The sequence below is a fragment of the Schistocerca piceifrons genome, chromosome 5 (assembly GCF_021461385.2).
Source record: "Schistocerca piceifrons isolate TAMUIC-IGC-003096 chromosome 5, iqSchPice1.1, whole genome shotgun sequence".
NCBI lineage: Eukaryota > Metazoa > Arthropoda > Insecta > Orthoptera > Acrididae > Schistocerca > Schistocerca piceifrons.
Genome location: NC_060142.1, coordinates 125,710,842 through 126,287,557, shown reverse-complemented (window position 1 = coordinate 126,287,557; position 576,716 = coordinate 125,710,842). Strand labels below are relative to the sequence as shown.

Sequence of the window (576,716 nt, the reverse complement as noted above, 5' to 3'; positions counted from 1 at the left end):
TGTTGCTACGAAAAGAGCCCTGAAATACTTTTTAGGGATGCTGTGCTGTGACTTTCTTTGAATCATTAATTTTCAACAAAGCAAAGTATATTATGTTTTTATTATTCTGGATCTGGCTTTCTATAAAAGGAACATTGTTTCATTACTGTAACTTAATGTAATGTTCAACATATCTTTCTTACTTTACAGTTATCGAAAATGTTACTGAAAATTATTTTGTTATCAATACTGATGTTACAGTATGCAGTGTTTGTTCAACATAAAAATTTTGCAGTGGATTTTTGTTAACATTAAAACACCAATAAGTACCATGACTAACACAAGAACATGATACTAGTATCAGAGAAAAAATGTTTTTACTATAATGTTTCCCAGACCAGAACTATGCACAGCAAGATTTCTTTTATGTCATGAAGGTAAAGTATCTTTTTTCACTGTTAATAATATAGCATCATCTGCAGCCTGCATCCACCTTAAAACACATCATAAAAGCTGCTGCTCTGCCCTGCAATCCCAAAAGCTAAAAGAAATAATTTTAGTCCACTATTACCTGTCCGCTTCTTTGCGGTATGATTGGTTTCATTTAATGCAGTTTGAATGTGCTGTGGCAGCGGCTTGTTCATTCGTAGCACAGCTCTGCACCACAAATAATATTTAAATAGCTGAAAATGTCTTAAAAGGATGGGATAAAATACCAGACAAGCTTATTACAAATCATAATGTAAGTTTTCACTAAGTAACCCTATTCAAAACATTTAGACAGATTAAATTCTTACACACCTTTACAAATCAATGCCTAATGGCATCCTTCTCTCAATCTTGACAAAAGAATGCTACACAAGCATACAATATAGCATCACAGGCTCTTCCTACTCATGTAACTCCAAAAGGACGACAGAGAAATTAATGCTTGGTCACTACTATTTATAGTTGGTTCAATACATTTACATCTTTGTTTGATATTTAATAAGTGTACTCTGTGGTGGTTCCAGTACTCGCTGACACAGATATTGTCTTTAAAAAATCAATACATGATGTTATACAAGTATAAAACATGACACACAATGGTTCTCTTTATTACATAAGGTTCACACAATCATTGTCCATTCAGAAATAAAATTACAATCATCCAGTTCAATTATTTATTCTTTTTTTTTTTTTTTTTTTTTTTTTTTTTTTTTTTTTTTTTTTTTTTTTTTTTTTTTTTTTTTTTTTTTTACCACATATAATATCTGTTTTGCCAGGAGACGTTACAATGCCCCCTGGCAGCAATTGACTAACATTAAGAATGTTCGGCAATATGCTGCCACTGACATTTGTTTTGTCATTGTTTCTCACCTTATTTGGGATATACGCTGTTCACTTTGTTTGCTCTTTTGCACTATAGTTTTATTCACACTATTTATGATTTTCTCACACTTTGCAAGGTGACTGTAAACATAGTCCCAGGGTCATTATAGTTTTTTGACTCCCCCATTCGGGCTACCTGCAGTCAGGAAACCTGAGAAAACTGCACTGGAGCCATGGTCATCTCGCCTGGTTTGCAGTAAAACACAGTCTGATTGTTCAACGAAAGTTATTTATGACAAAATGTTAAACTTGCAGTCCCCTTGGTGAAAATGTACCTTCTACACTCTTCCACATCTGTGGTAATGTTTGAGTTTATGTTCCATGTAACATAGCAAGTCAATCATTACACAGTTTTACAGTCATATAATGACTTATCTCTACAATTATTCACTACAAATGTGCCACCATGGTAAGGCATTAATGTCAGTTTGCTTCACTAATGTGACAAAAACATATAACATATATCATCTAACAAATTAATATTTTTGGTTTATACACAGTAAACTAAAGAAAAATTGTTTATCACGTAATTTTGTGTCCAATAAATCGTTTTCATGTTAGTTCATTAACAGCATAGTTAGTAATGTTCAATTAAATGTCGACAATGTCATACGGAGCGAGTGGCACGAAGCAATTGTTGCGTAGCGTCGCCTGGAATGCGGCATGTCAACGACCACTGGGGTCAACATCCTGTCCACCGTAAATAGCGACGGCATGTTGGGGGTGGCACCCACGCAGTCCAAACTGCACCAAACCATTCACCAATGTCGGCATGTTGCAGTTGTTTCCCGCGACCGGCTGGCCGGTGGCACGGCATCCATCTCTGATTCTCCACATGGCTCCCCATCAAAATGCATGAAACAAATATTCCATAATGCTGTACTGTCCTTAAGGGTACAGGTTATTAGCTGTGGAAGAAAATGCAACTTGGTTAAAAGCGTTTATTGTTCAGTCAGCTGTCGTTTCACTGATCTGCACATAATGTTTCGGCGTGATAACGTGTTTCTTGTGTCTTCGAAACTGAATCACACAGTGACACTGCTATTTTTCATTTACCACATGCATGTTGTACTACACACTTTCATTTGTTCTCATGGTCGATGCACTGCCAGAGCGCCTCTCAACACGCGAAAATGTTTCGGATCACACACACTAAATGTTTCCATCGAGTGATTACTGTTTTAATTGACTCCAAATGGATCACTATCTACCATTTTTATACACAGTGAATTTACTGTTTATTGAGCACTGCGCTATGACGGTTAGTCACTCAACACTTGACTTATCCCGCTGTATATATTGGTGCAGATCCAACAGTCATTTTCTATCCCTGCTACACACAATATTCCATCATTTCCTAGATTGTTTATGCACACAGTTTATTTTTAATGCATATCAACTGTTCTTTGCATAATCACTCTCATCTATATTGACTCCATTGTGTTTACCATGCTCATTACACACTTTTAGTATTGTTACTAGGCATATATGGCTATTTTGTAATTATTTGAAGGTGTGTGATTTTTGGTACATAGTTTTCTTTTCCTTTTTTGGTGTAGCTTGCCAGGTTATCACCCATCTAGCAAACAGATTTTACCATGTGCATGACAGCTGGACTTGGGCATATTGCTCAATAAATACTTCATTTAGTATTAGATTTTTTTTTTTTTTAATGGACTGTCCTGTGGGACTACAGTGTAGTTTCCACATAGACTGACTTGATTTGCGTACCATGTAATTAATACCCAAGGATGTGTACCAAGTACATGGGCTTCAATTGAAGCATTGTTACACACAAAATGTAGGTTACACAAAATAGGTTGTTCTTTGATTGAATTCTGCTCCAGTGTTATTCGTAGATCACTATTGACAGTAACATTGCTCCACATAATTATTTTGAACTACAAAGTCATTTTCTGTCCAGTAGAGACTCTCTCAGTGTTCCTTAATTCTAACACAATTACACCTATTACATTACTATGTGAAATCTCATCATTGATTGTACATACTTACTACAAATGAAAAAGATTCAAGAACGCGCGGGATTAGCCGAGCGGTCTAAGGTGCTGCAGTCATGGACTGTGCAGCTGGTCTGGTCCCAGCGGAGGTTTGAGTCCTCCCACAGGCATGGGTGTGTGTGTCTGTCCTTAGGATAATTTAGGTTAAGTAGTGTGTAAGCTTAGGAACTGATGACCTTAGCAGTTAAGTCCCATAAGATTTCCCTCACATTTGAACATTTTTTTGATTCAAGAAATTATTCATTACTTTGTCAGCAAAAAGATTGTTCATTGCTTGATGAGCATATAGCATTTTACTGACACTAATTGTCTGTGAACAAAATCTTCAATTTGCATACTATTGCCCTGTTTATTGATTCTACTTTCATGCTATACTTACCTATTAAATGTCTTTCTTTCTCAAAATTTTAAATACACACAAATTCTTTCTTAAAGGTAACATACTTACGCTCTAAAACACAATTGAAATCTTCTTACTGCTACTATTTACATCTGACAGGTCATTGAATAAATAATTTCACATCTTTACGTGGATACAATCCTTGTATTTCCCCCATCTGGGAGTGTGCTAACACATAGGTACATTCGTGCAGCACCTTTATTTCTTCAAAGGGCCCTGAATATATCAATTGCCACTTACTATTTTCCTTTAGAGTGGCTGAGGATTTGGGGTGGTTACAAATAAGCACCATGTCCCCTACATTGTATTTCTGTTTGTTGGTTACACCTTGATCGTACATCTTTCTTCTCTTGGCGGCACAACTGGTTAAGTTGTCCCACACCTTTTTATCTTTTCCTCTCTTGTTTCTGCCCTGGCTGGTAGTCTTGGGAGAGGTGTGAGCCATTCATTGTGTGTCTTATCAACTCCTTTCAATATCTCGACCGGTGGGTATCCTGTATTGAGTGGCGTGTTAAATTGTGTGTTTTGACAAATTTAGGTACCAACTCAGGCCATTTTGTGTGTCAGTTTGCAATGTAAATTCTAAGGAACTTATTCATTTCTCTGAATGTTCTTTCAACTAAACTTGCTTCTGGATGAAACCGGGATACCAGAATATGCTGTATACCTTGTTCCTGTAGATAATTTTTCCAAGTGTGACCTGTGAAATAAGTGGCATTGTCAGTTGTTATGGCTTCAGGTCTCCCCACTTGAGGCAAGTATTCTTGATTTTACCTGTCTGAGTATGCTTTTGGCAGTAGCTGATTTTATACAATAAATTGTCACGTATTTGGAAAAAATATCATACACTGCAAGTATATGTTTCATACATCCCCTGGCCATGGGATAGGGACCTGCTATGTCCAAAGATACTAATTGAAGTGGCTGGAGTGGAACTAAGGGATGAAGTTCAAATTTTGTGGACCTATTATAGTGTTTTGGTCTCTGGTATATAGTGCAAGTCTTAACTGTTACTTGAATTTGGTGTTTCATTCAGGGGAAGTAGCAGTGTCTCACAACGAGTTCTGGCGTTTCCCAATCCTTGCGTGGCCCCATGCCAAGTGCGTGTGCCATATTATGACTTTGACTGACTGGTTAGGTATGCACACTACCCAGTAGTCTTCTTTTGAGCTAAGTTTATGGTACAAAAGGTTGTCCACAATTTTAAAACCCTGCTGATCTTTATTGTTGGCATCATTTTCAATATTACTAATGATTTTTGCCCACAGCAGATCTGATCACTGTAGTTCAGACATATTTTTACACATATATAGAAAATCCTTCCTGTATGCATTGTCTTGTACTAAAAGCACTTTATACTCGGTGGATTGTTCTAGCATTTCTGTCAACTCTGGTAATCCCACTGGCAGTCGCGACAAAGCATCTGCTACTATGTTATCTTGTCCTTTTATATACATAATCTTTATTCGGTATTCTTGTAAGATAAGCATCCATCTTCTTAGTTGGGTATGGAATCACTTGCATGACATCGAGAAACTTCCCTCCTTGACCAAGGGATGGAGTAAGATGCATAACAGTACGTTTTGTGGGGCATCACCTCTATGTGGTAGTGGTACCCCTTGATTATTCCTGGTCAGTCAGTAAATACCATGGTATATTCCGATAGCAACTGTGTTAACTGTTGCTTCTGTACATTGCTTAAACTTTCAGATTCCTGTACTTGGTTTGAAATGCATCAACATTTGTTTCAAAATTTCTATCTTCCATACTAGGATAATAAAGATCTGTCAAATGTGAATAATCATCTAAGTGTAGTACCCAAGGGTTCCTACATTTGATATTAATTCTGTTGCAACATGGCACAAGTACCTCCTTCGATTTCATCATAGACAACTCAATCCTCCTACCTTATTAACTATACTTAGTTTTCCTGAGGAGAGGTTGATCACTGTGTCCCTCTCATGGAGAAAATATACTCCCAGAATTCAAGGCCACCTTTAACCCTTTAACAATGAGGAACGAACTCATTGTGGCTTTGCCCTCATTACAAATCTCCACCTGCACTTGGTGCTTAATTAATTGGCTCTGTGCACTTATAGCTCCAGACACCTTGCAATTATTAACCGGGAAAGTCAGTATGTTATGTCCCTTCCCCAGTGCTTTAAACAATCCTGTACTCATTACACTCACTGAGGCACCTGTGCTGATGATTATGTTCACTGCAACATCATTGATTTTTGTTTCTATTATGGCTTGCACATTTTTGTTGCTATCTTTATTACATTCATGTGGTTCAGTCAGTAGATCTTGCTCCATACTGATACTGCCATTGTATTGCAGCATATGTATTCCAAGCATACTATTTTCATTCGTGTTGCTCTCACTCCACCCCTCGGCCAATGACAGAGAGCATATTGTGGCCGATTCTAGTATGTTGGATGGCTTGCTTGCGAGGTACTTGGATGGCTATTGTCTGTGACCTCTACTATGTGTACATTTTGATTTGTAGGTTGCCACGACTGCGCAATAGGCACATTTTGGAGCAGTGGTCTGTTGTTATTGTACCAGTCATTACCTTACCGTTCTGGGCTTGGCCAGTGATTCTGATTCCAATTGCAATTGCTGTTGCTGTAATTGCTATGCCACTGACCTCTCGCATTTTTCCAGCGGTTGGGCCCGGGCGGTCCAGAAGCATACCAGTCATCAAATCGACACTTTTTATTATGGATGGGATGGCTGCCCATAGCCATTCTGACTTCTACCATTATTACTATTTTGCGAGTGCTCTTGCCATTTGTTACTGCCCCCACCATTTCCATGGCTGTGGTTTGGTGCACTGTTATTCCTGTCATATTTATAACATGCTCCATTGTTCTGTGAGTGATCACACACCACTTTTGCATCTTCCTGGATTAAGTCTATTGAATCTAGAACAGATAGGAAATGTTCCATGTAATTCTCTGGTACATGTATTAGTTTCTCTTTGATATGAATGGGTAAATGTGATTTTAGGAGTCTTATGTCTCTTGGTGAGATAGGCTCATCCCAGTAGCATGTCTTGTTTATATACTTCTTGAAATACCATCTCAGATTCCCAAGACAGGCCGAGTATGGTTCGGAATTGTATACTTCTTTTCTTAGCCACTCTTGTATTCAAGGCAACCAGTACATCAACAAAAACATCTTTTTGAACTGTTCATATGTCATGCAGCTGTCTGCTACTTCTGTAGCCCACAACAGTGCATCATCCTGAATGTATGACATTACGTATTAAATTTTCTGTGCTTCATTCCACACACTAGGCAAGATATTTTTAAAGTTTTTATGAATACTATTGGATGTACTGACTTCCGTTCAGTACTAAATGTTTGAAACTGCCTATTTTTCATCAAAATTTCTTCAACCAATATTTTTGGACAATACTGGTTTGCTCCTGGGACATAGGCTGTGTGCTCTGAACTGAAGCTACAGCTCCTCGCATTATCGCCTAAAGATTCACCATTGTTGCTTTGCACATAAGTTGGTGCATTGCCAAAAACATTGGCTGTTGGCAACATAGTTTCATGTTCAAGATGTTTGCTGCTCTGTGCTAAACCCATTTCCAAGTTGGATATCCATTTGCTGATATTCACTTGCCACTGTGGAATATCCTCATTGAGTATTTGTTTGATGGTTTGCACATTGTTCTGTACTTGACTATTTACTGGGGTATTGAACGATTCAGAATCTCTATCTGTCATGACTGCTTGTACCTTAGAATCAATATTTTTGTTGATCTTGGTCTCCTTCACTTCTAGCCATGAGATGAATTTGGTTTCAATTTTAGTTGCTTGTTCGTTCAACTTCTGCTCTACAAACTGTGTGGTATCTATTTCTAGCTTTTCTAATTGGTCGGCCAAAACACCCATCTCATCTACAATGTCAGTGTTTGCTACTTCCAGGTTGTTGACCTGTACAGTCAACTCCTGCATGGCCTTAGGTATCAACTCATAATTCTGTATCATACAGGCAATCTCTCTTTTTATAATTTCTAATGATAGCACAAGTTGCTGGTCATGACCAGCTTGCTGGTGATCCCGCTCAGCCTATTGGGCAAGAAACTTTTCCTCTTGCTGGCGATCTCACTCAGCTTGTTGTGCAAGGAAATTTTCCACTAGGTGGCGATCTCGCTTAGCTTGCTGGCAATCTCACTCAGCTTGCTGTGCAAGAAAGCTCTCAATTCTTTCGTCCTTTTCAGCAAATTTTGACTGGTAATTCAGCACGTGCTCTAATATTGCCTGAAGTGAATACCCACCAGGCAGATTACCACTCTCTGGTTCCTGTTTTTCTGGGGTGGTACAATTTCTTTATCTACCGGGTGATCAAAAAGTCAGTATAAATTTAAAAACTTAATAAACCACAGAATAATGTAGATAAAGAGGTGAAAATTGACACATGTGCTTGGAATGACATGGGGTTTTATTCGAACAAAAAAAAACACCTCATATTGCTAGACGCGTGAAAGATCTCTTGCGCACGTCATTTGGTGATGATTATGTGCTCAGCCACCACTTTCATCATGCTTGGCCTCCCAGGTCCCCAGACCTCAGTCCGTGTGATTATTGGCTTTGGGGTTACCTGAAGTCACAAGTGTATCGTGATTGACTGACAACTCTAGGGATGCTGAAAGACAACATCCGACGCCAGTGCCTCACCATAACTCCAGACATGCTTTACAGTGCTGTTCACAACATTATTCCTCAACTACACCTATTGTTGAGGAATGATGGTGGACATATTGAGCATTTCCTGTAAAGAACATCATCTTTGCTTTGTCTTACTTTGTTATGCTAATTATTGCTATTCTGATCAGATGAAGCGCCATGTGTCGGACATTTTTTGAACGTTTGTATTTTTTTGGTTCTAATAAAACCCCATGTCATTCCAAGCATGTGTGTCAATTTGTACCTCTCTATCTACATTATTCCGTGATTTATTCAGTTTTCAAATTTATACTGGCTTTTTGATCACCTGGTACATATCCTTGAGCACTGGAGGGCGGTAGCACCACTTCTTGTGTCCCCACCCCCACATTTTCATATGGTATAACGTCAAAGAGAGTATTTGTACTGCTTAAAGCACCTGTTTCTACATTTCTTGCACTAAATAATGGCTGTCCTTCAGTATCCATATTGCTCAGACACTGACTACACGAATTAATCATATTCACACATTACCCACTCAAACACAGGATCTATCAGTTTTCTCACTTGCACACAAAATATGGTAATTTATCTACAATATACTACACACTAAAAATTGCTATCTACACTCAATTTTGCTCTGTCATAAATAGTAACTTCAAACTATGCACACCACTAGCGATATGAGATCACTTCACTGGAGTTAAGCTTCTGTGAACAGGACAGCTACTCTGTAGTCTTACCTTTAGTTTACCTGATTTCAGGGTTCGGCTGCCCCCAGATTATGTAGCTGTTACAGTTTCTCCGTAGTATCAGCATCTTGTCATCTGACTTGCTTGCAGTGGTGCATTTTTTCATGAAGGATTTTTTTTTTTTACATTCATTAATACATGACATTAATCGTGAGACACATACATACATTTATCACTATACAGGGTGGTCCATTGATCATGACCAGGCCAAATATCTCACGAAATAAGCATCAAATGAAAAAACTACAAAGAATGGAACTTGTCTAGCTTGAAGGGGGAAACCAGATGGTGCTATGGTTGTCCCACTAGATGGCGCTGCCATAGGTCAAACGGATATCAACTGTGTTTTTTAAATAGGATCCCCCATTTTTTATTACATATTCGTGTAGTACGTAAAGAAATATGAATGTTTTAGTTGGACCACTTTTTACGCTTAGTGATAGATGGCGCTATAATAGTCACAAACATATGGCTCACAATTTTAGATGAACAGTTGGTAACAGGTAGGTTTTTTAAATTAAAATACAGAACGTAGGAATGTTTTGAATGTTTTATTTCGGTTGTTCCAATGTGATACATGTACCTTTGTGAACTTATCATTTCTGAGAACACATGCTGCTACATCATGATTACCTATAAATACCACATTAATGCAATAAATACTCAAAATGATTTCCGTCAACTTCAATGCATTTGGCTATAGGTGTAATGACATTCCTCTCAACAGTGAGTAGTTTGCCTTCCGTAAAGTTCACACATGCATTGACAATGTGCTGATGCTTGTTTTCAGGCATTGTCGGTGGATCATGATAGCAAATATCCTTCAACTTTCCCCACAGAAAGAAATCTGGGGCATCAGCTCCGGTGTACATGCGGGCCATAGTATGGTGCTTCAATGACCAATCCACCTGTCATGAAATATGCTATTCAATACTGCTTCAAACACACACGAGCTATGTGCCAGAAATCCATCATGTTGGAAGTACATCGCCATTCTGTTATGCAGTGAAACATCTTGTAGTAACATCGGTAGAACATTACTTAGGAAATCAGCATACATTGCTCCATTTAGATTGCCATTGATAAAATGGGGGCGAATTATCCTTCCTCCCATAATGCAGCACCATACATTAACCCACCAAGGTTGCCGATATTTTACTTGTCACAGCCATCATGAATTTTTCATTTCCCAATAGTGCATATTATGCCGGTTTACATTACCGCTGTTGGTGAATGACGCTTCATCGCTAAATAGAATGCATGCAAAAAATCTGTCATCGTCCCATAATTTCTCTTGTGCCCAATGGTAGAACTGTACACAACATTCAAAGTCATTTGCCATGCAATTCCTGGTGCATAGAAATATGGTATGGGTGCAATCTATGTTGATGTAGCATTCTCAATACCGACGTTTTTGAGATTCCCGATTCTCACACAATTTGTCTGCTACTGATGTGAGGATTAGCCATGACAGCAGCTAAAACACCTACTTGGGCATCATCATTTGTTGCAGGTCATGGTTGACTTTTCATATGTGACTGAACATTTCCTATTTCCTTAAATAACGTAACTATCCGACGAACGTTCTGGACACTTGGATCATATCATCCAGGATACCAAGCAGCATACATAGCACATGCCTGTTGGGCATTTTGATCACAATAGCCAAACATCAACATGATATTGACCTTTTCAGAAATTTGTAAATGGTCCATTTTAACACAGGTAATGTATCATGAAGCAAATACCGTCCACACTGGCGGAATGTTATGTGATACCACATACTTATACATTTGTGACTATAACAGTGCCATCTATAACAAAGCGAAAAAGTGGTCCAACTAAAACATTCATATTTCTTTACATACTACATGAATATGTAATAAAAAATGGGGATTCCTATTTAAAAAAACGCAGTTGATATCCATTTGACCTATGGAAGCACCATCTAGTGGGCCAACTGTAGTGGCATCTGGTTTCCCCTTCAAGGTAGACCAGTTTCGCTCTTTGTAATTTCTTCGTTTGATGCTTATTTCGTGAGATATTTGGCCCGGTCAATGTCAATAGACCACCCTGTATATTTATATATATAACAATAGACAATGAGGGAAAACACATAAAACAGTTATTATTTTCGTGGCCACTGCACATTCTGCCCCACGCATTTGGGTGACAGTTTAGCTCTCTGCTTTTTATTGCTCATGTAACAACTAATGTATTGATAAATGGATGAGATAAAATATGTTGCTATGAAAAGAGCCCTGAAATACTTTTTAGGGATGCTGTGCTGTGACTTTCTTTGGATCATTAGTTTTCAACAAAACAAAATATATTATGTTCTTATTATTCTGGATCTGGCTTTCTATAAAGGGAACATTGTTTCATTTCTGTAACCCACTATAAAGTTCAACATATCTTTCTTAATTTACGGTTATTGAAAAGGTTACCGAAAATTATTTCATTATCTGTACTTATGTTACAGTACGCAATATTTGTTCAACATCAAAATTTTGCAGTGGATTTATGTCAACATGAAAACAACCAATAAGTACCACGACTAACACGAGAACATGAGACTATTATCAGAGAAATAATGTTTTTACTCTAATGTTTCCCAGACCAGAATGACGCACAGCAAGATTTCTTTTATGTCATGAAGGTAAATTATCTTTCTGTGCTGTTAATAATATAACAGCTCTGCAGCCTGCATCCACCTGTAAAACACATCATAAAATCTGCTGCTCTTCCCTGCAATCACAAAAGCTGAAAGAAATAATTTTAGTTCACTATTACCTGTCTGCTTCTTTGCAGTATGATGGGTTTCATTTAATGCAGTTTGAATGCGCTGTGGCAACGGCTCTGCACCATGAATAATATTTAAATAGCTGAAAATGTCTTAAAAGGATGGGATAAAATACCAGGCAAAACATTTAGACAGATGAAATTCTTACACACCTTTACAAATCAATGCCTAATGGCATCCTTCTCTCAATCTTGACAAAAGAATGCTACACAAGCATACAATATAGCATTACAGCCTCTTCTTACTCATGTAACTCCAAAAGGATGACAGAGAAATTAATGCTCAGTCACTACTTCTTATACTTGGTTTAATGCATTTACATCTTTCTTTGATATGTGTCCTGTGGTGGTTCCAGTACTCGCAGACAGAGATACTATCTTTAAAAAATCGATATATAGTTTTATACAAGTATAAAACATGAAACATAGTGGTTTCTCTTTATTACATAAAGTTCACACAATCATTGTCCATCCAGAAATAAAATTACAATCATCCAGTTCAATTATTTATTCTTCTTTTTTTTTTACCACATATAATATCTGTTTTGCCAGGAGACGTTACAGGCCGTTGTGTAGCATGATACTTCAAAAGACAGCCTCTTGCAGGTGCCACCATAGTTGTGGAGATTTTTGGCTACCAATTCTTTCTTTGTGAATAGCCTGACACATTGGTTGTTCAGATGTCCAGCAAAATCGTTGAAGTAGCACCAATTTTTCAGTGTCAGATTTTCCCATGATCACTGATTACACGAGCATTGTTTGCAATGTAACCCAATAAACTTCATTAAGCCCAGCCAGCTGGACCACATGTGTAACAAACAGACTCGACTGGAACAGAACCAACATGGAAGAACCAATAAACATCTGTGTGTGTTTCACTGTGTTGTCCTGCACTTGTCATCTGAAGTGAATGTTGGTAATAAGCAGTACCAGAATTTTGGGGAGTGACCTTGATGAGTACGTCTGTTTGGTACAAATGTTGTTTGTGTCTTTGTCTGACATTACAATGTTGGCAAAAGGATGCTTCAGCACAACACACTTTCACAATTCACTTTTACTGTCATTGTTCAGGGAGCCAAGAATGTTTGTCCATTCATTGTGGAAGGGGTTTCCCCAAAGTATTTGCATAAATAACAGGTGTTCTTGTAGATTCTCCACAGCTGGTGTAGGCTGTAGAGCACACTTTGAAGGTGGAATCTAAATTTGTTGCACTTATTGCGGTCACCCCTGTAAAGACTCCATTCAGGAAGCACTCTGAATAATGTTGCAGTACTCTGTTTATTAATACGCTTGATTTATTGAACACTTTACTACAAGATAATTACATGCATGTGGCAAACATGGAAGTTACTAGACAATACAACAAAAGACAAAGATAAAAGATAATATACTTCACCAAAGAACAAGGGTGTTATTAATTCAAGAACTGTTATTTCTGATGGAAAGAGTTTCCACACATCTACTGCATAGTCCTCATATTAGTCACTGCGGATGTATGACATTTACAGAGAATACTAAAACATATACAACGTGCAAAAAAAAAAAAAAAAAAAAAAACCAGACTGACACTTCCAACAAATATGATCAACCATAGGCAAAACATCCAGGATCTGGAGGATGTGCTATGCAAGTCATCAAAGCTGCTGATTTTCAGTGATAGGTATAATGAAGCCAAGAGAATCTTTCACAGAAAGCTGTCAAATCTAAGAAGACATATATACAGCAGTGAAATAGCTCCATCAGCCAATATAGCCAAGACTTCAGGGGAAATAATAAATAAATTTCCCCAAGTCACTCCAAAGTCAGGAACTGAAATTGTAAACATCAGATAGGAAGGAAATATAGTTAAAGATCCCAATGAAGTCTGCAATGTTTTTAATAAATATTTAATATCTACTGATCTCAATCTAGTTAATCCTACAAATGTGACTGAGTGGTAAGATAAAGCTCCACCCCTTCACATTCAAAGTAGTGAGTGAACAGGAAATAGACAGGATAATAAATAACCTATAGAACAAGAGTACTCACCAATTTGGGATGGCTTGTGTAGTGTCATGATTAAAAACTGTGATAAAGAATTACTTAAAATAATTACTCATCCAATTAACTATAATGTAAGAGAACACAACTTTAGAAATGTATTGCAATGGAGGACCAGTGCATAAAAAGAGGAACCAAGGAAGAGATTTCAAACTTCTGGACTATATAATTAATTTCCATATTTAGTAAAGGATTTGAAGTTGAAGTACTGACACAATTCAGTGATTCCAGTTATTATTTCACAAAAGTAAGTTGCTAACAGAGACGCAGCATGGCTTCTGAAAGGATCACCATATTATTACAGCAATTACAGGGTTTCTTCATAAACTGTATGATGTCCTCCATCAAGGTATGCAAACACCAGTCATATTGCCAGACCTCAGGAAAGCTTTATACTCTGTAAACCATGAGTTAGTCTTAAGTGAACTTGAGGCCTGTAATATAAATGCTACATCCCTGCAAAGTCTGAGTACATACCCAGTTAACTATAAGCAGTGTACAAAGCTGACTTTCAAAACCAATGATCAGGTTGTAAGTTTCCGGTCCAGATAGGAACCAGTCATATAAAGTACTCCCCAGAACTCAGTGTTGTGATCCTTTCCACTTCCTTGTGTACATAAATAATACAGAGCCAATTTCCAACTCCCAACTGGTAGCCAGTGCAGATGATACCACATTTATTTTTTGGCAAACAAAATGATGTGTTAGCACTAGTTGCAACTGATGGACTTATTTCTAGGATCGAGATTTGAAGGTTAGTTGCTATTAAAGTTGCAAACTTGCACCAAACCTATGTCAGTAATATAGTTGTAACTGAAGCAGTAGATACAGACGACTGCAAATTTCTCGCTATTTATCTATGTGAAAATCTACAAAGGGTAAACTGTATCAGTTTTATCTGTAATAAAATAAGTAGTTCTCTACATCTAGTTAGTCAGCAATCAAAACTAGTTTCCAATCAGACATAAGAAACAGTTATGGGACAATTTTTTCTGCTAAGATAAACGTGAACAGGAAATTGACTCTGCAGAAAAGAGCAATCATGATTATCCATGGATTAGGGAGATCTCTGTCCATCATAAAAAGCTCTCCATCTATTCACTGTATCTTCACAAATTAATCACATTTTTTTTTGTGACACATAAAAACAAACCAGCCAAGTGCTCTGATATGCATGTCTATAATATAGTCAAAGATGCTGGAGTTGGTAGTCATGTATGCGTATGCTGTGCTTGCTTCTGTGTATGAATGGCAGGTTGTGGCTGAAAGCTTTATGTCAGTGTCTTTTAATTGTGCCTGTCTGCAACTTAACATGTCTTCTTTTTGGTAAGTAGCAATTTGTCTTTTCCAACATTTTTCATATAAGAAAGAAAGACTGCTACTACATACAAATAACTAAGCTAAAAACAAGAGACCATAGTCCATGCATTATTGGCCAGATATGGTATAGCATATATAGTATAGAATAAAATTCTTTACCCCAACAAAATTCTCTATGCCTTTAGTCAATGAGTGGCTTCACAGCCATAGAGCTGCTGTAGCAGCCATTTAAAGTGGTAAATTGTAATGGCAGATTTGATCGTGTATGTACACTGTGCAGTGTCAAAGTTTGTATGCATGCTTCAGCAGTGTGCCTAAAGTATAGTGAAATGTGAAAGGTAAAGTTAAGTGCCCCAAGGATGTTGGCTGCTTTTAGGATGAGTTGGGATTACATCTGTAGGAAGAGCATGTTGTTGCAATATTCAAAGAAAAGATTTTGTTCCAGTCATGAGGCAGTAAGTAACATCATATTAGTTCATGATGCACACATTTTTGTTGCAATTACATTTTTCACTTCAACTGGTTAAGAACAGAAATAAGTTCTTTGGTAAATTCATGGAGTTTCATCCCTTATACCCATTAATTTAATGCAATTTTAAATGGAGAGTTTACTTCAATGGATTTATAAAAACATTGCTTTGTATTAATCGACTTTTCTTTGAAGAATTTGCATTGTATCTTCATTGCAGTTACTAACACCCTAATCCATGAAATAGTACACTGTTTATTTTTGTTGGTAACAAACTATACACACTGTATTCTAAATTCAGTATGGCTTGAATATTAAGTTCCAGGAATGCTTGGCTGTGCACACTAATACTTCTGAATGTTCAAAAGTATAAATTCAAATTGGCCTTTAGTGACTTGTAAGATTTACACAAGAGTGTTTAAGTTTGACCAAAACATAATTTGCAAAGAAAGCTGTTAATATTTTGTTACAAGGTGCCCTTCCTCTTCAGTGCTGCCTAATAAATGACTAGTAATCTAGTAATGCTTTTGTCAAGTTCTATTTTTCCCATAAAATGTGAAGTGAAATGGACTTGTCATAATAAAATTGCACTGCAAAATACTTGAGGCTGATACAAAATACACTGATGAAGTTAATGAACAGAACAGATCATAAATCACCATTGTTGATGTGAAATGTTGTCAAACTCTTACCACAAACTGCCTGTCTCAGGACAATTATATTCAGGCTGCCCTATAGTAATTGTCTTGCCCCCAACTGGTGTCACTCTTTTTTTCATGTAGTATTCCCCTGAAGGAGACCAAGTACATTACTCTAGGGGTATGTTCTTAGTATAATTCCTCAATAGACACTATTTTGCCAATGAATATCCTCCAAATTCATGTTGCACATTATATACCCTCAAGCATATAAAGAGCTTTCTGTGTGTCTAACACAGATTAAAAGTAAAAATATGCGTACCATTTAGTTTCGTTAAACATAATTTCTGCATATCCTAATTAAATTAAAATGTGTTTGTGTTGTCCTTGCTGAACTGCAGAAAGCTTTATACCTTGCATCAATTATGCATTGTGTTAACTGTTAAGTTCAGGCCATTGTTTTGCTGTCACACAGGATTCAGCTTGACAGAATGGTATAAAATGTATGTGGCGACGTCATTTATCCACTGCACCAAAAACAGTGGGTGAAAGCTGCAGCTGATAGATATTTATCTTTGCCGTAGTCGGCTTGGTTACGAGTTGTTTATTCTTGTTAGTTTTTGATCTGTGCTTGGAAAATAAAATGTTTTCTCATCTCATGAAAAAGCTGTTACTTCATAAAATATAAAGGCTCCCATAGTGGTGACCCCGAAAAATCGTAGCAAAAGCATAAAGAAAATATATACCAACGAGAATAATGAATTCAGAGACAAAAGCATGGGGCAGTGGAATCAAGATTGAAGACTACAGTCTGTTCGACCAAGGATCACGGTCCATGCCCTTTGATTCGCCACAAAAGGAAAGGCAGATGTTAACGCAAAAGATGGGAGTACCTACGCGCGACACGGAAATGTTAAGCTTTCCGCGTTCTGGCCGACGTGCCCCCAGCTTTGGTTTACGCAGGCTGAATGCATATTTCGGCAGCGTGGGGTGTCTAACAACATTGACAAATTTAATATAGTAATAATAATAATAATAAAGATTTTATTGTCTTTAGGCCATTACAGCAATTGACAATGTCAAATGAAGTTACAATTTATAATACAGTGAGATAAGGTATTGACTACTGAAATATTTTAGCTTATATTACAATAAATGTACAGTGGGTCATCTGTTGGATTACTGCATTTTACAGTTGAAGAATTCATTGATATCATAGAACGGGTGGGCAATAAACCTTTCATGCAGTCTTTCTTTGAATGTATGTTCAGGAAGATCCTGTATGGCATGTGGCAGCTTATTAAATAGCTTTTGCCCTGTGACTTCATAGCTATTTATTGATTTTGATAGTCTGTGGTAAGGTGTGTATATGTGTTTGATGCTTCTTGTGTTGTAACAATGTACATTTTCTCTACGTTTCACATCTTGTAGATTCTTCTTCGTAAAGATTAAGACATTGTATATATAGAGGTTTATTACCGTCATAATTTTTTGTTTAGTAAATAAGGGTTTGCAGTGAGCCTTATGTGAAGAATTTGTAATTATCCTAATGGCTTTCTTCTGCAATAATAGGATGTCATGTATTTGACTGCAGTTACCCCACAAAATAATGCCATAGGATATTATACTCTGGAAAAATGCAAAATAAGATGATCTGATGTATGTTTCAGGTACACAATTTCTGAGTTGTCTTAATAAATAAATTACTCTAGATAGTTTACTACTAATATAGTTTACATGCTAGCCCCAGGATAACTTTTCGTCTAAATAAACTCCCAGGAATTTAACAGAACTAGGGTCATCAGATAGTGGCTTGTCTCTTAGAGTGAAGATTATCTGCTGAGTTTTATTTTCATTTAGCAGGAAACTATTTGCTCTGAACCAATATGCTGCATGAGTGAGTGTATATTCAGCACAGGTTTTAAGATCATTAAGACTGTTACTGCTATGGAGAAAAGTCATATCATCTGCATACAATACAGTGGTGGATCTAATAAACGAGGGGAGATCATTGATCATTATCAGAAACAGGAAGGGCCCCAGTACAGATCCCTGAGGCACTCCTACTTTAACATTTTCTATGTTTGACATTTCCTTACCAACACAAACTACCTGTTTACGGTTGTTGAGATAAGCTTTTAATAGTCTGAGACTGTTTTCTTTGATGCCGTAGAATTCTAGTTTCTCTAGTAGTGGCATGTGCTCAACACAGTCAAAGGCCTTGCTTAGGTCACAGAATGAGACCTGAGCAAAGCCTTTGTTCTCAAAAACTTTGAGGATGTAACTGACTACCGTGTTGATTGCATCAATGGTCGACAGATTCTTCCTAAACCCATATTGTGTAGCATTAATTATTCCTAGATTCTCAAAGTGAGATGATAATTGTTGGTACATGATGCATTCTGTTACCTTGGAGAATGTGGGTACTATTGAAATAGGCCTGTAGCTAGATGGAGAGTCTTTATCTCCCTTTTTGTATACTGGGACGATCCTAGACAGTTTTAACTCATCAGGAAAATATCCCTCAAGTAAGCACTTGTTTATGCAATGGGTTAAGGGGTAGAGAATGCAGTCACACACCTTTTTTTAGCAGGTTGGATGATATGCCATATATATCTAAGCTATCAGATGATTTCAGTTGTTTTATGACCCCTTGTACATATCTAGGCGATACTTTGGAGAAGGTTACCATGCTTGTATTTAGTGACTGTCTACCCCAATTTTGGGAGAGTAACTCTGATGGACTAATGTCTGGTTTGATAATTGCATCTCCTATTTCTTTCACTGAATTAATAAAAAACTCATTGAGTGTTTGTGGTGGGATATTAATTTTGTCTTTTTTAGTATCTCTGGCAGCACTGTTAATTACTTTCCAAGCAGTTTTGCATTTATTGGTGGAATTATGTATGCTGTTGGCATTGTAGGTTTTTTTGGCTTGCAGGATGGCTTTTTTGTATTCATTCCTGCATCCCACATAGGCTGATTTGGCCCAGTCAGACTTCATACTATTGGATATGTTGTACAGTAACAGAACTTGTTTCTTTAGATCTGTCAGCTGTTTAGTGTACCATATATTTTGTCTGTTTTGAGATCTGGATTTGTGGCTGCTGTCCATTATTTTGATTTTCTTTATGGGAATACTATGGTTAAATAGGGTCAAGAATGCATTAAAAAATCTATCAAATATTATTTTGGCTGGCAGATCATTACTTGATGTGTAATGTCCATCGACACTACAATGGCCAAACCAGTCTCTGTCAGCAAGGGAATTACGAAATGTGTTAATTTTATCCTCAGTTATGGATCTGGTAATCACAACTGTTGGGACAGGTCTGTTTGCATTGCTCCTATTGAGGGGAATTTTACTTGCATAATTTAGAGATACGGAGTCATCGTCAGTGAATGGGAACACTACAACTTCGCATGTGTTTTCAGTGGTCTTGAAGTTTACAAAGATGTTATCTAAACATGCCTTGTTTCTTGTGGGCCTGTTATTAACATGATATAAATTGTATTGTCTTAGCAAGTTTTCCAGATCTGCAACACTACCCTTACATTTAGTAACATCAAAATCAGCATTCAAATCACCTCCTATTGCAATATCATAATGTAGCCATTTAATATTACTTAATTCACTCAATAGCATGTCCATTTTTTCTAAAAATATGTTAATGCTTCCCTTTGGTGATCTGTACATGGATACTACTATTAGCTTATGACTATTAATGATTATACCCGTAACTTCAAAGCGCTGTTCATCACACAAGGAATTTAGGTCTAGTTTGGTTATTGTACAATTGAGTGACTGGTTGGAATAAATTGCCACACCACCTCTAATGTGTTTTTTCCTACAGTAGCTATTTACTATACTAAAATTGTCAAATTTGGCAACTGCAAGTTCATTCTCATTAGCCAAGTGTTCACTCAGACAAAAAATATCAAACTGATTATCAAGTCCAAACTCATTTATGATAAGTTCTTTATCTTTCAGTCCTTGAACGTTAAGGTAACATATTTTAAGATCCATGCTCTTATTGCTAACACACTGAACACTATGGTGATTGGTTTTCAAACGTTTTTCAGGGCTTATCTTTTGGATTTCTGCCTCTTGTTGCCTTTTACTAAAAAATTGTTCACTTGGAGTGGTAGCACATCTACTGTTGTATACCTACTCTTCCCTCCTTGTGATGATATTGTAGATGAAGCTGCTACTAGAGGAATTTATGTAACTGCTGTTATGGTGTCTGGAGGCACTGTTGTGGCATCTGGTGACTGAGGAGATAAGGTGGTTGCTTCTTCTTCTGCTGCTGTTGAATCTTGCTGGTGAAGTGTGATAGGTACTGCTGCTGCTGCTGTAGGCATTGTTGTGGCAACTGGTGACAGTGGAGATTTGGATGTTGCTTCATCTTCTGCTGCTGTTGAATCCTGTTGATGAAGTGTGGTAGGTATTGCTGCTGCAGCATTTGTTATGTGTGTAGGTACAATTGCTGCTTCCACCTCTACTTCTACTGCTGCAATAGAAGCAACCATTTCTTCAGGCTCTACTTGTGTCAAGCAAGGAACTGGAAGAGCAGCAATTACTTCTTGGTTGTCAGATGCTTTCAGTATCATGCTGGTGTTTTGGCAAAGAATCTTCTTGCCTCTGTTATTAAGGTGCATGCCATGTCTCGTGTAACAGTCTCTTTGCAAGGAGTCCATACTTATAAAATATGCATTTTGGTAGGCCCTGCAAATCTTTGAGTATTGCCTGTTTGCTTTTATGATTTCTACGTTCACACATGACCATTCCGAAAGGTCATGCCTATGTGGAATTCCGACTACAAAAACTGATTTCTCTCCTGTTGAATTTAGTATTGCTTTAAGGTTTCGTGTTGCACTGTGGAGGTCGTTTTTATATACATAATTGGCTCCTGCTATGACGACAATATGACGATCATTTTCAGTTTCTATGTTTCTAACGAGTTCTTGGATGGGTGCACCTGGTTTGACAATACTAGTTGCTTGTATACAATGACTGTAACGTAGTATTTTTGCGATCTCACGTCCATGGCTATCACAGAATATTTTCACTTTGAGTTTGTCTTCACGTTTATTGCGGAAGTTTCTGCTCATGTGCTTGTCACTATATAGATTCGGCGTGTTGTTGTCGTCACAGTTTTCCGTGGATTCCACATTTATATCTGAATCTAGTGCATGAAAACGGTTTTTTGTTACCACAGTAATTCTACAGTCACTGAGTTTCACACGACCAACCCTTTTTGGCCTAGTAAACATATGTTGCCTTGTTGTTTCTGCCTTTAGGCCTATATCCACTTCAGAGCGCTCGTTTATTGTAGGTAGGACACTGAAACTGATTTTATTGCCATGGTTCGTTCCATTTGTTGTATTTATCACCTTTTCACTTCTTTCTTCCGTGATTATGCTAGTCCTGTGCTCCCAGTTCCGTGTTTTACTTGCTTTGGCGATCGGGATATTACGCGCCTTTTTCAGTTCGGCATTTTCATTTTCTAAATGCGCAATGTCCCGCCTTAGTACATCTACAATTAATTGCAGGCTTGATACACGTTCATTTAGCTTCACTATTTCACTGTTATAATTTATGTATGTTCCATTTTTCACCACACAACTATAACTTTTGTTCACTTTCTCACTATAAACAACTGTACCGGACGCCATGTTGGCTCTGCCCTTGTGGTTTCACATCTAAATTTAGAAGTGATAGAGCAAGTAGAAGAAACCTTGTCACAACAAAATTGCTTTGTGCTAAAGGAAGCTCTCATACTGCATTATACGTTGTCACCAGATTTGCGACTACAAAATATTTTCACATACGAAGATTTGGGCAACAAGACTCCGTAACAAGTACTCAAAGCCTTACGTACATTAGCCGGCCTGGAACTCATACCTGAAGAGTCTTTACGTCTAATATGGCTTCGTAAACTTCCTGCCAACATCTGCCGTCATTGCAGCAGAAACAGACTTACCATTGCAAGTCTTAGCAAAAAAGGCAGACACCATTGCAAACACCTTAACCGAAGTTTCTGCATGTTTCGAATTCAACTACAGCCAGGATTGAGGCCCAAGAACATGTAGTGTGATGGAATCTGAAGTGAGCCAGGAACATGCAATAATACTTCCCAAGAGCAGTGCTCATCGACCGAACCCACCATACAGCAACTGGCAGCACAAGTGGCAAAACTCAACATGCAAGTAACTTCACACCACCAGCAGCTATGAAGTCGCAGTTGGAAAAGATGAAGAAATGCTATCCAACAGGATTTGACAGATCAATGGTGCTGGTAGCACAGACGCTTCGGTAACACTGCCCGTCAATGTATTCAACCCTACAGCTACCCAAACTTAAAAGGCGGGCGTTAAAGGGCGCTAATGTTCATCAACAACAACATAGGCGCCCGAGTTATAGCGTGATTCAACCACGGTATCTGCAGTCAACCAATCACACCGATTGTTCATGTTGGACCTCTCTTCAGGTGAGAAGTTTCTGATTGACACAGGTTCAGAAGTCAGTGTTTATCCAAGAAAGAGAGGTGATATACTCACGACAACAACGCAACATGTGCTGACTGCAGCAAGCAATTCCAGAATATCTACCTATGGTGAGAAACAGTTGGCATTACATCTGAATTCCAACTTCCATCCAAAAGGGACTTTTGTGGTTGCTGATGTGCCGAGTCCTATAATTGGAGCTGTCTTTTTATGGAACTACCGACTTATGCCTGACCTGGTTAACCGTCGTTTGGTGACAGTTGCCACAGAAGGGATATTGCCTACTGTGTCTTCCGCGTCGGTTCAAGTACAGTGCGATGTGCCCGTGTCTTTCTGCACGAAGATTTCCGGCTCCTCTACCGCGTCATCCACATCGGGATATTGTGATACAATTTTGTACCCACAACTAAGCGGGGCGCACACATGTGCATCACGCAAGAAGACACCCGACAGTCATAATGATTTGTATACTGTAGGCAATATCAGAGCACTGTCGGAGGAATCACTTTTTCGTAAACTGCTTCAGGACTTTCCAGCACCTACCGAACCTGTCAACACAACCAGGAAATGCAGACGCAATACTCAACACCACATCAGCACAACACAAGGTCTGCCTCCAGAGAAGCTGCTCGTGGCGCGAGCTGAGTTTGACAGACTTCTAAAAACAGGTATTTTAAGTAGGTCTGATAGTTCATGGGCATCTCCAGTTCACATGGTCCGTAAAAAAGACAATTCATGGAGAGTATGTGGAGACTACAGGGCACTTAATGCCCGTACAATTCCCGACCGCTACCCAGTACCCAATGTGACTGATTTTAACAGTACGATTAGCAATGCCAAAATATTTAGTATGATTGATTGCGCCAAAGCATTTTCCCAGATTCCCATGGCTCCATCTGACATTAAAAAAACAGCAGTTATCACACCATTCGGTTTGTTTGAGTACAATTTTATGCCATTTGGCCTCAGAAACGCTGCCCAAACATGGCAAAGATTCATGCATGAGGTGCTTCGAGAATTACCATTCGTATTTTGTTATATGGACGACATTTTAGTATTATCTAGTTCTGTATATCAGCATGTCGAACATCTGCAGCAGCTTTTCCGCCGTCTGACAAGAGTATGGCATAATTATTAACAAAACAAAGTGCACGTTTGGAAAACGCGAGGTTAAGTTCCTGGGATATTTGGTTTCAGCAGCAGGCCTGTCACCTTTGCCTGAGTGGGTTGAAGCAGTGCAACAGATGCACCTTCCTACAACTTACAAAGGACTTCGCAGATTTTTAGGCATGCTCAACTATTACAGACGTCACTTACCTAAATTAGCTGCCATCCAAGAGCCACTCACAACGTTACTTGCAGGTAAAAATACAAGAGGAAATCGTAAAATTCCATGGAGTCCAGATGCTGAAGCAGCTTTCCATGACTTAAAGAAATGTCTTTCTCGGGCAACACTACTGGGACATCCAAGATTGAGCGCTCCTTTAGCGCTCATGGTTGATGCGAGCCAAACAGCAGTGGGTGCAGCACTACAGCAAGAAGTTGATGTCAGATGGCAGCCGCTCGCATTTTTCTCTAAAAACCTGACTCGACAGCAGCAAAAATGGAGTGCTATTGACCGTGAGTTGCTTGCTATTTACTTAGCCATAAAGCATTTTCGCACGTCTGTCGAAGGGAGGCACTTTGCAATTTTTACCGATCACAAGCCGTTAGTAGCTATATTTCAATGAGACACAGAGCTCAATTCACCACGTCAGTGCAGGCAAGTCGAGTACATTGCACAGTTCACAACTGAAGTGTGTCACATTTCAGGAAAAGACAACCTGGTCGCAGATTGCCTGTCTAGGAATTGTGCCAGTTTAAATTCAGTTCGTTGGACCGAGTTAGCGTCTAAACAATGAGAAGATCCTTTCTTGCGCCGTCTAATAGAGGAACACAGAACTGTGCTGAAGCTCAGACGTGTGTCTGTCCCAAATGTTCCAGACGGAATTTGGTGTGATGTAGCAAAAGGAAAGGAGCGACCTTACATACCAGAACAATATCGTCGCGAGATTTATAGTGCACTACATAACCTATCACATCCAGGAGTACGAGCTACAGCCGAGTTAGTTTCCTCCAAAGTAGTGTGATCTGGAATACAAAAAGATTTTCATGCATGGGCGCATGCATGCCTAACATGCCAGCGTAATAAAATCAGCAGACATGTCTTTGCACCTATTGCTGACTTCCCGACGCCATCTGCAAGATTTTCACATATACATGTGGACATTGTGGGCCCGCTATCATGTTCTTCAGAACAACCCTATTTGCTCACAATCATTGCTCATTTTACCAGGTGGCCAGAAGTAGTTGTAATACAAGACATTTCTGCGGAGTCAGTTGCAAAAGCACTGTTGCATTCATGGTTCTCCAGGTTTGGCGTTCCGCAAAACATAACAACAGATCGCGGAAGGCAGTTTGAAAGCCAACTTTTCAATGAACTTTTACTACTGTGCGGGTGCAACCACCTACGCACCACAAGCTATCATCCACCTAGTAATGGAATGGTGAAACGACTACACCGCACGCTCAAAGCTGCATTAATGTGTAGTTCCACTTCATGGCCTGAAGCACTACCGTTGGTCCTACTCGGATTGAGAACAGCCGTGAAGGAGGACTTACAATGCTCTTGTGCAGAATTGGTTTATGGCGAGCAATTGAGGGTTCCTGGAGAATTTATCGTTCCAGCATCTACACAGCTGTTCGCCCCTGAGCTATGCACGCAATTCGCAAGACAACTCAGCGTTAGAATGAGAAACATCAAACCCACTAACCCTGTCAGACATGGAGACCGGAGAGTGTTTGTACATAAAGACCTGCAAGCAACGTTCCACATGACGCTTAGGGATGATATGGTGTGCCCGCCGCTTGTTTTGCCTTACTCTGGACCATACAGGGTAATCACAAGAGGAAGCAACAGCTTCAAAATCGATAAGGATGGTAAAGAAGAGACAGTCTCAAGTGAGTGGCGTAAACCTGCTTACACCGAAGAGGGTACACTCCTTCCTCGGTCTGCAAAATCACCCTCAAACGTGGAGACCAAAGAAACAGCCGAGAGTCTCGCCGAGCCCTCAGTTTCAGAAGAGGACAACGAAGCAGCAAGTGCAGATCAAAAAAAGTGGCGACATCATTTATCCACTGCGCCAAAAACAGCAGGTGAAAGCTGCAGCTGATAGATATTTATCTTTGCCGTAGTCGGCTTGGTTACGAGTTGTTTATTCTTGTTAGTTTTTGATCTGCGCTTGGAAAATAAAATGTTTTCTCATCTCATGAAAAAGCTGTTACTTCATAAAATATAAAGGCTCCCATATGTAGAATGCCATGCATAGTCATATTTATTTAGTGGTGTGTTTGTAACTGGGCTAACTATTGATATGTTACAGGTAAAATTGCAGAAGATGTAACCTTACTGAGGAATTTGGATGATTTGAGAGACTCCATCCATACTGAATAAGTCAAGAGAATGCACCTTATTACAGGGGACCTCTACATCATGTGAGATTTCAGCACCAGTGATAATCAGCACCTGACAGTGAAGTGTTGACTGTGTGTGTTGGTTCTGGTCACAGGTACTATAAAAATTAACTTGGTGCATTGGTGGTGATATGTAAATTAGTGTTTTTAATAAAAAAAAGATAAACAATTTAAGTGCCTATTTCTGTCCATACCTTTGTCCTAGTATATGAAGCTAACAAGCTTTAACCGAAGTATCCAGTTGATTATTTCAATATTAATTGGTCTATGAACATTTCAGTAATTTTGTTACCGGTACTTTACTCATGGAAAAGTAGCAGTGTCCACTGAAGTTGTGTATAAAAAAAGAATTTGTAAACATTGTTGTACAGTATTGTTAGTCTTCTGTAGATCTACACATTGTATTGCAATTTTTACAGTTTCAGAGTTTTGTTAGTCTTCAGTAGATCTACACACTGTACTGCAATTTTTACAATTGTGTTTTTGCATATTTATTACTCAGCTGTGGCAAGAAGTGCACTGAGTAAAAAACAGCAAAATGTTGAACTGGAATTGTTTTAAACATTAAAGCATTCCCTGCTATTTTCCTTGACTAATTCTTCAGATTTAACTAGATTTGTAGGAGACCAGAGTATAGGGACCTGCCTTTGTGACACCACTGACACTGAGAGTACTGCCAGGGAGTGCTAATTTTGCCACGAGAGACTGACCTGTACTTCTTGCTCCCTTGCCAATTACTTTGCAATATTGTAAAATATATTTCAGACACATGACTCTGCTATTAAACTTAAATAGTAGCAACCCATAATGACTATAATTTTTTGTATATAATATTTAGTGTAAGAATGCTGAGCTCTGCAGGTTACAAAATCCACAAACAAAGCAGTAGAAGACAGATGAATCCTAGTTTCTTTTGATCAGAGCGCAAAATGAAATTCATGTTTTCTTGAATGTGTTGGAACCATATTATAAATGGCTCTATGTACAACCAGCCATTATATAAAATGTTTGTTGATAGTACGTACTGCAATTGAGAGTAGATAACTGAAAATAACAAAGATCCAGAAATATATTTGATAACCATTAGAACCAACACTGACAATTATTGACACAGACAGCCCTGAGGGTGTCTCACACACACAAGCAACAGCTATAGTTAAAATCAGAAAACTTTGTACATTTTATTATAAAGCACAGTGCTATATGAAGAGTAACATGGAAGATGCAATGCCTGGAAGAGATAAACCGGTATATTCAAACAAAAAAGTGTTTCACTTAAGTACAGTACATTAACTTTGGCCTTACATGCATTTTAAGAGACTAGGCTGCAGTATCCTCTGGTCGTCACTCATTTTTGAGTGTTTTGAGTGGTATTGTGGAAAGAATAGCTTACATCAAAGTAGAAAGTTAAAAAAAAATCTACTCCCCAAGTAGTTGCCGTGTGAATACACACACAAAAGGGTTCAACTTTTACTAACTTTTGGAGCCAGTGGCTCATTTTCCTGGCAGAAGAGTTGAAGGGGAAGGAAGGAGGGTGGAAGAAAAGCACTGGAGAGGTTTAGGGAAATGTGAAGAGTTCAGAAAAGTCACCCATAACCCCTGGTCAGATGAGACTTACAGGACAAGATGAGAAGGAAAGACTGATTGCTGGGGACTGCACCGGATGAGATTCGTAGACCTGAGAGCTTAAATGTGGAAGACAGGATAATATGCAATTCAGAAATTACTGCTAAAATATCATGCATGAGTTAATAAGAGTGAAAGGCTAAGTTCATGGTATGTAACAAAGGTGGGTGGGGGGACAGTGAAAAATGGACAGGTCAGAAAATGAAAGATGTACAAAACTAAAATGGGATGAAGAAAGGAGTAGTTACTGTGAAGAAATGCTGAGATGGATGGAATTAACATAAATTAAGGCCAGGTGGATGGAAAAAAGCCAAGGATATGTTGTAGTGCTAGTTTCCAGTACTGTCTTGTTGTACATCATGCTGTGCAACACAATATTGTGTGCTGCCTGTATACATCCTCTGCCTATGCCCATTCATCCTGACTCATAACTGGGTAGTAGTCATGCTGATGTAAAAATGTAGGTGTATAGGGCAAGTCCTGCAATGGGAATGGTCAGAGGGGTAAGAGCCATTGTACAGGGAGATGGATGCAGAAGGAGCAAATGGTCTGACAAGGATATCATGGAGGTCGGAAGGGCGACAAAAAGCTATTCTAGGTGTGATGAGCAAAATCTCACACATAATGGATCTTACTTCAAGGCATGATTTTAGGAAGTTATGGCCTTGTTGAGGTATCAGATTAATGCATTCAAGAGTAGGATAGTACTGGGTGACATAAGCTGATTTTGGAGGGATTGGCAGTACCGGCATTGGATGTGATGGCTCACGACATCTGCTTTTGAATTAGGCTGTTGGGATAATTACACCCAATAAAGACTTAAGTGAGAGTGGTAGTGTGTTTCTGTAAAGATTCTGCATCTGAACAAATATTGTTGCTTTGAATACCAAGACTTCATGGAAGGGAACGTTTGTTATGGAAATAATGGCATCTCTCAAAATGTAAGTACTGTTATTTTTAGTAGGTTTCATGTGGACAGAAGTGTGTAGCCAGCCTTCAGTGAGGATGAGATCAACTTCAAGGAAAGTGGCATGGGATTCGGAATAGCCACATGTGAAATTTAACTGGGAGAAGTTATTTACAGATTCCTGGAATTTTAACAGATCAGCCTCACCATCAGTCCATACAGCAAAGATGTCATCAATGTATCTAATGAAACCAGGAGCTGAAGGTTTATGGACCCAACGAAAGCCCCCTCCAAGTGACCCATGAAAAGGTTGGCATAGGAAGGAGCCATCTTGGTTCCAATGCCCATACCCCTAATCTGTCTGTATGTCTGCCCCTCAAAAGTGAAGTAATTATTGGTAAGTATAAAGTTGATTAAGATGAGCAAGAAGGATGCCATAGGTGTGAAATCAGGTGGGCATTGACAGAGGAATGTTCAGCAGCAGACAGACCATGTACGTGGTGGATATTGGTATAGAGGGAGATAGCATCACTGGTGACAAGCAAGGTGTGTGGTTGGAGTGGGAACAGTATGGCTTCCAGACAATCTAGGGAATAGTTTGTATATTTAATATAGAAGGGAATTCTTCTTATTATGTGTTGCTGGTGTTGATCAACTAAGGCATATATACATTTGGTTGGTGCTTTGAAGCCAGCAGCTATAGTATGGCCAGGGTGACTGGGTTTATGGATCTTAGGAAGAAGATAAAAGATGAGGGTGTATGGTTTGGATGGTGTAAGAAGTTCAATGAATTGAAGTATAAGCCCTTGTAAGTGGCCTGAGGTTTTAAGGAGGGACTGCAGGTCAGTTTGAATCACAGGGATTGAATCTTGATGGCAGATTTTGTCTGTAGAGGTGTCAGAAAGTTGGTGTCAATCTTCACCAACATACTCCCATTGGTCAAGTACCACAGCGGTAGATCCTTTATCTCCTGGGAGGATAATGATGGAGTCACCAGTTTTTTAATATTTTTATATACATTTCTACACACTGATCTTGCCAAAAGCTGAGAAGCAATTCTTCTTAGTGTTTTAGCTCTCTGGGGCACTCTGGGATGCTCTCTGTGTGACTCTGGGATGCTCTCTGGGGCACTCTGGGATTCTCTCTGGGAGAGTTTTGTATGCATTTTGTTTAGTATTTGTTTATTTATCTCTCACCTTTTCATTTTCAATTTGTTTATTTTATTGGTCATTATAAAGTTGCGAAGCATCCTTATCTATCTCGTGAGATTTTTTTTTTTTTTAAGTCTACCTCTAATTTCATCTTAAATTCTTATCTTTTAGATCTCTAAATTAATTATTTATTAATTATAATATGTCTGTGGGTTGCAGGGGTTCTGACCCCTGGGGAGGTGGGTGGGTGTATGTGCATGGCTGTGTGCACCGCCATATTGGCGGGTGACCTTGAACGAGCAGGTTAGTGTCATGTTGTAGGGACATGAGGAAAGGTTGTGAAGCAATGCTGGATGTGAGGAATTCCTAGAAGGCTTGTAAGGGATCATTCTGTGGTAGTGATAGTGGGTCAAGTCGGTATCATGGTCAGAACTGTTCAAGGCAGTGTTCATTGTCAGGTTTGCTGTTGGAAAGGTCTTGGGATTGGGGTGTAAAGTGATACTGTCAGTTGACCTTACATGTAAAGGCAAGTATGCCCTTCACCAAAAGCAGCATGGGTCAATGAAGGTTTAGAGCTGAAAGAGAGAACCATAGAAAATACAAATAATCCAGCAGGAGAGAGTGCCTTTGACAAGAGGTTGAGACTGCTTCTTGTGATTATTAGTTATTACTGGCCTGGGAGGTACTGGTGAAGGTATCTTAAGGATGTTGGCCAAGTTTAGTTTGTAGAAGAGGAGTGGTGTTTGATGGTGTGGCTGTTTGGGGAGCTACAGAAGGAAAGGAAAGGAAATGCCACTGTTGAGGTAGTTCAGAAGAAGGTGGGATAGCTATTTCAGGTGGAGTATGGTATGTTGCAGTCTGAAGTTGGCTTGGCAGATGATACATCCAAGGAAACATGAGGGGCAGATACCTGCAGGATTTTGTAAAAGGAGAGAAGTCTGGTGGAGTGAAAACAGGCAGACAGTATTGGTCTTAGGTTTGTCAGGTAAGTGTGAGAGATTGCCGTATTTGAAACTGTGAAAGAGGCTGGTGAAGAGTGAATTACATCCAGAAACAGGGGCTTTCAGTGGTAGGACTTTGGGAGTAGCTCCAAGGGACAAGCAAGTTTCAAGAAACATAATATAGTACCTTAATTTTGATAGTTCACAAGCTTGTTTTAAAAAAGAATGGATGTAATATGTGATGGGATTCATCATGGCAATAGAGGATGGTTTGTAGTGTTAGAAATGGTGGGAGTGGCTAAAATGAGAATCAGAGGGTGGAAAAGGACAGAAAAATGGAAGAAAAGCAAGAAAAAAATTCACATAATTCAGAAAAATTTGCACAAAAATCATGAGAACAGATGATGGTTAACAAGAGGCAATGAGTGGGTGACAACTCGCCACAGGAGAAGTAAACATATTTGTTCAGGTGCAGACTCTTTACAGCAGTACACCACCACTCTCACTTCAGTCTTCACTGGATGTAACTATCCCAACAGCCTAATTCGAAAGCAGATTTCGTGAGCCATCACATACAATCCCGTTACTGCCGGGCCAAAATCAAATTTGGAGCAATCCACTTGTCACCCAGTATTATCCTGGTCTTGAATGTATTAATGAGCTACCTCAACAAGACCATGAGTTCCTAAAATCATGCACTGAAATAAGATCTATTCTGTCTGAGAGTTTGCTCGTCACACCTAGAACAGCTTTTTGTCACTTTTCCAACCTTGACAATATCCTTGTTGGACCCTATGTTCCTTCTGCAACCATCTCCCTATCCTATGGCTTCTACCCCTGTGACCATCCCCACTGGAGGACTTGCCCGATGCACCTACCACCAACTATTCCAGTTCTGTAACTGGCAAAACATATACTGTCAATGGGAGAGCCAGCTGTGAAATGACACATGTCATATTCCACCAATTAGGGAAACATTGTTTGGCCTTTTACATCAACATGACTACCACCCAGTAATGAGTCAGAATGAATTAGCATAGGCAGAGGATGTGTACAGACAGCACACAATTTTGTGTTGCAGAGCATGATATACAACAAGGCAGTACTGGAAACTAGCACTACAACATATCCTTGGCTCTTTCCACCCACCTGGCCTTAATATATGTTAGTTCCTTCCATCTCAGCATTTCTCGACAATAACTACTTATTTCTTCACTCCCTTTTAGTTTTCTACATCTTTCATTTTCTGACCTGTCTATTTTTTGCTGTCCCCCCTCCCACCTCTGTTAGATACAATGCACTTAGCTTTTCACGCTTATTAACTCATGAACAATGTTTTAGTAGTAATCTCTGTAATGTGTATTACCCTGTCTTCCACCTTTAAGGTCTCGGGTTTTCAAATCTTGTCCATTGTAGTCCCAAACAATCAACTTTTCTGAACTTTACCCTTTTCCCTACACCTCTGCAATCCTTTTCCAGCTCTCCAATTGTTTTCTTTCACCCCTCTCCCTTCCCCTTCAACTCTTCTGCCAGAAGAAGGAGCCACTGGCTCTGAAAGCTTGTAAAAGTTAAACCCTTTTGTATGTTTGTTTCCCTGTGCTGCTTGGTGAGTAGATTTTTTATCTATCCATTTACATTATATTGTCAGTAACAGATTGTTTTCGTTTCTTGCATCCAAATAGGGCAGGCTTGATGAGTATTAAACTGCTTGTGGACATTCATAAAGCAATAAAATGAAATACAAATAAACTGGAGCAAAGAACCAAAAGTGCCAACTGAAAGTAAAATGCATAATTGGAGTAAAGATGTGTCTGCAAATCACACAGAGAAAACAACTACAGGATTTCCAAACGATGTTACTTTCTTCTTCATTCCAAATACTCTCCATGCTATTCCATTCTGTGCAAGCCTCACCATCTCTACATGTTGTTGTTGTTGTGGTCTTCAGTCCTGAGACTGATTTGATGCAGCTCTCCACGCTACTCTATCCTGTGCAAGCTTCTTTGTCTCCCAGTACGTACTGCAGCCTACATCCTTCTGAATCTGCTTAGTTTATTCATCTCTTGCTCTCCCTCTACAATTTTTACCCTCCACGCTGCCCTCCAATACTAAATTTGTGATCCCTTGATGCCTCAGAACATGTCCTACCATCCGATCCCTTCTTCTAGTCAAATTGTGCCACAAACTCCTCTTCTCCCGAATCCTATTCAGTACCTCCTCATTAGTTATGTGATCTGCCCATCCCATCTAATCTTCAGCATTCTTCTGTAGCACCACATTTCAAAAGCTTCTATTCTCTTCTTGTCCAAACTAGTTATCATCCATTTTTCACTTCCATACATGGCTACACTCCATACATATACATTCAGAAATGACTTCCTGACACTTAAATCTATACTCGATGTTAACAAATTTCTCTTCTTCAGAAGTGCTTTCCTTGCCATTGCCAATCTACATTTCATATCCTCTCTACTTTGACCATCATCAGTTATTTTGCTCCCCATATAGCAAAAGTCCTTTACTACTTTAAGTGTCTCATTTCCTAATCTAATTCCCTCAGCATCACCCGACTTAATTCGACTACATTCCATTATCCTCATTTTGCTTTTGTTGATGTTCATCTTATACCCTCCTTTCAAGACACTATCCATTCCATTCAACTGCTCTTCCAAGTCTTTTGCTGTCTCTGACAGAATTACAATGTCATTGGCGAACCTTAAAGTTTTTATTTCTTCTCCATGGATTTTAATACCTACTCTGAATTTTCCACATGACAACTGCAATCCGCATCCATTTGAATCTGCTTACTATATCCAAGGCTTAATAATTCCCTCTACAATTTCTACCCTGTTCACACCCCTTCCCTTCCCCCCCCCCCTCCCCCCCTCTGTAACACTGGATTCCAAAAGCAATTTCCTTACAGTTTCAAAAACCAATGAACTTTCAAGTTTTGTTACCACAAATCTTATCTGTCTAAATGAACACTGGATTAAAAAGATTGAATACTTATTTGGTAATCGTGGTAGGGCTAATCCATAGTATTGCTTAAGGTCAAGATTAGTTTGAAAAGTGATAATTTGGTTGCAAGTTGGCACAACCAGTGAATGTGGAAGCTATACCGTCCCCAGTGAAACACTAACAAAAGACTTAAAAAACAGTATTTATAAAGAAGAGACATTTAAAAATTGAATAATAAGTGGACACCAGCCACTCAGGAGACACATTTTTCTCATGTATCTGTATTATAATAACTTCTCTGTGTAAGTTTCAAGGGCAAAGAAATATAACAAAATGATCTAAAGAGACGACAAGATACGCTCTTTTGTTAAAGTTTTAGTTGTCTTCACCTCGACTTCTTCTCTTGTCTTGGTTGCGTGTAGATGGACATCTTGCGATTGCTGGCAAATGTAAGCATATTTGTACTAATTTAGCATATAATATATTGATTTAATGTTATTGTTCACTTTTAATTTGTAAGAGGTGATCCCAATTTCTGTCCACCTTCCTTGATTAACCTGCATTCGAGTAATTTACAGTGCAACAATCACAGCAGCCGCTGCAGCCAATGACGCCATTATGGGGCAATATTAACTTCTAAAAATTAGTGGAAGCGAAAAACATAATATACATTTTTCTCCACAGCCACTTCACATTGCATAAAATAAGTAGCTTTAATATTCTTCTTAATATTGTTAAAAAAGATATCTTCACAAAAGCCTTTAATTGTAAATCAAAATTGAATGAAATATCATTTTGATTAAGGCCCACCATTTTTAATTCATCAACAATCACCATTACCAATCAATTTCTGTAGTAAATAACAAATTAAATTACGACTGCTGACGGATGCGAGAAATCCAAATAAAAGTAACATAGCCTGATATCTACATTTGTGCCATATTTAGTCACTTTTCATTATAAAAATTAAAACTACAATGTAAACTGAGAAAGACTAAATTGTATATTATAATTTTGAACTTCTGGAGACATAGACGATGATGTAATCTAAAAACAGCAAAACAGTTTAATTTTCATAGTATGCCAAGATCATATGACACATACTGCATTAATAATTCAAGTAGACAGTTTTCCTGTCTTGTTAAAGTAGTCACAAATATTCAGAAAAATCAGTAGGAACTAGAATTGTTCCATAAGGGTTACTAGGGTGTGATGGTGGACCAACCTCCTCACACTGTCCCCTCTCCCTGATTGCTAGGTTTTAGTGACAGATTGATCTGCAGTGCATCTGGAAAGTCTAGGTTTGGTTGGAAGACAACAGTTGGCTTGTGAGTGCAAGGAGGTTCCATTATATAACTTTCACCAATTAAAAGTTAAAATACCTGCATAACATTGCAAAAATGTATGTATTAGACTTCTGACTGATGAGAACATGGAAAATTGTAGTATACAGTTAAGGATGACAAGAAAGAATCACACCCTTGAAAATTCTGATCTTGGGGATGCATTTCCATTATTTATCAATACACTTAAAAACCTGATGTCCAAAGATCATAAAAAATAAATAAAGCTTTTTATAGGATACATGATCTCACACCTGTGCATAAAGGTTCACACCTGACCTGCAAAGTCTTAGAATTCTGTTCATAATTTCTCATGAAAAGTCAAAAAATAGTGACTCATATAAAGTCAACTAAATAAGGTTAAAATGTAAATACAGGGGGAAATCAAATTGGCAAATGTAAACTAAGTGATAATGATGAGTACATCTGTAGTTCTCAAAACAATGTAAAACTGCATGAAATATTATTAAGATCGAACTGGGTAGAAGTCAGAATACCAAAAAACATTCTCTGGGGATGGTATCACTCTAAACAGATTAAAAAGTTGTTTTTTCACCAAAGCTTCTGTTTCAAATAATGTTATTGCAAATGAACAATGTCCAGAACTGAAATAATGTTAACAGCATACTGAAACATTTTGATCTCATTTTTCTTGCCTTTAAATTCAAAGATGTTAGAGTAAATTAGCACAGAAGTAGCAAAGATAAGTGACTAAAATTCAGGGGGCCTTCATTGCCCCTCTAATTTTGCAAAAAAAAAAAAAAAAATATGGGTATTATAGCACACCCACTATGTTAACAGATTCATTGGACATTTAGAAATGACTGTTACCTTCCATCCTTAAACATTGTGGTTGGTAAACCTCTCCTACAAATGTAATGAGTCACATTATAATAATTATTGTAAATCTTTCCTGTAACCATCCTTTCAAAAGCACTAGAGTCCTGCTTACAGCTCCAAATCTCTGAACATCTATCAACAAATAACATTTTCAGTGACTCGTATGATGGTTTCAGGGTTGGTTTGTCAATGGAGAAAGGAGTTGAAGACATTTTTTCATTTGCACTATACTCATTTGAATCACAAATATCTGTTAATGGTGTGCTTGTGGATCTTGTGGCAATGCACTACTGTATGCTGCCAGCACAACTACAGAATTCATGTTCAAGGCTGGTGGCGAGAAGGTGAAATGAGAGCACCTGCTTCATTTACTGACAGCGCCACCAACAGACAAGTGGGCCTGGAGGCATGCCACTGGCATGGCCTCAACATCTCTTTCTTCAGGTGTGCTTGGTGAAGGTTCCACTTCCAGATTGGGACAGTTCCATGATTTTGTTGTAAGCATTACTTATTATTGGGCTCTACCTGGACTAATAGTCTTCTGTTAATGTTCTCACATTTCAATGTAATTATGGAAGTGAGCACTTCCATTGTATTTCTTGTGTGTTGTCAAAAAGAAAGAAAGAAAGAACTGTATATAAAGCAGATTTCAGCAAGGCATCTTAATGTGTTAGCCAAAAGAAAAAAGAGAAAACTCCATTTGCTCAGCTCCTACCTGAGTGAGAGGAATGAAATACTACAGTTCAATGATAGAACTAATGTTCTGGACGTCATGTGTCGTGTGCCAAAAAATTACTGTGTTTGGAACTCTGCTATTCACAATTCATGTAAATGATTTGTCACGTATTTTGTGACATAACTGTGTGCTGATACCACCACATTTCTTACAGCTGCAAAAGATTTACCAGAATTAACGCATCAAATTAAAACAGTACATGGTTTAGAAACAATGATTCGTATGTTAATAATAAGAAAACTGTAAATATTTTCTTCAATTTATATAGTAAATATCACAGTGATTGCCAGAATGAGATTTTCACTCTGCAGCAGAGTGGAAACATCCCCCAGGCTGTGGCTAAGCCATGTCTCCGCAATATCCTTTCTTTCAGGAGTGCTAGTTCTGCAATGTTCACAGGAGAGCTTCTGTAAAGTTTGGAAGGTAGGAGACGAGGTACTGGCATAAGTAAAGCTGTGAGTACCGGGCATGAGTCGTGCTTCGGTAGCTCAGATGGTAGAGCACTTGCCCGCGAAAGGCAAAGGTTCCGAGTTCGAGTCTCGGTCGGGCACACAGTTTTAATCTGCCAGGAAGTTTCATCACAGTGATTGTGTTTCTGTTGAACTTCTCAGCATTCATCTTGCTTCAAAATGGACTTTGAAAAATCATGTGGAATATCTGTCTACAAAGTTAGCATGTTATGTATTTATTAAGTACACTCAGGTCCTCTTTTAGTGAAAATGTTGGTGGTGCTTAATATCTACTATGTCTTTTTTCTACTATGAGTTGACATGTGGAGTCCTGTTATAGGGCAATTCCTCTTGATGAAAAAAATTCTTAATTGGCAGAAAAAGGCAATCAAAAGAATTTGTGGAGCCAAAATTAAAGTGTCTTTTTTTTTTAAAAAAAAAAAAAAAAAACAGTAATTATGAAGCTCTTTATTATAAACTTTCAATATACACAAAGAAAAACCAACAGAACCATAAACTGTGACAGTCTGTTTGACAACATGACACATCCACAACAAAAGACTGACAGCCCAGCTGCCAGACTTCAAAAAAATTCAAGCCAGTTACAAACACTGGGGTCTACAATTACATGTATTTAACAAGTTGTTAGCACAGGCACAAGATGTGGCACTTAGTGCATTTAGAAACACCACTCAAAACTTGCACAGACAAAAGGCATTTTAATCTATAGACAAATTTAAAAATGTGTCCCCAGAATGTTACTGTGTACTAATGTTGCTTAATTTATATTATATGTGTGTATGTGTTGTTTCACAAACACATATTGTTTCACAATCGCATTATATTGCAATAGTATTTTACTCATTTATTCGTCCTGGGATCATCTCACAGTGATGATTTGTCAACATTGTACAAAGAAAATAAATAGCTCTACGGAATTTGGGTGCTGTGCAGGTATGATATAAGTGAGGTATGACCCTTCCTCCTGGTGGAAATCAAGTCTGGACAGTGTGGAAGTCTCTAAATCGGCTCAGGAGTGGCGTCGGACGAACTAAGGACAATCTGTTTAAATGGGGCTTCATGAAGGAATCTTCCACCTTGTGTGACTGCGGAGAAGAACAGACAACCAAACATTTAATTAACTGTCCTAGATGTCCTGTATCATGTTCCACACAAGAGCTTGTTGATGTTTCAGACAATGCTGCTGCCGTTGCGCAATTTTGGGCTAATACCGTTTAGTTTGTTCTTTTATGATTTGACCTGATTTGTTATATTGCATATATTGTAAATATTGTTGTAATGTTTTTGACTCGAAATAAATAAATAAATGACATGATACAGTAGACTTACACTTTATTGAATGAAAACATACATATGTACAGACACACAATTGTACAACATGGTTGATAATGTCAAACTCAAGTCAAGTAACAGATATTTCACTCACAGCATGTCATCAATTTATGTTGTAGTGGGTGTATCCCACATTTCCCCTCCTTTCCCCCAGTAGTGTAGAACATGGGTGGGAGGGAGGATGCTGATAATTTGTCATCTTTGCACACATGTGCTTGACCAATTGTGCTAAGGCTGGGGCCAGAACTGGGCACAGCTGGACCATTTCTTGAAGGTGATGCTGCATGGATGCACGTGAACAGCATACTGTTGCTGGCCCTTTCATAAGACACGGCTGGACCATTTTTTCAATTTGACATGGCACTGATGCATATGACCAGTTGTGCTGTGGCTGTCACTTTTGTGAGACATGACTGAGCCATTTTATAAAGTCCCAGTGGACATGGTATGAGCATTGAACACATGGGATAACTGTAGTTGATGTAGGAAGCGTGAATTGTGTCCACATGAGCCTACAGTGGTGCAATCAAAGCGGTGGGGGCAGGGTGTTGGTAGTGAGTATGTTGGCATGTATGAAAGGGACTTTGATCTGATCAAAGTGATGACATATACTGAGAGGACAGTGCAATTGATGTGAGTCATTAATTTATTAGCTGGTGTGAAGTTTGATGAATGTGCCCTGTGTGACAGTCCATGATGGACTGGAGGTCAAGAGGAAGCAGGAATGCTGAGTACCGATCTGTTTTGGGTTGTGGTTGAAACTGATGTAGATAGAGATGAAGTCACAGAGTCCAGCTTGGACTTGGGTGTCGAAGTCATTGGTGACAGTTGGATGTGAATAGTGCAACTGTCAGTGGTCATAACAGCATCATGATGTGTTCGATTCCTCTGAAGTGTCCTGAGTTAGGCATTGTAGAGTACTGTCAACTTGTGGTAGGTATGTGGTAACCGAATGTGGAACCTAGTGAACATAGTGGGATCAATGTCATTGTATGAAGATTGGCAGCACATGTGACCAAGCCATGTTCCAGTGAATCATATGTAAGATATGTGGAATTCGCTAAAAGAATCCATCACTAGGTCTGGTTCCATGATGTCCTTAAAAGAGAATGTTCATTCAAGATGGTAAGAAGATGACAGTAATAGGTTCATGGTCATAGACCCATGCACTGTGTTTGACAAACTGACAGCTTTGTGCAGTTGCAGTGTCACAGATTCATCTGTTGTCAGTGAGCTATCGAGTTGATTACTGAGATAATGTCTGCAGGAAAGTGGTTTGTCAGAAGTGGGACGATTTGAGGTGGAAACCCTGTGGAACAATTGTGTGAACTTGTTGCGAGCACTATCTAGTAGTCACAATACAGATGACAGTTGCGCGCAGTCTCAGTGAACTGCTCTAGTGCAGATGTAGCAGAACAAGGGGCATGGTCGCACAGCACAAAGTTGTTTCTTTTGAGTGGTTGCAAGTTACTGCGCCAAGCCGTGGCAAGGATGTATGACACAAGCTGCTGGCCGAAGCAGTTCTGTCCAGGTGCGGTGCAATCAATCACATGGAGTTGCTGCATGGGTGCAACGCAGATGACAGTGGTTGCACAGATGAGAATGATGTGTGCTCGGCAGCATTTTGTGCAGGCCTGGTCATGAATTGGATGGTGATTACCTGTGCATGCCTGATGGAATTCTGCTCAGCTCTGGGTGTGGCGCAAATGGGGACGTACTGCACAGGCAAGGCACAGAGCATGATGTTCTGCACAGGTGTGGTTGTAGTGAGACAGCAGATTCAGAAGCGATTGTGTGAAGTCTGTCAGGCTCAGCTGTTACGTGGAAGGCAGCATACTGCTGTTGCTGTGACAGCCAACATTTTCCTCACCAACGTGAATACCATAGATAGCAGTGGTCCATGGAATGTACTTGATGTAAATGTTGATGTGCAACACCACTACTTCGCAATAAATGGTCTACAATCATAGGCCGGGTTTGAGGTTGGTCTGCACGAAGCTGAGTATCATCCATGGGCATGTGTGCAACCAGGAGCAGCAGGGGTAGATCAAACAAATTTGTGTGAAAGACCAGTGACCATGGTGAACAAATGCGAATCCCTGCAGCCAGAATGTTGAAGTTCAGTCTTTGCATAGTATTTCTGCAAGTAAGATATGGCATAGAAGCCCCACAGTAGATTTTTTTTGCTTTTAGTTTTGCAGGACTAGCATTGTGAGTTGAGTCAAACTATGTATGCACTTCACTTGGATGATTGATGTCTGTACACAATGGAAGGAATGACTGAGAAGCACTGCACTGTCCAGAACAGTAGACATTGGTACACATCCATTATGTGGGTGTCACATTGTTCGAACCTAGTAACTGCATCGGTGCAAAAATTACCTCTTAAGTGGTGTAATAAATCTTATTATGGTGAGATAATTGTACTAGTCGATTTTGGGTCATATGAAGCGACTAATTCCCAAGTTGAAGACTCAAAACCCAGAAATCCACTACCATACAGCTATATGAAAATGTATAAACGTTGTCGTAATTGTAAGCACCTAAAGTAATTACGATGATGTTGTTGGATTTATTAAAAAGATAAGCAGTGATCAACAATTATTTGTACTTTCTTTTTGAAATGTATGTTCCAAAGGTGATTTTGCACAAACAGATTGATAAATGATAGTTTTTTCTTTGCTACATGTTGTTCGAGGTAAATCCTTCTCTTTGGGCAGTTAGAAGCATGAGCTTGAAGTGCGAGGACGAAGAACAAGTTGTATTTGTTGTGATAGCATTGTGGTTGATGTTGATTTGTATTGTGCAGTGAAATGACTGCAAATAAATCTATTCAACAACAGAAATTCCACCAGTGTTCATATTATTTGACAAAATGAAGCCCAGCATCCTCTATACCTGTATACAAAGTTGCATTTCAGAGTGGACTGTGAGCCTACAACTTACAACAAAAAAGAAGAATAAAAATGAGCATTATGAAAACTGTTATTCAAATTCTACCATTGCTACCTCTCTCTGCAGTGTGTCTTTGTTTCCGCATGACAAGTGATGTGTAAATATGTACAGTCCCACAAATCATTAACTTACTTTAAAATTAATGAATCAACTTTGGGCTACAAGAGGGTAGTGGCAATCAGAGTTGTCATCACAAATTGTTGGGGTAACCAATGTGGAAGTCGGGTACTGTGTGAGGACGATATAAGTGAGGTACAATAGACTTGCACTTTATTGAACAAATGCCTACACAGGTAAAGACATCCTCACTGCATTCACTTGGTTCCAAAGTTCATCTGTAGTAGTTGGTATTTGGTCACAGTGCTGCACCTGTCATTTGATCGTATCCAACATATCTTCAATTGGCAACAAGGCTGGTGATCTGGTGAACCTGGGCAAAATGCTAACATCCTGTTACACCAAGAAGGCACATGTTCATCCAGCAACATGTTGTCATTCATTTCCTTGCTGAAAAATGGTGTCTAGGATTTTGTGCAGAAAAAGTTTGGCTATGGGTTGCAGGTAGTCATTCATGTATGTCAGATTGGTAACAGTGTTGTGGACACACCAGCTATGATTTGTGGTTGTACTCAATAGCAACTTACACCATACATACAGTCTTGAGTTGATACTGCATGTCTTGTGTGAATGCAGTCACTGTGATGCCACTTCCCTGCCTACGGCAAACCAAATAGCAGTCATCACTTTCAAACAAACAGATCCTGGATTTGTCCAAAAACAAAATCTGATTCCATTCCTGTCCTCAGTGAAATCATTCTACACACCATTTCCATCTAATATGTTTCTGTACATTCATCAAGAAGAGGATGATGTGCACATAACCTGTGCTGTAATAAACAGCAATGGACCATTACTCCTGATAGTGTATGATGTGTTACACAGTTCCACTGTAATGCCAGAGCCAAGGAGGATGCAGAATTGTCCCACAGGGGCATTCAGATGAGGTGTCATTCTTCTTGGGAGGTAGTCTGGGTGGTGCAACCTGACTCATCTAGTCATTTTCTATGGCCTTCTGTGAATCATTATGCACATGCCCATTTCGCTATCAAAACACTTCATCCCACACAAGCAGCAACTTCCTGGATGGATGCATCATGTTTTCTCATGCCAATAATGTTCCCTCTTTCAAACTCAATGATTTTATGGTACAATTCACGTATACATCTATGAGGCATCCTGCAGTCTGGAAATCCGCTAAAGTCACACTGAAGCTTTACCTTCCATTTATAGTGACAACTAGAGCTGCAGGCACATTTTACCAACAGGTGGTGTTGCACCATGATATCAATATTGGCCTTCAGTCAGCGAGCTGACATGGTTCAAATGCTAATCGTTTCTGCAGAACATACTAATGTACATGTCCTGTGAATATGAACACCCTATCTCTAGTCATTCAAGATGTTCTGTTTTTTCTGAACATGAGTGTATATGTATCACATAGATCTATATTTCATCACTTATGCATATATAAAATGCATCCACTCTGTTTGTACAAAACTTGTAAAAAGTGTTATAATCTTTGTATTGTCGGTTATAAATGTATTTTTTGAAGTGGAAGCATTTTTCCAAACTACTATGTCATTCACCAACTTATGCCATATTTTGAAACTAATAAAGAAAGCAATCTCATTGAGAATCCTCTGTTGACCAATTTATGGAGGTAGATACAATGATTACCCTCCCGTAGTTCTATTAAAATGATTTTGCATTGAAAGACTACTTGAAAAATTCAATCTGAAGTCTGATATGCATAAAAGCAAATTGAAAACTAAAGCATGCTAATGCCATGTGGCTGGGTAATGAAGCTCTTTGAACATCAGAATAGAGAACGCTTTCAAACTGTCAATACTTGACCTCACACATTCAGTACTGAGAATATTTTGAAGGTCATCAATACAGCTTCTCAGTATTTCTGGTATTGACAGTACATCAATACACACCCTGTGAATGCATTTACAGTAAGTAATCTGATGTACAGAAGGAAATATCATTGGAATAGTCCTGGAAGTGTAGAGTGACAGCTTTCAGGACAAGTCAACTGCAGCATAGTTTAATACTGTCTTTAGTACCAGTAAAAGTAATTGTGAAAATGAGTGTGGCACAAATACTGCAAATAGAGAGACTTGTAGGTTGCGAGAACCATGTTACATGGAAATTTGCTGTGGAAATGTACTTACACTTGGACAATTTATGGGACATGGTGAATGGTGCACTGAAGCCCACTGAGCAAAGCACAAATAAGGACTGGAAGGCAGGATCAAAGCTGATATTACTGACTGATCTAGTGAACTATGTACACATAGAGAAAGCTGTGATGGCAAAGAAGTGTGGGACATGTTACCAAGTGCAGCTTACAAGAAAAGTCAAATTACTCTGTGAACATATAACCACTCGATTGGATAAGTGCAAGAATATGGACAAGTATGTCAATGAGATAATACTCGCATTGAATCAACTAAGGAACATTAAGTTCAAGATTGATGATGAATAGTTAGGCTCATTATTGCTAGCAGAACTGCCAAAAAATATGAACCCATGATTATGGAGTTAGAAAGCTCATTCATACTTAATATGGGAGACAGTGTAAAAGTGAAGATCCTACAGGGTTTAAAAAGTACATCAGTATGCCAATTCAGGGAAGGAAACAGCTACAGCGCTTTAGTCTAAGAAAAAGAACAAAGCATTCAAGTGCTACAATGGACAGAAGATGGGTTACATAATGTCCAAATGCCACCAACGACCTCATCAAATAAAAAAAGGTATGATGCAAATAGTCCAGAGAGGAGATATGCTGACCAAGGTAAGGCACTATCTATTTATTACTTCAAAAAAATGGTTCAAATGGCTCTGAGCACTATGGGACTTACAGAAATGGTCATCAGTCCCCTAGAACTTAGAACTACTTAATCCTAACTAACCTAAGGACATCACACAACACCCAGTCATCACGAGGCAGAGAAAATCCCTGACTCCGCTGGGAATCAAACCCGCGAACCCGGGCGTTGGAAGCGAGAACACTACCGCACGTCCACAAGCTGCGGACTCTATTTATTACTCTTTTGTAGTAATAGAAACCAGAATGTATATTAGAGGCAGGGAGCACCAGTGCATATTATTAGAGACAAAACCGCTCTTTATGATGTTACCAATAAAACACATACGTGTATACCTACAGTGGATGGTTCCAACATACAATGTAAGCCTGTGGGAAAGTTGACCTTAAGATAACTGTAGATAGAGAACAAGAAAGTAATACGGAATGTGATGATTACGATGTAAAACGTGTTGCAACTTGAAGTAACATGCACACACACACACACACACACACACACACACACACACACATGCACTTGTTATTTGTTAGTGAGAGATAGTCAAGAAGGGAAGCAGAGTAACCTATGATATAAATGGAGCAAAAATAGTTAACCAATACAGGAAAGCTATACCTAAGATGACAAATTGAATGGAAATTTTCAAGTTAGATACTCCTAAAGACATAGTTGAAGTTGTAAAATCGTTCTATATACCTTGTAAAAGGTTTCTTATGGCATAGAAGACTTGGGCACCTAAACAGAAAAGGCATGTCATTGTTAAGGGCCACAGTGATAGCAATGGAAGACTGCATTAAATGTGAAGAAATCTGTCTAATATGCATACAAGGGAAACAGATTAGACTACCCTTTAAGCCTAGCAAAAGCATAAGTACTGACTTCATGCACTTAATACTAGTGGATGTTTGTGGACCAATGCAGAGTGAATCTATAGGAGGAAGCCATTATTTTATTACCTTTACTGATGACTATTCAAAATATAAACATGTTTATTTTTTAAATGCTAAAGATCAAGTGAGTAACATTTTTGAGAACTTTCATAACATGGTAAAAAGAGAAACAGGAAAGAAGATGTGATAACGGCACAGATTATACCAACCAAAAATTCAAGAAATGTTTGAAGGACATACGAATTAGACACCAAATTGCTTTCAGACACAACCCAGCCCAGAATAGAGTTGCAGAGAGAGCAAATAGGACTATTGTTGAAAAGCAAGAAATATGTCAACTGATGCTCAGTTACCTAAATGTTTTGGGGCAGCAGAGTTGATGTCAAAAGCTATGCATTTGATCACTCAATCGCCTACCAAAGTGATAAAAAATAGAACTCCCTATGAATTATGGACAGGGAATAAGCCAAATCTAAGTAAGTTTTTGGATGTGAGGCTATGGTACAGAGACCAAAACAATTGAGGTGAAAATGGGTCCCAAAGTCTAAGAAATATATTTTTGTAGGCCACTGCAAAGACTTGAAGGGTTACTGCCTCATGAATCTTACAAATAGAAAATACTGACTACTAGAGATGATATATTCCTTGAGAATAATAAAAACGAAATAAATGAGGACCATCAAGAAAGTACAGCTACTTCATTAACATCATCAAATTCCAAAAACACTAGTTCCAATAGGAAAAAAATTAGTTTAAGTTGTTATGAACAGAAGGACATATTTGTACCTGCATTCTGAAAAATAGAAATGTTGGGGAATTGCAAATGAAGATATTAGTCATATTAAATTGTGCCTCGGAACATTTCTGAAGCATAGTCTTCATTTTGTTGCATTTCTTCATATTCAAGCTTCCTTTTGACACTCCTTTTAACACTTCTTGCTTCTCTGACAACTTGAAGAGCGAATCTTTCAACTTCATGAATACCTAGGGAAGCAATTGGTCTTTCATACTAGAGCCACTTTTTATGCCCAAATTTCTCACAACTTCCAATCTAGTTATCACTCCAACATTGAAACATATCACTGCATCCAATACACAAACTTTCAATGTATTCAGTCACACAAAAACGTTCTTGGCTACTCTTTTGTACATGCAATGGTTAACACTTTCATTTGTATTCTGAGTGCCTCCATGAAGATATTAGGAAACAAAATTGGGTCACTCAGTTCAGTCATAACAGGATCAGGAAGGGAAAGTTTATGATGGTTTGTTTGACCACTTTCTACATTTTTTTGATAACCATGCCAAGAATCTGCTTCTTTATGGCAAAGTCCATGGACAGGGTGGTCATTTGTGGACAACTTATGAGAGAAAGTGGCCCACACAGTTTTTCTCATTGCTGTAATGTCATTCAGAGATGCAATTCATCTAATGACCAGTCCATAATAATCACTCTGCCCCTGCCAGTCAGAGATTTTCTATCAGACAGCAACTTCCCTTTCATTTCTCTCCATAGCTTCCTCAGTCTGGCACCCATCCTCTTCTGAACATGCTCCCAACACTCCAGTTTTGTTATGAAAGTATTCCCTTAAACTTTGAACTTGTTAATTTTATTGAAAGCTTTAGAATCCCCATTGCCCAGTTAGTTCATATACCTAATATTATGAAGTTTCTGGGACCTCTGAGATATTTTTAGAGCTCAATCACACTTCATACCTCCACTGTAACCATTCTAATTCTTAGAACAGTGATGTTCAGTTGTCCTTCAGTGTTAGAATGCCAGATGTGGCAGTACTCAGATAGCCACTCAGTGTCAATTACTCTTCCATCCTCCAGAGAAGTAGCACCTACTACACCACTCAAAGAAAATGTCCTATCAAGTACAACAGTGATGTCTGTAGTCCCACTAATATTTACAATTTCTTTTACCGCACATTTAATAGATGATTTAGATACAGCCTTGCTGGGAGGAGCAGAAAGGTCCATCAAAGCACAAAACATTTGAGCAGCCTGTTTTCCTTTCCCTATAGTATGCACAGGACATACCAACTTCAAATTTACATCATATGATTTTTGCAGATATTTCTAAATCATTTTGGAGGTAGATTTATTGCAGTATCTATACATAAAACTAATTTTGGTGCTTAACTCTTCCTCCCTCTCCCTCTAGCTCTCTCTCTCTCTCTCTCTCTCTCTCTCTCTCTCTCTCTCACACACACACACACACACACACACACACACACACTTTCACGTAACATTGGTTAACGGTAGGCATAACCAAACATGCCCAGTCATAAAATTTCAAAGTAAAAAACTGTTCTGCATTAAGTTATATATGGTGGCAGATGACAAACAGTGAAACAAAACAACTGCACTGAATAACATAAAATCCAGTGTTATAACATTAAAAAACACAATTTATGGAACACATTACTTTATAGAGCAACACATAAGATACAAGTTGTGTGTAGAAGTGAACACATTAATTGAACACAGTAATACAGTGTAAAGAACAGGCTGAGCAATTGTTTGCAATCACTCAAATAATGCTGTTTCTTTGGTGGCTCACCAGAGCATGCCAGGGGGCCAACTGAGTTGGCATCTATAAGTGTGCCTGTGAAGTGTATGGATGTTCACCATCGGAAATCGCGCATATCATGAGTGAAAGTACATCAATAGGAAATCTGCAAAATGTGGTAACAAGATATATACAGGGTGAGTCACTTACTATTGCCACCTAAATAACTCCAAAAGTATGATAGTAGCTGAAAAGTTTGTGGGACAAATGTTGCATGGGACAACGGCGACCATAATACGAGGTTGGTTCTTAGTTGCTAGGTGGAGTCATTTCAGAGATATGAAGGTCTACTTTTTTTTTTCAGTGTGATGCTATAGTTTGGTATTTATTTTCTGACAGTGGCTTTTGATACGAATCCAATGATGTGTAACAGTAAGGTATTTGGAGGTCAATGAAAGTCAAAAAGGTGGCATGAACGTCCATTTATAGAAGGTGTTTGAAGTAAAGACCACTGGTATAAATGCAGTGCAGCAATCTCCTTATTGTGATTTGAGTGTCATTCCTTATCACTTTGACACTTATCAAAGCACATGCTCTGACAATTCTCTCTCGTATATCGTGCAAATAATAAATATTCCCGAATACGGTGTATCCATCTAACATGTCGTTGACATGTAAACACCATTTAACAGTTTTTCAATACAACACTAATAGGAATGGTAAGATGAGTGTCATTGAATCAAGCAAATGTGAATGATGTAGTTCTTCAAAGAACAAGTCGATATGCTTCTCATTTACAGATAATGTCAACTAAATTCAGCAAGAGCTAGAGACTTATATGCTGAAAGATATCCTCAATGGACTCACCCTACATGTCATACATTTAATATGTGTATGATAATCTGAGAACAACTTGATATTTAACACATCAGCAAAGGAAAGTTACTAATGAGGAAATGGAAATCGGTACACTTGCCACTATGATTCGAGATCCTTGTGTTAGTTAGCATCAAATTGCAAGGGAATCAGGCATGAGCAGTAGTGTTGTTCATGTTCTGCATTGCCATAAATATCATCCCTACCATTTCAGTCTCCACCAAGAAGTAAATAGTACATATTGTATGCATCACATTGAATTCTGCAGATGGTCTCAACTTCAGATTCAGAGAGATGACACATTTATTAATTTAATTTTATTTACTGATGAGGCTACATTCATGAACCATGGAAATGTTAATTTGCATAACATGCATTATTCTGCAACTAAAATCCATGTAGGTTGAGGCAAGTTGCACACCAAAAAAAAATGTTGTCGGTCAATGTATGGTGTGGGATTCTGGAGGACAGAATTACAGGCCCATATTTCATTGAAGGATATCTTAATGGTAAAGAAGTACACCACATTACTGCAAGAAACATTAGGTCTATAATTGGAAGAAATACCTTTAGGAACAAGGAACAGAATGTGGTTTCAACATGATGGCCGTCTGGTGTGGCGGTTTTTTTGTATCATCAACATCCACAAGTGCAATGAATATGGATGATATGATACTAATTATTTTGCTCAAATTGCACAAGAATTCCACTAGACATAGTGTAATAATGTTGACTGTAAGGTGCGTACATGCCACTAAAATTGCAGATCGTACATCAGAGCTTTACAATTTTTTCTGTCTTCGATGGATTTAATTATTCTTAGAAAATTGATCATGAAAAGGAACCACAGAATACCACCCGCACACAACACTGACGTATGCTACCAGAAATATTTTTCTCCGTGATTCATGTGTAGTTTAATTTTGGCAACATACATCAGCAATGAAATCTTGTTCAACAATAAATACCATCAGCACTGTTCTTAGAAAATGCAGTCTGATTCGATTCATTTTTTCTTTTATAAATAGAGTTCAGTACCACCAGTGCACATTTATTTGTTACACATCGGAATATTGAAATTTGCAGTTTCAAGTAATTTAAATTTGCCACTGTAATAAAAGTTAAGATGGCAGCCAACAAAAGATAGAGGATTTCTTTTTTAATTAAGATTTTCTTTTTCCCAATAAATCATTTAAATTAATGCCACAAATAAAAACATTATTAAATTTGTTTTTCAAATTAGTTTAACACAAACCCATGCTATTTTCAACTAGAAGTACAGACTAATTTGCTATACAATCACAACTATCAATGGCTGCACTTCTTGCAGCTATGATAAAACAATTAATACAAAATTATAATTAAAGAAGGAAGTGAATTTTCAATAATTAATCATAAATAGTTTTAACGCATTTGGCTTTATTTGTTTTTACCAGCAAATGAACATATAAGTACAATAATTTTACATTAAATGTTTTTCATTTAACAGACCTCAAATCGATTCGCGTTTTGCGTCAGCGATGTACATCAGAAGAAGACGACAAAAGGGTACAAAACAAAAGAAAAAAATGACATAGATTAACAAAGAATGTGAGACAAATATTGTCTCTGTTTTACATAATTATTATCTTTTTAAGAAATAATTACATAATTGAATGAATATTATCCACATGTTCATATTCCACTCGTAATAAGAATATAGATATATCATGGATGTTATACTGGCATATTTCTGGGTGTGCTTGCACTTTTTTGTCATCCTACTACTGAATCATCTTGACTGCTTTCATTGCTATGTTTCAGCTCAGCTTCCTGTTTTTTCATGGTGGAAATTGAAGGTAAAGTGATAACATACACATTTACAAGGCTCAAATGAATTTCTATTGGTGTTAAACTTTATTTTATGAAGAATTTAATTACCACACAATATTAGATATTTCCCCCCTCCTTGAAGAGTTTTGGAGGATACCCTATCTTCAGTAATAAAATATACAGACCCTCCGTGCCAGCTGTCTCAAACAACTTGTTTAGGTTGATAAAAGCAATGAACCATGGGTTTTGGAATGTGAAGATCATATCAGTAGTAGATAACACTGCTCAAAATCCACACACTTGGCGAGTTTCTCCAGTCTGCCCAGCACCATGTGGGTAAATCCTTTTCCAATGACTCTCAACAATGAAATTCCTTGGTATCATCTGGAATCACCACAATCACTTTCACCCTTGTGTAGGGTGACAAGGGCATTGTGCATTTCCTGTGGCAAAACATCCTCATCCCAACATTATGATAAAAGGTTGCACGGCACTGGGAACAATGAGTAAGTTCGATAAGTTCAGTGTGGATGTTGTCTTTGCCATGGCACTTTTCACATTTAAGCCTGGTGACAACTCTCTCAAGCTCCTTTTTAGTTTGCAGGGCACCCAGCTTGTGGCAAGATGGCAACTGAAAAATTTCTCCTATTGCTTTTGAGCTGAAGTTGACTGGATGAGAGTGGAGGTTGGAATAGTTTTTCACTCATCATTGCAACTGTCGATTACAATTTGTGATGACTGTTCCATCGATCGCCTTAAGTGGGGCAATCTTCTTAAGGGTGGGCCTAATGGCCCTTTTGATTGCCAGATACACCCCACTGATGTTTCCCTGATTCACACCCTCCTGTACACTTGCACAAGGTTTCTCCCAGTACAAATGAATGCAGATATGGACTGTGCGCTGAGCAATAGCCTTTGCTTTTCTTAGATCCCTACAGGTTGCATTGCAAAGTTTTGAGTGCCACATGATAGTTGCCTGAAGCTTAGAATCAAGGAGGAGATTCAAGACACCAATATTCTCAAGGAACCAATCCTGGTAGTTTGCTTTCACAGTTAAGTGCCAGCTGTGATAGTAAGAAGTGACTTGATTTTCTGCTGGTCTCCAGCAGTGGCTGCATTTGGACCCCAGTTGTCAATTTCTTTCCAAACTCCATCTCCAAATATATCCATTGTTAAATGTTTCATAATTTTGCAAAGATTGATCATGGCTTGCTAGGCATTGTAGCAAAGTGAATCTCTTTAAGCAAACTAACTTTTGTCATTAGTAGCATATGATCAGTGTCAGAATCAGCGCTATGGCAGAAGCACATGTGGAGAAGATGGTGGAGTTTTTTCCTCTTACTTAAAATAATGTCTTATAGATGTCAATTTGCATGGTGCATTCACTTCACCACTTCACAGAGATGTTTGTAAAACTAAACCTCTAAGTCAGCAGTTGAGATCGGTGTTGATGTATGTAAAGCTATCAATGTCACTAGACCGCTGCTAGTTGACAGTTATAATGCATTCTGAGATCCCAATCAGGCTTTCAGTGGTGTGTAACAGATTGTTGTGAATTGAAAAGCCAACAAGATGTTGTTTGCTACTGGCAACGTCCTTGCCTTCTAGAAAAATGTGTAACTTTCCTCCTATAATGAACCATCATCTGGTAGCCTGGTTTCCTGAAGGGCTATTACAGCAACATTAAATCTGGCTAATTTCAAGTCAGTGATAGCTGTTTTGCGTAGATCTTGTGAGCTTCCACAGGTGTCTGGGAAGCCTTTTGTCGTGGTATTAATAATCCACGTTGCAAGATGGAGATAGGTATGTCTTACTGATTTCTTATTTCAGCAGGTGTTGACATTATGGCGACGACTTACAGGAAGGCTAGTGTCCTGTACACTCAAGTGGAACCATCAGCACCAGGATGGGCCAGCCTATAATGGGCCTTCACACTGTTGATAGAGATCCTGAGGACCTGCACATACATCTATTTGTAAGGATTTATAAGTGGTAAACTGCTGCTACTCATATTAATTCCACATAATTGCAGGTGGACAAAGTCTCTTCTCACTACTGCACCTGGGACGCGTTTTAGATGCCAGTGAGCTTGCCCACTACTCATGCCACCCACCCTCTCAGCCTTGCTGACTGGTACCACAGAAGCTTAAACAAGCAATGTGTGGAGTCTGGTTGTCTGCACGAATTTGGGCTCATTTTCAGTTGCACCATACTCGCGTCTAATGGAAATGACAATTCTGACATTTCCTTCAGAGTTGTCCTTCATACAAAAAGTCTGTATCTATGAAATAAAGAGGTAGGAATCAGGATAGGTTGATTTAATTGGCCAGCATTGATAGCTCATTTGATTGTTCTCCTCCAATACATGTGGTCAGACTGGGCTTTTACCTTCCCACTGAGAGCCATTCTTATCAAATTGTTTAATACAACAAGCACTGCTCTACCTTGTTGGAGATTCAATGTTAAACTTACATCAAAATATATGTTGCACCTCAGTTGCAGACTTGCTTTTATTGATCTAATGAGTGCAAGAAATTTTTTTACATAGTACCCATTTCGCTTACAACTGACATGGTATATCCTACATGTAGAGTGGTGTTGAAGCACTCTAGTAGTAGTATTCAAAACTTCGCAACATACTCTTGTAAATATACACTCCTGGAAATTGAAATAAGAACACCGTGAATTCATTGTCCCAGGAAGGGGAAACTTTATTGACACATTCCTGGGGTCAGATACATCACATGATCACACTGACAGAACCACAGGCACATTGACACAGGCAACAGAGCATGCACAATGTCGGCACTAGTACAGTGTATATCCACCCTTCGCAGCAATGCAGGCTGCTATTCTCCCATGGAGACGATCGTAGAGATGCTGGATGTAGTCCTGTGGAACGGCTTGCCATGCCATTTCCAACTGGCGCCTCAGTTGGACCAGCGTTCGTGCTGGACGTGCAGACCGTGTGAGACGACGCTTCATCCAGTCCCAAACATTCTCAATGGGGGACAGATCCGGAGATCTTGCTGGCCAGGGTAGTTGACTTACACCTTCTAGAGCACGTTGGGTGGCACGGGATACATGCGGACGTGCATTGTCCTGTTGGAACAGCAAGTTCCCTTGCCGGTCTAGGAACGGTAGAACGATGGGTTCGATGACGGTTTGGATGTACCGTGCAATATTCAGTGTCCCCTCGACGATCACCAGTGGTGTACGGCCAATGTAGGAGATCGCTCCCCACACCATGATGCCGGGTGTTGGCCCTGTGTGCCTCGGTCGTATGCAGTCCTGATTGTGGCGCTCACCTGCACGGCGCCAAACACGCATACAACCATCATTGGCACCAAGGCAGAAGCGACTCTCATCGCTGAAGACGACACGTCTCCATTCGTCCCTCCATTCACGCCTGTCGCGACACCACCGGAGGCGGGCTGCATGATATTGGGGCGTGAGCGGAAGACGGCCTAACGGTGTGCGGGACCGTAGCCCAGCTTCATGGAGATGGTGGCGAATGGTCCTCGCCGATACCCCAGGAGCAACAGTGTCGCTAATTTGCTGGGAAGTGGCGGTGCGGTCCCCTATGGCACTGCGTAGGATCCTACGGTCTTGGCGTGCATCCGTGCGTCGCTGCGGTCCGGTCCCAGGTCGACGGGCACGTGCACCTTCTGCCGACCACTGGTGACAACATCGATGTACTGTGGAGACCTCACGCCCCATGTGTTGAGCAATTCGGCGGTACATCCACCCGGCCTCCCGCATGCCCACTATACGCCCTCGCTCAAAGTCCGTCAACTGCACATACGGTTCACGTCCACGCTGTCGCGGCATGCTACCAGTGTTAAAGACTGCGATGGAGCTCCGCATGCCACGGCAAACTGGCTGACACTGACGGCGGCGGTGCACAAATGCTGCGCAGCTAGCGCCATTCGACGGCCAACACCGCGGTTCCTGGTGTGCCCGCTGTGCCATGCGTGTGATCATTGCTTGTACAGCCCTCTCGCAGTGTCCGGAGCAAGTATGGTGGGTCTGACACACCGGTGTCAATGTGTTCTTTTTTCCATTTCCAGGAGTGTACTTGACAGAATTCAAGTACAGTGTATAATGCATGAAATAAAGCCAACTGAAACCATGTCCATCTTATTAAATCGCCCTGTATTTTACCAGTAGAGATACTATTGCTATGTAAAAATCAAGCAGTTAAATATTTTACTCATAGATACAACTGCTATGCAAGTCAGTAACTAGCAACTGAGGTGCTCATATGTTAGAGACATAAGAAGGCCACTGAGTGATACTTGGAAACTGATGCCAACTGATATATGATCATAGGTTCCATTTTTTTCTTTTTGATTAAAATCTTTTATTGACATTTGTCAGTGACCAAAAATAATGTTGTCAACAACACTGGAAAGAGATTCACTACTTCTTTCACTGCACACATCCGTTTTTCTAGCTACTTGTGTCAAATTTTTCAGGGACTACAATTGCTGAAACTTTCTCATGTACTGCTATAGATCAGAGAAATGATATGTAGCTACACATCAGCACTGAGTATTGTGAACAACATCCACTAGCAAAATACTTCCTGGAATACATGAAAATTTTAGTTGGCACATTGAAGTAAAAATGTGGTTGACATTGCTAAGCAAAATCAAGTATACAATTGTGTAAAATCAGAACAAAGAACCACAGAACCTGGAACACACTTGTGATAATATTATTATTTATTCAAGTCAGAAAAAATAAAATGTAGGGTAATTATCATTAAATCAAGTAAAAGAAAGAATTGCTGAGCTACACTATTATTGAGTAAAATCTTGCAACTACAACTGCATTTGGAGTTGCAAGCAGAAGAGGGTAGGAGGGAGAGTAGTGGATGTGTCAGGTAATCCCCCATATGGGCACTCAAGCTGGCCGCCTGTTAGTGTAAGGGACCTCCCTCTTCTGTCCTGCAGTCACCAAGTCCCCAGTTGTGTAACTGCAAGCAGTACAAGTCAGACACCAAACATTCACTCCTGGCACCCTGACTTCGATGAAGTTGCACCCGACAGACAGCTGCCTCTGTTCCCAAACGACTGTTACCAGTATGAGTAGTCATTCCTCCAGCCAAAACAGATCATCATCTTTATTTAATCTTTTGTGTTGGAGCTCAAACTGTCACAGATAATGGTGGTTTTCTGGGTTTACTGGCTGACTGATAAACTTCAGTTATAATTTATTTCACCCCCCCCCCCCCCCCATGCCCCATGAACCATGGACTTTGCTGTTGGTGGGGAGGCTTGCATGCCTCAGCAATACAGATGGCCATACCGTAGGTGCAACCACAATGGAGGAGTATCTGTTGAGAGGCCAGACAAACGTGTGGGTCCTGAAGAGTTGCAGAGGCAACAGTCAGGATGATTGACTGATCTGGCTTTGTAACACTAACCAATACGGCCATGCTGTGCTGGTACTGCAAACGGCTGAAAGCAAGGGGAAACTACAGCCATAATTTTTCCCGAGGACATGCAGCTTTTCTGTATGGTTAAATGATGATGGCGTCCTCTTGGGTAAAATATTCTGGAGGTAAAATAGTCCCCCATTCGGATCTCCGGGCGGGGACTACTCAGGAGGACGTTGTTATCAGGAGAAAGAAAACTGGTGTTCTAAAGATCAGAGCGTGGAATGTCAGATCCCTTAATTGGGTAGGTGGGTTAGAAAATTAAAAAAGGGAAATGGATAGATTAAAGTTAGATATAGTGGGAATTAGTGAAGTTCGATGGCAGGAGGAACAAGACTTCTGGTCAGGTGAATACAAGGTTATAAATACAAAATCAAATAGGGGTAATGCAGGAGTAGGTTTAATAATTAATAAAAAAATAGGAGTGCAGGTAAGCTACTACAAACAGCATAGTGAACACATTATTGTGGCCAAGATAGCCACGAAACCCATGCCTACTACAGTAGTACAAGTTTATATGCCAACTAGCTCTGCAGATGATGAAGAAATTGATGAAATGTATGATGAGATGAAAGAAATTATTCAGGTAGTGAAGGGAGACGAAAATTTAATAGTCATGGGTGACTGGAATTCGAGAGTAGGAAAAGGGAGAGAAAAATACATAGTAGGTGAATATGGATTGGGGGTATGAAATGAAAGAGGAAGCCATCTGGTAGAATTTTGCACAGAGCATAACTTAATCATAGCTAACACTTGGTTCAAGAATCATAAAAGTAGGTTGTACACGTGGAAGAATCCTGGAAATATTAGAAGGTATCAGATAGATTATATAATGGTAAGACAGAGATTTAGGAACCAGGTTTTAAATTGTAACACATTTCCAGGGGCATATGTGGGGTCTGACCACAATCTATGGGTATGAACTGTAGATTAAAACTGAGGAAACTGCAAAAAGATGGGAATTTAAGGAGATGGGACCTGGATAAACTGACTAAACCAGAGGTTGTACAGAGTTGCAGGGAGAGCATAAGGGAACAATTTACAGGAATGGGGAAATAAATACAGTAGAAGAAGAATGGGTAGCTCTGAGGGATGAAGTAGTGAAGGCAGCAGAGGATTAAGTACTTAAAGAGATGAGGGCTAGTAGAAATCCTTGGGTAACAGAAGAAATATTGTATTTAATTGATGAAAGGAGAAAATATAAAAATGCAGTAAATGAAGTAGTCAAAAAGGAATACAAACATTTCAAAAATGAGATCGACAGGAAGTGCAAAATGGCTAAGCAGGGAAGGCTAGAGGACAAATGTAAGGATGTAGAGGCTTATCTCACTAGGGGTAAGATAGATACTGCCTACAGGAAAATTAAAGAGACCTTTTGAGAAAAGAGAGTCACTTGTATGAATATCGAGAGCTCAGATGGAAACTCAGTTCTAAGCAAAGAGGGGAAAGCAGAAAGGTGAAAGGAGTATATAGAGGGTCTAAACAAGGGCGATGTACTTGAGGACAATATTATGGAAATGGAAGAGGATGTAGATGAAGATGAAATGGGAGATATGATACTGTGTGAAGAGTTTGACAGAGCACTGAAAGACCTAAGCTGAAACAAGGCCCCAGGAGTAGACAACATTCCATTAGAACTACTGATAGCCTTGGGAGAGCCAGCCCTGACAAAATTCTACCATCTGGTGAGCAAGATGTGTGAGACAGGCGAAATACTCTCTGACTTCAAGAAGAATGTAATAATTCCAATCCCAAAGAAAGCAGGTGTTGACAGATGTGAAAATTACCAAACTATCAGTTTAATAAGCCACAAATGCAAAATACTAACACGAATTCTTTACAGACGAATAGCAAAACTGGTAGAAGCCAACCTCGGGGAAGTTCAGTTTGGATTCTGTAGAAATGTTGGAACACGTGAGGCAATACTGACCCTATGACTTATCCTAGAAGCTAGATTAAGGAAAGGCAAACCTGCATTTCTATCATTTGTAAACTTAGAGAAAGTTTTTGACAATGTTGACTGGAATACTCTCTTTCAAATTCTGAAGGTGGCAGGGGTAAAATGCAGGGAGCAAAAGGCTATTTACAATTTGTACAGAAACCAGATGATAGTTATGAGAGTCAAGGGGTGTGAAAGGGAAGCAGTGGTCGCGAAGGGAGTGAGACAGGGATGTAGCCTTTCCCTGATGGTATTCAACCTGTATATTGAGCAAGCAGCAAAGGAAACAAAAGAAATATTTGGAGTAGGTATTAAAATCCGTGGAGAAGAAATAAAAACTTTGAGGCTTGCCGCTGACATTGTAATTCTGTCAGAGACAGCAAAGGACTTGGAAGAGCAGTTGAACGGAATGGACAGTGTCTTGAAAGGCGAATATAAGATGAACGTCATCAAAAGAAAAACGAGGATTATGGAATGTAGTCGAATTAAGTCAGGTGATGCTGAGGGAATTAGATTAAGAAATGAGACACTTAAAGTGGTATAGGAGTTTTGCTATTTGGGGAGCAAAATAACTGATGATGGTTGAAGTAGAGAGGATTTAAAATGTAGACTGGCAATGGGAAGGAAAGCGTATCTGAAGAAGAGAAATTTGTTAACATAGAGTATACATTTAAGTGTCAGGAAGTCGTTTTTGAAAGTATTTGTATGGAGTGTAGCCATCTATGGAAGTGAAACATGGACAAAAATAGTTTGGACAAGAAGAGAATAGAAGCTTTTGAAAAGAGGTACTACAGAAGAATGCTGAAGATAAGGATAATAAGGAGGTTTTGAATAGAATTGGGGAGAAGAGGAGTTTGTGGCACAACTTGACAAGAAGAAGGGACCGGTTCGTAGGATATGTTCTGAGGCATCAAGGGATCACAAATTTAGTATTGGAGGGCTGCATGGAGAGTAAAAATCGTAGAGGGAGATCAAGAGATTAATACACTAAGCAGATTCAGAAGGATGTAGGTTGCAGTAAGTACTGGGAGTTGAAGAAGTTTGCACAGGATAGAGTAGCATGGAGAGCTGCATCAAACCAGTCTCAGGACTGAAGACCACAACAACAACAACAATTTATTTCTAAATAACTATTCTTAAAGTAACACATTAATATACACTTGTAACACTAGTAAATGCTATTGCATCTGGTTTCCTAGGAATTCTAGTGTCTTGGACTTCCAGTCATATTCAGTGACACAATATTTTCAGAACAGTTTGGAAAAAATACTTTTTTAAAACTGAATTTTAAAGTAGAGTGAAGATCCAGTCTTCTGGGAATTTGTGGTGATCTACTGCTGCTCTCATGCTTTCTTAATGCTTGAATTAGATCTAAGACCTTATGTCTCTAAATTAATGGACACCCTCCCAACTGTTTGAACAGAACGTATTGTAAGGTATGCCATTTTACTTAAAATAAATCGGAAGCACACATGATTGCTTTCACCCTTGCAGAGCAAATAGTGAAGTAATGTGCATCTAATTGTGTTACATATTTACTGATAATATATTATTTGAACTTTTCTCTAACAGACAAGGATGACTTGGAATACAAAAAAACTTTAATACAAGCTCATCATTCCGGCATGCTGAGTTAGTGACACCCCATAGTAAGATGCTAGGCATTAGAGTTCATGTGAGTATTGCAAGTTTCCAGGGAGTGACAGCAAGTGGATTCTTGTGGCAATGAAAGTTTTCTCTCCACCTTATTGGTTTTTGGAAGCTGTAAGGTCAGCAAGGGCCCCATTGTAACAAGACTAAAAGGTCAGTATGCTAGTGTCAGAACTTATCAGCAAATTGCTTTCCTAACACCAGTTGCTTTACGATCGGAAGTCATATTTTCCACAGGGTAGGTTGGTCTGCTACAGCAGTTACACATATCAGGTAGGTTCTACCTGACGTGATGCAGTCATCTTTTAAGGAGATTCAGTTATGATGTAACTTGGTAGAGGTATGCACCGGCATTTGAACTGTAACATACAGGGTCCAGCAATAAAACCTCCATCAAATTAATAGGTTGTCAAAGAAAAACTAAATAAGATAGAGAAAAATTAATTTTATTTATGAAAAAATACGTACTTTGTCATTTTGGATTATTTGGTTTTAAAAATTATATCTGGTAAATGATGTCCTCCACTGTTGACACATTGACAAAGTCTATGCCAGAAGTTCTCCATACATCTTTGTGACATTTCTCTTGGAATGGCTGCCACCTGTTTAAGTGTTTGCAGTGTTGTGGGACAATGTTCATACAATAGACCATTTAAGTTATCCCAAAGAAAAAAATCACAGGGTGTTAAATCAGACAATCGATGCCTCCTCACAAGCAGAGAAGATGACCAGGAACCAACTTGCACAACATTTCCATAGGATTCTGATTGGTGTGGCATGTTGCTCCATCTTGCTGGAATCACACTTCTTGATCTTCATGATCTGCAATAAAATGGCTCAACATAGGTTGGAGGGAAGTCTCTAGCATGTGACAATAATGGTTTAAATTAACCATTACTGTGTGGCCACCTTCTTTGAAAAAATACAGGCCCCACACAAAACATTCAGCAATGGTGTACCTAACTCTCACAAGAGGGCCGTGTAGTAGTTGCTGATTAATTTCATGAGAGTTTTTTACACACCAGTAGCGGAAACTCTGTTTGTTTACAGTTCCTGATAAGTGGTAATGGGCCTCATCTTAAGAAATAAACAAAGCACCAGGTGGAATGTTTTGAAGAATTTCCTTCCACTTATTCCTGCGTAACCACCTTTTTGAAGGTGTGCATATGAAGTTCTCTATGAAACATTCTTCTTACTCTCCTATCAGATAATCCCAGGGCAGCTACACGTTTAAGTGCTGAATGCACTGGTGATTGTTGCACAGACGCTCTCACACATCTCACATTTTCCCGCATTGTTGCAGTTCGAAGTCAGCCAGTAAGTTTTGTTTTCAGTGCTGAACCGGTCTTTCCAAAGTTTGACACACACAGTTGAATAGTTTTTCTATCTGGGACATGATCATGTTGGCCAAGTTCAAATTGTCTTGGGAGCGTTCGTTGAGTACTAATCACAGGACCACCATTACAAATAAATTCCTCCACAACAAACACACAATTCTCACCAAGCCATGCCATGGTGCACGCTGAAAATGGCATGTACACTGCTTTGAAACAAAACACCTCCATCTCAGGAGCCTCACTACAACTAGCATGCCAGCTACATCAAATATGGGAGGTTTCATTGCCGAACCCTGTCTGAGCCAGAGACCTCATGAGTGAACCTTGTGAGAGGTTTTTGGTACTCTGCCTACAAACAAAAACAGCTCATCTGAGATGATAAACTGGAATTAATGAAACCATGCTTGGTTCTGCAGGTCTATCAATGGCCTGGGATGACACACTAGCTGAATTTCAAGGATCACAGCACTCTCCTTGATATAATAGCTTCCTACTATACACAAAGAAACACAGAAACAAATGATATAAATAATTACTCCAACACTACATACTAAATGTATAATAGTGCTGTTTAAGTAACATTTAGATAACAATATACTTCTTTAAATAATCCATAATTGTGGTGTGGTACAAGTAGCTGGCCGAAGTGGCCGTGCGGTTCTAGGCACTGCAATCTGGAACCGCGAGACAGCTACGGTCGCAGGTTCGATTCCTGCCTCGGGCATGGATGTGTGCGATGTCCTTAGGTTAGTTAGGTTTAACTAGTTCTACGTTCCAGGGGACTAATGACCTCAGAAGTTGAGTCCCATAGTGCTCTGAGCCATTTGAACCATTTGGTACAAGTACAGGATGAAAGGAGTCTCTGCTTTCGTTAATGTTTTCTTTCCCCAAATGAAAAATTTCTTCAGGCTGCTTATCTCCTGAAAATCCATTTCAGAACTGTCCTTTGGATCTTCCACAGTGTGAATGGTTACCTTCAACTTTCTTGATATTATATGGATAAAAAAAGTCTTTGCTGTTTTGTTCTCAGTCAACTTGAATGTGGATGTTGCTCAAAAAGTACAAAGTCCCCTACTTTGAAGGAATGTTTTTGACTTTGCTGTCATCCTGCACCTTTTGTACTATTTCCTTTTTGTGTATCTGAATTTAAGTGGTGCCAATCTTCTTCCAGGTCACATCAGGTGGATGGGACAAACCTGTAATTTCTGCAGTCAGCATTATAACCTGAGTGCCATATTAAATTCGGCAGGAGTGTATCCTGTGAATCATTGACCAACCTGTTAATTATGTCTTCAAACTGTGAGATTACATCTACACACATAGAATGTTGTTCATTGTCATGTGTTCTAACTAATTTCCCTACTTTTCAGAAACATTGTTCTACTGGGTTCCTGGCAGAATCATGGTAACTAATCACGTGTACTGGGATATTCTATTCCTGCACCTGACAAATGCAGGAGTGGGAGGTGAATTGGCAACCACTGTATTATTGAACTCTTTTCTATAATGTGTCATACACGTGATTAGGACTATAGTGGACATTGATTATGTGAATAAAATGGAATTCAGTTGTGAATAAATAGTTGCAACTATTTAAGTTCCAACCCTCGTATTTCACGAGTGAATGTTATCAGCCTAAGTAAAAGGATGGGGGAAGTTGCTCAACACACAGAACATTCTCCAGTTTCATATGTATAAAACTAAGCAAGTTTCTAAAAATCGGAGAGCATTCTTAGTTTTTTTTTAAGTGAGCTCTGTAGCATACTTAGAACTGAGTAACTTCTGCTGCGGTTAAGTGTTACCAAGTGTATATAGAGAAATTGGCAAAATTTATGATGGTCAAAAGGCAAAAAAATATATGTAGCCTGAAGAAGCACGGATGAAATGAACTGTAGATTTAACGGTGCAAAAATTATTTGGCTTGTGAATAACTTTCTTCCTGAAAATCACAAAAGAGGAGGAGGCGCCCACTCAAACGAATCAAAAATAAAAATATTTTTGCACTGTTTACCAGACCCACATTTTCAGACTAGTGTAAGGGAAGACTTAGGAATATACTAGACAATTGTGTTGCTGCCTTTTTCATATGCCCTTCAGCGAGTTAACAAAAAAGCACCTGGCTTGCGAAAAACATAGGCAAACTAGAAGCAGAAAAAGTTAAGTGGCAATCAACATATCAGTTTCCATGTGTGGTGGGGGGCCCCAATTTCACCTGTGCACCAATAATGAAACCTGCCGCATGGAGATGAATATGTTTATTGTAAGGGCTTTCCCAGTATAAATGTGCTGGCAACATGTGATTACAGTGAAATGTTCACTAATGTCAATGCTTCATGACCTGGGTCTGCACATGAGGCCAGGGTGTGGAGAAACTCAGAGCATACCAGACATTACAAGAGATCTGGTGCAATGCTTTAATTTTAGGAGCTGAATGGTAGGGTATTTCACCATGGTTAATGACACCATCATCTTGAAACAGTTGATAAGAGGGCATACAACAGACTTCAGTCTAAAGAAATAGTGATAATCAGATGGTGCTTTGGACAGCTGAAAAGGTGTTCCCCAGTTCTGCAAAACAAAATAAGGCTTGAGCAAATAAAAATCCACAATGTAATCACAGACTGTTTTCCATTGCACAACACAGCAAAAGAAATAGGAGATGAGGATTTTGAGTCACCAAGTGACTATGAAAATAATCTTCCAGTACTGGGAGAAGAGAATGCAACACACATATATGTACACGGTGCAAACAGAAGATGGGAAATTATTAATGTAATACGTCAAATATAATGTGTGGGAGTTTGTTACTGACATCCTGTAAACAAACCTAATTCATGTATTTTTTGTAATGAAAACAATTTTTAATCTCTTCCGACATAACAAAATTCTATTTTGATGAAGAAAAAGCAGCCCTGTTGCCACAGAAGAAAATGCAGTTTAGTATTTTTCTTCCTCCTCTCTCATCAATTTTACTTTTATCAAAAATTGTTTCAAGGATGTGTTGGAGGTACTTGCCAGATACTACAGTAAATAAGAACACAAATTTTTTAACCTTCAGCTTTTTAAACTAGAATGTGTTACAGAAATTTGTACTGAATCATTTATTTAAGAGGATATGGAGTTAGGCAAATGTAAAATGTAAACAAACATTTAATCTATAGAATAATTTTTAATTAATAGCAAAACATGCTGTACTGTGACATTACAAAATTCAGTTTATTGTGTTTCTTTCTCTTCTCTTTTGAATTTCTGCTGCTTCCTGTCCAGGACATCTAACTAGTATAGTAATACTAGTCTCCACATTCAGCATTAGACAAATTCATAGTCTCATATGTCTCCATGCTTAACCTCTGTTGTTTCAGTGCACTTTGGGGCACCAAAACTGCTGAGTAAGTGGCTAATGTTATTTCTGCAGTGTCATCCATTAACATTTGCGTTTGTTGTAAAATCTCTTGCAGCTCAAAGGAAGTACAGTTGGAATCAAGGAACTCTGAACTAGCTTCTGGGGAAGAGATGCTGGCAGAGGAGTACACTCCTACTGCAGAAGCTCCTAAAACAAATTAAAAAAAAAACAATAATACTAATGTTTAGTGTGGCACCATTTTTTGAAGGAGTCTATAAGCAAGCAGGGTTATGCAGAAATGCAGGAAGAGTTTGTCCAACTTTATGCATGCTACACTATGCTAGATTTATGGAACAATGGTCTAATAACAAATATATTTTATCAAAAATTGTTTCATCTTTGCAGAATAAAATGTTTTGCTACCTCACAGTTTCAAAGCGTCTAGCACAAAATAAAAAAAATGGAGAGTAGCTGACTTACCAGGAATTCTGTGGATCATAGTGTTGCAGTCATCTCCATCTAAAAACTTCAGAAACATTTCTTCCCATTTTTTAACATGACCTTAATTTCCCCGTCTTTTACCTGTCAGTCTTACATTTTCAGCATTACTCTATGATCTGAAGTTTTTCATTATCTGCCCATTGGAAATTTCTTTACCAAAATTAGCCCTGTAATGTGTTGAATTGCTTTTAGACTGTTTGCCTTCTTCCTCCTTGCGGCCAGAGTATGCGATTTGCCAATAATAGCCGGACAGTCTTTTATAGTATTCATTAAAGTTAATCCTAAATCTTCCAAGTGAACACACACACACACACACACACACACACACACACACATACACACATACACTCACACACACAAATGAAAACCAGCTGAGAACCAAAGATGTTAGATTTTAACCTCTTTGCTGAGAACTTCCTGAAAGAGGAGAGGTGATAATGAGAAAGCACTCCCTGGTCAGAGAAAATGCTACTTATAATACAAAATCCAGAACTTTCTCTGATAAAATTCTTTTTCTCTGTGAATTTTCTCCAGAGGATATTCTCTTTTTTATTCATATGACCTGTTGGGGTGTATGAACAAAATGGAGAATGTAAGTATTTGTGAAATTTTGGCAAAAATTTTCATATTTGTTTGAATTCAATGGAGAATATACTTAAACTGAGAATGTACTCAGCTTGAGTGAATGGGTGGGGCAAGTTGCTCAACATGAAAAAGATTTCTCTGATTTCATATGAATAAAACTAGAGAAGTTTCTCACAAGCACATGTTCTCAGTATTTTGAAGTGAGCTCTGTAGTATACTTTGAGCTGAGTAAGTTCTACTGAAGTTAAGTTTTGCCCAGCGTTTTTAGTGAAAATGGCAGATTTATAGCCCAAAGAAATGCTGAAGTTAGAAACTGTAGAAGTTTACACAGGTTTAACAATAAAACATATTATCTGACTGGTCAGTCTCTTTCTTCCTGAAAATTATGAAAGGGAGGAAGCACCTTTTCAAAGGATATAAAATGAGAACATTTTTGCACTATTTAGCGGTTTTCAGACTAGTGGTGTAAGAGGGGACTTAGGAATGCAACATTCTGCGTATCTAATGCAGTAAACTGCTATGTAATGACCAGTCTTTCTACAAAGATAGATGTATCATTTTTATATGTATATGAATATTTTTAAAAAGATTTAAATAAAAACAATGTTAAAACTCCTTACTGTGGTTTCTGTGGTTATGCTATTAGCTACTGTATTGTCTTTTATCTGGTACACTATTCAGAATTCTTTTTGTTTATCTATTACATGAGAATTACATTCATATTTTATTTGAAGTAATATGTGAGTCTGAACACACTTTATGACCCTTTCTTGTGTTCTTGTTACCTGAGGAGTTGCCTGTTCAGTATATTCTACTATGTGATCTCTAGAGTAAAATCTCATTGCATGCTCTTGTCAACTTGTGTGGAACCTCTCTTCTCCAAATCAATCTTCCCCTTGGCTGTCAGGTAAGTCTATTCAGCTTTATAACTAATTTGGAGAAAACCTCCAGACTGTAACCATCAGTTACTATACAACATCATACTTGTGTATTAACAGTACTTAGACTCTTTCTGAGGGCAGACACTGTGTCAAATTCCATATTGTGACCATCAGTTGCTACACATCATACTTTAATATTAACCATACTTTGACTCTTTATATGGGCAGACACTGTGTCGTGGAAGGAGTGATAGCAAATGATATTACTTTATTAAAAGATAACAGGATAACTGAACAAAAAAGAAATTGTCACCGGGAAAACTAAAAAGACAAATACCAAATCAATTTAACCAGTACAGCAAGTGGTTGTCAATCCACTGAATTCACAAATGATGTGAACTTTCCAGAGCCTATGTATGCAGATTCTCCTGCACCCTTTCTTGGAAGTTTTGTAAGTCAGTATCTGGCTATAATGGCCAGGTAAACTTATCCACAAGTGTTATCCTATGAATGTTTCATTCATAATCTGTCATTATCATCAGGATTTCTTCCATCGAGGCAGCAGGAAATTTGTGAATGATATGCCTCAATTGGTTTCTGTCCCAGTACATCTTTTCCCTCTCTACTACATCCCATGTTACTCCTCTCCCCTTGAGATCTTCCTTAACATGGTCTGTCCATCTCTTTATAGGACACCCGATTGGTCTTCTTCCTGGTACTTCCATTTCCAAATACTGGCATGGAGTTTGAGTCAGGTGCATTTGCTTCACATGACAGAACCACTTCAGTCTCAAATCACTCATCCTCTCCTCTGTAGTCAATGTCACCTGCAGGTCTCTCCTTAGATAACCATTCCTGACTCTGCCTCTCCTAGTTTTTTTGTAGAGCTGACCTAAGGAACTTCATTTCACGTGATTGTTTTTGACTCTCTTATTTATGACAAAGGTCTCTAGACTACACATCATGATTGGCAGGAGATAAGTTTTATACATGGTCTCTTTGGCTCTTTGAGGGACTTCCTTGTCCCAGATTAGATTTCATTCTTGGTGGAAAAAGCTTGTTCCTTCTGTTTAAGACTTCTAGTTTGGAACTTCCATTGTGTAATATAATGCTACCCAGATAATTGAAGCTTTTCAAACAATCAACCTTCTCCCTCTCCAGTATGATGTGACGAGGTGTTGGTGTCCTGCTCATCTTCATTGCCACTGTCTTGTTCCTACTCATGGTTAAGTTGAATTTTTTAAATTTTGTGTTCCAGTAATCTGGTCTCCTCTGAACCTCCATTTCTGTCTCTCCCCAAATGGTGATGTCATCAGCAAGACCGTATGAATTGAGATCTTCATTTTCTTTTTCTTTGATTTCTTTCATGATTGTGCCCATAAGTGTAATGAAGAGTAAAGGGGAGAGCAAACTGCCTTGCTGAACATCTATCTTTGTCTTAAACCCTTTTGATCTTCCACCTCCTACTTGTACACTGCTCTCACAACCATTGTACAGCATCTGGATCTTTTTAATTAATGAATCAGAAACATAATGTTTTCTCAAGCATTCCCACATTTTATCCCTTGGTACATTGTCATATGCTTTTTCCAAATCCATGAATACTACTATCAAGTCCTTTCCTTTTCCCAAAACTTCTCCATTAACTGACGGAGGGAGAAAATGAGATCTATTATTCCCCTGTTACTTCTGAACCTATGCTGTTTTTCCTCTAATTGGTGTTCTAGAATTTCCTGCAATCTTTTTTCTATGACTTTTCCATTATCTTAAGGTAGTGTGATAACAGTGTGATTCTTCAATAGTTGGTGCATTCCCTTCTACTACTTTTCTTCAACAATGATGTTACAATTCCTATTTTCCATTCATCCGGGACTTTGTTTTCTTTCCATATCACCCCTAACACCTTGTGTAATCACTGTGTTCCATAGATTCCTGCGTTTTTAATCATATTTGCTGTCAGCTCATCCACTCCAGCCGCCTTCCCACTTTTCATCTGTTTGAGGGAAATCTCAGTTTCTAACCAAGAGATTGGATTCTGCTCCTCCTCCAATCCAATGACTTCAGTGTCACTTTCTTGTGCACATTCCCCATTCAGTAAGATTTCAAAATAATTCTTCATCTTTTCTCTGATACCTTCCATGTCCCTGCTAATATCCCCATCCTCTGTTTCAATTGCTTTTATGACTTCTCTATCAGATCTTTTGCTTTTCAATAACCCATATAGCAGTTTTTGGTCCCCTTTGCTATCCTGCTCTAGTTTCTGGGTGAATTTTTCCCAACTCTTCTGCTTTTCTTCTTTCATGATTGTCTTTTGCTTGGAGTTTCTTTTGTTGGTATTCCTTGTCCGGTGTTGTCACTTTGTGCTCATCTTTTGGTACCAGCCCCTGGTTCTGATTTCTTTTTTCAAATTCCATGTTTTTCGTTGCCATATTACTTATTAGCATCTTTTACTCTGTCATTCCACCAACTGGTTTCTTTGTCTTTCACTTTACCCTTTGTTTTGCCACATATCTGCACAGCAGTGTTAACTATTGAAGTTTTAAATAGGTTACACTCTTCCCCTACACTACCACTTTCAGTTTTTAGCAATTTTTGAGCAACTATATTTTGGAAAAATTTTGTATTTTCTTGTTCTTTCAACTTCCACTCCTTAATTTTTGGCATTCCTTGTACACAGCATCAAACTTTACATCTTATAACTTGGATCAGCTACTAGTAACATGAATTTACTATCCAAGTGCTCACTTGGCATGACTTTAGTGTTCCTTACTCTTCCTCCAATTACTTTGTCTGTTAATATATAGCTTACGACTGTCTTAGATTTGCCATCCCAGCCATATCTAGTAATCTTATGGTTATCACAGATTTAGAATTTCTTCACCCTCTACATTTCGTCGTCCATATCCAAAAGGGCCCATCACCTCATATCCATTTCTATCCCTGTCAATCTGAACATTCACATCCCCAATTATCATAATTTGATCTTGTTTTACTTGGTCTTCCAGCTCTTCAAGGAATTTTGTTTTCTCTTCCTCACTTTACCGTTGCTGAGATGGGTAAACTTTGAGTATAGCAAAAATATTCTTTCCCAAGTTCACTCTTGCTCTAATTATCCTTTCACTTACAAAGCTCACATTTGTAACTGGGTCAATGTCTTTGTGAAACACTAAACCTTCTCCATTTTTTGCCTCTTTAATATGACCCTGCCAGAATTATTTGTACCCACCTCTCAGCAGTTTTTCCCTTCCACTTGGTCTCACTCAATCCAAGGATATGAATATTTCTCCTCTCCATCATGTCTACAATCTCTTCAGTCTTTCCTGGCAAGGTTGCTGTTGTTGTTGTGGTCTTCAGTCCTGAGACTGGTTTGATGCAGCTCTCCATGCTACTCTATCCTGTGCAAGCTGCTTCATCTCCCAGTAACAACTGCAACCTAAACCCTTCTGAATCTGCTTAGTATATTCATCTCTTGGTCTCCCTCTACGATTTTTACCCTCCAATGCTAAATTTGTGATCCCCTGATGCCTCAGAACATGTCCTACCAACCGATCCCTTCTACTAGTCAAGTTGTGCCACAAATTCCTCTTCTCCCCAATCCTATTCAATACCTCCTCATTATTTGTGTGATCAACCCATCTAATCTTCAGCATTCTTCTGTAGCACCACATTTCAAAAGCTTCTATTCTCTTCTTGTCCAAACTATTTATCGTCCATGTTTCACTTCGATACATGGCTACACTCCATACAAATACTTTCAGACACGAATTCCTGACATTTAAATCTATACTCGATGTTCACAAATTTCTCTTCTTCAGATACGCTTTCCTTCCCATTGCCAGTCTATATTTTATATCCTCTCTACTTTGACCATCATCAGTTATTTTGCTCCCCAAATAGCAAAACTCCTGTACCACTTTAAGTGTCTCATTTCCTAATCTAATTCCCTCAGCATCACCCGATTTAATTCGACTACATTCCATTATCCTCGTTTTACTTTTGTTGATGTTCATCTTATATCCTCCTTTCAAGACACTATCCATTCTGTTCAACTGCTCTTCCAAGTCCTTTGCTGTCTCTGACAGAATTACAATGTCATCGGCAAACCTCAAAGTTTTTATTTCTTCTCCATGGATTTTAATACCTTCTCCAAATTTTTCTTTTGTTTCCTTCACTGCTTGCTCAATATACAGATTGAATAACACCGGGGAGAGGCTACAACCCTGTCTCACTCCCTTCCCAATCACTGCTTCCCTTTCATGTCCCTCGACTCTTATAACTGCCATCTGGTTTCTGTACAAGTTGTAAATAGCCTTTCACTCCCTGTATTTTACCCCTGCCACCTTCAGAATTTGAAAGAGAGTATTCCAGTCAACATTCTCAAAAGCTTTCTCTAAGTCTACAAAATGCTAGAAACGTATGTTTGCCTTTCCTTAATCTAGCTTCTAAGATAAGTCGTAGGGTCAATATTGCCTCATGTGCTCCTATATTTCTACGGAATCCAAACTGGTCTTCCCCGAGGTCGGCTTCTACTAGTTTTTTCATTCGTCTGTAAAGAATTCATGTTAGTATTTTGCAGCCGTGACTTATTAAACTGATAGTTCGGTAATTTGCACATCTGTCAACACCTGCTTTCTTTGGGATTGGAATTATTATATTCTTCTTTAAGTCTAAGGGTATTTCGCCTGTCTCATATATCTTGCTCACCAGATGGTAGTTTTGTCAGGACTGGCTCTCCCAAGGCTGTCAGTAGTTCTAATGGAATGTTGTCTACTCCCGGGGCCTTGTTTCGACTCAGGTCTCTCAGTGCTCTGTCAAACTCTTCACGCAGTATCGTATCTCCCACTTCATCTTCATCTACATCCTCTTCCATTTCCATAATATTGTCCTCAAGTACATCGCCCTTGTATAGACCCTCTATATATTCCTTCCACCTTTCTGCTTTCCCTTCTTTGCTTAGAAATGGGTTTCCATCTGAGCTCTTGATATTCATACAAGTGGTTCTCTTCTCTCCAAAAGTCTCTTTAATTTTCCTGTAGGCAGTATCTATCTTACCCCTGGTGAGACAAGCCTCTACATCCTTACATTTGTCCTCTAGCCATCCCTGCTTAGCCATTTTGCACTTCCTGTCGATCTCATTTTTGAGACGTTTGTATTCCCTTTTGCCTGCTTCATTTACTGCATTTTTATATTTTCTCCTTTGGTCAATTAAGTTCAATATTTCTTCTGTTACCCAAGGACTTCTACTAGCCTTCGTCTTTTTACCTACTTTATCCTCTGCTGCCTTCACTACTTCATCCCTCAAAGCTACCCATTCTTCTTCTACTGTATTTTTCCCCCATTCCTGTCAATTGTTCCCTTATGCTGTCCCTGAAACTCTGTACAACCTCTGGTTCTTTCAGTTTATCCGGGTCCCATCTCATTAAATTCCCACCTTTTTGCAGTTTCTTCAGTTTTAATCTACAGTTCATAACCAATAGATTGTGGTCAGAGTCCACATCTGCCCCTGGAAACGTCTAACAATTTAAAACCTGGTTCCTAAATCTCTGTCTTACCATTATGTAATCTATCTGAAACCTGTCAGTATCTCCAGGATTCTTCCATGTATACAACCTTCTTTTATGACTCTTGAACCAAGTCATTATCATTAAGTTGTGCTCTGTGCAAAATTCTACCAGATGGCTTCCTCTTTCATTTCTTCCCCCCAATCCATATTCATCTACTATGTTTCCTTCTCTTCCTTTTCCTACTACCGAATTCCAGTCACCCATGACTATTAAATTTTCATCTCCCTTCACTATCTTCACTCCATCCCTTGGACCTTCACATTGACGATGAAACACAGAAATTGGATGGGGATTGAATACAAAAGTCACAATGCCGACTTAACTACAAGAAAAGTAACTCTTCTAAGAGTTTGTGCTTTGATCCTTTCCAGGGAGAGCAGTATTAAATTCTGATGCACCACTCCATCATGACTGTATCCCTTGGACCTTCACAAGGTTATTACATTTAATGTTCCCACTCTCAACTTGTTTTTGTCTTTTTGTTGGGTTCTAGTTTTCTGTTCTTGTTTAGTGTATTTCTTGTGTTCCTTGGTTTTTTTTTCAGGCTGTGAAGAGCCATCAATCTTCCCAGGGGAACAAGAAGTGCTGTCTACATTAGGTATTCATAATCCGAGGCTCGTTCTTTGATTGAAGGCAATAACAAATTTTTCTCATCTGCTGGCCTGCTAAGCTTAACGGATCTGAGGATTTTCTTTCAGGGTTTACTCCCTCAGCCTTGAGGATTCCTCTTCACCACAAGGCAGGAGTTACACTCCTCATTTGCCCTTAGGAGGGAGAGGGTGCCTCCTCCACCAGCTGCTCCCTATCAAAGATGATATTGTCCACCGTAGCTGTCGTTAAGGACTTTGCCATATCCCTGGCAAGGGTTGATAATGGTAAGGAAAAAGGAGAGGAAGGAAAGGTTTAGGATAGCATAGGATAGGAGACAGGCTAATGATACGTCATTGTGGGACACACCTCATCTGGCTCTTCCCCTTTGGTATGTCCGGCATGGGTGAACCTGCTGGTAACTATGCTACTGCCAGCATAGCACTCCTGATCCAGAATACACAAACCTAGTGGCCCACATGGATAGTGCTACATTAGGGAAGTGTGCCCTGAGGAGGATTCATAATCTGTACTGGAGCTTATCCTGTTGACTTATGTGGTACTTCATTTAGGATTACCTGAAATTCTGGAAGGAGTTGTGCCCATGTAATATGTTTCATAGAACAGTAATTCCTCTATAATGCACTCACATAGATTAGTTTGTGGATAATGTATCCTTTATTATCATCCACTGAGGTTGCTCTTTCTGAGGTAGTTCTTTACATCTATTATAACTGAAATAATGATCTACCTTCACCTCGTGTTTTATTCTTAAAGCTTAATCCCTTACGTCATTGTTGATATAGCTGATACTCAAAAAAATTATTGCAAAAATCATTCCTGGACCCTCAGTTCATTTTTCTTTACTAATACCTAGAGGTGATTGTGATAATGCATTAGACACTACAATCTGTGGTCCCTTTACATAATTAATATCTATATTGTATTTCTGTAAGAGTACATCCCAATGCTTGAGTCATTGATGTACTCGTAATAACTGACTGTCCATCAAAAATGACAGAGCTTGATGGCCTGTATGCATAATAATCTGTGAACCATATATCAGTATTTTAAATTTTCGGATACACCATACAGTCATGAAGAACCCTTTCTCTGTGACCATGTAATGCTTTTGTACTTCTGCTAGTGAAAGCTATTGTCCCATGTTCCCCCACTTAACTGTGAGATTCTGTTTGTTGTTCCTAACTGCGACTTAGTATCTCTGCTATATGGTGAGTGGCAACTTTCCTTCTCATAATATTGTTACATCCCATCCTGGATTTTCCATTGTTTGATATATAATAAGTTGTGTGAATCACTCTTATTAAATTCAGAGCAATGACAAGATTTATATAATATCCTATCTAAACGTAAAGAAGTATTTTCTGGCAGACCAGGAACATTATAGACGATGTATGCAAATTTAGGGTAAAGGATCCAAACCCATTTTTTTGTAAAACATACCCAATGCCTATAAATATAAGAACAGCAGTCCTTGCAAAAATTGACAAAATGGTAGACAACCAAGTTATTGAGTGATCCTTGGGTGTATGTAACAACCCACTACTTGTTGTGAAAAAAGCTACAAGAGAGACATGCTTGGTGTTGGATGTTTATAAATAAAATGAACATATTGAAATAGAAAGGGGCAGACCCATTTGTGTTGAATAATTACTAGCGAGATTCAAATGGGCCAATTACTTCAGCTTAATGGATCTGAGACTGGTTACTGCCAAGACAAGTTACACAAAGACTCCAAAAAAGATACTGTGTTTCTATTTGCTGCACAATCTTACTAATTTTCAGTGTTGCGTTCTAGGTTAAACATTTCTGTGTTTTTATATGAGCACTCGATGAAGCATCTGTTACAGGAACTGATTATCTATTTAGATGACATACTTGTAGTATGAAAAGCTTGTGAAGAACATTGTCATTTACTAATGAAATTCTTTAAAATGTTCTGTGAAAAGGGGACAACAATCAAGTTGTCGAAATCACTTTTTGCAAGGAAGGAATTAAAATTTCTAGGACGTTTGGTTGGGTTGAATGGTATAAAAACAGACCCAGAGTGAATAATAGTTATCAAGGAGTGTCCAGAACCATAGAATGTAAAACACTTGAGTTTATTTTCAGGATTAGTGGGATTCTACTGTTGGAATGTTCAAGGGCACACCTTATACAATCCATGGTTTCTAAATCTCTTAAAACAACAGTCTGTGTGGGCATGGGATGATGATAAGGTGAAATATTTTCAAATATTAAGCAGGCACTAGTAGATGCACCCATTTTAAAGCATCCTGTAATGAAAGATCCATTTAACTTGGCAACAGATGTCTCAGAATATGGAGTCACTGCAGGTTTGTTGGAAGGGGAATGGAATCCACTCCTACAGACACGACTCACACACATGACTGCAGTCTCAGGCAACTGAAACCATACTGCAGGGTGGTTTCAGATGCCTGAGACTGCAGTAGTGTGTGTGTGTGTGTGTGTGTGTGTGTGTGTGTGTGTGTGTGTGTGTGTGTGTTTTGTTGACAAAGGCATTAACGGCCCAAAGCTTTAATTGTGAGAGTCTTTCTCATAATATTACTATATATTACATTTTCGCTAGTTAATTTCTCATTTGAAGTTACTTCTTGACATGCTATCTGAACATCTGCAACTGAAGATATTTTAATACTTACAAGAGCTGGATTTACCTTGGCAACTAGCTGAAATGGTATTTTACTACTATTTCCATTAAAATTACAGAATAGTGTTTTGGTATCAAAATTTACAACTACTTCATACTTTAGTAACCAATCCATACCAAGTAACATTGGTAAATTTACATAAAATTCTACTAAACAATGCCTGTTCTCCTCAGGGTATAGGTATTCTTGTTCCATGCTTAACTGTCTTACCTGTAATTCCTACTATATATGTTCCTGTAACAGCTAGTATCAGAAACATAGGTTTATTTTCCATAGCATGTATTAGTTGTTGGGCAATTAATGGTATTTTACTACTGATATCAATGTAAATATCTACTTTCTTTCGATAAATTTTTACTATCACTACGTGTTTTGGTTGAATATCATCTCGATGTCCTTTCTCTTCTAGTACCCATTCCTCTGCGGGTATTTTATGAGTAAAGGAAAGTACATCTTCTATGAACTGGCCTAATATCTGTTCATTATATCCTGGATCTTGGCCCCATTCCAGGACGTTCCTCTTTTCCATAACTATTATAGGGTAATTAGTCGTAATTATGGTGTTCTCTGTTCCTGTTCGATTTACTGGTGCTATTTTGTCTTCCCTATTCGCTACTGCTTTGGGCATGAATACCTGTGAGGGTATGTTAGTGATTTGATAAATCTCAGATGCTCTTCTAGTTTTACTTAGCCTACATATTTGGCTGTTTGCTAAGAAATTTGTTTGGGAATCATTTATTGTCTCAGTTATTATTTCCTCCATTATATTCTTGAATATGTTCATTTCTTTCTGTACAGAAAATATCTAATCCCTCAGCATAATATGGTAACCTTCATACCTATGTTTTGACTAAGTCCGATTCTATCAGATTATCTAAATACATAAAATTCTGTGTACTCTTATAACTTCTACAAGACTGCTGAAATAAGAGCCAACTGATTATTAGCTAGTCAAGACTTTGAATGAAAACTTTGAAGCTCTTGCTTCCAACCTGAAACAAGTAACTTAAAATCAGCTGTACTGACTATTACAATTTCTCAATTTTCAGGCAGAGAGGAACCTTTAAGTACACCAAACGTTGATTCATAAATGTGCAATATAGATGCAGGAACCACAGCAAGCCTTAGTACTAGTACATAGCCACCAGTGGTGAGGAAAAACACGAAGTTTTGTGGCCACATGTAGTAAGTGTTGCTTCACGCAGCGAAGAATGGCAAAACAGAGGCACCTCGGCGACTGAGGCATTGTGAAGTAGGCAAGAACAGATAGCCTTGCTGACAGCAGCAGTCTACCAACAGGTTGACGCAAGGACGCACACAGACCGAGCGCCGAGTGAAGCCTGGAGAGTGCTGAGTAAGGGGAAGTGAGGCCAGCACGCTAAGTTACGCTGCAATATACTGCAGGAGTAATAACAAAGAGCTACCACTGAGGGTAAAAAATGTCCTCCTGCCAGATATAAATAGTGGAGCACAGGCAGAAACAGACAGAAGCCATTAGGAAGCAGTTCAGATCTGAGGACTAACGTGGTCTGTGTCCAAAAGTTCAATCTTCGTAGGTGAGGATTCCGGAAGTCTGTTCCAGCTCGCAGGAGCCATCCGTTCACTGCCAGATGTCAACTTCAGCTCTGGAGGTCAGCCCAAGTCTGGTCGGCACCATGGCTGACTAACTACAGTGAGAACTTCCAGCAGGACTGGCCGTAGTGCAGTCATGGTCACAGGCGCCACCGGGGACTGACGCCCGGACTTCATGGCAACCTGGTCCCACGGTGCATGGTCCGTCCATGACGGGACCTTGCGAACATCATGACTGACGGCTTCCCGCCACCGGTGCAGCAGGCATCGGCAGCTGACCTCACAGTGATGCAGCTGTGTGGGCATGCCCGTACTGGAGTGCCTAGTGGCGACGAGTTTGTCTCAACCACAGGGCATCCTGGCTTCAGCGGAGCACTGGTGGCCTGAGGCTCCCGAGTGCAATCAGCGGCACATGTTGCGCGCATTGTCGGATAATCTACACAGCAGCAGCCAGGGGGAGGTACCCACAGGGCGGGGTAGCGATGATGAGGGAATAATTGTAAAGAAAGTTCAATAAATAATTGTAAAACTCCACGTCGTCTCAGTCTTTGGTGCAGCCACTCTGTCTGCTGCTAACAAGTGGTGCAGAAGTTGTAACAAGTGGTGTCAGGTACACCCACGCCCTGACTTTGACTAGCACTGTGCGGAGCAAAAAAGAAACACCGAATAGGGTGAGTCCAGCAACTGCCTTCTCTCTATGTTTTCTGTGTAGCTAGACATGTTGAGGGTAACATTAAAAGATGTGAGAGTGTCATTTGAAAGGCCTAGCAGCCCTGGAGACTTAACGCAGTTTCATGGGAATGATAGTCACATTAACTTAGCACCATCTAAATGTGTAGTGTGTGGATTAACAGGTCACATTGCTCCTTGGGATAAATTTGTAACAAGCACTTGTGATGTGTGTGGCTTCTATGGTCATGTAACGGGGCAATGTGGTAAGTCTAGATGGCTTACCATTAGATGTGCTGGGAATTAACTTGCTTCTGGGTAATACAATTTTATTTTTGAGAGGTGAGGTATACCACACAGAAAATGCCAGACACACGTGAAACCAGGACAAGCGCCGCCATAGTCGCATTGACAGAGCAAGTTAAGAAACTGACTGAAGAAAATAAGTTGCAAAAGCAGCAGATGCAGAGGATGGAGCAACAATTGTTGCAAAATACTCAATCAGGCTGGGGAAGTGATAGTGTAGAATGCAAGGGTACTGTCTTTTCCAGTATGGCAGATTGTTCAGCAGCTAATTTGATACCTTCCTTCTTGGGTAAAACATCAGAGGATGTGAATGTTTTCATTGGTGATGTACGTAGTACTGTGTGGCTGGTTGGATGAAATGGGTTTGCAAATGGCGAGGTTACGGTCAGTAGGTGATGCAAAGACTTATGTGGCATACCATGAAGGGTTAAAGGATGCTACTATGTTCACAGAGTTGGCTGAGGGACTATTGCAAAGGTTTAGGAAACAAAACAGTGCCAGATTTTTTAGAGAAAACTTGGGGAGGATGATGCAAAAAATGGGTGAAATGGTAGAAGAATTTTCAGACAGAATTAAGAGAAAGAATGCGCACACATATGAGTTAACACAAGATGTGAGTGCAAATGAACTTCTATTGAAAGAAGCAGAGAATAGAACTTTAGACGCATTTTTGTGAGGGGTCTCGCTGGATTTTTCACGCTGGATACGGATGGAAAATCCAAGAGACTTAGCAGCAGCATTGCGTGTAGCTACACATTTGCAGGAAGTGGATAGCGCCACTAGAAGTTGCAATGGCAAGAAAATTTTTTCGTCTTCCAAAGAGTGTTACCATTGTAGGAAGCAAGGTCATTTTAAGGGACAATGTTGGGAACCGCAGTGTTTCAGTTGTCAGCAAGTAGGACATAGGGCACGGCAGTGTAAAGTCAAGAAACGGGTTAATGATACAGCAGGTAAAAAACTGTTAAACGAAAAAGGGAGTGTTCCTGCCATCGGGAGGCATTCCCAGTAAAAAGAGGTAATCAGAGAGTGCACAAAGAGGTGGACTGTAGTTTGATGGTTTGGATAGAAGATAAGTGGCTAAGAGTTTTATTGGATACTGGAGCGCATGTATCAGTTGTCAGTGTGGACCTCGTGGGCCAGAAAGGATTGGAAGCTCCGAGATACAGATTGTGTGCAGTAGGTGATAAAAAATTAGATGCACTAGGGACAGCACAGCTCAAGTTTAATATAGGGAACGTGTGGTTCTGGGAGCAAGTGGAGGTGTTGCCAACATTGGGACAGGGATTTTCAGCGATAATTGGGTTGGACTTTCTGATTAAACATCACACCAAAATTGACCTTTCACAACATACACTGGAACTCAATGGGAACTTGTTCTCAATGGGTACAGCTGTTTCAAATGTTTCAGAGTCACAAGGTGCACCGATAGCTAAGGTGAGACCAACTAAACTGCGTACAAGTGCATTAAAGGTGATTTCGTGTGACAAAGTTTGAACAGGTACAGGGAAGTTGATCCGGGTACCGGTGGATGTCGATGTGCCACAGCAGGGATTATTCTTGGTAGATCCACTACCGGGTAATGAGGTTTTAGATTAAAAGCATTGCTTTATTTGTAGGAGTGATCATGGGTAATGGACATAAACGGCCAGTTTATGGTTCTGGTGAGTTTAGATAACTTCGGGCAGGATGATGTCAATCTGCCAAAGGGATTAGTAGTAGCCACAGTAGAGTTAATGGATGAAGAGGACATCGATAGTTTGAGGCTGGACTATTATGTAAAGCAAACTGTCAGTACGTCTGCACTTCGTGACAAGGTAAATCATTTGAGAGGAAATGATCGTTTGGGTATGGAAGCATTATTACTAAAGTATAAAGCATTGTTTGAAGCACAGGGTACGTTACCTGCTACACCGACAACACAGCATCGTATTCCGACAGGGAATCATGCTCCGGTGTATCATAAGCCATACAGACTACTGAAACAATTACAACCAGTAGTAGAGCAATTAATGGAGAACAACTGAAAGATGCGATAATCCAACACAGTAAAAGTCCTTGGTCTAGTAGCGTGGTCCTAGTTCCGAAGAAGACACCGGACGGTCGAAAAAATTTCGCTTTTGTCGCGATTACAGACATTTGAATGAATGGACAGTGGCAGATGTATGTCTGATTCCAAATATCACAGAAACGTTAGAGAACCTAGGGTAGTGTAAATTTTTCTCCATTATGGATTTGCAAAGCGGTTATAACCAGATTGAAGTATGTCCGGAGGACAGGCCAAAAACAGCATTTATGAAACATTGTGGTCACTTCGAGTATAAAAGAATGCTGTTTGGACTAAAAAACGCTCCAGCAACATTTCAGAGGTTGTTGGATGGAGTTCTTTGTGGGTTGAAACCGAAAAATGCATGGTGTATCTGGATGACATTACAGTTTATTCAGGAGATATAGAGCAGCATGTGGAATGGTTAGAGGAGGTTTTTAAAGGATTAGAGGTAGCACAGCTAACATTAAGTTTGGACAAATGCCATTCTGCACAAGCACAAGTAAATTATCTCGGGCATGTTATCAGTCAGGACGGGGTACGGACAGATCCTCGTCTCACTTCTGCAGTTCGAGATTTTCCGGTTTGGCAAACGGTTAAACAACTGCAATCATATATTGGTGTTGTGAACTATTATTGAAAATTCATACAGGGGTTCATAGAAATAGTGAGGCCACTTACTAAGTTGGTAAGGAAAGGTGTTACCTTCCAGTGGACGTAAGAGTGTGAGAAAGGATTTCAAGAGTTGAAACGGATACTGACATCAGATCCAGTTTTGAAGTTTCCAGACTTTTCGAAGGAGTTTATACTACGATGTGACGTGTCTAATCATGCTCTTGGGGTTGTACTTGGGCAAGAAATTGATGGCAAAGAACATCCGATTGTGTTCACATCTCGTCAACTTAACAAGGCGGAACAAAATTACTCCACGAAGGAGAAGGAATTGTTAGCATTAATATATGGGATTTCGTACTTTTGATGTTATCTGTAAGGTAGAAAGTTTAAGGTTGTGACGGATCATTCAGCTCTGAAATGGTTATTAGGTCTGAAAGACCCAGAGAGTAGGCTAGTGAGATGGGCGCTGAAACTCAGTGAGTTCGATTATGAGGTAATACACAAGCCAGGTGTGAAACATGCCAATGCTCACGCATTGAGCAGGAAAGTGGCAGTATTACAAGTAACACGGGTGACTGAAGATGAGTGGAAAAGAGCACAAGCCGCGGATAGTGATTGCCAATTGTTCAGAAAGCAACCGCAGTTCCTAGTACAGGACGGGTTACTTTGCGGGTCGACAAAATGCAGCGTGCGCATCGTCATACCAGTAGCGTTAAGATCTGAAGTTTTGCAACAGGTGCATGACCATTTTCTATCAGGACATGGTGGGAGAAGAGCTACGAATAAGTGGACAGCGGAGAAGTTTTGGTGGAGGGCACGACATCAAGACGTGGACCAGTACGTCAGGAATTGTGTGCCATGCGCACAGCGTGTGGACTTGAGCCATCAAAATATCCAGCTTCAAAGATTACCAGAGGCAGACAGACCTTTCCAACAAATCAGAATTGATGTATTAGGCCCATTTAATAGGAGTGCAGCAGGGAATAAGTATGTGTTAACAGTGATTGACCACATTTCTAGGTATTTAGTTATGGTCGCATTACCAGATCAGAAAGCAAGTACGGTGGCACAAGCTTTATTTAATAATTGGTTACTTAGGTATGGGATACCTCAGTCCTTAATCTCAGATTAAGGTACTAATTTCACGTCTGATCTGATGAAGCAACTGTGTAAGTTACTGAAGGTAAAGAAACTACGGACTAGTCCATTCCATCCGCAAGCAAACGGACGAACAGAGAGAGTGCATCACACGATTGCTAAGATGTTGAGTCACTACGTAAACAGTCAATACACCGACTGGGATATGTACTTGCAATCTGTAACCAGTGCATATAATAGTAAGGTACATATGTCGACAGGATTGTCGCCGTACGAAGTGGTATATGGGTGGAAGATGCCATCACCTTTTGACATGCTTCGTCCAAGGCTGGGAGTAGAGGGCGAGCATGTAAGGCAATTTGCGAAAACCATTAAGGAAGAATGGCAGAGAGTTAGACAAGGTAACACAAAAGCATTGGAATGACAAGAACGGATGGGAGGTACAACGAGGAAGTTGCCACAGTACAGAGTAAGCCAATGGGTGCTACTAGCTAATCTGTATGTTCCAAAAGGGAGAACCAAGAAGTTCACAAACAAGTTTCAGGGACTGTACCAGGTAGTGGAAATGACATCACCTGTCAATGTAAAATTACAATTGCCTACCAAGACAATGGTGGTTCACGTTAGTAGAGTTAAGCCGCTCCAGAGGTAGTAGATCCATGTATATGTACTTCTCCTTCTGGCAGAAAGCGACAAGGAGCGCCAGAAGCAGACAGTAAACCAGGTATTAAGTATAAGTTGCATTTGAGGGATGTGTAGTTAGCAGTAATTATCATGTGTGTATTATTATCGTGCACAGGCTAGGGTTATTTTATTGGTATTAAGGGCCAGTGATGGGAGTTTTTTCCTTCTCTCTCCATTCTGTAGGTGATGCAGGATGGGGTAGAAGTGGATAGTATGGGGCGTAGTCCCCTCTCAGCTGACACAAGCTGGCCAGGTACAGGAAATGCCGTTGCAAAGTGGGGTGTTGTTCGGGAAACAACCGGATGTGGTCCTCACGAGTCATGAGTGGACACTTTGGTTGGCACTCAGCATCCTGCAGGTAAGGAATGAGATGCGGCAGCTACAGGAGGCAGCATCGAGTGTGGAAACGGTTGCATCTAAGAACGGAATATTACGGTACGTGCAAGAAGAGTACGAGGCTTTGGATAGGTCATGTAAGGAAATAAGGGAACAACTGCGCCAAGTCGTGAGCATGATTCCAGGGAAGAGAGAGGGTAAAGAGGGGTTGGTTGAATGCAGGTGGGAAGTTGCTGAAAAAAATTTTTGGAACAGCGGATAGAGATGATATTGAGAGTTTGTACAACAATTATTTAACAGTTATTTGCGACAGGGAGGAAAGCATAGGGAAGTTAGTGGATAGACACACAACAGAGATACGGGGATTAGGTACAGAGTTGTTGAATGTGACACGCTTGGTGCGTGGGATGGCTACAAGGTTATGAGCATATATAGAACAAACACAGAAATTATTGAATACGGATCTGGAACAGGTACAAACGCGATTGGATATTGTGGAATGGAAGCTGGAAATGGCTAAATTGCTGCGGGAACTGGTTAACAGCATTGGTGATGTACGAGTGAGGATGGATGAATTGCAAGAGGCAGTACATCACTCATTGCACGGGCAGGTGAGTGTGACGTTGATGTCACCAGAAAAATTCAGACAGAGTCTGAAGAAGGAAGAGAGTTTCCAGAGGGGGTAGAGCACGTAGTGCCGATAATTGAAGTGAGTGTGCCACTTTTTTATCATATGTCTAGGATTAAGGTAACAACAGATCTAGTTAAGATGTATATAGAGATTAGATTTCCAGTAACTAGTGTGGGGAGACAGTACCACTGTTACACAGTGCATTTTTATCCGGTCAGATGGGAGAGCATGGGGAAGGGCGTACAGTTCAGGACACAGGAGGTTTTATTAATTTCTAAGGAGGGGGATACTCATGCTACTATGTCGAGTTTAGAGTTGAGTAGATGTTTAACAGAGTCAGTTTCCATTTGTCCATCATGGGTAGTTTTCACAGGAAAGGGGTCGTGTTTGATCCAGTTATTTAGGGCAGAAGCAAAAGCTTCAGGGTGTCGGAGAATAATAGTGAAGCATATGCCACATTTTCAGCAAATTGGGAGGCATTGGTTGTATTCAGTATTCACTACAGAGAGGATATCAGTCATGTGTTATGACAATGGGAATTAGACAGCAACCACAGAGATGGAATTACGGGACAGTGGTTTGCTAATCAATGGGACAAATTGTGAAATAGTAGGGGATCGTTTCAGCTTACTAGCAACAGTCACGGAAGTCACCAAAGTTACAGATACTCATATGACATAGTACTGGCCAGATGCGTCATTCAGCATCGCTCCAGGAGAAAATTTGACATATATTAACAACACATTGGATGCTACACTATTGCAAACGATAGATGAACTAGTACATTTGGAGAAATGTCAAATTTCAATGCAGCAATTATTAAGACATATGGAGGAGTATGATACCAGGCAGAAATATAGCATAGTGACTATTGGTGTTTCAACCAGTACTATTACCGTGTTGATTGTATTTATCGGTGTGAAATATTTTTTATTAAAACGGAGGATTCAGCATGTTAATGCAAGACCGCTCCATGAGATTCCTGTAGAATGGATTTCCAGTAGGGCATGAGTCAGGGCAACCTGGATCTACATGGAGAAGAAGTAGACTATAGGATAGAGCAAGAGTTAACGTATAGGGTAAATTCGGGGACGAATTTAATTTTTAGGAGGAGGCAGTGTTGCAGCCACATGTAGTAAGCGTTGCTTCATGCAGTGGAGAATGGCAAAACAGAGAGCACGGCTGAGTCCAGTCGGCACCACGGCTGACTAACTACAGCGAAAACTTCCAGCAGGACCGGCCGCAGCGCAGTCTCGGTCACAGGCACTGCCAGGGACTGAAGCCCGGACTACACAGCAACCCGGCCCCACGACGCGTGGTCCGTCCTTGACAGGACCTCGCAGACATCGTGACTGACAGCTTCCCAGCCGCCGGTGCAGCAGGTGTTGGCAGCTGACCTCACGGTGACACAGCTCTGTGGGTGTGCCTGTACTGGGGACGCCGAGCGGCGACGAGTTCATCTCAACCACAGGGCATCTTGGCTTCAGCGGAGCACTGGTGGCCTGAGGCTCCCGAGTGCAATCAGCGGCATGTGTTGCGCGCATTGTCGGATATTTTATACAGCAGCAGCCAGGTGGAGGAATCCGCAGGGCTGGGAAGCGACGACGAGGGAGAAATTGTAAAGAAAGTTCAATAAATAATTGTAAAACTCCACGCCGTCTCAGTCTTTGGTGCAGCCACTGTGTCTGCTACTAACAAGTGGTGCAGAAGTCACAACACAAGGCAAAAGATTCTTATGAAGAATGTCTCTTGCAAATATTGGACAGAAACACCAATGAAGTTGTCAATGAAGAGACACATTTTATGTGGTTTTTGTCGTTTCCATTGAAAAGTAAAAGAAAAAATGAAATTCCTGCAAGCTGTTGCTGATGCTAACTATTTCTTAAATGTATTTGGCTTATGGTAAGTAAACGCCTTTCAGTACTTGTAATATCATCATGGACAGCATTCTGGTAGGTAATATGAGGTGAAATAATTACAAGTAATGTATTAATCCTGTTGATCGACATTCTAGTGTACTACCAAAATTCCGAAGGGTGATGTCAATTATTCTTCATACAACATACTGACTGTGTTTTTACTTGCCTCACACTTATTACTGTATTCACCCAATCTTTTGGCAATCATTTCTTGTCACCACTTTATAAGAAAAGCACAAAAACTTGCAACCATTAGGAAGTCCATGCTCATATCAACCGTTTACCATTTACTAAATCATCCACATGTGAGCAGTCATCGACCGATTTGCAAGATATGCCAATGCTCGCTGTTGGCGGAGTAAAATTGGACAATCGAAAAATCGTTCATTGAGTCTAGCCAACCCCCCCCCCCCCCCCCCCTCCCGCCCAGTTCTGAACAGTGTTTTCTCACTGTCTCTGTCACACACACACACACACACACACACACACACACACACACACACAGGCTCACACTGTCCTTCACCTTCTCTGGACGTGCATCAAGAGCACCAAGATTATTTAATATAGCCTCGGATGTGGAAGCAGTTTGGCTTATAATTCGTGGCATACATTGGTCAGTTTTGTAGTACAAAACTCTCATGCTAAGAAGTGAATTTCCAGAGCTTGTTACACGGCAAGAGCTATGGGTATTTTTGCTATTCTTTTGAGCTTTTGAGTAGCCACAGCAAATAGCCACAGCCACCACTTTCTTCTGAAATTATCAGTTGAATATGTGTAATGGTATGGACCAGTTATTTGGTTTCTCATCCAAATAATAATGCTATTTTGTTTAAACTTTGAGTCGAAGACCCGTATTCAATCCCTAGTAATTTACAGAGACAGGGCCCTTTGCCAACTACTGCAATGTTTCCAAGAATTCTATTTTACTGAGCTGAAAAATACATATTTTCTATAACAAATTTAATAACTCTCGTGCAGTAGCAAATTTCATAATTATTCGATGAACCTTGGCTGTGAAGTACTCCACATGTGTTTTGTTCCACAAACGGTTAGTTCATGCTTCACCAAAAGCCAATGGCAAGGAGATGATCTGAAGTGTTTTGCTTAATTGTTGTTCTTATAGAAATTCAAGTAGAGTATTAAAGTTACATGAATAAAACTGGGTTTATTCGGAATAGTTATTGGGTAGTAAAATTGAAGGGCCAGTATTAAGAATAATTACTGTACAGGTCTGCAATAGTGTTTATATTTTCATGAGCATGTAGTTAAAAGGTGGTTTTCATATCGCGTCTTGATCGAAATATTCTGTCTTGATCTGATTCTACTGACAGATTAGCTTCTGGATCCCCATGCTAGTTGTTCAGCCAGCTTTTCTTTCCTCTTAACGAAGAGCAACTACCAATTTTATAACACGTGTGTGTTATAATAATTAACTGTCTACAATTATTTAGACTGTAACACATCAAGGGACCAAAGATCTGATTTGAGCCACATAGTGTGATGAAGGGAATGCTGCTTGAGAATACAAATTGTAATGGGAATAGAGAAAGTAATTATCAGAAAACCATTTCAGTGACTGCATTTCTCCAATAATTAAGCTGACAAAAGAACCTGACACCCAAGTTACTAGTGCACCATCATTAATAATCATTTACCTGGAACCATCATTAGCTTTTTGCTTTGATATATGGATAGTAAGTGTTACTGACAGCCAGTTTAAAAAAAATGTTTTAATACTCCTCCTGCATTATCCCTGACAAACCACTGGTGTACTGCTTGCTAAAGTTGACTACTGTCTTGAGTCCTAAAATACAATTCCAGTGTCAAGTAAAATAAATACCAGCACTTAACTTTCTTTATGAACAGTGCTACTACTTGATACAATTTTCCCTAACTAGTCTGATGACTATTTCCTTTCACATAACTGCAGTTATGAATCTTGGTTCGAATCCTGTTCATTCTGCTATTAATTCTTTCAATAGATATCTTTATAAAAACAAAACTTAGTCAGACATGTTATTCATACTGCACAGTCATGGTCAAATAAATCCTTAGACAGTAGTATCATAATCATTGAACTGTTAATTTTGTAACACCCAGTAATGTTATATTTGTTTCTTTCCTGTGGCAGGATTAATACTACTACTAGGGGGAGAAGTTTTACAAGGTGACTGCCCATTGATACAGACAGTGCACCTGTTAAGAGATCCGCTTCCATCCCCTTTAACACCATGCGCAACATGTTGTGTGAGTATATCCGTGTCCATCAGCTTAGCTCCAGTCTCTAAAGAGAACCTCAAGACCAGTTTCATGTTCGTTTCATCCTCTTGCAGATGAAGTATAAAAAAGCATATTTTCCTCTGATAGTTTAAAACCCATTTCAGTTCTACAGACACTGTCTGAAGCCATCCCGAAGTTACAGATCTAAGCGTCTAGCAAAGAAACGCCAGAGTGTAGGAAAAAAGTAACTATACTGCTGTGTAGGTCTCTCTTTGCGCTCGATTTACAGGAAAAAATAGTGATATACCTTTCGAAGTTACAGAATTATAACCATTTTTGTGCAGCATGATAAAAATAAGCACTTTGCTACTGCTCTGTTACCTTGATAGAATTTTTGAGTGCCCAGCTTGTAGGTTGCTTGAGACCCTTTCAGAATATCTCTCCAGTAACCATGTGTGTACTCCGGTGTAAGAAATCTATTTGCTAAGGCAAATTCGTGTGTGCGACGTGGCTGGCGGTCGCGCCTATCTATACCGAGTTCGTGCGTGCTGGAAGATACCAGCTGTTCCCTACTGCCCGTTTGCTCAGTCAAAATTGTGGTTGTTTTTTGTAGGTCGTTTCATGCTTTTTCATACAATGTCTCTTCCGTACCTTTTATTTTTGTTAGTTTAAGAAATAAAATTGTTAAAGTGATGTCGGGCGTGTACGTAGTTGCTGTTGGTCAGGCTTACAAAAATGGTGTGTGTTTTATTTCATGCAGCTCTTTTCACACCCTTCCATAGCGTGTCCTTACTATCATTGTATGTTTGTTATTTAGGAAATCTTTTTGCTAAAGTGAAATCTTGAGTGGACAGTACTTGGTGGATGTGCACTGATGTGCAGTGACAGAAAACAGAGGTTACCTGGCTGTGGTCTAAGCTCCTAAAAATTGGAGGCTATTATTCTTGTAGGTCGTTTCATGCCCTTTTATAACACGTCTTTACCTTTCTTGTACGTTTGCTGGTTTCGAAAGTCGTTTGTGCAACGTAGCTGGTGGCAAGGCCTGGTAACGAACGTAAGTGTGGAAACCAGCGCTTGGTGCTTTTTAGGCCGACAGGGACTGTGAAAATATTTGTCTTCGCAGATCGTTTCCAGTCCCTAAACACGTTTTCACCACTGCTGTACGTCACAGCCGTAAGTGACTGAGCTGTCCTACGAGATCACTTCAGACTGGGTCCTAGTTAGGAGAATGTAGAGAAGGCGAATGAACGTGGTCGAAATTCGATGTGTCCTACTGACAAGGACTGTTCAAAAACACGTACCGTCGTTTAGTCAGTGGTTAACATAACATCGGAAATGGAGGCTTTTCTGTTTAAGGAAAACAATAAAATGAACAGCGCCCAGAAAAGATTCGTCTCCAGCAAATTATCGGTGTACAAACACATATCATAGAAGAACGATATGGAAAATGTTCAAATGTGTGTGAAATCTTATGGGACTTAACTGCTAAGGTCATCAGTTCCTAAGCTTACACACTACTTAACCTAAATTATCCTAAAGACATAGACACACACACCCATGCCCGAGGGAGGACTCGAACCTCCGACGGGACCAGCCGCACAGTCCATGACTGCAGCGCCTTAGAACGCACGGCTAATCCCGCGCGGCAACGATATGGAAATTCTGCAACTGGAAACAGAGGTAAGGTATGTTAAGAGCACTCAAACACCCCTGCACTGGTCGAGGACTACGCCAGTAAGACAGCTACAAAACCATTAGCACCCAAACAGGAAACTGAGAAAATATAGCAACAAAGGTCCTCGTCATAGCAGTGCAGAAAACTGAGTAGAAACTTGAAGAAATACTAATGAACCTTATTTCCACTTCATTGAAACCCTTAAGGATGTCCAAATGCAAGGCAACAAAAGTCGGAGACGTTGTTCTTGAAGTCCTATGCGCGAAGCACTGCTGTCTTACTCTAACAACATTCTTTTAGTTTATACAGCTATCACCAGTTGTTCTGTATATTAATTATGTCGCACCTTGTATATCATTGTTCAGTCTTGTTACCTGTTGAGTTATGAGAGGCTCTTTTCGTTTCTATTCAGAGGTTTATGAATGAAGTCACATTCGTGTTACTTGGATCAGCCTGTGTATTACTTAGTCACTACACGATTGGCGACTAGTTTGTAACAGTTTTCACGTGTGCACTCCTCAATGCGTCTTCATCAGATTTAGTCATTACGTATTGTAGCTGGCCTTTCGCCATTTTTCGGTAGTGTCGAATCGATATGTTTGCACTGCTCGCTTTGCTTCTTCGCCAGAGAACTCTTCCATGGTGATCTGGCAGCTGCAGAAGTCGCGTGGATTATCCTAATGCAGTTGCCGCGGTTTGGGCAGGATTTCTGAATGACTGATAGCAGCGAGCAGCGTCCACTGACCTGCTCTAAACGCCCTGAAAAATGTTGTGAACTGATCCGTGACCATTTTCACATTTGCCACTGTCGTCTGGATTGTCTGCCTTCGAGCAGCAGATCTGCCGTTTCTTTTGCGATATCCGGCTCTTCACGGGGAGTTGGTCTGTAGCTTCATTCTTCGTGATTCAGACTTGTTTGACTTCGCTAGAAGCGTATACGCCATTTAATGACTGTTTCGTAAGATGCTACATCCATGCAATAGTCTTCCGCCAACTCAGCACGGATTATTGTAGTGTTGTCCCCCCTTGAAATGCAGAAAACGGATTGCTGCAGCGTGCTGCACTTCACGGACTGACCCAGTCATTATATTTGTGTGCCTCTACCGAAGTGCTGTAGGTGGGACTTTTGTGCTGAGATTTTATCCTGTTAGTGGACTACAAACAAACAGCCAACGTAAAAATTTCTTCGTAGTGATTTTAAAAACTTTGTGACTAACCTTGTACAATTATTCTGTTCAAAATAACCGTCATTGTTACGAAGGAAGGGAACAAGTAAAATGATAAACTATGCGAGAAAGTTCGTTGGAATTGCAGTCGTTTACAGTAATTGTAAAACAATGGCGAGCCACAATAGTTGGTGCTGTTGCAACAATGTGTCTGTAGGTCATTAGTTTCCGCGGAAACGGCATTTCTCTTGTGACTTTTCACGAGAGCTGATTGCTATGTTCTGGGACGTTTTGAGATACGTTCTAGGGGACGTGGTTGACCGCGCCTTCCGGCCGACGGTCAGCCACGTCCGGGGCGACGTGTTGTCGCTTGCGTGGTCGCACCGTGACGTGATCCTGGGGCGGGGGGGTGGGGGGGCGGGTCACCACGGTGCGGTTCACCGCGCAAGCGAGCCGTGCGCGTACAACTTCGCCGCGCACGCGGGGGCCAAATACGTCCGTCCCCTGAGGACGGAACTGTAGGCGGCCCCAACACCTCGCCCCCTTCGGCGCCGCTTCGGCGGCCCCCGGTACAGTATTCCAGTTGCTTCCATTCTCCTTTCCAGAGGTCTGGGAGCGGCAGCGGGCCAAATCTCAGTACTTGCCCGAATGGAAGTTAAGTTGGGGCAGCAAACGAGGACTGTGGCAGCGCCTCTTCCGGACCATCTGCAAACTAGTTTCTTGTAGTAGCTATTCATAACAACAGTTCTATACAAGTTGTTGTAGTTAGCAAGAAGAAACGACTTTCTGCATGCTCCTCGTGATTTCACGTGTGTAGTTCCTGTCATTAGTAGCAGTAGCCACAAGTGGTTCAGATGCTACACGGCGTTGTTAGCCCTGATGTGTTTTGTTTACATGCCGGCGCCGCTGGCGCCCCCCCGACCGCCGACGGCGCCCAGAGGAACAACGCAGACCGCCCCCAACCGCCTCCCAGTCTGCCTCCTGGTGCTGACGTCACGGCAGGACGCAGAGAGAGGGCGGCGAGTCTCTTCTTGTCTCTGGTGTTTCCTACAAATAAAATGCTGAGGTAAGGTGTGCTGCCCACTTGCTGGTTACTGGTGAACGAGGTTAGAACAGCTGGTAGCGTTTCAGTGATCTGGTCAGCAGCTGTTACATTTCTTATGTAGCTATGCCCTATCTTTTTTCCTGAGCTCAATACGAATCGACACCCGGTTGGGTTCGAGCTGGTGTTTGCCGCTAGATGTGACTGCTGTGTGTACTCAACCTCTCCCACTTTATACCATCGAATCACCAACAAATTTGATCATGTATTTTTCGTAGCATACAGTGGACACAAAAAGTATAATTTCATAATTGGTTATCCTTAATGGAGTGAAATTTAAACGGCCAGAAATGTATATAGGCTGTACAAAAGAATGTGTCATAACCTTTAGGTATGAGTAGTCGGCATCAAAACGTCTCAAATAGTTCATATGAAATAGGTCTGAAAACCCTTCATTTGGGAGGTATGATAGGAATTTGCTGTAGTGATTCCTCGTTGCATAATTTATTCAAATGCTTAGTTTTACTCACTTACATTTAGTCATGGCATTTCGTTTTTTTATATGATTGCCGTTTGTTCTGTCCTTAACTTCCATCACAGCTCATCACAATGATTCATTATTCGGCGTCTGAAACGACGTATATCCACTACATGAACAGTCCACCTAGTAGTACAAGGAGAACTGAAAGAACCGATCGAGTTAGTCACATGACAATTTTGAAAATTCTACATGACAAACTTCTGTACTCAGATCACCTTCAACATGTATTCAGAATACATCGAATGACACATTTTGGATAAAATATGCAGCTCAGAGTCACTACAGGGAATTCCCTTCATACCCCCATAACGAAGGGTTCTCGAACCCATGTTCATCTGAAGTTCTTGTAATATTTTTATGTCAAGAATAAATCTCTTAAGCTTCTGAGAGACGTTATTATACTCCATGTTCGTAACCAGTTTTTCAGCGCATCACACATCCAATTCGCGCATTGCCTGAATGCTCCTGTGTCAATTACACAGTAACTCAACTTTTTTTTTTTTTCTTTTTTACTTTATTGTTAGTTTAAAACCTGTACAAACTCAGGTAGGCTGGCAGCGGCACACTACGCCGCTCTTCAGCCATAGCGTTTTACAAGAGCATAAAACATGGTGAATGACAATGAACAAAGTGACGGGCAAAAGAGAGAGGTCACAGAGACATAAAAAACACGGAGTCGTTCACATGTGACGATAACAACACTGAAAACACGTCGGCACGGCGCACAAAACACTGATGAGTCCGACGGCACAAGTGAACGGAGGAGTGGGACGGCGGACACCAAAAACACTATACGAGGTCACACACACGAGACACAAAAGGCGACGATCTCCGGCGCGCGAATGTTCACTATATGTGTGCGAGTCCGGGGACCTGCCAAGAGAGGAGGAGGAGGAAGGGGAGTGGGAGAGCGAGAGGGGAGAGCAGAGATGCCACGGGCAGGGGAGATAGGGGGGAGGGAGGAAGGGGGAGAGGAAGCCCGGGGGAAGAGGGGGAAGGGAGGGGACAGGGAGACGGAGAAAGAAGAGAAGGGAGGGAGGGTGCCGAAAGGAAAGGACACGGGAAGTGGGGGGCGGGGCAGGGTCAAAGTTGATAGGAGGGGTAGATGGAGGGGACGAGGACATCATCAGGGAGAGGGAGCTGGCGGAAGCCACCTTGGGAGAGGGTATGGAGGGTGGAGAGATGGAGACCGGGTGGGACGTGGGAATACAGGCGCGGCAGCGGGCGGGGGTGGGAGAGGATCGGGGAAATGAGCGGGTGAGGAGGATCAAGTTTACGTGAGGTGTACAGGATACGTATCCTTTCAAGGAAAAGGAGGAGGTGGGGGAAGGGGATGAGATCATACAGGATCCGCGTGGGGGAGGGGAGACGGATGCGATAGGCAAGGCGGAGAGCATGGCGTTCAAGGATTTGGAGGGATTTATAGAAGGTAGGGGGGGCGGAGATCCAGGCTGGATGGGCGTAACAAACGATAGGGCGGATGAGGGATTGATAGGTGTGGAGGATTGTGGAGGGGTCCAGACCCCACATGCGGCCGGAAAGGAGCTTGAGGAGACGGAGTCGGGAACGTGCCTTGGCTTGGATTGTCTGGAGATGGGGAGTCCAGGAGAGGCGACGGTCGAGGGTGACGCCAAGGTACTTAAGGGTGGGAGTGAGGGCGATAGGACGGCCATAGACGGTGAGATAGAAATCAAGGAGGCGGAAGGAAGGGGTGGTTTTGCCTACAATGATCGCCTGGGTTTTGGAGGGATTGACCTTGAGCAACCACTGGTTGCACCAAGCGGTGAACCGGTCAAGATGGGATTGGAGAAGGCGTTGGGAGCGTTGCAGGGTGGGGGCAAGGGCGAGGAAGGCGGTGTCATCGGCAAACTGGAGGAGGTGGACGGGGGGCGACGGCGGCGGCATGTCCGCCGTGTACAAAAGGTACAGAAGGGGGGAGAGGACGGAGCCTTGGGGCACACCGGCGGAGGGGAAAAAGGTGTAGGAATCGGTGTTATGGATGGTGACATAGGAAGGACGGCGGGAGAGAAAGGAACCGATCAGACGGACGTAGTTAATGGGAAGGGCAAAGGTTCGGAGCTTGAAGAGGAGACCAGAATGCCAGACGCGGTCATAAGCGCGTTCGAGGTCAAGTGAGAGGAAGATGGCGGAGCGACGGGAATTAAGCTGTTCGGAAAGGAGATGAGTGAGGTGAAGGAGAAGATCGTCGGAAGAGAAGGATGGCCGAAAGCCACACTGGGTGACGGGAAGGAGGCGGTGCTGGCGGAGATGCTGGTGGATGCGGCGGGTGAGGATAGATTCTAGGACCTTGCTGAAGACCGAGGTAAGGCTGATGGGACAGTAGGAGGAGACGGCGGACGGCGGTTTGCCAGGTTTAAGGAACATGAGGATACGGGAGGTTTTCCACAGGTCGGGGTAGTAACCGGTGGACAGGACTACATTGTAGAGCCTGGCCAGGGTGGAGAGGAAAGAGACAGGAGCTTCACGAAGGTGACGGTAGGTGGCACGATCGTGACCAGGAGCGGTGTTGCGTTTTGTGCGGAGGGTAGCAATGAGATCCTGTGTAGTGATAGGGGCATTGAGTTCCGTGTGTGTAATGTTGTCCAAGTACTGGAAGCCAGGAGCGAGGGGAGGGGAAGAGGTGTCAGTTCGATCGCGGATATCCGGGAAGAGGGAGTAATCGAACTGGGGATCATCGGGGACGGAAAATACATCGGAGAGGTAGGAGGCAAAGTGATTGGCCTTACTAAGGGAGTCAGGGAAAGGGTGATCATCATGGAGAAGAGGATAATAGGGGGAGGGTTTAGTTCCGGTAAGGCGACGGAAGGCCGACCAGAACTTGGACGAGTTGATTGGTAGGGTTGCATTTAAACGGGTGCATGTCTGTCGCCAGTTTCGGCGTTTCTTAGCCGCAGTAACTCAACCTCACCAGTTAGGTTTTGTTATGCTATATAGGCCACCTAATTGCTAAGGTCGCAAACACTACAGGTCAAGTACATTTAATTGAAGCTGGAGGTCCGTATAATATTAGTGCCAACGTTTTCCTGTGGGCATTAGACTCATTGATACATAATAACATCGCTAATTCTCCCCTATGATCATACTTAGTTTGTGTCATATGTACATAATTCGATGTATTTTTTAGTGTTATACACGGTGCATCCTCATTAATGTGGTCACCGCCTATGTTCGATGTCAACGTCCGATAACCACACACAGGTGGCAGCACGAGCAGCGGAGGTCTGCTAAAGTGTGTCTCGAGGACGCGGAAAAACAGTGCCGTTATTCTCGTAATATAGAAATCGAGTAATTTCTCTGACATTCAAAAGGGCACAATCATTTGGCTTACTGACCAAGGTGGAAGCACTTCCGTAATGAGTAATTTGTAAACTGCTCGCATGACGCCGTGGTTAAAGTATTCCCTGAGTGGGGAAGCGGCGCAATCCAAAACCAGCGCCGAAGCTGCTGTGGTGCACCATGGGGTATAGATGACAGGGATGTATGACGGCTGCAGAGATGTGTACGGGCGAACAGGCATGCGGCTAGTGAGCAAGCGACCGCCCAGGGGAACCGAGTGGCTACCAACAGTGTCTGCCCAACGACCGTTCAGAGAACGTTCCAGCGTATGGGCCTCCGCAGCTGGAGCGTGGTTCGTGAGCCCGTGGTTACTGCCGTTCATCGGCGACGAAAGCCGGAATTTGCACGCCTAAACTGCAACTGGACGTCCACTTACAGGTCCGGTCACACAGGTCTGGGCCTCGTTAGCACCGAACATCTGTCGGCTAATGTCTGTGCTCCACTCCATTCTTCCAGGAACCACAAACAATCGAGGTCCATCTGTGTTTCTGATGTTCCTTGTACTGGCTCAGATGTGGTGGTCTGAGTTACTGTATGTGAGAGTTGTAAATACGTTCGCTGATTTTCGTAACTGTGAATGAGGATTTAAAGAGCTTGCTTTTACAAGAAAAATAAAAAGAAGCAAGGCAAAAAAAAGAGGAAATACGTGGATCCACAGTGCCTGGAAAACAAGACCAGTTCCAGAGGTATTCGCACGTTATTTCCTCATCTCATGGACGATGAAACAAAGTTGTATGAATATTTTGAGATGACGCAGCACATCTTCTGTCAACTTTCGAAAAGACTACATGCAAAATTCAGAAAATAAATTACACCCAAAGAACGCCTGGCTCTTTTTTTTTAATGTAGGCTCAAAAGAGATTAAACAAAAGGTAAACAAAGAAGATAACGATCTTACTGACTCCTCTATTCTTTATTTTATTTATTTATTTACACGTCTAGTTCCGTAGGACCAAATTGAGGACCAAATCTCCAAGGTAATGCAACGTGTCAGTACATAAAATTACAACATAAAAGTAATAACAGATAAAAAATGTTTATAAACCCAAAAAAAGTCAACCCATAATTTTAAGTAAACGCAATCAACAATATAACATAAGAATCAGCTAAATTTTTCAAGGAACTCCTCAACAGAATAGAAGAAGTGACCCATTAGGAAACTCTTCAGTTTCGATTTGTAAGCGCGTGAATTATTGCACGTTTCACCGCGATCTGTGCTGCAAAAGCCAGTTACTCAAGCTCTCGACAGGTGACCACATTAATTTCACTGGACAGTACAACACAGCTTACAGAACTGCGAGATACACCTCATCTTTAGTGTCACATCCTATACAACTGAGAGTGTATGGCGACGTGCACTGTTTGCAGAGCTATGTTTTCGCAGATGCTTGGTAATACCACCCGTGAAATTTCATACTGACTGTGCTATGCCCTCAACTCAATGTTATCCTTTTGATGCAAGCACTTTGCCCTTAACGTCTGTCTGGCCTTCATTGTTCGCCTGGAATTAGTGTGGTTGTCATATGCGTCTTTTTCACAGCATGTACTGCCTTACATGTACACTTGACAGCCAAAAAAGTGAGCCAGTGATGATTGAAACCAGCATAATGTAGCGGTGTCGCAGGTCCTCTATACGCCAAAACCCTGTTTGGTACAGTCGTCTGACTATACGCAGTGGGTACCGCTAGAGAACACTGCTCTTTATTCCAGTCAGTCCAGATGTAAACTTAATACCGCCATACAACAAATATTTAAAAAAAAACAAGTATTTAGAGATGAGACGGTCCCTAACGCTTGTAAATTAAACTTCATTATAATAAGTGACACTGGAGAAGTCATATCATACTCTTTACGTGACGTGATGAGTTTTTATTCGTTATCCGAATTTGAGCCAACTGTTAAGCAAATAACTGGCACTGCAGAAGTCTTATCACACTCATTACATGACATGATGACTTGTCTTTCATGATCCGAATTTGAAGCCACTGTTAAACAAACAAAGATGAACCAGGCATAAAGAGATGCAAAGCATCAAAGTATTCACCAGTAGCAGTTTACAAGGCCGAATGTCCGAACCTGGAAATAATGACGATACGTTTAGCACTGCACCGGGAACCCAATAGAGCTTATATTGCCCCTGAGAAGTAACCACGAAACGTATGTAGTAAAGTCCAACGCAAAAATGTGAAACGCCATGTAGTGAAGTTGTGGTGATGGACGGGGAGTAGAGCCTAGTACCTATCTGAATTGTCAACTAAGCACAATCAGATGCCAGATATTAAATATGTTTACCAACAGCGTGATAGTGGAACCTGAAACGACGATACAAATGATTTTCCCTTGGTAGGGATTCGAACACAGCACCTTTCGCTATTGTCTTATAGCTATGAATTGAAATGAGGTATATATTATTTCTTCGCAAGTAGCGAGATGTTCACATGTTCAGCTAGAGGTAATGCAGTCACTAGTTCTGTGCTGTCTGGGACTCCAACCACGCGCATGTCGTCGTTATTGACCCCACATGAAGAGATGTCAACTATCAAATACTCTTTCACTAGTAGTTAGGATCGCGCCATTCGTAGAGACCTGGAGGGGTTTGGTATCGTGAATAAACAGCGAAATGACGGGGTTCAAATCTAGAGAAAATTTTGAATTGGAGCTAGAATCCCAGTCCAGTGTCAATATTTTCAAAATGCCAAGGCCACTTAAAATAAGAAATGAAGGTCCTGCGACCTTCCATGACGACTGGTTCGCGAACTTAAATGGCATTACTAGTTAAGAAAGCTTACTAGCAGCAACTTCCGCTTCTGACGGCCAAAACTAATCCAACTCTGTTCCAGTCAATGGCAGTCGGACTTATTTGATGTTGATTTGGAACCACCGCACAGTCCCGCATTCTTTGCTTGGCGTTACTGGAGATAACGAGGGTATGTTTGTGGTTGCTAAAAACTGGTACTCCCAGCGGGAATCGGACCCCTACCTTAGCCATTACAAGCTAGCCTGTCAACCAGCCACTAAATTTAACATGTGTCAGAGTCATGTTTTCGTCGTAATGGAGTACGCTGCACGTGGTACGAAGAGTGTTGACTACCACTTGGGCTGTTGTGAATGACCTACTGGTGGTCTAGTAGTCAACCTCATGCACTGCGAATGCAAAGCTGTGATATCAAACCCTTTTCCTTTCTTTTTTAAGCTGTATTCTGTCTCTCTACTTAGAGCATCAGTCTGACAGAAGATCAGAGACAGTTTCGTTCATTTTCTAATCAGCCAGCAATAGAAAAATTTTGCAGAAACATTTTTGTGAAAGGTCTCGTGGGTGTCTGTCATGGTAAGACCAATTTCAGGGCCATCAGTCAGCGGCGGATTGATACAGACCGACGTCCGTCCAAGTGATTGGGACGAATTGAACACAGAGCATATGATCTCCAGCGGACTTTCCTGCACTTCAGTAGTATTATTTAATATTGCATATGATAAAATACTATGTTTCAGCATGTTCCGTGGCGATTTTGTACGGCATGTTCCTATAACCGGATTTAACCATGGTCTTATTTTGTTCAAGTTTGTAGTGCAGCTCGTGCCATGACAGCTTGAATTGTTTTCATTTTCGATGTGCATTAGAAAACAGAGTCCAAAACGGAGTAAAGTCTAACATTCGTGAAATTGTGTTCTGTTTGTGTTTAATAAAAGAGTAGAAGCAATGGAGGCAATCCAAAACATCTATGCCCTGTATGGAGTGAGTGCTATCGAGAAATTCAAGTTGTATCTATTCAAGTAGGACAGTTCTGAGATAATTTAAGAAGACGGAAAGCCGTTCATGAAGGACATTACTGCTATTTAGTGGGTAAGCCATTACAAACATTGTCACAAATGATGGCCTGTATACGTCCACAAAATGTACTGTTAATTATAGACATTTGTTGGCACAAAGAAGGTGTTTTCTGTTACGAACTGCTTCACAGGGATGTGGCGTTCGCAGTTGGCATTTCTTGCCAACAAATGAGATGACGTAATTGCAGATTAAGAAATGCAACCTAGTACACAGCACCGAGGAGCTTGGTTGCAAACACGCCTAGCGCACTTATTCTTTTCTAGCACCCGCGTCTTGCCCCTTATCGATCAGCCACCAAGAAAGTAAGTTTTTGTTTTCTTGTGTCTCTTATTGTTTGTTGTGTTTTCGCTAGTGCGCTTTAAACGTGGCTTAAGTCAAAATCTGCAAGTTGCTACATGCATGGGATCGAAAAACCGCCTGCGCATCATCAGACGGTTTTCGATAACGAAGTGGAATTTACTGTTGACAAGTTCTCTGATATTTGTGTCTGCAACACTACGAATGGCTATCTTAATTAAACATGAATTATTTTGACATACTCCAATAGCTGTACTGACTGCAACGTAAATACGACAGTGCGGCTGTGAGAGTAGTTGAAGAATGGAACATAGTTAACAGATTATTTAGTGATACGATTTCATTAACAGATTTGTGTGTTTTCAGCAGCAGTTCCACAATATTTTATGTTTCTTGACTCTAGATCTACTGGTTACTGAACGTAGCGAGACGTCTTATGATGACAAAATTTCTAACGATGTTTGGAGTTTCATACAGCGTTATCTCCCATGTCTGTAAACATATATCTCATAATTCGACGACACGACAAAGTGGAATTCATTCAGAATGCCTCACTGGTATAACACGATTATTACAAGCCTATCTTGGCAAGATACTCCTCTGTTTTTCAAGGAAGTATCAAAACTGTCACAGCGTCACCAGACATGTTCTCTTTCTAATGGCAATGTCTTTCTTGAGTCAGTCAACAATTGTGTATCAACGATGGAGCAGCTTAATCACTTTTACTATGACGTCACGAGGAGTATTCTAGTATTCATCGTGAGAGAGAAGAATGGAAAGTTGCACAGACCAGCACAATACATACGAAAGAAAATAAACGTAATCCATTTCTTGGCATCGACATGTAGCAGGATGTGTGAAGAAACATTTTGTTCCAACATTATGAAAGACCACGAAATATATTACCTATTGACATTAAACTATCCTGGATTTGGAAAACATCACTCTTGTAAGACGCACCTGGCACTTTATTCCCATGATGTACTGCGTACGGGGGCTACCAGATCGATTCCATATTCAGAGAGTTCTGGGAAAGCTTTTGACATCATTCGTCATAAGCGGCTTCCAACTACATTGTTTTCCTATGGACTATAGTCTGAGCTGTGCGACTGGATTCGTGATCGCGTTTCTGAAAGGTCACAGTTAGTGATAACTGACGGGAAGTAACCTAGTGAAACGGAAGTGATGGTTGTGATTTCGCAGGTAAAGTGATGTAGACCTTCTGCTTTTTCTAATATATGTAAACTATTTAGCAGACAATCAGAACATTTCTCTTAGATTTGTGGCAGGTAATGCTGCCGTCTAGTAAACTCCTCAGAAGAGCAAAGCGAATAGGAAAATGATGAAAATATATCTTTACAGTGAATCACGTGACAATTGACTCTAAACAACAAAGTGTGTGAGGTTCTCCACTTGAGTAGCAAAACAATTCCGTTAAAGTTCGATTTCACGATATATCAGTCACATTTAAAAGTTGTCACGTCAACTAAATATCTAGGAGGTATGATCACGAACAACTTAAGTTGGTACTTGCACATGGAAAATACTGTGGGGAAGAAAACGTAAAGACCGCGTTTTATTGGGAGAATACGTAGAAGATGCAACAAATTAATTAAAGTAACCACCTACAACACACCTGTGCTTCCTCTTGGTGAGTATTCTTGTGCGATTGGCACCTACATCTACATCCATACTCCGCAAGCCATCTGACGGTGTGTGGCGGAGGGTACTTTGAGTACCTCTATCGGTTCTCCCTTCTATTCCAGTCTCGTATTGTTCGTGGAAAGAAAGGTTGGCGGTATGCCTCTGTGTGGGCTTTAATCTCACTGATTTTATCCTCATGGTCTCCTCGCGAGATATACGTAGGAAGGAGCAATATATTGCTTAACTCCTCGGTGAAGGTATGTTCTCGAAACTTCAACAAAAGCCCGTACTGAGCTACTGAGAGTCTCTCCTGCAAAGTCTTCCACTGCAGTTTATCTATCATCTCTGTAACGCTTTCTCGATTACTAAATGATCCTGTACCGAAGCGCACTGCTCTCCGTTGGATCTTCTCTATCTCTTCTATAAACCCTATCCGGTACGGATCCCACACTGGTGAGCAATATTCAAGCAGTGGGCGAACAAGTGTACTGTAACCTACTTCTTTTGTTTTCAGATTGCATTTCCTTAGGATTCTTCCAATGAATCTCAGTCTGGCATCTGCTTTACCGACGATCAACTTTATATGATCATTCCATTTTAAATAACTCCTAATGCCTACTCCCAGATAATTTATGGAATTAACTGCTTCCAGTTGCTGACCTGCTATATTGTAGCTAAATGATAAGGTATCTTTCTTTCTATGTATTTGCAGCACATTACACTTGTCTACATTGAGATTCAATTGCCATTCCCTGCACCATGCGTCAATTCGTTGCAGATCCTCCCGCATTTCAGTACAATTTTCCATTGTTACAACCTCTCGATATACCACAGCATCATCCGCAAAGAGCCTCAGTGAACTTCCGATGTTATTCACAAGGCCATTTATGTATATTGTGAATAGCAACGGTCCTACGACACTTACCTACGGCGCACATGAAATCACTCTTACTTCGGAGGACTTCTCCCCATTGAGAATGACATGCTGCGTTCTGTTATCTAGGAACTCTTCAATCCGATCACACAATTGGTCTGATAGTCCATATGCTCTTAGTTTGTTCATCAAACGACTGTGGGGAACTGTATCGAACGCCTTGCGAAAGTCAAGAAACACGGCATCTACCTGGGAACCCGTGCCTATGGCCCTTTGAGTCTCGTGGACGAATAGCGCGAGCTGGGTTTCACACTATCGTCTTTTTCGAAACCCATGCTGATTCCTAGAGAGTAGATTTCTAGTCTCCAGAACAGTCATTATACTCGAACATAATGCGTGTTCCAAAATTCTACAACTGATCGACGTTAGAGATATAGGTCTATAGTTCTGCACATCTGTTCGACGTCCCATCTTGAAAACGGGGATGACCTGTGCCCTTTTCCAATCCTTTGGAACGCTACGCTCTTCTAGAGAGCTACGGAACACCGCTGCAAGAAGGGGGGCAAGTTCCTTCGCGTACTCTGTGTAAAATCGAACTGGTGTCCCATCAGGTCCAGCGGCCTTTCCTCTTTTGATCGATTTTAATTGTTTGTTTTAATTGTTTCTCTATCCCTCCCCCGCGAGGTAGGACAGACTCAAGACATCGAAAGAGTTCAAAGAAGGGCAGCTCGTTTTGTATTACCATGAAACAGGGGAGATTTTGTCACGGATATGGTAAACGAATCAGGATGGAAATAATTGAAACGTAGGCGTTTTAAATTGTGACGAGCTGTTTTCATGATATTTTGTTTACCCCGACATTCGTACGAGACATGGGCATTGTGATAAGAGACGTCAGTTACTGCACAGTAAGGATGAGTTGTTTATTATTTTCATGCGCTTTTTGAATGTGGAATGGTAGAAAGATAATGTCACAGTGGTTCAAGGACCCCTCCCCCCCCCCCTCCCCCAAGCACTTACTGTGAATTGCAGGGTATTCACGTAGATATGGATGCAGATATCGAGGGAGGGGTAGCAAGAAGGACGGAGGGATCTAGGAATGGACAGGAGCGTAGAAGTACAAAAGAAAAGAATGAAAACCTTGCAAAGCATTCCTTACTTGGACGTATGCCTCAGTTCGTTTTATCTTCGGACAGAGAGAGAAGAAAGCAATGGATTATAAGGTAAGAGGATATAAAAAAATACGCTTTCATAAATTTTGAGAGGAATGATATAGGGTAGTAAAAAAACCGAAAACTGAACAAGAAGGTATAGTTTCTATGAAAACCGCTAGAGTTGTTCATAACATTTTGGGAGAAAGGAGTAGAAGGGCAATTGAGGTGATAGTGTAAGAGAGGCGAGTTAGAGTGAGAGACAGAATGAAGGAGAAATTAACAACGAATAAATGTAAGATGAAATCGTTTGCATAATTTTTGGAGGACGAAGGGTATATTAATGGAAGGAGTGGGAGAGAGAGATGTATTTGAAATATCTCAAAATACTTCTGAAGCGTCCATCTTCTGAAGCGTCCATCTTCTGAAGCGTCCATCTCAACTGATTACTTTATAAGTACCTAGACAGGGTGTAAATGAAATGAAAACACAATATTTAAAAAACCGTATATTCAAAAGAAACTCACTTCAATTAAAAAGGCAACTTAAAGGAAAATTAACTCAAATTTTATTTTATCTGTAGCCAAGTGATCTTCCACCGGTTCACAGTGAGGAAAAATGAAGAAAAAACGGCATAACAAAAGGACGGATATTTTATCCAGAATCCTACATTATTTTGTACTTCTATGATGCGTCTTGGCATAGAATCTGTAACCCATCGGGTGTAACAACCTGAAGAAGCAGCTTCCTTCCCGGCTTCAAGAACACAGTTCCAAAGAGCGTCAGCTGTAGTTGGATGGTTTCGTGGCCAATTCTCCGATAACGCTCTGGTGACCTCAGCCCACATGCAGGAGATAGACAAAATAATGGGAACGCCTTACTTACTTGGACCCCATTTGCCTGTAATACAGCTGCGATTCTTCTTGGATTACTGGCATATAATGATTGTATAGTCTCCAGTAGAAAGTTATGCCACTCTTGGATCAGAACCTCTTGTAACTCCTGTTGTGACGAGGGAGTTGGACAACTGTTCCGGAGTCTGCACTCCAATACAGACTATGTGAGTTTGATAACGTTCAAGTCTAGGTACTGTGCTGGCCAGGCAAGATGCTGCAGTTCAGTTGCATGCTCCTCATACCGCGATAGTACTGTCCTGGCTGTGTGAATGGGTGAGTTATTGTCCTGAAATATGGCATCATTGTTGGGAACAACATATGAATCATGTGGTGCACCTGATCACCTAAAATGTTCACATAAACGTTGGCTGTAACACGGCCTTTGAGAGTAATGATGGGACCAGCAGAATACCATGATGTGGCTGCCCACAGCATCACACCTCCACCAGCACACTTAACCGTTGGAATCAAGCAATCAGGACTGTAGGCTTCTTTTGGTGTTCTCCAGACATAAACCCAGCGCGATGCTGGAAACAATGAAAACGTTGACTCGTCGGACCATATAACATGTTTCAATGATCGGCCGTCCAGGATTTATGCTGCTGACACCATGTTTTACGCTTGTTTGCGGTGGTTGTCGTCACTAGTGGTTTCGGTAAGGTAGCTCATCCATGAATATTCGCTTTATGGTGTTCTCGGCGGACAGTGTCGGTAGATACGGGGTCTCGAAGATGGCTACTGAGCTATGCAGTCACTTTAGCCGCTGAAGTTTTGTGCTCTTTTGGCACAATTCATGTCAGCATACAACGATCTCTGTCATTTAGTTTAGAAAAAAAAATGTTCAAATGTGTGTGAAATCTTATGGGACTTAACTGCTAAGATCACCAGTCCCTAAGCTTACACACTACTTAACCTAAATTATCCTAAGGACAAACACACACACACACATGCCTGAGGGAGGACTCGAACCTGTGCTGGGACTAGCCGCACAGTCCAGGACTGCAGCGCCCTAGACCACTCGGCTAATTCCGTGCGGCTTTAGTTTAGATTTACGCCCATTGTTACATTTACACGATGATGCTTTTCCATGTTTTGTGTAGGCTGTCATGGCTATTGAAACAGTTGCTCTTGAAACATTCAGTAAGTTGGCTGTCTTGGTTACTGATGCTCCACCTAATCGGGCCCCCACAATCTCCCCTCCTTGGAACTCTGTTAGGTCTTTCATTGCACGTCGACCTCGGCCTCTGAATGCAAATACGAAGTGCGCGCTATTCGTGAACAACTTGCCCTGGTGCCTAGTCCGTACTGAACACGCATAGTCCAGCGCGACACATGCCTTACCTGCGTTGTTGACCGTCAAACACAACCATCCCATTACTACCACTGTTCACATTATTTTGCCTATCCCCTGTATTTTCCATACAGTTCATATCAACAGCCTGTGGGTGCCAGTCTATGATGTTGACGCAAGCCGTGGAGAGCTGTTGCTGAACGAATGTAGACTGTGAATGTGAACTCCCCTCCTCCATTCAGCATTCGAACTGACGGAAGCATGGCATTGTCCAATATGTGGGTGTTGTGATCGCTGTCAAGAGTTCTTTCCGTCCTGTGAACAACTCATGCTGCTGTCGCAGAAATCTATCCCCAGCAGGAAACAGATAGCCACCCACTTCTTCTCATCGAGGTTACATATTTGCTTCGATGGTGAGCCCCTTGTGGCCTGTAAACGATTCTTGGACCGTCGTTACTGATGGAAAACACCTTCTCGGCAGTGAAAATGACGTTTCCCCACGATGCACTCAGATGGATTTCCGCACATGCCAGCCAGTATAAAACATTGTCTTTCCTGAGCTCTCCTTTCACGGTGTATCATCTTGCGTGCAGTCCAGCATCCCTAAGCTTTCGCCGAATCGTGTCACTGGAGCCGTCGAAGCTGGTCGCCTGCCGCAACTGTTCATGTTCACAGAGGGGTTTTCTCTGCTCTTGAGATGCTAGCGCCCTTTCTTTTGGGTGTCAGAGTCACTCTCTTGCTGCCTGAGCTACGAGCTCTGTTGGTAGTGTCTCTTTCAAGGTAGTTCCTTCACCATTTTCTCTGATGCAAAATCCACCTTCTTCACAGAGAGCAACGACTCTTGTCTCGAGTTCATGTGTCCTAGCGAGCCATTGCAGCAGACGGCCTGATGTGTATATGTGATTGGTGCTCTTATTCTGATGCCAGGGGAGGAAGTAAACATATTTACATTGAAAGGAGCAGCAGAGGCAGAACCATGTTCTGCTGCCGTACTCACCCATCCCATTCAGGGTTTACGAGGGGGGGGGGGGGGGGGGGGCTCTTTGCCTGTCACTGCTGGGGCACCAGTCAGCCGTAGCTCGTAGCTCGCGAGCCGCATGTGGTGCAGGCCCGGACTGCAGAGCCATGCTCATCCCAAGATGGATCAAACATTCCGTCAACCCTTTCTGCATCTGTTGAGTAAACTATTGAGTGGTACTTAAGATAGGTAAATAAATTAGTGAAATCAATGTGAAGTGAAGTAGAAATTAGAAAATACATGAAAAACTTAGTTTAGTTTAGAAGAGTTACACACTGGCAAACCGCGGGCAGAGCAGCAGTGGAAACGGCCGGCACTTGCAAGCCAACACGTTCAGGAGAAGCCATCGCCCTCCCCACATAAGCAGAAGCTGTCGATTCAGCCGTCAGGGCATCGTCCGACCGGCTCACGTGTTTCTCAATTGTCACATGTGATCAAAGGCGCTCGCCTACATTCCAAGAGCCAGTGACCGACATTAAGAAGACTCTTCGAGAAGCTTTTCAACGACACAGAAGAGGCAAAGACCTTGACGTCATTCACTTCCAGTGAACTGAAGTAAATAAATACGTGAGACGCAGTGGGCCCAACAGTAGATATCAGTTCAGTTCCGGTTCAAGTTCAGTTCCAGTACAGTTCAGTCGGTGCTGAAGACCGTCATGCAGGAAGAGACTACATTGTACACAGAAGCACCAAGTCCACCACTGTAATGGAATAGCAAGTAGCAGCCTCGCCGCCAGAAGACAGAAGTTAGAAGGTATTTGAAGACTGATTTTTATGTACCTGGGTGACGTGACTCGTGAGGATGGGAAGGAGACGGCCTCACATCAGCAGTCACCTGTGAGCTGGTGATGAAGATCTGACAGCCGAAGACTGGCAAGCTGGAGTCCGTTGTTCGAGTCCGGGACACTGGCCTTCCCCCACTGCGCCGCTCCGCTGGCCGACGCACGACACACGCGGCTGCTTAGAGAAGAGAAACACTGGGACGTCACATCCAAGGTATCACCATCCGATGCACGACTTCGTTCTCAATAATTAAACAGGCCACCTCACGATGCGCATCTCCAGTCAACTTGGCGAAACAGCGACACGAGATGCGGCAGGAGACTTCGCAAACGACACAGCTACCGCTCTCCCAGCCAGAACAATCCAGTAAGGAAACCATTGTATAAGTCTTTCAATAAAATTTATCTTATATTGAAATGCTGTTTCATTCTACCTCATACCCACCCTGCTCACATGTTGTTAAGGGAGAAAAAGTAATTTATTTAGTGTTTTTCAACCTGACATAATCCTTTAGAATCAAATGCTCTTTGCAGTACTGCTCATCCTGACAATTGACTAGCATCAAAAGAGGTTACCCAGTTACATTTGGTGTCAGAGAAAAAACCCTTGGCTCAATATGAGGCGTGAATGACAGTCACTAAAGGTCCACAGTTAGTATTGTTTAATGTGTGAAAGGATAGAGGTTTGCATAGCAATCGTAATATTTTCTTTATTTAGAAGTGTATTTTATCTCATAATTTTAAGAGTTTGTCGAAAATATTTAAACATCTTTTTAATTCAGTGTAGTAAGAGTGTGTAACTAATAGTTTGTAAAATCATGACACGAAATCGTACAAAGTCCGAGTCAGCACCACAAGCGGTTTCTACTGAGGAAGCTATTCAGAGCTTAGTTAATCAAACAGCACAGCTTAATAATGATAATAATGCATTATTTAAACAGTTGTGTGAGGTTAAGCAAACCGGTTCAATCCCTCCCACCCTAGATTCCTCAGCAGCAGACTTGGTAACTCCTTTTTCAGGTAAACCTGGCGAGGACAAACAGCTGCTAAGTTAGGATCCTGGTCAGATGAACAGCTCTTACAAATGACAAAGTTAAGATTGATAGGAGAGGCTAAAGCACACGTATTATACCATGAAGAATTACGGAATGCTCCAACATTTGAGGAATTGAAGAAAGGATTACTTAAACGTTTTCAAAAACAGAACAGCTGTAGATTTTATAGGGAAAAATTAAACACTATCACTCAGAGACGAAACGAGTCGTTAGAAAGCTTCGTAGATAGGATTAGAAAAGTTAATATTAACACCTATCAGTTGACAACTAGTGATGAAGCAAATAAAGTTATTTTACAAGAGGTAGAAGATAGAGCTCTGGATACATTTTTATGTGGGTTACCTCCTGAAACGTCCCGTCGTATCAGGGCAGAGTTTCCTAAAAATTTTGCGGAAGCTGTATCTGTGGCGATGGCTTTCGAAGAAATAGACATTGCCACCAGATTCAAGGAGAAGCGAAATGTATTTTCAGCAGGAGTACGATGTTTTAGGTGCGATCGACAGGGACTTATAGCAAAAAACTGCAGACAACCCCAACGCACTAATTGTCAAAGAATAGGTCACACATTCAAGGAATGCAGGTCTAAGAAAGTTTTTGGAAATAGAAATCAGTTAAACTCAAACGGGAATTTCGGAGCCGCCTCCAGGCGTTCCCAATAAAATTTCATGCCATTAAGGCGAATATGAAGACGGAATGCAGGTTATCTGCTACCATAAAGGATAAAGAGGCAAGGAAACTGGTGGATACAGGCTCAAGCGTATCTATAGTGAGTAATGAATGCATTGGAGAAAAGAAATCTGACCCTCCAAGGTATAGATTGAGTGGGGTAGAAGGAGGTACAGCGAAGTCATTAGGATGTACATCACTGATTTTCTATATTCACGGTGTACAATTTCAAGAAGATGTAGAAGTGGTAACAAAGGTAACTGACAGGTACGACGCGATCCTAGGGCTGGATTTCCTGAATAAACATCACGCTAAAATCGACCTCAGACAGCGAACTGTAGAACTTTACGGAATAGTGTTTCAGCTTGGTGACACCGCTGCAAAGTGCCCGTCGCCGCAAGATTTCCCCAACGGCAAGGCGAAATCAACTACACTGTGTGCAACGTCCTTGAAGGTTGATTCGTGGGATAAGATACCGTTTGGCTCAGAAAAACTTTTCTGGATGACCGTTGACCCCGAGGTAACTACAGATACAATGAGTCTAATAGAGCCATTAGAGGAAAATGAGGAATTAGGTGTATCACATTGTTTTGTATGTAGAGGTGTTGTATGGGTTCAAGACGTTGAGGGAGAAAGAAAAGTACCGGTACGTATTGACAACTTCAGAGTGGAGGACAAAGAGTTGCATAAGGGAATATTAGTAGCTACAGTCAGTACTTTTGAAGAAGAAGATTTCATTTGGTCGGATATTACTGATGGTCAGAAACCAGACGCCTATAAAACCGCATTTGAAAGGAAATGATAGAGACGTGATAGAAGCAGTTTTAGTTGAGTTCCAAGATTTATTTAATGCAGATGGTCCACTGCCAGCAACAGATATCACACAGCATAGGATTCCAACAGGAAATAGCCCCCCCCCTCCCCCAGTTTATAGGAAGCCTTATAGAGTTCCACATCACGTACAGCCAGTACTGGATGAATTTTTAGAACAGCATCTAAAATATGGAATTATAGAATATTCTGATTCGCCTTATAATTCAAATATTGTAATTATTCCAAAGAAGTCTCCACACGGTATGAAACGATATAGATTTTGTTGTGGCTACAGACGCCTTAACAAACAAACTATCTCAGATGTTTATCCTCTTCCAAACATTACAGATATCATTGACAGTTTGGATAACAGGAAATACATTTCAACAATCGATTTACGTAGAGGATATCATCAGTTGGAAGTTACACCTGAAGATAGGCATAAAACAGCATTTTCTACCCCTGGAGGCCACTGGCAATTTAAAAGAATGCCTTTCGGTTTTAAAAACGCACCAGCAACTTTTCAAAGACTACTCGATGGAGTATTGCGAGGACTCAAAACTCAGCAATGTTGTGTATATCTAGACGATATTATTGTATTCTCCAAAGACATTAATTAACATGCTGTTCGTCTGCGTAACGTTTTTCAGAGACTTAGAAAGGCTAGATTAACATTAAGTATGGAAAAATGTAGTTTTGCATTGACAGAAGTTACTTACCTAGGGCATGTCATTAGTGAAAATGGAATTAAAACAGAGCCTCGATTAATTTCGGCAGTTAAAGACTTCCCAACACCATAATGCGTTAAGGAAGTACAAAGTTTCATTGGTCTCGTATCGTATTACCGAAAATATGTTCAAAATTTTGCTCAAATTGCCCGACCCTTAACCTAATTATTGAAAAAGGGTGCAAAATTTCATTGGTCTGAAGATTGTGAATCAGCATTTCAAACCCTTAAAGATAAGTTAATACACAGTCCAGTATTAGCCTACCCAGATTATAATAAAGAATTTATTTTATCCTGTGACGCAAGTGGTCATTCGGTAGGAGTTGTTTTGAGTCAGAATATTAATGGCGCGGAACACCCCATAGCCTACGCTTCGAGACAACTAACAGCGGCAGAAAGAAATTATTCCACAATGGAGAAAGAATTGTTAAGCGTTATTTATGGCATCAAATACTTTAAATGCTACTTGTATGGTAGGAAATTCAAGGTTATTACAGAAAACGCAGCTTTAAAATGGTTGCTTGGGTTAAAGGATCTGTCTAGTCATCTAACCCGTTGGGCCCTATGTCTTTTTTCGAAATGGATTTCGAAGTTATCCATAAACCAGGCAAAAAACACACGAATGCAGATTGCCTAAGTCGGAAAATAGCACTTTTGGAAGCAACAGGCCGAGATACTGAGGACTGGAGAAAGGCACAAGATGAGGATACAGAATGCAAAAAATACGCAACTCAAAAACAATTTTGCTTTCAAGATGGTGTATTATGCCGTAAAACAAAACTTGGACCGCAAATTGTTGTTCCCCAACACCTTAGACAAGAATTAATGGCGATCATATCCTTGCAGGACACGGTGGACAGAGGACAACCGAAAAATGCGTAGCAAAGCGATTTTGGTGGCAAACCAGAAAGCAGGATGTTGCGCAGTACGTTTGTAATTGCATTGCGTGTGCATAACGAGCTGAACTTTCTCGTTTAAAAATACCCTTACAGAGGCTCCCTGAGGCTTCATGTCCATTTCAAATCTGCGGAGTAGATATCTATGGACCATTTCATAAAACACCTGCTGGTAATAAGTATGTTCTTACGATTATAGATCACTTTTCACGCTATCTAGCTATGGTGAGTCTCCCAGATCAGCAAGCAAATACAGTTGCCCAAGCTTTAGTTAACAACTGGATACTTAAATTTGGCGTACCTGAAGCTATTATCACAGATCAGGGCTCTAATTTTATGTCTGAATTAATGAGACGGCTATGCCACTTACTAAAAATACGTAAATTACGCACAACTCCATTACACCCTCAGTGCAACGGACGAACAGAAAGAGTTCATCGGACAATTGGCAAGATGCTTAGTTATTATATTAACGAACAACATTCTAATTGGGATATGAATTTACCAACCATGGACCTTGCCGTTGGTGGGGAGGCTTGCATGCCTCAGCGATACAGATGGCCGTACCGTAGGTGCAACCACAACGGAGGGGTATCTGTTGAGAGGCCAGACAAACATGTGGTTCCCGAAGAGGGGCAGCAGCCTTTTCAGTAGTTGCAGGGGCAACAGTCTGGATGATTGACTGATCTGGCCTTGCAACATTAACCAAAACGGCCTTGCTGTGCTGGTACTGCGAACAGCTGAAAGCAAGGGGAAACTACAGCCGTAATTTTTCCCGAGGATATGCAGCTTTACTGTATGATTAAATGATGATGGCGTCCTCTTGGGTAAAATATTCCGGAGGTAAAATAGTCCCCCATTCGGATCTGCGGGCAGGGACTACTCAAGAGGACATCGTTATCAGGAGAAAGAAAACTGGCATTCTACAGATCGGAGTGTGGAATGTCAGATCCCTTAATCGGGCAGGTAGGTTAGAAAATTGAAAAAGGGAAATGGATAGGTTAAAGTTAGATATAGTGGGAATTAGTGAAGTTCGGTGGCAGGAGGAACAAGACTTTTGGTCAGGTGATTACAGGGTTATAAATACAAAATCAAATAGGGTTAATGCAGGAGTAGGTTTAATAATGAATAAAAAAATAGGAGTGCGGGTTAGCTACTACAAACAGCATAGTGAACGCATTATTGTGGCCAAGATAGACACAAAGCCCATGCCTACTACAGTAGTACAAGTTTATATGCCAACTAGCTCTGCAGATGATGAAGAAATTGATGAAATGTATGACGAGATAAAAGAAATTATTCAGGTAGTGAAGGGAGACGAAAATTTAATAGTCATGGGTGACTACAATTCGTCAGTAGGAAAAGGGAGAGAAGGAAACATAGTAGGTGAATATGGATTGGGGGGAAGAAATGAAAGAGGAAGCCGCCTTGTAGAATTTTGCACAGAGCATAACTTAATCATAGCTAACACTTGGTTCAAGAATCATGAAAGAAGGATGTATACCTGGAAGAATCCTGGAGATACTAAAAGGTATCAGATAGATTATATAATGGTAAGACAGAGATTTAGGAACCAGGTTTTAAATTGTAAGACATTTCCAGGGGCAGATGTGGCTTCTGACCACAATCTATTGGTTATGAACTGCAGATTGAAACTGAAGAAATTGCAAAAAGGTGGGAATTTAAGGAGATGGGACCTGCATAAACTGAAAGAACCAGAGGTTGTACAGAGTTTCAGGGAGAGCATAAGGGAACAATTGACATGAATGGGGGAAAGAAATACAGTAGAAGAAGAATGGGTAGCTCTGAGGGATGAAGTAGTGAAGGCAGCAGAGGATCAAGTAGGTAAAAAGACGAAGGCTAATAGAAATCCTTGGGTAACAGAAGAATTATTGAGTTTAATTGATGAAAGGAGATAATATAATAATGCAGTAAATGAAGCAGGCAAAAAGGAATACAAACGTCTCAAAAATGAGATCAACAGGAAGTGCAAAATGGCTAAGCAGGGATGGCTCGAGGACAAATGTAAGGATGTAGAGGCTTGTCTCACTAGGGGTAAGATAGATACTGCCTACAGGAAAATTAAAGAGACTTTTGGAGAGAAGAGAACCACTTGTATGAATATCAAGAGCTCAGATGGCAACCAAGTTGTAAGCAAAGAAGGGAAGGCAGAAAGGTGGAAGGAGTATATAGAGGGTTTATACAAGGGCGATGTACTTGAGGACAATATTATGGAAATGGAAGAGGATGTAGATGAAGATGAAATGGGAGATAAGATACTGTGTGAAGAGTTTGACAGAGCGCTGAAAGACCTGAGTCGAAACAAGGCCCCGGGAGTAGACAACATTCCATTAGAACTACTGATGGCCTTGGGAGAGCCAGTCATGACAAAACTCTACCATCTGGTGAACAAGATGTATGAGACAGGCGAAATACCCACAGACTTCAAGAAGAATATAATAATTCCAATCCCAAAGAAAGCAGGTGTTGACAGATGTGAAAATTACCGAACTATCAGTTTAATAAATCACAGCTGTAAAATACTAACGCGAATTCTTTACAGACGAATGGAAAAATTGGTAGAAGCGGACCTCGGGGAAGATCAGTTTGGATTCTGTAGAAATGTTGGAACACGTGAGGCAATACTAACCTTACGACTTATCTTAGAAGAAAGATTAAGAAAAGGCAAACCAACGTTTCTAGCAGAATGAGATTTTCACTCTGCAGCGGAGTGTGCGCTGATATGAAACTTCCTGGCAGATTAAAACTGTGTGCCCGACCGAGACTCGAACTCGGGACCTTTGCCTTTCGCGGGCAAGTGCTCTACCATCTGAGCTACCGAAGCACGACTCACGCCCGGTACTCACAGCTTTACTTCTGCCAGTATCTCGTCTCCTACCTTCCAAACTTTATAGAAGCTCTTCTGCGAACCTAGCAGAACTAGCACTCCTGAAAGAAAGGATATAGCGGAGACATGGCTTAGCCACAGCCCGGGGGATGTTTCCAGAATGAGATTTTCACTCTGCAGTGGAGTGTGCGCTGATATGAAACTTCCTGGCAGATTAAAACTGTGTGCCCGACCGAGACTCGAACTCGGGACCTTTGCCTTTCGCGGGCAAGTGCTCTACCATCTGAGCTACCGAAGCACGACTCACGCCCGGTTCTCACAGCTTTACTTCTGCCAGTATCTCGTCTCCTACCTTCCAAACTTTACAGAAGCTCTTCTGCGAACCTAGCAGAACTAGCACTCCTGAAAGAAAGGATATAGCGGAGACATGGCTTAGCCACAGCCCGGGGGATGTTTCCAGAATGAGATTTTCACTCTGCAGTGGAGTGTGCGCTGATATGAAACTTCCTGGCAGATTAAAACTGTGTGCCCGACCGAGACTCGAACTCGGGACCTTTGCCTTTCGCGGGCAAGTGCTCTACCATCTGAGCTACCGAAGCACGACTCACGCCCGGTACTCACAGTTTTACTTCTGCCAGTATCTCGTCTCCTACCTTCCAAACTTTACAGAAGCTCTTCTGGTTCGCAGAAGTTGCAGTAGGTACTGGGAGATGAAGAAGCTTGCACAGGATAGAGTAGCATGGAGAGCTGCATCAAACCAGTCTCAGGACTGAAGACCACAACAACAATTTACCAAAAATCGTGTCGGTATACAACGCCAAAAAGCATGAAGCGACTGGCATGTCACCTTATGAAGTGGTCTATGGGAGAAAAATGCGGTCCCCATTTGATGTAATCAGGAAGAAAAACGGAAAAGTCGTATAAACAGTAAAAGATTTCTGTCGAATGATGAACGATGTATGGAAAAAGGTTCAAAAATCTAATACAAAGACGATGGAACGACAGTAGAGATTAGGTAATGCCCAAGCTAAATATCCAAATTACAAAATTAGTCAGTGGGTGATACTATCAACCCCATACATTGCAAAAGGAAAAACGAAGAAATTAGTAACAAACTACAGAGGTCCTTATCAAATTATTGAGATCACATCACCAGTCAACGTTAAACTGCAAGTGCCCACATGAACTACTACTGTCCATGCAAGTCATTTAAAACCTTTTAAGGGTGCTCCAGATGTAATTCCTTCAACAATAGTGTCTGCTTTTCCGAAGGGTGGAGGAAGTGCCCGAAAAGGAAAAAGAGTGGTCACGCCAGCACAACATACAGACATGGCACCATACAATCTTCGACCAAGGGTGCGAATGTCCTAGTTGAATCATAGTAGACTGTGGATAGTATACAAATGTAAATAATTAATAAATGATAATGGTTTACTTTTAAGGGAAAAAAGTTGAACGTAGAACCATGTAGATCTTGTAGTTAACAATGTATTCCTTCTTTTCTTTGTTTTTGTTAATTACTAGGTTGGTAGGTCCATAACCATGTTGTTTGCTTTTTTCAGAAAATCCCATGCAAGCATTTCCTACACAAAACCTATCCTACCTCAATGACTCCCTTGACAGTTCCCTTCTGAAGTCATTAGATACGTTCATAAACTCACAGCAAGGCAAATTTGATGCCAATGTTACGATGCAACACGTCTTAAAGTTAAAAAGTGAACACAAAACTAAAATTATAATGCTAGGAATGGGTATACCTGGAACCTTTGTGTCAGTGTTTCTGCTTTGTACAGTTTTGTTTTATTTAAGACGAAAAAATAAGCCAAATAATAATATACCACTTCATCAAACCCCTGTTAACTGGATACCACACTCTTAACTGGTGTACTTCAGTGGTTACTTTTGAGCATTAGTGTATTAATTTTGTTTATTGTACTTCAGTCTTTATTAAACAGTCTCATGTAAAATAAACAATACTGTAGAATAGATATTCTTGCATTAATATAGGGTAGATTAAACAGGTGTTACTATGTAACTTTCTAAATGAAAAATCTATTTTTGTCTATTCATTGTCATCAAGATTTGTTACACTTCTTATAACGGTTTATGTGTGAACTATGTGATTCATGAGCGTACAGTGCTTTAGTAAAGTGATAAAGTAATTTCAACATACTTAATGTGAAACATGCGTAATCGTCTAAGTCGAGAGTTTTCATTGCTTGTGTTAGTGCTTTTGCCATGTGAAGTGTGGAGGAATGTCGAGTGGTAAATTCGAGGGCGAATTTCTCTGAAGAGTGGAGGAATGTTGAGTGGTTCTTAAGATAGGTAAATAAATTAGTGAAATAAATGTGAAGTGAAGTAGAAATTAGAAAATAAATGAAAAACTTGGTTTAGTTTAGAAGAGTTACACACTGGCAAACAGCAGGCAGAGCAGCAGTGGCAACAGCCGGCACTTGCAAGTCAACACGTTCAGGAGAAGTCATCGCCCTCCCTACATAAGCATAAGCTGTCGATTCAGCTGTCAAAGGCCCTCGTCTACATTCCAAGAGCCAATGACTGACGTTAAAAAGATTCTTCGAGAAGCTTTTCAACGTGACAGTAGAGGCAATGACCATGAACTCGTTCGCCGCGAGGGATTAGCCGAGCGGTGTAAGGTGCTACAGTCATGCACTGTGTGGCTGGTCCTGGCGGAGGTTCGAGTCCTCCCTCAGGCATGGGTGTGTGTATTTGTCCTTAGGATAATTTAGGTTAAGTAGTGTGTAAGCTTAGGGACTGATGACCTTAGCAGTTAAGTCCCATAAGATTTCAAACACACATGAAGTCGTTCACTTCCAGTGAACTGAAGTAAATAAATACGCGAGACACAGTGGGCCCAACAGTAGTTTTCAGTTCAGTTCCAGTTAGAGTTCAGTTCCAGTACAGTTCAGTCGGTGCTGAATACCGTCATGCAGGAAGAGACTACTTCATACACAGAAGCACCAAGTCCGCCGCTGCAATGGAATAGCAAGCAGCAGCCTCGACGTCAGAAGACAGAAGTTAGAAGGTATTTGAAGACTGATTTTTACGTACCTGGGTGACTCGTGAGGATGGGAAGGAGACGGCCTCACATCAGCAGTCACCTGTGAGCTGGTGATGAAGATCTGACAGCCGAAAACTGGCAAGTTGGAGTCTGTTGTTCGAATCCGGGACACTGGCCTTCCCCCACTGCGCCACTCCGCTGGCCAACGTACAATACTGACACACGCAGAGGCATAGAGAAGAGAAACACCGGGATGCCACATCCAAGGTATCACCATCCGATTCAAGACTTCATTCTCAATAATTAAATGGGCCACCTCACGATGCACATCTCCAGTCAACTAGGTGAAACAACGACACGAGATATACATCACCGGGCGTAATCAGACGACGCCGCCCACGCAGAAGGAGGCTTCGCAAACGACACAGCTGCCGCTCTCCCAGCCTGAACAATCCAGTAAGGATACCATTGTACAAATCTTTCAATAAAAGTTATGTAAAAATGCTGTTTCATTCTACCTCATACCCACCCTGCTCACATGTTGTTAAGAGAGAAAAAGTAATTTATTTAGTGTTTTTCACTCTGACATAATGCTTTAGAATCAAATGCCCTTTGCAGTAATGCTCATCCTGACAACTGACTAGCATCAAAGAGGTTACCCAGTTACAAAACTAACACAGCTAGAGCTATTTTGCTATAACACAAGCAGGCACATCTAATTTGATGTTTCATTCAAATGCTTAAGGAGAAGTAAGTTAAAGAGTTAAACATGGCTACCGCAAAATATCTCCACTAGATAGCAGTTGCACGGTGGGGGAAACTATTCTTTCTTGCAAGTGCTCTGCTTTAGACCTCGCCTTAAGCAAATACGTATTCTACCAAGATAACCAAGTAGCTTGTAAAAGTAAACAGTTTTGGTGGCAACCTTGCCAAATAATGGTGTATATGTAGTATATCATTCACATTTTAATACTAATAAGGCGTACTCAGTGTGTGTGAAACAACAAGTGCAGCATGACGAAAATGATGTACTCATGAGGCACTTCATTTACATTGCAGTAATTCCCACTTAACTGTTTTGTCCAGGATTAACAGAATCGCTTCAATTTCTTGATCGTTCTTCTCACGTTCGAAGCTCGAGGAAAACGATAACCAAATCTTCATGTGCGAGTTATAATTTCTGTTATGTTATTACAGTTGTAATATCATACTTTGTACAGCGGTGGCAACAAAAACTGTTTGCAATCCGAGGAGAAAGATGGTGGTTGAAATGTCATGGAAATAATGTGCCGCGGTGGAGAACCGTTTCTTTTAATACTGCGTCCCCAACTCATCTTCCCGCCCACTCCACCATTCCATCCTTCAAGGGAAAAAAAAGAAAAACATCTGCGACACTTGCTCCCCTACTTCGCTATACTACAAAATCAGATGCCTTCTTTCAACGTTTTCAATGTCCTCCGTCAATCCCGTCAGGTAATGATCGCACAGTGTCCAGCAGTATTCTAGAAAAGGTCGAACACTCGTAGTGCTGCCAGTCTCTTTGGTAGACTTCTTGGGTTGTGCCAATAACCCAACATTAGTTTCACCTTCGCCACAACATGTGATGTTTCCCAGTTACGTTGTTTATATTTGTAACCCCTAGGACTAGATCTATAACCTTCAGAATTGTTTTACTTATCAGTTTCTCCAAGTTTGACGAAACCTTATTAGTTATCATCTGGAGAACCTCACGCATTATATTTTGCACTGTGAAAATATAACAATTTCAACATCATTTTGCAATTCGCTACTGGGGAGTTTACTAGAAGGCAGCATTACCTGCCACAAATCTAAGAGAAATGTTGTGATTGTCTGCTAAATAGTTTACATATAATACAAACAGCAGAAGGTCCGCATCATTTTACTTGCTGAATCACACTCATTATTTGCGTTTCACTAGGTGTCGTTCCGTCAGTTACTGCGAACTGTGACTTTGCAGACAGAGATCACAAATCCAGTTGCACAACTTAGCCGATAGTCTATACGAAAGCAATGTAGTCAGAAGCCGCTTATGAGGAGTAGTACCAAAAGCCCTTCTGGAACACACTAAATACGCAATCAATTTGATAGTCCCTGTATGCAGTACGTCATGAAAATAAAGCGCAGGCAGTGTCTCACAAGTGATACTTTCCAAATCCCTCCTGGTTTCATATCAACTGTTAATATATTTCGGGGTCTTTCAGAACATTGAAACAAAATATTTGGTTGGTTCAAATGGCTCTGAGCACTATGGGACTCATCTGCTTAGGTCATTAGTCCCCTAGAACTTAGAACTAGTTAAACCTAACTAACCTAAGGACATCACAAACATCCATGCCCGAGGCAGGATTCGAACCTGCGACCGCAGCGGTCTTGCGGTTCCAGACTGCAGCGCCTTTAACCGCACGGCCACGTCGGCCGGCAAAACAAAATATTTCTTCAAACGTCCTGCTACATGTCGATGTCAATGAAATGGATCTGTAACTCAGCAAATTACGTTTATTTTCTTTTGAATGTATTGTGGTGGTCTCTGTAACTTTCAACCTTTCTCCCTCACGATAAATATAGGATACTCGTCGTGATGTCATACACTCAAGAGCTAAAGAAACTGGTACACCGGCCAAATATCGTGTAGTGCCCCTGCAGGCACGCAGAAGGACTGCAACACGACGTGTCATGGATTCGACTAATGTCTAAAGTAGTGCTGGAGGGATCTGACACCATCAATCCTGCAGGGCTGTCCATAAATCTGTAAGAGTACGAGGGGTGGAGATCTCTTCTGAACAGCATGTTGCAAGGCATATCAGATATGCTCAACAATGTTCATGTCTGGGGAGTTGGGTGGTCAGCGGAAGTGTTTAATCTCAGAAGAGAGTTCCTGGTGCCACTCTGTAGCAAGTCCTGCTGTAATTTCCCAAGTTATCGGAATGCACAATGGACGTGAATGGATTCAGGTGATAACATAGGACGCTTTCGTATGCATCACCTGTCAGAGTCCTATCTAGCCGTATAAGGGGTCCCATATCACTTCAACTGCACCCACCCGCAACATTACAGACCCTCCACCAGGTTGAACAGTCCCCGGCTGACATGCAGGGTCCATGGATTCATGAGGTTGTCGCCATACCTGTACAAGTCCACCCGCTCGATACAATTTGAAACGAGCCTCGTCCAACCAGGCAACATGTTTCCAGTCATCAACAGTCCAACGTTGGTGATGATGGGCCCAGGCGAGGCGTAAAGCTTAGTGTTGTGCAGTCATCAAGGGAACACGAGTGGACTTTCAGCTCCGAAACCACATATCGATGGTGTTTCTTCGAATGGTTCGCATGCTGACACTTGCAGCATTGAAATCTGCAGCATTTTGTGGAAGAGTTGCACTTGCGTCAGGTTGAATGATTCTCTTCATTCATTGCTGGTCCCGTTCTTGCAGGATCTTTTTCCAGCCTCAGCAATGTCGGAAATTTGATGTTTTACCGAATCCTGATATTCACGGTACACTCGTGAAATGGTCATACGAGAATAACCCAACTTTGACACTTCCTCGGAGATGCTGTGTCTCATCACTCGTACGCCAACTATAACACCATGTTCAAACTCGCTAAAATCTTGATAACCTGCCCTTGTAGCAACAGTAAACAATCTAACAACTGCGCCAGACACTTGTTGTCTTCTATGGGCGTTGCCGACCGCAGCACCATATTCCTCCTGTTTACACATCTCTGTATTTGAATACCCATGCCTATACCAGTTTCTTTGGCGCTTCAGTCTAGGAAAAGCAATTAAGCTGCTACATCACTGATGCACGAGATGCACACCTAAATTGTTATCCAATCAAAGAAGACATTGCCTGCAGAAATGTAGTCGTCCTGCTACGACTATGATAGTGTCATGACAACATAGTGAAACATGGCTTGTGATGCTGTGTCAGTTTTGTCACTTCCTGGAATTACAGAGAATTATCTTGCAAGATTCACTTGACATGCTGGTGATATACAAATCAAACATTCTGAATGCATCCCACTTCGGTGTGTCATCGACTTATCAGATACATGTTTGCAGACAGAGGAGATTACTTCCACGTGGCAACTGTAACTAATCTCGTTGTCTACATTGCGAATTATCAATGTCAGCCATCAGAGGGGCGATGAGGAGACGATGTATGCTGCAGTCGGTCGCTTGCTCTATAAAAATGTCAAAGCACTGTACAAAGAAAGAGGCAGTGGCTCAGTTCCAAACTGGCACTAGGGTAACTTTTCACCTTCTCTGGTACAGAGCTTTGAACAGCTATATGGAACTCACAATGACATCCTTAGAAATTCTGACATAAGACATCTAGCTACCTTCAATAACCAGTAAATCTAGAGGTAAGAAACATAAAATATTGCGAAACTGCTACTGAAAATACACGAATCTGTTAATGAAATAGTATCACTGAATACTCTGTTAACTACGTTTCATTCTTCAACTACTCTAACAGCCACACTGTCGTATTTACGTCGCAGTCCGATGGAGCTATTTGCGTATGCCAAAAGACTTCATGTTTAATTAAGACAGCCATTCGTTGTGTGATATTATGATGAGACAGACTGACAGAAAACCCTAAGAGATTCTGGTCATACATAATGCACACCAGTGGCAAGACGCAATCAATATCTTCACAGCAGCTGGCCGGGGTGGCCAGGCGGTTCTAGGCACTACAGTCTGGAACCGCGTGACCGCTATGGTCGCAGGTTCGAATCCTGCCTCGGGCATGGATGTGTGTGATGTCATTAGGTTAGTTAGGTTTAAATAGTACTAAGTTCTAGGGGACTGATGACCTTAGAAGTTAAGTCCCATAGTGCTCAGAGCCATTTGAACCATTTTGAACCTTCACAGCGCGATAACAACTGTGAAGTCACTGATGACAGTGACACTAAATCAGTGTTATTAAAAAAGGTTCCCTGAAACTGCTTCACCAAAGAGGACGAAGTAAATATTCCTGGATTCCAATCAAGAACAGCTGCCAAGATAAGAAACATAGAAATAGATATCCTCAGTGTAACAAAGCAGCTTAAATCACTTAATAAAGCCAAGGCCTCAGGTTCAGATTGAATACCAGTCAGGTTCCTCTCAGAGTATGCTGATGCAATAATTCCATATTTAACAGTTATATACAACCGCTCACTCACAGAAAGATCCGTACCTACTGACTGGAAAATTGCTCATCTCACACCAATAACCAAAAAGGAAGTAGGAGGAATCCACTGAATTACAAGCCTGTACCACTAGCATCAACTTGCAGTAGGGTTTTGGAACATATACTGTATTCGAACTTCATGAAGTACCTCAAAGAAAACGATATATTGACACATAGCACGGATTCAGAAAATATCATTCTTGCGAAACACAACAAGCACTTTATACTCAAGAAGTAATGAGTGCTATCGACAGGGGATGTCAAATTGATTACATATTTTTAGATTTCCAGAAGGCTTTCGACACCATTCCTCACAAGAGTCTTCTAACCAAACTGCGTACATACGGAATATCACCTCTGTTGTGCGGTGCGACTGGATTCATGATTTCCTGTCAGAGAGGTCACATTTCGTAGTAATGGACGGAAAGTCATTGAGTAAAATAGCGCGCACTGTTTTATGTCTATGGTGATCTCTTTTAATCTATTTAAATCTATTATGGCCAATGCCAGCATCAATGCTTTGAAATGGCACAGACGACTTCATTCTCCACCCTTCTCGGTTCAAGGTTCTGCTTCGCGTCTAATTTTCTTTTCAATTTGACGTTTGTCCTCCTTACTTTCTTTTAACTCAATATGAGTACTACAGTCAAGTGTCGCACAAAGGTTAATCACTCATTATACTTGCCAGATATCAGCTACACTGTCATTGACCATAGTAGGAAGGCGCAGAAACGACTTTCATCTATGCCTTTTTGTCTTTCTGAATGTGGTGATTAATTTATCTCAAAACTGTCCTACTTGAAACGATACAACTTGACTTACTTGATAGCACTCTGTTAATGCTGGCACAAATAGTATCAAAATGTTGTCTTACAACACTCCGAAGTCAGCTTCCCCCATTCCTGACGATTGTTCCTTATGCTCTCCCTGAAACTCTGTACAACCTCTGGTCCTTTCATTTCATCCAGGTCCCATCTCCTTAAATTCCCACCTTTTTGCAGTTTCTTCAGTTTTAATCTGCAGTTCATAACCAATAGATTGTGGTCAGAGTCCACATCTGCCGCTGGAAATGTCTTACAATTTAAATCCTGGTTCCTAAATCTCTGTCTTACCATTATATACTCTATCTTCCAGTATCTCCAGACTTTGTCCATGTATACAACCTTCTTTTATGATTCTTGAAACAAGTGTTAGCTATGATTAAGTTATGCTCTGTGCAAAATTCTACCAGGCAGCTTCCTTTTTCATTCCTTAGCCCCATTCCATATTCACCTACTACGTTTCCTTCTCTTCCTTTTCCTACTATGGAATTCCAGTCATCCATGACTATTAAATTTTCGTCTCCCTTCAGATACCAAATAATTCAGATATCTGGGTATAATCCTCATTGAGTCAAGTCTGTTCTCAGCGCACATCGAAATCGTGTGTCACAAAAGCCGAGCCCTATTCTACAAAACAGCCGGTATCGCCAACAAGCAGTACCATCTGCAGTTGCATACACTTTGGCTCTGTCATTCCAGCCTCCTCATGGCCACAATGGCCTATGGGCAGCACCGGCTTTAGGGTGGGGCAACTCGGGCGGTCGCCCAGGGCGCCGGGGCCCAAGGGGCGCCACGTACTAAACGCATGTAAAAAAAAAATTACAATTTACAATCACCCATTTCACGAAACTAAAATATTATTCAGTCTCATTCAACATACGTCGCTAATCTCACGAATGCGCGATGAATTCGGGGTAGCAGAAGAGAAATCATGCTGAATGCAATCTTCGTATTGTTTGCAACCATCCATGTTTGACGCGGGCTAGCACGGGCTCTACCAAAGCGCCTCTCTTATTTGTTTCAAGAACTGCAACAAGAAAGAGCCCATGCAGCCACACCATCTCTCGTTTACAACAGAAACTACCGGTCGCTCCAAATAAAAGAAAATACAGACTGTGAAATATATATTACATTATGATTAAATTAATACGAATGTATTTATATCGAATATTTGTGACTTAATGACTCATGTACATTAATTAATAGATCATGCAATGCGTGCACTGCATTCATAGAGAATTCTCCCCTAACTTACTGAAATAACTACTGAAATAACACTAAGAAAAGACTTAAAAAACAGTATTTATAAAGAAGTGACATTTAAAAATTGAATAATAAGTGGACACCAGCCACTCAGGCGAACACACATTTTTCTCATGTATCCGTATTATAATAACTTCTCTCTGTAAGTTTCAAGGGCAAAGAAATATAACAAAATGATCTAAAGACATGACAAGATATGCTCTTTTGTTAAATTTTTAGTCATCTTCACTTCGACTTCTTCTCTTGTCTTGGTTGCATGTAGATGGACATCTTGCGATTGCTGGCAAATGTAAGCATATTTGTACTAATTAAGCAGATAATATATTCATTTAATGTTATTGTTCACTTTTAATTTGTAAGAGGTGATCCCCATTTCATGTCTGCCTTCCTTAAATTAACCTGCATTCGAATAATTTACAATGCAACAATCACAGCAGCCAATGCAGCCAATGACACCATTATGGGGTGATATTAGCTTCTAAAAATTAGTGGAAGAGAAAAACATAATATACATTTTTCTCCACAGCCGCCTGATGTTGCAGTAAATACATAACTTTAATATTCTTATTAATATTGTTAAAAAAGAGAACTTCACAAAAGCCTTTAATTGTAAATCAGAATTGAATAACACATCATTTTGATTAAGGCCCACCATGTAATTCGTCAACAACCACCATTACCAATCAATTTCTGTAGTAAATAATAAATTAAATTACGACTGCTGACAGACACGAGAAATCCAAATAAAACTAACATAGTGTAATATATACATTTGTGCCATATTTAGTCACTTGTCATTATAAAAATTAAAACTGAGAAAGCCTAAATTGGATAATAGGATTTTGAACTTTTGGAGACATAGACATTGATGTAACTTAAAAACAGCAAAACAGTTTTATTTTCATAGGATGCCAAGATCATATGAGACATACTGCATTAATAAATCAAGTAGACAGTTCTCCTGACTTGTTAAAGTAGTTACAAATATTCAGAAAAATCAGTAAGAACTTGAATTGTTCCATAAGGGTTTTGATGGTCCATCCCCTCTCCCTGATATCTAGGTTTTAGTGACAGATTGATCTGCAGTGCATTTGGAAAGTCTAGGTTTGGTTGGAAGACAACAGTTTGCTTGTGAGTGCAAGGAGGCTCCATTATACACTCCTGAAAATTGAAATAAGAACACCGTGAATTCATTGTCCCAGGAAGGGGAAACTTTATTGACACATTCCTGGGGTCAGATACATCACATGATCACACTGACAGAACCACAGGCACATAGACACAGGCAACAGAGTATGCACAATGTCGGCACTAGTACAGTGTATATCCACCTTTCGCAGCAATGCAGGCTGCTATTCTCCCATGGAGACGATCGTAGAGATGCTGGATGTAGTCCTGTGGAACGGCTTGCCATGCCATTTCCACCTGGCGCCTCAGTTGGACCAGCGTTCGTGCTGGACGTGCAGACCGCGTGAGACGACGCTTCATCCAGTCCCAAACATGCTCAATGGGGGACAGATCCGGAGATCTTGCTGGCCATAGTTGACTTACACCTTCTAGAGCACGTTGGGTGGCACGGGATACATGCGGATGTGCATTGTCCTGTTGGAACAGCAAGTTCCCTTGCTGGTCTAGGAATGGTAGAACGATGGGTTCGATGACGGTTTGGATGTACCGTGCACTATTCAGTGTCCCCTCGACGATCACCAGTGGTGTACGGCCAGTGTAGGAGATCGCTCCCCACACCATGATGCCGGGTGTTGGCCCTGTGTGCCTCGGTCGTATGCAGTCCTGATTGTGGCGCTCACCTGCACGGCGCCAAACACGCATACGACCATCATTGGCACCAAGGCAGAAGCGACTCTCATCGCTGAAGATGACACGTCTCCATTCGTCCCTCCATTCACGCCTGTCGCGACACCACTGGAGGCGGGCTGCACGATGTTGGGGCATGAGCGGAAGACGGCCTAACGGTGTGCGGAACCATAGCCCAGCTTCATGGAGACGGTTGTGAATGGTCCTCGCCGATACCCCAGGAGCAACAGTGTCCCTAATTTGCTGGGAAGTGGTGGTGCGGTCCCCTACGGCACTGCGTAGGATCCTAGGTCTTGGCGTGCATCCGTGCGTCGCTGCGGTCCGGTCCCAGGTCGACGGGCACGTGCACCTTCCGCCGACCACTGGCGACAACATCGATGTACTGTGGAGACCTCACGCCCCACGTGTTGAGCAATTCGGCGGTACGTCCACCCGGCCTCCCGCATGCCCACTATACGCCCTCGCTCAAAGTCCGTCAACTGCACATACGGTTCACGTCCACGCTGTCGCGGCATGCTACGAGTGTTAAAGACTGCGATGGAGCTCCGTATGCCACGGCAAACTGGCTGACACTGACGGCGGCGGTGCACAAATGCTGCGCAGCTAGCGCCATTTGACGGCCAACACCGCGGTTCCTGGTGTGTCCGCTGTGCCGTGCGTGTGATCATTGCTTGTACAGCCCTCTCGCAGTGTCCGGAGCAAGTATGGTGGGTCTGACACACCGGTGTCAATGTGTTCTTTTTTCCATTTCCAGGAGTGTATAACTTTCACCAATTAAAAGTTAAAATGCCTGAATAACATTACAAAAATGTATATATTAGACTTCTGACTGATGAGATTATGTAAAATTGTAGTATACAGTTAAGGATGAGAAGAAAGAATCACATCCTTGAAAATTCTAATCTTGGGGATGCATTTCCATTATTTATCAATACACTTAAAAACCTGGTGTCCAAAGATAGTAAAAAATAAATAAAGCTTCTTATAGGATACATGATCTCACACCTGTGCATAAAGGTTCACACCTGACCTGCAAAGTCTTAGAATTCTGTTCATAATTTCTCATGAAAAGTCAAAAAATAATGATGCATAGAAATTCAACTAAATAAGGTTAAAGTGTAAGTACAGGGGGAAATCAAATTGGCAAATGCAAACTAAGTGATAATGATGAGTACATCTGTATCTCTCAAAACAATGCAAAGATGCATGAAGTATTATTAAGATCGAACTGGGGTAGAAGTAAGAATACCAAAAAACTTTCTCTGGGGATGGTATCACTCTAGACAATTTAAAAAGTTGTATTTTTTTCATTAAAGCTTGTGTTTCAAATAACGTTATTGCAAATGAACAATGTCCAGAACTCAAATAATGTTAACAACATACTGAAACATTTTGATCTCATTTTTCTTGCCTTTAAATGCTAAGATGTTATAGTAAATTAGCACAGAAGTAGCGAAGTTAAGTGACTAAAATTCAGGGGACCTTCATTGCCCCTCTAATTTTGCAATAACAAATATGGGTATTATAGCACACCCACTATGTTAACAGATTCATTGGACATTTAGAAATGTCTGTTACCTTCCATCCTTAAACATTATGGTTGGTAAACCTCTCCTACAAATGTGATGAGTCACATTATAATAATTATTGTAAATGTTACTTGTAGCCATCCTTTCAAAAGCACTAGAGTCCTGCTTACAGCTCCAAATCTCTGAACATCTATCAACAAATAACATTTTCAGTGACTCGTACGATGGTTTCAGGGTTGGTTTGTCAATGGAGAAAGGAGTTGAAGACATTTTTTCATTTGCACTATACTCATTTGAATCACAAATATCTGTTAATGGTGTGCTAATGGATCTTGTGGCAATGCACTACTGTATGCTGCCAGCACAACTGCAGAATTCATGTTCAGGGCTGGTGGCGAGAAGGCGAAATGAGAGCACCTGCTTCACTTACTGACAGCGCCACCAACAGACAAGTGGGCCTGGAGGCATGCCACTGGCATGGCCTCAACATCTCTTTCTTCAGGTGTGCTTGGTGAAGGTTCCACTTCCAGATTAGGACAGTTCCATGACTTTGTTGACAAGCATTACATATTATTGGGCTCTACCTGGACTAATAGTCTTCTGTTAATGTTCTCACATTCCAATGTAATTATGGTGCTCCGCTCACTTCCATTGTATTTCTTATGTTGTCAAGAAGAAAGAAAGAAAGAACTGCAGATAACGCAGATTTCAGCAAGGCATCTTAATGTGTTAGCCAAAAGAAAAAAGAGAAAACTCCATTTGCTCAGCTCCTACCTGAGTGAGAGGAAATATATACTACAGTTCAATGATAGAACTAATGTTCTGGACATCATGTGGTGTGTGCCAAAAAAGTACTGTGTTTGGAACTCTGCTATTCACAATTCATGTAAATGATTTGTCATGTATTTTGTGACATAAGTCCACACTGTGTGCTGATACCACCATGTTTCTTACAGCTGCAAAAGATTTACCTGAATTAAGGCATCAAATTAAAACTCAACTGAGAGCAGTCAGTACATGGTTTAGAAACAATGATTCATATGTTAATAATAAGAAAACTGTAAATATTTTCTTCAATTTATATAGTAAATATCACAGTGATTGTGTTTCTGTTGAACTTCTCAGCATTCATCTTGCTTCAAAATGAACTTTGAGAAATCATGTGGAATATCTGTCTACAAAGTTAGCATGTTATGTATTTATTAAGTACACTCAGGTCCTGTTTTAGTGAAAATGTTGCTGGTGCTTAATGTCTACTATGCCTTTTTTGTTCTATGAGTTGACATGTGGAGTCCTGTTATAGAGCGATTTGTCGACATTGTACAAAGAAAATAAATAACTCTATGGAAGTTGGGTGCTGTGCAGGTATGATATAACTGAGGTATGACATGGTACAGTAGACTTATACTTTACTGAATGAAAATATACATATGTACAGACACACAACTGCACATCATGGATGATAATGTCAAACTGAAATCTCAAGTCAAGTAACAGATATTGCACTCACAGCATGTCAGCAATTTATATTGTAGTGTGTGTCTCCCACAAGGGGCATAGTTGCACAGCACAAAGTTGTTTCTTTTGAGTGGTTGCAAGTCACTGCGCCAAGCCATGGCAAGGATGTATGACACAAGCTTCCGGCTGAAGCAGTTCTGTCCAGGTGCAGTGCAATCAAACACATGGAGTTGCCGCATGGGTGCAGTGCAGATGACAGTGCTTGCACAGATGAGAATGATGTGTGCTCAGCAGCGATTTGTGCAGGCGTGGGCATGAATTGGATGGTGATTGTCTGTGCAGGCGCAGCATGCCTGACGGAATTCTGCTCAGCTCTGGGTGTGGCGCAAATGGGGACGTACTGCACAGGCAAGGCACAGATCATGATGTGCTGTGCAGGTGTGGTTGTAGTGAGACAGCAGATTCAGAAGCAATTGCGGGAAGTCTGTCAGGCTCAACTCTTATGTGGAAGGCAGCATACTGCTGTTGCTGTGACAGCCAACATTTTCCTCACCAACGTGAATACCATAGATAGCAGTGGTCCATGGCATGTACTTGATGTAAATGTTGATGTGCAGCACCACTACTCCACAATAAATGGTCTCCAATCATAGGCCGGGTTTGAGGTTGGTCTGCATGAAGCTGAGTATCATCCATGGGCATGTGTGCAACCAGCAGCAGCAGGGGTGGATCAAACAAATTTGTGTGAAAGACCAGTGACCATGGTGAACAAATGCGAATCCCTGCAGCCAGAATGTTGAAGTTCAGTCTTTGCATAGTATTTCTGCAAGTAAGGTATGGCAAAGAGGCCCCACAGTAGATCTTTTTTGCTTTTAGTTTTGCAGGACTAGCATTGTGAGTTAAGTCACACTATGTATGCACTTCACTTGGACGATTGATGTCCATACACAATGGAAGAAATGACTGAGAAGCACTGCACTGTCCAGAACAGTAGACATTGGCACACATCCGTTATGTGGGTGTCACATTGTTCGAACCTAGTAACTGCATCAGTGCAAAAATTACCTCTTAAGTGGTGTAATAAATCTTATTATGGTGAGATAATTGTACTAGTCAATTTTGGATTATATGAAACGACTAATCCCCAAGGTGAAGACTCAAAACCCAGAAATCCTCTACCATACAGCTACGAAAATGTATAAACGTTGTCGCAATTGTAAGCACCTAAAGTAATTACGATGATGTTGTTGGATTTATTAAAAAGATAAGCAGTGATCAACAATTATTTGTACTTTCTTTTTGAAATGTATGTTCCAAAGATGATTTTGCACAAACAGATTGATAAATGATAGTTTTTTCTTTGCTACATGTTGTTCGAGGTAAATCCTTCTCTTTGGGCAGTTAGAAGCATGAGCTTGAAGTGCAAGGATGAAGAACAAGTTGTATTTGTTGTGATAGCATTGTTGTTGATGTTGATTTGTATTGTGCAGTGAAATGACTGCAAACAAATCTATTCAACAACAGAAATTCCACCAGTGTTCATATTATTTGACAAAATGAAGCCCAGCATCCTCTAGACCTGTATACAAAGTTGCATTTCAGAGTGGACTGTGAGCCTACAACTTACAACAAAGAAGAAGAATAAAAAATGAGCATTATGAAAACTGTTATTCAAATTCTACCATTGCTACCTCTCTCTGCAGTGTGTCTTTGTCTCCGCATGACAAGTGATGTGTAAATATGACCAGCCCCACAAATCATTAACTTACTTTAAAATTAATGAATCAACTTTGGGCTACAAGAGGGTAGTGGCAGTCAGAGTTGTCATCACAAATTGTTGGGGTAACCAATGTGGAAGTCGGGTACTGTGTGAGGACGATATAAGTGAGGTACAATAGACTTGCACTTATTGAACAAATGCCTACACAGGTAAAGACATACAACTATCAACATGTATGCTAAGATCGAACTACTGAAGTCTCTGGTCAAGTCAACGATATTTCACTCACAGCATGTCAGCAATGTATACCTGCAGTGGGGGGTCTTTTCATCTCCAATGTATGTGTGAGGATATGATAGGTGGTGTGTGTGTGTGTGTGTGTGTGTGTGTGTGTGTGTATCGCAGACCTTTTGGCCAGAAGCTTACTTGCTTAGCAGTCTTTTTGTTGTGCCTGTCTGTGATTCGACATCTCCACTGTATGGTGAGTAGCACTCTATCCTTTCCATGAGATCGTCTTGAATATATACATTATTTTCACATACCTGGGAGTAAGCACACAATATGAGGCTCAACTGATCTTCCTGATACCAGATGTTGGCTTTGTCCTGTGACATAATGTTGTCACATATGATGCAATGCATGTGAAAACATGGAGAGTACTTATTACTATCAGTTTCTTTATTATTTTTAGACTGTAGGTTGTGGTGGCTGATCTCTAGTATAGCCCAAGGTAGAAATTTGGTTGCAAGGTGACAATTGAATTAGTGAAACTAGTAAATGTTTATACAATTTCTTAAACGTGGTGGCATACTGATCTGTAGCATACCGCCAGTGCCTACATTAGGCCAAAAAGTGATACTGTTAGTTTATTGAGAGTGTTGGAAGCTGTATTAAATTACATTTATATTCTTAAAGGTGGAGATCATGTATAATTAAAGCATCATAATACAGAGGTAAGTTCATAATTACATGTTTCCTGAAAATAAATTATTCATAAGTGACTTTGGGCAGAAAGGAATTAGAGACAATGACAGCATACCCATTAGTTTACTGGCTGCACTGATTACCTGCACCACAATACATGTTATGAATCAGCCTGTCAACTAATAACTCATAGTCACATTCAGTGGCTTCAGACTGTTATCTTCAAACCCAATTTATAACTACACTACAGCTCAGTCTGTCACTGTATTTGAGTTTTATGAAACTTAAGGTTTGTTTCTTAACACATTTCAGCTATACATGCCTGAAGTTCCATGGAGTGCTCTATAGAATATTTATGCACTCAAGATTACATTATAGATTACAAGGCTTTGGCCAATAGGTGAGTGACATTGCTTGCATCAAAATTGTGAATGATTTCTTTATGACATCTTGAACATTTGCAAATCTGCACACTTGTGATATTGATGTACATTCTTGTTGTAACTAGGAATAACACAATAAGTATATACCCTTTCTATGACTTATTGACACAACACTGATACAAACAATTCTGTTACCAAGCATCAAGTTGTAGATGAACACATTATGGAAAATTATATAATTGATGGTGATTATACCAACATCGAGAAAGTGCGACTGAAATACAGGATTCCAGAGAAAATCACATGTCTGATGACACCCTAACTCTAGTGAACATCGAAGGCCAAGATCTAGTATAGCATTTCGATTCTAAGTTCAGAGTGCAGCCAAATCAACATCAAACAGCAAGTTCTCTGCAGTGTAGCACTTCCGAGTTGTGGAGTAGAAACATAGCATGATGAGAACCGGCTTGTAAATGTCAGTAGCAACGCTAAATAAGGCTCTGTAGTTAATAGAGCCAGTGGCTGGCATTGCTGTATATTCTGGGCAGCCAATCACTAAGTGTTATGGGTGGCCAATCACTGTGTTTTGAAACGCGCACATGTGCTAAGGTGGCCTGCAATGTTAGCATCGGGTCGCGCACAGAGTGCAGCCAATGATGCATTTCTCAGCCACGCATAACAAGTCATGAAGTCATGCCACATGCCACTGTTCAGTGCAGGGATTTAATAGTGGTGGCTACCACACATTGCTTCCCTTGGGGGAGCATCTGCTGTGAATAAACGCCACATCGGTGGGGTCCTCATCTGAGTCATCAGTGGCATTGGTGATTCAGGGCACAGGAGCATACAGACAAAAGCGTCCTGGCTGGGGGAGAAAGTTTTATGATGCGGACCTCAGCAGCAGAGTCAATGGAGTAGTAGAAGCCAGCAGTATGTCTTCATCTTCAGCCAGAATTACTCGTGATTGATCACTGGCTGACATCTCATAGTGCATGAAGGGCAGCCATTGGTTCTGGGCGACATTTGTGGTAAGCTGCTCTTGTTGAGGTGTGGTGTTGGTCAGCTGGCTGTGGGCAAAAGGCATGTATAAGTCTGGTATTACACTGACTGGATGGCTTGGGGTAGGATCAGAATTAGGTGACATGTAATGGTGGTGCAGAGACAGGGACAAAAACTGGTCAGGGATGAAGATGGCCGCCCAGGGTGGCCGAGCAGTTCTAGGCACTACAGTCTGGAACCGCACGACCCCTATGGTTGCAGGTTCAAATCCTGCCTTGGGCTTGGATGTGGGTGATTTCCTTAGGTTAGTTAGGTTTAAGTAGTTCTAAGTTCTAGGGGACTGATGACCTCAGAAGTTAAGTCCCATAGTGCTCGGAGCCATTTGATGAAGATAATTAACATGTGCAGAACCTAATGGTCCAGAAGCTGCACACTGAAGACCTTCTGGCTCCAGTGCTGGATGATTGTTCCAGAATCCAGGCTGGCTGCCAGCCAAGTCCTTTTGCCCACACCAAGGTTCCAGGTTCCAGGGCGGAACTTGGAAGCAGGCAGTGGGGGTGCTGGCCATGGCATTGGCACAAGTGGGCTCAAGAGGATCTGGGACTGCTGTCTGTGGAGAAGTCCCACAGAATTTTTGTCTCTGATGGATGTGAACTTGGGTGAGTTGTTCAATCTCATGGTTCATGATGGCCAGCCAGTAACTGAACCTGCAAGCCAAGAGTTTAGTTCGGGGTTCTCCCCAGTGACCTTGGTGCAATAGTTGCAGGATGTGCCAATGTAAAGACTGCCCATGGGTGTGCCATGTTGGAAATGAGTTGAATTACTCCATCGATTAACATCAACTGATGGTGGGCATTAAAGAACTGACAGAATGCTGTGGAAGCCTTCCAAGGCTGTTGTCTGGACCATCCACAAAGTATGTGACTCCAGACTTGTTGGAGTACCTCATCGCTACCAGTTGCGTCTGTGACCCGGGAGCTGGTAACTACAGGGGCTTATGCTTCTTCATTGATGTGAAAACTCAGAATTTCTTCTTTTTTGAACTGTGGATCAGGTGTGCATGGAAGGCAGGAGAGGGCATCAGCATTAGCATGCTCAGTCGTGTTGTGGAAATGAATCTCATAGTGGTAGCATGCCAAAAACAAAGCCCAGCACTGCAGGTGGTGAGCAGTCATCTTTGCTGCTGGATTGAATAAGGAGATCAGCGGTTTAAGTTCTGTGAAGAGGTGAAACATTGGGTCTTAAACAAGAACGTGAAAATTCTTTAATGAGAAGATGATAGCCAGCACTTCTTTTTCTATTTGGGAATACCTGCGTTGGGTGTCAGTCAATGTTTTCGATGTGTAGGCCATGAGGTGTTCAGAGCCATCTGCCTGCCTGTGTGCCAGGACTGCTCCAACACCTGTATCAGATGTGTCTGTTCCAATAACTATCTGCTTTGTTGGATCAAAATGTGTGAGGCACGAGGCTGTCAATAACTGGGATGTTAACATGTGGAGGGTGCACTTGCAAACTGGTGTCCACTGGAAAGGCACCCCTTTTTTGCATAACTGGGACAAGGGGGCAGTTTCTGTTTCTGCTGCAGATAAGAATTCCAGTAATATGATATATTCCCCAGAAAGAAATGAAGTTACTTAAGTGTTGTTGATCTGGGAAGTTTGATTATAGCTTTAATATGTTTATCCAGAGGGAAAATGTCTGAACTGGAAATGATGTGGTCGAGGTAGTGAATCTCAGCCTGGAAATAACAACATTTTTCTTTTCTGCACTTAGGGGCCAGCCATCTTCAAGACGCTGAATAAACATTTCAGATTGTGAAGGTGTTCCACCATAGCTCTCCCTGTTACAATGATATCATCTAAATAGTTAATACATCTGTCCACTCTGAGTACAAATTGTTCCATAAGCCATTGAAAAATGGTGGGGACACTTGCTATACCAAAGATTAAGCATTTAAAACAATAAAGTCCATGTGGTGTGTTAAGTATAAGAAACTGCTGAGATTCTGCATGAAGGGGAAGTTGGAGGTATGCATCCGTTAGGTCTATTTTAGAGAAGAAGATTCCACCATTTAATTCTGACAGTAATTCTTCTGGCTTCAGAATAGGCTGTGTCTCTCAATCTCTGCTGGGAATTAACATATGGATCTTTGCCAATAGCTTTTTTACTATGACTAGTGGGGTAGCCCATTAACTAGAAGGAATAGGTTCTACAACTCCAGTTGCAGTTAGCCGATCTAATTCTTACTTTACTTGGTATCTGGGAGCTAACAGAACAGTATGTTTCAGTGTGATGTGTCCCTCAAAATCATTTGTGATACAGATTTCTGTGGTGAACAGGTCCTCATAATCTTGGCAAAGTGTCTGTAAGTCTGAGTGTAGAACATCTTTGGATACCAAATGCACAGAATCATCTATTGAAAACCAAAATTTCTGGGAAGAGTCAAGTCCAAACAAGTTCCATGTGGTATCACGGTTAACAACAAAAAAAGGAATGAGGTGAGTGACATTATGGTATGTCATTGGCAGTGTGACCAGACCATGTGCTGGGGTGGTATGTTTATTATATGCCATTAGACGTCTCTTTGTTTCTTGCAAGGGAGGAGCTCCAAGTTTCAAATAGGTACTGTAATTCAGAATTCTCATGGCTGTGCTGGTATCTATGTGTAATTGAACTGGTTCCTCTGCAATTTGCACTTCTACAAAAATCTTACTGGAGCTCTCTTGATGGTCTATAGTGGCTACCAGATCTATTGGCCAGAGGGCTGACTTGCCTGATGTGACTTGCGACATGCAGAAGCTAGGTGGCTGTTGGCAGAACAGTTTTGCAATAGGCCCATCTGTCAGGAGAGTCTTCATGTTGATGTTTCTTAAAACAGTCTGGACATGACAGTAATTGTTTTGGTACCCAAGACTGGTTTGATCAGCTCAAGTGGGGTGTAGGACATTGTTTGTTAATGGTACGGCATCCCCCCTGTACAGCTGCAACATCCAAATTGCGACTATTGTGACCATTGGCTGCTGGCTCCTATGTGTTTACATTAACAGCTGTTACCTTGATCCATGACTCCAGTTTCTGCCTGCTGCTTAGATCACTTTGAGGTTTTGTACTAAATCCAAAACTTTGGCTAATCATGGATCTGCATGTTGAAGTGCGTCATACTTAAAATCCCTGTCTGGAGTACCCTGGATGATCATGTCCCTTATCATTTTTTCTGTATATGACTCCTTACTTTTAGGAGTAACAAAATGACAGTTTCACCCTGAACCTGCAACTCTGCAGCCCATTCTCTCTATGAGTCTGCTTTCACTATTTCTTGCATTGGTAAAATGCTTCCCGGAAGGAAATAACATGGGTATGCCACTGGTAATACTTAGTCAGTAAAGAACAAATAATTGAAATGGTAAGCTCTGAAGGCTTAGATAAGGGGGTCAGTTTGCAGAGTAGTCACTAAATCTCAGGTTTTGACCATGACAAAGATTTCATGAGGCTTATGTCAGTTACCTTGAATGCATGGAAATGCACCAGTAATGTTGATTCATAGGCTTCCCAATCCTCTAAAGCCTCAGAAAAGGAAGGAAAAGCAGGTGCTTTCTGAGTTGCTTGAATCTGCAGTAAGCTTTGAAGAAGTGGTTGGAGGGTGTTCAGTAGCAGCTTCTGGTTCCCATTTTGCTGATGGATAAGTTGCATGTGTAGAGCATCCAGTTAGATGGTTGTTGGCTCATCACCGTTTTTATTGTGTTATAATTAGGAATTACACTATAAATATATCAGCATTGAACAGTGTATGGGCAAAAAATTTATACAAATAACTCTGTTACCAAGCACCTAGTTGTAAATGAACACTTTATAGAAAATTATGTAAACTGATGGTGATTATATTAACGTTCAGGAAGTGCAAGTGAATTGCAGAATTCCAGAAGAAATCACAAGTCTGTTGACATACTAAGGCTACTAAATGTTGAGGTTCCAGTTCCGGTATAGCATTCGGTTTCCAGGTCCAGAGCACAGCTAAATCATTGTGGAATAGCAGGTCCATCATAGCGTAGCACTTCTTAGTTGTGGAGTAGAAGCACAGCATGATTAGAGCTGGCTTTTAGACATCAGTAGTGGCATTAAATAAGTCTCCATAGTTAATAGAGCTGGGGGCTGGGGTCGCTGTATATTCTGGGTCACCAATCACTGAGTGTTATGGTTTTTAAGCATAAACGTGTGAAGACAGCCTGTAATGTTAGCAGCAGGCCACACATGGAGAACTACAACCAATGTTGCATTTCTCTGCCACACATAATGGAGTGCACCACTGCTCGGTGTCGAGATTTAATAGTGGTGGGTACCACAAGCCTTCCATGATTGAGCATCACTTCTCTTTGGCTGATAAAAACAGTGAGAATCTTTACTCAGAAAGAATTTGTTGCTTGAGAAATAAGAGCTCATACAACAAACAGCTTATTCACAGTTTACTTTGAAATCATTTTTGACTGAAGTGCTTAAACTGTTTGACTGAATATTAATTTTAATCTAAATTGTAATCTGTGTATATTTTGTTATGTAAAATCTGATCATATGTAATATTAATTGTAATATCTACAATCTGTTGTCTTTATTAAGTATACTGGTATTTGCACCCTGCGTATATATAGAATGTATCTGCCCTCTATTTGTACAAAACTTGTATACTCTGTTGTCTTACAAAGTATGCATATACACTCATGTTCAAAAAATACAGAACACCTTGAATGACTAGAGACAGAATGTTCATGATCACAGGAGATGTACATTAGTAGGTTCTGCTGAAATGATCAGCATTTCAATCACCTCAGTTCAGCATGTGTCCTGTTGCCCAGTAGGCACAGGGTACACTGTTGTTCTTGTTGTGGTCTTCAGTCCTGAGACTGGTTTGATGCAGCTTTCCATGCTACTCTATCCTGTGCAAGCTTCTTCATCTCCCAGTACCTACTGCAACTTACGTCCTTCCGAAACTGCTTAGTGTATTCATCTCTTGGTCTCCCTCTACAATTTCTACTCTCCACACTGCCCTCCAACACTAAATTGGTGATCCCCTGATGCCTCAGAACATGTCCTACCAACCTATCCCTTCTTCCAGTCAAGTTGTGCAACAGACGTCTCTTCTACTCAATCCTATTCAGTACCTCCTCATTAGTTATGTGATCTACCCATCTAATCTTCAGTATTCTTCTGTAGCACTACATTTTGAAAGCTTCTTTTCTCTTCTTGTCCAAACTATTTATTGTCCATGTTTCACTTCCATACATGGCTACACTCCATACAAATACTTTCAGAAACGACTTCCTGACACTTAATCTATACTCGATGTTAACAAATTCCCTTCTTCAGAAACACTTTCCTTGCCATTGCCAGTCTACATTTTATATCCTCTCTACTTTGACCATTATCAGTTAATTTGCTCTCCAAATAGCAAAACTCCTTTACTACTTTAAGTGTCTTATTTCTTAATCTAATTGCCTCAGCATCACCCGACTTAATTCCACTATATTCCATTATCCTCATTTTGCTTTTGTTGATGTTCATCTTATATCCTCCTTTCAAGACACTATCCATTCTGTTCAACTGCTCTTCCAAGTCCTTTGCTGTCTCTGACAGAATTACAATGTCAGCGGCAAACCTAAAAGTTTTTATTTCTTCTCCATGGATTTTAATACCTACTCCAAATTTTTCTTTTGTTTCCTTTACTGCTTGCTCAGTATACAGATTGAATAACATTTGGGAGAGGCTACAACCCTGTCTCACTCCCTTCCCAACCACTGCATCCCTTTCATGTCCCTCGACTCTTATAACTGCCATCTGCTTTCTGAACAAATTGTAAATAGCCCTTCGCTCCCTGTATTTTACCCCTGACACCTTCAGAATTTGAAAGAGAGTATTCCAGATAACATTGTCAAAAGCCGTCTCTAAGTCTACAAATGCTAGAAATGTAGGTTTGCCTTTCCTTAATCTAGCTTTTAAGATAAGTTGTAGGGTCAGTATTGCCTCACATGTTATAACATTTCTACGGAACCCAAACTGATCTTCCCGGAGGTCGGCTTCTACTAGTTTTTCCATTCGTCTGTAAAGAATTCATGTTAGTATTTTGCAGCCGTGACCTATTAAACTGATAGTTCGGTAATTTTCGCATCTGTCAACCCCTGCTTTCTTTGGGATTAGAATTATTATATTCTTCTTGAAGTCTGAGGTTATTTCACTTGTCTCATACATTTTGCTCACCAGATGGTAGAGTTACGTCAGGAATGGCTCTCCCAAGGCTGTCAGTAGTTCTAACAGAATGTTGTCTACTCCTGGGGCCTTGTTTCGACTCAGGTCTTTCAGTGCTCTGTCAAACTCTATTCGCAGTATCATATCTCCCATTTCATCTCCATCTATATCCTCTTCCATTTCCATAATATTGTCCTCAAGTACATCGCCCTTATATAGACCCTCTATATACTCCTTCCACCTTTCTGCTTTTCCTTCTTTGCTTAGAACTGGTTTTCCTTCTGAGCTCTTGATATCCACGCAAGTGGTTCTCTTTTCTCCAAAGGTCCCTCTAATTTTCTTGTAGGCAGTATCTATCTTACCCCTAGCAAGATAAGACTCTACATCCTTACATTTGTCCTCTAGCCATCCCTGTTTAGCCATTTTGCACTTACTGTAGATCTCATTTTTGAGATGTTTGTATTCCTTTTTGCCTGCTACAGTTCATAACCAATAGATTGTGGTCAGAGTTCACATCTGCCACTGAAAATGTCTTACAATTTAAAACCTGGTTCCTAAATCTCTGTCTTATCATTATATAATCTATCTGAAAACTGTCCGTATCTCCAGGCTTCTTCCATGTATACAGCCTTCTTTTATGATTCTTGAACCAAGTGTTAGCTATGATTAAGTTATGCTCTGTGCAAAATTCTACCAGGCAGCTTCCTCATTGATTTCTTACCCCCAATCCATATTCACCTGCTATGTTTCCTTGTCTCCCTTTTCCTACTCTTGAATTCCAGTCACCCATGACTATTAAATTTTCGTCTCCCTTCACTACGTGAATAATTTCTTTTATTTCATCATGCATTTCTTCAATTTCTTCGTCATCTGCAGGGTACACTATTGGTCATGATAACATATTCCATGTGAGTTGTCATCAATGTGTGTAAGGTGTAAATGGTGTCCTGTGATACATCCATCCTCACTGCATTCACTTGGTTCCAAAGTTCATCTGTAGTGGTTGGTATTTGGTCACAGTGCTGCACCTGTCATTTGATCGTATCCAACACATCTTCAACTGGCGACATGGCTGGTGATCTGGTGAACCTAGGCAAAATGCTAACATCCTGTTACACCAAGAATGCACATGTTCATCCAGCAACATGTCGTCATTCATTTCCTTGCTGAAAAATGGTGTCTAGGATTTTGTGCAGAAAAAGTTTGGCTATGGGTTGCAGGATGTCATTCATGTATGTCAGATTGGTAACAGTGTTGTGGACACACCAGCTATGATTTGTGGTTGTACTCAATAGCAACTTACACCATACATACAGTCTTGAGTTGATACTGCATGTCTTGCAGGATGTCATTCATGTATGTCAGATTGGTAACAGTGTTGTGGACACACCAGCTATGATTTGTGGTTGTACTCAATAGCAACTTACACCATACATACAGTCTTGAGTTGATACTGCATGTCTTGTGTGAATGCAGTCACTGTGATGCCACTTCCCTGCCTACGGCAAACCAAATAGCAGTCATCACTTTCAAACAAACAGATCCTGGATTTGTCCAAAAACAAAATCTGATTCCATTCCTGTCCTCAGTGAAATCATTCTACACACCATTTCCATCTAATATGTTTCCATACATTCATCAAGAAGAAGATGATGTGCACATAACCTGTGCTGTAATAAACAGCAATGGACTGTTACTCCTGATAGTGTATGATGTGTTACACAGTTCCACTGTAATGCCAGAGCCAAGGAGTATGCAGAATTGTCCCACAGGGGCATTCAGATGAGGTGTCATTCATCTTGGGAGGTAGTCTGGGTGATGCAACCTGACTCATCTAGTCATTTGCTATGGCCTTCTGTGAATCATTATGCACATGCCCATTTCACTATCAAAACACTTTGTCCCACACAAGCAGCAACTTCCTGAATGGATGCATCACGTTTTCTCATGCCAATAATGTTCCCTCTTTCAAACTCTCTGATTTTATGGTACAATTCACGTATACATCTATGAGGCATCCTGCAGTCTGGACATCCGCTAAAGTCACACTGAAGCTTTACCTACCATTTATAGTGACAACTAGAGCTGCAGGCACATTTTACCAACAGGTGGTGTTGCACCATGATATCAATATTGGCCTTCAGTCAGCGAGCTGACATGGTTCAAATGCTAATCGTTTCTGCAGAACATACTAATGTACATGTCCTATGAATATGAACATCCTATCTCTAGTCATTCAAGATCTTCTGTTTTTTTCTGAACATGAGTGTATATGTATCACGTAGATCTATATTTCATCACTTATGCATATATAAAATGCATCTACTCTGTTTGTACAAAACTTGTAAAAAGTGTTATAATCTTTGTATCATCGGTTATAAATGTATTTTTTGAAATGGAAGCATTTTTCCAAACTACTATGTCATTCACCAACTTATGCCATATTTTGAAACTAATAAAGAAAGCAATCTCATTGAGAATCCTCTGTTGAACAACTTATGAAGGTAGATACAATGATTACCCTCCCGTAGGTCTATTAAAATGATTTTGCATTGAAAGACTACTTGAAAAATTCAATCTGAAGTCTGATATGCATAAAAGCAAATTGAAAACTAAAGTGTGCTAATGCCATGTGGCTGGGTAATGAAGCTCTTTGAACATCAGAATAGAGAACGCTTTCAAACTGTCAATACTAGCCATCCCTGTTTAGCCATTTTGCCCTTACTGTAGATCTCATTTTTGAGATGTTTGTATTCCTTTTTGCCTGCTACAGTTCATAACCAAAAGATGGTGGTCAGAGTTCACATCTGCCACTGAAAATGTCTTACAATTTAAAACCTGGTTCCTAAATCTCTGTCTTACCATTATATAATCTATCTGAAACCTGTCAGTACCTCCAGGCTTCTTCCATGTATACAGCCTTCTTTTATGATTCTTGAACCAAGAATGCTTCCACTTCAAAAAATACATTTATAACCGATGATACAAAGATTATAACACTTTTTACAAGTTTTGTACAAACAGAGTAGATTCAGTTTATACACTCCTGGAAATTGAAATAAGAACACCGTGAATTCATTGTCCCAGGAAGGGGAAACTTTATTGACACATTCCTGGGGTCAGATACATCACATGATCACACTGACAGAACCACAGGCACATAGACACAGGCAACAGAGCATGCACAATGTCGGCACTAGTACAGTGTATATCCACCTTTTGCAGCAATGCAGGCTGCTATTCTCCCATGGAGACGATCGTAGAGATGCTGGATGTAGTCCTGTGGAATGGCTTGCCATGCCATTTCCACCTGGCGCCTCAGTTGGACCAGCGTTCGTGCTGGACGTGCAGACCGCGTGAGACGACGCTTCATCCAGTCCCAAACATGCTCAATGGGGGACAGATCCGGAGATCTTGCTGGCCAGGGTAGTTGACTTACACCTTCTAGAGCACGTTGGGTGGCACGGGATACATGCGGATGTGCATTGTCCTGTTGGAACAGCAAGTTCCCTTGCTGTTCTAGGAATGGTAGAGCGATGGGTTCGATGACGGTTTGGATGTACCGTGCACTATTCAGTGTCCCCTCGACGATCACCAGTGGTGTACGGCCAGTGTAGGAGATCGCTCCCCACACCATGATGCCGGGTGTTGGCCCTGTGTGCCTCGGTCGTATGCAGTCCTGATTGTGGCGCTCACCTGCACGGCGCCAAACACGCATACGACCATCATTGGCACCAAGGCAGAAGCAACTCTCATCGCTGAAGACGACACGTCTCCATTCGTCCCTCCATTCACGCCTGTCGCGACACCACTGGAGGCGGGCTGCACGATGTTGGGGCGTGAGCGGAAGACGGCCTAACGGTGTGCGGGACCGTAGCCCAGCTTCATGGAGACGGTTGCGAATGGTCCTCGCCGATACCCCAGGAGCAACAGTGTCCCTAATTTGCTGGGAAGTGGCGGTGCGGTCCCCTACGGCACTGCGTAGGATCCTACGGTCTTGGCGTGCATCCGTGCGTCGCTGCGGTCCGGTCCCAGGTCGATGGGCACGTGCACCTTCCGCCGACCACTGGCGACAACATCAATGTACTGTGGAGACCTCACGCCCCACGTGTTGAGCAATTCGGCGGTACGTCCACCCGGCCTCCCGCATGCCCACTATACGCCCTCGCTCAAAGTCCGTCAACTGCACATAAGGTTCACGTCCACGCTGTCGCGGCATGCTACCAGTGTTAAAGACTCCGATGGAGCTCCGTATGCCACGGCAAACTGGCTGACACTGACGGCGGCGGCGCACAAATGCTGCGCAGCTAGCGCCATTCGACGGCCAACACCGCGGTTCCTTGTGTGTCCGCTGTGCCGTGCGTGTGATCATTGCTTGTACAGCCCTCTCGCAGTGTCCGGAGCAAGTATGGTGGGTCTGACACACCGGTGTCAATGTGTTCTTTTTTCCATTTCCAGGAGTGTATATGCATAAGTGATGACATATAGATCTACGTGATACATATACACTCATGTTCAGAAAAAACAGAACATCTTGAATGACTAGAGATAGGGTGTTCATATTCACAGGACATGTACATTAGTATGTTCTGCAGAAACGATTAGCATTTGAACCATGTCAGCTCGCTGACTGAAGGCCAATATTGATATCAGTACACATTCTGTACTGAGAATATTTTGAAGGTCATCAATACAGCTTCTCAGTATTTCCGGTATTGACAGTACATCAATACACACCCTGTGAATGCATTTACAGTAAGTAATCTGATGTACAGAAGGAAATATCATTTGAATAGTCCTGGAAGTGTAGAGTGACAGCTTTCAGGACAAGTCAACTGCAGCATAGTTTAATACTGTCTTTAGTGCCAGTAAAAGTAATTGTGAAAATGAGTGTGGCACAAATACTGCAAATAGAAAGACTTGTAGGTTGCGAGAACCATGTTACATGGAAATTTGCTGTGAAAATGTACTTACACTTGGACAATTTATGGGACATGATGAATGGTGCACAGAAGTCCACTGACAAGGGAACCTCACCATCGCACCCCCCTCAGATGTAGTTATAAGTTGGCACAGTGGATAGGCCTTGAAAAACTGAACACAGATCAATCGAGAAAACAGGAAGAAGTTGTATGGAAGTATGAAAAAATAAGCAAAATACACAAACTGAGTGGTCTATGCATATGATATACAACATCTTGGAGAATATAAGCTCCTGAGCGCCGTGGTCTTGTGGTTAGCATGAGCAACTGCCGTGCAAGAGGTCCTTGGATCAAGTCTTCCCTCGAGTGAAAATTTTAATTTTTTATTTTCAGACAATTATTATCTATCCGTTCGTTCATTGATGTCTCTGTTCACTGTAATAAGTTTAGTGCCTGTGTTTTGCGACCGCACTGCTAAACCGTGCGATTAGTAGACGAAAGGACGTGCCTATCCACAGGGAACCGAAAAAGTTTGATCGCAAGGTCATAGGTCAACCGATTCCTCCACAGAAAAACACGTCTGATATATTCTATACGACACTGGTGATGGCATATGTTGTCGACCCACCTAACTTGTACACTTGGCGAATGGGTAAAAAGATTCTTCTACCTTGCACGATTTAGGTTTTCTTGTGGAAATTTTAATTTTTTATTTTCAGACAATTATTATCTGTCCGTTCGTTCATTGATGTCTCTGTTCACTGTAATAAGTTTAGTGCCTGTGTTTTGCGGATGCACCGCTAAACCGTGCGATTAGTAGACGAAAGGACGTGCCTATACACTGGGAACCGAAAAAGTTTGATCGCAAGGTCATAGGTCAACCGATTCCTCCACAGGAAAACATGTCTGACATATTCTATACGACACTGGTGACGGCATATGTTGTCGAACCGCCTAACTTGTACACTTGGCGAATGGGTAAAAAGATTCTTCTACCTTGCACGATTTAGGTTTTCTTGTGGATGTGATAATCACTCCCAAAAAAGTGATCGCATCAGACGGACGGACGGACAGATAATAATTGTCTGAAAATAAAAAATTAAAAGTTTTCAGTCGAGGGAAGACTCGAACCAAGGACCTCTTGTACTGCAGCTGCTCACGCTAACCACGGGACCATGGCGCTCGTGCGCTTGGGCTGTCCTTGATGAGGCATATGATATGCATAGACTACTCAGTTTGTATATTTTGCTTATTTTTTTCATACTTCCACACAACTTCTTCCTGTTTTCTTGATTGATCTGTGTTCAGTTTTTCAAGGCCTATCCACAGTGCCAACTTAAAACTAAATCTGAGGGGGGTGTGATGGGGAGGTTCCCTTGTGAGCAAAGCACAAATAAGGACTGGAAGGCAGGATCAAAGCTGATATTATTGATTGATTCAGTGAACTATGTACATGTAGAGAAAGCTGTGATGGCAAAGAAGTGTGGGACATGTTACCAAGTGCAGCTGAAGATGGTGGCCTTACAAGAAAAGTCAAATTACTCTATGAACATATAACCACTCGACTGGATAAGTGAAAGAATATGGACAAGTATGTCAATGAGATAATACTCACATTGAATCAACTAAGGAACATTAAGTTCAAGATTGCTGATGAATAGTTAGGCTCATTATTGCTAGCAGAACTGCCAAAAAATATGCACCCATGATTATGGAGTTAGAAAGCTCATTCATACTTAATATGGGAGACAATGTAAAAGTGAAGATCCTACAGGGTTTAAAAAGTACATCAGTATGCCAATTCAGGGAAGGAAATAGCTACAGCGGTTTAGTATAAGAAAAAGAACAAAGCAGTCAAGTGCTCCAATGGACAGAAGATGGGTTACATAATGTCCAAATGCCACCAACGACCTCATCAAATAGAAAAAGGTATGATGCAAATAGTCCAGAGAGGAGATATGCTGACCAAGGTAAGGCACTCTCTATTTATTACTCTTTTGTAGTAATGAGTAATAGAAACCAGAATGTATATTAGAGTCAGGGAGCACCAGTGCATATTATTAGAGACAAAACCGCTCTTTATGATGTTACCAATAAAACACATATGTGTATACCTACAGTGGATGGTTCCAAGTTACAATGTAAGCCTGTGGGCAAGTTGACCTTAAGATAACTGTAGATAAAGAACAAGAAAATAATACGGAATGTGATGATTACGATGTAAAACGTGTCACAACTTGAAGTAACATGCACACACACACACACACACACACACACACACACATGCACTTGTTATTTGTTAGTGAGATAGTCAAGAAGGGAAGCAGAGCAAAAATAGTTGACCAATACAGGAAAGCTATACCTAAGATGACAAATTAAATGGAAATTTTCAAGTTATATACTCCTAAAGACATATTTGAAGTTGTAAAATCATTCTATATACCTTGTAAAAGGTTTCTTATGGCATAGAAGACTTGGGCACCTAAACAGAAAAGGCATGTCATTGTTAAGGGCCACAGTGATAGCAATGGAAGATTGCAGTAAATGTTAAGAAATCTGTGTAATATGCATACAAGGGAAACAGACTAGACTACCCTTTAAGCCTAGCAAAAGCATAAGTACAGACTTCTTGCACTTAATACTAGTGGATGTTTGTGGACCAATGCAGAGTGAATCTGTAGGAGGAAGCCATTATTTTATTACCTTTACTGATGACTAGTCAAAATATAAACATGTTTATTTTTTAAGTGCTAAAGATCAAGTGAGTAATATTTTTGAGAACCTTCATAATATGGTAAAAAGAGAAACAGGAAAGAAGATCTGATAATGGCACAGATTATACCAATCAAAAATTCAAGAAACATTTGAAGGACATACGAATTAGACACCAAATCGCCATCAGACACAACCCAGCCCAGAATAGAGTTGCAGAGAGAGCAAATAGGACTATTGTTGAAAAGCAAGAAATATGTCAACTGATGCTCACATACCTAAATGTTTTGGGGCAGCAGAGGTGATGTCAAAAGCTATGTATTTGATCACTCAATCGCCTACCAAAGCGATAAAAAATAGACCTCCCTATGAATTATGGACAGGGAATATGCCAAATATAAGTAGTTTTTGGATGTGAGGCTATGGTACAGAGACCAAACCAATTGAGGTGAAAATGGGTCCCAAAGTCTAAGAAATATATTTTGTAGGCCACTGCAAAGACTTGAAGGGTTGCTGCCTCATGAATCTTACAAATAGAAAATACTGACTAGTAGAGATGATGTATTCCTTGAGAATAATAAAAACGAAATAAATTAGGACCATCAAGAAAGTACAGCTACTTCATTAACATCATCAAATTCCAAAAACACTAGTTCCAATAGGAAAAAAATTAGTTTCAGTTGTTATGAACTGAAGGACATATTTGTACCTGCATTCTGAAAAATAAAAATGTTGGGGAATTGCAAATGAAGATATTAGTCATATTAAATTGTGCCTCGGAACATTTCTGAAGCATAGTCTTCATTTTGTTGCATTTCTTCATATTCAAGCTTCCTTTTGACACTCCTTTTAACACTTCTTGCTTCTCTGACAACTTGAAGAGCGAATCTTTCAACTTCATGAATACCTAGGGAAGCAACTGGTCTTTCATACTAGAGCCACTTTTTATGCCCAAATTTCTCACAACTTCCAATCTGGCTATCACTCCAACATTGAAACATATCACTGCATCCAATACACAAACTTTCAATGTATTCAGTCACACAAAAACGTTCTTGGCTACTCTTTTGCACATGCAATGGTTAATACTTTCATTTGTATTCTGAGTGCCTCCATGAAGATATTTAGTAAACAAAACTGGGTCACTCAGTTCAGTCATAACAGGATCAGGAAGGGAAAGTTTATGATGGTTTGTTTGACCACTTTCTACATTTTTTTGATAATCACGTCAAGAATCTGCTTCTTTATGGCAAAGTCCATGGACAGGGTGGTCATTTGTGGACAACTTATGAGAGAAAGTGGCCCACACAGTTTTTCTCATTGCTGTAACGTCATTCAGAGATACAATTCATCTAATGACCAGTCCATAATAATCACTCTGCCCCTGCCAGTCAGAGATTTTCTACCAGACAGCAACTTCCCTTTCATTTCTCTCCATAGCTTCCTCAGTCTGGCACCCATCCTCTTCTGAACATGCTCCCAACACTCCAGTTTTGTTATGAAAGTATTCCCTTAAACTTTGAACTTGTTAATTTTATTGAAAGCTTTAGAATCCCCATTACCCAGTTAGTTCATATACCTAATATTATGAAGTTTCTGAGACCTCTGAGATATTTTTAGAGCTCAATCACACTCCATATCTCCACTGTAACCATTCTAATTCTTAGAACAGTGATGTTCAGTTGTCCTTCAGTGTTAGAATGCCAGGTGTGGCAGTACTCAGATAGCCACTCAGTGTCAATTACTCTTCCATCCTCCAGAGAAGTAGCACCTACTACACCACTCAAAGAAAATGTCCTATCAAGTACAACAGTAATGCCTGTAGTCCCACTAATATTTACCGCACATTTAATAGATGATTTAGATACAGCCTTGCTGGGATGAGCAGGAAGGTCCATCAAAGCACAAAACATTTGAGCAGCCTGTTTTCCTTTCCCTATAGTATGCATTCGACACACCAACTTCAAATTTACATCATATGATTTTTGCAGATATTTCTAAATCATTTTGGAGGTAGATTTATTGCAGTATCTATACATAAAACTAATTTGGGTGCTTAACTCTTCCTCCCTCTCCCTCTAGCTCTCTCTCTCTCTCTCTCTCTCTCTCTCTCTCTCTCTCTCTCTCTCTCTCTCACACACACACACACACACACACACACACTTTCACGTAACATTGGTTAACGGTAGGTATGCCCAGTCATAAAATTTCAAAGTAAAAAACTGTTCTGCATTAAGTTATATATGGTGGCAGATGACAAACAGTGAAACAAAACAACTGCACTGAATAACGTAAAATCCAGTGTTATAACATTAAAAACCACAACTTATGGAACACATTACTTTATAGAGCAACACCTAAGATACAAGTTGTGTGTAGAAGTGAACACATTAATTGAACACAATAATACAGTGTAAAGAACAGGCTGAGCAATTGTTTGCAATCACTCAAATAATGCTGTTTCTTTGCTGGCTCACCAGAGCATCCCAGGGGGCCAACTGAGTTGGCATCTATAAGTGTGCCTGTGAAATGTATGGATGTTCACCATCTGAAATCGCGCATATCATGAGTGAAAGTACATCAATAGGAAATCTGCAAAATGTGGTAACAAGATATATACAGGGTGAGTCACTTACTATTGCCACCTAGAATAACTCCAAAAGTATGATAGTAGCTGAAAATTTTGTGGGACAAATGTTGCATGGGACAACGGGGACCATAATACGAGGTTGATTCTTAGTTGCTGGGTGGAGTCTCTTCAGAGATATGAAGGTCTACTTTGTTTTTGTTTTTTTCAATGGGATGCTATAGTTTGGTATTTATTTTCTGACAGTGGCTTTTGATACGAATCCAATGATGTGTAACAGTAAGGTATTTGGAGGTCAATGAAAGTCAAAAAGGTGGCATGAATGTCCATTTATAGAAGGTGTTTGAAGTAATCATCTTGTGGAGCAATAAAATGCTCAAACCATGACCACTGGTATTAATGCAGTGCAGCAATCTCCTTATTGTGATTTGAGTGTCATTCCTTATCACTTTGACACTTATCAAAGCACATGCTCTGACAATTCTCTCTCGTATATCGTGCAAATAATAAATATTCCCAAAAACGGCGTATCCATCTAACATGTCGTTGACATGTAAACACCATTTAACAGTTTTTCAATACAACACTAATAGGAATGGTAAGATGAGTGTCATTGAATCAAGCAAATGTGAATGATGTAGTTCTTCAAAGAACAAGTCGATATGCTTCTCATTAACAGAGAATGTCAACTAAATTCAGCGAGAGCTAGAGACTTATATGCTGAAAGATATCCTTAATAGACTCACCCTACATGTCATACAATTAAATATGTGTATGATAAACTGAGAACAACTTGATATTTAACACATCAGCAAAGGAAAGTTACTAATGAGGAAATGGAAATTGGTACACTTGCCACTATGAATCGAGATTCTTGTGTTAGTTAGCATCAAATTGCAAGGGAATCTGGCATGAGCAGTAGTGTTGTTCACGTTCTGCATTGCCATAAATATCATCCTTACCATTTCAGTCTCCACCAAGAAGTAAATAGTACATATTGTATGCATCACATTGAATTCTGCAGATGGTCTCAACTTCAGATTCAGAGGGATGACACATTTATTAATTTAATTTTATTTACCGATGAGGCTACATTCATGAACCATGGAAACGTTAATTTGCATAACATGCATTATTCTGCAACTAAAATCCATGTAGGTTGAGGCAAGTTGCACACCAAAAAAAAAATGTTGTCGGTCAATGTATGGTGTGGGATTCTGGAGGACAGAATTCTAGGCCCATATTTCATTGAAGGAAATCTTAATGGTAAAGAAGTACACCACATTACTGCAAGAAACATTAGGTCTGTAATTGGAAGAAATACCTTTAGGAACAAGGAACAGAATGTGGTATCAACACGATGGCCATCGGGTGTGGCGGTTTTTTTGTATCATCAACATCGACAAGTGCAATGAATGTGGATGATATGATACTCTATGGTATTCTGCGGTTTGAATTCACTCTGTGGTTTTTTTTTTTTTTTTTTTTTTTTTTTTTTTTTTTTTTTTTTTTTTTTTTGTTTTTTTTTTTTTAGCAGTTGCATTGATTTGATTTTGTAAATGACACTGACAATATTGTACACATGTATAAAGCATTATTCAATCTACAACTTCTCTCGGATAATTATTTTGTTCAAATTGCGCAAGAATTCCACTAGACGTAGTGTAAAATTGCAGATCGTACATCAGAGCTTTACAATTTTTTCTGTCTTCGATGGATTTAATTATTCTTAGAAAATTGATCATGAAAAGGATTCACAGAATACCACCCGCACACAACACTGACGTATGCTACCAGAAATATTTTTCTCCGTGATTCGTGCGTAGTTTAATTTTGGCAACATACATCAGCAATGAAATCTTGTTCAACAATAAATACCATCAGCACTGTTATTAGAAAATGCAGTCTGATTCGATTCATTTTTTCTTTTATAAATAGAGTTCAGTACCACCAGTGCACATTTATTTCTTACACATCGGAATATTGAAATTTGCAGTTTCAAGTAATTTAAATTTGCCGCTGTAATAAAAGTTAAGATGGCGGCCAACAAAAGATAGAGGATTTCTTTTTTAATTAAGATTTTCTTTATCCCAATAAATCATTTAAATTAATGCCACAAATAAAAAATTATTAAATTTGTTTTTCAAATTAGTTTAACACAAACCCATGCTATTTTCAACTAGAAGTAAAGACTAAGTTGCTATACAATTACAACTAACAATGGCTGCACTTCTTGCAGCTATGATAAAACAATTAATACAAAATTGTAATGAAAGGAGGAAGTGAATTTTCAATAATTAATCATAAATAGTTTTAACGCATTTGGCTCTATTTGTTTTTATCAGCAAATGAACGTATAAGTACAATAATTTTACATTAAATGTTTTTCACTTAACAGACCTCAAATCGATTCGCGTTTTGCATCGGCGATGTACATCAGAAGAAGACGACAAAAGGGTACAAAACAAAAGAAAAAATTACATAGATTAACAAAGAATGTGAGACAAATATTGTCTCTGTTTTGCATAATTATCATCTTTTTAAGAAGTAATTACATAATTGAATGAATATTATCCAAACATTCATATTCCACTCGTAATAAAAATATAGATATATCGTGGATGTTATACTGGCATATTTTTGGGTGTGCTTGCACTTTTTTGTCATCCTACTACTGAATCATCTTGACTGCTTTCATTGCTATGTTTCAGCTCAGCTTCCTGTTTTTTCATGGTGGAAATTGAAGGTAAAGTGATAACATACACATTTACAAGGCTCAAATGAATTTCTATTGGTGTTAAACCTTATTTTATGAAGAATTTAATCACCACACAATATTAGATATTTCCCCCCTCCTTGAAGAGTTTTGGAGGATACCCTATCTTCAGTAATAAAATATACAGACCCTCCATGCTAGCTGTCTCAAACAACTTGTTTAGGTTGATAAAAGCAATGAACCATGGGATTTGGAATGTGAAGATCATATCAGTAGTAGATAACACTGCTCAAAATCCACACACTTGGCGAGTTTCTCCAGTCTGCCCAGTCTGCCCAGCACCATGTGCATTTCCTGTGGCAAAACATCCTCAGCCCAACATTATGATAAAAGGTTGCACGGCACTGGGAACAATGAGTAAGTTCGATAAGTTCAGTGTGGATGTTGTCTTTGCCATGGCACTTTTCGCATTTAAGCCTGGTGACAACTCTCTCAAGCTCCTTTTTAGTATGCAGGGCACCCAGCTTGTGGCAAGATGGCAACTGAAAAATTTCTCCTATTGCTTTTGAGCTGAAGTTGACTGGATGAGAGTGGAGGTTGGAATAGTTTTTCACTCATCATTGCAACTGTCGATTACAATTTGTGATGACTGTTCCATCGATCGCCTTAAGTGGGACAATCTTCTTAAGGGTGGGCCTAATGGCCCTTTTGATTGCCAGATACACCCCACTGATGTTTCTCCCATTCACACCATCCTGTACACTTGCACAAGGTTTCTCCCAGTACAAATGAATGCAGATATGGACTGTGCGCTGAGCAATAGCCTTTGCTTTTCTTAGATCCCTGCAGGTTGCATTGCAAAGTTTTGAGTGCCACATGATAGTTGCCTGAAGCTTAGAATCAAGGAGGAGATTCAAGACACCAATTTTCTCAAGGAACCAATCCTGGTAGTTTGCTTTCACAGTTAAGTGCCAGCTGTGATAGTAAGAAGTGACTTGATTTTCTGCTGGTCTCCAGCAGTGGCTGCATTTGGGCCCCAGTTGTCAATTTCTTTCCAAACTCCATCTCCAAATATATCCACTGTTAAATGTTTCATAATTTTGCAAAGATTGATCATGGCTTGCTAGACATTGTAGCTAAGTAAATCTCTTTAAGCAAACTAACTTTTGACACTAGTAGCATATGATCAGTGTCAGAATCAGCACTATGGAAGAAGCACATGTGGAGAAGATGGCGGAGTTTTTTCCTCTTACTTAAAATAATATCTAATAGATGTCAATTTGCATGGTGCATTCACTTCACCACTTCACAGAGATGTTTGTAAAACTAAACCTCTAAGTCAGCAGTTGAGATCAGTGTTGATGTATGTAAAGCTATCAATGTCACTAGACCGCTGCTAGTTGACAGTCATAATGCATTCTGAGATCTCAATCAGGCTTTCGGTGGTGTGTAACAGATTGTTGTGAATCGAAAAGCCAACAAGATGTTGTTTGCTACTGGCAACGTCCTTGCCTTCTAGAAAAATGTGTAACTTTCCTCCTATAATGAACCATCATCTGGTAGCCTGGTTTCCTGAAGGGCTATTACAGCAACATTAAATCTGGCTAATTTCAAGTCAGTGACAGCTGTTTTGCATAGATCTTGTGAGCTTCCACAGGTGTCTGGGAAGCCTTTTGTCGTGATACTAATAATCCATGTTGCAAGATGGAGATAGGTACGTTTTACTGATTTCTTATTTCAGCAGGTGTTGACATTATGGCGACGACTTACAGGAAGGCTAGTGTTCTGTACACTCAAGTGGAACCATCGGCACCAGGATGGGCCAGCCTATAATGGGCCTTCACACTGTTGATAGAGATCCTGAGGACCTGCACATACATCTGTTTGTAAGGATTTATAAATGGTAAACTGCTGCTACTCATGTTAATTCCACATAATTGCAGGTGGACAAAGTCTCTTCTCACTACGGCACCTGGGACGTGTTTTAGGTGCCAGTGAGCTTGCCCACTACTCATGCCACCCACCCTCTCAGCCTTGCTGACTGGTACCACAGAAGCTTAAACAAGCAATGTGTGGAGTCTGGTTGTCTGCACTAATTTGGGCTCATTTTCAGTTGCACCATACTCACGTCTAATGGAAATGACAATTCTGACATTTCCTTCGGAGTTGTCCTTCCCCTATCATACAAAAAGTCTGTATCTCTGAAATAAAGAGGTAGGAATCAGGATAGGTTGATTTCATTGGCCAGCATTGAAAGCTCATTTGATTGTTCTCCTCCAATACATGTGGTCAGACTGGGCTTTTACCTTCCCACTGAGAGCCATTCTTATCAAATTGTTTAATACAACAATCACTGCTCTACCTTGTTGGAGATTCAATGTTAAACTTACATCAAAATATATGTTGCACCTCAGTTGCAGACTTGCTTTTATTGATCTAATGAGTGCAAAATTTTTTTTACATAGTACCCATTTCGCTTACAACTGTCACGGTATATCCTACATGTAGTGTGGTGTTGAAGCACTCTAGTAGTAGTATTCAAAACTTTGCAACATACTCTTGTAAATATACTTGACAGAATTCAATTACAGTGTATAGTGCATGAAATAAAGCCAACTGAAACCATGTCCATCTTATTAAATCGCCCTGTATTTTACCAGTAGAGATACTATTGCTATGTAAAAGTCAAGCAATTAAATATTTTACTCATAGATACAACTGCTATGCAAGTCAGTAACTAGCAACTGAGGTGCTCACATGTTAGAGACATAAGAAGGCCACTGAGTGATACTTGGAAACTGATGCCAACTGATATATGATCATAGGTTCCATTTTTTTCTTTTTGATTAAAATCTTTTATTGACATTTGTCAGTGACCAAGAATAATGTTGTCAACAACACTGGAAAGAGATTCACTACTTCTTTCACTGCACACACCCGTTTTTCTAGCTACTTGTGTCAAATTTTTCAGGGACTACAATTGCTGAAACTTTCTCATGTACTGCTATAGATCAGAGAAATGATATTTGGTACACATCAGCACTGAATATTGTGAACAACATCCACCAGCAAAATACTTCCTGGAATACATGAAAATTTTAGTTGGCACAATGAAGTAAAAATGTGGCTGACATTGCTAAGCAAAATCAAGTATACAATTGTTTAAAATCAGAACAAAGAACCACAGAACCTGGAACACACTTGTGATAGTATTGTTATTTATTCAAGTCAGAACAAATAAAATATATGGTAATTATCATTAAATCAAGTAAAAGAAAGAATTGCTGAGCTACACTACTACTGAGTAAAATCTTGCAACTACAACTGCACTTGGAGTTGCAAGCAGAAGAGGGTAGGAGGGAGAGTAGTGGATGTGTCAGGTAATCCCCCATATGGGCACTCAAGCTGGCCACCTGTTAATATAAGGGACCTCCCTCTTCTGTCCTGCAGTCACCAAGTCCCCAGTTGTGTAACTGCAAGCAGTACAAGTCAGACACCAAACATTCACTCCTGGCACCCTGACTTCGATAAAGTTGCACCCGACAGACAGCTGCCTCTGTTCCCAAAAGACTGTTACCAGTATGAGTAGTCATTCCTCCAGTCAAAACAGATCATCATCTTTATTTAATCTTTTGTGTTGGAGCTCAAACTGTCACAGATAATGGTGGTTTTCTGGGTTTACTGCCTGACTGATGAACTTCAGTTATAATTTATTTCACCCCGCCCCCCCCCCCCCCGCCGCCCCCCCATGAACCATGGACTTTGCTGTTGGTGGGGAGGCTTGCATGCCTCAGCGATACAACACAAAAGATACCACAATGGAGGAGTATCTGTTGAGAGCCCAGACAAACGTGTGGGTCCTGAAGAGCTGCAGAGGCGACAGTCAGGATGATTGACTGATCTGGCTTTGTAACACTAACCAAAACAGCCTTGCTGTGCTGGTACTGCAAACGGCTGAAAGCAAGGGGAAACTACAGCCATAATTTTTCCCGAGGACATGCAGCTTTACTGTATGGTTAAATGATGATGGCGTCCTCTTGGGTAAAATATTCTGGAGGTAAAATAGTCCCCCATTCGGATCTCCGGGCAGGGACTACTCAGGAGGATGTTGTTATCAGGAGAAAGAAAACTGGTGTTCTAAAGATCAGAGCGTGGAATGTCAGATCCCTTAATTGGATAGGTAGGTTAGAAAATTTAAAAAGGGAAATGGATAGGTTAAAGTTAGATATAGTGGGAATTAGTGAAGTTCGGTGGCAGGAGGAACAAGACTTCTGGTCAGGTGAATACAGGGTTATAAATACATAGGAGTGCGGGTAAGCTACTACAAACAACATAGTGAACGCATTATTGTGGCCAAGATAGCCACGAAACCCATGCCTACTACAGTAGTACAAGTGTATATGCCAACTAGCTCTGCAGATGATGAAGAAATTGATGAAATGTATGATGAGATGAAAGAAATTATTCAGGTAGTGAAGGGAGACGAAAATTTAATAGTCATGGGTGACTGGAATTCGAGAGTAGGAAAAGGGAGAGAAAAATACATAGTAGGTGAATATGGATTGGGGGTATGAAATAAAAGAGGAAGCCATCTGGTAGAATTTTTCACAGAGCATAACTTAATCATAGCTAACACTTGGCTCAAGAATCATAAAAGAAGGTTGTACACATGGAAGAATCCTGGAAATACCAGAAGGTATCAGATAGATTATATAGTGGTAAGACAGAGACTTAGGAACCAGGTTTTAAATTGTAACACATTTCCAGGGGCATATATGGGCTCTGACCACAATCTATGGGTATGAACTGAAGAAACTGCAAAAAGATGGGAATTTAAGGAGATGGGGCCTGAATAAACTGACTAAACCAGAGGTTGTACAGAGTTGCAGGGAGAGCATAAGGGAACAATTGACAGGAATGGGGAAAGAAATACAGTAGACGAAGAATTGGTAGCTCTGAGGGATGAAGTAGTGAAGGCAGCAGAGGATCAAGTACTTAAAAAGATGAGGGCTAGTAGAAATCCTTGGGTAACAGAAGAAATATTGAATTTAATTGATGAAAGGAGAAAATATAAAAATGCAGTAAATGAAGTAGTCAAAAAGGAATACAAACATTTCAAAAATGAGATCGACAGGAAGTGCAAAATGGCTAAGCAGGGAAGGCTAGAGGACAAATCTAAGGATGTAGAGGCTTATCTCACTAGGGGTAAGATATAGATACTGTCTACACGAAAATTAAAGAGACCTTTCGAGAAAAGAGAGTCACTTGTATGAATATCGAGAGCTCAGATGGAAACTCAGTTCTAAGCAAAGAGGGGAAAGCAGAAAGGTGAATGGAGTATATAGAGGGTCTAAACAAGGGCGATGTACTTGAGGACAATATTATGGAAATGGAAGAGGATGTAGATGAAGATGAAATGGGAGATATGATACTGTGTGAAGAGTTTGACAGAGCACTGAAAGACCTATGCTGAAACAAGGCCCCAGGAGTAGACAACATTCCATTAGAACTACTGATAGCCTTGGGAGAGCCAGCCCTGACAAGACTCTACCATCTGGTGAGCAAGATGTGTGAGACAGGCAAAATACTCTCAGACTTCAAGAAGAATGTAATAATTCCAATCCCAAATAAAGCAGGTGTTGACAGATGTGAAAATTACCGAACTATCAGTTTAATAAGCCACAAATGCAAAATACTAACATGAATTCTTTACAGATGAATAGCAAAACTGGTAGAAGCCAACCTCGTGGGAGTTCAGTTTGGATTCCGTAGAAATGTTGGAGCACGTGAGGCAATACTGACCCTATGACTTATCCTAGGAGCTAGATTAAGGAAAGGCAAACCTGCATTTCTATCATTTGTAAACTTAGAGAAAGCTTTTGACAATGTTGCCTGGAATACTCTCTTTCAAATTCTGAAGGTGGCAGGGGTAAAATGCAGGGAGCAAAAGGCTATTTACAATTTGTACAGAGACCAGATGATAGTTACGAGAGTCAAGGGGTGTGAAAGGGAAGCAGTGGTCGGGAAGGGAGTGAGACAGGGTTGTAGCCTCTCCCTGATGTTATTAAACCTGTATATTGAGCAAGCAGTAAAGGAACCAAAAGAAATATTTGGAGTTGGTATTAAAATCCGTGGAGAAGAAATAAAAACTTTGAGGTTTGCCACTGACATTGTAATTCTGTCAGAGACAGCAAAGGACTTGGAAGAGCAGTTGAACGGAATGGACAGTGTCTTGAAAGGAGGATATAAGATGAACATCAACAAAAGCAAAACAAGGATAATGGAATGTAGTCAAATTAAATCAGGTGATGCTGAGGGAATTAGATTAGGAAATGAGACACTTAAAGTAGTAAAGGAGTTTTGCTATTTGTGGAGCAAAGTAACTGATGATGGTCAAAGTAGAGAGGATATAAAATGTTGACTGGCAATGGCAAGGAAAGCGTTTCAGAAGAAGAGAAATTTGTTAACATAGAGTATAGATTTAACTGTCAGGAAGTCGTTTCTGAAAGTATTTGTATGGAGTGTAGCCATGTATGGAAGTGAAACATGGACGATAAATAGTTTGGACAAGAAGAGAATAGAAGCTTTTGAAATGTGGTGCTACAGAAGAATGCTGAAGATTAGATGGGTAGATCACATAACTAATGAGGAGGTTTTGGATAGAATTGCAGAGAAGAGGAGTTTGTGGCACAACTTGACAAGAAGAAGGGACAGGTTGGTAGGACATATTCTGAGGCATCAAGGGATCACAAATTTAGTATTGGAGGGCAGCATGGAGAGTAAAAATCGTAAAGAGAGGAATACAATAAGCAGATTCAGAAGGATGTAGGTTGCAGTAAGTACTGGGAGATGAAGTTTGCACAGGATAGAGTAGCATGAAGAGCTGCATCAAACCAGTCTCAGGACTGAAGACCACAACAACAACAACAACAATTTATTTCTAAATAACTATTCTTAAATTAACACATTAATATACACTTCTAACACTAGTAAATGCTATTGCATCTGGTTTCCTAGGAATTCTAGTGTCTTGGACATCCAATCATATTAAGTGACACAATATTTTCAGAACAGTTTGGAAAAAGTGTTTTTTAAAAACTGAATTTTAAAGGAGAGTGAAGATCCAGTCTTCTGGGAATTTGTGGTGATCTACTGCTGCTCTCATCCATTCTTAATGCTTGAATTAGATCTAAGACCTTATGTCTCTAAATTAATGTACACCCTCCCAACTGTTTGAACTGAACGTATTTTAAGGTATGCCATTTTACTCAAAATAAACCGGAAGCACACATGAGTGCTTTCACCCTTGCAGAGCAAATGGTGAAGAAATGTGCTTCTAATTGTGTTACATATTTACTGATAATATATTATTTGAACTTTTCTATAACAGGCAAGGATGACTTGGAACACAAAAAAACTTTAATACAAGCTCATCATTCCGGTATGCTGAGTTAGTGACACCCCCTAGTAAGATGCTAGGCATCAAAATTCATGTGAGTATTGCAAGTTTCCAGGGAGTGGCAGCAAGTGGATTCTTGTGGCAATGAAAGTTTTCTCTCCACCTTATTGGTTTTTGGAAGCTGTAAGTTCAGCAAGGGCCCCATTGTAACAAGACTAAAAGGTCTGTATGCTAGTGTCAGAACTTATCAGCAAGTTGCTTTCCTAACACCAGTTGCTTTACGATCGGAAGTAATATTTTCCACAGGGTAGGTTGGTCTGCTACAGCAGTTACACACATCAGGTAGGTTCTACCTGAAGCGATGCAGTCATCTTTTAAGGAGATTCAGTTATGATATAACTTTGTAGAGGTGTGCACCAGCATTTGAAGAGTAACATACAGGGTCTGGCAATAAAACCTCCATCAAATTAATAGGTTGTCAAAGAAAAACTAAATAAGATAGAAAAAAAATTACTTTTAATTATGAAAAAATACGTACTTTGTCATTTTGGATTATTTGGTGTTAAAAATTATATCTGGTAAATGATGTCCTCCACTGTTGACACATTGACAAAGTCTATGCCAGAAGTTCTCCATACATCTTCATGTCATTTCTCTTGGAATGGCTGCCACCTGTCTAAGTGTTTGCAGTGTTGTGGGACAATGTTCACACAATAGACCATTTAAGTGTTCCCAAAGAAAAAATCACAGGGTGTTAAATCAGACAATCGATGCCTCCTCACAAGCAGAGAAGATGACCAGGAACCAACTCGCACAACATTTCCATAGGATTCTGAGAGGTGTGGCATATTGCTCCATCTTGCTGGAATCACACTTCTTGATCTTCATGATCTGCAGTAAAATGGTTCAACATAGTTTGGAGGGAAGTCTCTAGCATGTGACAATAATGTTTTAAATTAACCATTACTTTGTGGCCACTGTCTTTGAAAAAATACAGGCCCCACACAAAACATTCAGCAATGGTGTACCTAACTGTCACAAGAGGGCTGTGTAGTAGTCGCTGATTAATTTCATGAGAGTTTTTTACACACCAGTAGCGGAATTTCTGTTTGTTTACAGTTCCTGATAAGTGGTAATGGGCCTCATCTTAAGAACTAAACAAAGCACCAGGTGGAATGTTTTGAAGAATTTCCTTCCACTTAATTCCTGCGTAACCACCTTTTTGAAGGTGTGCATATGAAGTTCTCTATGAAAAATTCTTCTTACACTCCTATCAGATAATCCCAGGGCAGCTGCACATTTAAGTGCTGAATGCACTGGTGATTGTTGCACAGACACTCTCACACATCCCGCATTTTCCCGCATTGTTGCAGTTCGAAGTCAGCCAGTAAGTTTTCTTTTCAGTGCTGAACCGGTCTTTCCAAAGTTTGACACACACACAGTTGAATAGTTTTTCTATCCGGGACACGATCATGTTGGCCAAGTTCAAATTGTCTTGAAAACGTTCGTTGAGTACTAATCACAGGACCACCATTACAAATAAATTCCTCCACAACAAACACACAATTCTCACCAAGCCATGCCATGATGCATGCTGAAAATGGCATGTACACTGCTTTGAAACAAAACACCTCCACCTCAGGATCCTCACTACAACTAGCATGCCAGCTACATCAAATACGGGAGGTTTCATTGCCGGACCCTGTCTGAACCAGAGACCTCATGAGTGAACCTTGTGAGAGGTTTTTGGTACTCTGCATACAAACAAAAACAACTCAGCTGAGATGATAAAGTGGAATTAATGAAACCATGCTTGGTTCTGCAGATCTACCAATGGCCTGGGACGACACACTAGCTGAACTTCAAGGCTCACAGCACTCTCCTTGATATAGTAGCTTCCTACTATACATAAAGAAACACATAAACAACTGATATAAATAATTACTCCAACACTACATACTAAATGCATAATAGTGCTGTTTAAGTAACATTTAGATAACAATAAACTTCTTTAAATAATCCATAATTGTGGTATGGTACAAGTACAGGATGAAAGGAGTCTCTGCTTTCGTTAATGCTTTCTTTCCCCAAATGAAAAATTTCTTCAGGCTGCTTATCTCCTGAAAATCCATTTCAGAACTGTTCTCTGGATCTTCCACAGTGTGAATGGTTACCTTCAACTTTCTTGATATTATATGGATAAAAAAAAGTCTTTGCTGTTTTTGTCTCAGTCAACTTGAATGTGGATGTTGCTCAAAAAGTACAAAGTCCCCTACTTTGAAGAAATGTGTTTTGACTTTGCTGTCATCCTGCACCTTTTGTACTATTTCCTTTTTGTGTATCTGAATTTAAGTGGTGCCAATCTTCTCCCATGTCTCATCAGGTGGATGGGACAAACCTGTAATTTCTGCAGTCAGCATTATAACCTGAGTGCCACATTAAATTCGGCAGGAGTGTACCCTGTGAATCACTGACCAACCTGTTAATCATGTCTTCAAACTGTGAGATGACATCTACACACCTAGAATGTTGTTCATTGTCATGTGTTCTGATTAATTTCCCTACTTTTCAGAAACATTGTTCTACTGGGTTCCTGGCAGAATCATAGTAACTAATCACGTGTACTGGGATATTCTATTCCTGCACCTGACAAATGCAGGAGTTGGAGGCAAATTGGCAACCACTGTATTATTGAACTCATTTCTATAATGTCTCATACACGTGATTAGGACTATAGTGGACATTGATCATGTGAATGAAATAGAATTCTGGATAACACTCTCATGTTCTCATGAATAAAATGAGTTGGAGAATATACTAGGGTTGGAACTTAAATAGTGGCAACTATTTATTCACAACTGATACAAAAGTGTTGCAAGTTTGCACCTGTTACTGTCTTTCAAAGTAGTCACCAGCATTGTGTAGAACCCATTGCCTGTGATGTGAAAGACATAGTATACCATTAGCAGAGCTTGTTCTGTTGATGGTGCAAAAGGAGCAGTCTACTGCCTCTCGAATCTCTGGAACAGTTCTGAAGCGAATGCCATGAAGGGGTTCCTTCATCTTCAGAATCAAATCAAAGTCTCAAGGACTTAGGTCCAGGGAGTATGGTGGGTGGTACAGTACTTAACAGACCCACCGACTGAACAAAGCAGCCACAGCTTGCACTGTATGCACCCATGCATTGTCATGCAAAATGATGGGTGGGTTGTGCAGAAAGTGTCTTCACTTCTTTTGCAAAGCTGGTCGCAGGTAATGCTCCAAAAATGAATAGTAATACTGTGCACTGCCTGTCCACCACGGAGGAACATAACGCGTTAGGATAACACCATCAGAGTCATACACGAGAATCACTGATCCATTTGCACCACCAACAGAACAGGCTCTGCTAATGGAATACTACTCCTTCCACATCACTGGAAATGGGTTCTACATAATGCTGGTGACTACTTTGAAGGAGAGTAGCAGGTGAAAACATGTAACTCTTTTGTAACAGTTGTGAATAAATAGTTGCAATTATTTAAGTTCCAACCCTCGTATGTCACGAGTGAATGTTATCAGCCTAAGTAAAAGGATGGGGGAAGTTGCTCAACACACAGAACATTCTACAGATTCATATGTATAAAACTAAGCAAGTTTCTCAAAATCGGAGAGCATTCTTAGTTTTTTTTTAAGTGAGCTCTGTAGCATACTTAGAACTGAGTAACTTCTGCTGCGGTTAAGTGTTACCAAGTGTATATAGAGAAATTGGCAAAATTTATGATGGTAAAAAGGCAAAAAAATATATGTAGCCTAAAGAAACACGGATGAGATGAACTGTAGAATTTTATGTAGATTTAACAGTGCAAAAATTATTTGGCTGGTGAGTAACTTTATTCCTGAAAATCACAAAAGAGGAGTAGGCGCCCACTCAAACAAATGAAAAATGAAAATATTTTTGCACTGTTTACCAGACCCACATTTTCAGACTACTATAAGGGAAGACTTAGGAATACACTAGACAATTGTGTTGCTGCCGTTTTCATATGCCCTTCAGCAAGTTAACAAAAAAAGCACCTGGCTTGCGAAAAACATAGGCAAACTAGAAGCAGAAAAAGTTAAGTGGCAATCAACATATCAGTTTCCATGTGTGGTGGGGGGCCCCAATTTCACCTGTGTACCAGTAATGAGACCTGCTGCATGGAGATGAATATGTTTATTGAAAGGGCTTTCCCAGTATAAATGTGCTGGCAACATGTGATTACAGTGAAATGTTCACTAATGTCAATGCTCATGACCTGGGTCTGCACATGAGGCCAGGATGTGGAGAACCTCAGAGCATACCAGACATTACAAGAGAACTGGTGCAATGCTTTAATTTTAGGGGCTGAAGGGTAGGGTATTTCACCATGGTTAATGACACCATCATCTTGAAACAGCTGATAAGAGGGCATACAACAGACTTCAGTCTAAGGAAATGGTGATAATCAAATGGTGCTTCGGACAGCTGAAAAGGTGTTTTCCAGTTCTGCAAAACAAAATAAGGCTTGTGCAAATAAAAATCCACAATGTAATCACAGACTGTTTTCCTTTGCACAACACAGCAAAAGAAACAGGAGATGAGGATTTTGAGTCACCAAGTGACTATGCAAATAATCTTCCAGTACTGGGAGAAGAGAAAGCAACAAACATATATGTACACGGTACAAACAGAAGATGGGAAATTATTAATGTAATATGTCAAATATAATGTGTGGGAGTTTGTTACCAACATCCTGTAAACAAACCTAATTCATGTATTTTTTGTAATGAAAATAATTTTTAATCTCTTCAGACATAACAAAATTCTATTTTGATGAAAAAAAAAGCAGCCCTGTTGCCACGGAAGAAAATGCAATTTAGTATTTTTCTTCCTCCTCTCTCATCAATTTTACTTTTATCAAAAATTGTTTCAAGGATGTGTTGGAGGCACTTGCCAGATACTACAGTAAATAAGCACACAAATTTTTTAACCTTCAGCTTTTTAAACTAGAATGTGTTACAGTAATTTCTACTGAATCATTTATTTAAGAGGATATGGAGCTAGGCAAATGTAGAATGTAAACAAACATTTAATCTAAAGAATAATTTTTAATTAATAACAAAACATGCTGTACTGTGACATTACAAAATTCAGTTTATTGTGTTTCTTTCTCTTCTCTTTTGAATTTCTGCTGCTTCCTGTCCAGGACATCTAACTAGTATAGTAATACTAGTCTCCACATTCAGCATTAGACAAATTCATAGTCTCATATGTCTCCATGCTTAACCTCTGTTGTTTCAGTGCACTTTGGGGCACCAAAACTGCTGAGTAAGTGGCTAATGTTATTTCTGCAGTGTCATCCATTAACATTTGCGTTTGTTGTAAAATCTCTTGCAGCTCAGAGGAAGTACAGTTGGAATCAAGGAACTCTGAACTAGCTTCTGGGGAAGAGATGCTGGCAGAGGAGTACACCCCTACTGCAGAAGCTCCTAAAGCAAATTAAAAAAAAAAACAATAATACTAATATTTAGTGTGGCACCATTTTTTGAAGGAGTCTATAGGCAAGCAGGGTTATGCAGAAACACAGGAAGAGTTTGTCCAACTTTATGCATGCTACACTATGCTAGATTTATGGAACAATGGTCTAATAACATATACATTTTATCAAAAATTGTTTCATGTTTGCAGAATAAAATATTTTGCTACCTCACAGTTTCAAAGCGTCTAGCACAAAATTAAAAATGGAGAGAAGCTGACTTACCAGGAATTCTGTGGATCATAGTGTTGCAGTCATCTCCATCTAAAAACTTCAGAAACATTTCTTCCCATTTTTTTTAACATGACCTTAATTTCCCCGTCGTATATCTGTCAGTCTTACATTTTCTGCATTACTCTATGGTCTGAAGTTTTTCATTATCTGCCCATTGGAAATTTCTTTACCAAAATTAGCTCTGCCAATAATAGCCGGACAATCTTTTATAGTATTCATTGAAGTTAATCCTAAATCTTCCAAGTGAACACACACGCACACACACAAATGAAAACCAGCTGAGAACCAAAGATGTTAGATTTTAACCTCTTTGCTGAGAACTTCCTGAAAGAGGAGAGGTGGTAATGAGAAAGCACTCCCTGGTCAGAGAATATGCTACTTATAATACAAAATCCAGAACTTTCTCTGATAAAGTTCTTTTTCTCTGAGAATTTTCTCCAGAGTATATTCTCTTTTTTATTCATATGACCTATTGGGGTGTATGAACAAAATGGAGAATGTAAGTATTTGTGAAATTTCGGTGAACATTTTCAGATTTGCTTGAATTCAATGGAGAATATACTTAAACTGAGAATGTACTCAGCCTGAGTTTAATGGGTGGGGCAAGTTGCTCAGCATGAAAAAGATTTCTCTGATTTCATATGAATAAAACTAGAGAAGTTTCTCACAAGCGCATGTTCTCAGTATTTTGATGTGAGCTCTGAAGTATACTTTGAGCTGAGTAAGTTCTACTGAAGTTAAGTTTTGCCCAGCAGTTTTAGTGAAAATGGCAGATTTATAGCCCAAAGAAATGCTGAAGTTAGAAACTGTAGAAGTTTACACAGGTTTAACAATAAAACATATTGTTTGACTGGTCAGTCTCTTTCTTCCTGAAAATTATGAAATGGAGGAAGTACCTTTTCAAAGGATATAAAATGAGAACATTTTTGCACTATTTAGCAGTTTTCAGACTGGTGGTGTAAGAGGGGACTTAGGAATGCAACATTCTGCGTATCTAATGCAGTAAACTGCTATGTAATGACCAGTCTTTCTACAAAGATAGATGTATCATTTTTATATGTATACGAATATTTTTAAAAAGATTTAAATAAAAAGAATGTTAAAACTCATTACTGTGGTTTCTGTGGTTATGCTATTAGCTACTGTATTGTCTTTTATCTGGTACACTATTCAGAATTCTTTTTGTTTATCTATTACATGAGAATTACATTCATATTTTATTTGAAGTAATATGTGAGTCTGAACACACTTTATGACCCTTTCTTGTGTTCTTGTTACCTGAGGAGTTGCCTGTTCAGTATATTCTACTATGTGATCTCTAGAGTAAAATCTCATTGCATGCTCTTGTCAACTTGTGTGGAACCTCTCTTCTCCAAATCAATCTTCCCCTTGGCTGTCAGGTAAGTCTATTCAGCTTTATAACTAATTTGGAGAAAACCTCCAGACTGTAACCATCATACTTGTGTATTAACAGTACTTAGACTCTTTCTGAGGGCAGACACTGTGTCAAATTCCATATTGTGACCATCAGTTGTTACACATCATACTTTAATATTAACCATACTTTGACTCTTTATAATGGCAGACACTGTGTCGTGGAAGGAGTGATAGCAAATGATATTACTTTATTAAAAGATAACAGGATAACTGAATAAGAAAGAAATTGTCACCGGGAAAACTAAAAAGACAAGTACCAAATCAATTTAACCAGTACAGCAAGTGGTTGTCAATCCACTGAATTCACAAATGATGTGAACTTTCCAGAGCCTTGATTATTTTCTGTGCCTATGTATGCAGATTCTCCTGCACACTTTCTTGGAAGTTTTGTAAGTCAGTATCTGGCTATAATGGCCAGGTAAACTTATCCACAAGTGTTATCCTATGAATGTTTCATTCATAATCTGTCATTATCATCAGGATTTCTTCCATCGAGGCAGCAGGAAATTTGTGAATGATATGCCTCAATTGGTTTCTGTCCCGGTACAGCTTTTCCCTCTCTACTACATCCCATGTTACTCCTCACCCCTTGAGATCTTCCTTAACATGGTCTGTCCATCTCTTTATAGGACACCCGATTGGTCTTCTTCCTGGTACTTCCATCTCCAAATACTGGCGTGGAGTTTGAGTCAGGTGCATTTGCTTCACATGACCGAACCACTTCAGTCTCAAATCACTCATCCTCTCCTCTGTAGTCAATGTCACCTGCAGGTCTCTCCTTAGATAACCATTCCTAACTCTGCCTCTCCTAGTTTTTTTGTAGAGCTGACCTAAGGAACTTCATTTCACGTGATCGAATTTGACTCTCTTCTCTCTTATTTATGACAAAGGTCTCTAGACTACACATCATGATTGGCAGGAGATAAGTTTTATACATGGTCTCTTTGGCTCTTTGAGGGACTTCCTTGTCCCAGATTAGATTTCATTCTTGATGGATAAAGCTTGATCCTTTTGTCATTCTGTTTAAGACTTCTAGTTTGGAACTTCCATTGTGTAATATGATGCTACCCAGATAATTGAAGCTTTTCAAACAATCAACCTTCTCCCTCTCCAGTATGATGTGACGAGGTGTGGGTGTCCTGCTCATCTTCATTGCCACTGTCTTGTTCCTACTCACAGTTAAGTTGAATTTTTTAAATTTTGTGTTCCAATAATCTGGTCTCCTCTGAACCTCCATTTCTGCCTCTCTCCAAATGGTGATGTCATCAGCAAAAACATATGAATTGAGATCTTCATTTTCTTTTTCTTTGATTTCTTTCATGATTGTGTCCATAAGTGTAATGAAGAGTAAAGGGGAGAGCCAACTGCCTTGCTGAACACCTATCTTTGTCTTAAACCATTTTGATCTTCCACCTCCTACTTGTACACTGCTCTCACAACCATTGTACAGCATCTAGATCTTTTTAATTAATGAATCAGAAACATAATGTTTTCTCAAGCATTCCCACATTTTATCCCTTGGTACATTGTCATATGCTTTTTCCAAATCCATGAATACTACTATCAAGTCCTTTCCTTTTTCCCAAAACTTCTCCATTAACTGACGGAGGCAGAAAATGAGATCTATTATTCCCCTGTTACTTCTGAACCTATGCTGTTGTTCCTCAAATTGGTGTTCTAGAATTTCCTACAATCTTTTTTCTATGAATTTTCCATTATCTTAAGGTAGTGTGATAACAGTGTGATTCCTCAGTAGTTGGTGCATTCCCTTCTACTACTTTTCTTCATCAATGGTATTATAATTCCTTTTTTCCATTCATCCGGGCTTTTGTTTTCTTTCCATATCACACTCAACACCTTGTGTAATCACTGTGTTCCATGGATTCCTGCGTTTTTAATCATATTTGCTGTCAGCTCATCAACTCCAGCCGCCTTCCCACTTTTAATCTGTTTGAGGGAAATCTCAGTTTCTAACCAAGAGATTGGATTCTGTTCCTCCTCCAATCCAATGACTTCAGTATCACTTTCTTGTGCACATTCCCCATTCAGTAAGATTTCAAAATAATTCTTCATCTTTTCTCTGATACCTTCCATGTCCCTGCTAATATCCCCATCCTCTGTTTCAATTGCTTTTATGACTTCTCTATCAGATCTTTTGCTTTCCAATAACCCATATAGCAGTTTTTGGTCCGCTTTGCTATCCTGCTCTAGTTTCTGGGTGAATATTTCCCAACTCTTCTCCTTTTCTTCTTTCACGATTGTCTTTTGCTTGGAGTTTCTTTTGTTGGTATTCCTTGTTCGGTGTTGTCACTTTGTGCTCATCTTTTGGTACCAGCCCCTGGTTCTGATTTCTTTTTTCAAATTCCATGTTTTTCATTGCCATATTACTTTTTTTATTTGCATCTTTTACTCTGTCATTCCACCAACTGGTTTCTTTGTCTTTCACTTTACCCTTTGTTTTGCCACAAATCTGCACAGCAGTGTTAACTACTGAAGTTTTAAATAGGTTACACTCTTCCTCTACACTACCACTTTCAGTTTTTAGCAATTTTTGAGCAACTATAATTTGGAAAAATTTTGTATTTTCTTGTTCTTTCAACTTCCACTCCTTAATTTTTGGCATTCTTTGTACACAGCATTCAAACTATACATCTTATAACTTTGATGAGCTACTAGTAACATGTAGTAACTATCCAAGTGCTCACTTGGCATGACTTTAGTGTTCCTTACTTTCCCTCCAATTACTTTGTCCGTTAATATATAGCCTATGATTGTCTTAGAGTTGCCATCCCAGCCATATCTAGTAATCTTACGGCTATCACAGATTTAGAATTTCTTCACCCTCTACATTTCGTCGTCCATATCCAAAAGGGCCCATCACCTCATATCCATTTCTATCAATGTCAATCTGAGCATTCACATCCCCAATTATCATAATTTTATCTTGTATTACTTGGTCTTCCAGTTCTTCAAGGAATTTTGTTTTTTCTTCCTCACTTTACCCTTGCCGAGATGGGTAAATTTTGAGTATAGCAAAAATATTCTTTCCCAAGTTCACTCTTGCGCTAATTATCCTTCCACATACAAAGCTCACATCTGTAACTGGGTCAATGTCCTTGTGAAACATTAAACCCTCTAAATTTTTTGCCTCTTTATTATGACCCTGCCAGTATAATTTGTACCCACCTCTCAGCAGTTTTTCCCTTCCACTTGGTCTCACTCAATCCAAGAATATGAATATTTCTCCTCTCCATTGTGTCTACAATCTCTTCAGTCTTTACTGTCAAGGTTATTGTTGTTGTTGCGGTATTCAGTCCTGAGACTGGTTTGATGCAGCTCTCCATGCTACATCATCTCCCAGTAACAACTGCAACCTAAATCCTTCTGAATCTGTTTAGTGTATTCATCTCTTGGTCTCCCTCTGCTATTTTTACCCTCCACACTGCCCTCCAATACTAAATTGGTGATCCCTTGATGCCTCAGAATATGTGCTACCAACCTATCCCTTCTACTAGTCAAGTTGTGCCACAAATTTCTCTTCTCCCCAATCCTATTCAATACCTCCTCATTAGTTATGTGATCTACCCATCTAATCTTCAGCATTCTTCTGTAGCACCACATTTCAAAAGCTTCTATTCTCTTCTTGTCCAAACTATTTATCGTCCATGTTTCACTTCCATACATGGCTACACTCCATACAAATACTTTCAGAAACGACTTCCTGACAGTTAAATCTATACTCTATGTTAACAAATTTCTCTTCTTCTGAAACGCTTTCCTTGCCATTGCCAGTCAACATTTTATATCCTCTCTACTTTGACCATCATCAGTTACTTTGCTCCACAAATAGCAAAACTCCTTTACTACTTTAAGTGTCTCATTTCCTAATCTAATTCCCTCAGCATCACCTGACTTAATTCGACTACATTCCATTATCCTTGTTTTACTTTTGTTGATGTTCATCTTATATCCTCCTTTCAAGACACTATCCATTCCGTTCAACTGCTCTTCCAAGTCCTTTGCTGTCTCTGACAGAATTACAATGTCAGTGGCAAACCTAAAAGTTTTTATTTCTTCTCCATGGATTTTAATACCTACTCTGAATTTTTCTTTTGTTTCCTTCACTGCTTGCTCAATATACAGATTGAATAACATTGGGGAGAGGCTACAACCCTGCCTCACTCCCTTTCCAATCACTGCTTCCCTTTCATGTCCCTCAACTCTTATAAATCCGATCTGGTTTCTGTACAAGTTGTAAATAGCCTTTCACTCCCTGTATTTTACCCCTGCCACCTTCCGAATTTGAAAGAGAGTATTCCAGTCAACATTGTCAAAAGCTTTCTCTAAGTTTACAAATGCTAGAAACGTAGGTTTGCCTTTCCTTAATCTAGCTTCTAAGATAAGTCGTAGGGTCAATATTGCCTCACGTGCTCCTATATTTGTACGGAATCCAAACTGATCTTCCCCGAGGTCAGCTTCTACTAGTTTTTCCATTCATCTGTAAAGAATTCGTGTTAGTATTTTGCAGCCGTGACTTATTAAACTGATAGTTCAGTAATTTTCACATCTGTCAACACCTGCTTTCTTTGGGATTGGAATTATTATATTCTTCTTTAAGTCTGAGGGTATTTCGCCTGTCTCATATATCTTGCTCACCAGATGGTAGAGTTTTGTCAGGACTGGCTCTCCCAAGGCTGTCAGTAGCTCTAATGGAATGTTGTCTACTCCCGGGGCCTTGTTTCGACTCAGGTCTCTCAGTGCTCTGTCAAACTCTTCACGCAGTATCATATCTCCCATTTCATCTTCATCTACATCCTCTTCTATTTCCATAATATTGTCCTCAAGTACATCGCCCTTGTATAGACCCTCTATATACTCCTTTCACCTTTCTGCTTTCCCTTCTTTGCTTAGAACTGGTTTCCATCTGAGCTCTTGATATTCATACAAGTGGTTCTCTTTTCTACAAAGATCTCTTTAATTTTCCTGTGGGCAGTATCTATCTTACCCCTGGTGAGACAAGGCTCTACATCCTTACATTTCTCCTCTAGCCATCCCTGCTTAGCCATTTTGCACTTCCTGTTGATCTCATTTTTGGGACGTTTGTATTCCCTTTTGCCTGCTTCATTTACTGCATTTTTATATTTTCTCCTTTGATCAATTAAGTTCAATATTTCTTCTGTTACCCAAGGACTTCTACTAGCCCTCGTCTTTTTACCTACTTTATCCTCTGCTGCCTTCACTACTTCATCCCTCAAAGCTACCCATTCTTCTTCTACTGTATTTCTTTCCCCCATTCCTGTCAATTGTTCCCTTATGCTCTCCTTGAAACTTTGTACAACCTCTGGTTCTTTCAGTTTATCCAGGTCCCATCTCCTTAAATTCCCACCTTTTTGCAGTTTCTTCAGTTTTAATCTACAGTTCATAACCAATAGATTGTGGTCAGAGTCCACATCTGCCCCTGGAAACGTCTTACAATTTAAAACCTGGTTCCTAAATCTCTGTCTTACCATTATATAATCTATATGAAACCTGTCAGTATCTCCAGGCTTCTTCCATGTATACAACCTTCTTTTATGATTCTTGAACCAAGTGTTAGCTATCATTAAGTTGTGCTCTGTGCAAAATTCTACCAGACGGCTTTCTGTTTCATTTCTTCCCCCCAACCCATATTCACCTAGTATGTTTCCTTTTCTTCCTTTTCCTACTACCAAATTCGAGTCACCCATGACTATTAAATTTTCATCTCCCTTCACTATCTTCACTGCATCCCTTGGACCTTCACATTGATGATGAAACACAGAAATTGGATCGAGATTCAATACAAAAGGCACAATGCCGACTTAACTACAAGAAAAGTGACTCTTCTAAGAGTTTGTGCTTTGAGCCTTTCCTGGGAGAGCAGTATTAAATTCTGATGCATCACTCCATCATGACTGTATCCCTTGGATCTTCACAAGGTTATTACATTTAATGTTCCCACTCTCAACTTGTTTTTGCCTTTTTGTTGGGTTCTAGTTTTCTGTTCTTGTTTAGTGTATTTCTTGTGTTCCTTGGGTTTTTTTCAGACTGTGAAGAGCTATCAATCTTCCCAGGGGAACAAGAAGTGCTGTCTACATTAGGTACTCATAATCTGAGGCTCGTTCTTTGATTGAAAGCAATAACAAATTTTTCTCATTTGCTGGCCTGCTAAGCTTAACGAATCTGAGGATTTTCTTTCAGGGTTTACTCCCTCAGCCTTGAGGATTCCTTTTCACCACAAGGCAGGAGTTACACTACTCATTTGCCCTTAGGAGGGAGAGGGTGCCTCCTCCACCAGCTGCTCCCTACTAAAGATGATATTGTCCACCGTAGCTGCCGTTAAGGACTTTGCCATATCCCTGGCAAGGGTTGAGAATGGTAAGGAAAAAGGAGAGGAAGGATAGGTAGGATAGCATAGGATAGGAGACCGGCTAATGTGGGACACACCTCATCTGGCTCTTCCCCTTTGGCCTGTCCGGCATGGGTGACCCTGCTGGTAACTATGCTACTGCCGGCATAGCACTCCAGATCCAGAATACACAAACCTAGTTGCCCACATGGATAGTGCTACATTAGGGAAGTGTGCCCTGAGGAGGATTCATAATCTGTACTGGAGCTAATCCTGTTGACTTATGTGGTACTTCATTTAGGATTACCTGAAATTCTGGAAGGAGTTGTGCCCATGTAATATATTTCATAGAATAGTAATTCCTCTTTAATGCATTCACATAGATTAGTATGTGGATAATGTATCCTTTATTATCATCCACTGAGATTGCTCTTTCTGAGGTAGTTCTTTACATCTATTATAACTGAAATAATGATCTACCTTCACCTCTTGTTTTATTCTTAAAGCTTAATGCCTTACGTCATTGTTGATATAGCTGAAACAAAAAAATTATTGCAAAAATCATTCCTGGATCCTGAGTTCATTTTTCTTTACTAATACATAGAGGTGATTGTGATAATGCATTAGACACTACATTCTGTGGTCCCTTTACATAATTAATTTCTATATTGTATTTCTGTAAGAGTACATCCCAATGCTTGAGTCATTGATGTACTCATAATAACTGACAGTCCATCAAAAATGACAGAGCTTGATGGCCTGTATGCATAATAATCTGTGAACCATAGATCAGTATTTGAAATTTTCAGATACACCATACAGTCATGAAGAACCCTTTCTCTGTGACCATGTAATGCTTTTGTACTTCTGCTAGTGAAAGCTATTGTCCCATGTTCCCCCACTGAACTGTGAGAGTCTGTTTGTTGTTCCATACTGCGGCTCAGTATCTCTGCTATATGGTGAGTGGCAACTTTCCTTCTCATAATATTGTTACATCCCATCCTCGATTTTCCATTGTTTGATATATAATAAGTTGCGTGAATCACTCTTATTAAATTCAGAGCAATGACAAGATTTATATAATATCCTATCTAAATATAAAGAAGTATTTTCTGGCAAACCAGGAATCATTATAGATGATGTATGCAAATTTAGGGTAAAGGATCCAAACCCATTTTTTTTGTAAAACATACCCAATGCCTATAAGTTTAAGAACAGCAGTCCTTGCAAAAATTAACAAAATGGTAGACAACCAAGTTATTGAGTGATCCCTGAGTGTATATAACAACCCACTACTTGTTGTGAAAAAAGCTACAAGAGAGACATGCTTGGTGTTGGATGTATATAAATTAAATGAACATATTGAAATAGAAAGGGGCAGATCCATGTGGACATTTGGTTGGGTTGAATGGTATAAAAACAGACCCAGAGTGAATAAGAGTTATCAAGGAGTGTCCAGAACCGTAGAATGTAAAACACTTGAGTTTATTTTCAGGATTAGTGGGATTCTACTATTGGAATGTTCAAGAGCACACCTTATACATTCCATGGTTTCTAAATCTTTTAAAACAACAGTCTGTGTGGGCATGGGGTGATGATACAGGTGAAGTATTTTCAAATATTAAGCAGGCACTAGTAGATGCACCCATTTTAAAGCATCCTGTGATGAAAGATCCATTTAAATTGGCAACAGATGTCTCAGGTTTGTTGGAAGGGGAATGGAATCCACTCCCACAGACACGACTCACACACGGCTGCAGTCTCAGGCAACTGAAATCATACTGCAGGGTGGTTTCAGATGCCCGAGACTGCAGTAGGGTGTGTGTGTGTGTGTGTGTGTGTGTGTGTGTGTGTGTGTGTGTGTGTGTGTGTGTGTGTGCGTGTGTGTGTTTGTGTTTTGTTGACAAAGGCTTTAATGGCCCAAAGCTTTAATTGTGAGAGTCTTTCTCATAATATTACTATATATTACATTTTCACTAGTTAATTTCTCATTTGAAGTTACTTCTTGACATGCTATCTGAACATTTGCAACTGAAGATATTTTAATACTTACAAGAGCTGGATTTACCTTGGCAACTAGCTGAAATGGTATTATACTACTATTTCCATTAAAATTACAGAATAGCGTTTTGGTATCAAAATTTACAACTACTTCATACTTAAGTAACCAATCCATACCAAGTAACATTGGTAAATTTACATAAAATTCTACTAAACAGTGCCTGCTCTCCTCAGGGTTTAGGTATTCTTGTTCCATGCTTAACTGTCTTACCTGTAATCCCTACTATATACAATCCTGTAACAGCTAGTATCAGAAACATAGGTTTATTTTCCATAGCATGTATTAGTTGTTGGGCAATTAATGATATTTCACTACCGGTATCAATGTAAATATCTGCTTTCTTTCGATAAACTTTTGCTATCACTACATGTTTTGGTTGAATATCATCTCGATGTCCTTTCTCTTCTAGTAACCATTCCTCTGCGGGTATTTTATGAGTAAAGGAAAGTACATCTTCTATGAACTGGCCTAATATCTGTTCATTATATCTTGGATCTTGGCCCCATTCCAGGACGTTCCTCTTTTCCATAACTATTATAGGGTAATTAGTCATAATTATGGCGTTCTCTGTTCCTGTTCGATTTACTGGTGCTATTTTGTCTTCCCTATTCACTACTGCTTTGGGCATGAATACCTGTGAGGGTATGTTAGTGATCTGATAAATCTCAGATGCGCTTCTAGTTTTACTTAGCCTACGTATTTGGCAAAGACTTGTATTCTGTTTGCTAAGAAATTTGTTTGGAAATCATTTATTGTCTCAGTTATTATTTTCTCTATTATATTCTTGAATATGTTCTGTGGTATACACCACTTCTAGCAAACACCGAACAACGCGCTCCAGTACGCGGCCGCCAAATACATCGCTGGCCGCACTTCTCTGGGCGGCCCGCTGCTTCCATCGCTGGCCGTCTTCACACGCACGCTCCCTTACGTGGCTGAGAAATACGTCGCTGGCCGCACTTCTCCGGGCGGCTCGCGGCTACCATCACTGGCCGCCTTCGCGCGCGAGCGTTTGTCAGCACCCAGCAATTGGCTACGCCAGGAAACATTGCGATTGGTTTTCCCTGGAAAACAGCGACCCCAGCTGACGTCTCCATTAACTAGCAAGCCTTATATAAACCCGGCCGCCGCCGCAAACGACAGTTCTCATCGGGAAGTGCAGTATGCTGTGTTCCAGCTGCTTGTGGAGGACTCACCGCACCACTCGAGGTTACCTGGCTGCTCGGCGGAAATCTTGCGACTTCGCTTGGAGAGACTGAACTTCACTGGACTTGGGAATAATTACGGGACGTACACCCCACCATGCACATTTGGACACTGGTATAACCAAACTTTAATTATGCATTACTTCTGAGTGTGAGCCTGGGTAGAGGCTTGGCTAACATAATTGTTAAAAAGTGATTTGTGATTTAATAAACCAGACTGAAGAGGTTATTGTGTTATTCCTGGTTATAACACAATAAAATGGCGACGAGCATGCACCAGGGGACGTTGGAAGATCTCCTCAAGAAACTTCTCCAGCAGCAGGACGAGAACCACAAGCTGCTCCTCAACACCCTCCAGCCACTTATACAAGGGTTCATGCAGACGCAGGCCACGCAGCAAGTACCGCCGTTTCCGTCTTTTGAAGAAACGTTAGAGGACTGGGAAGCCTACGAATCCCGATTGCTGGAACATTTCCATGCTTTCAAGGTAACTTTGGCCTCATGAAATCTTTGTTTTTGTCTTGGTCTAAACCTGAGATTTATCGGCTCTTGTGCAAGCTGGCCCCCTTATCAAAACCTTCGGAGCTGACTTTTGCCGAGATTCGCTCGTTGCTCACTAAATATTACCAGCGCCATACCCATGTTATTTGATCTCGAGTCGCCTTTTACCAATGCAAGAAACAGCCGAATCAGACACAGAGAGTGGGCAGCGGAATTGCAAGGCTTGGGGCGACGATGTCACTTTGTTACCTCTAAAAATAAGGACTCCTACGCCGAAGAAATGATCCGGGACATGATAATCAGGGGTACGCCAGACAGGGAGTTCCAACATGAGGCCCTTCAGTTCGTCGACCCCTCATTGGATAAAGTCTTGGACTTGGCACAAAGCTTCGAGGTGACCTGTGCAGCAGGCAAGAAACTAGAATCATGGGTCGACATTGCAGCAGTCAATGTAAACACATCAGAGCCGGCGGCTAAGGCCCACCCGAGTGATGATTCTGAAATAGCGATAGTGCGGGCAGGCCGCCGGTCCACTTAGCAGAACCGTCCGCCACCTCGCTCCAACCGGTCGTGGGTGCCAAAACGTTTGCCATCATGTCCTGATTGTTTTAAAAAACATCAACGAGATGACTGTCCTGATTGATGGGCCTTTTGCTACAAATGTTCTTCCGAGGGCCATTTAGCTTCTGTGTGTCGAAAGTCCCGCCGGCCGCAGCAACCTTCGGATCTTCCAATGGATGTTAATCTGATCGGCGCTATTGATCATCAGGAGACCACCAATAGGCTTTTTATTGAAGTCCTGATTGCGGAAAAACCGATTCAATTACAGGTCGACAGTGGCGCAGCCGTGAGCATTCTAAATTACGCCACATATTTGAGACTTGGCGCTCCTCCCTTGCACGACATGCAGCGGCGCCTCATGGCGTATGGTAAACATTCCATTCCAGTCTGCGGTCAAGTCGATTTGCCGACGACATACCGGAATGTCACCCGCCAGGTCACCTTCTTAGTCGTTAACAGGGATAACTCTGAGAATTTATTTGGGCTGGACACATTTCGGAATTTTGGTTTTTCAATCGACGATTCTGTGAATTTGGTGTCGGACGAGGTTCCGTACTCGGATCTGGACAGGCTTTGCCAAAATTATGCAGACCTGTTCACCCCCAGCCTCGGTTCCCCAAAGAATTTTGAGGCACACATCACACTGAAAGGGAATGCGCGGCCTCGGTATTTTCGCGCCCGTGCCGTTCCTTTAGCTCTCAGAGATCAAGTGAAGAAGGAGTTGGACCGCCTCACGGCAAGTGGCGTTCTTGAGCCTATTCCTTCTAGTCAGTGCGCTACTCCCCTCGTCGTTGTTCGGAAGCCGTCAGGGCAGCTCCGTCTCTGCGGCGACTTTAAAGTAACCGTTAACGCCCAATCAGAGATCGAGACATATCCTATTCCAAAGCCGGAGGAGTTGCTGTCCAAATTGAAGGGTGGAAAATTCTTCTCGAAAATAGACCTCGCTGAGGCATACCTACAACTCCCACTTGATGCCGCATCTCAGCAGTTCCTGACCCTCAACACACCGCACGGGTTATATCGTCCGAAACGCCTTATGTTTGGGATTGCCAGTGCCCCTGCTGTTTTCCAGCGGTTTTTGGAACAATTAGTCCTTAAAGTGGATGGATGCATTAACTATTTGGACGACATCGTGGTGGCGGGTCATACGATGGAGGAACACCTTCACAACCTGCAATCTTTATTCCATGTCTTACGGGAGGCTGGCCTAAAATGTAGGAAAGAAAAATGTTGTTTTTTTCCAACCTGAAATTGAATACCTGGTTTTGTGGCGGCATTCGTAGCGACAAACAATTCGCTGTAGAAACGGCTTACGAAGTCACCGCCACACTTTTAATAGCGGGCCGACCGGTCCGCTGGAACAGTGAACAGAAAGATGAAAACCCAAACACTCTGATTAAATAAAAGTCGGTACTTATCTTTATTAACAAAGATACAGAAACACAGTAGTGAACTCCGTGTCTACAGAGATCTGTCTAGTTCGAGTCGGAGCGGCTAGGTCAGCGTCGGCTGACGACAAACAACAACTCTGCTGCGATGAACACACAACTGACTAGCAAGTACACAATTCGGTGGCGAGTATACAACTGAGCGGCGAATACAGAACTGTCCTAGCGCTCGCGACTCCAGCGCTTAAGAACCCTCGAAGCCAGCGGTGGCGCGCGCAGACTTGCGGCGATTTCCTGTCTCGCTGGCGCTGCTTATGCGGACGGCGTCCGGACTTTGATGCTGCCAACCTTTTGGCAGCGGGCTCGGGTGGCATTACTGGCTAGGATATAACACCTGGGCCACGTCATTTCCTGTTCAGGCGTTCGTCCGTTAGAAAAACATATAAAATCCATCATCAAGCTGCCACGACCTACAACGCTGACACACATTCGTTCCTTTCTGGGGAAGATTTCATATTACCGAAAATTCTTACCCACGGCTGCGACGGCAACTGCCCCCTTGTCTCAGTTATGCAAAAAAGGGGTTCCTTTCGAGTGGACGCCGGCATGCCACCGCGCCTTCCACAGGTTGAAATCCCAATTACTGCAGGCCCCGTGCCTCGCACGTTTTGACCCTACTAAGTAAATCGTCATTGCAACGGATGCCTTGGATACAGGCATCGGGGCGGTCCTGGCTCACAGGGAGGCAGATGGGTCGGAGCACCCTGTGGCCTATGCACCGAAAACATTAACCGATACGCAACGCGGGTATTCCCAGATTGAAAGTGAGGCACTGGCCATTGTCTTCGCCTTAAAGAAGTTCCATGTTTTTGTGTATGGTACAAAGTTTCACCTCATTACGGATCATAAACCCCTCATATCATTATTCAATCCTGCAGCAAAGATCCCTGACCGGACTGCTCACCGTCTTCAGCGCTGGGCTTTGTTTTTGGCACGATACCAGTATGAAATCCACTTTCGCAACACAATCAAGCATGCCAACGCTGATGCCCTCTCCCGCCTTCCATGGGGACCGGATTTGGATTTCGACAAAGAGGAAATTCTGTGTTTTCACGTAGACGAAGAAGCACAGGCCGCAGTAGAGGCGTTTCCCATTACCAGCTCTCGCGTAGCAGACGCAGCCAGTAACGACGAGATGCTCCGACAAGTCTGTCGTCACATGCGTAATGGATGGCCCGAACGACCGCCTCCCATGGCTTCTGCGGCGTTTCGTCAGTTCTTTACTGTCCGCCGTCAGCTTCAGTTGGTTGACGGGATCCTTCTACTTCTTTCGGACGATGGACACCCACGGGTCGTCATTCTGCAGTCTTTACGTCAGCACGTTCTGCACCTGTTACACCAAGGTCATTGGGGGATATCCCGGACGAAGATTTTGGCTCGCCGGTTCACATACTGGCCCGCTATGACTCAGGAGATTGAACGCCTCACGCAGACGTGTCCCTCCTGCCAACGCCAGCAGACAGCTCCATGACATTCAAATGGCTCTGAGCACTATGGGGCTTAACATCTGCGGTCATCAGTCCCCTAGAACTTAGAACTACTTAAACCTAACTAACCGAAGGACATCACACACATCCATGCCCGAGGCAGGATTCGAACCTGCGACCCCAGCAGTCACGCGGTTCCGGATTGCGCGCCTAGAACCGCGAGACCACCGCAGCCAGACCATGACATTCCTTTGCCTCTTGGCCACCATGTGCTCGCCCTTGGGAACGGGTGCACGTTGATTTCGCTGGGCTGTGTTTAATGCCATGTTTTTTATTGTCATCGACGCATATTCCAGGTTTCCATATATTGTCCGCTGCAACTCCATTTCCACCTCCACCACTATAGCAGCCTTAGAAAAAATATTTGCCATTGAAGGTCTGCCAGAGGTTCTCGTCTCGGATAACGGTCCGCAGTTCCGCAGTGAGGATTTTCGGGTTTTCTGTGCCCGGCATGGCATTCGCCACATTCCGACGCCCCCCTTCCATCCTCAATCTAATGGCGAGGCGGAGAGGATGGTCCGCACCTTCAAAATGCAGATGAAGAAATACCTCCAGGATCACTCCCTCGACGCATCTCTTAGTTTTTTCTTGAGCAGTTAGAGGTCCACGCCCATCAGAGATAAAAGCCCGGCGGAACTTCTTCACGGACGGCAGCCCCGGACCCTCTTGAATCTCCTTCTGTCGACACCTCGGTTGGCTCCGTCGCTGTCTGCTTCTCGTTTCCGCCTGGGTACTCTGGTGTGGGCGAAGGGATTCGGCCGACAACCAGCCTGGATTCCGGCCATCATCATCCAGGGCAGGGGCAGGAAAATCTTCCGGGTTCAACTTCCCAACCGGGAGGTTCTTCGACATGCCAACCAGCTTCGCCCTCGCCTGCCTTCCCAATCGTTTTTCTCCTCCCCCCTTCGGCATATTCTCCTCCCGTCCCCTGCTTCCCCTGATTCCCGACGCAAACCAGGGGAGGACACGCCTGGGTGGTCCTCACAGTTGGCCCCCAGTCGGCTCACGGACGACGCCTCCCAGCCAGAGCGAGCTTCTTTCCCCAAACGTGGACCAGACCCAGCCACAGCCAGCCGGGGACTCCGAGGTCTCCCCCGATCGCCACACCCAGGTCACTCCAGATGCCGATGAAGACATGCCACTGGTTTCTCCTGCACTGCCTCCTCTGCTGCCGCGGTCTGCACGCTATAACCTTCGCCCCCGGCCGGGGCGTTTTCGCCTGTTTGCTCCTGTGCCCAGTCTCACCGCCGACGCCGAGGTTTCGGAGGAGGAGGACGCCATGGACGTGGCGTTCATTCGCAGCCAATGTTTCCACGCTTCCCCACGGGGGAAGGGGGGTGGTACACACCACTTCTAACAAACACCGAACAACGCGCTCCAGTACGCGGCCGCCAAATACATCGCTGGCCGCACTTCTCTGGGTGGCCCGCTGCTTCCATCGCTGGCCGTCTTCACACGCACACTCCCTTACGTGGCCGAGAAATACATCGCTGGCCGCACTTCTCCGGGCGGCTCGCGGCTACCATCACTGGCCGCCTTCGCGCGCGCGCGTTTGTCAGCACCCAGCAATTGGCTACGCCAGGAAACATTGCGATTGGTTTTCCCTGGAAAACAGCGACCCCAGCTGACGTCTCCATTAACTAGCAAGCCTTATATAAACCCGGCCGCCGCCGCAAACGACAGTTCTCATCGGGAAGTGCAGTACGCCGTGTTCCAGCTGCTTGTGGAGGACTCGCCGCAACACTCGAGGTTACCTGGCTGCTCGGCGGAAATCTTGCGACTTCACTTGGAGAGACTGAACTTCACTGGACTTGGGAATAATTACGGGACATACACCCCACCATGCACATTTGGACATTGGTATAACCAAACTTTAATTATGCGTTACTTCTGAGTGTGAGCCTGGGTAGACGCTTGGCTAACATAATTGTTAAAAAGTGATTTGTGATTTAATAAACCAGACTGAAGAGGTTATTGTGTTATTCCTCGTTATAACATGTTCATTTCTTTCTGTACAGAAAATATCTAATCCCTTAGCATAATATGGTAACCTTCATACCTATGTTTTGACTAGGTCCGATTCTATCAGATTATCTAAATACATAAAATTCTGTGTACTCTTATAACTTCTACAAGACTGCTGAAATAAGAGCCAACTGATTATTAGCTAGTCAAGACTTTGAATGAAAACTTTGAAGCTCTTGCTTCCAACCTGAAACAAGTAACTTAAAATCAGCTGTACTGACTATTACAATTTCTCAATTTTCAGGCAGAGAGGAACCTTTAAGTACACCAAACGTTGATTCATAAATGTGCAATATAGATGCAGGAACCACAGCAAGCCTTAGTACTAGTACATAGCCACCAGTGGTGAGGAAAAACACGAAGTTTTGTGGCCACATGTAGTAAGTGTTGCTTCACGCAGCGAAGAATGGCAAAACAGAGGCACGCCAGCGGCTGAGGCATTGTGAAGTAGGCAAGAACAGATAGCCTTGCTGACAGCAGCAGTCTACCAACAGGTTGACGCAAGGACGCACACAGACCGAGCGCCGAGTGAAGCCTGGAGAGTGCTGAGTAAGGGGAAGTGAGGCCAGCACGCTAAGTTACGCTGCAATATACTGCAGGAGTAATAACAAAGAGCTACCACTGAGGGTAAAAAATGTCCTCCTGCTGATATAAATAGTGGAGCACATACAGCAACAGACAGAAGCCATTAGGAAGCAGTTTGGTTCTGAGGATGGACGTGCTCCACGTCCGAATGTTCAATCGTCGTAGGTGATGATTCCGGAAGTCTGTTCCAACTCGCAGGAGTCATCCATTCACCGCCAGATGTCAACTTCAGCTCTGTAGGTCGGCTCGAGTCCAGTCGGCACCACGGCTGACTAACTACAGCGAAAACTTCCAGCAGGACCGGCCGCAGCGCAGTCTCGGTCACAGGCACTGCCGAGGACTGAAGCCCGGACTACACGGCAACCCGGCCCCACGACGCGTGGTCCGTCCTTGACAGGACCTCGCAGACATCGTGACTGACAGCTTCCCAGCTGCCGGTGCAGCAGGTGTTGGCAGCTGACCTCACAGTGACACGGCTCTGTGGGTGTGCCTGTACTGGGGACGCCGAGCGGCGACGAGTTCATCTCAACCACAGGGCATCTTGGCTTCAGCGGAGCTCTTGTGGCCTGAGGCTCCCGAGTGCAATCAGCGGCACGTGTTGCACGCATTGTCGGATATTTTATACAGCAGCAGCCAGGTGGAGGGATCCGCAGGGCTGGGAAGCGACGACGAGGGAGAAATTGTAAAGAAAGTTCAATAAATAATTGTAAAACTCCACGCCGTCTCAGTCTTTGGTGCAGCCACTGTGTCTGCTGCTAACAAGTGGTGCAGAAGTCGTAACACAAGGCAAAAGATTCTTATGAAGAATGTCTCTTGCAAATATTGGAAAGAAACACCAATGAAGTTGTCAATGAAGAGACACATTTTATGTGGTTTTTGTCGTTTCCATTGAAAAGTAAAAGAAAAAATGAAATTCCTGCAAGCTGTTGCTGATGCTAAGCATTTCTTAAATGTATTTGGCTTATGGTAAATAAACGCCTTTCAGTACTTGTAATATCATCATGGACAGCATTCTGGTAGGTAATATGAGGTGAAATAATTACAAGTAATGTATTAATCCTGTTGATAGACATTCTGGTGTACTACCGTTTACCATTTACTAAATCATCCACATGTGCGCAGTCATCGACCGATTTGCAAGATACGCCAATGCTCGCTGTTGGCAGAGTAAAATTGCTCATCATAAGCTGGAATTTATATCAGCTTGCGAGAGCTGTGAATAAGTATCAGTTTAACTCTGCCAGATCTTGAAAAATAAATCAGTTCAGATTAGTGCTTTTATTAAGGCCGTTTCACACCGCAGTCACACTGTGTCACATTACGTAAGATAAAAGATTTTCAGTAGTTTTAAATGGTGTAATTCACACTGACCTCATATAGCCTCACAGACGCCAAACCATGTGTCGACGTCTGTGACCTCGCGCATGCGCAGTGGTCTATACTACACTGCCATGAGCATGACCACACCTGTCATGCAGTTTCGTGCTGAACTCGTTACAAGAAGCTGTATTGCTATTTTAATTATTCGATGAACCTTGGCTGTGAAGTACTCCACATGTGTTTCGTTCCACAAACGGTTAGTTCATGCTTCACCAAAAGCCAATGGCAAGGAGATGATCTGAAGTGTTTTGCTTAATTGTTGTTCTTATAGAAATTCAAGTAGAGTATTAAAGTTACATGAATAAAACTGGGTTTATTCGGAATAGTTATTGGGTAGTAAAATTGAAGGGCCAGTATTAAGAATAATTACTGTACAGGTCTGCAATAGTGTTTATATTTTCGTGAGCATGTAGTTAAAAGGTGGTTTTCATATCGTGTCTTGATCGAAATATTCTGTCTTGATCTGATTCTACTGACAGATTAGCTTCTGGATCCCCATGCTACTTGTTCAGCCAGCTTTTCTTTCCTCTTAACGAAGAGCAACTACCAATTTTATAACACGTGTGTGTTATAATAATTAACTGTCTACAATTATTTAGACTGTAACACATCAAGGGACCAAAGATCTGATTTGAGGCACATAGTGTGATGAAGGGATTGCTGCTTGAGAATAGAAATTGTAATGGGAATAGAGAAAGTAATTATCAGAAAACCATTTCAGTGACTGCATTTCTCCAATAATTAAGCTGACAAAAGAACCTGACACCCAAGTTACTAGTGCACCATCATTAATAATCATTTACCTGGAACCATCATTAGCTTTTTGCTTTAATATATGGATAGTAAGTGTTACTGACAGCCAGTTTTAAAAAAAAATTTTAATACTCCTCCCGCACTATCCCTGACAAACCACTGGTGTACTGCTTGCTAAAGTTGACTACTGTCTTGAGTCCTAAAATACAATTCCAGTGTCAAGTAAAATAAATACCAGCACATAACTTTCTTTATGAACAGTGCTACTGCTTGATACAATTTTCCCTAACTAGTCTGATGACTATTTCCTTTTACATAACTGCAGTTACGAATCTTGGTTCGAATCCTGTTCATTCTGCTATTAATTCTTTCAATAGATATCTTTATAAAAACAAAACTTAGTCAGATATGTTATTCATACTGCACAGTCATGGTCAAATAAATCCTTAGACAGTAGTATCATAATCATTGAACTGTTAATTTTGTAACACCCAGTAATGTTATATTTGTTTTTTTCCTGTGGCAGGACTAATACTACTACTAGGGGGAGAAGTTTTACAAGGTGACTGCCCATTGATACAGACAGTGCACCTGTTAAGAGATCCACTTCCATCCCCTTTAACACCAGTCCGTTGGGAGTTCCAAGCAATTATTGGTGTTTCTTGTGTCTTTCTCTCCTCGATCGTGTGCAAAGAAACACACCTTCCCTTCATAGTTTAAAAAGATACCGAAGCCACCACGTGGTGACTTGGGATTCAGCCCTGATCAGCTAAACCCTGTGTCTAGAAAATATGAAAGCACACTAACGTATAGATTTTTTCTCCCATCTTCAGATGCTGTAAGGAAATAGCCATCTTCTTTGCATAACATATTAGATAATCATTTTTTCGCTACAGGCGACACTCACATGCTGCCAATCCACCGTGCGCACCATGTTGTGTGAGTATATCCGTGTCAATCAGCTTAGCTCCAGTCTCTAAAGAGAACCTCAAGACCAGTATCATGTTTGTTTCATCCTCTTGCAGATGAAGTACAAAAAAGCATATTTTCCTCTGATAGTTTAAAACACATTTCAGTTCTACAGACACTGTCTGAAGCCATCCCGAAGTTACAGATCTAAGCGTCTAGCAAAGAAACGCCAGAGTGTAGGAAAAAATTAACTATACTGCTGTGTAGGTCTCTCTTTGCTCTCGATTTACAGGAAAAAATAGTGATATACCTTTCGAAGTTACAGAATTATAACCATTTTTGTGCAGCATGATAAAAATAAGCACTTTGCTACTGCTCTGTTACCTTGATAGAATTTTTGGGTGCCCAGCTTGTAGGTTGCTTGAGATCCTTTCAGAATATCTCTCCAGTAACCATGTGTGTACTCCAGTGTAGGAAATCTATTTGCTAAGGCAAATTCGTGTGTGCAACGTGGCTGGCGGTCGCGCCTATCTGCACCGAGTTCGTGCATGCTGGAAGATACCAGCTGTTCCCTATTGCCCGTTTGCTCGGTCAAAATTGTGGTTGTTTTTTGTAGGTCGTTTCATGCTTTTTCATAAAATCTCTCTTCCGTACCTTTTATTTTTGTTAGTTTAAGAAATAAAATTGTTAAAGAGATGTCGGGCGTGTACGTGGTTGCTGTTGGTCAGGCTTACAAAAATTGTGTGTGTATTATTTCATGCAGTTCTTTTCACACCCTTCCATAGCGTGTCCTTACTATCACTGTATGTTTCTTATTTAGGAAATCTTTTTGCTAAAGTGAAATCTTGAGTGAACAGTACTTGGTGGATGTGCACTGTTGTGCAGTGACAGAAAACAGAGGTTACCTGGCTGTGGTCTAAGCTCCTAAAAATTGGAGGCTATTATTCTTGTAGGTCGTTTCATGCCCTTTTATAACACGTCTTTACCTTTCTTGTATGTTTACTGGTTTCGAAAGTCGTTTGTGCCACGTAGCTGGTGGCAAGGCCTGGTAACGAACGTAAGTGTGGAAACCAGCGCCTGGTGCTTTTTAGGCCGACAGGGACTGTGAAAATATTTGTCTTCGCAGATCGTTTCCAGTCCCTAAACACGTTTTCACCACTGCTGTACGTCACAGCCGTAAGTGACTGAGCTGCCCTACGAGATCACTTCAGAATGGGTCCTAGTAAGGAGAATGTAGAAAAGGCGAATGAACGTGGCCGAAATTCGATGCATTCTAATGACAAGGACTGTTCAAAAACACGTACCGACGTTTAGGCAGTGGTTAACGTAACATCGGAAATGGAGGCTTTTCTGTTTAAGGAAAACAATAAAATAAACAGCGCCAAGAAAAGATTCGTCTCCAGCAAATTATCGGTGTACAGACACATATCAAAGAAGAACGATATGGAAAATGTTCAAATGTGTGTGAAATCTTATGGGACTTAACTGCTAAAGTCATCAGTCCCTAAGTTTACACACTACTTAACCTAAATTATCCTAAAGACATACACACACACACACACACACACCCTTGCCCGAAGGAGGACTCGAACCTCCGACGGGACCAGCCGCACAGTCCATGACAGCAGCGCCTTAGAACGCACGGCTAATCCCGCGCGGCAACGATATGGAAATTCTGCAACTGGAAACAGAGGTAAGGTGTGTTAAGAGCACTCAAACACCCATGCACTGGTCGAGGACTACGCCAGTAAGACAGCTACAAAACCATTAGCACCCGAACAGGAAACTGATAAAATATAGCAACAAAGGTCCTCGTCATAGGAGTGCAGAAAACTGAGTAGAAACTTGAAGAAATACTAATGAACCTTATTTCCACTTCATTGAAACCCTTGAGGATGTCCAAATGCAAGGCAACAAAAGTCGGAGACTTTGTTCTTGAAGTCCTATGCGTGAAGCACTGCTGTCTTACTCTCACAATGTTCTTTTAATCTGTACAGCTATCACCAGTTGTTCTGTATATTAATTATGTCGCACCTTCTATATGATTGTTTAGTCTTGTTACCTGTTGAGTTATGAGAGGCTCTTTTCGTTTCTATTCAGAGGTTTATGAATGAAGTCACATTCGTGTTACTTGGATCGGCCTGTGTATTACTTAGTCACTACACGATTGGCGACTAGTTTGTAACAGTTTTCACGTGTGCGCTCCTTAACTGCGTCTTCATCAGATTTAGTCATTACGTATTGTAGCTGGCCTTTCGCCATTTTTCGGTAGTGTCGAATTGATATGTTTGCACTGCTCGCTTTGCTTCTTCGCCAGAGAACTCTTCCATGGCGATCTGGCAGCTGCAGAAGTCGCGTGGATTATCCTAATGCAGTTGCCACGGTTTGGGCAGGATTTCTGAATGACTGATAGCAGTGAGCAGCGTCCACTGACCTGCTCTAAACGCCCTGAAAAATGTTGTGAACTGATCCGTGACAATTTTCACATTTGCCACTGTCGTCTGGATTGTCTGCCTTCGAGCAGCAGATCTGCCGTTTCTTTTGCGATATCCGGCTCTTCACGGGGAGTTGGTCTGTAGCTGCATTCTTCGTGATTCAGACTTGTTTGACTTCGCTAGAAGCGTATACGCCATTTAATGACTGTTTCGTAAGATGCTACATCCATGCAATAGTCTTCCGCCAACTCAGCACGGATTATTGGAATGTTGTCCCCCCTTGAAATGCAGAAAACGGATTGCTGCAGCGTGCTGCACTTCACGGACTGACCCAGTCATTATATTTGTGTGCCTCTACCGAAGTGCTGTGGGTGGTACTTTTGTGCTGAGATTTTATCCTGTCAGCCGACTACAAACAAACAGCCAACGTAAAAATTTCTTCGTAGTGATTTTAAAAACTTTGTGACTAACCTTGTACAATTATTCTGTTCAAAATAACCGTCATTGTTACGAAGGAAGGGAACAAGTAAAATGATAAACTATGCGAGAAAGTTCGTTGGAATTGCAGTCGTTTACAGTAATTGTAAAACGATGGCGAGCCACAATAGTTGGTGCTGTTGCAACAATGTGTCTGTAGGTCATTAGTTTCCGCGGAAACGGCATTTCTCTTGTGAATCTTCACGAGAGCTGATTGCTATGTTCTGGGACGTTTTGAGATGCGTTCTAGGGGACGTGGTTGACCGCGCCTTCCGGCCGACGGTCAGCCACGTCCGGGGCGACGTGTTGTCGCTTGCGTGGTCGCACCGTGACGTGATCCTGGGGCGGGGGGGTGGGGGGGCGGGTCACCACGGTGCGGTTCACCACGCAAGCGAGCCGTGCGCGTACAACTTTGCCGCGCACGCGCGGGCCAAATACGTCCGTCCCCTGAGGACGGAACTGTAGGCGGCCCCAACACCTCGCCCCCTTCGGCGCCGCTTCGGCGGCCCCCGGTACAGTATTCCAGTTGCTTCCATTCTCCTTTCCAGAGGTCCGGGAGCGGCAGCGGCCCAAACCTCAGTACTTGCCCGAATGGAAGTTAAGTTGGGGCAACAAACGAGGACTGTGGTAGCGCCTCTTCCGGACCATCTGCAAACTAGTTTCTTGTAGTAGCTATTCATAACAACAGTTCTATACAAGTTGTTGTAGTTAGCAAGAAAGAAACGACTTTCTGCATGCTCCTCGTGATTTCACGTGTGTAGTTCCTGTCATTAGTAGCAGTAGCCACAAGTGGTTCAGATGCTACACGGCGTTGTTAGCCCTGATGTGTTTTGTTTACATGCCGGCGCCGCTGGCGCCCCCCCGACCGCCGACGGCGCCCAGAGGAACCACGCAGACCGCCCCCAACCGCCTCCCAGTCTGCCTCCTGGTGCTGACGTCACGGCAGGACGCAGAGAGAGGGCAGCGAGTCTCTTCTTGTCTCTGGTGTTTCCTACAAATAAAATGCTGAGGTAAGGTGTGCTGCCCACTTGCTGGATACTGGTGAACGAGGTTAGAACAGGTGGTAGCATGTCAGTGATCTGGTCAGCAGCTGTTACATTTCTTACGTAGCTGTGCCCTATCTTCTTTCCTGAGCTCAATACGAATCGACACTCGGTTGGGTTCGAGCTGGTGTTTGCCGCTAGATGTGACTGCTGTGTGTACTCAACCTCTCCCACTTTATACCATCGAATCACCAACAAATTTGATCATGTATTTTTCGTAGCATACAGTGGACACAAAAAGTATAATTTCATAATTGGTTATCCTTAATGGAGTGAAATTTAAAAGGCCAGAAATGTATATAGGCTGTACAAAAGAATGTGTCATATCCTTTAGGTATGAGAAGTCGGCATCAAAACGTCTCAAATAGTTCATATGAAATAGGTCTGATAACCCTTCATTTGGGAGGTATGAGATGAATTTGCTGTAGTGATTAATCGTTGCATAATTTATTCAAATGCTTAGTTTTACTCACTTACATATAGTCATGGCATTTCGTTTTTTTATATGATTGCCGTTTGTTCTGTCCTTAACTTCCATCACAGCTCATCACAATGATTCATTATTCGGTGTCTGAAACGACATATATCCACTACATGAACAGTCCCTGTAGTAGTACAAGGAGAACTGCAAGAACCGATCGAGTTAGTCACATGACGATTTTGAAAGTTCTACATGACAAACTTCTGTACTCAGATCACCTTCAACATGTATTCAGAATATATCGTTGTGATTTTTTATGACGGAGGTTACCATAGAATGGCACATTTTGGATAAAATATGCAGCTCAGAGTCACTACAGGGAATTCCCTTCATACCCCCATAACGAAGGGTTCTCGAACCCATGTTCATCTGAAGTTCTTGTAATATTTTTATGTCAAGAATAAATCTCTTAAGCTTCTGAGAGACGTTATTATACGCCATGTTCGTAACCAGTTTTTCAGCACATCACACATCCAATTCGCGCATTGCGTGAATGCTCCTGTGTCAATTACACAGTAACTCAACCTCATCAGTTAGGTTTTGTTATGCTATATAGGCCACCTAATTGCTAAGGTCGCACACACTACAGGTCAAGTACATTTAATTGAAGCTGGAGGTCCGTATAATATTAGTGTCAACGTTTTCCTGTGGGCATTAGACTCATTGATACATAATAACATCGCTAATTCTCCCCTATGATCATACTTAGTTTGTGTCATATGTACGTAATTCGATGTATTTTTTAGTGTTATACACGGTGCATCCTCATTAATGTGGTCACCGCGTATCTTCGACGTCAACGTCCGATAACCACACACAGGTGGCAGCACGAGCAGCGGAGGTATGCTAAAGTGTGTCTCGAGGACGCGGAAAAACAGTGCCGTTATTCTCGTAATATGGAAATCGAGTAATTTCTCTGACATTCAAAAGGGCACAATCATTGGCTTACTGACCAAGGGGGAAGCACTTCCGTAATGAGTAATTTGTAAACTGCTCGCATGACGCCGTGGTTAAAGTATTCCCTGAATGGCGAAGCGGCGCAATCCAAAACCAGCGCCGAAGCTGCTGTGGTGCACCATGGGGTATAGATGACAGGGGTGTATGACGGCTGCAGAGATGTGCACGTGCGAACAGACATGCGGCTAGTGAGCAAGCGACTGCCCAGGTGAACCGAGTGGCTACCAACAGTGTCTGCTCAACGACCGTTCAGAGAACGTTCCAGCGTATGGGCCACCGCAGCTGGAGCGTGGTTCGTGAGCCCGTGGTTACTGCCGGTCATCGGCGACGAAAGCCGGAATTTGCACGCCTAAACCGCAACTGGACGTCCACTTACAGGTCCGGTCACACAGGTCTGGGCCTCGTTAGCACCGAACATCTGTCGGCTAATGTCTGTGCTCCACTCCATTCTTCCAGGAACCACAAACAATCGAGGTCCATCTGTGTTTCTGATGTTCCTTGTAGTGGCTCAGATGTGGTGGTCTGAGTTACTGTATGTGAGAGTTGTAAATACTTTCGCTGATTTTCGTAACTGTGAATGAGGATTTAAAGAGCTTGCTTTTACAAGAAAAATAATAAGAAGCAAGGCCAAAAAAAAAAAGAGGAAACACGTGGATCCACAGTGCCTGGAAAACAAGACCAGTTCCAGAGGTATTCGCACGTTATTTCCTCATCTCATGGACGATGAAACAAAGTTGAATGAATATTTTGAGATGACGCAGCACATCTTCTGTCAACTTTCGGAAAGACTACATCCAAAATTCAGAAAATAAATTACACCCAAAGAACGCCTGGCTCTTTTTTTTTAAAATGTAGGCTCAAAAGAGATTAAACAGAAGGTAAACAAAGAAGATAACGAATCTTACTGACTCCTCTCTTCTTTATTTTATTTATTTATTTACACGTCTAGTTCCGTAGGACCAAATTGAGGACCAAATCTCCAAGGTAATGCAACGTGTCAGTACATAAAATTAAAACATAAAAGTAATAACAGATAAAAAATGTTTATAAACCCAAAAAAAGTCAACCCATAATTTCAAGTAAACGCAATCAACAATATAACATAAGAATCAGCTAAATTTTTCAAGGAACTCCTCAACAGAATAGAAGTGACCCATTAGGAAACTCTTCAGTTTCGATTTGTAAGCGCATGAATTATTGCACATTTCACCGCGATCTGTGCTGCAAAACCCAGTTATTCAAGCTCTCGACAGGGGGCCACATTAATTTCACTGGACAGTACAACACAGCTTACAGAACTGCGAGATACACCTCATCTTTAGTGTCACATCCTATACAACTGAGAGTGTATGGCGACGTGCACTGTTTGCAGAGCTACGTTTTCGCAGATGCTTGGTAATACCGCCCGTGCAATTTCATACTGACTGTGCTATGCCCTCAACTCAATGTTACCCTTTTGATGCAAGCACTTTGCCCTTAACATCTGCCTGGCCTTCATTGTTCGCCTGGAATTAGTGTGGTTGTCATATGTGTCTTTTTCACAGCATGTACTGCCTTACATGTACACTTGACAGCCTAAAAAGTGAGCCAGTGATGATTGAAACCAGCATAATGTAGCGGTGTCGCAGGTCCTCTATACGCCAAAACCCTGTTTGGTACAGTCGTCTGACTATACGCAGTGGGTACCGCTAGAGAACACTGCTCTTTATTCCAGTCAGTCCAGATATAAACTTAATACCGCCATACAACAAATATTTACAAAAAACAAGTATTTAGAGACGAGACGGTCCCTAACGCTTGTAAATTAAACTTCATTATAATAAGTGACACTGGAGAAGTCATATCATACTCTTTACGTGACGTGATGAGTTTTTATTCGTCATCCGAATTTGAGCCAACTGTTAAGCAAATAACTGGCACTGCAGAAGTCTTATCACACTCATTACATGACATGATGACTTGTCTTTCATGATCCGAATTTGAAGCCACTGTTAAACAAACAAAGATGAACCAGGCATAAAGAGATGTAAAGCATCAAAGTGTTCACCAGTAGCAGTTTACAAGGCCGAATGTCCGAACCTGGAAATAATGACGATACGTTTAGCACTGCACCGGGAACCCAATAGAGCTTATATTGCCCCTGAGAAGTAACCACGAAACGTATGTAGTAAAGTCCAACGCACAAATGTGAAACGCCATGTAGTGAAGTTGTGGTGATGGACGGGGAGTAGAGCCTAGTACCTGTCTGAATTGTCAACTAAGCACAATCAGATGCCAGATATTAAATATGTTTACCAACAGCGTGATAGTGGAACCTGAAACGACGATACAAATGATTTTCCCTTGGCAGGGATTCGAACACAGCACCTTTCGCTATTGTCTTATAGCTATGAATTGAAATGAGGTATATATTATTTCTCCGCCAGTAGCGAGATGTTCACATGTTCAGCTAGAGGTAATGCAGTGACTAGTTCTGTGCTGCCTGGGACTCGAACCAAGCGCATGTCGTCGTTATTGACCCCACATGAAGAGATGTCAACTATCAAATACTCTTTCACTAGTAGTTAGGATCGCGCCATTCGTAGAGACCTGGAGGAGTTTGGTATCGTGAATAAACAACGAAATGACGGGGTTCAAATCTAGAGAAAATTTTGAATTGGAGCTAGAATCCCAGTCCAGTGTCAATATTTTCAAAATGCCAAGGCCACTTAAAATAAGAAATGAAGGTCCTGCGACCTTCCATGACGACTGGTTCGCGAACTTAAATGGCATTACTAGTTAAGAAAGCTTACTAGAGATAGAGTTTCTTCAAGCAGCAACTTCCGCTTCTGACGGCCAAAACTAATCCAACTCTGTTCCAGTCAATGGCAGTCGGACTTATTTAATGTTTATTTGGAACCACCGCACAGTCCCGCATTCTTTGCTTGGCGTTACTGGAGATAACGAGGGTATGGTTGTGGTTGCTAAAAACTGGTACTCCCAGCGGGAATCGAACCCCTACCTTAGCCATTACAAGCTAGCCTGTCAACCAGCCACTAAATTTAACATGTGTCAGAGTCATGTTTTCGTCGTAATGGAGTACGCTGCACATGGTACGAAGAGTGTTGACTACCACTTGGGCTGTTGTGAATGACCTACTGGTGGTCTAGTAGTCAACGTCATGCACTGCGAATGCAAAGCTGTGATATCAAACCCTTTTCCTTTCTTTTTTAAGCTGTATTCTGTCTCTCTGCTTAGAGCATCAGTCTGACAGAAGATCAGAGACAGTTTCGTTCATTTTCTAATCAGCCAGCAATAGAAAAATTTTGCAGAAACATTTTTGTGAAAGGTCTCGTGGGTGTCTGTCATGGTAAGACCAATTTCAGGGCCATCAGTCAGCGGCGGATTGATACAGACCGACGTCCGTCCAAGTGATTGGGACGAATTGAACACAGAGCATATGATCTCTAGCGGACTTTCCTGCACTTCAGTAGCATTATTTAATATTGCATATGATAAAATACTATGTTTCAGCATGTTCCGTGGCGATTTTGTACGGCATGTTGCTATAAGCGGATTTAACTATGGTCTTATTTTGTTCAAGTTTGTAGTGCAGCTCGTGCCATGACAGCTTGAATCGTTTTCATTTTCGATGTGCATTAGAAAACAGAGTCTAAAACGGAGTAAAGTCTAACATTCGTGAAATTGCGTTCTGTTTGTGTTTAATAAAAGAGTAGAAGCAATGGAGGCAATCCAAAACATCTATGCCCTGTATGGAGTGAGTGCAATCGAGAAATTCAAGTTGTATCTATTCAAGTAGGACAGTTCTGAGATAATTTAATCACCACATTCAGGAAGACGGAAAGCCGTTCATGAAGGACATTACTGCTATTTAGTGGGTAAGCCATTACAAACATTGTGTCAAATGATGGCCTGTATACGTCCACAAAATGTACTGTTAATTATAGACATTTGTTGGCACAAAGAAGGTGTTTTCTTTACAAACTGCTTCACAGGGATGTGGCGTGCGCAGTTGGCATTTCTTGCCAACAAATGAGATGACGTAATTGCAGATTAAGAAATGCAACCTAGTACACAGCACCGAGGAGCTTGGTTGCAAACACGCCTAGCGCACTTATTCTTTTCTAGCACCCGCGTCTTGCCCCTTATCGATCAGCCACCAAGAAAGTAAGTTTTTGTTTTCTTGTGTCTCTTATTGTTTGTTGTGTTTTCGCTAGTGCGCTTTAAACGTGGCTTAAGTCAAAATCTGCAAGTTGCTACATGCATGGGATCGAAAAACCGCCTGCGCATCATCAGACGGTTTTTGATAACGAAGTGGAATTTACTGTTGACAAGTTCTCTGATATTTGTGTCTGCAACACAACGAATGGCTATCTTAATTAAACATGAATTCTTTTGACATACTCCAATAGCTGTACTGACTGCAACGTAAATACGACAGTGCGGCTGTGAGAGTAGTTGAAGAATGGAACATGGTTAACAGAGTATTTAGTGATACGATTTCATTAACAGATTTGTGTGTTTTCAGCAGCAGTTCAACAATATTTTATGTTTCTTGACTCTAGATCTACTGGTTACTGAACGTAGCGAGACGTCTTATGATGACAAAATTTCTAACAATGTTCGGAGTTTCATACAGCGTTATCTCCCATGTCCGTAAACATATATCTCATAATTCGACGACACGACAAAGTGGAATTCATTCAGAATGCCTCACTGGTATAACACGATTATTACAAGCCTATCTTGGCAAGATACTCCTCTGTTTTTCAAGGAAGTATCAAAACTGTCACAGCGTCACCAGACATGTTCACTTTCTAATGGCAATGTCTTTCTTGAGTCAGTCAACAATTGTGTATCAACGATGGAGCAGCTTAATCACTTTTACTATGACGTCACGAGGAGTATTCTAGTATTTATCATGAGAGAGAAGAATGGAAAGTTGCACAGACCAGCACAATACATACGAAAGAAAATAAACGTAATCCATTTCTTTGGCATCGACATGTAGCAGGATGTGTGAAGAAATATTTTGTTCCAACGTTATGAAAGACCACGAAATATATTACCTATTGACATTAAACTATCCTGGATTTGGAAAACATCAATCTTATAAGACGCACCTGGCACTTTATTCCCATGATGTACTGCGTACGGGGGCTATCAGATCGATTCCATATTCAGAGAGTTCTGGAAAAACTTTTGACATCATTCGTCATAAGCGGCTTCCAACTACATTGCTTTCCTATGGACTATAGTCTGAGCTGTGCGACTGGATTCGTGATCGCGTTTCTGAAAGGTCACAGTTAGTGATAACTGACGGGAAGTAACCTAGTGAAACGGAAGTGATGGTTGTGATTTCACAGGTAAAGTGATGTAGACCTTCTGCTTCCTCTAATATATGTAAACTATTTAGCAGACAATCAGAACATTTCTCTTAGATTTGTGGCAGGTAATGCTGCCGTCTAGTAAACTCCTCAGAAGAGCAAAGCGAATAGGAAAATGATGAAAATATATCTTTACAGTGAATCACGTGACAATTGACCCTAAACAACAAAGTGTGTGAGGTTCTCCACTTGAGTAGCAAAACAATTCCGTTAAAGTTCGATTTCACGATATATCAGTCACATTTAAAAGTTGTCACGTCAACTAAATATCTAGGAGGTATGATCACGAACAACTTAAGTTGGTACTTGCACATGGAAAATGCTGTGGGGAAGAAAACGTAAAGACCGCGTTTTATTGGGAGAATACGTAGAAGATGCAACAAATTAATTAAAGTAACCACCTACAACACACCTGTGCTTCCTCTTGGTGAGTATTCTTGTGCGATATGGCACCTACATCTACATCCATACTCCGCAAGCCATCTGACAGTGTGTGGCGGAGGGTACTTTGAGTACCTCTATCGGTTCTCCCTTCTATTCCAGTCTCGTATTGTTCGTGGAAAGAGAGATTGTCGGTATGCCTCTGTGTGGGCTTTAATCTCACTGATTTTATCCTCATGGTCTCCTCGCGAGATATACGTAGGAAGGAGCAATATATTGCTTAACTCCTCGGTGAAGGTATGTTCTCGAAACTTCAACAAAAGCCCGTACTGAGCTACTGAGAGTCTCTCCCGCAAAGTCTTCCACTACAGTTTATCTATCATCTCTGTAACGCTTTCTCGATTACTAAATGATCCTGTAACGAAGCGCACTGCTCTCCGTTGGATCTTCTCTATCTCTATAAACCCACACTGTACGGATCCCACACTGGTGAGCAATATTCAAGCAGTGGGCGAACAAGTGTACTGTAACCTACTTCCCTTGTTTTCAGATTGCATTTCCTTAGGATTCTTCCAATGAATCTCAGTCTGGCATTTGCTTTACCGACGATCAACTTTATATGATCATTCCATTTTAAATAACTCCTAATGCCTACTCCCAGATAATTTATGGAATTAACTGCTTCCAGTTGCTGACCTGCTATATTGTAGCTAAATGATAAGGGATCTTTCTTTCTATGCATTCGCAGCACATTACACTTGTCTACATTGAGATTCAATTGCCATTCCCTGCACCATGCGTCAATTCGTTGCAGATCCTCCCGCATTTCAGTACAATTTTCCATTGTTACAACCTCTCGATATACCACAGCATCATCCGCAAAGAGCCTCAGTGAACTTCCGATGTTATTCAGAACGTCATTTATGTATATTGTGAATAGCAGCGGTCCTACGACACTCCCCTACGGCGCACATGAAATCACTCTTACTTCGGAGGACTTCTCCCCATTGAGAATGACATGCTGCGTTCTGTTATCTAGGAACTCTTCAATCCGATCACACAATTGGTCTGATAGTCCATATGCTCTTAGTTTGTTCATCAAACGACTGTGGGGAACTGCATCGAACGCCTTGCGAAAGTCAAGAAACACGGCATCTACCTGGGAACCCGTGCCTATGGCCCTTTGAGTCTCGTGGACGAATAGCGCGAGCTGGGTTTCACACTATCGTCTTTTTCGAAACCCATGCTGATTCCTAGAGAGTAGATTTCTAGTCTCCAGAACAGTCATTATACTCGAACGTAATGCGTGTTCCAAAATTCTACAACTGATCGACGTTAGAGATATAGGTCTATAGTTCTGCACATCTGTTCGACGTCCCATCTTGAAAACGGGGATGACCTGTGCCCTTTTCCAATCCTTTGGAACGCTACGCTCTTCTAGAGAGCTACGGAACACCGCTGCAAGAAGGGGGGCAAGTTCCTTCGCGTACTCTGTGTAAAATCGAACTGGTATCCCATCAGGTCCAGCGGTCTTTCCTCTTTTGAGCGATTTTAATTGTTTGTTTTAATTGTTTCTCTATCCCTCCCCCGCGAGGTAGGACAGACTCAAGACATCGAAAGAGTTCAAAGAAGGGCAGCTCGTTTTGTATTACCATGAAACAGGGGAGATTTTGTCACGGATATGGTAAACGAATCAGGATGGAAATAATTGAAACGTAGGCGTTTTAAATTGTGACGAGCTGTTTTCATGATATTTTGTTTACCCCGACATTCATACGAGACATGGGCATTGTGATAAGAGACGTCAGTTACTGCACAGTAAGGATGAGTTGCTTATTATTTTCATGCGCTTTTTGAATGTGGAATGGTAGAAAGATAATGTCACAGTGGTTCAAGGACCCCTCCCCCAAGCACTTACTGTGAATTGCAGGGTATTCACGTAGACATGGATGCAGATGTCGAGGGAGGGGTAGCAAGAAGGACGGAGGGATCTAGGAATGGACAGGAGCGTAGAAGTACAAAAGAAAAGAATGAAAAGCTTGCAAAGCATTCCTTACTTGGACGTATGCCTCAGTTCGTTTTATCTTCGGACAGAGAGAGAGAAGAAAGCAATGGATTATAAGGTAAGAGGATATAAAAAAATACGCTTTCATAAGTTTTGAGAGGAATGATATAGGGTAGTAAAAAAACCGAAAACTGAACAAGAAGGTATAGTTTCTATGAAAACCGCTAGAGTTGTTCATAACATTTTGGGAGAAAGGAGTAGAAGGGCAATTGAGGTGATAGTGTAAGAGAGGCGAGTTAGAGTGAGAGACAGAATGAAGGAGAAATTAACAATGAATAAATGTAAGATGAAATCGTTTGCATAATTTTTGGAGAACGAAGGGTATATTAATGGAAGGAGTGGGAGAGTGAGATGTATTTGAAATATCTCAAAATACTTCTGAAGCGTCCATCTTCTGAAGCGTCCATCTTCTGAAGCGTCCATCTCAACTGATTACTTTATAAGTACCTAGACAGGGTGTAAATGAAATGAAAACACAATATTTAAAAAACCGTATATTCAAAAGAAACTCACTTCAATTAAAAAGGCAACTTAAAGGAAAATTAACTCAAATTTTATTTTATCTGTAGCCAAGTGATCTTCCACCGGTTCACAGTGAGGAAAAATGAAGAAAAAACGGCATAACAAAAGGACGGATATTTTATCCAGAATCCTACATTATTTTGTACTTCTATGATGCGTCTTGGCATAGAATCTGTAACCCATCGGGTGTAACAACCTGAAGAAGCAGCTTCCTTCCCGGCTTCAAGAACACAGTCCCAAAGAGCGTCAGCTGTAGTTGGATGGTTTCGTGGCCAATTCTCCGATAACGCTCTGGTGACCTCAGCCCACATGCAGGAGATAGACAAAATAATGGGAACGCCTTACTTACTTGGACCCCATTTGCCTTTAATACAGCTGCGATTCTTCTTGGATTACTGGCATATAATGATTGTATAGTCTCCAGTAGAAAGTTATGCCACTCTTGGATCAGAACCTCTTGTAACTCCTGTTGTGACGAGGGAGTTGGACAACCGTTCCGGCGTCTGCACTCCAATACAGACTATGTGAGTTTGATAACGTTCAAGTCTAGGGACTGCGCTGGCCAGGCAAGATGCTGCAGTTCAGTTGCATGCTCCTCATACCGCGATAGTACTGTCCTGGCTGTGTGAATGGGTGAGTTATCGTCCTGAAATATGGCATCACTGTTGGGAACAACATATGAATCATGTGGTGCACCTGATCACCTAAACTGTTCACATAAACGTTGGCTGTAACACGGCCTTTGAGAGTAATGATGGGATCAGCAGAATACCATGATGTGGCTGCCCACAACATCACACCTCCACCAGCACACTTAACCGTTGGAATCAAGCAATCAGGACTGTAGGCATCTTTTGGTGTTTTCCAGACATAAACCCGGCGCGATGCTGGAAACAACGAAAACGTTGACTCGTCGGACCATATAACATGTTTCAATGATCAGCCGTCCAGGATTTATGCTGCTGTCACCATGTTTTACGCTTGTTTGCTGTGGTTGTCGTCACTAATGGTTTCGGTAAGGTAGCTCGTCCATGAATATTCGCTTTATGGTGTTCTCAGCGGACAGTGTCGGCAGATACGGGGTCTCGAAGATGGCTACTGAGCTATGCAGTCACTTTAGCCGCTGAAGTTTTGTGCTCTTTTGGCACAATTCATGTCAGCGTACGACGATCTCTGTCATTTAGTTTAGAAGAAAAAAATGTTCAAATGTGTGTGAAATCTTATGGGACTTAACTGCTAAGATCACCAGTCCCTAAGCTTACACACTACTTAACCTAAATTATCCTAAGGACAAACACACACACACATGCCTGAGGGAGGACTCGAACCTCTGCTAGGACTAGCCGCACAGTCCAGGACTGCAGCGCCTTAGACCACTTGGCTAATCCCGTGCGGCTTTAGTTTAGATTTACGTCCATTGTTACATTTACACGATGATGCCTTTCCATGTATTGTGTAGGCTGTCATGGCTATTGAAACAGTTGGCTGCCTTGGTTACTGATGCTCCACCTAATCGGGCCCCCACAATCTCCCCTCCTTGGAACTCTGTTAGGTCTTTCATTGCACGTTGACCTCGGCCTCTGAATGCAAATACGAAGTGTGCACTATTCATAAACAACTTGCCTTGATGCCTAGTCCGTACTGAACACGCATAGTCCAGCGCGACACATGCCTTACCAGCGTTGTTGACCGTCAAACACAACCATCCCATTACTACCACTGATCACGTTATTTTGCCTATCCCCCGTATTTTCCATACAGTTCATATCAACAGCCTGTGGGTGCCAGTCCATGATGTTGACGCAAGCCGTGGAGAGCTGTTGCTGAACGAATGCAGACTGTGAATGTGAACTCCCCTCCTCCATTCAGCATTCAAACTGACGGAAGCATGGCATTGTCCAATATGTGGGTGTAGTGATCGCTGTCAAGAGTTCCTTCCATCCTGTGAAGAACTCATGCTGCTGTCGCAGAAATCTATCCCCAGCAGGAAACAGATAGCCACCCACTTCTTCTCATCGAGGTTACATATTCGCGTCGATGGTGAGCCCCTTGTGGCCTGTAAACGATTCTTGGACCGTCGTTACTGGTGGAAAACACCTTCTCGGCAGTGAAAATGACGTTTCCCCACGATGCACTCAGATGGATCTCCGCACAAGCCAGCCAGTATAAAACATTGTCTTTCCTGAGCTCTCCTTTCATGGTGTATCGTCTTGCGTGCAGTCCAGCATCCCTAAACTTTCGCCGAATCGTGTCACTGGAGCCGTCGAAGCTGGACGCCTGCCGCAACTGTTCATTTTCACAGAGGGGTTTTCTCTGCTCTTGAGATGCTAGCGCCCTTTCTTTTGGGTGTCAGGTCACTCTCTTCCTGCCTGAGCCACGAGCTCTGTTGGTAGTGTCTCTTTCAAGGTAGTTCCTTCACCATCTTCTCTGATGCAAAATCCACCTTCTTCACAGAGAGCAATGACTCTTGTCTCGAGTTCATGTGTCCTAGTGAGCCATTGCAACAAACGGCCTGATGTGTATCTGTGCTTGGTGCTCTTATTCTGATGCCAGGGGAGGAAGTAAACATATTTACATTGAAAGGAGCAGCAGAGGCAGAACCATGTTCTGCTGCCGTACTGGCCCATCCCATTCAGGGTTTACGAGGGAGGGGGGGGGGGGGGAGGGGCCTCTTGACCTGCCACTGCTGGGGCACCAGTCAGCCGTAGCTCGTAGCTCGCGAGCCGCATGTGGTGCAGGCCCGGGCCGCAGAGCCATGCTCATCCCAAGATTGATCAAACATTCCGTCAACCCTTTCTGCATCTGTTGCGTAAACTGTTGAGTGGTACTTAAGATAGGTAAATAAATTAGTGAAATCAATGTGAAGTGAAGTAGAAATTAGAAAAAACATGAAAAAATTTAGTTTAGTTTAGAAGAGTTACACAATGGCAAACCATGGGCGGAGCAGCGGTGGCAACGGCCGGCACTTGCAAGTCAGCACGTTCAGGAGAAGCCATCGCCCTCCCCACATAAGCAGAAGCTGTCGATTCAGCCGTCAGGGCATCGCCCGACCGGCTCACGTGTTTCTCAATTGTCACATGTGACCAAAGACCCTCGCCTACATTCCAAGAGCCAATAACCAACATTAAGAAGATTCTTCGAGAAGCTTTTCAACGTCACAGAAGAGGCAAAGACCTTGACATCATTCACCTCCAGTGAACTGAAGTAAATAAATACGTGAGACGCAGTGGGCCCAACAGTAGATTTCAGTTCAGTTACAGTTCGAGTTCAGCTCCAGTACAGTTCATTCGGTGCTGAAAACCATCATGCAGGAAGAGACTACATTGTACACAGAAGCACCAAGTCCACCGCTGTAATGGAATAGCAAGCAGCAGTCTCGCCACCAGAAGACAGAAGTTAGAAGGTATTTGAAGACTGATTTTTATGTACCTGGGTGACTCGTGAGGATGGGAAGGAGACGGCCTCACATCAGCAGTCACCTGTGAGCTGGTGATGAAGATCTGACAGCCAAAGACTGGCAAGCTGGAGTCCGTTGTTCGAGTTCGGGACACTGGCCTTCCCCTGCCGTGCCGCTCCGCTGGCCGACGCACGACACACGAGGCCGCTTAGAGAAGATAAACACTGGGACGCCACATCCAGGCCGTTTGTTGCAACTAGGACACATGAACTCGAGACAAGAGTCATTGCTCTCTGTGAAGAAGGTGGATTTTGCATCAGAGAAGATGGTGAAGGAACTACCTTTAAACCGATGCACGACTTCGTTCTCAATAATTAAACAGGCCACCTCACGATGTGTATCTCCAGTCAATTGGGCAAAACAGCAACACGAGATACACACCACCGTGCGTAATCAGACGCCACCGCTCATGCGGCAGGAGGCTTCGCAAACGACACAGCTACCGCTCTCCCAGCCAGAACAATCCAGTAGGGAAACCACTGTATAAATCTTTCAATAAAATTTATCTTATATTGAAATGCTGTTTCGTTCTACCTCATACCCACCCTGCTCGCAAGTTGTTAAGGGAGAAAAAGTAATTTATTTAGTCTTTTTGAACCGGACATAATCCTTTAGAATCAATTGCCCTTTGCAGTACTGCTCATCCTGACAATTGACTAGCATCAAAAGAGGTTACCCAGTTACATTTGGTGTCAGAGAAAAAACCCTTGGCTCAATATGAGGCGTGAATGACAGTCACTAAAGGTCCACAGTTAGTATTGTTTAATGTGTGAAAGGATAGAGGTTTGCATAGCAATCGTAATATTTTCTTTATTTAGAAGTGTATTTTATCTCATAATTTTAAGAGTTTGTCAAAAATATTTAAACATCCTTTTAATTCAGTGTAGTAAGAGTGTGTAACTAATAGTTTGTAAAATCATGACACGAAATCGTACAAAGTCAGAGTCAGCTCCACAAGCGGTTTCTACTGAGGAAGCTATTCAGAGCTTAGTTAATCAAATAGCACAGCTTAATAATGATAATAATGTATTATTTAAACAGTTGTGTGAGGTTAGGCAAACCGGTTCAGTCCCTCCCACCCTAGATTCCTCAGCAGCAGACTTGGTAACTCCTTTTTCCGGTAAACCTGGCGAGGACAAACAGCTTTTTTTGATGATTTAGTAGCAGCTGCAAAGTTAGGATCATGGTCAGATGAACAGCTCTTACAAATGACAAAGTTAAGATTGATAGGAGAGGCTAAAGCACACGTATTATACCATGAAGAATTACGGAATGCTCCAACATTTGATGAATTGAAGAAAGGATTACTTAAACGTTTTCAAAAACAGAACAGCTGTAGATTTTATAGGGAAAAATTAAACACTATCACTCAGAGGCGAAACGAGTCGTTAGAAAGCTTCGTAGATAGGATTAGAAAAGTTAACATTAACACCTATCAGTTGACAACTAGTGATGAAGCAAATAAAGTTATTTTACAAGAGGCAGAAGATAGAGCTCTGGATACATTTTTATGTGGGTAACCTCCTGATACGTCCCGTCGCGTCAGGGCAGAGTTTCCTAAAAATTTTGCAGAAGCTGTATCTGTGGTGATGGCTTTCGAAGAAATAGACATTGCCACCAGATTCAAGGAGAAGCGAAATGTATTTTCAGCAGGAGTACGATGTTTTAGGTGCGATCGACAGGGACTTATAGCAAAAAACTGCAGACAACCCCAACGCACTAATTGTCAAAGAATAGGTCACACATTCAAGGAATGCAGGTCTAAGAAAGTTTTTGGAAATAGAAATCAGTTAAACTCAAACGGAAATTTCGGAGCCGCCTCCAGGCGTTCCCAATAAAATTTCATGCCAAAAAGGCGAATATGAAGACGGAATGCAGGTTATCTGCTACCATAAAGGATAAAGAGGCAAGGAAACTGGTGGATACAGGTTCAAGCGTATCTATAGTGAGTAATGACTGCATTGGAGAAAAGAAATCTGACCCTCCAAGGTATAGATTGAGTGGGGTAGAAGGAGGTACAGCGAAGTCATTAGGATGTACATCACTGATTTTCTATATTCACGGTGTACAATTTCAAGAAGATGTAGAAGTGGTAACAAAGGTAACTGACAGGTATGACGAGATCCTAGGGCTGGATTTCCTGAATAAACATCACGCTAAAATCGACCTCAGACAGCGAAATGTAGAACTTTACGGAATAGTGTTTCAGCTAGGTGACATTGCTGCAAAGTGCCCGCTGCCGCAAGATTTCCCCAACCGCAAGGCGAAATCAACTACACTGCATGCAACGTCCTTGAAGGTTGAATCGTGGGTTAAGATACCGTTTGGCTCAGGAAAACTTTTCTGGATGACGGTTGACCTCGAGGTAACTACAGATACAATCAGTCTAATAGAGCCATTAGCGGAAAATGAGGAATTAGGTGTATCACATTGTTTTGTATGTAGAGGTGTTGTATGGGTTCAAGACGTTGAGGGAGAAAGAAAAGTACCGGTGCGTATTGACAACTTCAGAGTGGAGGACAAAGAGTTGCATAAGGGAATATTAGTAGCTACAGTCAGTACTTTTGAAGAAGAAGATTTCATTTGGTCGGATATTACTGATGGTCAGAAACCAGACGCCTATAAAACCGCATTACGCCAGAAGATTGAGCATTTGAAAGGAAATGATAGAGACGTGATAGAAGCAGTTTTAGTTGAGTTCCAAGATTTATTTAATGCAGATGGTCTACTGCCAGCAACAGATATCACACAGCATAGGATCCCAACAGGAAATAGCCCCCCCCCCCCCCTCCCCCACTTTATAGGAAGCCTTATAGAGTTCCACATCACGTACATCCAGTATTGGATGAATTTTTAGAACAGCATCTAAAATATGGAATTATAGAATATTCTGATTCGCCTTATAATTCAAATATTGTAATTATTCCAAAGAAGTCTCCACACGGTATGAAACGATATAGATTTTGTTGTGGCTACAGACGCCTTAACAAACAAACTATCTCAGATGTTTATCCTCTTCCAAACATTACAGATATCATTGACAGTTTGGATAACAGGAAATACATTTCAACAATCGATTTACGTAGAGGATATCATCAATTGGAAGTTACACCTGAAGATAGGCATAAAACAGCATTTTCTACCCCTGGAGGCCACTGGCGATTTAAAAGAATGCCTTTCGGTTTTAAAAACGCACCAGCAACTTTTCAAAGACTACTCGATGGAGTATTGCGAGGACTCAAAACTCAGCAATGTTGTGTATATCTAGACGATATTATTGTATTCTCCAAAGACATTAATTAACATGCTGTTCGTCTGCGTAACGTTTTTCAGAGACTTAGAAAGGCTAGATTAACATTAAATATGGAAAAATGTAGTTTTACATTGACAGAAGTTACTTACCTAGGGCATGTCATTAGTGAAAATGGAATTAAAACAGATCCTCGATTAATTTCGGGAGTTAAAGACTTCCCAACACCATAATGCGTTAAGGAAGTAAAAAGTTTCATTGGTCTCGTATCGTATTACCGAAAATATGTTCAAAATTTTGCTGAAATTGCCCGACCCTTAACCTAATTATTGAAAAAGGGTGCAAAATTTCATTGGTCTGAAGATTGTGAATCAGCATTTCAAACCCTTAAAGATAAGTTAATACACAGTCCAGTATTAGCCTACCCAGATTATAATAAAGAATTTATTTTATCCTGTGACGCAAGTGGTCATTCGGTAGGAGTTGTTTTGAGTCAGAATATTAATGGCGCGGAACACCCCATAGCCTACGCTTCGAGACAACTGACAGCGGCAGAAAGAAATTATTCCACAATGGAGAAAGAATTGTTAAGCGTTATTTATGGCATCAAATACTTTAAATGCTACTTGTATGGTAGGAAATTCAAGGTTATTACAGAAAACGCAGCTTTAAAATGGTTGCTTGGGTTAAAGGATCTGTCTAGTCATCTAACCCGTTGGGCCCTATGTCTTTTTTCGAAATGGATTTCGAAGTTATCCATAAACCAGGCAAAAAACACACTAATGCAGATTGCCTAAGTCGGAAAATAGCACTTTTGGAAGCAACAGGCCGAGATACTGAGGACTGGAGAAAGGCACAAGATGAGGATACAGAATGCAAAAAATACGCAACTCAAAAACAATTTTGCTTTCAAGATGGTGTATTATGCCGTAAAACAAAACTTGGACCGCAAATTGTTGTTCCCCAACACCTTAGACAAGAATTAATGGCGATCATATCCTTGCAGGACACGGTGGACAGAGGACAACCGAAAAATGCGTAGCAAAGCGATTTTGGTGGCAAACCAGAAAGCAGGATGTTGCGCAGTACGTTTGTAATTGCATTGCGTGTGCATAACGAGCTGAACTTTCTCGTTTAAAAATACCCTTACAGAGGCTCCCTGAGGCTTCATGTCCATTTCAAATCTGCGGAGTAGATATCTATGGACCATTTCATAAAACACCTGCTGGTAATAAGTATGTTCTTACGATTATAGATCACTTTTCACGCTATCTAGCTATGGTGAGTCTCCCAGATCAGCAAGCAAATACAGTTGCCCAAGCTTTAGTTAACAACTGTATACTTAAATTTGGCGTACCTGAAGCTATTATCACAGATCAGGGCTCTAATTTTATGTCTGAATTAATGAGACGGCTATGCCACTTACTAAAAATACGTAAATTACGCACAACTCCATTACACCCTCAGTGCAACGGACGAACAGAAAGAGTTCATCGGACTATTGGCAAGATGCTTAGTTATTATATTAACGAACAACATTCTAATTGGGATACGTATTTACCAACCATGGACCTTGCCGTTGGTGGGGAGGCTTGCATGCCTCAGCGATACAGATGGCCGTACCGTAGGTGCAACCACAACGGAGGGGTATCTGTTGAGAGGCCAGACAAACATGTGGTTCCTGAAGAAGGGGAACAGCCTTTTCGGTAGTTGCAGGGGCAACAGTCTGGATGATTGACTGATCTGGCCTTGCAACATTAACCAAAACGGCCTTGCTGTGCTGGTACTGCGAACGGCTGAAAGCAAGGGGAAACTACAGCCGTAATTTTTCCCGAGGATATGCAGCTTTACTGTATGATTAAATGATGATGGCGTCCTCTTGGGTAAAATATTCCGGAGGTAAAATAGTCCCCCATTCGGATCTGCGGGCAGGGACTACTCAAGAGGACATCGTTATCAGGAAAAAGAAAACTGGCATTCTACAGATCGGAGCGTGGAATGTCAGATCCCTTAATCGGGCAGGTAGGTTAGAAAATTTAAAAAGGGAAATGGATAGGTTAAAGTTAGATATAGTGGGAATTAGTGAAGTTCGGTGGCAGGAGGAACAAGACTTTTGGTCAGGTGATTACAGGGTTATAAATACAAAATCAAATAGGGTTAATGCAGGAGTAGGTTTAATAATGAATAAAAAAATAGGAGTGCGGGTTAGCTACTACAAACAGCATAGTAAACGCATTATTGTGGCCAAGATAGACACAAAGCCCATGCCTACTACAGTAGTACAAGTTTATATGCCAACTAGCTCTGCAGATGATGAAGAAATTGATGAAATGTATGACGAGATAAAAGAAATTATTCAGGTAGTGAAGGGAGACGAAAATTTAATAGTCATGGGTGACTGTAATTCGTCAGTAGGAAAAGGGAGAGAAGGAAACATAGTAGGTGAATATGGATTAGGGGGAAAAAATGAAAGAGGAAGCCGCCTTGTAGAATTTTGCACAGAGCATAACTTAATCATAGCTAACACTTGGTTCAAGAATCATGAAAGAAGGTTGTATACCTGGAAGAATCCTGGAGATACTAAAAGGTATCAGATAGATTATATAATGGTAAGACAGAGATTTAGGAACCAGGTTTTAAATTGTAAGACATTTCCAGGGGCAGATGTGGATTCTGACCACAATCTATTGGTTATGAACTGCAGATTGAAACTGAAGAAATTGCAAAAAGGTGGGAATTTAAGGAGATGGGACCTGCATAAACTGAAAGAACCAGAGGTTGTACAGAGTTTCAGGGAGAGCATAAGGGAACAATTGACATGAATGGGGGAAAGAAATACAGTAGAAGAAGAATGGGTAGCTCTGAGGGATGAAGTAGTGAAGGCAGCAGAGGATCAAGTAGGTAAAAAGACGAAGGCTAATAGAAATCCTTGGATAACAGAAGAATTATTGAGTTTAATTGATGAAAGGAGATAATATAATAATGCAGTAAATGAAGCAGGCAAAAAGGAATACAAACGTCTCAAAAATGAGATCGACAGGAAGTGCAAAATGGCTAAGCAGGGATGGCTCGAGGACAAATGTAAGGATGTAGAGGCTTGTCTCACTAGGGGTAAGATAGATACTGCCTACAGGAAAATTAAAGAGACCTTTGGAGAGAAGAGAACCACTTGTATGAATATCAAGAGCTCAGATGGCAACCAAGTTCTAAGCAAAGAAGGGAAGGCAGAAAGGTGGAAGGAGTATATAGAGGGTTTATACAAGGGCGATGTACTTGAGGACAATATTATGGAAATGGAAGAGGATGTAGATGAAGATGAAATGGGAGATAAGATACTGTGTGAAGAGTTTGACAGAGCGCTGAAAGACCTGAGTCGAAACAAGGCCCCGGGAGTAGACAACATTCCATTAGAACTACTGATGGCCTTGGGAGAGCCAGTCATGACAAAACTCTACCATCTGGTGAGCAAGATGTATGAGACAGGCGAAATACCCACAGATTTCAAGAAGAATATAATAATTCCAATCCCAAAGAGAGCAGGTGTTGACAGATGTGAAAATTACCGAACTATCAGTTTAATAAGTCACAGCTGTAAAATACTAACGCGAATTCTTTACAGACGAATGGAAAAATTGGTAGAAGCGGACCTCGGGGAAGATCAGTTTGGATTCTGTAGAAATGTTGGAACACGTGAGGCAATACTAACCTTACGACTTATCTTAGAAGAAAGATTAAGAAAAGGCAAACCAACGTTTCTAGCATTTGTAGACTTAGAGAAAGCTTTTGACAACGTTAACTGGAATACTCTCTTTCAAATTCTGAAGGTGGCAGGGGTAAAACACAGGGAGCGAAAGGCTATTTACAATTTGTACAGAAACCAGATGGCAGTTATAAGAGTTGAGGGGCATGAAAGGGAAGCAGTGGTTGGGGAGTGATGAGACAGGGTTGTAGCCTCTCCCCGATGTTATTCAATCTGTATATTGAACAAGCAGTAAAGGAAACAAAAGAAAAATTCGGAGTAGGTATTAAAATTCATGGAGAAGAAGTAAAAACTTTGAGGTTCGCCGATGACATTGTAATTCTGTCAGAGACAGCAAAGGACTTGGAAGAGCAGTTGAACGGAATGGACAGTGTCTTGAAAGGAGGATATAAGATGAACATCAACAAAAGCAAAACGAGGATAATGGAATGAAGTCAAATTAAATCGGGTGATGCTGCGGGGATTAGATTAGGAAATGAGACACTTAAAGTAGTAAAGGAGTTTTGCTATTTAGGGAGTAAAATAACTGATGATGGTCGAAGTAGAGAGGATATAAAATGTAGACTGGCAATGGCAAGGAAATTGTTTCTGAAGAAGAGAAATTTGTTAACATCGAGTATAGATTTAAGTGTCAGGAAGTCGTTTCTGAAAGTATTTGTATGGAGTGTAGCCATGTATGGAAGTGAAACATGGACGATAACCAGTTTGGACAAGAAGAGAATAGAAGCTTTCGAGATGTGGTGCTACAGAAGAATGCTGAAGATAAGGTGGGTAGATCACATAACTAATGAGGAGGTATTGAATAGGATTGGGGAGAAGAGAAGTTTGTGGCACAACTTGACTAGAAGAAGGGATCGGTTGGTAGGACATGTTTTGAGGCATCAGGGAATCACAAATTTAGCATTGGAGGGCAGCATGGAGGGTAAAAATCGTAGAGGGAGACCAAGAGATGAATACACTACGCAGATTCAGAAGGATGTAAGTTGCAGTAGGTACTGGGAGATGAAGAAGCTTGCACAGGATAGAGTAGCATGGAGAGCTGCATCAAACCAGTCTCAGGACTGAAGACCACAACAACAATTTACCAAAAATCGTGTCGGTATACAACGCCAAAAAGCATGAAGCGACTGGCATGTCACCTTATGAAGTGGTCTATGGGAGAAAAATGCGGTCCCCATTTGATGTAATCAGGAAGAAAAACGGAAAAGTCGTATAAACAGTAAAAGATTTCTGTCGAATGATGAACGATGTATGGAAAAAGGTTCAAAAATCTAATACAAAGACTATGGAACGACAGTAGAGATTAGGTAATGCCCAAGCTAAATATCCAAATTACAAAATTAGTCAGTGGGTGATACTGTCAACCCCATACATTGCAAAAGGAAAAACGAAGAAATTAGTAACAAACTACAGAGGTCCTTATCAAATTATTGAGTCACATCACCAGTCAACGTTAAACTGCAAGTGCCCACATGAACTACTACTGTCCATGCAAGTCATTTAAAACCTTTTAAGGGTGCTCCAGATGTAATTTCTTCAACAATAGTGTCTGCTTTTCCGAAGGGTGGAGGAAGTGCCCGAAAAGGAAAAAGAGTAGTCACGCCAGCACAACATACAGACATGGCACCATACAATCTTCGACCAAGGGTGCGAATGTCCTAGTTGAATCATAGTAGACTGTGGATAGTATACAAATGTAAATAATTAATAAATGATAATGGTTTACTTTTAAGGGAAAAAAGTTGAACGTAGAACCATGTAGATCTTGTAGTTAACAATGTATTCCTTCTTTTCTTTGTTTTTGTTTTTTACTAGGTTGGTAGGGCCATAACCATGTTGTTTGCTTTTTTCAGAAAATCCCATGCAAGCATTTCCTACACAAAACCTATCCTACCTCAATGACTCCCTTGACAGTTCCCTTCTGAAGTCATTAGATACGTTCATAAACTCACAGCAAGGCAAATTTGATGCCAATGTTACGATGCAACACGTCTTAAAGTTAAAAAGTGAACACAAAACTAAAATTATAATGCTAGGAATGGGTATACCTGGAACCTTTGTGTCAGTGTTTCTGCTTTGTACAGTTTTGTTTTATTTAAGACGAAAAAATAAGCCAAATAATAATATACCACTTCATCAAACCCCTGTTAACTGGATACCACACTCTTAACTGGTGTACTTCAGTGGTTACTTTTGAGCATTAGTGTATTAATTTTGTTTATTGTACTTCAGTCTTTATTAAACAGTCTCATGTAAAATAAACAATACTGTAGAATAGATATTCTTGCATTAATATAGGGTAGATTAAACAGGTGTTACTATGTAACTTTCTAAATGAAAAATCTATTTTTGTTTATTCATTGTCATCAAGATTTGTTACACTTCTTATAACGGTTTATGTGTGAACTATGTGATTCATGAGCGTACAGTGCTTTAGTAAAGTGATAAAGTAATTTGAACATACTTAATGTGAAACATGCGTAATCGTCTAAGTCGAGAGTTTTCATTGCTTGTGTTAGTGCTTTTGCCATGTGAAGTGTGGAGGAATGTCGAGTGGTAAATTCGAGGGCGAATTTCTCTGAAGAGTGGAGGAATGTTGAGTGGTTCTTAAGATAGGTAAATAAATTAGTGAAATAAATGTGAAGTGAAGCAGAAATTAGAAAATAAATGAAAAACTTGGTTTAGTTTAGAAGAGTTACACACTGGCAAACAGCAGGCAGAGCAGCAGTGGCAATAGCCGACACTTGCAAGTCAACACGTTCAGGAGAAGTCATCGCCCTCCCTACATAAGCATAAGCTGTCGATTCAGCTGTCAAAGGCCCTCGTCTACATTCCAAGAGCCAATGACTGACGTTAAAAAGATTCTTCGAGAAGCTTTTCAACGTGACAGTAGAGGCAATGACCATGAACTCGTTCGCCGTGAGGGATTAGCCGAGCGGTGTAAGGTGCTACAGTCATGCACTGTGTGGCTGGTCCTGGCGGAGGTTCGAGTCCTCCCTCGGGCATGGGTGTGTGTGTTTGTCCTTAGGATAATTTAGGTTAAGTAGTGTGTAAGCTTAGGGACTGATGACCTTAGCAGTTAAGTCCCATAAGATTTCAAACACACATGAAGTCGTTCACTTCCAGTGAACTGATGTAAATAAATACGCGAGACACAGTGGGCCCAACAGTAGTTTTCAGTTCAGTTCCAGTTAGAGTTCAGTTCCAGTACAGTTCAGTCGGTGCTGAATACCGTCATGCAGGAAGAGACTACATCATACACAGAAGCACCAAGTCCGCCGCTGTAATGGAATAGCAAGCAGCAGTCTCGACGCCAGAAGACAGAAGTTAGAAGGTATTTGAAGACTGATTTTTACGTACCTGGGTGACTCGTGAGGATGGGAAGGAGACGGCCTCACATCAGCAGTCACCTGTGAGCTGGTGATGAAGATCTGACAGCCGAAGACTGGCAAGTTGGAGTCTGTTGTTCGAATCCGGGACACTGGCCTTCCCCCACTGCGCCACTCCGCTGGCCAACGTACAATACTGACACACGCAGAGGCATAGAGAAGAGAAACACCGGGACGCCACATCCAAGGTATCACCATCCGATTCAAGACTTCGTTCTCAATAATTAAATGGGCCACCTCACGATGCACATCTCCAGTCAACTAGGTGAAACAACGACACGAGATACACACCACCGGGCGTAATCAGATGACAACGCCCACGCAGCAGGAGGCTTCGCAAACGACACAGCTGCCGCTCTCCCAGCCAGAACAATCCAGTAAGGAAACCATTGTACAAATCTTTCAATAAAAGTTATGTAAAAATGCTGTTTCATTCTACATCATACCCACCCTGCCCACATGTTGTTAAGAGAGAAAAAGTAATTTATTTAGTGTTTTTCACTCTGACATAATGCTTTAGAATCAAAGCCCTTTGCAGTAATGCTCATCCTGACAACTGACTTGCATCAAAAGAGGTTACCCAGTTACAAAACTAACACAGCTAGAGCTATTTTGCTATAACACAAGCAGGCACATCTAATTTGATGTTTCATTCAAATGCTTAAGGAGAAGTAAGTTAAAGAGTTAAACATGGCTACCACAAAATATCTCCACTAGATAGCAGTCGCACGGCGCAGGAAACTATTCTTTCTTGCAAGTGCTCTGCTTTAGACCTCGCCTTAAGCAAATACGTATTCTACCAAGATAACCAAGTAGCTTGTAAAAGTAAACAGTTTTGGTGGCAACCTTGCCAAATAATAGTGTATATGTAGTATATCATTCACATTTTAATACTAATAAGGCGTACTCAGTGTGTCTGAAACAATAAGTGCAGCATGACGAAAATGATGTACTCATGAGGTACTTCATTTACATTGCAGTAATTCCCACTTAACTGTTTTGTACAGGATTAACAGAATCGCTTCAATTTCTTGATCGTTCTTCTCACGTTCGAAGCTCGAGGAAAACGATAACCAAATCTTCATGTGCGAGTTCTAATTTCTGTTATGTTATTACAGTTGTAATATCATCCTTTGTACAGCGGTGACAACAAAAACTGTTTGCAATCCAAGGAGAAAGATGGTGGTTGAAATGTCATGGAAATAATGTGCCGCGGTGAAGAACCGTTTCTTTTAATACTGCGTCCCCAACTCATCTTCCCGCCCCCTCCACCATTCCATCCTTAGAGGAAAAAAAAAAAGAAAAACATCTGCGACACTCGCTCCCCTACTTCGCTATACTACAAAATCAGATGCCTTCTTTCAACGTTTTCGATGTCCTCCGTCAATCCCGTCAGGTAATGATCGCACAGTGTCCAGCAGTATTCTAGAAAAGGTCGAACACTCGTAGTGCTGCCAGTCTCTTTGGTAGACTTCTTGGGTTGTGCCAATAACCCAACATTAGTTTCACCTTCGCCACAACATGTGATGTTTCCCAGTTACGTTGTTTATATTTGTAACCCCTAGGACTAGATCTATAACCTTCAGATTTGTTTTACTTATCAGTTTCTCTAAGTTTGACGAAACCTTATTAGTTATCATCTGGAGAACCTCACGCATTATATTTTGCACTGTGAAAATATAACAATTTCAACATCATTTTGCAATTCGCTTTGCTCTTCTGGGGAGTTTACTAGACGGCAGCATTACCTGCCACAAATCTAAGAGAAATGTTCTGATTGTCTGCTAAATAGTTTACATATAATACAAACAGCAGAAGGTCTGCATCACTTTACTTGCGGAATTACACTCATTATTTGCGTTTCACTAGGTGTCGTCCCGTCAGTTACTGCGAACTGTGACTTTGCAGACGGGGATCACAAATCCAGTTGCACAACTTAGACGATAGTCTATACGAAAGCAGCGTAGTCGGAAGCCGCTTATGAGGAGTAGTACCAAAAGCCCTTCCGGAACACTCTAAATACGCAATCAATTTGATAGTCCCTGTATGCAGTACGTCATGAAAATAAAGTGCAGGCAGTGTCTCACAAGTGATACTTTCCAAATCCCTCCTGGTTTCATATCAACTGTTAATATATTTCGGGCTCTTTCAGAACGTTGGAACAAAATATTTCTTCACACGTCCTGCTACATGTTGATGTCAACGAAATGGATCTGTAACTCAGCAAATTACGTTTATTTTCTTTCGAATGTATTGCGGTGGTCTCTGTAACTTTTAACCTTTCTCCCTCACGATAAATATAGGATACTCGTCGTGATGTCATACACTCAAGAGATAAAGAAACTGGTACACCGGCCTAATATCGCACAGCACCCCCGGAAGCACGCAAAAGGACAGCAACACGACGTGTCATGGATTAGACTAATGTCTAAAGTAGTGCTGGAGGGATCTGACACCATCAATCCTGCAGGGCTGTCCATAAATCTGTAAGAGTACGAGGGGTGGAGATCTCTTCTGAACAGCATGTTGCAAGGCATCCCAGATATGCTCAATAATGTTCATGTCTGGGGAGTTGGGTGGTCAGCGGAAGTGTTTAATCTCAGAAGAGTGTTCCTGGAGCCACTCTGTAGCAAGTCCTGCTGTAATTTCCCAAGTTATCGGAATGCACAATGGACGTGAATGGATTCAGATGATAACACAGGACGCTTTTGTATGCATCACCTTTCAGAGTTCTACCTAGCCGTATCAGTGGTCCCATATCACTCCAACTGCACCCACCTCACAACATTACAAACCCTCCACCAGGTTGAACAGTCCCCGGCTGACATGCAGGGTCCATGGATTCATGAGGTTGTCGCCGTACCTGTACAAGTCCATCCGCTCGATACAATTTGAAATGAGTCTCGTCCAACCAGGCAACATGTTTCCAGTCATCAACAGTCCAACGTTGGTGATGATGGGCCCAGGCGAGGCGTAAAGCTTTGTGTCGTGCAGTCACTAAGGGAACACGAGTGGGCTTTCAGCTCCAAAACCCCATATCGATGATGTTTCTTCGAATGGTTCGCATGCTGACACTTGCAGCATTGAAATCTGCAGCAATTTGTGGGAGAGTTGCACTTGCGTCAGGTTGAACGATTCTCTTCATTCGTTGCTGGTCCTGTTCTTGCAGGATCTTTTTCCAGCTTCAGCAATGTCGGAAATTTGGTGTTTTACCGAATCCTGATATTCACGGTACACTCGTGAAATGGTCATACGAGAATAACCCAACTTCGACGCTACCTCGGAGATGCTGTGTCTCATCGCTCGTACGCCAACTATAACACCATGTTCAAACTCGCTAAAATCTTGATAACCTGCCCTTGTAGCAACAGTAAACGATCTAACAACTGCGCCAGAAACTTGTTGTCTCATATGGGCGTTGCCGACCGCAGCGCCATATTCCTCCTGTTTACATATCTCTGTATTTGAATACCCATACCTATACCAGTTTCTTTGGCGCTTCAGTCTAGGAAAAGCAATTAAGCTGCTACATCACTGATGCACAAGATGCACACCTAAATTGTTACCCAATCAAAAAAGACATTGCCTGCAGAAAGGTAGTCGTCCTGCTACGACTATGATAGTGTCATGACAACATATTGGAACATGGCTTGTGATGCTGTGTCAGTTTTGTCACTTCCTGGAATTACAGAGAATTATCTTGCAAGATTCACTTGATATGCTGGTGATACACAAATCAAACATTCTGAATGCATCCCACTTCGGTGTGTCATCGACTTATCAGATACATGTTTGCAGACAGAGGAGATTACTTCCACGCGGCAACTGTAACTAATCTCGTTGTCTACATTGCGAATTATCAATGTCAGCCATCACAGGGGCGATGAGGAGACGATGTATGCTGCAGTTGGTCGCTTGCTCTATAAAAATGTCAAAGCACTGTACAAAGGAAGAGGCAGTGGCTCAGTTCCAAACTGGCGCTAGAGTAACATTTCACCTCCTCTGGTACAGAGCTTTGAACAGCTATATGGAACTCACAATGACATCCTTAGAAATTCTGACATAAGACGTCTAGCTACCTTCAATAACCAGTAAATCTAGAGGTAAAAAACATAAAATATTGCGAAACTGCTACTGAAAATACACGAATCTGTTAATGAAATAGTATCACTGAATACTCTGTTAACTATGTTTCATTCTTCAACTACTCTCACAGCCACACTGTCGTATTTACGTCGCAGTCCGATGGAGCTATTTGCGTATGCCAAAAGACTTCATGTTTAATTAATACAGCCATTCGTTGTGTGATATTATGATGAGACAGACTGGCAGAAAACCCGAAGAGATTCTGGTCATACATAACGCACACCAGTGGCAAGACGCAATCAATATCTTCACAGCGGCCGGCCGGGGTGGCCAGGCGGTTCTAGGCGCTACAGTCTGGAACTGCGTGACTGCTACGGTCGCAGGTTCAAATCCTGCCTCGGGCATGGATGTGTGTGATGTCATTAGGTTAGTTAGGTTTAAATAGTTCTAAGTTCTAGGGGACTGATGACCTTAGAAGTTAAGTCCCATAGTGCTTAGAGCCATTTGAACCATTTTGAATCTTCACAGCGCGATAACAACTGTGAAGTCACTGATGACAGTGACACTAAATCAGTGTTATTAAAAACGGTTCCCTGAAACTGCTTCACCAAAGAAGACGAAGTAAATATTCCTGGATTCCAATCAAGAACAACTGCCAAGATAAGAAACATAGAAGTAGATATCCTCGGTGTAACAAAGCAGCTTAAATCACTTAATAAAGCCAAGGCCTCACGTTCAGACTGAATACCAGTCAGGTTCCTCTCAGAGTATGCTGATGTAATAACTCCATATTTAACAGTTATATACAACCGCTCGCTCTCAGAAAGATCCGTACCTACTGACTGGAAAATTGCTCATCTCACACCAATACCCAAAAAGGAAGTAGGAGGAATTCGCTGAATTACAAGCCTGTATCACTAACATCGAGTTGCAGTAGAGTTTTGGAATATATACTGTATTCGAACTTCATGAAGTACCTCGAAGAAAACGATTTTTGACACATAGCACGGATTCAGAAAATATCATTCTTGCGAAACACAACAAGCACTTTATACTCAAGAAGTAATGAGTGCTATCGACAGGGGATGTCAAATTGATTCCATATTTTTAGATTTCCAGAAGGCTTTCGACACCGTTCCTCACAAGAGTCTTCTAACCAAACTGCGTACATACGGAATGTCGCCTCAGTTGTGCGGTGCGACTGGATTCGTGATTTCCTGCAGAGAGGTCACATTTCGTAGTAATGGATGGAAAGTCATCGAGTAAAATAGCGCGCGACTTCCCCCCCCCCACCCCCACCCCCCTCTTCCCGCCACCCCACCGCCGGAGGTTCGAGTCCTCCCTTGGGCATGAGTGTGTGTCTTGTCCATAGTGTCAGTAAGTTTAAGTTAGATTAAGTAGAGTGTAAGCTTAGGGTCCTATGACCTAAGCAGTTTGATCCCATAAGCCCTTACCACAAATTTATAAATATTTATAAGCCCTCTATTGTTCCTGATCTATATTAACGACATAAGAGACAATCTGAGTAGCCCTCTTAGAGTGTTTGCAGATGATGCTGTCATTTACCATCGTGTAAAGTCACCAGATGACCAAAACGAATTGCAAAATGATTTAGATAAGATATCTGTATGGTGCGAAAAGTGGCAGTTGACCCTGAATAAAGAAAAGTGTGAAATTAATCACATGTGTACAAAAAGAAATCCGCTAAATTTCGATTACGCGATAAGTCACAAAAATCTGAAGGCTGTAAATTCAACTAAATTCTTAGGGATTACAGTTACAAATAACCTTAATTGCAACGATCACATAGATAATATTGTGGGTACAGCAAACAAAAGACTGCGACTCATTGGCTGAACACTTTGGTGCAACAGGTGTACTAAAGAGACTGCTTGCACCACGATGTCCACCCTGTTCTGGAATATTGCTGTACGTGGTGGGATCCGCATCAGGTTGGACTGACGGATGACATGGAAGAAGTTCAAAGAAGGGCGGCTCGTTTTGTACTATCGCGAAATAGAGGAGATAGTGCCACAGACATAATACGCGAATTGGAGTGGCAGTCATTAAAACAAAGGCGTTTTTCGTTCCGACGGGATCTTCTCATGAAATTTCAATCACCAGTTTTCTCCTCTGATTGCGAAAAGATTCTTCTGGGACCCACCTACATAGGGAGAAATGATCATCACGATAAAATAAATCAGGGCTCGCAAAGAAAAATTTTGAGTTCGTTTTTCCCGCGCGCCATTCGAGAGTGGAACGGTTGAGAGACAGCTTGAAGGTGGTTCATTGAACCCAATGCCAGAAACTTTATTGTGAATAGCAGAGTAAATACGTAGATGTGTATATTAATAGCGTTTCCCGTTAGGTTATTGAACCAAACACACACAAATACCAGAGAACTTGTCAACAGTATATTCCACTTCGTTATCGAAAACCGTCTGATGATGTGCAGGTAGTTTTTCGATCCCATGCATGTAGCAACATGTTGATATCGACTTAAGCCGCGTTTAAAGCGCAATCGCCGAAATAAAACAAAAAAAAAAACAGACAAAAGAAAAGAAAAACCAACTTTCTCGGTGGTTTATCGATAAAGGGAAAGAGAGATAAAAACATACGGGTGCTAGAAGAGAATACCTGTGGTAGGCGTGTTTGCCAACCAAGCTCCTTGGTGCCGTCTTCTAGGTCGCATTTGTTACTCTGCAACTGCAAGGCATCTCGTCTGTTTACAACAAATATCAACGGCGAACGTCACATCCCTGTGAAGCAGTTCGTAACACAAAACACGTTCTTTGTGCCAACAGATGTATATCATTAACAATACATTCTTTGGACGTATGAGGCCATCGTTCGAGATAATGTTTGTTGTTGCTTACCCACAATTTACTCCTTATGAAGCCACCATACATTACTTCAAATCACCATCAGGCTGCACTGATTTAGGTCTATGGTGATCTCTTTAAATCTATTTAAATCTATTATGGCCAATGCCAGCATCAATGCTTTGAAATGGCACAGACGACTTCATTCTCCACCCTTCTCGGTTCAAGGTTCTGCTTCACGTCTAATTTTCTTTTCAATTTGACATTTGTCCTCGTTACTTTCTTTTAACTCAGTATGAGTACTACAGGCAAGTGTCGCGCAAAGGTTAATCACTCATTATGCTTGCCAGATATCGGCTACACTGTCGTTGTCCATAGTAGGAAGTCGCAGAAACGACTTTCATCTATGCCTTTTTGTCTTTCTGAATGTGGTGATTAATTTATCTCAAAACTATCCTACTTGAAACGATACAACTTGACTTACGTGATAGCACTCTGTTAATGCTGCAACAAATAGTATCAAAATGTTGTCTTATAACACTCCGCAGTCAGCTTCTGATGAAAGAAGATGGGACCAATAATGTGGCGTGCAGACACTGCACGCCAAACTCCAACCTTCTGATCATGCAATGGTATTTTGTGGAAGTTACATGGATTCTTCAGGCCCAGAACCCGTGGTTCTGTCAGCAGACGTAACCACTTAGGTGATACCAGGCTTCATCAGACATGAAAAACAAACCACATTCAAGCCATTCGTTGTTATCTCAATATATCACTTTTTCAAAATAACAGCTCAATTCATGGAATCAATACTAGACATAAGAATAATCTTCACAAGGATTTAAATCAGTGCAGTAATGTGTTCATTGTGAATAAGTGTGTATGTGTACGTGTGTGTGTGTGTGTGTGTGTGTGTGTGTGTGTGTGTGTGTGTGTGTGTGTATGTGTCTGTGTAAGTACAATCTAACTTCTGCACCATTTCAGTGCAGTAATGTGTTCATTGTAAATAAGTATTATAGTAGTTGTATTACACATTTATTACCTTATAAATAAATAAATAAAACTTTTTTTTATTTTAAATTCAGTGCATTAGTATTTGTAAAATGATTCTTTCATATAGTGTTCATTAAAAAATGACGATCATTCCACTTGGGACCTGTGGAATGGTACATTAGCTTATTTGTTTGAGTTGTAAATATTTGTCATGTACTGTTGTTTTTCTGGCATGTTCTACATCCTGGAGGACTTCCTCACTACGGATCAATTGGAATGAAAGTAAATCTAATCTAATCTAATCTGACCAGCCATTCACAAAATTGGAGGTGCTGAGGAGCATCTGCTGGTTTTAATGCATGAATAACAGAAACTCGATAGGGATGCATGTGCAGGTTCAGGTGGAGTAGTCGTCTGCATGATCAACGTGACATGCTGGTCTCTTGCAACAGGCGTTGGGTTAATTTTGTAGGACTCCGAAGCATTTTCTGGTGAACTGCAGCCGCACTTTCTGGTGTGTGGGCAGGTTTCGGAACGTTTTGTGACCGTGCAAGTGACCACAATGCATTGGGCATAAAGTCTGTGATCTACAGAGGACTCTTCTGCACTTCAATTAGCAAGTATAACATTATGTTACGTTGTGTATGATATAATACTATGCTTCAGCATGCTCCGTGGCCATTTTGTATGGCATGTTGCAATAAGCGGATTTAACTCTTATATTATTTTGTTCAAGTACAGCTCATGCCATGACAAATTGAATAGTTTTCATTTTTTATTTATGAAAGAGCGTCGTTTATCGCATTACAAAACAAAGTCTAAAACGGAGTAAAGTCTAATATTTGTGAAATTGTGATCTGTTTGTGTTTAATAAAAGGGTGGAAGCAGTAGAGGCAATTCAAAACATTTGTGCCCTGTATAGAGTCAGCCAAGAAGGCACCTCTCAGACAGGTTCTGGGAGAGCCCCAAAGGGGTGGTGTGCATCAAAGTCACGAAGCAGGAGAAACGGGTGAGGTAGCTGCCCAATAAGCTGGAGGAAGTCCGCCCTGGTGACATCGAATGGCGGAGAGATGTAAACAGTACAAAGAGAAGGTTAAATGAGGAAGGAACAGCTTGAAGGCAGATAATCAGGGAGATCGGTTGACTATGAACGTCATCCCGTATGAGCAGCATGACTCACCCATGAGATGGAATGCCGTCCTTGGGGGTAAGGTCAAAACGGACTGGGAAGAATGCGAGAGCTCAAAGCAGTCGTGACGACGTAATTTTGTTTCCTGAGAGCAGAGAACAAGCGGATGCTGCCATATTAAGAGCAATCATAAATCCTTTATGTTGGATCGAAGACCGCAAACATTCAATCATGACGAAGAAAAAATGAAGGGATATCACCTCTGTGGCTGCCAAGTGCCAGCCCTCGAAGAATCAATGCTACAGGGCATGGATGCAGGAGAATGCTGCTACATCAGGTCTACAGTGTCGCCATTCTCCTTCTGTCAGCCTGCAGAGCCCAAAGCTAATGGTTGGTGCTGCGCACGAGCAACACGGGGGTAGGCCGGGCAAGGGTTTCACCTGGCGACACCATCAAAGAGGGTCTTCGAGTCGGCAAAGGAGAAGACCGTTTGCCTTTGTTTGACTTCTTGGAGCATTTCTGGTTGGCAGAAGAAGATGGGACGTAGGAAGTCTTCACAGGAGTTTCCTCCTGTCCTTTCCGGCCTACTGGTTGTGTAACTGGTGACTTCGGACCATGAGGCGAAAGTTTGGTGGCGTGAGCCGCGCGGAGTGGCCGCGCGGTTAGAGGCGCCATATCATGGATTGCGCGGTCCCTCCCGCCGGAGGTTCGAGTCCTCCCTCGGGCATGGGTGTGTGTATCGTTCTTAGCAAAAGTTACTTAAGTAGTGTGTAAGTCAAGGGACTGATGATCTCAGCAGTTTGTTCTCTTAGTAATTCACACACATTTTTTGGTGGCGTGTTGCACAGCTGGACATGGTACGGCAATGGTACCATGACACTGGGCGGTGTCACAACCTCAGAGCTGAATTTGAGGTCGCATGTCTGGGTCGCCATGTCCTTCACGGAGCGAGAAGTAGCAAGAACAGTATTGTAAGTGCTACATGGTAGAACGCAGGGTTTGCGACTAGCCAATAACATGCGAGGGCCCGGGGAAGGCACTTTTTTCTTTACGTGGATCTCCTGGGCAGCCTGCTCATCAAGATACAATCTCGACAGGAGGCGGCACGGCCGCCATTGCAGTTGATGCAGCGGGGAGGAGGAGGCAAACAATTGCCCTTGTGCACATACCTACCACAGGTTACACATTTGGTTGGATGTCGACAAGATGTTCCAGTACGGTTGAAACGATGACAATGGTAGCAGCGCATTGGGTTCAGAATGTACAGTCGGACTGTGATAATTTCATAGCCTGATTTGATCTTGGACGGAAGCACCATGCTATCAACGGTTAGCAAAAGAAGTGCGTGTGGGTACTAAGGAGGAATCTATCTTTTTCATCACCCAATGGATGGCAATGACTGGATTTCGGCCTTGGTCAGACTGTCAAGCAACCTAGTGTAAATAACACCACAGGAAGAATTCAAAGTTCTATGGTCCTTGGCACGAACAGTATAGCCAAGGAGAAGCGAGGCGAAAAGCAGTTGTTGTGCTTGAGAATCAGAAGTAGTCTCCAAGAGCAAAGTGCCATTCTGTAAACGAGAGCAAGATTTCACGGGGTCGGCAATTGCATCAACACCTTTCTGAATAATAAATGGATTTGCCCTGAGCTGCAGCATCTCTGACGCGAATGCAGAAGAGCTCAGCGGCACGACCAGCACACTCTCGGCGTTGGTATGTGTGAAGCCATCCTTGCATGGTACGACCAGGCCAAGGCAGTGTTTCAGCAGAAGTTGAACGCAGTATGAATTGTGAATTGGCAAGCCTTTGTTAGAGACAGTCTACGCGCAGACCCCAGTAGCATTCCTTACAAGATTTCAGTTTCGAAGATAATGAGAGTGACGATTCTGTCAACCCTAATGAAGTGACGATTCTGTCAACCCTAATGAATACTGATGGCAGCCACTCCAGCGATTGAAGAGACTCAACTGAGCTCCTCATGAGCACCTTATTCAACGATAATAGTAGCAAAGACGGGACTGAGCAACAGCTTGGAGAAGTGTACACCGAGAAGACTCCTGTTAACACTTTCACAGAACGTTACCTCCGCTATCCTACAATTTCGCCGCAAAAAGGCAACGGGCCATGACAGAATCACTGTCAAAACTCTCCAAGCTACCTGAATGCAGATCTGCCCTTACCTGATGAACCTATTTAATGAGTGTCTCTGACCCTGTGGCCAACTTCCAGAAGACTGCCACCTGTCCCTGTCGGTCTGCGGCCCCATATTCTGGGACGTCGCCCTTGAGCCAGTGCTGGAGGAAGTAGTGAACTGTTCCCAGTGTGTGGTGTGGTGGCATATGCAGAAAACATATTTCTGGTGATAGCAGGTGATTCATGAGTTGTTCTAGAAGTTAGTTGCAATTTCCCACTGTAGCAGTGGTGCCAGGAAGTCAAGCTACAATTGTATGCAGAGAAGACAGATACATGTTGTTATGTCGACATCTGAGGCATCATCCCATTCTCAGAGTCAACGACAGAGTAATAAGTCAGAGCGTACAACTAGATGTTGTTGTGGTCTTCAGTCCAGAAACTGGTTTGATGTAGTTCTCCATGCTGCTCTATCCTGTACAAGCTTCTTCATCTCCCAGAACCTACTGCAGTCTACTTCCTTCTGAATCTGGTTAGCGTTTTCATTTCTTGGTCTCCCTCTACGATTTTTACCCTCCACGCTGCCCTCCAATATTAAATTGGTGATCCCTTGATGCCTCAGAATATGTCCTACCAACCGATCCCTTCTTCTAGTCAAGTTGTGCCACAAATTTCTCTTCACCCAAATTCTGTTCAAAACCTCCTCATTAGTTATGTGACCTACCCATCTAATCTTCAGCATTATTCTATAACACCACATTTCGAAAGCTTCTATTCTCTTCTTGTGTACACTATTTATCGTACACGTTTCACTTCCATACATAGCTATACTCCATACAAATACTTTCAGAAACGACTTCCTGACACATCTATACTCGATGTTAACAAATTTCTCTTCTTCCGAAATGCTTTGCTTGTTATTGCCGGTCTACATTTTATATCCTCTTTACTTCGACCATCATCAGTTATTTTGCTTCCCAAATAGTAAAACTCATTTACTACTTCAAGCGTCTCATTTCCTAATCTAATTCCCCAGCATCACCCGATTTAATTCGACTACGTTATATTATCCTTGTTTTGCTTTTGTTGATGTTCATCTTATATCCTCCTTTCAAGACACTGTCCATTCCGTTCAACTGCTATTCCAGGTCCTTTGCTGTCTCTGACAGAATTACAATGTCATCAGCGAACCTCAAAGCTTTTATTTCTTCTCTATGGATTTTAATTCCTACTCTGAAATTTTCTTTTGTTTCCTTTACTGCTTGCTCAATATACAGATTGAATAACATCAGGGATAGGCTACAACCCTGTCTCACTCCCTTCCCGACCACTGATTCCGTTTCATGCCCCTAGACTCTTACAACTGCCATTTGGTTTCTGTACAAATTGTAAATAGCCTTGCGCTCCCTGTATTTTACCCCTTCCACCTTCAGAATATGAAAGAGAGTATTCCAGTTAACGTTGTCAAAAGCTTTCTCTAAGTCTACAAATGCTAGAAACGTAGGCTTGCCTTTCCTTAATCTATTCTCTAAGATAAGTCGTAGAGTCAGTATTGCCTCACGTGTTCCAACATTTCTACAGGATCCAAACTGATCTTCCCCGAGGTCGGCTTCTACTAATTTTTCCATTCGTCTGTAAAGAATTCGTGTTAGTATTTTGCAGCTGTGGCTTATTAAACTGATAGTTCGGTAATTTTCACATCTGTCAGCAACTGCTTTCTTTGAGATTGGAATTATTATATTCTTCTTGAAGCCTGATGGTATTTCGCCTCTCTCATACATCTTGCTCACCAGATGGTAGAGTTTTGCCAGGGCTGGCTCTCCCAAGGTTATCAGTAGTTCTAATGGAATGTTGACGACTCCGGGGCCTTTTTTCGACTTAGGTCTTTCAGTACTCTGTCAAACTCTTCACGCAGTATCGTATCTTCCATTTCATCTTCTTCTACCTCCTCTTCCATTTCCATAATATTGTCCTCAAGAACATCGCCCTTGTATAGACCCCCTATATACTCCATCCACCTTTCTGCTTTCCTTTCTTTGCTTAGAACTGGGTTTTCATCTGAGCTCTTGATATTCATGCATGTGGTTCTTTTTTCTCCAAAGGTCTCTTTAATTTTCCTGTAGGCAGTATCTATCTTACCCCTAGTGATACATGCTTCTACATCCTTACATTTGTCCTCTTCCTCTAGCCAACCCTGCTTAGCCATTTTGCACTTCCTGTCGATCTCATTTTTGAAACGTTTGTATTCCTTTTTGCCTGCATCATTTACTGAATTTTTATATTTTCTCCTTTCATCAATTAAATTCAATATCTTTTCTGTTAACCTAGGATTTCTATTAGCCCTCGTCTTTTTACCTACTTGATCCTCTGCTGCTTTCACTATTTCATCTCTCAAAGCTACCCATTTTTCTTCGACTGTATTTAATTCCCCCATTCCTGTCAATTGTTCCTTTATGCTCTCCCTGAAACTCTGTACAACCTCTGGTTCTTTCATTTTATTCAGGTCCCATCTCCTTAAATTCCCACCTTTTCGCAGTTTCTTCAGTTTTAATCTGCAGTTCATAACCAAGATTGTGGTCAGAGTCCACATCTGCCGCTGGAAATGTCTTACAATTTAAAACCTGGTTCCTAAATCTCTATCTTACCATTATATACTCTAACTGACACCTTCCAGTATCTCCAGACTTCTTCCATGTATACAACCTTCTTTTATGATTCTTGAAACAAGTGTTAGCTATGATTAAGTTATGCTCTGTGCAAAATTCTACCAGGCAGCTTCCTTTTTCATTCCTTAGCCCCATTCCATATTCACCTACTACGTTTCCTTCTCTTCCTTTTCCTACTATCGAATTCCAGTCATCCATGACTATTAAATTTTCGTCTCCCTTCAGATAGTGAATAATTCAGATATCTGGGTATAATCCTCATTGAGTCAAAACTGTTCTCAGCGCACATCGAAATCGTGTGTCGCAAAATCCAAGCTCTATTCTACAAAACAGCCGGTATCGCCAACAAGCAATACCATCTGCAGTTGCATACACTTTGGCTCTGTCATTCCTGCCTCCTCATGGCTACAATGGCCTATGGGGCTAGTGTGTGAGCACTTCGAGTAAGAAAACACAAGCCAGTGGCAGCGGTGAGGAATGGGCAGTGTACTGTGCCAATACACCTAATTGGTGCGTATGGCACATTTTCTCCCAATGCTCAACAGCAACCCTCAAGTCGACCTTCTGATCAGAGAAAAGGGTGTGCTGTACTGGCTTCGAATGGGCAATGTGGAAGGAATCTCCAACATCTTAGGTCGACTGACCAAATGCATAGCTGAGGTCCGGAACTGGCCCCTTGATGAGTGGAAGGAGAAGCAGGATGGGCTCCACACCAGCCAGTGCATTCACTGACTATTCCCAAGCATGAGGGAGCTGCAGTTCCTGAAGTCCTCAGGTGGTCTGGTGCAATTCTTAGTGGGACATGAGCCTTACACTGCCCACCTAGACAGGAGAGGCAAGAGAGAAAATGCAGAGTGTGACTGCTGAGGAGATGAAACTCTGGAATGCACTCTGTGAGACTGCAGACTGCGTGATGATACACGGGAGTGTAGACTGTCCCCAAACAGGGATGTCAGAGTGGTGCTGCAGAGCCGAGCTCACTGGCACACTCTTGACCCCCTCGCCTCAGCAATATCTTATGAGGCATTAGACCGACATCTGCAGCAACAAACCTTGGAGCTCACAAGGGTAAGGGCCACTACATGAATGCAAGGAAAGCAATACGTGGGACAATGACTGAAAGTGACGTGGTTCTCGGGCAAGAACCCGTGGCAATCCAGGTGCATGACAGGTGGACCTAGAAAACCTGAGCTGTGCACCTCCGACCCAGCCAAGTGCAAGGAAGGCAAGGAATGAGAGTACTGGATGATGCCCATTGTATGTGGATGCTCCAATGGCACCACCTCCATGGGGTTCCCCATGGGGACCAGACGGCAGGCTGTGAGATCTGACGATCGGTGGCAAAGTGTGCTCCTGTGAGGATACAGATGATCCATACCACCACACAAGGGATGGAGTGAGGGTAGTTTTTCCAAGATCATTTCCTGTGGAGGAAGAGTAGGCGGTAGAGTCGTTACACATCAGAGTGATAGGCAAACATTAGACTGTCTGTAAATACTGTTTACCATGACAGTTACTATGGCAATGATTAGTAACAGATGAAGTGTGTGACATTACATGTATAATTAAAACACTAAACAATATCTTTATTAATAGAATTACTTAAGTTTGATTAGATATATTGTTCATCTTTATACATCATAAAATTGAGAAGTAACAGTAGATACTGCTGAAGCAGTAGTCCACTGGCATTGAAAGAGGGGCTATATGAGACACACCTAATGTAGACGCTCATGCCATCTAGTGGTTGCAATGATGCAATACGGCTGTAAAAAAGGGGAGGTTGATTGATTGGTTGACTGATTTTAACAGGAGAGCTTAAACGGCTTAGGTCTGACCTGCCACCGCCCACACGAAAACTAGGTTTATTGTGCGGTATCGTTCCCTGTATATTTAGTAAAGCCAACCAGTGCCCTTAATAGTGCAAGGAGTCCCTCTACCAGTTTTTTGTTAGACACAATTTCTTCAGGTCTATTTGTCCTGAAGATTCTGTATCTTTTCCTCTCCAATGCCATGCATTCAAAGATTAGGTGTGATGCATTTTCTTCACCCTCATTACAGATCCTACATTTAGGGTCCTCTTCCATTATACCCATTGTTTGTAGGTGTTTTTTGAATTTCCCATGGCCAGTCATCAGTCCAGTCATGTGTTTGATCTCTTTCCTGTTCAATCCCAGGATTACAGAGCTTCTTTTAAAACATGGCTTGGGCATCATTACCTTACCATGTTTTTGTTTATGGCCCTTGGTCCAATATCCTACATGCTGTTTCCTAAGCCAGTTCCATAGTTCTAATTTGATCATAGCCTTGGTGATTGTCAAGACAGGTACCGGTCCAATAAATGGAGTTGTTGCCCCCATCCTAGCCAATCTATCGGCTTGTTCATTGCCACAGATCCCTGAGTGGCCAGGGACCCACACTAGGTACACCCTATTGCTTCCCCCTAGCTCCACCGGAGCTCTGTGGCAATCTGCAACAATCTTAGATCTTGTTGCAGGAGCTGCAGATGATTTCAGGGCTGCCTGGCTGTCTGAATTGATGTAGAGGTTACGGTCATTGTAGCACCTACTCATATTCTCCTCCACACATGCCCTGATTGCAGTAATTTTGGCTTGGAATACAGAGGCCAGTTTCCCTAGAGAGAAGCTGCTTTCCAGTCTTGGCTGAACCCTGTACAACCCTGCCCCAACGCTTTGATCTGTTTTCGACCCGTACGGAGTCGAACTGTTTTCTCCCACTGTTTCGTACTTCCAATTACACCTGGACTGATCTGGGGGAAGAGAGGAAAAAAACAGCACTGGTGCCGTCTCAAGGTCAAGGAGACCTGCCAACTGCAGGGGAGCCAAACTTGGAGAGTTGTTCAGTCAAACACCACAAACTAGAATAGTGTAAGTCACAGGTTCTACGGAGTTCTTTTTCAAAAACACTGTATGAATTTAGACACATTAATATGAGGTGTTGCGAATTTAAGTGCTCCATGTTGAACTAACATTCTGTATGAGCGTCACCTCAAAGGCAGTTGATATTAAAATTAATAGGTTTGCTCTACGATCATTTGCGTTAACGTCTGTTTACTATCATTTGAACAGATTCATGTGGAAGATTGCAATCTCTCAGAGACAAAAGAGAGTGAATAGCCATCACATAGTTGAACACCTACCGCACGCACCTAAAAATCTCCCGTCGTGTATGAGTCCTGGCTGCCACACACGGTTACCGATGCACTTATTTCATCCTAATTAGGATAAAATAAATTTAACTGAACAGGAACATCGAAAGTGTCAAACGTAGAAGAGACGTGCGAAAAAATATCCCTATGAAACTACCTCTGTGAAGTTTTGGACGCCATTTTTTGGAGTGGCCCCATCTAAACGGCAGGATTTGTCACCACACTCATTCGCGACTAGTGGCGGGCAGGAAATCGCTATCTGTTAGAAATCACAGTGATTGACAAGTCATATATATCACAATAACAACTTTACAGGATCTAATTGCGATTTCAGTCACAATTAGCGGTCGCAAGTAGCATTTCACATTCGAAGCCGTGTGTCATCTGTTGGCCGAATTTCGTACTCCTTTCTGTAAACCTGGTGTCATGCTATGGAATTAGCTGCGATTTCAGTGACAAGTCGCGGCTAGAAGTCGTAAGTAGCAACTAAAAAGCTAAGTTAACATTCTTTGCCTACTGCCATCTGTTGACCGATGTTCGTACTATGTTAAATTGGTTCAAATGGCTCTGAGCATTATGCGTCTTAACATCTTAGGTCATCAGTCCCCTAGAACTTAGGACTACTTAAACCTAACTAACCTAAGGACTTCACACACATCCATGCCAGAGGCAGGATTCGAACCTGCGACCATAGCAGTCCCGCGGTTTCGGACTGCAGCGCCTAGAACCGCACGGCCCGTAATATGTTACCAGAGCCTTGTGCCTCACGAGATTGATATACTTTGTATGCATATTATATGACGACATAGACGCTCAGCGCTAGTTATGGTTGGACAAACACAGCCGTGTCTCTCAATGTACACTGCTGGCCATTAAAATTGCTACACCAAGAAGAAATGCAGATGATAAACGGATATTCATTGGACAAATATATTACACTAGAACTGACATGTGATTACATTTTCACGCAATTTAGGTGCATAGATCCTGAGAAATCAGTACCCAGAACAACCACCTCTGTCCGTAATAACGGCCTTGATACGCCTGGGCATTGAGTCAAACAGAGAATGGATGGCGTGTACAGGTACAGCTGCCCATGCAGCTTCAGCACGATACCACAGTGCATCAAGAGTAATGAACGAGTGGCGTATTCTGAATAGCCAGTTGCTCGGCCACCATTGACCAGACGTTTTCAGTTGGTGAGAGATCTGGAGAATGTGCTGGCCAGGGCAGCAATCGAACATTTTCTGCATCCAGAAAGGCCCGTACAGGACCTGCAACATGCGGTCGTGCATTATCCTGCTGAAATGTAGGGTTTCGCAGGGATTGAATCAAGGGTATTGCCACGAGTCGTAACACATCTGAAATATAACGTCCACTGTTCAAAGTGCCGTCAATGCGAATAAGAGGTGACCGAGGCGTGTAACCAATGACATCCAATACCATCACGCCGGGTGACACGCCAGTATGGCGATGATGAATACACGCTTAAAATATGCGTTCACCGCGATATCGCCAAACACCGATGCGACCATCATGATGCTGTAAACAGTACCCGGATTAATCCGAAAAAATGACGTTTTGCCATTCGTGCACCCAGGTTCGTCGTTGAGTACACCATCGCAGGCGCTCGTGTCTGTGATGCAGCGTCAAGGGTAACCGCAGCCATGGTCTCCGAGCTGATAGTCCATTCTGCTGCAAACGTCGTCGAACTGTTCGTGCAGATGATTGTTGTCTTGCAAACGTCCCCATCTCATGACTCAGGGATCGAGACGTGGCTGCACGATCTGTTACAGCCATGCGGATAAGATGTCTGTCATCTCGACTGCTAGTGATAAGAGGCCGTTGGGATCCAGCACGGCATTCCGTATTACGCTCCTGAACCCACCGATTCCATATTCTGTTAACAGTCATTGGATCTCGACCAACACGAGCAGTAATGTCGCGATAGCATAAACCGCAATCGCGATAGGCTACAATCCGACCTCTATCAAAGTCGGAAACGTGAATGTACGCGTTTCTCCTCCTTACACGAGGCATCACAACAACGTTTCACCAGGCAACGCCAGTCAACTGCTGTTTGTATATGAGAAATCGGTTGGAAACTTTCCTCATGTCAGCACGTTGTGTGAATGATTTGAAAAGCTAATCATTTTCCTGTCAGTTAAATTTCGCGTCTGTAGCACGTCATCTTCGTGGTGTAGCAATTTTAATGGCCAGTGGTGTATTACATCAAAAGAAGCAACATGGCCATTTTATCGTGAAAATATGATTTAAGAGACAAGTAACCTGAAAAATGTGTTTGATTCTGCTTCGAATATGGCAGTTGTGGTTAATACCCCACATGCCTACAGGACTTTGCAATGTTAAGACCGCAGAATCAGACATCTCTATAACTGTAATGAAATGAAAACAATATTTTTGACTCATATGAATGCCTAACTTTTGTTCCGACACAGTTCAAGACTCTCTGGAGAAAAATTTTACGCCTGGTGTTCTTCATGGCAACTGCACACACAAGAACTTTTTGCCGACACTATAACCACCTACATAATTAAGCTTTTCCTGTGTTACCTTCAAGTACTGCACTTAAACTATTCCTGATTTAACTGGAAGATCCGTACTTCCCACTTTCATATCAACAGCCTCAAAACGCATACTCTAGACCTCGGGCTATGTCATAGGTCAGCGCCATCACACCAAGATTGCAGGGAAAGGGGGGAGGGGGGATTGTCACTCTCCAACAAGTCCTTACCAATAATTAAATGGCGGAAAATTTATGTGTATAGGATGGCTTAACATGGGAAAAATGAGATTTTCATTATTCACTCACTGTATTTAACATTTATTTATCATTCCGTTAAAATCGCATAATAACTTCAATTAAACACAGTTCAGTCACTCATTCTGCACACTTATTTCATAATTATGCCTCATTTAAACTGCAAATCCTCGAAGAGTTGTCTTGAACAATCACGATTCTCACTCAAGAGCCTTGATGTGTATAGATATGTACAGCAATCAGTAATCAGAGTCGTAACTGCATCTGCAAAATCACAACGATTGTTAAACATTTTTGCTGTCACTAATTACAAGCAATGTAAGTGACAGACTACATTGCTTTATTTCTTGTAATGAAAGCCATTCAATGGGGGATGTTTCGCATTTGCAAGAACAATCTCACTTAAGAACAATCTCAATTAAGTTCATTGAAACACTTAGAAACTAACCTCTCGTCTGACGAAGACAGTCTAAACAAGCAGTGGCAATTTCTCCAGATCTCTTGACAATGATATTTTGAATTATCGCTATATTGAGTGACCGAAAAGTAGTTCGAGTACCTGTGAACATAAGAATATGTTAGAATTCGTTTTCTAAACACGAACTATTATGGTACTGTATGGCTACTTACATATTAATTACGCTGTTAATATTTTCACAATTGTTTCTGTAATACAAAATTAAAGCCAACGGAAGAACAAATGTAAAACATACTTACTAAATGGTTCAAATGGCTCTGAGCACTATGGGACTTAACTTCTGAGATCATCAGTCCCATAGAACTTAGAACTACTTAAACCTAACTAACCTAAGGACATCACACACATATATGCCCGAGGCAGGATTCGAACCTGCGACCGTAGCGGTAGCGCGGTTCCAGACTGTAGCGCCTAAAACCGATAGGCCACCCCGGCCCGCCATACTTACTAATGACAGTTTTGTTGAGATGCAAGTTTCTGTGTGGAAAAGTGTAACTTTTTTATATGGTAATAAATAGCAGGAATCGCAGGAGTCACAGAAATCACAGAAATCTCAGAAATCACAGATTTAGCAGGAGTCACACAAATAGCAGTGGTAGAGCGCAGAGGAATACAAGCCCTGGATTCGTTAACTACGATTCTTAACTGCGACAAAACACAGTTAAGAATAATAGATACTGAAAAGCAGCATTCACAGAAATCACTGATATCGGAAAATCACAGTTAAGCCCATCATTAGTCGTGACTCTCATTGTTGTAAAAGTTGTTATCGTTTGACAGCCGGAGCGACATTAGCGCTCCAAGCTACGAGAAAGAAGGAAGTCAGATGCGTCTTAAGTATAATGTTTGTTTTGCATCCCTTTCCTATATGATTTACGAAATATTTGCATTATTCTTTTGCCTCCAAGACTTTGTGCAATATCAGAAGACATAGAGGTTTCTAAAATGAGCGCAAGTATGGATAAAAATCATGAATCCAGCGGCGCGACACAACACAGTCGTGAAGAAACACTTGTGACGTTGGACGGAACTGCAGCTTACCACGTTTATATCAAAAGAATATAAACGCACAGATTCACACGTAAGAAGCCCCGTGCCATGATCGAGTTACCTACCGCCATCTCCAACACTGCTCTCCCTCCTTCCTTGCAATCCTTGCCGCCCTCTACAATGTAATCACTGGCACTGCCTTCTACCTCGACCTGTGGAAAACCTCTCGTATCCTGATGTTCCCCAAATCTAACAAGAATCCATCTGATACCTCTTCCTATTGCCCTATATGTGTCACCTCAGTGTTCAGCAAGTCCTTGGAATCTACCTTTATCCAGCGCATTCATCACCACCGACACCACCTCCTCCCCAGTATCCGATGTGGCTTTCAACCTTCCTTCTCTACTGATGACCAACTCCTACGCTTCACCCATTTCCTCTCCCTCGAGGTAACTCCCGTAGCTATACCATTTTTGTCTCCCTAGACCTCAGAAAGGCCTACGACTGCGTATGGCAACCCAGTCTTCTGTTTAAACTCCCGACCTACACCCTTCCTATCAACTACGTCCATCTGATTGCCTCCTTCCTCTCCCACCACCCCTCCTACGTTACCGTCCATAACGCCAATTCCCGCACCTTCTACCCCTCCGCAGGTGTTCCCCAGGGCTCTGTCCTCTACCCTCTCCTCTACCTCCTGTACACAGCAGATATGCCCCAACACCCCCCTCCGGTCCACCTTCTGCAGTATGCCAATGACAAGGCTTCCTTGCCCATGCTCCTACCCTTCAACGGTCCCAACGCCTTTTCCAGAATCATCTTGACCTTTTTGCCACATGGTGTAACCAGTGGCTCCTCAAAATCAATCCTTCCAAGACCTAGGCAATCATCATAGGTTGTACCACTTGCTCCTTCCAGCTCCTTCATTTCTCCCTTACCATCTGTGCCCATCCTGTCTGCCTCTTCCCCACCCTCACCTACCTTGGATTGACCATTGCCTGACACCTCACCTGGATCCCTCATCTCCGTTCCATCCAATCCAAAGCCCACAACTGCCTCTGTCTCCTTAAACTCCTCTCTCGCCGGACATGAGGGTTGAACCCCTCTACCATCCTCCACACTTACAAATCCTTAATCTGTCCCATCCTTTGTTATACCAGTCCCACCTGGATATCCGCCCCCACCCCCACCCCCCACCCCCAAATTCTATAAGTCCCTCCAGTTCCTCAAGCGCCATTCACTCCGCCTCGCCTTCCATATATGCCTCCCATCCCCCATGCGTATCCTCTTTGACCTGATTCTTTTCCACCATCTGCTCCTTTTCCTCAAACATATCTGAGTCCTCTACACCTGGCTGCACGATCTGTTACAGCCATGCAGATAAGATGTCTGTCACCTCGACTGCTAGTGATACGAGGCCGTTGGGATCCAGCACAGTATTCCGTATTACGCTCCTGAACCCACCGATTCCATATTCTGCTAATAGTCAATGGATCTCGACCAACGCGAGCAGCAATGTCGCGATACCATAAACCGCAATCGCGATAGGCTACAATCCGACCTCTATCAAAGTCGGAAACGTGATTGTACGCATTTCTCCTCCTTACACGAGGCATCACAACAACATTTCACCAGGCTACGCCGGTCAACTGCTGTTTGTGTATGAGAAATCGGTTGGAAACTTTCCTTGTGTCAGCACGTTGTAGGTGTCGCCTCCGGCGCCAATCTTGTGTGAATGCACTGAAAAGTGAATCATTTGCATATCACAGCATCTTCTTCCTGTCGGTTAAATTTCGCGTCTGTAGTATGTCATCTTCGCGGTGTAGCAATTTTAATGGCCAGTAGTGTAGGTCTGTGTTGACGATTCAGTTGAATCTGGCACTAATGTATGGAGAGTTGGATGGCATCGTTAGTTGAGGTGGCCTATTTGGGATATCAAACAGTTTGGGCACTACATTCCACACAAGTTTATTACTATCTCCGCTCATGGACAGGTTTGGTTCGAAGTGTAGAGAGCAAAACTTATCATTATTATAAAGGTAAAGACGTCGTTTTTCGAATGATCTTCTCGTCTGCTATTCGCTAGCCATTTTCTGCCCCTAAAACGAAACATTAATAATTAATACGCAAATAGTTTACAAGCGAATCCTCACGATGCTGTTTAGTAACATGATGGTATATACCTTTCATGGTCCTTGTTGTTGTTGTGGTCTTCAGTCCTGAGACTGGTTTGATGCAGCTTTCCATGCTACTCTATCCTGTGCAAGCTTTTTCATCTCCCAGTACCTACTGCAACCTACATCCTTCCGAATCTGCTTAGTGTATTCATCTCTTGGTCTCCCTCTACGATTTTTACCCTCCACGCTGCCCTCCAATACTAAATTGGTGATCCCTTGATGCCTCAGAACATGTCCTACCAACCGATCCCTTCTTCTGGTCAAGTTGTGCCACAAACTTCTCTTCTCCCCAATCCTATTCAATACTTCCTCATTAGTTACGTGATCTACCCATCTAATCTTCAGCATTCTTCTGTAGCACCACATTTCGAAAGCTTCTATTCTCTTCTTGTCCAAACTATTTATCGTCCATGTTTCACTTCCATACATGGCTACACTCCATACGAATACTTTCAGAAATAACTTCCTGACACTTAAATCAATACTGGATGTTAACAAATTTCTCTTCTTCAGAAACGCTTTCCTTGCCATTGCCAGTCTACATTTTATATCCTCTCTACTTCGACCATCATCAGTTATTTTGCTCCCCAAATAGCAAAACTCCTTTACTACTTTAAGTGCCTCATTTCCTAATCTAATTCCCTCAGCATCACCCGACTTAATTAGACTACATTCCATTATCCTTGTTTTGCTTTTGTTGATGTTCATCTTATATCCTCCTTTCAAGACACTGTCCATTCCATTCAACTGCTCTTCCAAGTCCTTTGCTGTCTCTGACAGAATTACAATGTCATCGGCGAACCTCAAAGTTTTTATTTCTTCTCCATGAATTTTAATACCTACTCCGAATTTTTCTTTTGTTTCCTTTACTGCTTGCTCAATATACAGATTGAACAACATCGGGGAGAGGCTACAACCCTGTCTTACTCCCTTCCCAACCACTGCTTCCCTTTCATGTCCCTCGACTCTTATAACTGCCATCTGGTTTCTGTACAAATTGTAAATAGGCTTTCGCTCCCTGTATTTTACCCCTGCCACCTTTAGAATTTGAAAGAGAGTATTCCAGTCAACATTGTCAAAAGCTTTCTCTAAGTCTACAAATGCTAGAAACATAGGTTTGCCCTTCCTTAATCTTTCTTCTAAGATAAGTCGTAAGGTCAGTATTGCCTCACGTGTTCCAGTGTTTCTACGGAATCCAAACTGATCCTCCCCGAGGTTGGCCTCTACCAGTTTTTCCATTCGTCTGTAAAGAATTCGTGTTAGTATTTTGCAGCTGTGACTTATTAAGCTGATAGTTCGGTAATTTTCACATCTGTCAACATCTGCTTTCTTTGGGATTGGAATTATTATATTCTTCTTGAAGTCTGAGGGTATTTCGCCTGTTTCATACATCTTGCTCACCAGATGGTAGAGTTTTGTCAGGACTGGCTCTCCCACGGCCGTCAGTAGTTCCAATGGAATATTGTCTACTCCGGGGGCCTTGTTTCGACTGAGGTCTTTCAGTGCTCTGTCAAACTCTTCACGCAGTATCATATCTCCCATTTCATCTTCATCTACATCCTCTTCCATTTCCATAATATTGTCCTCAAGTACATCGCCCTTGTATAGGCCCTCTATATACTCCTTCCACCTTTCTGCTTTCCCTTCTTTGCTTAGAACTGGGTTTCCATCTGAGCTCTTGATATTCATACAAGTCGTTCTCTTATCTCCAAAGGTCTCTTTAATTTTCCTGTAGGCGGTATCTATCTTACCCCTAGTGAGATAGGCCTCTACATCCTTACATTTGTCCTCTAGCCATCCCTGCTTAGCCATTTTGCACTTCCTGTCGATCTCATTTTTGAGACGTTTGTATTCCTTTTTGCCTGTTTCACTTACTGCATTTTTATATTTCCTCCTTTCATCAATTAAATTCAATATTTCTTCTGTTACCCAAGGATTTCTACTAGCCCTCGTCTTTTTACCTACTTGATCCTCTGCTGCCTTCACTACTTCATCCCTCAAAGCTACCCATTCTTCTTCTACTGTATTTATTTCCCCCATTCCTGTCAATTGCTCCCTTATGCTCTCCCTGAATCTCTGTACAACCTCCGGTTCTTTTAGTTTATCCAGGTCCCATCTCCTTAAATTCCCACCTTTTTGCAGCTTCTTCAGTTTTAATCTACAGGTCATAACCAATAGATTGTGGTCAGAGTCCACATCTGCCCCTGGAAATGTCTTACAATTTAAAACCTGGTTCCTAAATCTCTGTCTTACCATTATATAATCTATCTGATACCTTTTAGTATCTCCAGGGTTCTTCCATGTATACAACCTTCTTTCATGATTCTTAAACCAAGTGTTAGTTATGATTATGTTGTGCTCTGTGCAAAATTCTACCAGGCGGCTTCCTCTTTCATTTCTGTCCCCCAATCCATATTCACCTACTATGTTTCCTTCTCTCCCTTTTCCTACACTCGAATTCCAGTCACCCATGACTATTAAATTTTCGTCTCCCTTCACAATCTGAATAATTTCTTTTATTTCATCATAGATTTCTTCAATTTCTTCGTCATCTGCAGAGCTAGTTGGCATATAAACTTGTACTACTGTAGTAGGTGTGGGCTTCGTATCTATCTTGGCCACAATAATGCGTTCACTATGCTGTTTGTAGTAGCTTACCCGCATTCCTATTTTCCTATTCATTATTAAACCTACTCCTGCATTACCCCTATTTGATTTTGTGTTTATAACCCTGTAGTCACCTGACCAGAAGTCTTGTTCCTCCTGCCACCGAACTTCACTAATTCCCACTATATCTAACTTCAACCTATCCATTTCCCTTTTTAAATTTTCTAACCTAGCTGCCCGATTAAGGGATCTGACATTCCACGCTCCGATCCGTAGAACGCCGGTTTTCTTTCTCCTGATAACGACATCCTCTTGAGTAGTCCCCGCCCGGAGATCCGAATGGGGGACTCTTTTACCTCCGGAATATTTTACCCAAGAGGACGCCATCATCATGTAATCATACAGTAAAGCTGCATGCCCTCGGGAAAAATTACGGCTGTAGTTTCCCCTTGCTTTCAGCCGTTCGCAGTACCAGCACAGCAAGGCCGTTTTGGTTATTGTTACAAGGCCAGATCAGTCAATCATCCAGACTGTTGCCCTTGCAACTACTGAAAAGGCTGCTGCCCCTCTTCAGGAACCACACGTTTGTCTGGCCTCTCAACAGATACCCCTCCGTTGTGGTTGCACCTACGGTATGGCTATCTGTATCGCTGAGGCACGCAAGCCTCCCCACCAACGGCAAGGTCCATGGTTCATGGGGGGAGGTCATGGTCCTTATGAAATCTAAAAAAAGACAGATGTGGTGTCTTGTTCTTGTTGCTGCAGTTTATTGCGCTACAGACGCTCCCGTTTGTAAAAGCTATTATACAAACTAAAATAAACAACTACTACCCGCTTCCGCTTTCACGATCGCTTCGAACTCAACAGTTTTACTTACTGGCCGCTTGGTGCGCTGCTGACGCTGAAGGCAATAAAATCGTGGATAAGGGTCGCGACTGTTAAAGTAGACGGTGATAGCGACGCCCTCTGTGATTGTAGGCGGATTCTCTCTGTCCCTATGCACCTAAGATGGCCGCCGGATCGGTTGTATTTTGACGTCGGCTTGGTTTTTAAACGGTGTCTCCGTGTGTGCCGCTTTTGGCAAGTGTTTCTTGCACTCACAAGTAGTGGAAGTGCCAATTATCAAAATGCGCGTTTTCTCGAAGACACAGTAAGTGTAAACAGGGCAGGACGAATGATGTTTTAAGTGGGATCGGTCGCCGTCGGCGTGGAGGGACCGTCGCTCTCTCGTTGGTGCAGAGCGCGCTTCCGTATCTGCACTGCGTCAGATGTCAGGACAGCCACGAGGAAAGGAACGGTGGCTAATTTAAATAATAATGCTGAAGTGAAAAGTGCCAAAATAAGAGAAGCAGTGAATATACAACAGCGATACGAAGACTTGATGACATTTATTGGAAATGAGTTTTCTTGGCAAAAGAAGACACAGCGAATTGAAAGTGGAATTAAAGGAGAAAATGTCGCAATGGGCGACAGAGCAGGCTTTATGAATTGGCAGACTGGAACAACTGTAAAGAGAAAACGTAAGTTATAGGGGAAATTTACAAAAGCCAGTGAAAATATACGCAAATACAGTTCTACTGACGCCACTAGTAGATACGTAACTGAAACAGTGCCTGCAGCTAAAATAGTAGCAGCACAAACAATGCAACAAAATACATTGTTCATAAAGTCCAGATCAAATGAAGAGGCAAAGGTAGTGCAACAAAAACCAACGGCCTTAACACACCTCATCAAAGAGAAAATTTTTATAAGTAAGATAAAGCAAACCACTAATGTAGTCATCCAGGAAACTGCAACACAAAGTGACATGGAAAAGATAATGCACAACAAAAACGCGCAAGAGACACTAATTTATGAACAGCCCAAGATAAAGAGACTTGTAATGATACTGTACGACATGCCAGGGGGCACAGATGCGAAGACCCTAAGAGACACAATATACCTGCAGAACCTTGACGATGGACTGACTAAGAAAAGCTTCGAAAGAGACTTTGCAGTATGATTCAGGACAGACCAATGGGATGAAAGCATCGTTCGTACGAAACTCAGCTAGCCCTTTTCTCACATGATATACAGATAACTACGAATGAAGGGCAATATGGAGATTCCACATTTATAAATTTCTGAAAAGCATCTGACACGGTGCCCCACTGCATCCTGTTAACGTAGGTATGAAGATAATAAGTTCACAGATACGTGAGTGGCTCTAGGACTTTTTAAATAATACACTCCTGGAAATGGAAAAGAACACATTGAAACCGGTGTGTCAGACCCACCATACTTGCTCCGGACACTGCGAGAGGGCTGTACAAGCAATGATCACACGCACGGCACAGCGGACACACCAGGAACCGCGGTGTTGGCCGTCGAATGGCGCTAGCTGCGCAGCATTTGTGCACCGCCGCCGTCAGTGTCAGCCAGTTTGCCGTGGCACACGGAGCTCCATCGCAGTCTTTAACACTGGTAGCATGCCGCGACAGCGTGGACGTGAACCGTATGTGCAGTTGACGGACTTTGAGCGAGGGCGTATAGTGGGCATGCGGGAGGCCGGGTGGACGTACCGCCGAATTGCTCAACACGTGGGGCGTGAGGTCTCCACAGTACATCGATGTTGTCGCCAGTGGTCGGCGGAAGGTGCACGTGCCCGTCGACCTGGGACCGGACCGCAGCGACGCACAGATGCACGCCAAGACCGTAGGATCCTACGCAGTGCCGTAGGGGACCGCACCGCCACTTCCTAGCAAATTAGGGACACTGTTGCTCCTGGGGTATCGGCGAGGACCATTCGCAACTGTCTCCATGAAGCTGGGCTACGGTCCCGCACACCGTTAGGCCGTCTTCCGCTCACGCCCCAACATCGTGCAGCCCGCCTTCAGTGGTGTCGCGACAGGCGTGAATGGAGGGACGAATGGAGACGTGTCGTCTTCAGCGATGAGAGTCGCTTCTGCCTTGGTGCCAATGATGGTCGTATGCGTGTTTGGCGCCGTGCAGGTGAGCGCCACAATCAGGACTGCATACGACCGAGGCACACAGGGCCAACACCCGGCATCATGGTGTGGGGAGCGATCTCCTACACTGGCCGTACACCACTGGTGATCGTCGAGGGGACACTGAATAGTGCACGGTACATCCAAACCGTCATCGAACCCATCGTTCTACCATTCCTAGACCGGCAAGGGAACTTGCTGTTCCAACAGGACAATGCACGTCCGCATGTATCCCGTGCCACCCAACGTGCTCTAGAAGGTGTAAGTCAACTACCCTGGCCAGCAAGATCTCCGGATCTGTCCCCCATTGAGCATGTTTGGGACTGGATGAAGCGTCGTCTCACGCGGTCTGCACGTCCAGCACGAACGCTGGTCCAACTGAGGCGCCAGGTGGAAATGGCATGGCAAGCCGTTCCACAGGACCACATCCAGCATCTCTACGATCGTCTCCATGGGAGAATAGCAGCCTGCATTGCTGCGAAAGGTGGATATACACTGTACTAGTGCCGACATTGTGCATGCTCTGTTGCCTGTGTCTATGTGCCTGTGGTTCTGTCAGTGTGATCATGTGATGTATCTGACCCCAGGAATGTGTCAATAAAGTTTCCCCTTCCTGGGACAATGAATTCACGGTGTTCTTATTTCAATTTCCAGGAGTGTAGAACCCAGTAAGTGATTCTCGACGGCGATTGTTCATCAGAGACAAGGGAACCGTCAGGAGTGCCCCAGGGAAGCGTGATAGGACTGCTGCTGTTCTCTGTATACATAAATGATTTGGCGAACAGGGTGGGCAGCAATCTGTGGCTGTTAGCTGATGATGCCGTGGTGTACAGTAAGGTGTCAAAATTGAGTGACTGTGGGCAGATACAAGACGACTCAGGCAAAATTTCCAGTTGGTGTCATGAATGGCAGCTAGCCCTAAATGTGGAAAAATATAAGATAATGCATGTGAGTAGGAAATCAAACATGTAATGTCCTGCTTGACCCAGTCAAGTCGTTTAAATATCTGGGCGTAACGTTGCAAAGCGATAAGAGGTGGAATGAGCATGTGAGGATTGTGGTAGGGAAGGCGGATGCTCCACTTCGGTTTAGTGGGAGGATTTTAGGAAAGAGTGGTTTACCTGATGCGACCTATTCTTGAGTACTGCTCGACTATCTGGGATCCGCATCAGGTCGGATTGAAGGAAGAGATCGAAGCAATTCAGAGCTGGGCTGCTAGATTTGTTACTGGTAGGTTCGAACAACATGTAAGTGTTATGGAGAAGCTTCTGGAATTCAAATGGGAAACCCTGGAGGAAAGGAGACGTTCTTTTCGAGGAACGCTATTGAGAAAATTTAGAGAACCGGTATTCGAAGCAGACCTCCGAACGACTCTACTGCTGCCAACATACGTTGCACATAAGGACCACAAGGATAAGATACGAGAAATTAGGACTCATATGGAGGGCGGAGGAGTGGAAGAGATTCAGGGCACTCTCTTGTCCTTGGGGTGGGGAACTGCACCTAAAGGCGGAAGAATCAGCAATGACCAACGGTATGAGGATGCAGAAGGCAATGGAAACCACTAGATTAAAGACACATAACGTGTATCCCCAGGACATGTGGCCTGTAATTGGAAAAGTGTCATGATGATCTATCTGTTCATTGGCAAAATATTCCGAAACAGTCCCGCATTCGGATCTCCCGAAGGGGACTGCCAAGGGGGAGGTGACCATGCGAAAAAGATGTAATAACCAATGAAAGGATAACATTCTATGCGTCGGGACGTGGAGTGTCAGAAGCTTGAACGTGGTGGGGAAGCTAGAGAATCTGAAAGGGGAAATTCAAAGGCACAATCTAGAAATAGTAGGGGTAAGTGAAATGAAATGGAAAGAAGACAAGGATTTCTGGTTGGATGAGAATAGGGTACTATCAATAGCAGCAGAAAATGGTATAACCGGAGTAGAATTCGTTAATAATAAAAAGGTAGGCCAGAGAGTGTGTTCTTGTGAACAGTTCAGTGCTTAATTTTTGTCAATTCTGATAAGGACGACCCTACACCGACAACGATAGTTCAGGCATGCATGTCGACGTCGCAAGCTGAAGAAGAGATGAAGTATGTGAGGATATTGAAAGGGTAGTACAGTATCTAAAGGGAGATAAAACTCTAATAGTCATGGCGGACTGGAATACAGTTGTAGAGGAAGGAGTAAAAGAAAAGGCTACAGGATAATATGGGCTTAGGACAAGTAATGAAAGAGGAGAAAGACTAATTGAGTTCTGTAATAAATACCAGCTAGTAATAATGAATATTAAGTTCAAGAATCACAAGAGGAGGAGGTATACTTGGGAAAGGTTTCAGTTAGATTACACCATGGTCAGACAGATATTCCGAAATCAGATACTGGATTATAAGGCTTACCCAGGAGCAGATATTGACTCAGATCACAATGTAGTAGTGATGAATAGTAGGCTGACGTTTAAGAGATTTGTCAGGAATTATCAATACGCAAAGAAGTGGGATACGGAAGTACTAAAGAATGGCGAGATATGCTTGAAGTTCTCTAAAGCTATAGATACAGCAGTAAGGAATAAATCAGTACACAGTACAGTTGAAGAGGAATAGACATCTCTAAAAAGGGCAATCACAGAAGTTGGAAAGAAAAACACAGGTACAAAGAAGGTAACTGAGAAGAAACATGGGTAACAGAAGAAATACTACAGTTGGTCGATGAAAGAAGAAAGTGCAAAAAATTCAGGGAATTTCAGGAATAAAAAAATACAGGCCGGTGAGGAATGAAACAAATAGAAAGTGCAGGGAAGCTAAAACGAAATGGCTGCATGAAAAATGTGAAGAAATCGAAAAAGAGATGATTGTTGGAAGGACTGACACAGCATATAGGAAAGTCAAAACAACCTTCGGTGAAATTAAAAGCAAGGGTGGTAACGTTAAGAGTGCAACGAGAATTCCACTGTTGAATGCACAGGAGAGAGTGGATAGGTGGAAAAAGTACATTGAAGACCTCTATGAGGAGGGAGATACGTCTGATGTGATAGAAGAAGGAACAGGAGTCGATTTAGGAGAGGTAGGGGATCCAATACTAGAAACAGAATTTAAGAGAGCTTTGGAGGACTTAAGACCAAATAAGGCAGAAGGGAGTTCAACATTACATCAGAATTTCTAAAATCATTGGAGGAAGTTGCAACAAAACGGCTATTCACATTGGTGTCTAGAATGTGTGAGTCTGGTGACATACCATCTGACTTTCAGAAAGATATCATTCAAACAATTCTGAAGACTACAAGAGTTGCCAAGTGCTTAACAGCTCTTGCATCCAAGTCGTGACACGGCTAATATACAGAAGAATGGAAAAGAAAATTCAAGATGTGGTAGATGGCGATTAGTTGGGCTTTAGGAAAGATAAAGATACAAAGAGGTAATTCTGACGTTGCTGTTGATAATGGAAGCAAGACCAAAGAAAAATGAAGACACATTCTTAGGATTTGTCGACCTGGCAAAAGCATTCGACAATGTTAAAAAGTGCAATATGTTAGAAATCTTGAGAAACATAGGGGTAAGCTATAGGGAGGGAAGTGTAATATACAATATGTACAAGAGCCAACAGGGAATAATAAGAGTGAACAATCAAGAACGAAGTGCTCAGACTAAAAAGGGTGTAAGACAGGGATGTAGTCTTTCGCCCCTACTGTTCAATCCGTACATTGAAGAAGCAATGATGGAAATAAAGGAAAGGTTCAAGAGTGGAATTAGAATTCAGAGTGAAAGGATATCAATGATATGATTCGCTGATGACATCGTTATCCTGAGTAAAAGTTAAGAAGAATTACATGATCTGCTGAATGAAATGAACAATCTAATCAGTACAGAATATGGTTTGAGAGTAAATCTAAGAAAGACGAAAGTAATGAGAAGTAGCAGAAACGAGAACAGCGAGAAACTTAACATCAGGATTGATGGTCACGAAGTAGACGAAGTTAAGGAACTGTACTCCATAGGCAGCAAAACAACAAATGACGGGCAGAGCAAGGACATCAAAAGCAGACTAGCAATGGCAAAAAGGGCATTCCTGGCCAAGAGAAGCCTATTAGTCTCGAACATAGGCCTTAATTTGACGAAAAAATTTCTGAGAATGTACGTTTGGAGCACAGCATTGCATGGTAGGGAAACATGGACGGTGGGAAAACCAGAACAAAAGAGAATCGAAGCACTTCAGATGTGGTACTACAGACGAATGTTGAAGATTACGTGGACTGATAAGGTAAGGAGTGAGGAGGTTCTGCGCAGAATCGGAGAGGAAAGGAATATGTGCAAAACACTGAGTAGTAGAAGGGACAGGATGAATGAACATGTGTTAAGATATAAGCGAAAGGCTACCATGGTACTAGAGGGACCTGTAGAGGGCAAAAACTGTAGGCGAAGACAGAGATTGGAATACATGCAGCAAATAATTGAGGTCATAGGTTGCAAGTGATACTTTGAGATGAAAAGCTTGGCACTGGAGAGGAATTCGTGGTGGGACGCATCAAACCAGTCAGAAGACTGATGACTCGAAAAACAAAAAGGGAGGCATATAGATAGTCGTTTGTCCCTCGCTCTACTTGCGAGTAGAACGGGAAAGGAAATGACAATGGAGACATGGAGAATTTTGAGGATATTCCCATAGATACTGCGACATTGAAGCCGAAGTATTTCTTTCGATACGTTGGCGACACGTTCGTCACTTGGCCACACGGACGCGAGAAACTAGACGAGTTTTTGGAAGACCTCAGTGGCATCAACAGTAAAATCCAGTTCACCATGGAGGTGGAAAAAGATAATGCAATGCACTTCCTTGATGTCCTTGTCCACCGTAAACGAAATGGATGCCTTGGCCACAGCGTCTACAGAAAACCCACCCACACAGACCTGTGCCTGCACGCCACCAGCCATCATCATCCAGCACAGAAGCGCACAGTATTACAAACATTGGTACATCGTGCAAGAGTAATATCAGACGACGATAACATGCCCCACGAACTGGGCCACCTACGCAAGGTTTTCAGGAATAACGGCTTCAGCGCCCATAAAGTGAAAGAAGTGATTTCTGGGAAATATCAGAATAAGACCAGCGACGAAGAGCAGGAAAAGACACTTACTTTGCTGCCATTCTGTGGCTCTGCGTCGGGCAAGATAAGCCGCTTGTTGACAACACACAAGATCAAATCAATCTTCAGGCATCCAACGAAAATCCGTCATTTACTGAGACCAGTTAAAGACGCAGTAGGTCTCAGAACACCTGGAGTCTACGAAATGCCTTGTGAGTGTGGCCAGAAGTTCATCTGACAAACAGTGCGCACTGTGGAACAACGCAGAAAAGAACATGAGAGGTATTATCGCCTACGCTATCCAGAGAAATCTGCGTTAGCTCAGCATGCATTAGAAAACGGTCGCCACATAAAATTTGACGATACCTCTGTCGTGGATCGCACTAACGGCTTCTGAGACAGTTTAATAAAGGACGCTATTGAAATAAAAATAACCGCAAACACCCTGAATAGAGACGGTGGCTTGCAGCTCACCGCTGCTTGGGATCCAGCGATCGCGCGGTTCAAGAGGGCACATCGAACGCCGACTCAAAACGTGCCCATATATGGCAATGTCACGGGTACCAGTGACGTCACAGCCGGCAGCTTGCGTATATAAGGGCACACCAACAGCCCACTGGCAGTAATATCACTTGACAATGGCCAAGGAGTGCTTGGCCGAAAGCTCGTGTAGTTTTAAGCAATTGACGCGGTTGCAAACCCGAGAAAATTTTATTCAATGTTATCGCCGCGAGACTCTGCATTCATTCACATATCTATGTAGATCTAGAAGCTCAGCAAACTCGAGTGGCAGATGTTGCAAAAGAGCTGTTCTGCATCCTGAAAAGAGTATCATGATAGAATTAGAGACATTCGAGCCCACAAGGAGGCTAACCGGCAATCGTTCGTCTCGCGAACCATACATGACTGAAACAAGAAGGGGGAAGTGACGCTGGTACACGAAATACCCTCCTCCACACACCGTAAGGTGGCTTGCGGATGTAGATGTAGACGTAGAAGAAAAGAGGTCCATCAAGTTACTGAAGTAACCTCTGAGGTTACAAAAAGTGTGACAAAAAGCATGTCTTGAGTTTCGATCGGTTTCAGTGAAAGACTATCTAGTAGTGCCTGCGTTATTTCGAATTATGATGCAGTGTTCCTTTGGACAATCATGCATGTCCAAAGGAAAAGGCATGTGCAGCGACTACAGCCTTTATGAAATACATGCCATTTATTCGCGGTTGCAAACATAGGCAACCATCAGCTGTTAAATGGAATTACGACAACGAAAATTTGTGCCTGATTGGGATTCGAACCTGGATTTTCCGCTTATTGCGACTGATCGCCTCACTTAGGCTACCAGAGTATCACTCACAGCCAGACGCAAACTCCCATATGTCATCAACCATGTGTCATCGATCTGTACTGGTCCATCCATTATGTAAATTCCCATACTTGGAAGTCGCATGCCTGGTGCCAGCGGACAAATGCTTTCAAGGGAATGTACATAATGGATGTATTAGTACAGTATGTAGGCACATGGTTGACGACATATAGAAGTTCGCGTCTGGCTGTGAGTCATACTCGGGTAGCCTAATGGTGAGAGTCCCGGTCCGGCACAAATTTTCATTGTCGTCACTCCATTACACAGCTCATGGTTGCCCATGTTCGCTACTGAGAATGCACTACTGCCCATTAAAATTGCTACACCTAGAAGAAATGCAGATGATAAACGGATATTCATTGGACAAATACATTGTACTAGAACTGACATGTGATTACATTTTCACGCAATTTAGGTGCATAGATCCTGAGAAATCAGTACCCAGAACAACCACCTCTGTCCGTAATAACGGCCTTGATACGCCTGGGCATTGAGTCAAACAGAGAATGGATGGCGTGTACAGGTACAGCTGCCCATGCAGCTTCAGCACGATACCACAGTGCATCAAGAGTAATGAACGAGTGGCGTATTCTGAATAGCCAGTTGCTCGGCCACCATTGACCAGACGTTTTCAGTTGGTGAGAGATCTGGAGAATGTGCTGACCAGGTTAGCAGTCGAACATTTTCTGTATCCAGAAAGGCCCGTACAGGACCTGCAACATGCGGTCGTGCATTATCCTGCTGAAATGTAGGGTTTCGCAGGGATCGAATGAAGGGTATTGCCACGAGTCGTAACGCATCTGAAATGTAACGTTCACTGTTCACTGTGTCGTCAATGCGAACAGGAGGTGACCGAGACGTGTAACCAATGGCACCCCATACCATCACGCCGGGTGATACGCCAGTATGGCGATGACGAATACACGCTTCCAATGTGAGTTCACCGCGATGTCGCCAAACACGCATGCGACCATCATGATGCTGTAAATAGAACCTGGATTCATCCGAAAAAATGACGTTTTGCCATTCGTGCACCCAGGTTCGTCGTTGAGTACACCATCGCAGGCGCTCGTGTCTGTGATGCAGCGTCAAGGGTAACCGCAGCCATGATCTCCGAGCTGATAGTCCATGCTGCTGCAAACGTCGTCGAACTGTTCGTGCAGATGGTTATTGTCTTGCAAACGTCCTCATCTCATGACTCAGGGATCGAGACGTGGCTGCACGATCTGTTACAGCCATGCGGATAAGATGTCTGTCATCTCGACTGCTAGTGATACGAGGCCGTTGGGATCCAGCACGGCATTCCGTATTACGCTCCTGAACCCACCGATTCCATATTCTGCTAACAGTCAGTGGATCTCGACCAACGCGAGCACAATGTCGCGATACCATAAACCGCAATCGCGATAGGCTACAATCCGACCTCTATCAAAGTTGGAAACGTGATGGCACGCATTTCTCCTCCTTACACGAGGCATTACAACAACGTTTCACCAGGCAACGCCGGTCAATTGCTGTTTGTGTATGAGAAATCGGTTGGAAACTTTCCTCATGTCAGCACGTTGTAGGTGCCGCCACCGGTGCCAACCTTGCGTGAATGCTCTGAAAAGCTAATCATTTGCATATCACAGCATCTTCTTCCTGTCAGTTAAATTTCGCATCTGTAGCACGCCATCTTCGTGGTGTAGCAATTTTAATGGCCAGTAGTGTATATTTCATTTATGTAACAGCGAGGCGGTGCGTTCAATGCCAAGACCTTGGTCATTTGGCAAAACATTGTGATAAACAGGTATTAATTTGTGGACATTGCTGGGAAGAAGGTGACAGAACTAAAGACCGCAATAAAATTAAACAAGCGGCACTGCGTGTGCCACGTGAATATAGGGGTAACAAGTGCATAGGGAACAGAGATGAATGTCACATATATCAAACACTCCTAACAAGGCAGATTTAAAGTACATATTAAAGGTACGCATCTCAAGACACTGGAAAGTAATGACGATTCTAATGACCGTCAAGTGCCATCTGTGTAAGAAACATAAATCACCATCAAGGAACATGAGGGAGGAATTCCTGGTTAAAAGTGAGCAGCATGCGACACCTACCGAAGTAGAGCATCATGCACCTACAAAAAAGCATGAATGAAGTTTTTGGTGAAAATTCAGTACTATATGCTATAACGGAGAAGCAAGAGAAAAGGCGGATTTATGAGTGACATACAATACAGGCGATCAGGATATGGTGGCAGGAACAGGACAGTTGAATGTAAAATGCGACAGCACACATCCTGAAGTATACATTACGTAGCCCACAGAAGTAACAGAAGATTCGCCAATGCAGGACGTGAATCTGCAACAAAAACAGCACGAGACTCAGAGCCAGTTTGTACAGGCAACAAACACCTACTGTGAAGAAGTAAACAATAAAACACAGACCGGAACAGATCTGCGATAGCAGATATGAAAGCGCACAGAGCGTTATGCTACTCAGCAGACTTGAAGAGCTGATGACGCTTACAGCAGCTGAAGCCAGGTTTATTGCTGTTGAGGGCCCTGTGTTTCCCAGTAAAGTTAGCAGCAAATGTCCAGCACTTATATTTGCTGCGACATCTAGTAAGGCATAAGCATACAGAAGGGGACTATATTGTTGTTGTTGTTGTGGTCTTCAGTCCTGAGACTGGTCTGATGCAGCTCTCCATGCTACTCTATCCTGTGCAAGCTTCTTCATCTCCCAGTACTTACTGCAACCTACATCCTTCTGAATCTGCTTAGTGTATTCATCTCTTGGTCTCCCTCTACGATTTTTACCCTCCACGCTGCCCTCCAATGCTAAATTTGTGATCCCTTGATGCCTCAAAACATGTCCTACCAACCGATCCCTTCTTCTAGTCAAGTTGTGCCACAAACTTCTCTTCTCCCCAATCCTATTCAATACCTCCTCATTAGTTACGTGATCCACCCACCTTATCTTCAGCATTCTTCTGTAGCACCACATTTCGAAAGCTTCTATTCTCTTCTTGTCCAGACTAGTTATCGTCCATCTTTCACTTCCATACATGGCTACACTCCATACAAATACTTTCAGAAACGACTTCCTGACACTTAAATCTATACTCGATGTTAACAAATTTCTCTTCTTCAGAAACGCTTTCCTTGCCATTGCCAGTCTACATTTTATATCCTCTCTACTTCGACCATCATCAGTTATTTTACTCCCTAAATAGCAAAACTCCTTTACTACTTTAAGTGTCTCATTTCCTAATCTAATTCCCGCAGCATCACCCGATTTAATTTGACTACATTCCATTATCCTCGTTTTGCTTTTGTTGATGTTCATCTTATATCCTCCTTTCAAGACACTGTCCATTTCGTTCAACTGCTCTTCCAAGTCCTTTGCTGTCTCTACAGAATTACAATGTCATCGGCGAACCTCAAAGTTTTTACTACTTCTCCATGAATTTTAATACCTACTCCGAATTTTTCTTTTGTTTCCTTTACTGCTTGCTCAATATACAGATTGAATAACATCGGGGACAGGCTACAACCCTGTCTCACTCCTTTCCCAACCACTGCTTCCCTTTCGTGTCCCTCGACTCTTATAACTGCCATCTGGTTTCTGTACAAATTGTAAATAGCCTTTCGCTCCCTGTATTTTACCCCTGCCACCTTCAGAATTTGAAAGAGAGTATTCCAGTTAACATTGTCAAAAGCTTTCTCTAAGTCTACAAATGCTAGAAACGTAGGTTTGCCTTTTCTTAATCTTTCTTCTAAGATAAGTCGTAAGGTTAGTATTGCCTCACGTGTTCCAACATTTCTACTTTTCCTGTACCTGATTTCGTAGATATAACCCATCTCAGAGTGAACTGCTAACACAAGTGGAAAAACTGGAGACGTTCTGGAAGCAGGTTTCTGTCAGAAGAAGTGAATCATTCCCCTTAGATACGCGTACATTGTAGAAGCACTTTCTGATGACGCTTGGTCGTATAGCATGGGATTACAGGCGAGTAGGGCAAGATTGTTGAATATACCAGTCATCCAGAATGGAGATAAAGATAGGGCAGCTTACTGCCATGAGTTAGCGTATTGCATGAGGCTAGAAGAGTGGCAGAAGAGTTGCCGTTCGATGTATTGTGCCTCCAAGAACGGAATGCGAAGGCAGGAAAGATCCCCAGTAAGGCAATAACTGACCAGATAATCACACAATGGCAACGTCCTAAAGGAACAAAAATAATATTTAACGAGGCCGTGACAGTAACAAAAACATCACAGTACTGTGCAGAGCACGTTATCTACGTGGAAATGTTTACCAGAAGGGAGAGCTGCATCCTGGTTCCATGCATTTTCAATTTAGTGATGAGATTGAAGAGTATTTGCAGAGACTAAAGAATGTTAGTCACCTAGAATAAGCTAAGCCTCATGTGCACCCCATTGATGCAAATGTGAAGTTAGTATTGTGGCATAGCAGCCTGACTGATGAACGTGGAAGAGAGCTAGAAGAAGTCTTCATGGAACTCAACCTACAGGTACTGAATGCACCTCACAATCCGCCATCCTATGAAGGAAAGGTCGGAGCAATATCAAATACTAACGTCACTTTAGCAAATACGACAGTGGCACACTGAAGGGCTGGAAGGTTGAGAGAGGAATGCCTGGCCTGAGTATCATACACTAACATCAAGTGACATGAATATCGTGAACTATACCATCACTGGAAGGGAAATCCAGCACGCCACAGAAAACGATCACATAAGACCCAAACACAACATTAAGGACGCTAATTGGGAAGAACTAAGAAGGATATTTAAGCGTCCAGGAAATCCGTCGCCAGGCGATAATGTAGATGTTAAAGCGCAAGAACTGACAGTGGCTATACATAGAGCAATGGAGGCGTCGATACTTGCCAGCAGAGGTCATTCTAAAGTAGAACCTTGCTTGTGGACTGAGCCACTGCAGAAATTAAGATGTGAAACAGGAGGAGCCAGGGAGCTATACCAGAGCAGCATGACGAGAAAAGTTGCATAGATACAGGTACGTTAAACAACATTTTAAGGAAGAGTTAGGGAAAATAAAAATGGAACAATGGAAGCAATTCGTGGAGGCTAACTTAGAACCCGATCCCTGGGCTGTACCATATAAACCAGTCCGCTAGAAAATACAATCACAAACATTCTTATCCACACTCAAAAAGAGTGATGCAACAGTAACTGAAAGTTGGGAACAGTCAGCTGCCGTACTAGTGGAAACACTGCTTCCTGACGATGGAGACGAAGGCGAGACAGATGATCAGCGTAGGTTACGAAAAATGTTATGAGAAGATTATAGAATCAATAAACTTGTGTACCCCTATTCACAAGAAGAAATTAGGCAGATGAGTCACTGCCGAAATAATACAAGACCAATGTGAACAGTTTGATAGTTACTTGTGCGAACTGTACGATGAGTGTCTCTAGCAAGAGAGGGTCCCTGCACCACTGTGAACGCTGAAGTGACAATAATTAGGAAAGGATAAGATAAGATAAGGATCCAATGACACCCAAATCCTATAGACCAATTTGTCTTTTGAACATTCTCAGCGAGATATCTGAAAAACTTTAATGTGAAGGATTACAAGATCATGAGCCCTCACCAGTATGAGTTTAGAAGAGGAAGTCAACTGAAGACGCAATTAATAAGGCGATTTCGCCAGTGACAGATATTCATTCTACGTACACACTAGCAATGATGATTGATACTGCTGTTGCTTTCGATATCCTACTGTGACCATCTTTCTATGATTGCCTTATGGATTTGGAGTGTCCAGCAGAGCTGTAAAACTGTCTGAGAGATTTTTGTCATTGGCGACATGCTTCTTTAACATGCTCAGGAAAGAAAATGACGAAGAGAATAGCAAAAGACTGTCCGCAGGGATCAGTGTCTGGTCCAGAGTTTTGAGGTGGGTATCTGTAGATGCCAAAGTGCCACTGCAGACCTTATGTGTGGTTGAGCCACTGCAGAGCTATGAAGCATTAGACGAAATGCACTGTTTTATACGAAGAAGCATTGTGCATGTAACCAACATAAATAGGGAACTGATGATTCCAGTAGGCTTTGATAACTTTTGGGGCAGATGAAGTGAATCTCCTGAAAGGATTACTTATAGCGAATTTAGAGGTACTCGAAGATGCAGATACTGATGGGTCATGCTGTGATCACAGCATCAAACACATCGTCATTGCATCTGTACTACGTGACAAGATTCGTAACTTGAAAAATAGTGAACAAGAAGCCATGGAAACTTTGTTGATAAAATATTCAGACTTGTTCAGTTCAGATGGTCCACTACCAGTAACACCTCTTACACAACACCACATACCAACAGGTGGTAACCCACCAGTTTATACGAAACTATACAGGATAATGAAACACCTACAGCCACTAGTAAACGAATTTATAGATCGCCAATTGCGTGAGAGTATCATCGAGCATGGCGATAGCCCTTAGTCGAAAAACATTGTCCTTGTACCAAAAAATCAGTTGACGGTTCAAAAACTATAAAAGATCATGTTAAACGTCTGGATGAAACATTTAGTAGATTGAGGGCAGCACACCTTAAACTAAGTGTGGGGAAATGCCGTTTTGCTCAAACACAAGTAACTTATCTTGGGCATATTATCAGTCAAGATGCAGAGAGGATGGATCCTCGGCTTATTTCCGCCGTACGTTATTTTCCGACACCACAAACTATATGCAATTACAGTCATTCACTCGGTTACGCAATTATTATAAGCACAATTTCATGAAAGGATTCGCTGAAATTGCACGACCATTAACTAAGTTGCCATGAAAAGCTGTTAGCTTTCAGTGGACATCACAATACCAAGAAGCGATTGAGAAACTCAAGGAGATATTAATATCAGATCCTGTGTTAATATTCCCGGACTTTCAACAGGAGTTCATATTTGCGTAAGATGCGCCCAACAATGCTTTTGGCTGTGTCTTAAGTCAGAATTTTGATCGAAAAGAACTAATGGCTTATGCCTCCAGGCAACTGAACGAGGCTGAAACTAATTATCCAACAACTTAAAAAGAAATGTTAGCAGTTATACAAGGTGAGTCACTAGCTATTGCCACCAAGAATAACACCGAAAGTATGATATAGCTGAAAAGTTTGTGGGACAAATGTTGGATGGGACAACGGGAGCGATAATATGACGTTGGTTTTTTGTTGCTAGGTGGGGTCACGTCACAGACATGAGGGTCAACTTTGTTTTTTTAAGTGGGATGCTATAGTTTGGTACTTATTTTCTGATAGCGACTATCGAGACGAATCCAACGATGTGTAACAGTAAGATCTTTGAAGGTCAGCGAAGGCCACAAAGGTGGCATGTACGTCCATTTGCAGAAGGTGTTCGAAGTAATGACCATTAGTATCAATGGAGTGCTGCAATCTTCTTCTTATGGATTGAGTGGTATTCCTTATCACATCGGCACTTATTCTCTCTCGTATATCGTGCAAATAGTAAATATTCGTCGAATATAGCATATCCATCTAACGTCCCTTTGACATGTAAATGCCATTCGACGGTTACGCAATACAACACTAATAGGAACGGTAAGACTAGTATCGTCGAATCAAGGTAATGTGAATGATGTATTCCTTCGAAGAACAAGTCCATACGCTTCTCATTTATGGAGAATGCCAAAGAAATTCAGTGAGAGCCAGAGACTTAAACGCTGAAAGATATCCTCGGTGTACTCACCCTACACGTCATACACATAAATACGTGTATGATAAATTGAGAACAACTGGAACTTCAACACATCAGAAACATATCCGCAAAAGGAAAGTTACTAACGAGGAAACGAAATTGGTACTCTTGCCACTGTGGTTAGAGACCCTTGTGTTGGTTTGCATCAAACTGGAAGGGAATCTGGCACTAACCAGAGTAGTGTTTTTCGTGTTCTGCATCGCCACAAATATCATCCTTACCATATCAGTCTCCACCAAGAACTAACTGGTACGGATTGTACGCGTCACATTGAATTCTGCCGATGGGCTCAACTTCAGATTCAGAGGGATGACACATTTATTAATTTGATTTTATTTACGGATGAGGCTACATTCACGAACCATGGAATGTTAATTTGCATAACATGCATTGTTGGGCAACTGAAAATTCATGTTGGCTGCGGCAAGTTGCACACCAAAATCCGTGGTCGGTGAATGTATGGCGTGGGATTCTGGAGAACAATTATAGGCCCCTATGTCATCGAAGGAAATCTTAATGGTAGGAAGTACACCACATTCCTGCAAGAAACATTAGGTCTGTTATTGGAAGAAATACCTTTAGGAACAAGGACGCCTCTGCATTTTTTCTTGTGGGGATTCGTAAAGGACATTGTTTATAAAGACATTCCAACTACACCTGAAGATATGCGAGAGAGAATTGTCAGAGCATGTGCTTCGATAAGTGCTGAAGATAAGGAATACGATTCAATCCATGATAAGAAGACTGCAGCACTGCATTGATATCAATGGTAATCACTTCGAACATATTCTATAAATGGACGTTCATGCCACCTTTGTGACCTTCGTTGACCTTCAAATACCTTACTGTTGCACATCATTGGATTTGTCTCGATGGTCGCTATCAGAAAATAAGTACCAAACTATAGCATCCCATTTAAAAAAACAAAGTTGACCTTCATATCTCTGAAGCGACCCCACCTAGCAACAAAAAACCAACGTCATATTATTGGCCCCATTGTCCCATGCAACTTTTGTCCCACAAACTTTTCAGCTACTATCATACTTGCGGAGTTATTCTTGGTGGCAATAGTCAGTGACTCACCCTCTATACAGGACCTCTTACTTTCGTTGCTACTTGTACAGTCATAAATTCAAAGTAGTTACAGACTATGCATCTTTAAAATGGGTATTTGGGTTAAAAGATCTATCAAGTCGATTATCAAGATGGGCATTAAAATTAAGTGAGTTCGATAATGAGGTAATTCATACACCCACAGTCAAACACACCTGATGTTCTAAGCAGAAAGATAGGAGATATGTATGTAGTAGGTGGAAACCAGACACACTGGATAAAGGCGCAAGCAGCTGACAGTAAACGTCAATTGTTTCGATTGGGACCTCAGTTTAAACCGCAATAAGGCATGGTATGCATATCTACAACGTGCGGACAACACACTGTATATCCTGCATTTCAGAGTGAAAGAAATATGTCAAGCATACGACCATGGGTCACGGCGGAAAGTGGACAACTGACAGATGTGAAGCTGAAATATTTTGGTGTAAAACGCGTCGCAGTGATATAAAACAACATATAAGGAACTGCATCCCATGTGCACAAAAAGCAGATTTGAGTCATCAGAAAATTTAGTTACAACCATCACCAGAAAGTAACAAACCATTCACTTTGTTGAGATTAGACATCCTGGGACCTTTTAATAGAACACAAGCAAGTAATAAATATGTTCTTACGATGTTAGATCACTTTTCATGACTTTTAGTTATGGCAGCCTTTCCAGATCAGAAGGCAAGCATGGTAGCATAGGCATTGGTAAACAACTGGATATTAAAATTTGGTGTGCAGTAACCCTTATTACAAACAATGGCAGTTATTTTGCATTAGATCTAATGAAACAGCTACGTTGTTTATTAAAAATTAAGAAGTGACGCTCCAGGCCATTCCATCCTCAAGCGAATGTACGGACAAAACAAGTCCACTGTACGTTATCCAAAATGTTAAGTCATTATGTGAATTCATAGCATTCAGATTGGGATATGTATTCAAGTTGTGTCATCTGTGTATATAATTCGAAAGTTCATATTGGAACTGGTCTTTCGCTGTACGGGGTAGTGTATGGGTGGAAAATGCCGTCACCTTTTGACATAGTTCATTCTAAACTGGGTCCACAAGGTGGACCAGTGAAGGATTTTGCAAAGAGTTCAAAGACATTTGGCAAAGGGTAAAGTGTGCCAACACAAAAGTTTTAGAGAAGTAAGAATGTATTGGGCAATGGGCGAGCAAACTGCCACAATACAGGATAGAATAGTGAGTTGTTGTTGTTGTTGTTATGGTCTTCAGTCCAGAGACTGGTTTGATGCAGCTCTCCATGCTACTCTATCCTGTGCAAGCTTTTTCATCTCCCAGTACCTACTGCAACCTACATCCTTCTGAATCTGCTGAGTGTATTCATCCCTTGGGCTCCCTCTACGACTTTTACCCTCCACGCTGCCCTCCAATACTAAATTGGTGATACCTTGATGCCTCAGAACATGTCCTAACAACCGATCCCTTCTTCTAGTCAAGTTGTGCCACAAACTCTTCTTCTCCCCAATCCTACTCAATACCTCCTCATTAGTTATGTGATCTACCCATCTAATTTTCAGCATTCTTCTGTAGCACCATATTTCGAAAACTTCTATTCTCTTCTTGTCTAAACTATTTATCGTCCATGTTTCACTTCCATACAATGGCTACACTCCATACAGATACTTTCAGAAACCACTTCCTGACACTTACATCTGTACTCGATGTAAACAAATTTCTCTTCTTCAGAAACGTTTTCCTTGCCATTGCCAGTCTACATTTTATATCCTCTCTACTTCGACCATCATCAGTTATTTTGCTCCCCAAATAGCAAAACTCCTTTACTACTTTAAGTGTCTCATTTCCTAATCTAACTCCCTCAGCATCACCCGATTTGATTCGACTACATTCCATTATCCTCGTTTTGCTTTTGTTTGTTTGTTGATGTTCATCTTATATCCTCCATTCAAGACACTGTCCATTCTATTCAACTGCTCTTCCAGGTCCTTTGCTGTCTCTGACAGAATTACAATGTCGCCGGCGAACCTCAAAGTTTTTATTTCTTCTCCATGGATTCTAATTCCTACTCCGAATTTTCCTTTTGTTTCCTTTACTGCTTATGCAGTAAGTAAGGTGTCTTATGCACTTAGATCTAGAAGCAAATAGCGTAACTTCAGGGATACAATGCACATATCCTTTTTTTTATAACTTAAGTTAGTCTTAATTCTGTTCGCTTGTCATGTTCTCTGTTTAATTACTTGTATAAAGGTGGGAGGGGATAGATGGTGTTTCCTTCTCTCTCAGGCGGCGTGACGAGAACCTGACCAGAAAACTTCTTCTGAGCATAGCGCTGCTATACTGTTGCAGTGGAGATGTGATACGGAATCAACCGCTACACAATAGAATTTCATTTGCTAATCAATCAGATGTTCTTCTAACGATTCACAGATGGACAGCCGCATTTACATTTAACATTTGGAAAGTAAAGAATGGTGTACAAAAACTGCAAGGTTTGGTTTACAGTTTTACACAAGGAAGTAGAAAAAGAGGATTATTTGAAAAATGCAGAACGAGTATCATGAATTAAAACTCTCGTAAGAGAAACTGAGGACTCAGTTGCAGCAGATAACAGAAATTGTTCCACAAATATTAATGCGTAAGAGACGTGGTTGATTAGATGCAGAGGGAAACTGTTAAAAACTGTGTTTGCAACAGCGGATAATGAGGATATCAAGAATTTAAACCTAACAATTGGAAATGTACAAGAGTTAGGAGACGATACAAAAGCAAAAGTAGATTGGCACACAAGACATATAGGATACATGGAGCGAGGAATGTTATTAACACAGTATGAAACTTAACAACAGAGTTAAAATAATATGCGCATGACACCAGCAATGTCTTAAATAGCGATTTGGAAAAATACAAACTCATGACGTATTATTAGTTTCTAAACAGAGATATGCTAATGTCGTCATGTCTGTAGCAAATTTCAGAGATTGCACCTAACAGAGGTGATACAGACGAACAACAAATCAGGTGATATGCGGAAAATGGAAGCAGGAGAGTGTAGGAAGAAAGTCTTAACACCTCAGACAAAATTTCAGAAAATTGGAGAGTACTGGCTTCACTTCATATTTGCACCGGACACGTAATTATCACAGTAAATCCACTGGGATAATGAAGCTAGAATTACAAGGCAATGGACTGTTAACTAATGGAACTAGGTGTGTGATAGAAGGAAGGCAATTTCACCTTCCAGCTACCATCACGGGCACAACGATGATTGACGTGTCCCGACCAATGTTGTATTGACCAGAGAAACCACCACATAGCTTATCAAATCAAAACCTAACTTACGTTAACCATACCTTAGACTCAGCTTTGCTACAATCAATGAACTTCAGATAAAGGACAAATTTCAGTCAATCAAATATTGCAACACGAGAAACAATATCACGAGAAATGCAAGCAAAACACAGCCATTTACATTTTATCAACGACAAGTATAATCTTGGTTCTAGTTATTTATTCGTCCAACTTACTTTTAAAAGAGGCAACCAGCGAACAGATACCTGTAGAGTGGACACCTAACAGTAATAAGTAATCCAAGAAGAAAATGTAAATAAGGTAGTTAACCAGGGATATATGACGAAGTAGCTTAATTAAGCTCATCAAGAATTTGGTTGCGAAGCAACACAGGAAACTTCTGAAATTTTCCCGGCGTATTTCTTCTTCTAATAATTTCCGGGTATGCAGCCGGATCCCGTCGACATTCTGCCACGATATTTCGGCCCAGAGACGTTCGGCCATCTTCAGGTGAGTACACAACTAAAGGCAGTGAAGCAGGTGTAGGAGCCTTTAACGGATTTCCTCAGTTCCATTGAGGAAGCCATTAGACGTCTCCCTGTGGATTCTGCAGACAAAATTCGACGTGAATCTTGCCGAACGTTGTAGAAATGTGCGCCACAACGGAGTACCATCTCGCCAGCTGAAAGAGCTGCTCTCCGCAGCCTCAGAGAAGATACTAGCACAGTCGTACTGCCTGCGGATAAGGGTAACGCCACAGTTCTTCTGACAAGAGAAGCCTACAATGAGAAGATATATTGTCAGCTAAATGATTCTATGTACCGCAGAATTGAAAAGGACCCAACAAGCCGAATATTAATGAAAACTGCTACCCTTTTGAACGGTTGTTCTCTACCTGAACAAGTTATCAAGAGATGAGACCACACAATGCAGCACCACCAAGACTCTATGGTCTTCCCAAGATACACAAGGATGGTGCCCCACTACGATTAATAGCGAGTAATATTGGTGCTGCGAACTATTCTACAGCAAAATATCTGGCCTCACTTCTAAAGCCGTATGTGGGTAAGTGTTGCCACCATATACGTAATTTCGAGGATTTTGTCAGTCGCTTGAAGGAAGTTAAGCTTAGCAGCTCGGATTTATTATTTAGCTTCGATGTGGTCTCACTTTTTACCAAAGTGCCTTTAATGGAATCGTTACATCTTATTGGTAACTTATTCAGTGCAGGAATGACGGCCTTGTTTGAACATATCCTCTCCTCAATGTACTTTTTATGCAATGACGAATTCTTTGAAACAAACAGACGGCGTCGCCATGGGGAGCCCTTTGTCCCCTGTGGTAGCTAATCTCTTTATGGAGGACTTTGAGGAGAAAGCACTTGAGTCTGCTGTTTTAGAGCCTACGGTCTTCTGGTGGTACGTAGATGATACTTTTGTTGTATGGCCTCATGGCAGACGGGAACTGGAGAAATTCCTTCATCACTTAAACTCACTACATGAGAACATCAAATTCACGATGGAGATTGAAAAAGATGGCACTTTACCATTTCCAGACGTGCTAGTACGCCGTAAAAATGATGGGTCATTAGGACAGTCTGCGTACAAAAAACCAACTCACACAGATCTGTATCTCCAGGCGTCAAGCTGCCATCACCCAGCACAAACAGCCGGTGTTCTCAGTACTTTAATACATCGAGCGCATGTAATATCGGATGATGAAAACCTCCAGGCAGAATTAGAACACTTGGAGAAGGTTTTTAAAGAGAATGGCTAAACTTCACGCCAAAAATGCGCAACTGTCATAACAAGAAGCAACGCACTGTGGACGCTGATGACGACTTTAAATCAACTGCATTCCTTCCATACGCCGGGAATGTGTCGTCGAAAATAGGTCGATTACTGAAGAAAAATAAAATCAAGGTTATCTTCCGTCCACCAGCGAAGAACCGGGCCCTGGTTGGATCCATTAAAGACGACTTACAACTGAAGAAAGCAGGCGTCTACAAAACTCCCTGTGAATGTGACTCTGCATATATTGGACAGACGACAAGAACAGTCCATGAACGATGTACAGAACATGAAAGATTCACCCGTCTGCGGCAACCGTCAAAATCGGCAGTAGCAGAGCACTGTATTTCATTGGGACATTCAATGGAATACAATGGAACAAAAATTTTAGCTCCGGTTTCCGGATTTTGGGATTCTGTAATCAAAGAATCAGTGGAAATCGGTCTTGCCGATAATCTTATAAATCGTGACAACGGCTTTCAGCTGGATAAAAATTGGAATCCTGTTATTAAAATTGTATAATCACAGCGCAATCGACAGCGTCATTCGATACTTTCGATTGCTTTGAATGATCTGAATAACCGAACACCTCCCATTGGGATTTTTTGTGATCTCTCAAAGGCTTTTGATTGTGTAAATCATGAAATTCTGCTAGACAAGCTCAAGTATTGTGGCATGAGTGGGACAGTGCACAAATGGTTTAATTCGTACCTAACTGGAAGAGTGCAGAAAGTTGAAATAAGTAGTTCTCGTAACATGAAAAGATCAGCACATTCCTCAAACTGGGGAACTATCAAGAATGGGGTTCCACAAGGGTCAGTCTTGGGTCCTTTGTTGTTCTTATTATATATTAATGACTTGCCATTCTATATTCATGAAGAGGCAAAGTTAGTTCTCTTTGCTGATGATACAAGTATAGTAATCACACCTGAGAAACAAGAATTAACTGATGAAATTGTCAATACTGTCTTTCAGAAAATTACTAAGTGGTTCCTTGTAAATGGACTCTCACTGAATTTTGATAAGACACAGTACATACAGTTCCGTACAGTGAATGGTATGACGCCATTAATAAATATAGACCTTAATCAGAAGCACATAGCTAAGGTAGAATATTCAAAATTTTTAGGTATGTCCATTGATGAGAGATTAAATTGGAAGAAACACATTGATGATCTGCTGAAACGTTTGAGTTCAGCTACTTATGCAATAAGGGTCATTGCAAATTTTGGTGATAAACATCTTAGTAAATTAGCTTACTACGCCTATTTTTACCCATTGCTTTCATATGGCATCATATTTTGGGGTAATTCATCACTGAGGAATAAAGTATTTATTGCACAAAAGCGTGTAATCAGAATAATAGCTGGAGTCCACCCAAGATCATCCTGCAGACATTTATTCAAGGAAATAGGGATATTCACAGTAGCTTCTCAGTATATATACTCTCTTATGAAATTTGTTATTAACAACCAAACCCAATTCAAAAGTAATAGCAGTGTGCATAACTACAATAATAGGAGAAAGGACGATCTTCACTATTCAAGATTAAATCTAACTTTGGCACTAAAGTCTTTGGTCACTTACCAAATAGTATCAAAAGTCTGACAAATAACCAACAAGTATTTAAGAAGAAATTAAAAGAATTTCTGAAAGACAACTCCTTCTACTCCATAGAGGAATTTTTAGATATAAATTAAGAAAAAAAAATATTAAAAAAATAAAAAAAATAAAAATAAAAAACACAAAAAAATAAAGTTGTTATATTAACTTAAGTATGTTGTTAAATTAACCTAATTATGTCATGTATTGGAAAATTCGACTCGTTCCACATCATTACGAAATATCGTATTCATGATCCATGGAACTAGTATTAATCTAATCTAATCTAATCTAATACTCAATGACAAGATGATCTTCTACCGAGGGCACCACGTACAGCTTGGCCATGCCGCGCATGTCAACACCTGACGCATGCGCTGTAGGTTGCCAGTACATTTCGCATGCGCGAGATTCGGCATAAATACCACTACTGCACCTGGGCTCTTCAGTAGTTGTGTGCTCACCTGATGATGGCCGGACGTCTCTGGGCCGAAATATCGTGGCAGAATGTCGACGGGATCCGGCTGCATACCCGGAAATTATTAGAACACAAGAAACAGTTGTAAACCAATTTTTTTTTAAATATGGCAAGTATCAACTAAGTATTAATACGTAAAACGCGGAAAATTTGGGACGAATTTTGTTAAAGAGGAGGGGTGTTTTACAGCACAGAACAGTAAGCGACTGAAAATTTATTAGAACTCATTCACCTTGCTGCAGAGTGTAGTCACGCCAGAGGCAGAGGCAGGAAATAAGCGGTATGTCGCAAGTGCGGAAAGCCTTAGCACATTACAACACCGCGCTGAGAGGGAGAGGATGAGCTCAGCAGAAAATAGCACGGGACACAAAACCAACAGAAATGTGACATGCATATTCATTAGCTTGTGAGAGACGTCAAAAGAAACTGTACCTATTTCATAAAAACAAGTATCAAATAAGCCGGCCGGTGTGGCCGTGCGGTTCTAGGCGCTTCAGTCTGGAACCGCGTGACCGCTACGGTCGCAGGTTCGAATCCTGCCTGGGGCATGGATGTGTGTGATGTCCTTAGTTTAGTTAGGTTTAAGTAGTTCTAAGTTCTAGGGGACTGATGACCTCAGAAGTTAAGTCCCATAGTGCTCAGAGCCAGTTTTTTGATCCAGTATCAAATAACTTACATCGCAGTTAAGAGCCCATTAAGCGAATATAGCAGGATAAGGACGACATTACGAACTGAGCATTGGATCACAGACTCACGTTAGCGTCCTTTAAATACTCGAGCCCTCCAGCTCTCAAAGAGTTGATCGTTGGGATCGATGGCATTCACAGTAATAGTTCTTGATTCCAAGATTACGATACTGTAACCAGTTTACGTCCTAGATACTCCCAGAACAGTCTACAAACAAGCCGAAGACGTACCTGAGATAACGGCCATCTCCTGATGAACTTCATACTGTTCGCCGCCTACCATCGCCAATGGAGGCGCTAACTGTCTTCCGACACCACCACATTGCGGAGTGCTTATAGCACCTAACTTAAATGTGGTAACTGGCAGCAGGGCCTCTTGGCGTCCACGTTCCTATTCAACACTTGTGCGTCTCAGGGTGCTGAATCTTACCAGTCTGGTAGGTAGAAGATCGGCCAACCACACGACTTCCGACAACACCGCATCACAGAGGGGGCTCAAGGGTCAACATAGAGCTCGGAGTGGGATCGAGCACACCTGCAGCTAGTACGAGATCATTCGTGCTGGACCATAGCTACACCGGCAGCGCACCGCGGCGCGAGGTCACTCAAGCCTCTATTACACGGTGCCCCTAAACCATACACCTATGTACCAGCGCCCCAAGCGTGCATATCTGTAACTACAGACTGGTTCACGTCGGCCTATTACACCATCCACGCGGAATATACCTGGTGCACACGAGCAGTACACATTACTAAAGCGCCAAACGCAAACAGAACTGTCTGATCTCTTCTAAAGTCGTTCGTTCTACCGCGCGAAACACATGGGGAATCATGTGATATATTGTAACGTCATTCGTTCAAATTATTCCTGAGTTCAAGGTTCCTGTTTAGTAAAAAGTTGTTTTTATCATTATTTATTAAGTAATTGTTAAATGGTTCAAATGGCTCTGAGCACTATGGGACTCAACTGCTGAGGTCATTAGTCTCCTAGAACTTGGAACTAGTTAAACCTAACTAACCAAAGACATCACACACATCCATGCCCGAGGTAGGATTCGAACCTGCGACCGTAGCGGTCTCGCGGTTCCAGACTGCAGCACCAGAACCGCGCGGCCACTTCGGCCGGCAAGTAATTGTTATTCTCCGATGTAGGTAACTACTGTTCTGAATTACAGACTCAACAGTTGGTTTTATATTACGATACTTGGTTACACAGGTATACGTATATGTTAAGTTGCATTTATACAGCATTTTGCACATAAACTTGCTTTTGGAGCTATTACCGAGGCAGTGACTGTAACTCTTCGGAATAGGGCAGAACGTCGACGAAAACGGAAAACCAGACGTTGTTGGCTTCGACCCTGCACCAGGGTTCGTAAGTTTCTTTAAAGTGAGTGTTTAAAAGCCAGTGGCTGAAAAGAAGGAACGAAGGCAGGGAAATTACCCACTGCTGATGAAAGATGTGAGACCCGAAGATCCGAAGAATTTCATAACTTCGTGATGATGGATGTGGCCTGTTTCTAGAAACTGCTCTCTATGATAGAAGATGGAATTAGCAAGTGTGAGACAGTCATGGGGGTGACTATCCTATCTCACCTTCTCGAAAGTAAGAATTAAATCATATGTTTATAGGTTTTGTGATCATACCAGCCTAGATCACTGATAAATAACGGTACATGCCCTATTATGTTGTAGGGTGGCTGTAACTTTACGTTTCCTGCCGACCGCGGAACCTTTTAAGTGTCTGGGCTTTTAGCCACAGAACAGTGCAGCCCACTGTGGACGTATGCACTGCAATTTTTGAAGGACCAGTACTTAACGGTGCACTTGCGTTATTTTTCCGAGTCTGGAATATATATGTGCCACTAAGAGTATTGCACTCCTCGTCTGTCGCACTGGGCTAAACTGCACGGACTTTCTTGCCTATCACTGCCAGTTTCTCTTCTCTGGCACACTGAAATAAAGCAAGAGATGCAATCAAGTCAAACATGAACTTTCGTAATCTAAAGCAATACGATACAAATCGAAAATCACAGTGGAACGTTATTTGCATATAACTTAGAAATAAACGATTGCCGACGTACCTTATCATGATACAGCGGATCGTGCGGGTCATACATACACCCTTCCTCACTGTATGACCGAATTAAGACGCATAACGTCTCTTTGCTCCATTCCATTTCTAGAATACGAAGTAATCAATGGCAAAAATGCTTTCACAGACAGCTAGTATAAAAGAAATTCTACAGGCAAAAAATATTGCCTTTTTATTGCATTATGAAAATCTTATTACTGAAAAAATGCGGATAATCCCGAACACGATAATCTGAAATTAGACACTAGACACCTAACAATAAGCAAAAAAACAAGAAGAAAGCACTGTGGTGCCCTCTTCAGCGCATTCACGAGTTATCTCTGCCTAGTGCGCGTGTGTGGATTGACAACAGTTTGGAACTGCTCTCTATTCTAGCACGCGGATAACGTGTCTGCTAAGTTTCGTAGTTTCACCCGTTCTACTGCTAGATGGCTGTCGCACTAGATCAGTACCCTTCGCAGAGGATCGTCTTATAATACAGCGTCACCTGGACTTGCAGACAGGGAGCCAATTTGGCAGCTGTCAATAGGAACCAACGCGCAGCTGAATGAGGCATCGGATACAATGCTAGTGGGGATGAGGACGACTATAAAAATAGTTAAAAAATAATTTAACTTTGACAATGTTTTACTAGCACCAGAGACGCTGCAGAGGTACCCAACTCCTGTCCTGATTTCATGCAAAGAAGTCTCCGCTCGGTCTCTCTTATATTGGGCAACAATCTTTCAGATAGCGCACGCTCCGTTGCTCGTGCTATAAATGCTAGTGTTTGGAGAATTCAGCGGGATGATTGTCGTCATTCCTCCAAGTTGTGTAAGGTACAGGATCTTCTATGCACTGATATTCCAATTCAGAACGACTTTGCCGTACTGTTTTTGCAGCAAAGAATGCTACCTCCTGACTTCGCAAACGTTGTTCTGTGAACTCGTGAATCGACTTTAATCTGTGAACATCCATATATGGTTTCGTGATAATCCTCGAGGCATGGCTGTCGACTATTTTCAGGAACGATTTTCAGTTAATGTTTGGGGTGGAATTATTTCCATACAAGTAGTGGGGCCTTACACAGTTCATCATCTAACCGGTCTTTTTACCGCGTATTTCTCAAACACATACTTCCTGGTCTTCCAAAGATGTGCCGCTTAAAGCCAGAAGACTAATGTTCTTCCAGCATGATGGTGCATCTCCCCATTCCACAAATCAATTCAAAAATGGTTCAAATAGCTCTGAGCACTATGCGACTTAACATCTGTGGTCATCAGTCCCCTAGAACTTAGAACTACGTAAAGCTAACTAACCTAAGGACATCGCACACATCCATGACCGAGGCAAGATTCGAACCTGCGACCGTAGCGGTCACGCGGTTCCAGACTGAAGCGCCTAGAACCGCAAGGCCACACCGGCCGGTCACAAATCAATTGAGTAGATTCTTGGACAGACAACACCACAGACGCTGGACTGGACGTAATGGACCGATTTACTGGCCTGCAAGATTCCCAGACCTCACGCCACTCGATTTTTGTCTTTGGAGTCATGTAAAAGCTCTCGCATATCAAACTCCTGTAAACACTGTGGAAGATGCGTAGCTCGAATTGCTGTTGGTGGAGGAGACGTCCGAGATCAGACGAATGAAACATTGCTCAGTGTCCACCGTTCCATGGTCTGACAGCTCGACTTATGCCATCAAGTCAATGGTGCACACTTCGAGTATTTACTGCAGTTATCACAGTGTACAGTGATGTTTCCTCCAGGCAAAGCGAATGCACTTCGCCGATGTCTGGTGCACTGACTATGAGCCAGAGACCCCTTGTTCGTATACTTACAATGATTTCCTATATCCAGCATTTCATCCCACAAAAATGCTGTACTTATTTCTGAAACATCTGGTAGAATAGGGAAAAACTTGGGTGTGGCGGAAGATAGGTGAGGAAAGCTGTGTGTGCCAGAAAGGCACACATTGACGGCAAAATCTCTGAGTGACAAATAAAGGCAGTACTGCCATAAGAGGTCTTGCTAACTTATGAGTCTGGCAAGCAGCTTCCCAGATAGGTTAAGGTAACAAATATGACATGGAGGACAATGGAGACATAGGAATATAAGAGTGGGGCATCTTCCCTTCCCCCCCCCCCCCCCTTCACCCCTCCACCATCCCCTTGAGCAATTAAGGGAGAGGGATAGGAATAGGAAAATGGTGAAGGGTGCTTCTTTGTCCTCCAACAAACTTTGAAATTTATTTTGGTTAAATGGTGTATGGTGGTGGATAATATTTAATCAGTGTGCACCAATAGCGGTAGTAGTAGCAGTAGTAGTAGTTGAATTTTGTTTCAATAATATGCTGTCGTAAAAACTAATGTAATTGTGATATAGGCAATGGCTATGCTAGAATGCAGAACCCCGCCCACTTTCTCTCAGGGGCTTGACAAGTGTTGGATATTTAATGTAACCGAGATGTAACAAATAAGAAGCAAATCACTGTATTAAGTGTTGTAATTGTATTTTCAATAAAGCAACTTTGTAATAGTTTGAAAGGTCTGTTATTGTCTTTAGTCAACAGAACATTAGTGTTGTTAGTAATATCCCTAGAAAACTGCTTTTGTGGAGTTTTGGACGCCGTTTTTCCCAGCAACCGACCCGCGCCACCCTCGCCGACGCCTTAGTGGCGGGGTAGCGATGGCCCCGGTGCCTATTGGCGGATTTCTGCTGTCCCTCGTCCTTCCCCATGCACTAGGACCACCCCCTGCTCCCCAGGCGGAAAACTCGCCCAGAGGCCCCAACTTTTCACTCTCTATATTCAAACATGGTGGAGTTTTCAGAGAATGATTTGGCGCCTTCAGGGCATAAAACACCAATCGAGAGCAATTTCTAAATGACAGCAATGGAGCGACATGCTTATTTCTAGGAGCAACTTGATAGCAGCGTGTGACATGGTACTATCAATACAGAACAGGTCGAGCAGCTGAAAGACACGACAGCAAACTGAGCCAATTTAGAAGGACCGTGTCAACAGCTGCAGACGGGGAATGAGAGACCGCGGCAGCAGTCACCAAAACTTAAAAAAAATCCATGCAGCAGCTGCAGCCACAGTACTGCTTGTGAGACAAACAACACGTGAACAAATAAAAATTCGAAAAAAGAATAAACCCAGAGTAGACAAAATAAAAATTCAGCATTTTCGGATGGTTGCAAATGCCTTAATAGTGGAAGTTGCCACGCCACAGGAGAGTGACAAGTTATTAAATAATGCTGAGTCGAACCAGATCTTTGTATGTGAATTACCGAGGAAAAGGCGTCTCCTTATGACCATGTACGACATTCCATGCTGTGGGACACAAGATGATATTGTGTACTGTGTATTTAGCCAGAGGTTTGAAGAGAGTATAACAAAAGAAGAATTCTTAGAACAATTTAAACTGAGGTTGAAACTTGGACCTAGGGATCACCAAATAGTTCAATATGTATTAGAGATTGCACCACATCTGATCAATAAAATAGTTAAGACAGGGAAGGTGCATATAAGTTACGATGTTGTCTCTATTAAGCACCATGTTGCACTTCCTAAGTGAACAAAATGCCAGGATTACACCCATGTGCCAAATACCATCCATTCACCAAACCAGTATGTGCTTGTTGTGTTGCTAAAGTCCATGGGAGAAAGACATGACCAAAGGCGTCACAGCCACCCATACGCATTCATTGTAGATACAGAAAAAGAGCTTCTAACACTCCAAGAACGGAGTGTTTTATTTATAAAATGTTACTTCAGAGAATGATATAACGAACAGATTATCGAAAACCATCCCCAAGTAAGCTGACAAGGGATGCTGAAAGGTGGGAAAGGTTACATTCTGCCCAGACTTTCCAATCAGTGGAGGCCTCTACCAAGTGAAAGGTATTTGGACCAGGATCCCACTCGAGCAAACACAGTCATCAGAATTGGCGCACAAGACGGTCAGCACACATCGCCCCCCCCCCCCCCCCCCCCGGCCCCCTCCCCATCCTTTGGTCGCCAGACAGAGTCTGACTCAACATTCATCTTGCCCCTGTATTTTTGGGGCATAACAACCAAATAGGCCAAAATCCTTTGTATGAGTGTGATTGTGGGGCACCTGTTGGAATACCCAATCCTGTAGTGTTTGTATGCCTATTATTTGCGCAAGTTGCCTTGGTGGAGAGGCGTTTGTTGGACACTGATACAATAAAAGATGTCTTTCATGACCAGCTAAAGTATGCTATGTTTTTACAGCTGGTAGGTACAATTTCTAAGTATGCAAAATTGGTTTAAGTTCAGAATCACTGACAATTAATGGTGTGGATGGAAAATCCTTACATGCTAGCTTCAGCTGTGATGTATCGACATTGTTCAAGTTGGCAGTACTAAGTAAGACTAACCTGTCATTGGACAGATGGGTGGTTCTCAGCTGTCCACTTTCAGGACTGGCAGCATGTCGAGTGATCACCTCCAATTGAACTGGTAGAAGATGTCAGCACTGGACAGGACAGTGCAGTGGACAAGAATGTCGTGTAGGAAGGCTACCACCAGTATCAGCTGGAGCACATTGTTACAACCCGAGGCTCATCAAGACTTTGTTGTTCATAAAATAAATAAAATCATTTCTAATATTTCTAAAAAGAACTAGAACAAAAATGATATTACTATTATTATTATTTTCCTGCCAGTGATGGTGATGGAACACACGACTTTTAATTTACAGTCAATATTACTACACTAGATAATGATCTGAATTTTTGTTTGTGCCATCGCATAGACGTGTATGCATTATCTGAGGAAATTTTTATGGCCTCACATAAATGTTTTGAAAATTTGCCATTCCAGTTTCTGTTAATAAGAATCCAGCAGGAGTTAGGGTACGTGAACAGAATGGACAGGGTAAATGCACAGAACTCATAGAGTTATACTTTTGTTGGTTCACTCTAAGCAGCACTAACAGAATTTGTACTTCTGGGATCAGCTCAACAGTTTGCAATCAATTTTTCTCCTCATAAGCACCAGGTGTCACTGATCATCATTGCAAACAGAAATTTGAGGTCAACCAAATGCGCTATTATCCCTCAAGCATCTAATATCTGAGTCAAAATGTTTTTACTGCTTTGAGGTGCAAGTTTGCAAACTTTCCTTGATACACATGTGCTGTGACCTCGGCACTTTCAACTAGTATCCATCCGTGAGGCGTGTCTGCATATTCTATTTCTGTGAAAGTTGTCATTGCACTGTTTAGTCTCTAGTACGGACAGTGGAATGGTATTGCAATCAGAAAATGCACAGTTTATCCTTCCTTGAACTGCCTTCATTCTTCCCATTTATAATTCAAACCTCACATGACTATCAGAATCTGTGCTTCATGGCCTCTTGCATCATTTCTCATACATAGCAAGATCAACTCTATGCAAACGCTGCTGCTTTCAGTTATTAGAAGAAGGGTGCTGGCCACTGCATTTTCCATGGTGAGAGGTATTGCCTGAAATGTGGTATTCTTGGCACATTCTTAGTACTAAGGATCTCAGAATACTGAATTCCCTAACAATTTCCCCAATGGAATGTCCCATGCATCTATCTCCAACTACCATTCCACATTCATAGTCTGTTAATTCCCATTGTGCAGGCTTAATCACATTGTAAACCTTTCACCTGAATCACCTGACTACAGATGACTGCTCCGCCAATGCACTGCTCTTTATACCTTGTGTATACAATACTACGAGGGCTGAATGAAAAGTAATGACTCCACCCTTGTTAACTGGGTTTGGATGGGAATATTTTAATAATTCAAACGCAGAAATAATCCTTAGAATGTTATCTTTAATTACCAATATTCACTTTTTTACATAATCACCAGCCAATTGGATACATTTCTACCAACAATGAACAAGTTTTCTAAAACCGTCACGGAAGAAGCCAATACTCTGTTTCCGCAACCACAGTATCACAGTTCTCTCAACGTCTTCATCAGGAGCATAATGATGCCCCCGTAGATCGTCTTTCATTATCAGGAACAGATGGGAGACAGACGGTGGTAAATCTGGTCTGTATGGAGGATGCCGTACGGTGGTGAGATTCAGTCTCTGAAGTTCTGATGTGGTGGCACATGAAGTGTGTGGTTTGGCATTATCATGCTGCAGGAAAACATTTCCCTTTTCCTTTCGGACCCTTGTTAGCTGTTGTCTCACAGTTCGCAGCATTGTGATGTAACACTCTGAATTTATTGTTGTTTCACGATCAAGGGAATCAACACGGAAACACCATCTGCGTCCCAGAACACGGTGGCTATGATTTTTCCAGCTGAGGCGTCACCTTCATTCTTGTAATGTGAAAGGAGTTCCTGGCAAATTTCAAGCCCAAGCAGTTTCATTTCAGGAGTAGGTATCCAGGATACCGATCGTGCATAGATATCTCGATAGCCAAGCTTAGCAATAATGTGACAACACGTTCTTGTGAAATGATGATTGTGCTTGCAGTTTCTCTCCGAGTGATATGACAACTGTCCTGAATCAATCTGTCAACATTTTGCTTGTGAAACTCTGTGGTTACTGTCACAGGCATCCAACTGTTTGTGTTGATGTGAGTACTGTGCGTTGTTGGACGAGTAAGTTTAAAGATGTTGAGGTGGGAACACCTGACCTGTGTGACAAACAATCACCATAAACTGCTTTCATTCTCTGATGAATCTCCTTTGGCGTGACACCTTCTGCTGCCAAGAATTCAATGACTGCACATTGCTCAAATCGCATTGACCAACCGTCTGTGCAGGATTCCATACTTTACACTAAAATAACACACCCGTTCAATGCTAAGGCTTCCTGCCAACTGGAGCTGTAGAGATGAGGCTACAGAACAAGCCAGTACCTGCCACATACCAATGCTGCCAACTGTTTAAGAGTTACGAAGGTGGAGGCATTACTTTTCAGTCAACTCTCGTACCATCATCTTTGTACGTGCATATCACTGTCCCATGACTTTTGTCACCTCAGTGTATTGATGTTCTTGATGTTTAGTGTTGTTACCGGGCCTGGTAGGGTATATAAGGGACATGAACACCATCACATGTATAATCACTGACGAGGATACATGCCACATACTAATGTGACACAGACTGGCTTCAGTTGCCAGGGACTGCGGTCGTGTGTGTGAGTTGCATTTAGCACGTGAGTGTACGTGTGCCTAGTGACAACACAGGCCTTGTTGGCCAAAAGCTCATTTTGTAACATTCTTTTTGTTGTGCCTATCTGCGACTCAGCTTCTCCACTATATGGTGAGTAGCAACTATATTTTCATAATATTGAGTGTATTTATGGTGTTTCATTTACAAGTGGTTCAGCAGCAAGTCATAGTATCACTTCTGTTCATCAGAACCAACTTGCAGCAACAACAAAACATTTTGGAACATATTTACAAACATAGTATAATACATGCAACTCATGTCAGGAGAGTAACTGGATGTTCTGACACCACTGCAAAGAATGGTTAACAAGTTGTAAACTGGCAGTATTTGGGGAGATGATGAGAGGTGTGCATCCTTTTCATAGACAGCCACTCTACTTTTTGTTCATTCATCAATGAGTTGTCTTTCCTGTAGTATGGGAGCCATTGTGTGAGTGAGCATTGAACATTTTCATTTTCTCTTTCTTTCCACTGGGTGGTACTTCATGACTTGTGTGTTTAGTTAAGTAACTGACTGGTCTCCATGGGAGGACTTTGCATGTCATTAATATTGGAGCAGAGTCAGCAGTATCTTGAGTGTGTTAAGCCAGTCTTTCTTGGTTCCTTGGTACTTCCTCCATACTTTCATTTGGGAAAGAGATACTATAATTTTCACAGCAGTGGGTGTACTGTGTTTTCTCTCTCCCAGTTGGGGCGTTGTGGATATTTTTTACTGCTGGTATCTGTGGTCTTTATAAATTGCCTGGAGGAAATTTTTGGTTTTACTGGTAGCTGTTTGTGTATATTTTACTAATTTACATCTGAGTGGAGGAGTAATTTGTTTTAATAAACTGAATGAGGTGCCTAACAGGGTATGTTATTGAGTATTTAGGACATATCCTTTTCTTCTTTTTATTGTGTCTAATGTGCCTTGTTATTTTGATTTCCTACTTTTTGCTTTTTTCAAAGCACACAGGACACTCACTGTTCAGGCAGCTATTTTACAAAACAACTGATATGTGTAAGTGCTGACACATGAGTAGTTTGTTCATGAGCACCTTGGTTCTCCTCCATGCCCCAATGTGAGATGACCAAAATGTTGAAACTGTATGGCATAAGTGAAGAACAAGCTCTTCTAAATTCAGACAAATCCTGCTCTTATGTATATAATAAGTTCAGTTTAAAAAATTATCTTCTTTCTGAAATTTAGCACATTAGAACTGACATCAGTGACACCTTTTAATTCCATCCATCTTCAAGTGGCTTTCTACAGCTCTGTTACAAAATGATAATCTCCAAGTTTTTTGCTGGTTGAAATATTCTGACATTCTGGCAAGCACACTGTTTTCTGTTACTGCTCCTGTTTGTACTTTTATAGCGAGTTTCTCAAGGGGGCTAATCCCCTGAATTCTCTCTGTTGCTTGGATGTTTTTACTTCGAAAAATCATATTGCTTGGTTAGATTTCAGAGAAGCTGGATCCCATATAACTATAGTGCACAATTGAAAAACAAATATCACACCCAAGTAAGACCACATTTCACTTCACTGTTGTGAAGCTTGATTTTCATTTCTTCTACTGGTCCACCAACCTTGCTATAAAAAGGTAATCAAGCTAAAATTCCTGCAAAATCTAACACTGTTACATCATACCCAATGATGTACCTTTAAGCATGTAAGTAGTTTACAGCAACAGGGAACTTACAGCACTCATCAGCCTCTTATCATAGTGAGTCATGTGTTCTGTATAAAATGATTTGTCAAGTTGAACAAATGACCATTCCACCCACGCATATCCCTAAAAGGAATGATAGGAAATTAATTGGATATTTTCTCATGTATGCTGTATTCCTGTTTCACTTGAGATAACTGCATCCATCTTCTTACTGTGTCCAGAAACTGATTGTTAAAAAATATTTCCTTGTGTACACTTCAATGTATCACATGCTTTTTATAATGAGAACATTATTCTGTTCTGTAAAAGGCTCCTAGTTTCATTTAATTCCCACATGTATTACTTTTTGATGTATCACAAGGACTTTTATCAGTTTTTAATAACTTTTCCTGATATAGAGAAGTAGTACATACATGAAGCACTTGTGTCTGTGTGTTATCTTGACTGTTATTTACTTTCCCTTACTTACAAAAAGTTATTTTCATATTTTTTTATGATTTATGATGCATTACAAGTGATTACAATTAAGCTTTCAGTTCCAAAACACTGTGTGTAATAACATCAAATTTTAATGGAATATTATTGAAGAAGGGAGAAAGATTATGGGAAAAAGTAACAAAAATTTTACCAATAGGTGGCACTGTAAGCACATACATGCAAAGTAGAAAACAGGGTGTATCAAAAAGAATCATCTGATTTGGTACAACTATATTTCTGAATTTCATATGCAATGAATTTTGTTTTTGAGGAACAGGAAACTCGAACCTTTTCATAGGTGTTCAATATGCCCCCTTGAGAGGCACGGCATATGTCAATGTTGTACTCAAATTGTTCCCACACTGCAGTGAGCATGTCTTGAGTTACAGTTTCAACAGCTGCTGTTATACAATGTCACAGTTCATTAATTGTTGTAGGTAACGAAGGTACACAAAAAGTCTTTTATAATCCCCCACAAGAAATAATCACATAGTCAGATCCAGTCACTTTGGAGGCCAGTAATGTAAGGCTGAATCATTTGGTCCAGTGCAACTGATACATCATTCAGCAATCCTTTCATTTAGAAATTTCTGCACTTTCAGATACCAGTGTCGCAGTGCCCCATCCTGTTGGTAAATGAGTCATTCGAATCAGTCTCTAACTGTGAGAAAAGAAAGTTCTCAAGCATATCCAGATATGTGCTCCCTGTAAAAGTGTTCTTGGCATAGAAAAATGGACCATACACCTTTTCCTCTGAAACTGCACAAATCACGCAAAATTTCGGAGAGTACCTGTCATGTTGTACAACTTAATGTCGTCGTTCCATACACCATATTTTCACATTATGACAGTTCTCCTTTCCATTTAAATGGAATGTTGCCTCACCACTAAACACTAAACAGACGAAAATTGTCATCCTCCATTTTGCCAAGAATGAAATTACAAAACACCACACGTTGTTTGTCAACTTCACGAAGAGCTTTCAATAACTTAATTTTGTATGGTTTCATGTGTAAATATCAGTGCAATACACACCAGATGGACATGAGAGACATGTTGAGCTGTCGAGCTGCAAAGCAAATGGATTTCTGCGGACTCCTTATGAAACTATGACGGTTACATTCAATGTCTGCCAGACACTTGGAAATGGCCCAGCGATTTGCCTTTACACAATCAACCTGTTCCTCAGAATTATTGATGTCATCATCTAATGCTCTGTGCTGTAGGAGGATCCACACCATACTTAGTATGAAAGTCATGGTGAACAGTTATTACTGACCCACACTGCACAAAATACAAAACACTTTCAGTTGTTCCGACAACATTTTTACTAGAGCTGAACCATGAGTTTGCTCTTTGCAGCAGTACATTGTTTATACACATATCTCAAATAATATAATAGTTATGATTTTTTTTAATCAGATGATTCTTTTTGTTACATCCTGTATATAGAGTACATGACTGTTACTCAGTTTACCTCCAAAATACGAGGCATTACTGCCTAAATGCATGCTGCTGGTAAAGCTCTTTTACAAGAACATTGACTGTGCACCGGTTGCTCTGCAGAAGTTCCAAACACTCCAGGTTGGTCTGATGGCTGCCTAGCGTCTGGAAAAAATGAATAAAGAATCTGAAAAGACAGGTTCTTTTGAAGTGCAATGAGGTAGAAGGAGGGGAAACAATTGATCCCATGTCAGCAGATGTGGCCACAGCATTGAAGGAGGGGTTGAATGGTGGTGTGCAAACATGGAGTGCAAGGGGAAATGTCTGAACTCTGGACATATTTCTGTGTATGGTACATAAAGTTCAATGAAATATCCTGCATTGCTATCCATACAAATTTATCTGTGTTTGGCAGTTGCTTCAAGCTGACCTGCCAATAAAACAAGCATTTGCTCTAGAACTTCTTGCTCACATTGAAATGGACAATGAACGGCCGCAGAACAAGCTCATTTCCATCTCCAAGGACATGTCAATACCCAGAATTGCAGAATAAGGGTAACGGAAAAGCCAGATGCACATCAAATTGTTCTGTTTATTATGCAAATGTTACTTTGTGGTGTGGGTTGATGGTATGGTTTATTGTGGGGCCATATTTTTTTTCGAGGAGGTGGGTCCTGTGGGTTTTGTTACTTGTACCGTCACTGGTAAACACTACAAGAGTCTTTTTACACACCAATGTCATTCCAACCCTTCAACAGCACAGATGAATGAGTATGATCATTTTCATATAAGATGGTCCTCTTGTCCATATTGCACAGCCAGAGAAGCTGCTGCTGCAGGGGAATTTTGGAAATGACAGAATTACAAGAGACCATTTCATTACAGCCTGGCCATTCAGATCACTTGATCTTATTCTGTGCGACTTCTATCTGTGGTGTTACCTGAAAGACGCTGTGTTAAGTGCTCTGATTAAAAATGTACCTGAACTGAATGCACGCACAGAGCAGCATATTCTGAATGTGACCCCTGAGACACTCCAATTTGTGGAACATGCAGTTTCTCAGTTTCAACTTGTCGCAGAAAATGGTGGACAGCATTTTGAACATGTCTTGTGGTCTCCCAACAGTTAAAACTGATTCCATTGTTGTTTTTTATGCAGTTTTTGGTCTCAGGGCAATTAACAAACAATTTTTCCCATCCAATGTGGTACAACCATGCCATGGTGGGTGGGCTTACCTAACTAACAGTGCCACAACTGCTGAATTCCAAACTTTTGTTATCATGCACATTGCACAGTACAGTTGGTTTAATGTGCAACTCACACCACAATCATCATATTGCAGTACATCTGTCATTTTAACCAAACCCATTTACATTAAGAAACTTACAGCACCATCTACTGGGAAAATTATTGTTTAAGTCTCTGTTCCCCTTCTTCAATAACATTCTGTTCAAATCTGATGTCATTCTGAGCAGCAGTAACTTTTTTAACAGCAGTTTGTAACTGGAACCCTAATTACAATCATCCTATATATTAATGAACAATTTTACAGTTTTTATCAAAAATAGCTGCTGAAGGCAGAAATAAATATCTGTAAAATTATTATTTTTATAATTTGTATTTAATGTATGTACATTACATATTGCTCCATCTAAATTCAGGTCCTTTGAAACTGTCTATCATGAATTCTGTAACTACTTCAATCATTTCCCAGACTGATGTTTACATTAGGGTAGACCTGTTGACTAGAGCTAATTCAATCTTGTTATGCATAAATTTAGTCCTCATGAGCAACTACCTGTTAGATGATGATTACCAGTTACAGTGGTAAGTTATAAACTGATGTTAAATAACAAGTATTACATAGTATTTTTTACTCCTCCAAGTGCAAAGTACCTTCTTGTACAAACATGCTTCTTCTTTATATCTTATACAAAAAATATTCTTGTTTGCAGTTGTGAATTTCATTTACACTACAATTTCTTCATATTCTGTAATGTTCCTGTAGCAGCTTACTTCTAATGTGTAATCCTCTACATTTGCAATCTGTATTCAGACATTTATATTGTATTTGGACAGCCATATGTGAACAGGTTTTATAGTTCATACTTAATTTACAAAGTCAAGAAGATTGTTCCCATTGTTTTTTATTCCATACAATAGTTTGATGCATTATGTAAAGTTTTTCTTTGTCACGTCCTGCCAAAAATTGATAAGCAAATTCAATTGTGCCATCAGACCTTCACACTATACCACAATGAATTCAGAACAATGTTCTCATACTGCATTTTATCATAACAAATTCTTTTCGAAGGATCTGCTTGCATTATTTACATTGCCAATCCTATATCATCCTTAGTCAACATCACAAGGACTCAGAGTGAAAAGCAAAATCAGCTTTGGGATTTGTCTGTTAACGCTGAACATTACTATTTACCTGTACAAATGTGCCATCGGTAGCTGTGCCTCCATCGAATGTGATTGAAAAGTGGTTGTCTGAAATAGACTATTTTAAATGATGATGTCTGCATGAGGTTTAGCTGTTTACAGTCCTAAAATAAGCATACTGATCACAATAATCAACATGGGACAAGTAAGTTACAAATACATTTGCTAATTACCCTGGCCTTCCATGTAGATAGTAATATCTAGATGAAAAAATGATGTGCACAGTAAAGCTAATTTACAATTGACACAGTTCATAGTCTGATACTATTTTTCACAGTTCGCAGAATGCATTACTGAAGTTTGACACAGTTCTTGAGATTAATTTGCAAGTTCACAGTAAATCATTAAAAAATAGTTATTGGTTAACTCTCAGACACGAAATTTTGATAAAAACTGGCACCTTGTACAAACTGCAGTTTGTGCTAACTAGTCTGCATACATGATGCAGTAAATTTGGGCACATACCTTGCTCACCTCATAACCTCCCACAGAGCGATTCAAATGGGTTCCTAAACTTTTCTTTTACAAGTGTGCAATAATTAGCAATACATTCAGCTATTGTTGTTTTCTGGGATTTTCACAAGTCGCAATTAAACATTTACATACTTGATTAACTCAATAGTGGAGTAATATGTTGTCTAGGTTGCCAAAATATGAGATTCTACTTCAGTAACAATGATTTTATGAAAGATATTAATTACTCTGGAACTAATTCAAAACAAAACAAAAATTAAGAAAACGATTGGGCAAGAAGTCCCTGCCTGCAGGTGCAGTGGAACCTAAGCACATGTTTAACATAGCTCTTCAGGAAAGGAGCATGAAAGTAATGATGGTGTATTTCAAGTTAACAGAAACATATGATCTGGAGAGAAAGAGAGAGAGAGAGAGAGAGAGAGAGAGAGAGAGAGAGAGAGAGAGAGAGAGACTGCTGCATAATTTTCATGGACCAAATGTTAATATTCTGAGAATCATCTGTGTGTATGAAAATCCTTACTCAGAAACATTTGTAAAAGCAAAGTGGGAGCACCAGAGATTGTCAGATGTGGCTAGTGAATAAGCATACTGCAATGAATTCCTTACTATGAAACACCTAGTTCTTGTACAATGGGAAGTGTCAAAACACATTGCTGAAGTTCAGTATTCATATGTGTGATCAAGATTTGCTTCACGTTACTCTTAAAGTAACCTAAATTTTGTAGGAAAGACCTTGTAGACTGTAAATACTTTAGGATTAAAGGAGACAATTCACCAAAAAGCAGAAGTACTGAGTTGTCGACAGACATACTCAAAAGAATGGAAATTTGCTATCTTTCCAAATTATCCTTTGCTGAGCTAGAGTAAAATACATACACATCTATACCCCTACATTGTGTCCATGTTGCAACATACATGCTCTCTCTGTGTGTGTGTGTGTGTGTGTGTGTGTGTGTGTGTGTGTGTGTGTGTGTGTGTGTGTGTAAACACTCACATGAAAGTCTGAAACTAAGCTAACTGTAAGAAAGAGGAAACACAATGCACTTAAAAAAACTGGATCTATTATCAGTCACATTGTTAGTGTAAAAATGTCTATGCTTCGAGTTATGTTTCTTTGGCACAATACTTGAGTAGGTATATATGGGTCTTTCAACTCTGTGATGAAGTTATGGTCTAAAACTACAGTATTAGAGCTGGTTTATGCCATTTATTTGTGGGTTAGTAACTAAAACACACAGCTGTAGATCTTTTAGAGTATTTTATTTCAATATAAACTTGCCACATGCTTCTTGGATAACATGTGATTTTACAGCTTTCTACAAAGTAAACAAGTTTAACGGATCACAAAAAATTGAAATAATGGCCATGCAAACAAATACATTACAGTATCTCAATAATAACAAGTGATTCAGGAGAGCAGCAGTCCTCAGGTTTCAAAACCTTGAAGACAGATACTTCAAAGACAAATATAATATCATTGACTTAGGTACAAATTTAAAAGCATATTAGATGTGTAAGAACTCAGTCATAAAACATATTAATAACCTATAAATCCTTTACTAATTCCACAGTAATGAAAGCAACAACTAAAACTTCACAATACAGTGGAAGATGAGTTCCTGAACAGTGAACATAAACTTAAAATTTACTGATAACTGAGTCTTTCAAACACTCTCTTGAGAGCACACAAGTTAAACAACTTTCAATGTGTCCTCTCATCCATCATTCAGGTTCTGTGCAAGATTTTGCATTAGCAAAAAACAGTCATGTAATTTAATATAAAAATTGCAATTTATAAGTGATCTACAATTATCAGTTTAAATTACTTTTTTATGTACTAATATACAACTTACTCAAGTTACAAAAAAATGCTTAATTTTTATTTCAACCTCATTTCTGCTTTGGTTAGCAAACAATAGCTTTTAACCAACAAAATGAAAAGCACTTTTGTTGCTTTACAGACTTCAGAAATCTTGAATTATACATTTTAAATTAGAGAAAATGTTAAATTATGAATAAGTGCTGCAAAAAATATACAAAACATTTACCACAGAACAATTCATTTATTTTCTATCTAACAATCTAAAAACTTATACAACATATTCATTTCATTTAACATATTGAACAGACTGTAGCTGTAGGTACGCCAACACATAATTTATTCATAAAATCTATTTATTGGTATAAATATTTGTTGCTGATTACATGACTATAAACACACAATCAATATGTTGGAAGTGTTAATGACATCAATTCCCCTTTACAGAAGCAAGTAAGAGAAAAGAAATACACTGTTTGCACCACATGTTAGGTTCAAACATAAAAATTCTTTTCAGTAAATATACATACAAAGTATACAGAAAATACTCAGTGGGGTCACAAATATGCCCAACTCCAAATTAGCCAAGCAACAACATACAAAAATGCTAAGGAGAATATTTAACGTCACTCTTTTGTCTACCAAATTTGCAGTTCACTGGGGAGAAATTTAGGATTTCATGTTGACTGCAACTTCATTGTTTGATCATATACACTAGCACAATACACAGACAATTGGTAATTCCTGTTGGTACCACAGTAAACACAGTTATCAGTCTTCCCGGGTAAAACAGGGCAACAAGGGCAGATAGTAACACATTCTTGTGTTTACTTATTTGATACAAGTACTTTCTGACCATCAATCTAGAGTCCAAATACAGCACTGATCACGACTGCAGACTATCTGTCTCACATTCACAGTACACTATCTGCATCCTCTCTCTTATGTATATCTATGTGCACAGAAATGCTTGCAGAAAAGGCCAAACAGAGATATCCATTACTGAAACAGCCACACTAGATGTATTGTTTTTCCTTTGATCCAAATGACGTGATTATCAGGCTGAGAATTCAGTACAAGGTATGAATTCAACAAATTGCTTCGTTTTTCATCTGTGCATTCTTTCAGCTTGGAAGAAGTAAAACTAATGGTTCGCATGCCATCATAGCTGATGATGAATGGATCAAACCAGTAACTCAGCCACAAACCACACTGCCACAAAGTGCTACAAGATAGTGGAATCCCAAATACACAAAGACAGATACTTGCAAAACACTGCTATAATTTCGCTTCTTCTTCTTCTTTGAGAAAGATGGTGATGTATTGGTTGTTGAAGGTTGCCAATACTGCATCTCTCAAGTTGCTCCACATTAGTAACGGCATAACTTGGTTCTACTAAATGATGTTTGCATCTTAATTGCAATGTTCCTTGCAGGTGGAGGGTTACTCTCACTTAAGAGAATCAATGCAAGTGTAGATGCTGGAATGACTACTCCATCTGTTCAGACCATCGGTGCATCCTAGAAGTGTGGAATCGTCTGCTCTGCTCATACAATAAGAAAAGTTGGTAATGGTATGGCAGTCAGTGGCAAGCAGCAGCCTTTCTACACTGAAGAGCAAAAGAAATTGGTACATCTGCCTAATATTGTGTAGGGCGCAAGTGAGCACGCAGAAGTGCCACAACATGACATGGCATGGACTTGACTAATGTCTGAAGTAGTGCTGGGGGGAATTGACACCATGAAGCCTGCAGGACTGTCCATGAATCTGTAACAGTACGAAGGTGTGGAGACCACTTCTGAACAGCACGTTGCAAGCCATCCCAGATATGCTCAATAATGTTAACGTCTGGGGAGTTTGGTGGCCAGCAGTAGTGTTTAATCTCACAAGATGTTCCTGGAGTCACTCTCAGACATGTGGAGTGTTGCATTGTCGTGTTGGAATGGCCCAAGTCCGTCGGGATGAATAATGGACATGAATGGATGCAGGTTCCACATCCACGAGGATCTTCTCAGCACGGATCTATGGAACGAAAATCTAATCTAATCTAATCTAAGGTGATCAGACATGATGCTTGCGTAAGTGTCACCTGTCAGAGTCATATCTAGATGTGTCTAGGGTCCCGTATCACTTGAACTGCACATTCTCCACACCATTACAGAGCCTCCACCAGCTTGATCAGTCCCCTGCTGTCCATGTAGTGTCCATGGGTTCATGAGGTTGTCTCCATACTCAGACATGCCCATCCGCTTGATATTGAAACAATACTTGTCTGACCAGGCAACATGTTTCCAGTCATCTACAATCCAATGTCAGTGTTGACAAGCCCAGGCAAGGCATAAAGTTTTGTGTCGTGCAGTCACCAAGGGCACACGAGTGGACCTTTGGCTCTGAAAGCCCATATTGATGAATGGTTGGCATGCTGACCCTTGTTGATGGCCCAGCATTGAAATCTGCACAATTCATGTTGAGCAATTCTCTTCAGTCGTCGTTGGTCCTGTTCTTGCAGGATCATTTTCCGGCCACAGCGATGTCGGAGATTTGATGTTTTACTGGATTCCTGATATTCACGGTACACTTGTAAAATGGTCATAAAGGAAAATTCCCACTTCATCACTACCTCGGAGATGATGTGTCTCATGGCTTGTGCACTGACAATAACACCATGTTCAAACTCACTTAAATCTTGATAACCTGACATTGTAGCACAGTAACCGACCTAACAACTGCGCCAGAAACTTGTTGTCTTATATAGGCGTTGATGACTGCAGCACCGTGTTCTGCCTGTTTACATATCTCTGTATTTGAATACACATGCCTATACCACTTTCTTTGGTGCTTCAGTGTATATGATCAATTGTCTGGCATGTTGTGTCTTTATTGGCTTCAGTATTTTCTGCACACAGTAACATCAGGTAAAGTCTTCATGGTATCCATCCAGTGATCTGATGCTATTTAGAACTGAGAAGTGTAAACTGACTGCAGTCACCAGTATCCATTTCACTTCAGTTGCACTTCATGGTAATTCTGTTCCCCCATTTGCTGCTTGGATGGTCCAGGTACTGATGAATAGGTTATCTGTTTACAAAAGCCAAACTAATATTTTGGCAATGGTGAGTTATGCAGATATCTCTTGGGGGATTGGCAGCAGCTCTTGTATAAACGCCATGCAGCAAGCGTCAGGACGCCTTATTCATGCCCAAGGCCAGCGAGCCTCTCCTTCATTCAGCCTCCTTTGGATCTGAGGTGCACTGTTGATGGTAGCAGTTGGATTGGTGATAGCACTAAGAAATAGCTTCACCAGAAATGAACATACCTACTCAAAATATTGTGCATGTGAAACCTCAATTAGAGTTTTTGTCTGCCTGAAAACTATAAAAGCAAGTACTGACCAAGCCATCCACTGTGCAATGATATGTAACAGTGTCCATTGTCTTTGTCCAATATGCAGCTCACAGTATAGTAAGCAAGTACAAAACTTGGCTTTTTATGGAATGACGGAATAAATAAATCTGTTCAGAGAATGAACGAAATAAAATGTAAATGACAAACGTTAAACTGAAACTGATGCAGCAGGTACATTCTACAGAGTTTCTTAAAAACTACAAATAACATTAAGTACTCAGTAAGGAAATGGACAATTTAAAGATTGGCTGTACTGTTATTGACTTTAATGATATACCAAATTCTTCAATGCACATGGCAGACACTATTCAAAAGCTTTGTCTCAATTAACAAACCAACATTTCTGAATAACCTGTGTCAGCTAAATTTCTTTTGGTTGAATGAATAATACTTATTCCAAAAAGCGTAATATTTCATCAGGTAATAACATTAACAAACAAAGCAAAACAATACTCTATACTTAGAAAATGTTATCAACTAGCACAAAGCAACAATTACCTAGCCGCATTGCTAATTTATGAGAAATGGTTGGTTGGTTGGTTGATTTGGTGGAGGGAACCAAACAGCGAGGTCATTGGCCTCATCGAAGTAGGGAAGGATGGGAAGTCAGCTATGCCCTTTCAAAGGAACCATCCTGTCATTTGCCTGAAGCAATTTAGGAAAATCATGGAAACCCTAATTCAGGATGGCTGGACGAAGGTTGGTTCGAACCGTCGTTCTCCCGAATGCAAGTCCAGAGAGATGATTGCCTTCCAGCAGTTCAGAGATATAATCAAGGTATTACACTGTAGTGTGTGTCTTTAGATAACAAGTAAGGCAACAAGAAGCTATAGCAAAAGGGATGCTATGATGTCCGACTGTTCATTTCTTGTAAAAGCCATGAGAATGTGCTTGGGTGGGGAGGACCACATGTGCGTTTATTTTATCTCTTGTTGCTCAAACTGTGTATATACAAGCTGTCACTTTGCCGTTATATCCCTAATAAACGACAACTGTTCTAGAACAGTCTACATTCATTTCAGTGGTAAAATGAAAATAATGATTTGCACCACTGATAGTGTTACATTCTCTCTATATGCATTCCACACATTTTCATTAAACGCTGCCATATTGACTCTATGCAGTAACTTAACTTGTGGTACATAGTAACGTACAACCACTGGTATTACCAGTGATGTTCATTTTTTTAGTTTTAACATTATGTCTACAAATACACTGCCTGACAAAAAAAAGTCAAGCACCCAGAAGGGGATTAGGAACCAGACTGAAATTTCACGAGCAGAAAGAGCATGTGTTGTTATTTCAGTGATTACAAAGTAGTCATTTCCCATGAAACTGGCAGAAGGACATTTCAGTCCACCTGGCTTGAATGCATCTACTAATTTGACTGGGAAGGGTGTCATAAAACTGTTGTATTCTCTCCTGAAGCAAACTGGTCCTAATTGTCATAACTGGTCCTCGATACCCTGAATAATTGTACTGGTATGGAGCTGACATCCAAACTGGTCCCATACATGTTCTAGTGGGTATGGATTTAGCGATCTTGCTAGCCACAGTAGTATATAAATGTCACACTGTCATTCTATAGACACACATTCAATGTGTAGACGAGCACTGTACTGTTGAAAAATGACATCACAATACTGTCACATGAGAGGTAACACGCGAGGATGAAGTAGCTCTGTGACGTATGTTGTGCCCTCAGAGTTCCCTGCATCACTACCAGCCATGACCTCAAGTCACAACCAATGTCTCCCTGCACCACAACCGGTGAAAAGTCGCTGCACATCTCCGGAAGATTGGGAGGACTGGGCCACTCCCCACGTCACCTCCATACTCGCCAACAACGGTCATACGGCGTAGTGCAAAAGCACAAGTCCTCTCCGAGCACAATGTGATACTACTCACCAGCAGTCCATGCTTCTCGATCAAGGCAACACTCCAATAGCAACCATTTGTATTGTGGTGGTAATGGCACCCTATTCACAGGTTGGTAATTCCATGGTCCAATTGCTGCTAGTTTCAACAAATGGTGCAGAACAGTGCACAATGCTGCACAGAGTCCATCACTTTTCTCGGATGGAAGGCACAGTCGCGAAGGCATTGGTGCAAAACATGGTGATCCTCCCTTGTGGTCATCAGATGTGGTGGACCAGAAGCTTGGCGATGAGTTATTTCTGCTCTCACATTTCCACACAGTCTTACATCAGGCCACTGTCACATTTAATGCCCCACAAATCTTGATATGCACAATTCAACCAGCCTGCCAAATGGAATCCCCCAACGATGCCCCTTTCAAACAGTCAGGTGTTAATAATATTGTCTCACATGTTATGTCAGTGGCCTTTGGAGTCATAATTCAAAATCTGACACAATGTTTCCTTATATACCTCACCAGGTTTGGTGACAATACTGAACATTAACAACACTAATGAACCCTGTTGGCTGTCCTACCTTTTTCACAGAATTGCAACTCTGTACATCTACGCACCAGTGGCATGTATATAGATGATTAAAGTTACACTCACATCAGACCATGTCTCTTTGGTGCTTTACTTTTTTTGTCAGGCAGGAAACAAAGCAGTTGTGCATCCACCATTATGAGCTACACATTTATCAGTGTCTTGATGCTTGCACTGTACCAATAAGTCAGAGCAAATAAGATTACAGAAAAGGTGCACTGATAGTTATATTACATAGATAAGTGTTGATGAATTATCAACTTCCATTTTAAATGCATACTTACTAGCAAATTTATGTGCCTTTTTAATGCACACTACTCAACAATATGCACTCTCAAATAGTTACAACAAATGAAAACTAATAAAGTAAAATTATCAAGTGTTACATCTGTAATTGCTGTCTCTCTACAGAGAATGAACTACACTTATATGATGGATAACAATTTTGATTGTTCAAAATCACATCTCACTTCATAGCTAAATTTTTCTGTTAAAGACGGATAAAGTGTGTCATTTATCATTAAATTCTGGGAAAAGATTGAAATATACAAATACATTATAATGCTACAATTGTATAGTTACAGTACACACTGGTTATCTTCCTCTGTTCTGCTATTTGTATTCTGGTCTTAGAATTTATACTTTCACAAGTTTAAGAAAAGCAGAAAATATGTGCAGTTACATAAAGCACAGGAAGTATAAAGTAGCCTTTACTAAATACTACAAAACTGATACATCCTCACTGTTTTAAAACGTACTAAGAACTGTAATACAACGTGTGTGAAGAATTTGATACCATTATTAACACTGAAATAGGCAATATCCACAACCCTTTTCATGAATAGTACTTCTTAGCCTATGTAAATGGTATAATTTATCATGCAGTATTATTTAAATGGTAGGCTGCTACTCGCCATGTAGAGGAGATGTTGAATCACAGGCAGGCACAACAAAAAGACTGCCCCACATGAGAGTTTTTGGTCAAAAGGCTTTCTTCTCAAGTAGATGACACAAACATGTTAATGAATGAGTGCATGTTGTCTACTTTAGTGGAAGCCCTTTTGGCGGGAAACTCGCATGTTTAGCAGTCTTTTCGTTGCGCCTTCTGTGAATCAACATCTCCTCTATATGGTGAGTAGCAATCCATTCTTCTTCATCATAATGCCATTATTCCATCCAGGTTTTTGAATTGTTTGGTACTTATTCATACTGAATTTGTGCAGCTGAAATGTCAGACACAATGTAATTTCAGTACAGTTACTGATGAGAGAGGTCTGCACAATAAAGCAGGCTAATGATTTAAAATATTTTGCACAAAATGCATCATTTAGCAACTTTGAAAAACTTACAAAAAGAAAATTTTGTGACAGAGCACTTCTGGTATTTCTATAATTACTTCATTCCGTTAGGTACAGCTTAGGAACATCACTCATTCAGAAACAATAATAGAATACACTTCTGGAAGTATTCAGTGTATCACATTTTCAAACTTCCATGCTCTGCTTAATAAACAAGAATGTTTTCGTATTCTAATATCACAACAATCACTCACTCAGTATCATAGCATTCATGTTTTAGCTGTCTGTAGAACAGTAATCTTCAACAAAACAAAATAAAAAAAAAATGAAAAATATCTGTCATACCAGTTATTGTGTAGATACAGTGTCATTAAAAATTTAAATGTTATATTCTTCATCACCTAGTTCTCTTTATTCATCTTTTCACACTTTTACAGTTTCAGAAAAAAAAAAACTGATTTTAACAATCATGTCTCAGTCCAGCTGCGTAGCACTAAAGGACTTTGGCGAAGTTGAGGTACAGCACTTGATAATATTTCAAACCTCACAAGCTTGAAGAAATGAAGTCTTGAAGCAGACTCAGATCTCGAACTGATTTCCAATGGAAAATTTTGCCACCTGTCATCCATATGATCTGCGTCAGATTTCAAAAGACCAGGTAGGAAGACAAGAGGCGCAATGGCAGTAGCCTTACATTTTAATATTTTTGCCAGTTGATGAGCAAGAGGCTGTCAAACTGACCACTGAGTTTATGAAAAGTATTTAAAATACCGTTCATTTAAAATGTTAGAGGATTGTTCTGGCAGAATGCAAATACTTGTGGATTAAAGGAGTCCACTCACCAAAAAGCAGATGGCGGTGAGTATACACGTAGTTTCAAATCGGTCGGTAATTTGTGATCGTATTTCGTCAGTGAAGTGTACCATATGCCATAAAATTGTGTTAAATGGATTAAGAATTTGCGTGTTCAATCATAAGTGGTGCCATACCCATTGTTTCTCATCATCAGAAGTTCTAAATAAGTGCGACTGCGGTATGGAATGCAACGGGCGGGACAATGCCAGTGAAATGCACAGGGCAGGTTTGCAAGTGAATGTAGAGAACGAACTTAGGAAAGAACTCGATTATATTATAAAATACGCAAAAACGCTTGAAAACTTGGTAATAAATGTGAGAAATTCCTCAAAATCTAGCCTACAAGAGTTCTCAAATACCAGTCAAATAAGCAGCACACAACCAAAAACAAAAACAGCAGAACTTACTTTAAAACTAAGTAATAGGTTTAGTGTGCTTGAAAATAGCACAGAGGAGAAAGAACAATCAAATTGTACCATCATCTACACGGACAGTTCAGTGATCAACGCTAAATTGCGCTAACAAAGCAAAACAAATCGGCCTACTATTTGTAAACAAAACAAAAAACACACGTTGGAAAATAGACATGAAATCCTTATTCTAGCAGACAGCCATGGAAGAGGTGTAGCCGAAATTATGAGTTCTAAGAAAACAGGATTCAAGGTAACTGGCGTAATCAAACCAGGAGCACCACTATGTGAAGTTTTAAATAGCTGTAATCAATCTATGACGAATGACAGCACATGTGTGATAATTGGAGGCGCCAATGATGTATACCACAATGAAACTAGACGTGCTACAACAGTTTTAAAGCAAGTAATTTGTAAAATGCCTGAAGTGAAATTTTTTGTTGTCAGTATCCCTCATAGGTATGATCTCATGGAAAACTCTTGCGTGAATACTGAGATTATTACAGCCAACAGACTTTTCGCTAAGCTATGTCGAGGTTATCCTAATGCTACATATGTTAGGATAAATAGTGATTGCAGAGAGCATTTTACAGAGCATGAACTTCACAGAAACATTAAAGGGAAAGAAGCCATGATTGCTGAAATATCGAATGCTATTAAAGACTCTAAAGTAGAACGAAACACTATTACACTGTCTGAAAACGGCCTTATTAAAATATCAACATTAGTGGAAATAGGAAGAGCTGATGTCCCACAATCATTGGTAGCAACAGTAGATTCTTTGACATTAGAAGAAGTAAAAAAATCTGAAGTGCCGTCCAGCCACATCAGCCAAATTGTCAGTAGTGTCGAAATTATCAGAAACAGCTGAACCATTATCATCAGCAGCAGATGTACCACCTTCCCCAGTAGGTTCAAAATCAAGTCCAGAATCTGTGACTAGTCCATCAATCAGAAGAAAAGAGGCAAGACCAGTGGTACAAAATGCCACTCAGATATCATCAACAGAAGAAAAATCAACACCACCAAAGCATCATTTATCAGCTTCATACGCAGCTTCAACGTCCACAGTAACGTCAGTGCCAACTGTAGTTCAAGATTTAAATGAAAATACAGTTTCAGAAAAAGTTCCAGTATCAATTGGAACATCAGTTACAAAAACGGACTCAGCATCAAAACTGGCAGCACCTCCAACATCCACTGAATCATCAGCTTCAGAAACACCTCCAGCATCCACTGAAACAGCAGCTACAACTACAGATACAAAAAGTATGGTGGCACGTCCAGGGGTAAGAAATACAAGGAGCAGGAAACGTGTAATTCTTAAGGATTTTTGGTACCCAGCCTCAGCAAGGAACAGCCGGTAACATTGGGAAACATAAGTACAAACTCCTCTCAATCTAATTTCAATAATTTAAAAATAATGAGCCTTAACATACAATGCATTAAAAATAAAATATTAGAACTTGAGAGTGCAGCCAGTGAAGCTAGTATAGATTGTATTTGCATTCAAGAACATTGGTGCATGAGTTATGAACTAGAAAATATTTGCATTTCCCCATACAAATTAGTAAGTCATTATTGCAGGAAGGAAACAAGACATGGTGGTGTTTGCATTTATGTAAAACCAGGAGTAAAGGTTAAAAATATGACCGTAACTGAATCCTTGAGTGAAGAAAAACATTTTGAGGCTGCAGCAATACAGTTGAATATGCAAAAGAGTAAATTAATAATAATGTCAGTGTACAGATCACCATGTGGTGATCCTGAAATTTTTAGAAATAAGTTAGAGGCATTGCTCAAAATATTACATCATAAAAAATCAACAATAATTATAAGTGGAGATTTTAATGTCAACTTATTGACTGAAGGTATATGCAAAGATCAGTTCCTGAATGTTTTACAGAGCTTCAATTTGTATCCACATATAACTAACCCTACAAGAATAACAAACTCTTCAAAAAGTCTCATAGATAATATCTTCACAAATACAGATGCCATAGATATAGATGTAATAAATGTTGATCTAGGAATATCTGATCACAATGCACTCATCCTTAAATTTCCCATAGCCCCTGTGACCAAAAATAGTTCATATCAAATGTACAAAAGAACCTTCTCCACAAATAGTTGCAGTCACTTCATAAATACACTGACTAACCAATCATGGGCAGAAGTACTGTTACAACTAGCACAAACACTGCATATAATGTTTTTTCTTCCCTGTTTATGTTGAATTTTGAAATGTGTTTTCCTAAGAAACTTGTCAAAACAAACACATATGGGCATACACATGCTAACTCCTGGATCACAACAGGTATTAGAAATTCCTCCAGGACCATGAAAATGCTTAACTATAGACTGAAAAGTTGGACTGACCCCAAGTTTAAAGAACATGTAACAAATTACAAAAAAATATATAGAAAAGTAATTACAAAAGCAAAATTACTAAGTAATGATAAATTAAAAAGAAAATCAGGCAATAAATCAAAAACTATTTGGGAAATTGTGAAAAGGGAAACAGGTAAGGGCCTCAAGGATCAGGAAATAGTACTCAAAAATAGTGAAAATATTGAATTAAAAGATGAACCTCTGGCAAATTGCATTAATAATTACTTTTTAAGTGTACCAGTGTCATTAAGTAAAAACTTTACTAAACATGAGAAATTAACAGCCCCAAAAGTAGACAGTAGTATGTTATTAACTCCCACAAATGATAATGAAATATTAAAGGTGATAAAGAGTCTAAAATCAAATGTGTCTGCAGGTATGGATGAAGTGCCTGTGTCAATAATAAAAAAAGTTGCCCAACAAATTAGAAAGCCCCTGGTACATATTGCCCATTTGTCTTTCAGCGAACGTGTGTTTCCTGAGAGGTTGAAAATCTCTAAGGTTAGACCTCTCTTTAAAAAAGGAGATCCATACAAGGTAGAAAATTATAGACCAAAATCCCTTCTCCAATCATTTTCAAAAACTCTAGAGAAATTAATGAAAACCAGACTCATTGATTACTTAGCTGCTCACAAACTTCTAAACTGTAATCAACATGGCTTTCGCTCGGGCCACAGCACAGAATCAGCTATCCATGCCTATACCAAAGAGATTGTCAGTCTCGACACTAAAGAATGTGTAGTGGGAATTAACTTAGATTTATCTAAAGCTTTTGATACAGTAAATCACAAAATTATGTTAAACAAGATGGAGGCAATAGGTGTAAGGGAAGTTATGAAGCAGTGGTTTGAATCTTACCTTAAAGATAGAACTCAGGTGGTAGAAATCATCACAGAACATAAAAATCAGAAAATCAAGTGGGTCTCAGATGCAAAGAAATTGGAAATACGTGTCCCACAGGACAGTGTTCTTGGTCCCTTATTATTCTTGCTTTATAAATGACATAAAAAAATCGTAATATTTCTACCAAAGTAATGTTGTTCGCAGACGACACTAGCATAATTATAAGTGATGATAAAAAATCATTAACCACCACAACTGATATAGTCCTGAAATATATGCAACAACCGTTTAATGCTAATGAGTTACACTTAATCTAAGTAAAATAAATTATATACAGTGTGGCAAAGCATCTCAAGATATGGACCTCCAGTTAAAACTAATGGATAAGAAGATAGGGAGTGTACAATCCACAAAGTTTTTGGGCATGCACACTGATCAAAACTTAAGCTGGAAAGACCATCTCAAGTACTTATCCCACAGGCTCAATTCGGCATGTTTTGCATTGAGGATATTATCTAGAGTATGCAGCACAGACTGTACTAGACTAGTGCATTTTGCTTACTTTCAGTCCATCGTGTCTTACGGCATAGTGTTCTGGGGTAAAACTAAATCAAGCTTAACAGATATCTTCAAAGTTCAGAAAAGAGCTATACGAATCATAACACATAACTCTCCAAGAACTCACTGTAGGCCCCTTTTCAAAGAACTGCAAATACTCACAATACCATCACTGTATATTTTTAAAGCTAGCTCGCCTCCACGTGGTGCACCCCGGGTAACGCTAAATGAGCTAGCACATAATGGCAGTCAGACAAACCGTGAAAGGTTCTCCTGACTATGCAAGTAGACACAAAAAACGTCCTCCTAAGGATATGCCAACAAGGAAACTTGGACCTACGGTCCGAATCTGCCATCTCAACATAGAGAGCATAAGCTATTCTAAGTGCCAATACTTATCAAAACTACTGAAGAAAGACAACATTGATCTGATCGCCATTCAGGAAACACATTGTAGTACTGAAGTACAACTGCGGAAAAGGGGCAAAATACCCGGATTTGAATTACTTGGTGCCACTTACCACCATACCCATGGTGTTGCAACCTACATCAGACATGATATAGAAAATGCCTCCCTTATCTCCACGTCGTCAGGTGATGGAATCCATAATGTCACAGTAAAAATTGGGAGCGTAACCGTTACAAATATTTATAAACCTCCAACCACTCCATGGCCAAGATCAGTAATTCAGGCTCAACCTCACCCAGCAATCTATCTGGGAGACTTCAATAGCCACCACGAACAGTGGAAATATAAGGAGTGTGATGCTAATGGTGAAACCTTGGTGAAATGGGCTGAAAATGAAAATCTTAACCTTATCTTTGATGCGAAAGACCGTTACACATTCAGATCAGCTGCCTGGGAGCAGGAATACAACCCGGATCTATGCTTCACCTCAACTGACGGAAATAACCAACCACTACCAGCTACCCGTAAAGTCCTGTGCGACTTTCCTCATAGCCAGCACCGACCAGTCATTATTGAAATTGGCAGCCAAATCCCACTGGTGACTTTCATGCCTTGCCCCAGATGGAATTTCAAGAACGCAAATTGGGAAAAGTACTCTCGAGACTTTGATAAATGTCTAGGATGGATACCACCTACCCATAAAAACTATAGAAGATTCATCGGAGCAGTAATAAGCACTGCCAAGAAGCACATCCCTAGGGGATACCGACGAGAGTATGTCCCAGGGTGGTCCAAAAACAGTGACGAGCTCTACCAGCGCTTCCTCAAGACGGGCGACAAAGAACTGGCCGATGACCTTCTCCACAGTCTTGATACTGCAAGACAACGTAAATGGACAGAAGCAATGGAGAGCCTGAATTTCCAGACTTCAAGCCGACAAGCATGGACCCTGTTAAGGAAATTAGGAAGTGGAGCACCTATTCAAAGACAGACAGCAAACGTCTCCCCAAACACCATGGCATCTCATATAGTGGCCCCTAGTGACAGAGCACACACGATCAAGATAAAACGAGAACTCAGGAATCTGAGGAATAAGGCGACAGAAACTGAATACGCTCTCCCTTTCTCACTCGAAGAAATAGAAACAGCACTCAAAGAGGTCAAGCCAGGGAAAGCACCAGGACTCGACAGCATTAACCCAGAATTCCTGATACACTGCGGTAAATACACAAAACTCTGGCTGGCGAGATTCTTCACCGACATCATCCAAACCTAGTGCCTAGTGACCTCAAAAGATCGAAAATAATAGCCATCTTAAAACCAGGGAAACCAACAAACTCACCGAAGAGCTACAGGCCCATAGCCCTACTGTCAGTAATATATAAATTGTTAGAAAGGCTCATCTACAATAGAATCTGCCAGAAAATACTCAATGCTATACCAATCGAACAAGCAGGTTTCAGACCAAACCGCAGCTGTGTCGATCAAGTTCTCTCACTCACGACGTACATTGAAGCTGGGTTCCAAAGAAAGCTTAAAACCTCTGCAGCATTCATAGACCTGTCAGCTGCCTACAACACAGTCTGGAGAGAAGGCATGATTTATAAGTTCCTCCGCATAATCCCACGTAAACTAACAGCTCGCCTACTAAACAACATGCTGAATGACAGAACGATCCAAGTCACCATGGGTTCAGATATTAGTTCACCGAGGAAATTAAAAAATGGCCTACCTCAAGGATCAGTGCTTGCACCACTCCTCTTCAATCTCTACATTGCAGACATACCGGAAACAAGATCAAAGAAGTTTGGCTACGCCGATGACTGGGTCCTTGCAACGAGAAGTCAGTCATTTGAAGGGGCAGAGGAGACCCTAACAGCTGACTTGGAGAAGATGGGAGAATATTTCCGAAAATGGCACCTGCAACCTAACGCCAACAAAACAAAAGTATCATGTTTTCACCTAAACAATAAAGCGGCTAAGAGGGAGCTCAGAATAAAATTCGAGATCACATGGCTTACCCACAATAAAACCCCAAAGTACCTAGGTGTGACCCTCGATAGAACACTCTCTTTCAAAGGTCACCTAATGAAAACAGCAGAGAAACTAAAAACAAGGAATAACATTATACAGAAGCTCTGTGGAACGACATGGGGAGCGGCAGCTACTACGTTACGGACATCAGCCTTAAGTCTCGTCTTCTCAGCTGCCGAATATTGTGCGCCGGTATGGCTAAACAGCCCCCACACCCATAGAATCGATGCACAGCTCAATAACACAATGAGAATGATCGCTGGTGTAATAAAGACTACACCCGTGGAATGGCTCCCAGTACTAAGCCACATACCACCCCCTAACCTACGCCGCACAAACGCTCTTATAAGAGAGTACAAAAAGATAATGAGCAATCGGAATCTACCCATCCATGAGAATTTTGAAGATGCCACCCAAAGCCGCCTCCGCTCCAGAAGGTCACCCATCAGAACCGCAATAGCCACATCTGCAACAGAGGAAGAATTCAACATAACCAGCGCCTGGCACCAAGAATGGTCCTTAAAGAACATCAGCAAACTTCCATGTATCTCCCAGAAGCCTCCAGGTTTTGACTTATCACGCAAAACCTGGGCAACTTTAAACAGAATTAGAACTAAACATGGCAGATTCGCCTATTCCCTCTACCAGTGGGGCATGACAGAATCGCCGCTATGTCAATGTGGAGAAAATCAAACTATCCAGCACATAATAGAAGACTGCCCCAGGACAGCCTATGATGGGACTCCAGAAGATTTCCTGATGGCGACTCCAGAATCAATTGCATATATTAACTCATTAGATGTTTGTTTGTAATTACTTCCAAACTATTATAACTTTGTATAACTACTGTAACATGTGTATTATGTGTAATTTTGTATAACTGTAAGAATATCTAATGCCAAATTATTACAATTTTGCATATTGATTGTAATAACAATTGTGTCTAAATGCCATACGCTAAATAAATAAAATTTAAAAGCATTCTGTGTACAAGAGCACATATGAAAAATCTACGTACAAATGAGGACTGCCATAATTATAATACTAGAACTCGTAAGAATTTGTATGTAGAAAGGGTAAGGACAACACAAACCCAAAAGCATGTAAGTTATTTTGGAATAAAACACTACAATGCTCTGCCAGTGTACATGAAGGAAATTGATGTGTCGACAGAAGTGCCGACACAGTGTGTTTTGAGGGGACCGCAATGCAAGCTATAAGCTCACGCAGGATGGCGTGAGGTCTGAAACAGGATACGTAATGAATGCTATAAAGAAAAGTACGTAGCTTCTGGAATACTTAACTTTAATCCATCCTTGTTGTACATCTGGAGATTGTGGCGATACAAGTGAGACTCTTTAGATACAAGCTATCTAAGGCTAATGGCGCCTTGCTAGGTCGTAGCGATGGACTTAGCTGAAGGCTATTCTAACTATCTGCTCGGCCAAGGAGCGAGGTTTCGTCAGTGTAGTCGCTAGCAAAGTCGTCCGTACAACTGGGGCGAGTGCTATCCCGTATCTCGAGACCTTATTTATATGTCTAAATTTGTACTTTAAAAAAATGCCTTGAAAGTGCTATTCCATTATTATGTCTGTAGTACTTGTACTAGTAAGATAACTTTGTTGTGACAATTCCTACATCATGTAAATGATTTACAGGAAGATAATAATATGAAATGAAAGCTCTGAATTATTGATAGGCACATACAGAAAGTAAGGAAACTCGCTAGCTTTCAGAGTACTCCTTTTTCAATGCAGTGAAAGGACAGCCAGTGGAACCTTTTTCTGGCAGAAGGGTTCAAGAGGAAGGGAGAGGGGTGAAGGAAAAGGAGGTTTAGGAGAAGGGATAGAGTTTGGAAAAGTCACCCACTCAGTCTTTTCTTCTCATCCCATTCAGTAAGTCTCCCCCAACCCGGATTTTTCACAAATTTTCTGAACTCTATCCCTTTTCCTAAACCTCACCAGTCCTAATCCTTCATCCCTCTCTCTTCCCATTTAACCCTTCTGCCACAAGAAGGAGACATTGACTCTGAAAGCTTGCAAACTGTGATACTGTTTACATATGTGTTCCCCTGCTCCCATTTGATGTGTAGATATTTTATCTATCCAATTACATTCTATTTCCAAGAAACTGTTATTTTCATTGATATCCAAAGAAGCTGCGAATACAGATTTTAAATACCTTTTATATTGCAAAGCAACTATGGATAGTATGGTTGCACACATGAAGAATTTGAACAACAAGAAGCTATCAAAAATCAGCAACATGTTTCTTAGGATTGGGTTAGGGGTGAAGCTGAAAAGATTTAGGAAGACCAAGCCACTGATAAGGAGACGGTTGGAAAATGCTGTTGAGTGGATGACAGACGCAGATATTTCAAGGAAGGGATTGGTAGGTAGTGTTCAGAGGTATTTCAACAAGTAGTGAAACAGTATAGACCTTTGATGTCAGCAGGCCATTAGAATTACAGATGTTGAACTGAGTACAACAACGTTTCAGATAGCAAAAATGTTAATTTGAAGAGATATATTTTTCAAGATTCAGCAGAGTAAAATTGTAACTTATTCACAGCTCTCACAAACTGATATAAATTTCCACTTATTATAAGGTAAGAGTCTGGTAAAGGTGGAGATAAAGAATGTCTGTGTTACATGTGAGTTTTTAAAGTAGTTAACTGCAAATGTTTGTCTATATGACTGACATTTAAGAACTGCATTGTGGTGCCATGACATGGAAGTCTCGCAACAGACTCAGCAGTGAAAGATGAGATAATTAATGCTTCCAACAGGGCAGACATACACTACAAATGAGAATCAATAACTTAGTACAAAAACAAAGTAGACACGGACTCAGAGAAAAGTGAAGTACAATGAGAATGGCATTGAACAAAGGTAAATTAATACTACCATCAAAGACAATCTCATGTTCTCGTTATGTAAGTGGTGGCAATGCCATCCAGGAAAAAGCCTACAGAACAAGTAAGTGTACTTACAGACAGCAAAAAGGCAGTGAAACACAAAGGCATTGTTTATCAATCAAAGAAAATAAAATAGCACAAGAAACTGTGTTTAAACATACCTGTGGTGTGCCACAATATAGATCATCTAATCACATCACAAAAGCTACATGCCAAAAAAATATGTTATAGAAATATACAGTGAGTGATAGACAAGGTAGGTATTGTAGTAACATCTGGAGAAAAAAAATCGAATCAAATCATGAGATTCGGAGCTGTATTAAGCAAAATTCTCCACACCTTGAAGTTATTAACACTAGGGGGGAAAAAGTAGTGGAAGCATTGCCATAACATAAAGGATTGTGTCCAATATGGTATGCGTGCTATATTTAGTTGATAGCAGAAAATCAGTTAAAGTAGTGCAGAGAACACTGATGGTTGCTTTTGAGTCAACTGCAGGGTGTACTGTCTGAAAGTATGTGAGGCCAACTCAAGCGTGTGTGGACAAAGACAGAGGTGGCATGTAGTCTGGGTGCAAGTGTCTTCTGATGGCATGGATGTCATTCCAGATCAACACAGTAACTCAAAATTGTTAAGGCTTTCGTGGCCACTTGTTGACAAACTGCCTATTGGCTTCTGTCTCGGGTTCATCGGCCGACGTTCATCTAATGATTTTTCTGACGTTTCACCAGCACGAGTGGCTGGCATTGTCAAAGCTTCACCCTCCATTGCCGGTGGTGAACTGGAGCTGAGCTCGCGGGCGCAGACTATACAGTGGCGGTCAAAATAATAGAGCGACCTGACAAAGGTTTGGAATAAAGTGCACATTTATTACTTGACATGTTTGAACTATGATGGAAACCATTACAACCGAGTCACATTGTACTATAGTCAGTTATATCGATAACACAACACAAAATAATCAGTAATAATCGATAATATTCAAAAGAATACCAGACCACAGGGTCAAAAAAATAGAGCCAATTGAAACAAATATATTGTACTTGATCTCAGTCTTATGAAACGTACAGGAACAGTCTTTTTTGCATAGGACTGCATTAGTACTTCGTGGGGTAACCCTTATTTTTGAGGATTGCCCTGCACCTCTTACCCATAGAGTCTACTAAACGCCTGCATTCGTCACTACTGATCGCATACCAGGCTCTCTGGATTTCTTCCCACAGTTTTTCTGACGATGTAGCTTTTGAGCGGTCAATTCTCTTGTCTAAGATCTCCCATAAGTTCTCAATGGGTGATGCGTCAGGGGACTGAGGTGGCCACTCTAATACTTCGATATTGTGCTCTTGAACAAACTGCCTTATGATCCTTGCAGTATGCTTTGGATCTTTATCGTGCTGAAATTTCCATTTCAGCGGCATTTCCTCTTCAGCATAAGGCAGCATCACATTTGCCAAGATGTCTTTGTACATTTCTGCGTTCATTATGCCGTTGATACGGTGTATTGGACCAATGCCGTACCACGAAAAACATCCCCATACCATAACACTTCCGCCACCGTATTTCACAGTTTTTAAAGTGTACTTGGGATTAAATTCCTGGTTTGGTGGGCGGCGCACATAGACTTTTCCGTCTGAGGCAAACCTATTAAACTTGGATTCATCGGACCAAAGGATGTTCCTCCACCAAGTATTAGGTTTTTGTTCATTTCTCCGGGCAAAGGCTAACCTTTTCCGAACATTAGCTTGTGAAACATGTGGCTTCTTTCTTGCAATGCGCCCATTCAATTTTGCAGATCTCAGTCGTCTTTGAATCGTTGAGGTTGATGGTTGAACATCATGTTCGTCGCTAAACAAAATGGCTTTCAGTCGTGGTGTTGACAAAAATGGGTCTTTCTTCACTTCCCTAGTGATGAGTCTGTCTACGCGAGGAGTAGTTACACGAGGTCGCCCCCTGTTCTCCACCTGCGGCTTTGTTTGTTTTGACCGTCTCATGGCGTTCTGGACTCGTTTTCGCGAAACGTGCAAGACATTGGCTATTTTATTCATGGACATCCCACTTTTGAACATCCGGAACATTACTATACGCTCATCTTCACTGGTATGCTTTGCTCTGCCCATCTAGACGAATGTAAACAAAACCACACGTCAATTTACATACAAAACAACTGCATAAAAATCAATTTAAAGGCACATGTGTAAAGCGGCTCTATTATTTTGACCCATAAGATTCTTACCTTTATGCCTCTTTTCACACGTCTAGCTCAAACGCTTCCTTTCGGACGACTAAAGATAGCAGCAACGTCTTCCCTGATGTTGTCTACAAGGGGCTGACAACACGGCACTCGTGGCGATTTCGCGAACTAATAGATATCCTAGTTCTTAATCTCGTCAATAGAGGTGGCTCTATTATTTCGACCGCCACTGTATGTACCTGGCACGCCAACGTCCGAGGGCTTCTCCGCGGTAATTTCCGGTGCGGTTCTCCTCTTGCTACCTGCAACGGTCATTCGCTGCAGTACGGGAAACCAGGATACGTTGACCTTAAGGCTTTCCTCTTTCTTGTTCAAACTGTTCACGTGTTTTTGTATTTCTACAGCTTCTCTGAACAAGCGCGTGTGATAGTGCTTCTCTACAGCCAGAACTTCCGTGTCGGTGAATTTTATTACGTGGTCGGTCTCATTCAGTGCGTGCTCTGCCACGGCCGATTTCTCCACCTGCCCCAACCTGCAATGTCGCTTATTCTCTTTGATCCTGGTGTTGATGGATCGTCCAGTCATTCCGACATAAACTTTTCCGCATGTGCATGGTATACGATATATTCCCGACATTGCAAGTGGGTCTCTTTCTCCTTCGCCGATCTAAGAGAGAAGCTTCAGAGAAGCTGTAGAAATAGAGAAACACGCGAACAGTTTGAACAAGAAAGAGGAAAGCCTTAAGGTCAACGGATCCTGGCTTCCCGTACTGCAGCGAACGACCGTCGCACGTAGCAAGAGGAGAACCGCACCGGAAATGACTGCGGAGAAGCCCTCGGACGTTGGCGCGCCAGGTACATATAGTCTGCGCCCGCGAGCTCGGGTCCAGTTCACCACCGGTAATGGAGGGTGAAGCTTTGACAATGCCAGCCACTCGTGCTGGCGAAACGTCAGAAAAATCATTAGATGAACGTCGGCCGAAGAACCCGAGACAGAAGCCAATAGGCAGTTTGTCAACACAGTAACTGCAAACACACTGACTGATTTTCCTCACTCACAGAACATGTGCCGTCAACCAGCTTGTAACAAAATGATGGTTATTGTGGCTTATGATTTCCATGAGTTAATCCAGCATCACATTGTACTGCAGGGCGGACAGTCACTGCACCCTACTGCTGTAATTTATTGTTACATCACCTTTGTCCTGCACCGAGACGAAAGTGATGGCACCTTCTGGCATTGCATTTCATCATTTTTCATGAACAATTCACGATTTCACATGGTGAACCCTGTGCAGGAGCTCATGCATATCTGGGGGTAGGAGATGCTGGAACATCACCGTATTCACACAATACGAGTCCATGGAACGTGTTCACCGAAATGAAAGTACCTTCTCATGGCACATGCTACTACAGAAGATACCATAGACCATTTTGTGCATCCAACTCTGGCATTATCTCTTAATGACCACCCTATGCCACAGATGATGTCTTCTCTTCTATGTATGTGGGGGAAAATGAATAGATGTGAGGTGATTATATTGAGGGCCTGTAACACAGTGAATGCCAGCCAATAAAGTGTGGTATAAATTACAACAGTGTTGCCACTACTTTTTATTCAATCCATGTAGAATTCATAAATTAGCGGAATGCTTGACACAGTGGGACTACTATATTAATGGAGGTGTCACACAATAGTGAAGAATTGCATCATAACCAAGTGTTCTCCAGTTTCGTATTAACACAAATGTAATGTTACACAAATTCCTAAAAGATTTCACAGAGAATATGTGAACAAAAACAAGATCAAAATGATTAATCAACACTGTGAGCAGAGAGAGTTAGGTATTCGAAATTGTCAAAACTCATAAAAACTTATCCATAAACTTTGATGAGGGAAGATACTTCATGAATTGACAAGTCATAGTTTTCACTTAAATGGAGAAGGGAATAATCAACTATTCAATTAATTTTCTTAAATAGTTGAAATTAGTGCTTTTACTAAGTAAGTACATTCATCTTTGAACCAACATATCTGCCTGGACACATCAGTTTCATTAAAATAAAAACAGTGTGGAAGCCACTGAACTCCAATGCCTGGACTGAAAGAAATGCTGCTCAACTAGTGGATTACCATTAGGCAGACAACAGCACAAGAAACTAGAATCAAGCAAACCCACTGATATGCTCCTCCTCCTCCTCCTCCTGCTGCTCTCTCTCTCTCTCTCTCTCTCTCTCTCTCTCTCTCTCTCTCTCTCTCTCTCTCTCACACACACACACACACACACACACAGAGCTAATGACACTAAATCTAAAAAAAGAAGAAAGTGGTCAAGCAAGAAACCAAATATCCTCTTCTTTGGACTTTAAATTGCAAGAAGCTAAGTGAAGCAGAAATACTGATAAACAATTTTAGTGATATTTCTGTTTTATGTTTTTCTGAGGACACCCCCTCAGTTCAAATTAGAGGGCAAGTTTTGAAGAAAAATACTGAGGCACAGAGGTTTCTGCATACATGTCTGTTAAAATATAGAATTCATAGCTTGTCCAGAGAAACAGACATAGAGCTCTTAACAGATAACTGTCATTTTAAAATACACTGATAACCCATGTCACTAGGTAGCGATAAAAATAATTTTTATCGTAACATGGAAAACTGTTCAGAAAAATACAACACCCACAAGAAAAATATTAATCATACGTGGAGACTTCATTGAGGCTTTTATAAATACAAACAAATATGCCCACATCATACAAATTGTATGGTATACACTGATTTTAATGATCATGAGACCCAGACTCTAACAACACTACTTCCCAAGAAACAAATGCCCCCCCCCCCCCCCCACACCACCACTAAAAAAGAAGAGATCTTTTTTAAAGAAGCTCAGAGATAAAAATTTAGAGTATTTTATATTCTCTTGAGAAGACTTACTGAAGTTATGTTCACAGTCCAAACAATACAGTCTGATTCACTTATGGCAACATAGAAATTTTTTAAAATTAGAAATAGCTTTTCCGTAAACTACCTACAGAATTCTATATGAAATATCAAAACGTGTATCACAGCAAGAATAAAAATATCATGCCACTATAAGAGGAAATTATATTAACAGCCTACTCAACGGAAACTACAAATCCTGTTTTTATTAGTAACTTTAAACAACATAAACAAATATTTAGACAAGTGGTATCAACGGTAAAAAAAGTTTGAAAATAACAAGTCTTATTTATGTAAAAAGCTTGGGGAGTTAATGAAAACTATTTCCATAAACAGTGAAATATATGACCCAATTCCACTGGAGGCAACAGAACATCCAGACAGAAGACATTCCACTCAAACATTCAAACAGCAACTGGCCATTGAAGATCTAGATGACACAGAAGAAACAGTTGTAAATGGAGCAGCTTTGATAACATTGGCGGAAGAGGAATCAGTGTCAGCATCAACAGCTACTACAACAGCAGTAACAACAAGGAATGCAAAACCAGTAGTAATATACGATCCACGATGCAGTGAAGTGAACATAAGAACAAAAGTAGTGATGGGAGCAGTGTTATTACCACAAACAGGTCAGGAAGCAACAGGTCAGGAAGCAACAGCTACAGCAGCAGCAACAGTAGAAGATCTATCATGTAGCAGTGTGAACAAAAGAAGATCTGTGCCTCCTTCCCATCTAAAGGATTTGTAATAGAAGGAAGGAAGAAGAAGCACCCAAGATAAGTAACTATAATTATTTAACAATATTTCACCAGAATGTTCAGTCAATAAGGAACAAAGTGCAACAGTTAGAAATTGGACTAGAAGCCATAGATAGCTTGGTAGTCTGCATTACACTGCAACACTGGTGCAAAGGATCTGAAATTGAATGCATAGTTTTACCTTCTTATGAATTAGCATGTTATTGTAGCAGAACATTAAATAGGGGTGGGGGCTCATGTATTTATGTGAAAAAAGGACTACAGTTCATAGTTAGGAGTGATACGATTTCTTTGAGTGAAGAAAAACATTTTAAATTTTCATTAGTAGAGTTAAAAGAACAAAATACCCTTAAAAAATTGTATATACTGTGTTTATATAGGTCTCCTAGGGGTGATATCGAAATTTTTTCGCTAAATTAATACAACTGTTGGACAAAATATGAAATACTAAAGTACATATTATTATTTGTGGAAATTTAAATATCAATATGCTGAAAATGGGTGAAGTTAGCACTAGGTTCTTGGATATCTTTTACAGTTATGGTATCTCACAACAGGTAACAAATGCCACAAGAGTAACCAAACACTCATCTTCAATAATTGACCATTTTCTAACAGATATTAACCATAAATGCTGTGGAGTAACTGTTAAAAACCTTGGGATATCAGACCACTTTGGTCAAAGTGCAAAATTTAAAATATCTACAAAGTTACAAGCAAAAGTACTTAGCTACAGGAGGTTTTTTTTTTTTTCTAAATTAGAAAGGTGTGGATTTGCAACACAGATGACTGGCCAGACATGGTCAGAAGTATATTCAGGAACACATGTAAATGAAAAATTAAACAAATTCATGAATATATTCAAGTTAAAATTTGAGGAAACATTTCCTTAAGTAGTACATTATGTTGGGGGATCTAGTAGGAAGACTTGGCTAACAAAAGGTATCATAAAATCCTCGGAAACACTCAAACATCTGAGATCTATCAAAAATGATAAGAGTGATCCAGCCTTCTTAGAGTTTTTTTCTCAGGTACAAGAGGACATACAGCAAGCCGTTGCAGGAAGCTAAGAGAATCCAAAATGAAAAGACCATACACAACTCAAACAATAAAAGCAGAGCCATCTGGAATATAGTAAAACAAGAAATCGGTAACTCAAAATCAAAGCAGATGAACATAAAAATTAGAAATAAAGGTAGTTTAATAGATAATGCTAAGGGCCTGGCAAACTTTATAAACAACTACTTTAGTAATATAGCAACAAAACTGAAGAAAAGCTTCCTAAAACGCAACACACAATGGCAAAGAACTATGTAACTCAAACAATGCTACTGCTACCCACCAATGGAGAGGAAATCAGTAGCATTGCACATAAATTCAAGAGTAAATCATCCACAGGTTTAGATGAAGTTCCAATGTGTATACTAAAAGACTGCGTTAGCAGCGTAAAAGAACCCTTAGCAGACATTATAAATGAGTCATTCTCATTAGGTTGCTTCCGTAATTATCTACAGCACGCAAAAGTTCTTCCCATACACAAAAAAGGTGATACAGAAAATATAGAGAATTACAGACCAGTTTCATTGCTGTCTTCTTTTTCAAAAATAATGGAAACTATTATGAAAAACGTAAATAAATGCCAACTCCTATGCAAAGAACAGTTTGGTTTCAGGACTGGAAAGGGAACAGAAGCAGCTATAGAAAAATTTACAAGAGTAGTTCTAGAAGCCCTAGATAAAGAAGAACAAGTAACAGGCATTTTCCTAGATCTCAGTAAAGCATTTGATGCAGTTGACCATGAAATACTACTAGGTAAACTTGAAGCACTAGGAACCAGGAGGGTTGTAAATAAATGGTTTAGATCTTACCTTGCAGACAGAGAGCAGAGGGTGGAGATATCTCAAATTTCAAGTAGCTCAAATTATTTAGTGAAACATCTTTCAGGTGAAGAATATTTGAACATTGGAGTACCTCAAGGGAATGTGTTAGGCCCAGTACCATTTCTTATTTATATTAATGACTTCCCACAGTGGGTAACGCAAGGTGAAACAGTGTTATTCGCTGATAACAGCAATATAATAATTACAGACAGGACGCCAGAAATGTTAAATGTAAAAGCTGAAAAGGCACTTATGGCAGTTCACAACTGGTCGAATAACAACAAAGTAACCCTTAATGTAAAAAAGACTAATAACATAAACTTCTATATAAAGAAAAAACCAAATATGACAAAACTTAAAGTTCAAAATGAAACCATAGAGTGTGTAGCCTGCACAAAATTTTGGGTAGGTATGTTGATCAACAAATAAAATGGGATGAACATATTAGGATGCTTGGGAAAAAAATTAGCACAGCATACTATGCCTTACGAATATTAGTCACTGTGTGCAATAGTTCATGCCAGAGAATGACATACTTTGCACACATTCATTCTATAATAAGTTACGGCATAACATTCTGGCGTACAAATGCCCAAAATGTGAAATATGTGTTCAGAGTGCAAAAATGAGCTATCAGAATAATGAACAAGAGTCACAAAAGAGCACACTGCAGTGAGCTGTTTAAAAAAATGGGGTATTCTGACAATCCCAAGTGAATATATCTTGCAAACTACAGTTTTTATTCGCAAATATATTGAGCAATATTTAGCAAACAGCTGCATACATGATCACCAAACCAGAAACAGTAATTGCTCATACCTAGACAGAATGAATAAAACTAAAACCCAAACCACTATGTTTTACCAAGATGTCAAGATATACAATAAATTGCCAAAAGAAATCAAAAACAAAAAGGAACTCTGTAAATTTAAAGCATTTCTTAAAGAATATTTTTTTAAATAGTTTTTACTCAATTAGAGCATTCATGCAGCGTAAATAAATAATCAGGTTAATCAATTATAAAGTGGGCATTCTAGATTGTAATTTACCCATACAGGTATTAGAGGAGTTTGTGATCTATTTCTTTTGATTGAAGCAGATTCTTCTGCATTATGTGATTCAATGATAAATTCATATATATATTGTGAATTTATTATATATAGCTTGTATTTCATTATCTTATGTGACAAAATAATGTACATATGTATTTATAATGATGACATCCATACAAAGAAATTTGTTTACGGATGAATAAATAAATAAATAATTCGACCGTTTATCAGTGCTATATGCGATCAGATCTTCTACAGCTTCAAAATGTGTGCCACATCTCTTTCCCCCCTCCCCCTGTAAGGCAGCTACATCTACAGTAGCAACTTGCACATTTGTATGATGACAGCACTACATGCTGTATTTGTGTCCATACCAGTGGTCTCTAATGCGTACCACTTATAAGCTGTGCAAGGACTGTAGATCAGTGTGGAGCAGGTGTACTTATTTGTCATAGACTTCATATTTTGGAGAAGAATAGTAGCTATAAAGTGAATGACTTTAATGGAAGGGAACATCATGTTGTGTTTGGTGCTGCATGTTACAACTGTTCTCAGTAGACTGAATCACTTTATCTGGTGTTGAGAACTGTGTTTCTTTTTTGAGTAATTTAAAAATTTACAGTTTGCATTACCTATCTGGATTCTAAGATGGGAGTTTACAAGATGTCCACTAATGATACTAATGTGCAATGTAAATATACTGTTTCAGATGCCAAACAGCTAACGAGTGGAATCAAGTAGTGCGCTCATTCAATTAGCTGTGGCAATTCCCCCATTGCATAGGTGCAGTTGATGGTAAAAAGGTAAGCTTCCGTGCACCAAGAGCAGTAGGCGCCTACTTCAGAGATTATAAAGGTCACAACAGCATTGTACTCCTGACGATCGTTGATGCCTATTATTGGGTTCTTATGTACAAACATTGGTGCCAATGGTAGAGTTAATGATGGGGCAATTTTTAACCAAAACAAACTATCAGAGGCCTTACAGAGCAATAACATGAATTTGCCTCCTCCTGTGAAAGTGAAGTGTTTCGAAGGGCCTGACCTGCTGCCATGTGTATTTGTGACAGACGCTGTTGCTCTCAAACCATATATGATGAAACCCTATCCAGTGAGAGGGTTGTTGAAAGAGAAGAAGGCGTTTAATTACAGATTAAGCAGAGCCCGGAGAGTAGTGGAGAATGCTTTTGGCATGATGTCAAAAAAACTTGGAATTCTACTAAACCCAATTCGTTTATCTCTGAATAAGGCTGACACAATCATCAGAACTTGCTGTGTTCTGCACAATTTTATTCTTGAGCAAAATCCCAGATGGTATGTGCCAGGAGACATACATAACATTCTATGGACTCAAGGGTGGAAGGAATTCCAAGACAACATGGAAGACATTGTAATGTAATTAACTGTCGGAGATAAAGTTCATCTCATGCGAAAAGTACGATGCCCACAGTAAAGAGTTAAGGCAACTTCATTACGTTGCCATAAAATGTGTTTAATTTATTTAATTATGAATATTTTCTTTCAGGATAAATAATGGATTCGTTTTTAGATGTTAAATGTTGTATATTTATATGTATTTATTTATATGTATCTTTGAAGTTTATTAAGGTCAGTAGACCAAACGAATGCAGGAATGTCTGCAACTTCCAGGCACATGTTGGCTTGCCCGCCACTTCTTTGTCGGTATTGGAGGGAGATGGACGTGTTTATGTGACCAGTACAATATAATGCATTTAGAGTATCAATGTTCATATTGAAAATGTTGCAGTTACTAAACAAAAAGTATGAATAAATATAATTTTCAGTTGAAAGTATTTCGGATCCGGTAGTGTTTATTTCAAACAAGAAGAAAACCCAGGCCATGCTTGTTGGAGTAATTATTTTGCAGACAAAACTTTGAAAACCCCTAGACAAACGAGATCTGAAGTGTGTAATCTTTCAGCAGCTGCTAATAAATAAGTCTTGCTGAAACTGTGCTGGAACTACTCGTATTATTCTCATTCAAAGACACGTGGTGAGAGTGTGGTCCTACCACAATATACTGCGTAAGATTCCACAATTGTTCAGTTGTGAAGAAATGAGATAGGTAACAACCAGTACAACATGCAGCTGCAGATGCATTGAAAGCCAGAGATGACTTCAAGATGTATTTCAACTCCATAGGTGCTGTCCTATGGCAAGAAGAGGCTGTTGATGCTGGGAGGCGGTGATGAAAGTAGAACTTTGGAAAACAGTACACATTTATATGTCATTAATTTTTATGTATTTTATATCTGTTATGGGAGAAACATTTTTTTGTAAATCATCCATATCTCTGTTCTGCAATTTGTACTCAACATCTATTGTTTACAGAAGTTGTACATAATACACCAGTGCCCAGTTGGGAAAAAATTTTAGTTTTCCATAACAATAAAGACTTACAGCAATTATTATGAAGTTGTGCTTATTGCTCACAATTATACAGAAGAGTAAATATAATTAACTGTTACATCATAATTGGTAGTAATTTCAATATTTACTCAGTCTCTAATAGTACTGATCTAAGGCACATAGTTACCGATATCCAACATTGGTTTGTTCCCTACCATAACACTCCTGACAATATTAGGAAATGCTAAAGCGATGTATTCCATGAAATAGACTGGAGAAATATATGAGCTCATGAACTGTGTTCTGTTAGAACCAAACAGCATAAATACTCCTGATGCTATTTTCTAAGATTTTTCCAAGGTTTGGTAATACTTTTCTGTCTTATTCCTGATCCACACAAATAATTTACCAGAAACAGTGAATTACTCTTCAAAAACTGTTGAACTGTGGTATGCAGATACTGGTTAACAATAATGTATACATTAATATAAAAATGAATCGCAAAATGTGTTGGTAAGCGCATAACTCAACAACGCCTCGACCAATTTGGCCAAATCTTTTTTTAAAATGTTCGTTGAAGTTCAAGGATGGTTTTTACGGCGAGAAAAATTAGAATTATTGCTGGAAAAACCCTAAAAATAGCCCTTTTCTTTTTCCTATACAAATGATTTGTAACTAAAACGTAGTCAATTTGAGCTTTATTGCTATGGTATAAAGTTCATATTAAATTACAAGCACTCACTGTTGTCTAAGCAATGTAGGTGTGTTCCTAACGTCAAAGATCATATCTATCAAAACAATGTGCGTGTGTGCGTTGGAGCACAGAATACATAGTTGGAGAAGTTTAATGTCGCGTTCCGAACCTCGCGTTTCTTTTGTATTAGTTTCGGCACGCGAGATAAAATGCATCAGTTTCCACGTCATTACATCAGTCAAACAAAAATCGCGTTACAATTCGTACGGCTTAAAAGGATTTGACTTCAAGTCATATAAAATTTAAAAAAAAAAAAGTTGTCTGTGACCTAATCTACTGAGTTTGCTTTTGTCAACTGATACACGAAACAAATTCGTGTTTTGTGCAGAGTGTTTACTTAGTTAGTGTTTGTTTGGTTCGTGATTAGTGAAAAACTAATTTATATTTGATATGCCTCCTATAAGACGAAGCAATTTAGGTAGAAGAACCAGAAATGCTACAAACCAAGCTAATTACCGATCTAATCGTACGGCACAAGAACGTGACGACGGAAATGAACGTGAAAGAATTCGGATATCACAAACGCGTGAAGCGCGAGCGCGACATTCAACTAATAATCGCGCAAGTTTGAATCGAGCTGCTTTCAGTTACGATGTGTCAATTGACTACAGTAACTACCAATGTGTTGTTATTGGTTCTATGAACTCGGTTTGCTCACACTGTAAGGCATTAAAATACAAAAACGAAGCCAATGGATTGTGTTGCGCAAATGGTAAAATGAAATTGATACCATTGGACCCACCACCAGAACCATTGTACTCATTGGTTTCAGGAATAGGAACAGATTCTATACACTTTTTGACACATATCCAACAATATAACAATTGCTTTCAAATGACTTCATTTGGGGCAACAAATGTAGTTCGGGAAAATTTTATGCCAACTTTCAAGGTATGTATTATAGCAGTTACTCATAATTATTTTAGCGAACAAAATTTTCTGTCACAAAAGTTAAGATGTGTCACTAATCTTCAATTTCTTAATCACTTATATATCACTTAGTCATCATATTATATGGTGATTCAGTTTCAGTGACACTTTTATTATATTTTATATTTGATAGATATTAGTTCAAACTAAATATATACTTTTTAAGATCAAATATTATTTAAGTTTGATCACTGACAATCCATTAATTTATACCACACCATAATATTTTATTTTATTTACAGATACAAGGGCAAATATATCACAGAGCAGGTTCACTGTTACCAGTGTCAGATAGCGACAACAAATTCCTGCAAATTTATTTTATGGGCAATTCACCACAAGAAATTGATCTGCGTTGTGCACATAACAATTTAGTAAAGAGGTCTATTGTAGAACAATTACAAACTTTATTTCATCAACACAATCAATTGATTAATATAATGGAAGGAAACATTCCACGTGGGAAAAATTATATATAAAACCAAAGATGAGGTGACTTACCGAACAAAAGCGCTGGCAGGTCGATAGACACACAAACAAACACAAACATACACACAAAATTCAAGCTTTCGCAACAAACTGTTGCCTCATCAGGAAAGAGGGAAGGAGAGGGGAAGACGAAAGGAAGTGGGTTTTAAGGGAGAGGGTAAGGAGTCATTCCAATCCCGGGAGCGGAAAGACTTACCTTAGGGGGAAAAAAGGACAGGTATACACTCGCACACACGCACATATCCATCCACACATACAGACACAAGCAGACATATTTAAAGACCAATATGTCTGCTTGTGTCTGTATGTGTGGATGGATATGTGCGTGTGTGCGAGTGTATACCTGTCCTTTTTTCCCCCTAAGGTAAGTCTTTCCGCTCCCGGGATTGGAATGACTCCTTACCCTCTCCCTTAAAACCCACTTCCTTTCGTCTTCCCCTCTCCTTCCCTCTTTCCTGATGAGGCAACAGTTTGTTGCGAAAGCTTGAATTTTGTGTGTATGTTTGTGTTTGTTTGTGTGTCTATCGACCTGCCAGCGCTTTTGTTCGGTAAGTCACCTCATCTTTGGTTTTATATACAATCAATTGATTATATTGTTTAAAACTGCCCTGGATCTGATGCCATCCGATAATCACAAAATTGTAATCAGAGCTGATAAAACACCTGCAGGTCAACATACAAGACGTTTTAATGCACCAACTATTGATGAAGTTGCTATCGTTGTAGTTGGAGAAAACTTGGAATCCCGTGATATTGTTTTACATCGTCGGAATGATCAATTACAACGTATAAAGGAAACACACCGCTCATATGATGCACTGCAATATCCCATTATATTTTGGCAAGGTGAAGATGGCTACGATTTCTCAATAAATATGATAAATCCCATTACAGGTAACTAAAATATTAATTTAGCTATGGCGATAATATCTCAGTCATTATATTATGTATTTTAATTTTATATTTGAATGTTATTAAAAGAAAATCTATTTACAGGTTCTGAAACCAACAAAAAAGTCAGTTCAATGAACTATTATTCATACCGCCTAATGATTTGGGAAAATGAAGAAAATCACATATTGAAATGTCAGCGATTATATCACAAATATGTTGTTGACATGTATGTAAAAATTGAAACGGAGAGATTAACATTCATCAGGTTGAATCAAACCAAACTCCGATCTGAAGAGTATATTCACCTTCGAGATGCGATTAATACTGATGGAAATGCACAGAATGTCGGTCGGATGACTATTCTTCCAGCAACATCCATCGGAAGCCCTCGGCATATGCACGAATATGCTCAAGATGCCATGTCGTATGTTCGTCATTATGGTACAGCAGATTTGTTCATCACATTTACATGCAATCCGCAATGGATAGAAATCGAGCAGGAGTTATTCCCTGGGCAATCACCCATTGATCGTCATGATATTACAGCCAGAGTCTTTAGACAAAAGTTGAAATCTTTAATGGATTTCATCGTAAAACATAATGTGTTTGGTGAGACACGCTGCTGGATGTATTCTGTGGAGTGGCAGAAACGAGGATTGCCACATGCACACATTTTGATTTGGTTGGTTGAAAAGATAAGGCCAAATGAAGTTGATGCAGTGATATCAGCTGAAATCCCTAATGTACAAGTAGATCCTGGATTGCATGAGGTAGTTATCAAAAACATGATACATGGTCCCTGTGGAACTCTTAATCAAAATTCACCGTATATGATGGATGGTAAATGTTCAAAACGATATCCACGGACATTAATATCGGAAACAATTACTGGTAATGACGGTTATCCATTGTATCGTCGCAGATCGACAGCAGACAATGGAAAATCAACAATTGTCAAATTAAATCAACAAGATATTGAAATAGATAATCGTTGGATTGTTCCATATTCACCCATTTTATCAAAGACATTCAAAGCACACATCAACGTTGAATCTTGCCATTCAGTGAAATCTATTAAATACATTTGCAAATATGTAACCAAAGGGAGTGATATGGCTGTGATTGGAATTGGTGCAGAGAATTCCAATGATGAAGTTACCCAATACCAAATGGGCCGCTATGTCAGTAGTAATGAAGCAGTTTGGCGAATATTTTCTTTTCCTATTCATGAGAGACACCCTTCTGTTGTTCACTTAGCTGTGCATTTAGAAAATGGACAAAGAGTGTATTTTACAGCACAGAACGCAGTACAAAGAGCTGCTCAGCCACCATCTACTACATTAACCAGTTTTTTTGAGACATGCCAAAACGATCATTTCGCACAAACATTGCTATATTCTGAAATGCCAAAATATTATACCTGGAATCAATCCTCAAGGAGATTTATACGACGGAAACAAGGAAAACCAGTTCCAGGATATACAGATGTATATTCCACCGATGCGATTGGCCGGATTTATTCAGTACATCCAAGCAATGATGAATGTTTTTATTTACGACTGCTATTAGTCAATGTACGTGGCCGAACATCATTCCAACAGTTACGAACTGTTCATGGTGAATTGTGTGGATCCTACAGAGAAGCCTGTCAACGTTTGCAATTGCTTGAAAATGACGCTCATTGGGAGCAAACTCTCAATGATGCTGTAATATCATCACACGCTCATCAAATACGAACATTGTTTTCTATAATCATATCTACATGCTTCCCATCAAACCCAATTGATTTGTGGATCAAGTACAAAGATTATATGTGTGATGATATTTTGTATCAAATACGGAATAGAATGGGAAATCCAAATATACAAATCAGTGAAGAAATTTACAATGAAGCATTGATTTCAATTGAGGACATGTGCTTGATAATGTCAAACAAACTATTAATTCAATTAGGCCTGACCGCGCCCAATCGTCCAATGCATGACGCTTTTAACCAAGAGTTGCATCGAGAAAAACTGTATGATCTCAACGCTTTGAAAGAATTAATTCAAACAAATCTTCCACTGTTAACTGAACAACAGAAGTATGTATTTGAAACTCTTATGAAAGTAACAAATGATGAAACTGGAGGGATTTACTTCTTAGATGCACCTGGTGGTACAGGAAAAACTTTTTTGATTTCATTAATATTAGCAACAATTCGCTCACAAAATAAAATTGCACTTGCACTCGCTTCGTCGGGAATCGCAGCAACTTTGCTTGAAGGTGGTCGAACAGCCCATTCAGCACTAAAATTGCCATTAAATATGCAAAGCAATGAAACTCCAACCTGCAACGTTTCGAAGAACTCTGCAATGGCAAAGGTTTTGCAGCAATGTAAATTGATTGTTTGGGATGAATGCACGATGGCACATAAAAAATCTTTGGAGGCTTTAGACAGAACCTTAAAAGATCTACGGAGCAATAATAACCGATTTGGTGGTGCAATGATTTTATTAGCAGGAGATTTTCGTCAAACATTGCCAGTGATTCCACGATCAACGCCAGCTGATGAACTCAATGCATGTCTAAAGTCCTCCAATTTGTGGAAACATGTCGAAGTACTTCATTTAAGCAAGAATATGCGTGTCGAGTTGCGAAATGACCAATCTGGAAACATATTCTCTAAACAACTCATTGACATTGGTAATGGCAAATTTCCTATAGACATGTTGACTGGCTGCATAAACTTTCCTCAAAGTTTTTGTCAGTTAACTCGATCAAAAGATGAACTTATTCAGAAGGTGTTTCCAGATGTTTCTCAAAATTACAGAAACCATGATTGGTTGAGCGAACGAGCTATACTGGCTGCAAAAAACATAGATGTAAATGAATTAAATTTCAAAATTCAAGAACAAATTACAGGCGAATTGAGGATATATAAATCAGTTGATTCGGCTACTAATCAAGATGATGTAGTCAACTATCCACCGGAATTTTTAAACTCGCTGGATTTGCCAGGATTGCCACCTCACAATCTTCAATTAAAGGTTGGATCGGTGGTTATAATGTTGCGAAATATCAACCAACCGCGTCTTTGCAACGGTACACGGTTAGCGATAAAAAAATTACTAAACAATGTGATAGAAGCAACTATACTCAAAGGAAAGTATAAAGGAGAAGATGTTCTCATACCGCGCATCCCAATGATTCCGACTGATGTGCCATTTGAATTTAAACGACTACAGTTTCCAGTGCGGCTTGCTTTTGCTATGACTATAAACAAGTCCCAGGGGCAATCATTAAGTGTTTGTGGTATTAATCTAGAAAACCCATGTTTCTCACATGGTCAATTGTATGTCGCCTGTTCCCATGTTGGAAAACCATCAGATTTGTTTATCTATGCGCCAGGTAATCAAACAAAAAACATCGTATACCACAAAGCACTACAATGATAATAATAATAATTATGATTCACATGATTAACAATAAAGCGATTACTTACTTTTAAATCCTTATATATGTTTTATTTAATTATTTTTTATTCACAACGCCCTATCACCAGGGTGACGGTTCTGTTCAGGAGAATTTTTTTAAATACGTAGGCAAAAAAACTGCCATATTACAAATCTTTTTGACAGGACGAAGTCTGTCGGGTCAGCTAGTACATTAATAACTTTCAGTTTTACCAGTTTACTGAGATCATCATATTAAATCAGTAAGTTGTCATGGAATAATGCTTTGGGGTCACTCACGGCTCAAAAATGTGCTGTAAGAGTAATACCTGGTGCACCCATTATGTTCTTGTGAGCAATAAGGAGTGGAACTAACTATTCCTGCATAGTATATTTCCTTGTGAAATTTATTGCAAGCTACTGCAGCTCAATAGGAACAACGATGTACAAAATTACAATACCAGAAGGAAAACTGACATTCATTACTTGATTTTAAGGTTGTCTTTAGCAGAAAGAAGTTTTGCACAAGGCTGCGACCAAAACTGATGACTTACCCAGTAATATAAAATGTCCAAGAGCAAAGTAAAATTTGAAAGCAAACTTAAGTTTCTCCTTGACAACTCCTATTCTCTAGAAGAATTTCTATTACTGTAATGTATAAAAGGTGGTGGGCAGGAATTACCTTTTTGTTTTAAACAATCTTTATAAATGTCCAGCATATAGCCATATTTCAAAACTAATTTACAACGTGTATGTAAAAATGACTTTTTCTGTGTCGCTACAATTTCTCGTGCAAATGATCTGTGGAACAAGAAACTAACTAACCAGTATCTGTTTTGGGTTAAAGTTACACCCACTTCATTTGGAATATAAGATAAAAGTAGCAGCTCAGTAGTGTTAACTTTTCTTGGCAATAAGGAGGTGTTGCCTAACAACCCCTATGACAGTTTTCATTATTCTTTGTGAGAATTACTTTTAGGTGAACTTGAAGCCTATTATAGGCCTAAAATTTTTCCATCACTATTTACTTTATTAAATTACGTTTATCATTTTTTTTGTATGAATTGTATTATCAATTATTTACTGTTGCGTTATTAATCATTTGTTGTTGCTTCTGGTTATGAAGATGACAAAACCTCAAGGTTGTACACTGCCTCTAAGAACTGATGATACTCATGTATAAAATGAGTAACAGAAAATATTGAGGCTGAACTCTACAATAATCACTTATGACTTTGAAAAAATCTGTGCTGAGAATGTGGATTTGAAATGTGTAACAACTATACTCACACTGCCATTTCCAAATGATAACTAAAAAATAAACCTACCTACCTTTCAAAATTCTACACTAAAAATGGGAGTTGTGGTGTAAGTACACACAAACTGTGGAGCCATACTTTAACTTTTACACTGATTTACTTTTCAAAACATACACTGCCAGCAGTAGTGTTCAATGTACACATGAATCGTGCAGCTACTTTTACAACTTTCACTAGTGAGCTTTTAAAAGTTTAGTCCCATAGTTATGGTACACAAATGATGGAAAAATACAAGAAATTATGACTAATACTACCCACACCTTACCATAGTTATTAAATCCCATCAGTATGAAGGTGATTTGGAAGCAAAAACATACATAACTGCTGCTGCTGGCAGTATTTTGATAAGCCACACATCACATGAATAAGCTACACTCAGATCTCTATAGTTGATAAGAAAATAGATTCTCTGTGGGTTCCATTAAAGAATGAGTAGATAAACAAAAAAACAGCAACTAGAATTCACGCATCATTTATTGACTGACAACAGCTCATACACGAGTTGGAGAATTTGCTGTTTAACTAACATTCCTGTTTCATGGCTTCTAATGGCCTTCATCTCAGTAGCCAAATATTTCACAAATGTGTCAACATCATCATCATCAGTTGTGCTGGTTCAGAGTGCAAGATGGTGTCTAGTGTGTGATCAACATGGCATCTGGTATAGTAGGACTAACGAATCGCTCCATGAAAATTAATTGCGTTGTGTCTATAAAGTGTGTATTATGTAGTGAAATAGTACATAAAGGAATAAAAATTTGTTCTACATTGCAAAAATGGTACCATACAGAATGTTTTGGTGTTACTAACTTTAATAATCCAAGTTGTGAGTGCAGGGTAACAATGTGTAACGGCCGACAGACTCCAGCCAAAATGTTTGCCGATGGACAAGACAAAAGTGTATTATGTTCTCTACAGTGTGATGTGGAAATGTGCGAACAGTATACAAATCTACTTAAGAAAATGATGAGAAGCCTTCTTAGCAACTCGGATAGTATTAATGACTATAACAGTAGTGAATATGTTACAACTAATCCAGTGCATCGTAAACAGTTTGAAAACATGCTTCACACAACAATAAACGTACGTCTCAGTGCACTTGAGGCAGGTGTGAGTACAGGTAAAACTACGTACGGGGAAGAATTCGTTATGTCTAATGCAGTGCGTCAGAAACAGTGCAAAAATATCTTTCATACAGTTGTAAACACAGCGATAAATATGCAGAGTGAAATAACTACAGGTAGGCCTAACGGTACTGTAAACCACACAAAGGAACATGCGCAAATTAATACAGTGTTACATTCGCAGATTTCTGAATCATATGTGTGTATATATTCTGACAGCCACGGACGTGGTCTTGTTGAAATTTTATCGTGTAAATGCAACCACCAATGTAAAACCGAGGGCACCCATGTCTGAAATCACAACAAACATAAAAGTCGGAAATCGCTCCAGCACAACTCAGTGTACAATTATAATAGGTGGAGTTAATGATGTCTACAGGAATGAACTTTACAAATCCACTAACAATTTGAAAGAAATTTTTGAGCTTTGCTACAGCTCCTGTAATTGTCATTGGTATTCCCCATAGACACGATCTTATGATTATTTCTATTGTAAATAAAGAAATCATGAAGGCTAACAGACAGTTCAAGAAGATATGCAAAGCATTCCAGAACTCACATTTCATGAGTGTAGATTCACTGGAGAGAGAACATTATATCCAACATGGCCTGCATTTAAACAACAGGGGAAAGATTCTATTAGGACAAAAAATCTGAGACTTCCTTTGTTCACTAGGCAGATGCAAGAAAAGTGAGCCCATTATTCTTCCACCTCCAGTAACCCAGTCTACAGCATCGTGTGTAGGACAACAATCACCATCTCCAACAGAAGCAGATCAGCCTACACTGCTGGCAGCTTCAACAATAGTACCTAGTACGGAAAGTGAGCCCATTATTCTTCTGCCTCCAGTAGCCCAGTCTACAGAATCTTCTCCAGTACTACAATCACTGTCTTCAGTAGAAGCAGATCAACTTACTTCACTGACAGGTTCAACAACAGTACCAACTAAACCAGCAGAAGCAATGACAACCACCTGCCCCTTAAGCAAAAGAAGAGTGTCACCACCAGGCCATCTCAAAGATTTTTAATTGGAGGAGGGCAGCAATCAGCCAATGCGGTGAGCACTGCAACAGATGCTAAGCATAAAAAATTAGTAGTTTTGTATCAAAATGTACAGGGTATAATTAGTAAGATTCCAGAATTAGAAGTACTATTGCTTGATGAACTAAAGGATGTTTCAGTTTTATGTGTATGTGAACATTGGCTAAAATAAAATCAAGCTTTTACTGCCAGAATAACAGGATTTGAAATGGTTAGTAGCTTCTGTAGAGAAACTTTTAAAGGGGGAGGAACATGCATTTATGTCAGACTAGGAACTGAATGTAAAGAAATCAAGTTCAGTAAGTTAAAAAACAATGAAAAACTATTTGAATATTGCGTTTGCAAACTTACAGACCTTAAAATAATTATTGTGTGTGTATACCGTTCCCCATCAGGCAACTTTATGGAATTTTTGGACAGTGTTGAAAGTTTTTTTAGTGAGTCAAGACATTCTACAGAAAGCATTATTGTACTTGGCGATTTCGATGTCAACTTTAAATTCAACTGTTTAAATGTTACAAAACTGAGCAATGTCTTTTGTTCGCATAATTTAGCACCAACTATCTTTGAATACACTAGACAAGGAAAGAACTCTGAAACAATAATGGACCAAATATTTCTTGACTTACATAAACTAGACAATGTTGTAGAAGTGATTGACAAAACTAGACAATGTTGTAGAAGTGATTGACACTGGATTCTCGGATCATAAAGCACTAAAACTTAGTATAAATAATGTACTCAGTAAAAACTCTAGGCCAAGTGAGAAACACATCCACAGGAGATGTATTAATGAGGACAACATTAGGATTTTTAATTCCTTGTTAAAAAATACAAGTTGGGATCTACATAAACATGATAGTATAGACATGAAGTTTCAGTCATTTCTAGATGATTACAAACATAACTTTGAAATTGCTTTTCCCCTTAAGAAAATGAAAGTAAAAGGCAAAATTAACACATGGATAACACAGGGCATAAGAAAATCTGCAGCGTAACACAGAATGTTAAGTAAATCAGCAAGGCAAAATCCTGCTTTGAAACAACGTGTTAAGTGTTATAGGAAATTATACAAGAAAGTAATTACTGCAGCAAAAAAGTTAAATAACGATTCTTATATCAGTAGAAATAATGGCAACAAAAAAAAAATGAAATCAGTTTGGAAAGTGATAATAGTAACTTAGGAAGAAGCAAAGTAAGAAACAACAACACTTATTAAAACTAAGGACAAAACTATAAATGATCCATTACACATTGCCAATATTTTCAACTGTCACTATACAAGTGTAGTTCAAAACCTCATACGAACCCAAAGTAGTACAGACATCAGACATAACATCACACAGAATCCCCAAACTATGTTTTTGTATCCTGTAACAGTACATGAGGTAGAGAATGCTATCAACAAACTAAAAAATAAATTATCCTGTGGCACGGACGGCATTCCAGACAAAATCATTAAACACAGCAGATATATTACTCCTCTTCTTGTAGATATAATTAATGCATCCTTCAGTACTGGCACTTTCCCTAGAAAGCTGAAACAATCAATTATAAAACCATTAGACAAAAATGGGGATCGTTATGATATAAAAAACTACAGGCCTTTATCAATGTTATCTTGTTTTTCAAAAATTATAGAAAGAGCTATGTATGGAAGACTCTCTATTCCCTAAAAAAAAGTGGAATATTGGTCAATGAACAAAATGGCTTTTGAAAGAATAGATCAACTGAATATACAACTTTCTAAAACTTGTCCTAAATTCCATTGATAATAATTAAGTAAATTGTGGGGTCTTTTTAGATTTATCAAAGGCCTTTGATGTTACTGATCATAAACTACTGCTCGAAAAACTTTGACTTAAACCATGCATGAGCAGTAGCAACTTACTTACTTGATCTTTATAAATGACTTGCCAAACTATTTAACACAAGCTGATTGTGTACTTTTTGCTGATGCTACAAGTCTCTTTATTAAAGCTCAGAATGAGACTGACCTTAACAGAAAATTGAAACAACGACAGTTGAAGCAAGTAAGTGGTTCAGGGACAACAGTTTATTTGTGAATGAGAAAAAAAAACATTATGGATGAATTACAGACATGTGTCAAATAATCTGAAGCCCAATATAGCTGTGAAGCTAGGGCAACAAAATATACTACATACGCCAAATACAAAATTCTTAGGAATTTGGTTAGATGAGCATCTAAAGTGGGATAAGCATATAGATGTGCTCAATAAAAAATTAAGTAAATGTTGCTATGTATTTAGAATGCTCAAAAATTGCTGCAGTGATCAAACAGTATTGTGTACATATTATGCATTTATGCATAGTCTTTTGCGATATTGTGTCATATTTTGAGGCAATTCAAGTCAGGCAAAATGCTCTTTTATTATTCAAAAACGAGTGATAAGGATCATAACAGGAGCTGCACATAGAGATCCATGTAGGGAATTTTTCAAGGCATATAAAATCATGACTCTTCCACCCATTTACATCTATGAAAGCGTAAGCTTTCTGAAGTCTCACCCCCCAGCTTTCTTCTTTAAACAGTGAGTTCCATGACTATACAAGACAGAGTAATGACTTTTACAGAGAAGTGCATAAGAAAGCCCAGTACAACAAGAGTGCAATATACCACCCGAAAATTCTCTGTAGTGCTCTTCCCTTAAAAATTAAAAGTATTCAGAAGCTGAGCAGTTTTAAAAGTGAACTCAAAAGAATGTTAATTAGTAATTGTTTTTACAGTGTTAGTGAATACATGAATTCTTCAGAAAGATAGCGTGCCTTCACCTCTCTTATAATTCACTCATATACAAACTTGTATCGTGGGGTAGACTCTTTTATGTGCACACAAAAATTAATTAATTTGTCGATATAGAGTGTTATAATCATTATTTCTTGTTGCTGTATTATACACAGAATATATGTAACTTATTTGTGTCCTATATTGTTACAAATTTATATCGTGTAAGCTATAATTGTTTTTGCCTATATATTCAATTCAGATTTGTTCACTGATATCTTTTACATAATATGTTGTTATTCATATTTTTTCTGTATGTAACACATGACAAATCCCATATCATTGTACATGATAAAATGGGTGCTCAATAAATCAAATCAAATCAAATCAATTCATAGTGATCAAGTGAAAAAAAGTTACAGTTTTGCCGTAAAAAAAGGAAATTGTGGGACGTGTGACAGTGAAATAGCGAAATTAAACTAACGCATTTCAAGTATACAAAAAATAGTGGAAGTCCTAGGACGTGAAATTTCGCAACTAAGAAATGAAAATACCGAGCTGCAGAAGGTGTGTCATGTTCCTAACGATAATACTGTAAGTAAATTGCAAACTGGAGCTGTAGATTATCTCAAGAAGCGGAAAGGATGTGCAAAACATGCATCTAACTTTGTAAATGATATTGTGTTCACCGAAAAAAACAGACTCACAGTACTGTCGACAAATAGTGATGAACACACTAAGGACAATGAACTCCACAAGCAGCGAGTGAATATCAAAACAAACCAGGTCACAAAAGAAAATTGCTACATAAATCGAAGCCCTGTAACTAAAGGTAGTGAAACAGTCCAGACAACTAGAAAGAAGACAGTTAACAAGATAAACAAGCCCAATAAACTGCGCGATGACAACTGTAAATTCACTAGGAAATCCAAATCGAAGTGCAATATTCTCTTGCTTGCTGATAGCCACAGAAGAAAGTTAGCAGAAACCCTGCAAAGTGTAAACAATAAAAGCCAAGTAAGCAGCTTGGTGAAGCCAGGAGCAAGAACCAAAAACATCGTAGCAAATGTAGACTTAGAACACAAAATGTTGCTGGACAATGATTTTATCAAATGTATAGCAGGCGCAAATGACGTGGCGTTTAATGAAGCTGAGACCTGTGTCGAAGGCTTGTCCACGTTTCTAGAACAAAACAGATCTAAAAATACTCTTGTTGCTACCATTCCACATCAGCATGATTTAACATACCATTCGTGTGTTAACAAAGAGATCAGAAAAGCAAATGCAAGGATTAAACTGCTTTGTTCAAGATATGAAAAATGTTCGATTTTGGATATAGGGACATTAGATAAATGCATGCATACTGCACATGGATTACATTTGAACTATGAGGGGAAGCGATATTCGTGTGAAAGATTAAATGAACTGATTACAGAAAAGACTGAACTAAGTACCCTAATTTACGAAAACAGTTCGTTCTCAACTGATTTGCCAGCTCACTTAAATACTGTACCCTGTGCCAGCAACATAAAGAGTGTTCAACAAACCAGCCAGAGAGAACCATTGGAATCTCCAGCAGCGACCATAAAAGTGGTGAAGCAGTCAAGAAGAAAGATAACTTCCAGGCCCCAGGAGGATTTTTGTATCCTTCAATGCAGAGGAAGAGGATATAGCAGAAGTTCTGAAGCTCAAACCAACAGTAAGCCTACATGTCCACAGTGAAATACCCTGATACCAAGTAAGCCTAATTTTAAAAATGGTGCAGATTTTAGAAAGACTAAACCACTCACAATTTTCTATCAGGAAATTGGCCTAAGAGGACTTAAAAATTCACTATACCAGCTACTAATAAACATAAATGACATTGAAAGAGAAAAGCAACCAGATATACTATGCTTCACTGAACATCATGTCACTTGTGCTATTCAGATGTTGTGCTTAGATAGATTCAGTTTAGCATCTAAATATTTCAGATCATCAAAGGAAACTCAGGATTTTCACTGGCCCAAGACCAGAAATGCCACAACATAGCAGACAATCTGAGAAGCACACTGGTACTAGAGTGTCAAAACCAGATGTACCCGGAGATGACAAAACTAGGAGAAAACGAAGGGAGAAAAAACATGAAGATAATGTTATGGAATGTAGAAGGATTGAAAAACGCAGGATGCATAGCTCCAACAGACTTTCTCGAAGGTTATAACATAGCAATATTCACAGAAACTTTTCTCACAGATCATTGGCAACACCCAAAATTCTATAGCATAAATATGCTGGCAAAGCAAGGAGAAAGGGGGCGACCCCAAGGGGGAATAACAGTCCTACTGAAACCGTAGATAGCACCAATTATAGCGACAACAGAACTAAATCACTCCATTCTAATAGAAGTAAAACACATCACAATATTAGCAACCTACTTCCAGCCAAGTGAATCGGCCATAAACATAACTGATGAACTGGGCCAACAAATAAGACGGAGCAAGAAAGACATCCCTTTACTTATCGCAGGGGATCTAAACTGTCGGTTGGATGTACAGAATCACAAAACAAAATTAGTAATCGCATCACTACAAGAAGGAGGCCTCATCCTGCTAAACGACACAAACGTCCCTACATACTTCTGCCATAATCGCAAAAGTGCTATTGATATCGCCCTCATAACAGGAAACATAAAAGGGGACATAAGCCCACTTTGGAATGCAAACCACATGCCTATAAAGAAAACACATCCCGATGAACATAGCCATACAAAGTGATTGGAAGGCAAGAGAAGAGACTGGATCCAAGGAAAGTGGAAGAATACCACGACTAGATAGAACAAATTGAGTCCTTAATCGACAACTCAAATGTAGAGGAGGCAGCGCTTCAACTGGAGAAATGCTTTAAACAAGCAACTACCCCCAAGAAAGCGAGAAGAGCTAAACCGTGGTTCGATCAAGAGTGTTATCAGCAAAGAAAAGAAGTACTCCAAGCTTTACACGACTAAAAACGGACACAGATAATCACTCACTACTACAAACATACGCTGAGAAAAGAAGATCCTACAAAACACTAACAAGGGAGAAGAGAATGGCATACAGGGAAGAAGAGGGAAGAAGACTAGCTGAAGAAGCCAGGAGAGACCCATTCATTGCAATCCGCCCCCGAAAGCAGGCACAGTCACACTATATAAGCATGGAAGAATGGACAAGACATTTCAAAGACATTCTCAACAAAGATGGTAGAGAAGGAGCACAGGTAGTAAATCAAGAGCTCACACCGCAAGAGATGCCAGCCTGGTCCCCACTCACTCAAAATGAGGTCCTAAACATCATTGAATCAACAAAAAAGGAAGAAAGCAGCAGGACCAGACATGCTTTACAACGAATACCTTAAAGACACAGCCCATCTGCTAGCACCAACCTGGACAAAACTTTATAACACATGCATTGAAACAGCAAAAATCCCAGGCCAGTGGAGAAAATCAATAGTAAGGGTAATGCACAAAGGGAAGGGCGACCAAAAGGACACAACAAATAGCCTTGGAAAACAACCCTTTTAATGTATTCACAAAACTAGTCACAGGAAGAATAAGACACACTTTGGAAGACCACCTCCCAGAATCTCAATTCGGGTTCAGGGAAAAAAGATCCACTATCACAGCAGTGGAGCTGCTTTTAAAAAAACATATGGGAAACCATCGATAAGAAGCAAAAACATTTTGCTGTATTCATAAACTTCACAAAGGCCTTCGACCTCCTCGATCGATCATTAGTAAAAAGGATGCTGGGCGAAACCCTGGGAAGAGACAGCGCCTGGACAAGGATCATAAACTCCATAAGTGAATGGAACGAGAGAAGGATCTCTGACAACCTCGGCCTGTCTGAATCAATAAGACAAACAAATGGAGTACTCCAAGGAGACCCACTAAGCCCGCTCCTGTTCATTCTGGCAGCGAAGGACATTATGGAAATTGCTCAAGACGAAGATGTCTAAGCATATGCCTATGTGGACGACATTGTGATAGGCTCAGAAAACTTAAAGAAACTACAGGAGACTATAGAAGACGTGGAAAAATGGTGCACAAAACACAAGCTCGTAATCAACACCGACAAGACGGAAATGATGGTATGCAGACCAGGCGGGCAAATCCCAAAAAGACAAGAATTGCACTACAAGGAATGCAAATGTCTATCACAAAAGATTACAAATCTCTAGGGATAACACTCCAGCTGTCCGTAAAGTGCTTCACTAAACACACAACAGAGAAAGCGACACAAGCCATCAGAGCGATAAACGAAATAAGCTCCATCAGAACACTAAATCTAGACACAGCTATGGCACTCTTCAAATCTAACATACTACCGATACTGGCTTATGGGATAGAAATCATATGGATACACCTAAATGAAAAGAAATTAGAAACATTGGAAAGAGTAAATGCACCTATATCAAAAGAGCATTAGGGGTAGCAAAAACCACAAGATCAAGATTAGTCTAACTTCTCACCCGAGAATCTTTCCTCATAGAGGATCTTAGGACAAGGTTCTTACGTCCCAACACATCAGCATCGGAGAACCTACTAAGATCACTACTCAAGAAAAGAGAGGAAGCACCAACAGAACTCTATGGATCCGGGGTCATGATCGACCGCACTTGGACAGCAGCAAATTTTGAGATGAGACACGTACTGACAAGACTCGCCGTACACGGATTCCACCATGAAATTTGTGCAAATACAACATACCACAAACCGTCAAACCTTTGCAAGTGTACACTATGTTGACAGTCTTGTGAGAGATACCATATAGAAATATGCAACAAGAAGACCAGATCAATTAAAGACTATGCAACGAATGGTTCAAATGATAATCTGTTATAATACCTGCACTGAATGTAATCTACTACTAAGAATTATGCAGACACTCAACACATCCTTGTAATTCACTCTCAAATGATTGTAATCTAATGTATAACTATAATGGCTATTTTGCTGCAATAAATCGTTTTAAGTTTAATATTTCAGATCTAAAATGGAGAGGGGCAGAACAGTGATTTATGATAGAAATAATGTAGTATTTAGAACTCTTGATGTAAGCAAATTTTGTATTGAGCAGCACTTTGAAGTGTGTGGTATAGAACTGGCAACAAATAGTGTATCAGTAGTCATATTATCAATTTATAGAGCACCTGCAGAGAATCTTGGGATCTTTCTCAAACAGACTGAAGCAATGTGATCAAAATTGTACAGAAAAAACATTTCAGTCATTGTACTAGGTGACTTTAATGTGAATTTCCTGAATGAAATATGACAGAATGGAGCTGGAGCAACTAATGAGCTGTTACAACCTAATGCAAGTAGTTGAATATCCCACTAGGGAAATTGACCAATTCAGTACTCTGATTGATAATGTGTTTGTTGATAAGTCTAGGCACAGTAGCTTGACAGTCAGTCAGGTCCTAAATGGACTGTCAGACCATGATGCTATACTTCTGACAATCCCCCATTTAAATCTTAACAGAAAACCGAAAGCTATCTGGAAAAATGTGAGACCAATAAATAAACAAACAATGGAGACATACAGGCAGAAGCTACAGTTAGTAGACTGGTCTGAAGTATTCAACTCAGCAGATGTCAACGTCAACACAAAATTTAATGTATTTATTAATTTAACATCAAATCTTTTGGGGAGGTATTTCCAAATAAAAGAGTCAGATAAAATCAATGTAACCCTGCATTTAAGCCATGGATTACCCAGGGCATCAAAATTTCATGTAAAATAAAAAGAGAATTGTACACCTCAGCCAGACAGTCTAACAATACAGCAGTGATGGGGCAATATAAAGTGTACTCTAAGGTATTAAGGAAGGTGATCCAGAAATCTAAAAGTATGTATCTAAAAAAGGAAATTAACAAATCAAATAACAAAATAAAAACCATATGGAAATATATTAAAAGCGAGATGGGGAAAAGCCTATCCGCCAAAGAAGTGACTAGCTTAAGAACTGGGAGCCTTTCAGTGGATGCTTTTGAAATAGTGGCTAATATCTTTAAGAATCATTTCCTAACAGTCGCCAACCAAATGGGATGCCAGGGTCCTGTAAAGAAAGCTACAGATTACTTGCATAACACTTTAACTAACAAAATAGATGAGATGCATCTTCAAAAAACTACAGTGATACAATTAGAAAAAATAATTATGCCTTTAAAATGTAAAAATTCTGCTGGAGTTGACAACATTTCCAGCAAGTTACTGAAATACTGTTGTAAAGAAATAAGTACAGTCCTCTGCCATATTAGTAATACGTCATTGGAAGAAGGTGTTTTTCCCGACAGGCTAAAATATGGGCTTATACGACCAATTTATAAAAAGGGAGAAAAGACTCAGGCTACAAACTATCGACCAATTTCATTACTCTCAGTTTTCTCCAAGGTACTACACAAACTGATGCATAGCAGAATGGTTGAGCATCTTAGTAAATACAACAGCCTCAGCAGTAGCCTGTTTGGCTTTCGGAAAGGGGTATCAACCGTGGATGCAATACATGCCTTTGTTGAAAATGTTATGGAAGCCATAAATAATAATATGATGACGGTTGGAATATTTTGTGACCTGTCAAAAGCTTTTGACAGTGTAAGTCACCATATTCTCTTCAGTAAAACCAAGACCCTAGGAATGGGTGGAACCGTAGGCACATGGCTTGAATCCTATCTGTGTGGTAGAAAGCAGAAAGTCATCATGGAAGGACTGCATGGTGCCCAGGTATCTTCAGAATGGGGCTCCATTACTGCAGGAGTGCCTAAAGGCTCAGTATTGGGCCCACTGCTCTTTCTAATATTTATAAATGACTTAGCACTATGTACAGAATATGGAAAAATACTCATGTTTGCTGACTACACCACTTTATCAGTTAATAATCTCCCAGGGAATGTGTCAAATGAGGCTGCAAATAAAGCTTTTGCGGATTTGACAAACTGGTTTGAAACCAATGGCCTTACAGTCAACCTAAAGAAGACAAATTACATTCATTTCTCTTCTAACACAAATGTTACTAATGAAATTAACCTAAAAATGGGTGAGCACGAGATTTTGAAGGTTGAGTCCTCCAAATTCTTGGGTCTGCATATAGATAGCAAAATGAAGTGGCACCACCATATTCAAGATCTGTGCAAAAGGCTAAGCTCAGCAACATTTGCCTTAAGAATAATTTCAGACACTAGGGAAATGAGCACAATAAAAACTGCATATTTTGGCTATTTTCATCAACTTACGGCCTATGGTATAATATTTTGGGGAAATCAACCACTAGCAAAAAAAGTGTTCCATGCACAGAAGCGAGCAATAAGAATTATGTGTGGAGTACATCCTAGGCACTCAGGGATCTGTTTAGAGCTCTACAAATCCTTACAACACCTGCCCAATATATTTTTTCCCTGATGTGCTTTGTTTAAAAAAATAGCAACTTATTCAAAATCAATAGCTCATACCACAGTTATAACACTCTAAGGAAACTGGATATCCATTATGAGCTAAAAACGAAAAGCATGGTCCAGAAGGGGGTTTTATACAGTGGCACCAAGATTTTTAATGCCCTCCCACCGCACATTAAAGAACTGGTTGGAAACATGCCAAAGTTTACAGAAAATCTGAAGCAGTTCCTTTTAGACGAATCTTGTTACAGTATTGATGAATTTCTTAGCAAAAATTCATAGAATCTCTTGTTTGTGCTTAAACCTTACTGTGTGACCTCTACAATTGATTAATGATATTCCGTAAGTACAGTGTAACTTAATACAATACCCAAATTTATGTATGTCTGTATATGACGTCTGTATAACTTAAGAACAATACCCAAATTTATGTATGGCTGTATATTCTTTCAAATGTCCAGTATCTTAACTAATCTGTAAGGGTATAGGCTAAACTTCACAGTTTCTTTAATCTAATGATAAGATCAATGTATCTGTGCACAAACAATAATCTTTAAAAACCCTGACTCGTTCTATATCCAGGGATATGTTCCCATATGGATCTATGGAACATGAAATAAATAAATAAATCACTATTAGTCTGTAATCTTTCAGCTATTAATTGAAGAGTACTTGAATAGTTCCCTTCCTCACACTGCTTCCTTCTTTTTGGTGTAGAATTTCTTGCTGCACCACTCTGTCCTACTCTCAATGTAGTTACTGGCGAAGGTACTTCAACTATTAATTTTGTTTCTTCACTGAAGTCTATGTCATTCTCCACTATCACATCATGTGTGGAAGCTCCCACAACATTATTCTCGACTGAGCTTTCATCCATCTGAAATACATAAAACAACTCAGCTAAAAGTATCCATCTTTGTATTTTAGGGTGGTGTAAACAAAAATTACTTAGTATGAGCATGTGACAATAATGCACACTGATATCAGTAACCACCACCACCACCACCACCACCACCACCAGCAGCAGCAGCAGCAGCAGAAGAAGAAGAAGAAGAATGCATTTGGATTGGTTGCCAAACAACATCCGAATCATATTTAAAAAGATATTAAGATGGAAACTCCAAATGAAGATTAATTGATAGTAGTAATCTGTACACTCCTGCTACTGGTGAGTATTAAAATCAACCAATAAACAACAGTACCACGTAACAGGTTAAAAAGAGACCTATGCGAACTTAACTGTGAAATACAGAGAGACACTTCAAGACAATTGCAGATTCACTTTCAAAGGTGAAAATTCTTGACAAAGTAATATTCCCATCCTCTCTTTGCACTCTCAACTCACGAAATGCTTCAATTAGATATTACATATGATGCTACTATGTAAATAGACGCAAATTTAACAATCATTCTACTTGCACATTGCAGATCTCTCAAAGGCCTTTGATTGTGTAATTCATAGAATTCTTTTAGATAAGCTAAATCATTATGGTTTGAGGGGGGCAGTGCACAAATGGTTTAATTCATACTTAAATGGAAGAATGTAGACAGTTGAAATAAGTGGTTCATGTAATGTTAAAACAACAGCTGATTCCTCAAACTGGGGGACTATCAAGTACGGGGTCCCACAGGGTTCGGTCTTGGGTCCTTTACTGTTCTTGATATACATTAATGACTTACCATTCCACATTGCTGAAGATGCACACTTAGTTCTTTTTGCTGATGATACAAGTATAGTAATAACATCCAAAAATCAAGAACTAAGTGATGTAATTGAAAATGATGTTTTTCACTGAATTCTTAAGTGGTTCTCAGCAGACTGACTCTCTTTCAGTTTTGATAAAACACAGTATATACAGTTCCGTACAGTAAATGGCACAACTCCAGTAATAAATATAGACTTTGAACGGAAGTCTGAAGCTAAGGTAGAATTTTCAAAATTTTTAGGTGTGTCCATTGATGAGAGGTGAAACTGGAAGCAACACATTAATGGTCTGCTGAAATGTCTGAGTTCAGCTACGTATGCTATTAGGGTTATTGGGAATTTTGGTGATAAGAATCTCAGTAAATTAGCTTACTATGCCTACTTTCATTCACTGCTTTCATATGGCATCATATTCTGGGGTAATTCATCATTGAGTAGAAAACTGTTCATTGCTCAAAAACGTGTAATCAGAATAATTGCTGGAGCCCACCCATGGTCATCCTGCAGACATCTATTTCAGGATGTAGGGATCCTCACAGTATATATATTCACTTATGAAATTTGTTGTTAATAATCCAACCCAGTTCAAAAGCAACAGCAGCGTGCACTGCTATAACACCAGGAGAAAGGATGACCTTCACTATGCAGGGTTAAATCTGACTTTGGCACAGAAAGGGGTAAATTATGCTGCCACAAAAGTCTTTGGTCACCTAACAAACAGCATCAAAAGCCTGACAGATAGCCAACTAACATTTAAAAATAAATTAAAAGAATTTCTAGATGACAACTCCTTCAACTCATTGGCTGAATTTTTAGATTTAAATTAAAGGGAAAAAACAACAACAACAACTTAAACATTAGTGTCATGCAATATTTTGTCTAACGTAATATCTTGTACAGACATCTTTTGTTAACCTGACACGTTCTACATCATTATGAAGTGTCGTATTCATGATCTATGGAACAAGTATTAATCTAATCTAGAAAAGTACACTATACACAACACATTTCTTTCCTAATACCACAAATAGTCTGCAATTTGAATATAACTAGATAAATAACGGGGAAATATTTCCAAGTAGTTAACAGTGCTTTTCAGAATACCAAACACTAGGACAAAATCGGTTTTAAGTAAATGTACAAACCTGAAAACTATAAGTGTGTTCACTTGATGGTGAGGATGACTGCGATAATGGTGTTGCCACAGTATTGGGAGGGATGTAGTGTTCTTCTGGAAATTCTAACTTGCGTATGTACCACAAAGCTGGCATATACACCTGAAAAACGATTGAAAACAAATTATGAAACGTGCTGTACGGTAGGCCTACTTCATTTCCAGGTTAGAGTGCACTATCGAATACTGGTGCTAAAGTTATTAATAATCCACTAGATGAACGGTGAATACTTACATCATCTGTTCCAACTCCGCTTCTCATGCTCCCATTCCTTTTTCTATTCTGCATGTTGCACATGTTTCTCATGTTACAGAACTTTGCTTGGTAATCCTTTGGGTTACTCACTTGAGGCCTAACACGCTTCACTTTTCAAAAAGCATGAGAAAGCACTTCCGTACAGCAGTGTTCGTTATAACACTTTTTACTTTTCATGTTATAAAGACACTGTTCTTCTTTCACTGCTTCTATCAAAACGCCTATTTGTTCTTTCATCCACGAGGTAGCCATTATTCCTGGGAAAATATGTCTGAAGTCAGAACCAGCAAGAACATTGCTGTTTGTGACGTAGAGAGCATTCTTGGTTCCTATTGGTTTTACTTTACGAGACACATTAACGAAATATCGCAGAACAGAACAGAAGTGTTTCACACGAGAAAATGGCTCCTCAACGTAGAATAGCAGGAAGTGACGTCACAAGACTCGTAGAGCACCAGGTCAAAGTTAGCTATCTCTTCCTGTGTGCCGCCGCCTTTAGAATCCCTGGCACAGAGGAAGCTTGCCTCTGCCAGGGCGAGCTCCGAGACTCCTCACCTGTCCACTGAGCTCTCTTCCCATCGGTGACTATCTCCATTTATGCTGCCTCCAAGTGTGCTTTGCGGCGATGCTGACCAAGCCATTCTTGGTCCAGAAGGCGCGTCGACAGATGCCGTAGTGGAACTATAGCTCTCCTTCCTCCTCTACTCCAGGCATGGTTGGTGGGCTGGGAGTCGGGAAAGTTGGGCGGCGACTTTCAGCAGAAAGCCCAGTACCTGTACTCTCTTCATTTGTGTTCCCAACTGTTTAGGGTTTAGGCGATGGAGGGCAGGTAACCCCTAAAATCCCCTGCTGCAGACTTCCACTTAGCTTACCGGCTCTAAGAAAAGCCAGCGTATCGGCGGATCCACGAGAAGATGGGTGGGGGGGGGACCACAGGTGAGAGGGTCTAAGAAGGATAGACCCATGTATTGTGCATCACTCACTCAGTAGCTACAACACAAGGCCAGGCCAGTCAGGAGAAGACTGTACTTCGAAATGCAGAGTCCGATCGTAACCAATATGCCACTATTTGGCTACGAAAGCCATCTGTATTCACAATTTAGCACATGTGAATAAAACAAGGTAAATTCTTATAAATAGTGCGCCAATATCCCCTGAAGGGAGCTTACAGGGGCACCGGTTACCGCTGGTGGTGTAACCGCAGATACCTTATAGTTAAACACAATGCAAATAACCAAAATAGACCAGAATAAAGCACGGCATTGCTCCAGCTATTGAAGCCCCAGGTGTCAGGGCTAACTAACCTAAAACAAACTGGCTCTCTAGCCCATGCTCTCTCTGAACATCGGCCTCAGGGCAGTCACCTTTTTGAATAGGCCAAAGATCCAGGCGGTTCCCCCGAGCACCGGCGTGCTTATAACGCTGACCTCCCGCCTGCAGAAGCCAAGTTGGAGGATCTGGTGGGCGGATGTTGGTGCCCATGTCCCCCTCCAGTTCAACATCACCGTATTGAACTCCGTGCTGCTGGCTGCCAGACTGAGAGCATCAACAGTGCACTGCACTGACGGGACATCATACTTTGCCGCCTTCTGCCGGTAACACCAGTCAGTGTCAAGGTGGTTGCTGACGATTTACGCATCGATGACGTGCGCCACGCCGTCCTATGCCGCTACAATATCGGGCTTATGGACTCCCTCTGGTGTTCAGAGGTGTGGTTCGACAGAGATGTCGAACCCGCGCTGAGCCAGTCCATGCGCATCGTATTTCACCACTGCGTCGTGACGCCGCACATGGGCTCGACTGGTGAGTCCGCAGCCCTGGACAATGTGATTTGCTTGGCAGCGTGTTAATCCACGTGTGGACGCACTCCACAGTGCTGCGGTCCAACAGGAAGTGACTGGTATCTTCTATCCAGCTATGTTGGCCTGGTGTTCTGGCAGACAACAAAAAAGCTGCCCCGACGAAGGTGACATGCAGGCGTACCACCCACATGTTTCCGACTTGCGCAGCCAATTGCAGCAGGTGACCTTCCCACGTGAGGTGCCGTTCCAGCACCGCCACTTCGTGACGTGCATCCCCCAGGTCTGCGTCAGTGGCGGAGTGCTCGAGCTGCAACAAGGCAAGGAGTGTGCCTCGCCTCAAGGTCAGCTCCATCCAGTGGGCACATGGAATCCCGAGGCCCCCTGGGGTATTGGAGCGTGGAAGTAGCCCAGGGAAGTGTCCGCTGGGAGGTGGAACCATCTCCTTACCACAGCCCGAACACATTTGTCCATGGCCTTGAGCACACCGATGTGGGTGCGGCTCATGGCTAGGCCATGGCACAGGCCCGGGAGAAGGACTTCATGGAGCACATACAGCCACTGCTGCGGCTTCAGCGGCACCCACGTGATGACAGACAGCTGCTCTTCTATGTGGTGCCAAGGGTGGAAGAGGCATCAGCCAGAGGAGGAGAACTGCAGTCCGAGGTAGTGGAAGATCTCTCCCAAGCTCAGTGCTGGCACAGTAGTGTCGCCGGCAGTGAAGGTGACGCCTGCATCGACCTTCATTTTCTTACCGCAGCCGGACGCCACAAGCGCAAGGGTGAGACACTTCCGGGGGTTCACCCGCAGCCCCAGCTGGACGAGGGCTGCTACTGCTACATTGGTGAAGGACTGCAGGCCCCCCTCGTCGAGGTGAAGAGCAGAATGTCGTCTGCGAAAGCCACGGCGTTGACCTGGCGGCCCAGCGCGTTGACACCCACGTGCAAGAGCAGCTGATCTAAAACAAAATCAACGGCAAGGTTGAAGAGGAGAGAGGACAGAGGATCTCCTTGCCGAACACCTCTTGCTGGCCACACAGCCGGGGACTCGTCCCCACCCTCCGCAATTACCGTCGTGCTGTCCGCATAGCAACCCTTGATGTAGCCAGCAAATTCATCCGGAAGCCCATGGGCTTTAGCACAGGGCGAAGGGCCGCATGGCCCAACGAATCAAACGCTTTAGATACATCGAGGCAGGCCACAAAGACTGAGCGACAGTGGCAGACGGTACCAACAAGCACCCACTCGAGAAGGAAAGTATTCTCCAGCATCCCATCCCATGGGATGAAAGCCCACTGATGTTCATCCACAGCACACGTCCGAATGAGGCGAGTCGCCAGAACCTTATGGAAGGTTCAGGCTAACACCGAGCAGACGGGGGATGCTGGGGCGTCTGTCTTGGCCAGCAAGGTGGTCCTGGCTCAGAGGAGGGAAGAGGGAAGCTTGCGGGCAAGAAGGAAGGGGATGAGGAGCTTGGTTGTGACTTCTGCGGGAAGGTGGTGCAGGTGCGCCGGTGAGAGGCCGTCTGTGCCAACAGCGGAGCCTCTGGGCAGCAAGGCGGTCGTGACTTCTTCAGCAGTGATCGGCCCCCACAGGCACTCGAAGTCTACTGGCTCCGAGAGTGGGAGGAGCCGCTCCGGGATGGAGCCCGCAGTGGAGGGTGGCTCTGATGTGAAGAGGTCGCGCCAGAAGTCCACCAGCCCAGGGATGTTCGGCAGCGGCAGGAGCAGGGTGTCATCCAGGAGGCCTCGCAGGCATCACGCAGGGTTCCTCCTAAAGGCATCCTGGCATCTCGCATACTCCCACTGGTGGAGCTTCCGCTTGGAGAGTGGGGGGCCACCACCAGGCAGCCGCTCAGATGGTGAGCACAGCATCTTCATCCTCCTCCTTCCCACCCGTTGGGAGCCGACAGCGAGGAGGGCCTCCGGCAACCTGGCTGCGACCACCAACAATAGCATTCCCAGCCCTAAACTCATGATGCTGCTCAAGGTCGAGAGGCGTGAGGCAGATCGCGGCAGTCCGCCGAGGTGTCTCTATATTGCCTCGTCAACTGCAGATGTTGGTGGTAGGTGCTCCAGCTCTGGCAGAGAGGGTGGCTCCTCCGGCAGCAACTCTATGGCGGGTGGGTGGCGCTGCTCGTGCTGTGCCTGCTGTTCTCACGCCAGTGCCTCTGCATACTCTTGCACCATGGCCCTGTCGCCGCCGTCCTCCTCCTCCTACACTTGATGGCGTCCACGGTCCGATGCAGGAACAAGGGCAGCAGTTCCCGGTTGGCAAATAGGAACTTTGAGTCGCTGGCACAGAGAAGCCTGGCGTCTGCCAGAGCGAGCTCCCACGTCTCCTCTTCCATCCACCGAGCTCGCTTCCTCTTGGTGGCTACATCCGCGTTCGCCGCCTCTGAATGGGGGCAGCGGCGGTGCTGTCTGAGTCGAATCTTGGTTCGGAACGCGCGGCTGCAGATGCCGCTGTGGAACTACAGCTCTCCGGCTTCTCCTACTGCAGGAATGGTTGGCGGGCTAGGAGTCGGGACAGTTGGGCCGGGACCTTTGGTGGAAGACCCGGTACCCGTACTCTCATTATTTCTTGTGGTCCCAACCATAAAGGGTTATGTGATGGAGGGCTGGTAACTCCTCCCCCCCCCCCCCCCCAAAGCCCCTAGTGTGGACTTCCACTCTGTTTACCAGCCAAAGAGGACTGGCGTATCGGCGGGCCCACGAGAAGGGGGGCAGCCGCAGGCAAGGAGAGGCTAAGAGGGCTAGGTCCAAGTATTGCGCATCACTTGCCAAGTAGCTACTACCCAAGAAAGGAGAGTCATAGTTACTCCCATCAACGAAGGATAGCGCCATTCAACGAAATTAAGCGTGTTGTAAAAATCGTTGTTTCACCCAACTACACGTCAGTGGTTAGAGCGGTAGACTGTCGAATTTTGCAAGATAATATCCATAGATAGCTGTTTCTAATCTCACACAAAAGAACATCTTAACTTATCTGTAAAACGACTCTACAGTCCTCTCGTGTGAAAACCGCATCAAAATTACAAAATTTTATCACATCGATCAGAAACGGTTTGCTGGCTGTTTACACACGCTTACATTTTCAATTGCTGTTCAAACACGTTCAAAACGATATTTTCTTGTTAATGTGACTATACACTTTTAACTTAACTACAAACAATGTTTTTATCTTTGGACTGTCTAGCTAGGATCCTTATTGTTTCAACTACTGCAGTTTTATCATCTTACACAAAGATGAAGTTACACTGCTTCAAACGCTAACGTTAATTTGCAGTCACAAACATCAGAACCCTTACATTTGTGTCACCTGCATGTTGTAGACGCCTTATACCTTTCCGTGTAACCTCTAGTCGTCCAACACCTCGTTGTATTGTGGGCGTATGGTGACATTTTCACTACTAGCAACGCTTTCCAAAAAAGTGAATTATTTATTCGCAAAGTAAATGCATTTATCATCTGTTGTCCATTTCCCAGACTAAGACTAATGTGAAGCTATGTATAACACATCTCACAATCGAAACAACTGCTACAATCAGTTTTTGCTAACGCTATTTTCGTGTAAAACTTTTAAAATTTTTCACACTCCCAGGACTCGATCATGTAACTTCTTTATCCGCAATCGAATGCGCAATCTATTGCACAATGGAACGCCTGCTTGACAAACGTCTCTGCTATACTACTTCTACGAAGGAAAACAGCGCTAAGTTTTGGCAAAAACAATTTTATTGTGTTTTGGGTCGTAGCTCATGGCTGACAGTCCAAAGTCTAGCTATACTAAATGGACGCATTTGACAATTCCTTAGTTTCGAGCGAGTTTAGTAATGATGTACGGAGCAGGGAAAAGAATGTGTCGTTGCACATATGCCAGTTCTAAATGGGTGGAGAATAAAAGCATCAACTTTCGAAAAGCTTCCACTATTGGTGTTCACAAAATTCCTTTCTATTGTTACTTAAAAGTCGTAATTGCGTTTTCCATCACTAAATAGCTAAACTGTTTGCAGTAAAAGTATGTAAAACCTCGTAATTTTCGCTAAGACTCCTGTAACACAAATATAGCTTCGTCTTACTCCTAGTCTGTGATGTCACCAGAGCATCACCCAAAAAAGAACATTTTCGATCACGTGACCAGATCTTGATATTTAATGATTTATAAGCTTTAATTACATAAAAATAACATTTTGTGACAATATTGACCGTAAACGCTATTTAAATGTTATAATCAGTCAGAATAACAACAACATGAACCACATTTGTTACATAGGAAATATCCAGTTCAAGGGAGAAGCGAGGTAGGTCTTATCTTTGCTGTGCGCCTGTCTGCAGTTACCGAATTGCTCTCTCCATTCCCAGTGAAAAAGACCTCGATGTTCACGCTGTACTTTCTCTCCGCCGCCCCCCCAAAAAAAGACACCCTGAACCTCCGCGTTGTGTGTTTCTTCCTTTCAAAGTTGAAGCAAGCCTGCAAAATTGGGAAAAATCTGTGTTTGTGCCAAAATATCAAGTGTGTGTGTGAATTTCCAGAAATGGTGCACAGAATTTTGTTTGAAGATGATTCATACATCGATAAGGGAAATTATGATCAGCATCGGATGAAGAAGATGGTGCTGGTGGGGAAGTAGAAGACAATTTACTTGCTGACTCTGATGACACAGAAGATTATGATGATTGTCAGCCTTCATCAGAAGATGAATATGATGGTGACACTGACAGCGATTATGAAGACAGCAGTGGGCATCGGCGCCCAGAACAACACTATACTGAACAAGAAATCGCAAGGGTGCCCCAACGAAATGTTTCCTTACGCATCCCTGAAACTTACTAAGCTGCAGATGGTTTTCAAAGGCACTCGGAACCTCCTAGTAAGAGAGTAAGAACACCAGGACGTAATATTCTGAGCGCTATTTCAGGTTTGAAAGGTCCTGCCTGTGCTCTTGGGGACAAACCAACAGCCAAACACCTTTGGGACTTGTTAACTGATAAGGTGTTTATTGACGAAATAGTCTTATGGGGTAACAAGAAACTGGCTTCAGTTCGTGAAATAACAGGATTATGATGAACGGATCTGCAAGAAGAAACGTGAAAGTAATGGGGAATTACCGAGATACCAAGTCTGATTAAATAAATTGCTGCATGTCACTTCCATTTAAAAAGCATCTACTGAACATATAAAGTCTCTTTTCTTTACTGGGATTTCAGGAAGACCAATTTTCCGTGCTGTCATGTCAGTCAAACGGTTTGAGTTTTAAGGACACCCATCAGGTTTGATAATGCGAAAACATGGGTGAGGAGGAGAACAAATGACATAGATGCTCATATTTCGTTCGTTTTTGAAAGGTTTGTAAGAATTTACCAAGACCCTATGAGCCTAAGCAGCTCTGTTTGCACTGACAAATTGTTAGTGCCGTTTTGGGGGAGACGTAAATTCGAGCAGTATATGCCAATAAACCTACGAATTATGTCCTCAAAACTAAGTGTCTCACTGATGCAAGAAATTTATGTTTTTACAACACATATCTGTATACAGGCCAAGAGTCAGAAGGTACTGGGCTGAATACATAAGAATAACAACTGTAAATCCCAACACAATCAGTTCTATGACTAGCCAACATACCAAAAAACACGGGGAGGAACATAGCTGCTGACAATTGGTTCTGTTCTGTCGAGTTGTGCAGGGAGCTCACAAAGCGAGGGCTAACTCTCCTCGAAGCCCCCCCCCCCCCCTCCCAAAAAAAAAAAAACTCCAGATTTCCACGCTTCCAGCAGGAGACCTCCGAATGATACAAAATTTGGATTTGCACAAGATATTACGCTGTTGTCACTTGTCTCCCGAAAAGAACAGAAGCACGCGACTGATCTCGACCAAGTTTCGTGATAAACCTGTAGATGGTTCCACTGGAAAACCGTGAATGATCATGAATTACAACACAACCTAAGTTGGTAGTACCACCTTAGCCCATAAGAGGGCACACTGAGTATACATCGTCTGTACAGTAATTTTAAAGCTTTTAATTGATATTTTATACAATATTTAAGTAGTTCCATGGTTATACAGAGATATTTTATACATAATTATTTTTACTACTCTCTACCTCCCTCCAGGGCCGTGTACCTTACACGTTGCGGTTAGTGCCCGCAGAGCGCCCAGCTGATCGATTTATTCTTTCAATTTTCGGTTTCGTAAATCGATCGCCTACCCATCCCTTTCGTCTATGCGTCAGTGACTCTTGTTTCTCAATACGAACACTATAGTCTAGCGGTGTTCTTCCTGCACCCAGCCTACTCTCAGGTTATTTTGCCATTGAACGAAGAGGCTCACTCAGTGTCATGCCCCTAGGCTATCCACCTGTTCTTGGGCCCTTGTCCTTCATCTCATAATATTTTTTTCAATGCTGGTATGAAGCTCCTGTGTTATTTGCAATTTAAATTCGATATCCATTACTTTCTCTTGCAAAATGCTAATTGCTTACCCTTCATTGATCAGTTAATAGGGAGTGGTGGGGTTAATTTTCGGGGACTGGGAAGATGAAGCTGTGGCAAGTCCGTTCTGCAGGGAATGCTGAACACACTTCTCCCTCCGGCGCCACAGTGAAGTATTGGAACAGTGGGGGTTTTTCCTGTCTTTGGGGTCTGTCATCTTTTCTTCTTCGACTCCAACACTCTGAATCTTCTGTTTCATTTCTCACTTCTCGTTAGAGCACCAAGCTATGCTTCCCTCTGTCCACATGCATGTGTGTCTATTGTTGAGACCCTTCTCAATTACCGTGTCGACACTTGTCGCTGTTTACTAAAACCTATTACATACGAGGATCCGGGTAACAACCTAGCGTTTCTGCACTATTGAAGATACTACATTTACTTGAATATGTTTTATGTATAACGCCTACCTATCTCTTTTATCTGCGCGTCATTGCCTCCTCCCCAGAGGGAGGGGGAAGGAAGCCTTTCCTATGGCAATACGACTTCTGCAGTCGGAATTTCTCTGTTGTCGCCGCGTTTAGCCTCCTGCTCCTCTAGCTGCATATTCGGTTCCCTGCCGGTTAACTAAGACCAGACCTGTTTTGGCCTCTGTAAACCCAGTTTAGTAGAGGCCAAATTTCGTTGACTCGGTTCCTTACTCTCCTGCTAGGCTGGCGCTAGGTGACTCATTCTGCTGTGGAAAACCCTAAGGACGGACGGTAACACCCTACTGCCGTATTAGTCGCTGCAGATATTTTTATTTTTTTTTTTTGCCCTCCCCTTTTTCTCTTACCCTACTGCCGGGTCAACGTTTCTATTCTTTTTCCTTTCTTCTGTCAGGGAAGGGTAGCTTGGCTATGCCTTCTGGCAGGAACACAAGAACTAATATAACACTGTATATTAGACATGATTTTCCAGCCATTTCATAGAGGTATCGCTCCTCCCTTGATTGCAGTGGCCCATTAACTACTTTCTGAGGTATTACCGTTGCGACAAATCTGCGTTTTGGCTAGTTATCCGAGCAAGTGTCCGATCACCCAGTAGACGTGTGTATCCGATCTCTTATCTCCGTACCCTGCAACTAGTAGGTATCGCCACTGAATCAGTTTTATTCTGAAACCGGTTACCTGAGCCTGTTTCCCGGTTCGGCGTGGGTGGGCCTCTCGGCATAACTGGCCAGTATGTCGGGCGACCCTGGCGTTGCGATCGTGGACGGCTGTACACCAATATACACAGAACAAACTCTGCGTTAAACGCAACACGATTCTTCCCATTGGTAAAATCGCTTTTCTTTCTAAACCTCAACATCCAGTACTTCCAATTCAGCAGACTCACTTACGAAACTCCTACATGCCGCGAATTCCGCCTACGTACCGATTACAAGCATTGATTATGCAACCCTGCCCTTTTGCGCTCATGCTGATGAAGTGGACGTGTAAGCCTTTTGTCAACACGACCATACCACCCCCCTTTTCCTCCCCCCCACTACCCCGTTGCTACTAATTTATACTCCTACAGTCCCCTGGAGTCGCCCGTTCGGATCACCCCCGTGACATAGTGCGCATTTGACAGTTGAGTTCACCATCTACTTTTCATCTGCCATTACAATTTCAGGTATTTACTTACTGCTTCTTCAGCTAATATAATACTTCCCTTTTGCAAAATAACCACTAGCTGGAGCTGACAAAATTAATTCACACTTTTAAGTACTCAAGCCAGACTGCCTGCATCCTGTTCTACCACCTGCCACCACGACGCTGCTATTAGGCCATGTCCTACGTGGGCGACAGAAGCGACCGGCAGCTTCAGGCGACAAAATACAACCGCAGGTATAGCTATGGAAGTGTCCTACATGAGCTACATCTGTGTCGCTATCTGTCTCCCGCTGCAACTGGCGACGTTTGAATCTTGTCACTTTTAGCGTGTGCGACAGCGGCAGCCATAGTCCAAACTGTACACGGTTTTGTGAGGCAGCAGGCAATATGTCGACGGATTTCGTCGAAATTTTAATAGCAGAAGTTAGTAAGAGGCGCTGTTTATGGGATATAAGACAGAAAAACTAGCACAATAGATTCATATGTGACCAAGAATGGGCGGCTGTGGCCAATGCAGTGGGCTCAACAAGTAAGTACTGGTTTATTTTTTTTCTTTTGCATGTGCGAATATTCATATTTATGTGATTACGATATCCAAAAAAAGTTAGTTTTACTGTCTGTGACCGTATATCAGTTACAATTTCATGTCATTGGAGTTATTTCTTTTCTGATTCCGTTTTACATTTGTCAAAAAGTGATTAAACATGTACGATACTTTTTAAATATTTGATTAGAACTACTGTTTACGACGCATTTTACATTACGATACTTAGTAATGTACATTGGCGTCTGTGATGAATGTAGAAATTACGTACTTGCACCACTTAAATTTTCTATATTTTATTTACACAATACGCGCAAAAATAGACATTAGGGATTTATTTATCATTAAAATAAAGCTTTTCTGAATATACGCTTTAGTTTTGACTTTTATAACGATATGTCTGCTGTATATGAGGTGTGCAAACGTAGACATTGCGCTCAACGTCAGATTTTCTTCATCTGTACAAATCCATGACTCAAAAGATTTTACTTTTTTCATGGCATCTGCCCTACGTTTGCTTTTCTTCTTCTGTATTTTGTAAGTACAATGTAAGGACTGGAATAGAAAGTTGTCATGTTCTTAAATATCCCTGAACATTCTGGTATAGTTTACCGTTCATTAACTATTGTAGGCATTCTCATTAATATATATGTAATGAAATATTTTATTTTTTAGACAATGTGAAGACGACTGTAATTATGCTACTTAGTTTTAGAATGTTATGTTATGCAGGGATGTTTTGAAATCCAAGTAATATGCAGTAACTTGCCTAATGATATGTGTGGTAGCTGCAGTGTATGTGGATTACATTTTTCACTGCTGCTTGTGTTGTTCCGATTATAAATTTTGAAGCTGTTATGTGTGTGTAAGGCCTGAATATTGTTCTGATGGGTGACTCAGAATACGTAATGTTTTAATATAATTAAGAAGCCAAAGAATTAGCTGACTACTTTACAATGGTACTTAAGAATTAAGTAGTATATAATTTGTAGAATAACAAGTTTCACTTTCATCTTATTCTCTATCATTTTTGCTCAAGTGGAAAACTGAGGACATTTTCCTTTCATTTTGGCTAATATTTCCAGGTATACTGCAGTTGTTTTACATATTCACAGTCACAAAGACAACTTTTATTACATATTTGTTTATCTGGTTTCAGAAGACGATGCCAAAAACAAATGGAAATCCCTGAGAGACTGTTTCCGAAAAGAACTGAAGAAGATACCAATAACATCATCAGGTGATGCAGCTAATGCATGGAGTAAGCAAGTTGTGTTATTTCCAGGCGTTGATGTTTCTGAAGGATATAATGACACCAAGAGAGACTGGAACAAATGTGGCGATTGAATATCGACAATCACGGTCATCAAATGGTGACAGTGACACTGAAGTGCCAGAAACTGATCTTGGTGAAGGTATAGTCTTCGATGGTCACGTTGATTGTGTTCTGACTGAGGAGTTCGTGTCCAGCACAGAAGACCATAACTCTATGGATGTCACATCACTGTCTTCTCTTCGCTGACCGTGTCAGTGACGGTGGAGGTAATCTGCTAGTTTTGAGAGAGAACTACTTGAAATGGAAGCGAAAAAGATCAAAATTTTGCAGTCACAAGCCGAATGTGAGGGCAGAAAGTTTTTGTTGTCATTGGTGCCTTATTTTAAGCAAACTGAACCACTAGAAAAATTAGAAGTAATAAAAATTAGAAGAAATTGCTGAAGTAAATGCTATTGAAGAAACTTCATTATTGGAGCTGTATCATGAGAGGTGGGGACATCAGGATAAACACCATGCCCAAGGAATGTCAGAAAGGGAATTAGGCATAAATGTTCCCTTGGAGAAGTCACTTTGTGAGCCATGCATTTATGGCAAAGCACATCGCTTACCATTTGGTCACAGAGAGAAGTCAGCCTGCCCAGGTGAACTAATGTCAGCTGATGTCTGTGGATCTTTCAATAATCTTTTCAGAAGAAGAGATATATGGTTGTGTTCAAAAACAGCTACACAAAATTTCGGTTTTGCTTCCTTGTAAGGCAGAAGTCTGAAGATAAAGATGCATTGAAATATGTTCTTCAACATTCAAAGATGCTGGGTCATACAGTCAAAGAGCTGCTGAGTGACAAGAGTGGAGAATTCGACAGTAAGGAAGTTAAGGACATACTGCAAGCAGAAGGCGTTACTCAGAGGCTGACAGCACCCTACACACCGCAACAACAAAAAGTGGTTCTGAGAACCATGGGACTTAACTTCTGACGTCATCAGTCCCCTAGAACTACTTAAACCTAACTAACCTAAGGACATCACACACATCCATGCCCAAGGCAGGATTCGAACCTGCGACCGTAGCGGTCGCGCGGTTCCAGACTGTAGCGCCTAGAACCGCTCGGCCACCCCAGCCGGCACACAGCAACAAAATGGTGGAAGTGAGCGGGACATGCGAACTAGAGTTGAAATGGCAAGAACCTTCAAGTATTCAAATAAAGAAGCTAATTTCCCAGCAGCCACATGGGCAGAATTCGTTGGAGCATCAGTGTACACTTTGAATCGAACTGCAAAATCATCTGTGGAAGGAATTTGTCCATTTGAGCTTGGTTTGGCAAGAAGACAAGAATAAAACATTTACGTATAATAGGCTCTACATGCTATGCCCTCATTCCAGTTCAAAGAATATTGAAAATGGATAAGAAAGCTGTCAAGGGTTATTTCGTGGGGTATGATGGAGATGAGCGTTACAGAATTTGGGTGAAAGAAGAAAACAAAGTCATTCTCAGCGAAGATGTAATCTTCCACGAAAAGCCTGAAAGTTGTGAAGAACAAGTAAAATTACCATTGCTGGATGTTGAGCAAAGTAATCACGGAAAGTATGCAGCTAAAGAAAAAGATGAGGCAAACTCCAACAAGGAAGAGTCTGAGGAATCGGAGACTGAAGAGGGCAGTGCTGATACCAGAGAAGAGGAAATCTTTATCCAGCCTCATCGACAACTGCGAAATCGTTCAACATTAATGAAACCTTCGTGGTTAAATGACTTTGTAATGTTCACTGAAGAGATGATTAGTGAAACAAATGAAAAACCAGAATCATATGAAGAAGCTGTTAATAGTACACAAAGTGTTTACTGGAAGCAAGCTATGAAAAATGAAATGAAGTCACTACAAGAGAATCAGGCATGGAAACTGACTACTGTACCAAAAGGAGCAAGAGATATAAAGCAAGACTTGTCATCAAGGGATTTAATCAACGCTGCGGTGTAGACTACAGTGAGACCTTCAGTCCAGTAGCTAAGTTGAGCACAATTCGTTCAATGTTAAGTGTTGCTGTAGCTGAAAAGATGCATGTAATACAGTCTGACGTGTCTACAGCATTCGTGTATGGAGAACTAGAAGAAATAATATTCATGCAAGAGCCAGAAGGGTATAATGATGGCGCAGAGAGTGTTTGCAAATTAAGGCGAAGTTTGTATGGACTTAAGCAAGCCCCAAGATGTTGGAGTAAACGGTTTGGAGCATTCATTTCTCATGTCAGCAGGTTTCAAGGCAAGTGATGCAGATCCTTGTTTAAATATCAGAGAAGAAGGTGGCAAGAAACTGTTAGTTGCTCTTTATGTAGACGATGGGTTAGTTATGGCAAGTGATCAGCTGGATGCCAGAAAGTTTGTTGATGAGTTGAAGGGTGAATTTAAGATCACTCTGAAACCAGCATCGTATTTCCTTGGACTTGAGACAAAACGCTTTGATGATGGTGCAATGAAGATAAGTCACAAGCCTATGCAAAGAAGATTCTGGAGCGTTTCAGGTTTCAAGAGTGCAAACCTGTTTCAATACCAATTGTAAAGGAAACAGATACAGTACAGGTAGAAGGAAAGAATGTAGAGAAGTGTAACTTTCCCTATCGGCAAGCAGTTGGAGCACTGATGTACCTGATGCTTGGAACAAGACCTGACCTGGCTTATAGTGTGAGCTTCCTGTCTCGAACTTTTGACACGGCATCAACATAAGATGTAGTGTGACTAAAGCGAGTACTCCGGCACGTAGCAGGTACATGTGACTTAGGCATAATCTATCGTCCAAATTTGTGCAGTGGCGTATTAGATTGCTACAGCGATGCAGACTTTGGAGGGTGCAACAAAACTGGATGGTCAACAACTGGTGTACTCATTACACATGCAGGTGGAGCTATCTCCTGGCTCGGCCAAAGACAGGCAGTGACTGCAACATCTACAACAGAAGCAGAGCTGGTACCCGCAACAGAAGCTGTGAAGGAGATAATGTAACTGTGTGGACTTTTTAGAGGAATGAGAAGCTGAGTGAAGTTCCTGTCCTTAAGGTTGGCAATCAGGCAACAGTGAAACTTGCATAAAACCCCGAGTTCCATCATCGCACTAAGCATATAAAAATAAAGTCTTTCTTCGTCCGAGAAAACGTATTGGAAGGAGAGATAGGCATTCTACATATTTCAACTGAGGACCAGTTAGCAGATATATTGACGAAGCCGCTGGCAAAACCAAGACTATAAGATTTATGTCATAAGATGGGTCTTTCATGTTGATGTGATAAGGGAAAGTGTTACAGTTATATGTGTTTGTATTTAATTAAGTGGGAGACAAAAGTTGGCAGCACTTCTGCTCTAGAGTCTTTGGAGAGACAAGTACTAGAATCTAGGTCTTTGACGGCTGTACAGCATGAAATAAATGTAATGTTAAGTGAAGTAGACAGATGCTTTTTAAACCTACAACAAGTAATAGTAACATTAAAATGAATTATAATACTAAAAACAACAAAACAGTGTTAATAAGATAATGAAATTATAAATCGTAAATGTTTTATACACAGAAATATTTGTAGGCTTAGGCTATAACTGCTGGCTGATAGTAATTGATGCACTATAATAATATCATACGCCTAACCTTAAGTATGCTGTCTATGTAGGATCATAAAACAATTGATTCGTAATACTCAGCTTCTTTTCAGCACAAATGGTTGGGACCTACAAGAGACAGACAGGTCGTCAGTCATGGAGCGAAGATTCAATGAAACAAGCTATTCAAGCTATTGAAAGAAAAGATATGGGATAGCTAAAAGATTCAAAGACATTTGGTGTTCCAAACGCTACGTCACGTCGAAGAGTTATGGGGAAAAAAACAAACGTATCACTGGAGCAAAGGCTTGCGACGATTCATCCCTACATTTTCTAAGAGACTTGAAACATTGCTGGTCGATCACATAAAAGATTTAGAATCCCGAATGTTTGGTCTTACATGTAACGATGTATTAAATTATCTTTTCAGTTAGCAGAGCAAAATAGAATACCTCACAGATTCAGCAAAAACAATGAAATGGGCAGAAACAATGAAATGACAGCCTGGGATTGGCTTAGGGGATTTCGAAAGAGAACTCCATACATTTCTCTCAGAAACCAGAGCCCACTTCAGCAGCTAGAGCCCAGTCTTTTAACAAACCGCTAGTAGAAAATTTTTTTAACATTCTTAAACAAACATTACAGAAAAATAATATTGAACCCGCTAGAGTATGGAATGTTGACCAATCAGCACTTTCAACAGAGCAGAAACCTCAAGAAGTGTTTGTCCCAACTTGTTTTTTATCAGTTGCCACAATCACCAGTGCAGGGGACAGCATATTACTGTTGTATGACAAACTGCCTATTGGCTCCTGTCTCGGATTCTTCGGCCGACGTTCATCTAATGATTTTTCTGACGTTTCGCCAACACGAGTGGCTGGCACCTGCACAAACTGTCAAACCACCACCCGAGCCAGAAAAGAGGCCTGATTAGTACGCTCGTAACGAGAGCAGGACGAATATGTGAGCCGCAACACCTCAAACGAGAAATGCAACACCTGGAAACTGGCTCTGTTACACTTCTAATTTAATTTGTTCTGAGGAGCAATGGGTACTCCACAAACACTCGGCGAAGTAAGGAACCAGAAAAAGAAATGTCGGGTGCGGCCTTTCTGCCATACATTCCCAGAGTGACGGACAGAATCGGCCGTACATTGCGCAAACGTGGCGTAAAGACGATTTTCAAACCGACAAGGAAGATCAAAGAGTGTCTTAGATCGGCGAAGGAGAAAAGAGACTCACTTGCAATGTCGCGAATATACCGTATACCATGCACATGCGGAAAAGTTAATGTCGGAATGACTGGACGATCAATTAACACCAGGATCAAAGAGCATAAGCAACATTGCGGGTTGGGGCAGGTGGAGAAATCGGGCGTGGCAGAGCACGCACTGAATGAGACCGAACACGTAATAAAATTTGCCAAGACGGAAGTTCTGGCTGTAGAGAAGCACTATCACACGCACTTGTTCAGAGAAGCTGTATAAATACAAAAACACGCGAACAGTTTCAATAAGAAAGAGGAAAGCCTTAAGGTAAACGGATCCTGGCTTCCCGTACTGCAGCGAACGACCGTCGCACGTAGCAAGAGGAGAACCGCACCGGCAATGACCGCGGAGAATCCCTCGGACGTTGGCGCGCCAGGTACATATAGTCTGCGGCCGCGAGCTCAGCTCCAGTTCACCACCGGCAATGGAGGGTAAAGCTTTGACTATGCCAGCCACTCGTGCTGGCGAAACGTCAGAAAAATTATTAGATGAACGTCGGGCGAAGAAAGCCTTAACAATTTTGTATTACTGTTGTATGCTGCACGAGTTCATCAGGAAACTTTATCCCGCCAACTCTACTATTCCCAAGGAAAAGATGGAAGCACGAGCTTTTAGATGGCGCACCTACAGGATCAAAAAAATGGTTCAAATGGCTCTGAGCACTATGGGACTTAACATCTGTGGTCATCAGTCCCCTAGAACTTAGAACTACTTAAACCTAACTAACCTAAGGACATCACACACATCCATGCCCGAGGCAGGATTCGAACCTGCGACCGTAGTGGTCACGCGGTTCAAGACTGAAGCGCCTAGAACCGCACGGCCACACCGGCCGGCCCTACAGGATCACTAGGGCTCTTTAGTGAGTCTGGCTGGATGACGGGAGATTCATTTCTCACTTGACTTAAAGATTTTCAAAAGTATGCAAATGGAAGCAAAGATAAAAGGGTTTTATTACTATCAGATGGACATAGTACGCATTAAGGCTTAGAAGTAGTCACTTACGCGAGAGAAAACGGCATAATTATGATTTCTTTTCCTCCTCATTGCACACACAAGCTGCAACCTCTGGACGTATGTTTCTATGGCCCCCTGAAGACTTACTATGATCAGTCCACCACAATGTGGTTAAAAAATCATCCTGGAAGAGTCATAACTCAATTTCAGGGAGCTGAAATATTTTGAGGCATATGGGAAAGCTGCTACTACTAGTAGTGCTTTAAGTGGTTTCAGGAAAACCGGAATTTGGCCGTTCAACCCACAAATATTTCCGGAGCACAAATTTTTGCCTTCTTTAGTAACAAACATTGATGAAGAGCGCGAAGAGACTGGCAATGGAGAAGTTACAGTGGAGAATATAGTTGAGCCAACACATTCAGAAGAACAACGTATCCAGAATGAGTCGACTTCAAAAGAAGACATTACACTTCCATAGGGTTCTAATGAAACTAGTGAAAATAGTCCAGATACCCCTCTACCAGATCTAAGGAAAACATACTGTTCCGAGACCCAACATATCCGAGTTTCACCACAGGATATATTACCAGTCCCATCAGCTTCTGGATCTTATGTTCGAAGCAAAAGAAAACGGTATGGTTCCCAAATTTTAACCAGTAGTCCATATCTATTAAATATACAAGCAAAGGTTGCGGGAAAGCGAGAATTAGATGAGAGAAAAGCGGGAAGAAATGCAAAAAGACAGCTGACATTCAGGGATGAAAGTGAAGAAGCAGATAGTTTGGGTGGAGATGCTGACGAGGACGATGCTCCTTGTATTTACTGCAATGGCGTTTTTAGTCGTTCTAAGCCTAGGGAGACTTGGCTGCAGTGTGTAAAATGTGCCATGTGGGCACATGCTGAATATGCAGGTCTTCCTAAAACAGCTACGAGACTTGTATGTGACATGTGCAAAGACTGAATACTTTATAACATGATATTTTTAATATGGTAAAATGACCTACACGTGTTTCATTTTAACCCCAGTAACTAGGGTAAAATGAAACACTGAAGTAATTTTGCAATGATTATTTTCTGCAAGAAATATTTTCTTTTTTAATATATCTCGTGTACTAAAACATGCAAACACGAAGATAACTAACAAACACAACTTTGTACTCGATATTTATTTATATATGTTTGTACACAGTCAGTTTTGCTTAGGTTGCGTTATTTTAGGCCAGCTTCCCCTAGTAAGTGAAGTGAAATTAACGTTTTTATTGTTTATTTTCATAAAATAACTTTTAATAAAACTTACCTTAAGGTAACTAGCAGTTTCTCTTCATTTCCTATGCATAACCGCATTGTTGTGTTTATACCCCTTATACTGTCTCCAATTTTCTTCAACAATTCATCAAAAGTTTTTGTTGACATTCTAGTGAAATTGAAGAATTTATCTTCGTGGTCGCGAAGTTCACAAAAAAAGTAACGAACATTCCGTTTGTAGAGCGGAATTGCAACATAGGATGTACCCAACATCGCTGCTTCTTTCGTTTTTTCTCACGATTCCAGAGGTACACAGCCGTAGCTATCTCCGTGACGTCCATCGCGCCAATCACGTGCGGCCAGCCGCAGTCCTAGTCACAGCAGCTGCGGCCACGGCCGGCCAGTGGCCGTGGCCGCACTAGTGCGCTATCCCTCTTAGCTGACCGTGACGTCCGCCCGCCGCGCCTAGCCATCCCGCTGTTCGCGCGTTTCGTACGGAAGATAGATCGCCGCGCCAGCAGCGGTCAAAAGAACTGATACGATACAAAGCCGTTAGTCAACAGACGCAAAGCTACAGTGGATCGAGGTGGATGGTCAACAGCAGAAAGAAACGGCACTTTCATATCTGTCACAAAGATCAGTTCGAAAATTTGTCGCAAGAGGAACGCCAGTCAAATCTTGAAGAGAAAGAAAATTTCAAGCGGCATGACAGTGAAGTCAGTGTTTCCTATCGTATGATCTTTATTATTTACAAAGATGATAAATAAAACTGTATTTTATAATCTGGTATGTCACTTGGCAATGTGCCAGTTATCGAATATCAGATTGTCAGCAACAAGGAACATCTCTTTTTGGTTAATTTTTGTGTTTGGGTTGCATTAAACCGCGTGACACAGACATAAGTAAAAGTTTCAGGTGCATTGTTTTTTTTGCCACTTTCTGAAGAGCCGTCACAAGCGCTCTCTCGGACGACAAAGTGTCATTAAGAGCCATTCTTTGTTTTTGTGTATTTGTGTTTTGATGGATGGGAAAACATATGTTCTAGTTTGATCTGTTTTCAATTAATTAAAACGCAAATATTCCAATAGAAAAAAATTTATTTTGCGACCGTATTTTGCTGTCCTTGCTAGAGTGTATGACCGCTTTTCTGAGGAACTGGCGGAAAACGCAGCTAAAACGAATCTTTTTTGTTAGTTTTTTGTTTCGGTTTCAATGGATCAAACAATTGATAAAATGATAGAAGTGTTTCAAAAATAGGACTGTGCAAAATTAATTGCACTTTTTTTTGCCGTGGCAGCAGGAAACAGGGATACAAAGTTTGCGCGCAAGTTACAAATGGTCGTTCAGAATTGCTCAAGCAGGGAAACCCTTTGCGTCTGGGAATCTCATCAAGGACAGTCAGGTCGACTCGGCAGCTTGTATTTCTCCAGAAGACCTCACGGAAAAAATTGAAAAACTAGCTCTTTTGCCTCAAACTATTGCTCGCCGAGTCGAAGATATGGTCTCAGATATGGAGCGGCAATTAATGGAGAGAGCGGCAAATTTCGTTTCATTTTCTATCGTTCTTGATGAGTCCACGGACCTTGCGGACATATCTCAGCTCGTCTTATTCATTCGGGGTGTCGACGACAATCCGCGCGTCACCGACGAATTTCTCGACCTTATACCATTAAAAGACACAACCGCGGGTCTGGATATTTTTCTATCCGTGGATAACATGTTCGAGTCAATGGGTTTAAAATGGGAACGTCTGACCAGTGTAACAATGGATGGAGTCCCTGCGCAACGAGGGATACGCACTGAGTCGCTGAAGTCGCCTGTTCGTTATTCGCGGTAGTCCATTGTCCGATATACATAAAAAATGTTATGGACACAGTTGTTCCAACGGTTAATTATCTTCGCTAGCATGGACTCCTCATATACCACCAATTTACACAATTTCTGACTCATATCGAAGAGATGAATACACTAAGCAGATTCAGAAGGATGTAGGTTGCAGTAGGTACTGGGAGATGAAGAAGCTTGCACAGGCTAGAGTAGCATGAAGAGCTCCACCAAATCAGTCTCAGGACTGACGACCCAGACATCCCCTACCAGGATACCTGTGGACACTTACCTGCATTAGACGGCGTTAAAGAAGATATGGATTTTTCAGTTTATGTGCAAATTATTTGCGAATTACAAGAAGAGTTTGAAAACAGATTTTTGGAGATAAGTGAGCTTCAACCGCCTTAGATATATCGGTTCGCCCGTTTTTCCTTCGGGCAGAGGATGTCTCATAAGAGTTTCAAGTAGAGCTGATTGACCTGCAGTGTGATAGTACCGCTTTCTTACGAGTAAAGCTTTGGATGACTTTTACAGCTGTTTTCCGCGAGAGAAGTATCATCTTTTGCGCAAGGACGCGGCCAAAGTTCTCTCAGTGTTCGATTCCACGCATATTTGTGAGTGCTCTTCTCCCTTTTAAAGCTTGCTAAAACTAAGAACCGTTCACAACTTAGCGATAACAATTTGACCAATTCTTCGAGGTTAGCACTCTCCCGGAATTATGTACCAAACCTAGACAAAACCATTTCCTCGAGAAAGAAAAACGCGTTAAATGTTACTTGCCTTCTTTAACAATGTTGACTGGAAGGATTAAAGGTATTTATAACCTTAATCCTATTTTTTAATACGTTTCCACACTAGGTCAATTAAAATTATTGCGTACAAAACAGCAAACTAAGTATCCGATTCCGAAAAGGGATACAAAAAGCTGCAGCACGGAGTACAACAAGAAATATTTACTTGTAACTACTAACAGTAAAAATGAGATTCTATATCCATTATGTAAAATTATTTCTTAAATAGAATATTTATGACATTAGTTCATTTAAGAAATTGATGTATCTTTCAGAAGACGCCTACTGTACATAAGACGAGTGTGCATGTGTAATACTAATTAAATCAACCTGTAGGTCAGAAAACTACTAAGTTGTTCTTCGATTCTTCTTTTGGATATTGTTTTCTACAGCTTTGAGTAGTAATTCTGCCACACGAACCCTAATTGTTACCTCAACAGTAAATGGTTTGCCTGTTTTACCGTTCATAGACCACTTTTACAGAGCTGCGCTTCCTCTGTTATTTTGTTTACGTCGGGTCTGACCGCGGGACAGTCCAGCAGCTCAGAGCAACACTATGCGCTCTCACTCGCTCCGCAGCTCGCTCTCTCTCTCTCTCTCTCTCTCTCTCTCTCTCTCTCTCCCCTATGCCGGCACTAGCAACACACGGTCGGGTACGGGGCGCTGAACTACAATGCCTTGTGCCCGCGGAGTCCGGCCGCGCCCGACGGGCGTAATTCTTGGATGAGCTTGCCATAGAATCTATCACAGTCGAAGAGGTAGAGCAAGAAATTCTAGCCCTCAACCCAAGAAAAGCCGGTGGTCCAGATGCTGCCAACCGCAAACGCACTACTTGCTGGTGCATTCAATACCATCCTGATCTCTGCCCAGTACCCCTTAGCATGGAAAAACATGCAGAGATTATAGCAATACTCGAAGCTGAAAAAGACCCCAGATCGCCAAACAGCTACCACCCGATATGCCTTCTGCCAGTGGTCTCAAAACTATTCGAGCGGATCTATGCTAAACGTCTCCTCCAACACTTAGAAGCCGAGCAACTGCTGCCAGAAGAACAGTTTCGGTATCGACGCGGGCACGCCACCACACATCAACTGTTGAGGCTCGTCGAAGGGGCTCTGGACGCCTTCGAGCGCAAGGAGTACTTTGCTGCAGTGCTACTTGACGTATCACGCGTGTTCCACTGTGTTTGGCATTAGGGCCTCCTTTACAAACTACTCGTACCGGGTTACCAGTGTCTCACGTCTGGCTGAGCCACAGCTACTTCAGTGGGCGCATCTTCCACGTGTGGGCATAGGACTGCATATCCAGAGTAAGACAAATACAAGCAGGGATACCATGGGGAAGTGTGCTCGGTCCATTGTTTCACATCATGTGCACTGTTGACCTTCCGACGGTGAACAGAGTACAGTTCGCCCTATATGCAGACCATACTGCCGTGTACTCTAAGGCTAAGGCCACACGAGCGTTTTTTTTTTCACGCGCGTTTCTGCCGGCGTTCACGCCGACATGACCACTGCGTGTTGAATGGGGGGTTGGCCACACGAGGCGTTTTCGCACGCCGCGGACCCGCAAACTTCGGCGTTCACGCTGAGCGAACGCTCTCGGGTGCAATCGTTCTGCGTGTTTTTCACGCTGGGCGCTGGCCACACGGGCGGGACACACGCTGCGGCAGAGTCCGGAACCTAAGTCCTTTCCTCGGACGCTTACCGACAATTACCGAACGGAAATCGTAGCGATGCCAACATATGCAACAATGCGTGGAGCGGTATTATTTCAATAGCTAGTTCATAATAAAGAACATATGCAGTCTAACAATGCGTGGTGCGATACTATAAAAAGTAGGTATTTCATAATGAAGTAGCCACACATGCCTTATTTTTGGTTTTATAACATGTCAAATGCATTATAAATGTACGTGGTTTGAAATCCAAAGTACGAGATTTTAGTTGTTTATGTACGAGGAAAAAAGTTCTATGGTTGGCAACCCTGCTCGGCAGCTCGCTGTTCAGTTTACGGACAGACTTTGCTACAATGACAACGAAGCGAGGACGGCAGTCTTCTTGTATGTCATAAAGTGCCAGAATGGAGCGTCTGGACAGTGAAATCATTATTATGGAAGTGCAGAAACATCTATGGCTGAACAATACAAGGGATCCGGAATACAAAATTAGAGAAAGAAAAAGAGAATCGTGGCGAGCAGTTACAGCGGCCGTTCTGGGAGAAAAATGGGATGGAATGGATAACAAGCAAAAATCAGATCTAGGTAATTACAGACAGTAAATATTTTATTAATTGCTATAAACAGTGTACAATGAAATTTATATATGAGTAAAATGTTAACGAGCCAATACAAAAATTAGTCTTCATCCGAAGAAGTTTGCATAATGATCTTGCCATGGTACAGATCCTTGAGGGGAACAGAAGTAATCAGCAAAATGATTTCTGATACTTTTGCCACTGACCGTTCCTTTTGTCCCATGTGCCGGAATACTATACATTGTGCAAGTCAGTGTGTCTTCACAATTTTGTCAGACATCATGATGGTTACAATTTTGAAGTACACAACATGCTTGAACATTAGTATCCTCCACATCCACGTTAACAGCGATTGGACGATGGAAAATTCTCCATTTATTGGATAAAATGCCAAATGCACATTCCACATAATGTCGTGCTCGTGACAGTCTGTAGTTAAACACTTTTTGTTTATTCGTAAGGTCTCATTAAATGGTCACTCATCGCAAAAGCCTCATCAGCCACAAACACATAAGGAATTTTCAGTCCACAAGGATCATTCGGAAGTGGCGCAGCTTCTGGCAAATTCAAGGCTTGTTGGAAAAGTTTTTTACCCAATTCAGTTGCTTTGAATATATTGGAGTCTCCTTGATGACCAAATGCCCCTACATCTATGAATCTGAAACAATATTTGCTGTCTACTATGGACATCAATACAATAGAAAAATACTTTTTGTAGTTATAAAATTCGCTGTCTGATGTCCATGGTTTAACGATTGCAACATGTTTTCAATCTATGGATCCCACACAATGAGGAAAGTCTGCTGTCTTCTCATACTGGTCGCTGATATTCTTCCACTCAGGGCCGGCCTTAGCCATCCAGGTGCCCCGGGCGAGTCGTCCAGTTGGCGCCCTTTATTGTATAAATAGCGAACCTGGCAGTGCTTTGCAACACGGTATTTGACTGTTTTCTAGAAATCGTCTTAAGTGGTTAATGGCGTCATCTTATGATCATAACATGGTTTTTTCCATCGTAAATTTGAGTATTTTATTTTTTTAAATGGAAATGAAATCCAAATAATCTGAAAGCCCGCTAAGACGCTCCATGTGAGTCTTGTATAGCCTGTGACGTCAGTCCAGCATGCTGCTGTCGCTGCCGTAACAGTCAGTATAGCAGTGATATATTGTTTGGGCATTCACGTTTTGGGAAATTGTCTAAAAATATTGCGTAGTACTGCACTGTACATCTACAAAAACTCCAGAAAATTGTTTTTGCGTCTTCCAAACAATTCTTTTCTGAAGCACCCCTGTACTAAAGCGAACAAAACAAAACAAAGAAATGGCTTGACCAATTTGAATAATTTTTGTTTTGGTGAGACTAACACACAACAATTGATTTTTATATAAAGGAGGTAATATGTACAACGAAAAAACACTAATTTTGAATTGGATACCATATTTTTATTGAATTTAATATAACTGTAAGCCATAAACCTATATTTTCTGTCAGTCATCTGAACACAAAACATATTACGCAGTGCACGCATTGCATGATCTATTAATTAATGTACATGAGTCATTAAGTCACAAACATTCGATATAAATACATTCGTATTAATTAAATCATAATGTAATGTATATTTCACAGTCTGTATTTTCTTTTATTTGGAGCGACCGGTAGTTTCTGTTGTGAACGAGAGATGGTGCGGCTGCATGGGCTCTTCCTTGTTGCAGTTCGTGAAACAAATAAAGAGAGGCGCTTTGGTAGAGGCCGTGCTAGCCCGCGTCAAACGCAGGCAATACGAAGATTGCATTCAGCATGATTTCTCTTCTGCTACCCCGAATTCATCGCGCATTCGTGAGATTAGCGACGTATGTTGAATGAGACTGAATAATATTTTAGTTTCGCGAAATGGGTGATTGTAAATTGTATTTTTTTTATTTTTATTTATTTTTTTTTACATGCGTTTAGTATGTGGCGCCCCTTGGGCCCCGGCGCCCTGGGCGACCGCCCGGGTCGCCCCACCCTAAAGCCGGCGCTGCTTCCACTCTTCTGTAGTCGGGGGTTTCATACACTCCACTTTGAGCATCTCCCATATGGAAGTGCAAGTATCTCTAATAATATCAGCAATAGTGGATCGGCCGAGAAGAAACTCAAAATACAGAGAACGCATCGAATTTCCTGTCCCCAGATGCCTGTAAAATTTGATTTGATCAGTTAGAAATGGTTGGCGAAAGCCAATGGATTTTCTCTTTATTTATGTTTCAGGAAATGGTTCTCACTGCCAAACGTATTTTTGTGTGCTATGCTACTTTATTGTGATTTTTTCCATGTGTAATGTGCTCCGTTGTCCTGTTGTCTTCATTGTAATATATAAAACCAAGAGGAATATTGAAATAATTGTCTGTCTTTATATATAGTTAATGGTGAAAGTCTGCAAAAACGTCGATCATTAGTTAAAACTGCACATGGATTTATACATTATACTAAAGACAACACAAGACTGCACTACCGGACAGCACGAAGAAATTCACTTGAAAATGGGAACCATTTCATAAAACACGTTGTGGAAAATATAAATGGAAAAAATCGTTCTTGGTAGTAGAAAAATTGTTTCATACACAAGCCTGTTAAATGATTTCATTTTAAGTAGGAGAAATTAAATGAGCTCCAGGTAATTACATAAATCTTTTATTCGTTATCTTTTAGGGATAGAAGTTCAGAAACGGTGGAAAAGTATGAGAGATTCCTATATAAAATATATGAAAAGCAAAGGAAGAAGTGGCCATGCTGCTACGTCCAGCAAACCATACGTATTTTATAAGCAAATGACGTTCCTTGAAGGAGTGCTGCAACAAAGGACGAAAGTGACAATTACCCCTTACTGTCTGTGGATTATAAAATCACTTGTTGAACATAGTAGCTGTTTCAGTAGGTTTAATATGAAAGGATACTGTTTTAAATTATAAAAAAAGGTTATTTTTCAGAACTGCTGGGAATATGAACGTCATTGAGAATGACGACAGAAAAGAGAACGTACTAGCACCAGAACCTCGAAGTGCAGAAAATATTTCAAGGCCAAATCCAAAAAAGCGGAAACAAGATACGTTCGAGGACGAAATTGTGAAAGTCTTAAAAGGGCATTTGGAACAACCTGCACGTCACGTGCCTGATGCGGATGAGATGTTCCTCATGTCGCGACTTCCTGTTATTAGGAAGCTTAAAACGGAGGACAAATTACATTTTCAAATGAAATTCCTTCAACTTTTAAGGTCTTACACAATTCCGACGTCTTCACCTTCACCATCTTCACCAAGTGGCAGCACAATTAATCAGTCTTTTGTACATCACTACCAATGCTATTCGTCACAGTCCACAGAAGAAAGAGAAGATGCTTTTGTGACACTTTTTGACTTGTAATTAAAAACTATGTCAGGTCTTTCAGATGTAGATTTTTTTCCTCGGCATAAACATTTTTAATTAATATTAATGTCTAAACAGAGAAAGAATTAAAAAATAAAACGGACCTTAAGGTTACTGCGAGTTTTTCTTCTGCACTGATACATTCCCTCATGTTCGTGTTCCTTTTAGAAATTTTCTCTCCAATCATATTCAAAGCATTTCAAATCAGTTAACCGAGATCCTGTAGTATTCAAAGAACTTGTCTGGATTTGCCTTCAGTTTGTTGTGTAGAAGCACGAACTTTCCTGTTGTTGATCTGTCGCTTAATATGGGATGAATCCAGTATTTTTTTCCTGCCGTCGTTTCCGACGCCTAGGTACAACTAACGCAGCACATACTGCAAGAACCGCGTTCTTGTTTAATGTATTTCCGCTCATAGTTGATACTAAACTGCGCACAGTAGATATTGTCACAGCTTGCACCAAAGCACTACTGGCGTTTCGCTGGGCTTCACGCGCGTGAGAGGCGGCTATGTGGCCGCGCGTGTTGCGTGAATTCTGGCAGAAACGCGCGTGGAAAAAACGCTCGTGTGGCCGTAGCCTAAAGTAGGCGTGAACGCCGGCAGAAACGCGCGTGAAAAAAACGCTCGTGTGGCCGTAGCCTAAGAGCAGAAGCGCCAGTCGCCTACAAGGGCGACTAGAGAGAGCCTGTGACACCACAACAGAATGGGCAAAGACATGGCGCCTGTCCTTTAACCCAAACAGACCCAGGCCATAGCCATATACAGTCGAAGACTACCAGCCAGATACCGATAAATAACGATCAGAGGCACACCGGTACCCTGGATAAAATCAGCCAAGTACCTTGGATTAACCCTGGACAAAAGTCTCACATGGAAACCCCACATCGAGACAGACCGATCAAAAGCACTGGGTACTCTAAGGCAACTCTGCCCAGTCCTGAACCCAGCATCGTCCCTACTCCCACAACTGAGGAACGTGCTGTATCTCACAATGGCGAGACCAGTCCTCGAGTGTGCCGCGGTCGTGCTGGAATATGTAGCTGACACCCACATCAGGCGACTACGAAGAGTGCAAAACCGCATCCTCAGGCGTGGACTACACCTGCCACTAGACTTCACAACAGAACTGCATCACCTCGCAGAAGTCCAACCACTATAGGAGAGAATCTGCCAGTCAGCGCGGGTATTCTATGAGAAAACGCAGAACTCACGCAACACCCTAATTCGAAATCTAGGACGCAGAATACACGGACTGGCCAATACAAGACGGCCAGACTTACTGAGGAACTGAGAACGACCGCACCTGTAATTTAGTCCATTGGGTAGCAAACAAATCAGTTAAACAAAATGTATATTTAGTTTAATGTTCTCTTTAGAGTTCTCGCAAACATGCTGTATCAGATATGACACGCATTATCATCCTGAAATTGTAAGTAGATACCAAGATAGTAAATAAGTCGATATATAAGTCCTTGTCAACGTTGTAAGACTCGGCAAATCTGATAAATAAGGCTGATATCACCATCTAGATTAAGTATCTTAAGCGTTATAGAACACCTAACAACAACAGTTAAAACACACTTTACTTACTAGATGCAACCCTTTTACGGGTATATTAAAACTAGTCACATACTAGAAGCATGCACGTAAACGCCAATCCAGTATATGTTATAATCTAACGTTTAGTGTTCTCCTTGAAGTAAACACTGTATTGAATATGATACGAAAAATCATCTAAAATGTAAAGACACACCTCGATAGCAACTAAGCTACTAATACAATTACCAGGTCAACACTGTAATGCCACGCCAAATCCAGCAACTAGGTTAAGTATCTAACAAGGAAAAAATACTAAAACACTAACTCTACATGTAGCACTTTAGGGAGTACGTAAAAACCTGTTAGATCTTAGCCTAGCCATAGCATTTTTGTGGGTATATTAAAAACTGTCACACCTAGAAGTACTCGCACTAACAGGAAATGTATACGAGATCATACCATTACTCATGTTAATCATCTTGCTCATGTCTTAACTCGTCTCCATCTATCTACAAAATCATTTCTCATATCTCCACAATCCATCAAATATCACCATACACTCATACCCATCATCAACTATCTCGTCTTTAACTATACTTAAAAAAAGCCATTACTGCAGATAATAGACATGACAACCACAACAGTCTTGCCACGCCCAATCCCAGTCCAAGGCAAGTACGAAGGCGAAGCCAGTAGGCTAATACTTCGATTCTAACAGGAAAACATTAATTTTCAGCCAACAGACTGCCGATCGCAGACCCGGCATATAATCATTTGGCGACTGCGAGAGCTGTGAGGGCATGCTTCGGTTGCCGCGAGGCAAAGCAAAAGTGTTGCGTGTTGCTTTAAAGGCACAAGGCAAATTTTTGTCATGTTCTCGCGCAGCAGCATGGGCAAATAGCAAAGAAGAGAGCAGAAGCAGTGAAGGGACCCTCGATCGTCGAACTCTGCAAGTTTGCCGATCGTTGAAGGGAAGAAGCCGATAGTACACCAGTTCCCGCTCTGCATTTTAAATACAGGGACGTGGGATGGACAGAAATGTACGACGCGATCTTCAGCAGCTGCAAACAAGAAGTCAAAGTCTGTCGATTCAGAAGCCGCTATAGAGCTGCAGGCAGTAACAATGGCCGACCATGACGCACTCAAGAGCGCTTGGCCGCCCACATCGTGGAGGCGTCTGAGGAGACAGACGCCACCAAAATGGTGTGAGAAGATGACCGAGGCCCTACTTCGCGGACTGCCTTGGGTCTGCGATGAGAAGACAGTCATGGAAGGACTGTCGCGCGCCGGTTTCGGAAACGCATACGTCAGGTGGCATAACCGGACGAAGCCGCCGCTGTTAGTCGTGGTCGTGTAAACGGTATACGACATCTTCGCACAGAAGAAGCTGCTAGGTTTCCCGATGAAGATGGAAGTTATCCTGCCCAACATGGACACGAAGCCACAATGCTTCAGGTGTCAAAACGTAGGCCGCATGGCAAAGTATTGCCGTAACGCCCTGCGCTGTGTCTAGTGCACAAGATAGCACAACTCCCGTGCGACCAAAGAAGAGAAGAGAAACCGACCTGCGCCAACACGGACTCTATAGAAGGCCCTGGAGCTACGTCATCAGTCGTGACTGACGTCACAACGCCTAGGCATGCCACATGGCGATATGATCGTGAGTGTTGGTTGTGCAGTGCCGTTCCTTTTGTGTTACTTATTATGTTTTTCCGACTACAGCAGTTATAGTGAGAGTTTTCACCATGGTGTACAACAGTTGTGTTCCTCGCAGTAACGGGAATTATCCAAATGGACCGAAGGTCCATGTGTTTTCGTTTCCTAACGACGAAAACCTTCGTCGCCAGTGGATTGCCGCCATTCATAGGGATGCATTTTCTCCAACCAAACATTCCAAAGTAAGTAAATCCGATAGTGTCCCATGTTTTCAGTTTTTATAGTTCTTTATTCTTTATTCATACCTTTTGAAGACCTGTACGATATTGTACCCAGGCACCACTACTGGTTTTGTGTCGTCAGTCTTACGTAGTAAACATATTTTGACCGGTCAGTTCGGCAACTAGTATTCACACTTGAATAGACGAAATCGCGTTTTCTACATTATTTTTTATTTACTCGAAGGCACGATTTATCTGACCTGCATGTAGGCAAAGACTGCTTTTCAGAGTAAAGATCATACTGTTAGCTGTGTTGTGACAAGTCAGGTTTTAGCGAAGATTTCCATTGAAAATAATAGTACGATGTGTAGATTCGAAGTTATGAGCTCTAATACAATCGAATTAGTGTTCAACTTCAGTCATTATTTTCGAAATTATTTTCAGGTATGTGAACTACATTTTCCAAAAGAGCATTTTCTGAAACATACAGCAGTGCTTTGATCAGAAAACTGGACGGAAAATAGTGGCTCCACTCTACACACCGCGACTTAAGAGCTCAACCGTGCCATCAATTTTTCCCAACTGTCCTCAATGCCTGACACTGACACAGAATAAACGAGAAGACCCAGAGGCAAGAAGAACAAGATTGGACAAAAGCGCTGTGTGTGCTGCAATATCTGAACCCTTGTGTACATATAAAATGTTTGAGGAAAGAGCAAGATTGACAATATTTAGCGAATTTATGGACTGTTTGGAATGGGAAACATTTAGTGAATGTTGCACTGTGGTGAAGAAAAAGGAATGTGTATTATTTGTTTTTATCGAGACTTCAAATTTTGTGCCATTTTTACTAGTGTCCGCTTGTATAACTTGTGATTTAGAGATAAATGTTTTTAAAGAACGAACAGCCTTAAAAACTGTAGGGAGTCACATTTTCCCGAAAAAGATTCAGGATATTGGTCAAGTGAATGATATTTTGGAACTACTTCTGTCCATAAGTGCCAATGTTCAAAGCACACAAGACAACATTAATATAATCTGTGATGTGTTGCAAAACATTAGTAAAGTTATAGAAGAAAAAGAGAAATATAGAATTTTTAATGGAACAAGTTAGGCTGTTGACTGCAGCCCAAAAACGGCTGAAGTATTCTCCAGAATTTATAGTTTTCTGTCTCATATTATTTTCAATTTCCCCACATGCTCATAGATTTATGAGAAAGTCTCATATGTTTGTGCCACATCCTCGTACACTTTAAACATATCTTTTGAAATTTGGTGCAAGCCATCATTTAAAGACAGAGGACCATGTTGTCTCATTAACAATAGATGAGAAGCACATCAGGCCATATTTGGACTATAAGGGAGCCACTATTCTTGGGACTGCATTCAATGGTGCCACTACAGCTAGCTGTGTATGTGGTTTTACGATCCTGAGCCTTTTGTCTTCATTTAAAGAAGTAGTGTATATTCTGCCTGTAAGCACTCTTCAGGCACGTGATCTTTTTACATACGGTAAAAATGATATAACAGGCTTGCACAGTATTGGTTTTAAAGCGATTTGTGTCGTGACTGATAACAATTCCATGAACAGAAAATGGCACATTTCTCAACACCACCAAAAAAGTGTGTGGTTCATCCCCATCCTTCAGACCCTCGTTCACCAATATTTTTTTCATTGATAGTGTGTATGTGTTAAAATGCATTCGGAACAATTGAATCAACCAGAAAAATTCCCAACAGGTCCTCACATATCCAAATTTTGAAAACATGGACAAAACTTAGAAGAAACTCCATGCCTTGGAAAGTAAAACAGAGTAGAAAATGAAGCAACTTTTAATCTCAATCATTAAATACACCTATGCTTGTGTATGAAATCTCTCTGTCCATCAAATTTTGAAAGGCAGAATGTGAAATATGCTTAAAACCTACAGGGGCTTCTTACTTTAGGTGAGGAACACAACCTGTATGAATATCAGAGTACTGTAGATTTTATGACTTTAATTGAAAATTGGTGGTCAGTGGTGAATGTACAAACAAAATGCAAAGGTGAACGTTTGAAAAATTTACTTAAGCATCCACCGACTGTGACAGGAAATGAGAATAATTTCTTGTTTCTGAATAAGTTTTTGAACTGGCTAGATGTTTGGGACCAGATAGGGTTAAAGTACAACTGTTTACACGAGACACCCAGTGGGCACTATCAAACACCACTCATGGTCTAACTGAAATGGCCAAGTACTGTGTTAATGAACTTGCCTTCAAGTACTTTTTTCCAGGTAAAATACAGACATTTGCTCTTGAGGCAAGGTTTGGCAATTACAGAACATATGCAGGTTCACAATACTTGGTATCGTTAAGACAAGTCTTTGAAACTGAATGTAAGGTAAGACTTCAACACCCCCTTTCATTGCAATCCAGTTTCTTAGGGAATGTAACTGTTTCTCTTGCAAATACTGATGAAAAGGATCATCTACTGTTAGCGTTACAATTCATATTGAATATTCACCTACAGATGTAAAGGAGGTGGAGAAACCACTTCCTCATCTTACATATTATCTGGTTACTGTACTTGGATTGCTCTAAAGAGACTTAAGTGAGAATTTTGTGCTTCAGTCATGGTTTTGGACAGGGAAGCATTACCTGAAGACAGTGCTTGTAATAATACTTTAATAGCAGCTAAGGACAGGGGAGACCTGCTGTATCCACACTTGGATATGCTGAATGCTATCATGTACAATTACATAGCAGCACAGAAGCTAATTGAAAGTAGCAGGGAGACTTAATTCCTGAGAAACAGCAATCAGAGAGAGCTTGTAATTAATTTGACAACTAACAGGGTAAACACATTAGGTTTCTTCCTACCACACTTCACTTGTAAAAAAGGACATTCTAAAGATAGAGTACTAAGTGAGCTGTTACTTGTTTGTACAAATATTCTCCTCAATGGTTATGTGAAGAAAATCAATGATTGTTGTAATGCTAAAAAGAAGAGGAAAGTACAGACTTTAAGTTAAGAAATATAAGAATGCAACTGTAATTGCGCTATTATTATTAAAACAAAAGTAAATTGCTTTTCATTTTTTATCTAAACTCTAGCCACTTGGGGCACTAAAAATGTCATACATGGATAGAAGATTATGTTAACTATTGGTAAAAGAGTGGTAGGTCAAAAGTTGAAATTTATTTATAGTGCTAGGACAAACAAATTTCTGCTTCCGTTTTAATGATTATGGTCCTCCCAGACAAGAAAATGAAACTGCTGTACTACACCATAAGTGTTCAACACATACTGTTCAAGTGACTGACAAGGTATTTAATGAATTGCATACTGTACTGCTTGTGTAAAAGCATATATTGCCATGCTTAAATTTCATAGTCCAACACCAACAGAGCTGTTGCTGTTTATACACTATTAATACAATTAATAAGGAAGTTAGTGTATACTGTGTCCCCCCAGGAACCATGGACCTTGCCGTTGGTGGGGAGGCTTGCATACCTCAGCGATACAGATGGCCGTACCGTAGGTGCAACCTCAACGGAGGGGTATCTGTCGAGAGGCCAGACAAACGTGTGGTTCCTGAAGAGGGGCAGCAGCCTTTTCAGTAGTTGCAGGGGCAACAGTCTGGATGATTGACTGATCTGGCCTTGCAACATTAACCAAAACGGCCTTGCTGTGCTGGTACTGCGAACGGCTGAAAGCAAGGGGAAACTACAGCCGTAATTTTTCCCGAGGGCATGCAGCTTCACTGTATGGTTAAATGATGATAGCATCCTCTTGGGTAAAATATTCCGGAGGTAAAATAGTCCACCATTCGAATCTCCGGGCGGGCACTACTCAGGAGGACGTCGTTATCAGGAGACAAAACTGGCGTTCTATGGATTGGAGCGTGGAATGTCAGATCCCTTAATCGGGCAGGTAGGTTAGAAAATTTAAAAAGTAAAATGGATAGGTTAAAGTTAGATATAGTGGGAATTAGTGAAGTTCGGTGGCAGGTGGAGCAAGACTTCCGGTCAGGTGAACACGGGGTTATAAATACAATATCAAATTGGGGTAATGCAGGAGTAGGTTTAATAATGAATAAAAAAAAATAGGAGTACGGGTAAGCTATTATAAACAGCATAGTGAATGCATTATTGAGGCCAAGATCGACATGAAGACCATGCCTACTACAGTAGTACAAGTTTATATGCCAACTAGCTCTGCAGATGATGATGAAATTGATGACATGTATGATGAGATAAAAGAAATTATTCAGGTAGTGAAGGGAGACGAAAATTTAATAGTCATGGGTGACTGGAATTCGAGAGTAGGAAAAGGGAGTGAAGGAAACATAGTAGGTGAATATGGATTGGGGCTAAGAAATGAAAGAGGAAGCCGTCTGGTAGAATTTTGCACAGAGCATAACTTAATCATAGCTAACACTTGGTTCAAGACTCATAGAAGAAGGTTGTATACATGGAAGAATCCTGGAGATAGTAGAAAACATCAAATAGATTATATAATGGTAAGACAGATTTAGGAACCATATTTTAAATTGTAAGACATTTCCAGGGGCAGATGTGGACTCTGACCACAATCTATTGGTTATGAACTGTAGATTAAAACTGAAGAAACTGCAAAAAGGTGGAAATTTAAGGAGATGGGACCTGGATAAACTGACTAAACCAGAGGTTGTACAGAGTTTCAGGGAGAGCAAAAGGGAACAATGGACAGGAATGGGGGGGGGGGGGGGGGATACAGTAGAAGAAGAATGGGTAGCTCTGAGGGATGAAGTAGTTAAGGCAGCAGAGAATCAAGTAGGTAAAAAGACGAGGGCTAGTAGAAATCCTTGGGTAACAGAAGAAATATTGAATGTAATTGATGAAAGGAGACAATATAAAAATGCAGGAAATGAAGCACACAAAAAGGAATACAAACGTCTCAAAAATGAGATCGACAGGAAGTGCAAAATGGCTAAGCAGGGATGGCTAGAGGACAAATGTAAGGATGTAGATGAAGGTGAAGTGGGAGATACGATACTGCGTGAAGAGTTTGACAGAGCACTGAAAGACCTAAGTCGAAACAAGGCCCCGGGAGTAGACAACATTCCATTAGAACTACTGACAACCTTGGGAGAGCCAGTCCTGACAAAACTCTACCATCTGGTGAGCAAGATGTATGAGACAGGCGAAATACCCTCAGACTTCAAGAAGAATATAATAATTCCAATCCCAAAGAAACCAGGTGTCGACAGATGTGAAAATTACCGAACAATCAGTTTAATAAGTCACAGCTGCAAAATACTAACGCGTATTCTTTACAGATGAATGGAAAAACTGGTACAAGCCGAGCTCGGGGAAGATCAGTTTGGATTCCGTAGAAATGTTGGAACACGTGAGGCAATACTGACCCTACGACTAATCTTGGAAGTTAGATTAAGGAAAGGCAAACCTACGTTTCTAGCATTTGTAGACTTAGAGAAAGCTTTTGACAATGTTGATTGGAATACTCTCCTTCAAATTCTGAAGGTGGCAGGGATAACATACAGGGAGCGAAAGGCTATTTACAATTTGTACAGAAACCAGATGGCAATTGTAAGAGCCGAGGGGCATGAAAGGGAGTGAGACAGGGTTGTAGCCTGTCCCCGATGTTATCCAATCTGTATATTGAGCAAGCAGTAAAGGAAACAAAAGAAAAATTCGGAGTAGGTATTAAAATCCATGGAGAAGAAATAAAAACTTTGAGGTTCGCCGAGAAAGCAAAGGACTTAGAAGCGCAGTTGAACGGAATGGATAGTGTCTTGAAAAGAGGATATAAGATAAGCAAAACGAGGATAATAGAATGAGTCGAATTAAGTAGGGTGATGCTGAGGGAATTAGATTAGGAAATGAGACAAAGTAGTACAGGAGTTTTGCTATTTGGGGAGCAAATAACTGATTATGATCGAAGTAGAGAGGATATAAAATGTAGACTGGCAATGGCAAAGGAAGCGTTTCTGAAGAAGAGAAATTTGTTAACATCGAGTATAGATTTAAGTGTCAGCAAGTCGTTTCTGTAAGTATTTGTATGGAGTGCAGCTATGTATGGAAGTGAAACATGGACGATAAATAGTTTGGACAAGAAGAGAATAGAAGCTTTCAAAATGCGGTGCTACAGAAGACTGCTGAAGATTAATGGGTAGATCACATAACTAATGAGGTATTGAATAGGATTGGGGAGAAGAGTAGTTTGTGGCACAACTTGACAAGAAGAAGGAACCGGTTGATAGGACATGTTCTGAGGCATCAGGGGATCACAAATTTAGCATTGGAGGGCAGCGTGGAGGGTAAAAATCGTAGAGGGAGACAAAGTGATGAATACAGTAAGCAGGTTCAGAAGGATGTAGGTTGCAGTAGATACTGGGAGATGAAGAAGCTTGCACAGGATAGATTAGCATGGAGAGCTGCATCAAACTAGTCTCAGGACCAAAGACCACAACAACAACAACAACAACAACAACAACAAACAACATGGTATTTGGAGCTTTGGAAGTTAATGAAATGAATTTTCTTGTCTCTGTACACATTGCGGCAGAAGAAAGAAGGAAACATAGATATTTATTTTATTTCTTAAAATTGTGTTGGCTTATAAAGTTTCTCCATTACACTGCAAGATGTGAAATTTAATTTTTATTGCATACATTCTGAAGTGTTATCACATAAGATTGTTGTGTTTCTCCTCTTGACAAGAAAACATGACAATTGAGTTGAGTTGACTTTTAGTTTGTTGCACAGTCAGTGTATATTCTGAGGGATCTGAAAATGTGTCACATGCATAGTGGGTTTCATAGCTACTCTTTCATATTAGTGAAAGAGTTGTATGTCAAAAATTTAAATGTGTATGAACCGTTAGCACCTGGGACTATCTTTATTATACTCATAATGGTGGTGGCTCCCTCTCTGACATAGGAAAATGTGAAACTATTGGCGGTAGTTGACCAACACACATTGTTCTGAGAGATTTCTGCAATCCATTAATTGTGCGACTTATTACACTTCTTAACAAATCGTGTACTCCCGAACTTGAATTCTGTTGGTGCTGGACCATGAAGTTGTTTTTGTATGTCAATCCTTAAAACAGGTAGAAATGTGTGCTTCTTTACCTTATTTGTAAATCTGAGGAAGTTACGTTTGTACTGGGTTGCTTTTACAAGAAACTGAACATATTGGTGCTCTTGTTTAGGTATTTTGGTTGACTGTGGGGTGAGGAGCACTGAATGTTGATGAAATATCTTGCGATGGTACACGTTGGGCGAGGGCGTGGGGGAAAGAAAGAGAGAGATACTTGTTTTACCACATAAAATTTTTTTATCTTATAAACTTTCTTCTTTCAGTTGCAAGAGGGGAATATTTATCTTTTCTAATGTGCATATTTAAAAAAGTTTAAGCTCAGCACTATTTTCGATGTATGAAGCTATTTTGTTTCCTGTTAAGAATTCCTTTCGTTGAAAACGATTGTCATCTAATGACTGGCAACAGTTGGACATTTACACATGTAAATTAGTTCACATTTCCAGTGACGATGTTAAGCGAAAATAAATAAGAATAATAAGAAACAAATTCATGGTAAGGAGGTTGGGTTAAGTTTTGATAACAAAACTTATTAAGTAAATATACACTACTGGCCATTAAAACTGCTACACCATGAAGATGACGTGCTACAGACGCGAAATTTAACCGACAGCAAGAAGATGCAGTGATATGCAAATGATTATCTTTTCAGAGAATTCACACAAGGTTGGCGCCGGTGGCGACACCTAGAACGTGCTGAAATGAGGAAAGTTTCCAACCGTTTTCTCATACACAAACAGCGGCGTTGCCTGGTGAAACGTTGTTGTGATGCCTCGTGTAAGGAGGAGAAATGCGTACCATCACGTTTCCGATTTTGATAAAGGTCGGATTGCAGACTATCGCGATTGCGGTTTATCGTATCGCAACATTGCTGCTCGCGTTGGTCGACATCCAATGACTGTTAGCAGAATATGGAATCGGTTGGTCCAGGAGGGTAATACGGAACGCCGTGCTGGATCCCAACGGCCTCGCATCACTAGCAGTCGAGATGACAGGCATCTTATCCGCATGGCTGTAATGGATAGTGCAGCCACGTCTCGATCCCTGAGTCAACAGATGGGGACGTTAAGGCAACAACCATCTGCACGAACAGTTCGACGACGTTTGCAGCAGCATGCACTATCAGCTCGGAGACCACGGCTGCGGTTACCCCTGACGCTGCATCACAGACAGGAGCGCCTGCGATGGTGTACTCAATGACGAACCTGGGTGCAGGAATGGCAAAACTTCATTTTTTCGGATGAATCCAGGTTCTGTTTACAGCATCATGATCGACGACATCGCGGTGAACGGACATTGGGAGCGTGCATTCGTCATCGCCATACAAGCGTATCACCCGACGTGATGGTATGGTTACACGTCTCAGTCACCTCTTGTTTGCACTGACGGCACTTTGAACAGTGGACGTTACATTTCAGATGTGTTACGACCCTTGGCTCTACCCTTCATTCGATCCCTGCGAAACCCTACAGTTCAGCAGGACAATGCACGGCCGCATGTTGCGGGTCCTGTACGGACCTTTCAGGATACAGAAAATGTTCGACTGCTGCCCTGGCCAGTACATTCTCCAGATCTCTCACCAAATGAAAACGTCTGGTCAATGGTGGCCGAGCAACTGGCTCGTCACAATACGCCAGTCACTACTCTTGATGAACTGTGGTATCGTGCTGAAGCTGCATGGGCAGCTGTACCTGTACACGCCATCCAAGCTCTGTTTGACTCAATGCCCAGGCATATCAAGGCTGTTATTACGGCCAGAGGTGGTTGTTCTGGGTACTGATTTCTCAGGATCTATGCACCCAAAGTGCGTGAAAATGTAATCACATGTCAGTTCTAGTATAATATATTTGTCCAATGAATACCCGTTTATCATCTGCATTTCTTCTTGGTGTAGCATTTTAAATGGCCAGTAGTGTAGTTACTTGAATGTAAAATTTCCGAAGCTTGCAATGGGGCAAGGCATCTTCTCATATTGATCTACGTTTGTTTCGACACGATTCATTAATACAGAATTATGAACTTCATTTGTAGCTTTACGATAGTAAGAAAATCTTTCATCTAAATAAAACTGCAGTATCCAAAACAATACCAAACATTTTGTCCAAAAATAAGAGATTTATAGTGATAAGCACGCCCAGGCGTTTGTGCCTGCAACATACCTGGCGTTCGCCGTGCCTAGCTGACGTGACGTCACGAACAAGCGCCGAGGCCTTCGTTCGAGTCGGTGTTGCCTGCGCCCGCTGCGCCGGGCCCCATGTTGCACGTTGGCGCGACTACCCGGCATTCTCCCGCCACAACAGAATTGCAGACAGGAAATCTACGGGAAAGAAGCGCCGTCGAAGAAGAAGGCGCCGTAAAATGTTAATTCCCAAGACGGCGCAGGAATACGAAGAGCGGACAACAGAAGATGAAGATCGTCAGACGCGAACACCAGTGCGCCGCGCGGGGCCCCTCCTCCACTTAGTGAGAGTGGTGGTGGGGGCAACCCGGCGCCGCGCGCCACAACGCCGATCGTCTAGTAGTCAGTGCGGCAAATCGACGCGCCGGTGGCAGAGGACGCGCCGAAAGCCACACCACCGGTGAAGGTGTAGCAGCTGCCGCGGCGCCAACGCGGGAAGAGGCAGTCTCGCAGACACCGAGGCACCAGTCACTCGAGTCGGCATTTAGCCGCAACGCGGCTCGGGCGCGCTAAGGAGCGCTCCGCACGCAGCGCCGGCTTTAGGGCGGGGCGACTCGGGCTGTCGCCCAGGGCGCCGGGGCCCAAGGGGCGCCACTTACTAAACGCATGTAAAAAAAAATTACAATTTACAATCACCCATTTCGCGAAACTAAAATATTATTCAGTCTCATTCAACATACGTCGCTAATCTCACGAATGCGCGATGAATTCGGGGTAGCAGAAGAGAAATCATGCTGAATGCAATCTTCGTATTGTCTGCAACCATCCATGTTTGACGCGGGCTAGCACGGGCTCTACCAAAGCGCCTCTCTTATTTGTTTCAAGAACTGCAACAAGGAAGAGCCCATGCACTCGCACCATCTCTCGTTTACAACAGAAACTACCGGTCGCTCCAAATAAAAGAAAATACAGACTGTGAAATATACATTACATTATGATTAAATTAATACGAATGTATTTATATCGAATATTTGTGACTTAATTACTCATGTACATTAATTAATAGATCATGCAATGCGTGCACTGCATTCATAGAGAATTCTCCCCTAACTTACTGAAATAATACAGCGCCACACAATGTTTGTTAGACTGCATATGTTGGCAGCGCTATGATTTGCACCCGCATGTCAGTAATTGTCAGTAAGAGTCGGAGGCAGCGGTCATGTTTTCGTGGCTGAATAATTGTGAGTGAAACGAGTGTCGTGACTGTGTCAACATTTTAATTTTCTGGTAGGTGCGAAAAACATTGTTATCTTTCAGTTCAGTTTTTTTCTAGTTACGTCTACTGATAGGTGAATTTCTTAATTTGTTATAGAGCGAATATTGTGGTCGCGAAATAGAGCAGTGTCCAAGCAATAATTTGTCAAATTATTAAATCATGCCAGAAGAGAAGGAAATGATTAAAAAAAAAGCTTTCTGGTTCAGATAATCGGAAAAGAAAAGCTGAAAAAGAAAAAGTTCTTGAAGAAACTAAAAAGCACATGAATATTTATAAGTACCTTAAAGGAAATTCTAAGGCAAATACTTCAGATATTGAATCAAAAGTCCATGTATCAGCAAATATTTCTTCAGACTGTGAACAATTATACACAAAAAATATACAATCACCTATTGAAGGTGATCAAATTGACCAGCGCAGTACATCTTTGCATGAATCCTCTGATATTTCTCAAAGTCAAAATCAACACATGACATCTGTGGTCGATGAAAGTATCAACGTTCTTGCAATAAAAGAATACAATGTTTCTGATGTAGGTACGTGGCCAAAAGTACTTAATGCTAGAGATATAGATCGCATTATAATATGTGGACCCTCACAAGTATGTCTAAATAACTTTCCAAAAGATGAAAATTGGCGTCATTTCTCTTCAACTCATTACACAACAAAACTATCAAACGAAGAAACTATCAGACGACGGTGGCTAGTTTATTCTGTATCAAACGACAGTGTCTTTTGCTTTTGTTGTCGACTGTTTGATTTAAAGTCAACTACTAATTTGACTACCACTGTGGGTTTCAGAAATTGGAAACATTTAAGTGAAGCTCTGAAACTGCATGAAAATAGTCCTAACCACAAAAAAGCATTTACTCAATGGACTGAAGCTGAAATCAGGTTTAAAGCTGGATTAACTATTGACAAGGTAGAACAAAATCTAATTTCTAAAGAAAGTTTACGATGGAGCAATGTGCTTCAAAGATTGATGCACATTATTTTGTATTTGGCTGAAAATAATATGGCATTCAGAGGGTTATCAGATAAATTATTTACCCCAAATAATGGAAAATTCTTAGGTCTTGTACAGTTATTGGCAAAGTTTGATCCAATCATGGAAGAGCACGTCAGACTGGCATTGAATGGTGATTTGGCTGACCATTATTGCGGCAAAAATATACAAAATGAATTAATAGAACTCATGGCATCACACGTTATGTCTACAATCGTATCCCGCATAAAGGGTTCAAAGTATTATGCAATCATAGCTGACTGTACTCCAGATATAAGCCACAAAGAACAACTTTCGATAACTTTAAGATGCGCCGACATAACAGAGGATGGCGTAAGTGTAAAAGAACATTTCATCTGATTTCTGCAAATAGATGATACAACTGGTGAAGGCCTCACAGAAAGCATTTTAAAAACATTGAGTGATCTTGACCTTAACATTAATGACTGCAGAGGACAGGGCTACGATAACGGCGTGAACATGAAGGGGAAAAATAAAGGCGTCCAGAACAGAATTAAGAAGTTAAATCCACTAGCTTTTTTTGTGCCATGTGGATGCCATAGATATAATTTGGTATTGTATGATGCGGCAAAATCATCAGTAAAATCCGTGACACTGTTCGGAATGTTACAAAAAATGTTTAATCTATTTGCTGGATCGGTAAATGGATGGAAAATTTTGACCGACCATTTGAAGATATACACCCAGAAAAATGTGACACACGCTGGGAAGCTCGAATTGATAGCGTCAAAGCGGTTCGTTATCAATTATACGAAATGCATGACGCTTTGGTTTCCTTGGCCGATGCTACTGAACAAAGCGATGCTGCAGTGTCACACGAAGCGACAACACTAGGAGGACAATTAAAAGACTTCAGCTTCATTGTTTCTCTCGTGACATGGTATGATGTTCTGTTTCAAATTAACGTTGTGAGTAAAGCAAGTCAGTCACCCACAATCAACTTTGTCGAGTTTATGGGAATCCTTGACAAATGTTGCTCTTATTTGGAAACATATAGACAAACAGGTTTCGAACAAGCTATTGAAACAGCAACTGAACCGGCTTCGGATCTTGATACGCAGCCATTATTTAAACCACAAATGCGATTAAGACGTATTAAACGCAGGCCGGGTGAAGAGGCTCTTGATGATCAAATAACTGACCCAAAAAAGAAGTTTAAAGTAGAGTTTTTCAATGCACTGTTGGACACCGTGCACATATCCATGAAAGAAAGATTTGAACAGATGCAAGAATTTTCTGCGACGTGGAGTTTCTTGTTTGACGTTAAAAAAAATCAAAATAAAGAAGAACTAATACAATGCTGTTCTAAATCACAAGAAAAGTTAACTGTCAACATGAAGTCAGATATTGATGGAAATTTGCTGTGCGACGAAATTTTAGGCCTGCAACACTATCTCGAAGACAGCCAGGCAACGCCTATTGAAACCTTAAACTTCATAAAAAAGCATAATCTTCAAGAGTTATATCCCAACATCTGGATAACGTTACGTATTTTGCTAACAATACCAGTGACTGTCGCAAGCGGCGAACGCAGTTTTTCCAAACTGAAGTTGATAAAAACGTACTTGCGGTCTACAATGTCTCAAACAAGACTAACCAGTTTGGCCTCACTGTCCATTGAAAATGAAGTTGCAGAAAACCTGGGCTTTGCTAATCTGATCAGAGACTTTGCCGACAGAAAAGCGAGAAAAGTAAAATTTTAGTCGTTTATAATTGTTTTTCATTAGCCGTAATATGTTTTGTGTTCAGATGACTGACAGAAAATATTGGTTTATGGCTTACAGTTATATTAAATTCAATAAAAATATGGTACCCAATTCAAAATTAGTGTTTTTTCGTTATACATATTACCTCCTATATATAAAAATCAATTGTTGTTAGTCTCACCAAAACAAAGAAATGGCTTGACCAATTTGAATAATTTTTGTTTTGTTTTGTTCGCTTTAGTACAGGGGTGCTTCAGAAAAGAAAAGAAATATTTGGGATATACGAGCCTGTTTCAACCACATTTTACGCATCTTTTCTTTGTTTGGAAGTCGCAAAAACAATTTTCTGGAGTTGTTGTAGATGTATAGTGCAGTACTACGCAATATTTTTAGACAATTTCCCAAAACGTGAATGCCCAAACAATATATCACTGCTATACTGACTGTTACGGCAGCGACAGCAGCATGCTGGACTGACGTCACAGGCTATACAAGACTCACATGGAGCGTCTTAGCGGGCTTTCAGATTATTTGGATTTCATTTCCATTTAAAAAAATAAAATACTCAAATTTACGATGGAAAAAACCATGTTATGATCATAAGATGACGCCATTAACCACTTAAGACGATTTCTAGAAAACAGTCAAATACCGTGTTGCAAAGCACTGCCAGGTTCGCTATTTATACAATAAAGGGCGCCAACTGGACGACTCGCCCGGGGCACCTGGATGGCTAAGGCCGGCCCTGTCCGCACGTGCATGTTTACTCGCCGCGCGAGGTAATGCGTTCGCTGTTGTGATTTAGAGCTCTCACAAGATATGGCGTTCTCTTACCGCCAGACGACGGTGAAACGTTCGACGATTCCTACGCGCGTCCAAAGGCTTATAAAATTGAACGGTTTGTGAGAGACGACATGCATGTCGAACCCCACGAGCTGATAGGCCTACACCTGTCTATCACTGTCAGTATTGTCTATCTCAAGATGAAAAACGAAGAAGCGTGTGACAAACTAGTCACGTTCCACCAACGGCTACCGCTTTCGCCACTCTGACGGTAACGTAAGCACGGTGCGCATATTCGAGCTGCCGTTCGAGGTCCCGGCAGCGCTCGTTACTGACGCGTTGGGGCCATATGGAACGGTCCTAAGCTACACGGGAGAGAAGTGGAACACCTCTGAAACCTATCGCGTGCTCAATGGCGTCCGACAGTTACGCATCGAACTCCGCAAACACATGCCGTCGTACGTGTTCATCGGAGGTTGCCGAGCCATTATTATTTACGACGGACAACCGCGGACGTGTGCCGTCTGTGGATGGGAAGGCCACGTGCGATCCAACTGCCCCCATCGCCGCTGTCGAGGTGCCACGTGCGGAACCAGTACAGACAGCTGTGTCAACAGCGTTACCGCTAACGTACGTGGAAGCGGTGCGGCCGGTGTGCACAGATGCCCCGCCCTTGCTGCAGTCAGGCTACAGGGACAATACGGTCTTGTAAAGTTCAAGCGCTAGCGATCTTCAGTCGGATGCAGAAATGAAAAAGGCAGGTCGGAGTGCAGTTGATCAGTCTGTTCGTGGCGATGGACAAATTGCCATTATTAAATGGTATGACAACAAATCTGTAATTGTTGCCTCATCTGCAGAAGGAAAATTGCCTCTAGGACGGTGTAGGCGTTGATCAAAGCAACACAAACAATATGAAAATATCAGAAGGCCTCTTGCTATCGAAAAATATAATGAATACATGGGTGGGATAATGAATACATGGGTGGAGTCGACATCCTGGATCGTATCATGGCTGTTTACAGACAAAGTGCAAGAACAAGAAAGTGGACAGTGCGAATGATCCTGCATCTCTTTGATTTTGCTTGTGCTGCGGCATGGATAGAGTACAGGAGAGACTGTAATGCACTGAAGGAAAGAAGGAAAAACACGATGGACTATCTACAATTTAAAATTGAGGTGTCAGAGTGGCTTATCCATTCAGGAAATTATACATCTGATATTAATGACGAATCTAAAGGTGAAGATAAATAAGTTTTTACTGCTTCCAGCTCCTCGAAAAGACAAAGTCTTCCAGCACCTATTCCGAGTGATGCTAAACGAAAGAGCAGTGCTGTTCACATGCCAGAGGTCACGAACGATGAAAAGACTCATCGTTGTAGACGACTAGGATGTAAAAGTGTAAGAGCACGAGTTTTCTGCACAGAATGCAAGATTCATTTGTGCCTTGTGAAGAGTAGAAATTGTTTTCGAGATTTTCACACGAACTGAACTCACCGAGAAAAATCAGTGTATGTTAAAATAATATAATTTAAAAATATTAACACTTTAATACAGGAGCAAATTTCATTGTACAATATCAAACTTGCCACAAAAATCGATATTATAACTTACGGAGTCAGTTTGAGAGCAGTGCTTACTGAACCTGGTTTGTTTAATGCTCTATTTTTTAGTGATTTATCACTCTATCCAAGATTGTAATTGTCCAAGGCGATCATGTGGCTTAATTCATGCGATGCAAAAGAATCGATACCATTATTGCCAATTCTTACATATTATTGTCCAAATATGCTGTTCTTTTCTATTGTTATATTTGTGCATTGTTGTTACATGATCAATGTGTAACATGTCAACAATAACAGAAATGCAGGACTTTCTCAACACTTATCATTGTTCAGCAATCTCTAAACAAAAATACTTAACGAGTTCCAGAAAACTAATTCGTTAACTATGTTGCAATTCAGAGTGATCTTTTAACCAATTGTATTATTCTAATAGTGGACGAAAAAACTTACCAACGGATTTTTTCTCTGTGCTTGAATGACCTTCGAAATCATCGAATAATGCACAGCAGTTTTCATGCCATGCTGCATCCTTCTTATTTATGTCCTTGTATTCCTCGGTCCTTACATCCCAAGTACAAGGCCTTTTTTCCACTTCCATTATCAGAATCTCCATATCTATTTTCTGTCTAGTGGGCACCTCGTGGAAGTCACTTTGTAGTCACACGGAACGGAGCACGCTACTGCCTGCTGCAAATGGCCACTCTACTCCGCTCCCAGCACTGACTGATGTCAGCTGGCCCTTCTCCGCACACCTGTCGCACCACCCGTGTGAAATGCCCAATTGATTCTCATGACCCATAGCGCTGCGTGTGCCGTAGCAGGTTCTTCCGCCTCGCTATGGGCGATGCGGCTGGCAAGCGGCAAAATTCCGCAGCCGCAGACGTTCCGCCTGCAGCCATAGCGGTGCGGTCATTTACTGCGCTTCTGACGTTCCGCAGCTATTCCGCTCGTGTGGCCCCGGCCTAAGTGTGCAACGGGCCTAACACATCGTTCTGTTTGATCGGATGTATAGAGATGAACTCGCTCCAAGTAAAAGTCATTTCAGCCTATATGATATACAAAAAGAGAAATTCCACGCTACAGAGACGGTTTTGGGTGCATCCTATGGTGGAAAAAGATGTACGAATCACAATGTATTCCGAAAAGACGAAGACAAATTTAATACATATTTTCGTATGTCTATCCATTGCTTTGACGAGCTTGTCGGTAAAACACAAGACAACCTGACATTTGAAAATCTCAAAAGGATACCTACTACTCCGACAGAACGAGTAGCATAAAATTACCAATTAAGCAGCAACCAGTCGCAAAATCATGTTCTCTTTATTTACTTTTGCAAATAGATTTCAAGTGATTAACAGCCATCATCGGTGCTTTCAATAGACAATTGTGGAATGAGTTTCTGGATAGTGTAGGAAAGAGACAACAATAGCTGATTAGTTAGTTTTATTAAGTCTCAGGTGAATTTACAGGTGTAATTACCGATAATAACAAGCTATAGAACAATACAATTAATAAAACTGTAAATATTAAGGAAAATGCATAAAAAAGTTCATTTTCTGCTCTATGTAACACCTCAGATTTTGCTGTTCTGCCAAGGCACTTCACCAGCCTCACTTACAAAATAATTTGCCATCACACTCTGTTTCTTATTGCTGACACACTTCTTCTTTCATCCAAGTTTGTTACAGTCTCAAATCCATTCACAATAAATGTGTCTTCAATTTGGTGCCCATCTCTCTCGCGCACATAATTATGCAGAACACAACATGCTTTTGTTATGTCAACAGCAAAATCCAATTTCACATTCATGGCTCGCTGGAACACGCGCCATTTGTTCGACAATAGGCCGAAGGAACATTCAACGTACCTACGAGCCCGTGACAAACGGTAGTTGAAAATTCTCTTCTCGCGTGTCAACATTTTACGACGATATGGTCGTAGTACGTGTTCTGAGAGTCTAAATGCTTCGTCACCAACGAACACATACGGTGTAACTATCCCAGTGGCATTTGGTTAGCCAGAGGGCTCTGGTATACACAATGTATTTCCGGTCAGACGTTTCCACAGGGTAGATTTTTTAAAAATTGTGCTGTCTGAATCTTTTCCAAACGAGCCAATGCCAACAAAAACGAATCTATAATCTGAGTCTGCCACTGCTAAAAGAACAATGGAAAAGAAGTCCTTATAATTATAAAACAGTGAACCACTCGTCTTAGGTTTGACCAACCGAATGTGTTTACCATCGATTGCCCCTATGCAATTTGGGAAATTTGCACGGATTTGGAATCCATTAGCAATATTCTTCCACTCCTCCTCTGTCGGCTGAAGCAGACACTTGTCACGCAGGCAGCCCCAAATCGCACAGCACACTTTCCTCACTATGTCACTGGCTGTTGACTTGCCTGTTCTGTATGTATAGTGCCGATCAACTAAGTGACAACCAGTAGCCAAATACCTAAAACCAAAGATATAAATGTATACAAAGATATAAATGTATAAAAATTACGTTCAATATTTAGTCATTATTTAATGATGCCAAAGATTTTAAAGTTACGTTAAATTTCCGTTTCTTTTTTTCTCCTTTGTAGGCCAGAAGGCACAACAAAAGTGGCGTAACATTAGGGACTATTATCGGAAATATGTAAGGAAAGTGAAAAATCTGGTTCAGAAGCAGTAAGAATATTAAAATACGTGTACACTGACCAGCTGGGGTTCTTGGCACCTGTTTTAGAAAGAAGAGATTCAGTTTCAAGTCTACGGGAAGACAAAATTCAGCACTTGGAACATCCTTTGGAAATTTCCCTCGCAGAAGACGACACCGGCAATCCAGTAACATCAGTTGACGCCTCAACACCTGAGCAGATTTCAGTAGGCTCATCAGTTCCACAAAAGAAAACGAAAGTGAGAAGCGTGAAAACAGATCTTGAAGCTAATTATGCAAATTTCTGGATAGTCCTCCAATTCATTCTCCGTCCGCTGAGGACGGAGACAAATCGTTTTAGATTCCTTGTTGCCCACGCTGCGTAAGTTTGATTTAGATCAAAAACTAGAATTCCATATGGACGTTTTACGCCTACTTCAGCGCATCCGAAACGCAAAATCGCAACCATTTCATGGCTATTATGCAGCGTTTCAGCAACCTATGCAACATGCACCAACGCATGCAGTAAGCCCAGGACATTTCCAAACATTACATACACAAGGAAATATGTACAACCAGCGTGCAGCTCCTCAATTAGTGCAGATGCAGTCTCAACAGTATCGAGCTGAAAGAATTCTGACGTCTAGAGAACAATCGCCTTCTATTTCACCAGAGTTTATTGATTCCGACTCTTGAGTAGAGGGTTTTTGCAGAAAAGTGAATTAAAAGGAGTTACTTTCCCTTTTTGTATGTCCATTCTGTTAATTTCATTTACAGTTAATTGATGTTTCTTATCCTCAAGAGACAGATTTACATGTAACATTTCATTCAGTATCAATAAAGAAAAGAGAATTAAACTTGTTCGTTTATTGACCTAATCATTATCTATTTTTTTAAAAAAAATTGCAATGAAAGTGTTGCTAAAACTAGTGATAGACATTACTGGGTTCTTTAATTTTAGCGGAGATAATTTTTGGCTGAGACAGGATACTTACACATTAGAATTAACTTACCTTAAAGTTATAGCCAGCATTTTCATTGAAGGTATGGCGAGTCTCATGTTCGTGTCTTGCTTCTGTAAAGCGTTTCTAAGCGTGTGATGTAATTCATCGAAGCTTGAGAACGACATTCGGAAATAGTTGAAAAATTTCATTTCATCCTCTCGTAGCTCGTTAAATATAACGTAAAACGCCCCTTGCAACAACCGACTACTCACTACTGGATGCACCCAGTACTTTCGGTGTATTTTTCTCTTTTTCAGTATTTCTAACCCTACGTATGCCACTACTGCACGGTGTCGAGTATCCATCGCGACTACCAGCTTAAAAAAAAAGAGAGAGAACAATTCAGTCTATTTGCTTGGCCGCCTCGTGGCTACGAAGCGAACTATCTTCATTCTAAGAACATTTCGCGCTGTACTAGAATGAAAAGTGTATTCTTTTTCTCGTCTCTATTGTCATTTAACAGCAAGGTAAACAGTTACCAGGTCGACTTTACTTACTTTCTTAAAAATTGTGTTGATAATAGTTATTTAATGTTTTGTGAACGAAACAGTGTAGACAAGAAAAAATGACACATACAACAAATAGCTAGCTCTATACCTGAATCTGCAAATGTATTTTTCTACTTTTAAAATGATGAACCTTTTAAAGATGCAACGTTAACATAAATTGTGACTGTAAATGCCTTCATAGACGGCATGCGGAAAATAAACACGTCACAACACTGCATTGTGAGCGAGAATAGCCTCGAGCGTGGCGCGCCGTAGGCAGCTGCGGCCAATTGCCAATATACGAGGGTTGTTTTTTAACCCTTTCAGACTCCTTGTCCATTACAATGGACACTGCTTTTCGAGAGTAATATATCTGAGAGCACAGATGCTTTTAGGATTGCTTGTACGTCGCAACTGAAGTCTTGTGGTTCAATCTGATGGGCGATCCTGCCATCTAGTGGTGAAGTCACGAAGTATTTGGACGTTGTTTGAGACAAGATGACCGCACAGAGGAAGCATGTAAAAGGTGGGTACATATTTCGACCAATTCTACATGTTTAAAGGTTAGAGTTCCCGTTGTTTTTAAGTTTTATTTGTTTTACTAAGGTTTTGGATACTTTCTATAGCAAAATTAGATACATGCTTCGGAAAATCACTGTATTATCGACGTTACAAAACTTATGTCCATTGAAATGGACATTTAGTCCCAATGGTTGTTTTTACTTGTGTGCTTGTAATGTATCTCTGCTATATGAAAATAACTTCTGTGATGCAACTGCGCCTTTTTTTGTAACATAGGAGACGAAACTAATTTATTTTATGTCACCAAAGGTTCAGCAGATAAAATTCCAAGCATTTATGTACAATATTGCAGTAGATGTACTTGATGTTATTGCTTCAGACTTGGTATTTGCGTCTTGTTTCAACACTGTTCATGAAATTGCTTACATCTGACGTATTGATTTTCATAATTTTCTCATATTGAGAGGGATGCTTCCCAAATACTGGATTTGCTGATGTCAGGTGAGGTTTCTGACTTAGAGCTCTCAGAAAACGATGAAAGTGGCCTTGATGATGCAGAATCTATTCCACAATGCACTAGACCTGGTATGTAATAATAAAACTATCAATCTCACCTGACTATTATATATATATTTTGACCTGGTTGTTGCTATACCGCATTGCCATTTTTAGGTGCTGATGTAGTCACAAACTGCGAAGAGGAACAACTGGAGGACGATAGTTGCAGCACAGAAGAAGATGACCAAAATCATACTTATGCACAGGACTCAAATGTTGAAGACTCTATTATTCCATCTGAGTGGGTGTTTACTGAAAAAAGTGATATTACATGGAGAAGAAAATCGCCTACACTCCAAAGCACACCTATAGGTGAAGACCAGTATTCAGTGCAGCCATCAGTGTGTGATATGACACCCATTGAATATTTTTCAGAGTACATTTCTCATGCTTGCTTAGAAAATATGGTTGAAAAAACCAACATGTATGCATTGCAACATGGGAAAACATTTACACCGACAAATGTAACGGAAATAAAAGCTTTCTACATCTACATCTACACTGATACTCCGCAAGCCACCCAACGGTGTGTGGCGGAGGGCACTTTACGTGCCACTGTCATTACCTCCCTTTCCTGTTCCAGTCGTGTATGGTTCGCGGGAAGAACGACTGTCTGAAAGCCTCCGTGCGCGCTCTAATCTCTCTAATTTTACATTCGTGATCTCCTCGGGAAGTATAAGTAGGGGGAAGCAATATATTCGATACCTCATCCAGAAACGCACCCTCTCGAAACCTGGCGAGCAAGCTACACCGCGATGCAGAGCGCCTCTCTTGCAGAGTCTGCCACTTGAGTTTATTAAACATCTCCGTAACGCTATCACGGTTACCAAATAACCCAGTGACGAAACGCGCCGCTCTTCTTTCCTAGGACTTCATATAATTATGGGATGCTTGAAATACCCCAGAGTTAGAATGTATTGGGATTAAGCATTGCATTTAGATCTCTTTGTGGAAAGTGTGTCAAGAAAGACATTTTTCCAACCGAGATCCAATTTCCATGTAGTTGACAATTTGGCAAGGCCAGAAAATTGCAAAGACAAATTTTGCAAAGTGAGGCCCATTTATGATTGTATTAGACGTAGATGTTTGGAACTACAGATTGAGGAAGAATTGTGTGTTGACGAGCAAATGATCCCTTTCAAAGGTCATTTAGGAGTAAAGCAGTATTGTAAGGGAAAGCCTAAACCTTGGCGTATAAAACTGTTTTTATTATGCGGAAGAAGTGGTCTGTGCTATGACTTTCTGTTGTACAAAGGAGATACTCCAGAAATCTCAAACACTTTTTTACGTTTGGTTTAGGGGCATCTAGTGTTCTAAAACTTGTTAAGAGAATTAACAGGGAACATGCTTATTTATATTTTGATAATTTCTTCACAACATTCAACTTACTAGAAATATTAAAAATAAAAAATATATATGCAGCAGGAACAGCAAGACTATGTCACATGCCAAATGTACCTTTCACCAGTGAAAAGGATTTGTAAAAGAAAGGGCGTGGTTTTTCTGAAGAAGTGGTGAGCATGAATGAAGCAGTGATAATGTGTAAATGGTTTGACAACAGACCAGTAGTTCTGGCATCAAATGTTGTAGGATGTGGTAGTCAAGATGAAGTACAGCGCTGGGAAAAATCAAGAAAGACATATGTTTCTGAAGTTGTATGTCGTTACAACCATGCTATGGGTGGTGTTGACAAAATAGATATGTTAATTAGCATGTATAGGATTTCTATTAAATCTAGAAAATGGACATTGAGAATGTTGTTCCACGCTGTAGATTTAGCGTGTGTGAACAGTTGGTTGGAATACAAAAGAAATGCTGAATCACTGGGAGAGCAAGAGACAATGGATTTGCTTCATTTTAAGATGAGAATGGGAGAGGCTCTTGTAAAAATGGGCACTAGTACCAAAGTGAAACTTGGCAGACCCAGTAGTGATTTACAGGACATAAAAGCAAAAAGAGCAAGAACTGAGATTCGTCCGGCACCAGAGATTCGGAATGATCTTACTGGACATTTTCCTGAGTACCATGATAATACAGAAGCTTCAAGGTGTAAAATCCTAGTTGTAAGAATAAAACTCATGTATTTTGTGAGAAATGTAATGTTCATCTATGTTTTGTCAAAGGAAGGAATTGTTTCAAAATGTTCCACAATGCAGGATGAAACAACCGTTGATAATGTTTGTCCATTACAATGGACATTCTGTAAAATGTAAATAAAAATGTTTTCAGTGATTTTGTTGGATTTATTATGTTTCCTGTGGTGTCACCGCCAGACACCACACTTGCTAGGTGGTAGCCTTTAAATCGACCGCGGTCCGTTGGTATACGTCGGACCCGCGTGTCGTCAGTATCAGTGATTGCAGACCGAGCGCCGCCACACGGCAGGTCTAGAGACACTTCCTAGCACTCGCCCCAGTTGTACAACCGACTTTGCTAGCGATGGTTCACTGACAAAATACGCTCTCATTTGCCGAGACGATAGCATAGCCTTCAGCTACGTCATTTGCTATTGATATTGTGATTAATGTACAGTCAAGAGCGACGTTCACCATTAACAGATTAAAGTTAAGAATTCCACCAGCTACGTCCGTTTTTCTAAATTCTAATTTCCTTGTCCTGTTCCAGACCTCACGCCAGCCTGCGTGAGCTAAAACGCGTGCCTTTCGGCTTCCTCTACTAATACGGCGTTGGCTCTCCTGCCAACCCACAACATTTCGAATACCCATTTTTACCTATTACAATGAATAGATATTTTTTTTCATGGCTGAGAATAATTTGGCTCTGAAAGGGTTAAGTAAGGGCCGTTCGCGCGTATAGTCCCGTAGTCCGCGCGGACGCCGCAACAAGCCACTGCGCCACTTGCCGGCACCCTTCCCGTTCACACTGATGCAAGTTGCAGCTCTGTAGCTGACGTGTACGCATCGCTGTGCTACTTTATAATGTTTACGATTATTGAATCGCCCGCCGCGTGTGAGATACGGTCAGTGATACGTTTTTTAACCGTGAGAAGCCTATCGGTTGCAGAAATTCTTCGTCAGTTAACAGAAGTTTATGGCTTGAATGCAATGAGTGAAGGTAAAGTGCGTCAATGGGTTACGGAGTTTAAAATGGCCGTCAAAACGTCCGTGACGAATAACGCTCAGGCCGGCCCTCTGTGATCACTGATGATTTGGTGGCTGCAGTCGAAACAAAGATTCGTGAGGACAGAAGATTCACAATTTCCACTCTTTCTTTGGAATTTTCACAAGTTTCAATATCGGTTTTGTACAAAATTGTGTCTGAAAACCTAAACTTTAAGAAACTGTGTTTTCGGTGGGTACCCAGACTCCTCACAGAGGACTACAAAGGGAAGAGATTTGTCACTTCATTGGACTTTTTGATTCGTTACGAGGAAGAAGGGGATGACATGTTGAGTCAAATTGTCACTGGAGATGAAACATGGGTATCCCATATCACTCCCGAAAGCAAGCGACAATCGATGGAATGGCGACACACAACCTCACCCGTCCAGGTCAAAGCCAAACAGACGCTGTCAAAGCGCAAGATTATGGCAACTGTGTTCTGGGACCGGCGCGGTGTTTTGCTAGTGGACTTTAAGCCACGAGGAACGACAATCAACTCAGATGCCTACTGTGCAACTCTAAAGAAACTCCGCAGAGCAATTCAAAACAAAAGGCGCGGCGTGCTGACCAAAGGAGTTTTGCTCCTGCACGATAACGCTAGGCCTCACACCTCTCAAAAGACTCGGGATTTGATTGATTCTTTTGGCTGGGAAGTTTTGGACCATGCACCATACAGCCCCGACCTTGCTCCTAGCGATTTTCACCTTTTCCGGTACCTGAAACACCATCTTGGCGGGCAGCGCTTCAGTGACGACGATGAAGTGAAAGCGGCCGTGAACTCTTGGCTGTCGGAGCAGGCGGCCGAATTCTTTGAAGAGGGAATTAAAAACTTAGTTGCCTTGTTTATTTAAGCACTTGTCATACCATACAACTACGTAGAAAAATAGGTAAAAGTGTGTAGAATCAGAAAATAAAAGTTTTTTTACAAAAGTATTTGTATCTCCTTTTAAAAATAAAAACGGCCCTTACTTAAAAAACAACCCTCGTACATCACTCGATTACTCGAGACTGGAAAGAGGTATGGCTCTCCTTCCAGTGTTAAAAACAATTTCGATATCTTAGCTACAATTCGTACGCAGCATTATACGACCTCAAATGCACCAAACGCAAAGTAGCCAGCGACGACATTTTTTACTGCCAACTTTTCAAAATTTGCGCTGTATTTTACTTAATTATGAAGTATCACGATAACCATGGGCAGCAGCGAAAAGAAAACCAGTTCATTAGCAAGCTGTGATATCAGGCTATAACATGCGTAAAAACAATTTTTTTTCGTCGAATAGTTTCCCCACAATCGAATGAGAGAGATTGCGTAACGTAGAACACAGACTAATTCCAAAACAGTGGTTTTTAATTTTTTACACGAAAAGTATAAGTTGTAATGAGAAACTAACTACATGGACGGATGTAGCTTTCCTTCGTTTACATGAAACTATTTTGTCTCGAAAAAAATTGATGACTAGATATTTGGCTCTCCGCACGAACATTCCGCAGCTAGCCGCATGGCTACAGGACTCTGCGTCTAGCCGCAGGTGGTCGACCGTTGCGGAAACAATCAGCTCGTGTGGCCCCCGCCTTACGCGGATGGTCCGCGCTCCCCGTTCCGCGCGCGGTTGGTAGTCACGTATTCGAATGGGGCACCACACAGTTACGCGGACGGTCCGCAAGCGGCTGAGCCGTCCGCGCAGCCCTTGCGCGCCGCGGACCGGCCTCTTCAGTTGAATACACAGAAATAAGTTGGTGCGTGCACAGTCCTGCGGATACCGCGCGCAGTAGAAGCACAGTACCTCATTTCAGCCGTAGCATTCGACTATTGTGGTAAATATGGGTGTGATTTAAGAAGTTTCCAGAATGTATTGTGAAATCGATACAGACATGTTAATTGCCGAAGTTGAAGGAAGGCCTCACTTATGGGATCCGTCGCATGGGGACTACAAGAACCGTGAAATGCGATTGAAGGCGTGGCTAGACGTCTGTGCAAATATAATACTTGGCTTTGAAGGTCCGAACGAGGCAGATCAGAAAAAGTGTGGTAAGTATACGCATATTTTCCTTGTGTTTTTATTGTAGTTCTATACAAAATACAACGATTTACAATTATAGAATTATAGACATTCACAAGTTCAGTTTATGCACAGTACAAACATTGATTATGTAGAAAAACTGTACACAACCGCAAATGCCTGTCACTGAGATAAGTGGCCTCTGTTCAGTGAATTTTTGATTCCTGCCAGGGCACAGCTCCTCTACAGACAAAATATTCCGCCAATTTACCTAGTACAGTATTACCTGATTTACTGGCAGGTGTAGTTTCTGCCACATCTTCGAAGCTGGTAACATACAGGGTATCTTCAAAGTTGTATCCCTCTCTTACTCGAACAAAATTATGCAAATGCAGCACGTTTTGACAATAGATACTGCTAGATCAAGATTGACGTTCAGGGGCCGGTGAAAAACCCTCCACTTGTGGCTTAGTATTCCGAAAGTACATTCGATAAACCTTCGGGCTCGGGTAAGTCGGTAATTGAAAATCTTCTTCTTGTAGGTCATGTTTTTTCGCGCACACGGCCTTAACACATGTTGTGTTAATGCGAATGCCACAAGAACATATGGCACTGGAGAGTCGTGAGTACCTTGCAGTCGCATTGGTGGGGGTAACGCTAATTTTCCATTTTCCTCCAAAAGACGCTGTTTTTAAAAATATTTGAATCAAAGTTCCGTATCCTCCGACATCAATGAACGTGAAACAATAGTTAGTGTCACAGATGGCCATAAGAATAATGGGAGAAATAATTCTTGTAATTGAAGAAAAGTTATCTACTTTTGATAGGTTTTACTAGACGAATATGTATTCCATCCGGGGCTCCGATGCAATGAGGAAAATTGGCGACGTTTTGGAAACCATGGCTAATTTTGTTCCATTTGTCTGTTGCGGGCTCAGGCATGCATTCTTCTCTTAACATAGTTCAAATAGTGACTCACCTGCCTTGTAATCTGTCCAATCGTTGATGCACCCATTAAATAAGAGTAATGCAGATCTGTAAATGTGTTTCGCTTCCAAGATACCCGTAACGTGTAAAGCATATATTTGATACTTATGTACATTCACAGAGGAAAGTAGACTTAATTCTAGGTATAAGTCTGCTACGCTGACATAAAACCTTAGATGTATTCCTTCTTAAAATAATACATGTACACGTCCTCAGTAATAAAAGACTTATCGGCCTTGTTATTTCAGTTGGCAAGACCCAGACGAGATGGAAACTGCACGGGATGCCTATTTTAAAAGCCTCACTAGAATAAATCAAAAGAGGTCCGGATCAGCAGCGTCTAAGAGGCCTAAATACATCTACCATGAGCAGTTACACTTTCTTGACCGTCTCCGAGATGCAACAACAGAGAGTAACTTTGACTCAGTATCGGTCGTGCAAGATGATCTGTACAACAATGCACTCGCAGAAAACAGTCGAGACGAACCCTCTGAAGAACAAACCGATGATGTCCGACTGAATGTCAACACCGAAAAACAATCTTTCAGGAGGAAGAGGCCTATCAAGAACACAAAATTTGAAGATAATTTACTTACATTATTAAAAGATGGTAAGGAAAAGGAGGAAGACGACGACTGAGCATTCTTTGTTTCGCTGTTGCCCTCTGTGAAGACATTAAATGTTGATCAGAAGCTATTATTTCGTACTCAGGTACTTCAACTGCTTATGTCGATTAAGCAAACAACTCAGGCTAATTTAAACATACACCCCCCCAGTTCCCATCAGCTCTTTCCACTGTCCACCGACCTCTTTTACCTACGCCCCACCTTCAATATCCCAACAGCATCCTAACCAATCAATGCAGTACCGCGAGGATCCGTCCGTAAAGACACAAGTTGCGACTCCCCATCCCTCTCCAGCCCAAACAACGTCATCATCATCTTGGGATATGTTATGTAAATTATAGGAATTCAGTAGTAATAAAATACAAATGTAAAATTGTCTATTGCCAAACGAATGTAATACATAGCTGTAGCAAAGCTTTGAATGATTAGATATATTATTAAAATTAATCGCCATCAGTATACATATTGATGTTCTTACCTTAAGGTTACTGCTACTCGTTCTGAATGGTGGGCTCCATATGGTTCCCAAGTTGTGCAGCGACCGTAAGCCATAAAATTACCAAATAAGCAGCAACCAGTCGCAAAATCATGTTTTCTTTATTTACTTTTGCTGCTTATTTGGTAATTTTATGCTACTCGTTCTGTCGGAGTAGTAGGTATCCTTTTGAGATTTTCAAATGTCAGGTTGTCTTGTATTTTACCGACAAGCTCGTCAAAGCAACGAATAGACATACGAAAATATGTATTAAATTTGTCTTCGTCCTTGCGCAATTCGGAATACATTGTGACGAACACTCCTTTCGTAAATCTTTTTTCCACCATAGGATGCATCCAAAACCGTCTCTGTAGCGTGGAATTTCTCTGTTCGTATATCATACAGGCTGAAATGACTTTTACTTGGAGCGAGTTCATCTCTATACATCCGATCAAACAGGACGATGTGTTACACCACAGATGAGATCCAGCACAGAGCAGGGAAGACCGCGTTCACTCGACTACACAGAACCACACGCATCCGCCCGACTGCGTGAACCATCACGCGGGTCCGCGGACCATCCTAAGTGTGCAACGGGCCTTAACTTTACTCATAACATTGGATTTTTAATGTTACGCTTACATGTCTATGTGACCTTTCTCCATTAAAAAAATGTAAAAGCGGTAGCTACTGCTTGTTTCCTTGTAATGTGTTGCTAGTTTCATTCAATGAACTATTCAAAATTTTCTGAAACGATACTAATTCTGATATTTTACGCAAAACGTGTATTTCTGAAGGCCTGTATCTCCTGATCCCATGATAAAATTTTGCTATATGTCTTAAGACATTACAAACTATATTGGATGATTTTTTGGAATTTTTAAAATTGCCACTTTTTGAGAAATATTTAAATTTAAAATTTTCAATTTGTAAAAAAATTGTATCCCCTACCTTGTGGCATATCATATTAAAGCCCCATTCAACAGCTTTAAAATGAGACCACTCTCAGGTTTATATCACCACTCGTTGCCAGCCTATAGGCATCCAAAGGTGCCAAAACATGAAATTTCTTCATAAAAATTTAAATCTTTAAAAATTAATACCTTCAAAGATAATTGTGCTTCATAACTGAAATTTGGTATTTTCCATAAGTCTACGATGTATCGCTGCATACCAAAAATCATGGAAATCTGAGACATCAAGTCTGAATCAGTGTGTTGATTTGACATGGAATGACCCAATAGAAAGAAGTTTAGAGGAAAGACGCGTCGATCAGCTCCAGTGCAGAGGCACAAGAAGGAAGTGAGGACAGGCGCGTCACTAATGCTAACGTTTAATCGCTGAACAGAGACAGCAGTCAACACGTGTAATAACGGAGCTAGGTGACGAAACAAGTTCAAGACAAATTTCAATACCGGTGTGACCGCAAGCAAGTACGCAAGAACCCGTACACATGCACACAGACGGTAGGCAGTGCGAAGGAACGAACCGACAGAGGACAGAATTGCATCGCCGAACACCGTACGAAGTACCGGAAGCATACAAACAACCAAATACACAGAGAGTCAGTGATGCAGTCACATTCCAACTGCATACCACGGCGACGTTGTGACTCTCACGTTACGCATGTGAGCTCGTCACACCCGATCAGCCGAGAACGGATAGAGTTGGAGATGGCATTCAATCATGAGCAGTATCTTGCTATTCGAAAATTCCATCATTTTAAAGAAGATGATACAGCCAGTGGGAAAGAGAGATAAAAGGACTGAGTGCCAAATAGGAGGAACAAAGTTAGAAAAGGTGGACGGTTTCAAGTACTTAGGATACATATTCTCACAGGATGGCAACATAATGAAAGAACTGGAAGCGAGGTGTAGCAAAGCTAAGGCAGTGAGCGCTCAGCTACGCTCTACTCTTCTGCAAGAAGGAAGTCAGCACCAAGACTAAGTTATCTGTGCACCGTTCAATCTTTCGACCAACTTTGTTGTATGGGAGCGAAAGCTGGGTGGATTCAGGCTACCTTATCAATAAGGTTGAGGTTACGGATATGAAAGTAGTTAGGATGATTGCAGGTACTAGTAGATGGGAACAATGGCAGGAGGGTGTCCACAATGAGGAAATCAAAGAAAAACTGGGAATGAACACTATAGATGTAGCAGTCAGGGCGAACAGGCTTAGATGGTGGGGTCATGTTACACGCATGGGAGAAGCAAGGTTACCCAAGAAACTCATGGGTTCAGCAGTAGAGGGTAGGAGGAGTCGGGGTAGACCAAGGAGAAGGTACCTGGATTCGGTTAAGAATGATTTTGAAGTAATAGGCTTAACATCAGAAGAGTCACCAATGTTAGCACTGAATAGGGGATCATGGAGGAATTTTACAAGGGGGACTATGCTCCAGACTGAACGCTGAAAGGCATAATCAGTCTTAAATGATGATGATTTAAAGAAGAAGACAATGCGCTCCATCCTCGTAGTTTCCTGGAGCAGTTCACGGAAGGAATACAACCGTATTGGTCATAACAAATAATAATAATGATAATAATAATAATAATAATATGGCTTTTGTGTGCACACATCTAGAGGGGATGGTCGCAGAGACGATGAGAAAGACAACACAGTCATGCAAAACTACGATGAATTCCGTAATGCTTTCTTGAACCGGTACTGGTCGTAAGTACCACAGGACAGGATCAAGCAAGAAATAATGATGCAAACAGACATGGAAGAGTCAGGCTTCAAGAGCGCAATAAAATTCTTTGACCAAATATTTAAGAAAAACACCATTTAGATATGCCTTGCGGGGGACAGTGAAATAACCCGACTGTGTTTTATGAAGCTGCCGCCAGCGTACCAACATGCCCCTGTAGGAAAATGCGGAGATGGCATTGAGGGTTTTCAAGCGATCCTATGAGGAGAAGAATTCGTGATATCGCAAGAGCAAACAAAGACCTAGCGTAAACATAAAGAGAACAGCGGCGAGCAATCACAAAGTAACAATCAGCAGAATAGTAGTGACAGTAATCCGGTAAATAACACAGCTCTACAAAATAAAATTTTTGTTTCGTTGCCAGGGAAGTTTGAACGAAAATGGGACATTGTTATGATACTCATTCCGAGTATATTTGTACTTTTTTCAAATTGGCTCTGGTTTTTGAGATATAGGTTATTTGTGGAAATGAGAGTTTCATGTGGATAATATCGACTGCAGGGTCCATATATGGTGTAATGTATTTGCTACCTGTTTTTTAATTAGTGATATTGTACTATCTTTATTAAATAATTGTGCTCAGGGAGTGCATCTGTGTGGTTGAGGATTACATCATGCAAACATCACACTGTCAGCATGTGTTCAGTCCTGTTGTGCGGTGCATGTGTTGAAGATACTGAGGGTTGTGCAGATTTGAATTCGGCGGTACTCGACATTCATTTGTTGGCCGAGGTAATCCCCGCAACAGCCGATGTGTAAACATGAAAAATGGCGATGGTCGAAAGTCACACACATGTGCAGTGCAGCTTCAAGGAGATAGAACCTTTTCATCGTGACGTAGCAAATAAGAGGTGAGTATTCATTTCACACAAAACAATTAATGATGTTTGTTGGATGTGATTGACATGCAAATACAAGAAAGTTCTGCATAATATGTAGTATTTGTGCAATTTTGTTTTAGGAAAACATGAGTTCTTCACGCCGTCTTTGCGTGAACCATCCAGATGAGTTCTGCTACATTTGTGGTGAATACGTTCTTCAAAAGAACAGGAAGAATATCACTCCTTTTGTGAAGGAAGCGTATCTGGCATATTTCGGAATTAAACTTGGAGATCAAGGCAAGGCGTGGGCACCCCATAAAGTTTGTAAATGCTGTGTGGAGTGCTTACGGCAGTGGACGAAACGAAAAAGGAAAAGCTTAAACTTCGGAGTGCCTATGGTATGGCGAGAGCAGAAGAACCATACAGATGATTGCTATTTTTGCATTGTTAATGTGAAAGGTTTTAATAGGTTCAAAAAACGAAAGTGGGAATATCCCGATTTGGAGTCAGCAAGAAGACCGGTGGTGCACAGCAACGATGTTCCTGTACCAACCTTCACAACATTACCCACGCTAACATCATCAGATGACGATGTGCACGGCGAGGAATGTACAAGTAGTGGTTCGGAATACGAAGGACGTGAGACACAACCCCAGCAGTTCGACCAGGAGCAGCTCAGTGACTTGATACGAGAACTCAATCTTTCAAAGCAAGCATCAGAACTCTTAGTATCCAGGCTTAAGGAAAAGAACTGTCTTCATCCAAGTGTTAAAATAACAGCTTACCGGACGAGAGAAGAAAACCTTCTTCCATACTTCCACCAAGAAGAGGTTATAGTGTATTGCAGCAATATACCTGGACTTTTACTTGAATTGGGGCTGCCGGAATATAGATCAGAGGACTGGCGTCTCTTCATAGACAGTTCCACTAGAAGTTTAAAATGTGTTCTCCTACACAATGGCAATCGTTACGCATCTATTCCAATTGCCCACTCAACAAAACTTTGTGAAGCATATGCTAACATCAAGATGGTTCTGCAGAAAATTCAGTATATGCAGCACCAGTGGTTGATTTGTGTTGATTTGAAAATGGTGAACTTCTTGCTTGGACAACAAAGTGGATACACAAAGCACCCATGTTTTATCTGCATGTGGGATAGTAGGGCAAAGCACGAACATTGGAAGCAGAAAACATGGCCTCCAAGGGAACATATGGCTGTTGGTGAAGCAAACATCATTAATGAACCTCTGGTTAGTAGGGACAAGATTGTTCTTCCACCATTACATATTAAGTTAGGACTAATGAAGCAATTCACCAAAGCTTTAGACAGAAATGGTAATTGCTTCACATACATCTGCAATACGTTCCCTGGACTCAGTAGTGAAAAACTTAAGGCAGGAATATTTGATGGTCCTCAAATTCGCAGGCTCATCAACGATACCAATTTTACAAGTGTCATGACTGTCACTGAAGCATCGGCCTGGAACAGTTTTGTCGCTGTTGTAAAATGTTTTTTGGGCAATCATAAAGCTCCCAATTACGAGGAACTGGTCAAAAACATGCTCACTAACTTTCAAAACTTAGGAGCTAACATGAGCATAAAATTGCACTTCCTTCACAGCCACTTGGATCGATTTCCTCGTAATCTAGGTGATTTCAGTGAGGAACTAGGAGAGCGGTTCCATCAAGATATGAAAGGAATAGAGGAAAGATATAAAGGAAGATGGGACAGGCATATGATGGCAGATTATTGCTGGAATCTGCAACGTGACTGTTCTGAAGAGACTTATAAAAGGAAAGCGTGCAGGAAGCGGTTCGTCATGGACGGAAAATGATATACTTAAAGAGAAACTTTTTAATTATGTTTTATACGTGGACAAATGCCTATCAGGTTTTCATAGAAGCTATTTATAAAGATTATTTTCTTTTTTCATTGTAGTTTGTAGCGCTCGAGTTCAGTATTAGCAATTTTTTCTAATTTTTTGAATAAATCATGCACTATCTCAAAAACTAGAGCCAAACTGCATAAATGGTTGCTATATTCGTCCTCAGCACCACTAACCCATCCTAAAGCCACTCAAATATCCTTGGCAAGAAAATGAGTGTTGACTAGTGTAATCGGAACCGGGGGCCAAATATTTGGCGCGGTAATGATAATCGACATCAGTATAATGGACAAATGTTCCAACACACAAATTGGGCAAAACGGCAATTGGAACGGTAACCGTAGAAACAATAACCAGTACCGGAATAATACGTTTAATAGCCAAAATGAATACGACAGAAAATTCAGCGGTAACCGTGGAAACGGAAACCAATTCCAGAACAATTACGTGCCGCACCAAGCACAAGAGGATGGACAGGTTGTTGGGATCCGCCCGCCACACCTAGAGCGAGCGCAACAATCGAACAGCACGCATAATTGACGAAGAATGAAAGTAGATGTGACTATCCCTCCTCCCGGATACAAAACCGGTAACAGTCACATTCGAATGCTAGATTATGATGATGTAGAGTACCTATGCTGATGGAAGAAGCGAAAATCAAACAAAAACATTATTTACACCCCATGGAAGACATAATAACTGGGGACATTAAAGTCAATGCTATTCTGGACAGGGAAGTCAGCTGTCTGCTATCTCAGAGCAGGTAGTTAAGTCATGTGGCGCATGCACCAACGCTAAAAAATTCAGAGGACGAAAATCGGGGTGAGGGGAGGGGGGGGGGGGGGGGGGGGGGGAGGGCGATCTCGCGCAGAAGCACGGATATAACGCGTAAGGTAATATTAGAGTTTATGTGCCAGGTTAATCCTCTCGTGGCAAATCTTTTTGTAGTGCACCACTTGACTACAAGCGTCCTCCAAGGAATGGATTTTCTTAAGGCGCGTGTCCACTAACAAGTAAACTTCCGCAAGTCGCTTGCAGAAACTACTACTACAAGTTCTTTGCATGTGGAAATACCCGCATGAAGTTGACTTCCGCAAGTTTCGTCAACTTGGAGAAGTAGCTTCCGTATGCTAGTGTAAACGTTTCTCCGTAGCTTGCTGCAATTACATGCTGGACTTGCCAGTTGCGGGGAAGTTTTTTCGGAACTTGCAGAAGTGTACACAGTACGAAATGTCAGTCTTGAAGTTCGTGTGGACGAGTGAAAAAACACAATGGCTTATTCGGCGAGTGGAGTGTTTTCCCGTGTTGTGGGACACACAACACATTGACTTCAAAAATCGGTTAAAAAAACAAGGCGCATTAGAAATTATTGCGTCAGAATTCGACACTACAGAGCCAGAAATACGGGGGGAAAAAATCCACATTTTGCGTACGCACTATAATCAAGAACTAAATAAATCGAAGAAAAGGAAAAGTTGACAAAGTTCAGTCGACTTATATAAAAGTAAATGGGAATTCTTTGATTTCATAAAATTTATGTTTCGTTCCTACACACCAAAAGAAACGGAACATAATATGGTAAGTGAAACAAATACAATATTCTGCATATAGTATTTATTACTTTTATTACATATGTATTTATGTTTACACTCTCATCAGAAATCAACTGAAATTTAAAGGCGTCTGTATTGCCAGGATACTTCCCCTTCTGGTGAAACAAAGTAGTTTGTGAATTCATTTCTGAGTTCCTTGGCCATCTGTGGCCAATTATGTATGTTTATTGGTTCCAGCGGTATATTCGTTTTTGTCCATATGTCTTTGCGCCATTCTCCTTGCGTCTGTAAATCTTGAGAATCAAATGTGCCAGGTGGGGCATAACTCTCTACTGTGAGTAAAAAGTTGTGAAGAGAACAAATTGCTTTGACAATTTGCCTAGATTTCTCTAGGTTTAGAAGAATTTGCGTTCGTGATACTCGAAAACGTGTGCATACAAGCCCAAAAAAGTTTTCAGACACATTTCTTGCTCTAGATAGCCGACAGTTAAACACACAATTTTGCACTGGTTGGCCTCTAAAAGGATAGGGTTTCATAATATAATTTTTTAGAGCAAATGCATCATCAGCAACAATGACGTAAGGTATCTGCACAGTTCTACCAGGTAAATTTCGAGGAACTGGTACATTCAAAGAATTAGACTCAAGACATTCTAACAGTCTACAATTATTAAAAACTTCACAATCCGATATTCTACCATTACTGCCCACATCGAAGCATATAACTCTGTAGTCGGGTCAAATCAGTGCCAGTATCACAATACTGTGGTTCCCTTTATAATTAAAGTACACACTGCCTTCTTTCTTGGTAACCTGTACGACTATGTTTTCCATCCATAGCACCAATACAGTTTGGAAAATCCCATCTACTCTCAAAACCAGCAGCGATTTGTAACCATTCTTCTTCTGTTGAAGCCATCTAAAATTATAGAAAATAAAATTACTCGTATCTCTCAAATTTATCCCTTTGAAGATAAATACTACAATGTTTATTTCAAGGAGCAGAAAACGCCAAGGAAGATAATGAGTGTGAGTGATTCACTGAGTAGCTGTCAGAGTGAGCGGACGCGTGTGCTGGGCTGAGCTGAGCTGCGCTGCGCTAGTTCACTCCATCGCACGGTTTCTCAACCATAGGAATCCGCTTGCGGAAGTAGTCCATTCGGGCACACGGTGGTTCAGAGCTGTGTGTACCGAAGGCTAAGGCTTCGGAGCTCCTGATTTTTTTAAAAAAATCGGGAGTGACGTTGCAGGAAGATTAAGACACCAGGGGCTGTATTTACTACAGCCACTGGGCTGAATCGTCGTCGTCGTCGAGGATTGCGAGCTGTGGGTTGGCGCTATTTGGCGCGCGTCTTCCTGCTGTCGCCGGCCGGCTTTCCGGCCACGTCGAGCACCTCAGCTGCCACAAGTAGGACTACTAGTGCTGCCGCAGAGGCTAGCTCTGGCCCTCCTCCTAGCTTAGGGAAAATTGCACATCAGGGCCTGGTCGTTGGCCAGTTAACCGCGCGTGATAGGTTTAGGGTTGGACCCGCCTGCTTGAAACCAAACGGTGCCAACCACGGCAGCGACCGACGTACCCCTGGCAGCCTCTTCTACCCATCCGTGGCCAACGAGAAATACAGGCCACAGCGCGTGAACGTGACGTCACACTCAGCATCTTGTTTCGCTAGAGGAAGCAACGTGTGTATTGCATTGCTATTTGCTGCGTTGGTTTTTGGTACTACAAAAAGTGAATTCTAAATAATGCATCAACAGAATGCGTGTGTATATGTATATTGTGCTTGTTCCCAAGAAATAAGTGGGATTCTTAGCCACATATGTAATAGGTCTCTGAAGCAGGGTATTTTCCCAGACAGACTGACGTATGCCATTGTTAAACCACTGCATAAAAAAGGGGATACGTCTAATGTCAACAACTACCGCCCAATCTCTCTTCTGACTGCCTTATCCAAAATTCTTGAAAAAGTAATGTATTGTAGGGTAGCTTCAAGCCTTTGTAAAAATAAAGTTTTAACAAAATGTCAGTTTGGTTTCCAGAAGGGTTTTTCAACGGAAAATGCTGTATATGCTTTCACTAATGAAATATTAAATGCTCTTGAGTAACCGGGGTCACCCGTGGGGATTTTTTGTGATCTATCAAAGGCTTTTGACTGTGTAAATAATGGAATACTTCTAGATAAGGTCAAGTACTGTAGTATGAATGGGACAGTGCTCAAATGGTTTAAATCATACCTAACTGGAAGAGTGCAGAAAGTTGAAATAAACAGTTCACATGTTGTTGTTGTTGTGGTCTTCAGTCCTGAGACTGGTTTGATGCAGCTCTCCATGCTACTCTATCCTGTGCAAGCTTCTTCATCTCCCAGTACCTACTGCAACCTACATCCTTCTGAATCTGCTTAGTGTATTCATCTCTTGGTCTCCCCCTATGATTTTTACCCTCCACGCTGCCCTCAAATACTAAATTGGTGATCCCTTCATGCCTCAGAACATGTCCTACCAACCGATCCCTTCTTCTGGTCAAGTTGTGCCACAAACTTCTCTTCTCCCCAATCCTATTCAATACTTCCTCATTAGTTATGTGATCTACCCATCTAATCTTCAGCATTCTTCTGTAGCACCACATTTCAAAAGCTTCTATTCTCTTCTTGTCCAAACTATTTACCGTCCATGTTTCACTTCCATACATGGCTACACTCCATACAAATACTTTCAGAAATAACTTCCTGACACTTAAATCTATACTCGATGTTAACAAATTTCTCTTCTTCAGAAACGCTTTCCTTGCCATTGCCAGTCTACATTTTATATCCTCTCTACTTCGTCCATCATCAGTTATTTTGCTCCCCAAATAGCAAAACTCCTTTACTACTTTAAGTGTCTCATTTCCTAATCTAATACCCTCAGCATCACCCGACTTAACTCGACTACATTCCATTATCCTCGTTTTGCTGTTGTTGATGTTCATCTTATATCCTCCCTTCAAGACACCATCCATTCCGTTCAACTGCTCTTCCAAGTCCTTTGCTGTCTCTGACAGAATTACAATGTCATCGGCGAACCTCAAAGTTTTTATTTCTTCTCCATGGATTTTAATACCTACTCCAAATTTTTCTTTTGTTTCCTTTACTGCTTGCTCAATATAGAGATTGAATAACATCGGGGAGAGGCTACAACCCTGTCTTACTCCCTTCCCAACCACTGCTTCCCTTTCATGTCCCTCAACTCTTATAACTGCCATCTGGTTTCTGTACAAGTTGTAAATAGCCTTTCGCTCCCTGTATTTTACCCCTGCCACCTTTAGAATTTGAAAGAGAGTATTCCAGTCAACATTGTCAAAAGCTTTCTCCAAGTCTACAAATGCTAGAAACGTAGGTTTGCCTTTCCTTAATCTTTCTTCTAAGATAAGTCGTAAGGTCAGTATTGCCTCACGTGTTCCAGTATTTCTACGGAATCCAAACTGATCTTCCCCAAGGTCAGCTTCTACTAGTTTTTCCATTCGTCTGTAAAGAATTCGTGTTAGTACTTTGCAGCTGTGGCTTATTAAACTGATTGTTCGGTAATTTTCACATCTGTCAACACCTACTTTCTTTGGGATTGGAATTATTATATTCTTCTTGAAGTCTGAGGGTATTTCGCCTGTTTCATACATCTTGCTCACCAGATGGTAGAGTTTTGTCAGGACTGGCTCTCCCAAGGCCGTCAGTAGTTCCAATGGAATGTTGTCTACCCCGGGGGCCTTGTTTCGACTCAGGTCCTTCAGTGCTCTGTCAAACTCTTCACGCAGTATGTTATCTCCCATTTCATCTTCATCTACATCCTCTTCCATTTCCATAATATTGTCCTCAAGTGCATCGCCCTTGTATAGACCCTCTATATACTCCTTCCACCTTTCTGCTTTCCCTTCTTTGCTTAGAACTGGGTTTCCATCTGAGCTCTTGATGTTCATACATGTGGTTCTCTTATCTCCAAAGGTCTCATTAATTTTCCTGTAGGCAGTATCAATCTTACCCCTAGTGAGAGAAGCCTCTACATCCTTACATTTGTCCTCTAGCCATCCCTGCTTAGCCATTTTGCACTTCCTGTCGATCTCATTTTTGAGACGTTTGTATTCCTTTTTGCCTGCTTCATTTACTGAATTTTTATATTTTCTCCTTTCATCAATTAAATTCAATATTTCTTCTGTTACCCAAGGGTTTCTACTAACCCTCTTCTTTTTACCTACTTGATCGTCTGCTGCCTTCACTACTTCATCCCTCAGAGCTACCCATTCTTCTTCTACTGTATTTCTTTCCCCCATTCCTTTCAACTGTTCCCTTATGCTCTCACTGAAACTCTGTACAACCTCTGGTTCTTTCAGTTTATCCAGGTCCCATCTCCTTAAATTCCCACCTTTTTGCAGTTTCTTCAGTTTTAATCTACAGGTCATAACCAATAGATTGTGGTCAGAGTCCACATCTACCCCTGGAAATGTCTCACAATTTAAAACCTGGTTCCTAAATCTCTGTCTTACCATTATATAATCTATCTGATACCTTTTAGTATCTCCAGGGTTCTTCCATGTATACAACCTTCTATCATGATTCTTAAACCAAGTGTTAGCTATGATTAAGTTGTGCTCTGTGCAAAATTCTATCAGGCGGCTTCCTCTTTCATTTCTTAGCCCCAATCCATATTCACCTACTACGTTTCCTTCTCTCCCTTTTCCTACACTCGAATTCCAGTCACCCATGACTATTAAATTTTCGTCTCCCTTCACTATCTGAATAATTTCTTTTATTTCATCATACATTTCTTCAATTTCTTCGTCATCTGCAGAGCTAGTTGGCATATAAACTTGTACTACTGTAGTAGGTGTGGGCTTCGTATCTATCTTGGCCACAATAATGCGTTCACTATGCTGTTTGTAGTAGCTTACTCGAATTCCTATTTTCCTATTCATTATTAAACCTACTCCTGCATTACCCCTATTTGACTTTGTGTTTATAACCCTGTAGTCACTTGACCAGAAGTCTTGTTCCTCCTGCCACCGAACTTCACTAATTCCCACAATATCTAACTCTAACCTATCCATTTCCCTTTTTAAATTTTCTAACCTACCTGCCCGATTAAGGGATCTGACATTCCACGCTCCGATCCGTAGAACGCCAGTTTTCTTTCTCCTGATAACGACATCCTCTTGAGTAGTCCCCGCCCGGAGATCCGAATGGGGGACTATTTTACCTCCGGAATATTTTACCCAAGAGGACGCCATCATCATTTAATCATACAGTAAAGCTGCATGCCCTCGGGAAAAATTACGGCCGTAGTTTCCCCTTGCTTTCAGCCGTTCGCAGTACCAGCACAGCAAGGCCGTTTTGGTTATTGCTACAAGGCCAGATCAGTCAATCATCCAGACTGTTGCCCTTGCAACTACTGAAAAGGCTGCTGCCCCTCTTCAGGAACCACACGTTTGTCTGGCCTCTCAACAGATACCCCTCCGTTGTGGTTGCACCTACGGTACGGCTATCTGTATCGCTGAGGCACGCAAGCCTCCCCACCAACGGCAAGGTCCATGGTTCATGGGGGGGACAGTTCACATAATATGCAAAAAACTGGTGATTTCTCAAACTGGGGAACAATCAAGAATGAGGTGCAGTAAGGTTCGGTCTTGGGTCCTCTGCTGACCTTAATATATATTAATGACTTTTCACGAAGATGCAAAGCTGGTACTTTTTGCAGATGATACAAGTACAGCTATCACACCCAACAGACAAGAATTAACTGGTGAAATTGTAAACGATGTTTTTCAGAAAATCATTAAGTGGTTCTCTGCAAATGGGCTCTCATTAATCTTTGACGAAACACAGTATATACAGTTCCACACAGTAAATGGAATGACACCATTAATAAATATAGACTTCGATCAGAAATCGGTAGCTAAGGTAGAATATTCAAAATTTCTAGGTGCATGCATTGTCTGTTGAAACGTTTGAGTTCAGCTACTTATGCTATTAGGGTCATTGCAAATTTTGGCGATATACATCTGAGTAAATTAGCTTACCACACCTATTTTCATTCTCTGCTTTCGTATGCCATCATATTCTGGGGTAACTCATCACTGAGTAAAAGGGTGTTCTTTGCACAAAAGCGTAATCAGAATAATTGCTGGAGCTCATCCAAGATCATCCTGTACACACTTACTTAAAGAGCTAGAAATCTTCACTGTAGCCTCACAATATATATATTCACTTATGAAATTTGTTATTAACAATCCGAACGAATTCGAAAGTAATAGCAGTGTACATGACTACAACACTAGGAGAAAGGATGATCTTCACTACTCAAGGTTAAATCTAACTTTGGCTCAGAAGGGGGTAAATTATGCTGCCACATAAGTCTTTGGTCACTTACCTAATAGCATCAAAAGTCTGACAGATAGCCATATACCATTTAAAAGGGAATTAAAAGAATTTCTTTTTGGATATAGTAAGTGGATAATTTCCCAACCCCCACAAAAAAATTAAAAATATTGAGTGCCATGGAATATTTTGTGTAATGTAATATCTTGTATAGACACCTTTTATTAACCTCACACGTTCCACATCATTACGAAGTGTCGTATTCATGATCTATGGAACAAGTACTAAAATAATCTAATCTGTGTAGTGGTGATACATCCACAATTTGTTACATTTACGGTGTTGTGTGCGAAACATTGATAACTGTAAGCCAAATGCATCTTCGTTTACTACTTTAGAAGATTCTAACCGTCTGTATGTGTTTATCCTGACGTGATTTCGAGATCTTCAAACTCACTGTAACTTCGAGGTAATGTATTGAAATACTGTTTCATTTTATTTCTAGATCTGGGACTCTTGAAATGCCATGTCGATGTAGCGTGTTCGGCTATCGGTCAAATAATGATTCCGAAACCGAGAGAACGACTACATTTTCTTTGCCATCTGACGAGAGTCGACGTGCACTGTGGCTTCGAAATATCCTAACACACTTAACCAAACTAAAACGGCCAAATATTTGTGTAAAACACTTCAATGAATCATATGCATTTCGAGTGGACATAATTATGGACAGAGGACAACTGAAAGAATTTCCCAGAATAATCCCAAAACTCACCGAAAATGCTGTGCCAACTATTTTTCCCAACACTTACTCGTACTGTTCTAAATCAATTACAGAAGTGAGGCGCCTTGCTGATGTGGAAGACGATAATCTTCAAAAAGCTATTCAGGACAGTACTGAGTCAAACAACTTACACCTCCAACAAAATTCACTTTCGTGTCTCAATGACATTTCTGTGTTTCTATAAGGCCAGAAAATTAGCAGCAACAAGTGGTCTGGGATTAGAGATGATGGAAAATTGAATATCTTTTGGGATGAGACAGGGGAATACCTTGTGTTACTGCATTCATCACTGTTAATAGTGATTTGAGCTTTAGGGTAAATTTTAGTGAAGGAATTCATTTTGCAATTAATGCATCCATCAATGATGTGAAGAAAATTACTTCCATAAACGTTTTACAAAATGTAATCTCAGTGGTTGAGAAAGGGGAAATTTTGCCTAGTGTTACAGATAAATTAAAGTGTGCTGTCAATTGCCTGCAGACTATCCAAAATTATGATGAAAATGCACAACTGAAATTTACTGTAGAACAACTCCATGTATCACAAATCTCAAAAAACAACAGACACTATGGCAATAACACCATGATAGTGGCATGCTGCTTGTATGTGAACTCTGTCATTAAATCACATTTCCTCAAGGCGTTGTATGCACTGTTTTTACCCCACCCACGAACCCTGCAGAAACTAATTTGTAACTACCAGTTAATCACTTCATCAGTTCAAACAATGCCTTATTTAGAAAACAGCGTAAACTATTTTAAGAAAACATGCGTTGTCAGTGACTCTGTTGTTAGATGAGATTTATATGCAACCACAGCTTACATTTAAATCTGGCTCAATACATGGGAGTAGCTTTTTTCATCCGGAGACGTGTGCCAAAACAGCACAGGTTTTTATGGTCTCTTCTCTTTTGTCTAAATATGTTGATGTTGTAGCAATTATACCAGCAGCTAATATGACAAGTGAAGAGCTGAAATCTTTGATCAGTAATGTTTTGAGCATGGTGGAAGAGTGGGCTTCAAAGTTGTTAGTCTGATAGCAGATAACAACAGTGTAAACAGGAAGGCATACGAACTGTTCACTCCAGCAGAATTCTCCAACCCATTATTGAACACCCTTTAGATTCTTCCAGGAAACTTTTTTTTATGTTTGATACTGTACATATTCTGAAAAGTATCAGGAACAATTGGCAGACATAAAGAAGTGTTAATGAAGTGTTACAGTTTTCTGACATGACTGGCCATTCAGTAATATTGACAGCACACTATAAGCATTTGGAGTTGGCATATGAGAAAGAAAGAAATTCTAGTCAAATATGGCCACACACTATCAGGTAGAGTGCTGTATCCATTGCCTATTCAGAAACAAAATGTAAAATTAGCTTTGAAAATTTTCAATTATAATAACATAGTAGCTTTTAAACATGCAACGAAGGATATGCCTACTGTTACTGAGCAGATAAATCAAACAGTAACTTTCCTTCAGGTGACGGTGAACTGTTGGAAGATTGTGAATGTCAGAAGTGTATTTGAAGGCCAGAGATTCAATGATGCTTATAGAGAAGCCATCAGGAAGACAACAGACAATCAGGTGATATTTCTAAATAATCTGTGCCATTGGCTAAAAGTCTGGGGAGTATCTGTTTCAATAACTGATACTTTAACATCACAGACATTCCAGTCTTTAATATTAACAACTGAATCTTTTCTGCAGATAATTCCATACTTATTTGAGAAATATGACATTGATTACATATTGCTAGGAAAATTTCAAAGTGATGATTTAGAGGCCCGCTTTGGGTGCTACCGACAGCTGAGTGGGGCAAATTACTACATTAGCTACGACTAAGTTTTAGAAAATGAAAGAAAATTAAGATTCAAAAATGATGTACTGTTTGCAGCTCAAAATGATAATGTACACTTGAAACACACGATTCCTGCAGCTAGATTCTGATACTGACATTTGTATTTTTTCTGATATTATAGACATCACCTTCGGTACGGATGATGTTCCACCTAAAATGTTACCTATTTTGACATACATAGGAGGTTATGCAGCTAGGAAAGCCCTTCAGAAATCTAAGTGTGACAAATGTACTGAATGGTTGCAGCTGAACAAAGAAGTTGAGGTAGATTCTTCTTACAACTTTGTGAAGGATCTGGACAGGGGTAAACTGAGTTTCCTACAGAGACAGTAGTGATCACAGTTTGAATAGTGTGGCATACAGACACTTTGCTTGTGAATGACTTTATTCAGCAATTGATGTCATGTGGGAAACAGTTTTCCACTTTTCAGAAGATATGCAGGTCAAAATTAGTGAAAGCAGTGGATAATGCTTAATGTACGTTATATATGAAGTCTTCACGGGTTGTCAGCCGAGTAGCGTCGTCGTCTCGTAGAAGAGAGACCGGATGAAGAAGCAATGGGCTGTGCGTTCTTGCCATACGCGGGTCCTCCGACGTCCAAGATCGCGAGAATTCTCACGAAACAAAGTGAATACCGTTTTCCGCGCAGCAGCAAAAACCAAAGACCTTCTCGGTTCAACCAAGGATCCACTAGGATGACGGCACCAGGTGTGTACAAGATCGGATGCGAATGTGGGATGCAATATATACGACAGACGCAGCGTTGCATATCACAACGCCACAGTGAACACATTAGGCATGTACGCTTGGGTCAGACCAACAAATCTGCTGTGGCGGAACGTAGTACTGACGAGAAGCACACCTTCGATTTTGAGGATACAAAGAAAATATGCAGCACAAACGGATTTTGGGACTCAGTAATCAAAGAGTCCATAGAAATACGGTTACACGACAACCTAATCAACCGCGACAGTGGCTACCATCTCAGCACAGCCTGGGAGCCTGCAATCAGGAAAATCAGAGAAGAACGTTCCGTTCCACCAAGGGCCGCGGAAGGAGCAAAGACGGACGCCGGGACTACAACCCCGCGCACGCGTCCCCTCCCACCACCGGCCGATCCAGGCGCATCGGGCGATTCCGCGGGCGCGTGACTGACCGGCCGCGGGAAGCGGAGAGCGGTCCAGCACAGATATAAGCCCGCGACCGACGATATCCCGACTGACAAGCCAAAAAGGCGTATTCTTGCTGGGGTGCCACAGGGATCGGTACTGGGGCCCGTTTTGTACAGCCTGTACACTGCGGACACACCAACGGCCCCCCTGGTGCACACTGCACAGTAAGCAGACGACACAGCCTTCTACACGAGAAATGCGAACATTCGTAGGCTACAAAGCGTTTTAGACGACGCAGAAACCTGGGCCCGTCGCTGGCGCATCACCATCAACTCTGAAAAGATCCAGGCTATGCTGATTACCCGCAGGCTCGGAAGGCTCCAACCTCCACAACGTCCACCCCTCCACCTTCACCTAAACGGAACCCAACTCCCCTGGCGCAGAACCGCCAAGTACCTTGGCGTAACCTTGGACTCTCGTCTTACGTGGAAACCCCACATAGACGGGGTCCACAGGAAGGTCTGCGCCAGAATGTCCATCCTATACCCAATCCTGAACTCAACCAGCTCCCTTCCCTGCCCAGTAGCAGTTAATGTGTACCAGGCCCTGATCCGGCCAGTAATGGAATGTGTGTGCCCTGACTGTGGATACGCGGCAAAGCAGCACCTGGACAAACTCCAGAGGCTGCAGAACCGCGCCCTCAGGAGGGCATTGCATTTACCTCTTGGTTTCCCCATAGATGATCTGCACGCCGCAATTGAAATCCCACTCCTGAGAGAGCGTTCCCAAGATCTGGCAAGGGCCTTCTATGAGAGTTCTTCCAGATCAGGAAACGCCTTCAAACACTCCCTAGGTCGGTATGACATGTCCCGCGACAAGCACAAGCGCCCCATGACGATCTTCGACGATTAAGTCGAAGAAAAAATCCCAATATCCAATCCCAAATCCTGCTCCTTCCCATATAACACCAAACATCTCGCCAACCTCAGGCAAGTACCAGACACAAACAGAACAGTCATCACATTTCACAGACACCAAAAAACTACAGATATAATCACACACACACACACACACACACACACACACACACACACACACACACACACACACACACACGTACACAGGGGAGTAAAAGCCAAAAGGCTACAAACTACCACTCACACTTCCCCAAAGAGGGGAAAGTAACAGATGACAGCAGCAGCGATATCCCGACTGACAAGCAAAAGCGTCGTGTTCGTCTACCTAGCGCAAGCGGGTAGGCAAGTAAAATTGTCGAAACACCAGCGTCGCACGGCAGCCAGTGCTGCCTCCTCCCACCAGAGTAGGGCAATCTCCGTACCAGGGCCGGCGGCGCAGCCCCGATACCCGCGTACGCGTAGAATAGGCCAAATCAGCCCGCAGCTACCCTATTGTGACAACAAGTGGGACTGAGCTGGAACAACCACAGGTGCGACCTCACTCATCACACGACCCCAACATGAACACTGAGGATCGAAGTGGGACCGCCCCACTCCCGATCGCCCCCCCCCCCCTCCCCCGACACTGTTGGCGGAACAGCCGTACGGTGACGTACGTCGTAGAGAACCTTCCCCACGACATCACACAGAAAACCATGGCAGGAAAAATCGACTCCTTTGTGGAATACGCGGTTAGGGTAGAAATCAGGTCCCCGAATGTAATAAGAAATGGGAGGGCCTACATCAACTCCGCAAGCAGAGGGCGGGAGGACTACTTCCAAAAGATCTTCCGGCATCATATAGTTTTAACAGTCACAGTGCGCCCTCAGAAAATCCGCGAACCGAGGCAGCCCATGCCCAGGTCTCGGAAACCACCCCTCAGTGCCATCAACAAAGTGCCACTAGATGTTGAGGCAAGTGACGTAATTGAACAGCTGCGAAACCTGGGCCTGGATGTAGAGAGGGCGTGGCGAATTACCAATAGAGAAAGGCGAGCTCCCACCAGAAACATCAGAGTGATATCGCGATGATGATTCGTGTTTTAGGGCGCACAACAGCGAGGTTATCAGGTGATATCGCGCGATCAGGATACGATCGACCGCATCCTTACAAAGGGCGTGGTCATCGACTACGCGAAAAAAGAAGCAGAGCCCTCCAAACTTCCTCCACCGCAGCCAGCGCAATGCGGGCAGTGCCTGGGCTTTGATCACTCCACGGCGAGCTGCAAAGCCCAGCCAAAGTGTCCGCAGTGCGGTGGAAATCACAAACTTACCCGGTGCGACACAAAAACCCGGAGTAGTGCTTCAACTGCGACGGTGACCACTCGGCATTGTCGTACAAATGCCGCAAACGGCCTAAAGTTCCAGAAAAGGAAGAACTCCGTGCACATATCAAGATTATGGATGAACCTACAGCCATCCCACCTGCAGAAGACCTACAACAGGAGATCGTCCTGAAAAAACGACTTCCTCTGCACACTTATTGGAGCACTCGTCAGTCTTTTTCAAGACCGGCGAGAAGAAATCGTCAAACCTGTAAACCAGGTGTCACAACAATTACTACACAAAAGTTTCAAGGCAACCCAGTCGGGAGTTTGCCTCCATGTTACAGTGGCAGACAGGGTCAGTCCGGCAACACAGTTGGACATAACACACATTTCACAAACACCTACGCAGCACCAGACACCCACCACAGAAACACCCCAACCGCAACACGCGCCCGCACGAACACAAAACATCACACAAAACACACACACACACACACACACACACACACACACACACACACACACAACCAACCAAAAACAAGACACATTTTGACCCTCACTAGCTAAGTCGCGGTACCAACATGGCCGACCACCAACAGCTGAATCTCCTCTTCGCCAATGCGAGAGGAGTTAAAGACAGGCGGACACTCCTTACGCACACGTTGTTGCGCAACAACAAACATGTAGCCAGCATCGCCGAAAAGTGTCTGTCTAACGGAAAACAATGCAACATACCAAAATTCAACTGTTTCCGCAAAGACACAGCGCGACGCCGCCTCTACCGTCTCTATGTGCGCAACACAATAGCAGCTACTGAAATCCCTTCCCCCGCGCAGCTTGGAGACAGAGAGATCGTCATGGTCAAACTCAAGGGCCACAACGCAAGGACTATAAGAATTGGATGTCTCTACAACCCTCCAAATAAGCCCCTCCCGATCCATGCGATACGACACCTCATGACGAAAGAAAGATTCATCCTACTAGCTGACTTGAATGCGCGGCATAAGAGACTTGGTGACCATAGCACAAATCACAACGGACAAATCCTCTTCGACCTTCTGACGACGGAACCTGTAGACCGCCTCTCCATACAACAACCTACGTTTACAGGCCACCGAGGAACGTCAGCGCCCGATCACGTCCTATATAGCCCTGCCATGAGTGACTCAATAGCCAAGCGGAAGTCGGCAACTCAATAACAAGTGACCACCTCCCCATCCTTTTCTCCACAAACGCAATAGCCCCACCCAATCCTCCACCAATCAGACGAACCATACGACAGTACTCAAACGCCGACTGGAACAAGTACAAAGACGTACTCGAGCAAGAGTTATCCATCCCCAAGACCGTGACAGACCCCCAAGACCGTGACAGACCCCCACGACCTCGAACTTGTTACGACCAACCTAGAATCATCCTTTAACACGCAATAGAAGAAGCAATACCACAAATTACTATAGACAACTGGAAACCCACTACCCCCCCAGAAGCTCTTGACCTAATACAACGGAAAAGACGACTACAAAAAGAGATGAGACGTACCAACAACCCGAACTTACGACAGATTTGGAACCGACTGAACAATCGTGTTAAACAAATCACCTCGACACATCGACAAAGACAATGGGAAGAAACTTGCAAGAGACTTAACTACAGAAACGGAGGACAATTTTGGAAACGTTTTGGTTCAAATGGCTCTGAGCACTATGGGACTTAACATCTTAGGTCATCAGTCCCCTAGAACTTAGAACTACTTAAACCTAACTAACCTAAGGACATCACACAACACCCAGCCATCACGAGGCAGAGAAAATCCCTGACCCCGCCGGGAATCGAACCCGGGAACCCGGGCGTGGGAAGCGAGAACGCTACCGCACGACCACGAGATGCGGGCTGGAAACGTTTTAAAACACTTACGGGACAAAGAGCAACTACTACTAACACACTAATCGCACTCAACGAGCCAACGACAGACCCACAACAACAAGCTGACATCTACAAAGACGTGTTAGAAGTATTCTCCTTCCCACACGACAACAACTTCAACGAGGTTTACAGACGAACAGTAGAACTCCGACTCCCACGACTACTTAACACACTAACAGTAGAGACGGAAAACGAACACTCCTTAACTAAACCAATAACTGACAAGGAAATCATGGATGCGATACTAACGGGACGAAACTAAGCGCCAGGTCTAAACGACATACGACGAATTCATCTACAAAAGGCACCTCTTCTTACACACATCCCTATCCTATCCCTCATATTCAATTACTGCATCAGTACCGAGACCATCCCAACTGCCAGGAAAACGAGCAAGACGATCATGATCCCTAAACCAGACAAACCAAGAACAGACCCACGATCCTACAGACCCATCTGTCTTTTAGACGTACTGGGAAAAACCCACGAAAGAATAATCACAGACAGTCTCAAGACATACGTAGAACAGAAAGAGCTCCTTCCCCTGATCCAAGCCGGCTTCCGCAGCAAGCACTCCACCAACGATCCGCTGTTCAAACTGGTGAACGGAGTTACTCAGGGTTTTAACAATGGACAGTGCACCCTCGCAGTATTCCTGGATATTGAGAGGGCTTTTGACAAACTATGGCATGACGGACTCCTCTTCAAGCTGTGCGAGATAGGGATCCCAATCAAAATGGTTCGGTTCATCAAAGCATATTTAACCGACCGCATATGCAAAATACATGTATCCAACACCCCCTCCCGACCTTTCACCCCACAAGCAGGAGTGCCACAGGGCGGCATCCTGTCTCCGCTGCTGTACGCGCTGTACACAGCAGATATACCCACCATCCAGTCCCCAGACGAAACAATAGCCCTCTATGCAGACGACACCGCTTTCTGGTGTACATCACTAAGGACAACTATACAAAGAAGGACGGACGCATACCTAAAACGACTCGAAGACTGGATTTAATAATGGAGAATTAGACCAAATCCAGCAAAGACACAAACTGTACTTTTTCGACACAGAAACTTGACCATAAAGAGACAGCAAAACGACAACGACATACAATTGACACTCTGGGACACGCCACTCAGACTTGTCAACACGGCCAGGTACCTTGTCGAGGAGGTAGTTCAGGTGGATAAGCCAGTTCATACGTTTGTCTACGAACACGCCAAGACCAGAAAACGCCAAAGACTGATAAGACAAATACAAGGACGCCTCCGTGGCTGCAGCACGGAAACAGCCATACACACCTACAAAACTTTCATCAGACCTGTCCTCGAATACGCCAGCGCCACGCTGGGAGGCATTCCGCACACGGTAGCAGACAGACTATACAGTACGGAAAGACGACTGCTCCGCAACCTCGCGAGACTCCCGGCAAGGACGCCCAGCAACGACGTATATGAAATAGTTACCGTAGAACCACTCCAGACACGACTGACAAAACTACGAGCGAACTACGGACAACGAATACTAACGCAAAGACCTGACATGGAAAGCTTAATAACAACAAGACCACAAACTCATCGATTTCCCATGCACAAGTATATCTGCCCAGCGCGTACAGTAGCTCAAAACACAGCAAACCACTTACCAGATCTAGCCCCCACTATGGTACCGCGAATAACCCACACCACTACCCCTCCCCAACTAGAGGTCAGACAATAAAACACAGACGTATAACATGGAAACCAACACTCAACCACGAATCACCCACTCACACAAACAACAACAACACACACACACATACACACACGAATGCACATACACACGCACACATAAACAAGCCGGCGCACACTCTACAACTACTCACTCCTGTTCTGCCACTGAAAAATAGCCATAAATGTATTAACACAAAATTAGTAACATCATTAGCACAACTGCCAAAGCACCTGAATATGTCAAATAGGCATCCACTCCTCAATCCCCACTCAAATATACCCACCACAGCTACACCACATACACCAATAAGCATAATTGTATGTTGTTATATGTTACCCTAACACTCACTTCAAAAACCCTCTTCTCATCTCTTCTCCTCTCCTCTGTTCTACTATTGTACAGTGTTAAATTAAGAAATATTACATACAAAGTACGTACAGTAACACTATACATACCAATGTGAATAATTATAATTATATATTATCAAATGTTAATGTTTACGCCTTTCACTCTCACTTAAAAACCTCTCATCATCTCTTCTCTTCTCCTACACTCTATTGTTGTACATATTGTCAAAGTAAGATATACCTCATGCAAATTACGTACAGTAACACTACACACAACAATGTGAATAAGCATAATTATATATCATCATATGTTAATGTTCCCATCTTTATCTCTCACTGTCACTTCAAAAACCCCTCCTCCTATACTCCATTATTATATGCATTGTTAAATTAAGATATAACCATGTAAATTATGTATTGTAATACCAAATGTTTATTGTAAATGATCACCTTAAAAGTGCAAAAAATGTAAAAAGCCCCTTTCAGCAAGTACTTTAAAATTGTATTAAAAGGAAAAATGAAATTGTAAAACCTGCTATGGCTAAAAAGTGCAATGCAAGCACTAGAATAGCCCGCCCTCCCCCCTAAAGGGAGGGAATGAAATGTGCTAAATACAAAAAATTAAAAAAAAGATATCCCGACTGTCGCTCGGTGCCAGTCGTACTGTGCAGTGATCGCGTGCGGAGCTGCGGGAGCACTTACGAAACTACACCGAGCGCTGTGTGCCGTGCCCAGGGCGGAGGAGGCAGTTGAGACGAGTGTTTGGCCCTGGACGACCGTTCTGCAGCGGGACACTCGGTACCTCTATGCTAAGTCTGGATGGGCCCAAAAACCCCGGGCGTGAGGACACAAGAGGCCGTAAATCTGTGGACAACGTTTGGTTTCCGTTCATGGGCTGGGGAAGCTGTGAAGTCCGTCTGCAGCTGCCAATAACCTCTCATCTAGTTAGTGCAACGGCCGTCGTCTGGCGGGGCGAATCTCCCGGTGTTGTGGGAGCTATTAATAACTGTGTGGCAACGTCTCTCTGCTTTGAGTTTGTGATCGGAAATTGCCTTGTGTGTGTGTGTTACTGCCCCCTTGCATGATCGTGCATCTGCACGCCATAATGACTTAAGGCGCGCGTCGTAAAGAAACAAAAAAACAAAAATGTTTTGGCTGTGGACCTTCTGAAAACCGTTGTTTTCCCATGGACGGCGTAGGTCACTGTTTGGATAAGCACGTTGTAAAATGTTAAATAACCTTCTGGTGCCCAGAGGAACCCACCCACTTCCCAAAAAACGGGAACAGGGCGGATGTCCTCGACATTGCCCTCACAAAACACCTCATGGGCTTCGTGTCCGCAAGTTCACTGAACAGAATGTCGCCCGACCACAACCCTGTCATACTCGAGGTCTACATGGGAGAATGGCGCTCTATCCCGCAGAGCATAACCTCACACAAACACACAAATTGGGAACAGTTCCGCACCAGTATAACTACAGAACTGACCCAAACCCCGCCTCCAACATCAGACACTGTTGAACAAACGCTGGAAGACATCACAGAAGTGATTCTGCAAGCAGCTGCAGCTGAGGAAGCCGCGCCAGCGAGTCTCCCCCACTCCAGGCAACTTCCCCAGCACCTGCTTGCTCAAATTCGACACAAAAACAGGAACGCCAAAGAGTGGAAACTGACAGGCAACAGAAACACAAGGAGGCTGCTCAACAGACTACAAAGAGAGTTGAAAGTTGCGCTCACTGAGCACCGCAACCAGCAATGGTCCGAAAGACTATCAACTCTCACCTTAGAAGACCACAGTCTATGGCAAGCCATAAAGCAGTTCACGAAAAGACGCGCAAAAATGTCGCCATGCAGTCCAGCGCCGTAGACAAAGCAAACGCGCTAGCCGACGTGTTCGAGAAACATTTCAGGCCAGCAGAGGCACAGGACAGGAAACACGTCGAAACAGTCCGCAGACAACTGGCCACTTTTTTAGAGGAAGATGACAAAGATGAATACGCGCCACTCTTCAGCCCTGAAGACGTGGCAGGGGCCATCAAGTCGCTGGCAACAAAAAAGGCACCAGGCCACGACCAGCTCACCAACGAACTTCTAAAACATATCCCGCCACTGGTAATAATCCATCTAGCTGACATCTTTAACGAAATTACGCGATCACAAAAATTCCCGACCCAGTGGAAACATGCAGTAGTAGTCGCGATCGCAAAATCAGGAAAAGACCCGACGTTCTCGCAGCACTACAGACCAATTAGTCTACTGGCCACCCTCAGTAAACTATATGAGCGCCTCCTCTTAACTCCGATACAAGATCACATCAGAAAAGAGTAAGTGATGCCAAAATTCCAGTTCGGATTCCAGCAACAACACTCCGCCCCCCCCCCCCCCCAACAACAAACAATGAGGGTAGTTGAAGCAGCTACAGAAAGCTTCAACCGTAAGGGCTACTGCGAGATTGACTTATTAGACGCTGCCAAGGCTTTCGACTCAGTCTGGCACACCGGAATCTAGCACAAAATGTACACCCAGGGCTTCCCAGGGAAGATAGTAAAACTAATTCAGAGCTATCTAACCAGTGGGGCATTCTCCGTCAAGATCGATAGATCACAGTCGAGCAGGGGAAGAATACGCGCCGGAGTGCTGCAAGGGTTCGCACTGAATCGCACCCTATACAACCTATATATTGCTGACATCCCTGTCTCTCAGCACGTCCAAATAGCGCAATACGCAGATGACACCGCATTCTTCTCCTGCTCCACAAACAGGAACCTGGTCACGGGACGTTTACAAACGGCGTTAAACAGCACAGATATATGCGCAACGAAATGGCGTATTTCGCTAAACACCGAAACGACACAGGCCTTAATGATTACAAGACGTCTCGGAAAACGCCGACTCCCAAGACGACCCATACAGCCGCTGCAACTGCAAGGGCAAAATCTTCCCTGGAGAAACACTGCGAGGTACCTCGGTGTGACATTGCACAAGAGACTAACTTGGATGTGCCACATCGAGGAGCTTCCCAGGATAGCCCTTGGCAGGACGCAGATACTCTACCCCATCCTGAACGAACACAGTTCACTCGACCTCAGCACCGGAGTAGCGGTCCATAGAAGCCTTATTAGGCCGATACTAGAATATGCGTGCCCTGTATGGGGCTACGATGCCAGATCGACAATAGATCGCCTCCAAAAAATCCAAAACAGAGCCCTCCGTCGGGCCCTACACGTGCCTCCACGCTGCTGCGGATATAGAAACCATCCAAACACGGTTCCAGAAACTGGCAGAGCAGTTTTACGTCAATGCCGGAAGCTCTCACAATGAGCTCAAACACATTAGGTCAGTACGACCAAGCAAACGACAAATACAAGCGTCCTAAATCACTACTCTTTTGAGTATCGCAAAAGACACTAACATCTCTCAACGAATCAGAACAACAGAACAGTACATCCTAACACACACAGACACAGCGAAGGAAATGTCCCAACGGGACAATAACCTTCACCACAACTACTTCCGATACGAGGAAGAGAGCAGAGAGAGAGAGGTCGCATGCCCTGTAGCTGTGTAGACCTTCCCACTGCTGCGGCACTGTGGACTTAGTTCTGGCAGACAACCACTTCCGTTGGCTTCGCGAACTACGTTTCGCCAAACTCTACCCTCTGGCTCACCCTCACCTCACTAGGCCTATGTGACCCCTTATTAACATGCCTTCGCCAATAAACGGCCTTTATCTCAAAATTATCCTATTCATTCCATAACGCCCACTGCCTGCCCACACGCCCATCCTGTACACAACATCTGAGCCTTCTTGCACTCATGGCATCAATGCGTCAGTCACAGAGAGAATCTACAGGAGATTTCTCAAACTTCTTCCAGTTCCGATATGCCTAACAAACGCAGAGCTGGTTAAAGCTGCCAGGAGCAGTGCAACACCAAATGTACAAGTTCTGAAGGACAAGGAAAAGCGACGTTTGGTCATGGTTCCCTCAAACAAGGATGCGTTCTTGCGCCAACATTATTTGCCTTGTACCTGGCAGCTAAGCTTTATGAGACATCTGTCAACAACGCTGGGGTAGAACTACATTACAGGTTCTATAGAAAATTATTTAACCAATCCAGACTCCACTCAAAAAAGTTCCCCAAGTACCACTCGTGTAACAGAGCTGCAGTATGCTGACAACAATGCCTCTCCAGCTCATTCACCTGCAGAGATGCAGCAGTCTTAATTGTTTCAGCGACGTCAGCTCGGTCTTTCCATCAATATTCAACAGACGAAGGTGCTCGCACAGCCAACTCCTGGTTCTTCCCTTCCCGATTTCAGCATATCCATTTGTGATACACCCTTGGAACAAGTGGACCAATATCTTTATCTAGGAAGCATATTGTCATCTAATTGCTCATCCGAAAAAGATCAGCCCATCAGTTACACGTGGTAGCAAACTTGGTACACGTGGTACAGTGGCAGCTTGTATTTACTGTTGTGATTCATACAACCAATCAAAAGAAAGGGAAGTGTGTCTGAAGTGTATGAGCTGCTGAAAATAAAGCCATGCAAGTTTCTAAGTTCCTGGAAATAATCTGCAATACATTTTTGTATATTTTACTAATGCTCATCCTTAATTTGAAAGGATTACATTTCTAAGACTTAAACTATAATATATATTTATGCTATAATTTATGCTTATGCCAGCAATTTATTACTAAAAATAAAGGAATTATCCTGCTAAGAAGAAAGGTGTGTCGTTTTGCCCCACTGGGTAGCCCAAAATGACATCTTGACAACGTTTTTGAAATTGTGAGTTCGTAGCAAAACTATTTTATACTGAATTCTTTATGCATATGCTACTGTAGAAATCCCAGTGAAATTTAAAACTTCATTTATATAATTTTAATTGGCAAATATGAGCGATCAGAGTATAAAGGGGAGGAGATTCAGCGGAGACGCTCAGTCTGCAGGTGTCACCTGAAGATGACAGCAAAGAACGCTGTCGAAATATAGTGGTTTGAAAACGACTGCACCCTGCTGGAGGCCCGAGAACAGTACAAACAGTTAATTCGCCGGGAAAGCCTAAGCTCACACATCAGATTCCTCTACGGGGAGGGGGGGGGGGGGGGGATGAACCAGAGACTCAAGAAGCTGGATAAGCTTCGCGAACGGAAGGAGCGTCTACTGAGCTCTCTCGCCTTCCTGATGCGGTGTCGTGACCACAGCATAATACCGACATTCGCGAGGATTTCTCATCACATAAACACCGAGGCCGCCCACCGGATCACAAGAAGAGCTAGTCTGGCGCTTGTAAGGGAAAGGATCCGGTACACCCGTCGGCGGCTAGACACGACATCTAAGGAATTACATCTACTCCACTTAGAGATGGCTTGTTGGCTCTCGCCCGATTCTTGGGAGTGGGTCAACACTGTCTCTTGGGCTCATGCGGACCTGTCTCGACACAGTGCCACTTCTGAATAAGTCTCCAAGTTCCAACGTCTGGCAGCCAGAGGATAACAGGCGCAAGAAGGGCAACGATGAGCTGTAATCAACTTCACCAGGAAGGAGACTGACGATGCAGCAAAATCAGTTCTGGAAAAGGGACTAAATTTAGCACCAACACCGACTACTATACTCATCGCAGACTTCATCTGTGGTATAGAACAAGTAATTTACACCCCTCCCAGAGAAGAAGCAGAAGAGATACGTCGGGAAACGTGCCGTGCTATTAGCAAAGCTGCTCCACTGAGGCCAAACATCACGAAAGTAGAAAGAGCTGTCATTCCAGAACTACGGAATGATCCTAAAATAGTTATTTTACCCGCGGATAAAGGAAATGCAACTGTACTGCTTCTATTATCAGAGGACAATCCCAAAATGTACGAACTACTCGAGGATCCAGCATACAGAAAACTGAAGAGAGACCTGACCAACAGGGTGAAAAAGAAGACTATTGAGCTTCTACGCCAGTGCCTGCCGAAGGAAATCGTCAAGAAGTTCCGACCTCGAGCTGCTGCACCCCCAAGGCTCTATGGGTTACCAAAGGTTCACAAAAAGGATGTTCCTTTGCGCCCTATCGTCAGCAACATAGGCGCTCCAACGTACCAGATAGCCAAATATTTAACGGCGGAATTAAGCCCTCACGTCGGGAATGTCAGCATCATATCAGGAATTCTGTACATTTCATTCAACGGCTGCAGGAGCTGCGCCTCCGTAAGCAGGACCTCATGGTGAGCTTCGATGTGGTCTCGCTTTTCACCAGAGTGCCGCTTGATGACACTCTTAAGTTGATTAGGGAGAAATTCAACCCAACAATGACTAACCTTTTCGAATTTTTCCTCACATCAACATTCTTTCTCTTCCATGGAAACTATTACGAACAAACGGATGGTATTGCCATGGGGTGTCCCGTCACCAGTGGTAGCAAACTTGTTTATGGAGGACTTCGAAGAGAAAGCACTGGAAACTGAAGCCTATGTGCTTTTACAGATATATTGATCACACATTTGTGATACGGCCACATGGAACAGAAAAACTTCAAGAGTTTCTCCAACATCTGAATTCTCTGCATCCTAACATCACCATTCTCTTCCACCTCCATGGTGAATTTGAATTCCCGTTTCTGGACGTCCTAGTCGAGCGCAAAGCGGATGGCACCTTGGGACACAGTGTATACAGGAAAGAAACCCAGACTGATCTGTATCTCCACGCTACCAGCTGCCATCATCCTTCATAGCGTGAGGGTGTACTGCGAACACAGGTACACAGGGCCCGCGCAATATCGAATGAAGAAAGCCTACAAGGAGAACTTAACCACCTTAAGGACGTTTTCAAGAAGAACGGATATAACGAGAGTCAAATTCGACGTGCTTTGAGGCAGAATGCACAATCCCAGCAGAGAGAGAACGAAGATGACGAGAAGACAATGGCGTACCTTAAACCGGCAAAGTATCCAACAAAATCGGCAGAATACTGCCTCGGCGTAACATCAAATGTGTCTTGCGCCCACCTCCGAAAACGCGTGCCCTGGTAGGTACAGTAAAAGATGACCTGGGGCTCCGCAAACCGGGTTTTTACCGTATTCCGTGTAAATGCGGTAAGGCATACAACGGGCGAACTCTACGGACAATCTAAGAAAGATGCCAAGAGCACATAAGGCACACTAAACTGAAGCAGCCTACAAAATCTGAGGTTGCGGTACATTACATGGATACTGGAGATACTATGGAGTAGGCGAAAACGGAAGTTTTACGGTAGGCCTCGTCTTTTTGGGACTGTGTTCTGAAAGAGGCGATTGAAATACCTCTAGCTGATGGTGGATCAACAGACATGCCGGGTTCAACCTCAGCAAAGCCTGGGACCCAGCACTGAGCCAACTAAAAGTACAGCGCAGACCCAAAGCGACTTCCGCGCCCGACAAAGGCCACAGGACATCTGATGGTCCACAGTTCGCATCCAGCAGCCCGCCGCTCCCCACCACCACTCTACGCAGCGCCGCGTGCGGCAGGACGCGTGGGAAGGTGTGGGGAGCAATCAGAGTATAAAGGGGAGGAGATACGCCAACGTCTCAGCCTCCACCGCCGCTGCATTCCTAGACTGGGACAAAGCATACGACCGGGTGTGGCATGCCAAACTGACCAAAAAGCTGGCAACCCAGACGACGATACCGGACTGCTACATACATCTCATCCAGGAATACCTGTCGAACCGCCACATAGCTGTCGCAATTGAGAAGAAAAGATCTAGCACCAAAACACTGGCAGCAGGAATTCCACAAGGGTCTGCGCTATCACCAATATTACTCAACGTGTTCATAAATGACCTGCCAAGAACAAACAACGTCCAGCTCGCTTAATTCGCGGCTGACACGGCGCTGTTCATAAGCGGAACACAACACTTCGCCAACTTCAACCGACTACAACGGCAAATGGACACAGTGATAGCGTGGTGCCGAGAAAACAAGGTCACACTCAACGCAGAGAAGACAAAAATGGTTTACTTTTCAAAGAAGAAGCGAAGGGTAGACACTGTCCAGGTGTTAGGCCACAGGATTACGTGGTCGCCCTCTGTCAAATACCTAGGCATCGAACTAGACGCAAGCCTCTTCTTCCACAAACACATCCAAGCAAAGAGACAGAAATGCATACAAATGGCCAAAGCCCTCGCCCCATTCTTCTTCAGCAGAATGCTCGGCCAAGACACAAAAATCCGCCTCTACAAAGCAACAGCGCTACCTGCCCTCCTATACGGGAGCTCTTCATGGGGTACAGCATCAAAAACCCAACTTAACTCATTACAAGTCGTCCAGAACAAAATCCTCAGGTGGATCCTGAGTATATAAGTGTGTATAAGGACTGAGTGTATAAGGACTTCGAACAGAAGCTCGTCAGGGTGGCCACGTCAACCACTGTCAAGACTGCCGGCACATGAGTAGTACCGGGCAGTGATGGACGCCATCTACAAGGACCGCCTCCATTGCTACACCCCCCCCCCCCCCCCCCCCCGCCCCCGAGCCGCTGAAACTCCTGAAGGTGGTATTCCGCCACCTTCCCCTCAAGTTTGGCGCGGACTACATCCGAGAGGAACTGGAAGATATGGACTTCGGCATCAGGTCCACGGGCTCGATGAAGTCTCCCCGTACCTACCGCGACATGCCGCTGTACCAGGTTGTCCTCGTCGACAACCTGGAAAATCGTAAGATTTTCCAGGTACAGCGGGCCGGCCGCGTCAATGTTGAGGTCGAACCACTCAGGGCCAAAGGCAAAAGAGCCGAGTGTTTCACCTGCCAGCGGCTGGACCACGTCTCCAGATACTGCTCCATGCCTCCCCGCTGTGTCAAGCGCGCGGGGCAGCACGTGAGCCGATCTTGCGGCCTTGCCCGCGAGGACAAACCGACTTGCTGCAACTGCGGCGGGCCGCATGTTGCCTGTTATAGAGGCTGTACGGCTTTGCAGAGGGCCCGGAACCAGCAGCGAGGCAAGGGTGCTGCTCCTCGTAAGGTGCACTCCTTCACCCGCTTCGCTGCCGTCACCAAGAGCGGGTTACCTGCCCCCTCCCAGCGGTCTGACCACCCCGTCGGCGTGAGACAGCAGCCGATTGCGCCGTCCACGGCTTCGCCCGAGAGGGCGGCTGCCCCCGCGGCCGCGTCTGACGCGCGGGTTGCCCGCCCGCGAAGGCGTCGCCGGCGCGTGCCACCCATACCGCTGCCGCTGACACTCCGCCGCGGCAGCGGCAAGCAGCTCGCGCTGCGCCACTGGTGCAGCCGGATACTGTCGCTCCAGGACAGTCGACACTTCCAGACAGGCCCCAGTCAGCCGCCCCTGTGGCGAAGGTCGCGCCAGCGGCCCCCGCCGCCTCCACTGCACCAGAAGCAGCTGAGCTCCGATCACTTCTGCGGTCGTCGAGCCAGATGCTGGAGCAATTCCCAGTGTTCGTCACCGCGGTCACGGCGGCCCTCCAGGCGTTGCTCCTCAACCCCGCCATGGATAATCACCACGTCCATGGCCTCACCGTCTGCGCTTTTATCGCAAACAGCTTGTTCCCACAGCAAGGGGAATTCAGGACGTTCTCGCGCGATGAGGCAATCGATGTTTGCCTCGTGTGCGAGACCTTCCTGAAGCCTGGGGTGCATGTCAAGGTGGCCACCTATCGGTGCTACCGCACCGTCAGGCTGACCCATGGCGGAAGGACGGCCGTTTACATCAAGGCTTCCCTGAAACACCACGAAGTGCAGCTTCTGCCCCTCGCCGCTGTGGAAGCCACTGGGGTGGCTGTTACCACTACGGCAGGGGTCATCACCTTCGTTGCGGTCTACAGGCCGCCGAGGGGACTGCTCCAGGAGGCTGACTTCGATGCTCTACTGGCGTTGCGCGGGGAGATTTTGATTGTGGGCGACCTTAACGCCAAACACACGCAATGGAACTCCCGCATCATCAACACCAGTGGCTGCCGCCTCCTTCGCGCCACGCAACGGCATGGCGCGATTGTGCTGGGGCCTTACGGCCACACTGTCTTTCCCCACCGAGGTCAGCCCGACGTGCTCGACATCGCTGTACTGAGAGGTGTCGGGCACTTCACTGTCCGATGCGCCCTGTCGCCTGACCACCTCCCGGTCGTCTTCGACATGGATGTCATCAGCGCGTCCTTGCCGGCTGCCCGCCGCAACTTCCGCGGCATCGATGAGGCATGTTTCTGAGAGGAGGTCTTAGACCGCCTTGAGGGAGCGCCTGATCCGGACGTGGAAGGTGCCGACGGGGCGTTGGCCTTTTTCACGCGCCACACACTCGCAGCCGCAGAGGTGGCCACCCCCAGGCGGCCAGGACGGCCGCGAGAGATGTCGCGCCAACTCCCGCCGCATATCCTGGAGGCGATCAGCCACGCGGCTGCCGGAGACGAAACGCCGCCTCAACAGGGCGCGGCGCGAGATTCGGGCCGCCACTGACGAGCACAGAGACCGGGACTGGACGAGCCTTCTGGCCACCATCACAACGACGGACGACAGCGCATGGCGGACCGCCAAGCGCTTTCTTCGTCGACACCAGCGCGTTCCGCCTCTCCAAGTGGCGTGGCTCGTTTGCATACAATTTTCAACCCGCCGAGGGCGTGGTTGATGTCAACCACGTCCGCCTGGTGGAGGATCGCCTGCTGGTTTTCCTCGCCGCGCGGGCCGACGACGACGAGATCGAAGAGATACCGGAGGAGGAAGTCGATTTGTAGCTCCGTCGCCTCAATCACAAGAAGGCGGGTGGCTCGGACGGCGTCACCAACTGTCTGCCGAGGATGCTGCCGCCGGAGGTACGCCAGACTCTGGCGGACATCTTCAATAGCATACTACGTTCTGGGACCTTCCCTTACGCGTGGAAACACGCGGAAGTGGTTGCCATTCCAAAGAGTGGGAAGGATCCCCGCCAGGCAGCGAATTACCGCCCGATCAGCTTGCTCCCGTCCCTCTCAAAAGTTTTTGAGCGGCTGTACGTGGTGCGGCTGCTCCACCTCGTCACGGACCAGCAGCTCATCCCTGAGCAGCAGTTTGGGTTCCGGAGCGGCCATTCGACCAGCCAGCAGCTGTTGCGCCTGGAGGAGCAGGCGATGCGAGCGCTGGAGACGCGGGAGTACCTCGGGGCGGTGCTTCTCGACGTCTCCAAGGCCTTCGACTGCGTGTGGCATGACGGCCTCTTGTATAAACTCTTTGTACACGGGGTACCGACGTCACACGCTGTCCTGCTGCGCTCCTATCTCTCGGGACGAACGTTCCACGTCCGAGCAGACGGAGGCATCGCCACCGATAGGCAGATTCGCGCGGGAGTGCCGCAGGGGTCGGTTCTCGGCCCCCTGCTGTAGGGTAGACTGGGAACGGTTGTGCCAGGGTACGGTTGTGACAGTTGCCATATTAGCCAAACAAAAAATAACATGGAGAGTGGGAGGGAGACAAAAGTGGCGTGCCTGTCTGGACTTGTGTCACAGTATTGCGTCAGCCGTCGCGCGACAATAACGCTTGCAGCGGTCTACATTACTTTTCAACAGTCAAAAGTAAGTTTGTTGATTCCATTTCTTTTAATGATTGTTGCTATATGTGTACTGATAAAGTAATGAGAGTTTCTTCTCGGTAAACGTTAAACATTAGTAGTTTAATATCAGTGATTACTTCGCACGTAGAAAATTTTGTATTGCCATTGCGATGTTTTTCTTGTGGAGGAGTGCGTTGGGTACGGTTGTGACATTTTCTGGGTACAGTTGTGACATGTTTTAAGCGTATGGTTGTGACATATTTTCTGGGCACCGTTGTGACACGAAGATAATTATTTTTTTCTAGATGCCCAGAAAGAGGTTGAGGAAGACTGACAGAGGGCAGCGTGGCATTGCAAAATATGAAGACGCTTATAAAGAAGTGAAAAACGGGAGTTCTATACGCAGAGCCGCGGAAATGCACGAAGTTAATCGCATGTCTTTGCTGCGATACATTCGTAAACGCGATGGAGTCACTGCAGGCCAGAATGAAGACAGCGTCAGCATGGGATATGTCGCACATAATAAAGTGTTTTCTGAGGAGCAGGAACAGCAGCTAGCACTTTATATAACACGATGCCCAGAAATATATTTTGGCCTTTCTCCGAAAGAGGTGCGGAAGCTAGCTTTCGAACTTAGTACCAAATACAATCTGAAGCGACCTGCTACTTGGCTCGAGAATGAGATGGCTGGCGAGGAATGGTTTCGTTCATTCATGAACAGAAATCCTTCACACACTGTTCGCGTAGCTCAAGCAACTAGCCTTTCAAGAGCAACGAGCTTTAATAAAACAAATGTAAAAGCTTTTTATGACAATTTGCAAACTGTTATGGACAGACAGAAATATGAACCACAGGATATATACAATGTTGACGAAACAGGCGTCACTACTGTCCAAAAACCTGACAAGGTAGCAGCAAGACGTGGGGTACGCCAAGTGGGAGCTCTTACCTCAGCTGAGCGAGGCACATTAGTCACAGTTGCTTTTGCAGTAAATGCCTTGGGGAATACTATGCCTCCTCATTTCCACGGGTTCGTTATTAAGATCATTTTGTTAGGGATGGGCCTGTACGATCAACTGGGACTGCAAATCCTTCAGGATGGATGCAAGATGAATCGTTCTTAGTATTTCTCAACATTTTAAGAAATTCTCTAATGCTTCTCAAACGCATATAGTGTTGCTATTGCTGGATAACCATTCCCCACACATCCACATCAACACACTGGATTTTTGTAAAGAAAATGGAATCACATTGCTTTCATTTCCTCCACACTGTTCGCACAAACTTCAACCCTTGGATAGATCTGTATTCGGACCCTTCAAGAATGCTATAAATACTGCTTGTGATGGCTATATGCGGAGTCACCCTGCAAAAACAATGACAATCTACGATATACCAGGTATTATCAAAACTGCTATGCCTCTGGCTTTCACACAATCGAACATTCAGGCTGGTTTTTGCAAAACTGGTATTCGCCCCTATAATCGTAATGTATTTCAAGAAACTGACTTTGCATCTTCCTTTGTTACGGACAGAGCAAACCCTGACACAGAAAAGAACACTTGTGCAACACCATCTCTTGAAATGCACACACCGAACCCTGAGACTGGGAAAAACAATGCTGGAGTTAACAATAAAATACCACAGTTTTTAACACAAGAATTTGGCTTTTCACCATCGTCTGAAATAGAAAGACCTGACTCTGGAGAGAACAATCCTGAACGCAATGATGAATTGGAGCCACTTTCAGCTTCTTTATTATGCGAATCTTCAATCCCAAGTTCAAGTAGTATTGAGCTAACTGCGTCATTCCCAGCCACTCCACCTGTTTTCTCGACTGAAATTGTTCGGCCTTTTCTAAGGCTCCGCAAAGAAAAACAAGAGGTTCCAGAAATAAAAAGTCAACCATTTATACAGACACGCCTGAAAAAGAGGCAGTTAGGCAAGAATATGACGAAAAAGAAAAACGATTGAAGGCTCAGCAGGTAAAGAAACATCTAACTGGATCAAGAGGAATAAATAAAGGAAAAGGAAAAACAAAGCAAAGAAAAGGAAGATACCACCATCGTCATCGGATGAAGAAGATTATTTCTGTCTGGTTTGCTTAGGCCCATATTCAAAAAGTAGGCCTGGCGAAAAATGGATAAAATGTCAAGGAAAATGTGAGCTCTGGTCCCACTTGGAGTGCGCAGGTGGCAGTCGGTTTTACATTTGTCATAATTGTGATGAGTCAGACTAGATCTCAGTGTTGTACTTTTGCACTTTTAGAACTAAGAATCAACCTTATATTTCTACTGTTCTTTGTTTTTTTGTGATCATATTTACACAAATGCTTAGATTTTCCTTGAATAAGACATTTTAAGATTTTTGTTTCACTGGTTTTTATAATGCCTATTTATTTATATGTTTCGTATTTCAACACACTTATTATATTGTATAGTTTGATATTTTAGTTAAATTCTTTCGCTGATTGTAATTTAATGACTGTACTAATAACAGCTATAGATGCTAGAGATCCTTATTAATTACAAGCTATTAAAGTGTTCCAAGATCATATTTCTTTTGTTGCATAAAAGGTAAATTTTTACAGAAGAAGATTAAGTTGATATTATGTTAGATATTAGTTGCAATAAAACTGATTTTATATTATTTAGATGCAATATTTAACGTGTCACTACCGACCCCAGGTACTGTCACAACCGCCCCTGGGGTGTGGTCAGTTGTGACATTTTTCATTTTTTTTTTTTTCTAATTTGCTCCTATGAGATAACCATTGTAACTAACGACAAAATTTTAATATTTTCATTTAGACAAATGTACACTGTACTATAGAAAACATTTTTACTCCATCTAACTCGCAAAGTAACAACAATACAACAATATAGGGGATCAAATGAAAAGAGTCACAACCATACCCAGTCTACCCTATACTTTTTTTACTAATAAAAAAAAATGACAATTTTATGTAATTTCTGCCTATAGATATTGTTTACATATTGTTACTATCCCTAACAAAAGGTCCAAGAAGTGAGGTCCAAGAAGTGGAATCGAAGAATGTTCACTCTTGGACTGGATCTAGCAGTAATTAATTCATGGTCAGAGTATAAGAAGGAGGCAACAGAAAGAAAAACACCAGTCACCGTGTCCTATATATAGGACGATCCAGATCCAGCTTCCGGATTATCCAAATTAGGAAATTTTGCATTCAAAATTATCAAAAAAATCTGGTTAATAAGTATGCCAAATTTCAAATTTTTATTTTGAAAATTGAAATGTGTGACTGAAAGGGCTAGGCGGGCAGCTCCCGAACAAAGCGCGACAGAGCCGCCCAACCCAGCTGCGGCCTCGTACGCGAAGATCGCTGCGTCACAAACACAGTCCGAAACACCAGGACTAATCATGAATATAGCTCTGACGCCAGGAGGATCGTACTCAGTAGTAACAGCCACCCCAGTTTCCAATACAACTACATACAGAATACCGGCCGCAACAGAGAGAGAGCCCACACCACAAACCAAGCTAACAACAGTGCTAATAACCAATCTAGCAAAAGAGGAGACGCAAAAGACTTTCTTATAAGCCCTCAAAGCACTGACTGTAGTACAACACGTGACAGAATTCATGGTACACAGAAACAGTACGGCCACACTCAAAAGCTACCACCCAGCAATAAAACAGAAGATCGACTCTTTCCTAGCTCACCACAGACCAGAAGCAAAGTGCAGCATACAAGAGCCCCGTACACCAAGGGATCCTAAATCGAACGCTGGCTCATGCATGTGCGTAGTGATAAAGAATGTCGACTTCGACACAGAGCCCAAAGAAGACGAAGATGAGCTCAAACAACAAGAATACAATTTCTTTCGGATCAAATCGAGAAAAACCTCAGAGTACACACCAAACATCAGAGTGTTGACGAGGCATCAGACAACAGTAGACAAACTACTCACAGAAAATTTCAGACTGTACATGAGGAGCTTCAAAGTTGAACCACCACACATGCCACCTCCACAACCAGCACACTGCCCGCGATGTTTCAGCTTCCAGCACATAACCGAAAACTGCACCCAACCGACAAAATGCGCACGCTGTGCAGAAAACCATTACACCAGCAAATGTGAATCCAAACACGAGAAAATAAAATGCGTTAACTGTGGAGGTGACCACCACCCTATGGACCCAAGATGCCAAGACAGACCACCAGCAGCAACCACCCTAGAAGCCACAGAAACGATGAAATACATCAATACCACAGCCGCGCCCGCTACCACAGAGGAAACCACCACACACGAGGAACACTACGTCAAGACGGACGATTTCCTACGAGCCATAACCACAGCCCTCGTCAATATAATGCCAGACAGGCAAACAAAAGTTTTCGAAGCAATGAACGAAGTCTCAAGAACTTTTTTCGCAAAAAGGGTGGACCCGGTACCAGTAGGCAACAAGATGCATCTTCACATTCGTAACACGAAGAAAACTGCACACCAACTCCGCCACAGCACTGAACCTGCAGTAAAACAACCAGCCACAGATAACCCCATAGCAACACCAATGAAACTACTGAACATTCAAACCCCCACTAAACATCAAATCCCTCCAATCGAAATCGCAGCACCCAAAGAACACCCGGAACCGGCCCTCCTCCACCAAACCCAGTAGAAACACCACAAAGTTCCAGCCAATAAAAGAAAGAACACTAACCCCCCCCCCCCAGCAAACATGGATAGTGACGCCAGGGAAGAAATGAAGATCGGATTCGTCAATGCGTACGGATTCCGAACCAGGAAACCTACGCTAGAGTATCTAATCAAGAAAGAAAACATTTCGATCCTTGGGGTACTAGAAACAAAAGCGCTCAACTCCCCAATGTCACTCCATAACTACGTATGTCACAGAATAGAAGCTTTAACAACCAATGGAGGACCTCCCAAATGGGGCGCAGCAGTCTTCCACCAAAAACACGAGGGTAAGTTACAAAGTTGGTGCGGGGGTGAGGTGAGTCTCCCCACCACCGCGTTTGAATAGGAACGTTGGTCGGATTTTGGCGCGTGGAGAGCTCTGTGGGGCCAGCCATGAGACGGGCCGGACGCGGGAGTACCGTAGCTCGCAGATTTGGTGAGATAAAAATGACCTAATGTGGCCAAAAATTCACGACAGGGTATGCTCATAGCACGCATTCAATATACCTTCATCAGCACAGGTTACGGTTTTAATTTATTTGCAATAGTTTTCTCTGAAATGTGTTTGTGAAATTTTGCTTTGTGGTAGTGAGCATGCAACAGGAACCATCAGTTCATGTAGCTATTCCCCGAGTTATAAGCTTCACTTGTAGCTCAATGAGTGCACATTGCGTATCGGATGGTAGATCGAGAAATTTCTACCGCGAAATTTAATTTTTTGGTACTTTCTTTGTGAGTTCAGTTCGCACTTCATTTTGGCGCCAATAGTACATCATTTTTGCCCAGGATCTTTTCTCTGATAGAGGTTATCTACCTTCAGCAGTGGCCTACCTTAAATTTCTAGTGGTGTAATTCATGCATGACGATAAGTGAGTCTTAAAGAATGAATGACGATTTTCCCGCTACAGACGGTGTGGCCCACTTATGACATAATTTCATAATAACACAAAAAATACATATTTTTTGTGTTATTATGAAATTATGTGTCATATATGAAATTATTCGTGTTTTCGTTTTGTCATTGTCCTACCCATGAGAGGTAACGCTGATGCAGACATAAGTTTTGTAAGTAAAGAAAAATTGTAAGGTGTCGGCTTCCAAAGTTTTCATCAAAGTAGAAAATAAATCTATTAAATGAGAGTCAGCACTTCAGTTAAGAAATATTCCCCCAGACACCTGACACATGAAATGGGTAGGGTGTATCTTATTCAGTTCGATTTTCTAAAGTTAATGAAAGACAGAAATAATCTGCAATGTGAATTTAGATAGGCTACCAGCTGCTATAGTGACGGCTTTAAGAACAACCACCCCAGAACGTGTTATCTTAGAGAAACTCGCACCAGTTTCCGTTGCGCGCATTTCTAACATAATTAATTTGTTTACCAAATTAATCAAATAAGGGTCAAAATATAGATACCATTTCTTATGGGCCTGGTATATTAGCAGCCAGGACGCAAAGTCGAGAAAAATTCTCTAAGGTAACGCGAGGAGATGGTCACAAAGGTTCAATATAAATTAAAAATATGTAAAGAACCAGCATACAGCAGAAGAGCAGTCATATAGCAACCTTAACCAAGAAGGATACCAACAATCAATAACAAAACAAATTACCCCAACAGAATGAAATCCAAAACACACAGGAACTCGAAAAATACAACGCAGATATTGTCCAAGCAATCACAACAACAACCATAGAGAATGCACCAACTAAAATCATAAAACCACTCACACAGAAAATCCCACAATGGATCTTGAACACAACTAAAGAAAAAAGAAGACTATACAAGCTATTCAAACAAACCTCCGACTGCGAATACAAACGAGAATGGGACCGCCTGAACAACCTAGTTAAACAACAGCTTAGAGAGTTCCGAGCAGAAAGATGGTCTGCAACCAGCAAAAAACTAGACTACAAACAGGCAAACCGCTACTGGCACACATTCCGAGAGGTAACAGGCATACAACAACAAGCGGATCAACCACAATACCATCAAAATGACATACTTACAGACGACACCACAAAAGCAAACATCTTCAAAAGCGTTCTCCAACAAATACATAGCTTCCCGACAGATCCACTTTTCGACACTAGACAAGACGAAGCAATAAAGCAAGAACAACACACACTAAGAAAAATAGCCAAAACACCATCAGAGGACGAAACAAGGCTCACAGCCCCTATAACAGAAGAGGAAGTGGAAACAGCCATACTCAGCGGTAAAAAACAGCACACCAGGAATCGACGGCATCAAAAGGCTACAAATAAGGCTTGCCCCCAGAGGAGCAATGATACAATGCCTGAAAACCCCATACAATGCGGCCCTAACGCTTGAAAACATTCCAACTCAATGTAAACAAGCAAAAATAATAATGCTGCCAAAACCGGGAAAGCCACCACACGACCCACTGTCCTACCGCCCAATAACTCTACTCCCATTGGCAAATGCTTTGAGGCGATTATCAATAAAAGAATAACATCCTATGCAGAACAGGCAAAAATTATACCAGAATGCCAAGCTGGCTTTAGGAAAAACCACTCGTCCATAGATCCAATAGTTAGACTCTGCAGTGGCATTATCAAAGGCATTAACATCTTCCACTGCGCATCCGCCCTCCTGCTAGACATCGAAAGGGCTTTTGATAAGGTATGGCACGAGGGACTGTACTACAAATTGCTAAAAATGGGCATACCACCAAAACTAACAAACCTAATAGCCAACATTCTAGACACTCGTCCCTCAAGAGTCTTTGTAAACGACGCAGCATCCGACAAAGGAGGTGTACCACGAGGAGCCATAATCTCTCCACTGTTATACACGCTATATACAGCAGATATTTCGATTCAAGCAAAATGGAACGAAGGGTTGAAACTATATGCCGATGACACAGCCTATTGGTGCCACGCACAGACAACTAAAGACACCAACAAACACAAGAGTATATGGATAAACTGCAATGCTGGCTTGCAAAATGGAAAATCAAGCCAATTGTCAAAAAAACACAACTAATAGTGTTCAACCATAACAGGACATCACAAAACAACAAACAGAAGCCCAAGGATGCCCAAGTGACACTATGGGGCCAAACAATAAAGGCAGAGAAAACAGCAAAATACTTAGGGATAACAATGGACAGATACCTCAATTGGAAAGAAAACACCAAAAACATAACAGCCAAAGCAAACACGAGACTCAACCTGCTCAAACTACTCAGAGGGAGAACAAACGGGAAGATGAATTACTGGACCAAAAACGATCGAGTATACCAGCTGACAAAAATAAAACCAATCAGCCAAAGCTGGATTCAACTAACGGCCAAAATATGTGCAAACCGATATACGCATAGAACCGCCACCACAAAATTATTTGAAGAAACATATCGAGAGTTTAATTTTCCGAAAATAAAATATCCGTATCCCCCGAAAATCATCAAGACGTGCATGAAAGTTACGGACATACCGACAACAGCAAACCTCAACGACTCGGACACAGAAGAAAACAGAATAGAACACCTAAAAGAAGCAAAAGAGGACGCAATATATGAAGCAACAACACAAGAAAACAACATAAAGAACCAACAAAGAGAGACACTACAACAGCACAACATGGATCCCTGCTGGGGTTTTAGGGAGGTTTCCCTCAGCACAAGGGCGAATGCCAGGATCGACACACCCTCCCACAAAGACAAAATCGCTAGAGCGAGAAAAATAATATAGATTTCTCAAGATAACAAAACAGATTGCAGAAGAATATAAATAAGAATCCCCAAAGACCAAAATAAAGAGAGCCACAACAGCATTACATAAGCTAATATAAGGCACCAAAGGACATTAGGTTCTCCATGTGCCCGCCTTCCCCCATCCGGGGTTGGGGAGAAAAAAAAAAACAGTCTCGCGCTGCCGGCCGAAGCGTACGCATCGCCTGCCCGCGCCGAGACGCTCCCGACTGCGACGGTGTATCTCTAGAGACGCAGTGCAGAATTGTCGTGTTCGCTCCAGTAGGGTGTAGATGGAGCTAGGGCGAACGTAGGGAAAAGCGAATTATTCAGGAATAGCCTGAATTGGTTGGTGTTAGGGATTCTCACGGCCAGGGCCCCTGCTGCGGCGGGACAAGCCCGCGTCGTGTAGGCCAGAAATGGCAGGGGATAGGCAAGAAACCGCGAATAGGGCCCCCTCCCCCCACCTACTGCCAACATCGAGCCGACACACGCGGCGAACAAAGAACCTCCTCCGAGGGAACACCCAGCGCGGGAAGACTATGCAATTTTCATCCCAAATGAAGACACACAGCACCTTTCTGCAGAAGAAAGGCAACATATACGGGACATTATTTACCGTTTGAAGAGCTTCTGCGGCGAAGACGAATCCGAGGCCCGGACGACGATAATCTCATCATTCAGACCTCCCTGAGGGAATCTGACGAACCCGCCCAACGAGACAAAACAAGATGAAAATACGTAACTGGATTCCAAACAGTGACATACAAGCGGTGGAACACAGGCACTAAGAAGACAACAGAGGGAGAGCCCCTCAAACGCGCCAAAACCATCCCAGCCGCATCTGTTGTACCAACCAGGAACGCGTTCTCTGCGCTGGAAAACCGAAACTACGAGAATAACCAACCATCAACATCCGCCGACGCAACACCAACGGCGACCAGAAAACCACCACCACCACCACCACCACCACTGGTGGTATACCATACCAAGGACTACCTGCACCTAAACGCAGAACTCAAAAAGCAAATTGAGGGACAGCTCCGAGCCATCTACAAAGGGGACCACATATGGTACCATTTCGACTCCATGAATGGCTACGGAAGATCCAAAGATTTTCTAGACAGGAATCACATGCACTATTACACCCACCAGTCTTCGAAGACAGATGCCTGAAAGTGGTGTTCAAAGGCATCCCAGAAACTGTACCACCACAGACTGTAGTGGACGTGCTTATCAGCAGAGGATACCATATCAAGGACGTCCACCAATACAGCCAGCGGGACGAAAAGAACAAGAAACTGGTACCCATCCCAGTGTATGTAATTTAACCGCCAAAAGGGAAAAAGTCCGACAAGATATACGGGGAAAATGGATCCTGGACGCAAAAGTCACGGTGGAAAACTACGAACCCCGCGATGGACCCCAACAATGTAAAAATTGTCAGAGGCTGCGTCATACAGCGAAATACTGTAAGCTACCACCAAGGTGTGTCAAATGCGCCGGCCCTCATCCGTCGGCGTCGTGCTCAATGCCACTAACTGAAGCCTGTACATGTGTACTCTGCGGCCAGAAGGGCCATCCAGCAAAAATTTCGGGGGTGCCCCGGAATTCCAGCGAGCTCTGAGACCGCACAGGACCTCAGTCAACCTCCGAGAAACGCAACAAAATCGACCAACGCCGGTAGCAGTCCCTCCACCACCAACCAACACGCCGGAGAACTGCCCATCGTTCCGCCGAAGACCAACCACGCGAGCCGCATCATGGAGCCGCCAAACAAACCAGCCCCCACCACCGAAACAAGAAGAAACCGCCACAGGCAGCATCGGCGACGCCATCAAACAAATAACGTTATTAGTGAAGACTTTCTTCAAGCCTGAAACTCTGTTATAAACCAAAACCACAGCAACAAAAATCCAAAGCGCGACAGACCCTTTCAGCAAGATCATCGCTCTCGCGCAAGGAATAATGTCTCTATTCGAGTGAAGCATGGCCCACCGCAATACAACACGAGATATCAAAGCAGCCATCTGGAATGCAAATGGACTGAGGGAAAAGAAAATAGAAATCGAGCAATTCATCACAGAGCACAATGTGGACATCCTGCTGTTTAATGAAACCCACCTGCGCGGAGACGAAACATTTAAACTTCGAAACATGCACGGATACCGCACCGACCGTCAACTAAGGAGAGGAGGCGGGACGGCGGTCTACGTGCGTAGATCCCTAATGCATCACAAGGAGGAACTCAGACTCCGAAACAGCCTGGAAGCAACGGCAGTAACCGCTAGAAGGAACACCGGGAACATTACGTACGTTGCATTATACCTTCCACCACGCGCCGAACTCCATAGACAGGACATGGAAACAATATTAAGACTCGCACCGACAGTACTCATCGGCGGAGACTTAAACCCAAAGCACGTGACGTGGAACTCTCGATCGACTAACAGAAATGGGAACACATTTCTCGCCCTCGCAGAACATCTCCACTTTGACGTCCACGGACCTGAGGACCCAACACACATCCCATTCTTTAGTCGTAACAATCCAGATATGTTGGCATCGTACAGCGGAAATATAGCTCACCACCATCAACGACCTATCGTCCGACCACCTGCCAGTCCTCATCGCACTAAGAAGAATCCAACTCTCGGACCAGCAATGGACCACAAAAAACATAGACTGGGAAGCCTACAGGCGGACACTCACTAACAGTGTCAGACCAACTCTGTCATTAAACACGAAAGAAGAGGTGGCCACAGTGGTAGACTATCTAACGGATAAAACCCAAACAGCCATACGGAAGGCGACTACCACGACAGTTAACCAAGCCCCACACAACACGGAGCTGCCGCCTCTTCTCCAAAAACTCAAACACCAGAAGAATAGATACCGCCGCCGGTGGCAACAATTCCGTAACCCAGAAGACAGGAGAGAGGCCAGCTATAAGACTGGAGAAGGGAGCGGTGGGAAGACAAGATGGACCAGTTCCACCTTCAGCAGAAACAGGAGTGGGACCTGGTCAAAGCGATCCGCCGCGCAAATGACCCGAAACGAGCAATCAGGACAAACCAAGGCCTCACAAATGAACTTCTTGAAATGGCGGAGACATTCGCGGAAGCGTTCGAACAACAGAGCACGCTCTCACAATACAACCTCACTGAGGCAGAGACGCAGGAAGTAGCGGAAATAACACGTATCGTGGAGGAGTTCCTAACCCGACCAGCCGAATCTCACCCACTGCTCACCACCCCCACCGAGGTGAAAAATATAATCAAGAGAAGAAAAGGAACATCAGCACCCAGAATGGACCACATCACCAACCAACACCTGAAGGAAATGCCTAGAAAACCGCTCGTGCTACTCACAAGAATTTTCAACAGTTGTCTGCTACTACAGTTCTTCCTGAGACAGTGGAAAACCGCCAGGATAATCCCCATACAAAAACCAGGAAAGGACCCCAGGAGGCAACCAGCCACAGACCAATAAGTCTACTGAGCACCCCCAGCAAAATACTCGAAAGAGTAGCACTCAAACGTATTTAACAACCCCTCATAACAGATGGAACAATCCGCGCAGAACAATCTGGATTCCAAAGGAAACTATCTGCAGAAATGCAGGTAGTCGGAGTGGTGGAGCATGTCACAAGCAATTTCAACATGTCACGCCACACGGCCGCTAAGTTCTTAGGTTGGGACAAGACATATGATCGAGTGTGGCACAAGAAACTAATCCGCAAACTGGCCACACAAACATCAATTCCTGACTGCTACGTCCATCTCATAAAGGACTATCTGACGGACCGGCAAATAACGGTAGTGATGGAAGGAAAACGGTCAAGCACCAAGACAATCGCAGCTGGTATCCCCCAAGGATCGGTGTTGTCCCCCACCCTCTTCAACGTCTTCATTAACGATCTCCCGCTAGAAAACAAGGTCCACCTAGCACAGTATGCGGACGACACGGCCCTGTTTACCAGCGGCCGACAACAATTCGCCAATGTAATCCGCCTGCAACGACAGATGAACAAGGCCGTCGCCTGGTGCCGAGAGAACAAAGTAATTCTCAACGCAGAAAAGACCACCGTGGTCTATTTTTGCAAAAAGATACCACGACTAGAAGAAATAGAAGTTCTGGGCCACAGAATCACATGGGTTCCGGCAGTTAAGTACTTCGGGGTGGAACTGGACCCTGGCCTTTTCTTCCACCGGCACATTCAACATAAAAAAACAAAAGTGCACACAAATGGCGAAAGCACTAATACCTTTCTTCATCAGCGAAGAGTTAAATCAAGAAACAAAAATCCGTTTATACAAGGCAACAGTCTTCCCAGACCTTCTTTATGGTATCACTGCATGGGGGATAGCCTCCAAGACTCAATTAAAATCCCTGCAAGTAGTTCAGAACAAAGTCCTAAGATAGACCCTTCGCCCCCCCCCCCCTCGCCACCCCTGGGAAACCATTCAAGCGCTTCATGCAGCCACCAACATGGACACACTAAAAACTTATTATGCTTATCCATTACGGATATTTTAGAACCGTGACTGTATATTGAATGTAAATAAGCTATACACAACTGCAACCAGTCACTTTTTTGAATAATAATGCTTTATTCCATAATCCGGTTTTTAAACCTTTTCAGGTTCTCAGAAATTACTGCAACCAGTCGCCTTTTATGTAGATGTATTTTATTTAACCATGACCGGTTTCGAGCTGCCTAGCAACTCATCATCAGATGGTATATACATTTACACAAACATACCTATAATAGACACACTTCGAATAATAAAAAATAACTTATTACAACATAAAAAGTTAAGTGACATGGAAATCTGTGAGCTGATGGATTTACTTGAATTAGTGCTGTCCCACAATTACTTCACCTTCAACAACAAAATATATATTCAACATGATGGTCTAGCAATGGGCAGTAGTCTAGCTGGCCTTCTTGCTGACATCTACATTAATGATCTCGAAATTAAATTCTTTAAAGCAAACCCAATAGAAACAGACAAAATCATTTATTATAAACGATATGTTGATGACACCCTGTTGTTATATGATGGGACAGCCACTGAAATTGAGGCCTTAGCTGGTAAACTTAATAATGTTCACCCCAAAATACAGTTCACAGTAGAACACCAAACCCAAAAAGGTATCTATTTTCTTGACCTAAACATAACACATCACAACAACAAACATAAATTTCAGATATATAGGAAACCCACCACTTCAGATGTCATAATAAACAATACATCATGCCACCCAAATCAGCATAAACTAGCTTTTTTCAAATCAGCACTTAACCGTATCAACAAGATTCAAGCTGATCCTACTGCAAAAATTAATGAAATCAATATATTAAAAACAATAGCATCAAACAATGCTTATGACCCAAGCATAATTGAAAAATTAGATAAAAACATTATATCTAACAAAGCAAAACCAGCAAGCCAGACCTCAGTAGCAGAAGAAACCAAATTCGTTTGTATGCCGTTTCTCGGCAATATCTCATACAAACTTGCTAAGCTATTCAAACCACATAATGTCAAAATAAGTTTTCACACTAACAACAAAATACAGAACAAAATAGTCCACAACACCAAAAGAGCCAGCACACCCTACCAAAAATCTGGTATATATAAATTAAGATGTGACAGCTGCTCCTGCTACTACATAGGGCAAACAGGTAGAAATTTTGAGATCCGATACAAAGAGCACACTGATGCACTTCGCCTAAACAACTTAAATAGATCCACTTTTGCTACCCATCTAGCAGATAATAAACATTCCATAACAGACATTAAAACTAACCTTCAAATCCTACACACTGTAGACAAGGGATTCAAAATGGATCTTCTCGAACAATTAGAGATTTTTACCCACAAACATAATTCCCCACATACCATTTTAAATGAGCAGACAGAATTGGCGAATAACTCCTTCTTTCAGAATTTTAAGGATTCTTTGAACTTAAAAAACTAAACAGTCATTCAGAAACAAAATGCCCCCCCCCCCCCCACACACACACACATAAAAGCTTGTACCACTTCTGCCCCCCCTTCAGCTCTCTTCTCTCTCCACATCACCCTCTCAACCCCCCCCCCCCTCTCCTTTCTCCTATACACCCCCCCCCCCCACCGCCAACTCCTTTTCCACACCCTTTCAAGTACCAGCATCACTTATTATTTCAAGTTAACCATTAACCTCTCATCCCAGACATCATATGCCAAGATCAGCCAATGGAAGGAGCAAGAAATTAGCTGTCATAATACTCTCAATAACAATAATCTTAAATGTAACTGAAATATAATGTAAAAAATCTAGTTTTTTATATACCTGTTAAAATTGCACAGTTAATTTATAAATAAACATTTTACTAGTTTAAGCTAATTTACATTTATTTTCTATGTAATAAAGACAAATCTCTTGTCAATGTGTGTGATGACTAATAATGCCTCTGGTCAACTTGAAATCTTTGATACTGTAATTATATTGCAATCTTTGGCTTGTTTATAATGTGTAAATCCTGTATTCGTATCTGTGGCTAAGTGTGTTCAGCGATGTTTACGAAAAACAAGATATATGTTTCCAACAGTGCCTCATAAAAGTAATATACATCTAGTGAAAGTTTTAACTTGTGAAATTGTGAAAAACAAGACACAATTGTTTCAAAAATACGTCCTAAAAGAGATATATATATACCTGCAGAAAGATTTATCTGTAAGTAACACCTCAAAACGTAAATTAAACTGTAAATATTTCGTGTAACTGTACCACATGTAGTGATTATTTGCTCTTATACGTTAAACATAAATTATGCTGTAAATATTTCGTGTTACTGTACCACATGTAGCGATTATTTGTTCTCGTTTCTGTCTAGCCACAGATACTCAACCACCCACACAATGGGTACAAAAAAGCACTAAATGTATATACCATCTGATGATGAGTTGCTAGGCAGCTCGAAACCGGTCATGGTTAAATAAAATACATCTACATAAAAGGCGACTGGTTGCAGTAATTTCTGAAAACCTTTTCACACCACAGTCGCAGTGTTCCACATCCACAATGGATAAAAGTCTTCTTTTCAGGTTCATCTTCAGATGGTTTCGGGAGGATCCGGGAAGTTACATCATTACTGTTAGTAGCATAATGCTGGGTGCTGGTTCTATGGCAGAAAGATGGGTCACACTTTAATGTATCGCCATGACTAAATATTAAATGTACAGCCATACAAACAGCTTTAGTCCATTACAATCACTATAAGTCTTATACATGTACCTTTAGCTAAAATAAACAGAATCTGCTCTTGATAATACCCCAGATCAACAGACAGCTGCATCTCACTGCAGATACAATAACCCTGTATTATTGATTCCTTGGGATTCATGTTAATGCCAAATGTGGTGTCACCGCCAGACACCACACTTGCTAGGTGGTAGCCTTTAAATCGGCCGCGGTCCGGTAGTATACATCGGACCCGCGTGTCGCCACTATCAGTGATTGCAGACCGAGCGCCGCCACACGGCAGGTCTAGAGAGACTTCCTAGCACTCGTCCAGTTGTACAGCCGACTTTGCTAGCGATGGTTCACTGACAAATTACGCTCTCAATTGCCGAGACGATAATTAGCATAGCCTTCAGCTACGTCATTTGCTACGACCTAGCAAGGCGCCATTATCATTTGCTATTTATCTTTTGATGCATGTACCGTCAGACCGATGTTCACCAATTATGGATTAAGTTAAGTATTCCAGAAGCTATGTACTATTTTTGCTACTATAAAGACCTTGTCCTGTTCCAGACCTCACGCCATCCTGCGTGAGCTTAAACGCGTGCCCTTCGGCCTCCCGTCCTAGTGGATTGGCTGTCTTGGCAGTCCACAAAACCAAACATGATAATTGCTATTAAAAAAAAAAAAACCTGCCTGTAATACACAAGTAGAAATAAGATATCAGATCACCTGAAATTTGTTCTTGTAGTAATTTATTTATTTTATCTCGTGCTCTCATGTTATCGCCATTAAAATACTTGCCCTTATATCGACTTTAACACATGTAAAGAACAACAAATTACATCTCTGTACAAAGCAGGTTATGCCACATCTTTCTGTCAAGATTTTTGTTACAAGCAACAGTTGTAAAGCGCATGCTGGATGCTGATAAAGTGTAAACTAATATAGTTCGTGTGAAAGTGTTCTGGACATCAAAATGGAGGCAGACAGATCCAAAAAAAGCCGCCTTTACTGTCACAGTAAGTAAAAACTAAATTTACATCCATATCGACAGATAAGCTACAGTTATGGCGATACATTAAAGTGTGACCCATCTTTCTGCCATAGAACCAGCACTCGGCATTATGCTACTAGCGGTAATGATGCAACTTCCCGGATCCTCCCGAAACCATCTGAAGACGAACCTGAAAAGGTTTGAAAACCGGTTTATGGAATAAAGCAGTATTATTCAAAAAAGTGACTGGTTGCAGTTGTGTGTAACTTATTTACACTAAAAACTGCCATTAAGAATAAGGCCAAGAAACTATTCAACAAAATAGACAGCCTAAGAGAGACCCTCCCGCAACTGCGAGATTTACGAGTCGCCCAACCCCAACCTGGACACCGCTTCAAGGTCCCAATGTGCCTGAGAAACGAAATTTAGTATTGTATAATGATTGGACACCAAAGAAGGTCGGCTAAGGGCTCCTGAGGCCCAGGAACGCCATTCCCTTCACATGTAAATAAATATTGTAAAACCCTTACCTTACAAATGTACACGGCGAGTCGCACAAGCGACGGGCCTGCAGACACACACATGGGGAAAATAAAAGGGCTAGGCGCAAGGGAAAGCAGATCGCAGCCGCACTTGAAGCTTCTCATCAACGCGATGGGGAGCAACAGCGGCCGCCGACGACAGCCGAAGCGCACTCAGCGGAAACGCAAGATCGTGCAATGCTACAGGTGCCAGCAGGTGTGGCACACTGCGGGTGTTTGCAAGAATGCCGTCGCGTGCTTTAAGTGCGCGGATTTTGTGAAACATTATAACACAATGGGTAGAATAAGGAAGTTTGGATATAAGCCTAAGTTTCGTGGCAATAAATATGTAAAAATAAACCGCGAAACTGCTAGTTTTGAACAGAGAGCTTAAAATAATACTGAAAGTGAAGTCAGTGCGAGTGTCAGTGCTTCAAGCAAGAAGCTTCTAGGTGCTGCCGGTTTTCCAAGTGCCTCTCAAATGCGTGACAATGCAACATGTGGTGTGAACAGTGTTTCTGTTGTTACTGACACAAACATTCTGATCTCCATGAGGTTATTACGTGAACTTATCGAAAAACACACAAATTGTAAAAGCTGTAGTGGAAACGTTACTTTGCACGAAAATGTGGTGAAAACCAAGGGAATCGTTTGTAATTTAGTTTTGACATGTTTGGAATGTAGCTGTACTGCCAATACAATGTCATCCCACGTGACAAGAAGCAGACTGTATGAAAACAATATAAGATTAGTGTATGCACTTAGATCTATTGGAAAAGGGCGAAGTGCAGGTGCTGTTCTTTGTGCAGTGATGAACATTCCTCCACCTCCAAGAAAGTTTAATGTTTACAACAAGACTATTAGTGCAGTTGTAGCTGAGGTAAGTGAATCTACAATGTCGAAAGCTGCCAAAGAAGCAGTTCACTTGAATGATACGAAATCTGACCCAAGGCAAATTTCTGCTGGTTTTGATGGCAGTTGGCAGAAACGTGGGCATACATCCCTAAATGGCATTGTGTCAGCAACTTCTTTTGATACTGGGAAGGTTCTGGATATTGAAATTATTACTAAGTTCTGCGACATCTGTAGCAAAAATCCCACTATACAACATGTGTGCAAAAAGGACTATGATGGTTCTAGTGGAGGCATGGAAGTGGCTGGTGTTGCTAACATTTTCAAAAGGTCTGTGCAGTCAAGAGGTATCCTCTATACAGACTATCTTGGGGACAGGGACAGTAAGGCTTATCAGAAAGTGGTAGAAGATAAACCTTATGAGCCTAGAGTCAAAATTAATAAACTAGAATGTATAGGACATGTACAGAAAAGAATGGGATCACGACTTCTAAAGATATGTAAGGAAAGAAAGTTATGTGGTAAAGGGGGCCTGACAAAGGGTGAAATAGACAGGATCCGGACTTATTACGGTAAAGCCATTAGAAATAACTTCAACAATGTAGAAGCAATGAGGAGAGCCATCTGGGCTATATTCTTTCATGAAATTTCAACAGATGAGGAACCACAACATAACCTTTGCCCACGGGGACCTGACAGCTGGTGCAAATTCAACAACCCAGCTACATCTTCCAGCTATAAGCACAAACATTCAATTCCAGGAAAAATCCTGCTAGCTGTGAAACCCATTTTCACATACCTTAGCCAACAAGAGCTCTTGAAAAAGTGTCTCCGTGGAAAAACTCAAAACCCAAATGAAAGTTTGAATTCTGTCATTTGGACAAGGCTACCAAAAACTGTTTCCGTTAGAAAAGAAACACTAAAATTTGGTGTTCATGATGCAGTGATGTGCTTCAATGCTGGTGTGTCAAAGAAGACCGATGTATTAAGACTCTTGGGAACAAAGGTTGGTATCAATACTGAAAGGGGACTGAAAAAGATTGACATGGACCGTATCCATTACACTGATATTTCTGCAGGAAATGCTACCAAGGAGTCCAGATCAAAGAAAAGAAGAAAAGAAGATAAAGATCAAGAAGCTGAGCCACAGTATAGCCCTGGAATGTTTTAAAAGTGTGTCTGTATGACACTGTACATTACTTTCTTGCATGTAAAACTTTAATACCATTTTTCTCAAAACTACATTTTTTGACCTTCTGGTACACTTTTCTCAAAAACTATGACTGCTACAGACATCAGACTTACAGTATCTCTTGTTAATACAACGATGATTAATTAGATAAAAGAATAGACCAGTAGTGATAAAAAGAACAGATTTACAAGCTCCAAGGTGTTTAGGAAAGTTTTAATTTTTTGTCTTATAGAACAAAAAATGATTACTCATGAAATATATAAAATACATTAACCATTTTTATATGATTTGAGAATGATGTTTCAGCTGTACACTGTAAAAGTTTCAGGTCTTTATCTCCATTAGTTACTTCAGAAAGTGTACCTGACGTTTGCTCGTTTTAGCATTGATTCCTTATGGGAGTTCCCTCGCGACTGTGTTACGCCGCCAGCCCGCCGCGACACGGCCTGCGGCGGTGTCTGGTGCCACGACGGCCGCACCGCCCCCCCGCTCTGGCGAGGGGTGCGAGCCGCGCCGACTCGAAGCCGCCACTGATGACGTTATGGCCGGCTTCTGAGCCGCCTTTGCGGCCGAATGGGCCGCGCTTTACGGAAAACCATCGCCAGCTCCAGCAGCTGTGTGAGGAGCTGCGAGCTCTCAAGAAGAAGGTGCCCGCTCCCGCGCCCGCCTCCCATGCGGTGAGGTGGACGCCGCCACGCAGACGCTACTGTCCATGGTCTCGCCACCGCGGGTGCCGATGGACGTCATGTCACCTGGACTGCCTCCCCCCTGTGGCGGCACTCCCACATACCGGAGAAACGGCGACGCCAGTCACCTCCCACGTCGAGGAAGAGACTATAGACGAGGAGGAGCTGCCCCTGTGCCTGCCGGTCCCTGATGAGCGCAGTGTACAGCCCTTCGTTAAGAATATCGCGGCGTCCATTGTGGATGGGTCGTACCCTCATAGGGACAACCCATATCCTTTTACGCCGCCAGACGTGCCCAAGCCTCCCCTTCCCTACCACCCGTGCGACCCCCGCCACACTCGTGGTCTGTTGCACGAGGTGGTGTCTCGGAAGGAGCTACGAGCGATCAACGCTCTCCCATCTTCACTCCTGACGACTGGGAGCACATCTACCAGGTCGCCGAGAAGTGGCTGAAGGAGGAGTGGCGTTCCGGCTGTAGAAAACCTGCCCCAGAGGACGCAGCCGCCATCGCCTACTTCGATAAACATCGGAAGTAGCCTGAGGACAATCCATACCAGAGGCCATCGATACCACCAGTGCCTACCAAGAAGGAACAGCAGCTTCGCTGCTCGGACTCCTGCCACATCGGACTCGATGATCAGTCCGTGCTGTAAATGAATGAGTGAGTGAGTGGGTGGAGTCGCTCAGTCTGCGGGTATCACCTGAAGATGACGGCAAGGAATGCTGTCGAAATATCGTGGTTTGGAAACGACTGCACCGGGCTGGAGACCCGAGAACAGTACAAACTGCTAAGGAGTACGTTATGTCAGGTGGCAGATTTTAGCACTTTACACGAGTTCGATTCAGAAAGCAAATGACAAATACCACCACCACAGGTATAGCCTTAAAGCAGAATATTACTAATAGCAAAACGAAGGTTCATACTGGTGGGTAAAGATTTGGAGAACTCTGCATGTTAACATTGGAAAGGTGTTTTGGAGTGACACGGGAAAGAGCTGTTTTGAGATGTAGAACAAGCGAGGTGCCGGCGAGTCGCCGGAGCTTCACACGGCGACTTCTTTGTTGGCAGTGTGTCACCAGTCGCAGGGGCAAGCCTGAGACCACACAGGTGGAAGGGGAGAGGGAGAGAGGGAGGCTGCTTCTCGCCTCTGCGGCTATACAACGGTTGGAACAGGACACAAATACGGATTGGATTGTTTGGGGAATGAGACTAAACAGCGAGGCCACTGGTCTCATCGGATTAGGGAAGGACAGGGAAGGAAGTTCGGCCGTGCCCTTTCAAAGGAACCATCCCAGTATCTGCCTGGAACGATTTAGGGAAATCACGGAAAACCTAAATCAGGATGGCCGGACGCGGGACTGAACCGTCGTCCTCCCGAATGCGAGTCCAGTGTGCTAACCACTGCGCCACCTCGCTCGGTCACAAATACGGGCGCGCCCATGAAAGGTGGGCGAGCAGCGCGAAATTTCAGAGTCCTGATTGGCCAAAACACTTAGGGATACATGTGAGAGGAACTGGAAAGTTTGGCGGCAACAAGAGGTAGCAAACCCTGGTTTCCGGGGTGGTGCTGGGCAGACTCTAAGTGTCTCGTCTGCGAGTGGAGGCCTAGATATAGTCAGGTTTGGAGATATTGCTGGCACTGCTACCAGTGATACCTCTCCAATATTTCAGAGCTAGTGCATCCATGTCCACATAAGCAGAATCATCTGTTGCTCTGAGAAGAGGAAACAGATTTGTGCTCACTTGTGACGTTCAAATGCATCATTAACTGTTCCTTTGCTGCCAACCACTTGAGTCTTCCATCTACTCCTGGCATTTACGCAAATAGACAGTGTATCGACTCGTGACGGACTCCGCAATTGAGCAACTTACGGTCAGGAGTTTTCGGACGGAAATCACGTCCATGTTTTTAGATGAAGTCGAGATTTCACAGGGGAAAGACGACATCACGTTGGTGCGTGGGACGACAGTCGTGGTCTTCACACTGCATTATTAGCGCAAAGAGCTGGCACAGTAGGGTACTGTGTGATTGTAATTAAGTGTTCCACTAGCTCCTTGCTTGAGCGCTCTGATTCTGCGTCCGTCTAGGTGGAGCTCCAGTAGAACAACGAATTGCACTACCAGTATCAACCAACGGAAGTTGGGGAAAAGGGCGCGATAAAGGAATAGAGTTTCCATTGTGCCAATGGTAGGACAGTTAGTTTAAGAAGTTAATCTGATTGGTGTTGCAATGTCTTAAGTTGCTATCATTGCTCGTCCTGTTTTTAATAAATTTGTGATTTGATTACATACCACAATTACATTTAGTATCATTTCCATAGGTAGTAAACTACTTATTGAGAATAAGAGTTTTATTAACAGGAATTATTATTCAAAATTGATGCAAACGGTATTGATGGTATTATTCGCGCAGTTAAACGGAGCCAAAGTCGGATAGCACCAAATAAGTAGGGATGTTTATAAAAATTATAGCCCCGTACGCTGCATGTTAAATTCACAACAAAAAATGAAAAAATTCAAAATAATCAACATGATGTAACCATATGTATCCAGAAATATGAAAAACTGCAAATCAATAAAATTACTGTAACCTCTGGCTGATGAAGGGCAACCAGATAAGCCCTAGAAAGCCCCGCGTACCCCTCGGACAGAGTCGCCTGACGTGCGCCGCTCTGCTCCGTTCGAAGTCACAGCCGCTAATACGTGCGCGCAAGCGCCGCTAAATAGATAAGCAGGTCTTGTCCTCTGAGAAAACGAATGTCTGTCGTGTCCAAAAAAAGCAAAACTGTCTTACGTCTCTTGGTAGGGCGGCTTGGAGATGCGAAAGATATTCCTGAAAGCTGGAAGTTGGGCTCATAGATAGGAACAAAGCGAGCCAGGGCCTCATTCACGTTGCATCAGCCCGTTCGCAAAGGTCGAGAACGCGGTGTAGGGGCAGTACAGAACATCTGCGTGCGGGAAGTAGGATCCGCACAGTAGTCGCACACATCTGACTCACTCACCGCAACAACACAATGGACAAGGAGAAGGAGAAGGAGAGAACCATCACACGGGCGAGGAACGAAGGTAACAACGCACAAGCCCCACTGAGGCAAAGTGCAAGAAATGAGCCCACGGACACACCCACAGCCACACACGCGGAAGAAAGCATAGAACTAACTGAGGCCACACTTGCAGAAACAATGCAGTCGCCCAGGTACGCAGGAAAAGCAGCCACAGAAGTTGAAGTGCCGATTCTGCGCCTGAACGTTGGCCTTACAGCAGGCCGGACCAGCACGGAAAACCAGAACTGGCAAGTAACCACAGCAATAGCCAATACAAGGCGCTAACAGGATGACATCCCTGCTCATCCAAAATCTTGCAAAAACCAGACCCAGAAATCATTGAGGTACGCGATAAAACAACTCAACGTCGCGGCACACATTACAGATTTCACAGTCCACAGAGACTAAACAGCCACTATCAAAAGCCATCATCAGAATATAAAAAAAAGGTCGATGCATTCTTGACACAGCATCGTCCGGAAGCCAGCTGCAACAGACTAGAACCGCTAAAACCTAGGGATCAAGAAACAAACCCTGGCCCAGGCATGTGCCTGGTGATAAAGGGAATATGAATGTTCGACTTCGATTTACTGAGAATTTTAGGGAAGTGTGGTTCATCTGTAAAGGACACCATCGCGCGATCTGTTGAGTACTGCTTAAGTGTCTGGGATCTGCACCAGTCAGATTGAAGAAAAACGTCAAAGTAATTCAGAGGCACGCTGGTAGATTTATTACTGGTAGGTTCGAACAACATTCAAATATTATGGACATGTTTACGGAATTCGAAAGGGAATGCTTTGAGGGAAGGCAACGTTCCTTTCGAGGAACACTATTGAGAAAATTTAGAGAATGCACATTTGCAGATGGCTGCAGATCGATTCTGCTGACACCAACACACATTTCGCATAAAGAACATGAAGAGAGGATATGATAAATTGTGACTCATATGAGGTCATATAGAGTGTCTTTGTTCCCTCACTCATCTGCCAATGTAACAGGGAGGGAAATGACTTGTAATGGTACAAGGTAACCTCCGCCAAGCACCATTCTGACTTGTGGACTACATATGTAGACATAGATGTAGAGCGATAAATCGTTCCCTTTAGATCAGTTACGTAGACGAAGCTACGAGGACATCAGTGGGTGCCCGTTTCTTCGTTAGCTGCCAGCAACTTTACGGTGGGGATGAACAATCTACATCGTCTATCACGGCAGGGCGCTTCCCTGAGGCGTGCGATGGCTCCATCGTTTCGTCTTGTGTTGCACATTTAGCCACGAGCCACATAACAATACGACATGCTTGCTTCCGGCAAACCTGCAGCTTCTTGAACAGCCACGATTGTTGGAGCTCCCTCTGGCAGTGCTATGGCTTCTTCAGAATCGCCAATGGCAGGGTCGCCTCTTGCAGTGCTATGCTTCTTGGGCAGCTACAAGGGACAGAACTGCCTCTGGCAGAGCTATGGCTTCTTCAGTAGCCCAGCCTGGCAGAGTTGCCTCTGGCAGTGCTATGGCTTCTTGGGTAGCCACGACTGGCAGAGCTGCCTCCGGTTTCTTCAGTAGCCACGACTGGTACAGCTGCCTCTGGCAGTGCTATGGCTTCTCGGGTAGCCACGACTGGCAGAGCTGCCTCCAGCTTCTTCAGCAGCCACGACTGGTACAGCTGCCTCTGGCAGTGCTATGGCTTCTTGGGTAGCCACGACTGGCAGAGCTGCCACCAGCTTCTTGGGTGGGCACTACTGGCAGAGCTGCCTCCAGCTCCTTGGGTAGCCCTCCAGCTCCTTGGGTAGCCACGATTGGAAGCAGCAGTCCTATTGCTTCTTTGGTAGGCACCACAGCCAAAGCTGCCTCCGGCTTCTTCGGAAGCCACGACTGGTATAGCTGCCTCTGTTCGCAATGTATGTATCAGCTGTCCGTGTAAATTAGTCGCGTTCATCTAAGGTTGCACCCACTATTCTGGCGCCAGATTTTCTCCTGTTGTCCTACTTGTGGCCCTCCGTCGTTAGCGTGTAACATCATCTGCTGTGTCCTTATTGTGAACTGAAAACATGCTGGCTCGTGTTAAGTGGCAGGTCGGATGTAGGGATGGGAAAAACTGTCTGGTTGAAAGTGATACCGGTATTTTAACTCTGAATAACCGGTAATTTTTGGTACTTGTTTTGTTAAAAAATGAATAACGTTTATTCGTAAAATTACCATGCTTTGAAATATTAGATTATCATAGAAACTGGTAAAATGGTCAGTACTGCTTTAATAACAACGCCTACATTTAGAAACCGGCAACGGACAGACTACATACGAATCTACATCATTGTCGTGACAATGATGGGCCTGCTGCCATGTGGCGTGGCCTATTACATGCTATGTGTGTACGTGCAATGTCCTAGACTTGACCTCACGTGGTCAGCATCTAAATATACCTACGTACTCTGGGAGTCACCATATGGTGCATGGCGGAGGGTACCTTGTACTACTATTAGTCGCTTTCTTTCCTCTTTCAATGGCAAACAGAACAAGAGAGTAATTATTTTCTATATACCTCCGTATGAGCCCTAGCTTCTTATATTTTTGGTCCTTGCACAATCGTATGTTGGTGACAAGCTTCAAATACCGGTTCTCTAAATTTTCTCACGAGTGTTCTGCGCAAAGAATTTCGGCTTCTCTACAGGGATTCCCATTTGAGCTCACCAATCACCTCTGTAAAATGTTGATTGAACCTACCGGTAACAAATCTAGCTGCAGACTTCTGAATTACTTTAAAGTTTTCCTTTAATCCGACCTTGTGTCGTTGTCAAATACTAGTGCAGTAACCAACTAGCATCCAATATGCAGTCTCCTTCACTGATGAACCACACTTTCCTAAAATTCTTCCAAAAAAAGGAAGGTGATCATTCGCATTCCCTACTGCCATCCTTAAGAGATCATTCCATTTCATATCACTTACTTTGTCATGCCCAGATACTTAATCAACGTGAGTGTGTGAGGCAGTATACTAATAATGCTGTATTTATATGTTACATGATTGTTTTTCCTACTCATTTACTTTAACTCACATTCTTCTGCATTTAAAATCCTGCTGCCATTCACCACACCAGTCATCATCTATCCTCCTATGTCACTCAACGACGTCGTCTTCCTGCACAACTACAGCATCCTCACCAAACAGCCGCAGATTGCTGCTCACTCTTGTCTGTTACATCATTTATTTACAAGAGTCGTTCAATAACTAGCGCGTAATTTTTTTTCTGAAAGCGGACAGGTTTTATTCAGGATTCCAATACACTATATTATTCTCCACTCTTCTGGCTACAAAACCCTATTTTTCAACATATTCTCTATTCAATGCGACAGGCTTATGTCACCTCACATGGAGGACCTGTATGCTCTCACAGTACCACTCCACTGGCTGAAGCGTCAGAGTCAAAGTCTTGCTGCACTGTTAACTTCCCCATCATTCAGGTCCTGGTTCCCCGGAATGCATCCTTCGTTGGGTCAAACAGATGGAAGTCTGGACGTGCAAGATCCGAGATGCAGGGTGGATGAGGAGGAACAATACAATGAAGTTTTTTGAGCTGCTCTATGATGTGCCGACTTGAGCAAGGCCTTTTGTTGTCATGGAGTAGGAGAAGTTAGTTATTTTTGTGGTGACAAACACGTTGACGTCGTTTATTCAATTTCCTGAGGGTAGCACAATACACTTCAGAGCTGATAGTTGCACCATGAGGGAGGACGCCAAACAGAACAACTCTTTCAGAGTACCACAGACTGTGGCCACAACTTTATCAGCTGAGGGTGCAGTTTTGAACTTTTTCCTCGGAGGACAGGTAGTTTGGCGCCTCTCCACGGATTGCCATTTTCTTTCCAGTTCGAAGTGTAGAACCACCGTTTAATCGCCTGTGACGATGTTCGACATAATTCGTCATGATCATCCGCATATCACGCAAGCAATTCTCCACAGATCGCATTTGTTCCCCTTTATCGTCTTCAGTTAGACGGTGAGGAACCCAGCCGGCACCTAGCTTTTAGTACCCCAACTATACTCCATTCACCGGAACAAGAGACGTACAGCAAACACGGCAAGTCGCGTGACCACAGCGCTGCCGTCGAGGGGTGTACAAGGCAGGGGCGTCAGAAATTAAAAGATGAAAGTCGTGTTTTTTATAATTTGGCACCTGAACATGATAAAGCGATCCGAGAACTACCTTCCGACACCTTTTCTTTACATTACATTGAAATTTATTGTCACTGAAAAAGATAAATATTTAAGCTTTCAGGAAAAGTTGTTTTTTCGCGTTACTCTATATTTATCACGCCGTATCTCCTAAACTGTGTATCGCACAGCAAAATAATTTTATAATTGCCTTTAGGACTATATGTTGATGACGTTTGCAAATTTTCTGCCCAATAGTCAGTAATAGTGAAGTAATAAATTAAAATCTCACGTCTGATGCAGAACTGGTACCAAATCATTATCCGAAATATAGTAAGCGACAAACTATTCCCCTTTAAATGTTTTTGTGGGGGTGTAAGCGAGAAAAGTTTCAGAAAGGTTTGAATTTAATTTTGTAGTTTGTTCGAATGCGATGGGTGCAACCGTTTGTCCTTTATGAGCGATGCATTGTGCGGTTCGCAGGCGCGGTGCTCAGTCAGTGCGGCCGTCTCAGTTGCAGGTGTGAGCTCGTTAGTGGATGTTGCACAGCGGTGATTTCAGGATATCTTAAGTTCATATGTAAAGACGCTTGAAAGACTAGTTGTTGATTATTAGAGTGTTTGTAGCCACGCTGAGCATTCAATGATTTTGTGCGCATCCAATAGCATCGCATGGTTTCTTATTTTATATATTCACTTATTTCATTAGCATCACATACGGCTGTCCTCATTATGTCATCCACGGATTCAGCGAGCGAGGTCGACGTGTCAGTTCTAAGTCCACCAAAGAAGCGAGCAAAGAAGATATTATCATGTTCTTCTGAGAAGCACATGGTGCTTAATGTGTATAAAACGGAACTGTTACATCCAGAGCAGTCGATGAGTGACATTGTTTCGAAAAGAGCTGCAGCTACAGGTGTTGGACGTTCTTCAGTGTATCGTATGATAAGTGAGTACAAGGCCACACTCTCTTTGAAGTCTCCCAAGAAAGGAACATTACGACAAAAACTTTCTGAAAGTATTGATGACTGACAGAAATGCGATACGAAGGAAAGTACACGATTTTTTTTTTTTTCGTAACGAATTGCCAACAATTGACAAAGTGCTTACAATCGTGAACGAAGATGCAGATCTGGGCAATTTTCGGAGTACATTTTATAAGCTATTGAGAGAAATGAATTTCAAATATGTACGGCGTGAGCGCGATAGCATGCTAATAGACAGGGATGACATTTTATGGAGGCAAAGTTATCTTCGAACCATTAAACGGTTGAGAGATGAAGGCAGGCCCATTTACTATTTGGACGAGACGTGGCTGAACGTAGAACATACCCGAAGTTACGCCTGGGTAGATGACACTATAAATTCCTCAAAACAAGCGTTTCTGTCCGGATTATCCACCGGAAGCAAGGGCCCATCAGGTAAAGGGAAACGTTTGGTTATCGCACACATTGGCAGCAAAGCAAGGTTCGTTGAAGAATGTTTGTGGACTTTCGAATCCAAGAAAAGTGGAGATTATCATGAGGCGATGTGCGCCGAAACCTTCGAGAAGTGGTTTCAAGATGTTCTTCCTGGGCTTCAGGAAAATGCAGTTATTGTTCTTGATAACGCGCCGTACCATTCTCGGAGAAAAGAAAAAGTTTCCAATGCGAATTCCAAGAAGTACGAACTATCAGAGTGGTTAAAATCTAAAAACATCGATTTCGAAGACGGTATGTTGAAGAAAGAACTTTTAGATATGGTTAAAAATCACAGAACAGCACACAACGAATACGCAATAGATGAAATGGCGAAGAATGCAGGGAAAACTGTTCTCAGAATTCCTCCGTACCACTGTGAATTAAACGCCATCGAGTTAGTGTGGGCCAGAATCAAAGGCTATGTTGCAGCGGAAAACAAAACATACAAAATGCCGGAAGTTAAAGTACTGCTAGAAGAAGCAGTAAGAACAGCGACTGCAGAGGATTGGAACAAGTGCGTCCTCCATGTCGTAGAAAAAGTGGAAACTCCAATGTGGAAATTAGACTGCATTAGAGAGGACAGAGAGGAGCGGTTTGTTATAAACCTCAATGAAAACGGTTCAAGTTCGACAGAGTGAACTTTGTTTCGTCCTTCATCATTATTATTACTGGTATTGTTATTAAAATTAACAATTAATTGTGTTTGAATGGAGCGTTTTGTTAGCAACCTGAATGAAAATAAATCTGCTTCGACAGACTGAACTCAGATTAACAATATTGTTAAATTTATTTCGTACATTGTTCCCCAGGTTTCTCACGGTCTGCTGTGACAGCTCGGCAGCCAGCCGAACGCCGCCAGCTGTAAAGCGTGCGCCAAGGATTTTCCTCACCCCTACGTATCACGTGAACACCGAATGCTTTCTCTGGAAACGAGCGTAGTCGCACACGTGACACTGTTTATGTTTCGTCCCAGCTCTCGGTGAATAGACATTAGTAGACGAGTGTGTCAGCACTACCAACGGAGACATCCAGTTGAGCTACGTACAGCGATGCCGCCTATAGAAACGTCATCAAACGTATTACTTATTGAACGCCTCTTTCAGATGTAGACGTCATATATAGGGAACAAGAGCAATTATCACACTTCCTTGGCGAACTACCGACGATACCCTCGCCTCTGGTGAAAGCTTGCCATCGAGGACAATGCACTGTTGCCTCTGTGTATATCACAAGGTTTCCATAATTGAAGTCTTCAAACCATTCACAGATCTGTTCGCTTGTACTTTTGTTCACAGTCTGCTCAGGGGTACAGTGTCAAATGCTTTTCAGAAATCTAGATATATGGAAGCTGCCTGTTGCACCTCATCAAAGGTTATCAGGACATCATGTGAACATGTGACATGTGGACATATGAAGCACATTAATTTTATTCAAACTGAATATGTTCCAAAATTCTACAGCAAACAGATGTTAAGGATAGAAGTTCCTGGCAGATTAAAACTGTGTGACAGTCACACCTGCACCACGACATCTGACCGTGGAATGAATGCATGGACAGTCTTTAAGCAAGGAGTTCTTATGTCCTAAGCATAAAATTCTTCCCCCTGTTTCTACTCAACCAATGAACCTCACTAGGCTACTGGTAAAGGTGTGGCTTATCAGTCAAATAGGTTATGTAGCAGCCATTTAAAGATGCTAGAAGTTCTCTGAGCTCTATACGGATCGAACTTCAGTCTTTCTACACTGTAGCGCACAAAGAAACTGGTATACACATGCGTTGTAAGGGTCTACGGATTGCGCGCAGCCGTACGGTACCTTAACACGCGCTCGCCAGCCGACCGTCTGGATTGCTGATAATTTGCTTGGTCAGTTGATGCGCATCCGGCACTGCGACGGAGAGTACGCGGCTGGTCGCCGTCCGCAGCGCGCAGTATTAACTAGCGCGGCCTCGGGCGCGAATATCTCTCTTTTCTTTGCTCACCATGCAGCCATTCGATACGACCGTAATTATCTGGTGTTAGGATGTCAGACACAGTGTTGATAGGTGCACGTAGCGTGCATGTTTTATAATCCGCCTTTGTTAATAAAACTGTTTAAACTTACTTCTCGTATTCGCGTATTGCCATACCTCAAGGACCCACCGTTTACAAATCCTGACAAAATATTCATGTAATCATCTTCCGGGACAACAACACAATAGCGTATTCAAATACAGAGATAGGTAAACGGGCAGAAAACGGCGCCACAGTCGGCAACTCCTATATAAGACAAGTGTCTGGCGCAATTGTTAGATGGGTTACAACCGCCACAATGGCTGGTTATCATGACTTAACTCTCTGAAGGGCAGGCAAAACTGTAACTAACCACATACCTAGACGGTTTCAATGGGCGGTGGTCACTGTGTCTAACCAAATAATATTTTCTCCCTTTACCGCTCAGAGGCCAGTAGTCTCTTTGCCAACCACCAAATTGTTGCCTAAAATGCCGCTAGATGGCAGTGCAGGTCTTCTGCGTGAATTTTTGCCGCGTATTCAGAACAGTTGATACTTCATTGTTAGCACTGTTCATGGAAGCAGCGTGCAGTATTCTCTGTAGTTCTTCTTTATACGACTATTTTTGGGAGGTAATCGCTTATATTTACGTGTTGAACATACGTAAGTCTACGTGTAATGTAACTTTAAATTGAAATAGAATCTTCCATGTTTTACATACAAATTTCCGTGTGGTTAGTGCTGCTAACCACCGCCCTTCTGCTCCACCCAGTATATTTTCTTCGCCTCCATCGAATATGTCTAGCCCTAAAGGAATAACTGAGGACGAATGTTACCGAATTTTATTTGAAGAAATATCTTCTAGTGACAGCAGTGTTGACAGTGATGGAAATGACCCCATATTCACGACAAGCTGTGCAGGTTCTAGTCTTGTGTGCAGTCGTGTCGTTCTAAATTTAAGCTGTTGTCTTCATGGAAAGAATCGTTATTTTCATGGACAATTATTTTACATCATATGATTTGTTCAAGGACCTAAAATCCAATGGTGTGTACGCTTGTGGAACAATAAATCCCAGAAGGAAAAACATACCAAAACTCAAGGAGGAAAAGGAACTGGAAAGAGGGGAATTCGATTACAAAATAAGCAATGATAGCATAGTAATCAATAGATGGAAAGATAACAGGGCAGTCAACTTGATTTCAACATGTCATTCACCATCAGATGTGTCCACAGTAACTCGAAAAATGAAAGATAGAACAATAACCAATATCACTTGTCCAATTGTGTTGAAAGACTACAATTCCAGTATGAACTATGTGGATAATTTTGATCGACTAGAGTCAGACTATGCTATTGACAGAAAAAGCAAGAAATGGTGGATGAGATTGTTTCTTCACTTTTTAGACTGCAGTGCGACAAACGCGTTCATTATGCACAAAGAAATCGAAATGGAGCAGTTCTCCAATAAAGACTTCCGTCGAGAGGTGTACAAAAACTTGTTGGCTCCAAAAATAGTAGCAGCTAATTTTGCTTCTGTATCCCATAGTAGCATAGCAACCCAGATCAAATCACACAAACCATACGTAGACGAAAGTATTCGCCACGAAAGCAGTAAGCAACAACCAATTCACTCCTCATCTAGAAGATGCGCAGTTTGCAGTTCAAAGAAAAATCCAGTGTGGATGTGTTCAGTGTGCAAAGTACCTTGGTGTCTGAGAGCAGGTAAGAATTGTTTCAAGAGATACCAAGAAAATTAAAAAGTAGTTATTTCAATGTTCAACCACCAAATATCGAATTGTATACCACCACCAAATATCGAATTGTATACTACCACCAAATATCGAATTATATACTGTAATGGGGTGGTGGTTACCTGTAGTGACCACATTTAATGTTAATATTTTGTTGTTGTTTAAGTGAATTTTTGCAGACTCAATGTATAAAACATGTCAAGACAATCAAACAAACGTGTTACAAGTAAAAGAAATTTGAAATTTGCAAGTAATTTTTCTTGCCTCACTAGGGTAAATTTTAGTACTGTTTACCTGCCCCTCAAACAGTTAAGTGAGTTTGAACATGTTGTCATAGTCGGCGCACAAGCCATGGGACACATCTCCGAGGTAGCGATGGAGTGGGGATTTTCCTCTATGATCATTTCACGGGTATACCGCGAATAACAAGACTCCAGTAAAACATCAAATCTCCAACATAGCTACAGTCAGAAAAACATGCTTCGAGAATGGGTCCAACAACAACTGAAGACAATCGTTCAACATGAATTGTGCAGACTTGAATGCTAGGCCATCACAGATTTCAATTCTGGGCCATCAACAAGTGTCAGCATGCCAACTATTCAACAAAACATCATCAATATGGGCTTTCGGAGCCGAAAGCCCTCTCGTTTACCCTTGATGACGGCACGATATAAAGCTTTACACCTCATCTGCGCCTGTCAACACTGACATTGGGTTGTCGATAACTAGAAACGTTGCCTGGTGAGACGAGTCTAATTTCAAATTCTATCGAGCGGGTGGATGTGTACGGGTATGGAGACAACCTCATGAATCCATGCACCCTGCATGTCAGCTATTCAAGCTGGTGGACGCTCTTTAATAGAGTTCCAGTGATATGGACTCCTGATATTTCTGGATACACCTCTGACATGTGACACGTGCATCCATTCATGTCCACTGTGCATTCCGAACGACTTGGGCATTTCCAGCAGGACAATGCGACACCCCCATGTCCAGAATTGCTACAGAGTGGCTCCAGTGACACTATTCTGAGTTTAAACACTTCTGCTGGCCACATTATTGAGAATATCTGGGATGCCATGCAAGGTGTTGTTCATAAGAGATCTCCACACCCTTGTACTCTTAAGGATTTATGGACAGCCCTGCGGGAGTCATGGTGTCAGTTCCCTCCAGCACTATTTCAGACGTTAGTCTTCATGACATGTAGTGTTTCAGTACTTCTGCGTGATCTCGGGGCCCTATGCGACACAAGGCAGGTGTACCACTTTCTTTGGCTCTTCAGTGTAGAATAAATTCATGTTAACATTGTCTGACATGCGGGAAGAGCCCGGCCAATCAGTACTATTTACCCAGGTATATGTAGATATACCACGGCAAAGAAGAAATGACCAATGTATTTGTGATAATTACGTGACTGCTCTTCACAGTCACATGAAGGCACATATGTTCACATGTGTAAAGGTAAGAAAAATGTTTAAAAGTGTACAGTGTAAAGAGCGCAGTTGTTTGTCGATAATAAAGTGGGCTTCTCAGAAACTAAAGTAATGCTATGGTCCAAGTATTTGCGTGTGTGATTTCGTTGTTCATGTCGTGTCACAAATATTTGCTCATGTGTCTTGTAGAAAGTTTTTCACTTGCAATCAGTGTAAGGAGTGTGTCAGAACTCTCCAATACATTGATTAAATATTACACTGAGTACTGAAAACAATATAGACAACTTCAGGGTATTCTTTGCATTGTGTAAGATTCTGCGATTCTCTATGGAAATAAATAAGCACTCACATATCGATAGTAACAATCTGAGGGCAAAACATGGGAGCACGATTCTAAGCATTGTTGCGAGACGAGGTTTGTCTGCGACGGTAATATTTCAGTAGTGTTGGTCGAGAGGTCTGAGACAGAAGACGTGTAACGCTGCCCTCACGTCAGTGATGGCAGATCTTACCACACTCAAGGCCTGATTTCATTTATATGGCCAAGAGATTTAGATGGCTTAAATACGCTTGAAGATGGAATTCAAGGTAAAATTCGCTAGTATAGCGTACAGCGCAGTGGCAGGGTTAGGCTCATGATTGTTAGTCCGAGTTTGCAATAATCCCACGTTTTGCTTGTCAGTCAAAGAAGCCTCCTTATCCTCCAAATAAAATTATTCTCCATATCTAATTCATAAATATGCTTTGGTTATTAAATGTTAATGTAACTTTGAAATTGAAATATTTTTTTAATCTGGCACTCAACCACTATTGATACGTATAAGGACATTGTCAGGCATTTCGCCATTATCAATACATGTCAAACTATTATTGGTCACAATGATTTCTAAAGTTTTTAAATAGACTTAATTTATGAAATCCCTTCTTACAAGTTATTTAGTGGTTAACAGGACCCAAGCAAACTCCTTTTAATTAATTTCATTCTTAGTAACAATAAGCTTTAGCCGCTGCTGCTGCGAATAGCTGTGAACCACTTGGAAAAAGGCAGCCATCTAAAGAGGTGAGTGCAAAACGTATGAGCATACAGAGACACTGACACACCACAACATGTCATGTACTCTAAACCAGTAAATTCCATTACACAATCCAGATTCTGTATTACTTGTATAGTCTTATTCAAATGCGCAGTCACATAGCTTAGGTATTCATTGCTACAGGTTCATTTGTTCCTGTAGTTTTTCATATTTAAATACGCAGTCAGATAGCTTATCCAAATATTAGTTTTAAGTAAGTTTTTCCATGTAACGATCTGTTGAGGGCTTGAATGACAGTGAAACTGACACTCATAACAGGCACACAGTTAGATTGCTTACCGAATCCATTTTCACACACGAACATACGAGGTGTATTTTTTAAGTAAGTACCATTTTGAAATTAAAAAAAGACGTGCTAAGATATCTCAATAATCTTATTTTTACGTGAAAACTTGTATCTTAATCTACGCACTGACGCCATTACAGTCTGATTCTTCCTTGTTTACGTTGTGTACTGAGTGTTTACGACGCCTCCGATAATCATTGAGTCCCGCACCCTGTGAAGTACGGGCTGTTATATGATTTCTTAGCGCTAAAGGCCTAAAAGCAATCGATATTCATCGTGAGGTCTGTGCAGTTTACGGAGAAAACATTATGAGTGATGGAACGTTAAGGAAGTGGGTGAGAACATTTAAAGATGGCCGCACAAATGTGCATAATGAACAACGGAGTGGGCGTCCTTCGGTCGTTAATGAAAGTTTGGTGCAGGAAGTGGACGATAAGGTGAGAGAAAACGGCCGCTTTACGATTTCCTCCTTGCAGGATGACTTTCCTAATTTTTCTCATAGTGTTTTGTATGGCACTGTGACCGAGCACCTGAGTTACCAAAAATTGTGCGCCATTGGGTACCGAAAATGTTGACGGATGTGCACAAAGCCAAACGTTTAGACAGTGCATTGACTTTCCTTAAGCGGTACCACAACGACGGTGATGATTTCTTAAGCCAAACTGTTACGGGCGATGAAACATGGGTGGCCTACGTCACACCAGAATCAAAGCAACAGTCCATGGAAGTTGAGCAAGGGCATCTTTTTGCTGCAAGACAATGCCTGTCCGCATGTGGCAAATCAGACCAAAGATCTCATCACATCTTTTCGATGGGAAACTCGAAATCATCCTCCGTACAGTCCCGATCTTGCGCCCAGTGACTACCATCTGTTCCTGCACTTGAAACACCTGGGCAGTCAGCGTCTTCAAGAGGATGACGAAGTCAAAACAGTGGTGATGCAGTGGTTAACGAGTCACGGAGCCTATCCAAAAACTGGTACAACGTTATGACAAGTGCCTCAATATTTACGGAAATTATGTAGAAAAGTAGATAAAGGTACAGGCTTTCATGTAAAAATAAAATCATTGAGATATCTTAGCACGTCTTTTTTTTAAATTTCAAAACGGTACTTACTTAAAAAACATGCCTCGTAGTTCATTTGTTGTAGGTACGTTACATAATTAGAGCTAACTCTGTTGCTAAACAACATTACTGGAAATCAAAGAACGCAGTCAGATCAACATTACACACACAATGGTTACAGCTGCACTGTCTTGTTACTAATTATATATGTACTTTCTTTTTCAGCAATAACTGTGTATTATTGTCTATGTTAATAATAAGAATTGTGTCTGACATATTTCACGACTTGCTGTCGAAAACTAAAAGTTAGGTATATTATTTTGTGTGTGATATTATTGATGCTAAGTGGCAAGCAATTTATCTTACATTAGCAGAACTCAGTATTTCTGTTTCGTAAGTGATTTTTTAACGAGATAAATTTGTCGGTGAAAAATTATTTCAAACGCACATAGGCTTTATTTGTTGTAGGTACATTACATAAGTAAAAAAAATTACATGTCCCATTTAAACTCAGCACCAAAATACGCAAACTCCGAGCAAAGAGGAACATGTCCCCAATTACTTCCAAGCAGACATAAACATGTCCTCTCAGTCAATGGGAGGGCCCCACCTGGTCTCATGTTCTGCAATATTACGATTTGATTTATCAGTATCTCAGTTGGTGATTGGAGGTTAGAGTTGCAGCGTTTAGACTGCACAGTCTCTACTCTATCAACTTTATAGTGTTTTGTGAAAGTTTTCGTTCAATAAGTTTTAGAAAATATGGATGACGACGGGTTAGTTACAGTTGGTTCTGCAAATCAAGGATGAGAAAGACACAGAAGACAGCAAGTTTAAGGACATTAGCTAAGATACAAAGACACAGAGATCTCTTTGTTGATAGGTTTTCTACCCTTGTCCACACTTGAACAAAGGTATTAAATGTGCTCGAGTGAAACCCAAAGATGCTTTGAACGCAAAAAAGTTCTTTATAAAGAAGCACATAAGAATAAACAAGATGGAATTATTGCCAGTTTGGCAAGTCTAAATACAGTTAACAGACATGGACCTAAGCATATATCAGCAAGATCACAGAAACACAACTGTACAGTGAAGTGAAACATAATTTCTAGAAGTGGAAAGGTGATCCCTGTATGCAAAACGTTATTTGTGCACATCACCCTTTCAAAAGCAACCTGCGTGCACAGCATTGCTCTAAAGAAACGAAATTGAGGAAGTGTACCATGGAAGACAGATGACGCCAAAAAAGAGTTGGAAAAATAGGCTTTGAGGTTATTTTTGAGTAACCTGAAAGGTAGAGAGACCATTGTAATCGAAATTAATCGATGACAATTTAATTACAGGCAGATTTAAACAAGGTGAAATTGTGTTCAATTTACATTCCACAATTTCACAGGGTCTGACGGATTCAAAAAGCATGATTACTAGGGTATTTAATGAGTACAATATAGGGTTTAGATCCCCTGCTACAGATTTATTGTGCTCTTGTTATGAACTAGACCTCAAAATTAAATCATAAAATTAGAAAAGGCTAAATCCATTAAAGAACAATCAGCCAGCAACAAACATGCTAGAAAAATAAATCCACAGAATAAGAGCGACTTACTTTTACGAACTTTTGGGGAAGAATAAAGATGATGAGTTAACACGCTCTGACCTACAGCAGGTGCAACCCCCAAAACCAGCACCCAGGAGGCATTTTATAAAAGACAGGTTAGCTTTTATTGTTATTGTGTTGTCAGGTGAGTTGCAAAATATCCATTATTTTATATCTGGAGGATAGAACAGGCTGTACAAGGGGCGACTGAAGTATCCTCAGCCATCTGGAATTTTCTGATCTCAAAGGAAAACGATTTGTCTGAAAATGTCCACGCAATAAGACTGTCTTTTGATGGGTATCCAGGGCAACATAAAAGTAACTGCTTGATCCACACTATGATGTACTTTTTGGGCATTGTCAGTCACAACATCAACATGATTCTCGTTACATTTCCTGTACGAGGAGCAGTTTCCATGCCCCGCAGAGAAAGCGGCCTACCATGAGCACCCAGGGAGGATACTACAGTATCTACCAAGTTTATCTGCAGGATTCAGGAGCATGACCTAATTCATGATAAGAATGAAAGTTTTTTGAGGAAGGGAACAAAAAGTGGGAAGAGGAGAGAACAATCGGTGGTGGAAAGAACAACTCTTGTTCGCCAAGAAGTGCCCACCATTGTAGTGAAATTAATCAACAACTGCAGATTTCAAAGTGATGCTGAAAAATTCGTTTCTCTGCAGAAGAGGGCTTGGTCATCTGCCAAATGTTTCAACCCCTTAACACCTTTAGAACGTGTTCCACATGACCATACTATAAAAGTAGCTAAGAAGAAGGAGTTGGTCTATGATGACAACGAGAAAAGCAAAACTGGCTTGCCTTGGTATGAGACAATTCTTGAGGAGAGAACTGAATGTCGCCAAAATAATGAGGGTGATGAAGAAGAGTGAGAGACTGACTCTAGAAACAGATATTGGAAGGCACATCTCGAACTTTTGCTAAGCCTAGTTTCTACAATCATGCTTTCATATAATTATCATGTAATTTGCATTTGGGTGACTTGTTTGTTTTTGCTTGGAACCTTCTCAACTCATTAACAATATATGTGTACCCAGGGAGAACTTGTAAGGGAAACACCAAACATGTGAGGTGTGCCCGCCAAGTCACCACCTCAGCTCTGTCACGTCGATCAGTAATAGTTGCGCACTAATCTCCGGTGCTCCTGAGCGTTTGGCGCGTTTTAAGCCTATTTATACACATTAATGTTGTGCTTGTATTCAAGCAATAAATAACATCTAGCATACTTTCGGCATTAGTGGCTAAGAGGATAACTGAAGAGAACAGAGGTTTCCAGGAAATTTGTAAAGAAAAATTTTATACATGCTATCTGTGTTTTCGGCGATGTCCGAAAGAACAGACCCCACATACATATAATGCAAGCAAGGACGAATAATTGATCACTTCAGTGCAGATGCATACCATGCTCGAACTCTTACGGTAATTGGTGAAATGCCACAAGTGATAAGGATATTGGAGAAGGGGCACTACATTGGTAGTGTGTGGATAAGCTGAGAATTGGGTCTGACGGGAGGCACGCTGGGTAGTCCATGCAGCTGCAATGACCACTGTGTCCGGATGGCATAGTGGGCACTGCATCTGCTTAGTAAACAGGCGATCAGGGTTCAGATGCCAGTCTGGCACATTTCCAACTTTCCCCATTGATGTAAATCAATGCCCACTGGCAGCTAAGAAGAATTCTGTTTTGTAAGTGGAGACGAAGTATTGCCATCTGCTTCACACTCTGCAAAACCCAGTTCATTTACAGCAGCGTTTCCTTTAGATTAAAATGGAAGAAAGGAAAAATTTGCTCATCTAAAATAAATAATTTGTCTTCAACAAAACAGTATGTTATCAGCAGTTGGGCAACATGAGGCAGTCACAAAAACACCATATGACTTACACAATATTCTTGCAAAAATCATTAAATCTTTTACTGATGCTGAGTTAGTGAAGCAATGTATGAACTTTCTCAAAGTTTGTTTCAACATTTCTCAAACAGTAAACAAATAACGGCTGAGAATCTACTTGGCACCACCACATAGAAGATATTTCAAAACATATGTTTGTGTGTGTAATTAATAAAATAAAAATATGCAAATACTTTAGTCATGCATGTGATTCCAGTACACATTTAGCTTCGATGGGTCAATTTTCATTATAGAATTTGTGCATTACTGCACAAGTTATGGAGTAATAGAAGAAGACTTTCTTGTCACTGCAACCTTGAGAGATCACACGGAGGGTTGTAATTTTCAGGATGCAATTAAATATTTTTTAGAACAAAATGGCTCTCCTACGAACAATTTAATATCAGTGCTTACAGACAACTCTCCATCAATGACTGGCAAAACAATGGTTTTATAGTGAAAGATGTGCATTCATTCTCATTCACCATGCACGCCTTTCATACTTTATTTTTCATTCTTAACGAGGGTTAATATGTTATTCTTTCACTTTATAATATGCAGTAGTATGCTTACTCTGGTAGATAATTTGCTATGCAATTATTACATTGATTTGTGAGAGAGGACAGGAACAGGATATTTTTCTTTATTTTGTACTCAATGTAGCAGACTTGGACACCACTGTCGAGTTATTGTACATCCTCTTAGAGGAGATATGGAGAGAGGAGAAACTGCCAACAGATTGTAAACGAGGTATTATCTTGAAAATACCCAAAAAAGGAGATGTTACTGCAGCAACTGGCGTGGCATTACCCTATTGTCAGTTCCGAGTAAGGTACTTTCGAGGATCATTTTAAACCGCATTAAGGATTCTGTGGAAGCACAACTGAGGAGAGAGCAGGCAGGTTTTAGGAAATATCAAAGCTGTGTGGACGTTATCAGCACACTCAGAATTATTCTGGAACAAAGTGCGGAGTGGCAACAAACTCTCTACCTTACCTTCATTGACTTTGAAAAGGCTTTCCACTCTGTCAGTCGAAGAGTCATATGGGATACTCTTGCAAAATATGGCATTCCAACAAAGATTATTAACATCATCAAAGAAATGTATGAAGACTATGAATGCCAAGTACTGCATAATCCTTTTTCAACTTAACTTAACTTTTTTTTTTTTTTTTTTTTTGACCATGTGATGAAGAGAGTGATGGGGGGCCGGAAGAGAGGTGTACAATGGGGGGATGCGAGATAGGCTCGAAGATCTAGATTTTGCAGGTGGCATTTGCTTAATGGCACAATGATATCGAGACATCGAAGAGAAACTGGCCAGGTTACAGAGAGAGGCGGAAGTTGAAGACCTCAAGATAAATGTTTGCAAAACTAAAGAAATGTGGATAAATATGACTGTCACGAATAGGCTGGCCATTAATGGAGAGGATGTAGAACAGGTCCAATCTTTCCTCTATTTCGGAAGTATAGTCACTACTCCAGGAGGCGCTGAGGACAACGTAACTGGTCGCATCCGCAAAGCAAATGGTGCATTTGTCTAACCGTACCCCGTCTGGAGAAATAGGAACATCTCAAAGAAGACCCAACTCCGGCTTTCTTAATAGCAGTGTGAAGGCTGTTCTGTTGTATGGTTGCAAAACTTGGAAGGTGGCTAACAACATCAAAAACCAGCTCCAAGTTTTTATCAACTGCTGTCTCAGGTGTATTTTAAATGTGAGATGGCCAGATATAATGACAAATGGAGATCTTTGGAGGGAGACAAATCAGCAACCAATCAATATATAAATCAAAGAAAGAAAATGGAACTGGACTGGGTAAACATTGAGGAAACCAGATCGAGCTACTGAAAGGATAGCTTTGGATTGGAACCCTCAAGGAGTTAGAAAACGTGGTCATCCCAAACAGACGTGGAAAAGGACGATCGAGAGAGAAGCTGCAGATGATGGGAAAACCTGGAGTGAAGTGAAGAGACTTGCTATAAATCTAACTAGGTGGAGGAATTTCGTCACGGCCCAAATACGCCCCAGAGGGAACAACAGGAACTAAGCAAAAGGCACAACAGATAGCACAACTGCAAATGAGAACATTCTCTGAGTAAGCTCTCTGTCCCATATGACTAACCTCTTTGGTTCTTGTGTTGCTTACATTTGTATTCTGAAGTGTTTTGCGATTACATTTGTGAAGTGAAAGAGAGCGTGTTGTGTTCATGAGATGGAAGGTTAATAATCTGCATCTGTTAGTATAATAAAAGATTATCCAGCTATTATTAGCAAATCTCAAATGACCATCACAATAAAAGAGAAAGCTGATAACTTAAAACAAGTTCACCAATGATGCATGTTAAGTTTTGGAATAGACATTACAGATACTCAAATATTTAAAAAGTGCATACCATGAAGGTAAGAAGACAAGAAACGTAAAGATAATATTTAAAAAATGGAACATCTTTTGAAGTTTTTAGATGGGGATGGCTGAAACTCTACATAGAATTCCTGGTAAGTCCCCCTCTATCGCCATTTTTTGTTATGCGCTTAACAATTTTTAATTAGGAATTAGGAAACTATTTGAATTGCTTATTGTTGAAAGGCACGAAGTTCACATTTGTAACAAATTTGTTTTTGCGTGATTTTGCATTCTAATAAGATAGGTGCATGTTTTGGAGTTGAAAGAAACTACATTCTGGCATTGCAAGTGCCATTAACACAGCTATCAGATTAGTCATTCCGTGTTGAAAGGAACTTTGTTGTGCAGTTAGTGTCTTTCAACACGGAACGTCTATCAGCACCAGAGATGCAGCCACGTTCAGATGTCAAGATTGGCTGTTTTCGTTTGCGTGGATATTGAGTATTGTTGATGATATATCCTATGTGGTTGTGGTGCTGTGCACATCATTTTTGTGCTGTGTTCATAAACGTATTTTCATTATGGATGATGAAGTTATGGCAGGAAAGAAACATCAATGCAAAGAAGAAAATTACGCCAGGAATGAAGTAAAGCGATCAAGAGTTAAGGGTACCGTACACATAAGCTATGTAGGAAAGGCAGTTCCTCAGAAAAAAGTATTGGACCTCCATGCAGGTATGACAGAAATTATTGTTTTTACCTAAATATTATCTGTCCAACCATATCACATCCATAAAAGTGATCCAAATGATTACACTGTTCAACAAGGATTCTATTTCTGATATTAAAGTGTGTGCTTCTAAACCAGTTTACCACGGGAAATTCAAATATGTAAACAAAATATCGTTGTCAGGGATACATTTTAGTTCAACAGCAGGTAGGAAGAATCAGACATTATTGGGTCATCCCTCGCCACACCTATGTCATTAAGACCACCTGGAATAGCTCATTAATTCTAATGGCGACAGCCGGTTGCTGCTTCGGCAGTAAACCTTCACGCTTCCCAGAGGCAGGTGCATCGAGTTTACAACAGTGGTATTAGCTGTAATTTGTGTCAATCTTAGCAAGTGGGTATTTTGGCTGACAAGTAACCACCTCTGTCATATTTCTGAGCACAATTGAACTTATAAGTTCCTGTGATTAAACTGATTTAGCCTGAAGGTAAATTGGCTGCTTGTTTTTACATATCAGCATTTCTCTAGTATTAATGTAGTACACGTGTATTACTGAAGAGGTATTTTTAAATTTTCAGAAATGCCATGTCATCGTGGATGTCAATAAAAGCCAAACAACTTCTGCTATATCTATGGGAAGTTCACCTTTGTCAGAAATAAGAAGAAAATTTCAACAGTCATAAAAAGAGCATATAAACATGACTGGAGTAAAGGTAGGAGACCAAAATAAAGAATGGGCATCTTATTTTTGTTGTGCTACATGTTACTGAAAACTAATTCAGTGGTGGAAAGGTAAAGAGAATGTGGCATTGTTCGCTGCGCCCACAGTGTGGAGAGAGCCCAACGACCACGTTACTGGTTGTTATTTCTGTCTAAAAAAATTCTGGGTTTTACAAACAAAAAATCGAAGAGGCACATTGTTTACCCAGATCTACCTTCAGTGAAAATGTCAGTGCAGCATTCTGACAGCCATCCAGTGCCTTCACGAGCTCTATGTCAAATTTGGAGTGACAGTGAAGTAAGTATTACTGAAGAAATCACAGATGATGAGCCTTTATGTGACTGCACAAGTGAGTCATGGCCACATTTGTTAACACAAGCTGATTTAAATGATTTAGTACATGATCTAAATAAACAAAAAGCACAGCTGCTCATAGTGGTAGACTCTTTTTAGTAAGTTCCAATTTGCGGTGCCTACGGCTTCGACCACATCACGAAGCACCATTCAAGCATTGTCCTCCATATTTTGCATAGAAGGTTTGCCAGAGGTACTTGTTTCGGACAACTGACCACAGTTTTGTGAACGAAGTGGCATTGGTCATCTAACAATTGCTCTGTTTCACCCACAGTCCAATGGAGAAGCAGAATGCTTCATATGTACTTTTAAACAACTGATGGCCAAGCTTCACACCACCCACACATGAGAACAGGCACTGCAATTCTTTCTCGCCTCCTATCGCTCCCACCCACAAGACAAACCATATTTCGATTTTTGCAAATTTTCACCGATGGAACTTCTGCATGGCTACCGCCATCAGACATAGCTACACTTGCTACACCTATTGCAGCATACGGCGCCATCAATGGTCTGCAAGTATTGCTTTGTGCCATGCGATCTTGTTCTTTTCAGGGTATATGGCAACCATGGGCACTGGGAAATAGGTGTGATCCAGGAACGCATTGGCTCTTTTATGTACTCGATTGCAGGTCCCGATGGTTTGCTGCACCGCCACCAGAACCAAATTTGTTTGTGTTATTTGCTCCACGATTCTGCTGCTTTTCTTTCCCCAGATTTACAGCCTCACAGGACCGCACGGCCCTCGCAGCTGCCCACTGGTGCAACCAGGGCCCCCCAGGAGGAGCAGCTGGATGACGCGCCCTCACCATCCCCACTTGCTGACTCTATGAACGTGGACCCATTGCGGCCATCATTACCCCCAGGACACGCCCTCAGGCCTGGACGTGTGCCCAGGCAGCAGTTTTCCAAAATACATTCCTGTTACCTCGCAAGCCAGATGGTGGGGTACGGTCTGCAGTACGCTGTCCTCCACGGTCACGGCTCCCGGATCATATCCGCATCCAGTGCCCTGCCTCCCCCCTCCCCTTTGTCATTCACCTCTTCCCTACATGACAACAGTGCGGCACTTCGGGAGGAGGGTGGGAGGAATGTGCTGGTGTAAGCTGTCGCCAGCATTCGGTCAGCAAAGGCAAAGTGCAAAGATCAATTAGTAGGCACTGGATCAAGCACACCTGGCATGAGAGAGGCCAGACAGGCACACCCACAAGCAACAAGCTGCCAACACCCTCTTGGCAGCATGTATTTAGGCCACGGCCACTGACCTGAAGGCCTGACTCAATCATCTAGTTTGGCACATGTCAGTTTACTCGCAGACGGCTTTTGTTTGTCACAGGCTATGACAGTACACAGCGACCAGATTAGTGCGTGTAGCGATACTAGTTTACTTCAACCAGAATTTTACTTCACTAGCAGTGAAAAACTAAAGCTGTGATAGCAAGACTACAGATATTGACATTACATCAGTCTGCAAGAGGACTATTACTGATGAGCTTGTACTACAAAACATGGACTCTATTCAAGGTAAGTACATGTTTCCAGTTCATGTGAATAAAGAACCGTATTAATCGACATGGGCATTTGTTTTGTAGAAAGAGCATGCCGGCCACCTATAACACCATCATTTCCTTTGTTTCCTTGTGGTACAAGAACCTGTGACAGAGTGTAAAATACACTCACTTACACAGCATTTTGTTGTTGTTGGCACACACAGTTTCCTCGTATTTATATAACTATCCTTTGGGGAGCAAGCGAGAGACCTCCACGTGAGCAGTTACTCTTTTTGCCCTTGGAATGCATCTTTCGTGTGCCTTCATCACTGCCGGTGCTCCCTGGGCAACTAAGTGGTCCTTTCCAATTGGGCTAACTTTCGCAGAAGGCGATTTAAAGATAATTCCAACAGCGATTATGAAATTAACAACAATATGAATCCCTGTACAAACAGCACTGTTCAGAGCCAACCTGGAAACGAGTTCAGAATATGTTAACTGAATGTTGAGGGACTGTCCAGAAATCAGGGCGAAACACTATCTAAAATTTTGAGAGAGAATAGGGCAGACGTCTTGGCACTGCAAGAGACTCATACTGAAGATGACAACACTCTGTGGAAGTGGGGGCACATCCCAGGCTATAAATTAGTGTCCAAATTAACCACCCTCAATATGGAGTTGCCAGCTTTGTCCTCAATATGGAGTTGCCAGCTTTGTCCGCAACAACCTAAAGGATGTCTCAGTTATTCTCTAGGAGAATTCAGACAAAGAAAATGTTATGGTAGCGGTGATTCAGATCGGAAATATAAAAATAGCAAATATCTACAAACCACTGAATAGCGCTTGATGCAAGCAACTCCCAGTGCTAGAACATCCTGCAATATTTGTAGGTGATTTTAACAGCCACAGTTATGAGTGGGACTGTGCCAAAGAGGATGAAAATGGTAGAAGTCTGGCAGAATGGATGGAAGCAAACAATTTAAAGCTCCATTATGATGCAAAGGGAAAAGGCACATTCAGGTGTGGAAGATGGGGTACAGAGAGCACACCTGACCTCTCCTGCCAATTATGGACCCTTCGGAGAGTAGTAGCGGAAAGGTCCTGCATGACTTTCCCAGAAGCCAGCATCACCTCATTCTCACCACCTACGGGGTACACATTCCCCCAGTGCGATTTGCTCCTGTATCCCGCTGGAACTTTCAAAAAGTACATTGGGATAAATTTTCTAAATTGCTGGACGAGTCAATAACACAGGTCCCTGCACTTCCAAAATCATACACAAAGTTTTTAAAGATTGTAATATCTACTGCCAAAAAGAGTATACCCAGAGGATGCCAGAAAGAATACATACCCGGCTGGAACGAAGAGATCAACCAGCTTTTTAACCAATTCAAGGAAAATGGAGACCAAGAAACAGATATGAACGTTATGAATTCCTTGAATGAACAAAGGAGAGAAAAATGGCATAAAGAAACAAGGGACCACGATTTCAAACACTCCAGTAGAATAGCATGGACGCTGATTCACAAACTTGTAGAAGACCCTTCCCACAACAAAGAAAACTCAACAGTCTCATGCAACTCAATCGCCAGTCACTTAGTGAGAGTTTCCAAGGTCCCAACAGATAAAGCAAATCTTCAGCAAGTAAAGAGAGAGCTCACAGAAGTCAAGAAATCTCTGCAACATGACCCGGAATTCTCTTCTTCATTTACAATCACTGAACTGAAGACAGCCCTTAAGCAAACAAAATGTAGAAAATCTGCAGAAGCAGATGGGCTTTACTCAATTTTTGGTGCACAGTGGACCGGTAACGCGAAATTGGTTGGTTTGCCTTTTCAACGAAATTCTTCGTACCGCAACATTACCCAAAAAATTTAAAAGAGAAAAATTACCACTAATCAAAAAGCCAGGGAAAGAAGGAACAGCTACAGAACACTTCCGCCCAATATCTCTACTTAGCTGTGCTTACAAGCTATTGGAAAGAAAGATTCTAAACCGAATCAAAGATCAAATTAATGCTATATGATACCACCTGAACAAGCTGGATTCAGACCTCATAGAAGCTGCTGTGAAGAAGTGCTCTCCTTGACTACTCACATAGAATCTGCATACCAGAAGAAACTTAAAATTGGAGTAGTGTTCATTGACCTGTCAGCAGCTTATGACACGGAGTGGCGCGAGAGCCTATTATTGACATTTTTGCGAGCAATACCTTGTAAAACTCTAGGTAACCTCTTAAGTAACATGTTAAGCAATAGGCGGTTTAAAGTACATCAAGGAGAAGAGAAAAGCGGATGGCATGTACTCAGTGACGGATTACCTGAGGGCTCTGTTCTTGCTCCAGTGTTATTCAACCTCTACACAGCCGACCTGCCAAATTTGACCTGCTGAAAATTTCAATATGCAGATGACCTGGCAATTTCATATCAGAGTGCAGACCTTTCTGAATGAGAAGAACACCTAATGAACAGCCTTACTAAACTTTATGAGTATTTTGGGACATGGCGACTGAGACCAAGTTTCTAAAACTGAGGTAAGCCTGTTCCACCTCACTAATCGCCTTTCATCAGCAAAGATCAGTCCACAGTTCGGCCCTCTTGGCACAGCCAGATATAACAAACGCCCAAAATACCTGGGAGTCACTCCGGACAGAACTTTAACATACAAAAAACACCTTTCCAACTTGACCAAGAAGATACAAACACAAGTGAACCTTGTGAGAAAGCTGGCAGGCAGTACATGGAGAGCAACCACATCAGTCATCCGAGAAGCATCCCTTGCACTGGTATATTCTGCAGCAGAATACTGTGCACCAGTTTGGCTCCGAAGCGCCCACGTAGTGCAAGTAGACGTCCAAATGAACTCAGTTATGAGAGTAATTAGTGGTACAGTCCAGTCTACACCTACTTGCTGGCTACCAGTGCTTTCTAACATCTGTCCATCAGACCTCCATCGAAAGGCTGCTTTTTACAACCTCTATCAGCAAGTTTCTGAAAACAACAACATCCCTCTTCATGACGATTTGCTATCACTGCCCAGGAAATGCTTCAAATCTAGAAGACCAGCATATGAAATGGGAGTCCAAATGCTATCCACAGGATTCGACCAGGATGCAGAGTGGAAACGTGAGTGGCAAGCTATAAGAACCCAAAACCACGAACTCGTAGACAATCCAGCAGTTCCAGTTTCAGGCTTCCACCAACCAAGGTAGGTGTGGGTGCAGTTAAACAGATATCGGACTGAAGAGGATAGCTGCAAATACAACATGCACAAGTGGGGCTTTTCAAGTGACAGTGTGTGTGACACCCAAACAATGGGCCACATTGTGAATGAACGTCCAATCAGACTCTTCCCTGGTGGCATTGAGAAGCTCCATCAAGCATCCCACGAGGCACTCCATTGAATCGAGTCCATCAACCTTCGAGTGTAGTCTGAGCCGTTTTAAAACTTGTGTACTGTATATAATTTCACATGTTCATTTTTTATATATTTCTTTGTTTTGCTAAATGTGTATTACTGTAATTGATGCATATGATAATACAAAACCTATAGGTTTAGATCCTTTTACTCATTTCTTTTATGAGTCATATCTCAGAATAATTAGCAGTACTGTAAGTTTATTTAGTTGCTGAGTGTACCATTTGTTGGAATGAAGCTGTCTGAGAGTAGCATTAATGTGACTTCTAGAGTGTCAGCTGGACAGGTCTTAACCTACCTGCGGCATCTTCACATGAAGAAGAGGTGGATGTTAAAATCTTCACATGAAGATTTTAACCGCTTAACATAAAATCCCGAGTATACTGGTTTTTTTAATTCTGACGAAATAATAAAATGCCGAATATACTTGGGCTTATCATTTCTGACTGGCACACATTTTAAAAGTCCGAATTTACTCGTTGTATCTCGTGTTTTGGCAGTTCCTTGATATTTTCAGTAGATGTCACTGTGGTGTGTTACTCTGAAGTGTATATTTCTGGCAAGAGATGTGTCTGAATCAGGCAGTTGTACTAGCGGTCGCTCTACAATCTGTTCTTGCAGTTTGCCTGTTATTTCCTCACGTCTTATGAAAATGGAGGGTGAAGATGAGTTTGATACTGAATTTAGTGGGTCTGAGAGTTCTGAAGATAGCTATGAAGAGAGTTCAGAAGAAGGAAGTGATAAATCAGTTTCTTCTGAGTGTGACATTGCGAGCGCCAGTGTGGGGTACGAGATAAATTCATCTAAGCCACTGCCACCTGCTCCACCACGCTTTCTTTTTACAGGTAAACCTCAAATTAATTGTGAACCCTGTATTGAAGATGGCTTGCATTATTTTAGATAGTTCATTGATGATGGATACAAGCAAATTTTGGTTACCGAGACCAAAAAATATGCAACACAAACAAACGTCCCGGCATGGAAGCCAACAACAATTGACGAGATGTACATATTTGTTGCTGTAATATTGTTACAGAGCATTGTGAAAAAATCCACATACCCACATATCAGATGTACTGGACAAAAATAGCTACATCAGCCACACCAATTTTTAGAGAGGTTCTACCATTCAAGAGGTTTGTCAATTTGAAGATGAGCTTAACATTTTTCGGACAATGCTACCTATAACCCAGAAAGCCATCCAAAACCGAAACTGAATAAAGTATGGCCTATTGTGAGCTACCAGTCGGCTAAATTTAGAAACAGCTGTGTTCCGGAAAGAGATGTCACCGTAGATGAGAGCCTGCTGTTATATAAAGGGCGACAGGGATGGATCCACTATTTGCCGCTCAAGAGAGCTAGGTTTGGCAAAAAACATTCAAGTTGTGTGAGTCACAGTCTGGATATGTTTTGTCCCTAATTATTTATGTTAGCAAGGGCACTAAATTTGAGGAAGAATACAAGGATCTGCCAATGTCGTCACAAACTGTAATGACACTAATGCAACTCTTGCTAAATATGGGATACTCATTGACTCTAGATAATTATTATAGTTCTCCCCAGCTTGCTGACCTTCTGCTAACAAAATGAACATATGTATGGCACCGTGCGTCCTACAAGAAAAGAAATGCCACCTTGTTTCCGGACCAAGAAACTGAAGAAAGGGGAGGTTGCAGCATTCCAGCTAGGTCAACTGACTGCACTGCAATGAAAAGATAAGAGAGATGTCTGCATGTTGTCCACTAATCACAATGCAGAAATACAAACATGGAAAGTAAGAAACAAATATATTGCCAAACCAGTGGCTGTATTTGCTTATAATGACACAATGGGGGGGGGGGGGGGGGGAGGGGGGGGGTGGATAAAGTTGATCAGCACATTCCAAACAATCCATTGCCACGCAAGAGGGATAAAAAGTATTACAAGAAGATATTTTTTCATCTATTGGAATTAACAGAATGGAATGCCTTTGTCCTATATAAAAAACATGGAGGAAAGCTCACTGCCCTTGACTTTCGCGTGGCTGTCGCTGAGCAGCTCACTGCCAAACATCAGGGGGAGGAATGTTCACCCAAAGCAGTGAGCCGTCCATCAGCAAAATCAACCCCAACACAACTTGTTGGACATCGTTTTCCATCTACGATTCCTCCGACCGAGAAGAAGCAGAATCAAACAAGAACGTGTAGGATGTGCAGCAGTGTGCGTGATGCCAGAGGGAAGAAGGCACGGAGGGAATCAAGATACATGTGTAACGACTGTGGTGTAGCTTTGTGTATTGATCCTTACTTCAGAGTATTTCACACAGCCACAAACATATAAACAATGGCTCTAAATTTTAATGGTTAATGTTGCTGTTCACTTTTAGCGCTTCAATGCACAGAATTACTGTAATTTTAAGAAGAAGAAAAAAATGGTTAAACCTATCACGAGTATACTCATGATTTTAAACCAGGAGCTATTTAGAGATGAAAATGTCCATTGTTAAGCACCTAAAAAATAATTTCATTGTTACTGTCATTATTGTGCTTAACTGAATATTTCATTTTGGCAAAAAAAAAAAAAAAAAAAAAAAAAAAAAAAAAAAAAAAAAAAAAAAAAAAAAATATTTGTTGAAAAAAGAACCATCATATTGAAAATAATACATATGTTAAGAGGTTAACATCCACCTCTTCCTTTTGGGAATCTGTCTTCAAGGAAGCTATAGAGATTAGATTAGCTAAGAACTTAATAAACAGAGATAATGGTTTTAATTTGGACAAAACATGGAATCTGGCTCTTGGGGTAATTAAACTGAAGAGAAGTCGTCACGGCGTCACTGCCGCTGATCATACATCGATAAACGAATCAAATGTCTGCACGCCTTCACCACAGGCGGCACACGTGCAAGCGATTTCTTTGCCGCCAACCAGCATCTGTGACCCGCATGCACAGTACCACCGTGGTGGAGCATACAAGGCCCCACTTGGCATCTTGTCGTCAGGCTTGTGACTCACTCTGAGGATAGCCGGACGATACGTGGCCAAAATATCAGTGGAGGAAATTTTATTTGTGCGGCTGCATGCCCAAAATTTAATGTACTACACAACTTTTAACTGGTTTCTCATATTTCTATGTTAGTTTCTGAAATAATTCTATCCATGTCTCATCTTTCTGTGCAGTTGGAAACAGTTTTCCATTTTAAACTATAATATTACATTATCTGATACTCCTACTACAGTTTTTCAAGACAGTATCTGTGTACATTACTGACTACATAATTAGCATGTGCATCTAGCCTAATGGCCTTCTCATTGATACAGCAGTCTGCTTCCACAGCTGAGTGGTCAGCATGTCTGATGGAGATACTGGGGACCCAAGATTGATTCCTGGCACTGCTAGGAATTTTTCCTTGGTAGAAGACTGGAACAGTGTGCAATTAGCTTCATGAGGCCAACTGAGTAGCTACATACAAGCTATCAAGAAGTGGCATCAAATTTATAGGCTGCCAGCCACATGACATTTACATCAATATCTTTAAACAGCAGAAAATCAATGATGGGTCATTCCATGTCAAGTCACCCAGGCCTTGACACCAACCATGTCAGATTTTGATGAAACTTGGTACAATTACTTCTTTTATCATCCTGAAAGCACTTGTAAAATTTTTTTGCTCTATCTCTTATACTTTTTTTTATAAATTTTTAAAGTTTTTAGATTTGGCGTTGTTTCAGCAGTCGGAAATCTTAACTTAAACGTGTCCTCACAACTAAAAAACTTTGTATATTAAAGAATACTCAAGATATCAGTATGAAATTTTGGAATAAGTTTGTGTATTATATCTAAATGTTAAAAAAATTACCTGTGTGGAGTTTGCTGGTCTCCCATCGGGCGCCTCCCCATGTGGCGGATAGGGGAATGCTCACCAGATATGGTGGGTACCGGGGAAATAAAATACCCGGGGTGGACCAAAACTAGCAACTGCTGCCTTGTAGTATGATATTGGCTTATCAAAGGCTAAAGAAAGAAAACCTTGAGTAAAAATTACCGGGTCCTCCAGGTTGGGGGTTGTGCAGTGGGCCAGCTCCTCACTCACATAAAAACATAAAAATGCTAAAAAACCTAATAACATGCCTCGGAAAAATTGGAACTTTGGACGACGAACTGGCAATGAGAAACAGAAAATTATGTTTGGATGCTGGAATGTGCAAGGTATTTCCACTAAAATAAATTTACTCCCCGCAGAACTTGACATGTTCAACATGGATGTTGTCGTACTCTCTGAAACAAAGAAGAAAGGCCAAGGAGAAGAAGAACTGGATAATTATGTACATATCTGGAGTGGGGTATCAAAAGCAGTAAGAGCCAAAGCAGGAGTCTCCATTATGATAAAAAAATCATGGAAAGAAAGAATCACAAATTGGACATTCCTCAATCAACATATAATAACTGTTGAAATGGCATTATTTGCTAGGGAAGTTGTGATTATTGGCGTATATGCACCCACGAACGAAAGATAAGGAGAAAGATACATTTTGGGACACCCTCAGGGAGACTATTGAAAAAATCCCAAGAAGAAAGGAACTGATTATCATGGGAGATCTGAATGGAAGGGTAGGAATTAGAGAATCTTGTAGAATAGTAGGAAAACATGGAGAGGACGAATATAATGACAATGGAGAACGATTGATTGCAATTTGTGAACAATTTGATCTAAAAATTACCAACACATTTTTCAAACATAAGGACATTCATAAATATACTTGGCAACAGTACACCAAAGAACTTCGTTCTATAATAGATTATATTATCATTAGGCAAACAAGTAGTTTCAAGGCAGTAGACTTCAGATCTTATAGAGGAGCCCAGTGTGGATCAGACCACTATCTAGTTAAAATGAAGTCTTTCTGGCCATGGAAGAATGCAAGGAGTGATACAAGTAACATAAATAAAACGAACCAGACTGAGAAAGATGAAAATTTACCTTTTAATATTGACAGCCTACAAGACGAAAGTATCAGAACACTCTTTGCAGCCAGGATGGAAAGGAAACTGGTTGAATCATTTGAAGGAAGTACAGAGGAAATATATGACTATATAAAAGCTAATGTGAAAATCATAGCAACAGAGGTGTTGGGTAAAAAAGATAGCAACCACAACCGTGCAGCAGAGTGGTGGTCAGAGGAACTAGAGGTCTTCATTAGAGAAAAACGAAATGCGTTCCTTCAGTGGTTGAATGATAAATCAGAAGAAACAAGGTCAATATACAAGGAAAAGAAGAATGAAGTGACGAAAAAAATAAGGATGGCAAAAAATGAAGCATGGGAAAGAACATATGCCAAGGTGAATAGCAAATTAGGATTTGGGAGAGCAAAAGAAGCATGGTCTGTATTGAAAGGGCTTCGACAGGATACAAAAAGCAAAACTAATCTCCAACTGATAACACTAAAGGAATGGGAAGAGTATTTCCAAAAATTATTAAATGAGGACAGAGAAGAATATCTAGAAGAAGGAACAGGGGAAGATAAAGGACATGAAGATGATGAGATCCATATTTTAGAAAGTGAAGTACTTCAGGCGTTGAGAACAGGAAAGAATGGTAAATCACCGGGACCAGGCAATATCAATCTGGAGTGTCTGAAATATGGTGGTGACAAAATTGTGAAACTGATAACACAGCTCTTCAACAAAATCATACATGGCGATTCAATACCCAACGAAATGAAGCTAGGTTACATCAATACAATATTTAAGAAAGGGGATCGCAAAATTTGTTCAAACTATCGAGGAATTTGTGTTACAAACACATTAATGAGAATTTTTGCGAAAGTAATTAAAAACAAACTGGAAAAAAATTTTAGAACCCAAGAAGAACAATGTGGATTCACGGCTGGGGGATCATGTGTAGACCATATTTTCACATTACGACAGATTTTGGAGAAACATAGGGAAAAATCAAAAAGTATAGGATTAATTTTCATAGATCTAGAAAAAGCATATGATACCGTTCCAAGAAAATTACTTTGGAGAGCACTACATATGGCAAACATAAACCCTTCCTTGATTAAAATAATACAACAGAGGTATAAAGATAACATTTGCAAGTGAAAGTTGGTAATAAACTTTCACAGAAATTTAGAACAAGCAAAGGCCTTTTACAGGGCTGTCCCATGTCACCATCATTATTTAAAATCTATATAGATATTAGCCTTAGAACATGGTCTCGTAAATGTAATAGTATGGGATTAGAAATAAGAGATGGAGTTTACCTACATCATTTATTATTTGCTGATGATCAAGTAGTCATAGCACAAGATGGGGAGGATGCTAACTATATGTGCAATCAACTAGCAGTAGCATACAAAACTTGGGGTTTGAAGATTAATTACCAAAAAACAGAATACCTGACTAATGATTCAGATGAGCTATACATTGAAGGAAAGAAAATCAAAAAGATAAACACTTTCTGTTATTTGGGATCCATTTTAGAAATCGAGGGAAAATCAGAGTCAGAAATCAATAAAAGAATTAGTAGCGGACGGAGGGTCATTGGGATGCTTAACTCAGTCTTATGGAGCAGGAATGTAATGAGCAGAACTAAAAAATTAATATACAAATCCATATTAGAGAGTGTGGTTCTGTATGGAACGGAGACCTGGACAATTAACATGAAGCACATTAAAAAATTACAAGCTCTAGAGATGGACTTTTGGAGAAGATCGGCAAGAATCTCCAGGAAAGAAAAGATAAGGAACACCGAAGTAATAAGGAGAATGGAAATAAAAGAAAGAATATATGACGTAATGGATAGGAAGAAATTACAGTGGTACGGGCATGTACGACGAATGGAGGAAGCCAGAATACCAAAATTGATACTGGAGTGGGAACCGGAGGGGAGAAGAAGAAGAAGAAGAAGAGGACGACCTGCGACCACCTGGCTCCAAAATGTACAGCACACAATGAGGAGAATGGGCGCAGAGGAAGAGGACACGCAAGATCGAAACACCTGGAGAAATATTTTGAGAGTATAGTTTAAGAATGTTTATTGTTTGTATTGTCATTTCCAGGTAAATTATTATGTTGGAGATAAGCCTCTGTAATGAGGAAAAGCTCAAAATAATAATAATAATAATAAATAAAAAAATTACCATAAAGATATATTAAAATCTTCCAAATGGAAAAAACTTACAAGGGTTTTTTTTTTTTTTTTTTTTTTTTTTGCTAACGGATGTTTACTTTTACAAAAACTGCAATATCTAGAGCCTCAGACCTGATAGAAAGCTCAAATTTGTTTTGAAACACTCTTAATTGTATAGGCTCTTAGATAAAAGAAAAATTATGTTGGCTTTTTAACCTGTTTAATAGTTATCTAATTTTTAAAATAATATTAATTATATTTTAAAAATAAAAAGTACCAAGTGACTTAGACACTGAAAATAAGTATTTGTCTTCTTGGAGTAACAATGTACGCTTGGATTTTGTTTTGTTACTCCTGTGTTTTGAAGTAAAAAATTGTTACAGTGTTAAATAGTGCTTGGATAGCATTTGATTAAGTTTATTCGAACTTTCAGTAAGTACTGATACTTCGTTTACAGAGATTCTTTTCCAATATCCTATAAAAGTAACCAGAACAGTAATCAGACCAAAAGTGAAATCAGTATGTCAGATATTCAAACCTGTAGTGTAGGGTTATTAAAAAATCTGACTGTTTCCAAACAACCTACACACCTTCAAAAAAGCTACAACCGGTATCTGAATTGAGTGAGGAAGAAAAAGATTTGATCCACTTACAATCTGGAATTAATCTGTGTGAATTTAAGAGTATATGTTCGCACAACAGCTACTACTTTTTTAATGTTTTTAAAAAGTACCAAACATCATGTGTAGACCCACTAAAAAAACACAAAAAGCCCATCAAAAAATCATTGAGAAGTGTAGGCTTGGATCTTTCTAAACAATTACTGACAAAAAATATTAGCATAAAACCTGGACAAAAGCTTTGCTCAACATGCCGCAACTTTTGTGAGGAAAAATTAAGAGTTGAAGTCAATGAAAGTGAAACAGATGATGAAGTCATGGTTGAATTAGAATCATTGGAATCCACAAATGAATCCCTTGTACAAACAAACATTGCTCTTGATAATTTAGGTTTAACACCGATAAAGCTTCATGGCTTGTCAGAACAAAGTAAAGGGTCTTATTTTAAAAGGAAGGTTAGCAGTATTGAAAAGTCTGCAAAAAATGCGGTTTCAAAAGCATTAAAATATGATGCACCAGGTTCTGGTGATGACGAAGATGATACAAGTGTGGTTGAGAAAGCAAAGGATTTTGATGTAATGATTTCTCTTATGAAAGAGAAGATTTCATCTGTTGGGAGGTCTAGAAAAATCCAGATTCTGACCTTGGTTCCTGATTCTTGGAGTCGGAATAAAGTGATGAAAGAATTTAATGTAAGTGAGTATATGGTGCGACAAGCTAGAAAGCTAAAATCTGAAAAGGGTATTTTGGAAACTCCTGGTCCAAAACAGGTAAAACTCTCTCTGGAAATACAGTAAGACTTGTAACATATTTTTATGAAAAGGATGAAAGTTTCAGAGTGCTACCTGGAACAAAAGACAAAGTAAGCGTTCAAAAAAATGTGTACATGCAAAAAAGACTCATTTTGTGTAATTTGAGAGAACTCTATTATTCTTTCAAATGGGAGAATCCCGAGGCAGAAGTAGGATTTTCAAAATTTTGTTTCTTGAGACCTAAATGGTGTATCCTCGCTGGTGCTGCAGGCACACACACTGTATGTGTATGCAGTGTCCACCAGAATGTTAAACTATAACTGGATGCTGTGAAAACTGAAGAATCTTATAAAGACCTAATTAAGATGCTTGTGTGCAACACAGAAAACCAAAACTGCATGCTACATCATTGCAACAGCTGTCCTGCAAATACTGCACTAACTGAGTACTTAATTGAAAAACTAAGTGAAGATTATGATTTAGAAGAAGAAATTGTAATCAGTCAGTGGGTTAACACAGACAAGGCAGAAATGATCAAACAGTCTATCAGTGTTGAAGACTACATTTCTTTATTGGTTAAGTCATTGGAAAAGCTCACCCCGCACTCGTTTATAGCAAAATCCCAATCAGCAGCCTTTAAAAGATTGAAAGAAGACCCACAACCCAAAACAGCAATTATTGTGATGGATTTCAGTGAAAATTATTCCTTTGTTATACAAAATGAGATCCAAAGTTACCACTGGAATAGAGGTGGTTGTACTCTACACCCAGTTGGAGTTTTTCTAAGAAATGAGGAAAACAATTTTTTTGTTTCCAACCACTGCTTTATTAGTGATGACCAAGAACATGACACTGGTTTTGTTAACTTTGTACAAAAAGAAATTACAAAGTGGCTGTCATTACATCATACTGACATTGACTCAGTTCACTACTTTACAGATGGTTGTGCTGGGCAGTACAAATATAGAAACAGTTTTAAAAATTTGACTGAACACTTGAGAGACTTTAATTTGAAGGCCCAACACACTTTTTTTTTTTTTTTGCAACGAGTCATGGGAAGTCAATTTGTGATGGCCTAGGAGGAACTATTAAAAGAATTTTAAGGAAAGCCAGTCTACAGCTTTCAGACGAAGAACAAATAATGACAGCAATCGAAGTGTACAAGTTTTGTGAAAAAAATATTAAAAACATTCATTTTCACTTTATTGACAAAAAAGAAACTGATTTGCTACAGTTAAAACAAGAAAAACGTTTTTCAGCAACCCGAACCATTCCTGGAACAAGAAGTTTTCATAACTTCAAACCACTTCCAACAAACAACCTTGAAATTAGAAGGACTACAAATAGTGTAAAACCCTCCTTAGTCTTTTCTTTCCATTCTTCTCCCGATTGGGTTCGTGTTGAACCATCCATAAATAGCTATGTGGCTGTAAATTATGATGGTAACTGGTACTTTGGACTGGTAAAAACAATATTCAATGATGAAGAAGATGCAGAAATTCTATTTCTACATCCTTCAGGACCAGCTGCATCATTTTATTGGCCTGAAAGAGAAGATTCTTGCATAGTGCCTTTGGAGCACATAGTCTGTGAAGTAGACGCACCTCAATCAAGCGGCACTGGAAGAATGTACTACTTCAAAAAAGACTGTATCAAAAGAACTGAAAGCTCTTGGATGAAGTGGAAAAACAGTTTGAATCAGCATTAATGTTTATTAAAAAGACAAAATTACTCAAAAAATTCAATGTTTCAAGCAATCAGTTGGGTTATACATAAGTGTCGAAAGTACACTACCTTTGTACATAATTCTAATGTAATCTACTATAATTAATAAACATGTTAAAAAGCCATCATTATTTTTGTTTTATCAAGTAGCCCATATGTTTAAGAGTAAATTAAAACAAATTTGAGCATTCTATCAGGTCTGAGACTCTAGATATTGCAATTCTTATAAAACAAAACATACGGGCAAAGAAAAAAAATATATTACATATATATTTTTTTCATAGAAAATATTCATATATTTTATAGTATCATTTTTATCTTCAAATATGTATAACAAATAAACTTGCTGCAAAAATTCATGATGCTATCTAAAAGAGTTTTTAACATAAGCAATTTTAAAGTTTTGAATACAAATTAAATTTACCATTTCAGAAGGTTCGGAAAATGCAAAACAAAAACTTTAAAAATTTATTTAAAAAAAAACTATAAGAGATACAGCAAAAAAAAAATTGCAGGTGTTGTCAGGATGGTATTAGAATCAAATTTCATGAAAATCTAAGGAGGTGGGTGTAAAATTTATTTTTTATTGGGTGATTTGATTTGGAATGACCCTGATGTCAGAATATATATGCTGTTTATAGTTACACAACAGCTATAGTAATGTAATTATTTGTATAAAAACCTAATTTCTCATTACCTGTTATTGTTTCAGTTTAACACGAACTAGTGTTTGTGTGTATCTGCAAGTTATATTTTGTTGAAATCTATGACACTGCAAATGTAGGCTATTTGTTTGTTTTAGGGCGTAAAAACAACGAAGTTCATAAGCACCCATGTCATAACCTTAGGTCATCAAGAAGTAAAAGAAGATATAAGCAAAAGAAGATATAAGCAACTATATGTTAAGCCCAATCGACATAAGGAAAGTGAGCAAAGAACAAGGAGTCCCTGGTGGAGAAAGGTCCACAAAATACGCTGTAGACACAACAGAGGTCCCAAACCAAAAATTATATGAGTGGTCTTATGCCCGAATGAACTAAGCAACATAAAAAAAAGAGTTCTTCACCATTTTAAAATGATAGGGTTTCATTTTGTCTTATGACAAAACAAACTATGTGACAACTCTCCCCGTTACTATTCATTCTCTTATTCCAAAGTGAACTATGCGGCATCACTCATATCTTCCAAATGACAGTGATTTTGGAGATATAGAGAGGAAACTACGGCATTATCCAGAAATATTTGCCCCAGAACAGCTTTATTGTATTATTGAGAATGCCAGAGTGAAGAAAGGTAAATTTGAAGTTGTAAAAATGGACTGTAGTGACTTCAAAAGTACTATGCTACTCGAAAAAGCAATGACTAACAGAAAAGTAAATCTTCCTGGAGAAAAGGTTGAGTGGCTTAGGATTAAGGAAATGAGATTTTCAAAAGAGAAGCCGGGGATAATGGAGTACAAATACAGCCACAATGGCATGGAAGAATACTCTTCAGTGAATTTAAATAAACGCTTAAAAGCTCGCCACTGTTCTCTCAGTCAAATTACACTACCTACACTGTATCCATTAGGGTGTACTCTACGCCCTGAGAAACTGAAAGCCTTCTGATGCACAAACCCCCAATATACCATGAATTCTATAAGGGTATCAAAATGGCTGCAGAATCAGAAACGAGCAGTGACAGTAATGAAGAAGATCAGTAATGAGGAATGTTAAAAAAACATATCGGCTCAACTACTTGTTTATAGTATAAAACACTAAGATTAATGTGTTTCGAAAGTCAAGCTTCCAACATCAGAATAATAAAAAGTAAAAGAACCTGTTAAAACTCGCTAAAGTGGAACATGCCTCGTGCATGTTCCATTTTAGCGAGTTTTAACAGGTTCTTTTTACTTTTTATTATTCTGATGATGGAAGCTTGACTTTCGAAACGCGTCAATCTTAGTGTTTTACACTATAAACAAGCGGTTGAGCCGATATATTTTTTAACCTTGACATTCACAACCACGACCTCTCATCCAGTATGGATAAAATCAAAGTAATGGGGAAGCATAATTATCGCCTTAAGTATATTCCAATGTTCTCTCCTAATTCCAAAAATTACTTAATAATGCTGTATTACATAAATGCTGAAATTATGTGTGTGTGTTTCAGTTGCCAAACAGATCTATATACGAATATAATACAAAAACAAGAAAAATTTACCAGTGCTGGAGCAGCACATGTCCTAACTCCTATAACAGCTTTGTCAAAGATAAAAGCTGGCTCAGATTGATGCAAGAATAAGATATGACGTGGAGTAGCTAGTAGGTCTGGAGACTGCTGAAATAACCTCAAGAGGGATCCATTCATATGTAACTAGGGTTACCAGACATCCAGAAATTCCCGGACATGCCCTATATTTTAACCATTTGTCCGGCATCCAGGGGGGGAATTTTTGAAAAGTCTCTAGTGTCCTACATTTTCAGAACCGAACACTGATAGTCAGAAATGAACTGACAGCTGTGAAAATAGAAATGAATAATTGGTTATTAGCTGCAACTGCAAGTCGCTATGGCAACACAGCTACATTCCATAGTTACAAAGAACGATGGATGTAGCTACACAGCATTTGAACTCTGGGTTAAAATGGACTTTGGTGTCGGCAGTGTCTGCATTCTGTGCAGATGATGTTAACGGTGGGATGAATGACAGGAAATCAAGACAACGAATCATAATCCAGATGTGAAGAGCCAATGACTTGATTTTCTCTCTCTCCCATTTGCAGTCAGGTTATCGAAAATTAAGATTGTGGAAAGTCAACAGATAATTCACAGTGTTTTTTTTACAAGCCGAAATGCCGAAACGAATATGCAAATTCAGTGACGCATTGTCATTAAAGTATAAGTGTTTCAAGGCAGTAAGAAGCGAATATGAAGCACAATGGTTTATTTGTCCTCCAGGAACATATGTTTCTGTTGCACACAAAGGTAAGATTATCAAATAGCTGTCCCCCCCCCCCCCCCACCCCACCCCAACCCCATCTGACTTTGACCAGCATATTGCTATGGCGATTATTTAGAGTTTTAATTTATAATTGCCAATTTTGGTATATTATCACTATCTTAAGACGGAAGCGTTTCTCTTGTAGGTGCACAAGATTTGGAAGTACACCTGTCTTCCAAAAAACATAAAACATCTTAAAATTCTGCTGGTACTTTAGATATTAAAGGTTTCTTTGCTCAACCCACACAATCAGCATATTGTGTTAGCGCTGCAGAGGCAACGCTTGCATTTCACGTTGTTAATCACCATACATCATACAAATCCATGGACTGCACGCCGAAACTAAGCACAAAACTATACAGTGATTCTCAAATTGCGAAGAAAGTTTCGTGCACAAGAAGAAAGTGCTTGCGCCCCATTCTGTTAATGTGCCAATACAACGTCTAGAGAGAAATTTCTTCTTCCTTTTTTTGGTTAGTACTGACCGCAGTAATCATGGTTTCCAGAAATTATTCCCTATAATAATACAATATTTTGACCTTAAAGCTGGCGGTATGTAGACAAAGGTAATCAAAAGTAAAACTACATCAAACAAAAGTCCAGAAATAATATCATCATATGTTTGACACACTTTAGTAGGAGTAGGAATAGAACTGTGTCACATTTGCTGCTGAGAATACGAACACAAATTTTGGTGGTATAAGTCGACCAGAGGGCAAAAATGTATTCACTAAACTAAAGTCCTATATTAATGAAAATTTAGTTGAAGTAGGTTGCCCAGCTCACATTCTTAACAATGCCATTCAGCATGGGTTGGATATTTTAAGTGTAGATTTAGAGTGTACTGTTTTCAAGCTGTACACTTACATTTCTACATATACAGTAAGAACTGGGGAACTCAAGCATTATTGGAAGTTTGTAGAAATTAGTTACAAACATCATCTTAGTCACAGTAAAACCATGTCGTTATCTCTGTTCACTGCACTTGACAGAACAACTGAAATGTATGAGGCTTTAAAATCTTACTTTTTGTCTATATCCAATGCTCCTAAAGTTCTAAAGATTTTCTTTGAAAACGATTTGAGTAAGGCTTATTTATATCACTTACAATTGATGTCTGTGTTAGACCATGGGATACATCATCTTGAAAGTGAACAAACATCCATTGTCGAGATGCTCGTAATTTTAGATAATGTGTGTTGTCTTCTTAAGAATAGATTTGAGAGTAATTTCATGTCACTAAAGACGAAAAAGGTCTTGATAAGTGCTACGGAGGAGGGCCTTGATAAAGAAGCTGACAATTTTGAGCAGGAGGCTGTTTCGTTGTATGGCGAATGTCTGGGCTATTTAGATAAATGAATGTGTCCTTTTCAGAACTCAGTTGTTTCAGGTGGTTAAATTTAAATGATAAAGTATGCATGGATGATGTACAAAAGTGTATACAGTACTTGAGTGATAAATGCACTGTAACAGATGTCAAGTGTAATGTGAACCAGTTTTTGCGGCATCATAGCTCTGGACTTGATAAATTGTCCTGTAATGGTAAGTGGATTAGATATTTTAGTGGTAGCAAGCATGAGGACTGCCATTCTGAACTGTTGAGACTAATTCAGTATTTTTTTGCTATTCCTGCACATAATGCTAATGTTGAAAGAGTATTTTCACTGATAAGAGCACAGTGGACAGATGAAAGGAACACGTTGGGCTGTATGAATAAAAACGAGAACATTCTCCAGAGTTGATGCTCAGAGCAAAAGAACATTCTCAAAGAACGTTCTCAGTTTTGTATGAATAAAAACTAGGAAGCATAATCTCTGACCCTGGAGTACTTTGTCTCTACCTCCCCTTCTTACTGGGTAAGTTCTCAGCAAAGAGATTAAAATCCAACATCTTTGGTTCTCAGTTTGTTTCGTTTGCGTGTGTTTTGTGATACCGAAAGTTTTTCTCAAGTTATTTCTGTGCCGAAACGGAAGACTTAGAATTAGCCTTTGTCAACATTATAAAAGATTACCCCGCAATCATCAGTAAATCCCAAACTCCGGCCGCAAGAAGAGAGACGGCGGATTGTATTAAAGAAATACAACACCGTTATACGGCTAGTTTCGAGAAAGAAATTACAGACGGGCATATAATGAAGAAACTGCACAACATGAAATCCCGTATCAAGGCCAAGACTGATGTTAATAAGACGGGAAACATTACGATTTCCCTGAAAAATTGGGAGCAGACATTTTTGAAGTTTTTTGACGGAGATGACTGCAACCCAACTATCCACAGAGTTCCTGGTAAGACCCATACTTTCCGATTTTTTTATTACGTGCTTAATGCTTTGAAATTGTGATTCAGAAAAATTCGTATTTTTAACGTGTGAAAATGAAACAATGTTTGGTAAATTTCATCTAATATATCACCACTTTTCTGTAAAAGTATCACAGCGTACTACGCATGAAATTGGACGAACCCCTCCCACATTTCTGCGTAAACCTGTTTGGTATATTTACTAACTAGAAACTGAATCCTGACACACTACTATTACTTTTTTAATAAATTTTTATTAGGAGCTTGTGCAGTAGGCGGTGGTTCCACCTCTTGTCATCTCTTCACCACGGAATTCGGAGGTAGCTGACACAGACTGCACATTGTATGAACAAGAATCAATTTTGCAGTTACCACAAATTGTTGCAGCCGACCATATGGATCTCATGGGCCCCGAAGTCGTCATACCTACTCAATCGCCTGCTTAGGGGCATGAGAGTGTGCCTAAACGTCAGAGATTGAGTATGGAAACAGATGAGAGACTTAATTTGTCTACTTCAGAGCTGTAAAGGCTATACCAATTAGACATATTGAAACGAAAGCAGCAGAAATTTATGCGTGATGAAGATAAACAATAAAACAAATTGTGTAGTGTCTTATTTACGTACCGAATTTTATTAATAAAAACATATTTTTTAAGTGAATGTTCATTTACACACCTCATTTACCAAATTCCATATCCTCTTACAAAAATCATTCAGTACAAATTTATTTTCAATGAAACAATAATAGTAATATAATCCAATTGAAATGTTAAAAAAGTGTATGCAGTTATATTGTTGTGTCCAGTCAGTATCTTCACCACATCCTTGAAACAATTTCTGGTAAAGTAAAGCAAAAAGAGTAACTTGTTTGTATTTTAAATGCTACAGGTTAGACAGTTGTGCACTTATTCACTGTAGCACCTGGCAAATACCTTCACCACATCCTTGGAACATTTTTGGTAAAGTAAAACAAAAACTTGTGCCACCAATCTGCTGAAGTTACAGTACAGAAATTACATTAAGATTCCAGCAGTTCGCGTTAACCTGTTAAGTCCAAAGCTATTTACTGTAGTATCTGAAAATTCTGTTCCAGTTTGAATAGTTACATGTTAAACAATTTTTGTTGAAAGTAAAATCGATGGAAAAAAAAACACTAAACAGCATTTTATTATGTAACATCAGAGCACTGTGCTTTATCTGCATGAGGGAATAATTATTGTAATTACAAAAAATATACAAATTGGGTTTAATTATTCAATGTCTTGACAGACTTCCATACATTACAGTTGACGTATTACATTTACAATTTCCCATCTTCTATTTGTTCCACATACACCTACGTTTGCTGCTTCCTCTTCTCCCACTACTGGAAGATTGTTGTCGTCATCACTAGGTGCCTCAAAATCCTCATCCCCTACATGTTTAGCTACGTTGTGCAAAACAAAACAGGCTAGTATCACACTGGGGATTTTTGTTTGGGCAAGCCTTATTTTATTTTGCAGAATTGGGAAATGCCTTTTCACCTGTCCAAAGCACCGTTCGATAATCACCCTTTTCTTAGAGTGAAGTCTGTTGTATGCCCTCTCATCAGGTGTTTTGGGATTTTGAAATGGTGTCATTAACCACGCTGCAATGCCATATCCTTCGTCTCCAAAAATTAGGGCATTGCACTGGTTCTCACACAATATACGATACACATCGGAGTTTCTCCATATCCTAGCATCATGTACAGACCCAGGCCATAAAGCATGAACACTCGTAAACATTTCACTGTTGTCACACGTCACCTGCACGTTTATAGATGGAAAGCTCTTTCGATTAACGAATTTGTCTCCATGTGAAGAAGGTTTCATTATAGGTATGTGAGTGCTGTCTAGAGCCCCTACCGCACATGGAAACTTGTATCTCAATTGCCATTTAACTTTTGCTGTTTCTAGTTTGTTAATGTTTCTCAGAAATCTGATCCACAACTGTGCTCTCCTGTTGACCTGTTGCAGAACATACGAAAATGTTAGTGATACTGTAGTCTGGTGTACTCCCAAATCTTCTTCTCCTACACCTATCTGAAAGCCCTGTATCCGCTAAATAGCGCAAAAATATTTTCATTTTGCATTCATTGGAAAGGGCGCCTCCTCCTCTTTCGTGATTTTCCGGAAGAAAATGATTCGCCAGACAATTACTGTTTTGACTGTTAAATCTATACAAACTTACACAGTTCCTTTCTTCTGTGTTCCTGCGTACTACGTATATCTTTTTTTGCCTTTCAAGAAACATAAATTCCGCCATTTTCACAAAAAACACTCGATAACGCTTAATCACAACACAACTCACTCAGCTCACAGTATGCTACAGAGCTCACTCACAAAAACAGAGAATGTTCTCCACTTGTGAGAAACTCTTTGGCTTTATTCATACGAAATCGGAGAATATTCTTTGCTTTGAGCAACTTCCCCCACCCTTCAACCCACACTGAGAACATACTCGGGTGAAGTATACTATCAGACTCGCTTTATTCATGCCAACCAGAGAACTTTCTCCAAACTTCTGAGTATAAAGTATATTCTCCGTTTTATTCATACGACTCATTATCTGTTGATCCAGTCAAAAGTATTGTTTTTGTGAAATATAATTTTAAAAACTTCAGTTGTTTGGAATTTTTTTGATTATATTTCAAACAAGCAACATGTTTTTGCACAGGATTAGTTCTTCAGAGAAATATAACTGACTGCTGTTGATTATCATATTTAACATTGTATGTGTCAGAATTTAAAAAAAAATTAATGTATATGCCTGTGGGTATTATAAATAGCACTTAAATTTCAAATTTACATAATTTTTTCATTGAGCGATAATGTCCTACATTTTTGACGAATGTGCTACATTTTTTACCAATGTGTCCCACATTTCCATTAGATGATCTGGTAACCCTAGATGTAACAACCAATCACATTCCCCATCAACTTCTCATGAACGGTGAAACAAAAAAAGAAAAGAAAATCGAGCAACCTATATGCCAGCTATCTGCAGAGAGAAATGAAGAAATATCTGAAGTCATGCAAAATTTCAAAATAACTGTATTGAAAAATTCAATAATTCAGTGCAAATCAGATAAAGCGGCTGGTTTGGATGATATTTCAATTGATTAAATAAAGAAATCCAGAAGGGATACAAATGAATGGTTGCTATAGCTTTATAATAAATGCCTAAGGACATCCAAGCCCAAAATTATGGAGGAAAGCTCTGTTCTTAAGTCTGGAAAGGACTGCAGAGACCACAGGAACTCTTTATCACTCCTGTGTCACCTACACAAGATTTTCAAAGGCGGCAGTGGCAAGAAGTTCAGAGAATCAAGAAATGTGTAAAATGTCCTATATTGTGGACACAGTCTTGTTCCACAAATAACCACATAAAGAATCATCACTGAATTAAAAGCTTTACAGTAATATTCAGTTGTCTTTTCCAACAAACTGAAGTTTTTATACAGTTTTTGCAGTAGAATGCCCATTACCATAAGCGGCCAACTGAGATAAGAGTTATAAAATGGACGGTCTACTCACAACTGCGGCGGATTTGGCACGTGCCTGGCAGCCACTCGTTTTCTGTGTGCATTACCTGGGGTGTGTGACAGCAGGAACAATACCTTGTCGCTGTGGCTGATGCTCTTGCTGGGAATGCGGTTCATGTAGCACAGCAAGTGCTGCTAGACGTCACACAGTGGCGTAAGCTGCAAAAAAACATACCATACAGTACTTAGGAAGTTTCATGAACACACATTACAGGAAATTTAAGATAGTCACTAAATTTAAATATCTTTGTGAGCTAACATATAAAAACGGCCGTGATGGTGAGGCTAATAGATTCAGGTCAAGGAAGATAGAAATGGCCTTTCAGCAGACTAATCACCTGTACAATAAGAGTTCTATCTCCAGCCAAGCAGAGCACACCATAATTAAGTGCATTACTTCTGTTTCATGTCTTAAGTGTTGTGTGGCTTGTGTTACTTTCCAGTCTTTAGGTATGGAGCTTTATCAAGCAAGTGATTGTATATGATGGCGTAACATGGATTATTTGCACCAGCATAGTCCGAAAGAAACCTCACTGGTATACAATATGGACCAGAAGACTACAGTAGTAAGATCGTAATGTCTATACGCTGCCAAAACACGGATCTGAATAAATCAGTATAGATAGAAAACGTGCAAAAGAGAGGAAATTGCTAATAAAAATATTGGGTCCCATAAAACAGTATGGTGAATACTGGAACATGATGAATGAGGACCTATACAACAAAATTTAACAACTAAATGCCAGAATGAATAATGAAAACAGCGTACGTGAAAGAATTATTGATCATATCAACTGGAAGAAATCTCCCTGGTATAAGTGGATCCATGAAATCTCATGTGATCTGAAAGAGAAAAAAAGAACACGAAATTCTGCTCAGACTCAAATTTCGCAAAAACATTTTGTAACAATGATAATAGTCAATTTTTGACAGTATAAGGTAATTGGATAGATAAAACATCTACTCACCAAGCAGCAACAGGACACACACACACACACACACACACACACACACACACACACACATTACGTACACAAGCTTTTGGAGCCAGTGGCTCCTTCTGCCAAAAGGACTGAAGGGGAAAGAAGAGGAGCAAAGGAAAAAGATTGGAGAGGTTTAGGAAAAGAGGTAGAGTTTGGAAAAATCACCCAGAACCCCGTGTTAGGGCAGACTTACTCAATGGGATGAGAAGGAAAGACTGATTGTCGGGGCTGCGCTGAGGTGGTTTGAAAACCTGAGAGTGTAGAGCTGAAAGGTACAGTAATATGCAAGGCAGAGATTGCTGCTAAAACATTGTGCATGGGTTAATAGAATGAAAAGTTAAGTGTATTGTACATAACAGAGGTGGGACAGTGATGGCAAAAAATAATCAGGTCAGAAAATGAAAAATACAGAAAACTGAAATGGAGTGAAAAAAGGAGTAACTACTGTGAAGTAATGCTGAGAGAGAAGAAACTGACATAAATGGATGGCAAAATCCAAAGACATGTAGTGCTAGTTTCCACCTGCAGAGTTCTGAGAAACTGGTGTCTGGAGGAAGATCCCGATGGTGCACGTGGTAACACAGGCAACAAGGTCACGACTGTCATGCTGTACAGCATGCTCTGCAACACTGCATGTTGTCAGTATACAACGGGGTAAAAAAAAAGAGAGAAAGAGAAGACAACTGGAATAACATTGCATGGGTGGAGATTTTGTATTATGCATTTCTGCCGCTGACGTGTATTGCTCAACTCCTTGCCACTTCAATGCTGCATGTGTTGTCGACCTGCTTGTTCTGTTCATCGGCAGGGATTGTTTTCGCTGGAGCTGTTTTGTTCTTGTTTCACTTTTCATCATGTCAAGTTTAAATGAACAATGCCCAGTTGTAAAATAATGTTTTCCGGCCCCGAATCATGATATTTCTGAACCAGGCGAAAAACTTGAAAGTGTGTGAGATAGGACGTCAAAAACTTAAAACTTCGATTATTCAAAAATGTGTTAAGTTGCCCCCCCCCCCCCCCCCCCTCCATTAACCATGGACCTTGCCGTTGGTGGGGAGGCTTGCTTGCCTCAGCGATACAGATAGCCGTACCGTAGGTGCAACCACAACGGAGGGTTATCTGTTGAGAGGCCAGACAAACGTGTGGTTCCTGAAGAGGGGCAGCAGCCTTTTCAGTAATTGCTGGGGCAACAGTCTGGATGATTGACTGATATGGCCTTGTAACGCTAACCAAAACGGCCTTGCTGTGCTGGTACTGCGAACTGTTGAAAGCAAGGGGAAACTACAGCCGTAATTTTTCCCCGAGGGCATGCAGCTTTACTGTATGGTTAATAATGATGGCGTCCTCTTGGCTAAAATATTCCGGAGGTAAAATAGTCCCACATTCGGATCTCCGGGCGGGGACTACTCAAGAAGACGTCATTATCAGGAGAAAGAAAACTGGCGTTCTACGGATCAGAGCGTGGAATGTCAGATCCCTTAATCGGGCAGGTAGGTTAGAAAATTTGAAAAGGGAAATGGATAGGTTAAAGTTAGATATAGTGGGAATTAGTGAAGTTCGGTGGCAGGAGGAACAAGAATTTTGGTCAGGCAAACACAGGGTTACAAATACAAAATCAAATAGGGGTAATGCAGGAGTAGGTTTAATAACGAATAAAAAAAAACAGGAATGCGGGTAAGCTACTACAAACAGCATAGTGAACACATTATTGTGGCCAAGATAGACATGAAGCCCACGCCTACAACAGTAGTACAAGTTTATATGCCTACTAGCTCTGCAGATGACGAAAAAATTGAAGAAATGTATGATGAAATAAAAGAAATTATTCAGATAGTGAAGGGAGATGAAAATTTAATAGTCATGGGTAACTAGCATTCGGTAGTAGGAAATGGGAGAGAAGGAAACGTAGTATGTGAATATGGATTGGGGGTAAGAAATGAAAGAGGAAGCCGCCTGGTAGAATTTTGCACAGAGCACAACTTAATCATAGCTAACACTTGGTTCAAGAATCAAGAAAGAAACTTCCTGGCAGATTAAAACTGTGTGCTGGACCGAGACTCGAACTCGGGACCTTTGCCTTTCACGGGAAAGTGCTCTGCAAACTGAGCTACCCAAGCACGACTCACACCCCGTCCTCACAGCTTTACTTCTGCCAGTACCTCGCCTCGCCAGGCTCAGCTGGCAGAGCACTTGCCCGTGAAAGGCAAAGGTCCTGAATTTGAGTCTCAGTCCGGCACACAGTTTTAATCTGCCAGAAAGTTTCATATCAGCGCACACTCTGCTGCAGAGTGAAAATCTCATTCTGGATCATGAAAGAAGGTTGTATACATGGAAGGAACCTGGAGATACTAGAAGGTATCAGATAGATTATATAATGGTAAGACAGAGATTTAGGAACCAGGTTTTAAATTGTAAGACATTTCCAGGGGCAGATGTGGACTCTGACCACAATCTATTGGTTATGAACTGTAGATTAAAACTGAAGAAACTGCAAAAAGGTGGGAATTTAAGGAGATGGGACATGGATAAACTGACTAAACCAGAGGTTGTACAGAGTTTCAGGGAGAACATAAGGAAACGATAGACAGGAATGGGGGAAAGAAATACAGTAGAAGAAGAAGGGTAGCTTTGAGGGATGAAGTAGTGAAGGCAGCGGAGGATCCAGTAGGTAAAAAGATGAGGGCTAGTAGAAATCCTTGGGTAACAGAAGAAATATTGAATTTAATTGATGAAAGGAGAAAATATAAAAACGCAGTAAATGAAGCAGGCAAAAAGGAATACAAACGTCTCAAAAATGAGATCGACAGGAAGTGCAAAATGGCTAAGCAGGCATGGCTAAAGGACAAATGTAAGGATGTAGATGTAGAAGAGGATGTAGATGAAGGTGAAGTGGGAGATACGATACTGCGTGAAGAGTTTGACAGAGCACTGAAAGACCTCTGTCGAAACATAGCCCCGGGAGTAACTAACATCCCATTAGAACTAATGACAGCCTTGGGAGAGCCAGTCCTGACAAAACTCTACCATCTGGTGAGCAAGATGTATGAGACAGGCGAAATACCCTCAGACTTCTAGAAGAATATAATAATTCCAATCCCAAAGAAAGCAGGTGTTGACAGATGTGTAAATTACCGAACTATCAGTTTAATTAGTCACGGCTGCAAAATACTAACGCGAATTCTTTACAGACGAATGGAAAAACTAGTAGAAGCCGACCTCAGGGAAGATAAGTATGGATTCCGTAGAAATATTGGAACACGTGAGGCAATACTGACCCTACGACTTATCTTGGAAGTTAGATTAAGGAAAGGCAAACCTATGTTTCTAGCATTTGTAGACTTAGAGAAAGCTTTTGACGATGTTGACTGGAATACTCTCTTTCAGATTCTGAAGGTGGCAGGGGTAAAATACAGAGAGCAAAAGGCTATTTACAATTTGTACAGAAACCAAACGGCAGTTATAAGAGTTGAGGGGCATGAAAGGGAAGCAGTGGTGGGTAAGGGAGTGAGACAGGGTTGTAGCCTCTCCCCGATGTTATTCAATCTGTATATTGAGCAAGCAGTAAAGGAAACAAAAGAAAAATTTGGAGTAGGTATTAAAATCCATGGAGAATAAATAAAAACCTTGAGGTTCACCGATGACATTGTAATTCTGTCAGAGACAGCAAAGGACTTGGAAGAGCAGTTGAACGGAATGGATGGCATCTTGAAAGGAGGATATAAGATGAACATCAACAAAAGCAAAATTAGGATAATAGAATGTAGTTGAATTAAGTTGGGAGACGCTGAGGGTATAAGATTAGGAAATGAAGCACTTAAAAGTAGTAAAGGAGTTTTGCTATTTGGGGAGCAAAATAGCTGATGATGGTCGAAGTAGAGAGGATATAAAATGTAGACTAGCAATGGCACGGAAAGCGTTTCTGAAGAAGAGAAATTTGTTAACAACGAGTATAAATTTAAGTGTCAGGAAGTCGTTTCTGAAAGTATTTGTATGGAGTGTAGCCATGTAAGGAAGTGAAACATGGACGATAAATAGTTTAGACAAGAAGAGAAATATGGTGCTACAGAAGAATGCTGAAGATTAGATGGGTAGATCACATAACTAATGAGGAAGTATTGAACAGGATTGGGGAGAAGAGAAGTTTGTGCCACAACTTGACCAGAAGAAGGGATCAGTTGGTAGGACACGTTCTGAGGCATCAAGGAATCACCAATTTAGTACTGGAGGGCAGCGTGGAGGGTAAAAATCGTAGAGGGAGACCAAGAGATGAATACACTAAGCAGCTTCAGAAGGATGTAGGTTGCAGTAGGTACTGGGAGATGAAGAAGTTTGCACGGGATAGAGTAGCATGGAGAGCTGCATCAAACCAGTCTCAGGACTGAAGACCACAACAACAACAACGACATGTTAAGTTGTAACCCACATCTTTTTGAAGAGTTTGATATGTAAAACGTTTATATTCAAGGAAATGTACGACATGTTATTTGGCCTTAAGTGTGCCAATGTGCAGTACCCATGTCAACTGTATTTTGTTCTGTGGAATTCAAATGTGTATATTTTGTAATGGAAGTCATCAGACCTATATTCAGGACAGTGGAAATTAAAATATCCTGGGGTGCCTCACCTGCTCTCCGTCTGCTGGTTTGACCTCCTACCCCATAAAAACTCACACTTAGTACTGGATGGGATTGCTTGTAACCCGGAGAATAAGAACTCTTCTGAAAATATGCCAATTTACTGTTATGAGATTCGAGAATTTGACTGGCAAAAGAGAAAATAGCATCATCAATTTATAGGCCTTTCTGGAAACCAAACTGACATTGACTAAGAATATTATTGCTGTTCAAGTGATTAACAATTCTTCTGAATAGCAGTTTCTCATCAAGGACCTTTGAAAAACTTGTCATCAGGGATACTGGGTGGTAGTTTGTTACATCAGTTTTTTCACCTTGGACAAGATTCGTAACACCCAAAGTAGACTTGTTTTCACAAGGTACAGGCTGAATTTTTTTACTATATTCATTGCTTGACATTTTTACAGATACTTTAAGCAATTTCTTATTTCATCTTTAATATATTAGCACAGACGATACTGGAACTGATTTCATTCTTGCTGCACTAGTCAGTCAATGAACAAAAGGCTATGCTACATCATTTTCGAAAAACTGTTGCAGCCTATTTGCAAATTTCATCTTTTGTACAACGAGAAGGAAAAAAAAGAGTTTCCCTCCAGAACAGACAACATTCAGTTCTGGAACCCGACGACCTGGTACTGGTCAACAGTATGCAAATATCCACTCATATTGGAACAGTTTCAATACATTCGATCAAGTCTCATATTGTCAGTACTATCAGAAGGTCATACGCTTGACACTATGTCTCTATGGTTAATGTATTTATTGCAATGAAATTCAATTACATTCACAAATACTTTCCATTTAAAACAACAGTTTCAAGTAAACGAACGTAGTCTTATTCAAATTTAGTTGCGTTGTTAGACGATGAATTCCAACACAATAAAAGAATTGTTCACGATCCAAAGTGTGCCAATAAATGTCAGGTTAAGAGCTAACTTTTCTCCCTTTGTTTTGTGAAGTTTTAATACAGTAGTCTGATGTATCTATGGGAACAGACTCAGTGTGTTGCAAGGCCGAGATCCTTAGTTTTTTTCTGGGATATCCTTAAACCATAGCATTTGTTGTTATTATTATTGTTTAGCATAGAGCCTCAAATGTTGATTGCTCGCTTACGGCACTGCCTTAATGATAACATTTTACTATGCAGTTTATAAAGTGCTGCTCAAGGCAAGAAATGGCTAACCTGAAAATTAAGTCTGGCGAATAGGACAATAAAATATCAATGTATATCGTAGTTACTATCTTACCTACAAAATGGCTGGAGTGTGTCGTCTTCGGTCAAACAAACCACACACCCGCCATGAAATTTATACTGACAACACGTGACCAGCTCGTATATGAATAGCCAGTGGTGGCCTGACGGAAACAATGTGAACATCGCAAACAAAATAAATGCCACAGCGCCAAACTAAGTGTCGCGCACAGATGTTACGGTATACAGAAACCACGAATTATTTTAGAAATAACTATACAGTGACTTTTTAGTAACGTGAAATTATATATTTCCCAATTTATCAAAACAAAATTGATTCTTAGCAGTTTAATATCGCAAGAGGGAACGTACCGGGGAAAAACACACGCATTTTAATTACCGGCTATCTACAAGGCGATACATGGCTTAACAAACTGAAATGCGTCAAAGTTGAAGTATGTCAAAGCATTGGTACTTATGAAATGTTGATGTTAGAATGAAATCTTTTGACGTGTCAGAACCACGGAGAGAACAGAAGGAAACCTGAAGAAAATCATTACAGTACCGTGAAACACATAGAGACGAGAGAATTCGAAGGCTTTGCGTACAAAATATCAGGAAAGGTTGTGGGCTTTTGAATGTCACTTATTTATGTTTTCCTCGAATAACTCGAAAACCGTGGCTTCTAGAGAAAATGTCTCTCAGTAAAAAATTAAACTACATTTCATTTCCTAGAAAGAATGCACAATTCAGTTTTTCTCTATGGCTAACAGTTTCCATGTTGCAGGAGATGGAAAACCCGCAGGTTTTAAAAATAGTGTTTTAATGGTATAAAATTAACATTAAATTTGTACATAACATCCAGTAGAGTCGTATTAAGGGATCAGTTGTGTTCTCGGCTTGTTACAGGGTGAAGAGGTTGGGAGTGGAGGGTAGAAACACGAGGGAAGATAGTCATCAGATAGTGGTCGTGCACTTCCCTCCTTCGTAGATCTGCAAACTGAAGAGTGAGTAGGTGGTTCTCCACTATCTATCCCACTTCGTCACAAGAAGCAACTACAAAGTGTTTCACAAAGTTATACCGACACTCCGCAGCAATTCTTATGAATCACTTGTGCCGCACTATGGACAGGTCCAGAGCGGGGGTTATTTTCTACAAAGTGCATTGACACTACGTGCTATGCAGGTTCAGTAATAATACTATTCCATGAAAGGCACATGGGCAGAAGCTACATAAATATCTGTAGGGATGGGCTATGATTGCGCTCGAGAAACACGCGACGCGAAGGCAATTTCTCGAGTGCGCTCGAGAAGTTGAAAGTGCTGCGTTCGCTGAGAAATTGCGCAAACCTTCAGTACACGCAACACTGAGTCGCAGCGGTCGTACTCGTCATACGTACGTGCACGGAAAACTTTGAAATTCTATGATTGACATCAACTGTACTACCATTATTAATGTGTACTGAAGTATTAGTATGTGTCTCACAAGACAAAAGTCATAGAATTGTTTAAAACAACGCACAGAATTCGCATGAAACAGAAGCTTTATTCTTACAAAATAAATTACCTTGTACATTCTGCATGCATGCTTAAAAGTAAAAGAGAGGTGCTACAGCCATTTATTTACAGAAACTGCATACATGCGTTTACTTACTGAAGAAAGAAAGGAAACAAAAGTTGTTCAGCTTGCGGAGTATGGATGTAGATGTAGAAGGCATTTTTACATCCCATCGCTGCACTGCCGTCGATTTTTGTTTAGAAATATGATTTTAATCATCAATTGGCCTTTTAGTCTGCTTCTTTGTTTGTTTATAAGTAGTCCTGTTTTCGAAAATATTTTTTCACTGGGAACAGAAGCTGCAAGTATTGCAAGATATTTTTTTGCCACGACAGCTAGACCTGGGTAACTGTTTTCATTTTTTTTTTTCAGTAGTGTAAAGTATTATCCGTGCGTTGTAGGTACGGTTATTCCAAACATCGTTGTACCTCCAGGTCTATGCTATCACAACCGCTTTTCATTAGATTTTTATTGGAAACCTCTTCATCGAAAGAAGCCCATAAGGAACTACTGGCGTTTTGTACGAAATGGTACTCGTCGCTAGTGTCGTTAGCAGCCGAATGAGTAGATCGTACGGTCTCTACCACGTTTGTGCACTCTACAATTAGGCTTACAACGGCATGTTTTGAATGAATGGGATTCGTAAATGGTAACGTTCTGAATCTTGGGTTGACAACTGTGGCAACGGCATGTACTTTGTTTGTTTCTTTTAATCCTAGCCGGGATATTAGTGAGTTGTGCAGATGTTGCTGTAGCTCTTGCGCTGTCATGGTAGCCCACTTCCCATTGCATACGGTTAGGATTAGCTGTCTGATTATTGGAATAGATTTCGAAAGAGGTATAGTTTTCAGTTGAGAGTTCACTTGTTACCACTTCAAATGGCTCCAGCACACATAAACATTCGCTCAAAATTCGCCACTTGTCAGATGTGAGGTTCTCTACACCTGAATACAAAGATGATGATCAGGCTGCAATGCATTCCTTTTGCTCCACTAGATGTTGTAGCACATAAAACGTACTATTCCATCGGGTATCGGTTTCCTGACTCAATTTATGAACAGGTTTTTTCATTAGATCCTGGATCTCATGGAGTTTTTCATTAGCGTTGCAACTTGTTTTAAAATAGCTAACAATTTTTCTGGCCTTTTCCCGGATTTTGCAGAGCTCACTGTTGCTGTTCAAAGAACTTTTCACAACTTAACTGATGGTGTGTACTAAACAAGCCACATGTTACATATCTATGTTGCCACTGTGAATAAGTTGTACTGCTGCCGTCATGTTACTGGCGTTGTCAGTTACGATGCTTTCAACTTGGTTTTCAATGTTCCATTTTGAAATCACGTTATCTAACGCCTCACTAATATTTAGCGCTGTATGCTTTTCCGGGAAACGGAATGCCTCGAGAGCTAAAGCTTTCAGGCACCAATTAGTGTTAATGAAATGACCAGTTACAGCAATATATGCCTCACTATTGAGTGAGGTCCAAATATCGGTCGTCAAAGAAACAGAAGTAGAGTCTTCCACGGCCAAGTTTACAGCCTCTTTCTGTTTATGGTAATCGTCCTCGTCCTCAATCATGATGCGCAACTTTTTTCGATTTGGTATCGAGTATTGTGGGTCCAACAAAACGTCGAAAACCAGTGTCCTCGACGATTGAAAGCGGTTGAAAATCGTCTGTTATCATGGCCACTAGTGTTTCATCAAGCTGTTGTTGCCGTTTACTTCCCTCTATGCAGAGAAACATAAGATTTAGATCAGTGCTTCTGCAAGGGGATACGTTATGCTCGACAACTAGTCCAATACAATTAAATTTCGTATCGTGCAAAAGCTAGGATAGTATATGTTTGATTTTGGGATATGTTGTATGTTATCGGAGTGCGATTAAAAAAATCAATGTTTTTTAAGCGTGGCGGACCGCTTCGGACACTACCCGAACTTTTGCATGGAATTCACCTTTTGTACCATACGTACCTGGATATTTTGTCTGCCTCGCACTATTGGAAGAATGAGCCTCTGTATCCACGGACGTCGCTGTTTTATTGCTCGATAAATTGCGCAGTTTAAGGTGTCTAACCATGCCTGTTGTATTTTTTGATACATTACGGAAATTTTTACGACAAATGATGCAAGTAACGTTATTTCCATCCTCCGTAAAGTATTGCCAGCACCATGATGTTCGTTCTCGAGTGTCCATATTGATTTGAACAACAATTTTACTCGAATGATACCCGAGACATACTAGTTGCGAGCAGCGAGCATGTTTGTCTAGCGGCGGCATTCAATTCATAAAACAACAGCGGCGAGGCGTATGTTGTCGGAGCAAACGCGCGCAGCGGCACACGCCGTTTCTCGTGAGCTTCTCGAGAATTGCTTGAGAACTAGCGGCTCGAGGAATTCTCGGTGCGCTCGAGTCGCCGCGCCTCGCCATCCAGCAGCCACAGTGTTCTTTCAGCATTTCCCTCACCGCTGGTGCTCCTCGCGTTTTGGTTTGCAGACAGATTATTGCTACCCAGCATTTCCTGTTCAGTTGGTTGAAATGGCTCTGAGCACTATGGGACTTAATATCTATGGTTATCAGTCCCCTAGAACTTAGAACTGCTTAAACCTAACTAACCTAAGGACTGCACACAACACCCAGTCATCACGAGGCAGAGAAAATCCCTGACCCCACTGGGAATAGAAACCCGGGCGTGGGAAGCGAGAACGCTACCGCACGACCACGAGCTGTGGACTCCTGGTCAGGACTCTTTTGTTAGCAGACGAAATAACTTCACAGAATTCTTACTTATGTAGCTGAGTTATTTTCAGTATAATAAATCACTAGTTATTTCCAGTAGTTAAGTAATCTTTAATGTAAACTAGATCCTATAAACAATGGCTGATTACTGTATAATTTGTACATGTGATGTTGTCAGTGACCTTTTAATGTTGATAAATGTGGTATCTTCCTACTATCTATCATTGACAGAATATTGTAAAGCCCTGCAATTGTTTTGTAGTCACATGGTGGTGAATTAATGAATGACCACTAAGTTACTGCACTTCTCTCACCATTTATTGTGTTACTGGTTGTTGTTGTTGTGGTCTTCAGTCCTGAGACTGATTTGATGCAGCTCTCCATGCTACTCTATCCTGTGCAAGCTCCATCATCTCCCAGTACCCACTGCAACCTACATCCTTCTGAATCTGCTTAGTGTATTCATCTCTTGGTCTCCCTCTACGATTTTTACCCTCCACGCTGCCCTACAATGCTAAATTTGTGATCCCTTGATGCCTCAGAACATGTACTACCAACCAATCCCTTCTTCTAGTCAAGTTGTACCACAAACTTCTCTTCTCCCCAATCCTATTCAATACTTCCTCATTAGTTATGTGATCTACCCATCTAATCTTCAGCATTCTTCTGTAGCACCATATTTCTCTTCTTGTCTAAAGTATTTATTGTCCATGTTTCACTTCCTTACATGGCTACACTACATACAAATACTTTCAGAAACGACTTCCTGACACTTAAATCTATACTCGTTGTTAACAAATTTCTCTTCTTCAGAAACGCTTTCCGTGCCATTGCCAGTCTACATTTTATATCCTCTCTACTTCGACCATCATCAGTTATTTTGCTCCCCAAATAGCAAAACTCCTTTACTACTCATTTCCTAATCTAATACCCTCAGCGTCTCCCAACTTAATTCAACTACATTCTATTATCCTCATTTTGCTTTTGTTCATGTTCATCTTATATCCTCCTTTCAAGATGCCATCCATTCCATTCAACTGCTCTTCCAAGTCCTTTGCTGTCACTGACAGAATTACAACGTCATCGGCGAACCTCAAGGTTTTTATTTGTTCTCCATGGATTTTAATACCTACTCCGAATTTTTCTTCTGTTTCCTTTACTGCTTGCTCAATATACAGATTGAATAACATCGGGGAGAGGCTACAACCCTGTCTCACTCCCTTCCCAACCACTGCTTCCCTTTCATGCCCCTCAACTCTTATAACTGCCGTTTGGTTTCTGTACAAATTGTAAATAGCCTTTTGCTCTCTGTATTTTACCCCTGCCACCTTCAGAATCTGAAAGAGAGTATTCCAGTCAACATTGTCAAAAGCTTTCTCTAAGTCTACAAATGCTAGAAACGTAGGTTTGCCTTTCCTTAATCTAACTTCCAAGATTAGTCGTAGGGTCAGTATTGCCTCACGTGTTCCAATATTTCTATGGAATCCATACTTATCTTCCCCGAGGTCGGCTTCTACTAGTTTTTCCATTCGTCTGTAAAGAATTCGCGTTAGTATTTTGCAGCCGTGACTTATTAAACTGATAGTTCGGTAATTTTCACATCTGTCAACACCTGCTTTCTTTGGGATTGGAATTATTATATTCTTCTAGAAGTCTGAGGGTATTTCGCCTGTCTCATACATCTTGCTCACCAGATGGTAGAGTTTTGTCAGGACTGGCTCTCCCAAGGCAGTCATTAGTTCTAATGGGATGTTGGTTACTCCCGGGGCCTTGTTTCGACTTAGGTCTTTCAGTGCTCTGTCAAACTCTTCACGCAGTATCATATCTCCCATCTCATCTTCATCTGCATCCTCTTCCACTTCCATAATATTGTCCTCAAGTACATCGCCCTTGTATAGACCCTCTATATAGTGGACAGAATGAAGTTGACATTGTTGAATACATATTGATTGCATGTTCCACTTGGGGCAGGCTCTTCAGTACAGTAAACAGCTGGCAGTTAGATGAACTTTTTTTTACATAGTAGCCCACTTAATAACTGCAAATAATTATTTTTTTAATATACTGAAAATTACTATGTAATTATGAGCTGAGTGAAGTTATTTGTGTGTTAGCATAAGAGAAATAGATAGGAAACACTAGGAATGAATAGGCTGCCTCTAAAGTGAAAAGCTAGAAGTGCTCATGGTGAACCAGTAGAGTGCTACAGCTGCCATTCAGGGCAACCAAGAATCCATTATCCCTCTATCAACATGGAAAAGTATGCAGAGATTTACATCATTAGTGATTCATAAGGTGCACTTACGATGGTCAGTATAATTTTGTGATGACCATGTAGTTGCTTCTTGTTATCTAGTGGGATAGATAGAGTGAGGAACCATCTGTATGCTCTTCAGTTTGCAGATGTGTGAAGGAGGGAAGTGCACGGCCACAATCTGATGACTACTTCCCCTGGTATTTCTACTCTCCACTCCCAACCCCTGCAACTTGTTAAACCTCAGAACTCAATATCCCTTAATATGGTTCTACTACACACAATTTAAAAGGAAACATTAATTTGATATCATTAAAAGGCTATTTTTAATACCCTATGACTTTTCCATCCCTTGCAAAGCAGAAACTATTAGTCCCAGAGAATAAAATGAATAGGACCTTCTTTGTAGGTGATGTAATGTAGTTTGATTTTGTGCTAGGAAACATTATTGATAAACACCATGATTTTCGAATTATTCAAGAAAAATGTAAAAATGGTGACATTTAAATGCCCCACCACTAGCCCCCTCCCCCACTCTCACACCACACTAGTCACGATTTTTATGTTGTTCATGACATTGCTTCCTACCACAGTACAAAAATTTGTGACTACACCATTTCTTCACTTACTTGACCTTTTTTGGTCTTCAATGACTGGACTAGTTGTAAAGGAGTGATATGGAACAAATTTGGTTCTGAATTATTTGCCAGAAACTCCCTCAATACTTTTTTAAAATATGCTCATATCTGTTACAACTGGAACTAAGCTACTCACAGTGATATAATTATTGAACTTATTTATGGACTAATGTACTAGGAGCACACAAACTGCTTTAAAAATACACTGTTAAATCTACAAAAGTTGCTTTTATACTACATTAGTCATATTTCATGGAGAGTAGTCTGGGATGTGGAAAGAACTCAAAGATGGACATTTAATTTAAGTGGAAGTTACATTTCTGTTTTACAGTGCTAATTCTAATTATACATTAATGTAAAACTTTAAATTTGAGTGTTTCTGTAAAGATATTCTTAAGTAGAGTAGAAGAAGATGCCCTATAGAAAGTTCTTTAATTCCTTATTGAACTTCACTACATTATCTGTATGGTATTTAAGGAAGGTACTCTTAGTGTTCGCTTATGCTGAATGGATTGCTTCCCTCATTTGGGCTACACTGCCTGATAAGATAACAAGGTATGATAGTATGGAAATTAAACCAGCACTCTGATATGTAAGTCAGCATAGTTAGCAGCACTATATAATTTCATCTCAGATATTACCATCCTTCCTACCTGAACCTGTCAAATTATACACTCACAGCTTTTAAGAAAAATCAAGTGTCAGATTGTTGAAGGAATGTACAGTGTAACTTTTTGTATGGATGGCTGGATTTAATTTTTGGTGCTAAACACAGAGATCATCAGCATCTGAAACTTACTACCTATGGAAATAATCTGAATTAAATTTGGTCTTTTATTTAAGTATCATACTGAGAAATATGATAACCTTGAACTCTGTGTGTTTGAGTCACGGGAATAATTACATTGTTTTTCTGTAAAAAACCAAAAGAAGTTCCTGTAGAATCCTCCTTGTTATCTTTCCTTCCTTCTTGCTTTCTTCTGTCTTGATGAATATAAGAATGCTGTTTTTTGTAGCTTGAAGATAACGGTGAATAATAAGATTACTATTAGTTAAAACTACTTTCTGTGTTATTGAATATGTATCTTAACCACAATTTTCTGTACAGGTTTGTTTTATGTTTAGCAGCTTAATTCCTCTTGGAAGCAAAAGTTTGACAGTACAACTATTACACACCATCAGTGTGCTTTCGTATGCATATTTGCATCCTTTGTCGTAGAACCTACAGTCTAAATCATTTGTTATACAAAGTCTGATCACTCTTGCTGCACACTGTGATGTACATTATGTGGTTTTGCTGCACTTTAATACGGTCAGCCATCACTCAACTTATCACTCTCCTACAGTGATCACTGTGCCTGGTTTCAGTGTAACAGGAAATCTGAAAGGTAACAAAAGTGCAGATTCAGGTTCACGAGAGAGCTTTGCTTCGATCCTATCTTAAGTATAGACTAAACATGATCGTTTTCACTCTCACTTTACCTTTTGTGGACCTTGATCAAGTGTGACTTCCTTTTAACTGTACGGTATATGTTACATTGTATTTAGGAACTTTCGGGTAATTGAACATGTATCAATAATTACAGATTTCTGTAGTTGTATATATACGTTTGGATGTAGCTGTATTGCATTGAGGTACTGGTGGATATTGTGTGGTATGACTCCTGTAGTTGATAGTATAATTGGTATAATGTCAACTTTAACCTGATGCCACATGTCCTTGACTTCCTCAGCCAGTTGGATGTATTTTTCAATTTTTTCTCCTGTTTTCTTCTGTAAATTTGTTGTATTGGGTATGGATATTTCGATCAGTTGTGTTAATTTCTTCTTTTTATTGGTGAGTATGATTTCAGGTTTGTTATGTGGTGTTGTTTTATCTGTTATAATGGTTCTGTTCCAGTACAATTTGTATTCATCATTCTCCAGAACATTTTGTGGTGCATATTTGTATGTGGAAGGGTGTTGTTTTATTAGTTTATGTTGTATGGCAAGTTGTTGATGTATTATTTTTGCTGCATTGTCATGTCTTCTGGTGTATTCTGTATTTGCTAGTATTGTACATCCGCTAGTGATGTGATCTACTGTTTCTATTTGTTGTTTGCAAAGTCTGCATTTATCTGTTGTGGTATTGGGATCTTTACTAATATGCGTGCTGTAATATCTAGTGTTTATTGTTTGATCCTGTATTGCAATCATGAATCCTTCCGTCTCACTGTATATATTGCATTTTCTTAGCCATTTGTTGGATGCGTCTTGATCGATGTGTGGCTCTGTTAGATGATATGGGTGCTTGCCATGTAGTGTTTTCTTTTTCCAATTTACTTTCCTCATATCTGTTGATGTTATGTGATCTAAAGGGATGTAGAACTGGTTATGAAATTGCAATGGTGTAGCCGATGTATTTATATGAGTGATTGCTTTGTGTATTTTGCTAGTTTCTGCTCGTTCCATAAAGAATTTTCTTAAATTGTCTACCTGTTCATAAGGTAGGTTTTTTTATGTCGATAAATCCCCTTCCTTTCTGCTTAATGTGAATCTTTCTGTTGCTGAATGTATGTGATGTAGTCTATATTTGTGGCATTGTGATTGTGTAAGTGTATTGAGTGCTTCTAGGTATATGTTACTCCATTTCACTACTCCAAATGAGTAGGTCAATATTGGTATAGCATAAGTATTTATAGCTTTTGTCTTGTTTCTTGCTGTCAATTCTGTTTTCAGTATGTTTGTTAGTCTTTGTCTATATTGTTCTTTTAGTTCTTCTTTAATATTTGTATTGTCTGTTCCTACTTTTTGTCTGTATCCTAGATATTTATAGGCAACTGTTTTTTCCATCACTTCTATGCAGTCGCTGTGGTTATCCAATATGTAATCTTCTTGTTTAGTGTGTTTTCCCTTGACTATGCTATTTTTCTTACATTTGTCTGTTCCAAAAGCCATATTTATATCATTGCTGAATACTTCTGTTATCTTTAGTAAATGGTTGAGTTGTTGATTTGTTGCTGCCAGTAGTTTTAGATCATCCATGTACAGCAAATGTGTGATTTTGTGTTGGTATGTTCCAGTAATATTATATCCATAATTTGTATTATTTAGCATGTTGGATAATGGGTTCAGAGCAAGGCAGAACCAGAAAGGACTTAATGAGTCCCCTTGGTATATTCCACGCTTAATCTGTATTGGCTGTGATGTGATATTATTTGAATTTGTTTGGATATTAAGTGTGGTTTTCCAGTTTTTAATTACTATGTTTAGGAACTGTATCAATTTAGGATCTACTTTGTATATTTCCAATATTTGTAGTAACCATGAGTGGGGTACACTATCAAAAGCTTTTTGGTAATCAATGTATGCGTAGTGCTGTGACCTTTGTTTAGTTTTAGCTTGATATGTCACCTCTGCATCTATTATCAGTTGCTCTTTACACCCTCGTGCTCCTTTGCAACAGCCTTTTTGATCTTCATTTATAATTTTGTTCTGTGTTGTATGTGTCATTAATTTCTGTGTAATGACTGACGTTAATATTTTGTATATTGTTGGTAGGCATGTTATGGGGCGATATTTTGCTGGGTTTGCTGTGTCTGCTTGATCTTTAGGTTTCAGATAAGTTATTCCATGTGTAAGTGTATCAGGGAATGTGTATGGGTCTGCAATGTAACTGTTAAATAATTTAGTTAGATGTGAATGTGTTGAGGTGAACTTCTTTAGCCAGAAATTTGCTATTTTATCTTTTCCAGGGGCTTTCCAATTGTGCATAGAATTAATTGCTCGGGTGACTTCATGTTGCAAAATTATCACTTCAGGCATTTGTGGTATCATCTTGTATCTGTTTCTGCTTGTATCCACCGTACATGTCTGTTATGTTGTACCGGGTTTGACCATATGTTGCTCCAAAAGTGTTCCATGTCTGTTATGTTTGGTGGATTGTCTATTTTAATGTGTGTTATCTATTGTCTGGTAAAATTTCTTTTGGTTTGTGTTGAATGTTTGGTTTTGCTTCCTTCTGTTTTCACTTTTTTTGTATCTTCTAAGTCGTTTGGCCAATGTTTGTAATTTCTGCTTCTTTTCATCTAATTGCTCTATCGCTTCTTGTTGTGAGATTTTACCTAACCTTTTTCATTTTTTGTCTGATATTTCTTTTCTTATAAACTGTGTTAGCTGTCCGATGTCTTTTCTCAGTTTTTCTATTCTGATCTGTAGCCTGTGTTCTTCTGTGTGTTGGTTGGTTCTGACCTCTGCCTAGTGTGTATATTTAGTGTAGTGAGTGCTCCTATATAAACCAGTAGTTGTAACTCTTCCATCGTTGTGTTTTCATTTATCTTGTTGTGTATTATTGTGTTTATAGTTTTTATTGTTGTTTCGACTTGTGGGTTATTTGGCAGTCTATGCAAGAATGGTCTAATGTCTGTATTTGTGTCTTTGTATTCTATATATGTCAGCTGAAGTTTTTCTTCTATATCTAATATGTGTGTCACTTCATGTTCTATTTGTGCTTGTTCTGGTGGCTGTCTTAAGATTTCGTTTTCATCTGATTAGTTTAATTGATGCATGTTGTTCTTTGTTTGTTTGCTCTGGGATGTTTGAGTCCATTACTGTATTTTCTTCTTCTTCTGATTGCACATTATTTTGTTCCAGTATTTGCTGTACTTGTTGTTTGATGTTTTCTAATTCTGACTGGGGTATCCTGTTATTTTTTATTATTACACGGATCTGATCAGCTAGTCGTTGTTCTGTTAAAAATTTATTATTATTAATATTATTATGATTATTATTATTATTGGCAACTGAATTGCATGTTTTTGTGTTAACAACTGGGAAACATTTTCAGCTTTCCAAAAAATTATGTTAACTAGTCATGTTTAATGACACACACATTACACCTCTCAACTTCGTGTTGATGTACTGTCTCTCTAATACCAGGAGTGCAGATGTGCAAAAATGGAGATTATGACTTACATGCTTTGCAGAGTTTCATATTTTATGTTCTTTGTTATAGTGAAACGTCTTGCTGTGGTAGTACCAAAGAAAACACTCTGTTCATTATAATGAAAGTTAAATAATAATAATAATAACCTACTTCATAATGCCACATGTTGATTTTTTCTTGTTCAGCCAAACAGCAAATGTGCAACATTTGTGCATCCATTTAATGCCGTCAAGTTACCATGCAAGCATGGCTGGGGTATTATTATACATCCTGACTATTTCATTAAAATTGTAAGACTGACCAGCTGTCCAGTACTTACCTTGAGAGAAACCAGCATTGCTGCTAACAGTCACATAAGAAAGTACACAAAACTATCCTAGCTTTCAGAACAAATGATTTCTTCTTTGAGGAGGAGAGAGTGATAGGTTGCGAAGGCTAAAATGGAATGGCAGGTTACTCAAACTCCAGGATGAGAGGACACAGGGAGACCAATTCATCATTATTCGCATCACTACATATTTCATCTACTCATTATAGATAGAATTATTGTTGCAAAATAACAAAACTCAGCTGTATAGCCAGAAATAAGTCTGCTTCCCAAAGAAGCCACATGGCTAAACAACACGGAATACAGAAAACAGTAAATGGTATCTCACTTTTACTCTCTCACAGTAAAAGAGCAAAAAAGACATGTTCTTCAAATAAGACAGATGTTATGGTGAGAAGTGCTCCTGTAAAATACTGAGAACATTTTTGATCATTACAATGTGGCAAAAACAAACCACATTAACAAAGTGCTGATCATTTAAGGCAGCAAAGTCATTAAGAATGTATCTTAATTCAACTCTGAATATTACAGTAATATTTCATGAATGCAGAACAATATTTAAAGAGGAAAATTCCTAGGCATCATGCCTTTCAAAATACAGACTAGCTCTTTACAACTGAAATTTACATTTCTTTAGACTGAAGAAAGGTGGGTATTATAAATAAGCCATATTTAATATTCTGACAGAGTGGGAAATACTGAAGCAAGGCAGTTATAACAAAATTTACAGAGATGAGGTCTGGCTCTAAAGAATAGTAACGGCGACAAATTAGATGTACATAATAACTTACTTTGAATATAATAGAGGGAAACATTCCACGTGGGAAAAATATATCTAAAAACAAATAAGATGTGACTTACCAAACGAAAGCGCTGGCAGGTTGATAGACACACAAACAAATACAAACATACACACAAAATTCAAGCTTTTGCAACCAATGGTTGCTTCATCAGGAAAGAGGGAAGGAGAGGGAAAGACAAAAGGATGTGGGTTTTAAGGGAGAGGGTAAGAAGTCATTCCAATCCCGGGAGCAGAAAGACTTACCTTAGGGGGAAGAAAGGACAGGTATACACTCGCATACACACACACATATCCATCCGCACATACACAGACACAAGCATCAAGCAGACATGTCAAACAAAGAAGATGTGACTTACCAAACGAAAGTGCTGGCAGGTTGATAGACACACAAACATACACACAAAATTCAAACTTTCGCAACCAACAGACGTGTCTGCTTGTGTCTGTGTATGTGCGGATGGATATGTGTGTGTATGCGAGTGTATACCTGTCCTTTTTTCCCCCCAAGGTAAGTCTTTCCGCTCCCGGAATTGGAATGACTTCTTACCCTCTCCCTTAAAACCCACATCCTTTCGTCTTTCCCTCTCCTTCCCTCTTTCATGATGAAGCAACCGTTGGTTGCGAAAGCTTGAATTTTGTGTGTATGTTTGTGTTTGTTTGTGTGTCTATCAACCTGCCAGCGCTTTTGTTTGGTAAGTCACATCTTCTTTGTTTTTAGATATAATGACTTACTTTTTTTTAGTTAATATTCTGATCTGCAATCTGTGTTAAACACTTTGATATGACACTGTGGCCAAATCTTCTACACTTGATGATCATCTATGTAAGATTGAAACACTCATAATGTGGCCAATAAGGACAGTACTTTATACTCAGGAAATGGGATGGACACTAAAAGATGGTCAGTTAAAGTCAGCACATATGTTTATATGAACTTCCAGTGTGCTGGATTAATTGTATGATGGCAGCTTGTGTTAAACAGTTGAACATAGAAACAGCCAGAGTTGCACGATTCACCTTTTATTAAATTGTTGATTATTTTCATCTTACCTGAACCCATTGTCAAATTAGCATGTGAGATGGAAAGTTAAAATTACAACTTATCCAATAAACTGTTACAAAAATTATTAAGTGCAAAGAACAAGATACAATATCATACCAGGATATATGTACTAGACAGACAAGACAGTATTTTCCAAAACAGTGTACAAAACATTTCCTTGATGGTTGGAAGTTGTAATAACGACATTCCCCACGTCCTAATAGGGTGCCCCCGAACTGAAGTTTCGTTGTGACTACGAAGGATGTAGACCATCAGTTATATGTTGTTCCATCACTGTTCATGGTTAAACTTGACTTTGTTATAAGTATATGCATAATCTTGATATGGTTTATATGCTATTTCATAAAAAACAGTTTCGTGTGTCTGATGCATGTATCCTGGTAAGATATGTTCTATGTCTTGTTATGTGCACTCAATAATTTTTTGTAATGATTTACTGGATAAACCGTAGTTTTAATTTTCCATCTCTCAGGACAGTTTGAAAATGGATTCAAGTAACACAAAACCAGTCATAAATTAAATAAAAAGTGAATCTTGCAAGTTTGGTTTTTTCTGTGCTGAACATATGTTTGTCAACATCATGATGCCACCAGATTAGTCATCACACAAATGATAGATGGATGGAGGAGTCCACAGAATAATTCTGTTTATTTATAAGCTTATTGCCCTGTGCAAATTTGATGTCTGCTGAGAACCCATTTTGAAGAAGGTTGCACAGAAATGGAGGATGACTACTCATTCCAAGATGGAGAATAAAAGAAAGAACATATTTGTGTACCTCTCTCAAGGATGGACACATATCATTAAACTATGCTGGAGGAATCCTTGTCCTTTCAATGTCTGCACTACGCCATGCAATGAGGCTCTAAAATTTTAAAGTAACCAGAAGAACAGCCACAAAATTCCCATCCACAATACTTTTGCACTCCATAATCAAATAAACAAATCTCTTCCATCTTTTTACAAAGAATTTGATTTACTTGTAGCACCAACATAAAAATCAAATTGAGAGGGGTATGATAATCAGTCGTTCTTTGTAGCATATTAACAATATATGACATGCAATATTATTCTTTAAACTTGCATAGTTCATTTTTAAGACACTGCAAAACAGTCCTCTTGTGACGTTCACCTGCTTTGTCCCTTCATTGATAGTTCTCGGTGTCAACTTTCCACATTGTTATACTGGCAGAAAAAGGGGGTGGGGTGGGGGGGAGGGGTGGAAGTTCAACACTGACTACTGTAAATGATGGAGCCGACAGTTGCACAATTGTGTCTCACAGTTCTTTACTTTCACTGTTCACAACCCCCTAATATTACACAATTATATGGGCACTTCACTGTTGGTAAAAGTTTGTAAGCCTCATTAATAGGTTGCAGGCAACATCAGCATATTGTGACAATAGTTTGCTGTTGAACATCTATGATCAGTAAAAACCTAACCACACAGTTCTTACAGAATAGTATGGTACATGTGACACTATTTTTCAAATAAACAGACATTGTCATTAATTGTTCTAACACACAGCCTATTTGTGTTACACTTATTCCACTGTTAAGTTGATGCATTGTTGTTATTCTAACCAATATTTGTTTCAAGTCTGAAAATCTGCCATGGACCGACTGTCTCAGGACCAAACATTGGTCCTTTACACATCCTCACAATAATAGGCACTGAAACTCTACGTTGTTCGATGTTTAAGTTACAGAAATTACAATTAAAACATAACTCATTCAATTTACTGAATACATCAAAAAATTCCTTCTTTTTAACAATGCCTTCTACCACAAAAGTTAGACCAAATTATTTGTTCAAATAATAAAATTAACAGATATAGTTATGCAAACAATACTTTTGACAAATCTGGTAATTATTTTGGAATTAAGGGCTGGCTTTGCTAATATGTTTTTGTATAGAGCCAAACAAGTCCTTTAAGAATCCTAGTAGTTCGTCTTCCAAATGTTTGTAATTAATACACAATTTATATTTGTTTATAAGTCAACAATAGAATCTAAATCACAAAACAATTACTGATTTCACCCTATAACAAAAGTATTAACTAGGAATGGGCAAAATAAATTAGGAAATTAATTGAATACACAAAACTAAGCACAAAATTAGACCTAGTGCTATATTCCTTAAAACTGAGTCCCCAACCTTTCTCTTTTATGGAAATGCAGATTATACTCATGCATGTTAATGATAATAAGGCAATAATGGAAATCAAATGAATTTAAAGAGGCAAAACAAGAGAGAAAGTAAAGAGATCCCAGCTTGCTTTGTCACACTCTACCTGTACCTCAAAACTAGTAAAATGCACATTCATTGATTTCACATAAAAGGGCTGATATACTCCAACTCCAGGTACCTGATGCAGCTGTGACCTGATTCATTGTGACACATTAACCATCAATGAGAAAAATGTGAAAGCAGCTTTAACAGTGGGAGGTTTAACCCTAAGATTCCTTCATGTTTACCAACACTAAGCCCTCACAGTCAAGCAACACAATCATGAAGCAGAGTGCACCTTTCTCCTTTTTTATCTACTTCCAATACCCTCATGATTCCACAGACTGAAATAGGTTAGACATACTCAGAGGCTTCAGAAACAAAATGCTGCATTCACCTGGCACAGAATCATATCTTGTGCATGTCATAGTGCAGCTTCAACATCAGCATCCTTTTATTTACCACACTACAGCTTCTGTATTGTGCCAGTGCAGATCTGTCTGCTAAACTCCAGAGACTATGTCTTACTTCCCCTTCGGATTTCAGCAACTTCTCTGTTGTCAGCTAGGGGTACCTGTCACAACTCATACTGTAGTAGTCTTTTATGTTTAATAATTACATACAAAACATCTCTGCTAGACTAGTTACGGCAGTCAGCTCCTGACAATGACTATGAGGGAACTGACTGAACCCCAGACCTTGGGTCTGTAGTCTGGCACTTCACTAAGTCCCACAATTTGCTCAGAAGGTCATGGATTGAAACATGTGCCTGTCATTCTGAACAGTGGTCCAGCTGCTTACACCATTAGTGGACAGCATTGTGAGCATTCTTGGGGATATCTGTTTTTAGCATAAGAAAGATGTAAAATGAGATTAATAAGAATTACAATCAACAATTTGTTTTATAGGAGACCAGTAACAAAATAATGAGTAGGTGGAGTATACAATCGTAAATCTAAATACACATATTATAAAGAAAAACAAAATCCTGCAAGCTGAGACGGATAAGAAATTTATAAAATGTGACTGTAATGAAAATACAGCATTATTAATGCTTGTGATAATTAACATTTCAACAACATACTAAATACAAACAACCTGTGAATTCTCTGCAAAAACAGCTTTGACAGTTGTATTACAAACAAGTGTTAGACCACAGTGAATGCTGAGATAAAAATTGCTGAAGTAACAAGTATTCAAACAAGATAATAAAGAAATGAAATATGCAGTTCTGTCAAATACACAACATGCAGTTAGATTATGGATTCTTATTTTGTTGTGGAAACATATAAATGCTACTGCAGCAACAAATGCAGACGTTACAACTTTACTGTTTAATGTAGTAATGATGTTCATTCAAACTTGGCTCAAGTGGTAACCACCACACAGTTACCACTACGTTAATAATAATTAGCTTCTGATGTGACAAAGAAATAATTTGCAATTTTCTGTCCATTGACTAGACCATTATCATCACTGTTGCTATGCTTACTGTCATTGCATTTAATCATTACTCACATAATGTAACTGTGTTTTCCGTGGTTGGGTGAAGTATTACAGCAGTCCTAAAAAGTAAGAGGTAAAACAAATGAACAGTGGAGCAACTGAGCAAACACATTTTCAAAACATATAGAAAATTTTGAGGGCATTACAGAAAATGTGAATCTTTATCTCACAATGTTTAAAACAGAAAACTCATAAATAAAAAAAATTAGGACTTTTACAAGCACAGCTATGTGCCTATTCAGATAATACAAAGACATAACATAAGCATAAAAAGATATATGAGTTGTGCCCACGCAGCTGCTGATGGATAGACAAAAATTGCTTAGCTAAAGTCACTCTATGTACTGAATGGTACTTCACTTGTAACCCAGTGAAACAGCACATTGTCACACCAGTAACACACTATTAAAGATATAGTGAATCAAGGCCACAGAATGATGATGCTCCCTCCAGTATGGCATAGTTGGCATGTTTATTGATGTTCACTTAATTGTTCTGGAAACCCTGACACAGATTCTAACACTGAAGTCCAGGGCACTTATGCATTGTCTGTAGTGCCACTAGTTTAGGAGCAGAGTCTGCACAGTGTAGCCAAAATATATGCTACGTGAGAAAGGTTTTGAGGCACATCCAGATTCACATTCTTCAGCTCCTAAGTCTGAAGTTGTAACTCATGACATTTTTCCCTACTAAGCTGAAGGACTGTAGTGCTGATACTTTAGGGTTGTGGTCGGGGTACATGTGCCTGGTACCAATTTCCTCTTAGTGAGGAAGATGAGGTATCTTTTTTGGTAACAAAATCCCCCTGTCTGCTCCTGCAGTGGGAGGTACAAATGGTAGCATGTGGCAGACAGTACATCGCCCCAGCAACATTGAGATGAGAAAGTGGAGTCTGTGTGTCTGAGAAATCAGAAATGTCCAGTCCTGCTATGAACAGAATGACAAGCTGGTGGCTGCACACCACACAGAAGAAATTCTGAGAAAATTTTCACAGTTATCTTGACCCTCAGGAAGTGAAGACTTCACACTGTTGTGGCAGTCTCTATGTGATGCATCCAGCAGCATTATGAAAACACAAAGAAATAGCTCTCCTGGTGTTTGAGGCCTGGGTCCTCAGTGGCTGTAGAAGCTGTGAAGTGAAGTTGAGGCTATTATGTGTGTCCATTTTGTTCCCACTATAATAACTGCTGATCCATTCGAGGATAGTTCAATGGTATCTAACAGCACATGACATCTTGTAGGTGTGATGTTGTGATGTGTTTTCGACCAGCCCTACCACATATTCTGGTGGTCATGTCCTCATGGACATGTGGCAGCACACCTCCTGTATGGTGTATTCTGGGTCCTGACCATCATATCATCTGCCTGAAGAGTGATGCTTAGCCCAGTTCAGTTTTGATGCATGCAGTTTCTGCTGGCAACTGTAGGTGACACTTCCGTAACAGACTCTTGTGTTAATGTCACACAAACTCACTCACAGGCTCTTGGAATATATATTACTTTCATTAGCACAAGCAGTATAACAGATTTTAGGAATTTGAGATGGAATCTTGATGATACAGTTTACTGCACAGATTGGCTGACGCAACTAAGCTTGCTGGTAAGCGCTTCACTTCCCATTAATATGTCTTCTGGAATGCAGAGAGAATTACAAAAACATTAACTGCATAGCATTCATAACAAGGACACAGCACCCAGAAAACATCGCAAATCATAGACAATAACAAAATTATTATGAAAAAATAAAAATATAACTTAAAAAACTAAAACTAAAACAAATTCCAACAAAAACATAATTAGAACCAAACTTATAAACACATCACTTACTTATAACAGTAGCTATGTAAACATGTAGCATCACTGACATCCAAGCTGTCAAGAAACAAATTGCATACATAAAGATGTATTAAAGTCAGACACATGCTTCCAATGTACATCTAAGGAGAAACCAGAGGGAAACATTCCGCATGGGAAAATATATCTAAAAACAAAGTTGATGTAACTTACCAAATGAAAGCGTTGGTACGTTGATAGAGACACTAACAAACACAAACACAAAATTCAAGCTTTCGCAACCCATGGTTGCTTCATCAGGAAAGTGGGACGGAGAGGAAAAGATGAAAGGATATGGGTTTTAAGGGAGAGGGTAAGGAGTCATTCCAATCCCGGGAGCAGAAAGACTTACCTTAGGGGGAAAAAGGGACAGATATACACTCACACACACACACACACACACATATCCATCCGCACATATACAGACACAAGCAGACATATGTTGTGTTTGTGTTTGTTAGTTTCTCTATCAACGTACCAACGCTTTCGTTTGGTAAGTTACATCAACTTCAGTTTTCAGATAAAAATTGTGTAGAGAAACATTATTTTCAATTTCCCTACACTATACACATATAAAAACAATATGATCACTAACATATTGTATCAAGTTGTAAACCAGTACAAAAATACACATTTCCACAACTCCATAGATTTTATTAGGAATTTATCCCAAAACTGACTACAGCTTAAGAAGGCTTTCAATAGTCATTAACAAGGTTACTCCAATGTCAGCCAACTAACTGACAGAACATGATATGATAAATCTCGGTAGTGCCAAAGGGTTAAAATGAACATGATGTGAATAAGGACTATGCAACAAAGTAAACCTACATACTTACATTGACAAATAATGTCATTTGATTGCAATGTACTTATTATAGTTTCTACGTTCATTCAGTACTGATACAATGAATAACCTGTGTATACACAGTTCACTCTTTTTAACACAAAAAATTATTTACTTTTGATCTGATTTGCCCTGTATTATGCACATGCATATACAGCAACAGAATGAAACGGAATCTAAAAAAGACAGCAGTTACAACATTTATAAGTGCCTAATAAGTAAAATGTCCAAGTGGATATGTCAGTACAAAGTGAGAAAGGAAAGAGTATCTTTAAACATCAATTGTATTGCTATGAACTTAACATTTCATTTTGGATGAAATTTTCAGATAAACAGTGCAAAAACTGTTTTAACACTATTAGTACTAGACTTAGCTGTACCCTTGAAGTACCATGTTGGTCATTTCTGCCCCACAGTACCAAACAACCACTTTATTGGTATTTCAGAGGGGTTTTTGATGTTGCCATGTTAACAATATGTTCAGGAAGACTGTAAAGTGTAACCAAAGAATAATTTTGTCCCTAAAATTAATGAATTTTACACTGTCAGAAAAAACTGTTTTTTTTTTTTTTAATTTATTTTAAATTTTTCAGAAGAAATTTCTCGGTCTTTCATCAAACCCTATTAAAGCAAGTAAGTAAAATAATGTTGCAGGGTTTTTCTTTATAAAAGGATTGAAACAGAGTCAAACATACTGTTTTTATGAGTATAATAATGTTTTTACTTTTGCAGACAAATAAGGTAAATACCAACTATTCGTAAAAGATTCTAAAATGCAGCATGTGACTAAAGTGCTCTGCATGTTTTCTTGCTTATTGCCATCACAGAACAAAAATATAAATAGAAACTATTTCACTCTACAATTATAAACATTTGGAAATATTAAGGAACAAAGGAGTGGACAGGATTTTCTAAGATGGGATAGACTCGCAGTTTACACGTTCAAAGAGAAATTGTACACATGCTTGTTGCAGTTGAACCGTCTGTGAAATGTTTTAGTCACCTTTTCTTTTATGCAGGAAACCTCAATCTGACAACACTTACTATTTCCAAGTTGGCCAGCGCTGGTACTGAGCTTCTGCAAGATGATATTGGGTTCTCTCTGCACTTGTCTCACTACCAGGTTCGTCACTCGATTACATCGGGCAGGCCGCTGTGGCTGAGCAGTTCTAGGCACTTCAGTCCAGAACCAAGCTGCTGCTATGGTTGTGGATTCGAATCCTGCCTTGGGCACGGATGTGTGAGATGTCCTTAGGTTAGTTAGGTTTAAGTAGTTCTAACGAAGTCTAGGGGACTGATGACCTCAGATGTTAAGTTCCATAGTGCTTATAGCCCTTTGAACCATTTTTGATTTCATTGATGAAACATTCTGCAGATTGTAGAGAATCTCAGCCCCCACAAAGCCATGTTGCCTTGCCATCATCATATCTGTGATATGAAATTGCTAAACTAAACTGTAAGCCGAAGAGCTTGATGCAGTGTCCTGCGCAACAAAGACTGACAGTACTTCATATCATGGCAATTTTTGGCCCCTACAGACTGGCAACATCCAGACTAACGAAGTGAAGTGGAGAAGTCACAGAGTAACATATAACAACTACTCTGCACTACATTACTGCCATCTAGACTGCCTCAGCCCGCTTGGCTTAACCTCAGACAAGGATATACAGACAAGAAACCTCCATAGGGGTTGACTTGCCTGACATCTGCTATCATCTAATGCAACTATGAGCAAAGCCCCAGACAGTCCTGAAAACAGATAGGCACCTGAAGATGGGCACGACAGCCTGTAACTGATGATGGCAATAGGATAGGCCTACAGCTTTTTAAGAGTACTTGTGTATGTTGCATTCTTCATCAACAGTCCTTAACAGCCATGGAATTCAATGTGATACAACACATATAAAGTAACATGATATGCTTAGCTGACAACAGCCAGTTGATATAAATGGCATAGTTATAAAAAGAAATTCCACCTATAGAGCTATTTTGAAGCATTTTTGTCTGTAAAATATGGCAAACTGAACAGTACATAACACCATTTGGCTATCCAGGCCCACCATGTTCCCATAATAATTTGAAATTCCCAGCCTTTTCCACTCTGGCCCACAGGACCATGCAGTTTTGGTTTTAGATTTACCATGGCTCAACTACATGACTTTTGTGTGGCTCTCTGGACTGCTATGATTGTGAGAGTTCCCAGCTTGCAATTTTCAGATGTTTTGTTTCATACTGTGATCACCAGAGAGCAGCAGGTCATTTCAAACTTCAATTAGAAGGCAAAGCCATGTATCCCTGAGGTAGGTACAATATATTATTTCTAAATTTCATTAGTTTAAGGTAATGCTGCATTATTTTATTCTGCGAATGTTTAATTTATTGTTTATAATGTATCTAAAAATGCATTAAGTGGTTAGTAGGAGTTTAAAAATATTTATTTGTTTTTGGACTGGCACGGTCATGTGTGTCAGGTATTAATGATGTCAATCAAGCTCACTTTTATATGCATGCAGTGGAGTCAATATTCGCACCAGATTCTACTTGTAAATAAAATATACTTTTGTCTTTTAGAGTTAACAGATGAAGAAACAGTACAGCTTATATTAAAGAACACCAATTTATGTGATTTCTCCAGTGAAGACGATAGTAATTTTCAGCCGAGACCTCATCATGCAATGTTGTGGGTGACAGTGATGATTCTGATGCTCAGGATTATGACAACAGGAAGGAGGAAGAACAGGAAGTACAACACAAATACCTGTTCCAGTTCCAGGCAGGAGGCTTCTGTTCTGCAAATGAAAGTTACTCAAAACCACATTCTCCTCCATTGGATTACACCTCAATTCAGTTTAATGTCACTAACAATTCAATGTCATAACATGCCCAAAATAGGAACTGAGGCAATAGTCACCATCATGATGAATCAAATAAAAGATGTGAACTCAAGAGAAGGAAAAGTTGAAAGGGGTTAGTGTCTTGAGTATGTCCATTCTGGTGTTGCCCTAGTTGTAGCGGAATAGAAAGACAACCAGATAATAGTTTTAGCATCATCCTGTGCAGGAACAGAACCACCAAACAATTTAAAAAGGTGGTGCAAAAAAAAAGCATTATTATGTAAAAACTGACTGTCCATATGTTGTAAAGTATTATAACTAACACATGGGAGAGGTTAATATATGATCAACAGATGGAGTGTCATAAAACATGGACCAAAACAAGGAAATTAACTCTACAGTTAACAAGTCACTTTCTGACTTGAGTACTGTCAGTATTTGGTTGCAGCACAGAGAAGACTGCAGAAGAAACAAAATCCAAAAAGGAGTATCCTTTGCAGAAAAACAGAAAATAATTGCTTTCATTGTTAGAAAATAATTCCTGGTGTGCAAGCCAGTTTTCAAAAACATCACTGTACTATAGATCCCCTAGTAAGAATTTGCAGCAACAGTGTAAAAGCAATGAACATCACAGACTGTGTCTTAGCCCTTTATCTAGATACAGAAAGAGCTTTTGATGGCACATGTAATTCTGTGCTATGCTGCAAACTAATTGCTTTCTGCAGTGACCTCCAAATCATACAGGTACTCAGTACTATTGTGGACAACAGATCTACAAGTCACAGTGGACAGCATACATACTGAAGCTGGAGTACAACAGTGTGCCATCTTACACCTCGCTTCACTCACTGGAAAGAAATGCTTAGCATTATTTGCTGATGACACTGTCTATGGTGCCACAAAAAGACATGAGGAGACCTATAGTGCATGAACATGCACTATATCAACAAACTGGAAAAATGGCTCACCTTGTGACAAACACTCAAAAATGTCAACTCGTCATCTTCAGCCATAAAAATTTTGCAAGTAATAAAAGACAAACACTAAAAGTTGTGAAACTAAAACTATGGGGACAAGACACAATGCCAAAACTGAATGCTAGCTATCTTGGACTAACTATGGCTGTTCCAGAAGCTTCACATACACAGCATCATCACAAAAGCAAGAAAATGACTAGGACTCTTAGAAAATAATTAAGGAATGCAGAGATGGAGTTCAAATGACACATTACTATACATCTACATACATTTGTATTATATATATTGGTCACGACATCTTGGTAGATGATTGTTTCAATGTCTGTGTGTTTATGGGTTGCATTTTTTCATATGACTTGTCAAGCCAATGGCAGCACGGCATCTCTTGCCGCAATTGTCACAAGTGTATCTGGCTGCTGAGGCAGGAGCAGTGGTAGCACTGCAAAGCTTTTTCTGCCTTAATCTGTCTAACAAGCCTTCATCATGCTTCGACATTCCAGATGATATATCATCATGCCACTCTGGTCTCATGCTAGCCCGTGCCTCCCATCTGTTAGTGTTGATTCCAAAGCTCTCCATATCTCATTTGCAGGGGTCCTTGAATCCCAATAAAGGACATCCTACAGGCCTTTTGGCTATAGAGATCTCTCCAAGCATCACCTCACATGGTAATCTGTCAGGATCCATACGGTGGACGTGTCCTGGCCAGCAGAGTCGTCTCTGCTTCAAGATAGCTGAAATACTGTTGCAGTTAGTTTTAGATAGCACTGCTTCGTTGGTCACTCGGTCCTTCCACATTACTACGAGGATGGATCTCAGGCACTGCATGTGGAAAGCATTAAGGTGACGTTCTTGTTTGGCATAGGTAGTCCATGCTTCCGATGCATACAAAAGGATGCTGAGGACGCAAGTTTGATATACAAGAATTTTGGTGGTCAAAGAGAGTTTGTTGTTTTTCCAAACACGTTTGGAGAGTTTGCCAAAAGTTGTTGCAGCTCTTCCAATGCGAGCATCAATTTCCTTGTCAACAGACGTGTTTGATTCTATAGTAGATCCAAGATAGCAGAAGTTATCTACGACTTGCAGAATAGTACCATCTAGTGTGATATTCGGCTATGTGTTAGGACCCTAAACCATAATTATGGTCTTACTGCTGTTTACACTCATCAAGAATAGGTGGCATGTGTGACTAAATCTTGACACTAGCTCTTGCAGCTCTTCTGCGGAGTTCACAACAATTGCAGCATCATCAGCATACAGGAGTTCACAAGCGACTATCCAAAAATTCCAAAAAGTGTAGGTGCCAACACACAACCTTGTCTTACAGTTATTAATTCCAAGTAAAGTATTTTCAGTGAATAGTATCATTTAAATAGATATTAGTTTCAATTGATGGATGAAGTCGAGTAATGCTACCACAATATGAAGTTTGTGTTCCACAGTGAATTTCAATGATAACTCAGAGAAAAAGCACATGACAAGCAAGAGTAACTAGTTTCTTGAGAAAATGATTACTGATATGAAGATAAACTGTATAACACAGAATATCTTTCAGAAATACGTGGGTATCTACACATTATCAGATGAAACTTGAAGCTAAGATTCAACGTTCACTGAGAATGAGGAAGCACATTAAGTGGAGGTCATAAAATATTGCAAAGCTCCCCACATCAAGCTATGTACATATCAACTCACTGGAGGATGTGGCAGTTTTCTTTCTTACGAGGTAGACTTTCACAGCAGGCATTTACTTCAGTTAAATCTGCTGGACTGAGAGGCTGTGATCAATATATGAAATTATTACCTGATGTTTTGTCACCAGCTGTGGGAGCCATCTCTACTGGTTGCTGTTTCACTCCAAAAGATATTTCCCACAGTCGGAGACAGAGGTCTGGGGACAGTTTCCTGTACTGACCACAGCCTCTCTGCCTGAAAGTTTTAACTGAACAAGTGTTCTTGATCTTCCAATACTCCACACCCAGATGAACCAACTGAGCAGTCTGGGGATTTTAGGCAAGTTAAGTCATTCTCTTGATCTGAGCTTGAGAACACCTGTTTGCATCACAGATTATTATTGAGTATGAAGAAACTCTATTCTGTCCCAGCTGCTCTGTATAGCAGCCACTACACAGATTGCTGCATGTTCCTGATCCGATGTTGCAGCCCTCATCATACACTACTGGCCATTAAAATTGCTACACCAAGAAGAAATGCAGATGGTAAACGGGTATTCATTGGACAAATATATTATACTAGAACTGATATGTGATTGCATTTTCACGCAATTTGGGTGCATAGATCCTGAGAAATCAGTACCCAGAACAACCACCTTTGGCCGTAATAACGGCCTTGATACGCCTGGGCATTGAGTCAAACAGAGCTTGGATGGCTGCCCATGCAGCTTCAACACAATACCACAGTTCATCAAGAATAGTGACTGATGTATTGTGACGAGCCAGTTGCTCGACCACCATTGACCAGACGTTTTCAATTGGTGAGAGATCTGGAGAATGTGCTGGCCGGGGCAGCAGTCGAACATTTTCTGTATCCAGAAAGGCCCGTACAGGACCTGTAACATGCGGTCGTGCATTATCCTGCTAAAATGTAGGGTTACGCAGGGATCGAATGAAGGGTAGAGCCACAGGTCGTAACACATCTGAAATGTAACGTCCACTGTTCAAAGTGCCGTCAATGCGAACAAGAGGTGACCGAGACGTGTAACCAATGGCACCCCATACCATCACACCAGGTGATACGCCAGTATGGTGATGCCAGTTACACGCTTCCAATGTGCGTTCACCGCAATGTCGCCAAACACGGATGCGACCATCATTATGCTGTAAACAGAACCTGGATTCATCCAAAAAAAATGACGTTTTGCCATTTGTGCACCCAGGTTCGTCATTGAGTACACCATCACAGGTGCTCCTGTCCGTGATGCAGCATCAAGGGTAACCGCAGCCATGGTCTCCAAGCTGATAGTCCATGCTGCTGCAAACGTCGTCGAACTGTTCGTGCAGATGGTTGTTGTCTTGCAAACGCCCTCATCTGTTGACTCAGGGATCGATACGTGGCTGCACGATCCGTTACAGCCATGCAGATAAGATGTCTGTCATCTCGACTGCTAGTGATACGATGCCGTTGGGATCCATCACGGCGTTTCGTATTACCCTCCTGAACCCACCGATTCTATATTCCGCTAACAGTCATTGGATCTCGACCAACGCGAGCAGCAATGTCGTGATACGATAAACCTCTATCATGATAGGCTACAGTCCAACCTTTATCAAAGTCGGAAACATGATTGTACCCATTTCTCTTCCTTACATAAGGCATCACAACAACGTTTCACCAGGCAACGCCGGTCAACTGCTGTTTGTGTATGAGAAATCAGTTGGAAACTTTCCTCAAGTCAGCATGTTGTAGGTGTCGCCACCTGCGCCAACGTTGTGTGAATGCTCTGGAAAGCTAATCATTTGCATATCACAGCATCTTCTTTCTGTCAATTAAATTTCACGTCTGTAGCACGTCATCTGCATGGTGTAGCAATTTTAATGGCTAGTAGTGTAATTCTGTAAAAGAAGATCGGGAGCGCCTAGCCAAACCAGGCATATCAAAATTTTTTAAGGAGCTCCTACTCTTGCATGGCTCCCTTTTATCCTGCTGCTTGCAACAGACAAGCATAGCTTCTGATAGGAATTGAGTTTCAACAGTTAAAACTGAATTCACACTTCCTGTAACAGAAAAAAAAGATTAGAAATGGAGAAAGTATTGATCAAACCAGTGGTGTCATTTTAAGCACAACTTAAGAAATGTGTGCTCATGTTTTCTTATTCTTAAGCTAAATATTTTTTGGCTTTTTAAACAAAACAATATTTTTTCATGATTTGCTGTTAACAAACTGTTTATTAAGTATTCACGATCTACAATGGAACCTCGCATAGCGAGCATAATTCAATATATGATGCAACCCAGCATTTTCGTTAAGTAAACTTGTAGCGTGTGTAGCCACTGCTTTATTAGGGTGATGATTTTCAATGCATGATGCAACACACTTCCATGCTTTCAGCTTTTCTCTTATTGTGCCAGAAGATTGCTGCTTTGCTGTTACCACCTTCTCCTACTCCTCTGAAGAACTCCTCTCCACATCTTCCTGCTGTGAAACATCCTGCACTCCTTGAACTCTTCATTGGTTATTTCTTGGCTGTGATCTTTAACAAGCTCATTGATATCATTGTTATCAACTTCTAGTCGTATGCTCTGGGCCAAAGACACAGTGTTGTTGACTACAGGCTCCACAGGCACCAATTCAGATGCATCAGAGTCACACTTGGCAATGCATTCTAGCCAAAGCTTCTTCCAACCAAAAGTGAGAACTCATTTGGTAACTCCTTCCCACGCCTTTTCAATCATTTTGATGCAGGCAATGATGTTGAAGTGATATTTCCAAACCTCTCTTAGAGTGATGGTGGTAGCTTCAGTCAACTCAAAGCATTGCTCAAAGAGTGCTTTAGTGCAGAGCTTCTTGAACTTAGAAAGAATCTGCTGCTGCTGGTCCACAGGCTGGAATAACAGAGTGGTGTTGGGAGGCAGAGATTGGATCTTGATGAATAGAAACTCTTCAAGGAGGTGGTCTTGTAGACCTGGAAAATGGGCAGGAGTGTTGTCCATAACAAGCAAGACACGGAGTGGCAGAGTCATCTCAAGCAAATAGTTTTTCACTGACGCACCAAACACTTCATTGCTCCAATCACAAAAAAGATCACGCACCATCCAACCCTTGTTGTTGGACCTCCACATCACAGTTAACCTGCTCTTCTGGACTTTACACTTCTTGATGCTTCATGTAGTTTCTGGATAGTGAACAAGCAACAGTTTAATTTTCAAATCGCCGCTTGCATTGTGGCAGAGTAACAGTGTGAGACGGTCTTTCATTGGTTTGTGACGGGGCAATGCTCTTTTTCTTTGCTGCTGTAAAGGCATGCTTCAGCAGCTTTTTCCAGCATAGACCCATCTCATCATAATTCAAAACCTGTTAAGGTGGATAACCCTCAGAATCTACAAGCATCTTGCAAGTTGCTGATGAAGATCTCTGCTGCCTTTGTGTCTGGCTGCTTCACAATGCCTCACAACGCTGTGGATGCCAGTTCTTCTCTTTAAACTTCCAGAACTGCCCACAGCTTCCCTTAAACAATTCTTCAGCTGCTAATGATCTTGGCGTCTTCTTAATGAGGTCAGCGAAAATCATTCTCGCCTTCTCACAAATGACATTCTTTTTATTAGTGTCACCTTGCAGTTGCTTTTCATTTATCCGTATAAGGAGAAAGCTTTTGACATCGTCCATAATATGAAACCATTATTTAGATGCTCTTGTCACTCCCTTTGAAGCATCTATTCCCTTAAATATTGCCCTTGTTCTTGAGGATAGGGCAAATAATTGATACAGAACGATTGTATGTGCATACTAAATTAGCAACATTCACACCACGTTCGTATTTATCAATAATGTTACACTTCATTTCTATGGTCATTGCGCCAACTGCAAAGGGAGCTACCCACCCAATTTCAAAGTGTGCGAACATTACCAGAAGCGACTAAAACCGTTCAGACCAGCCAAAGAACAAAACATGACCCGGCAAGAATACACAACAATGGAACTACAGAAAAACCAGCACAGGGATACAACTAGAACCACATACAGAAGACAACAGACAGAAGCAAATGTCACCACCACAAGAGGCATGCAGACAACTGACCGCACGTATGCCAATGTAACATCACCCACTCAGCAGCACCCAGAACTCGACAGAACTCTGGCCCCAGGCACTCCATCACAACAACTGGGCACTCCGTCACAACAACCACCAGCAGACCACAGGCCCTCTGAACTAGGAGCAGCATTGGCTGAGATACTGTCCGTACTGCAACTATTTAAAAAACAAAATCTCGTAGCAACAATCATAACAACGACCAACAAGCTCCGTACAGCACAAGACAAAACAGCAAAAGCAGTAATCCCGGTGGAAGCAGCCATAATGCTCATGGACTAAAAATGGTGGGCCACAGAAGACAAAAATGAAGCTTAACCACTTGCGTCTGGAATGCAAATGGCATCAAACACAAAAAGGCCGAAACACAACCGTTCATTACCGACAAGGACATCGAACCGCCTGGAGCCATCAAATACCTTCCGATTCCGAAAATGATCTGCTACAGATCAGACCGACGAAACCAATGAGGTGGAGGCACTCAGATTATCTCCCAATTCTTTTATATAGATAAGGAACAGCAAAGGGCCTATAACACTACCTTGGGAGCGCCAGAAAAAACTTCTGTTTTAGTCGATGACTTTCTGTCGGTTACTATGAACTGTGACCCCCTGACAGGAAGTCACAAATCCAGTGACATAACTGAGACGATATTCCATAAGCATGCAATTTCACTATAAGCCACTTTTGTGGTACAGTGTCAAAAGCCTTCTGAAAATCCAGAAATACATAATCGATCTGAAATCCAGTGTCAATAGCACTCAACACTTCATGCGAATAAAGAGCTAGTTGTGTTTCACAAGAACGATGTTTTCTAAACCTATACTGACTGTGTGTCAATACACCATTTTCTTCGAAGTAGTTCATAATGTTCGAACACAATATATGTTCCAGAATCCTGCTGCATATCGACGTTAATGATATGTGCCTGTAATTAAGTGGATTACTCCTACTACCTTTCTTGAATATTGGTATGACCTGTGAAACTTTCCAGTCTTTTTTTTTTTTTTTTTAATCTCATTTTGTTCGCTTTCGTTCGTTGTATCTGCTCGGGGCGGACGTCGCAAGACATCCGTTTAAGTTCGTTGTTGATCGATTAACTCAGTTTTTTTTATAACAGAGGGCTGCTAACCCTCTGACCGAAAACGCTGAGCTACCGTGCCGGCTAGGTCCTGGGGTATGTATCTTTCGTCTAGCGAATGGTTGTATATGATTGTCAAGTATGGAGCTAATGCATCAGCATACTCTGAAAGGAACCTAATTGGTATATAATCTGAACCATAAGACCTGCTTTTATTAGGTGATTTAAGTTGCTTCACTACTCCGAGGATATTTACTTCTACGTTACTCATGTTGGCAGCTGTTCTTGATTCTAATTCTGGAATATTTACTTCGTCTTCTTTTGTGAAGGCATTTCGGAAGGCTGTGTTTAGTAACTGTGCTTTGGCAGCACTGTCTTCGATGGTATCTCCATTGCTATCGCGCAGAGTTTCGTTGTGGAAACTGTTATAAGCATCACGCATTGAAGTCCGCTCTAAATTTCGAGCTTCTGTAAAAGATCGCCAATCTGGGGGATTTTGCGTCTGCTAAAATTTGGCATATTTGTTTCGTTGTTTCTAGAACATTGTTCTGACTCGTTTTGTGTACCGAGGTGGTCACCTCCACCGGTTGTTAATTTATTTCGTATAAATCTCTCAATTGCAGCTTCTACTGTTTCTGTGAATTCAAGGCACATTTGGTCAACACTTATATCATTAATTTTGAAGTAGTGGAAATTGTTTCTCAGGAAGGCTTCAAGTGAATTTTTTCTGCTTTTTGAATAGGTATATTTTTCTTTAATTTTGGAGGATTTGGGGGTTACAATACTCAATCTCGCTATGGCAACCCTGTGTTCACTAATCCCTGTATTAGACGAGAAACCGAAGCACTCAGGAACACAGTACCAGACACACCACCAGAATCCAAAAGAATCAACTGCCTTGTAAACAGTAACACGTGAACGACGATATACTCTTCTCCTCCTGTAAGGCATTGCTGTGTGCTGCGTGCGGCTGCCTCGACGGGAATGAGCATGCTGTTGCCTCACGAGCAAGATATACAGTCCTCTGACGTCATAGCGATAAGCTTATCTGGGCGTGGCAGGAAGTAAGCCCGCTCAGAAGCGCAATGGCGGCACCGGAAGCTGAGTTTTCCAGCGGATCGCGCTCTGTTAAAACTAGAGCGCGATCCGCCGCGGCTGCCAGGCAAAGCTCGTTCAAAGTCACCCGCCAATATGGCGGCGCACACAGCAATGAATAAGTGAGAAAAGAGATATGTAAGAGAAGTGGCAAAACAGCACCAGACCTCAACAAAATCATGCATATGCACCTTAAAAACCTCCCCAGGAAGCCCCTCGTCCTCCTGACCACAATAATAAACCGATGTCTGCAACTAGACTGCTTCCCCACAACATGGAAGAAAGTGGATCTTATCACAATCCCGAAGGCAGGCAAAAACCCCAGCCTACCAGCCAGCAATCGACCAATAAGCCTCTTACAGACCATGGAGAAAATCCTAGAGGGGCTCACACTAAGCTCTATACAAAAAGCCCTTACTGAAGAAAACACCATTCGCGTAGACAGTTTGGCTTTCAAAGGAAAGTCTCAGCTGAGCTCCAAGTGCTTTGGATAACAGAGCACATCTCTCAAAATATGAACTATGAAATTTCAACAGCTGCCATGTTCCTTGACTGGGAAAAGGTGATTGATAAGGTGTGGCATCAGAATCTGATATGGAAACTCCTGAGACAGACAACCGTCCCAGCCATTTACGTCAAGGTCATAGGGAGCTTCTTGTCCAACAGACACTGTGTGGTCGAATTTGACAGAAAATACTCGTCCATACGGCCACTAACTGCAGTGATACCTGAGGGGTCAGTTCTATCACCAACACTATTTAACATCTACGCCAATGATATTCCTTTGATTCCTCTAAGCCCAGTTCGCCGACGACACGGCCTTTTTTACAAGCGGAAAACGTCATCTCACCAACATCAAAAGGCTACGGTGGAAAGTGTCCTTAGTGGAATTATGGTGTCGCCAAAATAAACTGCAGGGCAATCGGCTGCAGTCTACTTCACGAGGAAAAGACCTATCCTTGAGGAAAGCCCAAGACTAAATGCACAGGAGCTACCCTGGAGTGATGAAGTGAAGTACTTGGGCATCACGTTTGACAAGAAGCTGCTCTGCCACCAGCACATCAAGGAAAAGAAACAGAAAGCTCAAAAGCTAGCTAAGGCCCTCTTCCCCATATTCAAAAATAGAAACCTCAAACAATAAATGAAGTGAACACTATACAAAACTACAATCCTGCCTATGATAACATATGGCTGCACCTCATGGGGCACCGCAAGCAGAACCAACAGACACCAGGTGCAGATCGCCCAAAAGAAAGTGCTGCACTGGATCCTAGGCATCACACCATGGGCCGCATCAGGGACCTCCACAAGATCATGGAGATGGACATGCTAGAGGAAACAATTAGAAAACTAGCAACACGGATCTACAACAAATTAGATGTCATAACAGACAACTGCAGACAGCTGACTAATGTAGGCACTAGCAAACCAAAGCACTGGCACAAACAACGAGTATGGCGTAGCATAATCAAAGAGCCAGCAGACTGAAGTAACACCAAGTAGATCAGATTAAACATATAAAGCCATAGATAGATTAGATTATTACCCATCTCTGTAAATCACCCGGTAGAAAGCTCATAGTTCAATAGAATATGTACCAGGACTCTAATAATACTTACTAAAATAAATTACGACTCGAATTTTGACACTCCAAACTAGGAAAACAGGAAACAAAACAAGGTACGACAACCCAGTGGCGAATCACCAGGGAAAACTAAGAAGACAACGAGAACATCCAACAACCTAACTCCAAGGAAGAAGAGCAAACCATCATCCAAGGAGGCGGGCTGGCAGATGGAAGTCCGATAACAATAACATTCCTGCATCCAAAGCTAAATAAACAGCGCCACCACAGTAGAACCATCAAACACACACAAAAGTACACAGCGAATCAGCAAAGCCGATGGGCCTTTCTTCAACAATTGACACAACTCAAAAAAAAAAAAAAAAAAAAAAAAAGGAGGTTGCGTTGGAGTTCGACGAGAAGCTTCAAGACTACCAACCTAAACAGAAGCGTCAAAGCTCATTACTTCGCTCGTACATTCTATGTAGCTCAAACCTGGAATTGTTATGCTGAAGAAACTCGATTATTTCGTCTGTCGCCCTTTACTTGCGACACATTTCTGCAATATTGAAAATGAAGTAATTCCATTTACTTTTTTGTAATAAAACTTATTAATACGATTTGCTTGAATTGTTGTCTTGCGATCCGAGAAAGCAGGTCTCCTAGACACCCATATTTACTGGCTAGGCAGGATTTAACACATATGTCACTGCTGACAATGATACATGTTCATATTGTTGAACGTTTCCCCCACCGTGTGTGAATGGCTGGTGACAAGACAATGAACCATTGCCTCTCGTTATGCGAAACATTGCTCATTAAGTGACTCATTTTCATACAATTTGTTTTGCTCATTATGTTAATTGTGGATTACAGGAGGTGTGCGTTAAGTGAGGTTCCTGTGTATAATGAAAATTTTGAGGACTCTGTTCACAAGTTAAACAAAACAAGTGGCTCCAAAATTGCAGACAGTATGTTGTATCTTTGAGCTCCAACACACGTAGTTCCATTGACGAACTCAGAGGTATAACGGACTCGACATTAATCCATATACAAACAATATTGCTTATAAGAAAGGTAGCTGAAAAATTCTATCCCATACCGCAGCAGATATGTAGTTATTAGCATATTTTATAATCATGGAAATCTGTGCTTCATTTCAGATGGAAGAAAGGCAATCTAATATGCCTAAGATTAACATGGCCATCAAGATGGGAAAAAAAGATTAGCTAGACAGTGAAACTGCTATCAGGTTCATCCAAGAGAGAAAGATAACTACTGGTGATGTATCAAGACACTTTAAGTACAAGAAGTCTATTCTGATTTTCCATCTCAAGAAACTCAAACAGCTGGGCTATCAGGTGAATTTATATTCTTCTCTGATGTTTGGCAGCATCAGCTAATACACAGTACAGCCTCACAGGGTCAAGTAATGTGCTTGGCTAACGGCCTATAAAGGCCAGTTCTTAAATCATGGGTGCAACTCAGATTACTAACATAAATGGAAGAAAACAGCGAGCAAGAAATATCTGCTAAACCTAACACTATCAGGTGCCCTAACATAAAGCTCAGGAAACAAGTTTGGCTCAGGATACAGCATTAGCCAAAAAAATATTCTAGCTGTCTCTATTTATCCAGCCCATGACAGATTATATGGTGTACCATACACCAGGCCACTTGCTTCTACAGCATGGACTACATATATAACATTTCTTACAAGAACTGATATGTGGTCAACACCATGAACTAAAAAAGTCTGCGTATTGTTGAAAATAGTTGCAGTATAATGAATATTTTACCATCTTTTTGGTGTAATACATAAGAATATCTGATGAACCCTGAAGTTTAGCCTAAGTAATATTGTATAGTACCTCAGTGTTGGAAGAATTTGTAAAAAAACTGCTAAAACAAAATTAAGAAGAATTATATTCCCCTGTGGAATTGTTGGATCCCCATTTGATGCCTTCCCGGGTGGTGGTTAGGGAAAAGCTCTCCAGATATGGATGGTACTGGGGAAATAAAACACCCAAGGTGAACCAAATAGCAGGTAGGAGAGAGCAGCTATAAAGGCAGGTCAAGGTCGAATGTGCAGAAGCATCTGGAAATGTACCACGTGAATCACAGCCAATCGCACATCACTGACATTCTTGTCTTCGTTCTGTGTGAGTGATGCTTTATTCTTAAGGTTACTGTTCAATTCAGTCTTAGTGTACCATGCCAAGTGATTATTTTCCCTCATCGTGTTCAGTATTAGTGATGATAAGCAGTTTTTTTGTCTAGGAATTGTGATATCATTGGATTTCAGACATTTTGCATATGAGAAAAGGACAGCCATCGAGCTGTAGTTTGTAGTGATACTAAGCATGACAACACGAGAGTAAAGAAACGAAATCTGTTTATAACGTGCGCCTATACCAAGACGCGCGGCCAGTGTTTAAAAGGTACTATTAAACACTATGACTCGCTGGGCGCAGATATTTAAAATCATTGCCGCAGCGCTAGATAGCAAGAAGCTACGAAACAGAAGAAAGAACAATTTATCATTTGTTAGGAAAATTCTAGAGTCTTTATGGTTAGTTGTACTTCTGGTCGCTGATATGTTAACATGTACTTCATTACCTTTGATGTTTGGTTGCCGACCTCTTAAGACGTGTTGTGTAGCACCGCTACAAGTTATATTTCATTTAGTGTGAAAAACCACGTTATCACCAAGAAAACAAAAACGCTTTTGTAAACCTTGTGAGGATAAAAAATACTTACGCGCACGACAGGACATTTAATTTTTACAAAATATCACACATACAAAAGCAGCGATTGTTGGACTGTTCCACGTATGAGAAAAACATAAAAGTGTAAGTTTTGTATTCATTGTAAATTTGTTAATGTTTATAGTTTAACGCCTTTGTTCTTTGAGAATATATTGATGCTTCACTGTACAGAAAATCTATGCTTGTTCTTTTCTTTAAATTAACCACAAATAATGTTTATGTTTAAATGAACTTTGTTACAGGTTCGCTCTTTATCGCGGTGTCTCGATTGTATTTGGGAGACCATTAATGTGTTCAATTTCCGATCCGACAACTTTTTTTTACAAAATTTCACTGTTTTGCATTTTTTTTATTATTCAAATAGGTCCCTTAGGTAATTTCATTGAAGAGTCTGATTGCGTGAAAGCAATCCGGGTTAAGAGGTCATTTGAGAAACTATTTTCACGCAGTCAATCTGTACGTCTCCTGAACATAATCGAGAACCGACGCATCGTCGATCATTCATTAATTTTTCTCTCTTTCCAAGTCGTACCAAAAAAAAAAAAACGGCCAAGGAGAACTGCCGTGAGTACGCAATCTAGTGTTAAAATGTTGCATTCTCTATCTTGTCGGCAAACATTGCCATAAATTATCATCATCAATGTTATATTTGGTTAAATGTAAAAAAGCCAAAAAACCTTTTAACGCTAGATGTGGCGCCCGAACAGGGACTTGACTAAAAAAACTAATTTGTTCTTTCTATTTTCATGCTACCATCTGGAGAAAATTGGAAGCCAAAACCAGTGAAAAAAAAGAAGGACGCATATGCATAAAATCGCAGTAAGAATCCACAACAGCAATAAATAGCAGTGCGCAAGACAACTAATGTGAGTACGATTTTTCATTACGTTTGAAGCTTTGCGTACCGAGCATTCAGTCGGCTCGTGACATTCACTCTCTACGCTTTTTTCTTTTTCCTCAAGCAATTTAATTTCCAAATTTCTGTTTCCTTTTGCTATTAGATCTGCCTCTATCACATCATTTCGCTTATAATAGTTAGAAATAGTTAGCAAGAATTTCCATTGTTGTGTATTTTAGTGAATCACAATGGCCGCTATCTGTGCCAGTTTCAGTGCTCTATAAGTGTTTTTCATTTATTTTATCTCTCTCGTTGCCATATTGGCATTTTCGTGTGTCAGAGTTTCAATTGTTTATAACGCGCAAGCAATATCTGAGAAATCAGGACTCGAAATCCTTGGCGCACCTGACAAGTGAAAATCATAATTTAAAAAAAATTATCTTTTCTAGCTCGTGCAGTGTAACTATTTTAAATTTACGATGGCTGATGAGCAACCAAGGCAACTTAGATCGCGCGCGCGTGTAAACAAACCTGAATCTCGTAGTGAGGGAACAACAGAGGACGAAGCGACACGTGAGCTCTCGGCGCCACAGACCGGGTCGCAGTCACGTGAATGCTCGCTGTCAGATATACTAAAATTGTTTGCTGATATGAAAACCAGTTTTGAAGCAAACATGGGTAATCTTGGAGCGCAAATCAGTCAGTTAACAAAGCAAAGTGACAATCTTGGAACGCAAATCAGTCAGTTAACAAACCTAAGTGACAATCTTGGAACGCAAATCAGTCAGTTAACAAACCAAAGTGACAATCTTGGAACGCAAATCAGTCAGTTAGCAAATCAAAGTGACGGCAGGTTCAGCAGTTTAGAATTAAGGATAGAGGACATCCAAGCACAAATCAAAAATTCGAATGACACCATGGAGGAAAAAATTAGAGCCATTACCACTGCTTACGCAAGCGAGCTAAACGCAAGCGTACACGCAAAAATTGATAGTGTTCTTTCGATGGTGGAATCCGCCGAGACCAATATTGGTAGCAAGTTCATAGATATGCAGGCCCAAATAGATGTGTGTAAATCAACTGCGAGTGACTCTTTGAAACATTACAGTGATGTTTCAAAGAGAGTAAGCCAATTGACAGAAAGTGTCAACCACGTTGGCGAGCGAGTCGAAGACCTTGCTCAGCAAATATCCGATGTCAATATTGACAAAAAGATCGCAGATGTCAACACCGGTATAAGCAATACACTTAATAGGGAATTTGAAGAGTGGATGCAATCCACAGAACAGTACATTGTCAGCAAGGTACACGCTGAACTAAAGGGTACGGTTAAATTTGCTACAGCAGAAATCTTAATCGCTCCCGGTACTTCTGGTGACACTTTAACCAGTGAATTACGTGAAATCAGACGAGCATTTAGCCACTATCTTCCGGAATGGAAACGTCAGCTAAGCAATGATATAGATCAACTGAAACGACAAGTTACGGAATTGCTAGGTGACAATCAATGTGAGTATTCGCTACCGCCAGAACACGATAATCGTCAATATCCCGAGTGTCAGGTACAATTCTCACCAACAGTAAATAATACGCGTGGCGAAACTTCTACGTCACGTAGTCATGCCGATCAACTAACACTCGTTGAACTAATTCGAGACGAGAGTGTGCTAAAACACAGAGTTTTTCAGCCTTTTATACCTGAAAAACGGAATATACATCCAATGGTATTTCTAAAATCATTCACAGGCGCTTTTACAGAATCATGGAACGACAGGCAGCGGATACAGTTCACGGTAAAGGATCAATTTGGGGTACAGAAATAATAAACAAATGTCCCACCTATGCAGATTTTGAAAAGCATTTTTTGAATAAATTTTGGAGTTCAGGTATACAACAAAGACTCCGAAAAGAGGTTGACAACGCCGAACCTTTCAACACCAAAGGAGGAGGTTTGAGACGTTATTTTGAAAAATATCTACGTAAAATTCAGTATTGGGGGCACGCCCATTTCAACCAAAGATGTAATCATGATCTTAAAGTCAAAACTTCCTGTGTCAATAAGAGAAAAACTAGTTAATGTGAGTGAAGAAGACCTAGAAGCCTTTCTTTCTGTTCTTGACAATTTGGATATGATCTATGAGGATGTGCGTGCGAGCGCGCGGAATAATTATAATAATGGACCGCCCGCTCCGCAGCAGCACATAACAAATTGCGTCAATGGAATGTCGTACCAACATAACACGGGACAACCAAACGCTCAGCCTTACGGCAATCATAACAGTTTCAACCGCCGTAATGGAAAACAATATAACAAACATCCACACCAGAATAGATACAATCCGATTTATCAAAACACACAGCAACAACACGGTAATTCACCGATAAATCACAACGGTAATTACCAGTACCAGAACAACAAGACGAATAATGGAAATCGTCACAAGGGAAAGAAATGGAACAATTATAACAGACCACAACAGTACAGTCAGCCGAGTCACTTCACTCCCTCTCAGCAAATAAATTTTTCACAGCCGAAAAATGCGACATTTTCTCACCAACCCAACCAACAGTTCAGGAACAATAGTCAGGACAATTCGTCGGATGCTTTCCCTGACACCGCCGGTCATAATAGCCAAGGAAATTCGACTATTTTTTACACACAGGCGAGCCAAGCACCAAACGCGATGTCAAATAACACGCAATCAAGTGATGCACAAGTCGTATGGGATACGAACGCGAATTTTCGACCTGGAAGGTCGCAAAATACTAGTCAAGTAAAAATAACTGACATTTCAGCTCCACCCCAGTCGGAAAACCATTAGCAGCTTCTTTATGCCTCCACGGGGAAGCTGCGGAACCAATGGGGGGCAACTTCATTAAAAGACATATCAACGTAATTAGATACGAAGACGACAGAGACTTACGGGACGAACTATTAGACGAAAAGAACACCTACGAAAACAACGACTTTTGGGAAAACCAAGTACAAGCGTCAACTCTGATTCACATTTATGATATACCAATCATTGCCATCATCGACACAGGTGCAAATATTAGTGCTATGTCTATGTGTGTATATAAAAAGGTATGCTCTGTAACAAAAATTCCTTCACTTCCTGTACAAGGATGTACTGTATCCGGAGCAGTACGCTCCCTAGTACAGAAGGTTAGCTTGCAAGTACAAGCAACAATACAATTTAAATCCGACTGTATACCGTGCACATTTTTAGTTGTAAAGAACCTGTCAGTGCCATGCTTGTTAGGAATGGACTTTCTACGAAGAAATCGTGCCATCATTGATTTAGTTGAAGGTAAGTGCACGTTAAGACTAGATGATAGGACACTGGTCATTCATCTAATGAGAACCGAAGTCAGGATAACCAACCTGGAACGTAAAGTGAAAATACGTAGACTTTCTGACAGGCAACATTACCACCGTGCGGTTGACGAGTTCAGTGACGTCAACAATGGCCCTGACTTATTACCAACTGCCGACGAGTTACGCATAAAAATTGTGGAAACAGACGGACTCGACGACAGACAGAAGTATGAACTACACGACCTATTAGCAACATTTGTGAACATTTTTTCCAGAAAACCAGGTATCATAGCAGACTATGAATTTAACATGAGAGTGAAACCCCATGATACTTTTTGCAAAACAACCTATTCAGTTCCGCAGTCCCGTAAAGAAGCCGTCAAACAAGAAATACGTAAAATGCTTAAGTGGAAAATCATAGAATCGTCCGAATCTCCCTACAGTAGCCCGTTGTTACCCGTTTTCAAAAACGATGGAAGCGTCAGACTTATCTTGGACGCAAGGAATATTAATAAAATCATCATTCCAGTATCCACAAGACCAGAACCACTTGAGGAACAACTACAAAAATTCCATAGTGTGAGGTTCTTATCCTCAATAGACCTCCGAAGTAGCTATTGGCAGGTGAAACTATCATCATCATCGAGGAAGTACACAGCCTTTATCTTTGCCGGCAGATCCTATCATTTTCGTGTAGTACCTTTCGGTCTCAACATTAGTTCTGGTGTTTTTATTGCAGGACCAGAGTTACTTGACCAAGTCATCGTCTATGTTGATGATTTACTGATCGCAACGACTTCCTGGGAAGAACATTTAACTCTCCTACAAAAGATCTTTCAAAGATTCTCTGACTTTGGTGTTACCGCAAATTTACAAAAATCCAAATTTGCCAAGAAAGAAGTCAAGTTTTTAGGACATATAATTTCTTCGGAAGGAATCTCACCTGATCCCAGCAAGTTAACAGCAATAGAAAATTTCCCTGTGCCTTGCACTAAAAGGCAACTAAAAGGTTTCATTGGATTAGCTTCATTCTTCCGTCGCTTTATTCCGAATCAATCAATGAACAGTCCCGCATTGTTAAATTTGCTCAAGAAAAACGTCCACTGGATGTGGACTTCTGAATGCCAAAAAGCCTTTGACAAGATCAAAGAAGCTCTTCTAAAGAGTAACATTTTAAGTCATCCAAACATGAGTTTAGATTTCTGCATTTCTTGCGATGCATCGTTTCAAGGATTAGGTGCATGTTTATTTCAAATAGACAAAACTGATGGGCAGGAGGAAGTCAAAATAATCAGCTTTGCCAGTCGGGTCTTAACCGAATGTGAGAGATCATATTTGGTAACCGAATTAGAGGGATTAGCCGTTGTGTGGGCTTTTCGCCGCTTTAATTACTATATTTATGGTCATAAAATCAGAGTATACTCAGATCATCAAGCACTGAGCTTCTTACTCTCTTGCAAACTGTATCATCCTCGGCTTACTCGATGGTGTTTATCTCTACAAGAGTATGATTTTGAAATTATTTACGTAAAGGGCAAGAATAACATCATTGCTGATGCATTGTCACGTATGCCGGAAGGATTGCCGGAGCCTACTGAATTAATAGAACAGATTTCTAATCACAAAATTCTTCTTATGAAAGATCCTCTACATCGGAGTTACTTTCTGTGTCTTTGCCGTCAAATGAATACTCTTCAAGACACAGATCGCAATTGGCTAGAAATTAAACAGCTTCTTCAAAACAACCCTGATCACTCGTTGTCAATATTTTATAAAGTACACAATGGAGTTTTGTTTCACCGAACATCTCTGTTGACAGGAAGGTGGTGTGTCTGTATTCCTAAAGATTATGTTGAACATCTCATTTGGTACACTCACCTCTCCTGGGGTCACTATGGCCCAGAAAAATGCAAACGCAAGATTTCAACATACTGCTATGTACCTAATCTTCACAAGAAGGTGCACCAATTATTAAGAAATTGTTCCATTTGCCAAAAGGCGAAACCTTTCAACTTGTCAAATGCCTTACCTTTAAACCCGATACGTACAGAAAGACCAAACCAAATCGTCAGTTTGGGTTATGCAGGTCCACTTCCTCAGGGAAGAGGAGGTGTGAAGTATCTGATCGTATTGTTAGATCTTTTTACCAAACACGTGAGACTCTATGCAATGAAGTCATCTAATATACTTCCACTAATTAGACGTATTGAGAAAGACTATTTTCCTCGCTTTGGCAAGCCTGAAGCCATGTTATCTGATAACGCATCAACTTTCGTGGGGAAACGATGGAGAAATTTCCTTGCAACCAACGACATCAGACAAATTTTGATATCCCGGTATCGACCGCAAAGTAATCCCACAGAAAGAGTATTCAAAGAGTTCAATCGTTTCATACGAACGTATATTCCAAACCAGCAGACACGGTGGATTGATTTCGTCACACCCTTTGAAGAGATTGTTAATAACTTACCTCACACATCAACTGGTTTCACACCATCAGAACTAGTCTCTAAACGACTAGAAAGAAATGAATGGGTAGACCCTATCCCAAAATTACAACAGCCTGAAGTAACATTAGACGACAAGTTAAGACAAGCTCTCATATCTTTAACCACTCATGCCAACCTTAGAAAAAAGGCGCATGACAAATACATTAGCAAAGTCTTATCGTATCGTATAAATGAACGAGTGCTATTAAAGACCCACTTCAAACCATCTTTGATTCATCATAAGAATCGCAAGTGGCAGCACTTGTATGAAGGACCATATATTATATTAAGAAAGCCGCACATTGGTTTCTATCTATTAGCTGACCCTGTATCTGGACGAATAAAAGGGTTGTTTCATCACGCAGACTTGAAGAAATACCGAATCAACCATAGAAAATATCTGTTAAATTAAGCTGCTAAAATAAAATATAAACACGCTCTAAGTTGTCATACTATATGTGAAGTACCAACGTATGTAAGAGTAATGCACAGCAAGATAAGTAATTTATATGAGCACCTTAAGTAAAACACATTTATTGTAGAAGAGCAAGATTTGCCTTAGATGTAAGTTAGTTTTAAGTTAATTGAGCCATGAACGGCCACAGCCGAAAGAGCTGACAAATAAATATTATAGTAGGGACGTGCTAAGTGCCACCTGCTACCACTAGTTTTAAGTATAGCAAAGCTCTCTCCTCTTGAATGAAATAAATTAAAATGATCATTCAGACCAGAATGATTGCTCGTAGGTTAAAAAAAATTTGATTAAGGTCGCTTACTCTAATGAGGTAAATGTTATGTTATGCATAAGGAGTGTGTGACAACAAATTTTATGAGACCACCTACGAAACGCAGCCGGCAAAAAAAAGCAGCAGCTTAGCATATAAGAATCAAGTAAGTCAATAACGATCCAGGTAGCAGGAAAGAAGTGCGCAACTCAATTATTTTATTATAATACGGAGAAAACCGTATACGCTCATAACAATTTTACGGCACAGTGCAGCTGAAATACTTACAAAGATCATTTATAAATAAACTAATTTAGTACTAGACATATCTATTTCAGGTCCTCGAGATACGACGATTTTTTTTTAGGAAACCAATTTTACGATACATGGAACAGAAGATAGTAAACAGACACAGTTCACTGCTAATGCATGGTTTAAGTAATTTTAGATATGCATAGAAAATTGTTTAGAGAACTGGATCAGACGACACTGTAACTACTGTATCGATTTAATTATACTATTTGTCACGAAAAACTAAGGTGATAATAATTTATGTTAAGCTCATCATATCATACGTCGTTAACACTGTGTCTTCAAATCTCTTCACTCCATAAAAGTCTTTTGTGTTTTCCTCTAGCCAGTATCCTTACCATCCTACCTTATCCAGTAGAGAAGTGAATTTTACGAGCTGGTTGCATGATTGATACATACAGGCTATACGAATGGATAGTCGTGACACATTGGTTGTCGACGGGCTATGCTTATTCTCCGCAAATTGCGAGTTCAATTAAGATTTGTTATGTGCAATTGCACGACAGAGAACACCAAGCTTCCCAATTTCCCTAATGGTTGTTTGAACACGAACTGTTCATCACGTAAACGAAGCCACATTGACTATGTCTTCAAACTAACGACGTAATAGAGAGAAAATAAAAGAGCTGAACTTGAGAAAAGAGTAACCATTGTAAAAAGAAAAGAATAACAAGATTTCGAGCAAAGGGTCTAAAGTGCCTTGGAAGCACAAACTACGAACAAGAGACACGCTTTTCGTCAGGCCTTGTAGTCACAGAGACTAAATATTTCTTTGTAAATAATTTTTAGACATGATATGTATACTAAATGTTAACTGTACTTTGTAGTAATAATGCAGTCAGTAATAAATGGACACGTATATGCTGCTGCGTGTGAACCGACTATAGACAAGTAATTCATGGGCACGTATAGAAGTGGTGCGTGTGAACCTTAACATGACGACCAAAGAAATGTGAACACGAATTAACAATAACGTGTGAACTGAAAAGGTGATAACTCCAAGGACACGTGTGAAATACCGCGTGTGAAGTAAAGTTATAAGTACTTGTACCACGAAACCACGATGTAGAAAGCCGAAGAGTGAAAGTGAATAAGTGTTGTACTTAACCACAAACGGTACTGTACGCCTTTCCACGGACACATTCTTCGAAACAGCTGCGGAAGTCGCCGCATCTGGCTGCTTCCGTAATACAGAGTCGATGAAAAACTGTGTAAAAACTCACACCACGGCTAGTACACACCAAACGCTCTGCTTCTCGCAGAATACTGCTGCTAGCGTTGTGGAACTGTTAAGTTATTATCACATGATTGTGACCAACGGACGTAACACTGTGTACGCTGAGCGCTCAACAATCAATTTTTCTTTGCACAACGAGCGCGGATGCCAAATGTGTTTGAAATCTATTCAAAATAAAGTATGATATAGCAATGAATTAAGCACTCATGTACCTTGTGAAATTATAAAGACACTAATCGGAAGAGTGTTAAGCTCAAATCTGACAATTGCTACCGAATTTACTGACCAGGCCTAGTAATGACGAAAACGTGTCGAACCAAATTAAACCAGAAAAATAGAGAAATATGAGAACTAAGCATTCCTAAGAGAAGGAGACCTTATGTACTTAAACAATTGTTGTCCTTACCTAATCCAATTTTCTTTTAGACTAAGTTCTTAGTAAGTAAGCACATTCTAATACAGATTTTTTTTGTATTTTTCATGTACGAAAACATAAATGGAAGCACGGACATGTGGCAAGTGAAATAGAGACCGCCACCATACGGCTCAACATGTAGCAGAACCAATCTTCTAGTTCCTGACCCACGACGTATTTCCAACGCAACATCACACCCCGACAACTACTCCAATTTCCGCAGTGAAAGTGATGCCTACTTTTCCTCCACTGTGAATGTGTAATCAATTTCCCCACTCAAGTTCAGTGCTATCGTTTATACCCGAAGTTCTACCACTCCCAGTGCAACTCATACCTACCCAAGTGTAGTGAAACATTTTTTTTTTGCAGGTCATGAAAGCCACAAATAAGTAAAGTGTTACGTATTTACTGCAAGAAATCTTCGACGAAACAACGATAAAAATATTCCTGTAATATGTCATTGTAAAACAAGAATGTCAATTTTTTGTAACATATTTTTTCCACGAGTGCACACAGCACCCAGACTTCCTGCGAAGTCAAGTAATTTATTTCTTTGTTATTTTTCAATATTTATTATGCCATGTATAATGTATCTATGTATGTGTATCTTTATCTTAATTTCATTATCTTTTACCGAGAAATGAACATTTGTTATCCTTGTACAACACATTAGAAAGAGCACAGTTAAATTGTCGTGTAGTTACCCTATGGACAAATTACTATCAATTTCAGTCGTACGAATATACTTACCTGATACTCTGTATGTTAACCACTTTGCCTGATGTAGTGTGTAAAATCCATTGTAAAGAATTTTTGCAAGTAATACTAACTTGTTTCACGAAAGCAATAATATCACGACTACGCGTGAGTCGCGATGATCCTGACGGAGTCATCGCTCCTCACGCGGGAAGCAATGTGATATTATTGGATTTCAGACATTTTGCATATGAGAAAAGGACAGCCATCGAGCTGTAGTTTGTAGTGATACTAAGCGTGACAACACGAGAGTAAAGAAACGAAATCTGTTTATAACGTGCGCCTATACCAAGACGCGCGGCCAGTGTTTAAAAGGTACTATTAAACACTATGACTCGCTGGGCGCAGATATTTAAAATCATTGCCGCAGCGCTAGATAGCAAGAAGCTACGAAACAGAAGAAAGAACAATTTATCATTTGTTAGGAAAATTCTAGAGTCTTTATGGTTAGTTGTACTTCTGGTCGCTGATATGTTAACATGTACTTCATTACCTTTGATGTTTGGTTGCCGACCTCTTAAGACGTGTTGTGTAGCACCGCTACAAGTTATATTTCATTTAGTGTGAAAAACCACGTTATCACCAAGAAAACAAAAACGCTTTTGTAAACCTTGTGAGGATAAAAAATACTTACGCGCACGACAGGACATTTAATTTTTACAAAATATCACACATACAAAAGCAGCGATTGTTGGACTGTTCCACGTATGAGAAAAACATAAAAGTGTAAGTTTTGTATTCATTGTAAATTTGTTAATGTTTATAGTTTAACGCCTTTGTTCTTTGAGAATATATTGATGCTTTACTGTACAGAAAATCTATGCTTGTTCTTTTCTTTAAATTAACCACAAATAATGTTTATGTTTAAATGAACTTTGTTACAGGTTCGCTCTTTATCGCGGTGTCTCGATTGTATTTGGGAGACCATTAATGTGTTCAATTTCCGATCCGACAACTTTTTTTTACAAAATTTCACTGTTTTGCATTTTTTTTTATTATTCAAATAGGTCCCTTAGGTAATTTCATTGAAGAGTCTGATTGCGTGAAAGCAATCCGGGTTAAGAGGTCATTTGAGAAACTATTTTCACGCAGTCAATCTGTACGTCTCCTGAACACAATCGAGAACCGACGCATCGTCGATCATTCATTAATTTTTCTCTCTTTCCAAGTCGTACCAAAAAAAAAACGGACAAGGAGAACTGCCGTGAGTACGCAATCTAGTGTTAAAAGGTTGCATTCTCTATCTTGTCGGCAAACATTGCCATAAATTATCATCATCAATGTTATATTTGGTTAAATGTAAAAAAGCCAAAAAACCTTTTAACGCTAGAGAATCCTGCATACTCGGTTCGCTAGACAAACAATCAAACATTAATGAGTTTTATTACAAATAAGACAATTACAATACTTAACTCTGATAGATGTGTTGCAAGCAAAAGGCAACATACAAAATAAACAGTCTTCTTCAGAATAGGCAAAACACAAGTCTGTGCTACATAGAGAGATCTAATGAAGTGGCTAACGTTGAAGCTGCTATCGAAGCGTTCTCCCACCAGTCTGGTGCAGTCGCATTGTTGTCCTGGAGGGAGGTCAGTCAGCATGTGATTGACTGAGTTTTGCTCATAGCCTTTTCTTCCCTGTTGATCCAGATAGGCATGCTGGTGCTGCCTTTATGCCATAAAAGCAATCATGCTAAGTGTTGTACAAACAAGTAAAAGGAATATTGATCCATGACAGTCTATGCTAAATCCACACCGACACAAGGAACACGCTGTGCCACTGCCATATTCTGGGAGCAAACAGCTGAAGCCTGTGGTATTGGTTTGAAGGCCGTTTAGAGAATATCCAGTGAATCTAAGGCACATATGCAAGCAAGGAACTCAAATGTTTTCAAATCACATGCAACACACCTGCAAAGGAAGTTGGTGAGCTGGATGTTTTCACAAAAAATGTTTTTATGTGCATAATATTCAGCAAGTATGCTAAAGGTGAATATCTAACAGCAGAAAAATTAGTATTTTGTATGAAAAAAATTTTAACGGAAGAAAATAGACCATACTGAGGATACTGAAAGACGTGGGGATCAGGTATCAGAAAACAAATGGCAGGAGGAAATTATTAATGGAATGAAGTGATATTGTAGCTGAAAGGACTGTGCTTTTGAGAACAATGCAGCAGATCAGACAAGCTGGCACATTTTCATTTTTCATTTTATAATATGATGAAATTTTTGTCAATCAAAACCATGCAAGGACTATGTGCTGTAAAATGAGCAACAGGTATGGTGGGTTAAAAGTTCCAGTTCCTAAGTAAGGGTAGTAGAATTTTAGTGTTTCGCATCGGATCAACAGAAACTGGCTTTATTCCTCGGATTCGGAGTAAACTGATTTTAAGGTGTCAGAGGTCAAGGATCCTGAAAATCACCATTCTGGAATAAAATACAGTGTTTTCAAATGGTGGTTAACATCCTCTTTCCAAGATGGCGGCGAGTGTACAAATGTGTGATTCTAACTTGAGAAATAATGGTAGTTATGCGGTTAGAAAGGCAGTTTGTAAGAATATTGTAATGCTGAAATAACAACGTTAAAAGAACGAACTGCAAGCTTACAAGCAAGAAAATCTGGATCTACGATCGAAGCCAACATCAAGTGCAGTGATGCAAGTCAAAAGTAAAAGATCGTCTGAGTGGATAAAAGTGTCGTATAAAGATAGTTTTCCTACTGCAAAACGTACAGCAAACTCTGCTAAAACTGTTACGTTTTCCGATAAAATCAAATATGACGTTTTGCAAACAAACGACTGTGATAACGACTCTCCGAATGATCGTGAACTAAAAATCAGTGAGCTGAAAATGAATAGTGTTTTTGCAAAATATGTCAACAACAAACACAAATCATCAGGGAAAAAGAGTAGTGTACTATTACTAACAGACACTCATGGCAGAAATATGTCCAACATGTTCCGCGAGAAAAATCGCGACATAGCAGTGATTAGTGTAGTGAAACCAAGGGCAGGATGTAGAAATGTTATAGACACAAACTCTCGGACGAAATTAATGCAGGAAAATTACTTTACCGTCTGTATAATGGGATCAAACGATGCAAAAAAAGAAGCAGAGGCTTGCGGGGAAACGTTGCAGAATTTTTTACAAGCTAAAGAATGCAAAAACACAGTAGTTGCCACACTGCTTCATAGGCACGACCTGGTTTATAGTTCGTGTGTAAACAAAGAAATTCGGAAAACAAACATTAAAATAAGAAAACTGTGTTCACAATACGCTAAGTGCGATGTACTGCATGTAAGCAAGGTGCATCGAAATCTGCACACGATGCATGGAATGCATTTGAACTATGAAGGGGAAAGGTTTTTTGTGATTGTGTTATTGAAATAATTGAAAAAAGTCTTTTAAGGAATAGAACAATATATCAGCTTCATGTATATCCTTCCAGCAAAAGCGAGTAAAACAAAATGAATAAGAAAGAAGAACGAAAATATAACGCTACTGACGATCATAATTTAAACTCATGGTATGTGATGCTGTAAATATGATTCCCAATCACCAAATCGTGAATACACCCGGTCTAAAAATTTATCACCATAATGTGCAATCCCTGCTTAATAAGATCGATGAAATCAACATACTGTTAGCAGGTGAAATTAAAGATATCTCAGTGTTATGCATTTCTGAGCAGTGGCTTAACCTAGAATTAATCCAGAATATGAAAATAAACATTCATTTTGGCTTCTTACCAGTACAGGAAAAACAGCGGGCCGGTCGCGGTGGTCTAGCGGTTCTAGGCGCTCAGTCCGGAACCGCGCGACTGCTACGGTCGCAGGTTAGAATCCTGCCTCGGGCATGGATGTTTGTGATGTCCTTAGGTTAGTTAGGTTTAAGTAGTTCTAAGTTCTAGGTGACTGATGACCACAGACGTTAAGTCCCATAGTGCTCAGAGCCATTGAACCACGTTTTTGAAAAACAGCAAGCATGGTGGGGTGGCAATTTACACAAAGGAAAGTGTAGAATTTATTACCCTATCTGGCTTAACTAGAACAAATGTCGAAAAGGATTATGAAATTGCAGCTATAAAAATTATTCAGTTCGACCTGGTTATTGCTACAGTTTACCGATCACCATCCGGAAATTTTGAACTTTCCTTGAGCAAAATGGAGTGATTGCTAAATAAAGTCAATAAAATGGATTGTTAATTGATGATCTGTGGTGACATCAATATTGATTTCCTCACAGATAATGGAAATAGACAGATCCTTTTGAAACTTGCAACATCATATAATTTAAAGGCTGAAGTAAAAGCTGCTATCTGAGTAGTCCTAACAGAAACTTGACAAACAGCTCTAGACCAACTTCTAGCCAAGAAGAGTCTACACAACACTTCACTAAAAATTTTCAGTGCAGTTTTTAGTGGCTGTCTTGCTCAAATATTAAGCATAAAAGCAAAAGGCAGTATTGTTAACAACATGTCTTTAAGAACCTAACGTATAAGCAATAATCAGGATAATGTTAACTACTTCAACAGCTTATTACAGAAAGAAAAATGGTCGAAACTGTATAAAATGAACGATATAAATGAAAAATTCAACACCTTCATTTGTACATTAACACATTTCTTTCAAATTGCGTTCCCACTGAAAACTGTAACCATATGGGAGAACCCTACAACAAACAGCTGGATCACAAGGGAAATGAGGGTTTCATGCCAGAATAAAAGACCACTTCATGAAACATGTAACTCAAAAAATTCATCACCTGATGTATGTGCGTCTATAAAAATACTCCAAAATGTTAAGAAGAGTAATGAAGTCAGCAAAAATGATGCATAATGATGATTACATTATAATTTAGCAAATAAATCAAAGGCTATGTGGAGTGTTATAAAAAAAGAAGCTGGAGAATTCAGACAATCGTGCAAAAATATAACACTATTACAAAAAAATAAAAAGTAACAAACCCCTTAGAAGTAGCCAACACATTTAACATTTTTCACAGATATTACTGGTAGTATGCTACAATCAAACTTATATAAGAGCACCCAGTTAAATGAATATAAAATAAGTGCATGTAGAGGATCAATGTACATCAGTTCCATTTCACAAGATCTAGTAGCTGAGGATATGAAAGGACTAAACAATTGGTGGTGTACCTGAAACAATATTAAAGAAGAGTGCATCAAACCTAATTGAAATACTGACACATTTATGTAATAGATCACTTCAGGTAGACACTTTCCCTGATTTATTGAAAACATGAAAAGTTATTCTGGTATACTAAAAAAGTGAGAAAGATAATGTAAATAACTACAGACCCATCAAAATTTCCTCATGCATCTCAAAAGTATTAGAAAAAGCTATATATGACAAACTTATGAAATTTATAAGTAAAAACAACATCCTGTGTAATGAACAACTTGGATTCAGAAATAAGAGATCAACAACAACTGCTATTTATGAGTGCATCAATTCCATCCTAAAGCTGATGGTCAAAAAACAAGAATCAAAACGAGTATTTATTGACCTGTCAAAAGCTTTTGACATGGTGGATCATAAAATTCTGCTATCAAAGCTTGAAAGATATGGTATTCGAGATCTGTCCAACAACTGGATCTTTTCCTTCATTACTAATCGTAAGCAGACAGTGTGCATCAAGCACACAAATGTCAAACTAAAAACTGTATCCAAACATTCATCTGACTATGAACAAATTAAATGCGGTGCAGCCCAAGGATCAGTAATGGAACCGTTTCTTTTTCTTCTGTACACAAAAGACCTAAACTTAAATGTTGATGCACATAAAACAGTCATATTTGCAGAAGACACCAGAATGCTACTAAAAGGAGACAGCAATGAACAGTTACAGCAGTCAGCAAACATAGTCACGAAACAATTTATCAATTGGGCACAGAATAATCAGCTTATAATAAACAGTAAAAAAAAACCATTGCACTAAAATTCTGCAATGCTCCTCACAACCATGTGTTTATTCCATTGGTCTCTATCAATGACTGAAACCAAATTTTAAGGTCTTTAGCCGCAGAGCAACGAAAAATGGAATCAACATATTGAATATCTCAATGCAGAACTGCGAAATACATGTTGTCTTCTTTTCCCACTAAAATCATGCTGTAGTGAGAAAGCAGTAACAAGTGCCTATCATACCTACTTTGATTTTCTTCTTAGATATGGGGTCACTTTCTCGGGAAACTAAAACAGCTAATAACGCTTTTAAACTACAAACAAGGGCCATTAGAATCTTGTTTGGGTGCAAACCTAGAGACACATGTAAACTCCTCTTCAAGAAACCTGGTATCCCTCCATTAGCATGTGTATATATTATGGATACTCATTTATTCTCTAAAATAACTGTAATAGGTAAGGGCTGCAGACTGCAAAAAGACAGTGATATACGTGATCACTTCACCATACAAAACAAAAACGTACATATAACCCAAATCAGCACAGTTCTGTGCTAAAAAAGTACTTTTCACATGGGAGTTAAGCTTTACCACAAACTTCCTAAAAACGTAAAAGCTATACTGTGGTCAGTACCTTTGGAAAATGTCTAAAGTCATATTTACAGCATCACTGCTTTTACTCCATTGAAGAATATTTAAATTTATGAAATGTGTCATATAAATACTTATGTATAAATTGTATTAATATAACCTTCAATAAATATGCCTAGAAATGACTTTCAGCTGTGTGCTTATTACTTGACTTGTCGAATGTCTTATGAATAAGCTGCTTTGTAGACAACAGGACCAATAAATAGAATACGAAAACAATTGTTACCATATATCCCTATGTGTTCAGTTATTCTCATCGACAACGTGAGCATCTACTCAGTGGAAATGTACGTAAGTACAACTATAAATTCCAAAAAGGTGGACATTGTTGCATGTTTTCATCTAATGGAATACCTTATGGTTCGCCACATACCAGAGCAGAATTGCTGGTTCTTGTCAATGGTCACAAGCCTGCATATAGAACTTATGAGATAGATGAAACTGCAAAACAGTATGGACAGTGCATTGTTAGATTACCCCCATAATATTGCCATTACCACCCAACTGAGCTGGTATTGACTCAATTGAAAGCATATATAATGGAAAAGTACAATAAATTTAAAATTGCAGATGTTGAGGCACTTACACATAAGGCAACAGACAGCATCTCAGCACCTGCAAGATGATGGTTATGACAGGGAAACTGGCAGGGATATGATTGTTGAACTTTTCATTATAAATCTTGCTGAATGTGAGTCATCTAGTTGTGTGTTCTTGTTCCAAAGAATGCACTTCACTATGGAACAATATACATGCTGGTTCATTGTCAGCTATCACACTGCATGAACTGATAGAAGAATATTGACAGTGCTGCAACAAATTGTCCCTCTCTCTGTGTGCTGAATGTGCACTGCACCTACCTTCATAACTGTTTCCTCTCTAACACAGGATTAAACCAATTAGCATCTGTTCTGACATTCAGCAGCTAGTGGCCAGCACCTGTTCATTAAACTGGTGCAGCTGCTGCAAATATGTCTTGATGGCAGCCGTTAAATCCTTAACTGTTGGTATCTCGAACAGAGAGCATCACAATCACTTTCATTTTCAAATAATCATAATGGATCAACAGGAAAGATATCTACTACCCCAGCTCCCAGCAAATGTGTCGGATGCCCCTGGTCAGAAGGTTCTTGGGCAACAAGGAAGAGCATGAAGAGGAGAAAAGTCAGAGATTCTCAAAACCTCTTCAGAAACACGATAATGGCATATTTGGTACAAATACACTCGTCATACTACACAAACTTTAACACTTAATGGATACCCTGGAAAAGTTCCACATGGAAATCCTTGCATTACCACTTTAACACAGAAAACTACAGTATATACAAATGAAAACCTATCTTAAGAGGAACACCAACAATGTGTCATAGAAGATTTGCAGGACATGAATCAGTCACAGACAACACCTTATATTTCAATTCAGTATGAGAAAGGATGTTCAGAATACCTTTCAAACCAGGAAACAAAAGATTCATAATGACCAATCCACATTCTCTGACAAACAATCACAACAGAAAGAAACAGCAGGAAGTCTAGGACTTTTAGGAAGGCATGGAAGAAATAACAAACAAAATACTAGAAATACCTATTCAAATTGTATTAGGAGACTTCACAGCAGCACTAGGCAAAGAGAAAAAGCAAGCAAATCACAGGCCCATGCACATGCAAATGCACGAACAAGAATAGGGAACATCTCATTCATTAATGTCAAAAATTGAACATAAAAATTATATACATACAATTTCAAAAACCAAGACAGAAACTCATAGCATGGAGAACACCCAAACACATATGGGGAAAATTTTAAATAGATACTGTAGCCAAAACAAACAAATATACAACAGAAACTCTGAGTGCGAGAATACACAATAATTCTACAAGTCCTGCGATCTCTTGCAGCAAGAAAGGATTATATTAATCCCAAAAAACTGGAAAAAACTGAGGACAAAATTATAACACTGGATGCAGTATACTTGAAGACAAATAAAGTCAACATTATTGAAGGAATTAATTGAAATACGAAACAAAATTGTGACAGGCCTCACAATGACTGTTCAGAAGGCAATGAGTTCAGGTCAACATCCCAGGAAATGCAGACATAGATGGTAGAATGCAACTTTGTTGTGACAATTGCACAAAGAATCCAGGTATGAAAGACTTTCCGCGGTAATATAACACCTGATACATGCCAGGATTACCATACAGTCCCGAAACAACCTTCGAGAAAGATATTAGAAGAGAGAAAAGGGCATATGACAAAAATAGATAAAATTAAATCTAAGAAGAATTCTAAAGAAATAACGTGAGGAATTCGTATAGAATATTGAGTGAAAATATAAATGATTATCAGCCTCAAAAAATTACTACAAAAATATAAACAGATCTCTAGAAACAAATACAAATGAATTGTAAAATTCTTAAAACGTGCTTTGATAAACTCCTCAATTTCAAGAAGTGCCAAAGAAAAACTGAACTTGACAAAAATGATACCATATTAAGATTCGAAACAGCCTACAATAGCAGAGGTAGAGGAGATAATAAAACAACTAAAAACCAGAACAGCCCCTAGAGAATATAGCATTATCACCAAGATTTGGAAACTCATACACCAAAATGTCACAAAGAAAATTCACAGAAAATACAGAGGTATCTCATTACTACTGGCCACTACAAAATTCTCTACAGGCTAGAATCTCGAACTGATGTGATGATAGCTGAATACCAAGCAGGCTTTAGGAAAGAAGATGATGTATTGAACAGATTTTGAATCTGCTAACACTCATGAAGGTCAGAGAGCCAAAAAACACTGTAGACATATTTGTGGACTTTAAGAAGGCCTACAACTCCACTGACAGGCAAACTCTCTTTGACACATTTCAGGAATATGGGACAGACAGGGAAACTAAGGCAATCACATGACAAACATTCACCAACACCACATCCGAAACAAACTGTATGGAATAAATCTCAGAATTATTTGAGATACACATAGAGGTTGGACAACGAGATGGACTCTCTCCACTTTTATTCAGTATGGTCTTAGACAAAGTTATCAGACAATGGGAAGAAAAAGCAACAGAGATTCTATTAAAAAGTACAAGTGCCAAGAAAACAGTCATAAAATGCCTGTCATTTCAAGGTGATCCGGAAATAAGCAGCAACAATACACAAGTTGTACAACAAGTGCTGAAATACTTACATGAAGTCTCTACCTAAATTGGTCTACAGGTGTCACTTGAGAAACCGCAATATACAGAAAGAAACAACAACAGAGAAGCCATCCACACAAAATGTGGGAAGATAACAAGAGCAGAAAAATTCAAGTATCCAGGGGACAATGTACAAATTGGAGGATAAAAAAACCATCCAGCATAGAAAGAAATGAAAAACTCCAGAAACCACATGAATACAATGACCCACTACAATAAAACATACAAATTAAGACCGGTCATACTCAGAAACTACAATACAGTTGTACTGCCAGAAGCACTCTATCCATCACAAAGAAACACAATCAGAGCATGAGATATCACAGCGACAGCAAAAAACAGAATGTAAAACACCCAGAAAAATTTCTCGAGCAATACACAGAGATAGTATACAGATGAAGAGAGCAGCCAAAGAATTATACGAACACACAGACAGACTCACATATATGATCAGAAAATGTCATCTAATGTTCTATGGACACACAAACATAGAATGAATAACAGACTCATGAAGATGGTTTTTGATGTAGTAAATAGATATAAAGAACCAATTGGTTTCAAGAAACAGAAGAAGATTGAAAAAGCAGCAATCAAGAGAGAAATGAAAGCTGAAAGAGACAAATTCAGAAACAAAATATGAACATAAAATTTGGAAGAAAATGAAAAAAAGGAAATGGGCATATAGGTTAGAAAATTTAAAAAGGGAAATGGATAGGTTAAAGTTAGATATAGTGGGAATTACTGAAGTTCGGTGGCAGGAGAAACAAGACTTTTGGTCAGGTGGATATAGGGCTATAAATACAAAATCAAATAGGGGTAATGCAGGAGTAGGTTTAATAATGAATAAAAAAATAGGAGTGCGGGTAAGCTACTGAAAACAGCACAGTGAACGCATTATTGTTACCAAGATACACACGAAGCCCATGCCTACTACAGTAGTACAAGTTTATATGCCAATTAGCTCTGCAGATGATGAAGAAATTGATGAAATGTATGATGAGACAAAAGAAATAATTTCAGGTAGTGAAAGGAGACGAAAATTTAATAGTCATGGGTGACTGGAATTCGATAGCAGGAAAAGGGAGAGAAGGAAACATAGTGGGTGAATATGGATTGGGGGATAGAAATGAAAGAGGAAGCCGTCTGGTAGAATTTTGCACGGAGCATAGCTTAATTGTAGCTAACACTTGGTTCAAGAATCATAAAAGAAGGTTGTATACATGGAAGAATCCTGGAGATACTAGAAGGTATCAGATAGATTATATAATGGTAAGACAGAGATTTGGGAACCAGGTTTTAAATTGTAAGACATTAACAGGGGCAGATGTGGACTCTGACCACAATCTATTGGTTATGAACTGTAGATTAAAACTGAAGAAACTGCAAAAAGGTGGGAAATTGAGGAGATGGGACCTGGATAAACTAATTAAACCAGAGGTTGTACACAGTTTCAAGGAGAGCATAAGGGAACAATTGACAGGAATGGGAGAAACAAATACAGTAGAAGAAGAATGGCTAGGTTTGAGGGATGAAATAGTGAAGGCAGCAGAGGATCAAGTAGGTGAAAAATCGAGGGCTAGTAGAAATCCTTGGGTAACAGAAGAAATATTGAATTTAATTGATGAAAGGAGAAAATATAAAAATGCAGTAAATGAAGCAGGCAAAAAGGAATACAAACGTCTCAAAAATGAGATCGACAGGAAGTGCAAAATGGCTAAGCAGGCATGGCTAGAGGACAAATGTAAGGATCTAGAGGCTTATATCACTAGGGGTGAGATAGATACTGCCTACAGCAAAATTAAAGAGACCTTTGGAGAAAAGAGAGCCACTCGCATAAATATCAAGAGCTCAGATGGAAACCCAGTTCTAAGCAAAGAAGGGAAAGCAGGAAGATGGAAGAAGTATATAGAGGGTTTATACAAGGGGGATGTACTTGAGGACAATATTATGGAAATGGAAGAGGATGTAGATGAAGATGAAATGGGAGATATGATAATACATGAAGAGTCTGACAGAGCACTGAAGGATTTGAGACGAAACAGGGCCCCGAGAGTAGACAACATTCCATTAGAAGTACTGACAGCCTTGGGAGAGCCAGCCCTGACAAAACTTTACCACCTGGTGAGCAAAATGTATGAGACAGGCAAAATACCCTCAGACTTCTAGAAGAATATAATAATTCCAATCCCAAAGAAAGCAGGTGTTGACAAATGTGAAAATTACCAGACTATCAGTTTTAAAAGTCACAGCTGCAAAATACTAACGCGAATTCTTTACAGACGAATGGGAAAACTGGTAGAAGCCGACCTTGGGAAAGATCAGTTTGGATTCCATAGAAATATTGGAAAACGTGAGGCAATACTGACCCTACGACTTATCTTAGAAGAAAGATTAAGGAAAGGCAAACCTACGTTCCTACCACTTGTAGACTTAGAGAAAGCTTTTGACAATGTTGACTGGAATATTCTCTTTCAAATTCTAAATTTGGCAGGGGTAAAATACAGGGAGCGAAAGGCTATTTACAATTTGTACAGATACCAGATGGCAGTTATAAGCGTCGAGGGGCATGGAAGGGAAGCAGTTGGCAGGACATGTGCTGAGGCATGAATGGATCACAAATTTAGCATTGGAGGGCAGCATGGAGGGTAAAAATCGTAGAGGGAGACCGAGAGATGAATACACTAGGCAGATTCAGAAGGATGTAGGTTGCAGTAAGTACTGGGAGATGAAGAAGCTTGCACAGGATAGAGTAGCATGGAGAGCATGTGGAGATAGTGACAACTCGTTGCAGAAACCACTCAGTAAGCAGACTCTACCAGAAACAGTGCTGTTAGCGGTCGCCTTTGTGCTAGAGTAACCAACCCAGCCTTTCTACACTAGTTTGGACAGTGTCCACTGTCCACAGAAGGCGCCCCGATCAGGCATCAGCCCAGCGAGTGTGAGGGCCGTTCCCTCTTGACACCTGTCCATGGTGGATGACCAACCTCGTGGGCGATATCTAGCAGTGCAACCATGGTGTGCATGTGCTTCCGGTTTTTGGGATCTGTGTGTCTTCGTAGCATACGTAGGAGTATCTGGCGGTCGATAGCTACATGCAGGATGTGGAAGTGATGATTCTGTATGATGCAGAATACGAATTGTGTTTAGTACAGCGACGTAGCGAATTGGTATGGTGGTATCATCATTTGTGGTAATACAACCTGGTTTGACACCGAAAACTTATAGCTTTTCTCGACAGTAGCAGAACAGTGTAATTGACTAAGTGTCTTTGGCAATAGTTTCCATATTTCATGATCTGTAGATGATGATTATGATGATTTGAGGTGAGGACCCTCAACACCATGGTCATCAGCGCCCTGACGAAAAGTCAGCATGCCAGTCTCATTGGTGGTCCCACGTGCAGAGTAGTTGATAATACATCAAAGTGTGCCTCCATTCCCCACCAATTTAGGGATGAGGGCTGACTGTTCACAAAATTTCACCACTCCTGTAACACTGGAATCAGTATCAGTGAGGATGGTGAGCAGATCTCCATTGAGACTGAGAGCTGCCTGAACGTCAGTATATAGGACACACACTGGCAAAATATGCTTAACTGAAAGTGGCACACCGCAAACCTCACAGAGTGGTGTATCCTCCCACTGGAGGAGGAAACCGTGTATTAAAGGGCTGCGTCCACAGTGCAGCCTCATAAGCAGAACCTCTTTCCAATGGTGAGGCTGACATGAAGTCCGCCATGCCACTGTGGTCTATTTGAGCAACCACAGTTTGTTTTCTGTCGCCTGCAACCCTTCAGTCTCCCACTGAGGCATGTTGCGTCTGTCAGAAAATGAGATGAAGGCGTACAATGTGATAGGACATTGACAGACAACACCATCCCGATATGCTTCCTTGGCTGCTTTGTCAGCCATGTTGTTACCCTGTATCCCGATGTGGCCAGGTGCCATGGTGTTGAGGTTACTGTAAGGAGTCATGGATGAACTGAATCAGTTGGCCTATTGGATACATTTGATGAAGTGCTTGTAGTGCACTAAGCGAATGGGAACAGATAAGAAACCTTATACAGTGATGTCTGTGGATCCTCTCCAAGGCCATCACAATGTCGTATAACTACACAGCATGATTTTTAAATTATTCTGGAAAACGCATTTTGAAAACCCTATCATGGAAAACAGTGGAACAATCGAGGACATTCTCTTGCTGGAATCTATCTATCCATCTGTATAATCAACGATAAAACTGTGGTATCCACTTAAAATGGAAGAAAGCAAAGTTATAAAAACGTAATCTGGAGTACAAGTTTTTTGTACTGTGCCTTGCTTAAAATCACTTTGGGCCTCTGAAGACACCAAGGTGGCAACGTGTTCCACCCCTAGCTGCGTATTTGGTGGTCTGCTAGATCCTGATGCTTGAGACAGTCAGTAGCATGTATCCCGAATGGCCTGGTCGCATGAGGCCGATTTGTGAACAGCCAGTCAAAGTTAGAGAGATCGGTCGTATTTTGTCGTGAGGGTTGCAGGGGTTACGTCCCCTGGGGATGTGGGCGGGTTGTCTACTTGTTCTCGCTGTATTATAGTTGTTCTTCATTAATTTCTTATCTTTAAATTAAATTACTTATCTTTTAAGTTTGATTGTGGTGGTTAATGGTCGCGCCAGACCGCTCGTGAAATTTATTTTTTTTAATGAATTAAAAGAAGTTAACATCTTGCAGAAAACTAACTTCCTGCTTTTAATGAGCGCTTTTTAATGAGTCATGTCGCTGCGGCTGCCTCGAGTCGAATGAGCCTGCAGCTGCCTCAGTACCGGATGACGCCACTGATAAGACGTCACCGCGCTATCGCTGTAGTTGCGCAATCAGCAACACCTGGGTTTTTCTGCAACACGGTCTTAGTAAAACTAGGGACCGTGTTGCGCAACGGCCTCGTTCTGCGGCTAAGTCCCGCTCAAGGTCACCCGCCTTACGCAGGGGCATACGGTGAACGCACACAGCCAAAAAGATATTTCGCCATATCCGGAGTGATGATTCACCAACACACAGAATCTGAAATGGTCTGGTCCAAAAATCTCCAGTCGATATCCAAATGCCCTCATGGTGGACAGCGTCTAACATCATGGGATAGGAAATGTGGGATGATCCATAGTTCCATGCTGCCATTATCTAAACGTCATCGAACAAATGCCCTATAAAACTGCAGGAGGCGGCATATGTCAGCTCCCAATGCTTAACCGCTAATGCATTTCAAAATATTCAGTGACTGGAAGCTCTTTGTTCATAGGTCTTTCAAGTGTGGGAGCCAAGTTAATTTAGAGTCCAATAATAACCCCAAAAAACGCACAGTTTCCTGAGAACGTTAAGCATTGACCCCCACTGTGAGCACTGGTTTGTTAAAACTTAGACGAGTGTGGTTAATGTTTTCCTGCTTCCTAATCGTCAGCTATAGCTGCCTCGTCGATACTGTAAGATTGGAGGAAGAGTAGAGCAGTTCGAAGTCATCCAAAAGCAAAGAGCATTTGACAGGGCTCCTGACTGTGGAGGCAATGTCGTAGATATCAGTGGCAAACAATGTGACACTGAGTACACTGCCTTGGAGGCCACATTCTTTTGAACACAGCAATCAGACAAGGCATCGCCAACGCGATGTCGAAAAGCTGGTCCTCGAGAAAGGATTGGATAAGGAGTGGCAGACATCCACATTGTCGTCATTCATGAAGTTAGTGAATGATGTTGTACCTTCAAGTAGTGTCATATGCTTCTTTGAGGGCTAAAAACACACAGACCAAATGGTTTCAAAGTAATAAGGACTCGTGTTTCGTCGTCTCCAATAGAATTAAGTTGTCAAGTGTGGAATGGTAATACCTGAAACTGCACTGGGAGCAGCTCAGGTAACTTCAGAATTCGAGCAGCCAGGCGAACTGGCAGTTGACCATGCATTCAAGACTTTTACCCATGCAACTAGTAAGGGCTAAACTCTGATAACTGTTAGGGGCGCTAGAGTCCTTGCCTCGTTTCCAATATGGAATTAATGTCTCCTTCCAAGTCGTGGTGTAGTGTCCATCAAACCAGATCTCATTGAAATACTAGAGGAACTATCCTTTCGCTTCAGGGCACAGATGACGCAGCATGGCATAATGAGTCTCATCAGATTCTGGACCAGTGTTTCTAACCATAGACAGAGCTGATTCCAGTTCACAGTTTCAGAATGGAAGATTGTAGACCGCCTCATTATGCAAGAAGAAATGGAGCTTTTTCATCTCCGCAGCCCTATGGAACACCTGAGGCACAGGAGCTTGTCTAGATGATACAGTGACTGTAAAAAAGTTTTCACTTAAAACCTGAGCTACGTCTTCAGGCACGTCTTCCAAAACCCCATTTCTTGACAAGGCAGTAAGGAGACGTTTACTGCCCTTGCCTGAAATCCGCCTTACTGGTTCCCAAACTTGCACAGTGGAAGTGGAACGATTAACGGAAGTCATGAATTCCTTCCAGGAATCCCTCTTCCGTTCTTTTATCACTTGCCTCTCATGTGCTCTCGCAGATCTGAAGGCATGAAGGTTTTCTGTAGTTGGATGGTGTTTAAGTTCCACAGAGCTGTTCGTTTGGCTTTGAATGCCAGGCGACAGTCGTCATTCCACCAAGGAACAGGCTGTCATTTGAGGTGGTTACTAGACCAATAGACAGACTCTGCGGCAGGCGATATGGGCCGCCATGTCCAATACACAGTCCTCTTGTTCAAAAACAGCCTGTCGACTGTACTGTAGCCATTTAGCCCTTTGAAGCATCCACCTTTGTGGTCTCCTGTTGACCGCCATTCAAGTCGGCAGATAGATCCACACTGGGAAGCGGTCACTAGAATGTAAATCTGTAGTATATTCCCACTGAACTGATTCTGCAATAGCTGGGAAGCAGAAACAAAGGTCAATGACTGAAAAAGACCCTGTAGCTGAGGAAAAGTGTGTCATCTGACCAAAGGAGTTCAAAAGGCATATATTCTCAGAATGGACGAGTTGCTTGATCATTCGACGCCAGGAGCAAGTGGTAGCCAAGGCCCACGGCAGACTGTATGCATTGAAGTCTCCCACGAGGAGGAATGGAAGTGGGAGGGCCTGGAAGAGTTCTGTCAGTGTGTCTGCATCCAAAGCATCATGAGGTGGAAGATATAAAGATCACACTGTGATATTAAATGGTGCTAGAACATTAACGGTAATTGCTTGAATGGCCATGATAAGAGGAACAGGAGAGGAGTGGCTTCTGGCATCAATGAAAACAGCCACTCCACTTTTAGACCTGTCTTCAGTAATATGGTCCTTCCTGTAAGGGTGGTAATCCCATATTGCAGGTGCATCGGTGACTTTAAAATGAGTTTCTTGAAAGCAGATGCAGAATGGTTTCTCCTAGACCAGGAGCTATAATTCTTCCAAATGTGATGGTATCCATTTAAATTACATTGCAACATAGAAGTCCCTGTGGGGGTCATTGATTAGTGATGGTTGGTGTTGTCTTTCTCCCTGGGAGTTGGTGATTTACCCGTGAGGTCAGGGGGAAAATTAGCCAGTTCCTGGCTCTCTTGTTTCCCCTATTGGAAGTCCATATCCTTAAGAACATAGTCTCTATCTGAGAGGGAGAGAGCTTGCCAGTCTGAAGACTTAATCGACACTGTCTTCGACTTTGGATTACTTTTTGAAGGATATTGTTCCTTACTTATGGGAAGAGTTGGTTGTTTGGGTTGAATGGATGGTTTAGTAGGATTCTGATGGTGGGCATCGGTTTGTGGCTTAGGTGGGAGGCCCATCGCCAACAGCTTCCAAATGATTTCGGATGCCTTGTTGTGCTATCTGTCAGATAGGGGAAAGCAAATTATTATTTGTGGGCTCTTCAGTGTTGATTTACTGAAAGAGTGTAATAGCAAGAATGACCTGGAAGTCGTGCTCGGTTCTTTCAATTTGACATCTGTCATTAATTTTCCTACTCGGGTAATAAAGGACAGCAGCACATTGATAGATAACACTTTTATAGACCAAGATAGGTTTAAAAACATAGATTCTTGTCCTGTTGAGAATGGCCTTTCTGATCTTGACGCACAGCGAGTTACAGTATGTGGCATAGCTCCATTCAGTAATTCAAAATTACCCTCCAGAGTCGTGCATTCAATTAAGGACTCAACAATTAGAAATTTCAGAGAAAATCTTCAGCAGTTAGACTGGGATGAGGTGTACAAATAACCCAATGCTAATTTAAAATATAACTTATTTTATGATACACTTGTAAGACAATTTGAAAACTGTTTCCCCAAGAAAGTGGTTAAATCTAATAGTAAGAAGACATGCAAAAAACCTTGGCTTACTAAAGGAATAAAAATATCTTGTAACCACAAAAGGGAACTGTATCTAACAACAAGAAAGAGTAATGACCCAGAAACAGCCAAATAGTATAAAAAGTACTGTGCTACATTAAGAAAGGTTATTAAAAAGTCCAGAAGCATATGCATAATGTGCATAACAAAATCAAAATAATTTGGAATCTTATTACAGGGGAGACAAGGCAACCAAGAGTACAGGATGACGGCATCTCCATTAAAGCAAATGGAAACTTGATAAACAATAAGCCAGAAGTTGAACACATTTTGAATAATCATTTTTTAAATGTTGTAGAGAAAATAGGATCTAAATGTTCATTAGAAGAAGTAAGGTAGTTAATGGAAGAACACTTACCCACACCATTTGATACAATTGAAATTCCACCCACCTCTCCTTCTGAAATTAAGAAGATAACAAACTCTCTCAAGAATAAAAGCTCACATAGAATTGATGGCATTTCCAGCAGGGTAATAAGAGCTTATTCCCAAGAAATAATTGGGATTATTAGTCACATATGTAATAGCTCTCTGAAGCATGGTATTTTCCCAGACTGAAGTATGCCATTGTTAAACCACTGCATAAAAAAGGGGATACGTCTGATGTCAACAACTACCGCCCAATCTCTCTTCTGACTGCCTTATCCAAAAGTCTTGAAAAAGTAATGTACTGTAGAGTAACTTCACACCTTTGTAAAAATAAAGTTTTAACAAAATGTGGGTTTGGTTTCCAGAAGGGTTTTTCAACGGAAAATGCTATATATACTTTCATTAATGAAATATTATATCCTCTGAGTAGCTGGAAGTCGCCCATTGGGATTTTTTGTGATCTATCAAAGGCTTTTTATTGTGTAAATCATGGAATACTTCTAGATAAGCTCAAGTACTGTGGTATGAATGGGACAGTGGTCAAATGGTTTTAAACATACCTAACTGGAAGAGTGCAGAAAATTGAAATAAGCAGTTCACATAATATGCAAAAAAACTGGTGATTTCTCAAACTGGGGAACAATCAAGAATGGGGTGCCTTAAGGTTCGGTCTTGGATCCTCTGCTGTTCCTAACATGTATTAATGACTTGCCATTCTATACTTTTTGCCGATGATACAAGTATGGCTATCACACCCAACAGACAAGAATTAACTGGTGAAATTGTAAATGATGTTTTTCAGAAAATCATTAAGTGGTTCTCTGCAAATGGGCTCTTATTAAACTTTGACAAAACACAGTATATACAGTTCCACACAGAGAATGGAATGACACCATTAATAAATATAGACTTCGATCAGAAATCGGTAGCTAAGGTAGAATATTCAAAATTTCTAGGTGTATGCGTTGATGAGGGGTTGAACTGGAAAACACACACTGAGGATCTGCTGAAACATTTGAGTTCAGCTACTTATGCTATTAGGGTCATTGCAAATTTTGGCGATGTACATCTCAGTACATTAGCTTACCACGCGTATTTTCGTTCTCTGCTTTCGTATGGCATCATATTCTGGGGTAACTCATCATTGAGTAAAAGAGTGTTAATTGCACAAAAGTGTGTAATCAGAATAATTGCTGGAGCTCGTCCAAGATCATCCTGCAGACACTTATTTAAAGAGATACAGATCTTCACTGTAGCCTCACACACAGACACACATACACAGATATATATATATATATATATATATATATATATATATATATATATATATATATATATTCTTAATGGCAGCTCCTTCTACCCATTAGTGAATTTTTGGATATAGTAAGTGGGTAATTTCCCCAACCCCCACAAACAAAAATTAAAAATATCAAGTGTCATGTAATATTTTGTGTAATGTAATATCTTGTGTAGACACCTTTTATTAACCTGACACATTCCACATCATTACGAAGTGTCGTATTCATGACCCATGGGACAAGTACTAATCTAATCTAATCTAATCTGGTTCAAGTGTAGTGTTTCCCCACAGGTGCACTGACAGGTGCATGTGCTCGTACTTGAATCTATTGTCTGAGTTTGTGTGGAGTCATCACATTTGGTGATTGGCTTCTTAAGGGCCGATGCAAAAGAAGTAGCAAAAACTGAAGGTTACATAGCTTTGAAAGGTTTTTTAGCTCCACCATAGGGTATACATCTTGTGACTTTCAACTCCCGAATTTTTGTTTCCTCATTGTAAACCTAAAGTTTTTTTCTGCTCCATACTGGGTGATTCCTGGAGCAGTTTATACAATTTGGAGGAAGTGTATAAGAATTGCCAGGTTCCTGAGCTGAACCTCCACAATTGCCACATGTAACCCTTCCATTACATCCCAAAGTGGTATGGCCCAATCTTTGACATTTGAAGCATCACATTGGGTTAGGAATGGACAGATGAACCTTAATACGGATATAGCCTGCAAGGACGTATTCAGGTGATTCTGAAGTACCAAATGTAAGAAGAAATTTTGCAGATTTTTCCATTGTGGCACTGACTCTCCTCATAAGTTCTGAATTTCCACGACCCCCTTATTTTTTCATTCTTTGAAACAAAAGTGTTGTCCTGTTCCATATTTTTCTCAATAAATTCCGGTACAGGAGAATTATTGCGAGAGTGTTTTTATTCTGCAGAAGTAAGCCTGTGAGTGACAAGCAGAGGAGAATGGACCAAGCGGTGTTTATTTATTTATTGATTTTTTATTTCGTGTGTGCCACATTTCCTTGCATCCTTTCCCTTATGCGGTCTTGGACTGTATGAATGAGATACTGTGTGGAGTAACAGAAAGCTTTGGTCAGAGGTAGAAGCACTGCATGAGTAGAGTGGTTAAACGCAAACAAGTATGGCATAGATAGTGTGCAAATCAGGTCAGAGAGGTTGCAAAGGCACGAGTATTGGCTCTGTCAAGTTTCCAAACCACCCCTTCCACCACGTTTTGAACGAACAATGGTTAGGTGAGGTGTTGGCAGGCCCACTTGTCCCTGGGTAGCGGCGCTGGAAAGATGTGGAGACGCAACTCTCGATTTTGGTAATGTTTACAAAGGTATCAGAATGTCTCAAAACTGCTAATAATAAAGTCCAGATGTTGAAATCAGGTGTGAGATTACCACCAAACCCCCCATAAGGGAGTTTAATTTCATAATTTAGTCAAATTTCAGTAAGAGCTTTGCATTTGTGCCTTGGTCAGGCCACGTGCCATGGGCCTTAAGCTCATGGTCGTATTATTGCTCTGTGTTTAACGTGAGTGCACTCATTTAATGTATTTTAATGTGGTCTTTCTTTTACAGTAATATTTTGAGGGATTTTTATTTATTTTTCATATGTTCTCTCTGTGTACTTGTTTCCCGCCATGTGGTTGGTTGGAGCAACCGCCACATTGGTAAAGTGCAGTTTCGGTCTGAAAGTGTATAGTAGACGAGTGAATAACCATACAGTAGTGGGCAAGTGTAAGATAAGGAAGGAATAATCTCGTGTGTCCCTATTTTTTGCATTTCTGTTGGCTTGCGCAACTTGGCCAAGTGTATGGAATAGTATTAATGTGATAGTTAGTTAATGTTTCTTGTGCCCCCACAACTATTTGATTTGGTGGAAATGTTGCATGTTACATAAAATATATGGGTTAAACTCTTGTATCCAGTAAAGTTCAGATTCTAATGCCTATTGATGGAATAAAGACTTGCAAATTTTTCCCGCCATTTGATAGTAAATGTTCTTCCCCCAAGCTCAGTAACGTGATGTTGTTTCTCATAGCAAGAGTCATTCATAGTTAGGTGCACCACTTGCTACCCATTCTTCAGCATATGTTTTAACGAAAGTTGAAATATGCAGGCAAATATTCTTCCGCCCTAACCGAGTTCGCTTGTAGTGTCTTTGCTGAACTTGTTCTGCGTGACTTTTAATAATTGGTTGTAATAAGCATGGGTCTGGGTATAACTGTGTGCCCACATAAAGTTACATTGAAGCCAGGTCTGCGTTCTCTTCTCACTTTCCACAATTGCGAGGCGAAAGTAAATCACGTTAACTAAAGAGACCAATTGTGATTATGTATAATCCAACAAACACACAGATAGTTATTCAAATATCATCGGTATAGAATTAATATCAATTAACCTATACCCTGTGACTGATTATTTCCTCCCTTCATCATAAAGCATAGGTGAAAGTCAGTACCATAGTTCAATGCTGCATCATGAAAGTAAACAATGGCTCTATGCTCCCTATTAAGGGCTGCATAGGTGCCTTCTGTAGTGGCTCCAAAAAAAATTGCGTTAAGCATGGCATTCAAATTTTTACCGGTTGGTTAAACCCACCCGCTAGAAATGATTTATATGTCAGCAGTAACTCGCAGGGGCTTCGTGGACCACACGAATTTGTTTAACCATTACTACAGAGGGTAGCTTGCAGGAGCTGTAGGACATGACAAGCGACGGTAATCTTCATACCAGGTTGAGTTCTAACTTTAACTATACCACCACCAGTACATATGTTTCATTGCATCTTCATATAACTCTGCGGGTTCCAGAAGCAGATAACCATGCCTTTACTAAAATTAAGGGTGTTATGCAACTCAGCCTCGACTGGGTAGTCACCTAAGGCCTTACATCCCAGAAGTTTATATACTTGATTTCAATTAGCAGTTTCAACTAGAAGTGTTCCTTTACCAAATCGTTTGACAAGTTTTAGGGACTCAGCAACACTATCTAACGCCTTGTGAATATAGAAAGGGGAGACCTTCTCAAAGGTTCCCCTGTTCTCTTAATTATAGTGAAAGTGTTATAGCACTGTTATTATGATTCTGAGACTTCTTCTCAGGAGGACTGACTAATCGAGCTCTCTTTGATAAGTGGGTGTAGGTACTACATGACGGTACACCCATCCCACTAGGAGTAGCAGTTTGATTAGACCGTTTCATGGGAATCCAACATGGCATTAGGAAAACAAATGTTGAGTCCTGCATGCCTGAACAAGCCTTACACAGCTGGGTGGGGAGAGGGGTGGCAGGTGCCCCAGAGCTTACCTGCTAGAGACTTTTTTACCTCAACCACAATTCACCTTACTTTGAGGTTGAGAGGTTCTTCATAGATGTTCGTACCCTCTTGCAGTCCAGGCGGCAAAGCCAAGGCCCCTGTTCCCGACAACACAGAATATTTCACAGCTGTGTCACATGGTGGCCACTGATGCTTGCCTGGGATTTACAGTAACATAGGAGTGGTAGCAGTTCAGGAACATGGGGTCACCAAGCAAACGAAGCTGAACCCTTGGGGGGAGGGGGGGGGGGGGGGTGACCTGTAGACCACTTGCATAGTTTAAATGTCAGTGCAATATGATTTCTGGACGTTTTTCGATCTGATCTCTAAAAAATCGTCTTCCTCTGAAATTCTCGTAATTTGTCCGCCCCTACATAGTGGCGAATACTACTTCCACACCACTAGCATTTCTTTGGCAGTTAACTTCAGTAAAAACAATGTGGATGCCCCATTTGCAGAAAGTTCCATGTTTCCATGGCGTCGGAGAGTGACAAGACATCCTTTGTGTGTGTTGCACGGGGGGGGGGGGGGGGGGGGGCCAAGAGTCTCTACAGACTGTTTCGAACAAGACAGGGGCAGAACACGGCATCTACGGAAAGTTCCGTGACGTCATAGAGTCAAGGGATGTCTTCTTTGTTCGAGTGTTCAGAGAAAAGTCCAGGAAAACCAACCTCCACTGGTTCGGACAAGTGGGATGCTGTCCCCCACCTGCCATTGTGGCTTTAGAGTATCTTCAGACCAGCAATTGTAGAATATCGAAAATTCGCCGGAAATTCCATCCATTATTGTAAGACGAATCCTAGGAAAATCTTTTAGACATCTGATATGATGTGTCTGTATTTTTTTTTCCTGGTGTGTTGCGGGGTTTCGAAATAAGTATGAACTTTTAGGTACGTAATTGTTCAGATGTTCCCATTTGTATTTAGACACGAATATGAGTTTCCGATTGTAGAACTCTGCTTCGAAAAGTGAGGAAAATAAATAAGTGTCTTAACATACCTGACTCCAGCGGCGATAATACATCATTAATGCATGACAGATTCAATCCTCCAAGACCGGCAAATTTGTCCCGATCTTCAGAGTCATATCAAACAACCAGCAGTACATAGATCACATGCTGGAAAACAGTGTAGACATTTTCCTTGCACACAACAGCGTTGAACCCTCAAAGCCCCCAATCCACAGCTGGTCTAATGCCAAAGGTGCCAGACATTCAACCAACATATGGATAAATGCACCACCATACAAAAATGTAGCCGCTGTGGAGAAGACCATCACCACACCCAATGCAAACTAGATGCACAATCCACTAACATCTGCAGAGGACTACACCTGGCAAGGTCTTTCAAATGCAAGGACCGCTCACAATCAGCGCAAAACAGCCTGCTACAAGACCCCCTACAGCTTGCAGACACTTCCACACTTCAAGATGAACATCTAAACATCAACGAATTCCTGACCTGACTACTACAATGACGCAAAATAGGATAAAAAACAGAATCAAGCAGGCATCCTAGCGCTTCTTCTACATTGATCTCATGTACAATCAGATCAGTCAACAGGTGACGATAATCATCACTGAATGTTCCAACTGTCAAGCACTAAGGATCAACCTCCTCCCCCCCCCCCTACACACACTACACACACAGACCATAACAGCACCCCCACAAACAGACACCACCAACCTCCTGTTCGTAAATGCAGGAGGCATTATATCAATAAAACCCCCACTGAAGGACATAATGAGTAGACATGACATACCATTGGAATAGCCAAGAGCTGGACAAAACCAACCTGTAACACGAACATCAACAGAGACAATGTCAGCTACGCAAAAAACCGACCAGATAGCAGGGCTGGATTTGCAATATATGCCAAAAACTCCATATCAGCACATGAAACTCCAGTCCTCATTCAATTCCAAAACACAGAAGCAGTCATGATTGTAATCACAAGACCCAGCCCATGATGACTATTAATTGTCTGTTTCTAAGGCACCCCCAACTCAGAAATACCTTGGGCATTTCTCAGGTATGTAGCCACATTCCATGAATATATGTTAATGGGCGATCTAAGCAGATGGCACGCTCTGCTAGTGGGCCTAAATGGAGAGGCTGTACTAAACTTTCTAACCATAGAAAACATGACAAGACTACCAACAGCAACTTATACCTTCCTAGAGCACATTGTCAACTCCCTACCCGACCACATCCTAATACAGGGCTTCCCAACGTGTGGTCCGCGGACCCCTTAGGGGTCCGCCGGCTCTTTCTAGGGAGCCCACGGCCACCCTTCACCAAATCGTGTAAAATAATGAGTAAAATTATTGAATAAAAATGTGAAAATAAAATTCATCACTATTTTTTTCCGTGTGAAAAACGTGTACTTTTACTTCAGGTCGTATTCCCAAGCAGCCTTTGCGGTTCCCAAGTGAGAACGCATACACAGTTTAGTGCCGGATAATGCGGCTACTCTGATTGACTGTTTCCCAACAATATGGGGGTCGTTTGTGCGCCGGCTCACGGCGGTAGATGCACTGAAACCTTTTACGCATGCGGGGAGCGAGGTTTGTCGACCAATTACTGCACTCGCTGGCACGTATGCGGCCCCAGGCATCATTAAATGTTAAACTTGCTTTGTCAGTGCACTACCTATTTCATAAGTCGATTTTTGACCTTCAAGTTGTTTTCATTCATCTCTAAACCAAAGATACTTCGGGTGGGGGGAGTCATTGGGAACATGGAACTTGCATTAAGAAGCTTTCAGTTCCCATGGGTTTCGCTCTGAAATTTAAAGTTACTGTGCTCTTGACTGACTAGGGGTCCGCCATGGATTTTCGACTGGAGAAGGGGTCCACGAGCTGAAAAGGTTGGGAAGCCCTATCCTAATAAGTCCCAGCCTGCCTGCGCCAAGACTGAAGCGAGAGGAGACGGAATTACGAGGCAGCACCTCCCCCATCCTCTTTGGCACAACCTCAATAAACCCTCCATCACCTCCATAAAATCCCTACACCATCCAACTATACACCAAAGCTGATTGGGATAAATACTAAGAGACGATTAACAACGAACACGAGCTCTCCTAACAATCACGAATTACATTGAGCTGAACATGATTAATGACAAAATCGAGAACATTCTAAAGACAGCCACCGACTACACCATCCCAACCAAAGCAGTCCAAAGCTGGAAGCCACACCTACTACCAGACTAATAATCAGGCAAAAAAGTCGATTACACACGGAAATAGCAATGACTAACATTTGAGAACTTAAACCCATATGGAACAGACTGAACGCAAAAATAAAATGACTAGTCTCAGAACACTGACAAAACCAATGGATCGAAACTCGTAAATAAATCGACAACAGACAAATACGTAAATTCTGGACCAAATTCTCACTTACCGGAAAA

General features: G+C 41.0%; 1 long non-coding RNA gene across 1 annotated transcript; it reads right to left on the bottom strand.

Moving 5' to 3' along the window:
* Positions 1-164,803: 164,803 nt before the first annotated feature.
* LOC124799251 lies at positions 164,804-503,440 on the bottom strand. The gene is made up of 3 exons (XR_007016994.1): positions 503,331-503,440; positions 496,456-496,622; positions 164,804-165,114 (listed from the first exon to the last, which is right to left on the bottom strand). It is a non-coding gene; the product is annotated as an uncharacterized LOC124799251 (long non-coding RNA).
* Positions 503,441-576,716: the final 73,276 nt, after the last annotated feature.